Source organism: Oncorhynchus mykiss, chromosome 7 (assembly GCF_013265735.2).
Source record: "Oncorhynchus mykiss isolate Arlee chromosome 7, USDA_OmykA_1.1, whole genome shotgun sequence".
Taxonomy (NCBI): Eukaryota; Metazoa; Chordata; class Actinopteri; order Salmoniformes; family Salmonidae; genus Oncorhynchus; species Oncorhynchus mykiss.
The window spans coordinates 41067643-41644358 of record NC_048571.1 but is presented as its reverse complement, the minus strand read 5'-3'; the positions used below and the strand labels follow the sequence as shown (position 1 = coordinate 41644358).

Here is a 576716-nt window from a genome sequence, read left to right as displayed (position 1 = left end):
TCCACTCTCGCTCTCTTTCTCTCTCTCTCCCTTTCTTTCTCTCTGTCATACACAACCATCCAATCCCATCTTTAATTCAGCCAGATCACACCAGATCAACTTCAGTATTCAACATTTGTCCAGGTCGCCAGGACGTCGGGAGATGCCGTCAATACAGTCCACTAGAGATAACGTGAGATCCTACAGTGGGGCAAAAAAGTATTTAGTTAGCCACCAATTGTGCAAGTTCTCCCACTTAAAAAGATGAGAGAGGCCTGTAATTTTCATCATAGGTACACTTCAACTATGACAGAAAAAATGGAAAAAAAATTCCAGAAAATCACATTGTAGGATTTTTTATGAATTTATTTGCAAATTATGGTGGTGGTTGGTCAATAACAAAAGTTTATCTCAATACTTTGTTATATACCCTTTGTTGGAAATGACAGAGGTCAAACGTTTTCTGTAAATCTTCACAAGGTTTTCACACACTGTTGCTGGTATTTTGGCCCATTCCTCCATGCAGATCTCCTCTAGAGCAGTGATGTTTTGGGGCTGTTGCTGGGCAACACGGACTTTCAACTCCCTCCATAGATTTTCTATGGGGTTGAGATCTGGAGACTGGCTAGGCCACTCCAGGACCTTGAAATGCTTCTTACGAAGCCACTCCTTCATTGCCCGGGCGGTGTGTTTGGGATCATTGTCATACTGAAAGACCCAGCCACGTTTCATCTTCAATGCCCTTGCTGATGGAAGGAGGTTTTCACTCAAAATCTCACGATACATGGCTCCATTCATTCTTTCCTTTACGCGGATCAGTCGTCCTGGTCCCTTTGCAGAAAAACAGCCCCAAAGCATGATGTTTCCACGCTTGTCTCCATGCTTCACAGTAGGTATGGTGTTCTTTGGATGCAACTCAGCATTCTTTGTCCTCCAAACACGACGAGTTGAGTTTTTACCAAAAAGTTATATTTTGGTTTCATCTGACCATATGACATTCTCCCAATTTTCTTCTGGATCATCCAAATGCTCTCTAGCAAACTTCAGACGGGCCTGGACATGTACTGGCTTAAGCAGGGGGACACGTCTGGCACTGTAGGATTTGAGTCCCTGGCGGCGTAGTGTGTTACTGATGGTAGGCTTTGTTACTTTGGTCCCAGCTCTCTGCAGGTCATTCACTAGGTCCCCCCGTGTGGTTCTGGGATTTTTGCTTACCGTTCTTGTGATCATTTTGACCCCACGGGGTGAGATCTTGCATGGAGCCCCAGATCGAGGGAGATTATCAGTGGTCTTGTATGTCTTCCATTTCCTAAAAATTGCTCCCACAGTTGATTTCTTCAAACCAAGCTGCTTACCTATTGCAGATTCAGTCTTCCCAGCCTGGTGCAGGTCTACAATTTTGTTTCTGGTGTCCTTTGACAGCTCTTTGGTCTTGGCCATAGTGGAGTTTGGAGTGTGACTGTTTGAGGTTGTGGACAGGTGTCTTTTATACTGATAACAAGTTCAAACAGGTGCCACTAATACAGGTAATGAGTGGAGGACAGAGGAGCCTCTTAAAGTGGAAGTTACAGGTCTGTGAGAGCCAGAAATCGTGCTTGTTTGTAGGTGACCAAATACTTATTTTCCACCATAATTTGCAAATAAATTCATAAAAAATCCTACAATGGGATTTTCTGATTTTTTCCCTCTCATTTTGTCTGTCATAGTTGAAGTGTACCTATGATGAAAATTACAGGCCTCTCTCATCTTTTTAAGTGGGAGAACTTGCACAATTGGTGGCTGACTAAATACTTTTTTGCCCCACTGTATATAGTACCACAGCATGAGTATGAGCGTCTTCTTTTATGGGGAATCCCGATGGACAACGTCATCGAATAGGCCGTCATCGCGACCAAGAAATGCAGGAGAGGACTACGTAGGAAGACGGCAACACCTGAAGTCCCTGTCACATACACAGAGTAAGACGCGGTAGTAAACCTGTCCAACAGGTATGATATAGGTCTGATATATATCTGATATCTGCCGTAGGTAATGGACTATCATTTGTCCCAAGATCACAGGCCAGAGTTACAGACTTTCCAAAGTTTTTCCGCAGTTTGAGATTGACTGAGTTTTTTGGTAATGGGGTTGCTCCCTACGCACCTGCCAATGTTAATCTATTGAACAATATTAATAACCAGACAGGAAATAGTGCTCATGTTTTTCCCATCGATAACCTGAATGACAATGAACCTGACTGTCGCCCTGAGGACAGGACAAGTGAACATACATATTTTAAGAGGAAAAACGCATTTTTACCACCCAAACGAAATCCCTCTTTTGAAACATATTGCTGCCTATTTGAGAAAGATGTATATAATCTCCTGGCTAAGAAATAAGAATACAAGGTATGCCACAATATGTCCAAAGCATAGAAAGAATCTCTTATGTAACATAAAAATGACTCCAGTATCATTATAAAACCTGCAGACAAAGGAGGTGCATTAGTGATACTAAATGCAGCAGACTATGAACAGGAAATTCTGAGACAACTTAGTAATGATGCATTTTACAAAAGATTCCCAAAGGACCCTACTAATCAATTCAAGTCTCTGATCCATGACAACTTGTCTAAAGCTTTGAATGATGGGGAAATTACAAAGACAGAATATGAGTATATGAAAGTTGACTGCCCAACCACACCTGTCATATATGCTCTACCCAAAATTCACAAGAGCATGACACCACCTATGCCAGGCAGGCCCATTGTGTGTAGTAAGGGATCTCTGACAGAGAATATCTCTACCTTTGTAGACCATTTAGTGAAACCCTGGGCGATCTCCCTCCCCACGTATACTAGAGACTAGAGGTCGACCGATTAATCGGAATGGCCGATTAATTAGGGCCGATTTCAAGTTTTCATAACAATCGGAAATTGGTCTTTTTTACACCTTTATTTAACTAGGCAAGTCAGTTAAGAACACATTCTTATTTTCAATGACGGCCTAGGAACGGTGGGTTAACTGCCTCGTTCAGGGGCAGAACGACAGATTTTCACCTTGTCAGCTCGGGGGATTCAATCTTGCAACCTTACAGTTAACTAGTCCAACGCAATAACGACCTGCCTCTCTCTCGTTGCACTCTCTACGCGAATGCAGTAAGCCAAGGTAAGTTGCTAGCTAGCATTAAACTTATCTTATAAAAAACAATCAATCATAATCACTAGTTAACTACACATGGCTGATGATATTACTAGATATTATCTAGCGTGTCCTGTGTTGCATATAATCCGACTGAGCATACAAGCATACAAGTATCTAGTATCTGACTGAGCGGTGGTAGGCAGAAGCAGGTGCGTAAACATTCATTCAAACAGCACTTTCGTGCGTTTTGCCAGCAGCTCTTTGTTGTGCGTCAAGCATTGCGCTGTTTATGACTTCAAGCCTGTCAACTCTCGAGATGAGGCCGGTGTAACCGAAGTGAAATGGCTAGCTAGTTCGCGCGCGCTAATAGTGTTTCAAACGTCACTCGCTCTGAGCCTTCTAGTAATTGTTCCCCTTGCTCTGCATGGGTAACGCTGCTTCGATGGTGGCTGTTGTCGTTGTGTTGCTGGTTCGAGCCCAGGGAGGAGCGAGGAGAGAGACGGAAGCTATACTGTTACACTGGCAATACTAAAGTGCCTATAAGAACATCCAATAGTCAAAAGTATATGAAATACAAATTGTGTAGACGGAAATAGTCCTATAATTACTATAATAACTACAACCTAAAACTTCTTACCTGGGAATATTGAAGACTCATGTCAAAAGGAACCACCAGCTTTCATATGGTCTCATGTTCTGAGCAAGGAACTGAAACGTTAGCTTTCTTACATAGCACATATTGCACTTTTACTTTCTTCACCAACACTTTGTTTTTGCATTATTTAAACCAAATTGAACATGTTTCATTATTTACTTGAGGCTAAATTGATTTTATGATTAATATGATTTTATGTATTATATTAAATTAAAATAACTGTTAATTCAGTATTGTTGTAATTGTCATTATTACAAATAAAAATAAATAAAACAATCATCCGATTAATCGGTATCGGCTTTATTGGTCCTCCAATAATCGGTATCGCTATCGGCGTTGAAAAATCATAATCGGTCGACCTCTAATAGAGACTCTACTGATTTTATTAATATTTTGAAATCTGTGGACCAGTTACCTGAAAATTGTATTCGGTGTACTTTTGATGTTACCAGTCTATATACTAACATCCCCCATCAGGGAGGCCTAGGGGCCCTCATGTTCTACCTCAATGAGTGTCCCCCTAATGCTCTACCCAGCACCGATTGTATTGTGGACATGGCTGAACTGATACTAACCTCCAACTATTTTCTCTTCAGAAGAGACTTTTTCCTCCAGACCAAAGGGACAGCGATGGGGAGCTCTAAGGCTCCTAATTATGCTAACCTATATCTAGGAATGTTTGAAAAACAGGTGGTGCTGGATCCAGACCTTAACCCTTTTCTCTCCAATATGCTCCTAATTCTGATATATTTGGATGACATTTTCGTGATCTATCCAGGGACACAACTTTTAGAATTCCATGCTTATCTAAACGCTATGAATGAACACCTTAATTTCCCCATTAACTATGACCTATCACAAATCAGTTTTCTTGAAGTGATAGTTATTAAGGACAAAACCTCCATCTCTACAGATCTCTTTAGGAAACCTACGGACAAGAATAACCTCCGTAGAGGTGACAGCTTTCATCCACGTCCACATTAAAAGTCTCCCTATAAGTCAATTCAGTCGCATCAGAAGAATATGCAGCTCTGATGCTTCTTATTAGAAACAGACCACGGACCTCACACAAAGGTTTAAGGAAAGGGGGTACAAAGACAATTGGGTAAAACATGCCAATGATCGTTTTGAAAGACTAACACAGTTGGAAGGCCTTCAACCAAAAGTTAAAGAAAAAGCAGATCATGTCCCATCATGCTTCACCCAATACTCACCATTGGGGAAGGCATTTAAGATCATTATCAGGAAGCACTGGTACATTATTGATACTGACCCACAATTTAAACCCATTTTTAAACATCCCCCACATATGATCTTTAAAAGACCCCCAAACGTGAGAGACAATGTGGTTAAATCTGATTACCCACCAGAGAAAAGGGAAACTTAAGGGGGGTAATTACAAATGCGGCCAATATGCTCAATGCAGCTTCACGTATAAGTGCAACTAATTTACCCACAACCCCCCACACAGGACAAAGATTTAAGATCATTTTACCTGCATGTGCGCCAATGTTATTTACATGTTGAAATGTCCTTGTGGTCTGTCTTACGTAGGGAAAACCCATAGAAGCCTTAAGACACGGATCAGTGAGCACCGCAGCAATGTACAGACAGGTGAGACAACAAATCCGGTTGCTGTTCATGTTGTACAAGCTGGACATCCTATTAGTTCTCTGAGATGCATTGGAATAGAAATGGTCAAGAGATCAAGCAGTGGAGGGGACATTGAGAGGAAACTTCTACAAAGGGAATCTTTCTGGATCCACAGGCTCAACACACTGTCTCCTCTTTTATAGTTTCAATATGTCCAAATATTTTTTTTCTTAAAAAAAAAAATCCTAATTGAATATTGTATATGTATATGTATATTATATGTATATTATATGTATATTACATTCCTTGTGTATGCTCATATATTTTGATACATTGAATGCTAATATTGTGAAACCTATGTCATACCTTTTTAACCTCCTGTTTCAGGAAGTGACGTCACTGAACTGCCCCTATATATAGGACATTCCACCCCCACCTGGTATATGGATGCCTGATGAAGACCTAAGGGTCAAAAACGTTGTTGTAAATAAATATCACCTGTGAGAATGAGGAGCAGTGTGCAGCGGTTTCCTTCCTGTTTTCCATGAGTTTGGCCTACAACCCCAGCACCTGCGGAAAGTACCTGGATGTGCGTACGTTCTTCAGCTTTTGTGTCATAAAGAACTACAAACGCCATGATGATCTGGACGAGACTGCCGAATTTGAGGCAAAGGTAAGAATCTCTGGATTAAATATATAATGTGAGCTACATTTTGTAATGAATAAATTGGCAAAATGTCTTTTAAATGGACAATTCTGTGAAACTGTCTTCTGCAAGTTTTAAATTAACACAATACTTGTTAGCGAAGGCGTCCGATAGAGATGATGTGCAGGAGCTGGCAGGGATTTGTATTCTTGCATGATGTCTACTTTGATGATAATTAGCATTTTCGAATCTGAGAATAAATAGAGCCGCATACTGTATATTGATAATAGTCACCAGAGAGATTTACATGGTTATCAAAACTCCACGCCAGGGTAAGCCTACAAGAAACACAGCCCTAACTTTAAGTGTTTCTAAAATTCCCTATGGGAAAAATGAAGGGTGGAAAAACAATTAGAACCATTTCCCTGTTTGACCGCTAGGTTTTATGGGTATTATGACACCTCCACTGTTGGGCTCTACTACCATCAAGTGGGATCCGGCTCCGAGGATTGCAGATTCAGTCCCAATTAAATCAGGCACTGATTTAATTGTTTTCTTGTTTAACCCTATCCCGAACCATAAACCTTACCTTAACCAGTCGCAATGAATGCCCAAACTTAACTGTCAAAATGTTGCATTTATCCTCCCCCTGGACAAATGTTGAATACTGAAGTGAGACGTGATACCTTGTTGCTTTAAATGTCTCAGAAAGACACTCAACACAGGAGAGAGGGCTAAACGTCTCTCTGAAGCAGATTATATATAGCCAGTGATTAAGGCAGATGGGAACATGACCTACATGCATAACAACATTCCTCTCACTTCCGATGCTCTGCCACAGAGTACGTTGGTTCAGGACTTTACAACTGGGAGAATCAAGCTAATTATAACACCAGAGTCATGGTGTAGTTCACAGCACACCTTATTATTAATATAGCACTCATTATTGGGTTATTGTTTTGGGGAGTCAATGACACAACCCAGTGAACCTCTCGTGCTTGGCCTGCCTGTGCCTCGTCATCTGTGCTCAGGTAAAACGATTGCTCCCCACTCCACTCGCGGGTCCATCAGATTGCATTTTTAAACAGATATCACACTGTTGATGGGCCCAAAAAAGCCACACTCCCCCCTGGGAACCACTTGGGGATGGGAGAGAAGGGGAAGAGAAGAGAAAGGGCTTCCTCCATCCCCATCAATCTTTTGGGTCCAGTCCCGTTGCTGCTGCTGCTGGCTGCCAATGCCTGGGAATCTATCTATCCGGCAGGCAGATGGGAGCAGCTCTTGCTGGGATTCAATTGAGATCCTTTTATCAGCCACCTGAAGTTGATTTAACAGCCCTGTTCCTCTGAAGCCGAGGTGTGTTTATCCAGCCTTACCTTCCCTCACATCTTTCCCCCATCACTAGCCCCCTGTACATCCCATTACCCAGAAAAGGCTGCGCTGTCTTCTCTCTGACAGCGATGGAGGAGGGTGGCAGTCAGCAACAGAGAACAGACAGGATCAAAAGTGGTTGCCAAAAAGGGTTGCATGGATGTAGTTGGACAGGTATATTCCTGAATAGGGAGGGTCTGAGATGGAAGGTGGATAGTCTGTCCTTGGAGGGGTTTGAGAGTCTGAGGAAGGTTATATACAGTGCATTCGAAAGTATTGAGACCCCTTGACTGTTTCAAAATGTTGTTACATTACAGCTTTATTCTAAAATGGATTGAATTAAATGTTTCAATCTACACACAATATCCCATAATGACAAAGTGAAAATAGGTTATTAGACATTTTTTGCAAATGTATTAAAAGTAAAAAACAGAAATACATTATTTACATAAGTATTCAGACCCTTTGCTATGAGACTCGGAATTGAGCTCAGGTGCATCCTGTTTCCAACTTGATTGGAGTCCACCTGTAGTAAATTCAATTGATTGGACATGATTTAGAAAAGCACACACATGTTTATATAAGGTCCCACAGTTGACAGTGCATATCAGAGCAAAAACCAAGCCATGAGGTCGAAAGAATTGTCCATAGAGCTCCGAGAGAGGATTGTGTCAAGGCACAGATCTGGGGAAGGGTACCAAAACATTTCTGCAGCATTGAAGGTCCCCAAGAACACAGTGGCCTCCATCATTCTTAAATGGAAGAAGTTTGGAACCACCAAGACTCTAACTAGAGCTGGCCGCCCGGCCAAACTGAGCAATCGGGGGAGAAGGGCCTTGGTCAGGGAGGTGACCAAGAACCCGATGGTCACTCTTACTGAGCTCCAGAGTTCCTCTGTGGAGATGGGAGAACCTTCCAGAAGTACAACCATTTCTGCAGCACTCCACCAATCAGTCCTTTATGGTAGAGTGGCCAGATGGAAGCCACTCCTCAGTAAAAGGCACATGGCAGCCTGCTTGGAGTTTGCTGAAAGGCTCCTAAAGGACTCTCAGACCATGAGAAACAAGATTCCCTGGTCTGATGAAAAAAAGATTGAACTCTTTGGCCTGAATGCCAAGCATCACGTCTGGAGGAAACCTGGCACCATCCCTACGGTGAAGCATGGTGGTGGTAGCATCATGCTGTGGGGATGTTTTTCAGCGGCAGGGATAGGAAGACTAGGATCAAGGGAAAGAAAGACAATGCAGGAGTGGCTTCGGGGCAAGTCTCTGTATGTCCTTGAGTGGTCCAGCCAGAGCCCGGACAATCGAACATCTCTGGACAGACCTGAAAATAGCTGTGCAGCAATGTTCCCCATCCAACCTGACAGAGCTTGTGAGGACCTACAGAGAAGAATCCCCAAATACAGGTGTGCGTCATACCCAAGAAGACTTAAGGTTGAATACGTTCAGAATGCACTGTATGTATATTAACCCCTTCACAGTGTAGGAAACTGAACAGAGGAAAATGGAGAGACAAACGTAATACAGTCTGGTTGGTAAATATGATAATCACACATCGCCTACTACGTCTTCCAATAATGGTGTCAGAGAGGGTATCAGTGACAGGAATGCCGTATGTTTTTGATTTTTTTTTTTTTTACAGCTACTGTATTCTATGATAAAACACAATGCATTATTAACCAGGCTGGGCTCCTTCCTACTCAGTGATGTATGGTTCCATTCACACGATGTAGAACAGAGCCCTCCATCGCTGTCGTAGGAGTCAGGCTCCGCAATCTCCCTCTCTCACACTCACACCCCACAACACACACACACATCACACAACTCACACGCACAAGTACACACACACACAAGTACACACCCAAATTGCTTCTTTAAAAAGAAAAGTTTTATTTTTTACAACCACATCTACATTTTGTATGTAAATGGGATGTTATAGAAGGGTCCAGAACACTTTTTTTGTGATTTCACTTGATCAACACCCCAAAACAGCAGAATCACTTCCTTATCTTCATTGTGCAGTATGGGGGTCCTGAAAAACGCTTCAAAAACATCCAATTATGTCCTTTTAGAAATGGCAAAAGCTCTCAGTATTGTGAGGCAGGTCTTTAGATGTTGTAAACATGAAATTGTGCAATTCCAAACTTTATCCGCAGCAGTATATTCTCTTTTGTGCGACTCGAACCGCTTCCCCTATCCAGCTGTTCCATACTCTGTGTAGCCTGCTGCTACAGGCCAAAATAAAGGAAACGTCAATATTAAGTGTCTTAATAGAGCGTTGGGCCACCACGAGTTCCCAGAACAGCTTCAATGCGCCTTGGCATAGATTCTACATGAGTATGGAACCTGTGTGTGGAAGCACCTGCTTTCAATATACTTTGTATCGCTCATCAACTCCTTTATTTTGGAACTACCTGTAGAATGGACGGCGAAGTATCACTCAAGACACAAATCAATGTAATATAACGCTGCGGATAAAGTTTGGAATGACACCATTTCATGTGTACAACATCAAAATACCTGCATGATTATACTGAGAGATTTGGCCAGTTCTAAAAGGACGTATTTTGATGTTTTTGGAGCCGTTGTTCATGTTTTTTTCTTGGCCAACATACTGCACAACGAGGATGAGAAAAGAAGGGAAATCCCCCAAAAGGTGTCTGGACCCTTCTATGACAAACCATTTACATCAAAAATAGAGATTTGGTTGTTCAAAAATAAAAACTTCTCCTTCAATAGAAAATCTGGGTCCAATCTGGGATCCATACTAGTGGTGAAACTGCTCAGGTTCAAAGATTAGGAGATTCTCAGGAGAGCCAAGTGCCTGAAGGGAACCAAAATCTTCATCAATGAAGACTTCTCAGAAAAAAAGTATGTCTAAGAATATCGCGTACCTGAAGTACGATCAGCTGGTCGCTCACCCTCCCTCTCGTAGGTATATGGCAAGTGACTCAGCTATAGTACATTGATTGGACTCACAACCATACATGCATATTTACTCTTTGTTCATCTGTTTCCCCTAACCTCATGACCAAAAAACACACATTGCTCTACATGCCATAACCCTCTGAAGACCGCAGTGGTGTTACGTGGACTGTCTCAATGTGCATTCCATAGGAAGTGCACCCCTATTGATAAAACTAACACAAATGTATGGCTGTATGGGAGGCACGCATTTCAATGTTTCAGTTCCGACTGTATATACAATTCCCGACTGTATATCTCTCTTAGTTGGGAAGATGTCAAACCCTGATAACGAGATCTTTAACCCGTTAGATATTAATGAAGCGAACGATAAATATAATGATTGTGTTGATCCAGATTCACATTTCCTGAAACTTACTAGAAATAATTCTATCACTTGTGATTGCTGTAGTGTTACGCAATTGAACAACCTGTATAGCAGTATCTCATTCCAGGACAAGCTTGTTTTCATTTGAACGTCCGCAGTCTTCCTAAAAAATCAGGACCACCTTGTTCATTATCTGTCTTCTCTCAGTCGTGAATTTCCCATTGTTGCCCGTTCAGAAACATGGTTGACTGAAGAGACAACCTCGCTTTATGACATGTCCCCTTATCATGCTGTTCACCACTGTAGAACCTCAAGAGTTGGAGGAGTGTCCATTTTCAACTCTTTGTGAGAGAGGGACCTCACACTCACATCTGACATTGGTGTTGAATCTCCTTTCATAGAAAGGCACTCCTATTCCTTTTCTTGCGGTAAGAAAGTGGTCATTGGATGCATCTATCGGCTAGCCGATTCTGACATTTGGTAGTTTCATTGATATCCTTGCATGAACCTTGGATTTGATTGATAATGATGATGCAATGTTTTCTATTGGGTGATTGAAACATAGATGTATTTAAAAGTGAGAATCACTCACTGATATCTGACTTGCTGAATGCTTTATACTCCCTCTATCTGTATTCCCTCATATATAAGCCCACAAGAGTGACCAATTCATGTGCCACCCTTATTGATCATATTTTTTTTACAAATTCTTTGAATAATGTGCCTAATGCAGGTATACTTTATACTGACATTTCTGACCACTTTACAATTTTCCACTTCTCGTTGGCAGCTGGGAATGAACAGGTGGGAATGATTAGTAGCATTACATGTACAATATTTAAGAAAAGTAATTGTGAGCGCTTTAAGATGTTGATTAACTCTGTACTTCACCATTGCGTTCTCTTAGTTAAAAGAGATCAGCAGAAGGGTTCTGGAAACCTTGGTTTAAACCCGTCTCAAAAAACCCTCAGTTAAAAAAAAACAAGACGTATAAAAAGTTTCTCACAAATCCCTTTCCTCTGAATTCTGCAAATTACAAAAAGTATAAGAACAAATTTACGCACCTACTTCGGGGAGATCCCCCCCCCCCCCCCAAAAAAAAAATATATTTTAATAATAGAAATTCCAGAATCCTTAAATAATATAGACAAAATCATCAATCAACTGTTGAATAGGAAAAAGGGATCTACAACTATCCCATCTCAATATATTGTTGGAAATAAGAACTATAGTGATCCTGGTGTTATTTCATGTGAATTTAATAACGTTTTTTGCGAATTGGGGAAACTGATGGAAATCCCTTGGATTACGTTAAGGGACATTTGCGTTCTCTTCTCCAGTTTGATCATCCTGATGTTTTTTTATTTCACCTTTATTGAACTAAGCAAGTCAGTTAACAAATTCTTATTTACAATGACGGCCTACCCCGGCAAAACCCTAACCCGGACAACGCTGGGCCAATTGTGCGCCACCCTATGGGACTCCCAATCACGGACGTTTGTGACACAGCCTGGAATCAAACCAGGGTCTGTTGTAATGCCTCTTATCACTGAAATGCAGTGCCTTAGATCGCTGCGCCACTCAGGAGCTCATGTGATGGAGGTAATTGGTAACTTAAAAGATATCAGCAGCAGGTCATGATGAGATTGGTGCCTCTAGTGAAATCAGTGTCTTTCTCGATCACTGAGCCTCTAAGGTATATTTTCACCAAATCTATGCAAACTGGTATTCTTCTAAAATACTAGAAAAATTTGTGTATAAGAGAATGTTGAAACATTTAAAATCAACACTGTATTCTATATAAGCACTAATAGGTTTTCGTAAAAACTACTCCACAGATATGTTTCTTTTGCAACATGTGGGTCAAATATTTACAGCCCTTAACAACAATGAATACGCTCTTGGCATCTTTTTAGATTTATCCAAAGTGTTTAACACGGTTGATCATGAAATATTACTTTCTTATATTTCGTTTTTCATGATTATACATATAATTGGTTTATAGTTATATTTATGATAGACAACAATTTGTTTATGCAAATGTCTGTGCATCTACCAGGGTCAAGATATCCTGTGGTGTCTAACAGGGTTCGATAATTGGACCTTTGTTATTCCTATATCAATGACCTTGCTGCTGTGTCTTCTACCGTACTTCCCATTCTCTTGCTGATGACACCAATTTGATTTTATCATAAAATGATTTTGATTGACTAATTAACGAAGCCAACCCAGGCATGGACAAATTGTATGATTGGTTCCAGATAAACAAATTATCTTTCATGTAAAATCTTTATTGTATCCACAATTATTATTTTTTTTAAGTCACAAGTCGCATCCACTAGATTCCTCTGAGTTCTAATTGCTGAAAAATGATACTGGAAAGATCATATTCAATTTGTCTGCAGCAAAGTGATGAAATCTGTTGGTATCATCAGTTATCATCATCATCTGTTGGTATTACAACATTAATGTCCAGCAAATTATGCATTTTCATCTACAAATGCTCATACCTCCCAGACAGTTTACCTAAACCATTCAATGGATTCTTCCAGGCTAATTCTGAAATCCATCTATATAACACAAGACACTGCGATAACCTCTAGCCTCCCCTCTGTCACACCTCACATAGTCAATTCTCTAATCAGATACAGAGGTACCGTACTCTGGAATTCATATCTTCACATTGCCAAAACCTCATCATCCCTCAATGTCAACTCAGTAATCTCCTCCTTATAGCCCAACTCTCACACACTCACATCCACACATGCACACACGTTTAATTAACATATATACCGTTTTTCAGTTCTTTGTGTTTGCTGATCGATTCATTTGTACTTTTATGATTAGTGTTTTTTTTTAAATCTGTTTTAACTTGTGTTTTGTATGTAGTTGTTTTGTGGTGTGGTTTTTATATAAGCCCTTGGGCTTCCAACCACACCTGCACACCTCTTTTTATTTCTTTCTTTCTTTGTTTTTATCAGTGTCGTTGTTTATCACTTATTTGAATATTTGATTTGGTGCAAATAAATGCAACCTTAAACCTTAAACTGTAGACACTAATAGTCATTTTTGCCCGGTAAAGGTCTTTCTAGTATTGATAACGGAGTTGGGATGGGGAGGAATATTTACCACACATACAGTATACTGTATTACCACAGCTGATGGTATGCCGATGGGGTCCTCCAGCATAGCCTACTGAGAGGCCCTGATTTTAGCTTGCCAGGATAAGGGAAATAAGGGAAAGGGAAATAAATTAAAAAGACAACACTATCTCTACTTCCACAAATCTTAATCTGAACACCTAAATTGGAAGATTTACTGGTGACTTGTGTTTGGGGGGTAGATGGTTGCTTGGTTTGCATCCATGGTTCTTACATAAAACGACAGATGGGAAATGGGTGACCTCATCACCTGAGCATATGCCCCTTCAGCAGGTGAGCAAAGTGGCAGGCTTTAGAAACGCTGTGTCGGAACAAGATGGTCGAATGACTACTGAGTTTCCGTGGTGATCCATTCTGTAATAATGGGAAGCCTCACTTAGAGTAAATTATAGATGATTGTGTGCATCAATTAACTTTCATTTAAAAAACATTTGGAGGAGAGCAAATGGATTTGTTAGACAGGCAACTCAAATACCATATATCCCCAAAAAAGTGTAACTTTAAAGAGATACTTCGGGATTTTGGCAAAAATAGTATGCTAGCGGATACCCATAGACTTCCAATCATTGCGCTAACACTAGTTAGCATTGGCTTGCGAAACTACCTCAAACTTCCTTCATACTGGACACAGACATAAAAATGGTATCCACAAGTTCATCCAGAGTGGGATCGCTGCAACTTAGAGTTATGATCCAATTGTAAGCATTAGCAACAGAGCAAATGGGAAAACAAACAAGTAATGGCGGCAGAGGGGATGTCTGCCATTTTATGGGCTCTTAACCAACCGTGCTATTTTGTTAATTGTTTCGCATTGTTTGTAACTTATTTTGTACATAATGTTGCTGTTACCGTCTCTTATGACCGAAAAGAGCTTCTGGACATCAGAACAGCGATTACTCACCTTAAACTGGACAAATAATTTTTCTTTAGAGTCGAACGAGAGGGATTTACTCCAGACAACCGACGAGGCTCTCATCCCAGGCATTCGTAGGAGAAAAATATGGAGATATCGCGGAAGGAGATCAGGGTGCCTTGTAAGGATCCGGCGACGAATGGCTAATCTGCCTTTGCCATCAGTACTATTGGCCAACGTACAATCGCTGGATAATAAAGTGGACGAACTACAAGCACATATATCCTACCAACAGGACATTAAAAACTATAATGTTTCCTCGAGTCGTGGCTGAAAGACGAACAGCAGCCTCTGGTAAAACAAACAGTGGCGGTCTATGTATATTTGTAAACAACAGCTGGTGCACGATATCTAAGGAAGTCTCGAGGTTTTGCTCGCCTGAGGTAGAGTATCTCATGATAAACTGTAGACCACACTATCTACCAAGTGAGTTTTCATCTATATTTACCACCACAAATTGATGATGGCACTTAAATCTGTTTTACCTAATTTCTACAAGCATGTTGAATGTGCGACCAGAGGGGGAAAAAAACTCAAGACCACCTTTACTCCACACACAGAGATACGTACAAAGCTCTCCCTCACCCTACATTTGGCAAATCTGACCATAATTCTATTCTCCTGATTCCTGCTTACAAGCAAATATTAAAGCAGGAAGCACCAGTAACTCGGTCAATAAAAAAGTGGTCAGATGAAGCAGATGCTAAGCTACAGTTTTGCGACTGTTTTGCTAGCACAGACTGGAATATGTTCCAGGATTCTTCCGATGGCATTGAGGAGTACACCACATCGGTCACTGGCTTCATAAGTGCATCGGTGACGTCGTCCCCACAGTGATTGTATGTATTAGAGGTAGACCGATTAATCATGGCCAATTAATTAGGGCCGATTTCAAGTTTTCATAACAATCGGTAATCTGCCTTTTTGGACGCAGATTACGGATGATTACATTGCAATCCACGAGGAGACTGCGTGGCAGGCTGACCAATTGTTACGCAAGTAAAGCATCAAAAGGACCTTGTGGCTGCAAGGAGCCAAGGTAAGTTGCTAGCTAGCATTGAACTTATCTCATAAAAAACAATCAATGTTCACATAATCACTGCGTTGCATATAATCAATGCGGTGCCTGTTAAGACTTCGGGTTGCCACCCGTTCGATAAAATACGGAACGGTTCCGTATTTCACAAAGACTAAAAATTTTGTTTTCGAAATGATGGTTTCCGGATTTGACCATATTAATGACCAAAGGCTCGTATTTCTGTGTGTTTATTATTTTATAATTAAGAATATTATATGATATTTGATAGAGCAGTCTGACTGAGCGGTGGTAGGCAGCAGCAGGCTTGTAAGCATTCATTCAAACATCAGCGCTTAGCAATGCTTGATGCACAGCACTGTTTATGACATCAAGCCTATCTACTCCCGAGATTAGGCTGGCAATACTAAAGTGCCTATAAGAACATCATATAGTCAAAGGTATATGAAATACAAATGGTATAGAGAGAAATAGTCCTATCATTTCTATAAAAACTACAACCTAAAACTTCTTAACTGGGAATATTGAAGACTCATGTTAAAAGGAACCACCAGCTTTCATATGTTCTCATGTTCTGAGCAAGGAACGTAAACATGAGCTTTTTTACATGGCACATAATGCACTTTTACTTTCTTCTCCAACACTTTGTTTTTGCATTATTTAAACCAAATTGAACAATATTTGAGACTAAATTGATTTTATTTATGTAATATATTAAGTTAGTATAAAAGTGTGGTCGACCAATTATGATTTTTCAACGGCGATAACGATTATTGGAGGACCATAAAAGCCGATACCGATTAATCGGACGATTAAAAAAATAAATACATTTGTAATAATGACAATTACAACAATGCTGAATTAACACTTATTTTAACTTATTATAATACATCAATAAAGTCAATTTAGCCTCAAGTAGATAATGAAACATGTTCAATTTGGTTTAAATAATGCAAAAACAAAGTGTTGGAGAAGAAAGTAAAAGTGCAATATGTGCTATGTAAGAAAGCTAACGTTTCAGTTCCTTGCTCAGAACATGAGAACATATGAAAGCTGGTGGTTCCTTTTAACATGAGTCTTCAATATTCCCAGGTAAGAAGTTTTAGGTTGTAGTTATTATAGTAATTATAGGACTATTTCCCTCTATACCATTTGTATTTCATTAACCTTTGACTATTGGATGTTCTTATAGGCACTTTAGTATTGCCAGTGTAACAGTATAGCTTCCGTCTCTCTCCTCGCTCCTCCCTGGGCTCGAACCAGCAACACAACGACAACAGCCACCACATCGAAGCAGTGTTTCCCATGCAGAGCAAGGGAAACAACCACCCCAAGGCTCAGAGTGAGTGAAGTTTGAAACGCTATTAGCACGCGCTAACTAGCCAGCCATTTCACTTCAGTCACACCAGCCTCATCTCGGGAGTTGATAGGTTTGAAGTCATAAACAGCGCAATGCTTGACGTACAACGAAGAGCTGCTGGCAAAATGCACGAAAGTGCTGTTTGAATGAATGTTTACACGCCTGCTTCTGCCTACCACCGCTCAGTCAGATACTTAGATACTTGTATGCTTGTATGATCAGTCAGATTATATGCAACACAGGACACGCTAGATAATATCTAGTAATATCAACAACCATGTGTAGTTAACTAGTGATTATGATTGATTGTTTTTATAAGAGTAGTTTAATTCTAGCTAGCAACTTATCTTGGCTTACTGCATTTGCGTAACAGGCAGTCTCCTTGTGGAGTGCAACGAGAGAGAGGCAGGTCGTTATTGCGTTGGACTAGTTAACAGTAAGGTTGCAAGATTGGATCCCCCGAGCTGACAAGGTGAAAATCTGTTGTTCTGCCCCTGAACGAGGCAGTTAACCCACCGTTCCTAGGCCGTCATTGAAAATAAGAATGTGTTCTTAACTGACTTGCCTAGTAAATAAATATTAAATAAAGGTGTAAATAAATCGGCAAATCGGCGCCCAAAAATACCGATTTCCGATTGTTATGAAAACTTGAAATCGGCCCTAATTAATCGGCCATTCCGATTAATCGGTCGACCTCTAGTTCATTCAGTATTGTTGTAATTGTGATTTATTACAAATATATAAATCGTCCGATTAATTTTTTTTGGTCCTCCAATCATCGGTATCAGTATCGGCGTTGAAAAATAATAATCGGTCAACCTCCTAGTACGTAATACCCCAACCAGAAGCCATGGATTACAGGCAACATCTGCACTGAGCTAAATAATAATAAAAAGTAACACAATAAGAAAAACAAGAACAATAACTACACGGCTCCGACGCTTGTCGGATGTGGCAGGGCTTGCAAACTATTACAGACTACAAAGAGAAGCACAGTCGCGAGTTGCCCAGTGATACGAGCCTACCAGATGAGCTAAATTACTTCTATGCTCGCTTCGGGGCAAGTAACACTAAAACATGCATGAGAGCATCAGCTGTTCCGGACAACTGTGTGATCACGATTTCCGCAGCCGATGTGAGTAAGACCTTTAAACAGGTAAACATTCAGACGGATTACCAGGACGTGTACTCCGAGCATGTGCTGACCAACTGGCAAGTGTCTTCACTGGCATTTTCAACCTCTCCCTGTCTGAGTCTGTAATACCAACAGGTTTCAAGCAGACCACCATAGTCCCTGTGTCCAAGAACACTAAGGTAACCTGCATAAATGACTACCGACCCGTAACACTCACGTATGTAGCCATGAAGTGCTTTGAAAGGCTGGTCATGGCTCACATCAACACCATTATCCCAGAAACCCTAGACCACACCAATTTGAATACCACCCCAACAGATCCACAGTTGATGCAATCTCTATTGCACTCCACACTGCCCTTTTACAACTGGACAAAAGGAACACCTATGTGAGAATGATGTTCATTGACTACAGCTCAGCATTCAACACCATAGTGCCCTCAAAGCTCATCACTAAGATAAAGACTCTGGGACTAAACACCTCCCTCTGCTACTGGATACTGGACTTCCTGACGGGCCGCCCCCAGGTGGTAACGGTATACCCTGATGAAGACAGCTTGTCTGTCAAAACGTTGGTTATTAAATGATTGCATCTGAACTCCTAGAGTGTGCATCTCTCATTTCATTTTTCAAGTGTTCTACTCCACTAGCCAGCACCTTGCCTAAACAGGCATGCGTTTCTTTCGCCTCTGGGTAAGAGTAGGTAACAACATATCCGCCACGCTGACCCTCAACACAGGGGCCCCTCAGGGGTGTGTGCTCAGTCCCCTCCTGTACACACTGTTCACTCATGGCTGCACGGCCAGGTACGACTCCAACACCATCATTAAGTTTGCAGATGACACAACAGTGGTAGGCCTGATCACCAAAAACAACGAGACAGCCTATAGGGAGGAGGTCAGAGACCTGACAGTGTGGTGCCAGGACAACAACCTTTCCCTCAACATGCTCAAGACAAAGGAGATGATTGTGGACTACGAGAAAAGGAGGACCGAGCATGCCCCCATTCTCATTGACGGGGCTGTGGTGGAACAGGTTGAGAGTTTCAAGTTCCTTGGTGTCCACATCACCAACAAACTAACATGGTCCAAGCACACCAAGACTGTCGTGAAGAGGGCAAGACAAAACCTATTCCCCCTCAGGAGACTGTAAAGATTTGCCATGGGTCCTCAGATCCTCAAAAGGTTCTACAGCTGCACCAGAGAGAGCATCCTGACTAGTTGCATCACTGCCTGGTATGGCAACAGTCGGTGTACCGCAAGGTACTCAAGAGGGTAGTGCGTACTGCCCAGTACATCAGCTTCCTGCCATCCAGGACCTCTATACCAGGCGGTGTCAGAGGAAGGCCCTAAAAATTGTCAAAGACTCCAGCCACGCTAGTCATAGAGTGTTCTCTCTGCTACCGTACGGAAAGTGGTACTGGAGCACCAAATGGCTACCCAGACTATTTGCATTGCCCCCCTCTTTTATGCTGCTGCTACTTTCTGTGTATTATCTATGCATAGTCAGTACCTACTTGTATATATTACCTCAATTACCTCGACTAACCGGTGCCCCCGCACATTGACTCTGTACCAGTACCCCTTGTACATAGCCTCGAATAACCGGTGCCCCCGCACATTGACTCTGTACCAGTACCCCTTGTACATAGCCTCACTATTGTTATTTTACTGCTGCTTTTTAAAAACTGTTTAATTTATTTCACCTGTGGAACGACATTTATTGGATATTTCAAACTTTTTTAACAAATCAAAAACTGAAAAATTGGGCGTGCAAAATTATTCAGCCCCTTTACTTTCAGTGCAACAAACTCTCTCCAGAAGTTCAGTGAGGATCTCTGAATGATCCAATGTTGACCTAAATGACTAATGATGATAAATACAATCCACCTGTGTGTAATCAAGTCTCCGTATAAATGCACTTGCACTGTGATAGTCTCAGAGGTCCGTTAAAAGCGCAGAGAGCATCATGAAGAACAAGGAACACACCAGGCAGGTCCGAGATACTGTTGCGAGAAGTTTAAAGCCGGATTTGGATACAAAAATATTTCCCAAGCTTTAAACATCCCAAGGAGCACTGTGCAAGCGATAATATTGAAATGGAAGGAGTATCAGACCACTGCAAATCTACCAAGACCTGGCCGTCCCTCTAAACTTTCAGCTCATACAAGGAGAAGACTGATCAGAGATGCAGCCAAGAGGCCCATGATCACTCTGGATGAACTGCAGAGATCTACAGCTGAGGTGGGAGACTCTGTCCATAGGACAACAATCAGTCGTATATTGCACAAATCTGGCCTTTATGGAAGAGTGGCAAGAAGAAAGCCATTTCTTAAAGATATCCATAAAAAGTGTTGTTTAAAGTTTGCCACAAGCCACCTGGGAGACACACCAAACATGTGGAAGAAGGTGCTCTGGTCAGATGAAACCAAAATTGAACTTTTTGGCAACAATGCAAAACGTTATGTTTGGCGTAAAAGCAACACAGCTGAACACACCATCCCCACTGTCAAACATGGTGGTGGCAGCATCATGGTTTGGGCCTGCTTTTCTTCAGCAGGGACAGGGAAGATGGTTAAAATTGATGGGAAGATGGATGGAGCCAAATACAGGACCATTCTGGAAGAAAACCTGATGGAGTCTGCAAAAGACCTGAGACTGGGACGGAGATTTGTCTTCCAACAAGACAATGATCCAAAACATAAAGCAAAATCTACAATGGAATGGTTCAAAAATAAACATATCCAGGTGTTAGAATGGCCAAGTCAAAGTCCAGACCTGAATCCAATCGAGAATCTGTGGAAAGAACTGAAAACTGCTGTTCACAAATGCTCTCCATCCAACCTCACTGAGCTCGAGCTGTTTTGCAAGGAGGAATGGGTTAAAATGTTCAGTCTCTCGATGTGCAAAACTGATAGAGACATACCCCAAGCGACTTACAGCTGTAATCGCAGCAAAAGGTGGCGCTACAAAGTATTAACTTAAGGGGGCTGAATATTTTTGCACGCCCAATTTTTCAGTTTTTGATTTGTTAAAAAAGTTTGAAATATCCAATAAATGTCGTTCCACTTCATGATTGTGTCCCACTTGTTGTTGATTCTTCACAAAAAAATAAAGTTTTATATCTTTATGTTTGAAGCCTGAAATGTGGCAAAAGGTCGCAAAGTTCAAGGGGGCCGAATACTTTCGCAAGGCACTGTATTTAACCAGGTAGGCTAGTTGAGAACAAGTTCTCATTTGCAACTGCGACCTGGCCACGATAAAGCAAAGCATTTCGACACATACAACAACATAGAGTTACACATGGAATAAACAAACATACAGTCAATAATACAGTAGAAAATCTATATACAGCATGTGCAAATGAGGTAAGATAAGGTAAGACAATAAATAGGCCATGGTGGTAAAGTAATTACATTATAGCAATTAAACACTGGAATAGTAGGATGTGCAGAAGATGAATGTGCAAAGTGAGATACTGGGGTGCAAAGTAGCAAGATAAATAAATAAATAAATACAGTATGTGGATGAGGTAGATTGGATGGGCTATTTACAGATGAGCTATGTACAGGTGCAGTGATCTGTGAGCTGCTCTTACAGCTGGTGCTTAAAACTAGTGATGGAGGTAAGAGACTCCAGCTTCAGAGATTTTTGCAGTTCATTCCAGTTATTGGCAGCAGAGAACTGGAAGAAGAGGCCGCCAAAGGAAGAATTGGCTTGGGGGTGACCAGTGAGATATGCCTGCAGGAGCGTGTGCTACGGGTAGGTGCTGCTATAGTGACCAGTGAGCTGAGATAAGGTGGGGCTTTACCTAGCAGAGACTTGTAGATGACCTGGAGCCAGTGGGTTTGGCAACGAGTATGAAGCGAGGGCCAGCCAACGAGATCATACAGGTCGCAGTAGTGGGTAGAATATGGGGCTTTGGTGACAAAACGGATGGCACTGTGATAGACTGCTTCCAATTTGTTGAGTAGAGTGTTGGAGGCTATTTTGTAAACGACATCGCCGAAGTCGAGCATTGGTAGGATGGTCAGTTTTAAGAGGGTATGTTTGGCAGCATGAGTGAAGGATGCTTTGTTGCGAAATAGGAAGCCGATTCTAGATTACATTTTGGATTGGAGATGTTTAATGTCAGTCTGGAAGGAGAGTTTACAGTCTAACCAGACACCTAGGTATTTGTAGTTGTCCACATATTCTAAGTCAGAACCGTCCAGAGTAGTGATGCTAGACGGGCGGGCAGGTGCGGGCAGTGATCGGTTGAAGAGCATACATTTAGTTTTACTTGCATTTAATTAAGAGCAGTTGGAGGCCACGGAGGAGAGTTGTATGGCATTGAAGCTCATCTGGAGGTTAGTTAACACAGTGCCCAACAAAGGGCCAGAGGTATACAGAATGGTATCATCTGCATAGAGGTGGATCAAAGAATCACCAGCAGCGAGAGCGACATCATTGATGTATACAGAGAAGAGATTCGGGCCGAGAATTTAACCCTGTGGCACCCACAGGTCCGGACAACAGACCCTCCAATTTGACATACTGAACTCTATCGGAGAAATAGTTGGTGAACCAAGCGAGACAATCATTTGAGAAACCAAGGCTGTTGTATCTGCCAATAAGAATGTTGTGATTGACAGAGTCGAAAGCCTTGGCCAGGTCGATGAATACGGCTGCACAGTAATGTCTCTTATCGATGGCGGTTATGATATCGTTTAGGACCTTGAGCATGGCTGAGGTGCACCCATGACCAACTCTGAAACCAGATTGCATAGCGAAGAAGGTACGGTAAGATTCGGAATGGTCGGTAATCTGTTTGTTAACTTGGCTTTCAAAGACCTTAGAAAGGCAGGGTAGAATAGATATAGGTCTGCAGCAGTTTGGGTCCAGAGTGTATCCCCTTTTGAAGAGGGGGATGACCGCGGCAGCTATCCAATCTTTGGGAATCTCAGACGATACAAAAGAGAGGTTGAACAGGCTAGTAATAGGGGTTGCAATAATTTCGGCAGATAATTTTAGAAAGAGAGGGTCCAGATTGTCTAGCCCGGTTGATATGTAAGGGTCCATATTTTGCAGCTCTTTCAGAACATCAGCTATCTGGATTTGGGTGAAGGAGTAGTGGGGGAGGTTTGGGCGAGTTGCTCTGGGGAGCGCAAAGCTGTTGACCGGGGTAGGGGTAGCCAGGTGGAAAGCATGGCCAGCCGTAGAAAAATGCATGTTGAAATTCTCAATTATTGTGGATTTATCAGTAGTGACAGTGTTTCCTAGCCTCAGTGCTCTCTCAGTTCTCAGGAGGTGCTCTTATTCTCCATGGACTTTACAGTGTCCCAGAACTTTTTTGAGTTTGTACTACAGGATGCAAATTTCTGTTTGAAAAAGCTAGCCTTAGCTTTCCTAACTGCCTGTGTATATTTAAACTGCTTTAAAAAGTTGCATATCACGGGGGCTATTCGATGCTAATGCAGAACGCCACAGGATGTTTTTGTGCTGGTCAAGGGCAGACAGGTCTGGAGTGAACCAAGGGCTATATCTATTCCTAGATCTACATTTTTTTAATGGAGCATGCTTATTTAAGATGGTGAGGAAGGCACTTTTAAAGAATAACCAGGCATCTTGTACTGACGGGATGAGGTCAATGTCATTCCAGGATACCCCGGCCAGGTCAATTAGAAAGGCCTGTTCGCAGAAGTGTTTTAGGGAGCGTTTGACAGTGATGAGGGGTGGTCATTTGACCGCAGACCCATTACGGATGCAGGCAATGAGGCAGTGATCTCTGAGATCTTGGTTAAAAACAGCAAAGGTGTATTTGGAGGGCGAGTTAGTTAGGATGATATCTATGAGGGTGCCCGTGTTTACGGATTTGGGGTTGTACCTGGTAGGTTCATTGATCATTTGTGTGAGATTGAGGGCATCAAGTTTAGATTGTAGGATGGCCAAGGTGTTAAGCATGTCCCAGTTTAGGTCACCTAGCAGCACAATCTCAGAAGATAGATGGGGGGCAATCAATTCACATATGGTGTCCAGGGCACAGCTGGGGGCAGAGGGTGGTCAATAGCAAGCGGCAATGGTGAGAGACTTGTTTCTGGAAAGGTGCATTTTTAGAAGTAGAAGCTTGAATTGTTTTGGTACAGACCTGGATAGTAGGATAGAACTCTGCAGGCTATCTCTGCAGTAGATTGCAACACCGCCCCCTTTGGCAGTTCTATCTTGGTGGAAAATGTTATAGTTAGGGATGGAATTTTCTGGGGTTTTTGTGGTTTTCCTAAGCCAGGATTCAGACACGGCTAAGACATCCGGGTTGGCAGAATGTGCTAAAGCAGTGAATAAAGCAAACTTAGGGAGTAGGCTTCTAATGTTAACATGCATGAAACCAAGGCTTTTTTGGTTACTGAAGTCAACAAATGAGAGCACCTGGGGAGTAGGAGTGGAGCTAGGCACTGCAGTTCCTAGATTAACCTCTACATCAACAGAGGAACAGAGGAGAAGTAGGATAAGGGTACGGATAAAGGCTATAAGAACTGGCCGTCTAGCAAGTTCGGAACAGAGAGTAAAGGGAGCAGGTTTCTGGGCACGATAGCATAGATTCAAGGCATAATGTACAGCCAAAGGTATGGTAGGAAGAGAGTACATTGGAGGTAAACCTAGGCATTGAGTAATGTAGAGAGAGATATATAGAGACGTTTAAACCAGGTGATGTCATCGCATATGTGGGAGGTGGAACAATATGGTTGGTTAAGGCATATTGAGCAGGGCTATAGGCTCTACAGTGAAATAAGACAGTAATCACTAACCAGGACAGTAAATGGACAAGGCATATTGATATTAGGAAGAGGCATGCGTAGCCAAGTGATCATATAGGTCCAGTGGTGGTTGGGCTGGCTGGTTACGCGGCGATTCAGACAGTTAGCAGGCCTGTGCTAGCAAGCTAGCAGGCCGGGTCTAGTAAGCTAGCACAAGGGCCTTAGAGGGATGGGGGAAAAGTCTGTTTTTGCCTCCTCGTGCTGTGACATCGATAGACCAGTCGTGGAATTAGTAGGGTTCCAAGTAGCAGAGGGGTCCAAGTCCAGTTGGCAAAATGGGTATAGTAGTTGCAAGAAACTGGCCAGTGGATCAGCTAACAGTCCAATATGCTATAGATAGCTAGCAGGCCGCGGTTAGCAGAATGGGCTTTCAGGGGACTTCGCGCCTGAGGGGTCTGTTGGGATCCTCGGGCAGATTATGTCGGTATTCCAGTCGTGAAGGATCGGCGGGGTCCCGTGCCCCGTACCGACAGTAGAAGGGGTCTGGATATTGTAGCCGAGGAGAGGGCTTCAGGAGTAGCCCAGGAGCCCTAGTCGGGAGATGGGTCTAGCATGGGCTAGCCCCAGGCTAGTTGGTGCTTGCTCCTGGACGGAAACGTTAGTTATTTATTATTATTTGTTACTTTTATTTCATTTATTTTTTGGGTATTTTTCTTAAATGCATTTTTGGTTAAGGGCTTGTAAGTAAGCATTTCACCTATCGTATTCGGCGCATGTGACAAATACAATCTGGTTTGATTCGAAAATGTATTCAAAGTGCTTGCCCTCTGCTGGTGATTTGCAGGATAAGCAATGATACAAGTAAAAGGAGGGATGTGATTGGCTACAATATTTCAGTATTAAATGGGACACAATTTTAAAACTAGCAGAGATCCCACTCTGTAATGTTGGTATGCCCGTAGAGTATATTAGGTCCGACAATATATTTAAAAATATGCCAAATTAAAGTAATATCCTTTCAAATGTTTTTATGCTTTTAGATACAAATGTCAAATATATGTCAACAATCTTTCCTCCAAAGGATCATTCTATGGATATTTTTTTGGAGGGGGAACCAACTAATTTTGGTATATTTTTGACCTTATTTCTTGAGGAATCACTCATGAAGCAACTGGTGGGTACAGAAGAAAACAGAACAGGAACAAGGTTGAACGGCTATTTCCCCTGGCACTATTTCCTGGGGAGAGACTTCCTGGCTGCTTGGTGAAACAACTGTCAAGGTCACTGTATTAACTGGCCAGTGAAGAATCAGACAGGCTATAACAGCACCAGTCTACCAGGGAGACATTGGTTGTCAGAGGTCATTCTCCTTGACTAACAGAATGTGGAGATGGACAAAGCCCAAAGAGAAGCTGGCAGAAACAGATAAAGTATAAATAGAAGGAAAATAGTTGTAAAAAGTATTACATCTACATACTGTACGTACCTATAGATGTAACATTGAAAAGAATGTACAGTTATTTTTTTTAGAACAAATTAAAACCAATCATTAATCTAGTGAGAAAAACAAAAACCCTTTCACCGGCATTCAGGATCCCAATTCTTATTACAATCATTGTTTTCTGGGATTATGTGTCCCAGAGCATACCAGATTACGGACATTTTTTAAATGACATTAGACACAAAACACCCACTAGACAAAGACATAAAAGGAACACACAAATCTCCTGCTACCCTCGCAAAACATTCAGGCAAGCGCACACACATGGACAAATGCCCGCAGGAGCACAGGCACGTGCGTGCTTACACACACACACACACACACACACACACACACACACACATACACACACACACACACTTTCCCAGGAGCTACTGCATTCGGCCAGCCCACAGTGAGGTAAACAATTTGCTATTAGAGTTTATACTAGTAGGTCAAGTAGGTACTGTAAATGTAGTGGTGGCTCTCCACCATTACTCAAATGGGCAGCAGCATCATACATACACCCACTAGTCTATTGAAGAAGTGAGGAAGCTGTTGGCATTTATCCACATTCCATTTTCCACCACACAGCAGAAAACATATCCAGGACATCCAAACAATAGACCAAGGTATTATGTTTGCAGTAGAACACAGGCAAGCATTTTGGCACCAGATCAAATCTGCTAATCAACTTTTTAAGGTGCATTCATCATGTTGAAGTGAATTATGGCTGTATAACTAACTAAAGCCTCTTCAGAAGACGTTTGTTGTTTGAATTCAACCTTGGATGGTTGACTTCTTAACTTTTTTAGAATACCAAAACTCCCAACATGAGTCAATATTTGTGATTTGGTGATGCCAAGTAAGGTTTTGTGAGAGCTCCTGATTTGAAGATAACATTTGTGAACCATCTTGAGATCTCTTGGGGACAGCATGCATCATTCCAATGCAGAACACACAATTTGTTTTATGAACCACACAAGTGGAGAGAGAGAGAACCCAAACTGCTGAGAGAATGAGAGGGAGAGAGAGCGAGGAAAAAACAAAGAGATTGGAAGAAAGATAAAAAGAGAGGAAGAGAATGCAAGTGAGAAAGAGAATGAAAGTGAGACAGGGAGATAGAGAGAGAAAGAGGGAAATAGGGAGGACTTACCCCAACGTGGTCATTGTGACAATGGTGTACCAGAAGGAGGCTGGAATGCTGGTGAACTTGGTCGACGACGACCCCTTCTCTGCGTAGAACATGACCGTGGCAAAGATGATGATGGCCATGGTGAGGGAGAAGAGGAGGAAGCCCAGCTCGGAGGCGCAGCTCTTCAGCGTGTACCCCAGGATCCTGAGGCCCTGCGAGTGGCGGGAGAACTTGAAGATGCGGAACACACGGAACACTCTGAGCGTGACGAAGGCCCCGCTCACATCCTCATTGTCTGTCATCACCAGGCCGATGTAGTAGGGAAAGATGGCTACCACGTCTATGATGCTCATCACACTGCGCATAAATTGGTAGCGGCTGGGCGCGGCGAACAGTCTCATGAGGTACTCCACGGTGAAGATGAGGACGCAGGCTGTGTCCATGCAGAAGAAGGCGATGGTATAGCGCTCGCCACACGGCATATCCTTCTGTGAAGGCGTGGCACCACAAGGTACCGTCTCTATCACGTTGGTGAGGACTGAGATGGCGATGAAGAAGCCGGTGACATAGTAGAACACAAGGGCCATGGTGGAGGTGTGAGGGTTCTCAAAGGCCCTCCACATGGTCTCTCTGTATGTCATGTTGGGCAGCTTGCAGTCCTTGTTGTCATCCTGGTCATCCTGGAGACGCTCCGCGTTCTCCCGCTTCCGGTCCTTGTACTCTTCGTAGCAGCAGTCGCCGATGATCTCCGGAATGATGCCGAAGAAAGTTAGCTCTTCGTCATAGGCCGAGATGCACTCGTAGCGAGGATAGTGCAACTTTCCCGTCCGGTAGAAGTTGAGAATGCTGCGGAAGGAGTCTGGGTCCCGGTCGAAGAAATACTCCTTTGTCTCCTCATCGTAAAAAAACTGTTTCTCTGAGCTTCCCAGCAGGGTGTCTGGGTAGCGGTCCAGTGTGGTCCTCCAGGTCTGGAAGCGTCGTCCACTCACGTTCAGGATGATCAGCTCGTCATGTCTCTTTCTGTGGTCTCTAGGAGCAATGGGCATGGGGCAGTTGGCCACAGGCATCCAGCCAATAGCTGCTGCCCGTGCAAAGGGAAGCCATGCAGCCACTCCTGCCGCCATGGCGACTCACTCTGTGTTCCGGCTTGCCTTAAAATTACCTGCCATCTTGAGCAGAGAAAAAGACAAAACACACAATCAGTAACAACTCATGAATACAACATTTCCATGATAAGGTGATTGCATGGTACAGTGCTTTCAGAAAGTTTTCACACCCCTTGACTTTTTCCAGATGTTGTTGTGTTACAGCCTGAATTTAAAAAGGCTTTACATTTAAATAGTTTGTCACTGGCCTACACGCATTGTTTTTGTTTGTGGAAGACAGAAGGAAGACTGAGGGACCACCTGTGATAATTAGCGATCTAGCATGCTCCGAACAACTGTGCTTAACGGAAGAAGGCCACCAGAAATGTGCTGTCATTGAGCAAAACTGCAATCTGCAACTGTGATGAATATGGTTAAAACAGTGTACACTCACTCGGTGGCCAGTTTATTAGGTCACCGCCCAATTCCTTAAAAGGGTTCGCTCCTACAGACACTTGGCCATACTGTTCGATTGAAAATTAAAATGGGCAAAACAAGTGACCCAAGCAGCATTGAGCGTGGTGGTATGATCGTCTGTGCCAGGCACGCTGGTTCCAGTATCTCACAAATGGCCGGCTTCCTGGGGTTTTCATGGACGGCAGTGTTTAGGGTTTCCTGATAATGGTGCGACAAACAAAAAACATCCAGTCAGTGGCCTTTTTGTGGAGCGAAAACAGCTTGTTGATGAGAGGTCAAAGGAGAATGGCAAGAATTGTGCAAGCTAATAGGCAAGCCACAAACAGGCAAAAAAACGGTGCAGTACAACACTAGTGTGCAGATCGGCATCTGAGAAAGCACAACTCGTCGGTCCTTGTCACGGATGGGCTATTGCAGCAGACAACCACACTGGATTACACTCCTATCAGCTAAAAACAAGAAGAAACTGCTCCAGTGGGCACGCGATCACCAACAATTGACAATTGAGGAGTGGAAAAACATTGCCTGGACTGACGAATCCCGGTTCCTGTTGCATCATGCTGACGGCAGAGTCGGGATTTGGCGTAAGCAGTCCATGGCCGCATTCTGCCTGGTGTCAACAATACATGCTGATGGTGGTGTAATGGTGTTGCTGCCAATTGAGTAACGTTTCCATTTCCCAAATAATTCAGGCTGTTTTGGAGGCAAAGGGGGGTTCGACCCGGTACTAGATGGGTGTACCTAATAAGTATATTTTGCATTTATTTTGATGTGATATGAAAGTAAAGAGATTAATGTTTCTACAACCGTATTGCAATGGAGAATCGATTTGGCTTTAGATGGAGTATTTGGCAGTCTACTTCTGAAAATAACATATCCTTGGACCTTAAGGACCAATGGTAGGCTCCTTAAGAGTACAACTTGGGCTATGGATGCAAGGATTATAACAAGAATCCCTCTGCAAGAACACCACCTCTAAAAGACCTCTAAGCAGGCTGTCAAATTCCCTGTCATTTCCAGAGCTCACAGAACAGAATGTTTAAGACAGAGAGGATAATGTGAAGTCTCGTTAGGAAGCTATGTTAACAGCTATGACAAATAGAAGTGGTCTGTTCAGAATAGAACGAGACCTGTAGAGTCAGAATGGCATACCTGCCATACTGCTAAGTATGTATCCGATTTAAGGATAATATTTAGAACGATTGTCAAAATATCGAAAATCCAGTATACTTTTGCTTTTTTTTTGCTCATTTAGATGGTACATTTTGACAACATTTCGATAGGAGTGTACACAGATCTTAATTTGATCACTCTTTTGTTGCTGCGAATTTTTCTGCAAAGCAGCAAATGCAAACTTGTGGTGTATTCGAGTTTTAATAAAGGTTTCTGAAGTTTGTAATTTCCACATTGAAATTTCAGACTTGATTTGCCTTAACAAAAAATATATCCATTCCTTATAATCCACATGTTAATTCACATTTCCTGTTGCTGCAGGATTAATTTCCTTCTGTTTGTAAACTGGCTCAGATGAAGATCCTGCATGCTGTAGCCTAGCGCTGGTTGAATACAATTCAGTAGTTTGATGAATAAGTAAAACATTTTTGCTGGTTTAACATTCCGATAACAATTCTCAACTCCACATGTCAGGCTACTTGTAGAAAAAAAGACCAGCACATTAGAAACAAATAGGGACAACTCACGTGCTCAATCAAAGCTTTCTATATCACTTACCGCCAAACAAGGAAAGATCCCAAGAAATGTATTGCGCGATCCTCCAGTAAAATAATTCCTCAGAGGAAAAGCTACATATTTTGAAGGACGCATTGACAAAGGACCTCTGTACGAATAAACGAACCAAGTATAGAGGAACACGAGATGGGGATGGATGTTGATGCGTTGAACGACCCGAAACGTGTTGATGAAATTCACCAAAACCTTGGATGTCTTTCTTTAAACCACACCTGCATCTAGTGGCACCTGCGGTTTGGACAGAAAGCACAGATTCATTTTGCAGTCTTCGGGATGATATTCACACCTACCTCATGTCGGTGAAGACTAGAATAGTGGATGATGGATGTAGGAGTCAGTCTCCGCAATGTCTCTCTCTCTCTCTCTCTCTCTCTCTCTCTCTCTCTCTCTCTCTCTCTCTATTTATCTCTTGTGCGCATAGGCTCTCCCACTCTCCATCTCCCCTCATAAGTTTACCGTGACAAATCAGTCCACTCAACCAGCTACACGGACTGATTTGTCAACACTTTATTCATGTTTTTTCTTTCTTCTTTACGTTTTATTAGTTAATGTGAGAAAATACATCTTGATTATGCACGCCTTTATTGGGGGAGTTGGTATACTGTGAAAGTTCCTCATTCAATTATGTGCAAGCATGGTGAGGGAAAGTTGCCTTCTAGAGAAATCTTATCACATGACATATAATAACTAGAACACTTGATAGTTAAGATCGAGAAGGGTTTGCAGCGTACTTTTTTAACATTTTCTTTAGTACAGTATCACGATTTAATGGTCATCTCTTCGTTTAAACCCACTCATCAAATCGAATGTTTAGTCTATAATGAAAAGTGGAAGGCTTTTATATTTAGCCTCTATAACTTACACGTATTACCATGTAATGTGTAAGTAAATGCATTGTTAATTATCTTACAGTGTGAACATGTAAATGTTACGGCTCATCCGAACTGGGATTTGGGCTGAAAAATCCGAAAGGCTTGTTTTGACGGATTACAGAAATTCAAATTCAGAGCTCCAAAATGATATTCCATACACTGTGATTGGAGGAAGCGTGGGAAGGTTATGTTGCTTTAAAAGTTGATTAAATGTTATCCCACTTAGGAGACAAGTAGACGAAAATGCCCTTGAAAGATTTTGCTGAGTGCTAGAGAGCTCTTTGTTTATGCCCATTCAGGATCATTCACACCCTCTTAAACCATAGACCCACCAATCTCTTCAAGAATTAACATGTAAATGCAAGATCAACCATCAGCTTGGTCAACCTTTCCATTATCTCAGCCAATCATGGCTAGCCAGTAAAGACTCTGTCTTTCTTCTTTAAAGCTCAGTGCTTTTTCCTTGGCTAAACTAGACTAATCATTTAACATTTTTATTCATATTTAAGGATCACATATACGTTTGTAATTAAGGCACATAAAGTTCACATGTTCAACAAGGCATTTCTGCAAAAAAAAAAAAAATCTATAATTTTTCAAACTGCCTTACTGTGAAGAAGGAACTAGAGTCATCCACCCCCTGTTGGGCTGGCATGTCACAAATGATGGATGGTACATATTAAAATGTTTAAGTCTTATTTTTATTTTTTATTTTTTAATCATAGTGAGAAGTAATTAAGTAGGATTTGAGATCATAAAAAATGTAGACCTCGACACGAGGATTACATTCATTATTACTACTATATCCATATTTATTACCCAAGAGAGGCAGTAAACATTGGCCTGGGGAAAGTAGAGAGCTTAGAGTATTACTTTATTAATCCCAATTTGGGAAATTATTTTTCTCATGCATCGTTAATGACTTGACAGGACGCAATGACAGGACACGTAACGATGACCAACGCATGATTAAAAAACAAAAAGGCACACAACCATAGTATCCCAAATTGAATAGTCTGATTCCAGTGCTGTTTTCCATCCTACTCTGGAAGGAAAACAGGAAGCAGCATTTCCCAATAGACAGTTAATCAATTACACTCATTAAAAAGCCTCATAGCTGTGTGGGTAAAAAGGACCGTCTAAACCTCTCTGTGGAACATCTGGGCAGGATGTTACCTGCCACTGAAGCTGCTCCTGTGTTGCGTTAAAGTGTCGTGGAGTGGGTGTGTGTCATTGTCCATGATCGTGTCTGTTTTTACTGGCGGCCTTTTGATAAACATGTCTAGGCTGCAGCCAATTGTAGCACTGGCTTTGTTAAGGATTTTGTAAAGCTAGTTTTAAGTCCTCCTTAGCTAAATTCCCTTTCCAGCACATAATGGCATAGGTCACTGCACTCGCCATGTCACTGCTATAGAACATACAAAGCATTTTGTCACATACATTAAAAGACCTAAGCTTCCCTAAAAAGTACAGTCTGGATTGTTTTTGTTGTTTTGTAGACACTGTGAGAGTACTCCTTCCAGTTCAGTTTGTTGTCCACTAGTACACCCTAGTACTTACAAGAGTCAACAGTGCCAATCTCTTCAAAAGGAATAGAAATGGGATTAAAGACACATTTATTTGTCCTCAAATCTACCACTAGCTCCTTGGTCTTATCATGTGTCATATCACTGAGCATACTGTGTCATCCAATTCCCTCGTTGCACTGTGCAGACATATTATTCCGTAAGGGAGCTAAGCTTACACAACTCAGAGTATTTACTTGGCCTCAAGTTCACTGTTGCTTAATAGCCTTCACAAACTTGGGCAAAAAAAAAATCTGGAACAATTGTCTTTCCCTGAGTACATCCGTATCCATACTTTACCGTTCAAAAAGGTCCCCCAGAAGGACATTCTTTCAACAATTTCCATTATGAATTTGCTCTGGAGACCTTGAAGTAATGAAATAACCCTCTGACTTAAAACAGACAATCAAAACAATACTAGAGCTTACGTTAACATACTCACTGGCAATACACTGGTGCTGCTATGGAAAACCCCTATTTTTCCACCCTACAAGCCTCCTAACCATAGAGAAGTTGAAGGAACACCAGACCTTCCTCACATCTCCCTCTTCAGTCCCATGCAGCCAGCCAGTCGATGCATGGGCTCAAGGCCCCCTCGGCTGACTGTGTCATGTAGGCCTGTTGAAAGGACGTCTTCACGGGGAACAGATGGAAGAAGAAGAAGAAGAAGTCTAGATGATGAAACACACTTTCGATGAAAACCCTTGTAATGTAGCAAATGTTCTTCAGATGAAGGCATTTAAAAGCATTGCGTCTTTGAACAATTTATCTTAAATGAAATGTGTTTTAGAAAACACCCTGGCATGGAAGGTATTTTTAAGAATATGCATGCTCTAAGTAGCTGGAGGGATACTGATATGCGACACTATTCCATTACATAAACTCCTTTCATGTTCCTGCTAAAAGGATTTTGAAGGAGGAAAAAATAAATAAAAAATGTGTCTTTCCACAAAAGATGAGAGAAGACTTGTTTTTCTTTCTTTTACTGGTGCAACTGTATTTCAATGTCATTGTTCTGCATGAATGAATCATTTACAGTACCAGTCAAAAGCTTGGACACACCTACTCATTCTAGTGTTTTACATTGTAGAATAATAGTGAAGACATCAAAACTATGAAATAACACATCTGGAATCATGTAGTAACCAAAAAAGTGTTAAACAAATCAAAATATATTTTGTATCTGAGATTCCTCAAAGTAGCCACCCTTTGCCTTGATGACAGCTTTGCACGCTCTTGGCATTCTCTTAACCAGCTTCATGAGGAAGTCACCTGGAATGCATTTAAATTAACAGGTGTGCCTTATAAAAAGTTAATTTGTGGTATTTCTTTCCTTCTTAATGCGTTTGAGCCAATCCGTTGTGTTGTGACAAAGTAATGAAACTGGCTCTCATGAGGAGCCAGTTTCATCAGGAAAGAAGACCCAGAGTTACCTCTGCTGCAGAGGATAAATTCATTAGAGTTAACTGCACCTCAGATTGCAGTCCAAATAAATGCTTCCCAGAGTTCAAGTAACAGACACATCTCAACATCAACTGTTTAGAGGAGACTGCATGAATCAGGCCTTCATGGTCGAATTGCTGCAAAGAAACCCCTACTCAAGGACACCAATAAAAATAAGAGACTTGTAACACGAGTAATGGACATTAGACTGGTGGAAATCTGTTCTTTGGTCTGATGAGTCCAAATTTGAGATTCTTGGTTCCAACCGCTGTGTCTTTGTGTGATGCAGAGTAGGTGAACAGATGCTCTCCGCATGTGTGGTTCCCACCGTGAAGCATGGAGGGGGTGTGATGATGTGGGGGTGCTTTGCTGTTGACACTGTCTGTGATGTATTTAAGGCACACTTCAAGGCACACTTAACCAGGATGGCTACCACAGCATTCTGCATCAATACGCCATCCCATCTGGTTTAAGCTTAGTGGGACTATCATTTGTTTTTCAACAGAACAATGACCCAAAACATACCTCCAGGCTGTGTAAGGGCTATTTGACCAAGAAGGAGAGTGATGGAGTGCTGCATCAGATGACCTGGCCTCCACAATCACACTATCTCAACTCAATTGAGATGGTTTGACATGAGTTGGACCGCAGAGTGAAGGAAAAGCAGCCAACAAGTGCTCAGCATATGTGGGAACTCCTTCAAGACTGTTGGAAAAGCATTCCAGGTGAAGCTGGTTGAGAGAATACCAAGAGTGTGCAAAGCTGTCATCGAGGAAAAGGTGCTACTTTGAAGATTCTAAAATCTAAAATAGATTTTTTTGGTTACAAAAAAAACCATTACTCCATATGTGTTATTTCATAGTTTTGATGTCTTCACTATCATTCTACAATGTAGAAAACAGTAAAAATAAAGAAAAACCCTTGAATGAGTGGGTGTGTCCAAACATTTGACTGTTACTGTATATTGGGACTAGATGTGAAGCTTTGCACTGTCAATCTTGATCTTTGTCTCACAATCATTATAACAACCACTCACGTTCAGTGATTAGTCATATGCTCAGAATGTTATTACACATTAGGTGCAATTATTCTTGATGACCATATCGTAATGGGAAGAAATGTTTCTTCAAGGTAGAGAAGATGTTTTGGAACGAAATTGGAATCTGAACGAAACAGAATGTCTAAACTGTCGGGTCTTTGACACATTCCCCCTTTCTCCCGCTGAAAGATCAGCCAACAGATGTTGGCACCATTGTCATGGGAACAGAAGAGGACTACCTGGTGCGGTGGTCTCAGGTACTGTTGGACTACTTCAAATCATCTCGGCTCTGACACACACACAAACGCACGCTTTGCAGTTCCAGCAACCCATCTATATACGGCAGGTAGCCTACTGGTTAGAGCGTTGGGCTAGTAACCAAAAGGTTGTAAATAAGAATTTGTTCATTAACTGACTTGCCTAGTTAAATAAAGGTACAATTTAAAAAATATACATATCACACCCTACAGTAACCTGTGGATCATGAGAGAACCTTCATAAATTGGCAGAACGTTTACAACCTATTTCTTGACACTTTATGTCGTGTCCCGTAATGCTTTATTTGAAATGAGACACCTTTGTTTATTCTTAAGACATCCGTAAAGACTTTATATCATTTGATGCTGTACTTACTAAAAAGTCAGACACCCTCGACCATTCACAACACAGAGAGATTCACTTTCTATGATCTCTCTCCCTCTCTCTGCTCTGATAGACATGGGCCTGCAACTCTCATCTCTCCAGCGTTGCACTACATAATTTATTTCCTTACAGAATCATAGTTGCGCGAAGAGTTCTGGAGGAGCTGCAGCACCCCTGATAAATTGAATTATATTTGCCAGAGTTATAGAATTACTGCTGGTTTTTCAGAAAGAAATTAAATAATTCAGAATAGCCTACTACACCATGAGAATGCCTATAATGTAGCCACAGAGGATAAATAGCTTATTTAAAAAATTGCCGAGTTGTGGATTGTGTGTAACCCAATAACAACGCAGAGTCTACTACAATTGCCATCGATAAAATGCAATTGTCTTCATTGTCCGTAGCTTATGCCTGCCCATACCACAACCCTACCGCCACCAACAGGGACTCTGTCACAACGTTGACATCAGCAAACCGCTCACCCACACAATGCCATACACAATGTCATACACGTGGTCTGCGGCTTTGAGGCCAGTTGAACTTACTGCCAAATTCTTGAAAACAACTTTGGAGGCGGCTTACGGTAGAGAAATTAACATTCAATTCTCTGGTAACAGCTCTGGTAGACATTCCTGCAGTTAACATACCAATTGCACGCTCCATCAAACTTGAGACATCTGTGGCATTGTGGCAGTTTTACAAAACTGCACATTTTAGAGTGGCCTTTTATTGTCCCCAGCGCAAGGTGTGCCTGTGTAATTATCATGCTCTTTTGATATGCCACACCTGTCAGGTGGATAGATTATCTTGGCAAAGGAGAAATGCTCACTAACAGGGATGTAAACAAATTTATAAAGAACAGGTTTATGTCACATTTGACATTGGTGGTTAAGTCACACAGTTATGCCACATTAATGAACTCTTTGTAGAGCATAGCATATGGTCATAGATGTTTTGTAACACATTTATGTAGCGCTCATGGAGGCTTTATGAAGCCTTCATAAGCTGAAAGCGGGACTGTATAGGTCATATTATACACATTTTCTAATCATATACTGTCCATATTGTCTGTACACACCATCATATACATATATATTTACATTCCAGACTCTGACATTGCTCGTTCTGGGATTTATGTGTATTGTTTGGTATTATTGCACTGCTGGAGCTAGAAACATTTGCATTTTTGCTACACCTGCAAAACATCTGCAAAATATGTGTATGCGACCAACTAAATAAAGTTGAATTTGATTTGGATTTGGTCTCGCCCTTCGATCATTGCCAGATTCCTTTGACTGAGCATTGTCAGGTCAACTACAAGACGAATAGCTAGATCGCCTGGGGCTATTAATGTGGCTATCAATCTTCAGTGGTTTGAAATTCCCCACACAAGCCAAAATACATGATTTCAGGCTAAGTAACAGTGACAACATTGTGGTGATAGAGCTGTAATGTGTCATCATCCAAGCACCCTTGGTTGAATGAAATTAAAGATGCATTCACTGGGATCAAACTGAATTTTTCATGAATCAAAGCCTGCTTACCTGTTCTGGGCATTTGCAGCTGCTCCTGAGTTTATGAAAGCATGTTGGCTGGCACACAGCAAATGAATTGTTGACATCTGAATCTGGTCCTGTCACTGTTGAATGGACAAGGGCAGAAGATAAGGACAGTATTAAAGTGTCAGGCTTTGTGTTGCATTTGTGCAGCTTGTATGAAATCATTTGTAGGCCTATTCAAACGTTACAATTTTCTCTAGATACAACCTTTTCTCCTCAGCCACTCTCAAAATCCTGCATAGAAATGTTTGCCATTCATCACCCTCAAAATAGTCTCACTGTAAAAGGAGGCTTGTAGACAGATACACAGAAGACTTATTCAGTAGGTTTGGAGAAGTCTAGTTCCATGATTTGATTTGCATTCCTTGGAAGAATAATGGACTCTTTGAATTCTGAACAGTCGCTTTGATTTCTTAAGTGTACTTTTTGTCTGCTTTTTTTTTTTTTTTAAATGAGCACTGTATCTAACTATAATCCTCAAAACCGTTTGACTTTGAAAAGGAGATGCATACAGGCCAAGGGAAAAGTTACCTGTTTGTATCGGTTTGAGCTCAATATGGTGACGTCCATTAGAAGCGAAGCCCTTCTGTCAAAACTCTCAAATTGGTTTTCTATGAGAGGATAAAATACTTCCAAAACAGGAAAAAACAGTGGCAAATATTGACACTTTATGCCGAGCCCCTGTACAAGGGTAAACAAAATAATTGAGGTCACATCATGCAGTTCATGCACTTATAGTAGGCTTGGATTTTCACCGGGTAATGATAATAGCTATTACCATTTCAAAGTGAAGGACTCTTCTCTGGCATAGTCAGTGGGCACTGTCTATCATTGTGATTGTATAGGAGAGAAACTGAGTGATGTATGTAGAGTGTCAATCAAGGACCCGAGAGCATGGCTGTGACAGAAAAAAAAGGGGCAACATTTTTTCCTCCTAACTGCAGCCACATGTGTGGATCTCGGAAAGAAAATGCGTTTTTACATTTTGCTAAAAGCAATTAGCACACGGTCAATGGGTTCAATGAGGAAAGGCTTTGGGGGGAAGAACAGAGTAACATAATAAAAGTGTGAATGTAAATCAACAATTCATACAATCCTTGGAAATATCTGTGATGTTGACGCATCTACAGTAGATGGATATACTCTGTGTATCCTAATAAATCTCAGGGATTTAAATCCAATAAGAAGAAGATTTGCAGAGGTTGGCACTTCCCACTGGGCACACCACGTCATTTCAACATGGATAATTGGCTAATATTTGGTTGAGACGTTGATCAATGAAATTACAACCTATACTCACCCACTCAAAAAGACAGCCAAAAGTTAGTTGAATTTCCAATGTCATCACTACGCTTTCAACCATCTGAAAAGCACAACCAAATTCCAATGGAAAAACAATGTCTGTTTTTTGGTATTGATGTCACCCAAATGTCTATCACTGTGCTTTCAACATTGCCGTTTAAGATGAGGGAGGACAATTTTTTTTATCTTCCTCTTATTTCTGTTACACCATGCTGGATGACTGTCATTCATATTCCGTTCACCCAGTTCACCGTAACATCAATAGGTTTAGGCAACTACATGATACTAGAATTTCCCTATACCCATCATGAGGTTGCTACAACCTAGCCTATGAATGAAAGTTTACAATGTGTCACGCCTGCTCCCGCTCTCCCTCTCTGGCGTTCGAGGGCGCCAGACTGCCTATCATTACGCACACCTGTCCCCTTCGTTACATGCACCTGTGCCTCATTGGACCCACCTGAACTCCATAATTATTTGATTGCCTCCCCTTTCTCTATCCGTTTCCTCTGTTCCTCTGGATGCTGTTCCTGTCGTTATTTTGTCCCCTGTCCAGAAGCTGTTCCTGTCCTGTTTCATGTCTGTTATTTATAACATTTTCTCCCGTACCTTCTTCCTGCCTCCAGCGTTGATCCTCACAGAATGCTGAAACCAAAATTGGAAGCATCAGGGAGGCCTTGGGTTTTGTTGGAGACGTCTGGTCCGGGTGCCATCGTCGACGGAACCAGGGGTGCCTCAGCTAGCTTACCGGGCTTCCACGCCAAAGCTGGCTCGAGAGATTTTTCTTGCCCCAATGGGCTCGGCAGGCTCCCACCCCACGTAATGCTTCAGACGGCCATTAGGCTCCCATGCCTCAGCTGGTTCGTCAAGCTCCCACGTCTCAGCGGGATCATCAGGCTTTCATGCCTCAACCAGATTGTCAGGCTCCCACGCCTCAGCCATTACGCCAGGCCCCTATGCCTCTGCTGGTTCCTTGGGCTTCTACGCCGCCAGCCGGCTTGTCCAGCGCCCATGACTCATTCAGGCCAAAGAGTTCAATCTTGGGTTCATCGAACCAGAGCATCTTGTTTCTCATGGTCCTTTAGGTACCTTGTGGCAAACTCCAAGCAAGATTTCATGTGCATTTTACTGAGGAGTGGCTTCGGTCTGGCCACTCTACCATAAAGGCCTGATTGGTGGAGTGCTGCAGAGATGGTTGTCCTTCTGAAAGGTTCTCCCATCGCCACAGAGGAACTCTGGAGCTCTGTCAGAGTGACCATCGGGTTCTTGGTCACCTCCCTGACCTAGGTCCTTATCCCCCGATTGCTCAGTTTGGCCGGGTGACCAGCTCTAGGAAGAGACTTTGTGGTTCCAAACTTCTTCCTTTTAAGAATGATGGAGGCCACTGTGTTCTTGGGGACCTTCAATGCTGCAGAAATGTTTTGGTACCCTTCCCCAGATCAGTCCTGTCTCATGAGCTCTGCAGACAATTCCTTCGACCTCATTGCTTGGTTTTTGCTCTGATGCACTGTCTTCTGTGGGACCTTATATAGACAGGTGTGTGCATTTCCAAATCATGTACAATTAATTGGTTTTGCCACAGGTGGAATCAAGTTGTAGAAACATCTCAAGGGTGATCAGTGGAAAAAGGATGCACCTGAGCTCAATTTCAAATCTCATAGCAAAAGGTTTGAATACTTATGTAAATAAGTTGTTTCTTTTCATACATTTGCTACTATTTTTTAAAACCTGTTTTTGCTTTGTCGACATGGGGTATTGTGTGTAGATTGATGAGGAAAACAATTAATTGAATCAATTTTAGAATAAGGCTGTAACATAGCAAAACGTTGAAAAGGGGAAGGGGTCTGAATACTTTCCGAATGTACTGTAGATGTTTCATTATCTTGACTGGATGTCAGCATCCATTTGTCTTGATGCCATAGATGTAATCTGGAGGACTTTGCTGTTTAAATGAGTCTATAGTCTGATGTCCATATCCATCTGGTGTGAATGTCGACACAGAATCCACCCTCACAGCCCTCAATCATGGCTAAGACCATGAGGTTTACCTGTGTCAGTGGCTCACGTGACTTCACCAACATAACTGAATGATAATCCAGGGTGGATTCTATGTCAACACGGCTCTCAAGTTCTAACTACAGGTGAGGAAGAGTAGGGATGTTTAGTGCCATTCACACCAGACGGATATGGACGTCAGACCCTAGACTGTTATCAACTGTTTCTGTACAATTTTAGCAGTTTTGACTTTGCAGCTGGCCTATCTAAGGGGAAATTGTTCAGTTTTGCCTCCAGAACAAGACTCAAGACAATAAACATCAACCTGCACCAGGAAACCAACCTCTGGTGGACCAGAACAACAACATAAGGTTAGTGGTTTTATGGCTTACACATAAAAAAAACTTTGTTACAAATCTACTGTGTATACTATATAGTGTTAAACGTAACCCTACCTTACATAAAACTTACAGAGCACTGTAATCAGATAAACAAACAGTAGGTTTTATGACATACAATTAAAATATTTTTCTACATTGAAACCTGGCCGTCTTTTTTATTAACAAGGTTTGTGGTGAATTGAAAGGGTTTGATCCACCTTAGGCCAGGAGTGTTTCCAATTCACATGACCGGACAAGAAAACCCCCAGCCCTATAGTCATAGCACAGATGAAATTAGATGCTATCTATAACAAGGCAACAATAAACATGTCATCCCACACGAATTATGCCACGTCCACCCTTAGGAACATTGAGATATTGCGTGTGACTAACACATTTCAGTTAATTACTATAGCTCCCGCCTTGGGCCAATCAGTGTAATTTTGTAAATGCCGGAACTCTGTGGCAAGGCGCATCATTCATATTTCATTCATTTTTTGTCAAAGGCTACGATTCGGTCCCAGAGTTCTACCTGACCATGTCATGAGATCAGGAAAAACTCCAGGCCCCCCAAAAAGTTAAGAACGAATTTTGCCACTCTACTTTTGAACCTGTGGTGCCACCTCTGAGTAATTCACACAAGTATATCTCCTAGACTCTCTCTCTCCCACTCTCAGAAGGTTCCCATATTAACATGACTTATGCATGTACATGTGTTGTTACTGCAGGAGAAATCGAAGGCAACTTCTTATTCTATTCAACTTCTTATTCTGCTCTTGATGCAATTCGCATCAAAGGAGAGCAGGCGACAGCAAGATAAAGAGGGATTCGAGTAACGTATGGTAAGCAGAGTGCAGGGGAAAAAGGATGAATAGACCCTTAAAGGAGAGAAAGGGAATTGTGGAGGACAGAGTTAAGTCCTCCAACAAAGTGAGTGCAAGAGCAAGAGGGACGAGTGGGATGGAGTGAGGTCTTCAGTGAGACATTAACAAAGCATACAGAGAGAGGGGAAAGGTTGAGGCTGCTCAGGAGGAGGTTAGACATCTGAGAATCTCGGCTAACAAAACAAACAGCCATCATGGTTGCTTTTAACCAATCAACATTCAGGATTAGACCCACTCCTTGTATAATTATATACAGTACCAGTCAAACGTTTGGACACACCTACTCATTCAAGGGTTTTTCTTTATTTTTGACTATTTTCTACATTGTAGTGAATACATCACAGCTATGAAATAACACATATGGAATTATGTAGTAACCAAAAAAAGTGTTAAACAAATCAAAATATATTTTATATTGTCATGGGGTTCTTCCTGGGAAGGAGAGGAGGACCAAAACGCAGCGTGGTTGAAATTCATGTTTGTTTTTAATAAGAAAACTATACATGAATAAACTACAAAACAACAACCATGTAAACCCTGAAACAGTCCCGTGTGGTACAAATACTGACACAGGAGACAATCACCCACAAAACCCAACACCAAACAGGCTACCTAAATATGGTTCCCAATCAGAGACAATGACTAACACCTGCCTCTGATTGAGAACCATATCAGGCCAAACACAGAAACAGACAAACTAGACACAGAATGCCCACTCAGATCACACCCTGACCAAACAAAACATAGAAACATACAAAGCAAACTATGGTCAGGGTGTGACATATATTTGAGATTCTTCAAAGTTGCAACCCTTTGCCTTGATGACAGCTTTGCACGCTATTGGCATGATCTCAATGTAGAAAATAGTACAAATAAAGAAAAAGCCTTGAATGAGTAGGCTGTCCAAACTTTTGACTGGTACTGTATATGTCCTCCCCTACCATATGCCATAGTCAAATATAGGTTAAGATGGCATATTGGCAACTGGAACTCCAACATTACTTTCTTGCTATTGCTCAAAGCTGTGTAAACGCTGCAGCTTGATTAGCTATCTGCCTGCCTCACATCACAGTTGAATGATTATGGCTTTAGGGCACCTCACGCTGCGAGGGTGATTCAGAGTAGCTTGCAAACATCACAGGTGTACACTAGTTAATGACCGTGGAGAGGCAGCAGTGACGCTCTGTTAACTAAATACAGTATGTATTTTTTTCCATCATGGTGAGAATTTTATCTGAGGAAGTATACCATGTGGTAGGATTCATACCACATGACAAGAAGAGGTACAGTTTCTCCCTCCCTAGTATTGTCTTGTCACCTGAAAATGTGCTATATTATCTAAAAAAAATGTTTTAATTCAAATTCAAATGAGCACACAAGGGTGGTCTACAGAATCAAGCTGATTTATGTTAGGGTAATGAATTGCATGCTATAAGGAATATCCTCAGGTATACAATTCTGCCCTGACCAATGCACCCATAGCCTCAAAAGAGAAAAACGTTTCACTAATAGTGCTGATGAAAATCGAGCCGATATGTTTCCAGTTACACTTTGGTGTGTACCTTTCCCTCATACACTATTGGAGTCCAAATGTGTTTTATCAGTTTCTGCATGAACGCCCATGTCCGAGTGTGCGCGCACACACACACACACACACACACGATGGGATTGTGACGAGCAGGCAACCAAACTCTGTCTCCTCTCGCGACCTAGTTTTACTGGTCCTCGTCATTATCCGCAACACTCCTCAGTTATGCAAAGCCATCAAAGTGTTCGAGGCACAAGACAGCCAGGAGAGTATCTTGAGGGGGGAATAAACTCAATGAAAATGGTCTAAATTATCCTAAATGGATTTCCCACTTGTCTCGAGCTTGAGCGACACGTTATCAGCAAAATTACCAGATCTTGTCTATTTACAGAAAAGCTCACGCGTGATTTTTTTATAAAAGGAGTTAGTGCAGTGGGGTTTTACATTTTTCATCATTACCACAACATGCTCTGTCATCTCCTGATAAAAAAAAAATGTCCAGGTTCTAGAAAACATTCTTATCAATGAAGAAGAAATGTTGGGCAACTGAAATGTCCTTTACTTTGTTGTCTGGGCTGTAGAAGGCCTACCACCCTAAACAGTTTGCAAAAGCGAGACGAGTGCCTTGTGCAAACTGTGTCCAATCAGTTGTAGGTCAATGGCTGTGCGTAGCCACGGGAAAGAAAAAGGTGTAAAATCATGATGACATTTAGATGGTATTTTCATGAACACTGAACGGGGAGGATCTTTCTTACATCTTTCTATCGCCCATGTTAGTTTTAGCTCCATAATAACATGGTCCTAAACTTATAGTTCACTATATATAGTACTCTACATCACTTTTTTAATTGGTCTGCCTGCTTGTATGTGTTACGTGCCTCCTAAGAGGAAGGAAGTGAAGTAGTCAGGAGCAGGAGAGCCAGGGAGTCCCAGTAGCACAATCGTTTATTAGCAGTTCCAACTCAACAAACAACAGTTGGGGGAACACGCCCAAGCAAAGTCCCCATACACACAGGGAAATAAACGCAACACACAGAGGAGAAACCTCCACTCCTAATTACAGTCCAAAACGGTACAACAACTGAGAGAAAAAAACCTGTGGCGCAAACACGCACCCCTAACAGAGCAAACACTCACCCCTAACAGAGCAAACACGCACCCCTAACATAGCAAACACGCACCCCTAACATAGCAAACACGCACCCCTAACAGAGCAAACACGCACCCCTAACAGAGCAAACAGCAAACGATCCCGCACAAAGAATAGCAGGCAGCGGAGGTTAATAAAAATGAACTAATAGGACACAGGTGTAAAGTAAAAACAGACAGACACAAACGAAAAGGAAAAATGGATCGGTGGCAGCTAGTAGGCCGGCAACGACGACTGTCGAGCATTGCCCGAACAGGGAGAGGAGCCACCTTCGGTTGAAGTCGTGACAGTATCAAATCAAATCAAATGTATTTAAAGTGGGGCAAAAAAGTATTTAGTCAGACACCAATTGTGCAAGTTCTCCCACTTAAAAAGATGAGAGAGGCCTGTAATTTTCATCATAGGTACACTTCAACTACGACAGACAAAATGAAAAATCAAATCCAGAAAATTACATTGTAGGATTTTTAAGGAATGTATTGTCACGTTCTGACCTCTATTTCCTTTGTTTTTGTATTTATTTAGTATGGTCAGGGCGTGAGTTGGGTGGGCAGTCTATGTTTGTTTTTCTATGTTTTGGTCTAGTTCTATGTTCGGCCTGATATGGTTCTCAATCAGAGGCAGGTGTTCGTCATTGTCTCTGATTGGGAACCATATTTAGGTAGCCTGGGTTTCACTGTGTGTTTGTGGGTGATTGTTCCTGTTTTTGTGTTTGCACCAGACAGGGCTGTTTTGAGTTCTCACGTTTCTTGTTTTTTCGTTAGTTTGTTCATGTATAGTGTCGTCAATAAATTACAATGAACAACCACCACGCTGCGCTTTGGTCCGCTTCTCTTCCTCCTACAGACGAACGCCCTTACAGAATCACCCACCACAACAGGACCAAGCGGTGTGGTAATGGGCAAAGGAAAAAGCAGCAGCAGGAGCAGCGTGAGGAGGTATGGACATGGGAGGACGAATTAGACGGTAAAGGACCTTGGGCTCAGCCAGGAGAGTATCGCCGCCCCAAGGAAGAACGGGAGGCGGCGAAAGCGGAGAGGCGCTGGTATGAGGAGGCAGCGCGGCGTCGTGGATGGAAGCCCGGGAGTCAGCCCCAAACATTTCTTGGGGGGGGGCTAACAGGGAGTATGGCTACGCCAGGTAGGAGACCTGAGCCAACTTCCTGTGGTTACCGGTGGGCTAGAGAGACCGGGCAGGCACCGTGTTATGCTGTGGAGCGCACGGTGTCCCCAGTGCGGGTGCACAGCCCGGTGCGGTACATTCCAGCTCCGCGTATCGGCCGGGCTAGAGTGGGCATCGAGCCAAGTGCCATGAAGCCGGCTCTACGCATCTGGTCTCCAGTGCGTCTCCTTGGGCCGGCTTACATGGCACCAGCCTTGCGCACGGTGTCCCCGGTTCGCCTGCATAGCCCAGTGCGGGCTATTCCACCTCGCCGCACTGGCAGGGCGACCGGGACCATTCAACCGGGTAAGGTTGGGCAGGCTCGGTGCTCAAGAGCTCCAGTGCGCCTGCACGGCCCGGTCTATCCGTCACCACCTCCACACCCCAGCCCTCCGGTGGCAGCTCCCCGTACCAGGCTGTCTCTCCGGCCCATCCGTCCAGAGCCTTCCTCCTCTCCAGCGCTGCCGGAGCCTCCCGCCTGTCCGGCGCCTCTGCCGGAGCCTCCCGCCTGTCCGGCGCCTCTGCCGGAGCCTCCCGCCTGTCCGGCGCCTCTGCCGGAGCCTCCCGCCTGTCCGGCGCCTCTGCCGGAGCCTCCCGCCTGTCCGGCGCCTCTGCCGGAGCCTCCCGCCTGTCCGGCGCCTCTGCCGGAGCCTCCCGCCTGTCCGGCGCCTCTGCCGGAGCCTCCCGCCTGTCCGGCGCTACCAGAGCCTTCCTCCTCTCCAGCGCTGCCGGAGTCTCCCGTCTGTCCGGCGCCTCTGCCGGAGTCTCCCGTCTGTCCGGCGCCTCTGCCGGAGCCTCCCGTCTGTCCGGCGCCTCTGCCGGAGCCTCCCGCCTGTCCGGCGCCTCTGCCGGAGCCTCCCGCCTGTCCGGCGCCTCTGCCGGAGCCTCCCGCCTGTCCGGCGCCGCTGCCGGAGCCTCCCGCCTGTCCGGCGCCGCTGCCGGAGCCTCCCGCCTGTCCGGCGCCGCTGCCGGAGCCTCCCGCCTGTCCGGCGCCTCTGCCGGAGCCTCCCGCCTGCCCGGCGCCTCTGCCGGAGCCTCCCGCCTGCCCGGCGCCTCTGCCGGAGCTTCCCGTCTGCCCGGCGCCTCTGCCGGAGCTTCGCGTCTGCCCGGCGCCGTCGGAGCTTCCCGTCTGCCCAGCGCCGCCGGAGCTTCCCGTCTGCCCAGCGCCGCCAGCGCCGCCCGTCTGCCCAGCGCCGCCCGTCTGCCCAGCGCCGCCAGCGCCGCCCGTCTGCCCAGCGCCGCCCGTCTGCCCAGCGCCGCCAGCGCCGCCCGTCTGCCAGGAGCCGCCAGCGCCGCCAGTCAGCCAGGGGCCGCCAGTGCCGCCAGTCAACCAGGGGCCGCCAGTGCCGCCAGTCAGCCCAGCGCCAGCGCCGCCAGTCAACCAGGGGCCGCCAGTCAGCCAGGGGCCGCCAGTGCCGCCAGTCAGCCAGGGGCCGCTAGAGCCCCTCCGCCCGGAGCAGCTGTCCCTCTGTCCCGAGCAGCTGTCCCTCTGTCCCGAGCAGCTGTCCCTCTGTCCCGAGCAGCTGTCCCTCTGTCCCGAGCAGCTGTCCCTCTGTCCCGAGCAGCTGTCCCTCTGTCCCGAGCAGCTGTCCCTCTGTCCCGAGAAGCTGCCCCTCTGTCCCAAGCAGCCCCTCTGTCCAGTGGGGTCATTGAGAGGGGTGGGCATGGTGAGTAAGCCACGGAGGCGGACAATAAGGCGGACTGAGACAATGGCGAAGTGGGGTCCGCGTCCCGCGCCAGAGCCGCCACCGCGGACAGACGCCCACCCAGACCCTCCCCTATAGGTCAAGGTTTTGCGGCCGGAGTCCGCACCTTTGGGGGGGGGGTACTGTCACGTTCTGACCTCTATTTCCTTTGTTTTTGTATTTATTTAGTATGGTCAGGGCGTGAGTTGGGTGGGCAGTCTGTTTGTTTTTCTATGTTTTGGTCTAGTTCTATGTTCGGCCTGATATGGTTCTCAATCAGAGGCAGGTGTTCGTCATTGTCTCTGATTGGGAACCATATTTAGGTAGCCTGGGTTTCACTGTGTGTTTGTGGGTGATTGTTCCTGTTTTTGTGTTTGCACCAGACAGGGCTGTTTTGAGTTCTCACGTTTCTTGTTTTTTCGTTAGTTTGTTCATGTATAGTGTCGTCAATAAATTACAATGAACAACCACCACGCTGCGCTTTGGTCCGCCTCTACTTCACAAGAAGAGAATCGTTACATGTATTTGCAAATTATGGTGAAAAATAAGTATTTGGTCACCTACAAACAAGCAAGATATCTGGCTCTCACAGACCTGTAACTTCTTCTTTAAGAGGCTCCTCTGTCCTCCACTCGTTACCTATATTAATGGCACCTGTTTGAACTTGTTATCAGTATAAAAGACACCTGAAAAAACAGTCACACTCCAAACTCCACTATGGCCAAGACCAAAGAGCTGTCAAAGGACACCAGAAACAAAATTGTAGACCTGCACCAGGCTGGGAAGACTGAATCTGCAATAGGTAAGCAGCTTGGTTTGAAGAAATCAACTGTGGGAGCAATTATTAGGAAATGGAAGACATACAAGACCACTGATAATCTCCCTCGATCTGGGGGCTCCACGCAAGATCTCACCCCGTGGGGTCAAAATGATCACAAGAACGGTGAGCAAAAATCCCAGAACCACACGGTGGGACCTAGTGAATGACCTGCAGAGAGCTGGGACCAAAGTAACAAAGCATACCATCAGTAACACACTACTCAAATCCTGCAGTGCCAGACGTGTCCCCCTGCTTAAGCCAGTACATGTCCAGGCCCGTCTGAAGTTTGCTAGAGAGCATTTGGATGATCCAGAAGAAGATTGGGAGAATGTCATATGGTCAGATGAAACCAAAATATAACTTTTTGGTAAAAAATCAACTCGTCGTGTTTGGAGGACAAAGATTGCTGAGTTGCATCCAAAGAACACCATACCTACTGTGAAGCATGGGGGTGGATACATCATGCTTTGGGGCTGTTTTTTGGCAAAGGGACCAGGACGACTGATCCGTGTAAAGGAAAGAATGAATGGGGCCATGTATCATGAGATTTTGAGTGAAAACCTCCTTCCATCAGCAAGAGCATTGAAGATGAAACGTGGCTGGGTCTTTCAGCATGACAATGATCCCAAACACACCGCCCGGGCAACGAAGAAGTGGCTTCGTAAGAAGCATTTCAAGGTCCTGGAGTGGCCTAGCCAGTCTCCAGATCTCAACCCCATAGAAAATCTTTGGAGGGAGTTGAAAGTCCGTGTTGCCCAGCAACAGCCCCAAAACATCACTGCTCTAGAGGAGATCTGCATGGAGGAATGGGCCAAAATACCAGCAACAGTGTGTGAAAACCTTGTGAAGACTTACAGAAAACATTTGACCTCTGTCATTTCCAACAAAGGGTATATAACAAAGTATTGTTATTGACCAAATACTTATTTTCCACCATAATTTGCAAATAAATTCATTAAAAATCCTACTATGTGATTTCTGGATTTTTTTCTCTCATTTTGTCTGTCATAGTTGAAGTGTACCTATGATGAAAATTACAGGCCTCTCTCATCTTTTTAAGTGGGAGAACTTGCACAATTGGTGGCTGACTAAATACTTTTTTGCCCCACTGTATATAGCCCTTCGTACATCAGCTGATATCTCAAAGTGCTGTACAGAAACCCAGCCTAAAACCCCAAACAGCAAGCAATGCAGGTGTAGAAGCACAGTGGCTAGGAAAAACTCCCTAGAAAGGCCAAAACCTAGGAAGAAACCTAGAAAGGAACCAGGCTATGAGGGGTGGCCAGTCCTCTTCTGGCTGCGCCGGGTGGAGATTATAACAGAACATGGCCAAGATGTTCACATGTTCATAAAGGACCAGCAACCCAGACAGGAAGATCACGTCAGTGTCTCAACCCACTCAAGTGACGCACCCCTCCTAGGGGCGGCATGAAAGAGCACCAGTAAGCCAGGCAGAGACAGCAAGGGTGGTGCGTTGCTCCAGAGCCTTTCCGTTCACCCTGCCTCCAGCTGTTTGCTTAGAAATTCTAGGGACAATTAGGAGACCTGCGTGTAGGTATGTACGGCAGGACCAAATCAGAGAGATAGGTAGGAGCAAGCCCATGTAATGCTTTGTAGGTTAGCAGTAAAACCTTGAAATCAGCCCTTGCCTTAACAGGAAGCCAGTGTAGGGAGGCTAGCACTGGAGTAATATGATAAAAAATGTTGGTTCTAGTCAGGATTCTAGCAGCCGTATTTAGCACTAACTGAAGTTTATTTAGTGCTTTACCGGATAGCCGGAAAGTAGAGAATTGCAGTTGTCTAACCTAGAAGTAACACAATTATGGATACATTTTTCTGCATGATTTTTGGACAGAAATGTTCTGATTTTTGCAATGTTACGTAGATGGGAAAAAGCTGTCCTTGAAACAGTCGAACAGATATGTTCGTCAAAAGAGAGATCAGGGTCCAGAGTAACGCCGAGGTCCTTCACAGTTTTATTTGAGACGACTGTACAACCATCAAGATTAATTGTTTGTTCAACTGAAGATCTCTTTGTTTCTTGGGACCTAGAACAAGCATCTCTGTTTTGTCCGAGTTTAAAAGCAGAAAGTTTGCAGCCATCCACTTCCTTATTGTCTAAAACACAGGCTTCTAGCGAGGGCAATTTTGGGGCTTCACCATGTTTCATTGAAATGTACAGCTGTGTGTCATCCGCATTAGCAGTGAAAGTTAACATTATGTTTTCGAATGACATCCCCAAGAGGTAAAATATACAGTATACATATACAACATGCACCCATCTCAGGATATGTGGTATTTCATGGAATAATAATGGACTTCGTAACTGTATAATTGGACGCAATATCATTACACCTGATTCTCCTGGGCTATTATTATGCTAGATCATTTATAAATCTCTATCTGTTCCGTTGCCTTGTTCTGGATTGTAGAAATGTAATTTTGAATCTAATTAGACTAAATGAAACATGAGTACGTGCTTTCACATATGTGGATGAACGATACGAACTTCATCAAACCACTTTAAACAAGAACATCTTTATTTGAGAGTTGTGAGCCACTCCAATTGGCATGTATATTTTCAAATGTTCATTTTTTTTCTCGAAAACGGGGACTGAATGTGTCTACGCACTCTCTTGATTACGATCCCCCCCCCCCCCCCCATGCTGTTCAGCCATCCTTTTTCTTTTATTGTTTATTTTTACACATTTTTCTCCCCAATTGGTAGCTACAGCCTTGTCCCAGCGCTGCAACTTCCATACGGACTCGGGAGAGGAAAAGGTCGAAAGCCATGCATTCTCCGAAAAAACGACCCTGCCAAGCCACACCGCCTGCTTAACCCGGAAGCCAGTCGCACCAATGTGTCAGAGGAATGTGTCGGAGGAAACACCGTCCAACTGGCGACCGTGTTAGTGTGCATGCGCCTGGCCTGCCACAGGAGTCGCTAGATGGCAATGGGATAAGGAAATCCCGGGCAAACCCTCTTCTAACCAGGATGATGCTGGGCCAATTGTGCTCCGCCTCATGGGTCTTCCGGGTCGCGGCCGGCTGCGACACAGCCCGGGATTGATCCCGGATCTGTAGTGACGCCTCTAGCACAGCGATGCAGTGCCTTAGACCGCTGTGTCACTCAGGAGGCTCCCTGTTCAGCCGTTGTGGGTAATTGTTGGTATCCATCCATTTGCAAGGAAAATGGCAATCCTCACAAAAGCTACAATCCGAGGCAGTAGTGAAACAAATAAACTAACAACAGGCAATCCACTTTAAATGTACCAAGTGGTTGTTTGGATCAATCTGTCTGGATGGGGATAATGAAAAAGTCAGCTGTAAATGCAGGTGGGCATTAATTGTCATGAATCTTGCCCCGGAGGCAGCTCTGCAGAGTCGTCACTAGCTGGCACAGCCACAATGTCATAAAATCTCATTTTAAACCTAACCCTAACCTTAACCACACTGCTAATCCAAATGCTGAACCATAACCTTAAATTAAGACAAAAAAGCAATTTTGCCAATTTTGCAGCTGGCCCATCTAGTGGAAATTGCTCAGTTCTGCCTTCAGGGCAAGATTCACTACAATAAACTTCAACCTGTGCTGTAAACAGGGCATTTCATGAGCAGTCTTAGCCTGCTTCTCAGACAACACAGGAGGAATCACTGCCCTGGACATTGCTGATTGCTTAGTAAGTTAAATGCAGTTTACAAATCCCCTTTTTGTCGAGCCTTGACAGATCTTTTAGATCAATTGTATTGAATGTTTGTGTTCTTCAACACAAACAGCTCTTCAATGATTTTGTTTTGCATCTCAGGAATGAAATGCTATGGGAATAATAGAATGTCTTGCCTCCCTCAATTCAATATCACTTACTTACTGTTAAAGTATCTCTCCTACTCATGCCGTGTGCATTGATCTGTCTGAATGGACTGTTTATGGAGCTTATAATAGTGGTTTTCTGACAAGAATACATCTGCTAATCCTTTCAAAGAAAGCCTTGATGTGTGGAAGGGGAGAGATGGTTTTAAAGGCCTCACCATTTGAGGCACTGGATCGATACTGCAGCCTTTTCAACTCAGAATATAGTGTGCAGGCTTTCACAAACACAGCAGCTGAAGAATATCCTGTCATGTATTGTCATGTATTCATCCTCAGAATATAGATTAGTTATGGTCTGAGATGGAGAATATCAGGGGAAAAGTCTGTACACCACTGACAGAACACTTAGCTATACACAGCATGAAATCCTGAAATGAGTTGAAACAGTGTATTATGGCACTCACTTATGATGACAAGTAACTAAGTGCTAGCCTGTTGTACTGTATTAGGTTGCGGTATAACTCAAATGCAACATGTACTTCTGACGACACAAGCCTGCAGTATAGAATAATATTTTTTTATGTGAAAACTCTGGTGAAGTGAAAACGTCCTTACTGATCTTATATGGTGGTGGTGGAATGGAAGTGGCCAACTCTATGTAAATTGACAACTCTTCACCTTGACAAGATGGAAACGATCAAAAGTTAAATTGGAAATTTGAAGGTGGGGGAGCCCTATTTGGAGAGGTTAGGCCAAGGGTTGAGCCAGGGATGAACATAAGGCTAAGGGTTAGGGTTGAAACTAGGGTTAGGGCTACTGCTGTAAGTACGATGCATTACCATTACCAGTGTAGGGTTATAGGGTCAGGGTTAGTACTTTAATCCTACTTTCTATCCAACTCCTCTTTAGACCCGCTTGAATCCGCCTGGCTCTCTCTTTGAACCAAGGTGCAGTTGCCCGGTTCCGGATAGTTCCGGTTCAATTTAACCACTGGAAACAATCAAACACTTGGGCATAGATATAAGCATAGGTAAGCATAGGTAACACCTAAGCAAAGATAACACAGATAACAGATTGTAGTTCTCTTTCAAATACTTGTTTCGGACTCTCAATATGGGGAACCCCCTTCAGGGGCGGACTCTACGGAAGCTCCAATCACACAATGTTTGTCAAAGACAGACAGGGAGCATGGCGATTAGTGGGGAACCTCACTCCTTATAAGGCCCCATGGTCCCTCCCTCTAACTTCATTATAGTTTTGTTCCTTATGGAGAATCGCAAGCTCTACCTAAACTCTCCTTAGCACAACGTAAACCACTGATTTCCTGCTTAACTGTTCAAATTTGACCCGCTAGGACTGGCTGCTGAGTGTAGGATATCAGCCTCCCCGTCAAGAGGTTTGAGTACTTTTACCTAGATGTCAGGGAGGGACACCCATTCCATTTGTGTTGAATGCTTGGGACTGGAGCATGCCCAGGCAGCACTTGCTAACTCCAAGTCCTGCAAGCACTGCAACGAGTTGCTGAATCCAAGGCTCAAGCAACCCACCCACAAGGCTCTTCTTCCTCTCAGCATTTGGGCGAAGAGGCAACCCAACAACTCCCAACTGAGACCAGCTGGGCTGAGGTTATGTATGGTTTCTGCCCGAATTTGCTGTTTGTCGAACTAGCATTGGAGGGAGACATGGGGATGGACGAGGAAGAGGAGGACAGTTTTCTGTGCGTTTTCCACAATGAGGATGAGGAAGGGGAGGAAGAATATGGGCTACTCCATGTGTACAAACAGGCTGCAGCCAAGCTGAAGATTGAGTGGCCTGCCCCGCGGAGGACAAAAACACTGAAAGAAACTGCTTCAATAGGAAGAGACTTCCATCCTGTACCGACCATGGGAAACAGTGTGTCCCCTCGATACCAGCATGCTTGGCGGAGGCCAAACGCAACTGGGACAAGCCCTTGTCCGGCAAGGTCTCAGTCGAGGACTTTGCTGCCAAGGATGTGCATGGTATGGAGGACCTGGAGTTCTGTGACCCAGCAGTGGAACCCTCTCTGGCTAACCACCTGCATCCCGAACGATGTGCCTCCTCCTACTCTGGTGCGTCTCTCTCTGGCAGGATGGAACTTTTCTCTTCCTCTATTTCCATAAGGTGTATGTGTCCGCAGCACGCTCTGCCAGAGCACTGAATGACACTGCTCTACTGCAGGCATATCAGGGAGAGCTGCTGGCTGAGATGGGAAGAGATCTGTGTCATCTTGGACCTCACCCTCTGCGCCTCCAGGGGCACTATCCAAGGCTATGGGTGCGCCATGAGCCTTGCAGTGGTAAGATAGAGGGCCCTGTGGCTGAACTTGTCCATAGGCAGAGGGTTGAATTCTGCAGGACAGAACGCAAGTCTTTCAATTTCTGCCTGACCCTGCAATGAGCCAGCATAGCTTCACTGCAGGAAGAGAGCAATACCCTGAGAGCAATACCCTAATGCCAGGGGCTCCAGGCCATCGCAGCAGACTGTGAACCCGCAGTTAAGGTCTCAATGCAGAGGTAGGGCCTGGGGCAAGCTGTCCTTCCTCACAGCCATTTCAAAGCTCTGGCGATTCCCCTGGAGGGAAAAGGGGAGGCAGTCCTACGTGTCTGTACCCAGCGGCGGAGGGGAGCAGGGCACAGTTCCTACAGTGTCTAGCCGCATCTGCTTTTCAAAAGCCCTATCCCTTTGCACCGACCCATCAGTTTGTGTCCGCGCACAGGGAAGATGGAGGGAGTCCACTCTCCTCCCGAGTGTCCTTCATACTGTAGCTCTCCCCTTGGCACCCTTTTTAGTTGTTAGTTGAGGCCGTAAGATAAAGTACCAGTTGCCACAAAGCACTGCCCCCGTTTTGTGTGCAATCAGTGCCTATTCAAATAAATATACCTCTGTTGCATCCAGGCGTTTCACAAAGGTCACAGAAGAGTATAACCAAAGGCAGACGCCCTATAACACCACCAGAGGGCGCTACGGCACCACTGATGAGCGAGTCATCAGTCCTGTGGGTAACTTGCCACAAAAGCGGACAACTGGCATGCATACACAGTCCATCTTTGGGTCCTGTCCACGGCTATAAGGGGTTACAGGCTTTAGTTCATCATTCAACAGTTTCGGTAGTGAGCGGTCAAATACTAGAGCAGAAGATCTCCTCTGTGTTGAGCAAAGGGGCGATCAGAGCAGTACCAGCAGCAGAAAGCCAACTCGGCTTCTACTTTCTATACTTCCTGGTTCCCAAGAAGGGGTTGGGGGCAATGCAAACGCACAACATGTTGTCTCGCTCCATTTGTCAACGCGATTGGTTCACTAACGTTGATCTGCAGGACGCTTATTTTCACATAAGCATTCTGCCAGCACACAAGAGATTTCAGGTTCGCCTATTAGGGCATGGCCTACAAGTGTCTAGCTGTCCCTTTCAGACTAGCACTAGCCCCTCTGACTTGTATCAAGTGTGTGGAGGCGGAATTAATGCAGGTGAGGTGCAGGGGACTCAGATTCTCTGACTACATAGACAAATATTTGCTCTGCTCCGACTTGCAGGAGCAGCCATTGAGAGACACAGCTATCACAAGAGTGAACTTGTTGTCCAGAGGGAATCCCCTATACAGGGATTGGAGACTCCATCCCCAAGTGGTGGCCCAAGTGTGGGAGAAATATGGACATCTCTTCGCATTGCGCAAAGACACACACTGTCCTCTGTTCTTTGCACTAGCAAGCGGGTGACGCGCCATTAGGGGTGGTACTGGCACACCCATGGCCAATGGTCCAGCTTTACGCAAGTTCTCCTCCCAGTCTGATCCTTCGCACTCTATCCAGAGTGAGGGACCAGGGCTTCTCTCATTCGCATAACCCCTTGATGGCCAGGACAGCTATGGCTGGCAGAGATTATTTCACTCCTCTATGACCATTTTCATCCTCCTCCAGACGAATCTTAATGCAACCGGCCTACTGCTCAGAGTTGTTAAGACTATTCAGAGTGTCAATAAGTGCCACCAGAAAACAGATAATTCCCTTCAAAGGCTCAGTTTCATAGGTGCTATGCTTTTTTTGCATGGCTGCCACCTCTGCTTGTCATATCAGCTTTGACAATAATACAGTGGGAAAACACCCCTGATAGTGGAGGATATTATACTGGTGTATAATAGCAAGGTTCTGCCCACTCCACCAGAGGGATGGCTATTTCATGGGTATTGTTGAAGGGCAACTCAGTTCAAGAGATGTGTAATGCAGCACATACCTTCATGAGGTTTTACTGACTGGTTGTCACTGTACCCTTGTTGGCCTATACAGTCCTCAGTGTTGGAGCCTCGGAGGGGTGATTCTGTGTAGACTACCTAGCCGAGGTGGAAGAATAGGTCACAGGTGAGAGGTTTGATGATGACCAGTGAAAAAGGTGAGAATAATGGTGTGCAGATCTAGACAGACAGTGGCCAAGGCCCTCAGCAGCTAGCCAGCCAGCCAGCCAGTCAGATCATACATGGACCTCAACATGTAATAAATAAGAAAGGAGCCACTCAGGTTTTTGTGCCACCGTGTTTAATGGGATTATTGTAAAGGTTATGGGGGCAATCACAGAGCACTGATTTAATCAGAGACTGGAGAGAGAGCCTACCGTCAGCCTGAAGCTATAGCCTTTACATACAGTGTTGTCACCCGGCAGTCCTGCAAAGAACAGGCTTCACACAGCCACAGACATACATGTCAGCTTAAGTGAAAGTAGTTTGATAAAATGTCATGCTTGAACAAGATACCGGGTAGTAGACAGTAGCCTAAAGCCTGGCCAGCAACCCAACATGAAGCATCCCTGTGGTAAAGGAGCAGTTTGTAGATACAAATCACATTTCTGCGAAAATAGGCAATAAACTTGATGCAATATGTAATCTCTTTAACAGGCTTGACACAGACAGCTAGAGTGAAATTAGTTTGAAAAATGCTAGCTAGTTTAAAAATAATAAAATGTAAAATAAAAAAAAACTAAACAAAAACAAATGTAGGCTACAACTGAAACAATGACACAATGTACGTGGACAACTTAAAGTGACATGCTTTTAGTAAATAGACCAAATGGCCATTCATTTTATACCGTAAAGTGATCTGACCCTACAATCTCACGTGTACAGTATATTATCATATGGTAATATTAATAAAAGCCTATTTTATCTTTACCTCAGCGACATCTGCATGTTCTTTCATTTTTTTCAACTTTAGGATTACTGCCGTTGATATTCGCCAAATCTGGGCAAGGGAGATAAGATGGGAATCTCTGTATGATATTCCTGAAGCTGCCAGGGGTACTTATGAATGATTTATAGGAGTGAGAGGAGAGGCAAAGCCAGTAATGTTGAGGAAATGCATTCTATCTTATTAGCGGCCCATGTCATTTATAGACAGAATTACTTGAAAAGATATCGCCCCATGCTTTGGCGAAATGTTTACTTGAACTGTCTGACTACCTGAAATGATTGTTGAGATGGGGGGGGGGGGGGGGGGGGGGGGGGGCAGAAGCGTGTTGATTTGAAAAGACCATCTGCAGCTCAAGTTGTAGTGAAATATTATAATTACAACAGATAGCACTGTTATCTCGTTCCCATTTACATATCTATCTGAATCCACATTCTGTACTCTGGTAGAAAATCGAATGGTTTTCAAAATACGGAAAATATCGACTCGTGGAGAAAAGGAATTTCCCTATGTCTGTACAACCTACTGAATATACGGACTGATTAAGAAAGGGGAATTGTATTTGTCTACACGTGACAACCCTATTATTTAGTACCAGTATGTTTGGATACAGAATTGTAATGTTAGTCTATACTGTCCTACGTGTCCTATTAATAGGAACATACATTTTGACATACATACATACATTTTGTCTACTGTACAGTATGTGCATGTATTAGAATGAGGGATGCAGTCCCTGTTTATGTTAACCACCATTGTTGTCAGGGTAATATATGAATGCCAGAGCCTCAATTACCAAAGAGATGCAGTCATCATTTGGTTCAGTGAACTGTCACCCATTATGTGTGACGAGACTCATTCATTTTGGAAAGACTTCCATATTAAAGCAGCAGCGATAGCAGCAGCTTACAAACTGTTATCCCCAGCCTCTGCCTTGTGTATCGATCTTGCATATGACATGCAGGGGGAGATTTTAATGGCAAATGTTGGGACATTTTCTGTCTGAATAACGAAGCGTTAAGCATTTAACTCAAACAGTCTCTCTTTCCATTCCCTATGAGGAAAGTTTAAACAACTGTCTCCAACATCTCCTCCGATTACCATCATGACAAAGAACACTGCTGCTTCAAGGTCTAGTGACACGAATGAATCAACAATATATATAAAAAAAACTATTCTATTGACTGAATAGCACTAAAAGATAAAGGTATAAAATTGGCTTCTCAGACAAAATAGTCTTGACTTACCGAGACACAGAATCGAAATGTGCTTTTAGTCACTAGGAAGAACGATCTTGAAGAACGATCTGGCCATGAACTCTTATAATGTCACGCCCTGACCTTAGAGAGCCCTTTTATTTCTCTATTTGGTTAGGTTGGGGTGTGCTTTGGGTGGGCATTCTATTTTTTTCTATTTCTTTGTTGGCTGGGTATGGTTCCCAATCAGAGGCAGCTGTCTATCGTTGTCTCTGATTGGGGATCATACTTAGGCAGCCTTGTTTCCCACCATAGTTTGTGGGATCTTGATTTTGTATAGGTGCTGTGTAGCCTGCAGAACTTTACGGTCGTCGTTTTGTATTTTGTTGTTTTCGGTATTAATTTTAAATAAAGTAAGATGTACGCCTACCACGCTGCGCTTTGGTCTGATTCTTCCGTCAACAAACGTAACATATAATCTCCATTTGGCACAGCCAGAAGAGGACTGGCCACCACTCAGAGCCTGGTTCCTCTCTAGGTTTCTTCCTAGGTTCCTGCCTTTCTAGGGAGTTTTTCCTAGACACCGTGCTTCCACATCTGCATTGCTTGCTGTTTGGGGTTTTAGGGTGGGTTTCTGTGTAAGCCCTTTGTGACATTTGCTGATGTAAAAAAAAAAGGTTTTATAAAGAAATGTGATTGATTGATTAGTTGATTGAAGCATTAGTCCTCTCAGACCCTTGAAACAACAGAAGAAATAAGGAAAAACTTTACTAGGTTTATGTATTTAGTTTAAGATTTTACTATAATCTATGTACACGTGCTGATATAATCCACTGGGCACAAACGTCAATTCAACATCTATTCCACATTGGTTCAACATATTTTAATTGAAATGACATGGAACAATGTGGGAAAAGATCTGATGTATAACTTACAGTAAGGCTAAGTAAGTCTCATGTGTCTAATAGGCCTATGGTTATGATGGTTATATATTGTTTATATTGATATTTCAATGTATCGAGTCTGGCATGTCAAGCCTTGAGCCTGTGTTTGCTTTATTGTAAGATTTAATTTAATATTTGATAAACAATACAAAACATACACATACAAACGACAACATCATATAAACATCAACTACATCACACCTGGCCAGACCCACTAGCACACACACCCCCATCTCCAACGCCTGCATCACTTCCCACCACATGGCCTGAAACTTCACCATTTTGTTTCTTTCCGTAGCCCACGCACTTTCAATATTTAAATAATACATTGTGTTAATGATAGCGGATTGATTGATTTCCAACATTTTTGTGTACTTTTTTTTCAACATGAGTAATGAGAAGAGAATGGTCAGTCCCGCTTAAAATTACGTGCAGCTTATAAAGGCTTTATAAAGCCTTCATAAACACTACACAAATGTGTTACAAATAGGGTTGCAAAGGGTCGGAAACTTTCCGGAAATTTTCCATGGGAAGTTAAGTCCGGGATTTTGGGGAATTTTGCTTAAATTCATCAAAGAAATTTGCTTATAACAGTGAACCTTTTTTTTTGTGGGATACACTTAAGGAAATTCTAGGTGTTGTGGCATATTTTGGTTAAACTATCCCCAATTCAATGGAATTGCAACCCTCTGCATGCACAGTGCACTCTTCCACCAAATCAAATCAAATTGTATTTGTCTCATGCGCCGAATACAACAGACCTTACAGTGAAATGCTTACTTAAAAGCCCTTAACCAACCACACAGTTTTAAGACAACACAAAAAAAGAGATAAGAAAAACAAATAATTAAAGAGCAGCAGTAAACAACAACAGCAGGGCTATTATATACAGGGATACCGGTACAGAGTCAATGTGCGGGGGCACCAGTGTCGAGGTAGTTGAGATAATTATGTACATGCAGTTAGGGTTATTAAAGTGGCTATGCATAGATGATAACAGAGTATAGCAGCAGAGTAGGGGGTGCAAATAGTCTGGGTAGCCATTTGATTAGCTGTTAAGGAGTCTCATGGCTTGGAGTAGAAGTTGTTTAGAAGCCTCTTAGACCTAGACTTGGCGCTCCGGTACCGCTTGCCATGCGGTAGCAGAGAGAACATTCTATGACTAGGGTAGCTGGAGTCTTTGACAATTTTTAGGGCCTTCCTCTGACACCGCCTGGTATAGAGGTCCTGGATGGCAGGAGGCTTGGCCCCGGTGATGTACTGGGCCGTATGCACTACCATCTGTAGTGACTTGTGGTCGGAGGCCGAGCAGTTGCCATACCAGGCAGTGATGCAACCCGTCAGGATGCTCTCGATGGTGCAGCTGTAGAACCTTTTGAGGATCTGAGGACCCATACCAAATCTTTTCAGTGTCCTGAGGGGGAAAAGGTTTTGTCGTTCCCTCTTCACGACTGTCTTGGTGTGCTTGGACCATGTTAGTTTGTTGGTGATGTGGACGCCAACGAACTTGAAGCTCTCAACCTGCTCCACTACGGCCCCGTCGATTAGAATGTGGGCATGCTATGTCCTCCTTTTCCTGTAGTCCACACTCATCTCCTTTGTCTTGATCACGTTGAGGGAGAGATTGCTGTCCTTGCACCACATGGTCAGGTCTTTGACCTCCTCCATATAGGCTGTCTCATTGTTGTCGGTGATCAGGCCTACCTACCACTGTTGTGTCTTAATGATGGTGTTGGAATTGTGCCTGGCCGTGCAGTCATGAGTGAACAGGGAGTACTGGAGAGGACTGGGCACACACCCCTGAGGGGCCCCCGTGTTGAGGATCAGCATGGCGGATGTGTTGTTACCTACCCTTACCACCTGGGGGCAGCCATGAGGAAGTCTAGGATGCAGTTGCAGAGGGAGGTGTTTAGTCCCAGGGTCCTTAGCTTAGTGATGAGCTTTGAGAGCACGATGGTGTTGAACACTGAGCTGTAGTCAATGAATAGCATTCTAACATAGGTGTTCCTTTTGTCCAGGTGGGAAAGGGCAGTGTGGAGTGCAATGGAGAATGCATCATCTGTGGATCTGTTGGTGCGGTATGCAAATTGGAGTGGATCTAGTGTTTCTGGGATAATGGTGTTGATGTGAGCCATGACCAGCCTTTCAGAGCATTTCATGGCTACAGACATAAATGCTACTGGTCGGTAGTCATTTATGCAGGTTACCTTAGTGTTCTTGGGCACAGAGACTAGGGTGAAAATGTCAGTGAAGACACTTGCCAGTTGGTCAGTGCATACTCGGAGTACAAGTCCTGGTAATCCGTCTGACCCAGCGGCCTTGTGGATGTTAAATTGTTTAAAGGTCTTACTCACATCGGCTGCAGAGAGCGTGATCACACAGTCATCCGGAACAGCTGATGCTCTCATGCATGTTTCAGTGCCATTTGCCCTGAAGCGAGAATATAAGTTATTTAGCTTGTCTGGTAAGCTCGTTTCACTGGACAGCTCTCGGCTGTGCTTCCCTTTGTAGTATGTAATAGTTTGCAAGCCCTGCCACATCTGACGAGCGTCGGAGCCGGTGTAGTACGATTTGGTGTAGTACGATTCGATCTTCATGAACATGTGCAGTGCACTCTTCCATCACATGTACTGTACAGCTGATTATCACGGTCTTGCACACTAACGAGATGCTATTGATCCCATACTACTACACTGTCTGAGCCAAGGACTGCATGCTTTCTGGTAAGTTTTGATTACAGTACTGGGTGGGGTGAATATATGACATGATTTTTTGTTAACTAGTAAATAGTAGCCTACAGCAAAGTGTCTTTACTTAATTTCTAACTTGTTAACCAGCATTTGGAATTTTGGATGAAAAGCATGCCCAAATTAAACAGCTTTCTACTCAGGCCAAGAAGATAGGATATGCATATAATTAGTAGATTTGGATAGAAAACACTCTAAAGTTTCCAAAACTATTACAATAATGTCTGTGAGTATAACTGAATTTGGCAGGCAAAAACCTGAGAAAAATCAAGGAAGTAGGATTTCTTTGTTGTTGTAGTTTTCAATGCCATTACAGTATCTATTGACTTAGGACTCAAATTGCAGTTCCTGTGCCTTCCACTAGATGTCAACAGTCTTTAGAAATTGTTTCAGGCTTGTATTCTGAACAACGGAGGGAGTAAGAGCAGTCTGAATGAGTGGACCCTGCCGTGTCACAGAGCTTTTTCATGCGCGCGACCAGAGAGAGTGCCTTTCTTGTTTACCTTTTTACCTTACTTTGGGATATATTACATTTTTAAATTTTCAATAATTTTTTTTTTTTTACCCTGTTTTCGTGGTATCCAATTGTTTAGTTGCTACTATCTTGTCTCATCGCTACAACTCCCGTACGGGCTCAGGAGAGACAAAGGTTGAAAGTCATGCGTCCTCCGATACATACACAACCCAACCAAGCCGCACTACTTTTAACACTGCGTGCATCCAACCCGGAAGCCAGCTGCACCAATGTGTTGAAGGAAACACCATGCAACCTTGGTTAGCACGCACTGCGCCCGGCCCGCCACAGGAGTCGCTGGTGCGCGATGAGACAAGGATATCCCTTGTGCGTCGCCCCACGGACCTCCCGGTCACGGCGCGAACCCAGAGTCTCTGGTGGCACAGCTGGCACTGCAGTACAGCGCCCTTAACCACTGCGCCACCCGGGAGGCCCTACGAGAGGTAACTCTGTCGGGAGCATGCGTCATGAGACCAAGGCACTCTGCCAGACCACTGACTGACTCAAAGAGGTCTCATGAGCCCCTCCTTTATAGTAGAATCCTCATTCAAGTTTCTAAAGACAGTTGACAAACGTCAGATTTCCCACCTCCTGGTTGGATTTTTCTCAGATTTTCACCTGCCATATGAGTTCTGCTATACTCAGAGACATCATTCAAACAGTTTTAGAAACTTCAGAATGTTTTCTATCCAATACTAATAATAATATGCATATATTAGCATCTGGGACAGAGTAGGAGGCAGTTCACTCTGGGCACGCTATTCATCCAAAAGTGAAAATGCTGCCCCCTAACATTGTTTGACATGTTTCTACGAACTTTTAATGTACTTTTTTAACAACTTTTCGTTACTGAACTAAAGGCACCAATAAACCTGAGGTTTTTGGACATAAAAAGGGACTTTATTGAACAAAACAAACATTTATTGTGTAACATGGAGTCCTGGGAGTGCCACCAGATGAGGATCATCAAAGGTTAGTGATTCATTTAATCGCTATTTCTGACTTTTGTGAGTCCTCTCCTTGGCTGTAAAATGTCTGTATGGTTTCTTGTGGCTAGGCGCTGTCCTAACATAATTGCATGGTGTGCTTTCACCGTAAAGCCTTTTTGAAATTGGATTAACAAGAAGTGTATCTTTAAAATGGTGTATAATACTTGTATGTTTGAGGAATTTTAATTTTGGGATTTCTGTTTGAATTTGGCGCCCTGCAATTTCACTGGCTGTTGTCGAGGCGGGACGCTAGCGTACCAATGATACCAGAGAGGTTAACTACATCATCTCCATCCCTCAATCAGTATTCGACAAGAGCACAGACACAAGGGACAACAGACATACAGGTCTCTGCATTGCAGAGGAGCTGAAGGCAGTCATCAATGACCTTGGACCACAGAAGGTATTTGCATTGGTGACAGACAATGCTGCAAACATGAGGCTGCTCGGTCTGAAGTGGAGGAATCCTACCCTCACATCACACCCATTGGCTGTGCTACTCATGCATTACATCTGATCCTCAAGGACATCATGGCACTGAAAACAATGGATACACTACAAGAGAGCCAAGGAAATGGTTAGGTATGTGAAGGGTCATCAAGTTATAGCATCTACCTCACCAAGCAAAGTGAGAAGAATAAGATCACCACATTGAAGCTGCCCAGCAACACCCCTTGGGGTGGTGTTGTCATCATGTTTGACAGTCTCCTGGAGGGGAAGGAGTCTCTCCAAGAAATGGCTATATCACAGTCTTCCGATATGGACAGCCCTGTCAAGAGGATCCTCTTGGGTGACGTATTTTGGGAGAGAGTGGTAAGCAGCCTGAAACTCCTGAATCCTATAGCAGTAGCCATTGCATGGATTGAGGGGGACAATGCCATCCTGTCTGATGTTCAGCCTCTGCTTACAGATGTAAGAGAAGAAATCCGTATTGCCCTGCCCACTTCAGTGTTGCTCCAAGCAGAGAAAACTGCAGTTCTGAAATACATCAAAAAGTTTGAAGACTTCTGCCTGAAAGCCATAAACCCCGCAGCGTACATGTTGGACCCCAAGTATGCTGGCAAGAGCATCCGGTCTGGTGCAGAGATCAACAAGGCCTATGGTGTCATCACTACCGTGTCTCGTCACCTGGGCCTGGATGAGGGCAAGGTTCTTGGCAGTTTGGAGAAGTATACTTCCAAGCAAGGGCTTTGGGATGGAGATGCAATATGGTAGTCGTGCCAACATATCTCATCAGCCACCTGGTGGAAGAGACTTTGTGGATCTGAGGCTCCATCATTCTCCAAATCCCACTAACATCAGCTGTCCCAGAGCGCAACTGGTCCTTGTTTGGGAACACACAAACCAAAGCACGCAACAGGCTGACCAACATAAGGGTTGGCTATCCTGGCAAATTTGAGTTTTTTTTATCCTGACAACGAGCTATCCTCAACAAGGTTGGAAAGTGACAGTGAAGATGAGGCCTCAGTGTCTGACATTTAAGAGGTGGACATTGAGGTGGTCCAGAGAGAAGACATGGAAGCCTGAGAGGAAGACAACCAAAGCTTAGTTTCTAGAATATCATTTTACCAATACTATATGTTGACAACGTTTTTGGGAGATGTGATGGATCATTGAGGATCATTCAATATTCCCTTTCTTTTGTTGTTCAGTGAAATCATCCCATGCGAAGAGTCAACTGATTTAATTAAAGTTAAATTCATAACAATCATTTAAGATTTTTCTATTGGAAGGATTTAATAATTTGCAATTATGTCTACTTATGATAAGGTAAAAGGTTTATGTTTCTGTCTCCATATACTATGGTAAATATATCCAATTCAAAAAACATCTACATTTTAAATTGTATTAATATTAATTTGCATATCTTTCTGTTAATTCCCGTTAATTCCCATATATTTCCATAAATTCCCAAGGAAATTTTCCACCTCTGAACATTCCTCCAAATGCGCAACCCTAGTTACAAATCATCTATAACTGTATGTCATGCTTAAGGGTTCATAAATGTGGCATAACTGTGTGACAACCACCAATGTCAAATGTGACATAACCCACTATGTCAAATAGGACATAAACCTGTGCTTTATAAGGGGTGGCATAAGCACCGCTTAATAAAGGCTTTATAAATCATATTAAATTGAGACTTCACAAAGCATTTTTAACCCTGTCATGCATCTTGGTAGAGCATTGCAACGCCAGGATAGTGGGTTCGGTTCCCAGAACCCATGTCAAAATCTATTCACGCAAGACTGTAAGTCGCTTTCAGGCCCATCAGGTCTTTGACACATTCACCCACTCCACCGCTGAAAGATCATCCACAAAATGCTGGCACCATTGTTACAGGTAGTAATCAAGCCCTGGACTCCAACATGGGAAAAGAAGAGTAATACCTGGTGCAGTGGTCTCAGCTAGGACTACTCCAAATCATCTTGGCTCTGACACACACACACAAGCTTTGCAGGTCCATCAACTCCTTTAAATAGCTCTCACACCCTACAGTAACCTGTGGATCATGAGAGAACCTGCATTAATCAGCAGAACATTAATAATCGATTTATTGACACTTCATGTTATACTTAGTTTGAAGTGAGATACCGTCGGTTATTCACAACACATCCATAAAGACTCTATATCGCATGACACTGTACTTAATTTAAAGTCAGACCCCTTTGGATATATATAACACTCAACTGCCTTGTATCATATGGTTCACGACTTCCACTGGGAGAGACCGGAAGTCTATCCAGTGCCTCTACCAGTACAACTGTACAACAATCTTCATCCGTTCCAACCGGAGAGAGTTCCAGTGGGATGCGTCTCTCCCTTCCTAGGGAGTATGATGGAACAGCAGCACAGTGCCAGGGATTCTTGTTACAAGTGGACCTCTACCTGGCCACTGTGCACCCAGCTCCCTCAGGAGGGGAGAGACTGGCCGCCCGCGTCTCCTGTCTCACAGGAATAGCGCTGGAGTGGGAAACGCCGTGTGGAGAGAAGGAGACCACTTCGAGGAGTTCAGGGCCGTCTTCGACCATCCACTTGAGGGCAGAGCGGCGGGGGAGAGGCTCTTCCATCTGAGACAGGGGACGAGGAGCGCCCAGGACTTCGCCCTGGAATTCCGGACGTTGGCCACAGGAGCAGGCTGGAAGGACAGGGCCCTCATCGACCATTATCGATGCAGCCTACAAGAGGACATCCGACGTGAACTGGCCTGCAGGGATGCCACCATTTCCTTCGACCAACTGGTGGATTTGTCCATCCGGTTGGATAACCTGCTTGTTACCCGCGGACGTCCAGAGGGGGCTTTGTCAGATCCAACATCCAGCACTCCTGCTCCGGTGCCCATGGAGTTAGGAGGGGCTGCTTATAGGGAGACTGGAGGAGGAGCTATTACGTGCGCCATCTGTGGCCGCTGAGGACACACTGCCGGTCGGTGCCGTGTTGGTTCCTCTGGGAGTCGAGGCAACAGGCAGGTGAGTTTGCACCACACTCATCCAGAGTCCTCTGTTGATCAACTGTTTGTACTTGTTTGTTTACCTGAATTTTCCCCACATTCCCAGCATAATGCGCTCGTAAATTCAGGCGCAGCTGTGAATTTAATCGACAGAGCATTAGACATTAGGTTAGGGATCCCTATTTTTCCCATAGTTAGACCCTTCCCGGTACACGCTCTAGATAGTCGACCATTAGGGTCTGGGCTAATCAAGGAGGCCACTATCTCCTTGGCCATGGTTATGCAGGGGAATCATTCTCATTGACTCTCCTGCGTTTCCTGTGGTACTGGGCCTTCCTTGGTTGGCTCTACATAACCCCTCTATTTCCTGGCAACAGAGTGCTCTCACGGGGTGGTCGCGAGAGTGCTTAGGGAGGTGTGTAGGGGTTTCCGTTGGAGCTACCACGGTGGAAAGTCCAGACCAGGTCTCCACCGTGCACATCCCCCCAGAATATGCCGATTTGGCTCTCACCTTCTGTAAGAATTAGGTGACTAAATTACCACCTCATCGACGGGGGGATTGTGCGATAAATCTCCTGGCAGACGCTGCGCTTCCCAGGAGTCACGTGTATCCCCTGTCGCAAGCAGAGACAGTGACTGTGAATACATATGTCTCTGAATCCCTGCGTCAGGGGTACATTCAGCCCACTACTTCACCTGCCGCCTCAAGTTTATTTTTTGTGAAGAAGGATAGAGGTTTACACCCGTGCATTGACTATAGAGGTCTCAATCAAATCACAGTAAAGTATAGTTACCCGCTACCTCTTATCACCACGGCGATTGAGTCAATGCATGGGGCGCGCTTCACGAAACTGGATCTCTTCAGTACCTCGTGGAGTGGGAGGGGTACAGATGTTTTGGATCCTGAACTGCTGCGTGAGTTTCACCGTCACCTGCCGGATCGCCCTGCGCCTCGTTCTCCGGGTTGTCCTCGAGGCCGGTGTCGGCGCACCGCTGTAGCCGCACGTCAAGGGGGGGTACTGTCACGACTTCTACCGAAGTCAGCCCCTCTCCTTGTTCTGGCGAAGTTCGGAGATCGACATCACCGGATTTCTAACCATCTCCACTCCATTTTTCGTATATCCATTTGTTTTGTCTTGTTTCCATACACACCTGGTTTACATTTCCCCAATTAAGCTACTTGTATTTAACCCTCTGTTTCACATCATGTTTTTGTGTGTAATTGTTTTCATGTTAGGTGGTGTTAGTTTACACGCTCTACTTTTATGTTCCGTTTTTTGAGTGCGTTTGTTTCATGTAGTGCTCTCGTCTTTGGAACTATAATAAAAGTGCGCCAGTTCATTGTATCTGCTCTCCTGCACTTGACTTCGCCTCCAATACACCACCCTGACAATATGGCGCTGTACTTACTATAAAGTCAGACACCTTCGGCCATTCATAACACATACATAAAGGCTTAATGATGCAAACACAAATGTATTAACACTTAGGTAATTATCAGGATAAGGTAAGACCCAGATGCAGATCATTTCGAAGTAAAAAATGTTTATTACAGCAACAGAGGTAAAGGATGGCAGGCAGGCTCAGGGTCAGGCAGTGGTTGGAAATCCAGATAGGGGCAACGGTACAGGACGGCAAGCAGGCTCAGGGTCAGGGTCAGGCGGGCGAGTTCAGGGTCAGGACAAGCAAGGGTCAAAAATCAGGAGGGCGAGGAAAAAGAGAGGCTGGGAAAGACAGGAGCTGGCAGGACAATCGCTGGTAAGCTTGACAAACAAGACAAACTTGCAACAGACAGACAGAACACAGGTATAAGTACACATGGGATAATGGGGAAGATGGGCAACATCAGGGGGTTGGAGACAAGCACAAAGACAGGTGAAACAGATTAGGGCATGACAGGTAATTATCAATAACAGGTCTTTATGAAGCCTTTATAAGCTGCACTTCATTTAAAGCGAGATCGAATTGTCCAACCCCCGGGTATCTCGTTACACCCCATTGTGCCTTGTCTTGAAAAATGCAGACAGACGGAATCAAAGTAAGTTTACATTGTAGTACTTTTGACAGCCAACTTTCTACCTTAAGCCTGTGTTTTCATTACACTAACTCACTGTACATATCAACCCCTCTGTGTCCAGGATTGATTTTATCAGGCAAAGTTGAGCTGTATGAATAAATTGGAACAAAATATTTTCCTTCCCTGACATGTGCATCACCAGAAATTTGGAAGGAGTCAGAGCCATTATGTGATAAAATTCCCATTCATAATTTTGCGTTATGATACTTAGCAGAACCATTTGCCTGGTTGTCTCTCAATGTTGGTCTGTGAGGACATGGCTTCCTCGCATTGTTTTCCCAAATATTACTGAATAGGTACTTTGCGTTTTACTGGGGAAGACCTGAGCCTCAAGGCTTCCATTTCATCCAAACCGCAATGCAGTATTTACAATGCAATGCCGCAATGCAGTATTTTCTCCATGGTCAAATACAATCATCAGACGGTTTTGGGTAGTCTAAAAACCCACTACTAGATACTGGCCTATAGATTCCCCTCACAGGTAACTGCTTTCTGATTTTAGAATAAGAAGTGTGTTTGAATGGGCACGAGTTTGTAAACAGAAACATTGATCAAACAGTGCTATGGTGGATTTGGTTGAATGCAGCCTCAACTTCACAATTCTCTGTGTGCATTTATTCACCAGCTTGCAATGGTGACATTTTTTTTTACGACTGTAAGGTGTTGCTGTAGCGGTTCACAATGTCCGTAGACTATAGGTATTATCTTGGCTATGATAAACATTGCACCCAAGAGGTCTTTATCTGGCCAACACTGCCTGTGTAACTTTTGTCCATCATCCTTTACTTGGCTGTCTGCCCTAAACCTAGACATGAGCTATGATCCACATAGCCTACTCTGAGTATATCTGTAACGGAATTCCTCTTCTTCAGAGGAGGAATAGCAAGGATCAGACCAATGTGCGGTGTGGTAAGTGTCCATAATGATATATTTAATAAATCAACAGACCACTGAACAAAATAACAAAATAACAAAAGTACAAACAACCAAAACAGTCCCATATGGTGAAAACACTAACACAGGATACAACCACCCACAAAACACAATAGAAAACAGGCTACCTAAATATGGCTCCCAATCAGAGACAATGACTCACACCTGCCTCTGATTGAGAACCATACTAGGCCAAACACATAGAAATATAACAACAGAACAAAACATAGAAAAACAACAGAATGCCAACCCCAACTCACACCCCGACCAACTAAAATAAAGACATAAAAAAGGAACCAAGGTCAGAACGTGACAATATAACACCAGCCGCTCTGCTGTAGTCTACTCCATTCCTGGAAGCTGACCAAAAATCCCTGACTTCATTTAGTGAATTGAAAGGTTTCAGATAAAAGCACATGGAAAAGCTGGATACGCAAAAAAAAAAGCAATAGTAATATAATACAAATCCACCTCATTTAAATCTCCCTGCCCTCTATTTTACTGGCTCCACATTGGCATATTGGTTCCTTGCCCGCCATTATTACAGGTAGCAGACAACATCCAATTGATAGGGCAGGTTTATTTGAGTAGGCCAGGGAAAACACCTTTTTCACCTTATGCCAACCCAAATGTCACCCAGGGTATTTACAAATCTAATCAAAGGCTCCATTTGTCATAGCCTTTTTATTAGTTCATGATTTGTTGTTTGTTTCTATGTGTTGGAAATGCCAGCTATGCCGCTATGGATTTGGTTTTGATATGCGTTTTGGAATTGTACAGTAGTTTCAGCACCAACTTTTCTTTATCAGACTACTGTACTTTACAACAGTATTGAGGACACTTGTGTTTTGTTGCTTTGTTTTGTGACATTTTGTAATAGACAAAAAAAATACATATTGACATTACAGCCATATAATAACTTCTACAATGCTTTACAGTATATTTCAATGATAAGCCAGAAAGGGGGGGAAAAAAGGTACTGATCCCTGGCTCTGACCCCACTCTCTGAAGGTGTCTCAGGGGGAGTGGGATATGCAAAAAAACAAATGTCCAATTCACACATGTGAAATAGGACAAATGTAAGCACCCACCTAAATATCTTATTATAATTACCCAGCATCCCTTTCTTCCAGCATGCAGGTGTGTGTGGTTGGAGGTGTGGCTGTCTAATTGTGACTCAGGAGGAGTTGCTGAGGGGTAAAATGTTCCTATGCCATTGTGTCCTCTCTACGGCGAGTCAGAAAGACACCGTGACATATATAGACTCTTGATGAATAACTAAAACCCCTACAGATCTGGGTGTCGGGCAACAGATGCCGATAGCAGCCACAGATTAGGTCTTAGATTGGTGACGGATCCCACTAGATGGCTATATTTACCCCCTTCGCCTCCCCTCCTATATCATCGCTGCCTGTGCTGTGTGTGAGGGGGTCATTGGGTTTTGCCACATTGCATGGAGCACCGAGTGTGAAGTGTACATGAAATATTAATTTAAGAGGTAGAAAGAATGCAGGCTTTTGATAAGTAGGGCAAGGCAGAGGTGGAAAATAGAGGGAGCTCATTCCTGTGTGGAATGCAGGTTTTCAACTTAGAGTCACATGACATAGTGTGATATTAGAATGCCTTTATAGAGTTAACAAGGGGTTATGTGTATTTTATCCTTATTCTGATTTAAGGTCATAATACCATAATGATGATATTGTAAGGATCAGAACCATTTACTAATTTGTTTAGTCTAGCCGATTGTACATCCATTACATTTTGCTCATGCACCCCAAATACATTTGTCCATCCACGCTTGATCCAAGGATCCTCAAACATTGTTGGAATCAAAATGTATTTTTCAGCCAAATATGACGACTGAAATCGACAGTGAATTTTCTATGTAAAATTTGCTTCGGGGCATGACTGAAGGCAGCCAGCACACCTTGAGGAGAATGTTTGTTGAACATAAATACATTCCTCTCAGCAATTATGCCAGTGGCAATAAGTAGAGAGGAGGACAAGTTTCAGAATTTCAAATGAAAGAAGAAAAATACAAAAATAAAAAGCTATCCCCGCCAGCACATTTGGTTCCTTAGAAGTTGTGGGAATTCACCTGGACATGACTGACCAGGTGAATTCAGGTGAAAGCTGTGTCCCCTTATTGATATCACATGTTAAATCCACTTGAATCAGTGTAGATGAAGGGGAGGAAACAGGATAACGAAATAGTTTTAAGTGTTGAGACAATTGAGACATGGATTGTGTACAGTGCATTTGGAAAGTATTCAGACACCTTGACTTTTTCCACAATTAGTTATGTTACAGCCTTATTCTAAAATGTATTAAATTGTTTTCCCCCCTAATCAATCAACACACAATACCCCACCATCATGCTGCCACCATCATGCTTCACCATAAGGATGGTGCCAGGTTTCCTCCAGATGTGACACTTGGCATTCAGGCAAAAGAGTTCACTCTTGGTTTCATCAGATCAGAGAATCTAGTTTTGCATGGTCTGAGAGTCCTTTAGGAGCCTTTTAGCAAACTCCAAGCAGGCTGCCATGTGCCTTTTTACTGAGGAGTGGCTTCCATCTGGCCACTCTATGATAAAGGCCTGATTGGTGGAGTGCTGCAGAAATGGTTGTCCTTCTGGAAGATTTTCCCATCTCTACAGAGGAACTCTAGAGCTCTGTCAGCGTGACCATTGGGTTCTTGGTCACCTCCCTGACCAAGGCCCATCTCCCCCGATAGCTCAGTTTGGCCGGGCAGCCAGCTCTAGTTAGTCTTGGTGGTTCCAAACTTCTTCCATTTTAGAATGATGTTGTCCACAGTGTTCTTAGGGACCTTCAATGCTGCAGCAACGTTTCGGTACCCTTCCCCAGATCTGTGCCTTGACACAATCCTGAGCTCTACGGACAATTCCTTCGACCTCATGGCTTGGTTTTTGCTCTGACATGCACTGTCAACTGTGGGACCTTATATAGACAGGTGTGTGCCTTTCCAAATCATGCCCAATCAATTGAATTTACCACAGGTGGACTCCAATAAAGTTGTAGAAACATCTCAAGGATGATCAATGGAAACAGGATGCACCTGAGCAAAATTTAGAGTTTCATAGCAAAGGGTCTGAATACTTAAGTAAATAAGGTATTTCTGTTGTTAATTTTTAATACATTTGCAAAATTGTCTAAACCTGTTTTTGCTTTGTCATTATGGGATATTGTGTGTAGATTGGTGAGGAAAAAAGTTAATTTAATACATTTTAGAATAAAGCTGTAATGTAACAAAATGTGAAAAAATGGAAGGGGTCTGAATACTTTCCGAATGCGCTGTATGTGTGCCATTCAGAGGGTGAATGGACAAGACAAAAGATTTAAGTGCCTTTGACAGGGGTATGATAGTAGATGCCAGGCGCACCGGTTTGTGTCAACAGTTTCCCATTTTTCAAGAATGGACCACCCCCCAAAGGACATCCAGCCAACTTGACACAACTTTGGGAAGAATTGGAGTCAACATGGGCCAGCATCCCTGTGGAAGGCTTTTGACACCTTCTAGAGTCCATGCCCCGACGAATTGAGGCTGTTCTGGGGGCAAAAGCATGTGAAACTCAATATTAGGAAGGTGTCCTTAATGTTTTGTACACTCGGTGTATATGTTTTTAATTAAATAACATTCTTAGAGCGTTACTAAAGTTTTCCTATGGTGTTTATTGAACATTTTCTTAATGTTCTGAGAATGAAATTTAGGGATTACTGATGTTGTGTACAATTAAAGGTTTTGAAACATTCCCAGAATATTATGAGAACTACTTTCCCGGACTTGTGTGAAATGTTCTGTGGAAGCACTGAAATTCCCACAGAAGAAGGTTGTTTCTTAAAGTTCTCTGAACAATTTGAGAAATTGACTTTAAATAGAACTATGAGGAAACCTATAGGAAACGTTATGCTGAAGTACTGAAATTCCCACAGAAGAACATTGTTTCTTAACATCCGCTGAACTATTAGAGAAAATTGCCAATGCCAAACCAGTTGGAGAACGTTCCTAGAACAACACCAACATTTTAATTAAATGTAACCATGTTTGAACTTTTAGGAAACATTCTGTTAAACATTTTTGTCAAGTTCCTTAAATGTGTAGAGAATGTTGACAGAGAAAAGCTACATGATAGAACATATTTTTCAACTATATACAATTTGTTCTTACCATGATCTTCTATCACGTAATATAGACCATTCTGTGGATGCTTTACCTGATTGTAAATGTTTATACAATTCTAGAGACAATCAAAAACAATCAGAACACAGTTTAATCACACAGCACTTGATCCCCAGAGCTATCCATCAAAATGCAAATACCAAATCTATTCAAGGTGAGTCCATGAAAACAACATTCCATTTGAAAGAACACAATCTACTCTCATTCTTGTTATTACACTCTGACTTTATCTGGCTCTCGTCCCACAGAACCCTGCAGATAAAGACCAACCATTAAAATGCTGCACCAATGTGACTAACCGGGAGTTGAACCTATTCATGGAAAAGTATTCATCATCATGTAGGTGTTGTTCACTGAACCACCACCGCTACACAAAAACATGTATTATCGCAGACTAATGACTAACTTCATTCATTGCTCTCTTACACTTCCCTTATATTATGAATTATATGTTTGAAAATAGGCTACCAATCACTATCAGTGTTACTTCCCTGTGATTATCAAATTGTGTGGAGTACTGTAAATTGTGTTTCTACTGGTGATGGGTAGAAGAGTCTACTGAGTTCTATGGAAGAGCCCCATTGGCATTAAGGCCATTCATTAGCTTGGCTTGAATAACCTAGCACTGCTCTCTACTGGCAAATATGGTGTATTGCATTTGCAATAGGCAACAAGGGTTCATGAGGCAAACAAATCAAGGATTAAAGTTTTTTAGAATTCATTGTGTTATGCGGTATAAACTCCCTGCTGTTCACATATTACACCACTGTATTGTTTTCCTAAAGTTAAGAAGCATTCCTAATCCCTACTCAAAAGCTTTCTGAGGAAACGGTATTCTAGTAAACAGAGAATGCATGGGTACTAGCCAGGTGGTGATGAGTAAAACATCACACATGGGATGATGTGAGACAATCCTGTCTGAAGTCACAGAGAAGAATGCATCTTTAGCCACGGGCAAGTCAACACCTGCATTTGGGTGACTGCTATGTTGACTGTGCTTTGTTCTACTGGGATATGGACCATTTGAGAGAAACCACAACACAAGACAGGATGGCAGCTTCTGAACCACAGCCAGGCATTTTAGGTTTAGTTAAGAAACTAACATGAAAGCACAAGGAGAGAGACTGTTTCACCTTCTCAGTGTCTTACAAACAATATTTGTGTTGTCTCTACCCACTTTGTGGTGTGTAGTAATAACAGATTGGATTATTTTAGAGGAGAGAACTGTAACCCCCCCCCCCCTAATCCTGTTAACAATCCCAGGGATTTTTATGTTAAATGTGTCTGGGAAACAAATGAATGTGTGGGGGTATAGCCCTAATGATCAACTGGTTTATAAAGTCAGGTAGTCATGAGATTTAAACTCACGTGATTCGTCCAACTTTAATTGAATTGATTTGATCAATGTATGATGATAATTTCGTTTGTTTACATTTCCATATGTCTGTGATTATTAAAGTAGCCTATCCAAAGTGCATAATTTGGAACAGTGAAAAATAAAGTGTTATGACGTTATCATTATTAGAGTAGCCTGTTTGAAGTGAGTAAAAGTTACAGATACAGTAGCGTGGCTACTCAGGAAACGTGAATGTTCCATGATCCCGGCAGATTTGATAGAAATCACAACATACCGTAAAGATCTTTTTCGTGTGCTGGCAATGCGACCTGAAAACGTCTCCTTTAAAACTAAACCACCTTGAGCATAGAACACAAAATGTACATGAACATTTCAAGTAAGCACAGTTTGTAAGAGATAAGGCAAAATAACGTAATGTATAAGAAATTAACGAATACAGATCTTTGAAAGAGGCAAAGATTTAGGGGGAAATTTCTAAACAAAGAAATCCATCCTAACCCATGCAACAGCCTCCTTTCACTGCCTCCTGCGTCTGAGGTAGACTAATCTTATAGGTCAAAACTTTGAATTCGGACTTGCCTATAGGCTGATGGACTTGTCACATTTGAACTAATTTCTTCCGTATCGGAAACTGAAGACGCAAGACAAGACAATCTTTAACAATTGGCAAAGTTGATGTTGGAGTTTACAAAGGCATTGAAAAGACATATGAAGGTATGTTAATTGTCGAGGATGAACTTTTATACAATTATGAATAGCCAGACACTCGAATCACACACAGCTGTCGTAATACAATTGTTTATTCTTAAATTATTGGATTATCCGCAGTAGCCTATTCAAGAAAATTTAGAGAAGTGAAACATACATGAAACATTGTTGCTCATTAACTCAAGTAAATTTAGAGGGGTTTTGTAGGATCTTCAATGTCCAGATAGAGATTGGCTAATACTATAGACATATATATTATTTATGTGTTGTGCTTGTTTCTCTGTTTTACTTATCCTGATTTGGTAGACATGCTTATAATCAAAGTCTGTACTTAATTTAGTGATGTGAAACCGGACTATATCATGTGACTGACAAACGTTATAAATTGTCTATTTATTGTCTAGTGTTGTATTTTCTACCTCATTTTACATTGTAACATTGTTGCAACAAATAGACAAGACTACATGAGTAGTTTATCCACTAGTTTTGATGTATCATTGAGACGTTTAGCTAGTATTTCCTAAAGCTGTTAATGTGAGGTCCGACCATTGAGGTCAGGTCATTGAAATGAACCAGGAGGACGTCAATTAATTATAATGTCTTTACAAAAGGGATTATTATAAAAAAAAATTGTAATAGCACTGACATGATACTGAAATTCTAATTATTGCACACAGACATGCATGAGAACACACATTTAGGTAGCTACAGTATGCTACTGACTTTGAAAAGGAATGTCAGTTATTACTTTGATCTGATCCCGTCTCTTGACACAAAGAGTTGTCTGTTGTGACCTGCTTAGCCCAAAGGCTGGCAGGTGGCGATATTGAGTTCATTTTACCGTCCAAACGAATTGTCATGCAGCCGGTAATACACTCATATTCCTCGTGGATCGTTTGTATCTAAAACCTTATCAATTCAAGCTGCAAAGGCTTCGATTTCCTCCTTAACTTTATTTAATGGTGATAAGGTTGGGAAAAAAAACGGGCAGAATACGCGTACTTTCTTTATGAAACACAATTTTCCACCAACATGATAGAATGGCAAATGCCTAGGAATGCTACATCCTGATGTTGCGCCCCGCGTTCAGGCAGGGGTAAACAACAGAAAGCTGCAACCTGATTGGCCGAACGCGATACGCAACTCTGGGATTAGTATTTAGCCGCTCTAGCATTGTGGTGGAAGATTGTGTTTCATAAGGAAGAATGTATATTTTCCTAGTTTTTTCCCCCACCTTCTCAAAGTTAAGTAGAAAATCGAAGCCTTTGCAGTCTGAATAGAGGAGAATGTTTTAGAAATGAACCGGTCCATGGGGGTATGGAGTGTATTGCCGGCTGCATACAACATGTTTGGAGGTAAAATGAAGTCAATATCGCCATCTGCCGGCCTTTGGGCTATGACCTGCAGAGACTGAGCCAGTTAGTCAGTCAGTCAGTCATCCTGCAGCAGGCCAAAGGCATCTGCTACTTCTGTGCTGTGACTCATGGACAGTACTGATTGGCTTAGCCAGAGCTGAAAAGTATGTTGGTCAAATCAAATGAAATTTTGTTAGTCACATGCGCCAAATACAACACCTTACAGTGAAATGCTTACTTACGAGCCCCTAACCAACAATGTAGTTATATATATATATATATATATATATATATATATATATATATATATATATGGATAAGAATAAGAAGTAAAAGAAACAAGTCATTAAAGAGCAGCAGTAAAATAACAATAGCGAGACTATATACAGGGGGGTACTGGTACAGAGTCAATGTGCATGGGCACCAGTTAGTTGAAGTAATATGTACAGTGGGGCAAAAAAGTATTTAGTCAGCCACCAATTGTGCAAGTTCTCCCACTTAAAAAAAATGAGAGAGGCCTGTAATTTTCATCATAGGTACACTTCAAATATGACAGACAAAATGAGAAAAAAAAATCAAGAAAATCACATTGTAGGATTTTTTATGAATTTATTTGCAAATTATGGTGGAAAATAAGTATTTGGTCAATAACAAAAGTTTATCTCAATACTTTGTTATATACCCTTTGTTGGCAATGACAGAGGTCAAATGTTTTCTGTAAGTCTTCACAAGGTTTTCACACACTGTTGCTGGTATTTTGGCCCATTCCTCCATGCAGATATCCTCTAGAGCAGTGATGTTTTGGTGCTGTTGCTGGGCAACACAGACTTTCAACTCCCTCCAAAGATTTTCTATGGGGTTGAGATCTGGAGACTGGCTAGGCCACTCCAGGACCTTGAAATGCTTCTTACGAAGCCACTCCTTCGTTGCCCGGGCGGTGTGTTTGGGATCATTGTCATGCTGAAAGACCCAGCCACGTTTCATCTTCAATGCCCTTGCTGATGGAATGAGGTTTTCACTCAACATCTCACGATACATGGCCCCATTCATTCTTTCCTTTACACGGATCAGTCGTCCTGGTCCCTTTGCAGAAAATCAGCCCCAAAGCATGATGTTTCCACCCCCATGCTTCACAGTAGGTATGGTGTTCTTTGGATGCAACTCAGCATTCTTTGTCCTCCAAACACGACGAGTTGAGTTTTTACCAAAAGGTTATATTTTGGTTTCATCTGACCATATGACATTCTCCCAATCTTCTTCTGGATCATCCAAATGCTCTCTAGCAAACTTCAGACGGGCCTGGACATGTACTGGCTTAAGCAGGGGGACACGTCTGGCACTGCAGGATATGAGTCCCTGGCGGAGTAGTGTGTTACTGATGGTAGGCTTTGTTACTTTGGTCCCAGCTCTCTGCAGGTCATTAACTAGGTCCCCCCGTGTGGTTCTGGGATTTTTGCTCACTGTTCTTGTGATCATTTTGACCCCACGGGGTGAGATCTTGCGTGGAGCCCCAGATCGAGGGAGATTATCAGTGGTCTTCTATGTCTTCCATTTCATAATAATTGCTCCCACAGTTGATTTCTTCAAACCAAGCTGCTTACCTATTGCAGAATCAGTCTTCCCAGCCTGGTGCAGGTCTACAATGTTGTTTCTGGTGTCCTTTGACTGCTCTTTGGTCTTGGCCATAGTGGAGTTTGGAGTGTGACTGTTTGAGGTTGTGGACAGGTGTCTTTAATACTGATAACAAGTTCAAACAGGTGCCATTAATACAGGTAACGAGTGAAGGACAGAGGAGCCTCTTAAAGAAGAAGTTACAGGTCTGTGAGAGCCAGAAATCGTGCTTGTTTGTAGGTGACCAAATACTTATTTTCCACCATAATTTGTAAATAAATTCATAAAAAATCCTACAATGTGATTTTCTGGATTTTTTTCTCATTTTGTCTGTCATAGTAGAAGTGTACCTATGATGGAAATTACAAGCCTCTCTCATCTTTTTAAGTGGGAGAACTTGCACAGTTGTTGGCTGTCTAAATACTTTTTTGCCCCACTACATGTGAATAGAGTTATTAAAGTGACTATGCATAGATGATAACAACAGAGAGTAGCAGGCCTACCACTGTTGTGTCATCGGCAAACTTAATGATGGTGTTGGAGTCGTGTGTGGGGATGTGTTGTTACCTACCCTTACCACCTGGGGGCAGCCGTCAGGATGTCCAGGATCCAGTTGCAGAGGGAGGTGTTTAGTCCCAGGGTCCTTAGCTTATTGATGAGCTTTGAGGGCACTATGGTGTTTAACGCTGAGCTGTAGACAATAGCATTCTCACATAGGTGTTCCTTTTGTCCAGGTGGGAAAGAGCAGTGTGGAGTGCAATAGAGATTGCATCATCTGTGGATCTGTTGATGTCAGTGAAGACACTTGCCAGTTGGTCAGTGCATGCTCGCAGTACATGTCCTGGTAATCCGTCTGGCCCTACGGCCTTGGGAATGTTGACCTGTTTAAAGGTCTTACTCACATCGGCTGCGGAGAGCGTGAACTCAAAGTCTTCCCGGAACAGCTGACGCTCTCATGCATGTTTCAGTGCCATTTGCCCTGAAGCGATCATAGAGGTAGTTTAGCTCGTCTGGTAGGCTTGTGTCACTGGGCAACTTTCGGCTGTGCTTCCCTTTGTAGTCTGCAATGGTTTGCAAGCCTTGCCACATCTGACGAGCATCAAAAACGGTGTTGTACGATTCAATCTTAGTCCTATATTGACACATTGCCTGTTTCAGGGTTCTTCGGAGGGCATAGCGGGATTCCTAATAAGCTTCCGGGTTAGAGTCCCGCTCCTTGACAGCAGCAGCTCTAGCCATTAGCTCAGTGCGGATGTTGCCTGTAATCCATGACTTCTGGTTGGGGTATGTATGCACGGCCACTGTGGGGATGACATCATCGATGCACTTATTGATGATGCCAATGACGGATGTGGTGTACTCCTCAATGCCATCGGAGGAATCCCGGAACATATTCCAGTCTGTGCTAGCAAAAAGTCCTGTAGCTTAGCATCTGCTTCTTCTTACCACTTTTTTTATTGATCTAGTCACTGGTGCTTCCTGCTTTGATTTTTGCTTGTAAGCAGGAATCAGGAGGATAGAATTATGGTCAGATTTGTCAAATGGAGAGCGCGGGAGACTTTGTATGCGTCTCTGTATGTGGAGTAAAGGTGGTTCAGAGTTTTTTTTTGCTCTGGTTGCACATTTAACATGCTGACAGAAATTTGGTAAAACAGATTTAAGTTTCTCTGCATTAAATCCCCAGCTTACTAGGAACGCTGCCTCTGGGTGAACGTTTTCTTGTTTGCTTACGGCAGAATACAGCTCATTCAAGGCTGTCCTAGTGCCAGCCTCTGACTGTGGTGGTATGTAAAACAGCTACGAAAAATACAGATGAAAACTCTCTAGGTACGGTTGAAGTCAGAAGTTTACATACACCTTAGCCAAATACATTTAAACTCAGTTTTTCACAATTCCTGACATTTCATCCAAGTAAAAATTCTCTGTCTTATCTCAGTTAGGATCACCACTTTATTTTAAGAATGTAAAACGTCAGAATAATGGATTGAGATAATTATTTATTTCAGCTTTTATTTCTTTCATCACATTCCCAGTGGGTCAGAGGTTTACATACACTCAATTAGTATTTGGTAGTGTTGCCTCTAAATTGTTTAACTTGGGTCAAACATTTTGGGTAGCCTTCCACAAGCTTCCCACAATAAGTTGGGTGAATTTTGGCCCATTCCTCCTGACAGAGCTGGTGTAACTGAGTCAGCTTTGTAGGCCTCCTTGCTCGCACATGCTTTTTCAGTTTTGCCCACAAATGTTCTATGGGTTTGAGGTCAGGGCTTTGTGATGGCCACTCCAATAACTTGACTTTGTTGTCCTTAAGCCATTTTGCCACAACTTTGGAAGTATGGTTGGGGTCATTGTCCGTTTGGAAAACCCATTTGTGACTAAGCTTTAACTTCCTGACTGATGTCTTGAGATGTTTCTTCAATATATCCACAACATGATATATTGCACCCCCACAACATGATGCTGCCACCCCCGTGCTTCATGGTTGGGATGGTGTCCCCCTTTGTCCTTCAAAAACATTGATTGTCATTATGGCCAAACAGTTATATTTTTGTTTCATCAGACCAGAGAACATTTCTCCAAAAAGTACGATCTTTGTCCCGATATGCAGTTGCATACCGTAGTCTGGCTTTTTTATGGCGGTTTTGGAGCAGTGGCTTCTTCCTTGCTGAGCGGCCTTTTAGGTTATGTCGATATAGGACTCGCTTTACTGTGGATATAGATACTTTTGTACCTGTTTCCTCCAGCATCTTCACAATGTTCTGGAATTGATTTGCACTTATCACACTAAAGTACATTCAATCTCTAGGAGACAAAACACATCTCCTTCCTGAGTGGTATGATGGCTGCGTGGTCCCATGGTGTTTATACTTGCGTACTATTGTTTGTACAGATGAACGTGGTACCTTCAGGTGTTTGGAAATTGCTCCCAAGGATGAACCAGACTTGTGGAGTTCTACAATTGTTTTCTGAGGTCTTGGCTGATTTCTTTTGATTTTCCCATGATGTCAAGCAAAGAGGCACTGAGTTTGAAGGTAGGCCTTGAAATACATCCACAGGTACACATCCAATTGACTCAAATTATGTCAATTAGCCTATCAGAAGCTTCTAAAGCCATAACATCATTTTCTGGAATTTTCCAAACTGTTTAAAGGCTCAGTCAACTTAGTGTATGTAAACTTCTGACCCACTGGAATTGTGATACAGTAAATTATAAGTGAAATAATCTGTCTGTAAACAATTGTTGAGGAAAATTACTTGTGTCATGCAGAAAGCAGATGTCCTAACCAACTTGCCAAAACTATAGTTTGTTAACTAGACATTTGTGGAGTGGTTGAAAAACGAGTTTTAATGACTCCAACCTAACTGTATGTAAACTTTTGACTTCAACTGTAGATAGTGTGGTCTACAGCTTATCATGAGACACTCTACCTCAGGCGAGCAAAAGCTTGATACTTCCTTAGATATCGTGCACCAGTTGTTATTTACAAAAATACATAGCCCACTGCCCCTTGTCTTACCAGACGCTGCTGTTCTATCCTGCCGGTACAGCGTATAATCAGCTTTCGCGGAATCATGGCTGAACGACGACACTTTCAATTCCTCGTATGTTGAAAATGTCGTCGTTCAGCCATCATTCCGTGAAGAATAAGATATTACAGTTTTGAATGTCACGTTGGTAGTTTTATCTTGCGCGTAGGTCATCTATATTATTCTCCAAAGAGAACGTTTGCTAGTAGAATGGAATGAAGTGTGGGATTATTCGATCTACTTCAAGTTCTCACAAGGCATCCCGCACTTTGGGCCCTTTTTCTCCACCTCCTCTTCACGCAAATCACAGATATCTGGGCCTGTTCCCGAGAAAGCAGTATATCGTTCGCGTCGGGCTCGTCAGACTTGTTAAAAGAAAAAAGGATTCTGCCGTCCTGATGTCCAGAAGTTATTTTTGGTCATAAGGGACGGTAGCGGCAAAATTATGTACAAAATAAGTTACAAAAAACGCTAATAAGCAAACAAAAAAACACAATCGGTTGGGGACACGTAATTACGTCTGCCTCTCTTCTCCGGGCGCTATCTTCCCCAGCTATCACATTTTGTTCCTTGGAAGTTGTCAGAACGTATGTTTTTGGTTTCAAATTGTTTGTAGGAATGAAGCCATACTTTTCCTGACAGGTAAAACTGAATGTTTTTTAAACATTCTGAGAACAAAAGTGAAATTTTTTCCTGTTCTGGGAACGTTTATTTGTAGGTTGCAGTGAGGTTCTGAGAATGTTTTACTCTGGATCCTTGAAAGTTTTCCTGGGAGGTTTTATTAAGATCAGTTGTGGCCAATAGGTCGTTTTCAATAAAATGTCACAATACGACCCCAGCTACGCTAAAACCATTGACAACTACGTGCTTTTTTCAAGGGATTGTTAAATACATTTTATAACTATTTGCTTTTAATATCATTACCGATTGAGCATAGTCAGAACTACACATTTCTGATTTACCTGAGAGTGTTTTGTTGATGCTGAGAACGAATGTATCCGTTTTTATATAACATTCTTAGAACCTTCTCTGAACATCACTGAAGTTTTCTTGTGTTTTGTATGGAAAGGTTTCTTAACAGAATGTATGCTTTTAAATACCATTCTTACATGCTGACTTCGCCAGCCACGCGCGAGTGCGCCATTATGCGCATGTTGATTTTGTCTATCCCCACGAGACGCGATCATGACATGCAGTTTAAAATACCAAAATCAACTGTGAATCACTATATCGATTTCGGGGCAGGTCAAAACACGTATGAAACATTTGTGGACATTTAGCTAATTAACTGTTGCTAGCTAGTAGTGCTGAGCGATTAACCAACATTTTGGTTATTTTTCATTTTTTAAACAACTAAGTTACATATGTTGGTTGAATTATTTTAATTCCATTTTGTATTTTTTTTTAAATGTGAGGTCAATGCACACATTTCACAGTTTCTCTAAAGATACATGTGTGCAATATTGTATTACGCATCTTTATTTATCCAGTCTGTGTTTCTTTTATGCCTGCTTTGGAAGAAACAAGAATGCGGATTGTGAGGGGAGAGCAGCGATTGTGACAGAGCAGCTGTTGCTTCGCAAAGTATCTCTACTTGAAAATACATGATCAAAGTGATTGACAGTTGGTATTCAGCAGTCATAAAGGTATGCTTTATTTACTTTGAAGAACTGCAAAATAGTGATCTTGGCAGACTTCATAGGGAGCACCGCTATAGAAATGAGATGATGACTTGGAATGAAATAATCAAGTAATCAAATAAAACTAATGTAATATACTCAACAACTGAAATATTTTGTTAAAGTAAAAAAATAAAATGAATAAATGATGGTTAATATCTGATAAGCAGCAGTGGCGGTTCTAGCTTGTATGACTCCCTTGGCGAACCCCCCCTTCATACATTTCCGAGAGCTCCCTTTCGTGTATAAATATCAGCAGCTTAAGCAGGGTCATGGTCTTCGATGGCAAGTCAGGCAAGTTCTTCAGTTCCTGTGCAAGCTCTCTGCCATCCAAGTATGAGTGTTCTTTATAGTGCAGTGTCATATTAAGGGCCTCACACTGTTCTGTCAGCTCCTTGTTTGAGAGACTTTCGACAGTTGACAGCACTCCAAACTTCTCTCAGTCACCTCCATCTTCTTTAGGGCATCACTGAAAGGCTCATCAAATGATTTGAATGAAAAGTGCCGCTTTGTGGACATCAGCCTTTTTTTTTGTAGAACGGCCTCTACATTCATACCCTCGCAAATGTCCTTGGTTGGCGTTTGTGCAGTCATAAAGCATGATGCCCTATAGTTGCTGAGTCTTCTCTCTGTCTTTCTGAGAGGACTGACTGCAACATCCACATGCATACTGGGAGACTGCATCAGATTGCTCACATGTTGGATCTGGCTCCAGATGTCATACTACACCAGATGCTGAAGCGGTATGATCCCACCTCCTCTGACGAGGACTGGGCCTCAATCTTTATCAGAGTCTTTGGTTTGATCCCTCACCTCAATCAGTGCCTCTCTCACCGCTGCTGCCTGATACCTCAGTGGCTCGACACCCTTAACTCTACTCTCCCACCTTGTCTCAGTCCACATCTTCAAAGTGATGTCCACATGTTTTTTTCAGGATGGCCCATCGCTGTGTGGAGGCTGAGAACAAGGTGTACAGTTTGTGTAAGATGCCAAAGTAACCTATGGCATCAACATAACTTTTAGGTGCATCAGCCACAACCAGGTTCAATGTTTGAGCCCCACATGGCACAAATAGAGCTTTTGGATTCATTTCCAGGAGTCTGACTTGGACACCTCTGTTCTTGCCTCTCATGTTGGCCCCATTATCAAAACACTGTTCTCCGCAGTCCTCAAAAGGAATTTGTAGCTTCTCTAATCTTTTGAGAATCAGGGATGCCAATTGTTGGCCCATGGCCTCCAAAACCCCCATAAAATGTTCCTTTATGTGGAACTCCTCCAGTGACACACTTCTAGTCACAACTGACAACTGTTCAGTGTGGCTGACATCTGAGGTGCAATCTAGAATGATAAAGAGGAATTTTTCCATCTTGACGTCACTCACCATTATTGAAATTACCTTGCTGCTCAACAAATCAATGTGTTCAAATCAATGTGTTCAAAAAGGGACTTGAGTTCCCTTTTTGAACACGGTTAAGGTGCTCTCTCATGACCCAATCAAATTGTGCCATCAGTTCAACCTCTTTGAGAAAATGTCCATTTGATGGAGAGTACAATGTTTCTGTGTGTCCCCTTAGTGCCAGATTTCTAATTGCCAGAGACTGCACAATAGCAGTCAGACGTGTCAACACCTCTCTCCATCTTATCCTCTCAGCCTCCATAAGTGCCATCTCACGCTTATCAATTGTTTCCCCTTTTTTAAAAGGGGTGTGAAGTCAGCAAATAACTTGCATGTTTCCAGTCTGTCAGTCCTGAGTTTGCTAAATGTTCTTGTTATAAAAGAGTTTGCAGCAGAAGCAGAAGAGGCTGTTTCTTTCAGAATACACCAACCAACTTCTAGGGAGTTTTTCACCAATCACCAAGGTCTTCCTGAAATACTGGTGGTGGCAACTTCTTCCATCACTCTCATTCCTTGGGAAAACAAAGTTAAGTGGTACCTCACTTCGTCCTCTGCAAACTAGTTGTGTCCGAATTCTGTCAGTCGGAACTGAAAATTAAAACTTTGCAAAAGGGAAATTATTTATTTTGTTTATGTTACGCAGGGATGCACACAAACACATGTGCGTGTACCCAAACACACACAAGTGCCTGTGACCATAAACACACCGGAAGAATCCTGCTGGGGAGAAGTGGAAGCAAATGGGTCTTAATCCACATCCTCATGCTCAGACAACATTTGTGAAGACACCTGTGTGGCTGAGGTGGATGGCTCCGCATCCCAAGGCTCCGAGATAATTTCTGAAGAGGCCTGTGTGGCTGAGGAGATAGATGGCTCCTCATCCTGGCCAGTACCAGAGGGTGCTCCAAAATACTTCAGAAGTCCCCCTGAATTTGCATTGAAAAACAGTATATGAGTCTGACACCCTAAATATATTTGTTGCCCAATTAAATGTCATTATGCACAATTTATCAAACTGTCACGACTTCCACCGAAGTCGGTTCCTCTCCTTGTTTGGGCGGTGTTCGTCACCGGTCTTCTAGCCATCGTCGATCCACTTTTCATTTTCCATTTGTTTTGTCTTGATTTCCAACACACCTGGTTTTCATTTCCCTCATTTATTGTTGTGTATTTAACCCTCTGTACCCCCATGTCTTTGTGTGGAATTGTTTTTAAGTGCTTGTGGACATGTTTACTGGTGCGCGTCGGGTTTTGTACCCATGTTGGTTATTTCTTTATGTCGTTGGTTTTGCAATTAAACTGCTCCGGCTATTACCTAGTTCTGCTCTCCTGCGTCTGACTTCCCTGCCACCAGTTACGCACCCCTTACACAAACTTTCAGAATAGGAACCAAATGAACCATACAACCTCCTTGGCTGATTCTAGTCATAAGACACCCCAAAATATATCACAAAATATATATATATATAAGTTAGCATTGGAAATTCCCCTTACTGAGCTCAGGACCTAGTCAATACAATCACAGAAAACCTTTATGATGTCACCTCAATGAAAGTTAACCAAATCAGTAATTTTTTATTTATTTTACCTTTATTTAACTAGGCAAGTCAGTTAAGAACAAATTCTTATTTTCAATGACGGCCTAAGAACAGTGGGTTAACTGCCTGTTCAGGGGCAGAACGACAGATTTGTACCTTGTTAGCTCAGGGGTTTGAACTTGCAACCTTGTGGTTACTAATCCAACGCTCTAACCACTAGGCTACCCTGCCGTGCTAGTATAAGGGCACAGGGCGAGACCCAGATGCAGACACAGGAGGCAGATGGTTCGAGTCTCTGATATTTATTTGTATCCAAGGGGCAGGCAAGAGAATGGTCGTGGACAGGCACAAGATCATAACAAGGTCAGAGTCCAGGAGGTACAGAGTGGCAGGCAGGCTCGAGGTCAGGGCAAGCAGTATGGACACCTGGAGGGGGTGGAGACAAGCACAAGGACAGGTGAAGCTGCAGGCTACACACATTATCATGAAGAAACTGTGAAATTATATCCAAGCTAGTTGGACAGAAAACGGAATATTGTCGCCCTATGTGTAATAGCATAGCAACCTAGGCTAACAAACATAAGTGTTATACTAGCCTATTTCATTACATGCATAATATTATACTCATAAAGAGATGACATAGCTACATACCTTTATCTTTTGCGCGTTTCTCCTCTTCTTCTTTCCTCTTTTTCCTAAACTTTAAACCTGATGGCTTAGACCTTTTCTTATCCATTTGTGTTGATTTGGCACTCGAGCATTAATACATTATCCATCCCCCAACACTGTCAACCAAGAGTCAAGACTAAACCAATTCACCTTGGTGGTGTGTAGACTGGTTTTATATTATTCTTAACCATTTCACACAAACCAGAAAAAAATGCAACAATATGTCTGTGGAACTATATATTCACAGTATTATGAAAGAATTGTGGTTTATTTGGTAGCATTTCGTAGTGTGACTGATTTTACTAATTGCATTAGTACTGTACAAAGTTAGAGGTGCGCTATTTGATAGATTCCCCCATTCCCCTTACCTCGGGCTTCCAGTGGGAAGACCTGAGGTCAACCTACCCCCGTCCCCCTCCCCATCTCAAAGTTCTGAGTGGGAGACCTTCCCAGGCAGTAGCCTGCCTAGCTCACAAACTTGAATCAGGGCGCCCACTCCGACAAGGTTAATTGACCCACAGTCCCACACGGTGACATGATATCATTGACATGACGTGCAAATGAGTGATAGAAAACCAATCGCCTCAAATGTCACCATTCCAAATGTTTTTGTGCGGCCTCCCTGGGCGGCTGCCCATGTCGCCCATACCTAAATCCACCACTGATAAGCAGTAATGGACAGTCAATACCATCATGGGACGTTTCCCTTTAACCTTTTATACTTGTGCCTAAATTGAAATGTTTCTTAAAGAAGAAAATGAAAAGCATATGTATAACCATGGTAGCAATTGAAAGGGAACAGTTTGGAGATCATGGGGAAATTATTAGACCAAAGGTGAGTGCACAACAGTTCACCTGACACAAGACAGAATCCAAACATTACGCTGTTGATTTTCTGGACTTGAGAACCTGTAGGAGTTGTTACGCTGAAGAATTGAATTTCCCACAGATGAACGTTGTTTCTTAACCTTCTCTGAACTATTTGGGAACATTACCAATGTCAAACCAGTTGGAGAATGTTCACAGAACATTTCCAAAATTGAAATGAAATGTAACCATGTTTGAACTTTTAGGAAACGCTCTGTTAAAGTAATGAAAAAAACATTTCCAGAAAGTTGTGAGAAGGTTGTATGCAAAATAACCATAGGACAACCACGCACTCACCAAGCACAAATAAACATATGGTTCTCAGAACAATATGTGCTAGCTGGGTTCAAGTTAAGAAAACTGACAAATGCATGACAAATCTGGCAACCTGCATAAGCTTGAACACACAGAGAGTGAGAGAGACAGAGAACGAGAGATACACAGAGAGACGGAGAGATAGACAGAGAAAGAGACACACACAGAGAGAGCGAGAGAGAGCCTCAGGTTTAGTTAGAAGTTTGTTATGAGGCAATGTTTGTTTAACGTACCATTACAAGGGGCACATGGCTGACTAGGCTTCAAACAAACAAGGATAAAAGGATTATAGACGCAGGCATTTCTTTAGGAAGCGGAAATGAATGAGTGTGGGAATATTTTGGATTTTCCCATGCATGCCATCTCTTTTAATAACATTACCCATGCTTTCTATTTGAATAACACATTACTACTGAGCGTATATTCCGTCATACAAGCAGCTGTGAAATTAGCGAGACTGTAAAAGCAGACTGAAGGGAGTGGGAAGTTTAATTAACATTCTAGCCATGTGGTCAGCCAACAAACCAAACCATGAGGGTCTGGAGAGGGAAGAAAACACATCTAAAGATCATAGATCTGCTACACACTACAGTGTGTTCTCGGATCTGGGATGAAACTGCCAGAAAGAACCATAATGTATTAGTGGAATAACTTTAGTGGAATAATCGATTTAGACGAGAGGAAGCAAATATTTTGCTTCCTAATATTATTCTGTTCTATTTCTGCTGCTCTATCTTTTGCTATTGTCCCAGAGCTCAGAAAAATGAATTGAATTGATTCATATCCCATCGTCTAGACATCCGTTCAGATGCTTTAAGTCTCTTGTTATTTGTATGACAGATGCAGGGAGAGCTTAGCCCCCCATGATGCTGTACAGTAGCAGCTCTAATAAAAGCTCCCATCTCATTATACAACGCTCAGAGCTCCTGCGGCCCCTCCTGATGACTTCATGATGTGGCAACTTCTACTGGGCGACCACAGAGCTCGTATTGGGGAAGGCCTGCTGAATGCTTAGCGGTTGGAGCAGCATGGCTAACAGATTGCACTGGGTGGATGGGGAACTAACCAGAGCTTTCGAGCTCTGACGAAGGCCTTGAGGCCGATACGTAAAGCTTAATAAAGAGCAGTGAAAATAGCAAAAGCAGTGTGCGTGTTTCTTATTTTTTCTGTAATAGCCATGAATAATCCGATATGGGGATGCTGATTGGGGGAGGTACAAGGACATCATAATAGAGTGTAATGCTCACAGGTTAATTTTTTTATATTTTTCTGGTCAGGTCACCTGGTCAGGAAGCCCACCTGGCCCTGTTGGTTCGTCCGAGTTCAACAGAGCACCCTCTTGATTATTTTGTCAAACTGTATTTTTTTGTCTCATATGACAGTCTCTTTCCAACCTACTAATAATATCCCATAGAGCACACCGTGAGTTTTCTACTCTTTTATGGATCCCATCACTTAGTGGGATGCTGTATGAACTACACTGATTCCAAAGCCTGGCCGGCATGTGTTGGCTGGTCAGAATGTGGTTGTATGTTTGAGGTGTGGATACCACAGAGTTGTCAACAGACCCAGGGCAGCTGCACTAAGTAATGAGTGCATGGCGCCTACAAAGACACCACAGCAGATCTTAAACATTCTCTACCCTGCCTTTTAACAGAACCACAAACTCTCAAGAGGCCCAACCAAATGTTGGAGGGAGAGAGGATCGCAAAGCACAACTTGTTGAGTCTTGATATGAACAAAGGGGAATGAATGAGGGCAAACAGCTCATTGTCACTTACTTAATATCTTGTCGACAACTTTGTGACAATGTGGATGCAGATTGGGACAGTTTTTGAAAAATCTGCTCCCCATATGTTGGCCTGTGTGTGTGTGTGAGGCATTTGTCTTCACGTGTACGATGTTCACAGGCTCCTCACAAAGACAAATGAGCCACGAGAGTGAGTGGAAAATCCAGGGATTTTCTCTGTTTACAAAAGCTTTTAGCTTTTATTAATGATCGTCCAGGCTCAGTAGGGCCTGGTAAATGCATCTAGTGTTTTATTAGTGGAGCTATTGGATTAAAATGTTGCCTGATATCCAAGTCTTTGCCAGATTTGTACTACATTTTGCACTGTAAAATATATCTTAAAAATCATAGTTCCACAATGAACCACAGGACACAAGGATGCTTTAAACTAAGTACAGTATAGGCCAATCATATCCAAATATCATGTATAAATACACAATGCAAAAAACGTATTCACATAACTTCTATTTTGGTATATTATAACAATGAGTAAAGGACACAACTTCCTGCACATTGTATTTACAGTGAACATTAGAATAGAGAATGAATTGTGCCTCTTGTAATGATCAAGCTCCTGTCCCCTGCCCACAGGAGCCCCAGATGAACATGGAGAGCCTGAGCAAGCCAGAGCTGCTGATGCTCTTCAGTGTCCTGGAGGGAGAGCTGGAGGCTCGTGACCTGGTCATCGAGGCACTCAGGGTAAGAGCTATCCATCGTCTTTCCCCTTGTGTAATTTACAGCCAGGACCCAAAAGCCCATCAATGATGCCACCATTACCCATAATATGAGGTCTGAAACATAAAGATAAAACTATAATTTATAATTATGTCTGAGGAGTTGTTACCAGGGTTGGGGTCAATTTGGAATTTCAGGATTGAATTCAATTTAAACAATGAATTTGAGTTGAATTTGAACTGGCAACACCCCACAGGAAGCAGCATTTTAATTGAAGGAAGTGGAATTGAATTTAAAGTAATTCAAACTCGTTCAACTAAGACATGAAACATGAAAGTCTTATTCATTTGACAAATACTTTATCAAGGATATACCACTTATTAATGCAAAGAATACACATACCATTTCAAATATTTGTTTGATTAAAACTCAGATTTCCTTTATCATGAAATGTTAGATTGTTCCCTTCAATACTGCAGTGTTTGATGTAATGCATTCTGGGAAATGTATTCTGATTTTTAAAAACAAGGAAATTATGAATTATCATAGACAACCATAGACAACCATAGACAACCATAGACAACCCACAACATGATCTTATAATATTTCCAGACCTCTGTAATCATTTTTTATTATTATTAGGAGAATAAGTTTTAAAATGTTTCAACCTTATGCTACATGGTATTGGTGTCAAAATAAACATTTATATGGAGATAAATAAGCCATTAGAATTTGATTGAATTAAAATATACTTCCTTTAATTCTAATTCAAATTCTGCTTCCTGTGGTATGTGGCCAATTCAAATTAATTTCTAATGTTAGAATTGACCCCAACCCAGTCAAGTTGTTTGTTGTGCACGCCATTATAAAGCTGCCCATTGAAGTACATAATTTAGCAATGTGAAATATATTATTTGAATAATGATTGAGGATTGATGGGTTATTATCAAATGTAACCTACCTTGTGTTTGTTTGAAGCACATACTATTTCCCTGTTGACCAGCCCTACTGTATATAGGATGCCCATCCACGCATGGTGTCCTACAGTGCTACAATCCGGAGGCCGAAAAATATTTGGCAAAAATGTTTAGGGGGTTAGTTGTTTCCCGAAAATCCTGTTACTGAATGCATATCTATAATCCGTAACTCCTTGTCCGTCCATCCAGATTGTATATATGTGGATATCTGTATAGAAACTGTCTGAACTAAACTTTTCTCCGAATCGGCACCGTATAATTCGCCAGTGGTAGACAGTGGTAGGCTATGCGTTATAAAATCCAGACGGATTGACAAGAAGTTACGGATTATAGATATGCATTCAGTGACAGTATTTTCAGAAACAAGTACCCCCCTTAAAATGTTTGATAAATATTTTCCGGGCTCTGCATTGTACCCACCTAGGACATGACACAAACTAACGGGTGTGTCTTCGTGTAAAACGGTTGTTAATGAGATAATGATGATATGTCTATGGTGGTAAATAATGCATGTATTGTAGAAATGTATTTTGTGCTATCATGTTGTAACATTCCTAGCGAAGGACGGTTCCTGGAAAGAGTAGGCCTACATGCTCAGATTGGCCTTTGCCGGTGAGATAGCAGGTTGGGCAGGTAACAGGTGTCTAGAGTGGAGCTATACCTGTGTTCAGTGATAGGCATTATACAAAAGTATGTGGTATTTCAGCCACACCCGTTGCTGACTGCCATGCAATCTCCATAGACAAACATCTGCAGTAGAATGGCCCGTACCGAAGAGCTCAACGTGGCACCATCATAGGATGCTGCAAGAGCTGCCCCGGTCAACTGAAAGTGCTGTTATTGTGAAGTGGAAACATCTAGGAGCATCAACAACTCAGCCGGGAAGTGGTAGACCGCACAAGCTCACAGAATGGGACCGCCAAGTGCTGAAGCGCGTAACGCATAAAACTCGTCTCTCCTCGGTTGCAACACTCACTACTGAGTTCTGAGCCTCTGGAAGCAACGTCAGCATGAGAACTGTTCGTCAGGAGCTTCATGAAATGGGTTTCCATGGCCGAGCAGCCGCACACAAGCCTAAGATGATGCGCAATGCCAAACATCAGTTGGGTTTGGCGGATGCCAGGAGAACGCTACCTGCCTGAATGCATAGTGTCATCTGAAAAGTTTGTTGGAGGAGGAATAATGGTCTGGGCTGTTTTTCATGGTTCGGGCTAGGCCTCTTAGTACCAATGAAGGGAAATCTTAGCGCTACAGCATACAACGACATTCTAGACAATTCTGTGCTTCCAACTTTGTGGCAACAGTTTGGGGAATGCCCTTTCCTGTTTCAGCATGACAATGCCCTCATGCACAAAGCAAGGTCCATACAGAAGTGGTTTGTTGAGATTGGTGTGGAAGAACTTGACTGGCCTGCACAAAGTCCTTACCTCAACCCCATCAAAGACCTTTGGGATGAATTGAAACGCAGACTGCGAGCCATGCCTAATCGCCCATACATCAGTGCCCTGCAGCAATGTTCCAATATCTAGTGGAAAGCCTTCCCAGAAGAGTGGATGCTGTTATTACAGCAAAGTGGGGGTACCAACTCCATATTAATGCCCATGATTTTGGAATGAGCAGGTGTCCACATACTTTTGACCATGTGGTGTAGTTGAATGCCCAAACAGTTTTTCATTGCTGAGAATATCTTTGATTCATCCAAGTGTTTATGTCATCTTCAAGCTTGTATTTTCTTTTTATTGGCCAAGTCATACTGCACCTGTAAATATTGTAAATAAAATCCTCCCACTGAGGTGAACCGTCAACATCCTGTCGGACTCCTAACTCTCCACTCCACCGCCTTTGGCTCATGCTTCACAGGAGTCGCGGATGTAAGATAGCCAGGTTAGTGGTCCACAAACTGGGACAGGGGTTTGAGAGCAGAGTTAGCCATTACCCTTATCATGATTCTAGTGGTACTGCACTGTACACACGGGACGGCTGGAGACGAGACAGACTACCCATTACCTGACCTCTCATGATTTAACCTGACTTTAATTGATAGGATGTCCTTAGGCCAACCAGGGAAAAGCTCTACTTTAGTAGCCACAGTGTACAGCCACGGTGCTAGCCACTTATGCCAATTCATACTGTCCATGCACCTGGGATGTCAGACTGTCTGGCTGTGGGAAGATTACCCTCCTATCTGTCTGCAGTCTGAGGATTGTCTCTGCCTGATGACCCACATATTCCATTCATCCTTTTTAAGGTAGACTCGGGAAGATCACATTCATATACACAATGTGGTTTACAGACAACGACAAAAAACAGAACAACAGCAGCATAATTCAAATCTGCCCAAAACGCTGCAGGCTCATGCTAACGTGTTATGATTTAGTTGCATGTTCAACAAGTCATGTTGAGTTTAAATTGATCACCGTGACTGCTGATTAGTACCAAGTAAAACACAAAAGTGACCTGAGTGGCACAACAAACTGGATCCAGGTGAACAAACCACAGAAATCAAGGCCCCCTAGATCATTCATGTGTTGTGTCTAGACCACAATCTACACATCTCCTGGGCGCTGGCCATCTAAGGCAAGGCAGTTTAATGCACCGTGCTGAGTGGGTGGAAGATTACTATGTGAGCAGGGAGACTTGGGAGTGAACAAATAAACAAAGGCCTTAACTGGAGCGGTCAGGATGTGTGGCTGACTGTGTGTCTTCACTGACACTAAATCCCCTTGATCTGTTAACTCGCTCCTTGGTTGCCTAAGCAGTAGTCTTTTGTGGCCAGCAATGGTTCAGAGATGACCTAAAAACAGTATACACTGGAATATGGAATCTCTCCTTGCACTCACGTGAAAGAAGAGTGCACAGCATTACCACAATGGATGCCATAGTTACTCAAATTGAGAAAGGCTTAGAGGACTATAACAACTTTTCCTCTTTTGGTTTTCAATAGGTGTATGTTTTCATTTCTCGCTACAAAACAAAGAACCGTGTGTCAGCTAGCATATGAACTCGCCAATATTTGGAGCGGCAGATGATGTGAACAATTCTTATTGCTCAAGGCGCTCAGAGTCTCTTACTAATTCTGAATCACCCCAGTATGTCATGAGAACTATTGAGTATGTGGCTGAACAGAGCAGCCACAAGCTGCCATTGACGTGGTGCTGTATGTGTGTCACTGTCAGTCACTGGGTGATTTCCTTTTTCCAATGAGTCTAAAGGGTTAAGTTTGTTATTTTCCTTTTTTTTTTTTTTTTAAACTAATTTCTTATAATAGCATGGTTTGCTGGGAAATCAAGTTGGGTTAATATGACAGATATTCCTGTGTTCTGTTTATACAATGTTTGATGATAATGCCTGAAGCTATTCTCACTGTTAACCAGTATCCATCCATGGCTCATCTTACTGTGGCATGCTGCAGAAAGTTGGAGCCCAGAGATGCCCATATTTGGCACACACTAGTGTGGGAAAATAGGAAGTACACCATTTTAGAATTGGGACCGTTTCGTGCCTGTTATCAGCACCACATTAGCACAGGAATGAGTGAATAAGCTTTGGTTGACCTGGTTGTTAAACATTAACTACATCAGGAATGTGTTTAATGTCAGTCCTCCTCCTCCTCACACTCCCCCCTTCTCGAAAACACCACTGGAACACAAAACAGCCTCCCTTTGTGCTGCTGTGTGTGTGTGTGTGTGTGTGTGTGTGTGTGTGTGTGTGTGTGTGTGTGTGCGTGTGCGTGTGTGTGCGCGCGCATGTGCGCGCATGTGCGCGTGTGTGAGCTGGAAACGTTCGAGGCCTGGATGGATGACAACGATTGTCAGAGGAGTTGGCTGTAGCACAAACAGATCTGGGACCAGGCTTGGTGCTTGGTGTGGGGACCATTGCGCTAGACGGTTGTGTTATGATGTGTGAGGCTAAGGAATGTTCCCTCTCTCTCCTGGGTCATACAGGTCAGATACAGGACCGGGGTATTGGGTAATGGCTAATGACTAGCTGTCATGCACCAGACTGTGCCCACTGTGTGTTTCAGAGAAATGTTTCAGGTCTTGCAGGACTCCTGTGCTTTCCTGCCTCTCCTTATTTTCCATCCTTTTTGATCTGCTCTCTCATATCCCAACGGACCGGATCAAATAACAGCATGATCGAGACTTCACAGCCTCTGTATCCCGATATCTTTACCGATGGATAGATATTATAAATGACATTGGCATTTGTTTTGTTCCTGCCCAGCAGAGACACACCGGACTCTACTTGCTTAGCCGACTGCTCAGCCGAACGCACCATTGGGCGCACAATGCCTGCCTTCCAGGACAGCAGGTGTTGCAGGAAGGCCAAGAAGGTCATCAGGGGCCACCTGAGCCATGGTCTGTTTTCCCCGCATCCGTCACTGGAGACGCGGGCAGTATAGGAGCAGCATGGCAAAAACTGATAGATAGTCTGGCCAATAGTCTCTACCCCCAGACCATCAGGCTACTGAATAGTCCCCACTAGGCAGCTCAGAGGCAAGTTGCTGAAGTCACCATTGTTCCCCCTGCACTGGCAGAGTAAAGGTCTAGTTAGACCTGGCCCAGACACCAGCCCAGACACCCTACAAACGCTCTGACTGAAGACAGACAAACATCTGTTTCTTCTTCCTCTCTCTCTCTCTACCGCTCTTTCCTCTTCTGCCTGCTCCCTCGCTCTCTTCTCCCCCCCCTCTCTCTCTCTCTACTTCTTCCTCCTCTGCCTGCTCTACCTCTTTCCTTCTCACCCTCTCTTTCTCTTTCCTATCTCAATCTTCCTGGTAGGGATGGGAATCCCCACTCCCATAGAACATATGGTTGATGTTTCTCTTGGCATGTTATGTTTGCCGCTGTGTCTGACTTCCTGTTTAGCAGGCAGTGGAAGGAAGATTATTGCAGCAGGCCTGAAGGAAGGGAAAGGGCAGCATGCAGAAACTGAAAAAGAAACAGATTATGGCTTTTTCTTTTTTACGTTGCTGGGAAACCAGGTTACACTTGTGCATAGTACATGGATTGTTTATAGTACATGTAGCTGCATAGTACCAGTGACTGTCTGACAATGATATTTGACTTTCTTATATACTTACAAAACGGTCAAATATCTCAGGGACAGAGTCTGTTTATTCAGCTAGAAACCTTAAGTGACTGTTAGTAAAAGCAGATTGAACAATAACCATTCTACACAATATAGCCCGTTTTGACACACATACAGTTCTCTACCCCAGTGTTTCTCAACCCTCGCCTCCTCTCCTCCCTCAGGCCCAGTGCAGAGACACATATGTGGAGAAGCGCTATGGGAAGTACAACCTGAGCGACCCGTTCCTGGCTCTGCAGAGGGACAGTGAGGCGTTGGGGGAGCAGAGCCCTGGGGTCCACCAGGCTTCAGCCTGCTCTAGCCCCCTGGCTGTGCTCAAGCAGGTGGTCACCCACTGCAGGAGGATGCAGGAGAAGATGCTCGCCCAGCTAGCTGCAGCCGATAGCAGTCACAAGAGGGTAGGGCTGGGGGTTGTAGCTGGGCCTTGGATGCCAACCCCTCCACTTTTGATTAGATTAAAGATTAACTAAACTAGCTTGCTCCCGAAGGGGTTCTTTTCCACCCGGGAAGTTGTATTTAGTTAGCAGATTATCCTGACCTGGGATCTTATCATTTCTGTGTCTCTATCTCCCCCCTGTGGTTATGTCAGGTCATTGCAGATCTGGAGGAGGAGAGAAGAAGGCATGCAGAGGACACCGCCGAGGGCGATGATGTCACTTGCATCCTGGAAAAGGAGAGGGAACGCCTCTTGCAACAGGTAGAGTTAACATCAATATCTGAGTGGTAACTGCTATAGGATTTTGTTTTTACAATTGAACCTATTGTACTCTATTCTGCCTGTAGCTGGAGTTTGAGCGGGGCCAGGTGCGTCGTCTGGAGAAGGAACAGAAGAGGGTCCTGGAGCAGCTGGAGGAGGAGCGGGTGCAGCACAAGCAGCTCTCCTCTGCCCTGGCCAAGGAGTGCAAGTGGGCCAGCCAGCGGGCCCTGGAGGTGGACCACCGCCTGGATGAGGCAAACCGTAGGCTGGAGAAGGAGCAGGGAGAGATCTTGGCCCTGAGGGCTGAGCTACAGAAGGAGAGGAGGAGGGCCCTGCAGATGGAGGCCAGGGTGGAGGAGCGGCTGGCTGAGTTTGACACGGAGAAGGAGCAGCTTCGCTCTCGGCTCAAGAGGGAAGAGGCCCAGTGCTGCCTGTGGCAGGAGCAGGTGCAGGCGCTGAGGAGAGAGCTTCAGGAAGAGAGGGGAGATGAGGAGGAGGATGAGAGGAGAGACTCTCCTGTGGATATCAGTGGAGGGTCACCACTACTACGACCACCACCAGTGGAGGGGGGTGAAGAGCCTAAAGTCAACGGTCACGACTGCCTCAGGGAGGACGCCCTTCCACACAGACTGGGCCTGGACAACCGGAGTGAGAACAGCAGCCCTGTCCTGCTGTCCCCTGCCCTCCTGAACCAGAGCCTGTCCCCCTGCAGCACGGGGTCCTCCTCCCTCACCTCCTCCCCGTGCTCCTCTCCTCAGCTGACCAAACGGCTGGCCCTGGCTACCAGTCCCAGCTACCAGTCCTCCTACCAGGCAGGCATCAACCAGCGCTTCCACGCTGCTCGCCACAAGTTCCAGGGCCACACTGATCCAGAGCCACAGCAGGATGGAAGAGGAGGTGGCAGCCTACCCCACTCCCCTAGAGACCTGTCCCCGTCCCCTGAGTGCATCCCCGTCCCTGTCCAAAGCCCGGCCAAGCATCTGGCCCGCAGCACCGTCACCCACGTCCTGTCCCGCTTCACAGTCCAGCAGGGGGCCAAACCTCCGCCACCCAACAGCTCTCCCTTCGGCACTGACTACCGTAACCTGGCCCTGACCCCCTCCTCCCCGGTCATCCCCAGGGCCTCTGGTGCTGCTCTCCCTCTGGGGGTCTGCTCCCCAACCATCCCCCGAGCAGACAGGGGCAACCCGCCTCCCATCCCCTCTAAGAAGCCTGGCCTGGCCCAGTCTCCAGCGCCATCCATCCCTGGTACCAGAGCCAGCCACTTTCCTGAGCTGTCAGGAAGCTGTGGTCTCACCAGCGGCCAGGAGAATGTTAAAGAGCTGGACATGGTGGTTTCCTCCGTCAGTTAGCCTAGCCTCCTACTGAGTGCTACTAGCGCTGTGCTCTTTTATACCGCTCACACGTTCGTGTGCTGAGGCACGCTGCAAAACACTGTCAAGTTAACTGTATTTATTTTATTTTTGACATGCATTCTGCTTCATTCTTCTTGTAGCACAATAGATGTGTTTGTATTTATGCATTTTGGGTTTGTTGATAATTTAATATAAGGAGAATAAGCAGTAATTAAGAGTAATGGGCCAACATGCATGTTAGTTGCTGGGTACTTTTCAAAAGTTTGCTAAGAAAAGCATGTAATGTCATGGGACAATCAAATGTCGCTACTTATAATGCAGCTTTTGAATTTGAGCTTGGAAATAAGCATTTCTCTAAATCAAGATTGGGATTTAGCCTAATACCGAACAAAATAAGAGAGTTTGTCTTAAACTGCAGAGTTTAATACTGAACCAAGGCCGCTTACAAACACATTATTATAATGTTATATTTCCTAAAATGGCACATGATTATAACATTCCATATCTTCAAGGCTTAATAAGTTGGCAGTATTCTGTGTATATGCAGTATTCTGTGTATGTGCAGAATTCTGTGTATATGCAGTATTATTAATACTACTATGTATTATGTGTAGTGTAACTACTATGAAAATATATTATATTTGCTCTCATACCAATCGTCTGGTCAAACATTTACAATGTATATTTTTACATGAGCACAATATATCTCTTTTACACCCGCATATTGGTTTGTCATATACAGTTGAAGTCGGAAGTTTACATACACTTAGGTTGGAGTCATTCAAACTTGTTTTTCAACCTCTCCACAAATTTCTTGTTAACAAACTATAGTTTTGGCAAGTCAGTTAGGACATCTACTTTGTGCATGACACAAGTCATTTTTCCAACAATTGTTTACAGACAGATTATTTCACTTATGATTCACTGTATCACAATTCCAGTGGGTCAGAAGATTACATAAACTAAGTTGACTGTGCCTTTAAACAGCTTGGAAAATTCCAGAAAATTATGTCATGGCTTTAGAAGCTTCTGAAAGGCATATTGACATAATTTGAGACAATTGGAGGTGTATCTGTGGATGTATTTCAAGGCCTACCTTCAAACTCAGTGCCTTTTTGCTTGACATCATGGGATGTCAAAAGAAATCAGCCAAGACCTCAGAAAACAATTGTAGACCTCCACAAGTCTGGTTCATCCTTGGGAGCAATTTCCAAATGCTTGAAGGTACCACCATCTGTACAAACAATAGTACGCAGGTATAAACACCATGGGACCACGCAGCCGTCATACCGCTCAGGAAGGAGACGCCTTCTGTCTCCTAGAGATGAACGTACTTTGGAATGAAAAGTGCAAATCAATCCCAGAACAACAGCAAAATACCTAGTGAAGATGCTGGAGGAAACCGGTACAAAAGTATCTATATCTACAGAAAACGAGTCCTATATCGACATAACCTGAAAGGCCACTCAGCAATTAAGAAGTCACTGCTCCAAAACCGCCATAAAAAAGCCAGACTACGGTATGCAACTGCACATGGGGACAAAGATCGTACTTTTTGGAGAAATGTTCTCTGGTCTGATTAAACAAAAATAGAACTGTTTGGCCATAATGACCATCGTTATGTTTGGAGGACAAAGGGGGAGGCTTGCAAGCAGAAGAACACCATCCCAACCGTGAAGCACGAGGGTGGCAGCATCATGTTGTGGGGGTGCTTTTCTGCAGGAGGGACAGGTGCACTTCACAAAATAGATGGCTTCATGAGGGAGGAAAATTATGTGGATATATTGAAGCAACATCTCAAGACATCAGTCAGGAAGTTAAAGCTTGGTCGCAAATGGGTCTTCCAAATGGACAATGACCCCAAGCATTCTTACAAAGTTGTGGCAAAATGGCTTAAGGACAACAAAGTCAAGGTATTGGAGTGGCCATCACAAAGTCCTGACCTCAATCCCATAGAACATTTGTAGGCAGAACTAAAAAAGCATGTGAGAACAAGGAGGCCTACAAACCTGACTCAGTTACACCATCTCTGTCAGGAGGAATGGGCCAGAATGTTGATTTGTTTTATACCTTGCTTATCATGTGAGTTGTTACTGCATTATCCATGACGGATATAAAAGGAGAACACTCACTTCCTCAACCTCGCTGCCATCTATTCATACATGTATATCTATTGATCAATTACTCTGACCCGGTAGTTTTAAATATACATTTACAAATCAACCATGCTTTTCTGTTTTTACTGTCTGTCTATTGCTCTCTTCTGGTTTTTATGTCTTGAATCCCGCTGCTTGTGGTTCTGTCCACCAGGTGTCACTGTCTCATTACCTGGCAGTCGAAGGTACTCTCACTGTCTCTCATGTCCGCTGTAGAGCCTCCCGCCCCCAGCCAGCAGGTAACGCTGTAAAATCACTGTGTACACACACACCTACTACATACACAATGAATGGAGCTCGCTCTAACCACAGCCAACAGAAAAGGATTGGAGGACTTAACAGCTCTGGATGAAGTGGTCAAGTTGCAATTACCACACCACACACACTTCTGACTTTCCCATGAATAAGGTACTCCTGCTCAGTATGAATCAATAGGATCAAACACATCACTCTTCCACTTTGATACAGGCTTTAATAAAAATAAATAGCTACATATTTTCCCTTTGAAAGAGTGGTGCTTTTCAGTCACACTCAGTGTTATAGTTTAAGCTAGTTGCAACTTACATTCTGTCATTAGTTCCATATAATAACATGAAACAGTAACATGCACATGAAGAAGTCGGGTTTAATGTTGTGGTATTCAAGGTCACACTTGAACCACTGAGGAACTGATCCAAATTCCATTCTCTATGCGTTGGTCATGACCTGCTGTGTGTGTCTGTGTGCGGCCTGAGATACGTGGGCCGCTGGGGCTTGGAGAGGGGAGAGGAGACCTCAACTCCTACCCAGTCACTTCAGCACAGCACAGCACAGCAAGTAGTGGCTGATTAGGAATGTGGAGTTAGGAAATTGTTGCACAAATGGCATGTGAAATCATGTGCGTTACTCTGCACCTCATTACCAGTGGTGCTGTTGTTATAACCCAAAACACGCATGTGGTATTCTTGTGGTGTGTGTACATCTGTTGGGTGTTGATTCAGTCTAGAGAAGCGCAAAGGCAGCCACTACATGTTATAAAATTGAGATTCAAATAGTGGGCCATTAAAAAAAAATAAATAAAAAAAAAAATTCAACTTGTTTCATGCGGTCTGTGGTACGGAATGTAACAGTACAGTACATCTATGCAATTGTTGTCTGATCCAAAGTCAGTCCATTAAGCTCAGCGCTCTGTTGCTCATATTTAACATGTCTCTCCTACATGACCCAACATGTTACTTACTTTGGCCCGGTATCTAAAGCCAAAGCCAGATCATTTCAGAGGAACCGTACATTATGTAGTGTAGAGCAGATCAGCACACGCTGACCGTCCGTTCCGGCCGGCCCAGCAGACAGGCGGGTCTCCTCTCCTGCCTGCCTGCATATGAACGGAGCGAGTCACCTCCCCTGCTCAACTCACCTCATTAACATTCCTTCGTGGGACAGCAGGGACGCGTTGTGAGGCCAACACAGACATGTCTGGCCTCCAGCAAAGCTCTCTCAGTAAACACAGACCCTGGATGATGAGCTGTGAGTGGCCAGGTTCGAGCTGCTGTGACGGGCTAGGGCTTGGCACTCGCAGGGTTCAGGCAGGCCCTATTTGCCGGCCCTGGCCGAAGGCAGCTCGGGGAAGCAGACTAAGCTCCCATATCTGATGGCAGCCTGTCATTTAACCTAGAGACATTTTTCTGTCCTCTAAGACTTGTTTGCTAATGCAGCACTTTTTCTTAGAAAAGAAAGTGGTTCTTTGAGTAAAAAAAGGTGCTACAGATGTGGTTAAATATATTGGCACCCATGCACTTTTCTTAAATAATTCCGTATTTCTTCTCAAATAAGTTGACATTTAAAAAAAAAATGCTTATTGGATTTTCAACATTGCAGAACCAATTTTATTTTTGCAAACTTAAGTTTACTATTTTCATTAAGAAAATGAAGACAAATGAAGAAAATTATTGGCACCCCAGAGCTTAGTAGTTGCTCGCACAGCCTTTGGCCAAGATAACTTCAGACAAATGTTTCTTGTAGCCATCAACGAGCTTGCTGCACCTTTCTACTGACAATTTGGCCCCCTCTAATTCTTTAATTTTTCAGGGGTGCCCTTCACCAACTGCTGTTTTCAGATCTCGCCATAGGTTATGGACGTGATTCAGATATGGACTCCTCGCTGACAACTCCAGAACAGTCCAGCATCTTTTGATGTGTGTCCTGGGTGCTTTTTGATATGCATTTAGGGTTGTTGTCCTGCTGGAAGACCCACAACCTTCATGGAGACCCCATTTTTGGAAACTGGGTTGAATATTGCACTCCTCCAAAACACATTGATAATCTGCTGATTTCATTTCACTTGCACACGTTCAAGGCCATCAGTGCCAGAGGCAGAAAAGCAACCCCACAGCATTATCAATCCCCCATCTCTGATTGTAGGGACATGCTTCATTTATACTGGTAAGTATGTCAGTCAAGGTATGACAGAAATTGGTGCCTGAGAAGTCAAGGTGAACACATTAACTTTCTTGAATTACAAAGAGAATTTACAACCCCTTCGCGGATCTCCAACCACAGACCAAAAATATGCAGAGTGACTGTTCGCACTGTAAGAGGAGATATATTAACTGGCCAAAGGAAGTGACATGCGGTGGTGGCTGGCTCAACCATGTCGTCATCTAGGCCAGGGCAGACATCTGATGTAGCCGGCGGGCACAGGCACAGTCTCTCCCCTTCCCCTGTCCCCATCCCCCTGTCCAAAATTAGCCTGGACCATGAGCCTGGCCCAGAATAGGAGGCGGGTGGCATGGTGGCACGGCGCTAAGCCCTCCGGGTCCACAGCTGGAGCGCTCTAGACAAGGGGCCCATGGGGGCCTGCTGGCCCATCACCTGCTTCCTGTAAAGCAATTTGTTATAGAGTTGTCACTGTAAAATCTACAGCCTGTCCTGGAGGTAAAGAAAGACAGGGTCACATGTAATGAGGATACCGCTGCCTCAGTCTGGCTGTGATGTAACCGAAGGGAAGGACACACACTTTGGGCTTTGCATGTAGCTGTGGGTAGACTATGTGTGTCTTTGTATGTACAGTAAGGCACATGTGCGCTGTGTTTAAGAATAAAAAAGATTTGCGAGTACAACCAAGATCTATCATGTCATATAATTAGGCAAACAATAATTTCATGAGGTTTCTGAATCACCCCCCCGCCCCCCTCGCTCCCAGGAGAGACACACACATACCAGCACCACCTCCACTGTCTGTGTGCTGGTATTTTTAGGCAGCTGCTGTATTGTTTTTGACCTTTACTTAGGTGTGTGACTAATGCTTCTGGATTTGTGCTGATTAATATGACCCCACACACTCACACATGCTCCCATTGTCCAGCGGCCTCTTCCCTAGCTGCGCAAAGCCCAGGCACACAGCACCTAGCAACTACAACTGAACCGTGGTAAGTACAAGGCCAGGAGTGTCCTTGAACATAGCTCTTTGTTTCCACATTAACCAGATGAGCTGCTGAACACTATCTGCCCAGAGTCTTGTCTGTAATGAGGGCAGGATGCCAATACACTTCCATTGAATAAAAAGATACTGTGAACTTGAACTGTGATGTTGAGTATTAAGTCGCCCACTGGGTGTTTGTTTGACAGGTAAGTGGCCATAAGTCAGGAGAAGTGGATGGATCTGACCTCAAGGTCAGGGTGAGTTATGCATGACCAGACCTCTCAAAGTGGAGCAGGCAGGCCAGCAGCAGCACAGCTTCTGCTCTTCTTCTATATGCAGACCCAGGACATAACTTTACCTGGCCTTAAGGTCAACTTCTCTTGTTCTTCCCCCGAACCTATAGGATCTCCTACCGTCAAACAATAATAGCTCTTCAAATATAGACACGTCTACATGAACGTTTTGACCAAGGTCCATTGTCAAGGGGATTCAAGATTGCCATGCTTCAAAGGAAAACATTTACTACGGCATCACAATTGATATGCTAGTCCACAAGATGTTTGTTCTAAAGTATAGAGGTTATAGGTGAGGTTCATTTAAGGTTTAGGGTAAGCGATAGAGCGTTTAGAATCATATATTTGAAAGACCTTGTACTTCCGTCCTTTGCAGTGTGGCCAGATAGTGGCAACCATTTGTTCTTAACGGCATCCAGCTGAGATCCAATGGCAGGCCAGGCCAGACGTGCTGAAACAGCCAACCAACCTCTGGGACAGATTATGAGGTATTTCAGTCTATCACTATGGAGATACCAAGTTCCTGGTTAATGATGTGTCAAAGCATGAAAGCTTGACCTCTCATAGTTGAAGGTGCCCCAAGCGAAACTTTCTCCAGCGCTTGCTGGGCTGACACAATGAAACTCCAGTCACATACCTGTTTAACTCCCACATCATAGCTTACAATGCTATGTACGAAACATAACATCTAGATAAGGAAAGTTGACGTCATCTCAAGAACATCAGTAGATGTGATTTATGGGTGTTGTCCACCTCATTGGAAAGCTCACAGCCACCCTTTTCGCTATGTCTATGCTCTTGCATGTGCACTCACTGTTGTACAATACGGTTTCAATAACGTTCTGTTTGTTCTCTCGTCTCTGTTTGATTGGTCATTTCACAGATACATCTGATAGGCCTAAGCAGTGTGCCAATGTGCAAAGTTATCTCCTAAAATAAACTACAGATTGTGTGGTCCCAGCTGTGTGGTCCTCATAGTAAATTGTTTTTTTATGGGCTTAACACAACACCACCATTTGCATGTAAGCAGTGAAATATATAAAACCTTTGGGCTGTTTCTTACATTGACATGTATTTAGATAATACACATTGATGTATTAGGCTGTGTTTCATGAGGGAAATGGTGGACAAAGGAAATGAAGGGCAATTGGATGAAAAGGACACCAACACCAAGCAACATGTAACGATTTTCTTCTTCCTCTGACGAGGAGTATGAGAGATCGGACCAATGCGCAGCGTGGTAAGTGTCCATAATATATTTATTAAACTGAACACAGAATACAAAAGAACAAGAGAAATAAATGAAAAAAACGAAACAGTTCTGTATGGTAAACACAGACACAGAAAACAACTACCCACAAATCATAGTGGGTTAACAGGCTGCCTAAGAATGGTTCTCAATCAGCGACAACGATAAACAGCTGCCTCTGATTGGGAACCATACCAGTCCAAACACAGAATTACAAAAACGTAGAACAACACATAGAATGCCCACCCCAACTCAGCCCTGACCAAACTAAAATAGAGACATAAAAAAGGGAACTATGGTCAGGATGTGACACAACATGAAACTAGAATATCACCACTGTCATCCATAATTTCCTGAACTAATTTCTGCAGTTTTCATTTGGTTGGAGCCACATCATACATGCTCTGTTACTATTTCTTAACTATTATAGTGCGTGTAAAGGAACAATAGGGGAAATTATTGCCTATTCGCATAAGAAATAGTTCGATTCCTTAATTATTTTAGTTCCATATGACTCGGTATTTTTTTTTTTTTTTTTAAGTAATTGAGATGAAAAACCTATTTGGGTAATTTTCCTCATAGTGCGCATCGAAACGGTTTGTCATCAGTCAATGAGGATGTCAAAATCTTTCCAATATGGGGTTCACCAATATTTAAACGGCTATGTAGGCTAGATAACTTTTACATGCCGATATCTAAATATACCGAAGTCCCTCACCTCACCGTGCACATACCAGTGTTTGTAATTGTCTAACAAAGGGAGGGGGGGCATGGACAGCTGACATGCTGGTGCAGTGTTTTTTTCCCTGCGGCGCATCTTCAGTCCCGACTGAGAAGAGGAGCGCGGAGTAGCTATCTGTCTCATCCTCGGACAGATGAGTGACTGACTTTTTTCAGTGTCATCATTTTTCAGCGTCTGGTATACCTGTGTTTGGGTTGGCAACTTTTTCAGCTTCACCTGCTATTCACGTCGAATGTCTAACAAATAGCCTAGGCTACAAAAGAACACGCAACAGCAGAGGAAATAGTTATCGTTGGCAACAGAACATCTGTTTGGACATTTGGGACAGTTTCTCAGAAGATGTGTCTTCATTCGATTTACTTTTCCTAGACCGACTTTTGATAAGCACTGACTCGATAAATAAGAGATAAACACTTAGAAAACACATTTTCAAGGCGTCAATGAACTGACAGTACATCAAATTAGCCTTTTGAAACTGGATGGATAGAATGTTTCAACTTCTTTAGATAGACAGGTTTCCCTCAATGATGATCAGCAAACCATCGCCAAGGACTTTTATCATTTATTATATGTTGTATGCCGTCTGTTCATGAAATTAGAAATGTTTTGTTTCTTCAAAACCCGAGGATATTCCAGGAACAGGACGGGGTCTCGAAATGGGATACTATCCCGACACCCCTCAAGGATATACTTCACCTTTATTCTGCTGCTTCTCATCTTCACACCTAGAGCAGATTCTTCTTGGTGGTGAGTGGCGTCTTTCATATGCACTTGATGCTGCAGAAATAATCCTATAATTTCTATCCAAGATTACATCTATAATTGAAGTCATTGACATCCAAGATTAGATATGAGTTTCCAGTAGTTTTGGATGACCAGTTGTCTTAATTAGCTAATTATAAGACGTTCCAAGACCTTACAAAAGTTAGGCCTATTAATGTTGGCTATTTAGGAGTACAAAATATAAATTAGGAGAAATCATATGGCCTAATACATATATGCTATAAAGTATGGATTAAATATACAATTATAAACTGGGTGGTTTGAGCCCTGAATGCTGATTGGCTGAAAGACCTGATATATCAGACCATATACCACGAGTATGACAAAACATTTATTTTTACTCTCCTAATTATTTTGGTAAACAGTTTCTAATAGCAATAAGGCACTGGGGGTTTGTGGTGTATGGCCGATATACCACGGCTAAGGACTGTAATCCAGCCACTCCACATTGCGTATTGCATAAGAACAGCCCTTAGTCGTGGTATAATGACCATGTACCACACCCCCAAGATTTGAGATTCGAATTATCCTAGGAATGCAGGAGATTGGGAAATAACTTAAAGTTATACATCAGTTATGTGGCAAACAAATTCAAGAATAGTTTAACACAATAAAACCTTTGTAGTCAATACTTCCATCACACCTTAGAGTCAGACCTATACCCTGCTGGTACTTGTGAAGAAATTGCTGCCAGGCTCCAATTCCAACAGCCACAGGGGGGAATGTGTCTGGATAGTAGTTTTATAACATCAATAGTCTATCAAGTGAGATCAACCAACAGCAGCACACTGTCTGGTGTTCATGAAGATTCATGGACTCAGGGACTTTCCACTATCAATCTTGCATATTAGAAGTGAGGTGCAGGCAGTGGTGCAAGAAAAAGTGTTCCTTGATGATTTCTCTTGAGGGTAAGAACCAAGGGTGAATAAAGGAAGTGCCTACCACTTCACGTGAAACACTGCTCTTATGCCACGATACTCCAATCTTACTGCACAGAACATGGTAAACCAGCTTTCAGCTAGTGGTAAAATAAAAAATAAATAGTTGTGTTCTTATAGTTGATCATCCAAACCACGATAATACCACATACATAAAACTTTTTAATTTTTAAAACATTTTTTTAACATTTTATTTGAGACATTTTAGAAATTGATATTTTCATAAAAATATCCCTGTGGTATTGTTGAAAAAGCTTCTCTGTCTCACAAAATATTATTATAAAAAGAAGTCAGTGCAATTAAACAGTGAAGTGAGGCGGAGCGGGGAGACATGGTAGATCTCTCCAAGGATCTACATATTTATCCAATCATGATTTATATAGTCCGGGGGTTATTTCCAACATGATTGTGATTATTCAGATAAGAAGTAGTGTGTTTTCTGGTGTGCTGGATTGATTGTCCTCTCTCCAAACTAAGTATGAGGCGTAGAGACAGTCAGGGTCTTTTGGCTCAGTTCTCTACTCTCTCTATGGAGAGAGTAAACACTGTGTGCCTCTGCTCTGCTTTATTGCTCAGACTCAGGCAGCAGGGAAGGGAGGCAGATTTTTTTATGGGGGGGGGGGGGGGGGGGGGGGACGGACGACAACCATAACAGGAGTGGAAACACTTTTCTGTTTCTGTATCGGTGGCACGACAAATAATGTAGCTGTGATTAAGCCTGGCAGTAATGATGTCCGGTCGTCGCAGGGAGAGGGAGAGTTGGTTTACAGGAGACAATGTCACACTGTATGGCTGCTGCACTGCACTCTGTGTTTCTGTTCTAGTCTCAGGGGTCTCTCCTAGTTAACTGTGTGGATTCTTTCCTATCTGTGAAAGAGCATCTGACGGTCTCACATTTCATAAACAGCACTGTCCTCTGATGTACCATTTATGGCATCTGTAACCGCGTGGGATTGACAATGAAGCAGGACAGAATTGTTAAATGCATACTTTGTATAGAATTCCTGCGGTTCAATCGCCAATTCAATTAATGATGAATACCCATTGATTCTTGAAGAATATAACTTGTCACACATCTTTCTCGACCTAACTTCAAATCTGTATGCCTATGTAGAGCACTCACTACCGAGTTCCAAACTGCCTCTGGAATCAACGTCAGCACAAGAACTGTTAGTCTAGAGCTTCATGAAATGGGTTTCCATGGCCGAGCAGCCATGCCAAGCGTCGGCTAGAGTGGTGTAAAGCTTGCTGCCATTGGACTCTGGAGTAGTGGAAACATGTTCTCTGGAGTGATGAATCACACTTCACCATCTTGCAGTTTGACGGACAAATCTGGGTTTGGCGGATGCCAGGAGAACGCTACCTGCCCCAATGCATAGTGCAAACTGTAAAGTTTGGTGGAGGATAAATAATGGTCTGTGGCTTTTTTTCATGGTTCAGGGCTATACCCCCTAGTTCCAGTGAAGGGAAATCTTAACGCTACAGCATACAATGACATTCTAGACGATTCTGTGCTTCCAAATTTGTGGCAACAGTTTCAGGAAGGCCCTTTCCTGTTTAAGCATGACAATGCACCCATACACAAAGCAAGGTAATTACCGAAATGGTTTATAAAGATCGGTGTGGAAGAACTTGACCGGCCTGCACATAGCCCTGACCTCAACCCCATCGAACACCTTTGGGATGAATTGGAATGCCGACTGTGAGCCAGGCCTAATCGCCCAACCTCAGTGCCCGACCTCACTAATGCTCTTGTGGCTGAATGGACGCAAGTCCCCGCAGCAATGTTCCAACATCTAGTGGTAAGCCTTCTCAGAAGAGTGGAAGCTGTTATAGCAGCAAAGGGGGGACCAACTCCACATTAATGCCCATGATTTTGGAATGAGATGTTCGACGACCAGGTTTCCACATACACTTGGTCATGTAGTGTATCTTGTTCTTTAACATGTTTTTTTTTTTAAATGGACATCTGTTTTTACACAACAATAGTCCCTGGCAGTTTTACTGGTCTACTGACAATGCACCTGTCTATCTGATCTGCAGGTACATTGGAGCCCTGGGTGCACGGGTGATCTGTGACAACATTCCAGGCCTGGTGAACAAGCAGCGCCAGCTGTGCCAGCGCCACCCGGATCTCATGCAGTCTATTGGGGAGGGTGCCAAGGAGTGGATCCGTGAGTGCCAGCACCAGTTCCGTCACCATCGCTGGAACTGCAGCACGCTGGACCGAGACCACACTGTCTTTGGTAGGGTCATGCTGCACAGTAAGTCTGTTTCAGTGTGTTAATCTCTCTCTCTGTGTGTTCAGTATTCAATCACTTGCATCTTGGATGTAAGATTCACCACATTAATCTGATTCAACACATACAAGTTTTCACATTGGTGGTTGTAGGCAATAGCAGAACATTGTGAGGGACTGCTTCCTAGCCTTTTAGACTTACTCATATTCAAGCCTTAAGGGTATAGCTATGTATATCTCAGCTCAACACATAATACAACAGTTCCCTTCCATATTTGTCTCCTTTGTTTGCCCCTCTCCAATAAGGTAACAGGAGAACGTACTAGTTGTCATTTCCAGTTGTACAATACCCAGAGAGAATGTGTGCAAGTAAATGTATCTAGTTTCACCTTCTCCAGGAATGAGGAGGGTTGGAGAAAGTGGATATTCTCCGAAAACTAGTAGCAGAGAGAGTGATCCACAAGGGTGATGTCTAAACAGTAATAGGAGATGTAAATATTTGGGTAGATGTTTCTGGCAGGCAGACAAAGCCGTACTCCCTGACATATTGCCTGTGTTCTGGTTCATTGCGTGAGGAGGAATGAAAACTAGAGGTGGGTGGGAAAAGCAGACCAAATAACCCTGAATCTGCTCTCCTCTCAAATGAAAACATACCTAGTGACTGAGAAAGCTGCCATCTGTGCAAATTAAAGAGTGACATATGTTTATTAAGCCTTCGCAGAAGGCAGGAATCGTGGTCACAGGAAGGCAATAGTCAAACACACGTAGGCAGTCAAAAACGAACAATACCTAACAACCATACAAACATAAAGAACTGAACTAAATAGGCAGCTGATGAGACCAGGTGAAATTAATGAACAAAAATGAAAGACAGGGCTACGTTCCAGAACAAAGAGAAAAACACACAAGATTGACTAAGTAAAGAAAAGCAGAACCTTACAGTCCCCCCCCCCCCCCCCCCCCCCCCCAAGGGAGGCTCCTGACAACCTAGGAGGGTGGAGCGGGCGGGCAGGGGCGCAGAGGCGGATGCCTACCTCGGGGGTGAGGTCCGGCAGGCTGGTTCGACAAGGTCGTGGACTGACCCAGCGTCAAGGCTGATGTCCAGTGGGTCTGTTCGGGGGTCGGCCCCAAGTTCAAGGAGCGGGACGATCCGGACAGTTATGGTGAAATGCCTGAATCATCTCTGGGTCGAGGATGTCTTGGTCAGGGACCCAGGACCAGTATTCAGGTCCATAACCTTCCCAGTCCACTAGGTAGTGGATGCGACCTCTCAGGCGTTTGGAATCAAGGATGGCCCGTATGGCGTAGGCATACGTACGCATCCTGTAGAGGACTGTAGGTGACTGGTTTTAACAGAGACACATGGAAGGACGAGGAGATTTTATACTGACGGGGTAACTGGAGGCTGTACATGACAGGGTTGATGTGATGGGTTATCTTGAAGGGACCAATGAAGTATGGACAAAACTTTTTGCAAGGGAGGCGGAGCCACACATGCTGTCCGGGTGAAAGAGTAGTGTAGGTTGGCGGCGTCTGTCGGAAAAGCGTTTCTAGGTATTAGAGGCTTCCTGCAGATGCCAGTGAGTGGTCTCCCATACCCGCTTACAATGCCGAAACCAGTCGTTGACAGATTGGCCAGTACCAGGCTCCGCCTCCCAGGGAAACATGGGGGGTTGGTAACCAAGGACACACTGAAACTGAGTAAGGCGGAGGGATGAGTGCATGAGTGAGTTCTGAGCATATTCAGCCAAGGCTACATACCGACCCCAGTCGTGTGGAGAGCCAGAACATTGATGGCAGAGGTACTTCCCTATTTCTTGGTTCAGGTGTTCTGTCTGCCCCTGGGTCTGGGGTGGTACTCGGAGGAGAGGCTGAGGGCGACCCCCAGTCGTTCACAGAAGGCTCGACACACCCGGGAGACAAACTGGGGCCCACGGTCAAAGACGATGTCCTCTGGAATCTCACACAGATGGAACACCTGCTGGAACATACACTCCGCCAATTCCATGGCGTTAGGTAGATGAGGAAGAGGAACCAGACGACACATTTTTTTTAAACGGCCTACTATGACAAGGTTGGTGGTGTTACCAGAGAATTCAGGGAGGTCTGTGATGAAGCCAACATCTATGTGGGACCAGGGTCTGTGAGGGATTGGCAAAGGTTGAAGCTTTCCAGAACGGGGACGACAAGGGCTATTGGTTTGGACTCAGACTGGACAGGAGAGTACGTAATCCCTTACGTCGAATGCCAGTGAGGACCACCAGAACTTACGGGCTAGAAGTTCAGTGGTTTTTGTAATGCACGGATGTCCTGACCCTAAGGACGTGTGACACCATTGCATCAGTTGGGGTCTAACAGCTGCTGGTATGTAACTCTTCCCAGCTGGTGTCTCAGGAGGAGCAGGGTCTGAGGTTAGGGCTTCTTGTATGGCCGAGTGAACCACCCACTGTACTGGTCCCATAATGCAAGAGGGAGGAAGAATGGGTGTAGGGTCTGAGTTACTGGTCGGAAGGTCAAACTGGCGGGAGAGAGCATCAGCTTTTACGTTTTTCTTTCCAGGGATGTAAGTAACATGAAAATGGAAGCGTGTGAATAAGAGAGCCCAACGGGCTTGTCTGGAGTTTAACCTCTTGGCCCCTCTGATATATTCCAGATTACGATGATCTGTTAGGACGATAAAGGGATGTTGTGCGCCAACTAACCACTGGTGCCACTCCTCGAGGGCCAGCTTGATGGCGAGGAGTTATGTTCCCCACATCGAAATTCCTCTCAGCAGGGGATAACTTCCAGGAGAAGAAGGCACAGGGATGTGATTTGGGAGGTGTTCCCACTGATTGAGAGAGTATGGCTCCTACTTCAGAGGCATACACTTCCAAGGTGAAAAGAAGGGTCGGATCAGGTTGGCGAAGGACACGAGCTGAGGTGAAGAGGCGTTTCAAGTTGTTGAACGCAGTCAGGGCGGTATCAGTCCATTGAAGGGTCTTGGTCTTTTGGCTGGTAAGGGCAGTGAGGGGAGTGGCAGTCGAACTGAAGTTCCGAATGAACCGGCGATAGAAGTTAGAGAACCCAATGAAACATTGGAGTTCCTTAACGGTGGTGGATTTGGGCCAGTTACTGACGGCGGCGACTTTATTCTCATCCATGCTGACCCCTCCAGGTGTCAGTACAAAAATGAGGAAGTTTACCGAGGTTACATGGAAGGTGCTCTTTTCAGTCTTCACATAAAGGTTATGGTCAAGGAGCCGTTGAAGAACCTTTTGCACATGCTGCCTTCAGGGAGTAGGAGTAAATCAGGACGTCATCAACGTAGACAATGAGAACGCTTGATCATATCCTGGAAAGTTGGAAAGTTGATCATATCCTGGAAAACTTTGTTCATATAGGATTGGAAGACGGTGGGGGCGTTCGTAAGGCCGTATGGCATGACCAGGTATTTATAGTGCCCTTGAGTGGTGATAAAGGCCGTCTTCCATTCGTCATCTTCACGTATACGGACAAGGTTATATGCACTTCGCAGGTCGAGTTTAGTATAGATGTTGTCGCGGCCCACTTGTTCAAGGGTCGCTGGGATCAGAGGAAGAGGGAAATGGTTCTTGACCGTGACGTCATTCATTGAACGATAATCAATACATGGACGGAGACCACCGTCTTTTTTCTCCAAAGAAGAAGAAGCTGGACGCAGCCGGGGAAGAAGAAGGACGAATTCAACCGTTTGAGTGATTCATCAATGTAGTTCTCCATTGCCTCATTTTCCGGGATAGATAGGGGGTAATCATGGTACATTGGTGGGGACACTCCAGGGAGTAAGTCAATAGCACAGTCTCCTGGACGATGTGGTGACAGAGTGGAGACCTTGGTTTTGCTGAAGACATTGCTGTACTGGGCATATTCAGATGGTATGGTGGGTGGCACTCCCGAGGCAGAGTCGTCAATGGTGGTGGCTCTGCAGGGTAAGCTGAGACAACTGGAGAAGCAGGTAGAAGACCAGGACAATAGTTCACCTTGTTGCCACAAGATGGCAGGGTCTTGACGACAAAGCCAGGGGTGTCCGAGGATGAGTGGCTGTTTGGGGGATGAGAGTTCCATGAGATGAATGGTTTTGGTGTGGAAACTCCAATCTGGAGGGTGACGCTCTGTGTCAAGTGCGTGATGAAGCCCGTGCCCAATGGCTGCCCGTCCAGGGTGTTAATCCTTAAGGGAGGGTTGACAGGTGTTAGATCAATGTCAAGCTCTTGTACTAGCTGGTGATCGATAAAATTACGCTCTTCTCCCGAATCTATCAAACCTTCTACGTACTTGGTAACCCCCTTCACGGTTATTAATACTGGGACGGAGAATTGCTTCTAGGAGATATTTAGAAATAAGGACACACCTACCTGCATGGCAGCGAGGGGACCCTTCTCATCTCTCCGTGGGGGGCGAACAGGGCAATGGCTGAGTAGGTGATCTTTCCCTTCACAGTATAGGCAGAGCCCTTCTTGGATCCACTTTTGACATTTGATTTATGGGAGAGGAACATGGCCCAACTGCATGGGCTCTGGAAGACTCGGACGGGATCATGGAAAGACAAGGTTTCGGGTTCCTGGGTGTCAGAGTTCTTCAGCGGTCGGCGATGAGGTGGTCGATGTAGATGAACATACGAATGTATTGATTTAAATCCTAAAGGTCTACTCTACAGGCCAGCTCTGCCTGAAGTTCCCTGTTAACCTCTCTAGGATAGGGGATGCTAGCGTCCCACTTGGCCAAAAGCCAGGGAAAATGTAGCGCGACAAATTCAAATAAAATTATATAAAAATCAAACGTTCATTAAATCACACATGTAAGATACTAAATTAAACCTACACTCGTTGTGAATCCAGCCAACACATCAGATTTTAAAAAGGCTTTTCGGGGAAAGCATAAGAAGCTATTATCTGAAGATAGCACAACAGTAAACAAAGAGAGTAGCATATTTCAACCCTGCAGGCGCTACACAAAACGCAGAAATAAAATATAAATCATGCCTTACCTTTGGTGAGCTTCTTTTGTTGGCACTCCAATATGTCCCATAAACATCACAATTGGTTATTTTGTTCGATTAATTCCATCCATATATATCCAAAATGTTCATTTATTTGGCGCGTTTGATCCAGAAAAAAAACAGCTTCCAATTTGCGCAACGTCACTACAAAGTATCTCAAATGTTACCTGTAAACTTTGCCAAAACATTTCAAACTACTTTGTAATACAACTTTAGGTATTTTTAAACATTAATAATCGATCAAATTGAAGACGGGTCTATCTGTGTTCAATACAGGAAGACAACAAACCAACGCTACTTTTCAAGTCTTGCGCAACTCTCAACAGTGTTACCCAGTTCCTAGATGGCCGTACTTCTTCATTGCACAAAGGAATAACCTCAACCAAATTCCAAAGACTGGTGACAGTGTAAGCGGTAGGAACTGCAAACAAGTGCCTAAGAAATATCGTTTCCCAATGAAACGATATTGGGAAACTGAACAGACAGAGACCTAAAACAGACAGAACAGACAGTAACCTAAAAAAATAAAAAATCTGAATGGTCAGTCTTCGGGATTTTGCCTGCTACATAAGTTCTATTATACTCACAAACATGATTCAAACAGTTTTAGAAACTTCAGAGTGTTTTCTATCCAAATCTACTAATATATGCATATCTTATATTCTTGGCATGAGTAGCAGGAAGTTGAAATTGGGCACGCTATTTATCCAAAAGTGAAAATGCTGAAGTTAAGCCCTCTTCGGTAGACGGTAAGAAAAAGCAGCCTCATTCCCTCCACTCCCTGCAGCCATGGTGCAGAACTCGAGGGCATACTCGGCAGCTGAATTGTGTTCTTGTTGACGACCGGAGGGAGAGTGATCGAATACCTCTTTAAAGACGGTGTGGAAATGGGTCTCGGATCCGAGTTCTGTGCTGTCGGCAGTCCATATGGCGGTGGCCCAATCCATGGCTTTGCCTGTGAGTAAAGACAACAAAATCCACCTGCTCTTGTTGGTGGCGAAGTTAGTGGGGTTGTGCTCAATGTATTTGCTGCATTGAATCAGAAATCTCTGACATTTCCCAGGTGAACCGTCATATTTTCCAGGCATGAATATGAATGAAGGAGGGCTATGGGTTACGATACCTGGCATTGGAGGAGTAGGGATAGGTTGGCGGAGAAGATGGCAGATTTCCTCCATACGCTCCTCTTGCTGGGTTAGGCACTGCTCTAGCTCCGCTGAATCCATTACGTTTTTAGGTGAGGTATCTGTAATGAATACTCAGGGAGAAAAATGTGTAGGTTCACAGGCAGGGCGCGGCAAATGTTTATTAAGCCTTCGCAGAAGGCAGGAATCGTGGTCACAGGCAGGCAATGGTCAACCACATACAAGCAGAAAGAACTGAACTAAATAGGGAGCTGATGAGACCAGGTGAGACACGAACGCAGGTGAAATAAATGAACAAAAATTAAAGACAGGGATTATGTTCCAGAACATAAAAAACAAAAATACAAGGGTTGACTACGAAAAGAAAGCAGAACCTGCTGTACATGGACTGATTGTACACAAACATTGTACAGAGACAACCAAACCTATTTGACTCAAATTTGTTTGTGCTCTATATTTCATTATATATATATATTTCATATATATTTATATATATTTCATTCTATATACATTGTAACAGTGTCTGTGTTCCAAGTTTCAAGAAGCGTAGACACTGTTTACATTCAGATAGCATGGGACGCAGCACACACAAACAAGATTTGAATCAAATATAGGCATGTTTGTTTCTGTGCAATGTCTTTGGACTATGCAAGTCCAAAGCTTTCAGTTGGGCGTATGTTAGTGTTCGTAGCATGAAATCTGCTCTAGATGATGTACCGCAACTGCTGTGTAACGACATGGTTACTACAACAAAACAAACTTTGCCTGTATAAGACTGACTTCGTTTATATATATAAAACCAGCCTGAGGCCACGTGTTTGAAGAGTATATTGTTACAAGCAATATGTCTAAAAAAATAAGCAAAATCAAAAAGGGTAGTTTTGAGATAATAATATTCATATTTTTAATGTTGAACAAATGAATGTGAAAATGTGTATTTCAGAATCTGGACATTCTCCATAATTGAGGGAATACTATAAGGAGGATAATGACTCCAAAATGTTGTCTGTATCATGTATGGTTCACAGATCATAGGGTCTTACAGGAGGCATGTATAGGTTTAAAAAGGGTCTAAAATGGCAATTTTCATTGTTATTTTCTCCCCCGAAATGTTTATACAATAGGTAAAAAAGATGTTAAACACCTTTCCTCCCAATGAAGTTCCTATGTGAGAATTTAGCCCCCCGCTGGCGTGGAATCGCCCAATGACATCTTCTTACACAAAATCTCCTGCCATCATATCACCCCAGGTAGCCGGGAGGCAGCGTTTGTGTACGCCATCTCCTCGGCGGGTGTGGTCTATGCAATTACCAGGGCCTGCAGCCAGGGGGAGCTCAAGATCTGCAGCTGCGACGCCCACAAGCGAGGGCGAGCTAGAGACGACAGGGGCGACTTTGACTGGGGCGGTTGCAGCGACAACATCAACTATGGCATCAAGTTCGCCAAGGCCTTCGTCGATGCCAGGGAGAGGATGGTGAAAGACGCTCGGGCGATGATGAATCTACACAACAACCGCTGTGGGCGAATGGTGAGCAATGGCTTCGGGGTTAAGGTGCCGTTTTGCTTTTTTGATACAGGCAGTCCCTTTAAACTAGCACTAGCATATGCTTTAACTACAGTGTAACAACATTGTTACTACAGTTGAACATACATTGCTAGTACAATTTAAGCCACTGTTGAACTGATTTTTTATAAATACTCTAGACATGAATAGTGAGTGTACTAGGTTGACCACAGGTGAGGCTTTGTCTCAACCTCTAACGAAATTGTCCAACCTTCTTGATTTCAGGCAGTGAAGCGCTTTATGAAACTGGAGTGCAAGTGTCATGGTGTCAGCGGCTCCTGCGCCCTCAGAACCTGCTGGTTGGCCATGTCGGACTTCCGGAGGACCGGGGACTACCTCCGAAAGAAGTACAACACGGCCATTGAGGTGACCATGAACCAGGATGGCACAGGATTCATGGTGGCTGACAAGGACTTCAAGGGAACCACCAAGAATGAGCTGGTGTATGTAGAAAACTCCCCTGACTACTGCCTCATGGACAGAGCAGCAGGTGGGTCAACTCATGCAGTTATAGATGTTAGGTAGGGCCAGGAATTTTTCTTCACCACATGACCTGGCAGAGAAAAACCCAGAAGTTTTAGAAATGTCTAAGTGGAAATTAATTTGAAGAGAAATAACATTTCACTATATGATTCAACATAATATTACATTTAGTCATTATTAAAATGTATGGGGCCTTATTTAAGTACTTATCACCAAACTTGGGGAAAATATTGTAATCAGAAACTTAGTTGCTCTAAGTAAAAAGTATTACCCAGACGCTAGATAATACAGGAGTCTACGCATCAAATACAGCTACGAGAATCACAGACTCATCTGCCGAAGGCCTGCATACCTTCATGGCTCAGAGTTAAATTATTTGACCTTTAACTTCTCTCTAATTCCAACTGTGTTTTCTCTGCCTTGGTAATCTCTGTCTCTCACGCCCCTCATGTCCTATCACTTCAGCAGAGCGTCCAAAGAGCTCTAGAACAGCTAACGGGCTCTGGTTATGATACTTTGGATGTATTGTGTGTTACTGGTATTATTCTCATCTCTGTTAGGCCTATAGTTATAGGTTGACACCTAGTAAATTGCTGTTAAGAAAAGGAGCTATGCTACGCCCCTAGCCTACTACAAGGTGAAGCAATAATCTATTGTATAGGAATTCACACCCTAAGGATACAACAGGGTCATTTTTTTAAATCCTTCTGTGGTCACTATTAAGCTTCACTCCCAAATGCTCAAGGGGAATACCTCCGCTCACACCTATTCTCACACCCCTTCACTCAAGGGCCGGCTGGTCTGTCTTGTGCTCTCTCCACAGGCTCCCTGGGCACGGCAGGGAGAGTCTGCAACAAGTCTTCCAGAGGCACGGACGGCTGCGAGGTCATGTGTTGCGGACGGGGCTACGACACAATGCGCGTCAAACGAGTCACCAAGTGCGAGTGCAAGTTCAAGTGGTGCTGTGCCGTGGAGTGCAAGGACTGCGAAGACACAGTGGACGTTCACACCTGCAAGCCACACAAGAGACCCGATTGGTTGGACCTAACTTGACCCTGACGCCCGGCCTTTCAAAGGATCTAGCAGTGGCCAACTGCATTATGGGATATGTAGTCCCTACTCCCGACTCATTTCTGACCTCCATTACCTCTGGCATGGTTCTCATTTGACAACCCCTTCTAAAGTGACATCCTAAATAACTTTTTGCCAAGGGGCCATATCCCAATTTGGATTGGATGGTGCAGTACTGTATGGTTCTGTTCTATAGGAAGGCAGTCTAAGAGAGTGGTTGGGCCAGGAGAGGGGATAGTTCCTATTTATGTTTTTGTTTGATCGTGTTGATCTGGGGAAATACTATTGTGCTGCTTCCAAAGTGCTGAGGACAGTTTTTCCAACAGAAAATAATTTACACATTATCTGTTGTGGAAATGCAGCACAGGACATTATACTGTGAGCACACCAGAGATGGCGTTAGGATTGTTGGGTGGTGTATGTGTTGTTGGTTTTTGCTTGGTTTAAAACTATGTTCTCTTCTAAACTGGTGACCACTTTGCTCAGTGTTTCATCGGTGTTACAATGAAAAGTGATAAAGAACTTAAATTGTACTCTGCTTGAGACACTGGACATGGAAAGACTGACTTGTATTCAGTAGTTTAGGAGTGTGAACTTTCAGAAAAAAAGGACATCATGCCTCACCCGACTGGTCAAAACGGCATCGGAATGGACGTACAACAGAAAGTGAATTCAACTCTAACATCCAACTGTTACCACGGGCCAGAGAGCTGCACTATGGACACTAATATAGCCCAATAATGAGCAAAGAAATTCATTTAAAACAAATGCTTCTGCTATGAGAGTCAAGTGAAACCAACACTGTCGTCGGCCGAGGTGGACCGTAACGTCTTCTCTCCCGTTGGTGTGACAGTTACCCTGTCAACCTATTATTGTACGTGTTCCTAAAAGAATACGGTGTGATGGACGCTAGCTGTCGTCTCTTGCTTTATTATTTATCACTGGTTACTGAAGCTGCTAGCTGCTCTCCCAAGTTAGCATTCTTCACTATGGGGCACTTTCATTATGCATCCGTACGCAACACCATAGTCATTTCACTCTCGGGGGTTGTTTTGTAGGCTACGTGGGGCTCTGGCTGATCTGTGAGAGATGAATCACTTTGTGAAACCCAGGCCACGACGTTGCGTGACGTAGAGGAGCTGAGAACCTGGATTGATTTTTCAAATCAACATTCACAAGTGCACATAGGCCTTTTGGGCCAGCGGGATATGACCAATCGAGACCGAACAAATGGTACAAACGAATGACCGAAGGCAGTGAGGTCCATGTGGCGATCACAACTACTTATTAAAGACGTCCCGTAAGATGAATGAGATTTCGGTTTGTGTTTAAAAGAGGCAACATTTTCAAATGCAAATGGGCATTGATGTGATTTTAATGCAATGTTCTCAGAACGGTAGGGAGTCGCGGGCCAAGTTGTGCTGTGGTGTTAGTTGGAGTGTTGTTGTCACCTTGGGAGGACCCTAAAATACCACACTTGTTCTATATTAAACCCTGTTGATCCTTCTGTCATTCACATCAGATCTCATCCATCCTCATACCTCTGAACATGTGACACTGTCATTGTCACTGACACACAAGGTGATATTCACTGAATCTACTACTCGCTGTTCTTGAGTAATTCATTAAATTATGATAGATTCCACCCCCCCTCTAATGTCAGCGCTGGGCTCGGCCCTCAACGAATCCGTGGTGTAGGTCCTCTAATTACAGCATTACTCTTCCCCAAGCCAAACATGGGAATTATTTATCTATTTCATAGTCTGTGTAAACCAGGGGATATTATGCAGACTGTTTTCTTTCTCACAGAGCATTATTGTAAAACGATTAGTCACATTAATCACTTTCGAAAAAGCTTTTATTGGTCTCTAAATCTTTTTAAAGGGCAGCGCAACTGTGTCCTTGTGGAAATGTCCTGCCAAATCTCATATAGTATACAGTGGACAGGGAACGGGAAGCGCTTGCTTTGCTTACATCAGTCTTCTAAAATAACCAGCTTGTCACCATCTGCATTCTCCTCCCATCATTGTGATATCTAATGGGCATCTATTTAGTGACAACATGATCACTCTAAAATTGTCTCGGGGGGGGGAAAGTTGAGGATGGAAGACCTAAATGTTTGGCACTAAGTGACACAATGTCTTTATGTTGCCCTTCAATAAAAATAAATTAGTCTATCATAGACAGGGGCGTAGGAGTGACTCTGACAACCTGAAAAGCAGGTTTTAAATGCTCATTTCTAGTGACTTTTGAGAAAAGGTTACAGACAAATATTTTCTTACAAACGGGCAAATTTACAAGGCTAAGGGGGCCCTTGCAGAGGGGCACATACTCTGGTACAGTCCAATCAGTCTTAGGGCCATTGCCATTCATACTGTACTGAATACCAGTCTGTTCATGTGGATATATTCAATTAAACAACCATTTTGTACTCATTTGCTGCTACTGTATGATTCATTTCCTATTATTTTCTCACTTCCCCTGTGTCAGGTTGTTACTACTGCTGCTCTACATACTGTATGGTTGGAAACTTAACATAATATTTTCCACTTATAATACAGTTTTTATACTGTTTAATAATCTGGGTGGTTCAAACCCTGAATGCTGATTGGCTGACAACTGTGGTATATCAGACCGCATGTATTTTTACTGCTCTAATTACGTCGGTAACCAGTTTATAATAGCAATAAGGCACCTCGGGTTGCGTCGTGCCTAAGAACAGCCCTTAGCTGGTCATATACCACACGCTCTCGTGGCTTATTGCTTAAATAATAACCAGCAACATACACAGTTAAAACTGTAAAATATAAAGGCAACATGTAAAGTCACATGTTTCATGAGCTGAAATAAAAGATCTTCAATATTTTCCATGTGCACAAAAAGCTTATTTCTCTCATATTCTGTGCACAAATTTGTTTACATCCCTGTTAGTGAGTATTTCTCCATTGCCAAGATAACCCATCCACCTGACAGGTGTGGCATATCAAGAAGCTGATTAAACAGCATGATCATTTTACAGGTGCACCTTGTGCAATTTTGTCACACAACACAATGCCACATGCCTGAAGTTTTGAGGGAGAGTGTAATTGGCATGTGACCTGAGATACTGCCAGATAATTGAATGTTCAATTCTCTACCATAAGCCGTCTCCAACATCGTTGTAGAGAATTTGGCAGTACATCCAACCGGCTTCACAACCGCAGACCACGTGTAACCACGCCAGCCCAGGACCACATCCGGCTTCTTCACCTGCAGGATCGTGTGAAACCAGCCACCCGAACAGCTGATGAAACTGAGGCATATTTCTGTCTGTAATAAAGCCCTTTTGTGGGGGAAAAAGAGAAGCAGGTACGGGGAGTCAAACATTTAATGGGGAACAGACATAGAACAAGACAGGAACAGTGTCAGAACACGGGTAACATGGACTTATGACAATCAATCCCGAAGCAGGGAACAGAGCTTGGGAACAGGCAGATATAAGGAGGATAATGACACAAGTAATTGAGTCCACATGAGTCCAATGATCGCTAATGCGCGTGACGGGGGGAAGGCAGGTGTGCGTACTGATGGTGGCTTGAGTGCATAATGCTGGGGATCCTGGAGCCCTCGAGCGCCAGGGGGAGGAAGAGCGGGAGCAGGTGTGACAAAAATCGTTAGAATTAGTGTTTATTTTTCTGTTCATTTTAATTTAAAAAAAATGACGCATGAAAGGTCAAACTGAAATGAATCAATCTCTACAAATATCAAAAATGAAATATCATCATGGCTGCCTCTCTCCTGCATGAACTTAACACATGCAGTACACCCTCTAGACATAAGATGCTATCATTTCATCAGAGATAAATCATTTAATTCAGATTGATTCACACTATGACAGAGCATCAGTCTGTGAACTCTATGGGCTCGGAGAGGCACTTCTCACTATCTTACCTGTTGCTTTGTGGCCTCTCTGCATGTCTGTCTGTTCATGGCTGTCACTCTCCTGCCATGATCATGATGGCACCAAAAAAAGTCTTAACACATGGAACACACCTTCATGACCCATAATCACTGTGATGAAGTTCAAGACATCTAAGCTGAAAGCACTCAAATCTGCCATCTAGTTGCAAGGGTGGTTTCTCTTTTTTTGACTGGTGGCACATCCATTGCTACATTGCTGACCCTATGCTGAAGACTAAGACAGTGATTGAGCAAGTAATTCTGTAGCTAGCAAGTATTCTTTGCTTCAAAACATTCACTATTAGTTTTACAAACAGACAGCATTAGCTAGTTAGATAAAACCTGACAACTAAATATGAATAAATGGTAGTTGTAAAGCTAACTAGCTACAAGCCAGGGGAAAGTTTATAGTTGCTCACGTTCATTCTAACGTATCAAAGTCTATTCACATTCATAAATGTTTTAGTTAAACTTACTTTGTTGTTGCCAACAACAATTACTTTCCCTGTTGCGATTAGTGATGATGTTGGTGCTGCAACATGCTTTTTCTCTCACTCTCACACTGCTACACTGCTTGTAACAACCAAGAGTGCAACCTGGTCTCAGAGCATTTTGTATTATTATGTACAAAAATCTGAAATACTACATTTAGTATGATATGTTACCTTTGGTATGGTTACATAAGACAGATGTTTACTTAAGGCAAAAATGGAAGTAGGGTGGTTGGTTGGGATGGATGGATGGGTAGGTATATATTGCAAATGTCTAGCAACCCAGAGGTTATGAGTTGGAATCTCCTCAAGGGCAACTTAAGCATTTTAGAAACTTTTCAACTACTTACAACTTTTTATCTACTTTGAAACTCCTTAGCATGTTAGCTAACCTTTCCCCTAACCCAAACCTTAGCTATTTTATCTAACACTTCCCCTAACCCTTTAACCTAATTATTGATGTACCAAAATTACATTTTTGGCCGATACCGATATCGGATATTTTCCTTGCAAAAAAAAAAAACGATACCGATAACCGATATTTAAAATTTTAGCAGCCTTTCAAGCATTCTAGTACAGTTAAATAGTTAACACACACACATGGACGCAGCGGTCTAAGGCACTACATCTCAGTGCAAGAGGCGTCACTACAGTCCCTGGTTCTAATCCAGGCTGTATCACATCTGGCCGTGATTGGGAGTCCCATAGGGCAGCACACAATTGGCCCAGCGTCGTCCGGGGTAGGCTGTCATTGTGAATAAGAATTTGTTCTTAACTGACTTGCCTGGTTAAATAAAGGTTACACGCATGCACACGCACACACACACACACACACACACACACACACATACAACACACCACTGACCAAAAAGTTATTTTGTTGGCATTTACATATATCCTCATTACCAGTAAAACATAATCAAAACCTATTTCTTTCACTTACTTGCTGTGCTGTTTCATTGTTCATTTGTTCAGTCGTTTCATTCTCAACTAGGATTTCTATGGAACGCTGTTTGGGTCTTTGCGTGTCAAGAAATATACTATTTAACACTGTTTGAAGTGTCAAATAAGCTTGTTGACCAACCAGGACCTAAGTATGACTGCACGTCACATAACAATTTAACACGTTCGTACATTTTTTTAAGTAGTTATTACAAATTGATTACACTATCACTTGTATTTCATATGTCACAACGATTCATCGATACGTATGCTATGATGCTGGTAAAGTTGTCTCGCGCACCTACAGTACTGGTCATAAAAAAATCTAGCTAGCTCATGGATGCAAACAATGTTCTTCCCCAAAAACATAGCAAAAGGGCATAATCTCTTTCATTAGCTATAGTTCGCTAGCTAACTATGTAGCTAGGTGTCATTATCTAAAATAACCCTAATTTATAAGACAGTTCTTATTTGATTAATGGTGGTCGGACCCATCTATGTGAAGCTAGCCACAATAAGGATTAGCTACAATAGTGGACTTTGCGGTTAGCCTTCAAAATAAAAGTATGGCATAATTCTACTAATTTGTATTCAATTGCATCACTGTCAATTGCATACTTTTTGAAGGCAGACCGCAAATTCCACTATTGTGTCTAATCCTTATTGTGGCTAGCTTCACAACAAAAAAAATAGGTCTGGTCGAGCCTCACTAGCCAGATGAAGCTAGCTGGCTGCTTACAATGTCAGCTTTGGGCAACAGGGTTAAGTAACTGGCTAGCTATTATTTTCATGAACTGAACTTCAATTTCCATAGGCGAACATCAAGTGGAAACCTTGCTAATACTTACTCACAAGGATTCCTAAATCATTGCTAAAAATAATGTAAATGACTGTAGTTTCTACTGGTCATTGGTTTCAGGCTGGTTGTATTGGTGCTAGCTACGTACCAAGCTAAAGCTAGCTACCCCAGAAGTTGCGGTCGAACAAATTATGCTTTATTACCAACGCGGTATTGTAAACACATCGTTCGTGGCCGGTGTTTGCAGACTTTTTTGAACAGCTTTGACAGTCATTTTTGACACACAAACACCCAAACAGTGTTCCATAGTATGTATGTTGTGAAGCTAATAGCAGTGAGTCTATTACTGTGTAACTCCGGTAGGGCAACATCTGAAAAATAGCACACTTGGTGGTGTGTACTGGTGCGCAACCAGTCGGCAAAAGCCAACATCACCCACGACAGAGAATGGTTGATTGTCAAGGGCAATGAATTCCATTATCTTGGCATTAATGGATTTCGCCTTTGAGTGGTCTCGCTGAAATGTTCTTACTCATTCAAATAACTGCTCGAATTGTTGATTGCTCGATCCACACTGCAGACATTGTTGGCTAGGTTAAGAATGGTCTGTTGCACATGTAGCGCAAATTTTTACGTGGGGTTATACATTATGTTATATACCGTAGGAAGTTTACATAAACTTAGGTTGGAGTCAATAAAACTCGTTTTTCAACCACTTTCTTGTTAACAAACTATAGTTATGGCAAGTCGGTTAGGACATCTACTTTGTGCATGACACAAGTCATTTTTCCAACAATCATTTGAGTCAATTGGAGGTGTACCTGTGGATGTATTTCAAGGACAACCATCAAACTTACTGCCTCTTTGCTTGACATCATGGGAAAATCAAAAGAAATCAGCCAAGACCTCAGAAAAAAATTGTAGATCTCCACAAGTCTGGTTCATCCTTGGGAGCAATTTCCAAATGCCTGAAGGTACCATGTTCATCTGTACAAACATTAGTACGCAAGTATAAACACCATGGAACCACACAGCCATCATACCACTCAGGAAGGAGACGCATTCAGTCTCCTAGAGATAAACGTACTTTGGTGCGAAAAGTGCAAATCAATCCCAGAACAACAGCAAAGGATCTTGTGAATATGCTGGAGGAAACAGGAACAAAAGTATCTATATCCACAGTAAAATGAGTCCTATATCGACATAACCTGAAAGTCCGCTCAGCAAGGAAGAAGCCACTGCTCCAAAACCACCATAAAAAAGCCAGACTTCGGTTTGCAATTGCAGATGGGGGCAAAGATCGTACTTTTTGGAGAAATGTCCTCTGGTCTGAAAATATAACTGTTTGGCCATAATGACCATCGTTATGTTTGGAGGGGGAAAAAGGAGGCTTGCAAGCCGAAAAACACCATCCCGACTGTGAAGCACGGGGGTGGCAGCATTATGTTGTGGGGGTGCTTTGCTGCAGGAGGGACTGGTGCACATCACAAAATAGATGGCTTCATGAGGGAGGAAAATTCCGTGGATATATTGAAGCAACATCTCAAGACATCAGTCAGGAAGTTAAAGCTTGGTCGCAAATGGGTCTTCCAAATGAACAATGACCCCAAACATACTTCCAAAGTTGTGGCAAAATGGCTTAAGGACAACAAAGTCAAGGTATTGGAGTGGCCATTACAAAGCCCTGACCTCAATCCTATAGAACATTTGTGGGTAGAACTGAAAAAGCTTGTGCAAGCAAGGAGGCCAACAAACCTGACTCAGTTACAACAGCTCTGTCAGGAGGAATGGGCCAAAATTCACCCAACCTATTGTGGGAAGCTTGTGGAAGGCTACCTGAAACGTTTGACTCATGTTTTTTAAAATTATATATATTTTTAAAATCACCTTTATTTAACCAGGTAGGCCAGTTGAGAACAAGTTCTCATTTACAACTGTGACCTGGCCAAGATAAAGCATACCAGTGCAACAAAAACAACAACACAGAGTTACACATAAACAAACGAACAGTCAATAACACAAAAGAAAAGAAAAATAGAAAGATCTATGTACAGTCGGTGCAAATGTAGAAGAGTACACATTAGGCAATAAATAGGCCATAGAGGCGAAAATAATTTCAATTTAGCATTAATAGTGGAGTGATATGTGCAGATGATGATGTGCAAGTAGAGATACTGGGGTGCAAAAGAGCAAGAGGATAAGTAATAATATGGGGACGAGGTAGTCGGGTGTGCTATTTACAGATTGGCTGTGTACAGGTACTGTGATCGCTAAGCTGCTCTGACAGCTGATGCTTAAAGTTAGAGAGAGAGATATAAGACTATTTGGCAATTCTACCAAATACTAATTGAGTGTATGTAAACTTCTGACTCACTGGGAATGTGATGAAAGAAATAAAAGCTGAAATAAATCATTCTCTCAAGTATTATTCTGACATTTCACATTCTAAAAATAAAGTGGTGATCCTACCTGACCTAAAACAGGGAATTTGACTAGGATTAAATGTCAGGAATTGTGAAAAACTGAGTTTAAATGTATTTGGCTAAGGTGTATGTAAACTTCCGACTTCAACTGTAGGTATGCACGTCAGCTTTGACGTCGGTTTTGCACATAGGTGTTAAACTAGACATCCGATATATCGTGCATCCCTAAACCTAACTCTTAAACATAACCCTTGCCTTAACCCCTAACCCTAATCCCTAGCCTAGCTAACGTTAGCAACCTAGCCACCTAGGAAGAATTCATAATCATAACATATTGTACATTTTGTAAATTCGTACATATAATACAAATTGTAATTTGTAACATGTCATACTAAATGGGTGTTCTGATTTACTTACAGAATAATACGAAATGCTGTGAGACCAGGTTGGAAAGTGAGAACAAAGCAGTCAGTGGGGGCAGGGGAAGTGACTCACTTTCCAGCAGTGAAGGCCTTTAAAAAAATATATTTTACCCACTTCGTACATTTGGGGAGACATGTCCCCCACATCCCCCTGGCTCCTACGCCCATTATCATAGAGTATTAACTTCTTATATCATCCACCAATTTTGATTGCATTAAAAAACTGTTTTATCAGTATGATGAATGATTAGGCTATAATTACCCTTTATTTATTACAAAAAGTTAATGGGGGCCTACGGCCTTATCTGTCCTTTTTAACAAATTCTGCAGTTCACTCTGCACTCCTTGCCAAATCTGTTTTGTTGAGTAATAGAGGGAAAGATGTATGTTTACTTTAAGAAGTTGTCAAATGGCTCCCGGGACTGCATGCGGAAACGTGTTGAAAGTTACCTATGTCTTTGAGAAAACAGCCCGCCAGTTTCATTAGTTTAGTTTGGCCCTGAGCAGAGCCCCATCAACTGTAATCAAGATTTGTAGGTGCACACACTGGTCTTCACTGTGCTCTACAGAACAGCAGCTCCAGCCAAGTGACATCAGCACTAGCTGCTGAAAGAGAGTCAGAGTCCAAGTCCTTTTCTTTCGCATCCTAAATTAAAGCTTCATGACAACACAGGCCCACATATCACACATAACCCAAATACGTAGCCCACCCTAACGCATGTAATCTACGATGAACTGCTTAATGGTTACGTTGGCTCATCCCTGATCTGATTTATTTCATAAATTCAACACCATATGAATCATACCACACTGATGTAATCCCATAATCACTACATATCCCGGTTCTGGTCACACTGTGCTGCGGCCTAGGAGGCTGCTTTAGAGTTGGGTGGTGGGTTTGTCTTTGGTTGGGCCATGTGCTTATTACTTACCTGCCTGTCCGATCCAACCACAGCCCACCGCAGTGCTGCATAGCAGCAAGCTCAGGGTCAATGCCATTGAGAGTTCCCTGGGGCAGATTTATAGGGGAATTTAGTGTATTATATACGTGACCTTCCGGGGCGTGCATGGCAAGGCTCCCAGGCTAGGTTCATGGTCTATTAACACACTCCCTGTCCGGGTGAGATTACCGGGCTGGCGGCAGAGGATTAACACATAAAAACCCTTATCTAGTGAGTCAACTGTCAAGAATGCGTCCCTCGCCGAGTTTTTGTCAGACGCAGGAGGCGGAGGTTCTGTCTGTCTGTTGCTGGAGAGAGGATGAACCGAAGATGGATACGAAGATAGTGTCTGCTCAGTTATAGGCAACCATTTTCACACTCTCATGTTCACACAAACCGTATCATGCTGGCTCAGATTTGTTTGACTTTTCTAGTATGGTTCCAGCAACTGTGGTGAATGTGAAACCAGGCCAGGGACACAGTACATCTAAGTTTGGCTCAGTAGTGTAATAAGGGATTATTCTCCCAGCCATTCAGAGACTTATTAGCCTGGCCTCAGATCCATATTAAACCAACATGTTTCACTATTGTTGTATTGCCTACATATTCAGAGGAATTGGCTAAAGCACTTAGATCGTGGACCAGACTTGTGGCTAAGCCTATATGCCCTAGTTTGGCTACCCCGAGGTAGACAGCTTACCCTCTCCTCTCCAGCTTCTGACCTCTGACCACCAGTGTTGACCATCTAGGCCAGGCAGCTCCAGCGCTGTTTGGTTTAGTTGAGGTGACACCAAGTATATACAATACATCGAAAGGATGTATCAAAGGGACTTGGTTCCTACATCATTCTATTCAGTCTTCAAGTGCAGGAACACACCAAACGATCATCTCTATATATGTTATCAGAAGGATGAGGGCCAACCAGAGAGAATCAACTCCAAACCAGGGGTTGAAACCGTTTCAGGGAACAGAACAGAAAGGTAACATAATTTTTGATGAACAGAATCAGAACCGAGAACGAAAGTGATCTATACTGTTCCGGAACATAACCTTTATTTTAAAAGAACAGAAACTGGTTAATGTTATTTTATATTCTAGGCATTTTTTTCCAGTCCCACAAAAAACGCAACCAAGTGCCTATGCAAAGCCCTCACTCTGAAACGTATTCCTGTCTGCCTGCCAGCCAGCTGAAAATCTTATCCAGTGTGTGTGTAGGCTACCTGCCCTTTCCCCCTCCGAAGCAAAGTCTAGTAGCCTACTGACGTTACAAGCGTGATTCAGAAATTAGGGAGAGAGATTTGTAATTAGAGAAGAATGGATTAACCTTTTCACTGCTAGTTAAGGATACTATAGGTAGCATGTTTCACGTTAGATTTATAAACTTCAAAAAGGTAAGACGTGTTTTTATTTTAATTCTGGTGCCGCTTTGCACACACAAGCTTGTTAGCTAGCTAGTTGGCCCAACGTTAAGCCAACTCTGAAGTTCAAAGACATTCAAAGTTCCTTCACAGAAGCCGCTCCTCTATAGGTATAATTCTGTGGGCCTGATTCAGATAACGAATGTCATAACAACAAGATGCCCAGTGCTTCAAGCCAAGCCTCCTCCTCCACCCTCTGTTGCTCTCTGCCCCACTCACAAAATTTCAGTCGCACCTTGCGCCTTACACTCATTTGTCTAATGCGTGTAAATAGCTTGCCCACTCCATAGCAAGCTACTTCATCCACATTGATTGGTGAAGCAATTTAATGTTGAGCTAAACGTTTAAAAAATATACATATTTAAGAGGTTTCAAATGGAACACAAAGGAACGATATAAACCATTACATTTTTTGGGTTCAAACCTGTTCAGAACTTTATTAATCTGTTAATAAAGTTCTGAATCTTAATCTGTTCCAACCCCTGGTCTAAAAAGGAAATTCTCTCAGAGTAGCTTTGAGAGTATACTGTAGCTACTGCCATCTGCGGGTATGTAGTGTGAAGTTGGATTTTGCCCGTAATGCTTATCCAATCCTTTCAGAACTACACAAGTACCTAGGGGATAAGGGTTGTTTCAAACCCCACCACTTTTGTGTTGCAAGTACTAACCCTAACCCAAGTACCATGGTCCAGCCCAATAAGTTATGGGAATCACTCTCTATAAGTCTCTGTGTATCTCTCCTGACAAAGACAAAGTGGCTGTTTGTGTATCTTCATAGTGGGACCGATGAGAGTGTTTTGTCCCTGCTGTTGTTGTCATTGCCCCTGAGTCTGAGGAACATTCACCAGCAGTTTGTTGGGTTCAAGCACAAACATCATCATTAGTAACTTTCACAAACCCCTGGAGCTAATACAACTTCAATAAGTGGCCAACTTTCTCAGCCTCAAATTGCACGTATAAATGTAAATATTACAGTTGAACAACCCCTAGTCTAGTGTTAGGACATGGACTCTCTCTTTCACAGTGTTGGGGAAAGGGAACATTGAGTGGGCCATAATGTCAAAGCTGGTTCGCATCCTACCACCAAATAGAGCGAAACAGTTAGGGCATATAATATAGGTGGGTCTCTCTATAAACTAGGGTACGTACCAGTGAGCATTTCTGGAGCTGTTACAAAGGCATTCATAATTATTAGATTTTTTCCTTCATGTGAATACATTACGATATAAAAGGGGAACATACAGGACCAGTCAAAAGTTTGGACACACCTACTCATTCAAGGGTTTTTCTTTATTTGTACTCTTTTCTTCATTGTAGAAAAACAGTGAACACATCAAAACTATGAAATAACACACATGGAATCATGTAGTAACCAAAATGGTGTGAAACAAATCAAAATAAATTTTATATTTAACATTTTTCAAGGAAGCCACCTTTTGCCTTGATGACAGCTTTGCACACTCTTGGTATTCTCTCAACCAGCTTCATGAGGTAATCACCTGGAATGCATTTCAATTAACTGGTGTGCCTTGTTAAAAGTTAATTTGTGGCATTTCTTTCCTTAATGCGTTTGAGCTAATCCGTTGTGTTGTAACAAGGTAGGGGTGGTATACAGAAGATTTGGTAAAATACCAAGTCCATATTATGGCAAGAACAGCTCAAATAAATAAAGAGAAACAACAGTCCATCATTACTTTAAGACATGGTCAGTCAATCCGGAAAACTTCAAGAACTTTGAAAGTTTCTTCAAGTGCAGTCGCAAAAAACATCAAGCGCTGTGATGAAACTGGCTCTCATGAGGACCGCCACAGGAAAGGAAGACCCAGAGTTACCTCTGCTGCAGAGGATAAGTTCATTAGAGTTACCAGCCTCAGAAATTGCAGCCCAGTTCAAGTAATAGACACATCTCAACATTAACTGTTCAGAGGAGACTGTGTGAATCAGGCCTTCATGGACAAATTGCTGCAAAGAAAACACTACTAAAGGGCACCAATAAGAAGAAGAGACTTGCTTGGGCCAAGAAACACGAGCAATGGTGGAAATCTGTCATCCGTTCACGCAGAGTAGGTGAACAGATGATCTCTGCATGTGTGGTTCCCAGCATGGAGGAGGAGGTGTGATGGTGCTTTGCTGGTGACACTGTCAGTGATTTATTTAGAATTCAAGGCACACTTAACCAGCATGGCTACCAGAGCATTCTGCAGCGATACGCCATCTCATCTGGTTTGCGCTTAGTGGGACTATCATTTGTTTTTCAACAGGACAATGACCCAACACACCTCCAGGCTGTGTAAGGGCTATTTAAGCAAGAAGGAGAGTGATGGAGTGCTGCATCAGATGACCTAGCCTTCACAATCACCCAACCTCAACCAAATTGAGATGGTTTGGGATGAGTTGCACAGCAGAGTGAAGGAAAGCAGCAAACAAGTGCTCAGCATATGTGGGAACTCCTTCAAAACTGTTCCAGGTGAAGCTGGTTGAGAGAATGCCAAGAGTGTGCAAAGCTGTCACCAAGACAAAGGGTGGCTATTTTGAAGAATATCAAATCTCAAATATATTTTTATTTGTTGAACACTTTTTTGGTTACTACATGACTCCATATGTGTTATTTCATAGTTTTGATAGCATCACTATTATTCTACAATGTAGAAAATAGTAAAAATAAAGAGAAACACTTGAATACGTAGGTGTGTCCAAACGTTTGACTGGTACTGTTGATGCATTCAATATAATTAATGAGTTGAATCAGAACCTAGTTGTTAAATCCCTTTCTCATGCTTGGAGTCTTCACAGATTTGGCAAAACTCATGTGATAAAAAAAACACTACCTTTCTCTCCTTAGATTTATGATACTGTTGTTTGTTTTTATATCATATACTAAGAATTTAACAATTTAATTACACATTGACTTTGGCCCTGTGAAATTCCTGGATATTGCTGTCAGGATCTTTTTTTAGTGTGGAGATCTCGGAAGTGTACTGTAACCTCCTAACATTTGTGTTACCGTGTGAAAACAGCTTTCATTGGCACATACAGTGCCTTGCGAAAGTATTCGGCCCCCTTGAACTTTGCGACCTTTTGCCACATTTCAGGCTTCATACATAAAGATATAAAACTGTATTTTTTTGTGAAGAATCAACAACAAGTGGGACACAATCATGAAGTGGAACAACATTTATTGGATATTTCAAACTTTTTTAACAAATCAAAAACTGAAAAATTGGGCGTGCAAAATTATTCAGCCCCCTTAAGTTAATACTCTGTAGCGCCACCTTTTGCCTCGATTACAGCTGTAAGTCGCTTGGGGTATGTCTCTATCAGTTTTGCACATCGAGAGACTGACATTTTTCCCCATTCCTCCTTGCAAAACAGCTCGAGCTCAGTGAGGTTGGATGGAGAGCATTTGTGAACAGCAGTTTTCAGTTCTTTCCACAGATTCTCGATTGGATTCAGGTCTGGACTTTGACTTGGCCATTCTAACACCTGGATATGTTTATTTTTGAACCATTCCATTGTAGATTTTGCTTTATGTTTTGGATCATTGTCTTGTTGGAAGACAAATCTCCGTCCCAGTCTCAGGTCTTTTGCAGACTCCATCAGGTTTTCTTCCAGAATGGTCCTGTATTTGGCTCCATCCATCTTCCCATCAATTTTAACCATCTTCCCTGTCCCTGCTGAAGAAAAGCAGGCCCAAACCATGATGCTGCCACCACCATGTTTGACAGTGGGGATGGTGTGTTCAGCTGTGTTGCTTTTACGCCAAACATAACGTTTTGCATTGTTGCCAAAAAGTTAAATTTTGGTTTCATCTGACCAGAGCACCTTCTTCCACATGTTTGGTGTGTCTCCCAGGTGGCTTGTGGCAAACTTTAAACAACACTTTTTATGGATATCTTTAAGAAATGGCTTTCTTCTTGCCACTCTTCCATAAAGGCCAGATTTGTGCAATATACGACTGATTGTTGTCCTATGGACAGAGTCTCCCACCTCAGCTGTAGATCTCTGCAGTTCATCCAGAGTGATCATGGGCCTCTTGGCTGCATCTCTGATCAGTCTTCTCCTTGTATGAGCTGAAAGTTTAGAGGGACGGCCAGGTCTTGGTAGATTTGCAGTGGTCTGATACTCCTTCCATTTCAATATTATCGCTTGCACAGTGCTCCTTGGGATGTTTAAAGCTTGGGAAATCTTTTTGTATCCAAATCCGGCTTTAAACTTCTTCACAGCAGTATCTCGGACCTGCCTGGTGTGTTCCTTGTTCTTCATGATGCTCTCTGCACTTTTAACGGACCTCTGAGACTATCACAGTGCAGGTGCATTTATACGAAGACTTGATTACACACAGGTGGATTGTATTTATCATCATTAGTCATTTAGGTCAACATTGGATCATTCAGAGATCCTCACTGAACTTCTGGAGAGAGTTTGCTGCACTGAAAGTAAAGGGGCTGAATAATTTTGCACGCCCAATTTTTCAGTTTTTGATTTGTTAAAAAAGTTTGAAATATCCAATAAATGTCGTTCCACTTCATGATTGTGTCCCACTTGTTGTTGATTCTTCACAAAAAAATACAGTTTTATATCTTTATGTTTGAAGCCTGAAATGTAGCAAAAGGTCGCAAAGTTCAAAGGGGCCGAATACTTTCGCAAGGCACTGTATATCCAAAAGAAAGTGTAACTTTAATATTGATACTGTCATTAATGGGGTTCTTCAGTAATTATGCATAATAGTTGTTTGATACGAGTTTGATGTCTAGCTGTTTAGTTCCATGGGGACATTATTGCACAACATCAGCTGATTCAGGAAAGGATTTTTCTGTGATAAAGAGCTTGTGTGTTACTGCACGCAATTTAACAACAGCCAAAGTGGCCAAAGTGCGGGAATTAATGTTGATCTCGAGGATTGACAGAACATTTTGGTGACTATGTTGTTGCAGTGGTCAAGATAATTAGCCTACTTGGTGGACAGAGCAATCGGGAACATGAAAACGGCTTATTTATTCATTTTTGAATAGAAATCGTTTTTGCATATTAAACCAAAACCCAGCTTTATATTTCAATGTTCAAATGTGGGTGGGGTTAAATGAGGAATGCCTGGTCAAGTGCACAGCCAACTCTTCCTGTCCTTTCATAGCAGGAGGTCACCATTATAACTTCATCCTATGAATCCAAGTCATTAATTGATTAATACATAGCTGCCCATAATATTCCACAGTGCCAAGATAAGGTAAGACTTCTCAATTTCTCAATTTCTGCATAGTATTTAGCTATTAGGTGAACAATAGATAACTAAAGTAATAAAAACAACAGTAAAAAAGACAGTGAAAAATAACAGTAGCGAGGCTATATATATATTAGTGAGGCTATATACAGGCACCGGTTAGTCAGGCTGATTGAGGTAGTATGTACATGTAGGTATACATACTTGCACAGGGGTCATGCCCCAGCTATAGTTAGTCAGTGGTTTCACATCTAACTAGCTGGAATGAAGCAAGGGTATGAATAGTAGACATGTAAATATATCCCTTGACTGTTACTTTACAAGCCTTTAACCTAACAATGCAGTTTTAAGAAAATATTACTAAATAAACTAAAGTTACAAATTAAAAAAGTAATAATAAAATAACAATAATGAGGCTATAACGACTGAGTCAATTTGTGGGGGTACAGATTATTCGAGATAATATGTACTGTACATGTAGGTAGGGGTAGAGTGACTATGAATAGATAATAAACAGCGAGTTGCAGCAGTGTAAAAACAAAGGGGGGGGGTCAATGCAAATAGTAAAGCAAAATAATTGTTCAGCTGTCTTATGGCTTGGGGCTAGAAGCTGTTAAGAAGCCTTTTGGACCTAGACTTGGCACTCCGGTACCGCTTGCCATGCAGTAGCAGAGAGAACAGTCTATGACTTGGGTGACTTGAGTCTGACACATTTTTGGGCCTTCCTCTGACACTGCCTAGTATAGTATATAGGTCCTGGATGGCAGGAAGCTTGGCCCCAGTGATGTACTGGGCCGTACGCACTACCCTCTGTAGCACATTACGGTCGGATGCCGAGTAGCTGCCATACCAGGGAGTGAGCAACCGGTCAGGATGCTCTCGATGGTGCAGCTGTATAACTTTTTGAGGATCTGGGGACCCATGCCAAGTCTTTTCAGTCTCCTGAGGCGGAAAAGGCATTGTCGTGCCCTCTTCACGACATTCTTAACGGTTTGGACCATGATAGTTTGTTGGTGATGTTGACACCAAGGAACTTGAAGCTCTCGACCTGATCCACTACGGCCCCGTCAATGTAAATGGGGGCTAGGCCCTCCTTTTCCTGTAGTCCACGATCATCTCCTTTGTCTTGCTCACGTTGAGGGAGAGGTTGTTGTCCTGGCACCACAGTCCCAGTTCTCTGACCTCCTCCCTATAGGCTGTCTCATCGTTGTCGGTGATCAGGCCTACCACCGGTGTTGTCAGCAAACTTAATGATGGTGTTGGAGTCATGTTTGGCCATGCAGTGGGTAAACAGAGCGTATAGGGGGACTAAGCATGCACCCCTGAGGGGCCCCCGTGTTGAGGATCAGCGTGGCAGATGTGTTGCCTACGCTCACCACCTGGGGCGTTCAGTCAGGAAGTCCAGGATCCAGTTGCAGGGGTAGGTGTTCAGTCCCAGGAACATTAGCTAAGTGATGAGCTTGGAAGGCACTATGGTGTTGAACGCTGAGCTGTAGTCAATGAACAGCATTGCTTTTTTTGTATTGCAACAGTGCTTTTCTTTAAAAAAACAAGGACATCTCTAAGTGACCCCAAACTTTTGAATGGTAGTGTAGGTGTTCCTTTTATCCAGGTGGGAAAGGGCAGTGTGGAGTGTAATTGAGATTGCGTCATCTGTGGATCTGTTGGGGCGGTATGCTTATTGGAGTGGGTCTAGGGTGATGTCTAAGAATGGGATGTCTAGTTTTAACACACACACTCAGCTTGAAGAGTTTAGTAATTATAATGCTTTTATCATTGGTTATTGTTATTATTATTATTGTCAATGATTATGTTGACAGAACCTATTGTATTATATTATTGAATGGAATGATTACATCAACTATTAAAAACGACAGAAATGCTGTTGTTTAACCTTTTCATTCCCCTGGAAGGTTTAGCATGGCTATAAATGATGGAGAAGTTGTCTAAAGCACAAACAGACCTAGTTACCAGGCATGACAAAGAAACATGCAGTGTCCATGTTTCATATGACATTTTGAAAGACATCTAGATGCTTTGTTGTTGCTAGGAGTTACCATCTCATTGTGTCCATCTAGACTCTTATTCCTGTAACTACACAAGAGAAGCTGCAAGAAAACCACATTTAAATGCATATCAAACCTTTCAGAAAATGTGACCTCGATGCCACACATTGCCCCCCCCCCCCCCCCGTTATAGAAAGACCCAGGTAGTCTGGACTTGTTTTGCATGCATGTTCTCCGTCTAGGTAAACCATAGAGCCTCCAAGGCCCACATTCCCAAGACATAATCATAAAAACAAATTCCATCTTGAATCATTTTTATTTTGGGGGGATTTGTTCACAATGTACAAGAAAAATTCAAACACAAAACACATTAAAATGACATTCAATAACCAATTTATTGTGAGCTATCCAACTCATCATATGGTAGTTAGGTCAAATAGTATGACTTCTGTCTTCAGCATTTCATCATGTTACTCAAATATAATCCAACAGTATGGAATTAAAATAGTGCACAGTAAGTACACCCAGATCGTGCACAGTATAGCCGGGTAGGAATGTTGATGGCTTTGACGCACACGTTGAATGTAAGCAAACCAATTATTAGTGCTGCTCGAGCAATGTGTGATAATTGACCGTGATGCCAACGCACCACCAGCAACCAATAAACGGTCAGCTCTCACTGCTGCCTTGACTCATGATTGGGTTCATGTACACTCAAACGTATAACGCAGTTTGAAGGAATTAGCAAATGAATGAGCATGTTCTGAAACCACTGGTCCTCCCCGGTGAATAAGGCACTGTATGCCCGCAACGTTGATTCAATACAATAAATATCTGGCAGTATCGTGGGCAATGTCTTTCCATTTCATCAAGCCGATTATTTCCACTCTGTCTGTTGAGCCAGTGAGGCACTTCATGCTATTCAAGTCTTGCCACAATATATTGGCTATTGACTAGTCTTAGATCATGGTTCAGAGTATTTTCTGATGAGGATAAAGTGAGATCATACAGTACTTCAAACAAATAGTGTCCTGTTGTGATTGCTATTGCCCCATAACCAGTGCTTGACTTGAACTGAAATAGGTGCCGGTACTCATTTTGTGTGCCGGTACTGTTTATATGTAAGTGCAGGAGCTCCACAATACTTTTGAGCTAGTATTTTATAAAGAGGAACAGGAGCTCAAGTAGTAGAACATGCCGGTGCCGGTACCCAGCTTCGGTGAGCTCCTGCCCAAGTTAAACACTGCCCATAACACCTGAGCAATACGAGTTGCCTCCAACTCATAGAGGAGAAACTAGAAATGCAGCTTTCCGTTATGTAATTGGCTGTGAGTGATGCCATGACTGCCCATGCCATGACCAGTCAATATCCCATTTACATTTTCATGCTACGTCTGAGGGGCTAGAGTGATATAATACTGAGGTGGCATGCCGTAGCAACAACTGGCAAAACGTTGCAGGCGTTGCATACACCACAGACAGGGTGAGGCAGTAAATCACAAACTCCGGCCCCATAGGAAACTATGTACCATAAAGGTTATGCTTTATTTATTTATTTTTACCCATCTCAACTGGCATGTACTCTTTTGACACACATACTTTGTTCTAGTGAACAGAAATGTGTCTGTACATAACTGTGATCTTAGAAAACAGGCCTTCTAGTACCGTTTCTCCTCTTCTTTACCTCTCTCTCGCTCCTGTTCCACCAGCTAACAGAGGCAATACATTTGTCAACCGCAAATAGAACAGAGTAGGAACTGTAGTGTTAGCTTTCAGAATGATGAAACGTGAACCGTCACTGCACTCCAAAAAAAAAAAAAGATGAATTGTGTGCTCATTTAGAATCATTCATTTGTTGTTTCACTTATTGTTTCGGCACTTCATCTATGAGAGAATGGCCCAATTTCGAGGCCAGACTTGGGAGTAAACTGTGGGTTGAAATACTCTCAATTTACCATTCTGTGTTACTCAAAGTAACTTCAAGTTCATATAATAATGGTAATAATAAAAAAATGAATGACTGTGTGAATATCTGGTAAATGTTTACTTAAAAAAAAAAAATCTGTCTCATGATACAAGACTTCGCCAACAGAATCATTCCCAAAGTGTGTGTAAATGCTGAAGACAGGAGAGCAAACATTTCTGTCAATAGTTTCGAAGTGTTGCTGTCTGAGGAGTGTGTTTGTGTATGTGGTGTGTGCGTGCGTGTGTGTGTGTGATGGGGTCAGATTCGAGTCAGCTGATGCCAAAAACTGGACGGCATGAAGCTCTCCATCTTGTCAGCGAAGAAACCCAGGGGTGCGAATAGGGTGCTGAAGAACTGAGGAACGAAAGAAACAAAGATATTTCAATACACGGCTTTCAATAGCCTACACAAGGGGTACTCAACTCCTACCCTATGAGGTCCGGAGACGGCTGGTTTTCTGTACTACCTGATAATTAATTGCACACACCTGGCGTCCCAGGTCTAAAATCCGTCCCTGATTAGAGGGGGACAATGGAAAAAAAATGCAGTGGAACTGGCTTTGAGGTCTTAGAGTTCAGTTTGAGGGGCCTACACCATCCCAAATCATACCACACAGCTCTATCTTTGTACATGTATATCTTTACAAGCTCAGTCACAACAATAACACAATTGCACATGTGCTATAACTATATTTCTTACAATGCTAGGGCGTGGCATTGGCCTACTGGGGGGGTGGCTACCCCAACACAATATAACTGATGAACAGAAATGAACACACTTTCATTTTGAATTCTGACAACTGCTATTCCCCTGTATTCAACAAACTACACAGACTGCTGTGGGGTACGGTGAAATCAAACGTGAGATGACAGGCACTGGCCTGGCGCGTTGTACTGAGGGGGCATGTTAGAATGTACCCTTCATCTAGGGTTGAATACCAACGCTTGCATCACTACTACACCCTAGGGATCCAAGGTCTAATTCTATAAAACGCTCTCCCAAAACAAATAAGCAAGGAGAGAGGAGACTCATAAACCCTTGTTGAGGCCTCCATGTCCAGCTTAACCAATTGAAATTGGCCCGCGGTCGCATATCTGAAAAAATGTTTCATCCCCAATAGTTAAATCCACCATAAACAACACTTGAATGTGTTTATGAAGCAATACATTTGCGAGGTGAACAGATGGTTGTGACAGGATAGGGGAAGCAAGGCCACAGCATTTTGCTCTAGTATCTGGAACCACGGCCAACGCTTAAGCATGCAATGCCATGGGTCTCTCTCCCCCAATCTGTTGAGTCTCAACCGACAGCGATGACACTGCCCAACGTGACAGACAGAGGCAAGTCCTCACGCCTAGTGCAACAACAGGAATGGAAAATATTTTGAAAACACAAGATATTAGCCCAATTGATCAAGGTTTTTTCCAAATTCAGGTCTGCAAAGTGGAAAGTTATTGAGTGCGGTCTTCACACATTATTTTGTTGAAAGGTATTATGTCCAACTATTTGCTTGTGTTTATAAAAACAAGCCTTTAGGTAAACATTTCAATAATCACAAGTCTACAGACACGTCCACCCAGACCAAACAGTGTGCAGTGACCATGAGTCAGATGTGTCAAAGTGTTTAAAAACACCCAGTCAAATAAGATACACTATATATACAAAAGTATGTGGATACGCCTTCAAATTAGTGGATTTGGCTGTTTCAGCCACACCAGTTGCTGACAGGTGTATACAATTGAGCACACAGTCATGTAATCTCCATAGACAAACATTGGCAGTAGCATGGCCTTACTGAAGAGCTCAGTGACTTTCAACGTGGTACCGTCATAGGATGCCACCTTTCCAACAAATCAATTTGTCAAATTCCTGTCCTGTTAGGGCTGTCCTGGTCAACTGTAAGTGCTGTTATTGTGAAGTGGAAACATATAGGAGCAACAACGGTTCAGCCGCAAAGTGGTAGGCCATACAAGCTCACAGAACAGGACCGTTGAGAGCTGAAGCGTGTAGCGCGTAAAAATGGTCTGTCCTCGGTTGGAACACTACCGAGTTCCAAACTGTCTCTGGAACCAACTTCAGCACAAGAACTGTTGTCAGGAACTTCATGAAATGGGTTTCCATGGCCGAGCAGCCGCACACAAGCCTAAGATCACCATGTGCAATGCCAAGCGTTGGCTGGAGTGGTGTAAAGTTCGTCGCCATTGGACTCTGGAGCAGTGGAAACACGTTCTCTGGAGTGATGAATCACACTTCACCATCTTGCAGGCCGACGGACGAATCTGGGTTTGACGGATGCCAGGAAAACGCTCCCTGCCCCAATGCATAGTGCCAACTGTAAAGTTTGGTGGAGGAGGAATAATGGTCTGCAGCTGTTTTTCATGGTTCGGGCTAGGCCCCTTAACGCTACAGCATACAATGACATTCCAGCTTTGTGGCAACAGTTTGGGGGAAGGCCCTTTCCCGTTTCAGCATGACAATGCCCCAGTGCATAAAGGGAGGTCCATACAGAAATGGTTGGTCGACATCACTGTGGAATAACATGACTGGCCTGCACAAAGCCCTGACCAACTCCATTTTAATGCCCATGCTTTTGGAATGAGATGTTTGACGAGCAGGTGTTCACATCCTTCTGGTCATGTAGTGTATATAAAAAATAAAACGCTCTTTTTTATTTATTTATTTTTGTACCTTTATTTAACCAGGCAAGTCAGTTAAGAACAAATTCTCTCGTCATACCAGTCAGTCACCTACTTCTGAAGACTTTGAAAACAAAATCCATCCTCCATAAGATGGAGTGAGTTACAAAGCACACTTTGAATTAGGTTAGGCCTAGCCCTACTGACACCAATGAGCCACAGAATAGGTAACCTAATAAAAGCTGGTTGAGGACAGACATGGCTGCCATGTAGTAGGGCTAGGAGTAGATAAAGAGGAAGCGTGGGGGGGGGGGGGGGGGGGGGGTCACCCCCACTGTCCTGTTTCAGGCCGGGGATCTTTTTTATACTCTTCAGCAGAAATCTTGTTTTTTCCTCAGAGAACGGTGTGGGCCTGGGCCGTTCCCCTCCCTCCAGCCTCCGAGGCTTTCATGGAGTGCCTCTATCTGGCCCTTACACAAACCAGGCTCTCCACTGCGCTGTAAAAGTGTTATCTAGAGGCAGTCTTTCCCATAACAAAAGTGTGAGTGCCAGGCGGTCTCTGCGGACTTGTTTTTGCCCAGGCTAATGGCCCTGCTCTGCTGTGTAAAGTGAGAGCTAATAAACAGGGCCACCGTAAACAGAGGATTAGCGTGAGAGAGGGCCTAGCCAAACAGGCTAAAAACAGAAACATTGACAGTCTGCCACACTGTCTTATAAATAAACAAGGGGCTAAATAACATACATCAAACCCAATGCTTAAACCCTGGAACTAATGCGCATGCTGTAAGCCTATGTTGGATTGTGTTATCAGCTGCTGGCTTATGCTCTTTCGGCCCCCATATATTCCCATAATGTGCGGGAAAAGGGGCTCTGTGAAATGGGCTATGGGGGCAATTGGACTGCAGTTCTTTACTTTTGATGTTTAACAGGCACGGTGCATTAGGCAACTGAGCCTGGGCTGGAAAACAGCCCTTTGAGAAGGACTGCGTGGAGGTGTTAACCTGTTCTGGTAGTGACAGGCACACTCTATCATCCTAAACCTTAACCTCCACATTCCCTGGAGACCCTCCTGACAGGGTGCGGCTCTGTGGAAAACCGGCGTCATCAAAGCAAGTTTCCTCTTCAAGTCTGCTATAGTAGCCAAGTACGGTGCTGCTGAGCGAAGGTGTTGCTCGCTTGTTCTCAACCTACATTTCCGGCTTTCTCAAGAGACTTGGAACTGGGAAGTGAGACGACGCAAGACTAGCCTGTTCTGGTTGAGAAAGGCCCACGTCACTTATCTAGTCTGAACTAAATCACTAGAGGTGGCCCTCTTAGCTGTTGCTCTGTGGATGATCTTCAAGTCCTGCTATCCAATACATGAGTGTACTACAAACTACCTGGCTGGGACAGGGCTTAGTTGGAGATGCTGCTTTTGCGCCAAGTCATACAGTACAGTACTCTAGGAATCTACTCAGACAACAGGATATGGTTAAGCTATATTTCATTCTCACACCGTGGAGGCAAAAACAACTCTATTAAATAATACAATATTAAATCCTAAGAGATTCTGGCTGTATTGCTCTAGCGCTGTGCTGTGAAAGACACAGGAGCCACATACAAAATCAGACCCAGGCATCCCATGAGCCTCGTTGTTGACAGAAGTGAGAGGCAGCGACTACACAAGAGGACAACTTGGTCAGAGTACATGAGAATAATAACACGCATACAACATTTCTTAAGAATTGAATCGTTCCCATTAAAACGCTTCTAAATTTAAAACGGATCCAGTTCGATATCAGCAAATCACTCTAGGTTAATGATATTTTCTATACTAGGATATGTCAATGCCACACCTCTGCAACTCCCGAGAAATGTGATCACAAAGCAGAGAAATACCACATCCAGATTCCATTTATATATTGACAACCTTGTTTTTTTGCTAGCCCAAATGACCATCAAGTATTCATTCAGTGAATGTAACATGAAAAGCCATGTGAAGCGGTCCATAGTAAATATTACCCCCAACATCCAAAACAATCAGTGGAAGAGAATTGCACGACTTACTGCTTTGGCAAAGACGCCCATGAGCTCAGGAAACTGGTGTGTGAGCATGGCCAGCATGGCAGTGAACGAACAAAGGCCCGCTGTGAAGAGGATGAAGAAGGGAAGCTCTTTCTTTGGGTACACAGACACCTCGTGGAAGGCTGCAGAAGAGAATGAGAGGGGGGGGGGGGACATATTATCATCAGAATTGACCATTGCATTGAGTATACTGTATAGTAGTGACTTGTCCTACAACTTACAGGGCAGCAGTTCCCGATCTGCTGTTTCTGTGCACCCAGGGTAGGGGTAAAACAGGTGACCCTTCTCTAGAGGGTAGGGAATTATCCGAAAAGCTTCAGGGGCAGGAGAGAAATGCAGAAAAACACATCAAGCATGTACATGCATAGATTTTAAATGTCAACTCTTTTTTTTTAATGCGAGTACTGCCAGAAATGCAATGAATGAATGAATCAACCTACTAATTAATCAAACAATCAATCAATGTCCCAGTACGTACTGCCTTCCCAGGTGCAGTGCAGCAGGTTTAAGGCTCCCTCGGCCCTCTTCCAGTGCTGCAGGTGAAAGAAGGCGTAGGCCACCGCCTCGCTGTCCCCCCTCTTCAGGATGTGCTCTGGAGGCAGGATCAGACTCTTCATCTCTAATAAATACTACAGACAGAGAGGCAGACAGGAGACAACGCCATTACAGTACATTACAGGCAAAGGCGTTGGCATAGTTCAGCAGCAGACGCTCTTGTCCAGGGTGGCTTACAACCAGCGCGAGGTAAACAACCGCATTTCGCAATAACAGTCGCAATCTGCAAAATTTGTGCTGTTCAGCAGAGAGAAGTGTGAATGTGAGTGCAAGGAAGACAAGGGCAGTGTAGTTCATTTATTTGAATGGGAATTAGTCAGCACTTCATCCATATCCTGTTGAGCAATAATTCCCTAGGCTAAGGCTATCTGACCGATAGACTGAAATATACTTTTCCTCGTGAGGCATTTGTTGAGGGCCCTTGTTTTGCAATTGTTCAAGTGGGGGAAATCTAAAGCCTCTCTCTTCTCTTTTACTGTTAGTTTCAGAGTGTAAACTCCCCTTGTGAGTTCCTCCCACTGAGTCAGGCTATGCTGTGTGGTGCTGCCGACTTTCCTCCGTGTCTGGACTGTGTGTGTGTGTGTGTGTGTGGCGGCGTGGCAGTGGCGTTAATCCCCTCTGAACTGGTCCCCTGGGCTGTGGGGCCAGCAGGGACCGTTGGGGTTGGGCCTTCTGGATTCCCAGGCAGCCTGCTTCACAGGACTATGGGTCTTAGACTGACACTTTGGGAAGGTTACCCTAAAGCTAATCCTGTTTAATCTCCCCCATGGTCACAGGCTCAGCCAGCCAGCCAGCCCAGTGCATAGCAGCCCAGAGCCACCCTGCTTGCCCAGGAGGCTGCACCCAGGGCCCGAGGGGCAGACCAGCCCTTTGCACTGCTCTCCTCTTCCCTCAGGGACAGTTAGCTGGTGTGTTAGCTGGCTGGTTACAGTGTGTCTGCATGAATATGATGCTGATTGGTTATGCGTGGATAATGGTCTGTGAGTTTCATGTTTTTGAGATTGAGTGTCTAGCACTTTTTAAAGACGTTTTCAGCGCACTCCACTCCTCGCTGCAGTGATTTATTTGAGTTGCAGTCGTTCAGTGGCGTGCGCGACTTTCATGTCCTCGCCAAATTTGAGACTTTTACGCCAGTCAGCACTTAGGCTTACTGTATAGATCAGGGCTCTCCCACCCTGTCCCTGGAGAGCTACCCTTCTGTAGGTTTACGCTCCAACCCCAGTTGTAACTAGCCTGATTCAGCTTTTCAACCAGCTAATTATTAGAATCTGGTGTGCAAGATTAGGGTTGGAGCGAAAACCTACGCGGTAGCTCTCCGGGAGCAGGGTTGGAGAGGCCTGCTATATAGATGCTGAGCATACTTCATTCTGTTAGGAGCAGCACTTTTAACCAGGTATACCAGTGTGTTTAATAAGGGTAGAGGTGATGGTTACCAAAGCATTTGACTGGCAGCTGTCCTTCCTGGCATGCCCTGGCATAAGGGTGGGTAACACCTCAGCCCTCTGCGCTGCCTCCCTCCTCCGTACACCCCCCCCCCCTCCCCCCTTCACCAGTCGCCTCTTTGATGAAGGGATCGAGTTTCATTGACGTTCCTCTTTTATCTTGGAACACTCATACGCCGGAGCATAACTCATAAGCCTCCCTCCGATTTTAATCTTCGGCATTTAGCACAATGGAACAAGTCGACGACATCCAGCCGTCGTCTCATTGGCTCACGGTGCTGTTGAAGGATAGGTGACCTCTGAGGCCGTCTGTCATGTTAGGTCACCCGAAGGTAGCGGCGGACTGAACTGGACGGATGCTGGAGGAGGATATTCTTAAAATCTTAAAAAATCTTTTAAAAAAAAAAGTCAGTTTTGTATCGTTCCTTCCAATGATTAAGGTTAGGAACTGGTGAAGGTGAGCTGACGCTAGAGCTGAGCCAAGGCACTTCTTACTGCCGCCGTCTCCTCCAGAGCAGTGTTGGATCACACTTGACCTAAGTCAAGCCTCCATCCACCTGAAATCTGAACAAGGCCGAGGAGGCCATCGCCACAACATAGGCTACCAGGCACAATGCAGCACACTCCAAATGCGCGACGAAGTGTTAACCACAGGAGTGTGCCAAATATAAAACACATTCAGGTGTCCTTAACACTTGACCAGCCATACAGGCTTCCCTCTGTCCGGTTCCTCAACCATTCTACTGTTCCTTGGAGAGAGAGAGAAAGAGAGAGAGAGAGAGAGAGAGCGAGACTGATTGGGACAGACAAGAAAAAAGTGGCGAGCAGAGCGGTTAAGAGGTTGAGCACTGAAACAGCTGGGTGTGTGGAGCATTTAGTGCAGTCTGCTCATGTGATGTAGCGTGATGTCCATATATAATCCCCTCAGGCCTGCTGCGATGCTGGCCCTAACACTCCCCACGCCTGACCTCCCAGAATGCCCATAAATCTTGCCTTCATTACACCACTCTTCCAAGGCTGCCTGGTGGGGGCTGGCTGGTGGACTGACTGACTGCTGAGGGGTCACGTTGCCGAGGCCGGTGGGAGGAATCGGGGGGTCTCGCTCGTTGATTGAAGCAGGGGAATGCGGGGAAGCTGCTGGGAATGGAAGCCCACCCACAACAGAGCCAGAGCAGCTCGCTCCAGTCCAGTGAACAACTGGTATCTGTGTGTGAACACTGGCTGCTGGGCAGAAAACAGCCCACGCCAGGCATGCCTCGGGCTCTACGGCTACAGGTGCACTCACTGACCATTTAGACAGACAAGGACAGGGGTCCCTTGTGAAAGAGATACACACCGGATCTTGATAAGATCTCAAATGGGACTCACCTTGATCAATAAATAAATAAAGACAAGTCTGACACAAATCATTTAGACCAGGAAATAATCCCGCTGCATAATCTCAAAAGCTTTGACTATAAGAAGACCAAAGCACCCAACCTCTAGCGGATTCAATGAATTGACTTGACACGGTGAGGCTGAAAGAACCTGCTTCACTCCCGCGCTCCTGAGGACAATGCGACAGGCACAACTCTTTAAAAGTCGCCACGTTAAGTCCGTCGCAGCCATCTATTTCCTGTGTTTGAGGGGTGCAAAATCCACCGGTCACTTCAATATCACTGGATTGATTGCTTTCATTTGACTCCTGCGAACATTTCATACCTCTTGCTTGAGCCTGTACTTTTTTCCCCCGTTAAAAGGTACGAGTGCAGAAATGTTTGCAATGGCCTGTCAAACGCACGCTGGTAATGGTGTCTATAATAACGCTAAAGCTTCATCTGGGATTCAACGCATCGCTTCGATACTTACGTCACAAGAAAGAGAAGAAAGATAACTTTATTTTGATGAGTGTTGATTTTTTTGGTGGAATTAAAATAATGTAATACTGATGTTTACAAATTAGACGCGCTGAAATGAAACAAGTACCTAAAATGAACACTTGCGATTATAGTGACATTATGTCTGCTCTCGCAAACAATGTTTGTTTAGATAGGTGTAACCTAGAGCCAAGTGTGGTGATTTCTAATCTAGGATATCCTGCTATTGACACACTTGTTGAATTACGCAACAGAAAGTGACAACAACAGTAATTAAATTAGGCAGTCTAGACAGCACAGGTGAGTGCAGGTAGGCATAGACAGCACAGGTAGGCATAGACAGGGCATGTTTTTGCAGCCCTGTTCCATCCCGTTATGTTAATGTATTCACGTATGAAAATACACCCTTATGCAAATGAGGCATCTCATTTGATTTACTTTAAGAAAAAAATATATACCTGATACCATTAGAAAATATACAGTATCATCAGAAAGTATTCATACCCCAAGGCTTACTCCACATTTTGTTGTGTTACAGCCTGAACTCAAAATAGATGAAATAAAAACTATTCTCATCCATCTACACACAATACCGCATGAAAGTGAAAACATGTTTTTAGAAATGTTAGCAAATGTATTGAAAATTAAATACAGATATGTATTTAAGTATTCACAGCATTGAGCCAATATATGTTACATTCAACTTTGCCATAGATTTTCAAGCCGATTTAAGTCCAAACTATAACTAGGCCAATCAGGAACATTAAATGTCGTCTTGGTAAGCAACACCAGTGTATATTTGGCCTTGTGTTTTAGGTTATTGTCCTGGTGAATGTTGACTTGTCTGGTGGAAAGCAGACAACCAGGTTTTAATCTAGGACTTTTCCTGAATTTAGCTCTATTCTGTTTCTTTTAATCCTGAAAAACTCCCTAGTCCACTCCTTGCCGGTGACAAGCATACTTATAACATGACGCAGCCTCTACCATGCTTGAAAATATGAAAAGTGGTACTCAGTGATGTGGTGTGTTAATTTCTTTGCCACATTTTTAAAAATGTATTTTTAGTGCTTTATTGCAAACAGGATGCATGTTTTGGAATATATTTTATTCTGTACAGGCTTATTTTCACTCAGGCATTTAGGTTAGTATTGTTGAGCAACTACAATGGTGTTGATCCATACTCAGTTTTTTCACTACCATTAAACTCTTAACTATTTAAAGTTACAACTGGCCGTGAGCGGTTTCTTTCCTCTCTGGCAACGGAGTTAGGAAGGACACCAGTATGTTTGTAGGGACTGGATGGTGTATCAATACACGCAAAGTGTAATTAATAACTTCACCATTCTCAAAGGGATATTCAATGCCTGCTTCTTTTTTTTCTTCCCCTTACCCATCGACCAATAGGTGCCCTTCTTTGTGAAGCATTGGAAAACCTCCCTGGTCTATGTGTTTGAAATTCACTGTTTGACTGAGGGACCTTACAGATAATTGTATATATGTGTGGGGTACAGAGATGAGGTAATCATTCAAAAATGATATGTTAAACACTATCCATGCAACTTATTATGTGACTTGTTAAGCACATTTTTACTCCTGAACTGATTTAGGCTTGCCATAACAAAGGGGTTGAATTGGGGGTTGAATTGACTCAAGACATTTCAGCTTTTCATTTTTTATTAATTTGTAAAAATGTCTAACATCATTCCACTTTGACATTATGGTGTAGGCCAGTGACACAAAATCTAAATGGAATCACAACAAAATGTAGAAAAAGTCAAGGGGTGTGAATACTTTCTGAAGGCACTGTGTGTGTATATATATTATATATATATATATATATATATAAGTGCATTCTAAGAAAATAAGTGACATGACAATACATGTTATACCTGAATTCCCACCAAAATCCCTGAACTCCATTCATTATGCGTCAGTGGCAGTAAAATGTTTTATGTGCTATAATTCAGTCGATATCTGACGGATCTGAACAATTCTAAAAGGTTTGGAGTGTCCCGTCTGCCTGTCTACTATGAGACGTGAACCCTGGGAGGGAGAAGATCTTCTTCAATGGGACAGAGATTGACAGACGGAGAGAACATATTAGTCTCTCCCAGCTCAACGGTCTAGAGCTGGGGTATTCAACTCTACCCTACGAGGTCCGGAGCTTGCTGGTTTTTGGTTCTACCTGATAATTCATTGCACACACCTGGTGTCCCAGGTCTAAATCAGTCCTTGATTAGAGGGGGACAGTGGGAAAAAAATGCAGTGGAACTGGCTTCGAGGTTCAGAGTTTAGTTAGAAGGGTCTAGGGTAACACCAGTTGAAAGCAGAGGTGCTGTAGATGTGCACTATCTCTGGGATCACTACTTTATAGTCTGACCCGCCCTGTTTGTCAGTGCCATGGCAGGGGAATGAGAGGGGGCAAAGGGGGGCTGAGAAGGGAGCAGAGAGGGGGGCAGCAATACCCCTGGGGCGAGGTGGGGGACAGGGAGACACTCAGGATGAGGGCCCTCACATCAAAGCCTGGATCAAAGCACTGAGTTTCCCCCTCGCTGCCTGTGACTGCCACACATCGCAGCTCACACACACACACACACACACACACACTTGCTGTAGGGAGACTGCGACCTCTGTGTATGAGAGTGAGTGTGAGAGCAAGAGAGTGTGTGTGTGGGGGATTGTGTGTTTTACTATAGGGCATCCAAGCCTAATCCCTGTGGGAAGAGATGTGCAGGAATTGTTTCTGTCTGTCTACTGCAGGGGACACATCAGGGCCCCTTGTTGTCACCCAGACCAGAGTACAGCCCAGTCATGTCCATGATCAACGAGGTTACACCTCAGGTTCCTGTTCAGTAGGTAGAAAAGATTTTGAAACGGGGGATGTACTATCTGATCTTATGCAGTAAAAATACAGATTTGTATTTTCTGTTGCAAAAGATTTACAGTATGCTACAGTATGCCCTACTGAACACGATCCAGATCTCACCAGGAACTCTTCATAGTCAACTGATAGATAGCTAATGGAATAATAATTAGGCTTATAGTTTTACCTTTGGAAAAATCCACTAAGTGCAGGGCACTGTGTTCTACTGTGCTACAGAGAGAGTGAGTAGTGGCACACAGGTCCAGTCCTGACTACAGCAGCTACATTTACGATGCAGTGCAATACTGACACCTGCTGGCTGTCCTAGGTCCTTACAAGTACTAAAGTCAGCACAGTTCTGGGAGAGACGTTGATGCTCTCTGCTGCCATCACCCCAGAAGAGAATGGAGTACAGCAAAATAACTAAATAGCCATCACCTGTGTTTGTAAAAAAATGACAGAATTTGCTCAAATAAAGCTAACGGAAAAAACATACAAATTCATATCAGCATTTCCCCCACTAATTGTTCAGGTTCGGACTTGGATAGGGTAAGCTAAGCTGATTGTAGATATGTACCTTTCTTGCAATTAATGGTCAAGGTTAGAATTTGGAGAGCATAAGCTTATCCTAGATCTGTGGTAGATCTGTGGCTGAAGGTCTCGACTGACCTTTGGCACATGTGGGTTGAACTCCACAGCTCTGTGTATAGCCTCCACAGCGTTCATCTCTGCAGTGCTCAGGCCCCGCCGGGACGCTGCCTCAGGAGAAAACCTGGGACGTATGGAGAGAGAGAGAGACAGATAGAAAGACACACCCGTGTTAAGACAGAAGTCAGGAGGACAGCTTCAAGTGTGTGTGTGTGTGTGTGGGGGGGGGGGTCTACTGCACTTCAGTCACAAAAAGAGAGTTGGATGTCCCACAAAAAAAGTATTGATTGTTAGTAGGCAGAATTCCCCGTGCTACTTGTCTGACCTATAAAAACAGATGCATCTTTGTCAAGCATAGATCATGCAATATACTGTTTTTGTACGTCTTGTAAAAATCGTACAATAATGGTTACTAACGGATCTTAAAAATCTAAATTTCCCCCACGGGGACACTTACTTCTCTGATACAGCCCGTGCTTTCAGCAGTGCAGACGTGTAGCATATAGTAGCTGACTTTGGCAAGCTGATGTCTACAACGAGAACACATGATGGTTATTTCACTTTAAGCTCAAACTAGGAGTCTGGAAATCATGAACACAGAGGACTGGTTCAAAGTCATTGTCGTTTGTTGGCTTGAACCCTGTTTTTCCTCACGTGGTCCTATGGGGTTCAGTTTTGTAGCATGGGGCTTTCAACGCCAGGATTGTGGTTTGATTAACGCTGGGCCCACTATTATGAAAAATGTACACACTCATTACTGTCGCCTTGGATAAAAACATTGGCTACGTGCCATATAGCTTACCGTCATATTTGGCAAGGACTGCTTGTACGTCAGCATAAGCCTGCAGCTCCAGTAATGCCTCTAGGAGATTTTCATGTATATTCAACATTCCCAACAGTGGGAATTCTTTCATTAACTGGGAAAAAGTAAGGAGCAGTAAGTGAGAGAAGGAATCATAAAGTGTCTGGACTAACCAGTTTTAAAAGGTGCATAGAAGAGGGCTAAAGACAGGACAATAGAAAATCACAGCCTCTACGTCCACATTACTTCTGTTTGTTCTATCCTCTAAACAGCGACTAATACCAGGGCTGCGTTCAGTATGACAAAACAGTGTAAAACTATGAATTCAACGGAAATGGTACTGTACTGAAAGACAGGTTGAAAAGCTTTGTGATTATGGTGGCCCAAAGGACGATTATGAATGGTGTGTTGCAGGAGTTTTATGATTTCAGATGGTCACATCCATATTGATCCGGCCACACCCCGCCAACACGGGAGCAAAAACATACCACAAAGGCTGTTTAAGAACGATGCAAACCGTCACGCAATGTAGCAAAGGTTGAAGTGAACTGAATGCGTCCCAGGTAAGTGAACTCTCCCTCTAGCCAATCAATGGCATCAATCAATAAAAATAAATCTTACATACACCGGATAGGTACAGTGAAATGTGTTGTTTTTACAGGGTCGCTCGAGGGAACAGACAGATTTTTCACCTTGTCGGCTTGGGTATTTGAACCAGCAACCTTTTGGTTCCTGTCTCAATGCTGTAACTGCTACCTGCATAAACAGCCATAATGCAGAACTCAAGGCCCTGATTTTAACACCCCTGGTCAAGGAAATGGCAACACTCACATCTCTCATCATTTTCACTGCCTCCTTGATGCGTCCCAGCTTGCGTGCACACATGGCCAGTCTGCGTTTGATATACACCAGCAAGTTGATGTCTTTGCCAGCTATGCAAGAGAGGCAATGTATTGCATTTAATTACAAAAATCCCATCCCCGACTAATGATTTCAAAAGGCCCGAGGCTTGTGATTTGGTCCTGTACTCTCTTACCACTCCGCAGGGCTTGTTTGAACAGCCGCTCAGCCTCTGTGATGGTGGTAGCTTCCTCCTCAGCCAGGAGCACATAGGCAGCAGCACACCTAAAAACCACAGGGAAGACACTTGCTTTGCTTTCTACTTCTACTAGAATACACCTACTTGTTTGGCCTAAATAAGACTATTCATTTTGGATTTCCCGAAATGAGCGTGCAAGGTCTTCGAACCACAACCGAAACTGTCATGGCAGTAGAACTCACTCGTGGTTCATCTCTATGGCCTGGTAAGCTGCTCTGATCCGGGCTTGGGGATTTCTCTCCCTCCAGGCCTTCTGCATAACTGTAAGAGAACAGAAAAATATAACAAAATACTGAACGTAGTGTCTAGACATGGATCCAGAAGACAGTCCGCAGGCCAATAAGGCACAAAGCAGTCTTTTTACAAAGAATGAAGGATTCTATTCCTTCCCAGAAATGTAAACTTTGGCTTTCATATATCATAATATACCAGTTGAAAAGCTTAGATTCAAACCAGTATCTTCAGACTTGAGTTGCTGAGTGTCGCCAGTGAAGAAGGTCTGGTGGTCTTGAGCAGACAGGTTCATATCGTAGTATGTCAAAGGCTCTTTTCCAGTCACCCATGTGTACCTTTAGAGGGGTACAAAATAAAGAGTGTCAGGGGCAAAGTATTTATAAATAGCAATTTACCTTTAGATAGAAGGCCAGTGTAGCTAAAACTCAGGATGAGTGACATCCTGTGGTGGGGGATGTACATTACCTGCTGTATTCTGCTCCTCTGAATAGATTTAAAGGATTCCTCCAAACTTTACACTCTGCAAAAGACAAGTGTCATTACAGTGATGGCCTTGCAAACCCGAGTCACATATTCACTGGCCACAGTGAGAGAGCACCTGAACTTGTCCAATCAGAAATGCTCATTTTTTTGTTGTCCATTGCAAAATGCTTTGCTGCGGTTTGCTACAGTGTGCTGTGCACTAATTACTACGACCCAGGTCTTTGGTCTGTTTGGGGAACCATACTATCGGTGAAATGTTTACCTGAGACACTGGGTCTAGGCTCAGCCTCTCCGTTGACTGAGGAGAACAGGCCAGTGGTCGTGCTGCTCTCCACCCCACCTAGGAGTGGCCGCAGATGGCTAACAGACACCTGCTCAATGAACGAGGTCCCATACTTACGAAAGTACCACCACTCAAATATCTGCAAGCAGGGGATTGGGCCAGTCATACAGAGAGCAATGTACCAGTATACACATCTTCTTGACAATGAAATTGATTGCCATTTATTTGAATCGTATCATTGTGCACTAGCTAAGTGTACAACACATCTAGGTTCCCGTTGGTGTTGGTATTTGAATTGCACATTTGCAAATGTGGAGTGTCCAATCTACAACCAGGGCTAACTATATTCACCAACCCCCATGCAGTGAATAACCCTGTGATCTTCACAACTCACCAAGATTAGGCCAGAGATGAGAGAGGATGTTCCAGTGAGTGCCACATAGAATTTAGGGGTCAGTGTATTCAAGAACACAGATGCTGAAACAACAGGTGTGTTAGATCAAATGCATAACACACAAATTGATGACACTGCACAAGCCTGACTGAATAATATGACTGGGATTCAGATATAACACTGAACGTAAATTAGAGGCTAATAATGCAGAGCCTACTACAGACAGAGCCTGTGCTGGGTCCGTGTAGCTAGCTAGCGAGGTTGAAGTAGCCCATTGGTGAAGAAGCCCATTGGTGAAGAGAGATATAGCTAGTTAGCTATGTCTCTAGCGAATAGCCACACTGACTAAGAAACTCATGCAATTCTAGCAATCACTATGCATTGCTAGTTTGAATGATGTAAACTAGCGATCTAGCTAGCAGGTTAGTTGTTATGCATAAGCATAACAGTAAACGTTAGTTAGGTGTCTAATAGCTGTCTAATATTTAATAAATAAACCAACCTGAGATGCTGGCTATGGAACTGTCAAACTTTCACTTCATCCACTGTGTCTCGATGTATATTTGTTAGCTAGCAGGCTGGTTACATTAGCTAACTAGCTAGCTTGCCCATTCTTTGATGGCTCTGCATTACAGCTAACGTTACTTTAGCTAGCTAACTCACCTGAGGTAAGAGTGTCCTGCAGTTTCAAGGGGCTTCGCAGAACATAGATCATAGTTAAAACCATGGCAAACCAAACTGCACATATGTATGTCCATGACCAGGACAGCCATGATTTTAATTTCTCTGTAAATCCAATAGATTGAGGATTACTGCTGGTGGCGTCCTCCATGTTTTTACCGGATGGCTGTGCTGTAAACAGAGGAATCATGTGCCAGTGGCACCAAAGATTTGTTAAAAGTAACCCAAGAAAAATCAGAGCCTGTCGTTTCCAATGGGAGCAAATGAATCATGTTGGCCCGAACAAACAAGGAGGTGGGCAGAGCAAAGCATGAGATAGCGAGCTCCTATTGGCCTGTTCTAACAATAATTTGCATATTTTCGTTAGGGAACGTTAGGGACTCTGTGAAATGCGCGTATGCAATAACACAATTCGCCCTCGCACTCCATCTAAACAACGCATTTTGTTTTTACTTTGGAAAAGTCTACAAAACGCAGTCCACCATGTTTTTTACAGATTCTAGTTTTGGAAACAGAAAACTGTATGGAGATCAAATGTTTTATCGATGAGAAATTTTTCAGAATTTCGGACAAAATCCAACTCGCTCCATCTTCTCCCACTGCCGGCCACTGGGCTTCCTCTCATCGCCATATTTGGTAGTGAGTGGAACGCCAACCGGATGTTTGACATTTATACACCTGGTGAAATATCTGGCTCATTGTTTTGTCTATTGTGACACTGTGGAGATCCGCTTCATCACTGTCGCAGATCAGCCAAGATGGCACATTTCGAAGAACAGCTCACTGGGGAAGAGAAGGTAGCTACATAACTAGTCAGTATTTTGATAAGCTTTGTTCACTGTTTTACGATTTTTAGTAAATTAGCTAGGTTGTTGTGTCCTTCCTAAATTATTTTGGCTGCAGAAATAACGTTAGCTAGTTTGCTAAGCTAGTACCTAGCTAAAGTTAGCTTGCTGGCTGACGCTAACTAGTTAACATATGAGCTAACTATCCTGTCTGCTAGGAAATAAACTGACGGAGTTAATTGAACCAACTATACTCCATACGCATCATGTAAATAATACCGAACGCAAGAATCAGTTTGCGTAAATAGGAGTCTGTAGCTAGCCAAAATGTTTGTAAATGTTAGCTAAGGTGGGTATGTGTTTTAAGACTTAGACACATATGCCCACTGTGCTAGACACAACTCCGAAGAACATAGGCATCATTCTATTCATTATCACATTGTCTGTCTTGGTGGTATTACATTGCATCTAGCCGATTGACTATAACAACCAGGGCTGTCAAACATTAAATACAAATATTGATTAATGTCAAGTTCAGAATTAGTTCAAATTAAGATGTAATTAAATCAGATTTAGCTTTTTATTTTTAACTTTACCATAATGACTTCTTGGTTTTGTCTAAAGTATCGGTTAGCACAATTGGGTAAATTGAAAAACAGCACACTTGTTTTTTTTTTTTTACTTAACAAAAATATAAACGCAACATGAGACAATTTCGAAGATTTTACTGAGTTACAGTTCATATAAGGAAATAAAATACATTTTAAATAGATTAGGCGCTAATCTATGGATTTCACGTGACTGAGAATACAGATATGCATCTGTTGGTCACAAAGGTAGGGGTGTGGATCACAACCAGTCTGTATCTTGTGTGACCACCATTTTCCTCATGCAGTGTGACACATCTCCTTCGTATAGAGTTGATCAGGCTGTTGATTGTGGCCTGTGGAATGTTGTCCCACTCATCTTCAGTGGTTGCGGGAAGTAGAACACGCTGTTGTACACGTCGATTCAGAGCCTACCGAACATGTTCAATGGGTGACATGTCTAGTGATTATGCAGGCCATGGAAGAATGGCCTGCATAATAGCAGCGGCATGGGGCCGTGCATTAACATGCTAAAACATGAGGTGATGGCGGCGTATGAATGGCACGACAATGGACATCAGGATCTCGTCACAGTATCTCTGCATTCGATTTTCCAGAGATAACATTAAATTGTGTTCATTGTCTGTAGCTTATGCTGCCTGCCCATACCATAACCCCAGTTGGACATACTGCCAAATTCTCTAAAACGACTTGAGGTGGCTTATGGTAGAAACATGAACATTCAATTCTCTGTCAACAGCTCTGGTGGACATTCCTGCAGTCAGCATGCCAATTGAACAATCCCTCAATTTGAGACATCTGTCATTGTGTTGTGACAACTGTACATTTTTAGTGGCCTTTTATTGTCCGGAGCACAAGGTGCACCTGTGTAATGATCATGCTGTTTAATCAGCTTCATGATTTGCCACACCTGTTAGGTGGATGGACTATCTTGGCGAAGGAGAAATGCTCACTATGTTGCATTTATATTTTTGTTCAGTGGACATTGCATAGTTGTTTTTAGCTGTTTACCTTAGATGGCCTTTGGGCAACCCAAATACAGACAGATGGCGATATTGGGTCATTTCATCTTACCGTCCAAAGGGAATCTATGCAGTCAGCTATACACTTGTATCCCCTGTGGACAGGTTTGTGCGTAAAACATGATCCATTCAGGCTGCAAAGGCAGCAATTTCCTCAACTGGATTAAAGGCAAGAAAGCAGATTTTGTTGTTACATATGCATACTTTCTTTATGAAACACCATTTTACACCACCATGCTACAGTGACTAATGCTACTCCCGGATGTTGAGTATTGCGTTCAGCCAATCAGACCAGGATTGAAAAAAGACTGCTGCAATCTGATTGGCTGAATGCGATACGCAACATCTGGGACTTGCATTAGCCACTGTAGCATGGTGGTGAAAAATAAGGTGGAAATCGACACCTTGCAGCCTAAATGGAGATTGATTTGTGTCTGAACCGGTTCACGGGGGATATGAGTGTATGCGTAGATTCCCGGCTGCATAGATTCCCTTAAAATGAAATGACTGAAAATCGCCACCTGCTGGTCTTTGAGCCAGTATTTGTGATGTTTTCAGTGTATTTTAAAAGGGTGACTAAAACACCCCGACAGGCAGGTGTTTTTCTGTTGCTCATTAGAAAAATTTGATTTCAGTCTTGGTGTGTTTTCTGACAGCTTCTGTGTTTCACTTCCTCAAAATCCACAGAATAATCTAAGAACTCAAAAAATCTAATTAATTAGACGGTTTTTGCAGAGGATGTTTTATTTGACGTCTAAGGAGTTTGCAGTATTTCTCAAGTAAAAAAATTGTAAGGTTTTGAATTCGGTAAACAAATTTGTGCTGCTAGGCAGGTCTCTCACTGCCTATGCTATTGGATAGAGAGCAGTCACCACAGCTGTTAACCCCATGTTAGAAGGCAACTGGACATCGTCAAATCAAAACCCAATCTTAATTTTCTCCTTGTGACGCACATACAGTGTCGTGAAAGTATTTGCCCACATTCTGATTTTCTCTATTTTTGCTACTGTATGTTATCAGATCTTCAACCAAACCCTAATATTAGATAAAGGGAACTTGAGTGAACAAATAACAAAAATAATTGATCCTTATTTATTTAATCAACAAAATTATGCAACACAATTCGTGTGTGTGTGTGGAAAAAGTAATTGTCCCCTTACACTCAACGGGATGTGCCACCTTTTTAGCTGTAATGACTGCAACCAAATGCTTCCTGTAGTTGTTGATGAGTCTCACATCACCGTGGAGGCATTTTGACCTACTCTCGAATGCGGAACTGCTTTAACTCAGTGACATTTGTAGGTTTTCAAGCATGAACAGCTTGTTTCAAGTCCTGTCACATCTCGATAGGGATTAGGTCTGGACTTTGACTAGGTCATTCCAAAACTTCAAATGTCTATATTTTTTTGTCATTTTCATGTAGATTTGATTGTGTGTTTTGACCCAAAGACAACTGGTGGCACAACCAGTTGAGTGTAAGGGGGCAATTACTTTTTGCATAATTTTGTTTATGAAATAAGTATTTAATTGTTGTTACTTGTTCACTCAGGTTCCCTTAATCTAATATTAGGTCTTGGTTGAAGATCTGATAACATTCAGTGTCAAAAATATGCAAAAGTTGAGAATTTGAAAGGGGGCAAATACTTTTTCACGGCACTATGTTCCAAACTAACTTTAAGACCAAAATGATCTTATTCACTTTGTAGTCATTTTGTATACTACAATAACGGTTTCTGACTCATATTGATGCCCATAGGACATTTTCAAAGGGATTTGTTGCTTTTAAAGGCAGTCGCTCTTGAACACGTTCAGATAATGCAATTAATCGCAATAAAAATTGTATTACAAGAACTCTGACAGCCCTAATTACAACACAAGGAACTGTTGACCTCTTACTTGGTATAGGAATCATAGTCCCGTGGGACATCTTAATTGGGCATGGGACACAAGCTAAGGCTTGATCACCCTTTAGCTGGCCACCTTTGATGAGAGTGTTTAGTGGTTAAAGGCCGAAACACCCACTGATTCGAAGGCACACTACTGAGGATGTGTCCCAAAATTGACATCTTAACCCAGTCTAAGAAATAAACCTCCCATGCCACTCTGTCAACATCACGGCAAATCTCATGCGAGTGCATTCCATCTATTGGCACAATGGACAGTTTTTAACATCTCGTCCCGTGTTTTATGATTCTGATCCCATGAAAAGTCCACACAAACATACTGTACAACCATATTCACAAGACTTCTTCTGAAGAAAATACATTATCATAGTGATTGTGGCCATTTCAACCAATTGCGATTGAATCACCAAAAACTAAACAACCTTCATTTGAAAGCTTGAAAATGGACTGTTCTTGCTGTCAGCTGCATGCAGATACATGTTTGAAGCTGCCAGTCCCTACTGGGGTGTAACATTCCTATCACTTCAATGGCAGGCCCACAGCAGGGATACGGTCAGATACATGTACAGACCAGTAGAATGAGTATATGTATTTTACAAATACTGCTCTGTGTGGAAAGGTGCCACAGTCTTTGGGAGCATCTACAGTGCTTTCAGAAGTATTCATACCCTTGACTGATTCCACATTTTGTTTTATTCAGGTTGAAACAACAAATACAAAATAATCTCACCAATCTAGACACAAGACCCAATATTGACAAAGTGAAAACATGCAAATGTATTGAAAATGAAATAGAGATCTCATTTACATAAGTATTCACATCCCTGAGCCAATGCATGTTACAATCACCTTTTACAGAGATTACAGCCGTGAGTCTTCCTGGTAAATTATATAAGAGCTTTACACATCTGGATTGTACAATATTTGCACATTATTCTTTAAAAATGTCTTCAATCTCTGTCAAGTTGGTTGTTGATCATTGGTGGACAGACATTGTCAAGTCTTGCCATATGTTTTCAAGATAACTTTTTAAAGTCAAAACAGTAACTAGGCCCCTCAGGAATTTTCAATGCCATCTTGGCAACTTTGGCTTTGTGTTTTAGGTTATTGTCCTGCTGAAAGGTGAATTTGTCTCCTAGTGTCTGTTGTAAAGCTGATTTGAACCAGGTTTTCCTTTTAGTATTTAGCTTGTGCTTAGCTCTATTCCAGTTCTTTTTATCCTAAAAAAACCTCCCTATTCCTTGGCAATGACAAGCATGGCAATGACAAGCATACCCATAACATGATGCAGCCTCTACCATGCTTGAAAATATGAAGTGGTACTCAGTGTTGTGGTGCGATTTGCCACAAACATGATGTTTTGTATTCAGGACGTAAGTTTCATTTTAATTGCCACATTTTTGACAGTTCTACTTTGCCTTGTTGTAAACAGGATGCAGGTTTTATTTTTATTCTATAGAGGCTTCCTTTTCATTCTGTCATTTAGCTTTGTATTGTGGCTTAATTACAAATGTTGTTGATCCATCCTCTGTTTTCTCCTGTCACAGCCATTAAACTCTAGCTTTAAAAAAAAATCACCGTTGGCCTCCTGGTGAAATCTCTGAGCGGTTTCCTTCCTCTCTGGCAGCTGAGTTAGGAAGGATGCCGGCATCTTTGTAGTGACTGGGTGTATTGATACACCATCCAAAGTGTAATTCATAATTTCACCATGCTCATTGGGATATTCAGTATCTGTTTCTATTTTTCTAAAACATTTTTATTTACGCATCTACCAATAGGTGCCCTTTGTGAGGCATTGGAAAACCTCCCTGGTCTTTGTGGTTGAATCTGAAATTCCCTGAGGGACCTTAAAGATAATTGTATGTGTGGGGTAGAGAGGAAAGTTATTCATTCAAATCACGCTAACACTATTGCACACGGAGTTAGTCTATGAAATTTGTGATTTGTTAAGTGAATGTTTACTCATTAAATTGAGGATTAACAAGGCCATAAAGGGGTTGAGTACTTACATATTGGCATGACATTTCAGCTTTTCATTTTCAAATCATTTGTAAAAATGTCAAACACAATTCAACTTTGACGTTATGGGTTATTGTGTGTAGGCCAGTGACCCCAAAAATATATTTCATCAATTTTAATTTCAGACTAACACAACAAAATGTGGAAAAGTCAAGGGGTGTGAATACTTTCTGAAGTAACTTTAGGCCTAACTGTGCAGCAGCATACACACAGCAGAACTTGTTTGTTTCAATTTTTGACATGCACCAGTGAAGAGTTGCAAAAATAGAACTATACAGTGAGTACTTTACTTGTATTGAATTAAGCTATGTAACCCACACAACCTTTGGGTCTGCATCTGAACATGAACACAGTACCAGTCAAAAGTTTGGACACACCCACTCATTCAAGGGTTTTCTTTATTTTTACTATTTTCTACATTATAAAATAATAGTGAAGCCATCAACTATGAAATAACACACATGGAATAATGTATTAACCAAAAAAGCCTTAACCAAATCCATATATTATATTTTAGATTCTTCAAAGTAGCCAGCCTTTGCCTTGATGACAGCTTTGCACACTTTGTTATTCTCTCAACCAGCTTCACCTGGAATGCTTTTCCAACAGTCTTGAAGGAGTTCTCACATATGCTGAGCACTTGTTGGCTGCTTTTCTTTCACTCTGTGGTCCAACTCATCCCAAACCATCTCAATTGGGTTGAGGTCGGGTGATTGTGGGGGCCAGGTCATCTGATGCAGCACTCCATCACTCTCCTTCTTGGTCAAATAACCCTTACCCAGCTTGGTGTTATGTTGAGCCATTGTCCTGTTGAAAAACAAATGATAGTCCCACTAAGCGCAAACCAGATGGGATGGCATATTGCTGCAGAATGTCGTGGTAGCCATGCTGGTTAAGTGGGCCTTGAATTCTAAATAAATTACTGACGGTGTCACCAGCAAAGCACCATCACACCACCACCTCCATGCTTCACGCTGGGAACCACACATGCGAAGATCATCTGTTCCCCCACTCTGCATCTCACAAAGACACGGCGGTTGCAATCAGAAATCTCAAATTTGTCTCATCAAAACAAAGGACAGATTTAAACCGGTCTTATGTCCATTGCTTGCATTTCTTTTTTTCTTTTTTCTTTTTTTATTTCACCTTTATTTAACCAGGTAGGCTAGTTGAGAACAAGTTCTCATTTGCAACTGCGACCTGGCCAAGATAAAGCATAGCAGTATGAGCAGACAACACAGAGTTACACATGGAGTAAACAATTAACAAGTCAATAACACAGTAGAAAACAAAGGGGGAGTCTATATACAATGTGTGCAAAAGGCATGAGGTAGGCGAATAATTACAATTTTGCAGATTAACACTGGAGTGATAAATGATCAGATGGTCATGTACAGGTAGAGATATTGGTGTGCAAAAGAGCAGAAAAGTATATAAATAAAAACAGTATGGGGATGAGGTAGGTGAAAATGGGTGGGCTATTTACCAATAGACTATGTACAGCTGCAGCGATCGGTTAGCTGCTCAGATAGCTGATGTTTGAAGTTGGTGAGGGAGATAAAAGTCTCCAACTTCAGCGATTTTTGCAATTCGTTCCAGTCACAGGCAGCAGAGTACTGGAACGAAAGGCGGCCAAATGAGGTGTTGGCTTTAGGGATGATCAGTGAGATACACCTGCTGGAGCGCGTGCTACGGGTGGGTGTTGCCATCGTGACCAGTGAGCTGAGATAAGGCGGAGCTTTACCTAGCATGGACTTGTAGATGACCTGGAGCCAGTGGGTCTGGCGACGAATATGTAGCGAGGGCCAGCCGACTAGAGCATACAACTCGCAGTGGTGGGTGGTATAAGGTGCTTTAGTGACAAAACGGATGGCACTGTGATAGACTGCATCCAGTTTGCTGAGTAGAGTGTTGGAAGCCATTTTGTAGATGACATCGCCGAAGTCGAGGATCGGTAGGATAGTCAGTTTTACTAGGGTAAGCTTGGCGGCGTGAGTGAAGGAGGCTTTGTTGCGGAATAGAAAGCCGACTCTTGATTTGATTTTCGATTGGAGATGTTTGATATGAGTCTGGAAGGAGAGTTTGTAGTCTAGCCAGACACCTAGGTACTTATAGATGTCCACATATTCTAGGTCGGAACCATCCAGGGTGGTGATGCTAGGCGGGCATGCGGGTGCAGGCAGCGATCGGTTGAAAAGCATGCACTTGGTTTTACTAGCGTTTAAGAGCAGTCGGAGGCCACGGAAGGAGTGTTGTATGGCATTGAAGCTTGTTTGGAGGTTAGATAGCACAGTGTCCAATGACGGGCCGAAAGTATATAGAATGGTGTCGTCTGCGTAGAGGTGGATCAGGGAATCGCCCGCAGCAAGAGCAACATCATTGATGTATACAGAGAAAAGAGTCGGCCCGAGAATTGAACCCTGTGGCACCCCCATAGAGACTGCCAGAGGACCGGACAGCATGCCCTCCGATTTGACACACTGAACTCTGTCTGCAAAGTAATTGGTGAACCAGGCAAGGCAGTCATCCGAAAAACCGAGGCTACTGAGTCTGCCGATAAGAATATGGTGATTGACAGATTCGAAAGCCTTGGCAAGGTCGATGAAGACGGCTGCACAGTACTGTCTTTTATCGATGGCGGTTATGATATCGTTTAGTACCTTGAGTGTGGCTGAGGTGCACCCGTGACCGGCTCGGAAACCAGATTGCACAGCGGAGAAGGTACAGTGGGATTCGAGATGGTCAGTGACCTGTTTGTTGACTTGGCTTTCGAAGACCTTAGATAGGCAGGGCAGGATGGATATAGGTCTGTAACAGTTTGGGTCCAGGGTGTCTCCCCCTTTGAAGAGGGGGATGACTGCGGCAGCTTTCCAATCCTTGGGGATCTCAGACGATATGAAAGAGGTTGAACAGGCTGGTAATAGGGGTTGCGACAATGGTGGCGGATAGTTTCAGAAATAGAGGGTCCAGATTGTCAAGCCCAGCTGATTTGTACGGGTCCAGGTTTTGCAGCTCTTTCAGAACATCTGCTATCTGGATTTGGGTAAAGGAGAACCTGGAGAGGCTTGGGCGAGGAGCAGCGGGGGGGGGGGGGCGGGGCTGTTGGCCGAGGTTGAAGTAGCCAGGCGGAAGGCATGGCCAGCCGTTGAGAAATGCTTGTTGACGTTTTCGATTATCACGGATTTATCGGTGGTGACCGTGTTACCTAGCCTCAGTGCAGTGGGCAGCTGGGAGGAGGTGCTCTTGTTCTCCATTGACTTCACAGTGTCCCAGAACTTTTTGGAGTTGGAGCTACAGGATGCAAACTTCTGCCTGAAGAAGCTGGCCTTAGCTTTCCTGACTGACTGCGTGTATTGGTTCCGGACTTCCCTGAACAGTTGCATATCACGGGGACTATTCGATGCTATTGCAGTCCGCCACAGGATGTTTTTGTGCTGGTCGAGGGCAGTCAGGTCTGGGGTGAACCAAGGGCTGTGTCTGTTCTTAGTTCTGCATTTTTTGAACGGAGTATGCTTATCTAAAATGGTGAGGAAGTTACTTTTAAAGAATGACCAGGCATCCTCAACTGACGGGATGAGGTCAATGTCCTTCCAGGATACCCGGGCCAGGTCGATTAGAAAGGCCTGCTCACAGAAGTGTTTTAGGGAGCGTTTGACAGTGATGAGGGGTGGTCGTTTGACTGCGGCTCCGTAGCGGATACAGGCAATGAGGCAGTGATCGCTGAGATCCTGGTTGAAGACAGCGGAGGTGTATTTGGAGGGCCAGTTGGTCAGGATGACGTCTATGAGGGTGCCCTTGTTTACAGAGTTAGGGTTGTACCTGGTGGGTTCCTTGATGATTTGTGTGAGATTGAGGGCATCTAGCTTAGATTGTAGGACTGCCGGGGTGTTAAGCATATCCCAGTTTAGGTCACCTAACAGAACAAACTCTGAAGCTAGATGGGGGGCGATCAATTCACAAATGGTGTCCAGGGCACAGCTGGGAGCTGAGGGAGGTCGGTAGCAGGCGGCAACAGTGAGACTTATTTCTGGAGAGAGTAATTTTCAAAATTAGTAGTTCGAACTGTTTGGGTATGGACCTGGAAAGTATGACATTACTTTGCAGGCTATCTGCAGTAGACTGCAACTCCTCCCCCTTTGGCAGTTCTATCTTGACGGAAGATGTTATAGTTGGGTATGGAAATCTCTGAATTTTTGGTGGCCTTCCTGAGCCAGGATTCAGACACAGCAAGGACATCAGGGTTAGCAGAGTGTGCTAAAGCAGTGAGTAAAACAAACTTAGGGAGGAGGCTTCTGATGTGGGACAGAGAATAAGAGGAGCAGGTTTCTGGGCATGGTAGAATATATTCAGGGCATAATGCGCAGACAGGGGTATGGTGGGGTGCGGGTACAGCGGAGGTAAGCCCAGGCACTGGGTGATGATGAGAGAGGTTGTATAACTAAAACAATGATAACTAACCTGAACAACAGTATACAAGGCAAATTGACACTTGAGAGAGACATACAGCGAGGCATACAGTAATCACAGGTGTTGAGTTGGGAAAGCTAGCTAAAACAGTAGGTGAGACAACAGCTAATCAGCTAGCACAACAACAGCAGGTAAAATGGCGTTGACTAGGCAACGGGGCCAACAGATAAAACAAACAAGCAGAATGGAGTACCGTGATTAATGGACAGTCCAGCGTGCATCAGCTATGTAGCCAAGAGATCAGTGTCCAGGGGGCAGCGGTGGATGGGGCAGGGAAGCTGGACTGGCGAGTGTTATCCAGGTAAAAAAAACTAACAATGACTAAATAGCTTGTAGCTAGTTAGCTGGTTAGCTTCTGGGGGTTCTTGAGTGTGTACTAAAAATTGGCCCAAGGAAGTCTCTTATTGGTGTCATTTTACTAGTTGTTTCTTTGTAGCAATTCGATCATGAAGGCCGCAGTCTCTTTTTTTTATTTTTATTTTTTTACCTCCTTTTCTCCCCAATTTTGTGGTATCCAATTGTTTTAGTAGCTACTATCTTGTCTTATCGCTACAACTTCCGTATGGGCTCGGGAGAGACGAAGGTTGAAAGTCATGCGTCCTCTGATACACAACCCAACCAAGCCGCACTGCTTCTTAACACAGCGCCATCCAATCCGGAAGCCAGCCGCACCAATGTGTCGGAGGAAACACCGTGCACCTGGCAACCTTGGTTAGCGCTCACTGTGCCCGGCCTGCCACGGGAGTCACTGGTGCGCGATGAGACAAGGATTTCCCTACCGGTCAAACCCTCCCTACCCCGGACGATGCTAGGCCAATTGTGCGTCGCCCCACGGTCGCGGCCGGTTACGACAGAGCCTGGGCGCGAACCCAGAGTCTCTGGTGGCACAGCTGGTGCTGCTGTACAGGGCCCTTAACCACTGCGCCACCCGGGAGGCCCACGCAGTCTCTTCTTAACAGTTGATGTCTGTTACTTGATCTCTGAAGCATTTATTTGGGCTGTAATCTGAGGTGCATGTAACTCTAATGAGTTTATCCTCTGCAGCAACTAGGTAACTCGGGGTAACGTTTCCTGTGGCGGTCTTCATGAGAGCCAGTTTCATCAGAGCTTGATGCTTTTTGCGATTGCACTTGAAGAAACTTTCAAAGTTCTTCAAATGTTCCATATTGATTAATTTCTTAAAGTAATGGGGGACTGTTTCTCTTTGCTTATTTGAGCCGTTCTTGCCATAATATGGACTTAGCCCTATTTGGTAAAAGACCATCTTCTGCATACCACCCTACCATGTCATAACACAACTGATTGGCTCAAAGTTGTTAAGGAAAGAAATGCCACAAATGTACTTTTAACAAGACACAACTGTTAATTGAAATGCAATCCAAGTGACTCCTGCATGAAGCTGGTTGAGAGAGTGCCGAGAGTGAGCAAAGCTGTCATCAAGACAAAGTGTGGCTACTAGGAAGAATCTCAAATATAAAATAACACTTTTTGATTACTACATGATTCTGTGTGTTATTTCATATATTTGATGTCTTCACTATTCTTCTACATTGTAGAAAATATAAAGGAAAAACCCTGGACTGAGTAGGTGTGTCAACTTTTGACTGGTACTGTACATAGGCCTACAATACTGTCGTTCCATCAACGGATTTCAGTGCACTCTAGACTTTTTCAGGGGGGGCCCTTGTTAAAATGTTAAACCCCCCGGTTTAACTGTCAGTGCCTCTGACACCCCACATGCATTACATATGCATTACAGCTGCTAAAAATAGCCCCTTCCATCTAAGGAGTGGCTTGGACAGCGCAGAAGTAGGCTCATCAGGCAGCCAAGCCAGTCACTGCTCTCTGCTTCACTCTAGTGACCAGGGTAAAATGGCTGTCATTATACTGTCACTGTCTCATTTATTTCGACTGACAGTCAGCCTTAAAAGTTGTTTATCACATTGTATTGTCTTTCCCTCAGGTCCGCATTGCGGCTAATTTCGTCGTCCATGCTCCACCTGGAGAATTCAATGAAGTCTTCAACGGTGGGTATGCTTAGAAATAGTATGATCATTGTACTGTTTATTTGCTACCCAGGCACTTGTTTTTATTTTTATACAGTCTGTTAATGCATTGCTGTTGGTAGTCTCTTGATAATGCCATTTCTTGATTTAAGATGTGCGGATACTGCTCAACAATGACAATCTTCTCAGGGAGGGTGCAGCGCAGTGAGTGGAGTTTTATTTATTTATCTATATTCTGTTCATGCATTGTTGTGCAAATATAACCTTTTAATCTGCTGTATTTCAACAGTGCCTTTGCCCAGTACAACATGGATCAGTTCACCCTTGCCAAACTTGAAGGGTATGATGATCAGGTAAGATGTTCAGTCACCTGAACTGTGACTCTTACCCAGCGGTTTTGAAACTGGTTGGTCTCATACTGTGACATGCATACATACAGTACCAGTCAAAAGTAGCCACCCTTTGCCTGGATGACAGCTTTGCACACTCTTGTTTGTTTGTATGTTTGATGTCTTCGCTATTATTCGACAATATAAAAATAAGGAAAACCCTGGAACGAGTAGGTGTGTCCAAACGTTTGACTGGTACTGTACGTATGTGTATATATCACATTATCTGTAAGGTCAATGCAGCAACTGATGCCCTCTATCTGTGTCCCTGTGCTCCGCCGCTCCCCCTCTCCAGGTACTGATCACCGAGCATGGAGACTTGGGCAACGGGCGTTTCTTTGACCCCCACAACAAGCAGTCATTCAAGTTTGACCACCTGAGGAAGGAGGCCAGTGACACCCAGCCCCACGAGGGAGAGGCGTCTCTCAGACCGTGGAGAGATGCGTGTGACAGTGCCCTGAGGGCCTACGTCAAGGAGCACTACCCCAGCGGCGTCTGCACTGTACGTCCTCCCTTTCACCTGCAGGATAGGATTATTTTTTTAAATTTAACTAGGCAAGTCAGTTAAGAACGTTCTTATTTACAATGATGGCCTACGCCGGACGACGCTGGGCCTATTGTGCGCCGCCCAATGGGGCTCCCAATCACAGCCGGTTGTGACACAGCCTGGATTCGACATAATAATATTATCTTTAAAGAGCTTTTCATGCTGGAAACATTAATTATTTTGGACTGTACAAGTGTAGTTGATAAAGATGAGCATGGTAAACATTGACAGAACCTTGTTTTATTCATCACAGGTTTATGGGAAAACTATAGACGGCCAGCAAACCATAATTGCTTGCATTGAAGGTCACCAATTTCAACCAAAGAACTTCTGGTAAATGACAGTGTACAATGCAAGTACACTTTAAGAAGTCTTAATTTAAATATACATTTGTTTTTGTTTACAACATAATATCTACTTCTATGACTGGGTAAGGAGTCAGGACTCATATTTAATTTGTGTTTTCAGGAATGGCCGTTGCAGGTCTGAATGGAAGTTCAGTATATCCCAATCTACAGCTCAAGTCGTTGGAGTCCTCAAAATACAGGTAGGCTAGTGTCTGTTGCCAAGTGTCCTCCATTTTGTCCGGCTGTGTAAAAGCCTCTTCAAAGACAACGGGTTGGGCACAGGCCCCTGAAAGTCAAATTGATTTACTGAACATGTATCTTGTTCTCATGTCATATTGTATATTGCTTCTCACCCCTATCTTGTGGTTATAGGTACATTACTATGAGGATGGAAATGTGCAGCTTGTCAGCCACAAGGATGTCCAGGAATCCCTCACAGTGAATGTGAGTTTCCCTTTCAGTAGAATGTGCCCACAATCAGTAGCACTAAAGGCATGCTTATTTTTGCAAAGGACACTGGTAATGATAGAACTCTTGAAGTGTCAGTCAGCCCTAGTAGAGGAGACACTTATGATACTCTACTGTGGTTTTGTGGCCTATTTCCTCTAAACCTGCACATAAGTGTTAAAAGGAAGTAGAAGGGTGCAGACTAACTGTTCATTGGGGCATGAGGGGAAGTAGGATGACGTAAGAAAGAAGAAAAGGCCTTTATGATAGAGATGGTCTTCAATCTCTGTCAAGTTTACAGGCAATTGTCAAAGGCATGAATTCTGATGTTTTTATTAGTCCTTTGGCATGACAACTCTTATCTTACATCTGAGGTGTAACACTTGTTTTTTTATTCTCTTGTTTTGACAGAATGAGACTCAGACTGCAAAGGAGTTTGTGAAAATCATTGAGGATGCAGAAAATGAATACCAGGTATGCAACTTATGTTTCCTCCCAGTAATATTTTGATAAATTGAAATAAATCACATTTCTTGTCATTGGGGAGGGGCGAGAGTCTAAACATTTCTCTCATTTCCAGACGGCCATCAGTGAAAATTACCAGACCATGTCTGACACCACGTTCAAAGCCTTACGCCGACAGCTTCCTGTCACCCGCACCAAGATTGACTGGAACAAGATCCTCAGCTACAAGATTGGCAAGGAGATGCAGAATGCCTAGAGGACAGTGTGTCGGTCTGTTTCTGTGTGTTACTGCAAAGACAAATCGCTTGAACGGGTGAAATCAGAAAAAGAGAGGGTGGTCTCATAAAATTTGTGGTCTAATGTGTCTATTTAGTCTGTGTTGAAGAATGCCACGATTTGATGTCAGGAGTTAGTGTACTTCCTTCGCCACGTTACAAGGTGATGCCTTTTAAGAGGACATTTTGATGGGTTGTTCATCTCTGGCTCATTTGCAACAACAAAAATATAAAAAAAGAAAATGCCTTTACTGACACTGAAAGTTTGGGTCATTGGGTCATCCCCCTCCTGCCCGCACACACTCACGCTTCAAATTGTAGTCATACCCCTCAGTTGGTTGTCTGGGTGCCACAGGTAGCAATCTGTTTAAGCCCTGTTTGTAACCCTACAAGCGCTGGGATTCAAACAAATGCAGATAAATGACCTGTGTTTTGTGGTTGATCTTTGGTTAAATGTGATTTCAGATTGAGCTGAGCTACCATCCGCTTCCTTGACGGCTTATTTGATCTCCGTTAATGTCCGGAGATATTGCCTTTTAACAGCATGCACACAGCGATAGGCTTTTAATCTGCGTTGGATTGAATTCCGACCTATATAATTTTGTATAGGTATTGGCAAATATTTTTGTAACCCAAGGTCTCTTCTGAGTGCGGTGTATACTCCATTTAATATGACAAAAATATAGTGCACCTCCCCACCCCAAAGAAAAGACCCAAGTAACAGTTCTGTTCCATCTTTCCCGTGGTAAAGATATGTACTTTGAACTGTTTGGGGGAAAAAATGGAATTCATCACACCGAATGAATCTTCATTTCACACACGAGGCAGGCCTACGTGCTCGGCTCTGGTTTAATCAAGCCTAAACAAGTACAGTACCTACAGTACCATCAGTATCCTCTATCAGTAATTAGGCTACGTTAATATATAATACCTATATTCCCTTTACCTCCTTTTTAGCTTTTTACTCATATTTTTTTTTATACAAAATGTCAAACATGTATAACAAAAGGAATGAAGAAGTTGCACCAAATGCAGTGCTGTAACTACTGTGATCATTAACTGTTAACCAAACTGTTTCCCATACCAGTGTGTAGAAATATTCTGATTGGGAAAAATTCTAATCAGAATTGGTGCCAAATGTGTAAATTCTGAATAACACTGAAAATACAGTAAAGGGACAATTTGAATAAAGACACATTATTGTATATCACTTTATAATGAAGTACTTGAAATGCACCTCTTGACTGTTTACATATGAAATATAACACAGATTCATTGTCTGTGTACTGGTACATTTGTGTCCAAAATGCTTTTACGCATTGGACAATACACTATTTTGCTATATTGTTCTGCTTTCAGTTCTTATGTCTCAACTATTCTATACAGTGCATTCGGAAAGTATTCAGACCTTGACTTTTTCCACATTTTACATTACAGCCTTATTCTAAAATGGATAACATTTTATTTTCCCCCCTCAATCAACACACAGTACACCATAATGACAAAGCAAAAGCTGGTTTTTAGTCATTTTTGCAAATGTATAAAAATAAGTATTCAGACCCTTTGCTCAGTACACTGTTGACGCACCTTTGGCAGTGGTTACAGCCTCGATTCTTCTTGGGTATGAAGCGACAAGCTGGCACACTTGTATCTGGGGAGTTTCTCCGGTTCTTCTCTGCAGATCTTCTCAATCTCTGTCAGGTTGGATGGGGAGCATTGCTGCACAGCTATTTTCAGGTCTCCAGAGTTGTTTGATCAGGTTCAAGTCCGGGCTCGAGCTGGGTCACTCAGACATTCAGAGGCTTGTCCCGAAGCCACTCCTGCATTGTCTTGGCTGTGTGCTTAGGACTTAACCTAAGTCCTGAGCGCTCTGGGGCAGGTTTTAAAGGATCTCTGTACTTTGCTCCATTCATCTTTCCCCCGAATCCTGACTAGTCTTCCAGTCCCTGACACTGAAAAACATCCCCACAGCATGATGCTGCCACCATGCTTCACTGTAGGGATGGTGCCAGGCTTCCTCCAGATGTGATGCTTTGCATTCAGGCCAAATAGTTCAATCTTGGTTTCATCAGACTAGAGAATCTTGTTTTCCATGGTCAGAGTCCTTTAGGTGCATTTTGGCCAACACCAAGCGGGCTGTCATGTTCCTTTTACTGAGGAGTGGCTTCTGTCTCTACCATAAAGGCCTGATTGGTGGAGTGCTGCAGAGATGGTTGTCCTTAACCTGGAAGGTTCTTCCATCTCCACAGAGTAACTCTGGAGCTCTGTCACAGTGACCATCGGGTTCTTGGTCATCTCCCTGACCAAGGCCCTTCTGCCCCGGATGCTCAGTTTGTCTGGGCGGCCAGCTCTATGAAGAGTCATGGTCATTGGTGGTTCCAAACTTCTATTTAAGAATGATGGAGGCCACTGTTCTTGGGGACCTTCAATGCTGCAGAAATGTTTTGGTACCCTTCCCCAGATCTGTGCCTTGACTCAATCCCGTCTCGGAGCTCTACGGACGATTCCTTTGACCCCCATGGCTTGGTTTTTGCTCTGACATGCACTGTCAACTGTGGGACCTTATATAAACAGGTGTGCGCCTTTCCAAATCATGTCCAATCGCTTGAATTTACCACAGATGGACTCCCAAGTTATAAAATATCTCAAGGATGATCAATGGAAACAGGATTCACCTGAGCTCAATTTATTTCGATTCTCAAACAAAGGGTCTGAATACTTATGTAAATAGGGTATTTCTGTGGAAAAAAACATACACTTGCAAAATTTCTTGACCTGTTTTCGCTTTGTCATTATTGTGTGTAGCTTGATTGGAAAAATGTTAATTTGATCAATTTTAGAATAAGGCTAAAGTAAAAAAAAGAATTTAAAAAAAGGAATAAGGGAAGGGGTCTGAATACTTTCCGAAGGCGCTGTATATAACCTTTCCTTCATAATACTTGCGTGATAATCTTATATTGACGTGCTGTTTTGGTGAAAACTGGCCCAGTTAGATTATGTAAAAAAACAAAAACAATTTGAAATACACAATCATACCACAATGAACAGGGAAGGTTTGACAAGACAACACAATCGCTTTTCTTGGAATACTAAACTCAAAAGCTAGAAATCCATGTTTCAGATAAAAAAATAAGTGATGTGCGATCCATGCCGGATTGTTTGCATCACGTACACAGTTTCATTGTAATGGTTTCAATTGTAGGGATTATGTAACAAACTGCCCTGGGAAGGACTAACGTTAATTCATGCTAAAGTAAAGACTTCTCTTTTTATCATGAGTATATTAATCTAACATGTATCGAATATTAAAGGTACTATGTGATTTAATATGAACACTACATAATTTACACGTTCATATTCTGTGAAAGTTTGGTTTCAAACTACTTTTCGTTCCTGCGCTCAGTAAGCACTTTGCAGATATGTCCCTGAAACGCTGAAACAGTATTTACTGTATGCACACGTGAACACACGGCGCCGAAAAGCGAATAGGGGGTTGCCATTTTGACCATAGCCAATACATTTAATTTGTTTCCACTGTCTGCAATACAATCATTATTCAAAACACTATCAATCGTTGTTACGTTGCAACATGCCGTCGCTCATGGACTCGCTCGAATCCGGATTGGACTTCATAGAATTCCTCGGAGAGAGGAAATCGACTATGTCGGATAGAAAAGAACTTCGTGACATTTACAATTTAGAATTCAAATGCAGGTAATGATAAGGATTGGTTTTCAAAGGCTAACTAACTGTGACACCTGACCAGTCATAGACGGCCTAATAGTACACGGTATGCTTCAGTCAGACAGCTGACATATGACTACATGGTTTTGTTTTTCAGGGAAGGAATGAAAGACCCCCACTTTTCCAACGTTCTATATGCCCTGCTGAAATTCAACAAAGTCCGCATACGACAGGGGAAATTATACTTTAATGTCAAACCCCAGGTAATAATACCTTATTGCACTTTCCAACCCTGATCAGCTCTATTCTAGTGTAGTTATTATGTTCTTGATGTGAGGCTCAGCTTCAAACTAAGGCACAACTCAATGTTTGGCCAAAGGGAAGACAAGTGAAACAGATGATTGATCAGCATATGGGCTATGTGCTTGTCAGGTAATACATAGAGCTCAATATCCCCTTTACACCCTTGTGGATATGCCCTAGACCAGGTATTCCCAAACTGGGGTACGCCAAATAAAAATGTGATTCACATTTAAAATAAAAATATTTTAATTCACATTTTCAAACAGTCCATTTATATTTTCCAACATTTGGGTGTGTTTTTTCTCTCTCGCTTGAGTAGCCTCGTTTAACTGCCAAAAATAAAATTAAACCATCTAGTGTTCAGTGAAATAAAAACACAATGTCAAATACAGGAAGCCTCGTCAAATAATTAACATCCAATCACATTAACCGTTACTCTCTCGCGGGAATTCCACTAACGGTTGGTACGTAGCCAAACGTAGCTGCTGCTCATTCCTTTTGCAGATAAATGGTGCAAAAAAGTAAGGCCCGCGCCATAGAGACACATCACAGCTTTACTGGTAGTACCTGCACCTGTCCACGACACAAGTTGTTCTGCTTCCACGAGCACATCCAATGCTAGTATCAGTAATTCTACAGTTGTTATCCCAGCTAGCATGGACACGGACAGTTGTGAATCTGATGCAGCCAATGAGCTACTGCCCTCTTACCCGGGAAAGCACCAAACAACAGACAGGGACGCTGGACCATCGAAAAGGTGGAAATATGATGAGAACTACATTGATATGAGGTTCACTTATATTGGTAGTTGTGCCTTTCCTCAGCCACAGTGCAAAAGTACTATCGCACAACTCAATGAAACCTTCACTCTTGCGAAGACTTTTAGAAACAAAGCATGCCAATGTGAAAAATAAGCCATGGGAGTTTTATGAGCGAGAGTTAAGACGACTTTTGCGTAGTAAGACGTGTATAAAAGCAACAGATACCATTAATTAGAATGGGCTATAAGCATCTTATATGGTGAGCTACTGAGTGGCTAGGACAGGCAAGCCCCATACTATTGTGGAGTACTTAATTATTCCGGCTGCCGTGGATATGGCTGGGACATTGCTGGGGGAAAAGGCCAAAAAATTATACAGACAATGCCTTCATCAAACAGCACTGTTTCACGACGCATCAGCGACATGACAGGAGTTGTTTTGAAACAATTACTGCTTCGCATACAAGCCACTGAATTATATGCGTTACAGCTGGATGAGTCAACTGACGTGGCGGGCCTGGCACAGCTCCTGGTATATGTCCGTTACGTTTATGGGGGGTCAATTAAGGAAGAGATGCTCTTCTGCAAACTACTGGAAACCAGGACAACAGGAGAGGATATGTTTAAAGTACTGGACAGCGTTGTGACATGAAGTGGACTTTGGTGGTCAAGATGTGTTGGTATCTGTACTGATGGCGCAAAAGCCATGACAGGGAGACATAGTGGAGTGGTAACGCGCGTGCAAGCAGTTGGTCCCGACGCCACTTGGGTGCACTGCAGTATCCACCGAGAGGCTCTTGCTGCCAAGGTAATGCCGGACAGCTTAAAATACGTTTTGGACACTACAGTGAAAATAGTTAACTTTGTTAAAACAAGTCCCCTGAACTGGTGTGTATTTTCTGAACTATGCAATGATATGGGCAGCGACCGTGTAACGCTTTTACAACATACTTAGAAGTGCGCTGGTTACCAAGGGACAAAGTATTGACACGTTTTTTTGAATTGAGAGACGAGTTTAAAGTTTTGTTTACTGACCATAATTTTCACTTGTCTGACGGCTGGCATGATGAGGAGTTTCTCACATGACTGGCCTGTCTGGGTGATGTTTTTTCTCGCCTGAATGATCTGAATCTAGGATTACAGGGACTCTCCGCAACTACATTCAATGTGTGGGACAGAATTGAGGCTATGATTAAGAAGTTGGAGCTCTTCTCTGTCTGCATTAACAAGGACAACACACAGGTCTTTCCATCATTGTATGATTTTTTTGTGCGTAAATTAACTCAAGCTGAAGGACAATGTCAGATGTGATATAGCAAAGCACCTGAGTGAGTTGGGTGCGCAATTACACAGGTACTTTCCTGAAACGGATGACACAAACTGGATTCGTTATCCCTTTTGTTGCATGCCTTACCGACAAGAGAGCCTCATCGAAATTGCAACAAGTGGTTCTGAGAAAATTGAATTTATTCAGAAGCCACTGCCAGATTTCTGGTTTGGGCTGTGCTCAGAGTATCCTGCCTTGGCTAATCGAGCTGTTAAGACACTGATGCCCTTTGCAGCCACATACCTACAGTATGTGAGAGTGGATTCTCAGCCCTCACTAGCATGAAAACCGAATACAGGCACAGACTGTGTGTAGAAAATAATTTAAGACTGAGACCCTGGTGCTAGAGGGGGTACGCAGCTGGAGGTTGAATGTTTGAAGGGGTACGGGACAATTAAAGGTTTGGGAACCACCGCCCTAGACAATATCTTCTTCCTGGTCTCTGGTATGACAGGTCCGAGTGTACTACTGTGACCAGTGGAGGAGACCTTCAGTACGTCAACAACAGGACAATATCACACCTCAGGAAAATGGAGGAGCCCCAGAGCCTTTCTCTCCTCTCACATCCTCTTCCGCTACCCCTGTCGACACTGTGTTGACACCCAAGAAGAGGCTCGCTAAAGAAATCCTCCAAAGCCTAAAGGTGAACAGGTAAGATATTGTGTGAGCTCCTACTGTATAAGACTGGTTAGTGACCAGTCAGATGTGACAACAAGATAGCCATTAGATTAGTTGCAGCAGTTGGTCCATGTCCTATCTAGATTGTATGGGGATCATGTAGATGATAATCTTCTGTGGTTTGACTGGTATGTCCTCCCCTCTCTCTCCCTCTCTTATCTCTCTCTCTCTCTCTCTCTCTCTCTCTCTCTCTCTCTCTCTCTCTCTCAGGGCAGAGTTGACCTCTGACAAGGGCGGCATTGAGATCACTTCAGATCCTGAGATGACCAATGGTAAAGTCACGTTCAGCGTGGAGCGCCTGCAGGAAACGTTTGCAGTCAAGTTCTATATTTCTAACAACGGAGCGAGCTGTGTGTATTTCACCTATTACACAGCTCTGCACAGGATCCGCTGTTTTACACTGATGGACGAGAGAAGAGTGACTCGGGCCTGTCCGCTCTTCCTATGTCCAGGTGAAAAAAAGTCGAGCACCATCTGTCTCAATGCACTGTCAAAGTTGTCTGAATTCATTAGGCTTTGCAAACAAATGAACACCTTAAAATAAATGAACTTCTAGTGAGTTTGCCCTCACACCCTCTCTCTAAACCCTGCCTGGGTACAGTGAGGGAAAAAAGTATTTGATCCCCTGCTGATTTTGTACGTTTGCCCACTGACAAAGAAATGTTCCGTCTATAATTTTAATGGTAGGTTTATTTGAACAGTGAGAGACAGAATAACAACAAAAAAATCCAGAAAAACGCATGTCAAAAATGTTATAAATTGATTTGCATTTTAATGAGGGAAATAAGTATTTGACCCCTCTGCAAAACATGACTAAATACTTGGTGGCAAAACCCTTGTTGGTAATCACAGAGGTCAGACGTTTCTTGTAGTTGGCCACCAGGTTTGCACACATCTCAGGAGGGATTTTGTCCCACTCCTCTTTGCAGAACTTCTCCAAGTCATTAAGGTTTCGAGGCTGACGTTTGGCAACTCGAACCTTCAGCTCCCTCCACAGATTTTCTATGGGATTAAGGTCTGCAGACTGGCTAGGCCACTCCAGGACCTTAATGTGCTTCTTCTTGAGCCACTCCTTTGTTGCCTTGGCCGTGTGTTTTGGGTCATTGTCATGCTGGAATACCCATCCACGACCCATTTTCAATGCCCTGGCTGAGGGAAGGAGGTTCTCACCCAAGATTTGACGGTACATGGCCCCGTCCATGCGGTGAAGTTGTCCTGTCCCCTTAGCAGAAAAACACCCCCAAAGCATAATGTTTGACGGAGGGGGTGGTGTTCTTGGGGTCATAGTCAGCATTCCTCCTCCAAACACGGCTAGTTGAGTTGATGCCAAAGAGCTCCATTTTGGTCTCATCTGACCACAACACTTTCACCCAGTTACCCTCAATCATTCAGATGATCATTGGCAAACTTCAGACGGGCATGTATATGTGCTTTCTTGAGCAGGGGGATCTTGCGGACGCTGCAGGATTTCAGTCCTTCACGGCGTAGTGTGTTACCAATTGTTTTCTTGGTGACTATGGTTCCAGCTGCCTTGAGATCATTGACAAGATCCTCCCGTGTAGTTCCTCACCATTCTCATGATCATTGCAACTCCACGAGGTGAGATCTTGCATGGAGCCCCAGGCCGAGGGAGATTGACAGTTCTTTTGTGTTTCTTCCATTTGCGAAAAATCGCACCAATTGTTGTCACCTTCTCACCAAGCTGCTTGGCGATGGTCTTGTAGCCCATTCCAGCCTTGTGTAGGTCTACAATCGTGTCCCTGACATCCTTGGAGAGTTCTTTGGTCTTGGCCATGGTGGAGAGTTTGGAATCTGATTGATTGATTGCTTCTGTGGACAGGTGTCTTTAATACAGGTAACAAGCTGAGATTAGAAGCACTCCCTTTAAGAGTGTGCTCCTAGTCTCAGCTCGTTACCTGTATAAAAAACACCTGGGAGCCAGAAATCTTTCTGATTGAGAGGGGGTCAAATACGTATTTCCCTCATTAAAATGCAAATCAATTTATAACATTGTTGACATGCTTTTTTCTGGATTTTTTTGTTGTTATTCTGTCTCTCACTGTTCAAATAAACCTACCATTAAAATTATAGGCTGATAATTTCTTTGTCAGTGGGCAAATGTACAAAATCAGCAGGGGATCAAATACTTTTTTACCCCCACTGTATGTGTTGTGTTGTTTTTCACAGGGGAAAGCTATGATGTAGAGGTTCACTATTGGCTGCATCATTATGGCCATTTCCCTGCCACCATGTACTTTGAGTTCTGCACGGAGTCAGACCCTCCAGGCTCTTCTAAGCCCTTCTGCATAGTGAGGGAGATGGAGGCATCAGCCAGGACTCACTTAGCTGTGGAGCTGGGGCCTTTCGCTCCCTTCAAGCCTTGTCAAGTGGTGCCATACAAGCCTGTGGACACGGTGATAGTTGAGGGAGAGCCCCCTGAAAGGTACAGTAAGACAAAAGTGATGTTTACCCATTTGTTTACCCATTTTCATCAATAGTCGTATACTGTACATACTTTGTTCTAATTCTAATGAGCTTTCTTTTCACATTGTTTATGTGGCTTGATAATGATATTCCTTATAGTCAAACGTTACATTTCATCGTTCTCATTTGTCACGGCAGATCTGTTGTCCAGCCTCTGAAAATGCTAGTGAAACTCAGAGACTATAAGTATCCCTTTTATCTGAAGGACCTGGCTAAACAGAGACTGGAGGACTCTGAGTACCTCTCACCTACAGCCAGACAGAAGCTCTCATCGGTGAGGTCAGTGTGCTGCCTGCCTGCCTGCTGAGATCAATAACTGCCTAGACCCCATCCTCCCCGGACTGATAGCTCCTGTACTTGAAGGTCATTCTCATTGACAATTCTGTCTTGTCTCTGTCTATGTTCTTCCCAGAAACCTCCTTAAATGCCCCCTGAAGATGAGGAACTACCACCATCGCTTCCACCTCCTGCTGCACCTGGAGGAGATCCAGATGGAGGTGGACATCAAGAAATATGACCTCCATCACCAAACCATGACTCAGGATAGGGACAACAGAAGACTCCTGGTTCTACATGTAAGAAAAGGCAAAAGGCCATAATGTACTGTATGCCTGCAGTCGTCAATCAATCAATCGCATTTATTTATAAAGCCCTTCTTACATCAGCTGATGTCACAAAGTGCTATACAGAAACCCAGCCTAAAACCCCAAACAGCAAGCAATGCAGGTGTGGAGAGAGAGAGAGAGAGAGAGAGGACAATGATCAGAGAGGACTATGATGACTTAAAGTGATAGTTCATTCCTGAACTAAATTGACAGTCTTCTTTTTTTTTTTTTTACCTCAAAGTTGTGTAATGAGTTCCCATCTCGTGCTCTGTTTTGTTTAGATCCAGTGATATAACTCAACCCCAAATTAATGGGTACGATCACTGACTCTAAATATCACTCTAACCATAAGTATGCTGAGTGGCTTTCTCCATGATATTCACCAGGTCCCGGGTGTGGCAGAGAATAGGCCATCTGTCCTTAGGGGAGACTGCCTGAAGGTGGCCAAGTCTGAGGACAAGGTCCAACCCATCACAGTGTATACAGGCTACGTTCATAGAGTGGAGCTAGAAAGAGTCAAGCTGGGCTTCTCAAAGAGGTAAGCGAGAGGCCACCCATAATGTTGCAATGCAATGGCCATCTGTAGGATACTTTCCAACCCCCTCCCTTCCTCTCAGGCTGGTGCAGAGCTTCATCAGTAACACAAGGTTTGACGTGGAGTTCACCATCAATCGTTTCCCCTTGAAGCTGCAGCACCGGGCGGTGGACCTGGCAGAGAAGCACCAGATGGACGAGGTGCTCTTCCCATCGGGCTCTGGAGTCCGGACTACCCTCATGCCCAAACTCAGGTCTGGATTCCCCCCTTCCAGCCAATAGCAAAACACTCACACTGGCTTTGCTCTGTTGTTGTGGGTTGATGGTTGTGTCATTATACACTCATGTAATCGCAAGAACCGTTCAACTCCATTAGTATGGAATCACAAACCAATTACGATGATGTATCTGCGGTAATTACAGTGTCGCTACACAAGTACGAGAGCAACTTCATCTAAAGTGTTTCAATGACATTTCATACCAAATGACAAACTGTAGATGTGAAGGAATGAATATCTCTCTCAGAGGAAGGTCACAGACAGAAGCGTTGGTGTGATTCCCATTATATAATGCCATTTTGTAAGGAGTGTCGCCATGACATTTCAAAACGTAGATTGTGAATGGCTCCTCTCATATTTCTAATTTTGTTCCCTTCCGGCCTCTCGGTTTCATGTCAGTGACTAGACCTCATTAATGAGTTTGAAATCTGGATGGTCTGCCTTTTGTTAGCCTAAAAAGTCCCACGCTTATCACAAGATAGCAAGACATTTCCCCAAGGAGTTTTATTCAAATAAAGGATCCAACTGGCAGCTCTGTCTGTGTCAAGTAGGCGGGGCACATATCTAGTTTCTACATCACATACCTTCTTGTAGTTTAGTGGCTCCATTTCTTCGGTTTCAGTGTGTACTTGACATGCAAAAACATATTTTCCTATTCCGGATCAAACAGTTTGAGTGGAAACAGTTGATGACAGCAGATAAGCCTGGCAAGTGATCGTTATCTCCTTCTGTCTCCAGCATCTTCTTTTTAAACATATTTTTGATTGGAGAATACAGGTTGACACATATGATATGACATTGTAGTAACAATGGTCCAATGTTTCCTCCACATTTCTCCAGCATGTTTAATCGTCAGCTGGAGAACAACCCGGAACAACATGCAGCCATCCAACGCATCGTGTCTGGGGCCTCCAAGCCTGCTCCTTACCTGGTGTTTGGACCTCCAGGGACCGGCAAGACTATCACTCTAGTTGAAGCCATGAACCAGGTATAAACTCCCCCATCACAGAAAAATAAAGTATGACATATTGCATACATGTTCTATGATGTGTCTTAATATTTGATGTACCATTTCGTCTTCACTCGCTTTGATGGGGCAGTGGAGCGCTCATATTCTATATACCGTATGTAACATTATATGTAAATAGCATAACATAGCACTACATAAAAACAATATGTACCCCCCCCCCAAACCTGTCTTAAACTCACGGTGCTGGAATTCATTCTGACTGTTGATCTTTCAATTGTGTAAATATTCCATTACACATTATCAATTGCAAAACGAATGCATTTACTATGTTAAAATATGCCATAAGAAACCTCAGGACACTAAATGTAAATTGTAATAAGTTTGAAAATGTATTTATTGATCCAGAAGCGCATAGACTGTAAATACTAAAATAAGACAATAGTGTATTTTCTGACTGTCGCCTGACAAGAGTCGCCTGCCCAGCTAATGGTCCATCCAAACTACACCTAAACTATATTGAAAAATGTTCACATGTGCAGTATAATAATAGATGTAGCCTAAAGACAAAATTCCATTGACTGATGGGTCGAATCATCCTACAAAGGTCCATGTAGGCCAGAGGTTTTGATTTGCTATACCCTATTGGAAAGAGCAGATTGTAAGGTTTTTAATTAACCTGGTTTTGCCAATAAGCTCTCAATTTCTTTGTTGTTGATGGGCTCTTTTTCAAAACATAACTATTTCCTATAATTATCGTGGCTCCACGTGTTCCACATGTGAGTTACTGGCGACAATCAGCGATAGTCATTTGGAAAACATAATTTATATTTTATTCTGTTATATTCCATTATATTCTTACTGTAAAATACACACTGAATATACAAAACATTAAGAACACCTGCTCTTTCTATGATGTAGACTGACCAAGTAAATCCAGGTGAAAGTTATGATCCCTTATTGAGGGTGAATGGGTAAGGCAAAAACATTTAAGTGCCTTTGAACAGGGTATGGTAGTAGGTGCCAGGCGCATCGGTTTGTGTCAAGAACTGCAACGCTGCTTGGTTTTTCACACTCAACAGTTTCCCGTGTGTATCAAGAATGGTCCACCATTCAAAGGACATCCAGCCAATTTGGCACAACTGTGGGAAACATTGGAGTCAAACTGGACCAGAATCCCTATGGAATGCTTTCGACACCTTGTAGAGTCCATGCCCCGACAAATTGAGGCTGTTCTGAGGGCAAAAGGGGGGAGTGCAACTCAATATTAGGAAGGTGTTCCTAATGTTTGATATACTCTGTGTGGTAGGGCAGGGAATTATAAGCATGTGATGTCTGCTACATGTACATTTTTAAAGAATGGCGCTGGAGGGGAAGGCTGCCGTTTTACGGCCTCCTAACCAATTGTGCTATTTTGTGTTTTTTTTCTCTCACATTGTTTGTAACCTATTTTGTACATAATGTTGATTCTACCGTCTCTTATGACCGAACAGAGCCTCTGGATATCAGAACAGTGAACACTCACCTCGAACTGGACAAAGATGTTTTCTTTAATGAGTCTGATCAAAGGATATAATGTTGCTACCGGACAAGGCCCAAATCCCCGTCATTCACATGAAGAAAATAAGGAGATACAGAGGTTGCAGATCAGGGGGCCTTGTGATAATTTGTTGATTAGTGTGCAACCTGCCTCTACCATCTGTTATATTGCACAACTTGCAATCACTGGAGAATAAACTGGATGAGCTCCGTTTGAGACTATCCTACCAACGGGACATTAAAAACTGTAATATCTTTTGTTTCACCGAGTCGTGGCTAAACGACGACATGGATAATATACCGTTGGCTGGGATTTCCGTGCATCGGCAGGACAGAATGGCTACGTCCGGTAAGACGAGGGGTGGGGGTGGTCAGATGACACGGATGCTACGCTACAGGACTGTTTTGCTAGCACAGACTAGAACATGTTCCGGTATTCATCCAATGGCATTGAGGAGTATACCACCTCAGTCACCGGCTTCATCAATAAGTGCATTGACGATGTCATCCCCACAGTGACCAAATATCCCAACCAGAAGACATTGATTACAGGCAACATCTGCACCGAGCTAAAGGCTAGAGCTGCCGCTTTCAAGGAGCAGGAATAATCCGTACACTTACAAGAAATCCTGCTATGCCCTCAGACGAACCATCAAACAGGCAAAGCGTCTATACAGGAGTAATATTGAGTAACACCGACTCTGACACTTGTCGGATGTGGCAGGGCTTGAAAACTATTACAGACGACAAAGGGAAAGCCAGCTGCGAGCTGCCCAGTGACGCAAACCTGCCAGAAGGGCCTTTTATACTCGCATTGAGGCAAGCAACATTGAAGCATGCATGAGAGCACCAGCTGTTCTGGACGACTGTGTGATCATGCTCTCTGTAGCCTGTTTTTTTTTTTTTACCTTTATTTAACTAGGCAAGTCAAATTCTTATTTACAATTACGGCCAAACCCGGACCTGGGCCAATTGTGCGCCAACCTATGGGACTCACAATCACGGCCGGTTGTGATACAGCCTGGAATCGAACCAGGGTGTCTGTAGTGACTCCCCAGGGCATTGAGATGCAGTGCCTTGTTGCTTACCTGTCATTTTCATCCTCTCCCTGACCGAGTCTGTAATACCTACATGTTTCAAGCAGACCACCATAGTCCCTGTGCCCAAGAAAGCGAAGGTAACCTGCCTAAATGACTACCGCCCTGTAGCACTCACGTCAGTAGCCATGGAGTGCTTTGAAAGGCTGGTCACGGCTCACATCAAAACCATCATCCCGGAAACCCTAGACCACTCCAATTTGCATACCGCCCCACACATGACGCAATCTCAATCACACTCCACACTGCCCTTTCCCATCTGGACAAAAGGAACACCTATGTGAGAATGCTGTTCATTGACTACAGCTCAGCGTTCAACACCATAGTGCCCACAAAGCTCATGACTAAGCTAAGGACCTTGGGACTGAACACCTCCCTCTGCAACTAGAACCTGGACTTCCTGACGGCCGCCCCCAGGTGGTAAGGGTAGGCAACAACACATCGGCCACGCTCATCCTCAACACCCTCAGGGGTGCATGCTTAGTCCCCCCTGTACTCCCTGTTCACCCACAACTGTGTGGCCAAGCACAACTGTAGACCAGATCACAGAAAACGATGAGACAGCCTATAGAGAGGAGGTCAGACACCTGGCAGTGTGGTGCAAGGACAACAACCTCTCCCTCAACGTGAGCAAGACAAAGGAGATGATCATGGATTACAGGAAAAGGAGGGCTGAACACACCCCCATTCACATCGACGTGGCTGTAGTGCAGCGGGTCGAAGGTTTCAAGTTCCTTGGTGTCCACATCACCAACAAACTATCATGGTCCAAACACACCAAGAAAGTTGTGAAGAGGGCCCGACAATGCCTTTTCCCCCTTGGCATGGTTCCACAGATCCTCAAAACGTTCTACAGCTGCACCATTGAGAGCATCCTGACCGGTTGCATCACCGCCTGGTATGGCAACTGCTCGGCATCGACCGTAGTGTGTATGGCCCAGTACATCACTGTAGCCAAGGTTCCTGCCATCCAGGACCTATATACTAGGCGGTGTCAGAGGAAGGCCCAAAAAATTGTCAAAGACTCCAGTCACCCAAGTCATAGACTGTTCTCTCTGCTACCGCACGGCAAGCGGTACCGGAGTGCCAAGTCTAGGTCCAAAAGGCTCCTTAACAGCTTCTTCCCCCCCAAGCCATAAGACTGCTGAACATGAGATTGTAACCCCCCCGTTTGTTTTTACACTGCTGCTACTCGCTGCTTATTATCTATGCATATTCACTTTACCTCTACCTACATGTACAAATGACCTCGAATAACCTATACCCCCGCACATTGACTCGGTACCGGTACCCCCTGTATATAGCCTCATTTGTTATTTTATTGTGTCTTTCATTTTTTGCTTTTGTTTATTTACTAAATGTTTTTTTAAATATTGCATTGTTGGTTAATGGCTGGTAAGTATGCATTTCACAGTAAGGTCTACATCTGTTTTATTCTGCGTATGTGACTAATAACATTTGTTTGATTTAATTGGCATGGTGCAGCCTAATAGCCTTGGCTACTAAGCGCAGATAAATACAAAAAAATATATTTTTAAAAAATTGTCTTAGTATCATGTTTTTTATGACCTTCCTAAACAAAATATTAATGTTGTCTTTGTGACTGTGTATTTTAAATGGATTTATTCGGCTGGCGGCTATTGTTACTTGTGGAGGCTGGCTATTCTACTGTTAAATATGCGTATGGTCACTTTGAGGTAGAAATGCTCAAAGTTTTTGTATTTTATTATTAACTCAGCAAAAAAGGAAACGTCCTCTCACTGTCAACTGTGTTTATTTTCAGCAAACTTAACATGTGTAAATATTTGATTGAATAAGATTGAACAAGATTCAACAACTGAGACATAAACTGAACAAGTTCCTCAGACATGTGACTAACAGAAATTGAATAATGTGTCCCTGAACAAAAGGGGGTCAAAATCAAAAGTAACAGTCAGTATCTGGTGTGGACACCAGCTGCATTAAGTACTGCCGTGCATCTCCTCCTCATGGACTGCCCAGATTTGCCAGTTCTTGCTGTGAGATGTTACCCCACTCTTCCACCAAGGCACCTGCAAGTTCCCGGACATTTCTGGGGGGAATGGCCCTAGCCCTCACCCTCCGATCCAACAGGTCCGAGAAGTGCTCATTGGGATTGAGATCCGGGCTCTTCGCTGGCCATGGCAGAACACTGACATTCCTGTCTTGCAGGAAATCACGCACAGAACGAGCAGTATGGCTGGTGGCATTGTCATGCTAGAGTCAGGATGTCAGCCTGCAGGAATGGTACCACATGAGGGAGGATGGATGTCTTCCCTGTAACGCACAGCGTTGAGATCGCCTGCAATGACAACAAGCTCATTCCGATGATGCTGTGACACACGCCCCAGACCATGACGGACCCTCCTCCTCCAAGTCGATCCCGCTCCAGAGTACAGGCTTCGGTGTAACACTCATTCCTTTGACTATAAAAGCAAATCCGACCATCACCCCTGGTGAGACACAACCGCGACTCATCTGAGAAGAGCACTTTTTGCCAGTCCTGTCTGGGCCAGCGACGGTGGGTTTGTGCCCATAGGTGACGTTGTTGCCGGTGATGTCTGGTGAGGACATGCCTTACAACAGGCCTACAAGCCCTCAGTCCAGCCTCTCTCAGCCTATTGCGGACAGTCTGAGCACTGATGGAGGGATTGTGAGTTCCTGGTGTAACTCAGGCAGTTGTTGTTGCCATCCCTTACCTGTCCCGCAGGTGTGATGTTCGGATGTACCGATCCTGTGCAGTTGTTGTTACACGTGGTCTGCCACTGCGAGGACGATCAGCTGTCCGTTCTGTCTCCCTGTAGATCTGTCTTAGGCGTCTCACAGTACAGACATTGCAATTTATTACCCTGGCCACATCTGTAGTCTTGATGTCTCCTTGCAGCATGCCTAAGGCACGTTCACGCAGATGAGCAGGGACTCTGGGCATCTTTCTTTGAGTGTTTTTCAGAGTCAGTAGAAAGGCTTCTTTAGTGTCCTAAGTTTTCATAACTGCCTACCGTCTGTAAGCTGTTGGTGTCTTAACGACCGTTCCACAGGTGCATGTTCATAAATTGATTATGGTTCATTGAACAAGCATGGGAAACAGTGTTTAATCCCTTTAAATCTATGAAGTTATTTGGATTTTTACGAATTATCTTTGAAAGATGGGTTCCTGAAAAAGGGACGTTTCTTTTTTTGCTGAGTTTAGTTTTCTCAAAGTACTGCTACAGTGTAATATATACATATTTAGGAAAAGTCAGGGACAGGTGGGTTCAAGGTTTTTATTGAAGTTTGAAAACGGTCAGATTGACCATCCTGGCGGTTCTAGTGTTAAACGTTATGCCTGTGTTTTCAGCTGAACAGAGTGGATCCTCTGTGCCACATTCTGGCATGTGCCCCATCTAATAGTGCATCAGACCTGTTGTGTGAGAGGCTGCTGGGTCACATGGACCCTCACTGTGTCTACCGTCTCTATGCCAGCAGCAGACCCCTCAGCACGGTGCCCCAAAATCTCCTGGTGAGGTTCACACATATTACATGAGGTTGTAGGCCACTTGCATGGTGAAAAAAGGTTAAACAAATAAAATACATTGAGAATACAAGTCTCAACAGATTTTTATACTCACTGACATTTCACTGTGTGTCCTTTCCAATGACTCTCCCTCTCCGTGTTCGTCGGCATTCCAGAAACATTGTAACTGGGACGCGAGCCAGGACAGCTTTGTGTTTCCCACAAAGGAGGTTTTGATGGGCTACAAGGTCATCATCACCACACTGGTGACAGCAGGGCGGTACGGCTCATTTTTACAGTAGAAAGGCTGAATGGTTTTATACTGCTGTAAGAACCGATTTGCAGTGTGCAATTACTAAAGTTGTTACATTGTGCTTACAGATTATTACAGTTTTACACAAAATATATCCTTTTTCCTGATGAAGTCTCTCTGTTTAACCACTGTGTGTTGGTGTTCCTTTCCTAGGCTTGTGTCTGGCGGCATCCCAGTCGGTCACTTCACCCATGTGTTCATTGATGAGTCGGGTCAAGCAGTGGAGCCAGAGAGCATCATTGGGATCGCAGGTGAGATAGATAATACCAGGGAGGGCTCTGTTCAATGTGTGAGCCCTATATTAGATTGTACACCATAGGCCTGGCTTGTGGTCAGTAGGGAACAACTCAGCAAAACGTTCTGTAACAGATAACAAAAATCTGTCATCGTATTGGATAAACTCCTGTTGCACCTCGTCTATTTCACTATATTTCAAAATGCTTCATCCCGTTTTGGCCCTAGTGAACATGACCATATTGGCTTGCTACTATCCAGTAGCCAATGGCTGCCTCTTGTATCCACAGGCCTGCTCCATCCAGAGGAGGGCCAGCTGGTATTGGCTGGAGACCCTCAGCAGCTAGGACCCATCTTACGATCCCCCCTGGCCATGCAGTATGGAATGGGTAGGCTCTAATGCGCAATCAATGAAGCATACCCAATGACTATATTCAATAAACAATCCCCATTTCTGTCATGTCTCATAGCTGGAATATCAGCAAGCTCAATGTACTATAAGCGGGGGTGAAAGTAAGGCGGTGCGGTCTGGTGCGGTGTCCCAGCAAAATAAATAGTGGCGGTACGCCATACTGGTAAAACATGAACCTATCACAATAATTAAAAGAAGACTAGGCTATTACACCACTTTTTATCATTACTGCATGAAAAAAAGAACTTGAAAACGGGTGAGAGAACCTACGCTCCAAAATGTGATGTCGTTCGACGAGAACACTGACATTTTGTCAAGGCAGAGATGAGGGGCCGACACTGAGACATTGACGCATAAATTCTGCCCTAATGACATTCGCCAAATGTCATTACACTTTTCTGTGTAACAGATGTCCCTTTCCATTCACCACTGTTTGGAGGCTGGAAATATGTTGCTAGAGGATGAACGTGCACGGGTAGCCTAGTAAAGGAGCCCTTTGAAGTGATTGTTTAACAGTCAGATTAAACCATTATGACTGGTTGTGTTTATCCCTAAATGAAAGGTAATACATTTTATAAGTTATATGACAGATCTTTACGACTACGCCAACAGAGATCCTATTGAATTAATAGGGGTTCTATATGTCATTCTATGATTAGGCCCAGAATTTTTGGGGGTCACACACACAAGCTTGTGCGCATATCGAACGCCCCGTACTGGGAAGAAATGGATTCTTCTTTCTCTTATGACTATAAGATTAACTTTTGTGTATCCCAGGGATTTCTTTGCTAGAGAGACTGATGAAAGACAACCCACTGTATCAGAAGGATGGAGAATTTGGACACTTTGACAGTCGCTTTGTGACCAAGCTCCTTCGCAACTACAGGTCTGGGCTCTGGGATTTCTTCCATCCTGTTCTTTCCAGTGTTGCTCTTTTGTAACATCGTTTGATTAGATAGTTCTGAGCTCATCTACCTTAACTATTTCCTTTACCCTCTTCCTTTCGTCTCTTCTCTTCCTCCCCAGGTCCCACCCTGCTATTCTGAAGATTCCCAATGAGCTCTTCTATGAGAAGGAGCTGCAGGTGTTTGCAGACCAGTGGGATCGTGAAACCTACTGCAACTGGGAGCATCTGCCCAAGGAGGTGTGACAAGTGTTATTTTTGTACAGGTTCTGCTAGCACCATCTCTGATTCAAACGTTTTCTTCCCGTTCAGTGCCCACTGAACATTATTCCGATTTGAGGTTTGTTAGGTGTGTGAGTTAGTGTTGTTGCACCTCTCCAGGGTCTCTTCTCCTCAGGCAGCTCAGTAATTACAATGTCAGCGCGTGCCTGTCTGTCTGTCTGAGGCATGGCTGCTCCCCTCTGACCACAGAGCTATTCCTGAGTCCCCATTTAACATTAGTAGCAGCATATTTAAAAAAATAAAAAAAAATAAAAAAAACATCTCCCTCTTTCTCAAACATGCAGCAACAGGTCTATGTGGACTGCTGTTTCTCCTGATTTCTTAATGAATATTTAAAAGGTAAAATATGAGTGGCCATGTTGCAGAAAGCTGAATCTTAATCATGGGTTAAGTTGTGATTGTGTGGGTGGTGGAAATGTCTCCAGTATTGTTTGCAGTCCTGTGGTCCTTCTGTGTAGGGGTTCCCACTGATATTCCATGGAGTGTTGGGAAAGGATGAGAGAGAAGGCAACAGTCCGTCCTTCTTCAACGTGTCAGAGATTGAGGTCCTGGTGGACTACCTCACCAAGTTGATGAAGACCCAGGGCAAGAAGGGCCTGCCCAAACTGTCCCCTAAAGACATTGGCATCATCGCTCCCTATAGGAAACAGGTGAGACGTCATCCATGGAGTTAAAGCACCCATCATTAACTATACCTGATGTGCAGGAGTTTTGCATAAATTAATCTGCTGTTTTTATCAGGTTGAGAAAATCCAAAATGCTCTGAATTTTGTCAAAGAGTTGAGTCAATGGAAGGACATCAAGGAGCTCAAGGTGAGTCCTGTGTTATACATCAGTCTTACAACCTGAGGCCTTTGTTTAGATGAGGCGTTAAAGGTGCAATATGCAGAAATCGCTCCGCCATTTCCTGGTTGCTAAAATTCAAATTGTTCACCTAATTTCAGTTTATGTGACAAAACACATTGTACCATCTAATCCGCTGTGAAATATATTTTCAATAACCTAAAATATTGTATTTTCAACTGTTTGAAGCTAAAAACTAAAGTTAAGAACGGGAAGCAAAGAAATAGCGCACATAGAACAGATCTACAGCTTCTTAGACGTTCTTTCAATGAGAAGGACATATCTATAACTTACATTTCTATGTGACTTTGGTCGGGTCACCCAAAAAGTTACATATTGAAGCTTAAACTGTTGATGAAGCATGTTGTTGTTGTTTCAGGTGGGTTCAGTGGAGGAGTTCCAGGGACAGGAGAGAAAGATCATCATGGTCTCTACCGTCCGCAGCAGCATCAACTACGTCAAGATGGACCAAGACTTTAACATTGGCTTCCTCACTAACGAGAAGGTCTTTCCCAGCACTTACCTTTTGCTCACTCTTGCTCTATATGATGTCTGTGTGCGCCCACATGCGTGCGTTTTGTGTCCGCATGTGTACATTGTGTGTATGCATAAATAATAGTGTAATAGTGCATCATTATCATATTTCCCAGCATGCTCTATTGCAGGTTGATTTTTATACAATTTTGTTTCAATATTTATGTGTTGCATGTATATTGACTGATTAATTAATCTTATGCTACTCAAATATAAAAAACATACATTCTTCTCAACTAATCCAATATGTTATTTGGACTATTTACACCCGTTACTGAAAAGGTAATTCCAGTTTAGATGCTTTTACGTAGTCTCATTTCTTACTCTTCCCAACTCTGGCAGTCATTCTGAATGCAGGTTGCGGGTGAATAAATATTCAAAATGTTAGATATCCCCACTCTGGCTGGATTCCAATAGGAATGACACATTACTTTGCAAGCCAGCATAATGTGACTTGCAGGCCTGATGTGGCTTGTAAACCATGAATTTCAGGCCACTATATCAGGGTAAAAACTAGGCTCTCAACGTAAGGCCTTATGAAATACATGTATTGTCTTAAAGAATTCCATTTTAATGATAACATATTTGCTTAGGATCTTACTTGGGGAATGCAACAGGAATGAAAATGGATGAATGCAACAAATACAGTCATAGGTGGTAACTCTACAATTCACTTGAAAGGCAAGGCACTCTGGGAAATATGCAAATAATGCTTTACAATTAGCAATATGTTAATTTAACACTGAAAAGTGTGGACCCATATAGATACTGGACCAGTGTTAAATTGAACACTCTCAGTGTTGATTTAACACTGGCTAATTTTCTGTGTACTAGACCCAAGAGAAAGTATTAGCTTTTCACTATGTCCTGCAGTGAAACACTAAGATTTAGAACGCCAGCTAACTGCAACTGTAAATCACCATTTTTACATCACTGGCAGGAGAGAACATTTTGGAACTCCAAAAAATTGCTGAATTTATAGAGAGTAGCTACGAGTCTGAGAATGAGTTTATGGCAGAGGATGAAATAACTTTACTTAGGGAGACAATAAACCTACTGAAGCCGTTCATGTTTGAGCCGATCATTGCCCCAGATCAGAGAGTTCGTTCTCGTAGCACTAATAACACGGACAGTCATTGTCCTGTTGAGAAACAAATGATAGTCCCACTATGCTCAAACCAGATTGGTTGGCGTGTCGCTGCAGAATGCTGTGGTAGCCATGCTGGTTAAGTGTGCCTTGAATTCTAAGTAAATCACTGACAGTGTCACCAGCAAAGCACCATCACACCTCCTCCTCCATGCTTCACGGTGGGAACTACACATGCGGAGATCATCCGTTCATCGACTCTGCATCTCACAAAGACACAGCGGTTGGAACCAAAAATCCCAAATTTGGACTCACCAGACCAAAGGACAGATTTCCACCAGTCTAATGTCCATTGCTAATGTTTCTTGGCTCCAGCAGGTCTCTTCTTATTGGTGTCCTTTAGTAGTGGTTTCTTTGCAGAAATTTGACCATGAAGGTCTGATTCACACAGTCTTCTCTGAACAGTTGATGTTGACATGTCTGTTACTTGAACTCTGAAGCATTTATTAGGGCTGCAATTCCCGAGGGTAAACTTATGAACTTATGCTCTGCAGCAGAGGTAACTCTGGGTCTTCCTTTCCTGTGGCGGTCTTCATGAGAGCCAATTTCATCATAGCGCTTGATGTTTTTTGCGATTGCTCTTTCAAAGTTCTTGAAATGTTCCGTATTGACTGACCTTCGTGTCTTAAAGTAATGATGGACTGTTGTTTCTCTTTGCTTATTTGAGCTGTTCTTGCCATAATATGGACTTGGTCTTTTACCAAATAGGGCTATCTTCTGTATACCACCCTACATTGTCACAACACAACTGATTGGCTGACATATAAAATCTCACATGTAAAATATATTTTGATGGTTACTACATGATTCCTTATGTGTTATTTTGTAGTTTTGACATCTTCACTATTATTCTACAATGCAGAAAATAGTAGAAATAAAGAAAAACCCTGGAATGAGTAGGTGTGTCCAAACTTTTGACTGGTACTGTATGTCCCGTCTTTCTGTGCAACTGTCAGCTGACCCCACCATGTCCTCTCTTCTCTACAGAGATTCAATGTGGCCATGACCAGAGCCAAGGCCCTGCTGATAGTGGTGGGAAACCCTGTTATCCTCAACAAGGACCCAACTTGGGAGCGGTAAGACCTTTGTTCTCCCAAGGGCCAAGGAAAGTTAACATGAGGAGAATGTTAACTATCCTCTGTAGAATGGTATGAATCCACTCTGACTACTGAGGATGACAATTAGTGTAGGAGGAATATGATTGTAATATAATAATTCAATCTAACTCCATAATCACGTGAATAAATGCAATAGGCCTTAAGCATCTCTGGCAAGTCTAGCAAGAAAGCTAGTCTTGCATCACCTGTCCCATTAACTATAATTACACGTGTCTAAGATAACTGTTATGCAATTAACAATGTCCAGATACTATGAGCTAATTCTAGCGATCGAAGTTCCAGCATTGAGTCAAGCTTAGCGCAGAGATGTAAAGTTAGAACCCAAGCACAGGCTATGTGTAGTGTAAATAAAATGTACCATTAGACCATTACATCAAAGAATAATTAAGGAAAATATTACTCTGAAATATGAGGACTACCGTACATATTGTGTGTCCTGTATAGTCATAAGGATTGGCGGATGTCCGGCCCCCTAGTAACCTCCCTAGAAACCTATCAGGGTCAGGGAGAGTTTAAGAGAGGTTTATGGTACCCCCTAGACTCTCAGGCTCCGGTCATGGGGGATGGGGATTTGGAGTGTGCAGCTCAGGGTTGCAACGGTCACCAGCAAGGAATTCGTAACAATTACAGTTATGCAATAAGAATACAATTATCAAAGAGTACACACCAGAAGTCTTACATTTAAAAAGATAGAGCATTATTAAGCATAACAAATACACTACTATGGCATACAAAGTATGACATTGTTTTACAATGACTCCCTGAACGAAGCAACACTTTTTTTGTCCTAACCAGGACAGAACTCCACTTCAATAACCCTCACTGTTTAATTTCCATCACTCTGCTTTGCCAAAACAATTAAACAAAAGCATAACAATTCACACACATTTCTCTCGTCTAATCAACACAATAATAGGAGCGCACAATCTGGGCTGCTCCCACTTTGAACTGACCGGCTCCCGGCCAACACTTTAGCACAGCAACTCTGGGGGAAAAATGAATCCGTAACATGTACAGTACAATCAGGAATATCAACATTCACAGCTCTTTATGAACTCTTGAAACAATTGAAACATGACAAATTAATTCACAGTAACATTCATTTTGTCAAATTCCATCAGTCTTCACACCTTTGTCAGTAATCCCCAGGGCTCCATGGGAAGGTCCCGCCCCGGAAAAAGCCAATGGCGGCGGTGTGTTTCACTCCTGTGATATGCAAACATACGGCCATCCAAACCCGGACAATGCCATAAATTGTGATCAAATCATCACGCTGTGCTGGCGTCAGCAAGTCACCACACACAAGGGCCACCCTCTCTCATTTCTTTCCCACGACACTCTTAGGAAACAAAGGTGCTATCTAGAACCAAAAAGGGTTCTTCGGCTGTCTCCATAGGAGAACACTTTTTAGAGCTCCTTTTGGTTCCAGGTAGAACCCTTTTGGTTCCAGGCAGAACTCTTTTGGGTTCCATGTAGAGGGTTATACATGGATCACAAAATTGTTCTGCTTACACCAAAAAGGGTTCTTCCATGGGAGCAGCTGCAGAACCCTTTTGGAAACCTCCACCGCCACATACACATATTGGTGCTCTCTTCTCTTTTCTTACATACCAAAGTTGATTAAAGAACCCAGGACAACTCCTAGTTATAGTTGCTATATGTATGGCTCAGTTGGTAGAGCATGGTGCTTTCAATGCCAGGATTGTGGGTTTGATTCCCAAGGCCACCCATACGTAACATGTATGTACACATGACTGTAAGTGGGTTTGGATTATTTAATAAATGTTTTTAGCTCACTCAACACTGTCTGTGTGTTCAGGTTTATCAGCTATTGTGTGGAGGAGCAGGGGTACACTGGCTTCGACTTCACTGACGCTGAAGGAGAAGAAGATGTAGTAACACGACTGGCTTCCCTTAAAATCATGGTGGAGTCTTCTACAGGTCTGGCAGAGGAGAGTGACCTCTAGCAGTATGTCCATCCAGAATGGAGGACTGAGCAGTAGCCCTCTGGACACCAGCAAAGCTGGGCAGGAGCTAGGGCTGTGGCGGTCATGATATTTTGTCAGCCGGTCTCATGGTAATTGACAGTTAATTAACATAAACATGTTTAGCATCTCCAGGCCTCCACGCATATAAGCCGCTGATGCACGCCTTTGGAACATCTACATTTAAAAAACGTAAAATAAATCAATTTTAATATACACAATCACAATAAATCCATTATTTATTTTAGGCAGGTCTAAAGAAACATGATATGAAGATAATTTGTTTTCAGAAGAACAGAATATGAGTTGAGAATATTTATTTATTTAACCTTTATTTAACCAGGAAGGGCTCATTGAGATTTGAAATCTCTTTTTCAAGAGCATCCTGGCCAAGATAGGCAGCACCAAGTCATTACACAAATACAGACAGACAACATGAAAGACTACAAGTAATCTAGTAAAAACCATAGAATTTACAAGAGCAAAATCATAAAACAGAAAATTAAAAACATTGACAGGTCAGGGAATCAGTCTCAAAATCCTTCATCAGTGATTTAAAAGTATTTTGTAAGGCGTTCCAAGCAGATGGCGCAGAGTACATAAAAGCCCTTTTACCAAATTCAGTTCGGACATTTCTAACAGTTAGCAGGATAAAGTCCTGCGAACGAAGAGAGTACCCACCACATTTCTGAACAATAAAAATGCCCAAATAAAATGGTATTAAACCCAAAATGGCTTTGTAAATAAAAGTATACCAGTGACTGAGCCTATGAGTGACTAGAGAAGGCCAGCCAGCCCTGGTATATAAAGTGCAGTGGTGCGTAAGTGTTTTGCAGTTTAAATAAATCTCAATGCGTCTTGGAAGCATTCATATATAAAATATCCCCATAGTCTAGTAAAGGCATAAATGTAGCCTCCTGGCTTCAAAAGAAAAATAGGCCTTATTCCTAAAATAAAATCCCAACTTCAGCTTAATTTTTTTTGCAAGTTGTTGAATATGCAATTTAAAAGAGAGGCCATAATCAATTAAAATTCCAACATATTTATATGAGGTTACACTCTCAATTTCATTGCCCTGACAGGTAGTAATAGGTGAAAGTTTCACAGATCTATTTCTTGCTTTACACCATTAGTTTAGTATGTTGGTATGGTATGTTGAACTGTATAAAAAGTAGTTTGCAAGTTCTGGAAAGCTTTTGTGAGAGACGAGGCACAACAATAAATAACAGTATCATCAGCATAAAAGTGAAGTTACTCATTTTTCAAATTTTTGTCTAAATTAATTATAGAAATAGTGAATAAGAGGGGACAAAGTACAGAGCCCTGGGGCACACCATTACAGACAGACAATTTAATATGAGTATGTTATCTGGCTATAGGCTGTAGGCTTGTTCATTTTGTAGACAAGAAATGCTTTTAAGTCCCATTCCATTATTTTATATTATAGGATTTTATAGTAAGAAGAATATAATTGAACTTAGCTGAATAAAACAGAAAGGATATTTTTCCCATTTCGGAGCGAGTGTGCATATGAAGTGGCGATGTTGAGCGTTAAAGTGATAATTTGAACAGGTCTTATACAGTGCACTGTGAAAGTATTCAGACCCCTTGACTTATTCCACTTTTTGTTACGTTACAGCCTTATTCTAAAATGGATGAAATTGTTTTTTTTTCTCACATCAATCTACACACAATACCCCATAATGACAAAGCATTGTTTTCAAATGTATTCAAAATAAACAACTGAATTATCATATTTACATAAGTATTCAGACCCTTTACTCAGTACTTTGTTGAAGCACCATTGGCAGCGATTACACCCTCGAGTCTTTTTGGGTATGACGCTACAAGCTTGTATTTGGGGAGTTTCTCCCATTCTCTGCAGATTCTCTCAAGATCTGTCAAGCTGGATGGGGAGCATCGCTGCACAGCTGTTTTCAGGTCTCTCCAGAGATGTTAGATCGGGTTTAAGTCCGGGCTCTGGCTGAGCCACTCAAGGACATTCAGAGACTTGTCCTGAAGCCGCTCCTGCATTGTCTTGGCTGTGTGCTTAGGGTCATTGTCCTTTTGGAAGGTGAACCTTCGCCCCAGTCTGAGTTCCTGAGTGCTCTGGAGCAGGTTTTCATCAGGCGTCTCTCTGTACTTTGCCCCGTTCATCTTTCCCTTGATCCTGACTAGTCTCCCAGTCCCTGCCGCTGAGTGCTGGTGAAAGGAATGAAGGAGAGAGAGGAGGAGATGGAAATGCATGGTGGTGAGATATATTCTGTAGCTAAAAGTAATGTCAGCCTATTCATTATGGAAATATAAAAAACACCCTAGGCTATTCAAAATCAAATAAAAATGTACTATATTTGTAGGCTTAGCCACCCTGCATAATCGATGAACCAACAGCATTGCCTAGGCCTAAATGTTTTCCCCCAGACTCATGGATAGAACGTTTGGAGTGTAGCATAAGGTAACCAGTCCATCCAGTATGCATAATAATACAGTCCATACTCAAAGGTGATTACTAGAAGGTATTTAATTTTGTAGTATAGGCTGCTAGACCAATTATCTACCAAATACATCTTAAATGCGTAAAACGCAGTAGGCTATGTATTATATAACTGCACAATCATTATTTGAATTCAGTTTTTTTTTTCGGGCTTGGGCTCATAGGCCTATGCATAAGCTCTAAAATGCATATGGGGTTTTGAATTAAAGATCACCTTAGAAAGATCGGTCCATTTCGGTATGTTAGGCTTTGAAACAACATCCTCAATGACCATGTTTTCCACGGTCTCAACCTGCTTCTTTCTTCGAATTGATCATTCACAGTGAGGTAAGTTTTAAAAGCACAATACGGTTTTGATGTGATTTTTGAACGCATTTGCGTTGATGTCAGAGTGGTTAGAGGGACAATAGAGCCCTGAGTACCAGGCCATTGGTGACCTGATGGTTGTGAGCGAGTTGGGTACTACCAATGCATGTCCAGAGTGCATTAAAGGAGATTACTGTGACTCTCAACAGTCACATGAAATTCTACTGCGGTCATGAGTCATGACTGCCAGTGGCGGTAATATGGTCACCGCAACAGCCCTTGGGAGCTACAAAATTATACTGGAGGTACTGTACCTCTCAAAACAGATATTCCACAGACATATTTTTGCTGCCTTTTGTGAACTTTATATCAAAATGAAGTATAGCGTTCCAATCAATTGGCAACAACTACACTGCTCAAAAAAATAAAGGGAACACTAAAATAACACATCCTAGATCTGAATGAATGAAATATTCTTATTAAATACTTTTTTCTTTACATAGTTGAATGTGCTGACAACAAAATCACACAAAAATTATCAATGGAAATCAAATGTATCAACCCATAGAGGTCTGGATTTGGAGTCACACACAAGTGGAAAACCACACTACAGGCTGATCCAACTTTGATGTAATGTCCTTAAAACAAGTCAACATGAGGCTCAGTAGTGTGTGTAGCCTCCACGTGCCTGTATGACCTCCCTACAACTCCTGGGCATGCTCCTGATGAAGTGACGGATGGTCTCCTGAGGGATCTCCTCCCAGACCTGGACTAAAGCATCCGCCAACTCCTGGATAGTCTGTGGTGCAATGTTGCGTTGGTGGATGGAGCGAGACATGATGTCCCAGATGTGCTCAATTGGATTCAGGTCTGGGTAACGGGCGGGCCAGTCCATAGCATCAATGCCTTCCTCTTGCAGGAACTGCTGACACACTCCAGCCACATGAGGTCTAGCATTGTCTTGCATTAGGAGGAACCCAGGGCCAACCACACCAGCATATGGTCTCACAAGGGGTCTGAGGATCTCATCTCGGTACCTAATGGCAGTCAGGCTACTTCTGGCGAGCACGTGGAGGGCTGTGCGGCCCCCCAAAGAAATGCCACCCCACACCATGACTGACCCACTGCCAAACCGGTCATGCTGGAGGATGTTGCAGGCAGCAGAACGTTCTCCACGGCGTCTCCAGACTGTCACGTCTGTCACATGTGCTCATTGTGAACCTGCTTTCATCTGTGAAGAGCACAGGGCGCCAGTGGCGAATTTGCCAAACTTGGTGTTCTCTGGCAAATGCCAAACATCCTGCACAGTGTTGGGCTGTAAGCACGACTCCCACCTGTGGACGTCGGGCCCTCATACCACCCTCATGGAGTCTGTTTCTGACCGTTTGAGCAGACACATGCACATTTGTGGCCTGCTGGAGGTCATTTTGCAGGGCTCTGACAGTGCTCCTCCTTGCATAAAGGCGGAGGTAGCGGTCCTGCTGCTGGGTTGTTGCCCTTCTACGGCCTCCTCCACGTCTCCTGATGTACTGGCCTGTCTCCTGGTAGCGCCTCCATGCGCTGGACACTACGCCGACAGACACAGCAAACCTTCTTGCCACATCTCGCATTGATGTGCCATCCTGGATGAGCTGCACTACCTGAGCCACTTGGGTGGGTTGTAGACTCCGTCTCATGCTACCACTAGAGTGGAAGCACCGCCAGCATTCAAAAGTGACCAAAACATCAGCCAGGAAGCATAGGAACTGAGAAGTGATCTGTGGTCCCCACCTGCAGAATCACTCCTTTATTGGGGGTGTCTTGCTAAATGCCTATAATTTCCACCTGTTGTCTATTCCATTTGCACAACAGCATGTGAAATTTGTCAATCAGTGTTGCTTCCTAAGTGGACAGTTTGATTTCACAGAAGTGTGCTTGACTCGGAGTTACATTGTGTTGTTTAAGTGTTCCCTTTATTTTTTTGAGCAGTGTATATTTTGGAAAGGTATGTCTCGATGGATGATTGAAATTGTTGCTCAGCAGAAACTGGATGAAATCTTCAGCCTGACTAGTTAGCTGTTTTGTTATAGGAAATGTCCCACTGACAAGTGACCAATGGAAACCTACACATACCTACTACTTAAGGCAGTATCTCCTCAGAGCATATGATGGGAGTGTATTTAATAATCAAAATGCATATATTTTCTGCTTGTGGTAATGTATTTTTATACCGCCACTGTATTTTCAGTATGCCGACAATTGAACTACTACATTTTAGATACAGTACTATGATGACTATTGGATCAGTGTCACCTGGTCTAACATTCATGTTTCAGTCGCTCAGGAATCTATAACCATGTACTTACTGTAAGTTCATATCGCACTACTAACTCCCTAAACTGAAGCAGTGGCTGCTAAACTGGAAAACAGGCAATAAATGATTTTGGATTCTCACCTAGCTTTCATCATCTGTGTGTAAAATGGAACAACTGGAATAGTGAGGCAGTGTATAATCTCGTCTCAAAAATAGTTTATTAACATTGTTCGTGTTCACTTTAATCAAACATCCACTACATCACTTTCCGTTTAAGCATTATTACAATGAGCTTTCTTATAGAAATCTGGATTGTTATTTTTAGATACTTCCAGAAAGAGGAGTTAGACACTGAGCAGATAGAAGCTGTTCCCATAGTGGAGCAACTGCTGCAGAGACCATAGTTTCACTCATGCAGACACCGACATAATAGAAGACAAGATTAGGTTTTGTAGTAGCGTGATCTAGGTTTAGTAGCAGCGTACACAAAACAGCAGTCTACATGCTTATCTTGATATGTAGTTTGCCTTCTGCTTTGGGGTGGGGGTTGGTTGTAACATTATGCTGGACATATAGTCTTGCAAATGCTTTGTTTAGATGTCCTAGAATTCCTTGGCATTTAGGTTGGCGTAAAATGTCTGAAATCTTAAAAGTTGCCGTCCTTTTCATGGGTTGGCGACATGGAAACACTGTTTAAACATACACCTATGCAAAAAAGGTAATATGGTAACAAAATGGCAAATGTCATAAGTTCCATTTTGTGTAGTCAAACATACTCCTGAAGGGACAAACTCATATTTCCTTGGAGCTTCACCCCTGAACAGTCACAATATTGGGTGATACTGGGACACCGCTTATGAACACCGCCCGGTTTCTGTCTGCTTGAACGTAAAGTCATTTTCCTACCACAGTAGAAGCTCTGTTAACATGGACGACTTGGCCAGCAGAGGGCTCGGTCAATCGAACCAGCTAATATTTTTTTCATTGGCATTGTGGAATACATGTTATCGCTAGCATCACACACACACCAGGTTGCATGCAACCCTTTAAACCTGTCATGTGACATTGCTGATGGACATTTGGAAAGTTGATCCCTGTTTGGTTGGACAGACCGGTTTATGGACACAGGCAGAAGAACGACAGACACAAACCAGGAGAAATAGGAACGCTGTGAAGAATCAGTAGAGAAAGGCTCATCGGGCTCCCGCTAGACAAATGGTCAACATCATAGGATACAAAAGAGTAAACTTAAATTGACATTTCCACTTCCATGCAAGTGAAATGTCTAACCTAGTCCAAGCAATACAGAAAATAGAGATCAAGCATATTAGAGTGGTGTAATGTTGGAGCCATGGTGGACACAAGTAAAAAGTGTAATGGAAATAGGTGGTTAAAAAGCTAAAGAACGAGAGGAGCCCGAATACAGTATATTCCAGCGCCAGTCTCAGGCATGCTATAGCTCCAGTGGTGTTCCATTACGTAAATCAAGTCAAATGACAAAACAGTGAAAGAAAAACGCAGCCTAGGTTGACCAGTGACTTCAGCAACCCCGATGCATTTTATTGTTCTCAGCAGTGCAATATAAAAAATTTAAAAAAGACAGAAGACAAGAAATCATGTCCGAATGCAAAAGTAATTTCCAACTCTGTAGCACACCCTCCAAACGTTACTGTTAACGTAACACAGTGCAGAGCACGTCATTTTAGCTGTGCGACAGGTAGGGAGAGAGAATTGTGTGGCAGCCAACAGAAGTCTCTCTCTCTCTCAAAAAAAATAATTCAGGTCTTGCCTTCTTGTCAAATAGCGCCAAGCCAGAACAAACTGAGAATTGATAAACCAGTTCCTGAAAAATCAGGCAAAGCACACTGGGAGTTTCCTTCCTCAAATGAAATTACAATCAACCACCAGGCTGAAGAGATCTCATCTATGGATGATCAAATTCTAACTGGGGTTTCAACCAGGTATGTTTTGCGGAACGCTATGGCAAAGTGTACCTTGAAAAAAACACTCTTAATTTGTCAAGCATCATTTCCCCCTGACATTCTTTATGGCTGGGTGAGTGAGTGCTGGGAGTGTTGAACTTTGTGTAACATGACAGAGGTGTCAAAGTTGACTGGCTGTGGCGTGTTGGCATTGAGCAACCGGTCCAGTCTCTGCTCGGCTCTCGGGGAAGGGAACGCTAAAGTCGCACAGGTTACCAGGAAAGAGAAGGCACTGAAAAACACTCATGTGGCTCCTCAGAATGCAGTCAGACTGGAAATCCGCAGGCCAGTCAACCCTGACAGGATCTCGAGGCAGGATCCACCAGTCAGTCAGTCCCCCACATACCCCAGTAGCTCCAGCCTTGTGAAAAATACATTGGCATTCTCATTCTAAAAAGAGGATTGTGTCAACTCATACAAACCTACTGTAGCTACTGTAGACCATGCTCCCCTAATCATCATGCGACACCTGTTTTAACTTGTCACGTCCTGGTGTGGTGGTACTTTAAAGTCATGCTAGCTTCTGTTTATGTGGGATATTCAAGCATCTCTGTACAGGTGTTCAATCCAGACCTTATTTGAGGGGAGGATGGACTTCTCTGCACACATATCTGTAGGGTCATGTTACAGTGCCATGAGGTGCTCCGACTACCCCCGGGGGGTGGGGACTGATTTCAGTCAATACGGACTAGCTGATGCTTTCTCCTAAGTAAAATTAACTTTGAAGTTGTTTCTTGCGGCTAGTTGTCGACAGCCCTCAAAGCCTAGGTTACATGCAGCAAAGCTCAGATTGCATTACAATACATACTGTGTATAATTAACGTGGGGAGGCCCTCCGCTCCCCTGCTAGTGAGTTGACCAACAGGTCAGGAGGAGCATTACTTAGTGGTATGCAAGGACTTGAAAAATAACTTTTTTTAAAAGGCACTGGTTCTAAAGAGCAAAACCTCTCCCCTGGAAAGTAGACCCTCTTACCATAGAATCTAAGCTAGCGGACAGGACGGGTTACAAATGAACAAGAGTTTGGGTGAGTCCTGATTACAACAGTGTGCATGTTGACAACACAAGCTCTGTTGACCGACTGTTTGTACAGGCCCAGGGAAGGACAGCCAAATATTTTTGCATACAAATACATGTGCATTTATTATCTTCTCAAAAGCGACAGGGGGGGAAAAAAAGACGGCTGTGGAAAAACTAGACGAAAGACAGTGTACCCATTGCATGGAATAAGCTTAACAAACAAAAACAAAGCTGAGAAGTTTAAACACTAATTTCTAACCTGTGTTACAGACCAGTCCTTTTCCTTGTTATTTTACGTTCAGCACTTTCGGCCGCCAACCTCTTTAGCGTGAAATGAGATACAGTACAAAGATGCCATTTGGTAAAAGGTCAGTCCTGCGTGTATATATATATATATATATATATATATATTGTTGTTTTGTCAGTTGACGACTGAGGTCTTCCTCCTCCTCACAACAGCAGGCAGGCACCCCTCTTCTTGCGCTTGCGCACCTGCAGCGCCGCCCTGGTGGCCATCTCAAAAACCTCCCTCACGCCATCCTTTGTCTTGGCTGAACACTCCAGGTAGCCAAAGGCACTGATACGGTTAGCCATGTCCCGGCCTTCCTCTGGCTTCACTGGCTCCTACAGGGTAAACAGACAGGGTGTTAAAACTGGTGTGACCATGAATGTATGTACACACACACACCTAAGCAGTGTGAATTTACCAACAACATTCATGGGACACTTATACCATCAAGACTATAAAAACACAATGTAAAATGTATTTATCCCAGTGCATGTAGCCTACTGTGTGTAGGTTGTATCACCCCCCCCTGCTCTAGATTTATGCTTGACTACAGAACACATCAACCCTGGGAAATAGCATGACTCCACTGCCTGGGTACAACATAGCCACCACCAATGTTACTTTTAACATCACGCTAAAACACTTAAAAGTGATGACTTGTGGGGATCGTAATCCTCTCTCACACCCTCTTTGTTACACAGTTCCCTGCACTCTGAGAGAAAGAAACGGCTGACAGAGTCAGAGGGCTTTGTAACCCCCCCCCCATCACCAACTGGACCTGGAGACTAGTACCACACAGACAGTAGGCCTACACAGAGACACAGACAGAGAACATGCCGTCATGCAACGTACTGTCTGCCGTCGATTAGAACCCGCATTGAGAAGAGGAAGACACTTCAGACTAAACAAACAAGCTAATCAGTGACTTGTAACTTCTAGGAGCTGTTGCTCCTCCCCCATGCCAGGCAGAGCAAAATCAGGCCCAGTCATTTCAGACCTGTCAAGCTACGTGTTTTTTTTAAAGAAAGCAAGGGATGCCAGTGACTCGAGTCAAAACAGCCTTTTCCTGAAAAGTTTTCCACAGTCTAATCAGTGATGACATTGGTCACTCAACCACCATCTTAGTTTGGCTGGTTATCTAGCCTCACATATCCTGAAACAATGACTCAACTTAAAGGGGAACACTAATACCCTTTGACAAATTGTAGTCTTAAAATGTTATCCCTTCCAGAGGCCTAGTTGAGGACACCAGCCACATCTAAAAAAGTGTTGGCTAGATATAAGATTAGACCGACTACTTTATCCAACCCTTTCAGATTTATAGCAGTACTTCCTACCTATGGGTTAGGGGTCTGTTTGAGGGTTTTGTGCAGTACACTCAGTATGGAACTATGGTACGGTACCTGCTTCATCTTGGCCAGCTCCCTCCGTGTGTGTTCGTCGTTCCTCAGGTCCTTCTTGTTGCCCACCAGGATGATTGGAACGTTGGGGCAGAAGTGCTTCACCTCAGGGGTCCACTTCTCCGGGATGTTTTCTACCAGAGGAAGAAGCAAGTAGATATTTCAGAGATACTTATGGGCAGTGGCGACCCATCATTCAGGGCAGAGCCTTTTTTTTAGCAAAAAATGTTTTGGACATTTGGGGGCTTGCCTGTTTTGCATGTTAATTCGGCATTAACATTTTTAACACATCAGTTTGCAAACAATGTAAATATATAAACTCAGCAAAAAAAAGAAACGTCCTTTTTCAGGACCCTGCCTTTCAAAGATAATTAATAAAAACCCAAATAACTTCACAGATCTTCATTGTAAAGGGTATAAACACCGTTTCCCCATGCTTGTTCAATAAACCATAAACAATTAATGAACATGCACCTGTGGAACGGTAGTTAAGACTAACAGCTTACAGACGGTAGGCAATTAAGGTCACAATTATAACAACTTAGGACACTAAAGAGGCCTTTCTACTGACTCTGGAAAAACACCAAAAGAAAGATGCCCAGGGTCCCTGCTCATCTGTGTGAACGTGCCTTAGGCATGCTGCAAGGAGGCATGAGGACTGCAGATGTGGCCAGGGCAATAAATTGCAATGTCCGTACTGTGAGACGCCTAAGACAGCGTTACAGGGAGACAGGACAGACAGCTGATCATCCACGCAGTGGCAGAACACGTGTAACAACGGCACAGGATCGGTATATCCGTACAACACACCTGCCGGACAGGTACAGGATGGCAACAACAACTGCCTGAGTTACACCAGGAACGCACAATCCCTCCATCAGTGCTCAGACTGTCCGCAATAGGCTGAGAGGCTGGACTGAGGGCTTGCAGACCGGTTGTAAGGCAGGTCCTCACCAGACATCACCGGCAACAACGTCACCACCTATGGGCACAAACCCACCGTCGCTGGACCAGACAGGACTGGCAGAAAGTGCTCTTCTCTGATGAGTCGCGGTTGTATTTCACCAGGGGTGATGGTCGGATTTGCGTTTATCGTCGAAGGAATGAGCGTTACGCCGAGGCCTGTACTCTGGAGCGGGATTGACTTGGAGGTGGATGGTTCGTCATGGTCTGGGCCGGTGTGTCACAGCATCATCGGACTGAGCTTGTTGTCATTGTAGGCAATAACGCTGTGCGTTACAGAGAAGACATCCTTCTCCCTCATGTGGTACCCTTCCTGCAGGCTCATCCTGACATGACCCTCCAGCATGACAATGCCACCAGCCATACTGCTTGTTCTGTGTGTGATTTCCTGTAAGACAGGAATGTCAGTGTTCTGCCATGGCCAGGGAAGAGCCTGGATCTCAATCCCATTGAGCACATCTGGGACCTGTTGGATAGGAGGGTGAGGGCCATTGGCCACAGATAAAATGACATCAAATTGCACATGTACAGTAGCTTTGATTGGACTGATCATGTCAACATCATACTTTCAAAATCCTAGCTAGCAGTCATCATGAATCAAGTCAACAAATCGACTGGCAAATCCTTTTCATATGAAGATAAATAATGAAGAGATATTATCATCGGCCATTACACAGCAAGATGGAAATAGGAAGTGAGCACAGCACAAGCTGAGTCCAAAAATGTATTGTATGCTGCTGCTTAAATTATGTAATTTGCCAGGGAGATATGTATACCATAGCTAAGAAAGTAATACTAAGTGTATGTTGTGTAGTAAGCTGTTAGTAGCCCATGTGCCTCACACTAATCATTTGGTCCCTTTTCCCCTCTTAATTTCACCAACTGTTCTGACTTGGTGGTGCACATGTAGCCTGTATTAGAGAAATGTAATCATTGAATATTCTAAGAGCTTTCATTGTCTGCATTTTTAAAAAGAGGCATTAAATGAGGCAGAATTAACTGTTTTGCTGCCAGACAAGGCTCTGCTGATAGCCAGGTGTAGCGGTGGTATGATGTTGGGACAGCAAACCTAAGTTTGTGGGCACCGTTTGTCACTGTTAGTGTGATTCATGTAGAGTTGTGTGTTGTGTAGTGGCTTTGCTGGCATGCATACATTTTATATTTCATTGTCCCACTAAGATGTGCATGCTAAAACCGCTACTGCTTATGGGACAATGACTGGAGAAAGAGCTCAGCAGACATGTTCATACACAGAGTTCAGATTAGGTCCATGCAGATCATTTATCCCACTTGACACCCTATACGGTGCATTCGGAAAGTATTCAGACCCTTTCACTTTTTCCACATTTTGTTACAGCCTTATTCTAAAATGGAATAAATTAATTGTCTCCCTCAAATCTACACACAATACCCCAATACTGACAAAGCAAAAACAGGTTTTTAGAAATGTTTTTACATTTATTAAAAATAAAAATAAAACAGAAATACCTTATTTACATAAGTACTCAGACCCTTTTGCTATGAGACGTGAAATTGAGCATCCTGTTTCCATTGACTATCCTTGAGATGTTTCTACAACTTGGAGTCCACCTGTGGTAAATTTAATTGATTGGACAGGATTTGGAAACGCACACACCTGTCTATATAAAGCTCCCACAGTTGACAATGCATGTCAGAGCAAAAACCAAGCCACGAGGTCAAAGGAATTGTCCGTAGAGCTCAGAGACAGGATTGTGTCGAGGCACAGATCTGGGGAAGGGTACCAAAAATGTCTGCAACATTTAAGGTCCTCAAGAACACAGTGGCCTCCATCATTCTTAAATGGAAGTAGTCTGGAACCACCAAGACTCGTCCTAGAGCTGGCCGCCCGGCCGAACTGAGCAATCGGGTGAGAAGGGCATTGATCAGGGAGGTGACCAAGAACCTAATGGTCACTGACAGAGCTCCTCTGTGGAGATGGGAGAACCTTCCAGAAGGACAACCATCTCTGCAGCACTCCACCAATCAGGCCTTTATGGTAGAGTGGCCTGACAGAAGCCACTCCTCAGTAAAAGGCATGACAGCCCGTTTGAAGTTTGCCAAAAGTCACCCAAAGGACTTTGACCATGAGAAACAAGATTATCCGATTATATAAAACCAAGATTGAACTCTTTGGCCTGAATGCCATGCGTCAATCTGGAGGAAACCAGGCACCGTGCATCACCTAGAAAATACCATCCCTGTGGTGAAGCATGGTGGTGGCAGCATCATGCTGTATGGATGTTTTTCAGTGGCAGGGATTGGGAGACTAGTCAAGATTGAGGGAAAGATGAACAGAGCGAAGTACAGAGAGATCCTTGGTGGAAACCTGCTCCAGAGCGCTCAGGAACTCAGACTGGGGTGAAGGTTCACCCTCCACAGGATAGCGACCCTAAGCACACAGCCAAGACAACACAGGAGTGGCTTCGGGACAAGTCTCTGAATGTCCTTGAGTGGCCCATCCAGAGGCCAGACTTGAACCCGATCGAACATCTCTGGAGAGACCGGAAAACAGCTGTGCAGCGATGCTCCCCATCCAATCTGACAGATCTTGAGAGAATCTGCAGAGAAGAACAGGAGAAACTCCCCAAATAAAGGTGTGCCAAGCTTGTAGCATCATACCCACAAAGACTTGAGGCTGTTATCACTGCCAAAGGTTATTCAACAAAGTACTGAATAGAGGGTCTGAATACTTATTCAAATGTTTTTTTTTTTTTTTTTTTAATCTCCCAATTTTTGCTTTGTCATTATGGGGTATTGTGTGAAGATTGATGAGGGGGAAAACTATTTAATCCATTTTATAATAAGGCTATAACGTAACAAAATGTGGAAAAAGTGAAGGGGTCTGAATACTTTCCAAATCCACTGTATAAAACTGATACACACACTGTCACAGTCACTTCCAGTTGACATTAAAACAACTTAGACAAGTGCATTTGGAAATCAAAACATCAGAGAAATCAGCAACAGAGTGTCCCTGGACTAGAAATAAGCTTTTCTTCTGGTAATTTACCTAAACTGTCAGGGCTGTCGATAGAGAAGCACATGAGGATGACATCAGTGTCGGGGTAGGAGAGAGGCCTCAACCTGTCGTAGTCCTCCTGGCCGGCTGTATCCCACAGCGCCAGCTCCACCTAAAACACGCCACATAAGAAGAGAAGAGGAAGGGTCAGGACTTCGCAGATAGTCAAAATGGCTGCTCTTAAAAATAAAAAAATAAAAAAAGGCTCAATCTTTCTGAAGCAAATCTCTCTCAGAAACCCGAGAGTCCTATTTTTGATATGATGTTGATTAATAGATTCTGCGAGAGATGCATGTTCAGATGAGCAAAAAGAAACAAAGCAAAATAAAAACGCACTTAACCATCCATGGTCACTAAATAACGGTGATAGGAGCGCCATGACTGGGCTGGGCAGTGTCGGGCTAACAGCAGTGGAGCAAAGTGCTGGCACATCTTTTACTGTGGAAATCATTACAAGATACTGTAGCTGTAATTTTGTTTTCACCATGTTCTCATAGGGAAATGTAAAACACCATCAAAACTGGAAACAGTCATGCCTTAGAAACCGCTAATAATGACTAATATGATTCAGAGCAGTGTTTCAGTTTCACTGTTCCTCCCAAATGGCATCCTGTTCCCTGTATAGTTCACACTGCGTCCTGGCCAAAAGTAGTGGGAATAGTGTGTCATTTGGGATGCAGAAATACTGTATCTCTGAGAAATCTCTCAAGTGATGCGGCAGGAATTTGGAGTACGATTTGCATATGACACACTCGAGGTGTGAAGTCGTAGCAGGTTAACGTCTTTTGGCGGCCGTGAAACTAGCAGTGATAACCATGATGACGAACACCACTATTAGGAGTGGCTTCGTCATAGCTCTGGTCTTGGGGAGAGAGAAAGCAGTGCAGCAGCTAACGACTGGCCGTTTGTCTCAGTCTACGGACAGGTTTTCACAGGGATGCAGAGAGGAGGCATGGTGGCTTTATCCCATCACACCACTGATTAATTCCATTAGGGAAATCAGGTGATTAAGGAGAATCTAACCAGATACATTCTGTTCCTCTGGGGAGTAAACCAGAGCAACTACATTACAGTCTGCTGGATTCTACAACTGAATCATAATATTCTGCCACAACTTGCTCTTTTACTCTATACATGATTTATGCACTATTTGGAAAGAAAGAAAAAAAAAGAAAGAAAAAGTCCAATGTCTTTGAGAGGAGGAGCCTGTCCTTCATACATCTAGTCAAAAGGTTAGTAACACAACTTTGTATGACTACAGTACACACACATTCAACCATCCCAAAATAGCAGCTATAGCAGAGGTTTGTAGGCCGGGTGGGAGAGGGAGGCTACATACTCCTGGCATGAGCAATGGGGTTAGGAGCCATATCCCCTCTGGACACACTGACTGACTGCACAGCACAAGGTTTTGAAATATATTTATTTTTTAAAGGGCTATATTTAGAACTGGGCCCGGCCCCGCCCACTGAAGGTGAGAGAAGGAGATTACCATTCTCCCTGAAGGAAAATAAGATTTAAATGTTGACTGTGGCGACTATATACTGAGAACACCGATCTTATCCACACCAAATTAAAGTGGGGGTAATTCTGGGGGCGCAGCCCCCTGGGAGAGCTAAGCTGAATGGGGGGCTGGGAGGTGGCACGATCCACAACAACCACACTTGGATCCCTGACTTTGTGTATTTCCTGTACAGAAGATAACAGTACATCAACCCCTCCCCCACCTGCCTGTTGCTCCCCCAGAGCAGGAAATGAGAGCCGTTTATCGGGCTGAGGGGCAGTCTACAGGGGGTGGGGAATTGCCAGTGGACAACCATGTTCCCAGTCGGTGCAGGAAGCCCAGGAGTAGTCATTTCCTGTTTTGCCAGGCTGTGATCCTGTGCTGGTCAGCACAGGAGAACAAAGACCATTGACATAACATCCCATCTGCTGTGGAGGGGCCCTGGCCTCCAGAACACAGCTAGGCTACGCCCCATAACTAAGAGCCCTGCGTCACTCCCACTACACTCCATAACAAGACCGTTTGTTAACCAAAGCCTTATGATATAGGTTTACTGTGTGGGTTGGCTGTATGGTTCATGTGTATGAAGACTTTACATTTAAGTATGGATCATTTCTGTATTTTTTTGAAAATGTATTTCCTGGATGGTAGTCTACACACCTGTTTGCCATCAACCTCGATGTCAGCGATGTAGTTCTCGAACACTGTGGGCACGTAGACCTCGGGGAACTGGTCTTTACTGAAGACGATGAGAAGACAAGTCTTTCCACAGGCTCCATCCCCTACGATCACCAGCTTCTTCCTAATGGCTGCCATTACTGTGGAGAAAAAAAAGCAGGGAACACTTTACATTCACGTCACTGGATTTTCACAAAACGTCGACAACCCTAATAACCTGTTGGGTTGTATAAAAAGTCAATATACTCAGCGAGAGAATCGAGCCGGGAAACCTGTCAGGGAATAAGAGTGTGATAAGGAAGCAAGATGTAGCTAGGCTTAGTTCTGTTCTACCCCTGAAACAAAGTATTTTTTTTATTTTTTATTACAAGCATTCGGACAACTGACACCATGAAATCCCATTTCTAAAAGGAGGCTGTTTGATCTCCAAGTGGGGGGGACGAGAGAGAGGGATGAGGCAAGCTGGGACAGGGAGGAATGTTGTGTTCCATCAGCCCATTCACTGACTCCGACCTACTTGTTTCCTACTATGGTCCGTCAGTGGAAAGGCAGGCAGCACGCGGAAAGGCATCCGGGAAACTATAAGTGCTACTCCAGCTGTTTCCTTAAACTATTACAAACAATATATTGTTTCTTCTCTGTCCCTGTCCCTCTTAAATTGCCCTGGGTACCTACATTTCATCAGTAGGGTATAGAGTCACTTTTGAAATGTGTGTTATTTTTTATTTATAATGTGATTTTCCTGTGTGTGTTTTATATATATATTTTCACACTATGAGGTTGGACTAATACCGTGAAACTTATGAGAATGCCCTTTTAGTTCCAAAAAAGCTGTTTGAAAACACCGGCTGAAATCTGCATGTTTTGTTGGGATGGAGTTTTAGCCTGCCTGGTGACCCAGTAAATTAGGCATAGTTAATAGACCAATAAGAAAAGAGTTCCAAACCTCTCTGCCAATAACAGCTAGTGTTCAGTTTTCCCCTCCCCAACTCCTAGACAGTCCTAGCAAAATTCTTGCTTGAGAAATGCTCTTTGCTAAGATGCTGTTTTGTCTTTGTTTTTAAATAAAAAAAATGGTCAAAAATAAATGTAAAAGAAATCACAGTAAGGTACTTAAAATGCTGGTTGTGTGAAACACCAGTCAGTTTCAGAATAACTCAGACAAAGAGAGCGAGAGAGTGATGCCCTGCCGCTGACCAGATCCCAGTGCTGTGTGGGATAAACGTCCTTGATAAACGAGGCGCCTGAGAGGAAAGCAGAACAGCTATGCATAGTCATTTGGCTGCCTCCTACTCTGCTTTACCGAAAGCAGAGAAAGTATTGGACATACATACATCATATTCTATTCATCATGCCTTCTAGCAAAACAATTATATTCTCCTCCTGTGTTCTCTCCTGCTTGGCTGTCAGGAAACTAAGTCTAATTCACACGACACCAGATGCCGCTGAGTAGAGATAAGATTCAGACAAGCAATAAATCTGTCTAGATAATGGGGGGGGGGGGGGGGGGGGGGGGGGGGGGGGTGGCACAATATATAATCTATCAAATGACTGACTTGTATTAAGGTATGGAGGTTTCCCACCCCACACTGACAGCTCTGTGAACCACAGATTAACTCCCAAGTCAGATAGCAAACCGGGCTGGACAGGAGAAGGACCAAAACACTGGATGGGCCTGAGACTGAGGCCAAGCAAGTGGGAGAGGAGACAAGAGCACCAAGCCAGGCTCCCGAAGCTCACCCTGTGAAACAAAACAATCCACTTCCTGTGCTGGGGTACTGTGGTGGGGAGGGGCCCTTGGCTGCTGCCCTATTTGTACAGGCCTCCATGGAGTCGAGGAGAGTGCTGCCAAAGACTAAACACACACAAAACCCTCCTCTCTTTGCACACCACTAAATGATAAAGACAGTGACTGCATACATGGGCCCTTAGTGTCCAAGAATCACTAACAACCATTAAGGAACATCTTGAATTGAAAAAGGTTATAATTCTTATATTTCCATGTAGACAACATCCATTACACACACCTTTTTAAATGGCAGGCTTATGATGTTGCTGACAATTAGTGTTAAACACAATGCACTGGATCAGTAACACAGTAGAAGATAGACGAGCCACTGTACTCTCCCTTTTCTATTCCGTCATCAAATTCAGACAATTACCCAACAAGTTACTGGGACAGCCACCAATTTAATACAACAGAACCATCTGCAGAATGTGAAAAGGATAAGCCATCAATCCGGTCTTACTCATCCCACTTCCCACTAGGGGTAATGACCCACAAACTCATTTGCTAAAAAAAGAAATGAGCTTGATCCTCCTCTCCGGAGGCAAAATGGAGTAAAGTACGCCAAAATATTCTCTCAGTTGAGGAAGTTACAGTTCCTCCCTGAAATCACTGCACTAGACATCCAGAGAATTAGTCATATGACGGGTCACTACTAACTATAGACTACACCTAAAACGCAACATGTTGGCACCATGTTAAATAAACTGAAATAAGACCCCAGAAGTGTTCCATGAGCACAAAAAGCAAATTTCTCTCAAATGGTCTGCACAAATGTGTTTACATCCCTGTTAGTGAGCATTTCTCCTTCTCCAAGATAGTCCATCCACCTGACTGAGGTGTGTCATATCAAGAAACTGGTTAAACAGAACCCTGTGCTGGGACAATAAAAGGCCACTAAAAATGTGCAGTTGTCACACAACACAATGTCACAGATGTCTCAAGTTGAGGGAGTGTGCAATTGGTATGATGACAGCAGGAATGTCCAACAGAGGTGTTGCCAGAGAATGTAATGTTCATTTCTCTACCATAAGCCATCACCAACATTGTTTTAGAGAATTTGTCCGTATGTCCAACCGGCCTCACAACCGCAGACCACGTATAACCACGCCAGCCCAGGACCTCCACCTGCAGGATCATCTGAGACTGGTTTGCAATAAATCTGTTTTGTGGGGGGGGGGGGAAGAAACTAATACGGATTGGCTGGGCCTGGCTTCCCAGTAGATTAGAGCCTAATGAATTTATTTCAATTGAATGATTTCCTTATATGAACTGTATCTGAGTAGAATTGTTGAGATATAAAACAATTAAACACTGAGAAATATGTTTGGCACATCAAAGGTCGCAGTACCGATTCGCAATACATATAGAAACGTGAGATACATATCGAAATGTGAGAATTGAAATGCATATCGTATCAGCACCTAAATATCATATCGTGAGGCCCCTGGCAATTCCCAGCCCTAATGTGTAACCTTGAAAATATATATATATATTTAAAACAATGATACAGAAATATATTTGTATTCGCTGGGACAGCAGCCATGTTTTAATTCAACTAACATACCATTGAGACATATCCAGGTGTACATGTAAATATGGAGGGATATGTAGACCTTCGTTAATACCATATTGACAGAGGCCATAACACCGGGAGCTGTTTGTTATTCTCAGTTAAAATGTCAATGTTGGTAAAAGACACTTTCTCAAAACAAGAAAGAGGCTGTTGAGGTACAAAACAAGCTACTTTTCCAGGTATATATATATATATATATCATTCAGCACTGAAGGACTGCTTGAATTTATGCATCTACACAGTGTACAAAACTGAATATTAGGAAGGTGTTCTTAATGTTTTGTATACATACGTATTCATGGATGCCAGGTTTCCCCCGCCCCAAAAAGACAGACTAAAAAGATACAGTACCAGCCAAGTTTGGACACACCTACTCATTCAAGGGTTTCTTTATTTTTTAAAGACTATGTTCTACATTGTAGAACAGTGAAGACATCACAAGTATGAGACAACACATATGGAATCATGTAGTACCCAGAAAAAAAAGTTAAAATCAAAATATGCTTTTCCAACAGGTTTGAAGGAGTTCCCACATATGCTGAGCATTTGTTAGCTCAGCATTATGACACCATTAACAAGTCTCTTATTATTGGTGTCCTTTAATGGTTTCTTTACAGCAATTAGACCATGAAAGCCTGATTCACGCAGTCTCCCCTGAACAGTTGATGTTGAGATGTGTCTGTTACTTGAACTCTGAAGCATTTATTTGGGTTGCAATTTCCGAGGCTGGTAACTAATGAATGTATCCTCTGCAGCAGAGGTAACTCTGGGTCTTCCATTCCTGTGGCGGTCTCATGAGAGCCAGTTTCATCATAGCACTTGACGCTTTTTGCGACTGCACTTGAAGCAACTTTCAAAGTTCTTGAAATTTTCAGAATTGACTGACCTTCATGTCTTAAAGTAATGATGGACTGTCGTTTCTCTTTGCTTATTTGAGTAGTTCTTGCCATAATATGGACTTGGTCTTTTACCAAAAAGGGTTATCTTCTGTATACCACCCCTACCTTGTTACAACACAACTGATTGGCTCAAACACAATGAGGAAAGAAATGCCACAAAATAACACAAGGCACACCTGTAAATTGAAATGCATTCCAGGTGACTACCTCATCATGCTGGTTGAGAGAATCCAAGAGTGTGGAAAGCTGTCAAGGCAAAGGGTGGCTACTTTAAAGAATCTCAAATATAAAATATTTTGATTTATTTACCACTTCTTTGGTTACTACATGGTTCCATATGGGACATCTTCACTATTATTCTACAATGTTGAAAATAGTACAAATAACGGAAAACCCTTGAAAGAGTAGGTGTCCAAACTTTTGACTGTTTCACTCACACTTTTTCTGATGAGATAGATTCAGCCTCTAGAAAATGAAAAAAAAAGATACATATTTTTTTTCCTTCCTTCAATTTGCAAGAGGCTGAATGTATCTCACCAGAAAAAGCATCCTAGTGAGCGAAACAGCACCCTTCTGTATGTGTAGGCCATCTGATATAGCCATCTGATAATGTCTGGTCAAAAAGAGTATGATATTGTTGCCGCCTGTAGCATTGAATGCAAGGGAAGCTAGCAAACATTTGGCCTACCTTCATAAATAAAAGTATTAAATAATAGCCAATCAGCACTGAGATAAATTGAGTGAGCTCAACTATGGATGGTCCTGGTGCACCCCAAAAAAATATTTGTAAAAGGAAGCCAGTTTGGATTTGGCTTCGCACCAATCACATTCCATCAACCGCAATAAGTAATTGACAGAAACAACTTGAATTGTTGCATCTGGTTGTTGTCGTCCGGTGGATAGCTAGCTAAAATGGTCCCTTTCCTAAATGGATGGAGAAAGAGATTTGGACTTGTGGTTTTACTCAATTATCTGTACTGGCCAATGATTATAAGGTGGATTCTGATCAAACCATATATTTATACATTGGGCCCCTGGCTTGAGAGAATGGAAGTTAAATATGTAGAAGGCTAATGTTACCTAGCTAATGTTGCCCACCAAAAAAGGAAGCTGGGCTAGCAAACAAGCTTATTAGCCAGGCAGCGTAGGACAACAAAATAAAAGTGTGTATGGTATGACAGTCATAGACCATTTCGGCAACATGAAAGAGGATGGCATTGGCGTTTCTCTAGTAGGGTGAGTCAACATGTTTTTCTAGTTGCATAAATGTGCACCCACACACACAAACACACCAGAAGCATGGACAGACACATATTTAGCTTACGTTGATTGGACTAAATAGTTTTTGGTATATTTTAGTTGTCACAGTATTAGGCTAAGCATAGGTGATTTGATGATGTTGAAATGGTGTTGGAATAGTGGAGGCAGCTCCTGTTCTTTGCTACTTGCGGTAACTCTGTCGTTCTAAATCAATGGTTTAGTAGTACAAAAATGTTGGAAACATTCATTTGCTTGACCATGCTGTAGGTCACGTAACTGTTTGTTACATGCAATATGCTTTGTGAACTTCACCGAACAGAGGTCGCTCTCCGGTTTTGTGCTGAAACAAGGTGTGGTTGAATGTATTCTGCCACTGTCTTACTATTGTCTTGGCCTTAGGCCTATGTATCATGGTGGCAAGGCATATGAACTAACAGGTTATAAAGTAAACAACGCAATTATCACAACAAGTAGGTTGTAATATGGCTTTTCCCTCCCCTGGTCTAGCTTCCCCAGTGATTTTACCCCAGCTACTGCCTACATCTAACCTAATATTTGGTAATACACATCATGCATGACCAGAGAAGGAAACAGGGTCATATTTAAGTTCAGGTGAAACTAAACCACGCATAAACCAACATCCACCAGGATATCAAGGCCTATAGACCTGTTCAGGGAGCACTAGTCTAGTGTGACACATACAGTATATATTACAAGAGGAGAATGACGCAACTGTGTTTGCGGGAGTGAATCCAATACTAGTAGAACAACCCTCCCACTTCAAGTTAACATTTCACTTTTCGAAAGTTTCCAGAGGCCAAAACCAGTCAGCCAGTAGAAGTTTTGCAACCAGAGCAGTGCGAGTAGTGAGTACTGAGAAAAGTGACCCAGGCACGGTCGGGTGGGGCAGATTCTCAGTCTATTGTAGGAACAATAAACCACACAACACATCAGGAGACCGGCAGTACGGGGTCACACGCACCCGGGGAAAGCTTCTTACAGGAAAATATATCCACTTTTTTGTAATGTGATGACCAAACAGACTTCAGGAGTGGTATAAGTGAAAACACAAGCCATAATCCAAACAGCATTGTTTCAGATCTCTCAACAAGCTACAGTGTGAGAGGTTTCTTATTGTGGCCTACAAGTGCAACATTTTAAGTCAGCTGACATGATCAAAAGGTCATTTCCTGATTAGGAACTCACCAGCAAGTTAAGGAACACAAATAAAACCCTCACAGTTCTAGAGAACTGTGTTTTGTATCCTGTCTGGAAGTCATAGAAATTAAAATGTTACTGGAAAGATTAACATGTTTGACTACATCAGTCAGTATTGACATTTTAAAGGGTTTGTACCAAAATGTACACAATCCATTCTCCACTGCCAGCAAGACTGTAAACTCTCCTTCCAGACTCATATTAAGCATCTCCAATCCAAAATGAAACCTAGAATTGGCTTCCTATTCAGCAACAAAGCCTCCTTCGCTCATGCTGCCCAACATACCCTCGTAAAACTGACTATCCTGCCGATCCTTGACATCGGCGATGTCATTTACAAAATAGCCTCCAACACTCTACTCAGCAAATTGGATGCAGTCTATCACAGTGCCATCCGTTTTGTCACCAAAGCCCCATATACTACCCACCATTGCGACCTGTATGCTCTCGTTGGCTGGTCCTCGCTACATATTCGTCGCCAAACCCACTGGCTCAGGGTCATCTATAAGTCTTTGCTAGGTAAAGCTCGGCCTTAGCTCACTGGTCACCATAGCAACATCCACCTGTAGCATGCGCTCCAGCAGGTATATCTCACTGGTCATCCCCAAAGCAAACACCTCCTTTGGCTGCCTTTCCTTACAGCTCTCTGCAGCAAATGACGAACAAATTGCAAAAAAAATAAAAATTCACTGAGGTTGGAGACTTATCTCCCTCACTAACTTCAAGCATCTTACCGATCGCTGCAGCTGTACACAGCCCCATATTTGTTTTTTCTGTTCTTTTGCACACCAGTATTTCTACTTGCACATCCTCATCTGCACATCTATCACGCCAGTGTCAATTGCTAAATTGTAATTACTTCGCCACTACGGCCTATTTATTGCCTTACTTCATTTGCACACACTGTATATAGACTTTCTATTGCGTTATTGACTGTACGTTTGTTTATCCTATGTGTTTTTGTGTCGCACTGCTTTGCTTTATCTTGGCCAGGTTGCAATTGTAAATGAGAACTTGTTCTCAAATTGGCCTACCTGGTTAAATAAAGGTGAAATATATATATATATTTTTTTAAAGACAGCATAGACCACATGAGGTACACTCACTGCATGGTTTTTGTGTGGGTGGGACAAGCATTAAAGTTGAGGTGACGGCAAAACAACATTTATTTAACCTCTGCGCTCAAGACGATTGTCCCATGTCCTCTGTCACCTAAGCCTATTATAAATGACCAGAGATGACAAAATGGTTCATGATGAGAAGCACATTTATTGTTTGTATTACTGTGGTCCCGATATGCTGATAGTTGACGTAAAAGAGAAAACAAACATGTATTAAGAGTGTGGAAGCAGACAGTTTGGCGCCAAAGGTTTTTGTTGTGAGTTTCCAGTCAATATAGCCAGTCTTTCTTTTCATGCCATTGATGATCAAACATTACTACTGTAGTACATTGGGATAACATGTAACAGTTAAACGTGAAGGTCGGTCATCAGAAATGTCTATGGTTACCATGCATTCCTCGTTTATTGTAGAGTCCTCTGGCTGGAAGTTTCACCGGCAGACGCGTTCCAGAGCGCAGTTAATGAATGGTACGGGTAATGCGGTAGTAGCTTATCCCGGGTTGGCATACATATTTATATCCCTGGTGGTATGCATGCTTAAAAGCATGTGTAGCACCTTTATTGACGTGCGCTTGTAATGATGAATGCATGTTTATCGTCTGTAGCTTGAAATTCATGCATTGCTAATTGAACATCTAATATGGCTGTTTCTCATTGGCTGTTATATTACGGGAAGGGGCTGTCGTTTGTCGAATAGACAGGTAACATGTCGGCACGCTTTGATAGAGCGCTACTTATATATATTTTTTTACTTCATTCGGTTTGTCTGATCAACGCTGTTTGTTATTTTGTAAATATTTGTACAGTGGCCGGCGTTATTTCTTCACTTGCAAATACTGGGCAAGTAAAACCAGATCTACCACTGTTGCCTTCTTAATGTTAAAGTCCAACCCTTGGGTCACTTTTACAGAGCATATCTGAGAAATGGGCTAAAGTTCACAGGTTGGCAGTAACTGTGGCTGCTGTTTTGAGCGCGAGAGCACACAATGACTCAGGTTGGCTCCACCATAACTACCCATCACGTCACATTACACATGCTAACACCACTGGTTATCAGTGTAACTAGGATCAGTCATATCTATCACTAGAGTTTGTATGGCAATAGACTTTGCTCTCTCAAGAGGATAATCACCATGTTACATTTTACTCATTTAGCAGACGCTCTTATCCAGAGCGACTTACAAGTAACCAGAGACTGCTATGGGCCTAAGCGCTACTGTAACTTGAAATGTATTTGCAAAAAAGCTTTAGGCCTAATGATTTTAGGATTTAGGCCCTAGGCTCATAACACACATTGTTTTCCATTTTCAATCAAGCATAGTTAAAGTACCTCTGTCTGGCCATAGAGTTCCCAGGGCTGCCATAGACAAGGCTATTTAGTTTCACCTAAGTTATTTCTCAGTGTAATGATAGTCCTCGTGGTTAGAGAGGAATCCTGGCACTGTGTGTGAAATTAGCATAATATGTGGACTGGAAATGATACATTGTTTCATTCTCAGTCGGTGAATGGGTCTTTTACAATGTCTCCCATACTTTTGGGGCGTACATTTTATACACATACTGGTTCTTTCACCTCCATTTCAATACAGTGTAAGCCTATTTCGCTTACGGGGAACCGTTGATGTAGGAATCGAACAACCACTTCTAGAATTACAAACTTGTGTAAAAGCAAATTCCTAGCCTTGTAATTTCCTTTCCATTCAAGAATCAATGTTTAGAAGAGCAATGACGGACAGATTTTATCCTGATGCTGATTTACTATTAAATGCTTTAGCATTAGGCTCAGGGACAGTGAGACTGACAAGATAGAAAGTAGGGGTCGACCAATTAGGATTTTTCAACGCCGATACCGATAATTGGAGTGCCAAAAAAAGCCAATACTGATTAATCGGACGATTTAAAAAATGTTTTTATTTATAATAATAAACTCAACAATACTGAATGAACACTTATTTTAACTTAATATATCAATAAAAATCCATTTAGCCTCAAATAAATAATGAAACATGTTCAATTTGGTTTAAAATAATGCAAAAACAAAGTGTTGGAGAAGAAAGTAAAAGTGCAATATGCTCCATGTAAAAAAAGCTAACGTTTAAGTTCCTTGCTCAGAACATGAGAACATATGAAAGCTGGTGGTGTCTTTTAACATGAGTCTTCAATATTCCCAGGTAAGAAGTTTTAGGTTGTAGTTATTATAGGAATTATAGGACTATTTCGCTCTATACCATTTGTATTTAATTTACCTTTGACTATTGGATGTTCTTATAGGCACTTTAGTATTGCCAGTGTAACAGTATAGCTTCCGTACCTCTCCTCGCCCCTACCTGGGCTTGAAACAGGAACGCATCAACAACAGCCACCCTCGAAGCATCGTTACCCATCGCTCCCAAAAAGCCACGGCCCTTGCAGAGCAAGGGGAACAACTACTTCAAGGTCTCAGAGCGAGTTATGTCACCGATTGAAACGCTATTAGCGCGCACCCCGCTAACTAGCTAGCCATTTCACATCTGTTACACCAGCCTAATCTCGGGAGTTGATCGGCTTGAAGTTATAAAACAGCTCAATTCTTGAAGCACGGGGAAGAGCTGCTGGCAAACGCACAAAAGTGCTGTTTGAATGAATGCTTACGAGCCTGCTGCTGCCTACCACTGCTCAGTCAGACTGCTCTATCAAATATAAAATCATAGACTTAATTATAACATAACACAGAAATACGAGCCATATGTCATTAATATGGTCAAATCTGGAAACTACCATTTCGAAAACAAAACATTTATTGTTTCAGTGAAATACGGAACCGTTCCGTATTTTATCTAACGGGTGGCATCCATAAGTCTAAATATTCCTGTTACATTGCACAACCTTTAATGTTATGTAAAATTCTGGCAAATTAGTTCGCAACGAGCCAGGCGGCCCAAACTGTTGCATATACCCTGACTCTGCGTGCAATTAACGCAAGAGAAGTGACAATTTCCCTAGTTTAATATTGCCTGCTAACCCGGATTTCTTTTAACCAAATATGCAGGTTTAAAAAAAAAAACTATACCTCTGTGTATTGATTTTAAGAAAGGCATTGATGTTTATGGTTAGGTACATTCGTGCAACGATTGTGCTTTTTTCAAGTCATCCCCCGTTTGGCGAAGTTGGTCTTCACACAGTTCGCAACGAGCCAGGCGGCCCAAACTGCTGCATATACCCTGACTCTGTTGCACAGAACGCAAGAGAAGTGACACAATTTCCCTAGTTAAAATAATTCATGTTAGCAGGCATTATTATCTAAATATGTAGGTTTAAAAATATATACTTGTGTATTTATTTTAAGAAAGGCGTTGATGTTTAGGTACACATTGGTGCAACAGTGCTTTTTTCACAAATGCGCTTGTTAAATAAGTGTTTGGCGAAGTAGGCTATGATTGATTCAATGATAAATTAACAGGCACCACATCGATTATATGCAACGCAGGACAAGCTAGATAAACTAGTAACATCATCAATCATGTGTAGTTAACTAGTTATGTTAAGATGGATTTTTTTCCTAAGATACATTTAATGCTAGCTAGCACCTTACCTTGGCTCCTTGCTGCACTGACGCAGTCTCCTGGTGGAGTGCAATGTAATCGGCCGTGATCGGTGTCCAATAATGCAGATTACCGATTGTTATGAAAACTTGAAATCGGCCATTCCGATTAATCGGTCGACCTCCAATAGAAAGTGTGCTGGTTGATAGATGTCCAGGACATGGCGACCCTGAAAGGTATGCCATTGGCCATCCCACATGTGGAAATGCAGCAGGCTGATCTCTCAAAATAGGAGACCCAGGCTAAACTTGATTAAGGCATATTTTAGACATATTTAAAAAAAAATGTTGAAATTATGGCATGGGATATCATTTTATTTCCATGGCAATTTCCTACCTTCCACTAGGGGCAACAAGCATATTTTATCATCTAGTAGGCTTGCAATGAGCTAGAGCAGCAGGTTCAATCCCAGCGCTAGGCCCACTTTTTTTCACTATCCCAAACACTTAACCACTCAGAATTATTACATAAACTTAACCATCAACTTTAGTTTCAGTATCCCTTTTGCAGTTTGACAGGCAGCTAACATACGCCAAAATATGCCTTAATTATAAACCGGCAACACCCTCCATAATCTAGACGCAACACGGTCCCACACGCATAGTTAAAAACAGCCAGCCATGCCACATCTCTGCTACTGCAGTTGTCACTTTCACTCAACAACTCAGGCAAAGCAGCCCAAACAGGACCAACAGGTCGGCTCTGCAAGCCTTCTATTACAGCTCTACTCTTCAGGAAGAGGGCATAGGCATACAGCCTACATTCCTTTCCAAATCACAGAACAGTCCCAGCCTTAAACCTGGTTCAAATTATTCATAAGCATTCTTAAAATTGCACCGAACGTCAAGCATTTCAATGGGGACGTCCACAACGGAGTTGTATCGCAACGCCCCCTTGCGGTTGAAGGCTCCGTTGCGAGACGGACTTCACATGCCTAGATTATTATTAGATTTTTTTTTTCATCTTCAGTCCAGCCAGAGTCCGTCAAAGACCGGGAAGTTACCAACCACAGAAAATGAAAATATGTGGTTTTCGGCAGTGGCTTTATGGGATAGCTAGCAACTTGTAAACAATTACCCATTCCGATAAGTGAGTAAGTATTATTTTAATAGCAATGTTAAATAATACATATTGGCTGCTAAGCAAATTATATTATATGACTGACTCCCGTTTAAGAATATTATGATGGTAATGACCTTGTTTGATAATTATTAGGTGGAGGACGCTAGCTACAGTGTCTTCAACCTAGCCTAGCTTTGCAGCGAAAGGTAGCTTCACTTGCTATAAATTTAGAGAAATGAACTAACCAAAACATGTTATCACCTGAAATAATAGATTTATCCTGTCTTGAATGAAGAGGTCATATTTTCCAATCTCCCAAAATAAATGTGATCTCTGGCGAGAGACATGCTCTCCTCCATCTTGTGTTACAAACAATACACTTGTCTGTTCAGTAGTGGGGAAACTGGGAGCTCAGAACTCTTAAATGGGAAGTCTCCGACCTCTGACTACAGTGTGTTCAAGAGAACTGGGAACTCTGGGGGGGGACGACGACGACGATCTCCAACTGGGAAAATACATTTTGAATGGTCATCAAACTCAGAATTCCAAAATTGGGGACTCTGGCCTTTTTCTTGAGCTAGAACTTACAGACAAACACACACACACACCCCCCCCCCCAAACACACACACACTTCCCACTTGTCTTGAAAGCACCAAGATAACATATGGTGGTGCAGCGGTCTAAGGTACTGCATCTTAGTGCTAGAGGTGTCACTACAGACACCCTGGTTCGAATCCAGGCTGTATCACAATCCCATAGGCCAGCACACAATAGGCCCAGTGTCGTCCTGATTTGGTCGGTGTAGCTCTTCATTGTAAATATCAATTTGTTCTTAACTGACTTGCCTAGTTAAATAAATGGTGTACATACGTCACGATTTGTACAGGGCGTTAGCCCTTAGCCATGACTAATGCCGCGTTCACGTACTTGTCGGAACTAGAAAAATCAGAAATATTCGACTTGCTAACTGGTTGTAGTTATACACCTGCCACATTCAACTAATCAACTAATCTCCAAGTTCCGACTAGCCTGTGAACGTGGCATTAGCCAACTCAACTCCACGGTTTACGATTGAGTTGAGCAGCAACTAGTGTGGGCAGATTGGAGGGCCGACGTCACAAAATTAAATCATCAAAAACTACGGATTTCAGAACAAACAATAGCACGCAATTAAACAGAACATTGGGTTGTGTAATACTTTTCTGCTAATTTTATTAGGCTGTGGAAATGCCTCTAATAATTTCTTCCCGGCTGAGATAAACTCAAACGCCCTTTCGTTCAGAAATGGCAAACAACTCACCGCCCAGAGATAGGAATTGAAATAATCTACAACAAATAAACTCGACAAGGCCTGCGTGTTTTAAATTAACCGCTTTTCAAAAAAATGTTTTTATTGAAACCTTTCAAATGAACATCAGTGTAATATGAAAAAAATAGGACTTGTTCTCAAAAGACTGATTAGCGAGGTTGCTGCTTTTGAGTTCCGTCAGTAGCCTAGGCATATGCTGCATTCGTAACCAAGTGAGAAGTATGAATTTACCACATATGCCTGGGGGAAAAAAAACACTCGAACGCCCCTCCAACTCGTAATTACTAGTGGCAAACTCATATTGAACTCCCACTTCTCCCGCACGTTGACCTCTTGAATTCAATTACAAAGGATATGACCTAGATAACAGCCTTTAAGGCAGTTAAATGCAACGTAAAAAAAAACAAATCTGTTATTTGAACACTAATTTGTTTACAAACACGATATATGTATTTTTTGTTTATGTTTTAGAAGCTTGTTAGCCAATCAGCCATTCTCAATGATAAATACCAGTGAATGCATCCAACTGGTATTTATGATTTCACAACTGGTAAATTCCCACCTCCCACTTGGTTACAAACGCAGCATAAGAAGCAACAGTGTATCAACAATTACGTCGAAATCAGTGAAACGTTAAAAGGGCCGTGGTACAATAATGAGTAGTTCTGGAATACCCAGGAATAGATTAAACCTAAATCTATAAGAATAAGAAACATAGGCTAACTTGTCGAATGACTAACTATCGCCACAAGCCACCACCTACTTTCCCGGGCCGAAGCAAAGTGGCCTAATCAATTATTTCCAAACGGACAATCCTAGTCCACCCCGCTAACTATAACAATTTAACATGATATTTAAACGAAAGAAATTACCTCTCTTCTGGCCGCTGTTCAGATTTTACTCCCGATTTGCCTTCCTTCTCTCTGGATCGTGACACCCTTGCTGCAGTATTCGGTAAATTAGCCTACATAGAGGGTGCTAAGAAACAGGACAGACAAACATAGGATCCTCCCACCGATCAGGAAAGGCAGTGGTGGCGCTTAATCTCTATTGGTTAGGGACGAGGTGCAGCAGTTGGAATCAGTGAGGTCCCCTCCCTTTCCACGGTCAAAAATAATGACATCATTCGTCTACAAGGATTGTAGAATAAAGGGAGGGGGCCAAAGAAGTACACAAGTAGGGTGTGGATGAAATGGTCACCGAATCCGTTATTAACCAGCACCCTCAGAACTATTATTTCCCTATAAAATATATATGTTCTATAAGTAGTCTGTGTTACAGTATTTGTTCAATTTTAGGGTAGTTTTCCCCCTATAGTTTATATTTAATTAGGCAAATCAGTTAAGAACAAATGATTAATTACAATGACAGCCTACCCCGGCCAACACTGGGCCAATTGTGTGCCACCCTCTGGGACTCCCAATCACAGCCAGATGTGATTCAGCCTGGATTTGAACCAGGGTCTGTAGTGTCACCTCTTGCACTGAGATGCAGTGCCTTAGACCAATGCAGTGCCATTCAGGAGCCCAGTATGACAAACAATAGCTCTTCTCAGATTACTTTTTTTGTCATCTGTATTAGACATGTAAGACATAATTATATATATTATATTTTTAATATTAACAAACCATCAAAATGAACATAAACGAAACATTATGGTATCAACCATTAATTTCTGTAATCACTCTAAATATACCCTTTGTTTTCCCTCTAAACCTTCCCTTTCCAGTGCAGAGATTTCTGTATAATTGTAAGGGATTGCACACATTTCTGAAAGATTAACAGGGTTTATTCATGGACTGCATGGTCATTACCTAACTGCATTAGGTATAATGCCATTATTTACCAAGTTATTATTTCAAAATCTGGTTCAGAACAAATGCTAAGTTTGTTCAAAGATTAATTTTAGAATAATTATTATATAGGTTCAAAGGATATGGGGAAGTTCGTATAGAGATGTACGTCTAATTTTGGTAAGGATACACTTGATCCCCTACCTCTTTATTATAAATAAAGCAATATTTATGATACAGCTATTAGCCAACATTCTCAAAAGCTAGGGATAACGTACCTATAATGGCTACACGTAACATGTAAAAAAAACAACAACAACATAACAATCAAAGAGAGAAGTAAAACATTTGAGGGCATACATTTGTCTTGGCAACTTCTCCTAAATGAAATGAAATGAAAACTTTGATACTAACGAGTTAACATATAAACATACAGTCCCTGGCCCACAATGCTCCTCGAGTGTAGTAAGGCAGTCAAGTGAAATTGATCACATCCTGACAAACAGATTATCTACTACAAGTTGTCAATCCAGAATAAAAAGTAGAAAACAGTACAGCACACTATTGTGGATCTTTTGAATCTGGGAGACAATACTCAACAACACAAACAATACATTCTATAAGAACACTTTGAGAGGAAGGAAACCATAGCTTCATTCCAATTCAAAATGACATTGCACCTACATGCCAAAAGAGCCTTTGATATTTGAGTTTGGATCGAATATATTATATGATGATATTACAACAAAGGTCATGCACATCTCAGCCCTGCCTTGTCTTTTTCTTGTTGTCATGGTGACAAAACTAACAATAAGTTAAACAAAAATATATCTCTAAACATACATAATTCAAGAAAAATCATTGCAAGTGCCATTGAATACATAACCACTAAATCAGACTGACTGTCTTAAAGTGCTTCAGGTTTCACATCCTCCATCATCATTCACTGCTGCTTTGACATTGGAATTTCTGCAATACTGGCACAGGACTGGTAACAGACAGTTTCCACTTCATTCTTTGTATCTTCCTCATGCAACATTCCCATCCGTGTTTCAGAAACATCTCCCAACCTTAGACATAGGGCTCATATACAGTCGTGGCCAAAAGTTTTGAGAATGACACAAATATTAATTTCCACAAAGTTTGCTGCTTCAGTGTCTTTAGATATTTCTGTCAGATGTTACAATGGAATACGGAAGTACAATTACAAGCATTTCATAAGTGTCAAAGGCTTTTTGTTGACAATTACATGAGGTTGATGCAAAGAGTCAACATTTGCAGTGTTGACCCTTCTTTTTCAAGACCTCTGCAATCCACCCTGGCATGCTGTCAATTAACTTCTGGGCCACATCCTGACTGATGGCAGCCCATTCTTGCATAATCAATGCTTGGAGTTAGTCAGAATTTGTGGGGTTTTGTTTGTCCACCCGCCTCTTGAGGATTGACCACAAGTTCTCAATGGGATTAAGGTCTGGGGAGTTTCCTGGCCATGGACCCAAAATATCGATGTTTTGTTCCCCGAGCCACTTTGCAATTCACTTTTGCCTTATGGCAAGGTGCTCCGTCATGCTGGAAAAGGCATTGTTCATCACCAAACTGTTCCTGGATGGTTGGGAGAAGTTGCTCTCGGAGGATGTGTTGGTACCATTCTTTATTCATGGCTGTGTACTTAGGCAAAATTGTGAGTGAGCCCACTCCCTTGGCTGAGAAGCAACCCCAAACATGAATGGTCTCAGGATGCTTTACTGTTGGCATGACACAGGACTGATGGTAGCGCTCACCTTGCCTTCTCCGGACAAGCTTTTTTCCTGATTCCCCGAACAATCGGAAAGGGGATTCATCAGAGAAAACGACTTTACCTCAGTCCTCAGCAGTCCAATCCCTGTACCTTTTGCAGAATATCAGTCTGTCCCTGATGTTTTTCCTGGAGAGAAGTGGCTTATTTTCTGCCCTTCTTGACACCAGGCCATCCTCCAAAAGTCTTTGCCTCACTGTGCGTGCAGATGGACTCACACCTGCCTGCTGCCATTCCTGATCAAGCTCTGTTCTGGTGGTGCCCCGCTCCCGCAGCTGAATCAACTTTAGGAGACGGTCCTGGCGCTTGCTGGACTTTCTTGGGCGCCCTGAATCCTTCTTCACAACAATTGAACCGCTCTCCTTGAAGTTCTTGATGATCCGATAAATGGTTGATTTAGGTGCAATCTTACTGGCAGCAATATCCTTGCCTGTGAAGCCCTTTTTGTGCAAAGCAATGATGACGGCACGTGTTTCCTTGCAGATAACCATGGTTGACAGAGGAAGAACAATGATTCCAAGCACCACCCTCCTTTTGAAGCTTCCAGTCTGTTATTCGAACTCAATCAGCATGACAGAGTGATCTCCAGCCTTGTCGTCAACACTCACACCTGTGTTAACGAGAGAATCACTGACATGATGTCAGCTGGTCCTTTTGTGGCAGGGCTGAAATACAGTGGAAATATTTTCTGGAGATTCAGTTCATTTGCATGGCAAAGAGGGACTTTGCAATTCATCTGATCACTCTTCATAACGTTCTGGAGTATATGAAAATTGCCATCATACAAACTGAGGCAGCAGACTTTGTGAAAATTAATATTTGTGTCATTCTCAAAACTTTTGGCCACGACTGTAGTTATTTTGTCACAGAGCTCCACTGCCTTCTGAGCAGTGGCGTCACTCCTATGTGATGCTAGTCCCTCAATTGCTATCAGTCATACTAATTGATTTTAGACAATATGCCGGGCCATCTACCTCCACCTGTCATACTGTACTCTACACAAGCAATAAATTAGATTATTTTAGGAATTTAGCATTCTATAAATCACATGTGGGGGTCATAAGGTAATAAGGAAGTATTTAGAAAAGACTAACCAAGCACTTCTATCAGAATATGGCCAAACCAATCCTGCTGCAAATATCAGCCAATTAATTAGAGAGATTAAAACATGAAACTACAGGGGGAGGGTTCTCGTTAAGTAGCGATCAAAAAATAGCAGGTTTCAGAAATGGACATGTTTTCGGGCGGTCAGGTAATGTCATTGAACACCTGTTACACGAGTACCAAACAAAAACAATAATTAGAGCCCAGTGGGTTGTTCCAGAAGCCAGGAAGATGGGCCGGTTGACAGGTGTCAGCAGCCAGCTCTCCAACCTGAGGCTTCCCTATAAAAGGGAGGTGTTTTCTTCACCCTTCCCCCAGGGTAGAGAGGGTAAGGGGGAAGGATTGACCCTGGTCGGTCCTAGGGAGTTCGTCCTCTCCTGGTAGGGTGGTGGGACAAGGCCTGTCATGTCTCTGTCTCGGGCCCTACCGGTCCCGCCAAGGGGATCACATAACAAGTGATGTCGTCTCCTGAACCCAGCCTCTCATTGGGTAACCGCCAGCCCCTCTCCTTCAGGACCCCTCGCGACCGCATCAACAGGTCCTGAGCGGCCAGTGTGTATCTGGATGTAAACAGGGTTGCGGTCAAAACATTGAAAAGTGCTATTTATTTCAAATTAGTATTTTTTTATGTTCATGAATCGAATTTGAAATGTAATTCATCCCAAATATGTGTCTATGAAGGTGCTCCTCAAAATGGTATTGCCATTTTAAAATGACCATACTAATTTGTACAGGCTAGATACTGACCTCTAGTGGATATATCCTTTGATTACTCCTCCTTTTCTAACCAATATTCAGTGTTTTTTTTTCATTTTTTTTCATGGCTACCTAAATATTCAATATCTACCCTGTTTTTATTGGTAGCAACTCTAATAGTATAAGCCCTCTCACAATGTATCCCCCTAATAAGAATCACATCCTTCCATGACAAGGCCCGATATACCGACAAGGCAAAAAACGAGCCCTTCTCTGCTTCCGGTAGGTTGGTCAATCACATCCCAAGCATGCTCGCCTTGGGATCAGGTGAGTTTACTACAACAACAAAAAAGAGGGGGGGCGGTCATTAGCGGGAGGAGACTATGAGTGGCCGAATCGTGCGTTCATTCAACTCTATTGTTTGTACAATGTTGACTATCTTAACATATTTACGCTACTGTTGAACTTCGTGCATGTCTCATACCTGCGCGTCCTGGTATTTTCTCGCTCTACCACAATGCTTTATTATTAGATTGTTTGGTATTGCGTGTAGCGCTCACACACTATGCTAACATATGCGTGCTAATTAACCAAACGAATGGCTTTGCCATGTTTATGTCAAGCTGTTTACTGAAGCATTATAGTTCTGCTCACCATGTTATTATATTAGCTACCGGTGATATGGTAAAGCTACCATACACCGGTTACACTGTAGCTAGTGCAAAGCACCGGCCGTATTCTTTCGACTAACAATTATTTGCCGATACTTTCTTCGTTCTCGATTCGGAAGACACTTCTCTTATAAACTTCTGTGCCCAGTTGCAGGTGGAACTCCAAAAGCCAGAGAATATTACAATTCTCGATTTGTATAGAGCGAGAAATGTTTGTTTTGGTCGCACTGTGTGACACGCTGTCATGTACTTCTACACGTGGCCTTGTTGCATAGAAACTCCTAGTTCCTGCAATTTAAAAAAAAATGTATCCGTTATTTTACCAGGTAAGTTGACGGAGAACATGTTCTCATTTGCAGCAAGAACCTGGGGAATAGTTACAGGGGAGAGGAGGGGGATTAATGAGCCAAAACTGGGGAATATTAGGTGACTGATGGTTTGAGGGCCAGATTGGGAATTTAGCCAGGACACCCCTACTCTTACAACTAAGTACCATGGGATCTTTAATGACCTCAGAGAGTCAGGACACCCCAGTCCCCGAAAGACTGCACCCTACACAGGGCAGTGTCCCCAATCACTGGATATTTTTTATTAGACCAGAGGAAAGAGTGCCTCCTACTGGCCCTCCAACACCACTTCCAGCAGCATCTGGTCTCCCATCCAGGAACTGACCAAGACCAACCCTGCTTAGCTTCAGAAGCAAGCCAGCAGTGGTATGCAGGGTGGTATGCTGCTGGGACATGCAAGCTGTCTGAAAGGAAGTGGATTCAATATCCTAATGAATAATCAATATTTTATGGAGTACCACCTGCAACTGGACACAAACGTTTAAGAACAAAGAAATGATCAAGGAAAGGCTAGTTGGAAAACTGCTACCAGTGCGTTGCACAAGCTATTGTGTCATGCGAAAGGAAGCATTAACATATCACTGTTACAATGTGTAGCCTGTTACTGTGTCTCTGCATTTGGTTGGTTTCTGAATGTGGACCCTCCATTGACATGTTGGCCTAGTCCAGATATGACTTAGTCCTCATGTTCAGGTTTTACCTGGTCTTTATACGCCTATATTAGTTGAATGCCCCATTGCCCTGACATTCTTTGGCTCTGGTCTGTTCATCCCTGTGGTTCTTCAGACACCACTGAATCAGTGCATAGTTCAATGGCTCTCGAAAGGGAAGTACATTGCAAGGATAGGAATATTTATCTTACACATTTTTTGATAAGCGGTTGATTCTTACAAATGGAGTGTACCTTGCCGACTTGCAAAATCTTGTTCATCATAAATGTAATTAATAGATTTGATGCATGCAAGCTGCCAAAGCAACGTGGCTGTATACTGTTTTTAGATTATAGACAAAGCAGCATGAACATATACTGGACTGTGTAGACTAGAGATGACAGTACATACCTCACAGGATCAGTGGGCTCGCAGCAGGACAGGAAGCCTGAGACTGCGTCTGCTACCTCCCTGTCTGTGGTCACATCCCACAGCCCATCTGTACCCATCACCAGCACGTCATTCGGGCCATGCTTGAACTCAGACATGTCGTACACTATCACCTGTAGGAGCGACAGATAAGAGGGATGGAGGAGCGACAGATAAGAGGGAGGGATGGATGGACAGAGGGAGGAGTGAAGGAGGAGGGACAGATAATGGGGAGGGAAAACAAATGAGGGATATTCAATAAAATATTGGACAATATGTTCACTGATGAGCCAAAATAAAGTAAAATGTGTCATTAGATGTCCTCCAAGCTTTGGAACACACTGAGATGCTTCTAGACGAGCCATAATCTTACATATGGTGTATGATGCATGGTTCTAGACACAGACAGCATGACCTCTTACTCACCTCTGGGCAGCAGGAGAGAAAGGGTTTGATGTAGATGTTGGAGTTGTACACCTTCAGGTCATGATCCCCTAGGCCACGTGTTACCCCAATGGTGGCCATGACACGGGCCTACGCACAACACAAACACCGTGAGTGATCTGGGTTAGTGCCTGTGGGTGTTCCTTGATTCTCGGAAAATCCACTTAGGGGGGATTAGTGACTCAGGAGCACTTTTCTGCGTGGGAAAATAATGTTCTCAGTGTGTCGCTTTTACCACACAGCGAAAGACTGGGAGAGTTCAGCAACAACCATGAATTTGCATGCGAAGTCCTCCCACACATACAGCGGAATGAATAACTAAAAGTTATTGTCTTGCTATATCTGTCCTGCTGGTGAACTAACAGCTAAGCATACACAAAGGTTTCTTCCTGTCAGGGGTAACGTATGATTAGGGCAGGTGGACAACAGTAAATCTACATTTTGTTTGAAGACCAAGGTCTACTGTACTGTGCATATCAAAATGTCCCATGACTTGGGCAGGGTTTTACCCGGTCAGGTGGTAATGTGGTTCTTAACAAACTACCGTGGCCCTGTCTATGGCCATGCATATATTCTGTGCTGTTCTGATGTCCACCAGTACCCAGTCCATAAACATGACAAAGCCCTTCACCTTTTTACCCTCTCCATATATAAGCGGGAACTTGAGGTCGTCTTCTATGATGGTCTTGTAAGCCCTGCAACAAACCAACAGGATCACGGGTTAGGGATTAGTGATTATATTCTTCAAGAAGTATATGGCCTACTTCTTTTATCTCTTGATCCTGTACACGGTCAGAGGATTTTATAGGGCAACACATTTTATAGGGCAACAACAAGGGAAACAAATTCAACCCTGTGTGTTCGACAATAGCTGTAACTTACCAGCCGTTCATTGTGTGGTCCCTGAAGAGCATCTTCTTGTCCAGCTCCTTGTGCTGGATCCTGCGAGGGAACTCCAAGTGTGTGAACTCATTCCCCAGCAGCTCCGGTCTCAGGAATCCCTGCAGGGACACAGAGCAGAGCAAACGTTGACAAAACTATATGCGTGTTCAAACTGTCGTGTCAAATTGACTTGTGATGAAATGGCTCTTACGAATTGTACACTAAATGTACACAAACGTATGTGGATATCACTTCAAATGAGTGGATTTGTCCATTTCAGCCTCACCCGTTGCTGACAGATGTATAAAATCGAGCATGCATGCAATCTCCATAGACAAACATTGGCAGTAGAATGGTAGATTTAATGCACTGTGGGTTAATTGTGATAAGTGGTTGGAATTCCTCTGGATGTATTAACGTACTTGGTTTAAAATTAAGATTGCCATTGGCAGTAGAATGGTCTTACTGAAGAGCTCAGTGACTTTCAACGTGGCACTGTCCTAGGATGCCACCTTTCCAACAAGTCAGTTCATCACATGTATGCCCTGCTTGAGCTGCCCTGGTCAACTGTAAGTGCTGTTATTGTGAAGTGGAAACATATAGGAGCAACAATGGCTCAACCACAAAGTTTTAGGCCACACTATGTCACAGAACGGGACCGTCAAGTGCTGAAGCGCATAAAAATTATCTGTCCTCTGGTTGTAAAGCTCGCTGTCATTGGACTCTGGAGCAGTGGAAATGCGTTCTCTGAAGTGATGGATCAGGATGGACAAAGCTGAGTTTGGCGGATGCCAGCTACCTTTTTTATTTTACCTTTATTTAACTAGGCAAGTCAGTTACGGGGTGGCAGGGTAGCCTAGTGGTTAGAGCGTTGGACTAGTAACCGGAAGGTTCCAATTTCAAATCCCCGAGCTGACAAGGTACAAATCTGTTGTTCTGCCCCTGAACAGAACCCACTGTTCCTAGGCTGTCATTGAAAATAAGAATTTGTTCTTAACTGACTTGCCTAGTTAAATAAAGATAAAAGAACAAATTCTTATTTTCAATGACAGCGTGTTAACCGCCTGTTCAGGGGCAGAACAACAGACCTGTGCCTTGTCAGCTCAGGGATATGAACTTGCAACCTTTCAGTTACTAGTCCAACGCTCTAACCACTAGGCTACTCCGCCGCCCCCGCCCGAATGTGTAGTGCAACTGTAACATTTGGTGGAGGGGAAATAATGGTCTGGGGCTGTTTTTCATGGTTCGGGCTAGGCCCCTTAGTTCCAGTGAAGGGAAATCTTAACGCTACAGCATAAAATGACATTGTAGATGATTCTGTGCTTCCAACTTTGTGGCAACAGTTTGGGAAAGGCCCTTTCCTGTTTCAGCATGACAATTCCCCCATGCACATAGCAAGGTCCATACAGAAATGGTTTGTCAAGATCAGTGTGGAAGAGCTTGACTGGCCTGCAAAGAGCCCTGACCTCAACCACATCGAACACCTTTGGGATGAATTGGAATGCCGACTGCGAGCCAGGCCTAATCGCCCAACATCCGTGCCCGATCTCACTAATGCTTTTGTGGCTGAATGGATGCAAGTCCCCGCTGCAATGTTCCAACTAGGGATGCACCGACATACCGATAACCGTTATTTAAGATTTTTGCGGCCTTTTAAGCATTTTATTACAGTTAAATAGTAAAAACACACACTGACCAAAAAGTTATTTTGTTGGCATTTACAGCCGGTTGTGATACAGCCTGGATTTGAACCAGTGTGTCTGTAGTAATGCTTCTAGCACTGAGATGCAGTGCCTTAGACCGCTGTGCTACTTGAGCCCATAATCAAAACCTATTTCTTTCACTTACTTACTGTGCTGCTTCGTTGTTCATTTGTTCAGTCTCAACCAGGATTTCATCATACGTGTCAAGCAGGACGTTTCAGCTCTTTCTGTCCGTGGCCTCTTTTCCTCGGTGGGCACTGTCACTGTGTCCGTTTCCATCTTGTCCAGCTGTGGCTGTAACATTTCACGTAAACCTCGTTTCTTGTCTGCATCGAAGTGGCGGTCCTTGTACCTAGCATCGAGCATGGTGGTTCACAGCCTCTAGGAGAGTACTTTTCCAAGTTAACCCCACGGTCTGTGTTGGCATTTTTGTTGAGCAGGCGTTTCAATGCCATGACAGGGTATCACGTCTGCTGCAGACACAGCTGAGCTTATTTCTCCAGTCAGTTGTTCGATTGGAGCTAGGAGTGTGTTCATGTTTCAAACATGTTCTCAATGCCACTGAATTGGCAGCAGCGGTATGAGAACCAGCACATTCTTGAGCATGCAATACGGCTTTCCGCAGTACGAAATCCTCGCCGACCCACTGCTGTCACACTCGTAATGCTCATGAGGCTGACATTGCTGGCCCAAATGTCAGTCGTGAAGCTAATAGCAGTGACGCCCATAGCAAGTAGCTCATGGATGTGAGTTTCAACAATACTGTGTAACTCCGGTAGGGCAACATCTGAAAAATAGCGCCTACTTGGTAGTGTGTACCGGGGCTCGACCAGTCGGGCAAAAGCCAACATCATCCACGACAGAGAACTGTTGATTATCAAGGGCAATGAATTCCATTATCTTGCCGTTTTTCACCTTTGAGTTGTCTCGCTGAAATGTTCTTACTCTTTCAAACTTGTTGACTGCTCGATCCATACAGCAGACATTGTGGGCCAGGTTAGGAATGCTGTGTTGCACTATATTTCTTGTGGCATCATTACGTTTTCGACCTAACGTTATATAGGTACGCACGTCAGCTTTGACATTGGTTTTACTCATCGGCGTTAAACTAGACATCGGGCCGATTGTTGGCATTTTTATCTAATATCGGCCGATTCTGATATGCTTACCGATATATCGCGCATCCCTAGTTCCAACATCTGGTGGAAAGCCTTCCCAGAAAAGTGGAGGCTGTTATAGCAGCAAAAGGGGGGAGACCAACTCCATATTAATGCTGATGATTTTTGGAATGAGATGTTCGACGAGCAGGTGTCCACATACACTACATGACCAAAAGTATATTTTTAGTGTAAATGGTGCAACAAACAGATCCTAAAGGAAGTATCATAGCAGTAGGAAAAGTGACAGTAGAACATTATATAACTGTGAAACACAAACTTGGTACTTTTCATTCCCTTCCCTGAGGGTTCCACCACTCTCCCACACAGCCACCCACTCCAGCTTAATTTAGACCAACAGACAGTCAATGAATAAAGATGTAGTCTGAATCATACGTTAAATTGCAATACCCTCCCTCCCCCGTGCGTCCTCCTCTTGGCCAAGGCACCCTTGAAAAAGCTATTCATATCTCGTGGTGATGGGACTCACCTGGTTAAAGGGACATTACACTTTCAAACCAAAGTTTGTCAGATGTTTTCAGACCTCTAAAGTCTGGAAAAGGTTGACACTTTAATTTGAGTAAACTAGCTTATTTTTGATTTTTTTTGATTTTTAGATAAGGAAAACATAAATAAATGCATTAACCCCGCCCTCACCAGATACTGCAGGCGCTGCCTCTCAGACTCGGGTGTGAACTCGTTGGACATGGGGATGACCTCATTGTTACGGATGATGATGGCTCTGTAGAAACAGAGTAAGAACCAAAGTAGAATGAGTAGTGATTATTTTTTATATGGGGGGGACAACATACTGTATAAAGACAAAGACAGACACCATATTGTGACCCCATATCAGGAGGACACTCGGGATAGTTAATGTTGGGTTAAGAGGGTCAGCACAGCATGTTAGAGGATGATTATTGCTCCAAGACACTGATCTAAAGTCAAATTGTTCCCCCCTAATGGTTGAGGCTAACATTTGAAAACACTATACCAATCCTAGATCTGTGCTTATGGGCATATTCTACCAGGAGTTTACAGTACATGATGAATGGTGTTGCCGTACAAAGAGCGGCCAGCAGAGGTCATAAGAACTGCGGTTTGAGAATTTGAGCATGACCAAAGGGAACAGCTTTCTTTGAATTAACGGCTATGGGCATCATGTTGTGTCACTTCCTTTAACCTCTATTTCAGTCATTCAACTCTGCATTGAAAACATTGAATATGTACAACAAGTAGGCCTGTAATTCATTAGTCATTATGGGCATTAATCAATCTGCTGCTATTAGAGTTTGACCTGCAGTTGACCTACCTGCTGTCTCCAGCATTGGCAACATAGAGCTTCCCCATTAAATGGATGGCAGCCAAGGCACAACACCCACCAGAGATGGTAAAGGACGTCTTCTCCTTCTCTATCAGTTCATCCTGTAATCAACCGGAAACAAAAGGTTATTCACCCATTGGGTAATAGAAGGAAGTTAGCAGCCCTATGATGAGGTTATACTTAAGATGAAATGTTTACAATTATTGACAGATAAAAGACTGGCTAAAAATAAATCTGTGCATTTGATTCTGGAAACCAAAATTTTCTCTTGGACGCCCAGGCTTCGCTGAGACGAGTAGAACACTACTTCACAAATTTAAGGTGATATGCCGTGAGCGTTCGCCTGTGTCTTACCATCTGTTTGAAGGCGTTTTCTATGATGCCCATGATCAGACTCTCCAGACTGACAGTTTTCTCCGTGTGGAAGCGGATGGAGGGGTCAGTGATGGCATTAGGGTCCTCTGGGTCCTGGGTGGAATTTGCTCCCTTCTTCACCTCCAGCTGGTAGGGGCTGCCGTTCTTGGCCAGGCAGATAGGGGGCGTCACAGAGGGGTTCTCCAGCAGGTGGGCGACGTCCCCCAGTCTGTCTCTGATGAGGCGATGGAGGAGTTTAGATGCCATGATGGCACACCCTGAGCCTGCATGACCGTCGAACACGCCCCAGTAATGCAATGGGATCCCTGTGCCGTCCTGGAAAAGGTTGAGCAAATTAAGTCAAATCAAGCTCAAATCATATCAAAACATGCATTTTAGATATATCAAAAGACAGGATAACAGTAAGAAATGAGAGAAATGGCAGGAAATACAACACTGGCCAGGGATTCAGTCTCTTTAACAGGTCTCTCTTGCAAGAGTTTATCCTGATGAGAATTAAACTCGGAGAATGCCTAAAGGACATTTCTGTCAGAAAATGGATGGGAATACTTCTCATCCATTCTGTTTTGAGCCTCACCTGTTTATCAAAAATATATATATATATATACAGTACCAGTCAAAAGTTATGACACACCTACTCATACCAGGGTTTATCTTTATTTTTACTATTTTCTACATTGTAGAATAATAGCAAAGACATCAAAACTATTAAATAATACATATGGAAGTAACCAAAAAAAAAAAGTGTTAAACCAAATATATTTGAAATTCTTCAAAGTAGCTACTCTTTGACAGCTTTACACACTCTTGGCATTCTCTTAACCAGCTTCATGAGGTAGTCACCTGGAATGCGTTTCAAATAACAGGTGTGCCTTGTTAAAAGTTAATTTGTGAAATTTCTTTCCTTAATGCGTTTGAGACTATCAGTTGTGTTGTGACAAGGTAGGGGTGGTATACAGACGATTTGGTAAAATACCAAGTCCATATTATGGCAAGAACAGATCAAATAAGCAAAGAGAAACAACAGTCCATCGTTACTTTAAGACATGAAGGTCAGCGAATCCGGAAAATTCCAAGAACTTTGAAAGTTTCTTTAATTGCAGTCTCAAAAAACATCAAGCGCTATGATAAAACTGACTCAAGATCCAGTTAACTGCATCTCAGATTGCAGCCCAAATAAATGTGCCTGTTTCCTTAAAATCTGAAGCATCTGAACATCAACTGTTCAGAGGAGTCTGCGTGAATCAGGCCTTCATGGTCGAATTTCTGCAAAGAAACCACTACTAAAAGACACCAATAAGAAGATGAGACTTGCTTGGGCCAAGAAACACAAGCAGTGGACATTAGACTGGTGGAAATCTGTCTTTTGGTCTGATGAGTCCAAATTTGAGATTTTTGGTTCCAACCGCCATGTCTTCGTGAGATGAGGAGTAGGTGAATAGATGATCTCTGCATGTGTGGTTCCCACCGTGAAGCATGGAGGACGAGGTGTGATGGTGTGGGGGTGCTTTGCTGGTGACACTGTCTGTTTATTTAGAATTCAAGGCACACTTAACCAGCATGGCTACCACAGCATTCTGCAGCAATACACAATCCCATCTGGTTTGGGCTTAGTGGGACTATCATTTGTTTTAACAGGACAATGACCCAACACACCTCCAGGCTGTGTAAGGGCTATTTGACCAAGGAGAGTGATGGAGTGCTGCATCAGATGACCTGGCCTCCACAATCACCCGACCTCAACCCAATTGAGATGGTTTGGGATGAGTTGGACCGCAGAGTGAAGGAAAAGCAGCCAACAAGTGCTCAGCATATGTGGGAACTCCTTCAAGACTGTTGGAAAAGCATTCCTCATGAAGCTGGTTGAGAGAATGCCAAGAGTGTGCAAAGCTGTTAAAGGCAAAAGGTGGCTACTTTGAAGAATCTAAAAGATTTTGTTTTGTTAAACTTTTTTGGATACTACATAATTCCATGTGTTATTTCATAGTTCTGATGTCTTCACTATTATTCTACAATGTAGAAAACTGTAAAAAATAAAGAAAAACCCTTGAATGAGTAGGTGTGTCCAAACTTTTGACTGGTACTGTATATAAGTTTTTCCCATTTTGTTACGTTACAGCCATATTCTAAAATTGATTACAGTTTTTTTCCCTCAATCTACATATAATACCCGATAATGACAAAGCAAAAACAGATTTTTAGGAAAAATTGGAAATATCACTATTACATAAGTATTCAGACCCTTTAATGAGTACTTTGTTGAAGCACCTTTGGCAGCGATTACAGCCTTGCGTCTTCTTGGGTATGACGCTACAAGCTGACACACCTGTATTTGGGGAGTTTCTCCCATTCTTCTCTGCAGATCCTTTCAAGCTCTGTCAGGTTGGATGGGGAGCATTGCTGCACAGCTACTTTCAGGTCTCTCCAGAGATGTTTGATCGGGTTCTAGAACGGGCTCTGGCTGGGCCACTCAAGGACATTAAGAGACTTGTCAAGAAGCCACTTCTGCGTTGTCTTGGCTGTGTGCTTAGGGTTGTTGTCATGTTGGAAGGTGAACATTCACCCCCAGTCTGAGGTCCTGAGCGCTCTGGAGCATGTTTTCATCAAGGATAGCTGTACTTTGCTCCGTTCATCTTTCCCTCGATCCTGACTAGTCTCCCAGACCCTGCCGATGAATAACATTCTCACAACATGATGCTGCCATCACCATGCTTCACCGTAGGGATGATGCTAGGTTTCCTCCAGATGTGATGCTTGGCATTCAGGCCAATATTGGTTTCATCAGACCAGAGAATCTTGTTTCTCATGGTCTTAGAGTCCTTTAGGTGCCTTTTGGTGAACTCCAAGCGGGCTGTCATGTGCTTTACTGAGGATTGGCTTCCGTCTGGCCACTCTACCATAAAGGACTGATTGGTGGAATGTTGCAGAGATGGTTGTCCTTCTGGAAGGTTCTCCCATCTCTACAGCGGAACTCTGGAGCTCTGTCAGATTGACCAACGGGTTCTTGGTCACCTCAATGACCAAGGCCCTTCTCCCCTGATTGCGCAGTTAGGCCAGGCGGCCAGAAAAGTACGTCAAATAACGTTATATCTACCTTAGCGTTGATTGGACGGATCATGTCCGCATCATACTTTCAAAATCGTAGCTAACAAGCTCGACAAGAAGTCATCATCATGAATCAAGTTGACAATCTATTGGCAAATCCTTTTCAAACCTTGTCACATGAAGAGAAATGATAGAGATAACATATCGGTGCTCAATGGCCATTGGACATAAACATTACACAACAAGTTGGAAATTGCAAATTCAACAATGAGTGGTTTGGAAGGATTCAGTGGCTAACTGCAAGCGCTGCAAAGCAATCAATAGCCTGCTATTCAGCGGAGTGGGTGTGAGGTCCAAGTCTGGGTTTAAGGGTCTCTTTTTGTCTAAGCTTAAAAGGATAAACATACACAACACACCATACACAACACACCATGGGCCAGAAAATGTTGAATACATTGGCCATGTTGTTAATCCAGCATGACTTCTGCCACTTTCTTAACAACTGGAAACTCAGAACTCTCAGACTTCTGTGAGAATGCAGAAAACAATTTGCTCTGACTGGGAAAACATGTTTTGAATGGTCATCCAACTCGGAATTCCAAGTCAGGCCACTTTCTAGAGCTCTGACCTGAAGATCACTGACGTCATGATTCGACCCCCCCCCCCCCCCCCCCCAGAGTTCCCAGTTGTCTTGAAAGCACCATAAATCCTGAGGATGCCAAACTTTGATTTAAGTTTGATGGCAAAATTTGCCCACAAGTACCGCCACGCCACCTTCCTGTTTAAGTGAGCACAGCAAGGTCCAAAAATGTCTTGCTGCATAAATAATGAAATGTGCCAGGAGATATGTATACTGTTGCTAAGAAAGTAATACTATGTTGTGTAGTAAGCTGTTAGTAGCCCATGAGTCTCGCCCTAATAATTTGGTCCCTTTCCCTCTATTAACTTAGCCTACTGTTCTGGTTTGGTGGTGCACATGTAGCTTATAGCCTGTTTTGGAGAAATGTAATCATTGAATATTGTAAGAGCTTTCATTGTCTGCTTATATGCCCCCTTTAGTTAGCCTACGGTTCTGACTGTAAGAACGGCCCATTTCAAAAGTGCTGAACAAATAGTTATATTGACTACGATCCGTCCTAGCTCGCTCATTAATGTCTTAATCGAAATCACGGATCGCCTCTTATTCGGTCATCGTCCCCTTATGCCATAGTTTGTACATCTCAGTTATCAGTAGAAACCACATTTGTTTAAACAAGTCAGACCTAACAGTTTGCTGGCACCATTTGTCACCGTTACAGTGCAATTCATTTATTGTTTAGTGTCATGTTGCGTAGTGGCTTTGCTGGAATGCATTGCAACAATTGTTTTCGAGTTTGCCCCAAAAAGATTTACATTCTAAAATCAGCAATAACATGTCTTACTCGATGACACTATCACTGTAAATATGTGCTCAATGACAGCAGTTACTGTGTTGGATTAAAAATATTCCACTTGGATTTCATTCACTTCCACAGGATTTCATCGTGGCAGTAAATTCCACTAACAAGATGTCCACCTATCGGGTGAATCTTACTTCTCACCTATGCCAAGAAGTAAATGTGTTTAGTATAGTAATAGTGTCCCAGACGGTTACAGCATGTCTACTTTAAGAGCCCAATCCACAGAATGGATAGCAGTATGGGGGCATCTGTTGACCTCTTACTAGACTAGAGTGGAGGAGGGGCACAGAAGAGATGATGTAATTTAATTAACAGGAGGGACAGAGGGTAAACATGGAGAATACAGGAGGGGAGGGGGTTGCGAGGCCACCAGAAGGACTGGAGGGATTGACCGGACACAACAGACCCAGTACAATACTGTATACTATAGACTGCTGTGTAAATACAATTGAGAGATTATGGGGCAATCTCTGAGTGAGTAGGTTTTTGGATTTGTGTGCTAGGGGCGGTAGCTGCTCTACAGACCCACGGAAAGCTGTTTCTAAATATAGCGGCACACAATGGTCAATGTCTTAATCAAATTGTATTTTCTTTGTCAGGAGAAAAAAAATGAATCCCCAGCTAGCCAGTGATGTCTGGAGACATTTAAACAGAGATGGTTTTATTAGAGAGAGCGAGACCTGTGAAAACCTTGCTGCAGTGCAGCGTGTCACCAAAGGTCCCATCTTAACAAATAGGGCAGTAGACCATAACAAAACAAACATTGGACCAGGATGTGCCTATTCTCAACCTGGTCTCAGAGCATTTCGTATTATTCTGACAACAATCACCCGAGCCACTGCCTGTTCACCCCACTATCATCCAGAAGGCGAGGTCAGTACAGGTGCATCAAAGCAGGGACCGGGAGACAGCTTCTATCTCAAGACCATCAGATTGTTAAACAGCCATCAGTAACATTGAGTGGCTGCTGCCAACATACTGACTCAACTCCAGCCACTTTAATAATGGAAAAATTGATGTAATCAATTTATCACTAGCCGTGACCAGCTGATCTATTGGGCCGGGGCCCCCGGCGTATTCCATTCGCTCCATACTGGATTCGAGGCGTCGGGCGAGGGGCCTTCAGTACCTTGTGGAGTGGGAGGGGTACGGTCTGGAGGAGAGATGCTGGGTTCCGGTGGAGGACGTGTTGGACCCTTCTATGCTGCGGGAGTTCCATCGTCTCCGTCCGGATCGCCCTGCACTTCGCCTTCCGGGTCGTCCCTAAGGCTGGTGTCGGCGAGCTGCTGGAGCTGTGCACCGAGGGGGGGAGGGTACTGTCATGACTTCCGCCGAAGTCGGTTCCTCTCCTTGTTCGGGCGGTGTTCGGAGGTCGACGTCACCGGTCTTCTAGCCATCGCCGATCCATTTGTTTTGTCTTGTTTTCCCACACACCTGGTTTTCATTCCCTCAGTACTTGTCGTGTATTTACCCCTCTGTTCCCTCCATGTCTGTGTGTGAAATTGTTTGTCAGGTTGGTATGAAAACGGCTGGTGTACACCGCGGTTTGTTTTGTACCCGTGCTTTGTGACAGCCGGTACTTTGTACCTGGTTGTGTGTACTTTGTGCTGCCTCACTTGTTCTTTGGGCATTTGTTTTTGTGAAGCGGTTGCGTCCTGTTTTATATTGTCTGAGTAAAGTGCTTTGTCCACTCATCTCTGATCTCCTACGCCTGACTTCCATGCACCAGCTACACCCACCCTCTGACAGATATTCACAGAAATGGCGACAGCATAGCACAAATCTCATTCAACCCAGAAAATGTAGGCTACATAAGTCATAGCGCTAACTGAGGATATAGTGACCTAACACAATCGGTCATATTTAGCTAACTCTCGGCTGACAGAACCCATAATCTGAATTAGCTAATAACAATTACTATTTACAATTCATCACATCAAGGGTGAGCTCACCAGTGAATGAAATAATTGAGTAAAACACTTTCTAAGAATCTAAAGTAATCCGACGATGGGTAGTTTATGGTGCTGCCATTTGTTTTGTGTGTGTGCTAAGCAAAGATAAGCGTATACAAGATGAGTTTGGTCTGCTTGCAGTGTGCATGTTGAAGGTGGTGTGTCATCTACCATCATTCACTTCCGGAAGTTTACTCGAGAGACGAGTGTAACATCCCTTCACCTCATTTTATTATAACATCTTTGGTCTGACAGGCATTTACGTGACCAACCAAATGCATTGTATGATGTCAACAAACATGGCCCCACACTTAACTGGCAGCTTAGCATTAGCTCATCATAATCAGTACAACCTTCAAAAAAGTATTTTATACACATCCATGTGTCCATTAATCTATGCAATAATTGGAAAGCATGATTTGTCACCAGTACTTGAAAATGTGAATAAAACAGTAAATACATTATGCTCCATACATACATATGGTGTGCTACAGTAGAAACAACACGATATACAGAAACTATAATGATAACATAATAATGCACTTCATTTGACTGGAACACACATGGCCAAAGTTACTATTAGTAAGGAAAACAACAATGAAGGCAATGCGGGCGCCAGCTGGAAAATGTGCCAGGGAAATATACATCATTCTGTTCTGACTGGAGATGTGCAAATGTCTGGGTACTTGATCCCTCGTCGAAGAGAGCGGTTTGTCCGGCTCATTGATGCCTGAAACTTAAATTGTTGTCAACAGTGAAATGGGCTACTTCTATGTGAATTAATGTGGAGGGGAGCACACCTCAATTCAAACTTAAAAAATAATTTGAAATGGCAATTTGAAACACAGCCTACAGATAATTTGCAGACAGCATGCTTTGGTTTGAGGGCAGCATGGGTTAACTGTCTTGTTGTGTAACAATCACATGGAACAGTGAGTATATTCTGACATCACACACATTTTTAAAAAAAATCTCACGCTTGGGCAATCGTTAGAGATATTTGGAATTCACTCGTGAAAAGGGTTAGGGTTAGTGGGAACGTTAGGGTTAGCTAACATGCTAAGTAGTTGCAAGTTGCTAATTAGCTAAAATGTTAAAGTTGTTCGTTATTTGATTCGAACTCGAAACCTTTGGGTTGCTAGACATTTGCGTTATGCCATCCACCCAACTTTCATTTTTGCATTAAGTACATATCGGTCTTATTTAACCATACCAAATGTAACTTATCATACCAATTTGGATGTCCTGGATTTACATTTACTATGTTACGTCTAGTCTATCAGACCAGGCTGGTATGCTTTACCCTCTCTCCTATTGTAGTGCTGTAGACCCAGTCAATGAGCCTTACCAGTGTTCTATTTATATAATGACTAGAACTGATTCCAGTAGTCTCACCCCATTGTCGTCCAGCAGTGTGGAGTTACGCTGTTTTTTGTTGCTCAGCTTCTTCACGTAGAGCAGCTCACAGGACGCCTGGTCCTCATTCAGCATGCTCTTCCCAGCATTGATGGTCCTGAGGGGAATGGGGGTAGAGAAGGTATGGGGAAGTCATCCATCTATAAGAAAATGTATATGCACCCCCCTGGTTCAGGTGATGGACAGAAAAAAAAATCACCCAACCAAGGTGCGTTTTAGATAAATCAGTGTTCAGAGCATATCAGAGTGGCAGACAATGTTTCATTTTTATCATGGGGAGATGGTAATGTTATGATTTACGTACAAAACATAAGAAAGAAGCAGATACCCACTGGGCAAATACTGGTTGAATCAATGTTTCCACGTAATTTTAACAAAAACATTCAATTTGACGTTGAATCAATGTGGAAAATGGATTGGATTTGAAAAAAAGTTAGCAATGTAAGGGAATTTCATTTTTTTCACTCAACTTTTAACCTAAAATCCAACGACATGGTGAAATGTTTTGTTGAATTCACACTAGTTGACAACTCAACCAAATGTAAAGCAAAACTAGACGTTGAACTGACGTCTGTGCCCAGTGGGTAGTGCTTAGGGAAGCTGCAGGACTGCGACTGGAATTAAGTGTTTTCATTACTGGCCTATCCCTAACGATAATGGCTTTATAAAGCATGAAGCATATTCTGACCATCTCAGTGGACCAGTGGCTGTGCTTGTACAGAATGTGGGAGTAGACACTGCAGTAGTCTGAGGAGTGGTGGAAGAGGCAGTGCTTTTTGCTCATACTTGTGTAATCTTACGGTAGCTAATATTACACCATCCATTAACATGTATTAGATATACAGTGGGGCAAAAAAGTATTTAGTCAGCCACCAATTGTGCAAGTTCTCCCACTTAAAAAGATGAGAGGCCTGTAATTTTCATTTTCAAGCTTGCTGTTGCTTGCTAATTTGTCCTGGGATATAAACATTGGGTTGTTATTTTAACTGAAATGCACAAGGTCCTCTACTCAAACAATTAATCCACAGATAAAAAGGGTAAACCTAGTTTGTTTCTAGTAATCTCTCCGCCTTCAGGCTTCTTCTTTTTTTGGACTTTATATGGCAGTTGGCAACCAACTTTAAGGTGCATTACCACTACCAAATGGAATGTGGACTGCAGTTCATCTTTTAATCACCCACGTGGGTATATGTTCCTAAAAACGAATGAGGAGATGGCACGTGGGTATATGCTCCTAAAAACCAGTGAGATGGGAAAGGCGGGACTTGCAGCCTATCACGCATCACAAATAGAACAAAGTTCTATTTTAGCGCCTGGCTACGCAGATGCGTATGGGTGCAATGATTGAATAACATGTATGTGTACATTTATTTTGCAATGGGGAGCGGTGTGTATGCAGACCAGACCGCTCGGGCACATGCATCCGCCATTGCGTGCGTGTTGATTTTGTACACCCACACCAGACGTGATCAGGAACTGCAGTTTGAAATACGACCAATTAATACTTTTAAAAAAATCATACAATGTGATTTTCTGGATTTTTTGTTTTAGATTCCGTCTCTCACAGTTGAAGTGTACCTATGATAAAAATTACAGACCTCTACATGCTTTATAAGTAGGAAACACTGCCGATTTTGCAGGTTATCAAATACTTGTTCTCCCCACTGTATGTTTTGCCACCCTAGGGTCATGCACTTCTCATGAAGCAAATGTAGAACTTTTATAAACCCAAAACATAAAATACAGTAAAAATTTCAAAAATACCATACAATATGATATTTTGGCCATATTGCCCAGCCCTAGTGGGTACGGCCCAGTACAACACTGGGGCTAAACTTCCTGCAATCCAGGACCTCTATACCAGGCGGTGTCAGAGTAAGGTCCTAAAAATTGTCAAAAACTCCAGCCACCCTAGTCAGTCTGTTCTCTCTGCTACCGAATGGCAAGCGGTACTGGAGCGCCAAGTCTAGGTCCAAGAGGCTACAAAACAGCTTTTAACCCCAAGCCTACACAAATGAGGTCTCTCCTTCACTGCAGCCGAGGTGAGTAAAACATTTAAACGTGTTAACCCTCGCAAGGCTGCAGGCCCAGACGGCATCCCCAGCCGCGCCCTCAGAGCATGCGCAGACCAGCTGGCCGGTGTGTTTACGGACATATTCAATCAATCCCTATACCAGTCTGCTGTTCCCACATGCTTCAAGAGGGCCACCATTGTTCCTGTTCCCAAGAAAGCTAAGGTAACTGAGCTAAACGACTACCGCCCCGTAGCACTCACATCCGTCATCATGAAGTGCTTTGAGAGACTAGTCAAGGACCATATCACCTCCACCCTACCTGACACCCTAGACCCACTCCAATTTGCTTACCGCCCAAATAGGTCCACAGACGATGCAATCTCAACCACACTGCACACTGCCCTAACCCATCTGGACAAGAGGAATACCTATGTGAGAATGCTGTTCATCGACTACAGCTCGGCATTCAACACCATAATACCCTCCAAGCTCGTCATCAAGCTCGAGACCCTGGGTCTCGACCCCGCCCTGTGCAACTGGGTACTGGACTTCCTGACGGGCCGCCCCCAGGTGGTGAGGGTAGGCAACAACATCTCCTCCCCGCTGATCCGCAACACTGGGGCCCCACAAGGGTGCGTTCTGAGTCCTCTCCTGTACTCCGTGTTCACCCACGACTGCGTGGCCACACACGCCTCCAACTCAATCATCAAGTTTGCGGACGACACAACAGTGGTAGGCTTGATTACCAACAACGACGAGACGGACAACAGGGAGGAGGTGAGGGCCCTCGGAGTGTGGTGTCAGGAAAATAACCTCACACTCAACGTCAACAAAACTAAGGAGATGATTGTGGACTTCAGGAAACAGCAGAGGGAACACCCCCCTATCCACATCGATGGAACAGTAGTGGAGAGGGTAGCAAGTTTTAAGTTCCTCGGCATACACATCACAGACAAACTGAATTGGTCCACTCACACAGACAGCATCGTGAAGAAGGCGCAGCAGCGCCTCTTCAACCTCAGGAGGCTGAAGAAATTCGGCTTGTCACCAAAAGCACTCACAAACTTCTACAGATGCACAATCGAGAGCATCCTGTCGGGCTGTATCACTGCCTGGTACGGCAACTGCTCCGCCCTCAACCGTAAGGCTCTCCAGAGGGTAGTGAGGTCTGCACAACGCATCACCGGGGGCAAACTACCTGCCCTCCAGGACACCTACACCACCCGATGTTACAGGAAGGCCATAAAGATCATCAAGGACATCAACCACCCGAGCCACTGCCTGTTCACCCCGCTATTATCCAGAAGGCGAGGTCAGTACAGGTGCATCAAAGCTGGGACCGAGAGACTGAAAAACAGTTTCTATCTCAAGGCCATCAGACTGTTAAACAGCCACCACTAACATTGAGTGGCTGCTGCCAACACACTGACAATGACACTGACTCAACTCCAGCCACTTTAATAATGGGAATTGATAGGAAATGATGTAAATATATCACTAGCCACTTTAAACAATGCTACCTTATATAATCTTACTTACCCTACATTATTCATCTCACATGCATACGTATATACTGTACTCTATATCATCGACTGCATCCTTATGTAATACATGTATCACTAGCCACTTTAACTATGCCACTTTGTTTACATACTCATCTCATATGTATATACTGTACTCGATATCATCTACTGTATCTTGCCTATGCTGCTCTGTACCATCACTCATTCATATATCCTTATGTACATATTCTTTATCCCCTTACACTGTGTATAAGACAGTAGTTTTGGAATTGTTAGTTAGATTACTTGTTGGTTATTACTGCATTGTCGGAACTAGAAGCACAAGCATTTTGCTACACTCGCATTAACAGCTGCTAACCATGTGTATGTGACAAATCAAATCAAATTTTATTTGACACATTATACAAAATAAATGTGCAAGACTAGCCACCTTCTCTAATTACCTGGCTTCACTGTACCTTATTTTTAATAAAATCAATATCTTGTCCATTTACAACATTTAAATGTACACCAATTACGCACCTACAACTACTCATACCTCCCAGACAGTTTACCTAAACCCTTCAATGGATTCTTCCAGGCTAATTCTGAAATCCATCTATATACAGTTGAAGTTGGGTTAGTTTACATAAGGTTGGAGTCATTAAAACTCGTTTTTCAACCACTCCACAAATGTCTTGTTAACAAACTATAGTTTTGGCAAGTCGGTTAGGACATCTACTTTGTGCATGACACAAGTAATTTTTCCAACAGTTGTTTACAGACAGATTATTTCACTTATTCACTGTATCACAATTCCATTGGGTCAGAAGTTTACATACACTAAGTTGACTGTGCCTTTAAACAGCTTGGAAAAATCAAGAAAAAGCTTCTGATAGGCTAATTGACATCATTTGAGTCAATTGGAGGTGTACCTGTGGATGTATTTCAAGCCCTACCTTCAAACCCAGTGCCTCTTTTGCTTGACATCATGGGAAAATCAAAAGAAATCAGCCAAGACCTCCATTTGTTTTGTAGACCTCCACAAGGTACCATGTTCATCTGTACAAACAATAGTACTCAAGTATAAACACCATGGGACCACGCAGCCGTCATACTGCTCAGGAAGAAGATTTGTTCCGTCTCCTAGAGATACATGTACTTTGGTGTGAAAATTGCAAATCAATCCCAGAACAACAGCAAAAGACCTTGTGAAGATGCTGGAGGAAACCAGTGCAAAAGTATCTATATCCACAGTAAAACAAGTCCTATATTGAAATAACCTGAAAGGCTGCTCAGCAAGGAAGAAGCCACTGCTCCAAAACCGCCATAAAAAAGCCAGACTATGGTTTGCAACTGCACACGGGGACAAAGATCGTACTTTTTTGAGAAATGTCCTCTGGTCTGATGAAACAAAATACAACTATTTGGCCATAATGACCATCATTGTGTTTTGGAGGAAAAGGGGGAGGCTTGCAAGCTGAAGAACACCATCCTAACCGTGAAGCACAGGGCTGGCAGTATCATGTTCTGAGGGTGCTTTGCTGCAGGAGAGACTGGTGCACTTCACAAAATAGATGGCATCATGAGGGAGAAAAATGATGTGGATATATTGAAGCAACATCTCATGTTAAAGCTTGGTCGCAAATGGGTCTTCCAAATGGACAATGACCCCAAGCATACCTACCAAAGTTGTGGCAAAATGGCTTAAGGACAACAAAGTCAAGGAATTGGAGTGGCCATCACAAGCCCTGACCTCAATACTATAGAACATTTGTGGGCAGACCTGAAAAAGCGTGTGCGAACAAGGAGGCCTACAAACCTGACTCAGTTACACCAGCTCGGTCATGAGGAATGGGCCAAAATTCACCCAACTTATTGTGGGAAGCTTGTGGAAGGCTACCTGAAACGTTTGACCCAGTTTAAACAATTTTAAGGCAATGCTACGAAATACTAATTGAGTGTATGTAAACTTCTGACCCACTGGGAATGTGATGAAAGATATAAAAGCTGAAATAAATAATTCTCTACTATTATTCTGACATTTCATATTCTTAAAATAAAGTGGGGATCCTAACTGGGCTAAGACAGGGAATTTTTACTTGGATGAAATGTCAGGAATTGTGAAACTGAGTTTAAATGTATTTGGCTAAGGTGTATGTAAACTGACTTCAACTGTAACACAAGACACTGCGATAACCTCTAGCCTTCCCTCTGTCACACCTCACATCGAGAATTGACTATCGGATACAGGAGGTACCATACTCTGGAATTCATATCTTCACAATGCAAAAAACCTCATCATCCCTCAATAATTTCAAGAGAAGGCGTGTCAGCCTGATGAACCAAACTACAAAATAATCCCCTCCATGTAGGCTAACTCTCACACACATGCACACGAACACATAATCAAACATGTTTTTTCTTGTATACTGACTATATCATGTACAAGTATAATTGATATGCTTTGCTTAGCTGATTGAACAAAAACATTTCTGTACTTAGATGTGGTGTGCTTTTCATATAAGCGCTTTTGCATACTGTTTTTACCAGTTTATCTGTACTGTTTTGTCTTTCACTTATTTTCTTTGGTGCGAATAAATAAAACCTATTTCTAGGAAGCGGTAGCCTAGTCGGTAGGTTGTTGCGGTGTCTTAAGAGTGACAAACAACAGCAACTGCCAGGGTAAGATAACAACACCCCCAAGACTGAAATCTCATTTTTCCTTAATGAGCAACAGACCAACACATTTGGAATCTATGAGTTTGCTCTTTAAGATTATTTGGCCACAGAGGACAGTTTCCAGCTCTCTCCCTTCACCTCAGACCACTGCAGTGTTTACTTTACAGGACACTGAAATGGAATGAAGTCATGCATTGCATTAGAGCAAAGCCATTATCCTTGCGAACAGGGGCTGCCAAAAGGTGTCACCCCTGTTGTACCATTAAAGCTGAAAACCGATGACTCTCTGCCACTTCAGTGCAAGGATCCAACAGGGTCAAGCCACTCTGTTACATAACATTTTCAGATTCAATTACTGGTATCTTGGACAATTTGGAGTATTACCCTTAAAGTGTCCCCAGAAACACTTTTACAGAGAGGATTAATGATGTAGTAAGAGTAGTGTAGAGAGAAGAGCGAGAGTCTGTTTGATACAGCTGTGCCCTGACGCCAGTCATATACGATAGAGGAGAGAATGCGTCACCAGAGAGGATGGGTGATAAGTAAACAAACCAGTTGGTTAGATATTTATTAGTATCCCCATTAGCTGTTGCTCATGCAACACTCTTCCTGGGGTCCACACAAAACATAAAATGTGACATAATACAGAACATTAGTAGACAAGCACAGAACTAAATAGACAAGGACAAAACTACACAATCTGGTACATATTGTACAATGGCCACCTATCTAGGATCATTAGGATGAGTGTATTTGAGTGAGCAAAATCAAAATACTGACTCACCTTTTCACAATGTTCTCACACTAAACAAGGACAAATGAAAATGCTTCAGGGCTCAGACACACCGACACACTGGTAGGATTGTCAAACATTTGCATGCTGAGAGTACTTAGCCCCTCTGAATAGTGTCGGCAGTCAATCTATTTTGTGTTCACACAGCAAAGATCTTGAAGTCGTCAGCCACTCCGCATTGTTAAAATATTCCAAACCAGAAGGTGTGGGTAGCGTTGTTTGGCAATGCATGTTCATGTGTGTTGCTTTATGGTCTAGATAACCAATGTTCGCTAGCTAGCAGCACTAATGTTGCTATTGTTGTAGAAAGCCCTTGTTGATACTAAATGGCCACAGCTATATAACTAGCTAGCAAGATGACAAAGAAAATGTAAAACACTCCATAATCGCTTACAGCCCATAGATATTTTTTTTTTGCTGGCTAATGTTAGCTAAATGGTTAGCATGGTTTACTAGCTATATAGCTGTTGTGCTAGCTAGGTAAAGTAAAGACAGTGCATTGACTCTCGGCAGCCAGCTGGCAGCTGCTTCATGGAAAGAAGAAACAGCCTGAGCAGAGTCCCCATTTCTGTTTTTCAGAGGAAACGTAAGTTAGGTTGAAAATATTGTATCCCTGAAAACTAGAAACATCTGTTTTCTGCCAACTCTGTGGAGCGTGTGTGCGCATTGTGTCTGTGCACTTAGCTAGCTACCATGAACCTATACATTGCATATACAGTGTGACTGGCTCATTTAGCAAGCTGCAAAGGGATGGATGGAGTCACAGGGAAAAGTTACCCCTTTCTTCTACTTGTTGGTTGCCTTTCAGCTCCCCACTTGTGCCCTCTGATTTGCTGTAAGTAGAAATGTCTCTCTACCGATGGCATACCGATTCACCATGAAGAAACAGGAGAGAATGTCCCAATTCAGTCGCCAGTCAAACGGCACTGGCGAGTGGTCCCTATAGCACTCCACAGAGAACGAATAGCAGAAATATGCTTGATGAATGGCAGACAGAAAATTGGCAAAGTGTGTACTGTATGTCCCTTAATGAAGCTTTCATAAACCCTGAATAAAGCATATAGCCTACAGCTAGTTCAGAAATCATTACTAAGCTAACCTATATCTTGCTATGTGAAGGGTGGCAAAAGGACTACGTCACGTTTGGCAAAATAAATTATATTTCAAATGGTTGAACCATTGCTGAGGAAAATGATCCCTGTTTGGTTTGATGCTCTGAGATGAGTGTTCTAATATAAGGCAGAAAAAGCTATGGCTGCCCAAATCTGGATTATAAAAAGCCATCTAGTTTGTAATCAGTTGAAAGCAGTAAACTGGCACTGTAGTGTAGTGGCCAGGGGTGTATTAATCCTGATGACGCGGACATGGAATAGAAGTCATCGTGAGCCTCAAAGTTTACATGATCACGATGACTTCTAATTCATGTTCCAAAGTTTGAAGCCAGGCCAGGGTCATGTATTTCCATGTTTTACAACACATCTGTAACCGGTTTGCCAATATCATACTTTGGGTTATAGAGGCATGTTTCTTTTAGACTGCTGGATGCATAGTCTGTTTGTGCTAAAGTCAAGTCCTTTGTCTGAGTTGGCACTAAGGCTGTAGGCCTATTCCTTAGAACCATGCAGCTTTTTCAAAATGTTCACTAAATGTAACATCTCCCTAGGCAAATTCATGGGATTTATTTTGCATGAGTCACATATGCAATATATTTGCTCATAACTCATTTGGCAACCAAGGGATGTACTGTATGCCTACAAGAAAATAGTCACCCGTTTGAGTGAGTCCACCAAGTGCAAGCCAGTCATTCCCTGGCCTTAATAATGTAAGAAAACAAAACAATGAAGATTCGGTTCTATTCGATTTGTGACATATTTTTATCTTAAGGTTTCAGTCATGTAACTGAAATACTTTCCCCGTGTTAAACGAGCACATCTGTGTTTGAATCTTGTTAACTGATGTAGGGGACTTTCAAAAGAGGAAGCCTCGAGTTTCACTGAGTTCCTCATCAGTTGCCTATTTTTTTTTTTTTAAGAACAGAGAGATGAGAATGGGTCATTCCTTTTTCTAAGTAATGATGACACTTCCTTTACCATCTACATTTTGTGTTCCACTTATATCATTCATTCTCTCAACACAATTTAACCTACCTCACAAACCAAGAGTGATGATGATTACATTTTACTTAACCACGGCCTCATGTTTGACTTCATCTCATGTACAAAAATGTGATAAAAAGGAGAAAGTCAAATGTTTTACAAAGTGATCTTGGTGGTCAGAATAACCCTTCATGAGTTTGGATATTCATTTATAATGAGTTTTCTAAAAAGCCACTCATGAGCTTATCACCAAAAGTCAAGATGAACTCTTCCTGTCTGAGATGTCTGTGGTTTCCTGTCACAGCTTTTCAAGCATGGTGCTAACAGTGAGTCATTGTATTGCAGGACCTGCATGACATGGCCTCAACCTCAACTTCTCTGAAAAAATAATAGGAGTGGAAAAGGGTTATTCATGGCCAGGTGGCAAATGGCCCAACAATACAAAAGGCTTTTAGGGTAAATTCACACACTACGAAGACCGAAGGTATGGAGCATGTGGGCAGTGTTGCAAAATGGGTGGCTCCTTGTAATACGCTACTTCATTCACATACCTTTGTACTACCTGAAAATTAAGACACGGCAAATCATTCCTTCCACAGTGTGGGGGCAGTGTGTTCACTTGGTTCCTTGATCTGACCTGTAGTCTATATAGTCAAATAGTCTAGTATTGTCTATTCATCAAAGTAGTCTATTTTGCATTGATATCCAAATATAATCTCAGTGACTGTTCAAACAGTAAACCAAACAACAAGAATCCACCCAAAAAGGTATTTTATTTAGAAGTAATAACTAGTGATTCCAGGCTATTGTGAAATGGTGAACCTGCTGTAGCCAACTAGCTAGCCATGAGCTTTTTTCTCCCCCAAAACATGATGTTCTATTTTTTATGTTCTGTTTTAGCTGATATTGAAATGAATACAAAAGCAGCATATCAAACTGGGATAATATTTTAGGTAACACCGGCCAGTATAAGAATATTTGCCAGGGCATATTTAAAAAAATATATATAAATCTGATTACTTCACATGGCGATGTGGGACGCTTAAAAGGGCTAGCTAGCTAGCGAGCTTGCTATGTTTTTAGCCAGGCTAAGACCATGCAGCTACCAAGGCTGCCAGCTAGCTACTACTAGCAAGGGAAGGTGACCCTCCCTTGCTTTCATAAAATGAAATGACCAACAAAAAAAATAATTGTATTTACCCCCTTGTGAATGGGAGTGGGATCGATGTTAGGATATGTTACCAAAAGGTGTCAGCTGCTCCCAAAAAATCCACTCCACCCACGTGCACGCACATAGATAGGGGCCAGTCAGCCCTGACCCCTGAGGCGGCAGGTAGCCTGGAGCGTTGCGCCAGTAACTGAGTACTCAGCCCACCACCTCAGGACATCACATGTAGATGTGACCTACTCTTGAGGAGGTTGGCTAGTTGGTTCGATCTGATATTTTAGTTATATTAGTTTCGGTTTTGCCTGTGGTTGGTCAACCCCTGATTTTGAATACAAACAAGTACGTTCTGGAATAAATAGAATGAAATTACATGGTCTCTTATACTGTAACCTGCCCATGGAAAAAGGTTGTATGGCCTAGTGGGCCTGTTTTGTTCATACTTTGTCGTAGATCTTTATGCCTAGAATAATGCGTTGTATTGCGTGTTAATGCCTTGTAACTTAAGCTTATGCCTTGTATGTAAATCCATTCATTTTACAATGATATTAAATATTTGCAATTCTCAGACCTTTTCCTAGTAGTCAAATATAAAGTGTAACTAAATGCTTGCTTGCACATTGCTAAATCACCTTTATGGAGTCATATTCAGTTTTTATATACTTTGTTCATAGTCTTATCATGGGTTGCATGTGAGGTGTATATAATACACATACAGTACCACTCAAAAGTTTGGACACACCTTTTCTTTATTTTTACTATTTTCTACATTGTAGAATAAATAGTGAAGACTTCAAAACTATGACATAACACATGGAATCATGTAGTAACCAAAAAAGGTGTTAAACAAATCAAAAATATATTTCATATTTGAGATTTTTCAAAGTAGCCACCCTTTGCCTTGATGACAGCTGAGCACAATCTTGGCATTCTCTCAAGACGTAGTCACCTGGAATGCAATTTGTGTGCCTTGTTAAAACCTGTTGCGACTCCAGGGGCAGTATTTTCATTTTTGGAAAAAAAACGTTCCAGTTTTAAAACGGGATATTTTGTCAGGACAAGATGCTAGAATATGCATATAATTGACACCTTTGGATGGAAAACACTAACGTTTCCAAAACTGTAAAGGTATTGTCTGTGAGTATAACAGAACTGATGTTGTAGGCGAAAGCCTGAGAAAAATCCAATCTGGAAGTGCCCCATATTTTGAAAGCGCTGCGTTCCAATGAGTCCCTATTGAGCTGTGAATGTGCTATCAACCAGCTTACGCTTTCTACGTATCCCCCAAGGTGTCTACAGCATTGTGACGAAGTTTTACGCATTTATGTTGAAGAATAGCCGTAGGCGGCTACATTGCGTAAGTGGTCACCTGATGTCTCCCAGGGTGACTCTCGCGTAAAATACAGAGGTAGCCATTACTCCAATCGGTCCTACTGAAAAATGAATTGTCCCGACGGATATATTATCGAATAGATATTAGAAAAACACCTTGAGGATTGATTATAAAAAAACGTTTGCCATGTTTCTGTCTATTATGGAGCTAATTTGCAATATTTTTCGCTGTTTTCGTGACTGCAATTTCCAGGCGATTTCTCAGCAAAATGTGAAGAACAAACGGAGCTATTTCGCCTACAAAAATAATATTTTGGGAAAAAAATGACCTTTGGTTATCTACCTGGGAGTCTCGTGAGTGAAAACATCCGAAGCTCATCAAAGGTAAACGATTTAATTTGATTGCTTTTCTGATTTCCGTGACCAAGTTACCTGCTGCTAGCTGGACAAAATGCTATGCTAGGCTATCGATAAACTTACACATGCTTGTCTAGCTTTGGCTGTAAAGCATATTTTGAAAATCTGAGATGACAGGGTGATTAACAAAAGGCTTAGCTGTGTCTCAATATATTTCATTTGTGATTTTCATGAATAGGAATATTTTCTAGGGATATTTATGTCCGTTGCGTTATGCTAATTTGTTTCATTACGCTCCCACATGCGGGATGGGGAGTCAGTAGAGGTTAAAAGTTAATTTGTGGAATTTCTTTCCTTCTTAATGTGTTTGAACCAATCAGTTGTGTTGTGACAAGGTAGGGTGGTATACAGAAAATAGCACTATTTGGTAAAAGACCAAGTCCATATTATGGCAAGAACAGCTCAAATAAGCAAAGAGAAACAACAGTCCATCATTACTTTAAGACATGAAGGTCAGTCAATCCAGAAAATGTCAAGAACTTTGAAAGTGCAATTGCAAAAATCATCAAGCTCTATAATGAAACTGGCTCTCATGAGAACCACCACAGGAAAGAAAGACCCAGAGTTACCGCTGCTGCAGAGGATAAGTTTGTTAGAGTTAACTGCACCTTAGATTGCAGCCCAAATAAATGCTTCACAGAGTTCAAGTAACAAACATCGACATCAACTGTTCAGAGGAGACTGCCTGAATCAGGCCTTTGTGGTCGAATTACTGCAAAGAAACCACTACTAAAGGACACCAATAATAAGAAGAGACTTGCTTGGGCCAAGAAACACGAGTAATGGACATTAGACCGGTGGAAATCTGTCCTTTCGTCCGATGAGTCCAAATTTGAGATTTTTGGTTCCAACTGCTGTGTCTTTGTGAGACGCAGAGTAGGTGGATGGATGATCTTCGAATGTGTGGTTCACACTGTGAAGCATGGAGGAGGAGGAGTGATGGTGTGGGGGTGCTTTGCTGGTGACCCTGTCAGTGATTTATTTAGAATGCAATGCACACTTAGCCATGCTGGTTATCACAACATTCTGCAACGATACGCAATCCCATCTGGTTTGAGCTTAGTGGGACGATCATTTGTTTTTCCAACAGGACAATGACCCAAAACACACCACCAGGCTGTGTAAGGGCTATTTGACCAAGGAGAGTGATGGAATGCTGCATCAGATGACCTTGGCCTCCACAATCACCTGACCTCAACCTAATTGAGATGTTTTTGGATGAGTTGGACCGCAGAGTAAAGGAAAAGCAGCCAACAAGTGCTCAGCATATGTGGGAACTCCTCCAAGACTGTTGGAAAATCATTCCTCATGAAGCTGCCTGAGAGTGTGCAAAGCTGTCATCAAGGCAAAGGGTGGCTACTTCAAAGAATCTAAAATATATTTTGATTTGTTTAACACTTTTACTTGGTTACTACATGATTCCATGCGTGTTATTGCATAGTTTCGATGTCTTCACTATTATTCTATAATGTAGAAAATAGTACAATTGAAAGAAAAACCTTTGAATGAGTAGGTGTGTCCAAACTTTTGACTGGTTATTGTATATACTACTTCACTAATATGTATAGTTTATAAGACGTGATCGTTGATCAGATCTGATATGAAACTTGGAGGCTGTTCTCTTGAAAATGAGATAAGGAGGGTGGCAAAAAAATATTTAGTGGGGGGGGAAGATGCTAATAAAAGGTTCTAAAAGGGTCTTGTTTAGGCAGTGTTCAAGCATACCATTGACCATGTCCTGGCCTTTTCTGGCTATTGTACATTCTGCATCTAATATAATTTGACTAGAGGCTTTTAAAGTGGAATATAGTGGAAGGTAGTGTCTAGTTACAGTTAATTGATGCCATGCTCACTGAGATGGATTGCTGCTATAAGCATAATTCAAAAGACTTGAGCTCCAGCATGCCAACTTTGAAAAAGGTTAGAGTCGTCCTTTGAATTCCACTACAGTAAGGCTTATTGTGTCTCTGTTCCCACCCAAAAGCTTTCACAGCATACTGTATGACATGACACTTCTGTTGTTTGCAAATCGTTTATTAGGCAACCGCTCCGAGGAAGTGCTTGTGTGTGAATGCACTGTGTGATCGAGAACAGTACAGTCTGGGGTATGCACCCAATGTGAAAATATTCACCATAAGAGCTCCATATTGTTCCAAGTCTAGAAAAGCATTGCTAGCTGTCTGGTTTGCCATAGGGTTTCTAACTTAACAACTGAAACAACTGTATTGCAATGATGAACATCAGCACACTGCTGCTTCACATTTATCCCAGCCTCACTCAGTTAACTGTGTCTTTATTTTTGTATATTTAACTTGTCTTTTTTGAGGTAAGCCCAATTGAGACCAGGGTCTCATTCTCAATGGTGCCCCGAGAACAAATAATTCACACATCAATATGATAATTCAATAAAACTGAAAAAAATAAACTACAACATACATTATTAAATTATTACAAATCAACCAAAACACTCGGAAACTTCAGTGAGTTCATTCCTCATCAGCATTCTAAACTGCCCTATTGGCACCAGGGATTTGAGATTTAATGAGATTTGTAAATGATTCAAAACAAGAGGGACAACAAGATTAGCTGCCTCATATTTGTATACTTTAGCAGAGAAGTGAGATATGTTGGAAGCTTGTAAACAAAAAGGGAGAAATGAAGTGATCTACGGGAATTTAGAGAGGTCCAGACGACCTTCTTATAAAGGATGCAGTGACGAGTATTATACCTGTCACCTGTGATAAAGCAAAGAGCGCTATGGTACACTGTAGCCAAGGGTTTTAGAGTAGCGGCTGCTGCATTCTGATAAATGGTGTTGCCCATAGTAAGGAGCTTTCAGGAAAGTTGCCTGTACAACTGCTTCCTGCTATTTGGGGAGAGGCTACTTTCAATATTAACTTTTTAACCAGCTCATCTGTTTTTTTAAACGTCAACATTTTGTCAATCCAAAAGCCCATATATTTATAGGTGGGAACCTGCTCGCTGAGAGAACCATCCAATTCATAAATATGTAAAACATCTTACATATTTCTACAACAAATAGAAAACAACATAAAACATACATTTCCATTTTCCAACATAGCCTGTTCAGCAGTAGGGGCAATAGCGTACATAAGTGTCATCTGCATACAGATGAACGTTACAGATTTTTGCAGATAGACCAATATTATTTATACTGAACAAAAATACAAATGCAACATGTTCATGAGGAAATCAGTCAATTGAAAAATTAATTAGGCCCAGATCTATGGATTTCACATGACTGGGAATACAGATATGCATCTGTTGGTCACAGAATGGGCCTCAGAATCTCGTCACGGGATCATCGAGAAAATGCAATTGTGTTTGTTGTCCGTAGCTTATACCTGTCCATACCATAACCCCACCACCACCATGGGGCACTATGTTCACAACGTTGACATCAGCAAACCACTCGTCCACACAATGCCATACATGGTCTGCTGTTGTGAGGCCGGTTGTACGTACTGCCAAATTCTCTAAAATGACATTGAAGGCGGTTTATGGTAGAGAAATTAACATTAAAATCTCTGGCAACAGCTCTGGTGGACATTCCTGCAGTCAGCATGCCAATTGCAAGCTCGCTCAACTTGAGACGTCTGTGTTGTGTGACAAAGCTGCACATTTTAGAGTGGAATTTTATTGTCCCCAGCACAAGGTGCACCTGTGTAATGACCATGCTGTTTAATCAGCTTCTTGATATGCCACACCTGTCAGGTGGATGGATTATCTTATCAAGCCATTTAGCACCGTTTCATAAATGTATTATGTCCAGGTCTAAAACCAGACTGGTACACACCTTTCAAAACATGTAGAACCAGGAACAAATATAGCTCTTAGTTCTCTCCAGACCTTACTGCCCTTGACCAGCACAAAAACATCCTGTGGCGTTCTGCATTAGCATCGAATAGCCCCCGTGATATTTAACTTTTCAGGGAAGTTTGGAACCAATATACACAGGCAGTTAGGAAAGCGAAGGCTAGCTTTTTCAAACAGAAATTTGCATCCTATAGCACAAACTCAACAACGTTCTGGGACACTGTAAAGTCCATGGAGAGTAAGAGCACCTCCTCCCAGCTGCCCACTGCACTGAGGCTAGGAAACACTCACCACCAATAAATCCACTATAATTGAAAATGTCAATAATCATGCTTTCCACCTGGCTACCCCTACCCCGGTCAACAGCCCTGCACTCCCCACAGCAACTCGCCCAAGCCTCCCCATTTCTCCTTCACCCAAATCCCGATAGCTGATGTTCTAAAAGAGCTGCAAAATTTGGAACCCTACAAATCAGCCGGGCTAGACAATCTGGACCCTCTCTTTTTCTAAAATGATCTGCCGAAATTGTTGCAACCCCTATTACTAGCCTGTTCAACCTCTTTCATATCGTCTGAGATTCCCAAAGATTGGAAAGCTGCCGCGGTCATCCTCCTCTTCAAAGGGGGAGACACTCTAGACCCTAACTGCTACAGACCTATATCTATCCTACCCTGCCTTTCTAAGGTCTTCGAAAGCCAAATTAACAAACAGATTACCGACCATTTCGAATCCCACCGTACCTTCTCCGCTATGCAATCTGGTTTCAGAGCTGGTCATGGGTGCACCTCAGCCATGCTCAAGGTCCTAAATGATATCATAACCGCCATCGATAAGAGACATTACTGTAGCCCTATTCATCGACCTGGCCAAGGCTTTCGACTCTGTCAATCACAACATTCTTATTGGCAGACTCAACAGCCTTGGTTTCTCAAATGTTTGCCTCGCCTGGTTCACCAACTACTTCTCTGATAGAGTTCAGTGTGTCAAATCGGAGGGCCTGTTGGCTGGACCTCTGGCAGTCTATGCGGTTGGCACAGGGTTCAATTCTCGGGCCGACTCTCTTCTCTGTATACATCAATGATGTCGCTCTTGCTGCTGGTGATTCTCTAATCCACCTCTACACAGGCAACACCATTCTGTACACTTCTGGCCCTTCTTTGGACACTGTGTTAACTAACCTCCAGATGAGCTTCAATGCCATACAACTCTCCAACTGCTCTTAAATGCTAGTAAAACTAAATGCATGCTCTTCAACCGATCACTGCCCGCCCCTGCCTGCCCGTCCAGCATCACTACTCTGGACGGTTCTGACTTATGTGGACAACTACAAATATGTAGAATATGTGGACAACTACAAATACCTAGGTGTCTGGTTAGACTGTAAACTCTCCTTCCAGACTCACATTAAGCATCTCCAATCCAAAATTAAATCTAGAATCCGCTTCCTATTTTGCAACAAAGCATCCTTCACTCATGCTGCCAAACATACCCTCGTAAAACTGACCATCCTACTGATCCTCGACTTCGGCGATGTCATTTATAAAATAGCCTCCAACACTCTACTCAACAAATTGGATGCAGTCTATCACAGTGCCATCCGTTTTGTCATCGAAGCCCCATATACTACCCACCCCTGCGACCTGTACGCTCTTGTTGGCTGGCCCTCGCTTCATACTCGTCGCCAAACCCACTGGCTCCAGGTCATCTACAAGTCTCTGCTAGGTAAAGCCCCGCCTTATCTCAGCTCACTGGTCACCATAGCAGCACGCACTCCAGCAGGTATATTTCACTGGTCACCCCTAAAGCCAATTCCTCCTTTGGCCGCCTTTCCTTCCAGTTCTCTGCTGCCAATGACTGGAACAAACTGCAAAAAAATCACTGAAGCTGGAGACTCATATCTCCCTCACTAGCATTAAGCACCAGCTGTCAGAGCAGCTCACATTCCACTGAGCCTGTACATAGCCCATCTGTAAACAGCCCATCAAGCTACCTCATCCCCATACTGTATTTATTTATCTTGCTCCTTTGCACCCCAGTATATCTACTTGCACACATTCATCTTCTGCACATCTACAATTCCAGTGTTTAATTGCTATAATGTAAATACTTCGCCACCATGGCCTATTTATTGCCTTTTACCTCCCTTACCTCATTTGCACTCACTGTATATAGACTTTTCTTTTTTTCTACTGTATTATTGACTGTTTTATTCCATGTGTAACTCTGTGTTGTATGTGTCGAACTGCTGTACTTTATGTTGGCCAGGTCGCAGTTGTAAATGAGAACTTGTTCTCAACTAGCCTACCTGGTTAAATAAAAAATACAAATTAAGAATATAATTTGAAGTTAAAACCGTTATTAGCTGAGAGTTTGCCAGTGTTTCGGATAATTTTGCAAGGCAAGATAGTTCAGAAATTTGGCAGTAGTTATCTAGGTCCGAAGTATCCCTGCCTTTGTGAATGGGGAAGACTTGCGCCACCTTCCAGATCTTAGGGATAGCACCCAGATCTTAGGGATAGCACCCTGATTTTAGGGATAGCACCAGAAGCAATTTTTAAATAAAACATGTGGGTCAATAGGTTCTACAATGAGCATCCTTCTCTGTTTAGAGGTTAATAAGCTTAAATAGATGCCCAGAGGGTATCACATTGACATTGCAACACTCGCTCTTATCCAGAGCAACTTACAATAAGTGCATTCAAATAAGGGGGCATGAACAATTTAATAACACGAGTCAAAGCCAAAAACCACAGTACTGCTGTAGAGTAAAATAACAAAGATTAAAAGTTCAATGCAATAATAGAAACATTCCAGTGCAAAATCTATTGTAAGTTTTGCCTCAATTACAGTGATGCATTATGTGGTGTGTGTGTGAGGCATGGTTAAGTGAGGCATGGTTAAGTGCCCCATCATAGGTGATCTAGGTAAAATACATTTCTAGGAACTGGAGTGCTAGGAGCTGGAGGAGATGAGGGGAAGGACTCTCTCGAGTCCAAAGGACCTGGATGCCAGAGTGCTTTTAGTCTGAAGAGACAGTTCTTTAGCCTGCAAAGTGGGTCAGATTCTTATTTTTTTTTTACAAACCCAGGAGCTTGTTGTGTTGCAAATTCCATTCGGTAAGCGGTGAGCCAGATATGGTAGCCTAGAGTACCAACCACACACGTAGTGGAGCAGGGAACTGTCCATTATTAGTGTGGTGCTGAAACATTCCTAATTTGTCCACGTGAAGAGCTTATTTTCCCTCCCCCACTTGTGACTACGTTGCCAAGTGTACTTTCCCTGGCTAGTTTAACGCACACAAAAATAGATAACGTAACAGGATAAATAAAAGGTTGTGATGGTGGAATACACCATCGTGGAAACAGGTGCTACATGAGTGAAATCCCTGGTTTGGAAGGATTTTGGAGTCATTGTGGACAAGAAGGAATGATAGAATGATACACAGCCCACAAAAAGTGCAAGCAGGTATTTGCTTAAGATAGCTTGAATTAACATAATTACCTGAGTTTTTGTTAATTTAAACCAGTGGTTCCCAAACTTTTTATAGTCCCGTACCCCTTCAAACATTCAACCTCCAGCTGCGTACCCCCTGTAGCACCAGGGTCAGCGCACTCTCACATGTTGTTGTTTGCCATCATTGAAAGCCTGCCACACACACACACACTATACAATACATTTATTAAACATAAGGAGGTTGAGTCACAACTTGGCTCGTGGGAAGTGACAAAGAGCTCTTATAAGACCAGGGCACAAATAATATAATTGTATAATAACAACAACAACATATAATTGCTCTTTATTTAGCCATCTTACATATAAAACCTTATTTGGGCATCACAAATAATGAATAACTCACCACAGGTTAATGAAAAGGGTGTACTTGAAAGGATGCACATAACTCGAGAGAATCTCAGTCTTAAATTATTTTCCACACACAGTCTGTGCCTGTATTTAGTCTTCATGCTAGTGAGGGCCGAGAATCCACTCTCACATAGGTACGTGGATGCAAAGGGCATCAGTATCTTAACCACGCGATTTGCCAAGACCGGATACTCAGAAATCTGGCAGTTGCTTCTGATTTAAATTACATTTTCACAGAACAGCTTGTTGCAATTTCGATGAGGCTCTCCTGTTCAGATATTGGTAAGTGTGTGCCAGCCACAGTCAGAGGCTGACACTAAGATAGCATTGAGTGAGCTGTATTCTGCCATAAGCAAACAATGAAACGCTCACTCAGGGGCGGCTCTCTGAGTAGCCAGGGACTTTAATGCAGGGAAACTTAAATCCGTCTTACCAAATTTTCATCAGCATGTTAAATGTGCAACCAGAGGGGGAAAAAACTCTGGACAACCTATACTCCACACACAGAGATGCATACAAAGCTCTCCCTCACACTCCATTTGGGAAATCTGACTGTAATTCTATCCTCCTGATTCCTGCTTACAAGCAAAAATTAAAGCAGGAAGCACCTGTGACTAGATCAATAAAAAAGTGGTCAGATGAAGCAGATGCTAAGTTCCAGGACTGTTTTGCTAGCACAGACTGGAATATGTTCCGGGATTCTTCCAATGGCATTGAGGAGTACACCACAGCTGTCATTGGCTTCATCAATAAGTGCATCGATGACGTCATCCCCACAGTGACCGTACATACATACCCCAACCAGAAACCATGGATTACAGGCAGCATCCACACAGAGCTAAAGGCTAGAGCTGCCGCTTTCAAGGAGTGGGACTCTAACCCGGAAGCTTATAAGAAATCCCGCTATTGTCACGCCCTGACCATAGTTTACTTTGTATTTTCTATGTTTTGATTGGTCAGGGTGTGATCTGAGTGGGCATTCTATGTTTCATGTCTTGTTTGTCTATTTCTATGTTCAGCCTGATATGGTTCTCAGTCAGAGGCAGGTGTTCGTCATTGTCTCTGATTGGGAACCATATTTAGGTAGCCTGGGTTTCACTGTGTGTTTGTGGGTGATTGTTCCTGTCCTTAGTGTTAGTTTGCACCAGTTTAGGCTGTTTCGGTTTTCATTAAGTTTATTGTTTTGATAGTGTTTGTATTTAGATTCGTGTTGCTATAGTCACAATAAACATGGATCGTAATCTACACGCCGCATTTTGGTCCGACTCTCCTTCTCACGAAGAAAATCGTTACAGAATCACCCACCACCAACGGACCAAGCAGCGTGTCAACAGGCAGCAGCAGCAGCGTAAAGAGGAATGGACATGGGAGGACGTTTTGGATGGCAAGGGCTGTTACACTTGGGAGGAGATACTGGCTGGAAGAGATCGCCTCCCATGGGAACAGGTGGAGGCACTTAGGAGAGCAGAGGCAGCCGGAGAGAGGAGCCGGCGATATGAGGGAACACGGCTGGCAAGGAAGCCCGAGAGGCAGCCCCAAAAATTTATTGGGGGGGGGCTAACAGGGAGTATGGCTACGCCAGGTAGGAGACCTGGGCAGACTCCCTGTGCTTACCGGGGGGCTAGAGAGACCGGACAGGCACCGTGTTATGCAATGGTGCGCACGGTGTCTCCAGTGCGGGTGCATAGCCCGGTGCGGTATATTCCAGCTCCGCGTGTCGGCCGGGCTAGATTGAGCGTCGAGCCTAATGCCATGAAGCCGGCTCTACGCAGCTGGTCCCCAGTGCGTCTCCTTGGGCCGGCTTACATGGCACCAGCCTTGCGCTCGATGTCTCCGGTTCGCCTGCATAGCCCAGTGCGGGCTATTCCACCTCGCCGCACTGGCAGGGCGACCGTGAGCATTCAACCAGGTAAGGTTGGGCAGGCTCGGTGCTCAAGAGCTCCAGTGCGCCTGCACGGTCCGGTTTTTCCAGTACCACCTCCACACCCCAGCCCTCCGGTAGCAGCTCCCCGCACTAGGCTTCCTGTGCGTGTCCTCGGCCCAGTACCACCAGTGCCAGCACCACGCATCAGGCCTACAGTGCGCCTCGCCTGTCCAGCGCTGCCAGAGCCTTCCTTCTCTTCAGCGCTGTCGGAGTCTCCCGCCTGTTTAGCGCTGTCAGAGCTTTCCGCCTCTACAGCGCTGCCGGAGTCTCCCGCCTGTTCAGAACTGCCAGTTAGCATAGAGCTGCCAGTTAGCATAGAGCTGCCAGTTAGCATAGAGCTGCCAGTTAGCATAGAGCTGCCAGTTAGCATAGAGCTGCCAGTTAGCATAGAGCTGCCAGTTAGCAAGGAGCTGCCAGTTAGCAAGGAGCTGCCAGTCTGCAAGGAGCTGCCAGTCTGCAAGGAGCTGCCAGTCTGCAAGGAGCTGCCAGTCTGCAAGGAGCCGCCAGAGCTGCCTGTCTGCAGGATGCCGCCAAAGCTGCCAGTCTGCAAGGAGCCGCCAGAGCTGCCAGTCTGCAAGGAGCCGCCAGAGCTGCCAGTTAGCATGGAGCAGCCAGGGCCGCCAGTCAGCATGGAGCAGCCAGGGCCGCCAGTCAGCATGGAGCAGCCAGTCAGCATGGAGCAGCCAGTCAGCATGGAGCAGCCAGTCAGCATGGAGCAGTCAGTCAGCATGGAGCAGCCAGAGCAGCCAGAGCTGCCAGTCAGCATGGAGCAGCCAGTCAGCATGGAGCAGCCAGAGCTGCCAGTCATCATGGAGCTGCCAGTCATCATGGAGCAGCCAGTCAGCATGGAGCAGCCAGAGCAGCCAGGGCCGCCAGTCAGCATGGAGCAGCCAGAGCTGCCAGTCAGCATGGAGCAGCCAGAGCAGTCTGCCAGCATGGAGCAGCCAGAGCTGCCAGTCAGCATGGAGCAGCCAGAGCAGCCAGTCTGTGTCGACCAGTCTCTTCCAGATCTGCCAGTCGTCCAGACTCTTCCAGATCTGCCAGTCGACCAGACTCTTCCAGATCTGCCAGTCGACCAGACTCTTCCAGATCTGCCCGTCGTCCAGACTCTTCCAGATCTGCCAGTCGTCCAGACTCTTCCAGATCTGCCAGTCGTCCAGACTCTTCCAGATCTGCCAGTCGTCCAGACTCTTCCAGATCTGCCAGTCGTCCAGACTCTTCCAGATCTGCCAGTCGTCCAGACTCTTCCAGATCTGCCAGTCGTCCAGACTCTTCCAGATCTGCCAGTCGTCCAGACTCTTCCAGATCTGCCAGTCGTCCAGACTCTTCCAGATCTGCCAGTCGACCAGACTCTTCCAGATCTGCCAGTCGACCAGACTCTTCCAGATCTGCCAGTCGACCAGACTCTTCCAGATCTGCCAGTCGACCAGACTCTTCCAGATCTGCCAGTCGACCAGACTCTTCCAGATCTGCCAGTCGACCAGACTCTTCCAGATCTGCCAGTCGACCAGACTCTTCCAGATCTGCCAGTCGACCAGACTCTTCCAGATCTGCCAGTCGTCCAGACTCTTCCAGATCTGCCAGTCGTCCAGACTCTTCCAGATCCGCCAGTCGACCAGACTCTTCCAGATCCGCCAGTCGACCAGACTCTTCCAGATCTGCCAGTCGACCAGACTCTTCCAGATCTGCCAGTCGACCAGACTCTTCCAGATCTGCCAGTCGACCAGACTCTTCCAGATCTGCCAGTCGACCAGACTCTTCCAGATCTGCCAGTCGACCAGACTCTTCCAGATCTGCCAGTCGACCAGACTCTTCCAGATCTGCCAGTCGTCCAGACTCTTCCAGATCTGCCAGTCGTCCAGACTCTTCCAGATCCGCCAGTCGACCAGACTCTTCCAGATCCGCCAGTCGACCAGACTCTTCCAGATCCGCCAGTCGACCAGACTCTTCCAGATCCGCCAGTCGACCAGACTCTTCCAGATCCGCCAGTCGACCAGACTCTTCCAGATCCGCCAGTCGACCAGATTCTCCCAGATCCGCCAGTCGACCAGATTCTCCCAGATCCGCCAGTCGACCAGATTCTTCCAGATCTGCTAGTCGACCAGGATCTGCTGAAACCGCCAGCCAGCCAGGTTCTGGTAGTTTCTACTACCTGCCTGGGCTTCCTCTCAGTGCTGAGCTTCTTCTCAGTGCTGAGCTTCCTCTCAGTGCTGAGCTACCCATCTGTCCCGAGTTACCTCTGTCCCGAGCTGTCCCTCTGTCCCATGTTATCATTGTGGTGGGTAACCTATTTAGGGACGTTTAGGAGGGGGATTAAAACTGTCATGGAGTGGGGTCCACGTCCAGCGCCAGAGCCGCCACCGCGGACAGATGCCCACCCAGACCCTCCCCTATAGGTTCAGGTTTTGCGGCCGGAGTCCGCACCTTGGGGGGGGGGGTACTGTCACGCCCTGACCATAGTTTACTTTGTATTTTCTATGTTTTGATTGGTCAGGGTGTGATCTGAGTGGGCATTCTATGTTTCATGTCTTGTTTGTCTATTTCTATGTTCAGCCTGATATGGTTCTCAGTCAGAGGCAGGTGTTCGTCATTGTCTCTGATTGGGAACCATATTTAGGTAGCCTGGGTTTCACTGTGTGTTTGTGGGTGATTGTTCCTGTCCTTAGTGTTAGTTTGCACCAGTTTAGGCTGTTTCGGTTTTCATTAAGTTTATTGTTTTGATAGTGTTTGTATTTAGATTCGTGTTGCTATAGTCACAATAAACATGGATCGTAATCTACACGCCGCATTTTGGTCCGACTCTCCTTCTCACGAAGAAAACCGTTACAGCTATGTCCTCCGATGAACCATCAAACAGGCAAAGCATCAATACAGGACTAAGATCGAGTCGTACTACACCGGCTCTGACACTCGTCGGATGTGGCAGGGCCTGCAAACCATTACAGGCTAAAAAGGGAAGCACAGCCGAGAGCTGCCCATTGACACGAGCCTACCTGACGAGCTAAACTATTTCTATGCTTGCGTCGAGGCAAATAACAATGAAACATGCATGAGAGCACCAGCTGCAGCCAATGTGAGTAAGACCTTTAAACAGGTCAACCTTCACAAGGGTCCAAGCACACCATTACAGTCGTGAAGCGGGAACGACAAAACCCTATTCCAACTCAGGAGACTGAAAATATTTTGCAATGGTTGTTTGTGTCGTCCATTTCGGGACAGTACCTGCGTAATTGCGCACCCAGCTCGTTCTTTTGCTTCGCAATGTCACATTTGACATTGTCCGTAAGCTTGCGGTCATTTGCACACAAAAAAAATCATACAATGATGGAAAGACGTGTGTGTTGTCCTTGTTAATGTCGACAGAGAAGAGCACCAACTTCTTAATCATAGCCTCAATATTGTCCTTTACATTGAATATAGTTGCGGAGAGTCCCTGTAATCCTAGATTCATATCATTGAGGCGAGAAAAAGCATCACCCAGATAGGCCAGTCGTGTGAGAAACTCATCATCATGCAAGAGGTCAGACAAGTGAAAATGAAGGTCAGTAAAGAAATCTTTAAGGTCATTTCTCAATTTTTAAAAACGTGTCAATACTTTGCACCTCGATAACTAGCGCATTTCTGTATGTTATAAAAGTGTTACATGGTCGCTGCCCATATCATTGAATAATGCAGAAAATACACGAGAGTTCAGGGGCCTTGCTTTAACAAAATTAATTAACCATTTTCACTGTCCAAAACGTCTTTCACGCTTTCAGGCATTCCCTTGGCAGCAAGAGTCTCTTGGTGGATGCTGCAGTGTATCCAGTGGCGTTGGGGGCAACTGCTTGCACGCATGTCTCCCTGTCATGGCTTTTGCGCCATCAGTACAGATACCAACACATCTTGACCACCAAAGTCCACTTCATGTCACAAAGCTGTCCAGTACTTATATCCTCCCCTGTTGTCCTGGTTTTTAGTGGTTTGCTGAAGCAGATGTCTTCCTTAATTGACCCCCCATAAACGTAAAGGACATATACCAGGAGCTGTGCCAGGCCCGCCACGTCTGTTGACTCATCCAGCTGTAACGCATAGAGATCAGTAGCTTGTATGCAAAACAGTAATTGTTTCAAAACATCTCCTGCCATGTCACTGATGCATTTTGAAACATTGTCCCAGCCATATCCACGGCAGCAGGAAGAAGTCCTCCACAATAGTATGAGGCTTGCCTGTCCTAGCCACTCGGTGGCTCACCATATACAATGCTTCTAGCCCCTTCTTATTAATGGTATCTGTTGCTTTTATACATGTCTTACTACTCAAAAGTTGTCTAAATTTTCACTCAAACACATGGCTTATTTTTCAAATTGGCATGTTTTGTTTCTAAATGTCTGCACAAGAGTGAAGGTTTCACCCACGAGAGAGTAACGGTTAATGTGATTTGATGTTAATTATTTGACTAGGCTACCTGTATTTGACATTGTGTTGTTATATTGCTGAACACTAGATAGTTAACGAGAAAAAAAACACCCAAATGTATAGTGCAGTTGGAAAAAATATAAATGGACTGTTTGAAAATGTGGGGGGAAAAATGTAATTTGGCATATATCCGAAGGCATTGCGCAAAGCCCAGTTTGGGAATACCTGATTTAGACCATACACAGGCCATATAAAGTTAAAACCTGTGCTGCTGGTAAATGCTTGAGTAGCCTTTAGCCTACTAAATAAATGTAGGCTATTTTTAAAGCCTGTAGACTATTTGATTATGGGAATTGTTTATTTTACCCATTTAATCCCATGGGTCACACATAGTGAAAGAAAACCATTTTGTACTTTACAGGCTCTTGAGAAGTTACATTTGCACTTATAATTAAATGATTTCTCAAAATGGTCACAAGACCACAAGCATAATTCTCCAAGGTGTACTTTTCAGACGAATTTGGCACCAGAACTCTGTATGCAACAGCTTTAGCAACAAATACATTGTTGACATGAATTGCTTCATGGTCTTATGGATAAGGTCCAAACGTTCGCTGATCGCGATGACCGGGCGTTGTACATGCTGCTGGAGCAATTCCGCGGGTTGTCTGGGGGGCAGCCACGGTGGTAACCCCACCGCCCCCCAGTAACTCAGCGGTTAGCAGCACCTTCCCAATGGCAACTCCACCATCCCGGGAGTCCTGTTTACCTCCCCTGGAAAGCTTTAATGGAGAGCCGAGCACCTGTCTGGCATTTTTAGCTCAGTGTGCCCTCATTTTCGCGCTTCGGCCCTCCTCCTTCCCCTCGGATCGCTCCCAGATAGCCTACCTCATCACGTTGATGTCTGGGAGGGCTCTCACCTGGGCTACCACCGTATGGGAACAACAGCCGGTCATGTGCGTGAGTCTGGAGGGGTTTGTGCGAGAGGTGAGGAAGGTTTTTGATGCCCCGTTCTCCGGGAGAGAAGCTGCCCGGAGCCTAGTCCAGCTCCGGCAGGACGCCCACAGGGTGGCTGACTGACTATGTGGTTGATTTCCGCACGTCGGCAGCGGAGAGTGCTTGGAACCAGGAAGCACTGTTCGACATGTTCCTGCACAGCGTCTCGGAGGAGGTTAAGGACGAGCTTGCTGCTCGGGAGTTACCCTGGCCAGGTATATAAAGATGGCTGCACAGTACTGTCTTTTTTCGATGGCGGTTATGATATCATTTAGTACCTTGAGCGTGGCTGAGGTGCACCCGTGACCGGCTCGGAAGCCAGATTGCACAGCGGAGAAGGTATGGTGGGAAGGTATGGGGGGACAGTGATCTGTCTATTAACTTGGCTTTCGAAGACTTTAGATGGGCAGGGCAGGATGGATATAAGTCTGTAACAGTTTGGGTCTAGAGTGTCACCCCCTTTGAAGAGGGGGATGACCGCGGCAGCTTGCCAATCTTTAGGGATCTCGGACGATACGAAAGAGGTTGAACAGGCTGGTAATAGGGGTTGCAACAATGGCGGCGGATAGTTTTAGAAAGAGAGGGTCCAGATTGTCTAGCCCAGCTGATTTGTATGGGTCCAGGTTTTGCAGCTCTTTCCGAACATCTGCTGTCTGGTGAAGGAGAAGCTGGGGAGGCTTGGGCCAGTTGCTGCGGGGGAGGCGGAGCTGTTGGCCGGGGTTGGAGTAGCCAGGAGGAAGGCAGGGCCTGCCGTTGAGAAATGCTTATTGAAATGTTCGATTATCATGGATTTATCAGTGGTGACCGTGTTACCTAGCCTCAGTGCAGTGGGAAGCTGGGAGGTGCTGCTCTTGTTCTCCATGGACTTTAGTGTCCCAAAACGTTTTGGAGTTAGATCTACAGGATGCACATTTCTGCTTGAAAAAGCTAGCCTTTGCTTTCCTGACTGACTGTGTGTATTGGTTCCTGATTTCCCTGAACAGTTGCATATCGTGGGGACTATTCGATGCTATTGCAGTCCGCCACAGGATGTTTTTGTGCTGGTCAAGGGCAGTCGGGTCTGGAGTGAACCAAGGGCTATATCTGTTCTTAGTTCTGCATTTTTTGAACGGGGCATGCTTATCTAAGATGGTGAGGAAATTACTTTTAAAGAATGACCAGGCATCCTCAACTGACGGAATGAGGTCAATATCCTTCCAGGATACACGGGCCAGGTCGATTAGAAAGGCCTGCTCGCAGAAGTGTTTTACGGAGCGTTTGACAGTGATGAGAGGTGGTCGTTTGACCGCGGACCCATAGCGGATGCAGGCAATGAGGCAGTGATCGCTGAGATCCTGATTGAAAACAGCGGAGGTGTATTTGGAGGGCAAGTTGGTCAGGATAATGTCTATGAGGGTGCCCATGTTTAGGGATTTAGGGTTGTACCTGGTGGGTTCCTTGATTTGTGAGATTATGGGCATCTAGCTTAGATTGTAGGACTGCCGGGGTGTTAAGCATATCCCAGTTTGGGTCACCTAACAGAATGAACTCTGAAGCTAGATGGGGGGCGATCAATTCACAAATGGTGTCCAGGGAACAGCTGGGAGCGGAGGGGGGTCGATAGCAGGCGGCAAAAGTGAGAGACTTATTTCTGGAGAGATTAATTTAAAAAATTAGAAGTTCAAACTGTTTGGGTATAGACCTGGAAAATATGACAGAACTTTGCAGGCTAGCTACTCCCCCTTTGGCAGTTCTATCTTGACGGAAAATGTTGTAGTTGGGTATGGAAATCTCAGAATTGTTGGTGGCCTTCCTAAGCCAGGATTCAGACACGGCTCCCTTAGAGATGGCTGGGGCTAAAGCGTAAGAGGGTGTGAACGATGCTGAATGTGTGTAGACAAAGAATAGCTCTTCAGGAGGTGTACCAAAACATTCAAAGGCCATTTTCTCAAAAGTGAGGCAACAAGTGTAACAACTTTCAAAGCAGAATTGCTTTCCCATTGTTCCTCAACTGTAGTGTATGATATACCATTTTCTAGCCCCGAGTCTCTACTTTTATCCAATGTAAAAAAACATTTGCTACATAAGACCGATTCGAGCCTGGCAGTCACACCTGACTGCCGTTCGACGTCGTAAACGACTTCAACTGTACCGGGCAGATAACAGACAGCGTGTACGGCGTTGTGTGGGTTAGCAGTTTGCGGATGTCAACATTGTGAACAGAGTGCCTCATGGTGGCAGTGGGGTTATGGTATGAGCAGGCTCAAGCTATGGACAAACACAATTGCATTTTATCTATGGAAATTGGAAGTTCTCCAGCACTTCATGTTTCAGCATGATAATGCATGGCCCCATGTTGCAAGTATCTGTACACAATTCCTGGAAGCTGAAAATGTCCCACTTCTTCCATGACCTGCATACTCACCCATTGAGCATGTTTGGGATGTTCTGGATCGATGTGTACGCTAGCGTGTTCCAGTTCCCGCCAATATCCAGCAACTTCGTACACACATTGAAGAGGAGTGGGTTAACATTCCACAGGTCACAATCAACAACCTGATCAACTCTGAAGGAGATTTGTCACTCTGCATGAGGCAAATGGTGGTCACACCAGATACTGACTGGTTTTCTGATCCATGCCCCTACCTTTTTTTAAGGTATCTGTGACCAACAAATGCATATCTGTATTCCCAGTCATGTGAAATCCATAGATTAGGGCCTCATTTATTTTAATTGACTGATTTCCTTATGAACTGTAACTCAGTAAAATCTTTGAATTTTTTGCATATTGCGTTGGTATTTTTGTTAAGTGTAATTAATGCGGGGAAGGGGAATAGCCTACTGTTTTGGAGTCATAAAAACAATGTATCAGCTCTCGGAAACAAATCTATGCGGGTTGGTCGGGTTGTGGAGAAAACTATCTTGATGTCAGGTATCGGGTGGAGCTCGGAATTGATGTGTCTGGCATGGGGTGGGTGCAACTCCAAAAAACTGACCCGTGCAGATCAGGACTCTCTCTCCAACTGGGGAGTTCAGAGTCGATGTGTGATCATTGTTTCCACTCGGTCCATTACAGCAGTGGTTTGTACTGCACTTTAGAAACAGTGGGAAGGAGATGGATGTAGTAATTCTCCATCGAAGAAGAGAACAACTACATTCTTCTCCATTGCAAAATAGAATATAGGCAATACTGAAAGTACAGTAGCCTATGTACACTTTTAATGTCCGTAATTTAGAACAAATTGCAGTTTGGTGAAATAAAGAGATTCTGTATATATGACGCTGTTTACAATAATCAGACTCCATGATGCATGTTTTTGTAAACGCTGTGTATAATAACCCTTTAATAATTGTGTGACGCATTTTCCTACATTCGCCTTCGTTCTATTCTGCTGCTGCTTGGGAGTGAGAATCCTTTCTTTCATCCTGCCTGCAATTGTAAAATCCCTGCTTCTTCTTCACTTCATTGCAACCCCCCTGTATTTCTGTCTGTCTCACCCCTTGGATGACTCAGCTCTTTCTCAGATTTATTTCTCAGGGTCTTTGAGGAGACGGCCGGGGGTGGGTTTCATACAATGGTATAACCCACCTAGGTCTGGAAATGTAGGAATCCACCAGTCAGCCTCCACTGACTCCCCCTCTTGAGAGATGGCAGGTCTGGAATGATGCTGAGAGGTTTTTTTTCCCCCTCTCCCCTGAATCAACCAGGCAGCACATTCTACCCAATAGAGTGAATGAAATTACCTTGGGAGGTGATAGGAACTGCATGCTTTGTATTAGATGGTTTATTGCTTTATTGTAGCTGGAAACACAGGTAGTCTTGTACTGTTGTAGAAACATGCAGGACTAACTCAATATCACAGGATGTCTTCCTGAGAATATAAACTACGTATAAACTACAAACATTTGTATAGGGTAGAATGGATAGGCTACATAGAAATAGGTTTTTACTGGACACTTCATATGCTGTAGTCAGTAGCTACAGTTTTATGAAGAGTAGGCTACACTGACATGCATTTTCAAACACTTCCACACAGGTGCTCTTTGTCAACTGTTCTTTGCACTTTGCATGTTCAGAGACAACCTTACCTTTCAACTGTACCGGGGTAAAGTTAGCATGATGTTTGATATTAGTTTGTATGACATTCATGTCAAGTAATGTTGATAATTGTCCCTCCCTCCCTTTTGTTACTTTCAAGCATGCCTTTACGCCTAAAACACGTAGGCTACATTACATTTTTTTTTTTTGTGTCAACTATGGGACTTATTGAATCTTTATGAAAGAAACTAAATGTCAAGCAGTAGGCCTAGTACACAGTCTACCCCTATCGTATAAGATACTAATTTCCACCGGAATAGCTTACAGGCACATGGTCCTATTAATATGTGTCCAGAGAAAAGGATGATAACAGTGATGTGGACAGATTATGATAGTCTACTACTGGAGACAATCACTTACTCTACGTATGTAGCATTTCAATGTTTTTGTTTGTTCTACATGTGAGATCCTATAAAATACTAGATACAATAAACTGCAACATATGTAGCTGATTATTGTTGCAATGTCAGTCTATGCAGTGAGTGGACATTGAGGGATTCTCACCGTTTTAAAGTAACCACACAATAGGTTGCTATAGCGTCGTCAGCTACAGCAGCAGCAGCCTGTGCAGCCTGGCGTCATTGACTAGACGTAATATAGTAAATGTTAATCCGAGACACTCATCAGTATAATATGCTACTTGATACGGTTAAATAAAACAGAAGGTTACTTAAGGCAAAAACGAAAATAGGGTGGTAGGCTTTTAACTCGAATTTCTAGCAACCTAAAGGTTGCGTGTTTGAATCTCATCACAGACAGTTCAGCATTTTAGCAACTACTTATTACTTTTTAGCTAATTTGCAACTACTTAGCATGTTAGCTAACCATTCCGCTAATCTTAAAACCCTTTAACCTATCGCCTAACCTTAACCCATAATTCCTAGCCTAGATAATGTTAGCCACCTAGCTAATGTTAGCCACAACAAATTGCAATTTGTAGCATATCATATGAATTGTAATATGTAACATATCATAGAAATTATTGACAGACGTCGAGAAATGAATACACACCATACAAAACGTAACATATTCTACTAATTGGGGAGGCAGGGTAGCCTAGTGGTTAGAGCGTTGGACTAGTAACCGGAAGGTTGCAAGTTCAAATCCCCGAGCTGACAATGTACAAATCTGTTGTTCTGAACAGGCAGTTAACCCACTGTTCCTAGGCTGTCATTGAAAATAAGAATTTGTTCTTAACTGACTTGCCTAGTTAAATAAAGATTTACAATTTATTTTTTATTGTTGTGTCCTGGATTTACGTTTACTATGTTATGTTATACCCCTGAGTCCAGGTTGCAGCTGTGCTCTCGGGTGAATTTGCAATAGCAGCACGGAGGCCATATTCGCCATAAAAAGCTACCCCAAAACGAAACAGTTTATTGTCAACAGTGCAAATTATCCTTGGCCTACAACATTCAATCTGACAGTTGCATTTTAATGTTTGGCATTTTTTGTAAATCCCTATAAATGACACGTCGAGAAACCACTCACTCTGCGTATCCCGTCCGCCAGGGAAGCCTGCTGTCCCTCTTCAACGTCAGCACCGGTCGAGAAGCATGTTCTGTCGAGTATTGAAGAAGCTCTGGTGTAAGATCCAGAAACTCAGGTCGACCGTAGGGGAACCGTGGAGGCAGACCGTCCTGGTGACAGTTCTGGTGGTGAACGTTCCCGGATCCGTGGTGCTGGTTGTGACCGTGGGGCATCATTCCACCCACCAGCGTGGACATCGCATTTTTTACTTTGCTTATCATTGCGGAAGAAATAATAAACCGATACAGAAATGAATGAAAAGCCTAATACTAGTACCGTAGTGGGGAAAAAAATACAACGATGAACAGCATTTCAGGAAGCAATCGGTCCCAGCCCCATGTGACGTTTGACAGACACTGTTTTCCTCATTGAAAATATAGCCTACCCCTTCCCCACTCAGTGCGTATACTCATCTCAGAAGGCAGGGGTTTAGTGAACGCTGTTGTGGGGGGGGATACGCACTGCAAATTGCGCGCCAGTCTGGATTGGACATAAAATAACCATTCCCTGTCACAATGAAGACAATATCACTCTTGAGCAGTGCTGTTGATCATTTATCAGTGTCGTGTATTCATGTTTGCAAAGGGAAGCCAGGCTTCCGAAAACAATTTACAAAAAATAATCAAAAAATAATGTATTTTTGTCTCTCATAAATGTCATTCAATTCGCATGCGGCTGATTGTATCTAACTGGTTAAAGCATACGAGCGAACGAAACAGCGCCCCTCTGTCTGTGTATGTGTAGCGTATCTATATGATACTGTCTGGTCAGAAAGAGTATGACATTGTTTCTGGCATTAGCGTTGAATACAATGAGCATTTGGCCTCCCTTGATAAAAAATCTACAAAATAATAGCCAATGAGCGTTGAGCTAAACTGAGTCATCTCAATTGTGAATGGTCCTTTCTCACAAAAAAAAAGTGTCAAGGGAAGCCATTTTGGATTTGTCTTCACATCAATCACATCACAAGCCAAACATCATTACTGATAGAAAACACTTGCTTTGTTGCATCTCATTCTTCCGGTGGCTTGCTAAAATCGTCACTTTCCTAAATTAACCATGTATAGAGATAGGGATTTGGACTTTTACTTAATTCTCTGTACTGGCCAATGAATATAACGGTGATTCTGATCCAACCATAAATTAATACATAATGCCCCTGGCCTAAGATAATGGAAGTTCAACATGTAGGCATAAGTATGCTAATGTTAACTAGCTGTCCTGGCATATCGTTGCCCATGAAAGGAAGTTAGGCTAGGGAGCAAGTATTTTAGCCAGGCTGCATAGGACAACAAAAACTAAAAGCAAACAATTTAAAATAGATAAAAATAAAAGTTTGACAGAGTCCTAGACCATTTAGGCAACATGAAAGAGGAGGATGTTGTTGGCATTTCTCTACAAGTAGGGTGAGTCAACATGTTTTTTCTACTTGGGCACACACACAGAGAAATCAGTACCATGGACAGCCACATCATATTTAGCTTATGTTGATGTTCCCATTACGGCTCCACTTCTCAAGAGATGGGGAATCGTGTTGCCTCCCTGTATTCAGGTATAGGCCAAGCCTACTACTGTCTCTGCTAAGAGGTCTAGACCTTTATGGCACAGGGCAGGTAGCTTGTGCATTTGTCCTCTAACTGCAAAGTTGATGGTCCAAGTTCCAGAGTAGAAAGCCCCCAAATGAATGCACTACTACAAGGAGTTTATTATGATGGACTGCCAATTCCACCACAATCTTGATATTTTTCAAGGTCTAGGGTAATGCATATATTTAGGTCAGAAAAACATAATCCCAAAAATGTGTGTTATGCTCATTTAAAAGTGGTAGCCTAATCTCAGACGGATTTTCTCTAAAAGTATGACTACTGTGGTGCTCTTATACTGTTTAGTTACACTGTAATTAGTTACAGAGTTAGCTCCCGAGTGGCACAGCGGTCTAAGGCACTGCATCTCCGTGCTAGAGGTGTCACTACAGGCCCTGGTTTGATCCCGGGCTGTATCACAACTGGGCCGTGATCGGGAGTCCCATAGGGCGGGGCACAATTGGCCCAGCACTGTCCGGGTTAGGGGAGGGTTTGGCCGGGGTAGGCCGTCATTGTAAAATAAGAATTTGTTCTTAATTAACTGACTTACCTAGTTAAATAATGTTTTTTTTTAAATGACTCTAGGGCATTGTAGAGTAAATATTTCCCCAATAGAGGGAGCCAGAGTATAGGAGATGAGAAGCAGTTTGGCTGATGAACAGATGAAAATGAAACATAATCGTTATTTAGCAGACGCTTGTAAACAGACTTGCAGTTACCACATATTTGAATTATGGAGTGGCAGCGGATCTGACTTTTCCTGGACCTTTCTTCCTTGACAACTAAAGGGCAGGACGGACGTGGAGCAGGGCAGTTACCTACTATCCACAGTCTCATCTCTGCCTTCAAATTAGGCAATATATGACCCTCTGTATATATCAATGATGTTGCTCTTGCTGCGGGCGATTCCCTGATCCACCTCTACGCAGACGACACCATTCTGTATACTTCCGGCCCGTCCTTGAACACTGTGCTATCTAACCTCCAAACGAGCTTCAATGCCATACAACACTCCTTCCGTGGCCTCCAACTGCTCTTAAACGCTAGTAAAACCAAATGCATGCTTTTCAACCGTTCGCTGCCTGCACCCGCACGCCCGACTAGCATCACCACCCTGGATGGTTCCGACCTAGAATATGTGGACATCTATAAGTACCTAGGTGTCTGGCTAGACTGTAAACTCTCCTTCCAGACTCATATCAAACATCTCCAATCTAAAATCAAATCTAGAGTCGGCTTTCTATTCCGCAACAAAGCCTCCTTCACTCACGCCGCCAAACTTACCCTAGTAAAACTGACTATCCTACCGATCCTCGACTTCGGCGATGTCATCTACAAAATAGCTTCCAACACTCTACTCAGCAAACTGGATGCAGTTTATCACAGTGCCATCCGTTTTGTTACTAAAGCACCTTATACCACCCACCACTACGACCTGTATGCTCTTGTCGGCTGGCCCTCGCTACATATTCGTCGCCAGACCCACTGGCTACAGGTCATCTACAAGTCCATGCTAGGTAAAGCTCCGCCTTATCTCAGTTCACTGGTCACGATGGCAACACCCACCCGTAGCACGCGCTCCAGCAGGTGTATCTGGGGTTATGTTGCTGTGTTCATTGTTGGTGAATTTGCAATCGCAGAGTAGAGGCTGCCAACAATGCCAGGAAGCAACACTGGCAAACAATATCAGAAAACGAAATGAGAATTTTAGCCTGTCTCTAAGGAAGAGCCATTTAAAAAATACAAAAAAATCTATCATGTCTAAGACTACTCCCAGCTTACCAACTGGCTGTGGTTGGCATTGAAGATGTAATCTCAGAGCTGATAAATGGCCCTCTACTTGTCTGTCAGGAGGACTGATCCACTGGGCACAAATGTGTAACCCCAGACCTGAGCTGTATCATTTGGAAACAGGGAGAATGACAGGTGCATTTTTTTTATTTTTTAATCTCCCCCTCGCTCTCTCTGTGTGGGTGTGTGCTCTGGGAGAGGCAGCCAAGACCATCAGGTAAAGCCAACTTGAGATAGATGGGGAGGGAGAGAAGCAGAGAAAGAGAGGGATAGTGAGTGAGGGAAGAGAGAAAGAGAGGGGAGAGAGGTGTGTGTGTGTGTGTGTGTGTGTGGGAGTTAAGACAGAGAATTAGATGATAGGAAGTCCCGTGTAAATTATCTGTGGTTCATATTGGATCGATTTACAGTACATCATTGAATCATATGTTGTCTGGTTAAACTGTAAATTAATCATCGCATTTGGTATTGAAATATGCTCATCCAAATCACTACAGTTATTTTAACAGATACAGATACAATACTGAGTAGGTTACCGGTAAGTATTCACAATCTTATAATTTTACTGCAGTCTGATTGGTGGAACTTGGTCTCTGAATTTAGCCTCATTCAATATGAAGCACTGACACAGTGGATTTTGATAAATGATACTAGAATGAATTCCACAAACCAGGACATATTGGTTTCATATCAGTACAGCACAAGCATTTCTGATTGTTTCAACTTTTCATCCTCTATTTAGCATTTCGTTACATTACCTTTGATAAAAAGTAAAATGGGTGAACAACTCTTGACATTTGATAGCATTGACTGTATGGTGGTGTTGCCCCTTATATTAGGTTCTATATGACAAAATGCAGCAATATCTTCCATAGTCTTCTATTTTCCATAATCTTGCAGTTGAGAGAATTGCCACTGAGAGCAAAAGTAGTTAAAGTGCAAACTACTGTACATTACAATGCTCCTTGATGCAAACCCATTAGTCAAGGCTGCAGCATCTTGATGGAATAGCTACTTGGAAAGACCTGGCATGAAGCCTGATGCCTCTCTCTGCCTTTCTTCTGAGTGTCCTCTATCTGTGGTAAAAATGACACGAGAAAAACGGGTGTCAGTGAGTCTGCCGATCTGTTGAGTCAAGGGGCACTCCCTTACGGATAAACCACATGAATTTCACACGTGAACACGTGATCTCATATCATTTGTGAAGTTAATGTGATAACATGTGAAGCCACATGATAACATAAAGTGTCAATGGACTGTATGCCGATTGCTTGAGACTTAACCTCACTTGGGATTTGAACTCACAACCTCCTGGTTGCTAGCCAGCTGCAGATCCTCCTGCACCACCGGGTCGATGTTTAATGGAGATTCTCTATATATTTATTCCCATTCATAGATTTCTGAACTTCTTGAGTTGCAGTAAATATAAAGTAAATGTATCTATAAAATTACCAGTATGCTGCTGTATAAATGGGTTTGCTGACAACGTCGCAAAAAGGATGCGTACGCATCGATGTTGCCAAAAGCAGTGCGTTGTTATGATTCTGAATAGTCAGATAGCTAGCAACAATGACAAGAAGCTGCCATATGGAGAATGGTAGGTGGCTTGTTTCAGCCAGTTTTTTTTTTGTTCTTGATGTCTTGTCTTGTTTTTGTTTTGACTTATTTCATGCAAATGCTAATATAGCAAAAATGTGTTAGCTAGCTAATCAACAACAATCTATTTCAAAAACAACATTTGGAGATCTAAGCCCCTTCTGTTTTACACGTGATGGTTTTGTTGCTGAACAAGCAACCTGTCTATGCTGATTTAAATTACTGTAAAATCTTCAATGATTTTGTACTGTGACCACAATTCTGACTTAGCCTTAAATGGGATTTGAACTCAACCTCTAAGTCTGGAGCAACCTGAAATGTACTGCTCCTGTCACGCCATGACCTTAGAGAGTCGTTTTATTTCTCTATTTGGTTAGGTCAGGGTGGGCATTCTATGTTTTGTTTTCTATGTTTCTTTGTTTCTGTGTTCTGACCGGGTATGGTTCTCAATCAGGGAAAGCTGTCTATCGTTGTCTCTGATTGGGAATCATACTTAGGTAGCCCTTTTTCCCTCCTTTGAGTGTGGGTAGTTATCTTTGTTAGTGGCACTATAGCCCTATAAGCTTCACGGTTGTTTCTTCGTTTGTTGTTTTGTTGGTGACATTTTAAATGAAAATGTACGCTCACCACGCTGCACTTTGGTCCACTTATTCCTTCCAGGAAGACGGCAGTGACAGCTCCAGTGCAGCTAAACCACTAGGTTGCTTGTTCAGCAACAAAAAGGTATGGACAGACTTATTGGCAAGAATGCATTTCTGACTTTGCGAAAAGCTGCCCAGAATCAAGTTAATAATTGTCCAATTATCACCAACAACGTAACAGTGCACACTTGCAACCTCTTGGTTGGGAGAGCATTCAATGTTTCTGTCGTGCCATGAGGTTTGTACTTATTACTTGGAACATATATAAATACATATTTAAAAAATAAGGATATGGTTAGGGTCCACTAGAGTGTTGTTCCCTGGCTTACAAAAAGGTCAAAGGTACACTTCACAGGTATGTTGAACAAAAATATGAACGCAACATGCAACAATATAAAATATTTTACTGTGTTACAGTTCATATAAGGAAATCCGTACATTTATATAAATTCCTTAGGCCCTAATCTATGGATTTCACAGATACCTTCAAAAAAGGTAGGGTTGTGGATCAGAAAACCAGTCAGTATCTGGTGTGACCACCATTTGCCTTATGCAGAGCAACACATCGCCTTCGCATAGGCTGCTGATTGTGGCTTGTGGAATGTTGTCCCACTCTTCTTCAATGTGTGTGCGAAGTTGCTGGATATTGTCGGGAACTGGAACACACTGCCGTACACGTCGATCCAGAGCATCCCAAACATGCTCCGTGGTTGACATGTCTGCTGAGAATGCAGACCATGGAAGAACTGGGGCCGTAAATTATCATGCTGAAACATGAGGTGATGATGGTGGGATGAATGGCACGACAATGGGCCTCAGGATCTCATCGAGTATTTTTGTGCTTTAAAATTGCCATCGATAAAATGCAATTGCGTTTGTTGTCCATGCATACCCATACCATACCGCCACCATGGGGCACTCTGTTTACAACGTTGACATCAGCAAATCGCTCGCCCACACAATGCCATACACGTGGCCTGCGGTTGTGAGGCCAGTTGGACGTACTGCCAAATTCTCTATAACCACGTTGGAGGCGGCTTATGGTAGAGAAATTAGCATTCAATTCTCTGGCAACAGCTCTGGTGGACATTCCTGCAGTCAGCATGACAATTGCACGATCCCTCAAAATTGGAGACATCTGGGGCATTGTGTTGTGTGACAAAACTACACATTTTAGAGTGGCCTTTTATTGTCCCTAGCACAAGGTGCAATTGTGTCATGATCAGGCCGTTTAATCAGCTTCTTGACATGCCACACCTGTCAGGTGGATGGAAAATCTTGGCAAAGGAGAAATGCTCACTAACAGGGATGTTAACACATTTGTGCTCAAAATTTGAGAGGAATAAGCTTTTTCAGCTCATAGAACATTTCTGGGATCTTTCATTTCAGCTCATGAAACATGGTACCAGTACTTTGCATTTATATTATTTTTCAGTGTACATATATGAACTCACAGTTCGGTACCTTGTAGGTATAATGGGCCATTTTTCTAACTAATATTTTGAATATAAGGTACAATCATCTCTGCACTTTGATAGGTGGAGGTAATGTACTGGTGGGGTTCATTAGCATATATATATTTTTTTTAATTAACTTTACCCCTTTTTCGTGGTATCCAATTGTTTTAGTAGCTACTATCTTGTCTCATCGCTACAACTCCCTTACAGGCTCGGGAGAGACGAAGGTTGAAAGTCATGCGTCCTTCGATACACAACCCTACCAAGCCGCACTGCTTCTTAACACAGCGTGCATCCAACCCGGAAGCCAGCCACACCAATGTGTCGGAGGAAACACCGTTCACCTGGCAACCTTGGTTAGCGCACACTGCGCCCGGCCCTCCACAGGAGTCACTGGTGCGCGATGAGACAAGGACATCCCTATCGGCCAAGCCCTCCCTAACCCGGATGACGCTAGGCCAATTGTGCGTCGCCCCACGGACCTCCCGGTCGCGGCCGGTTACGACAGAGCCTGGGCGCGAACCCAGAGTGTCTGATGGTACAGGATTATGTCGAGGCACAGATCTGGGGAAGGGTACCAAAAACATTCTAGAGCAGTAAAGGTCCCCAAGAACACAGTAACCTCCATCATTCATAAATGGAAGAAGTTCGGAAACACCAAGAAAGACTCTTCCTAGAGCTGGCCGCCTGGCTAAACTGAGCAATAGGGGGAGAAGGATCTTGGTTAGTGAGGTGACCAAGAACCCAATAGTCACTCTGACAGAGTTCTAGTTCCTCTGTGGAGATGGGAAAACCTTCCAGAAGGACAATCATCTCTGCAGCACTCCACCAATCAAGCCTTTGTGGTAGAGTGACCAGACGGAAGCCACTCCTCATTAAAAGGCACACGACAGCCCTCTCTGAGTTTGCCAAAAGCCACCTAAAGACTCTCAGACCATGAGAAACAAGATTCTCTGGTCTGATGAAGCCAAGATTTAACTCTTTGGCCTGAATGCCAAGCGTCACATTTGGAAAAAACCTGGCACCCTCCCTATGGTGAAGCATTTGATGGCAGCATCATGCTGTGAGGATGTTTTTCAGTGGCAGGGACAGGGAGACTAGTCAGGATCGAGGAAAAGATGAACAGAGAGAACCTTGATAAAAACCTGCTCCAGAGCGCTCAGGACCTCAGACTGGGGCGAAGGTTCACCTTCCAACAGGACAACGACCCTAAGCAGCCAAGACAACGCAGGAGTGGCTTCGGGACAAGTCTCTGAATGTCCTTGAGTGGCCCAGTCTTGAACCCGATCAAACATCTTTGGAGAGACCTGAAAATAGGTGGGCAGCAACGCTCCCATCCAATCTGACAGAGCTTGAGAGGATCTGCAGAGAAGAATGGGAGAAACTCCCCAAATACTGGTGTGCCAAGCTTGTAGCGCCATACCCAAGAAGACCCGAGACTGTAATCGCTGCCAAAGGTGCGTCAACAAGGTACTGAGTAAAAGGTCTGAATTCTTGTGTACATGTGATATTTCCATTTTTTTTATGTTGATGGGTAAAAAACAATTTTGATACATTTTAGAAGAAGCCTGTAACCTAACAAAATGTGGAAAAAGTCAAGTGGTCTGAATGCTTTCCCCAAGGGTACTGTATAGAGCAGCAGCAACAGCCTATCAGAAGATTGCAGGCGTGGCTTATTGGTGGTGTGGCTTTCTGCTAGCTCCATTTGGTCTCACATGACAGGGAATGTCATCCCAGTTAATGTGCTCTGTTGTATTTTGTTCATAAACATTACGTTTTTATACTGTCAGTTCTGCAGCCTTGTTAAATATATACCAATGTGTATGGACACCCCTTCAAATGAGTGGATTCAGCCATTTCAGCCACACCCGGCAACCCAGGGAACCCCCATTATGTTATTTTGACCTCCCATCATTATAATTGGATGAAGTGTAAACTCTGACACAGCCTATTAGCTATAAAGGTAACTCCAAACTAGGGCTGTGTCGATTTATGGCATTTTGGGTAAGTATTAATTGTCATGCAAATGGACACAGTTATTGACATAATTGTCATTTTTGTAGAATATTTGTTTTGCTTGTAATGCATCATAGTGCATCAATTAGCCAATCACCGTTTCTCATTGAAATTTCCGACTTGCTAACAACCAATTAGCAAGTCGGATATTTTCAAGTTTCCTAGTTCCAACTAGCACGTGAACGCGGCATCATCCCTGAACTCCGACATCACCTACTAAGGAAATTACCTCTAACAGCATTTTTGACACTAACAACAAAACATTATTAATTTTAAAAAAAACTATCTATTAATGGTTTTTGAACTCCAATTGGTGTTTCTCAACGAATTTCAAACACTTCATATGTGATATTTCACATGTGACACGTGTTTTTGGAACACTTCATATGTGATATTTCACATGTGACACGTGTTTTTGGAACACTTCATATGTGATATTTCACATGTGACACGTGTTTTTGGAACACTTCATATGTGATATTTCACATGTGACATGTGTTTTTGGAACACTTCACATGTGACATTACAAATGTGAAATCATGTTATCACATTAACATCACATAAGATCAAACCGTCCCAAACCTTGGTAAGCAATGAAATGGTATGGGGGTTTTAAAGTAAGTGGTACGCTGTTCATATAACCCCACCTGGGATCTTTCTCCTGCGACACAGTCTGTAGTATTCTCCCACACATTCAATACCTATAATAGATATCTGCACGTAGCAAAAGAGTGCCACCTGTACTGCTATTTTAGTTATCAGTTATTCTGACTATTTTCTCATCATTGATTTAATGGACTGCATACTTTTTCTGTATAGTTGTCTAATGTTGGTGGGGCATATTATTCTGTTTTTATGTTACTCCTGAATCACTATTATAATATATAAATATATTTTCTTGAGTGTATTTTTAACTAAGCTGAGATGTACTTTGAAGTCCAAAGTGTAGGAATACAGGTGAAATCAGTTACTAACCCAGACATGGTAGCGTAGCAGGAAAATTGGAATGCCATGAACCAAGAGCTTGTGAGTTCTAATCCCGGATAAGGACATGTTAAACAATAATTACTGTATAAATTAACATACAGACTGTGGTCAGATATGACAGTGTTTTCAACGTACATACAGTATGTTAAAAGCACTGTCTGTGTATCAAAACTACTCATTTTTGTTTGCTGGTGAATGACCTGTAAAATCTGTTGTGAAAATTTGTGAAAGGTTATGTGATCACGTGAAAATTGACATGTGAAATATCATCACATGTGAAGTGTCCCAAAAACACATGGTTTCACATGTGCAAAATGTGGAAATGATACATGTCACATTTTCCACATGTGAAATCATGGGGTTTTCCGTAAGGGTTAACTGCCGCTGAATAATTGATGGACAGCTACATCCCAGAAGCCATTATGCCTCCTATTTGTCCTCCTGCACTTTTCTACTGGACGTCACACCGTCTTCATCACATCCACGGTGAAGACAGGGAGGGGTTCAGGCAGAGGACTGCCTGGGGAGGAGTCGAGGAGGTTACTCCACTCACAGGGCCTGTTATTTTAAGCAGAGACACCACAATCATTGCTCCTGTTTGGCCCGGGAGTTTTTCAGTGTTCTTTTCCCCCCTTCTCAAGGCGAGAGACAGCGGGGGCTGACAGTGTATGAGGGGTCACACAGAAGACTCATTAGTCCCACTTTGCAGATCTACGCACTACTATCACTATTATTCAGAGCTAATGTCCTTCACTGAGATGTCAAATGCACATATTATAGCATCCCCATGGAATTTGCTTTAGCTACAAAAGTTGCCCGTTATTTGACCCTGGCAGATATTAGGAACAGTAGTGAATGGCCATGAGGCTCCATGGCTATCCCTCTATGTGTTCAGCTTATAAAGACCTATGCTGGGGCCTCTGTGAAGTATGCCCATAATAAAGATGTGTGGGTATGCCTTCGGGGGCTGGGATTGCATTGATCATTCCTCCCCATGCAGCCTTTGGAGCCTTACCTCATGGTTGAAGCCATCGAATCGCATGACTTCATGAGTGCAGTGTGTCCACAGAAATGTGTGCGTGGTATGAGCTTCTGCTCCACTTACTGTGTAAATACACATTAGCACTGGAGATTAATGAGGTAATCTCTTTTAATTTATGTTTATTTTTGTGTGTGTGTGCACATCCGTGTGAGTGTGAGTTTGTTTGTGGTGGGGATCCAAAGCTCCCTGTTAAAACTACACCTTCTGGTAGGATTTGTGTTTTGATGGACACGTGTTTATCAAGTCGAGAAATCATGACCAAGCTGATGAGTAGTTGTCACACTGAAGCCTTTGTAGGACTAGGATTAGATGAAGGGTCCTTTGTATGACGGCATAATGGAAAAAGCATTACGCATTCTGTGAGGAGTGATGCTACGTATGTGGCCATGCCGTCAGTAAGTTCCGTCAGTAAGTTCCTTCAATAACGACACAGAGTATATGTAATACCATTAGTCAATGATAATGGCCAGACGTCACCCCCGCCCCCACCACCAATCACGAATCATCAGTCATGCAGTGATTTTCATGACCTGCCCACTGGCTCTGTGTGTGTGTGTGTGTGCGCACAATCTCTGAGAGGTAGATGACTTGAGTTTATGATGATAACACTCTGAGGGTGTCCAAAAGCAATCAAAGTCAAATCCAAATGTTTGCCTCCTCTCTCCGCAGGCTATTTCAAAGCAGGATATTGATTATTCCGCCCATTCCTGTCTTTTGAGGCAGACAACAGACAGCGCTTGAGAAATAGAGAGATAATGCAATTACTAAAGAGAAAGCTTTTTAGACTGAGCGGTAATGCTTTGGGAGGAGAGAGAGAGAGGGTGAGTCTCTGAGCGAAACGGGGAGCGTACTCCCAACCTTAGAGAGTGTGTTAGGGACCTAATGCATATCAGAATACATCAGCTTCTCTCTGAAGATGTTTTCAAGCAGACAAACAAACTCAGGGCTTCTCTGAAATCCTAACAAATAGTTTTTCCTTTTATTGCTTTGTGTTACAGCCTGCCCGAGGCACCTCTTTTAACCTCTAATCTCATCAGTTTCCTCCAAACTGATAATGCCCAAGTCTGAGAATGCTCTTTTCTACTTTCCTTTGGGCTTCCTAAAGGCTATTATTGAAATGTGTTATACATGCAGTGTATATTAGCATACTTGCTTGGATGAGTTCAAACATTTGAAAGGGAAAAGCTGATGAATAAAAGTGTGTTTTCTCATCGAATCAGAGTTAAAGTGCATCAGGGATAACATCATCCCAAATTGACAGTAGACCTAGATCTGAGGGTTTTCAGAGTTATATTTAGCCTACATGGTAGTACATGTCTTATAATATGCCATTCATTTCATTTTAATATGTGACAGAAGCAATTTCGTTGGCACCATATCATAGATACATAACATCTTCAATAAACCATCACATTTCAGGGGATAACTCTCATAGCCTATTATTAGCCCCTTTGTCATACATCTATTGCACGACGCCGAGGCGGCAAGTGAAAATGCCACTGAGTGGCGCCAAATCATTGAAGTAACGTTGTTTTTAAATAATACACTTGTCTCAGGTGCGTATCCTGCTCTGCCTCCCGTTGCTAACGCTCCGACCCCTCATCTCAAATGCCTCGTCTGGAACGGCGAAGAAACACACCCACAACAAGTTAACAAAACAATACTGGGTGAATTGCAACAATACTAATATGTTCTGGAGAAACAATGATTGACTATACGTTTTTGCTTCCAAGCTGTCGCCCTTTTGCGGTTGGGAAGTTCTGAAAAAGCGCAAAAGGACCTGGAACTTTAGAAGATCTCCAGTTGCTTTCCAGTCTACTGATCAAGCCGGGGGTCCGGTCGAGCTTTAAAGTCTATGCAATACATTTTAGACTTCTCTCGACTCGGGGATTTGTGCGCTCGGAAAGCTTGATTTCTACATAATTGTCCTAGGTTATGTTTTTGTCGTGGTGGGCACCTTCATGCGATAAGGATATGGTATTTCTTTAACATTATCCTGGTTTTGTTTTTGACAATGGAAAGCAAATGAAAGGGGAATTTCACGGGATTAATTGACAGCACAACGACAGGTAGGCTATGCGTCTTTATAAATATATATTCTATTTAATTTATCTAGGCTACATAATTTTGCTAATGTGAAAATAATCTAGGCTACTTGGTGTTTTATATATCCTAATAATGAACACAAGTGCTTATTGTGATCTTTATTTTCAAAAGCATAAAACGTATGTGCACGGTATGGATAACGCATTCTGTGGACAGAATATATGAATTTACAGACATTTCTACATACTTACAAAATTAGACTTTGCTACGTACTGAATCTTAAAGCCAATCTCACCGATGTTCACATATCCTTGTTTTGGGCTACTATTAGGTTTGTTTGTGAAAACTACAGTATAATTTGAAGTGCTTTATTTGTAAAAGGGATGCATGTAATATACTGTCACAGATGGGGATCCAAACCAATACAGTCGCTATAAATAATGGTTGATGACAATACGGGTTCACGTTGGGTTAAATTCATGTAATCCAGCAAGGTGTTGGTATTGGTTTCTTCTCTTTAGCCTGTGCGTAAAACATAGTGTTCCTTATGGATAGCCGCATATTAGCCTACAGAATGTGCATGAAATGTGAGGATCGAAAGTTGGCACATGGTTATTAACACTTCTATTTCTCCCCGTGTTCACTGATACTGTACATGAGTTGTGATGGGTTTCATTTCAATAATGAAATGAAAAGAAATATGAAGTCATTTTTCCCCCAGTGTATGGCACAGGTCCTGGTGCTGCTCCAGTACAACTAATTGAAGGTCTGTGAGGGGATAACTTCACTCATAAGGTGAATCTCATAACTGAGGCTGTTTTATTAAAGAAATTCGAATAATTACAGCATGCAATGGCAGATGTATTTTTCTCTTTCTTTCTGTCTCGCTCTCGCTCTGCCTCTGTGTGTGCAACACAATTTTTGGGGTGCAGTTCAGGGAATATTTGACGCTAAAACTGCTATGAAAAAGCTTAACACCGAGACATATGACTCATATGACTAATGCCTTTGTTTTTAAACATTCAACTCAAAATCAAGCTTTTGATACATTTAAAATCAAATCTATTGTTTCTCAAAAGTTATTTGTTCTAGAACAAATGGTATTAGTACCAGAAGGCCAAGCCTTAGTGGACCCAAAACAATTTGTGTGTTGACAACTAGGAAAAGCTTAGCTCCTTATGCTAAGACACACTGCACATTGGAGGCGGCATTAGATCTGACTATTCACAGTATGTGCTTTAAATGTGATTTTTCTCCTTTCTCTTCATGCTCTAACAAAGCAGCTGTCTGATTAAGGAGACAGAGGATTGTGGATTTGTGTTTTGGTAACACAAGCACTGTCCTCAGAGCTAATCAGCCTTGCTTTTCCTTGTCTGCCCCTGTAGATATTCATGATTATGCCACCACACACAGAACAGTGGTGCTCTCTCTCTCTCTCTCTCTCTCTCTGTCTCTCTGTCTCTGTCTATCTCCTCCTTCCTAGTTCTCTATTCATCCATATGTCCTTCATCTGTCCATATGTCCTTCATCCCCCTGACATGCGTTGTGCGGTCAACTGTCTATCTGCAATTAGTGCTATCACCTAATTTCATCCTGTGGAACACAGATGGCAATAACCTTACGGCTCCTGTTGCGCAGCGACGATACAACTCTGCTGTGATTAATTGAAGTCCCTCCAGAGAGTCAGAGGAGGTGTAGATCTTCCCTTTCACACCCGCTGACAGGGAACCCTTTACAGTGTTTTATAGATTGCCGTATGTAGCCCCCGGAGTTGCTTGTGGTCCCGCTGTTGTTCTGAGTTTTTTTTATTGGACTGTGTTATTGTATTGCTGACAGACGGAGCAAAGGCCACCCTGGGACAGTTCAACTGCACTGGATGTAAACAATGCTGGACAATTCATGAGAATAAATTGGGTTTGTGGGTTTGGATGCTGGGTGTCTATGATAGGGTTTGATCCAATTAGGCTCTCCCCTTTGGCCAATGATCCTGTAAAAGTGAAACTTGGTCAAATTGGGACACCTACGTTGGCCCCATTTGTTCCAAATCTGTACTAGCTAGATGTGTGATGAAAGTGGTTAAAAGTGGAGATGATTGCACTGTAACTCGGTGCAGTGTTATATTTGCAACAAGGTCTCACAGTCTCATGTCAGAATTAGACGTTCGTCCATGTTTCTCAAACATCACATTTAGAAATTGTTAAAAATGTCAAATTTAGAAGTGTTTAAGGTTAAATTCAGGCATTAACTCTGAATGGTTAAGGTAAGAGTTAAGGTTTGGGATAGGCTGGATTTGAACATGCAACCTTTGGCACCAGAGGCAGATGCTTACATACTTGAAGGTATCAGCTCTCACTGTTGCCTCTAGTGGCCGGTTTCCATGTCATCTTCCGACTTCCTCAGACATGGATGGACTTCGAGTGGTCATAAGCAGTGTGGCCAAGACCATTCTCCAATGTGAAGCTACAGTACTATCAAATAGAGGATGGCTCTTGCAGACCCATTTCAACCTTTCTCAGTGGTAAATATGATTTATTAAGCTTTATTTAAACAGGGGAAACAAGCTGAGACAGAGTCTCTTGTTCAGTTGTGTCCTGTGGTCGAACAATAAAAACAACACAGCAATGAATAAGAATTTAAAACAAAACAAAATTAAAACAAATAAAAAGTACAAGATCGAGATTAAAATGATTAAAATAAATAAACTTCTATATCAAAAACACATTTACAAAAAAAGCTATCACAGTTTTTAATATAATGTTATTGTAATATGCATTTAAACTGTCTTACAGGTACCAACATATCTAACTGGAGTTCTCTCTGCAGTTCATTCCATGAGTGTGGAGCATGATATTCAAATGTGGTTTTGCCTAACTCCGGGGTATCTCTAGCACTAGCATGTCATGTGACCGAGTCAGACCACCTGGTTTGACCACCTTGATTTTTTTGTTAAGATAATTAGGAAGTTTCTGTGAGACAGATATCAACCAGTGTCTGGCCCCTTCTAAAAGTCAGGAAGTCCCAGCCAACTGAAGTGTACAAAAGGCAATGATGTGTGCAAAAGTTTGCACCAGTAACAAAGCGCAACGCTGCATCCAATTTCTTCAGTACTGATGCTGATCCATGCATATATAAAACATTGCCATAATCAAGCACTGACATAAGTGGCCTGCACAATTTACTTTCTGTGCTATGATGACAGACAATATTTATTTCTATAAAAAAATCGAATTCTCAATTCCAGCTTCTTTACCAGCTCAGTTACATGAGTTCTAAAAGAGAGACTGTCATCTAACCAAATTCCAAGGTATTTATAGGTAGGAACACGTTCCAAAAAAGAGCCATCATGGGTAGCAATGTTCAGATTTTCCAATTGTATACTTTTGGATAATGAAAATACCATATACCATATACAAGATCTACAAGTGCATCTTGAAGCAATTGAAAGTCAAACTGCAGGAATGTAAATGCTTGAGCGAGTGATAGGGCTGTGGCATATAGTACTGTGTCATCAGCATAGAAATTAAAGTTGAATTGTTTTTCCACTGAGTTACAGATATCATTTTTTATATAGTGAGTAATAAAGGACCTAAAATCGAACCTTGTGGGACTCCTTTGTGAACAGTGACAAAATCTAATTTTACCCCATCTGCAATAATAGCTTGAAATCTATCACGAAGATAATTCTGAAACCACAAACATGTATCTGAGGCCAACCCCAGTGAGGTCAGTCTTTTCAGCAGAAGAGAATGATCAACTGCATCGAAAGCCTTTGACAGGTCAACAAACAAAGCAACACCGTTCAACTTCTTATCCAAAACTCTTACAATATAATTTACAACCAGTGTGGTAGCTGTGAGAGTACTGGGCCCCGGTCTAAAAGCGGACTGAAATTTGTTCAGTATCCAGTTGTCAGACAAGAAACAGCACAGCTGTACATTTATAGTCTGTACACGCTCTCTCTCTCTCTCTCTCTCTTGGTCTGATATTGTCCTGGTGCTAAAAGAGACATTGTGAGAGATACCCTGGCTGCTGTATGTTTTCATTTTTTTTTGGTTAAAGAAGCCATCACATTGGCAACAAATAGAGGAGTCTGAGCGTGGCAGGCAGACAGAGCTGGAGCTGTGAACACTTGATATGCATGAGACCGCAGGTGATTTATAGAAGAAGAGACTATCAGGGATAAGAGGCTTGTGTCTAGTTTTAAGGAGAAACCCCTAGGCAGCATTTGTGTTCTCTTCCAGCTCTTCGCTGTCAGATTAATATGGAAAGACACTGCTCTGTTTGCATGCAGGAGACAAGCAAAATATGTATTTAGCATTTTCTGAATGTTGCACATTTATGTAGGCCATGTGAAGTCCAGCCAGAACTTGTACAATTAGCTTACTCAGTCACACTCAGGCAACCAGAACCAAAGATAATCTTAAAAAAGAAAACATTGCACTGTTGGAGTTGTCAAAAAGCCTTGATAAACCAACTTACCATTTGAAAGATTTACACGTACATGAACGGTAGGGTGATGGAATTTCTGATCCAAAAAGTTGGATTTCGTAACCTAATACTCCAATAACAAGCACCGAGCTCTAGTGCCGTTTTCTTGCAGCGACTTGAGGATTTTACACATTGTGGTGGTCATCTGCAAAGTTGTTTCTGCGGGTCACAAAAAGCCCAATTTTCACAAACATAATTAAATGTAAAAGGCTTTGAAATTAAAAATGTATGCTTAGTACTCCGTTGACATTTCACAGAGATATGCTTGTTTTTGTGAGAAATCCTTGAAAAAATAACCAGAATTTTGCATTAATATGAAATCTTAAAATATGAACATTCTGGCGCCCATTTGATTTAGTGACGCTAATTCTGTCTTTCATAGAAAGGTAAAAACTCCAATAACCTTTGAACCGATTATGGAAGAGACATGAGGTTTGGACTATTGGTTTTCTTGGAGTATCTACACAAATAACATTATTTCACCCATTTGTCAAAAGATGTGTTTTTGATTGGACACCCTATGTATTTCCCCTCAATTGACCCCACAAACGTCATCTGCTGAATGTCACTTTCATGAGCAAAATCAGTACAGTACTACAATGTCCTACTACACAGAAGCGATCAATGATCAGAGATCAAAGATCAGAAGTGCACCCTCTATACATTTCTATGGACAGCAGGTGTCATGACATGTCTCCAAGCAGCCTTTCTCTGCAGCTGGAGAATTAACGAGGAAACGAGTCGAGATCAGATCATGGAGACGCGCCTGGTCGAGATATGATTCTGAAAGTAACGCACGCGTTGCTTGACAAAGTAACTGTAATAATATTACCCAATTTCAAAATGTAACATGTTATTTTACACCATTACTCCTAAAAGTAATCTGATTAGGTAACACGCTACTTTTGTAACGCATTACCCTCAACACTGGTCTTCACAAGGCAGCCAGCTATCCACAGTATTGCACCATATTTGAGCAGTTCAAAGCACTTCAGTGCAAGGCCTTGCCAGCTGTGTTCTTCATGGGCTAATAAGTTTAGGTGTGTCATATATCACGTTCTACAGCATGTCCTGCCTCCCCGTGGAACCACTGAGGTGGATCCGACAGCATTTCATGAGAATATCTAAGCTCCATCATGGCTAGCGAGAGAGCAGCAGTAGCAGAAGCATCATCGTGACACTGTACGCTCTGCTTTGTTGTGTGAGGAGGTGGGGGGAGCATATCCCATGGTTTATAGATGCCATTTAAAGGAGCATGCCCAAGCTTGGCTGGCTGCAATGAACTGTAACCGCAACAAAACACCAAGACAATAAACAAACAAATTGGTTGCCTGGGAGCCAGCAGTGTCCCAGTCACTATGGGCTAATGCTCATGCTGCGTACGGTAAAGAGCGGTGAAGGAAGACAGGTTGCTGCTGGCTGCTCCTCAGAGATTCGACTGTGAAACACAACTCTGTCTTATATTTATTCATGCTTATTTGGTGTCACTTTACTAATGTGTGTGTGTGTGTGTGTGTGTGTAAGATTGTGAGGGTGTGTTGCGTTTGCAATGGAGGGACTCCAGGTTTCTTTGTTACAGGTTTGTAAAATGGAGCGGATCTCAGTTGCATCTGTTGTCCAGCCAGTGTACCTGATGTGGCTGCAGATTGGAGTCCTGCGGGGGCATATCACGTAAAGTTCATATGGCATTGTTGTGAAACGCCGGGTAAACAGCTTGCACAGTGCCCGGGGGGCGGGGGGGCAGGGGGCAGGATGCCACATTGCATTCAACAGATTTTTTTTTTTACCGTTTTGAACTTAGATTCCAAGTTATATCGTCTAACCCACTATGTGTATTTGGTTGCAACGTTTGTCAACATTTGTAAAACATTTTTGGCAACCGACTCGTGTTCGGTCACAGTTAAGTCAAATGAAGCAAGAAGGACATAATTTTCTGCCACTACTTCCACCTAGCAGCACATACCGTAAAATAAAAAAATCCATTCCTTTTACCCAGCGGCGAAAGTAAGGTGGTATGGTCCGGTACGGCGTCCAGGCAAAATGAACAGTGGGGGTACACCGTACCGGTAAAACATGACCCTATCACAATAATTAAAACCAAAATGTCAAGAAAACTGTAGGCTATTACTCCACTTTTTATAATTACCGCATGTCAGAGGCATGAAAAATGTGCTAATTGATTTGAAAACGGGTGGTATAGCCTACGCTCCAAAATGCATTTTTGTCAAGGCAGAGATGAGGGGCCGACACTGAGACGCTCGTGGACAACAGGGGACGCATACATTCTGCCCTAATGACATTCGCCAAATGTCATTACACTTTTCTGTGTAACAGATGTCCCTTTCCATTCACTAGTGTTTGGAGGCTGGAAATATGTTGCTAGAGGATGAACGTGCACGGGTAGCCTAGTAAAGGAGCCCTTTGGAGTGATTGTTTAACAGTCAGATTAAAACATCATGACTGGTTGTGTTTATGCCACAGTGAAAGGTAATACATTTTATAAGTTAAATGACAGCTCTTTACGACTATGCCAACAGAGATCCGAATTGAATTAATAGGGGTTCTATATGTCGTTCTATGATTAGGCCCATAAAACAATTTGGTACACGTCCTTGAAGTCCCGTAACGCGAATAAATGAATTCTACTTTCACCCCTGATTTGACCACGTAACTGAGTTTCTCTTATTGCCAATCCCCACCATATGAGGAACTACAGTACAATAAAGGAATTAGGGGAGTGAGTGTGCAGGAGAATCCTCCATCCAGCCCCATGAAGTGGACAGCATTCAGCACTCAGCTGGAGTCTGAGCCCTGAATACCCAGCAGCTTCAGCACAGCTTAGGAGCTCACTCGCCCTTCTATAGAGGTGCCTTTCAGCACCGCTGGCAACCCTATCCCCATCCCCTTACCATCCCTATCCCCATCCCCATCCCCTCCCTCTCCACTCGCCCCATTTGAGCATGTCGACATTTGGCAGCCCTCACTCCCAATACTTTACCATTGCAGTGGATTCCTATTAACTCATTCTCCATGGCAGCAGGCAGGGCTAGAGAACCCAATCTCACTCTCCAAGCTTTTACGATCATCCCTGTGAAAGGCCTAGATTGGGGAATTGGAGCTTTGGAGAGGCCCAGTTCTACGCTGCGCTCCCTTTGGGAGGAAGAGAGCTGTCATTTTGTCATTTGTTTTTCTGAAACGCCAAAGGCTCCCTGGCAGAGACTTTTTTCTTTCTCTTTCTGCTGCTGTTGTCAGGCTCCACCTCATGCCTGTAATCATGAGGCTGCAATTTGGGCAGAAAATTAGAATTACGGGGTTTCGAAATTAGCCTGTTATTTTCTATGCTTGTTATTTCTTTGTTGAGAAAGAATGGGGGAAGTCGACCCAGCTCTGATTGTAGTTCAGGGAATAAGATGCAATAAAACCTGGGATCATGTCAAAGTTCTCTCATTTAAGGGCCCGAGTCCATGCGGGTTGTTTACTGCTAGTTCAAATGAACTGGTGTGACTCAGAGACTCTCCTATAAATTGGTTTAGGGGATTGAATCCTCCACAGCAACCTGGAAAAAAAGGAAAGGGGTGTCGATTTCATGACCTAACACAAAGACTGTTCAAGTTTCTCATCATCAGATCCCTTTACGGAAGAGCTGGGGCTTCAAAGAAATGCCTATCATGAAAAAGATTTACCCGTGTCATTAAATATATTGTACAGCGACTGTGTATACGCCTTTATCTATCTGTGGTACAAGATGGGAATGAGAAACAGAAATCAGCCATAGTTTTATTGTTATCTTTCTGAAGATAGAATTAGCTGAAGGGCAACTTAATTTCAGTTCATCGCTTTGATCAAAATCTTTTTTTCTGGTTATGTATGCTGAACAAAAACATAAACACAACCTGCAACAATTTCAAAGATTTTACTGAGTTACAGTTCATATGAGGAAATCAGTCAATTGAAATAAATAAATTAGGACCTAATCTATGGATTTCACATGACTGGGAATACAGATATGCATCTGTTGGTCACAGACATGTCTGTGGAATGTTTTCCAACTCCTCTTCAATGGCTGTGTGAAGTTGCTGGAACACATTGTCGTACACGTCGATCCAGAGCAAATTCTGCCAAATTCTCCAAAACGACGTTGGAGGTGGCTTATGGTAGATAAATTAACATTCAATTCTGTGGCAACAGCTCTGGTGGACATTCCTGCAGACAGCATGCCAATTGCACACTCCCGCAAAACTTAAGACATCTGTGGCATTGTGTTGTGTGACAAAACTAAACATTTTATAGTGGCCTTTTATTGTCCACAGCACAAGGTGCCCCTGTGTAATGATCATGTTGATTAAATCAGCTTCTTGATATGCCACACCAGTCAGGTGGTTGGATTATCTTGGTAAAGGAGAAACACTCACTAACAAGGATGTTAACAAAGTTGTTCACAGAATTTGAGAGAAATAAGCATTTTGTATGTATGGAACATTCCTGGGATTTTTTTTTTCGGCTCATGAAACATAGGACCAATACTCTACATGTTGCATTTATATTTTTGTTCAATATGTAATTTTACTTGAGCCCTGCACAGGCAGGAATTTTAAGCCCTATCCATGTCCTGGACATTCAGGCCCTAGCCTACCCAGGCCCGATTTCTTTTGACAAATCTAAGGCCTGAATTCACAAATAACTTCCTTTTGTAAGCTGCTCCTCTATGTCTGACACTTGCTCGCTGCGCGCAGCTCACTCTGCATGCACTCGGCTCATGGTGGCTAAGTCTGTGAGTATCCATAGCAATGACTCCGCTTGGGTTGCTCTGCTCAATGTAGACACACGAGACAGCAGTTCGCTGTCTTTTCGTCACTCTAAACCGGCAAAACTCAAGGAACATGATTATCTGTGAAGTAGTCTTATTTTTTTGATGAAGGTGAAGCACTTCTGACATCATGTTATGATCTTAGTCAGATAGGACTGTACACACGCAAGTGGCTCAGCTTCAAAATGTTAGTGATCAATTTAGTGATACCCGAGCTCCTGCCATACCCTAACCCGATGTATAATGCCGGGGTCCGTCGGGCTCGGGTCGGTAGCAGAGCTCTAACTTGTACTAGATTCTGGAGACAAGGGTTTCCTTTTATATTTCCAGCCATTGCACAACCATGCTAAATGCAATTGCGTGATGGCCACCATTTTTTAAATGTAATTTTGGTCATTGAAGCACGCCTCCCATTTGCTATTCAAGTGCATAGGCAACAGTAGGCAGGCTATCAGCGTGTTACCCACCACTTTGCAATGTAAGCTGGAGGCAGTATGCGTTTGAAAAGATATACTTTGTTGTTTAAAAACGTGGACGTTTTAGTTCAGTTCCCGTTAAGTCCCTCACCAACTTCAAACATCTGCTATCTGAGCAGCTAACCGATCGCTGCAGCTGTACATAGTCTATTGGTAAATAGCCCACCCATTTTCACCTACCTCATCCCCATACTGTTTTTATTTATTTATTTTTATTTTTCTGCTCTTTTGCACACCAATATCTCTACCTGTACATAACCATCTGATCATTTATCACTCCAGTGTTAATCTGCATAATTGTAATTATTTGCCTACCTTCTCATGCCTTTTGCACACAATGTATATATAGACTCCCCTTTTTTCTACTGTGTTATTGACTTGTTAATTGTTTACTCCATGTGTAACTCTGTGTTGTCTGTTCACACTGCTATGCCTTATCTTGGCCAGGTCGCAGTTGCAAATGAGAACTTGTTCTCAACTAGCCTACCTGGTTAAATAAAGGTGAAAAAAAAAATAAAAATAAAAATAACAGGCAAAAATATGCACTATAGAAACGTGGAGGGAAATGTTTTATAAAGACCAGCATTTCTCTCCTATTCTGTATCAGCTTTCTTCTGTTGTCCAGTCATATTAGCGACCCATCCTAGTTGTGGCGTCTTTTATAAATAGATCAATAGATTTCCCCCTTTCTAACAGAGATGATCATATCTGACATGTGGAATCGCTCCCATCAGTCGCATCAGGTGCACTGTTTAGAATTGTATTTTGGCAAATTACATTTTACTGCTTCATTAGAGGAGATGTTCTGTTATGATGAGTTACCGTAATCTAAATGTGACTTCTGTCATTCTGAGCACTGTGAGTGAATGCCCTAACAGGTTACGAATCAAATGCATATGGGTCCAGTACATTTCTCAAATGGCGGCAATCAGAGGTGTGGACTTGAGTCACATGACTTGGACTCGAGTCAGACTCGAGTCACACATATGATGACTTGCAACTCGACTTTAACACCAATGACTCGTGACTTGATTTGGACTTGAGCCTTATGACTCGACCTGACTTGATACCCTCCCCAAGCCCAAATATTAAATATGATGCTATTAAAAAAAGTGTGCAGCGCATCAACTCTTCATTTAACGGATTACAGTTTGAATCAGACAGCAGCCAATCACATTGTGCCAGCTGAGAAAGAGTTGTGCGTGTCAGATCAGAGGAATGTCGACGGTGAATTCAGATGGAGCCCTTTAAAGATGATAACAGAAATTATTATTTTCGGATATAAATACAACGCTGTGTCAACAAAAAACAGATTGCAACTTCCAAAACATGCGGGAATAAAATTACGGACGGAGGCGCAACATTTTCCAACTTTGTTTGACATTTGAAGCTGCACAAAGAACGGTAAGTCGTGGCTAATATAGCCGACAGCTATTATATTTTAATACTTTCCTAGTGTATCATGTAGGCTAACATAACGTTAAATCAATGAGCCTCCACACATTCAGTCAGTGCGGGAACGTGATCATTACATCCAAGATTGAGCTACAACTGGCTAGGCAGTTGGTTGCCTAAATCCTGCCTGATGTTACTGCTGTTCCTAAAACCATTGACATACGTTAGCCTACTGTAACCACACAGAGAGCGAGAGAGTGTGTGTGTGTGTGTGTTAAGGTTGGGCGATTGTGTACAAGCCTACATCGCCCGATTGCACCCCATAGCGATCCTCGATAGTCGATCACTATTGGGGGGGGGGGACTTTCTCATGGCTACCCATGTATTTCCATGGAAATATAAAGTTTATTTGGAAAGTCATAAATATATAGATGTTTTTGAAAGCATTCATGATTTGCGTAAATGTAATATACTAACTATTACTCTTGTTAAAAATATTCAATTTTATTACATTTGGTGAAGAGCACATGAAGACTTGTTTAGGACTCGAAACTCAAAGTTTAGGACTTGAGACTTGACTTGATACTTGACGTTCTTGACTTGGGACTTGACTCGGACTTGCCTGTCTTGACTTGGGACTTGAGTGCTAAGACTTGAGACTTACTTGTGACTTGTAAAACAATGACTTGGTGCAACCTCTGGCGGCAAATAAAAATCTTCCCGGTCACGTTGTCCGGCGCCACATTTTCCTAACATAAACCCTGCTGGGGACGCATCCTTTCATAGTTTGTTTAAAATAATAGCCTATTTGATTGAATTCAAATGCACGTAATACTTTGTGTATGTTAGGTTTTGACTAACCTAACTTTGCAGGTGTGAAATTAACGCCTGGAACTGAAACTAAAAAAACTGTCAGGGGAGGTTCTCTTCTGCACTGTTCAACCAATCCAGTAATAGTGGAGGATGAGTTAAGATGGGGTGTCGCCTTGTTAACGTCCAAAAGTGGAAATCGTCACAAGCTCTCTTTCCATTTCCCCCTGCAGAGGCTTGGTTTGACAGACAAGCACTCCAGTTGCCTACACTCTAAATATCTATTGTCATAATGCAATAGGAGAGAAATAATGTTGCATATATGAGTTAGGAACTTAATAAGTTTACAATCGTGGAGGACAGACAGGATAACCAACAAGATATCACGGTTTTACCAAGTTGACTTTTATCCACGTTTCTCCAAAATTCAAATTTCGAAGTTAAGGGTTAACGTTTTTGATAGGGTTAAAACATAAAGTTTAGGTATTTATTCCAAATAGCTACGGTAAGGGTTACGTTTTGGGATAGGGTTAAAACATTTATTTTTTATAAACAAGTGTCTACCACTGGGATCGTGTGACCTTCAGATCCGGAGTCATGGGATTATGCCCATCCATGACGTCCTAGCAGAACCCAAGCTTACTTGATGGTATAACCGCTCACAGTGGCCAGTTTTGAATGCATTTCCCAACTTCCTCAGGATATAGACAGACGTACAATTTTGTACTCAATCTTGAGCGATCTCGCTAGGATAACAATGATGGAAAATGTGCATTCTTTTTTTCCACAGCATTTCATTTGACAGAACCTGCTAAATGATTAGTCAATTGTGTCTCTCTCTCTCTCTCTCTCTGTACAGTGTGCAGTTGATTAATTTTTCTCGGGCTTTGGACTTTGTAGTGAGAGAAGGGCGAATCGGAGGAGAAAATGAAGAAGAGAGGGGAGAGGCAGCTCTCAGCTTTGCAGCTTAGAGGCTGCTCACATCATAGAAGCCTGATATCTCCTCTCATCTTCTCCATCGGTCCCTCTCTGTGTTTTATCCCCAGCCCTGTGTGAGCACTGCATGTGAGGCCTGCTAGTATCTGCAGTGTCACTGTGTTGTCAGTACGATCAGTGTTTACTCTCAAAGAGTTCAAGGCACTTCAGATGGATCTATCGTAAAGCAAACGTGATCCTCTTCTTTCTCTGGAGAAAAGACAACACAGATGTGCTATTTTTGCGCCTTCCAGATTCCGTTCTTCTCTGTGGATGTCAGTAGAGTGGAAAGCAGCTGTCAGTCAGAAGGGCAGTGGGTTCTCCTCTCCGCCTATTTTCAACCTCCTGTCAGCTGTCATGGACTGACAATAAATGCTCCCCTTTTACCATTGTAAAAAGCTGTGTTTTACATTTATATCAGAAAGACTCAACCACATCTGCATTTGCATACAAGCACACCAGTGACAGTAATGTATTATCCATGTCAGTTCCAAACTAGATTCCCACTAGAATAAACATGGGTAGGAAAGATATCAGATTAAAGATTGGCCATGATGATTCACCACAGCAAATCCTGTTGGGGGGGGGGGGGGGGGGGGGGGTGGTGTACTCACTTAATTAGCATTTGTAACTTTTTGGCCCTCCACCTTCCATAATTAGTAAGATAATGGACATGTTTTCTCCAGTTCACACCCCCCTCCCCTGGCCCTAATTCAGTGTTTCCCAAACTCGGTCCTGAGGACCCCAAGGGGTGCACGTTTTGGTTTTTGCCCTAGATCTACACAGTTGATTTAAATAATCACCTCATAATTACGCTTGCATTATTTGAATCAGCTGTGTAGTGCTTGGGCAAAGAAAAACATGCACCCCTTGGGGTCTCCAGGACAGAGTTTGGGAAAAACTGCCCTAATTCATCTAAACTTTTAAAACAGGGGCCTCAATTATGAATGTCCCCACGGTGGCCCCCTCCTCCCTGGGTACAACTTGAGCAGAGTGAGTCTGGATGGACATGCTGCCAGGCCTCTCATTAATTGATGCCACAGTCGGTGCCCCAACTCTCCTTCCGTAATGCACTCTCCTTCTCCTGTTTCCTTCCCTCTGTTACCATGTCTTGTCTCTCTCCCTGACAGAGCGATGAGGGGTTTTCAGAGGCGGTGTTGCGTCACGATACTCTTCGGGGTGATTGTAGAGTGTGTTTTTCCCTCAAACTTCAACGGAACCAGGCCTCTCTGTACGATGAGGGGTGATATTGGAAGCCTTGTCAAAGATATGGGGCTTTAGGAGGGACTGAATGATGGTGATGGACTCAGAGTCATAGATGGCTGGAGGGAGGGAGTTCCAGAGCCTAGAGAAGGCCCTGTCGCCAAAGATCTGGAGCATGGGCCTGCTGTGGTGGAACAGAGTGTGCGTGGGGATTTTGGAGGTCAGAAGGAGGATCTTGAAATCAATACGTTGGGAGATAGAAAGCCAGTGGAGGTCATGATGCGCTGCCAGGACTTAGTGTGTTTGAGGAGTTGGGCTGCAGCGTTTTGAACCATCTGCAGCTTTAGGGAGGGAGCTTGAGTTGATGCCATAGAGTGGTGAGTTGCAGTAGTCAACACAGGAGCAGATGAATGCATGTATGAGGGCTTCAGTGGCAGGAGAGGGAGGACCTGACTTTGGCAATGTTGCGTTCTTTGGTATGTGTGTTCCCAAACAAGGTCCAGTTGTGCTCTGAGGCGGCTGATGTTGACGGGATTTGGAGGATGGTGGAGGCAACCTTGGGAAAGAGCCTCAGATCCACAAAGTCCCTTCCACCAGGTGGCTGATATGTTGGCACGACTGCCATATTGCATCTCCATCCCAAAGCCCTTGCTTGGAGGTTTACTTTGCCAGACTGCCAAGAACCTTGCCCTCTTCCAGGCCAAGGTGGTGAGACATGGCGAGACACCATAGGCCTTGTTGATCTCTGCACCAGACAGGGTGCTCTTGCCAGCATACTTGGGGTCCAATATGTACGCTGTGGCGTGTATGGGCTTCAGGCAGTCTTCATACTTTTTGATGTATTTCAGAACTGCAGTTTCCTCTGCTTGGAGCAACAGTGAAGTTGGCAGGGCAGTACAGGTTTCTTCTCTTACATCTGTGTGCAGAGTCTGAACATCAGACAGGATAGCATTGTCTCCATCAATCTGTGCAATGGCTACTGCTATAGAATTCAGGAGTTTCAGGCTGCTTACCACTCTCTCCCAAAATACATCATCCAGGAGGATCCTCTTGATGGGGCTGTCCATAACGGCAGACTGTGATATGGCCATTTCTTGGAGAGACTCCTTCCCCTCCAGGAGACTGTGAAACATGATGACAACACCACCCTAACGGGTGTTGCTGGGCAGCTTCAATGTGGTGCTCTTATTCTTCTCACTTTGCTTGGTGAGGTAGATTGCTGCTGTAATTTGACCCTGCACATACCTAACCATTTCCTTGGCTCTCTTGCAGAGTTTATCCATTGTTTTCAGTGCCATGATGTCCCTGAGGAGCAGATTCAATGCATGAGCAGCACAGCCAATGGGTGTGATGTTAGGGTAGGACTCCTCCACTTTAGACCAAGCAGCCTTCATGTTCACAGCATTGTTTGTCACCAGTGTAAATACCTTCTGTGGTCCAAGGTCATTGATGACTGCCTTCAGCTCCTCTGCAATGTAGAGACCGGTGTGTATGTTGTCCCATGTGTCTGTGCTCTTGTAGAATACTGGTTGAGGGGTGGAGATGATGTAGTTAATTATTCCTTTCCCAAGACCATTCGACCACCCATCAGAGATGATTGCAATACAGTCTGCTTTCTGTATGATTTGCTTGACCTTCACTTGAACTCTGTTGAACTCTGCATCCAGCAAATGAGTAGATAAAGCATGTCTGGTTGGAGGGGTGTATGCTGGGCAAAGAACATTCAGAAATCTCTTCCAATACACATTGCCTGCTCGCATCAGAGGTGAAACAGTTGCATACACAGCTCGAGCAAGACGTTCATCAGCATTTCTCTGACTACGTTCCTCAAATGAGTCAAAAAAACTTCTGATTCCAGGAGGACCATGAGCTGTTGCTATCGAATAAGGTGTCTGATTCATCATTTTCACCTCGAATAGAAGTAGAGGGACTTTTGTCAGAGGTTGCTTGTTGTGAGCGCTGAGGGAACTTTATGCATTTGGCCAGATGATTCTGCATCTTTGTTGCATTCTTCACATATGATTTGGCAGAGTATACAAATGTACACCGCTTTCCTTTTACATTAGCTGCAGTGAAATGTCTCCACACATCAGATAGTGCCCGTGGCATTTTCCTGTAGAGATTAGAAAGAAATGAGAAAAAATAATAATAATACAATTCCATGTACAGATAAATAGTTAAGCAGTTAGATTAAACAATTCCTTTGTAAGATACATGTTTTAAAATTAAACATGTATGGAAACAGGTGAATTAACACTCCTCAGTTAGCAGGCTCAAGCAAGTGAAAACCCACATGGTAGCAAAAACTAACTAGGAGAAATTGTTAACAAGTTAGAAATGATTTAAACACACTTTGCTGTAGGCTACTATATACTATTTAACCAAAAAGAATGTACGTCATATAAAATATATTCACTCCACCCAGTATTGTAATCAAAACTTACCTGAAAGCATGCAGTCCTTGGCTCAGACAGTGTAGTAGTGTGGGCTCAGTAGCATCTCATTAGCGTGCAAGATCTTGAGAATCATCTGTACATGTGATGGAAGAGTACACTGTGCGTGCAGAGGGTTGCAATTCCATTGAATTGGGGATAGTTTAACCAAGACCTAGAAATGCCTTCTGTGTATCCCACAAAAAAGGTTCACTGTTATAAGCTAACTTTTTGTAATGAATTTAAGCCACATTTCTCAAATTCCCAGGCTTAACTTCCCATGGACAATTTCCAGAAACATTCCGGAAATTTCCAGGAAAGTTTCAGACCCTTTACAACCCTAAACCCTCAACACAACGCTGGCCAGAAGAGAAAAATAAGCGCGGGGCCGCGGAAGAGTCAAAGAGGTTAATCGGATAGGTATTCCAGAGGGAGGTATGGTGAGGAATATCCAAACTAGATCCATTCCTAAGGAAACAATCCAGAGGTGGGTCAGGGAACCAGGAGGCCAGCGATCAGAGGAAGAATCCAGGCAGGTGGAGGTGATCACAGCAGCGCAGCCCAGACTCAAAGGTAGACAACTAGCAAGCAGGCTAGCACTTATGAGCCAACGTTATAAAAGTCACAAAACTCTGGTAGCCCTACTTCACAAACAACAGGCCGAAAAGTAGACAAAAACAAACACTTAATGAAAAAAAAACTGATGAAGAACTAACAAATCGATGTTAACGAGTGAACACTGTTACTAAACACCACACCGGCAGATACTCTCACCCGGAAATGACGTGGACATTTTGAACACCACAGCAACATTAACAATGACCTCTCTTAGTGACAGTCGGCATGATAATCGACAAAAAAAACATTTATGGTGTTTACGTTAGTGGCTTAGATTACACAGCAAAATCATCGATCGCGCCCAGAGAGCCATAAGTATTTTCTTTGAGTGGTTCTTCCGTTGCGTGGGTAATGTTGGCCCCCATAATGAGACTGAGAGGAAATATGGCCCCCGCCCTAACTCTTACTGAGACTAATTGTTCTGCTTTTAAAAGACATTAAAGATGCTGTCATGGACGCAGTGTTTGTTTGTGTGTGTGTGTGTGTGTGTGTGTGCGCGCGTGTTGCTTTGAAACACAAACCCACAGTAAGAAGGCAGACGCCTACTCTTCAGTGCAGGCCTGACCACTGTATTAGAACTGTGCAAGAAATCAATTCAGGAAATATAGAGGCAATTATTTTGTCTCCCACACATGGTGACAAAACAAGAGCCAATGTAGGCGAGGAACTGCAGAATTAAAGAGGGAAATAAGTCTCTGTGGGCTGGGGACTGCGCATGCATGTGGGTGAATGTACATCTTGGTGATTCTAATTAAATGAAGTGTGTGAACTGATTGTCTCGTTAAAACCACCAGATATTTTATTATCCAGTCCCGTAATAGCAGAGGAGTACCAGGCCATACGAAGCAGGAACCTTATAATGATAGGGAATTTCGCAATGGATATTTCCATTAATAAACCATGCTACATTTTGATACTATTTTGGTGCTTGATGCTACCTTTTTCTGACAGCTGGTAAAGATAACATACTGTGTGTGAACTGTATGCCTTTCTGTGCTGATTAACATAGCTGTTTGGGTAACCAAAGTACAATGACCATTGCAGTATTTATTTATAAAAAAAGGGGGTAAATCAGCTAGAATACTGCAGATAGATTATAGCTTCCATTGGTGTAATTGTCTGCATCATTTCCAATCCCCCATATATATATTTTAAAATATATACAGTGCATTGGGAAAGTATTCAGACCCCTTGACTTTTTCCACGTTTTGTTACATAACACTGTACATACAGTACCACTGTTGGTGGTAGCTTCACGAGGTAGTCACCTGGAATACATTTCAATTGACAGGTGTGTCTTGTTAAGTTCATTTGTGGAATTTCTATCCTTAATGCATTTGAGCCTATCAGTTGTGTTGTGACAAGGTAGGGTTGGTATGCAAAAGATTGACATATTTGGTAAAAGACCAAGTCCATATTATGGCAAGAACAGCTCAAATAAGCAAAGAGAAATGACAGTCCATAATTACTTTAAGACATGAATGTCAAATTTCAAGAACTTTGAAAGTTTCTTAGAGTGCAGTTGCAAAAACCATCAAGCGCTATGATGAAACTGTCTCTCATGAGGACCGCGACAGGAAAGGAAGACCTAGAGTTACATCTGCTGCAGAGAATAAGTTCATTAGAGTTACCAGTCCAAATAAATGCTTCACAGAGTTCAAGTAACAGACCCATCTCAACATCAACTGTTCAGAGGAGACTGCGTGAATAAGGCCTTCATGGTCAAATTGCTGCGAAGAAACCATTACTTTTTTGGGGTGGAGGCACAAGGGGAGTGTGGCAGAGTCAGGTTGGAGACCTGAGCCCACTCCTTGTGCTTACCAAAAGCAGCATTGTACTGGTCAGGCACCGTGTTATGCGGTGGAGCGCATGGTGTCGCCAGTACGCGCTCATAGCCCAGAGCGCTATAGGCCAGCCCCCCGCAAGTGCCATGCGAGAGTGGGCATCCAGCCAGGGCGTGTTGTGCCGGCTCAGCGTGTCTGGTCTCCGGTACACCGTTTCGGCCCAGGGTATCCTGCGCCGGCTCTGCGTTCTGTGTCTCCGGGGCACTGGGAGGGTGCATTGCGTCCTATGCCTGCGCTCCGCCCATGCCGGGCGAATGTGGGCATTGAGCCTAAGGGAGAGGTGTGAGTAGTATGCACCAAATCTCCAGTGCTCACCCACAGCTCGGTTCAACCTGTGCCTGCACTCTGGATGGTTCGGGCTAAAGTGGTCATCCAGCCTGGAGGAGTGGTGCCAAGGCTGTGCACCAGGGCTCCAGTGCTCCCCCACAGCCCGGTCCATCCGGTGCCTCCTCCACGGACCAGGCCTCCTGTAGGTCTCCCCAGCCTGGTGGGTCCTGTGGCAGCCCCACGCACCAGGCTTTCTCTCCGTCTCCTCCCTCCAGGTTCCCTCTCCAGGCCAGAGCCGCCTGTCAGTCCGGAGCTGCCGGAGCCGCCCGTCAGTCCTGAGCTGCCGGAGCCGCCCGTCTGTCCTGAGCTGCCGGAGCCGCCCGTCAGTCAGGAGCTGCCGGAGCCGCCGTCAGTCAGGAGCTGCCGTCAGGTGCTGCCGGAGCCGCCCGTCAGTCAGGTGCTGCCGGAGCCGCCCGTCAGTCAGGAGCTGCCAGAGCCGCCTTAGCCGGAGTCGCTCACCACTACGGCGCTGCCGGAGTCGCTCCAAAGGCGCCACTTAAGCGGGCAAAGACTATGATGGAGTGGAGTCCACATCCTGCGCCAGAGCCGCCACCGCAGACAGACGCCCACCCAGACCCTCCCCTATAGGTTCAGGTTTTGCGGCCGGAGTCCGCACCTTTGGGGGGGTACTGTCACGTTCTGACCTTAGTTCCTTTTTTATGGCTTTGTGTTAGGTTGGTCAGGGCATGAGTTGGGGTGGGTAGTCTATGTTCTTTTTTCTATGTTGTTATATTTCTATATGTTTGGCCTAGTATGGTTCTCAATCAGAGGCAGGTGTCGTTCGTTGTCTCTGATTGAGAATCATACTTAGGTAGCCGGTTTTCCCCATTTTGGTTGTGGGTGTTTAATTTCTGTTTAGTGTTTGTTCACCTGGCAGAACTGTTTCGTTTTCTCTTCGTTGTTATTTTGTGTAGTGTTCAGTTTGTTCAATTAAAATATGACGACCACTTACCACACTGCATATTGGTCCGATCCTTCTTACTCTTCCATCAGACGAAGAGGAGATTCGTTACACATAGAGATTCATAATTTATTTTCTTTTGAAATGAGGTGGGCTGAGCTCACCACTGTAATACATGCTTAAGAGAGACCAAATGGAGATATAATGTAGTCAGTCAGTCCTTATGCAAAGATGTACAGTTCATCCTCTCTGTACATTTTAAGTGGATGGCCATATTAAACAAATCTTTATGAGAACAGTACCTAGTAATGCCTTATACTGTTACAAAGCTAAAATGTTTATATTTTTTTGAGACATTCCAATTAGTATGATATGTTACATTTCGCATGGTGTGTATTAATTTGTAGATGTCCATCATCCATTTCGTATGATATGTCATGAATTACATTTCATAGGGTATGTTATGAATTGCAAGTCATACAATATCTTACGAATTACAGTTCGTACAATATGTTACGAATTTGCTAAATGTATGATCTGTTACTAATTCCAATTTGTTGTGGCTAACGTTAGCTAGCTGGCTAACTCCAATGTTAGCTAGGTGGCTAATGTTAACTAGGCTAGGGGTTAGGGGTTATGGTTAGTAGTTAGGTTAAATGGTTACGGTTAGGGTTAGCTAACATGCTAAGTAGTTGCAAAGTAGTAAAAAAGTACTAAGTAGTTGTAATATTTTGAATGAATTTTTATTGAATTTTAAAACATACAATTCACCTGCAGTGAAGCCGCTCAATATTTACATTACATTCCAGTCATTTATCAGACGCTACCCATCCAGAGCGACTCAAAAGAGTAGTTGCTAGTTATCTAAAATGCTAAAGTTGTCTGTGATGAGATTCAAACACGGAAAAATTTGAGTATTTCCTGGGGCACTGTTGTCATTCATTGTTGTCTCTCTCCCTCTGGGAACATACCACAGAGTTGGCTACCAACTCTACTGATTCGTCACGACCTCAGCTTTCATTGAACATAAAGTATTTCCCTATGTGATGAACACAAAGCTGCTTTGTTTCACATGCTCAAATTGTGTTCAAGTTGTTTGTTTTTTAATTCGATATAAATCGATGTGTGTTTGTCGTAAAGAATGATGGGACTTCTATGACTGCAGTAAACTCTCAGCTTTGCAGCGCTATGCGGCTTGTGTGCCTGTGTAACAGTATAGCTTCCGTCCCTCTTCTCGCCCCTACCTGGGCTCGAACCAGGGACCCTCTGCCCACATCAACAACAGTCACCCACGAAGCATCGTTACCCATCGCTCCACAAAAGCTGTGGCCCTTGCAGAGCAAGGGGAACAACTACTTCAGGTCTCAGAGCGAGTGACGTCACCCAATTGAAATGCTATTAGCGCGCACCAACTAGCTAGCCATTTCACATCGGTTACACTTGTGATGTACTGTTCCTCCACAAATTGGAGGACAGTCCAATCTGCGAAATGAGCGTTAAAGGCTGGACTCCTGAGCCTCCAATGGCTGTGGAGTGTAACCCGATACCCCAGAGTCATCCAACTGAATATAAGCATGAAAGCAGGGTTGTCAGTCAAAACAATCACGAAGCGATCCAGTCTAATGATAGATGATTTATACGAAAATGACCTTGATATGCTTTGATGAAACAATTCAATTGTAGGGGACTTCACGTTTAAGAGGTAAATAGTTTGGGAAAGGCACAATTCCACAATCCTGGAAGATGAATTAAAGGGCCGCTATTCCACTGGCTGACAGTCCCGTTGTTTGCTAATGGGGAGGTCGAACTAAGGAGGAATCAAGAGTAGAATGGTGCACTTGGTTCATCTCATTGACAGTGTGTATGGACTTGATGGTGTTGGAAAAGGATCGAGGAGCTGTCTTGATGGACACTAGCTACGTTAGTTAACACTAGGAGTGGTTGGATCCTGCTCTGACAGGGCCTAAGGCACTTCTAAGGAATAGAATAGATTGTTGTTGTCGGTGGATCTAGACTGATATGGACACTTGTATCATGGGGATGGGTCTAACGAGAAGACGTCTCATCATGGTAATGGGTCTAACGAGAAGACGTCTCGCCAAGTGCCACTGGAGCTGCTGGAAGCTTGGTCTGGGAAGGCTTCCTTAGCGTGTCCTTAATTTAAGGAGCATGTTCTGTTCTGTGACGTAACTGTATGATCCTGACAGGATAGTCTGTAATGCTGCAGCGGTCCAGTGTTCCAACCGCTACGGCAAAGGAGAATAAATCTGCCGTGAAAAGGGAAGAAATGGAATGGTTATGGTTCAGTGCTAATGAACAGTGGTATGGAGCCAGCCACGCTCGCTCGCTCGCTCTCTTTCTCTTTCTCTCTCTCTCGCTCTCTTTCTCGCTTACTCTGGCAAAAGGACTGTGGTCTTCTCCCCCATGCAACCTACAGTGCATCTCCTCTAACACTCAGATACTGCACGCTTCATCCTTACTATCTAAAGTAAAGTGTCTACAGTACCGTCCTATGTTATACTAGACCTACTACAACTTCAATTTACGAAGCATACTGTTTGTGTGTGTCTGTGTGTGTGCTTTTGTGTCTGTGTTTGTGGGCGCTTGTCCTGTGTGTGTTTTGTGTGTGTTGGGGAGGATGTTGTGGCATTTTGTGGCTTTAGATCTAGTGTGTGAAAAGGCCTGGTGGAAGCAACTTCGGAAGGTGGCAGACAGAGCTCAGACACAGCTATTCATCACCCTGATGCAGAGAGTTCATTAAAATAGCCTCAGCAGTCTCCTCAGAGCCACAGCTGGCCTCCCTGCCTGCTGTGGCTGAAAAAAAAGCAGCCTCAGCCCAATAAAAACTAAACACAGACACATACACACATGGCCAGGACTGATCCCTTACTGACCACAGCACAGCACAAATATAATACCCTCCCTATGGATAACCAAAACCAGCGCGAGGGGAAGGAAAAAGGGGATTGGTGTCCAGTTGTCCAGTCAATAGGCCAAGAGCAGACAGGTGGCTGGGTCTGTTGGAGATTAGTCTGGAGGTCTGCGGTCACCATGGGTCTGGGTTGGTCTGTGAAGCCTTGCATCAGTGACATCCAGAGGTTTCCCATGATCCCAGGCCCCCACCTGCTGTCTGACGCCAAAGCCATCCCTAGACATGTGACTCTCCAAACGCTCTACGGTACCATGACCTGAAAACGAGGTTGGATTGTGCATCAGGCACCAAAGACTGTGTGTGTGTGTGTGTGTGTGTGTGTGTGTGTGTGCGCATGTATTCGTCCCTGTTCTAGTGGATGGTGGCTCAGAGCAGATGTGGCATTTAAATGGCCTTCTTTTTGGGAAGCAGGTGGCTGAGTGTGATAGATCATTCATGTCATCGCCAGCTCGGCTTTGTTCTGTACCTGTAATACTGCCACAGTGGATCCTCTGTGTATATGGAGCTTTTAGAGGCTCTGCAGGGAGAAATCAGGGCCTGAGATGATGAAGGAGCCTTTTCAACCTGAAACCCATCCTGTGGTACTTCAACAGTTTTCTTTCATTTCCAGTAAAACAAGAAAAGCCCACTCGCCCTGGCAGCAGAGGGAGCACATATGCGTTATCATGTGATGTGAAGGGAAAAATAGAGTTTATAGCCATAATTACGATTAACGTTCATCCTGAAATACTAAGTCCATTTTATGATCTTACAATGATTATTTTGCGATATTATTATTACTGTGCTGTGAAATGAACTGATTATAATTATGTTGAATCCGACTTTATAACGATGTGTGCTCTCCTAGGGGCCTGTTCCATTCCTCCTCCACTCTCTCTTCTCCCTCTTTCTCTTTCTGCCATCTCCCTCTATTCCTAGGGAGGAGAGGAGGGCATACGTTCCAATAGCCTCACAATAAACACGACTACAAATAATGACTCTGTGCCTCTGTTTGAGCATTGGTGCTATTTGCCTTCCCCCTCATGAACAGCTTTCTAAATACACACAGCACAAATCCAGCTTGGCTTTCCCTGTCACTCTCTGTCTCCAAACGTCCAGAAGCGGTTTGAACTGGCCTGCCGTCATCCCAGATGCTTGGAAATCTGTCTGAAATGATTTTTCAACCTGTGTGTGTGTGTGTGTGTGTGTAGTGGATGTGTGGTTTGTGTGTAAAGGAGAGCTAAAGAGACAGAGTAGAGGGAGTGAGAGAGAGAGAGTAGAGGGAGTGAGAGAGAGTAGAGGGAGTGAGAGAGAAAGAGCAAGTTAGAGAGTCAGGGAAATTGAGTTGAGGTGAACACTACTGAGAATATGAGGGAGCTTATGATGTGTTTATAATGACAACATTTCTGTCAGGATTGAGAGTTCCAGAGCAATGTTTGGAAATATCTGTAATTCTCTTTTTTTTTTGCAGCCCGCTCACTCTGCTGACACTCCCTGTGTAATTATGCATAATCAAATGTTTATTATTCTCTAACAGCTTGCCATTCGATGTAATAATACAAAAGCATCCCTTGTTTGAAATGATTCCCAAACAAACACTAATTAACTCATAGAAGTTGAGATCTTCCAGCTCTCCAATCAGGGGTGGCAAATTACCCCAAAATGTGGGTAATTGAGCCCCTACTGCTTTTAATCTCAATTCCTTTCAATTTCAATTCAATTCAAGGGGCTTCATTGGCATGGGAAACATGTGTTAACATTGCCAAAGCAAGTGAGGTAGATAATATACAAAAGTGAAATAAACAATACAAATTTACAGTAAACATTACACATACAGAAGTTTCAAAACAATAAAGACATTACAAATGTCTTATTTTATATATATATATATATATATATACAGTGTTGTAACAATGTACAAATGGTTAAAGTACACAAGGGAAAATAAATAAACATAAATGTGGGTTGTATTTACAATGGTGTTTGTTCTTCACTGGTTGCCCTTTTCTTGTGGCAACAGGTCACAAATCTTGCTGCTGTGATGGCACACTGGAATTTCACCCAGTAGATATGGGAGTTTATCAAAATTGGATTTGTTTTCGAATTCTTTGTGGATCTGTGTTATCTGAGGGAAATATGTCTCTCTAATATGGTCAAATATTGGGCAGGAGGTTAGGAGGTGCAGCTCAGTTTCCACCTCATTGTGTCTCTCTCTCTCTACTCTCTCTCTCTCTCTCTACTCCCTCTCTCCCCCTCTCTCTCTCTCTCTCTCTCAGTACCAATCCCCCATCTCTCCCAGTCCTGTTCATAGAAAGGGAGCTGCTGTAGTTCTAATGTGGTCCATGGTGCTGAATTCATTCAGACTCAATTCATGGATCATTGGAGCTTGTCTTGTGGAGTGTGACTGTGGCCAATCCCTTTAAAACGGCAGCCTCACTCAGCCTCTCTGGACGACCAAGGCTGGACCCTCAGATGTGGACAGCCAGAGCAGGGGTCTACTGCAGCAATAGTAAAACAAGTGTCTGGCTGAGTGTTAAGAGGTGGTCAAACACCAAGTATAAGCAGGAGAAAACAAGGACAAAATGGTCAGATCCATCATTGAATAACCAATTGGGAAAATCTGGCTACCTGACAGTTTGACACATTTTTATTTTCCTTAAAAGAGACACGTTTAGAACTGTGGAACATCTAGAGCTTCCTGTTGTAAGACGAAGAATAGCTCATTGACCGCTACAGGAAGTGTTCTCTCTGTAAACGTATAGATGTGGCACTCCCAGTAGGTTCTGTCAATGGTGGCAATATGGAGCTGTCCATGTCAGACGTGCAGTATCGGGAGCTGTCCACGTCAGGGAGAATCACTATACCTTAGATAGAACTAGATCAACCTCTCTGCATCTACAGTTCTATGTTCACTCAAGCGACGCCAACTCCTTCGACAGTTTCTTACCACAGCGCTGTAGTTATGTTACAATGTAAGAACATACTCTATTCACATCCCTGTGTAGAATTTTGTCAAAAGATGAAAGCTTTTCTTTATCTCCCTTTGTATCAATACAGATCACAGCATGATGGTAAGCTCTATTTGTTGTCTGGTTCTGCTGAGGAGATGTTCAGTGTGTCACCGGTAATGAGTAGCCTTGAGGTAATTAGGAACACAGCATAGTGAGGGTGTACATCCTGGGGAAACCGATGGAGATGAAATGAGGATGAATAAATAAAAGGGGTAGGGAAACAAAAGACGGATGGGAGAGATGGGGACCTACTGGCTGAGAAACAGATGCCTGAGCTATATTGTTGAGATGCTCACCACTGTTTGGCAGGGGAAGTGGGGAGACTGCCAATTCATTAAGCAGCTTCTTCATTTGTGCAACAAGACGACTTCACGCCGTTTCTTTGTCTTGTCACTTGTCTGCTTGTCTTGTCACTTGTCTGCTTGTCTTGTCACTTTCTGGATGTTTGTGTGATGGAGGAAGGGAGGGGCGAGGAGGAGGAAGGTAGATTAGATGTCATCACCACCCATCACATATCTGAACAGAAGTGAACTTTAGATTGCCAGGCCTGCCAATTTGCAGCATGTTTGTGATGTATGTTCTGATGGTTCTGGAACTGCTCCCATTGGCTGGAGTCAATACGGATGCAGCACAGACACTCTCTGTCATGTTGTCCTCTGACTGCCAGCCACAACACAACACCATGTTAAGACTGTTTTAGGACTTTGTTTATTCTTTTGTATTTTGTTTGTTTGTCTCCTATGTTGAACATAATAAACGGCTCTCTATCCACCGGATGTGTACCAAACTCACTCAAAGTGGCAGTATTAAAGCCTCTCTTGAAAAAGCCAAACCTTGACCCAGAAAACATGAAAAACTATCGACCTATATCGAATCTCTTTGAAAAAGCTGTTACGCAGCAACTCACTGCCTTCCTGAAGACAAACAATGTAAAGTCGTGGCCAAAAGTTTTGAGAATGACACAAATATTAAATTTCACAAAGTCTGCTGCCCCAGTTTGTATGATGGCAATTTGCATATACTCCAGAATGTTATGAAGAGTGATCAGATGAATTGCAATTAATTGCAAAGTCCCTCTTTGCCATGCAAATCAACTGAATCCCCAAAAAACATTTCCACTCTATTTCAGCCCTGCCACAAAAGGAGCAGCTGACATCATGTCAGTGATTCTCTCATTAACACAGGTGAGTGCTTGATCAGTACAGAGCTTGATCAGGAATGGCAGCAGGCAGGTGTGAGTGCATCTGCACGCACAGTGAGATGAAGACGTTTGGAGGATGGCCTGGTGTCAAGATGGGCAGAAAATAAGCCACTTCTCTCCAGGAAAAACATCAGGGACAGACTGATATTCTGCAAAAGGTACAGGGATTGGACTGCTGAGGACTGGGGTAAAGTCATTTTCTCTGATGAATCCCCTTTCCGATTGTTTGGGGAATCCAGAAAAAAGCTTGTCCGGAGAAGACAAGGTGAGCGCTACCATCAGTCCTGTGTCATGCCAACAGTAAAGCATCCTGAGACCATTCATGTGTGGTGTTGCTTCTCAGCCAAGGGAGTGGGCTCACTCACAATTTTGCCTAAGTACATAGCCATGAATAAAGAATGGTACCAACACATCCTCTGAGAGCAACTTCTGCTAACCATCCAGGAACAGTTTGGTGACGAACAATACCTTTTCGAGCATGATGGAGCACCTTGCCATAAGGCAAAAGTGAGAAAAAAACCCAATGATAATAATATCGGGGAACAAAACATTGATATTTTGGGTCCATGGCCAGGAAACTCCCCAGACCTTAATCCCATTGAGCACTTGTGGTCAATCCTGGCAAACAAAACCCCACAAATTCTGACAAACTCCAAGCATTGATTATGCAAGAATGGGCTGCCATCAGTCAGGATGTGGCCCAGAAGTTAATTGACAGCAGGGCGGATTGCAGAGGTCTTGAAAAAGAAGGGTCAACACTGCAAATATTGACTCTATGCATCAACTTAATGTAATTGTCAATAAAAGCCTTTGACACTTGTGAAATGCTTGTAATTATACTTCAGTATTCCATAGTAACATCTGACAAAAATATCTAAAGACACTGAAGCAGCAAACTTTGTGGAAATTAATAGTTGTGTCATTCTCAAAACTTTTGGCCACGACTGTATTCGAAACGTTTAAGTCTGGTTTTAGACCCCATCATAGCACTGAGACTGCACTTGTGAAGGTGGTAAATTACCTTTTAATGGCATCAGACCGAGGCTCTGATTCTGTCCTCATGCTCCTAGACCTTAGTGCTACTTTTGATATCATCCATCACCACATTCTTTTGGAGAGATTGGAAACCCAAATTGGTGATAACGGGTTGCTATACAGTATTTGGTCACATTGGTTGCTCTACAATACAACTGATGTCACCTAACCTTAGACATGTACCTACAGACATGTTACTCACTGAGATGGGCCAGAAGCATAAAACCAGGGCCTGGAGTTTTTCCTTGTCAGGTCACATGGTCATCAAGGGCCTGACTAATGCCATAGAAGACAGACCATACCCACCCATTGACCAGTAGAGGGGGTCAGTTCACAAACCCCCTTTGTGATGCTTCGAAGGGCAGTCCCTTATACCCCATAATTATGTCCCTACCTCCAAACTCTGTTGAGGGTTTACAGGATGCACATCTGTACAGGATTTACAGGATGCACAGTTTGGCAGGCCTTTTCCGAGGTATGCAACACAACGGAAACGTGAATACCACGGAGTGTTCATAGTTTGTTTAATCTCAATGTTTACCATTGGACCTGAATGGCGTGAGATGTGTGCGAGGCTGGAGCTGTAGAGCTGCCTGTCCGTCTGCATCAGTGTTTGCACTTGTGTGGTAGATGCCACACAATCTGACATGACAGAGCTGCATTGCATGGTTTAATATGACAAGGCTCTCAGATTGCAGGCTGATGTCGATAGCAGATTGCCACCAAGCTGCCTCTTCTGAGGGATGGCCAGGGGAAAGTGTCTGGACATCCTAATTGACTGGCGTTGTTGAATTATTTAGTAGTAGTTAAAGGTGGTTAGCTGGGGTAGTTAAAACATGTTAACCCCAGTCAGGAGCCACTATGAAGTTCTATTCGTCATGAAATGTATCACTTGTGTTTAATTTTTTCAATACTGTTACTGTAGGTCCCTCAAATTTAAATCAGGACCTTAAAGCCAGTTTCAATGCTTTCTTTCATTCTATCAGGGACTGGTTTAGAGCTGGGACACCAGGTGGGCGCTGTATACTACTCCCTTCACAGAACAGTGCAAACTGTCTCTAACCAGAATAGAAAGAGGAGTGGGAGGTCCCGGTGCACAACTGAGCAAGAGGACAAGTACATTTGAGTGTCTAGTTTGAGAAACAGACTCCGGGATGCTGGCCTTCTAGGCAGAGTTGCAAAGAAAAAGTAGTATCTCAGGCTGGCCAATAAAAATAAAAGATTAAGATGGGTAAAAGAACACAGACACTGGACAGAGGATCTCTGCCTAGAAGGCCAGCATCCCGGAGTCGCCTCTTCCAGCTACAATAGTCATTTACAACATTAATAATGTCTACACTGTATTTCTGATCAATTTGATGTTATTTTAATGGACAAAAAATGTGCTTTTCTTTCAAAAACAAGGACATTTGATCCCAAATTTTGAACTGTACTATATATGTTTTTTAAAATGTAACCTGTATTTAACTAGGCAAGTCAGTTAAGAACAAATTCTTATTTACAATGACGGCCTTCCCCGGCCAAACCTGGACGACGCTGGTCCAATTGCCGCCCTGTGCGACTCCCAATCACGGTCGGATGTGATACAGCCTGGAATCAAACCAGGGACTGTAGTGACACTTCTTTCACTGAGATAGACCGCTGCACCACTCGGGAGCGCATTACCCCTGCTGTCGATGGTCTGTTTTTGTTATTTTAACTGGCTGTTATTGTATTTTTGTGGCACGTGTCTTTGATGGTGGTCCACATTTCCAAAGTCAATGTGTTGAAATAAGTGCGGGTGTGAAATATTTACAAATGTTCTGTTTTCATTCTCGTACATTCCTTGTGGGAATTTCCTTTTGATTCTGTTATGTTTAATCATAGAGGAATTTATGAAAATGGGAACAAAAATACATAGAGAACAGGAGCAAAACACTTTGATCATGTCCTAGATTAACAGGAGATGAAAGCTGGATGAAACAAACAAACCCATGCCTCACACACACCATTCCAGCTATGGGAACATGCTATTTTTCATGTTATATGTTCTACTTAATTTGGTTCCAGTTATTTTCTTTACCAGTAACACTGGTGGCCAACCAGAATATGGGGGTTTGATTTTTAGCCACTGAGCAGAATAAAGAACACATCTCCAGTAGGTCTGGGTGATATGGCCAAAATATCATGGCACAATATTTTTCATAATATGGCGATATTTTACTATATTTTATGTTTCTGTTTAACAAAAGTTCTAAATATGTTTTATGAGTACTGCGTGACCCTTGAATGGCAACAAATGAATTCTAAGTGGTTTTACTGGGCTTTCTCCATTCGGATTGTTTTATACTCAACCAAACTAGGACAAAGCCGACAGTTTATTTAGCACTATATCAAATACCTTCGTAGGTAGTATTGTAAAACTCCATACCGGTATGTGGATCCATATACCTCAGAAGACGATATCAGCCAGCCCTAATCTCCAGTCTGCGTACAGTATTTCCTCACGGGTACATTTGTTGTTAGATTATTCCCTTGAGCCATGCTAATGTTGTGTTTCCTCTCGCTTTTTTGTTTTTTTTGAGGAACATTTTTTAAAAGGTCAGTTCCACATCAAAACCCTTCTGTTCCTTATCTTTCAACCCTGCCACCAACTAGTAATGAGAATAGAGGTTTAGGTATTTCCCTCAGCTGTATGTCCCCTGGAGGAGGTGATACTGAGACTGAGGCAGAGACACAGACAGACAGACAGACTAGGGTTGCCGACTTTCTCACCACTACCAAATAAGGGACAAAAGGTGGCGTGCCAGTGCACGGTGCCATGGCGGTGTGGGTATGGTGTTGTGTGAATGAATGAATGAATTGTGTGCGTATATTCTTATTCTTATTCAATTGGAAAGGCAAACCTTTTTATATTACATTTGGTCTATAGCTTTGCTAAAACTGTGTCATCATGTGAACTCATGTGAATAAACCTCAAAATAAACGATTAAAGAAATCGCAATTTTGATTTTTATAGCAAAAAATAAAAAACATTTCAAATGCAAAAGAGGAAACGACAGGCATGAGTCACTCACCAAGTCTACTTTTTCCATGGATCTTTTTTGCTGCTCTTGACTGATTCAAGCAGTCCTTTGTCCTTTTGCATAGCCAGAGAGAAGTACTTACATGGCAAGTCACAGTTCACAGATATTTGAAGTTCATTTTTGATCAGCTCTTTCACAGAGCCTCTGTGCTGCATCTGTTTCTTGAGTCTGACCATTTAATAGTCATCAGAGAGAAAATCCTCTCTACAAAGGCATTTGAGCCTGGCTCACTGAGGACAAATGAGACAGTCCTGAACATGTTGATCAAGTTGGCTTTCCCTAGGTTTTGGAAAACTGCCACCCACTTCTCACTGGTGGATTTTGTGGTGTCCTGTCTGGCTCTCTGTATTTCCTCCTGGCACAAAACTCTTCATAGAGTTGGTCCATACTGACTGTCTCTGTCATTTTGAGGGCAACCACCACCTGCTCCATGGTCAGTGAAGGAGAGCTCCTCATAGCTGGTCGGTTTCAGTTTCACCAAAACATTTTTCCGGTGAGAAATCAAACCACCTGTCAATGTATGTAATGACGGTGTCATAGAACTTCACAAAGTCCTGTTGCCGCTTGGACCTTTGTGCTGACAATTGTTTGTCCATCGGCTGCTTGGTCTGGTTTCCAAAAAAGCTGTCCTGTTCCTGCTGAAGCATCTTCATTTTAAAATGTTGGACTTCCTCGTAAACATCTGCGATGCAGAGCGTTGTTTCCTCCAGCTTTTTTACGAGTTGGTCAGGAACACACCCCACGTTGCAGGAAAAAGCACAGATAAATCTCAGCAACTGCCGTTTTGTCTTCACACTCAAAAATACTCTTCAGTGCCACAGGACAGGTCTCCCCAAGGGACCTTAACTATAAAGTAAGAGCTGGCCAGCTTTGCAGGAGACGATCAACAGCTGGATGAAGAGAGAGCCATTGTGTGCAAACATGTTGCAGAATTTCATGCCACTCAATGTCAACAAAGGCAAAAATGCACGCAGTGGCTCTCTGAGCTTGATGGATGCCATTTGCAGTTTCATCACTGTCTTCATAAAAGTAAAGGAACTTGCACTGCACTCCATCGGACACAAAGAAATATCTCACGCACACTGGAAACATGTTCCTATTCCCCTTGTTTGAGGCATCACTGGCAACTGAGAAATACACGGGCTCACCTTCGGTCGGGGACAGATGATCCAAAATATCCTGCACAGTAATTGGTCCTAAAACATTCATTGTAGTCATCTCAGCTTTCGTTCTTCCCAAGTGCATCTTCTTCACAACATTTGAGTCGTGAAACAAAGCACCGTTGAGCTTGTTGATCTTAACAAGGCAGTCGGTGCCGTTGTATCTGAGTCCGTGTTTAACCGCGTGGTACACATATACGAGGCTTCACTTGCCGCGATTTGATCATTTTCGGCAGTAGACGTCACGAAGAATGCACCGATATTGCTAGCACCTTTAGCTAGCGTTGCCATATTGTGTATTTCTGTGGATGCATGCTGAGTTAGGTCATTCTCCCCTTCGTGGCCAATTGAGAATTCCCGACGGCGTAAAGTACAGAAAGCTTTTGTCGAGTCACCACTGACGGGCTCAACCCACATCTTTTTGGCTTCCCATTGTTTGTTGTAGCTGCACATTTTTTTTCTTTTTTGCAGGTTTGTCCATATTTCCTTGATATGCCAAACCAACTGAACAACAACAGAAATAACTTTGCAAGAATTGGCGCGTTTACTCTATGCTGTGATTGGATGAATATACGGGACAAGGGAGGTCCTGTATGGGACAAACCAATTTATTCCAATATAAGGGACATCCCGGCTAATATGGGACGGACGGACGGACCCACTGACCGACCGGACCGACGGACCGACCGACCGACCGACCGACCGACCGCCCGCAGGAGAGGAGAGATGAGGCCTGGGAGACAGCAATCAACAGTCCACCACAGCAGTTGAACTTCTCAAAGCCCAGAGTGTCACGGCCGTCCTCCTCTTCATCCGAAGAGGAGAGACGAGATGGATCTGAGGACCAATACGCGGCGTGGTAAGTGTCCATGGCAAATCTTTAATCAAGAAAAACTGAACACTATACAAACGAGTAACGAAAACAATAAACCAAATACGACCGTGAAGCTACAAAATGAGACCTGTGCTGAAACAAGCCATCAACATAGACAATCACCCACAAACAAACAGTGCAACCCAGGCTACCTAAGTATGATTCTCAATCAGAGACAACTAATGACACCTGCCTCTGATTGAGAACCATACTAGGCCGAAAACATAGAACTGCCCCAAAACATAGAAAAACAAACATAGACTGCCCACCCAACTCACGCCCTGACCATACTAAATAAATACAAAACAACAGAAATAAAGGTCAGAACGTGACAGTACCCCCCCCCCAAAGGTGCGGACTCCGGCCGCAAAACCTTGACCTATAGGGGAGGGTCTGGGTGGGCGTCTGTCCGCGGTGGCGGCTCTGGCGCGGGACGCGGACCCCACCTCATCATTGTCTTAGTCCGCCTTATTGTCCGCCTCCGTGGCTTTCTCAGCATGACCACCCCTCTCAATGACCCCACTGGACAGAGGGGCAGCTCGGGACAGAGGGACAGCTGCTCGGGACAGAGAGACAGCTGCTCGGGACAGAGAGACAGCTGCTCGGGACAGAGAGACAGCTGCTCGGGACAGAGAGACAGCTGCTCGGGACAGAGAGGCAGCTGCTCGGGACAGAGAGGCAGCTGCTCGGGACAGAGAGGCAGCTGCTCGGGACAGAGGGGCTCCGGCAGCGGCGCCGGACAGGCGGGAGGCTCCGGCAGAGGCGCCGGACAGGCGGGAGGCTCCGGCAGAGGCGCCGGACAGGCGGGAGGCTCCGGCAGAGGCGCCGGACAGGCGGGAGGCTCCGGCAGAGGCGCCGGACAGGCGGGAGGCTCCGGCAGAGGCGCCGGACAGGCGGGAGGCTCCGGCAGAGGCGCCGGACAGGCGGGAGGCTCCGGCAGAGGCGCCGGACAGGCGGGAGGCTCCGGCAGAGGCGCCGGACAGGCGGGAGACTCCGGCAGAGGCGCCGGACAGGCGGGAGACTCCGGCAGAGGCGCCGGACAGGCGGGAGACTCCGGCAGAGGCGCCGGACAGGCGGGAGACTCCGGCAGCGGCGCCGGACAGGCGGGAGACTCCGGCAGCGGCGCCGGACAGACAGGACCACCTGCAGGGAGGAGACAGAGAGACAGCCTGGTGCTTGGGGCTGCCACAGGAACCACCAGGCTGGGAAGACCTTCAGGAGGCTTGGGGTTAAGAGGAGGCACCTGAAAGACCGGGCTGTGGGGGAGCACTGGAGCTCTGGTGCGCAACCTTGGCACCACTTCCCCAGGCTGGATAACCACTCTAGCCCGGACCGTCCAGAGTGCAGGCACAGGTTGAACCGGGCTGTGGGTAAGCACGGGAGATCTAGTGTTTACTACACGCACCTCTCCCTTCGGCTCCATTCCCACATTCGCCCGGCACGAGCGGAGCGCGGGCAGAGGACGCACTGCACCCTCCCAGCGCCCCGGAGACACAGCACGCAGAGCCGGCGCAGGATACCCAGGGCCAAAACTGCGTACCGGCGACCAGACCCGCTGAGCAGGCACCATACGCCCTGGCTCGATGCCCGCACTCGCATGACACTCTCGGGGGGCTGTCCCATAGCGCACCGGGCTATGGGCACGTACTGGCGACACCGTGCGCTTAACCGCATAACACGGTGCCTGCCCAGTATCTCGCTGCTTATAATAAGCACGAGGAGTGAGCGCAGGTCTGCTACCTGGCTTAGCTCCACCCCTCGTGTGCCCCCCCCCCAAAAAAATTGGGTCTGTCTCTCGTACCTGTCGCACTGCCGTGCTGCCTCCTCATATCGCCGCCGCTCAGCTTTCGCTGCCTCCAGCTCTGCTTTGGGGCGGCGATATTCCCCAGCCTGTGCCCAGGGTCCCTCTCCGTTCAGTATCTCCTCCCATGTCCAGGAGTCCTGTGATACCGGCCGCTGTTGTTGCTGCTGCTGCCGTCGCTGTTTTCTACCACGCCGCTTGGTCCTTGGTTGGTGGGTGATTCTGTCACGGCCGTCCTCCTCTTCATCCGAAGAGGAGAGACGAGATGGATCTGAGGACCAATACGCGGCGTGGTAAGTGTCCATGGCAAATCTTTAATCAAGAAAAACTGAACACTATACAAACGAGTAACGAAAACAATAAACCAAATACGACCGTGAAGCTACAAAATGAGACCTGTGCTGAAACAAGCCATCAACATAGACAATCACCCACAAACAAACAGTGCAACCCAGGCTACCTAAGTATGATTCTCAATCAGAGACAACTAATGACACCTGCCTCTGATTGAGAACCATACTAGGCCGAAAACATAGAACTGCCCCAAAACATAGAAAAACAAACATAGACTGCCCACCCAACTCACGCCCTGACCATACTAAATAAATACAAAACAACAGAAATAAAGGTCAGAACGTGACACAGAGAGCAAACAAGCCCCATGCAGGAGCATGCCTATTTAGTATTCTTTCTTTGTAACTCAGTTATAAATGATATCTGATTAATACATATGGAGGAGGGCTGATTAGTTATTTATTAGACCCACTCAAATAATTAGTTATATTGTTACGGAAAAACAAAAGGGTTCCAAAACTTCAGTCTTCAATGTTATGTTAAGTTTGTAGGTCCTGTTTTATAACTCCAGATAGTAGAGACAAGGTACAGTCTAGACTAGAGAACAGTGCTGTCTATACACTGCTATTTTCAGTTGTCATTGTTAAAGTTCATTTACATGACTTCCGGCAATGGCGAAGCTCTAACAAGACACAATTTGAGATATCAAGGTTTCCCAGAGGCCATGGAGAGAAGAGATGTCATCTCCATTCTACAGGAATGTATTGCCAAAATTCTGGATCTACCCCCTTCCGCTCACCCACTGGAAATTGAGAGGGCCCATTGCACGCTATGGAGGCGGCTGCCTGGCCAGGTTCCATTTCTATGGTACCAGGACACTGTCCGCATCCTCTCTGCTACCCGAGTAAGGGACAGCTCAAGTACGGAGATGGCAAAATCATGATCTTTTCTGGATCTTTCTCCCAGTATACTACACAAGAGGAGGATGGCTTTCTCCCCACTGAAGAGGCTCCTGCATCAGGCTGGCTTAGCATACGGCTTGCGCTACCCGGCGACTTTGTGGATTGAAACCAAGAATGGTTAGCGCACATTTTACTCTGTGATGACGGCTGAAAACATACATGCGGAAAGAACTCCCTGACGCCTACTACATCATGAGGAACTGTCTTTTGAACTTGGATACAGTGGATAGTGAACTGTTAGAACATGAGGATACAATGAAATGAGTCACAGGATCGACTGGCTGGCACGCCTGGCTGGCTAGATGGCTAGCGTGATAATGACTGGCGAGGTACTGTAACGTTGGATCATAGCTAATGTTGGCTGCGCTATTTAACCAGCTCGCTAAGTTTACAAAGGTGTGACTATAGCTACAACCACACTATGCCAGGCAGTTACATTCTTTCTGTATACTTTTCTTTTACGCATAGAGGTCCGGTTTGGTTAGATAGTTATGTGGCTTTAGACCGGGTTTCAAGACTAACTATGTTGTTTACGTTACTTCATTACGTTGGCTGGCTTGTTTATTGTTAGAGATGTATGTTAGCGTTAGTGATGCCGAGGCAGGGATAAGCTACACACTGGCTGGCAAGCCAAATTGCCAGCTAGCTGATAGCTTTACAGTTGTGTGTACGCGTACATGCTCAGGATGATGGTGATTGTTTAACTAATTGTCCCTATTTTATATTTGAGGAATGATAGTTATGGTCTGGTAAAGGTTTTCATTTATTCATCATAGCTTTATGTCTTTTTTCCTGTGCTGCTTGGGTGCGTTTGTGGTCATGCCTTTTGTCGCCGCGAGGCACAGGTTTCAGGGCGCCTTGGGGAATGCCGATTGGTTGACATTTGGGTGTACGGGTAGGCGCTGTTGGTGACCATAAATGCATCCTCTGTTTTTTTTGTTTGTCTTTTTGTTGTTGACATGCAATAGTGGGGCTAAATAGTCTGGTCATTATTGTTGCCGATGTTTGTCGCTTTGATTCAAATTGTATTTTGTTACTTGACTGACGACATTTTCATGTTACAGGGAACACTTCTAATGCCATATACATATAATTTAGAATTAACCTAATTTGGGCGATGCTATGCATAGCAGGTACATCTAGCTTAAAGACTAGCGTTTAAGGGTATGGGTTCTTTAACTCCCTCAGTTGGGGAGGAGGTTGGGTGGGTTAGTGGTAGGGTCAGGGTATTAGCTTACGAGATGTTTACTATTTTATATTTTCATAATTTCATTTGGGACAAGTTGTATACGCTCAATGCAATTTTGTTTCTATCTTTTCCCCCCTTTCTTATTTTCTTTAAAAATGTCGGCACCTAATAACTATACATTTACTAAATGCCCAGTCAAGCGCAAACGCGTTGTGAATGATCTAAAGCAGTATACGGTTGATATAGATCTTCTTCAGGAGACACACCTGACTGACTGTGAGCATGATGAACTGAAGAGAGAGTGGGTTGGTCAAGTGTACGATTCATCTTTCACCTCTCGGGCAAGTGGGGTGACCATTCTCATTAGTAAGCACTGCTCCTTTCAACTACAATCTCAGATTAAAGACAAAGGGTGTAGGTTTGTCATCGTTCAATGTTTCATTAACACTGAGCCCATTACCATTGTGAATGTGTATGGGCCTAACCATGACATCTTTATTAAGTTAATGTGCCCCTCATCAGGGATAATAATGGCAGGGGATTTTAACTTGGTACTGGACCCTTCAGTGATAGATCTTCCTCTAATAGTATCAACCTCACGCAGGCAGCTAAAATGATAAAAGCAGAAATGAAAGACTTTGGACTTGTAGACATATGGAGATTTCACAACAAAAGGTTAAATGATCCTCATTTTACTACCCTGTCCATAACAGTTACTCTAGAATCGACTTATTTATTTTCCTGCAGGCAAGGGAAGTTTAACTACTTGGTATAAGTATTTACCAGTATGTATATCATTCAGCCCTGCTGACTTGATTACCAGTCAGTAAAACACAACCACCGTCAAGAAGGTGGAGGTTTGGCACATACTTACTAAATAATGCCACATTTGTAACATTTCTGAACACTCATATCAACATATTTTTTTAGCACCAGTAACAGCTCTGCCTCCCCCCTAATTTTATGGGAAGCTCTCCTTTTATACCTGAGGGGGGCAAATCATTTCGTTTAGTTCAGGTGCTCGTAAGATATATAAGGTTCAGGTAGATTTGATGGAGAAAGAAATTAGACATCTGGAAAATTAACATAGTATAACATTTAATGACTCAACTCTGCAAAATGTTTAATATAACACCCTGACGACCCACAAAGCAGAAAATGCACTAAGGAAAACAAAACAAAACTACTATGAACATGGAGATAAAGCAGGAAAGTTGCTTGCTTGACAGAAAAGGCGAAGAGGAAACTAGTAGAGTTATTAGCTCTATTAAGCAGCCCGATAACACAGTTGTTCAGGTTCCTGAGGAAATTAGTCTAGTCTTTAGGGAGTTTTATGAAAGAAGTCTGAAGGGGGTGCCCATGCCACAATGCATGAGTTTTTGAACAAAGTCAATTTACAAGCTTTAACTGATGAGGATAGAGAGTAATTGGAGAAAGAGATCACATCTGAGGAAATTAGGGAAACCATTTTCAACACTGCTGGGGGAAAATCACCAGGGTTAGATGAATTCCCTATTGAATTCTATCGATCCTTTTTACCCAAACTAATTGAGCCTCTTTGCAATATGTTTAATTATGCCATAGAGACAGAAAAGCTCCCAGACACACTTGAACAAGCACTGATCACAGTTTTGTTAAAACCTGGGATAGATCCTCTGCTTTGTGGGTCGTATAGACCAGTATCTTTATTGAACACTTCATGTAACATTCTTGCAAAACTCAGAGATCTTAGACTAGATAAGGTTCTTCCAGACTTGGTTGATATGGACTAAACAGGCTTTGTAAGAAACCGCCCATCTCCTGATAATATCAGAAGATGATTTAATATTATGCATTATGACCAAGAAACTGTAGTGGTGGCTTCATTAGATGCGTAAAAAGCTTTTGACAATATAGAATGAAACTACCTATTTTTTTAGTGAGGATGAATATTGAACCTATGTATGTAGGTCTGATTATTAGATGAATGTACAAATGTCCGGCAGCTCAGACCCTGACTAATGGAAATGTTTCCTCCTAGTTCTCCCTATCATGTGGTACAAGACAGGGTTGTCTCTCTAGTCCTCTCATTTCTTCATTGGCTATCGAGCCACTGGCAGAAGCTTTAAGATATCAACCATCCATACATGGTGTTTGTACAAGTGTGCGTGAACATTTGGTCTCGTTAAATGCTAATGACATTTTGCTTTACCTCACTAAACCAGAAATTTCACTCCGAGCCTTATTTGACATGCTGAAAGAATATGGGACCTTTTCAGGATATAAAAAAACCTATTGAAGAGTATAATCATGTCTTTTAACAGGGCATCTTTGCAGAACCCAATCTTAGACCATCCATTTTCTTGGAGACCTTAGAAAATGACATATCTAGGATTGCAAATTCCTTCTGAAATTATTAAGACACGTGAACTGAACTATACTCCACTTCTCAAAAAGGTTGGAGAAGAATTGGATAGATGGCAGGATTTACCAATTTCTGGGCGGGTCAATTGTGGGAAGATTAATATATTACCAAAATTTGTGTACCTTTTTCAAACCTTTCCCTTTCCTATTCTCAATTTTTTTTTCAAACAACTTAGGAAGGTCTTTTCATTTCTGTGTAAAGGGAACCCCCCCAAAGTGAAACACAACTTTTTTGCAAACCATACTCAGAAGGAGGGCTTACTCTACCAGACTTCCAGTTGTATGCTTGGCATCTCAGTTAAGGGCTGTGTGGGTATGACAAGGTACAACAACATGTTTACCCTTTTTGAGGCAGATGGCAGAAGAGTGTCTTTCCCCTGTTTCATTGGCATCTATACCTTGTATTAGCCCACCTAAAGCTTTGCTAGGTCTCATAAACAACCCTTTTAATTAAAAACACTTTAAATACTGTATATTGATTGAAGTCCGTAAACAAACAGAAGGGCATAGATCTAACTATATGTGAACAAACACCTTTCTACAATAACCCCATTTTACCCAATGCCCTGACAGATGTTATTGCATGTTCTTGGTTCAACAAAGGAATTAAAACATTTGGCCATCTGTATAGAGAAGGTGAACTATTATCCTTTCAACAACTGGCATCTCATTTTCAGTTACCTCCAACTCATTTCTTCAAGTACCTACAGGTTAGGCATTATATTGCCATTACTTGCCCAAGGTGTAAAACGGGGCTGGGCACACTTATGCATATGTTTTTGTCCTGACCTGAACTAGGCAATTATTGGGACGACACTATACAGATCCTATCACAGGTCACTAATATGACTGTACCACTAGATCCTTTTGAATTTACTGATGTCTGGGGAGTTTCACCTTAGCTGCCTCATTATTATTTTCTTCATTAATGTAGTATTATTATTATTAGTATTATGATTTGTTTTTGTGTTGAATAATTTATTTTTTAGCATTGGATGTGAGGGTCATTCTGTTTAGTTTTTTGTTGTTGTTGTTATTCATTGAGGCTAATACCGGTAGAGAGGAGGGAAGGGGGAGTTCATGTGTTGGGGGTTTGCACAATGTGTTCCCTCTATTCCTTCCACCTGCTTTGTGTAGGTGGACGAAATAACGGGGCATTATCTGTCATATTTTGCTGATCTTTAAATTGTAAAAAATGGCAATAAATATCTTGTAAAAAAAAGAAGTTTTAAATTACACACCTCACCACCATGCTCATTACTGCTCACCATGCTCACCATGCTCATTACTGAGGTTACAGTACCGGTATATGTTTCATATTGTGTCATGTTCTAAGTCAAGCTAATGACAGCTAGTTGTCAGATGTCAAACACTGATAAAAGTACAGAAAATATATTCAATATATTTCTGTTTACTATCTTTTGACTCTCATGAGGCTATCTTTATTCTGTCTTGAAGTAGACATCTTATCTGTCATGTTTGCCTAATCCTCCTGACCGCTTACAATGATTTTTGCTTTTGTGCTAATATACGTTTCAGCCCTCATCTTACAGGCACCAGTGATTTGGCTGCTTTTCCCTTTCTCCCCTCAAAAATCTACCAAATAATCAACAACTCAAAAAATGATTCATGACATCATGCAGTACTTCAAAATATGGATATTTTCATTTGATTCTCTATACATTTATTTTATTTCCTGTCATTGCCCGTGCAATGTCATTATCGCTATAAAAACCTCTATAGCCCTATACTGCCAAGGATGTACTAATCTTGTTCACTTCATTACAGCACACTTGTTTGTGTAAGGAAAATTCCACTGTAACAGAAAAGTCCACTGCAAGTATGGCAAACAAAAAACATTGATTGCAAAGTTAAACAAACCATACAATTATATGCACAAGCACTACTTTCAACATTTTCCACAGAAAATTTGACAAAAACACATTTACTTGAAGAACAGTGCAGATGTAAAGTTTTGTAACAGAATGACGGTAAAATCTCTGTCAGTTTTTTTATGTGAACACATTTTCCAGCAACTCTATTAAAGGACCCCTCCAGAGGAAGTTGCCGCCACTATTTCAACGTAATTCCTTTCCTAGTGTGGAAATGCTTGTTTAGTTCCACCCTATGAACACCGACATATTGCTCCTTATAAATATTGATTAATCGGGCGTACACATCTCCACCTTCCTCCGTGTGCACAGCACAAATGTGACTCGTTTCAGGAAACTAGGCGTATGTAGCACGTCATTACTTCACAGGAAAGGGATTAGAACGTAAAAAAAAAAAGTTTAATCAAAATGCGCAACTTGGATTGGTCTAACATGTAGCTTGTAACGTGAACTGTTCAGTATGTGTTGATAGTACTTTCTACCGTGCTGTTTTTGAAAGATATAACATTAGCCATCGAGAATTACAAAAGTGTTGCTACTTTTCTTTACAACATTGATGTCCTGAATTTAGCAGGCCTATTTACAGATCAGTTGTAAAAAGTGATAGCATACTGTTAGCTAGCGAACGTTACGTGTATGATCTGTGTAGTAATATTATTCTAATCAGAAAACCATTTGCATTGCTAGTTATAGCCTAATGTTAGCTAGTTAATGTTGAACCTAGTTTGTTAGCTTTAGCTACTTGCAGATAGATACTACAGCTATGACAATGTTTTATTGGTAATAGTATGTTGGGATTATGCTGGTTAATTGTGTAGCTAGCTAGCTACCTAGCTAGCTACCTATCTAAATAAAAGACTCCACTTCGGGTGGATTATTACATGACCCATCAAAATAGCCAGGTGTGGGTTGAGGTTATTACATCCATCTATTGTATTTCATGAATATATGTACATGTCTAGACAATAGTGACCCATCCACTTAGCTAGATGTGGCTGGGGGGTGGTTATAGCATTTCCTTCACGTGACTCATCAATTTAGTCATGTGTGTCGGGTAAGAGTCATCTAATAATTATAAAATATTTTTATCTGGACACTTTTTCTTTTTGATATTGCTACTATGCAAGTAACCATTTCTGTGTACCATTTACACTTTCTGTATCCTGTGCATGTGACAGGATATTTTTTGATATAGCATGTGTTTACTACATGGCCTCACACGTGAATCCTTAAAGAGGTAGGTGGGACTAAGGCTTAAGAGGGTGTGAACAATGCTGAATGGGTGTAGACAAAGATCAGCTCTCCAGTAGGTGTACCAAAACATTCAAGGGACATTTTCTTAAACGTGGGGTTACAAGTTTATCAACTTTCAAAGTAGAATTACTTTCCCATTGTTCCTCAACTGCAGTGTATGATATACCAATTTCTAGCTCTGAGTCTCTACTTTTATCCAATGTAAAAAACACAACATTTTGCTACATAAGATCGAGGCGGTCAGTCACATATGGTTTTGGCACAGCCCACATGCCTTAGTAAACAGCAAATAGCCAGAGTCAAGGTAGTGTCGCTAATCGCTATAGAGCACTGCACAGCTAGCTTCGACAAGGATGGGAACCATGCACTCTCCTCCTCCCTCATCTACAACGAATGTAATGATCAAGGATGAATTCAGAGTTTAGAGGTAATACTGGAGTTTTAACTTGGAAGCTAGAGGCTAGCTAACCTACACCCCGGACCAATAAAGCTAGCTGGCTAGCTAGCTAGCCAGATAGCTACCGGTAACTATTAGCAACAGTGATTAATTTGTTCCAAAGTTGTTTCAAGCATAAGAGTACCTGTAACTATGCTAGCTAGCTACCATTCATCAGTTTTTCTGATAACCTAATTATCTGAAGAGTAAGGTTAAGTAGTTAGTTGATATCTGTACTTGAAATTTAGCTAACCTAAACTCACACCATTCCATACAAATGTGCGCAACCGCAACATTCAAATGAGGCTACAAAGAAAACTAATGGGATTGTAGCGACTGTGTTGACGTCAAAATCGGGGGTGTGAACTAGGTTTCTATTCAAGCATTGATCGACATGGTAATGGCTCTATAGTATTGGAGAAAAGTTGAAAAAACTGACCCTCCGTTACATCTTGACGTGTAATGTCTTAACGTACAGCACGCATGAAGCAACTATTTCTGTCTTACAATCTCTCTCCACCAGGTGTAGAACTTCTATCATCCTTTAAAAACAAGAAATGGACAGTAAGGGGGAATACCTAGTCATTTTTTTTGTCATCATTGCGTGCCATCATCATTCTCAAAGCCGCTGTTTACTTCTAAGATCACTTTAGCACCGCCCTAAAAACCCTTCAAATAGGTATGTAATGACATTATGTAAACTCTTTATAGTGTTTTATTTACATTTTAGAGGCGATAAGGTGATAAGTTGGACAGATTGAGTGAAAAAAAGCAATTGTCCCACACAACATCTCTCCTTCTCACTATCATGCATTAGTTTCGCTTCCCCACCCGCCATTTTTAAAAAGACCTGACGGGGCTCATTGCCTGCTTGAATTATGCAGAAACGGGCAAGGTTTATGTCATGTAATTGATTTTGTTGGAAAGGGGAGAAATTGTGCTTTACAATGGTATTGACATTACAGTTGATCTGGAAGTATTACGTTTTTGGGGCGCTAAAATAAGGGCAATTGTACGGACCAAGGCGATGTACGAGTTTACGTGCGTTTACGTTAGCTTGTTAACTACCTGGCAAGTTAACTAAACAACATATGGAACAACCTAGCTGTAATATTAATGTTGGATCTATAGGGGCGCTATTTCATTTTTGGATAAAAAACGTTCCAGTTTTAAGCGCAATATTTTGTCACGAAAAGATGCTCGTTATGCATATTATTGACAGTTTTGGAAAGAAAACACTCTGAAGTTTCAGAATCTGCAAAGATATTGTCTGTGAGTGCCCTAGAACTCATTCTACAGGCGAAACCAAGATGAAACGTCAAACAGGAAATGAGCAGAATTTCTGAAGCTCTGTTTTCTAATGTCTCCTTATATGGCTGTGAATGCGACAGGCTACTCCTACCCTGGTCAACAGCACTGCACCCCCAACAACAACTCGCCCAAGCCTTCCCCATTTCTCCTTCTCCCAAATCTGCTCAGCTGATGTTCTGAATGAGCTGCAAAATCTGGACCCCTACAAATCAGCCGGGCTAGACAATCTGGACCCTTTCTTTCTAAAATTATCTGCCAAAATTGTTGCCACCCCTATTACTAGCCTGTTCAACCTCTCTTTCGTGTCGTCTGAGATTCCCAAAGATTGGAAAGCAGCTGCGGTCATCCCCCTCTTCAAAGGGGGTGACACTCTTGACCCAAACTGCTACAGACCTATATCTATCCTACCATGCCTTTCTAAGGTCTTCGAAAGCCAAGTCAACAAACAGATTACCGACCATTTTGAATCTCACCATACCTTCTCTGCTATGCAATCTGGTTTCAGAGCTGGTCATGGGTGCACCTCAGCCACGCTCAAGGTCCTAAATGATATCTTAACCGCCATCGATAAGAAACATTACTGTGCAGCCGTATTCATTGATCTGGCCAAGGCTTTCGACTCTGTCAATCACCACATCCTCATCGGCAGACTCAACAGCCTTGGTTTCTCAAATGATTGCCTCGCCTGGTTCACCAACTACTTCTCTGATAGAGTTCAGTGTGTCAAATCGGAGGGTCTGCTGTCCGGACCTCTGGCAGTCTCTATGGGGGTGCCACAGGGATCAATTCTTGGACCGACTCTCTTCTCTGTATACATCAATGAGGTCGCTCTTGCTGCTGGTGAGTCTCTGATCCACCTCTACGCAGACGACACCATTCTGTATACTTCTAGCCCTTCTTTGGACACTGTGTTAACAACCCTCCAGGCAAGCTTCAATGCCATACAACTCTCCTTCCGTGGTCTCCAATTGCTCTTAAATACAAGTAAAACTAAATGCATGCTCTTCAACCGATCGCTACCTGTACCTACCCGCCTGTCCAACATTACTACTCTGGACGGCTCTGACTTAGAATACGTGGACAACTACAAATACTTAGGTGTCTGGTTAGACTGTAAACTCTCCTTCCAGACCCATATCAAACATCTCCAATCCAAAGTTAAATCTAGAATTGGCTTCCTATTTCGCAACAAAGCATCCTTCACTCATGCTGCCAAACATACCCTTGTAAAACTGACCATCCTACCAATCCTCGACTTTGGCGATGTCATTTACAAAATAGCCTCCAATACCCTACTCAACAAATTGGATGCAGTCTATCACAGTGCAATCCGTTTTGTCACCAAAGCCCCATATACTACCCACCATTGCGACCTGTACGCTCTCGTTGGCTGGCCCTCGCTTCATACTCGTCGCCAAACCCACTGGCTCCATGTCATCTACAAGACCCTGCTAGGTAAAGTCCCCCCTTATCTCAGCTCGCTGGTCACCATTGCATCTCCCACCTGTAGCACACGCTCCAGCAGGTATATCTCTCTAGTCACCCCCAAAACCAATTCTTTCTTTGGCCGCCTCTCCTTCCAGTTCTCTGCTGCCAATGACTGGAACGAACTACAAAAATCTCTGAAACTGGAAACATTTATCTCCCTCACTAGCTTTAAGCACCAACTGTCAGAGCAGCTCACAGATTACTGCACCTGTACATAGCCCACCTATAATTTAGCCCAAACAACTACCTCTTTCCCTACTGTATTTTATTTATTTATTTATTTTGCTCCTTTGCACCCCATTATTTTTATTTCTACTTTGCACATTCTCCCATTGCAAATCTACCATTCCAGTGTTTTACTTGCTATATTGTATTTACTTTGCCACCATGGCCTTTTTGCCTTTACCTCCCTTATCTCACCTCATTTGCTCACATCGTATATAGACTTGTTTATACTGTATTATTGACTGTATGTTTGTTTTACTCCATGTGTAACTCTGTGTCGTTGTATGTGTCGAACTGCTTTGCTTTATCTTGGCCAGGTGGCAATTGTAAATGAGAACTTGTTCTCAACTTGCCTACCTGGTTAAATAAAGGTGAAATAAAAAAATAAAAAAATAAAAATAAGCTTAGACCTTCTGCCGTTTCCCCAAGATGTCGGCAGCATTGTGACGTATTTGTAGGCATATCATTGGAAGATTGACCATAAGAGACTACATTTTCCAAGTGTCCGCCTGGTGTCCTGCGTCGAAATTGGTGCGCAACGCCAGGTGCAAGTATTTTTCCATTTGATAGAGAGGAGAAACCATGCTTCCACGAACGATATATCATCGAAGAGATATGTGAAAAACACCTTGAGGATTGATTCTAAACAACGTTTGCCATGTTTTCAGTCGATATTATGGAGTTAATTTGGAAAAAAGTTCACATTTTGAGGACTGAATTTTCGTTTTTTTTTGGTAGCCAAATGTGATGTACAAAACGGAGCTATTTCTAATACACAAAGAATCTTTTTGGAAAAACTGAGCATTTGCTATCTAACTGAGAGTCTCCTCATTGAAAACATCCAAAGTTCTTCAAAGGTAAATTATTTTATTTGAAGGCTTTTATGTTTTTGTTGAAATGTTCCCTGCTGGATGCTAATGCTAACGCTAAATGTTACGCTAGCTAGCTACTTTTACACAAATTATTGTTTTCCTATGGTTGAGAAGCATATTTTGAAAATCTGAGATGACAGTGTTGTTTACAAAAGGCTAAGCTTGAGAGATGGCATATTTATTTCATTTGCGATTTTCATGAATAGTTAACTTTGCGTTATGGTAATGAGCCTGAGTCTGTATTCACGATCCCGGATCCGGGATGGGGAGATCAGAGGTTTTTAACTAGTATCCCCACTAGTGGTCTCTCTTTGTAGAGAGCCAAAGAAAGCAAATATTGCCTGATGGACACTAGCTAGAATGTGGACCAATACTTTTATAGCAATATAGCTAATTACTAATACAAGAGCCCAACTTGTTGCACATTGTTTTGATGAGCAAGGCTGTCACTTGTTCAGATCATTCACTCGGTCAAATCATAAATTGTACTCTGTACCAAATTGTAATAAGGCTTGCTTCCCGCTTAAGGCTAGAAATAAGCTTGTTCAGGCCACTTTTCTCTTTGTGTTTGATTATGGTGACTTGTTGTATTATGCATGCAACCTCCTCTGTCTTACAGAGACTGACTCTGTTTATCATGCATCCTTGCTCTTTATTACAAATGCCAAGTCACTCACCCACCATTGCACCTTGTACCAAATGGTGGGTTGGACCTCACTTTATATGCACAGAAAGCTACATTTGTATGCGTTCATCTACAAAGCCCTTTTGGCTAAACTCCCTCTTTACCTCAGTAGTCTGGTCTCTGTAGTCTGGTAACCACCAGCAGTTACCATACCCGGTCTGGTAGGTGGTTGCTACTTAAAGTCCCCAGGACATTTACAGTATTAGGCAAGACTACCTTCTCATCTCGTGACCCAGAGGCATGGAAATGCTGTTTTAAAACTTGATTATGTTGTTGAATTGTATTGTATTGTTGTGTGTTTTAATTCTGCAATGTATTGATTGTTGCTGCCTTATCTTCCAGGTCTCCCTTGAAAAAGAGACTCTGGGTTTCAATGGGCATTTCCTGGTTAAATAAAAGTAACACAATAAAAACTTCAAAAAATGCATTGCCTATCAATAAACATCTTACATGTATTCCTATCATGTAATTCTACTGTATGTTCCTCATTATTTATTTAGTATTATCAAAATTCATCCAGATATTACACTGTTGATGTGTATGGACAACACAATTACTAGTTAGCTTATATTCTCCTAACAATAACACCAGTGTTCCTGTAACAGAATGTGCATACTGTAAGATAGGTTATAGCCAAGAGACAAGGAAGTGGTACTCATGAGCACTCCCATAACATTTAAATTGTCAATGTGCCCCCCCCCTTCAAACATATTGAAACATTGGGAATTTTCAGTAGTCAATGTGTGATTAGGACCATGAGCACAGGAGTAGACTATAATGATTAAGTGGGCTTTCTGTACATTGTAATAATGTATTTTCCATTCCATTGTATACTCAACTTGAAATTGTAGTTGGTTAATGTAAACATTATCAGAACAGGCATTGAATGATAAACAGAACAAAACATGGACCCATTCTGTGATATATACACTACCTGTCAAAAGTTTTAGAATACCTACTCATTCAAGGGTTTTTCTTTACTGTTACTATTTTCTACATTGTAGAACAATAGTGAAGACATCAAAACTATGAAATAACACATATGGAATCATGTAGTAACCAAGAAAGTGTTAAACAAATTGAAATACATTTTATATTTGAGATTCTTCAAAGTAGCCACCCTTTGCCTTGATGACAGCTTTGCACACTCTTGAAGTTCTCTCAACCAGCTTCAAGAGGGAGTCACCTAGAATGCATTTCAATTAACAGGTGTGCCTTGTTAAAAGTTAATTTGTTGAATTTCTTTCCTTCTTATTGCGTTTAAGCCAAACAGTTGTGTTGTGACAAGGTAGGGGTGGTATACATAAGATAGCCCTATTTGGTTAAATACCAAGTCCATGTTATGGCAAGAACCAGCTCAAATAAGCAAAGGGAAATGTGTCGTGACTTTACTTTAAACATTAATCTGATGAATGTTATCAACTAACTATGTTAAATAACTACTCAATTACATTAATCATATAACAATTAACTCATTAGGAATTGGGGCACCACGAGAGCGGTTCATTAAAGAGTTACCATCTCCCAAATTAAATTAAAGGTCTACTTATCACATCTATAAACAGTCAAATTATTAATCATAACCTCGTATCATATCATCATTCTGAACAGTCGCAACCTCCTTGCATCTGCAAAAACCCGAGACTTACTTATGCTTGAGTACTACAGAAATTGGTTTAATTATTTATTTACTAGCTAACTAAATGGTAACACAGGATAAACATAGAGTGCCTTGCAAAAGTATTCACCCCCTTGGCATTTTTCCTATTTTGTTGCATTACAACTTTTTATTTAAATAGATTTTTATTTGTATTTCATGTAATGGACATACAAAAAATAGTTCAAATTGGTGAAGTGAAAGGCAACAAATAACTTGTTTCAAAAAATAAAAAAATAAAATAAAACAGAAAAGTGGTGTGTGCATATGTATTCACCCACTTTGCTATGAACCCCCGAAATAAGATCTGGTGCAAACAATTACCTTCAGAAGTCACATAATTAGTTAAATTGCACACAGGTGGACTTTATTTAAGTGAGCTGTCACATGATCTCAGTATATATACACCTGTTCTGAAAGGACCCAGAGTCTGCAACACCACTAAGCAAGGGGTACCACCAAGCAAGCGACACCATGAAGACCAAGTAGCTCTCCAAACAGGTCAGGGACAAAGTTGTGGAAAAGTATAGATCAGGGTTGGGTTATAAAAAAAATATCCAAAACTTTGAAATCCACAGAGCACCATTAAATCCATTATTAAGATATGGAAAGAAACCTGCCAAGAGAGGGCCGCCCACCAAAACTCAAGGACCAGGCTTGGAGGCATTAATCAGAGAGGCAACAAAGAGACCAAAGATAACCCTGAAGGAGCTGCAAAGCTGTCCGTAGGACCACTCTAAGCTGTACACCCCACAGAGCTGGGCTCTTTACGGAAGAGTGGCCAGAAGAAAATAAGCAAACATGTTTGGTGTTCGCCAAAAGGTGTGTGGGAGACTCCCCAAACATATGGAAGAATGTTCTCTGGTCAGATGAGACTAAAATTAAGCTTTTTGGCCATCAAGGAAAACGCTGTGTCTGGCACAAACCCAACACCATTCATCACCGCGAGAACACCATCGGCAGGGACTGGGAAACTGGTCAGAATTGAAGGAATGACGGATGGTGCTAAACACCTGTTTCAGTCTTCCAGAGATTTGAGACTGGGACGGAGGATCACCTTCCAGCAGGACAGTGGCCCTAAGCATACTGCAAAAGCAACACTCGAGTGGTTTAAGGGGAAACATTTAAATCCGAGATTGCTGTTTAACAGCAGAACCCATTCAACTTGAAGGAGCTGGAGCAGTTATGCCTTGAAGAATGGGCAAAAATCCCAGTGGCTAGATATGCCAAGCTAATAGAGACATACCCCAAGTGACTTGCAGCAGTGATTGCAGCAAAAGGTGGCTCTACAAAGTATTGACTTTGGAGGGATGAATAGTTACGCACGCTCAAGTTTTCATTTTTTTTTGTCTTATTTATTTTTTGTGCCACAAATTTTTGGGGGGCATGTTGTGTAAATCAAATGATACCAAACCACCCAAAACTCTATTTTACTTCCAGGTAAGGCAACAAAATAGGAAAAATGCCAAGGGGGTAAATAATTTCACAAGCCACTGTACGGGGGGGGGGACGACGACGACGACGGGGGACGACAGACACCTGCCCCCTCTTTGTGTAGGAAATCATGAATGTATTTACATGAAATGTCTTGGTTCTTCGTATATTTTTGTTGGAACCGGTCTGCCTTGGAAAGAGTTAGGCCTTTTTGCTGCACCCCTGTCAGGCTCTGATTTCCCAAAATGGTTCCGACAAGGCTCATGCTGTTGACGTTCTTTGTAGTTGTCCGGTATCCGGTGACTTGTCATGTAGTCCTGAACAAAACTACAGAGTTGATTCTACTTCTATTCACTCTGGAAGATGCTTCCAGCCGTGTCGATGGTCTCCAGTGCGGTGATGAGAGTAGCGTAATATGATGATTTGAAGAGGGTAATAGAATGGTCCTTAGGACAGCTAATCAGTCATACCAGTGATTGTCCGGGAGGTGACTTCATCGTCTCTACCTCGTGTTGAGATTCAGAGCTCGAACCATTTTAAACTTGAGCTGCAGCTCTATGTCTCTCTGGTCTAATATGTTAATTCTTAACTCATAATTTTATACAGTTCGTTCAAAAGGGGCGGTTCCATCAGGCTGGCACGCTATCTGACCTTACTCAAGGGGGCGGTGATTACTTACTGTGCACAGTTATAGAAACAATTTCCTCTTATGTTTTCTAAAATCACATCCCTCTCTTAACAAAAATACTTTCAGCATTTTTTATACAGCATTTTAATGACATCACAAAATAACACCCAAAACAGCATTAGTGTTATTTTAGGTCGCATCTGACCATTCCACACATTCTATGTTAGAAATATTGTTCCAGTAGTTACTTTTGAACATGGTAGAGTTTAGGCGCGAAAAGTCTTCTTAAAACAAAACACATTCCTTGGGTGAATTTGGAGAGGGATGTCTGAGTGTTCTGTCCTTGATATACAACAGTGTGTGAGTTATTAACCCCCACTAGTTCCCACCTCTGCGGGTCATAGGGGGCCTGGTTGAAGTTATTTATTGCAAAGCTGATTCGACCTATTTGGATTCTCACATGACAGTCATGACACACAATAGTCCATCATTACTTTAAGACATGAAGGTCAGTCAATCAAGACTGTTGGAAAAGCATTCCAGGTCAAGCTGGTTCAGAGAATACCAAGAGTGTGCAAAGCTGTCATCAAGGCAAAGGGTGGCTGCTTTTTTTGTTGATTTGTTTAACACTTTTTTTTGGTTACTACATTATTCCATATGTGTTATTTCATAGTTGTGAAGTCTTCATTTTTATTCTACAATGTAAAAATAAAGAACAACTCTTGAATGAGTAGGTGTGTCCAAACTTTTGACTGGTTCTGTAAATTAGCCTGTTTTTGCTTTGTCATTATGGGGCATTGTGTGCAGATTGATGAAAAAACAAATGTTTTGAATCAATTTTAGTGTAACACTGTAACGTAACAAAATGTGTAAAAAGCCAAGAGGTCCCAATACTTTCCGAAGGCACTGTAAATGTTGATATTAGTTTTTACCAACATTATTGTGATTTAAAGGAGAAGTTTTATTTTTTATAACCAAATCTATAAATGTTATGTAAATGTTTATTTTATTTTATAGAAGGGTCCAGCCAGGCATGTTTTTTTGTGTGATTTCACTTGTTTTTGAGAAACCCCAAACAGTAAATCACATCCTTATTCTAGTTGTGTAGAATGGGGGCCCTGAAGAAATGAACAAAGGCTAAAAAAAAACATCTAAATACATCATTATAGAAATAGCAAAGTTCTCAGTATAGTGATGTAGGTCTTAAGATGTTGTACACATATTATATTCAATTATGTTGCGACTTTCTGTTCGATTTTGTTTAAGACCCCTTTTCCATCTGTTTGACCAGAAATGAATGCCTTTGTTTTACCAAATGTTTATGATAAAAAAATGGTCGAAGCATTTATATATCTATTAATTAAAAAAATATTTAGACCCGTGGTTGTCATTTGACACCATATGTGACTCGCCACCTGGATTCGGTCTTATGTAGCAACTTTGAAAAGTTTTTTTTTACATTGGATAAAAGTAGAGACTCAGAGCTACAAAATGGTATATCATACATAGCGTTTTGAGGAACAATGTTAAAGTAATTCTGCTTTGAAAGTTGATACACTTGTAAACTCACTTTTGAGAAAAGGGCCTTTGAATGTTTTGATACCTACTGGAGAACTCTCCTTTCTCTACACCCATTCAGCATTGTTCACACCCTCTTAAGCCATCCCCACCCATCTCTTTAAGGATTCATGTGAGGTCATTTTAAAAAAGTATGATTTTTTTTTTCTAGGCAAGTCAGTTCAGAACAAAATCTTATTTTCAATGACAGCCTAGGAACAGTGGGTTAACTGACTTGTTCAGGGGCAAACGATAGATTTTTACCTTGTCAGTTCGGTGATTAGATCTTGCAACCTTTCGGTATCTAGTCCAACGCTCTAACCACTAGGCTACTTGCCGCCCCAAGGTGTCATGTGAGTAGTGTAGTAAAGATTAAGTCTAAAAGTGGTAGTAGCCTACAATAAGGAAACATTCCAGGTAAACAGAAAGCGTCCAGATAAAAAATATTTTATAAATATTAGATGACGCTTACCCAGACACAAAAATAAATGCTATAACCCCCAGCCACATCGAGTGGTGGAAAAAGTACTAAAACTGTCATACTTCAGTAAAAGTATTAATCATTTAAAATGACAAAAAATTTCTCTTTATTTTTTTTATTGACTGATAGCCAGCGGCACACTCCAACACTCAGACATAATTTACAAACAAAGCATTTTTGTTTAGTGAGTCTGCCAGATCAGATACAGTAGGGATCTTCTCTTGATAAGTGTGTGAATTGGACAATATCCCTGTAAAAAGTAATTTTGGGTGTCAGGGAAAACATATGGAGTAAAAAGTCAGAATGTAGTGAAGTAAAAGTTGCCATAAATAGAAATAGTAAAGCAATGTAGAAACCGCCCAAAAAATATTTAAGTAGTACTTTAAAGTATTTTTTACTTAAGCACTTTTGACCACTGCTCAAATACCTTCACACCATACATTAGCATACTTTATATGCTGTTACACATGCACTTATCACATAGTATTCCATACATACATTAAGGCCATGCAAGTTGAGTTGAAAACTGAATGAGGTGCACATGTACAGTACATAAACAGATGCATGTGCCATTAACACAACTGTTGGGGTCACTTAGAAATGTCCTTGTTTTTGAAAGAAAACCTTTTTTTTGTCCACTAAAATAACAACAAATTGATCAGAAATACAGTGTAGACATTGTTGATTTTGTAAATGGCAATTGCAGCTTGAAACGGCTGATTTTCTATGGAATAACTACATAGGCGTACAGAGGCCCATCATCAGCAACCATCACTCCTGTGTTCCAATGGCATGTTGTGTTAGCTAATCCAAGTTTATCATTTTAAAAGGCAAATTGATCATTAGAAAACCCTTTTACAATTATGTTAGCACAGCTGATAACTGTTGTTCTGATTAAAGAAGCAATACAACTGGACTTCTTTAGACTAGTTGAGTATCTGGAACATCAGCATTTGTGGTTTCGATTATAGGCTCAAAATGGCCAGAAACAAAGACTTTCTTCTGAAACTCGTCAGTCTATTCTTGTTCTGAGAAATGAAAGCTGTTCCATGTGAGAAATTGCCAAGAAACTGAATATCTCGTACAACGCTGTGTACTGCTCCCTTCACAGAACAGTACAAACTGGCTCTGACCAGAATAGAAAGAGGAGCGGGTGGCCCCGGTGCACAACTGAGCAAGAGGACAAGTACATTAGTTTGAGAGACAGACTCCTCACAAGTCCTCAACTGGCAGCTTCATTAAATAGTACCCGCAAATCACCAGTCTCAACGTCAACAGTGAAGAGGCGACTCCGGGATGCTGGCCATCTTGGCAGAACACAGAGTAAGATTGGAAAAAGTGTTATAGACAGACGAATCTAAGTTTTAGGTGTTCGGATCACAAAGAAGAGCATTCGTGAGATGCAGAAAAAATGAAAAGATGCTGGAGTGCTTGACGCCATCTGTCAAGCATGGTGGAGGCAATGTTATGGTCTGGGGGTGCTTTGGTGGTTGTAAAGTGGGAGATTTGTACAGGGTAAAAGGGATCTTGAAAAAAAGGCTATGACTCAATTTTGCAACACCACACCATACCCTGTGGACGGTGCTTAATTGGAGCCAATTTCCTCCTACAACAGGACAATGACCCAAAGCACAGCTCCAAACTATGCAAAAACTATTTAGGGAAGAAGCAGTCAGCTGTTATTCTGTCTATAATGGAGTGGCCAGCACAGTCACCGGATCTCAACCCTATTGAGCTGTTGTGGGAGCAGCTTGACCGTATGGTACGTAAGAAGTGCCCATCAAGCCAATCCAATTTGTGGGAAGTGCATCAGGAAGCATGGGGCAAAATCTCTTTAGATTACCTCAACAAATTGACAACAAGAATGCCAAAGGTCTGCAAGGCTGTAATTGCTGCAAATGGAGGATTCTTTGAAAGGACACAATGATTATTTCATTATTTATAACCTTGTCAACGTCTTGACTATATTTCCTATTCTCATTTTGCAACTCATTTCACGTATGTTTTCATGGAAAACAAGGACTTTTTCTAAAGTGACCCCAAACTTTTGAACGGTAGTGTATTTATGTGAATGCGCCATCTATTTGCGTGGTGGACACTTGATATGGTCACATGCTATTGTTGTGTTATTTCACAAAATCATGTTACGACCACATCAATAAGTCTTGCTAAGTGATGGGTCTCTACAGAAAATCCGTAGAGCAGCAGGACAAAAAGAATGTAGCAGCAACGTATGTGTGTTAAGAGAGAGTCATTTGAATAGAGGCATGCAGAAAGTGCTGATGAACGGTCCGTCCGGAATCCATATTCGAGAGCATGTTTCTGTCCTGCCCTTGACTTTGGCTCAGGGCATGTGATGTCCATAGCCTCTTCGTCGCAAAACTCCTTAATCTTCTCAAAAACACGTTTGTCTAGCTGTGTCCAGTCCAAGTGGTGCTTGTACAGGCAGACCATCTATGGGAGGAAGGATGTCAGCGTTACGTAGCAGCTGAAACCTGGTCCCGACAGTCCGAACGCTCTTTGGCGACAACAACACCAGGCTCCAGAGCATCGAAAGCTGTAAAACAGGAAATAAAAAAACAAACTGAGAAGACATTACAAACCTGCACAACATCAATTCACCTCCCAAGTTTAGATAAGAAGAATAACCTCATGCAATGCAATGAAAATCATTTTCACCTGAAGTGCTTGTACTGTAGCAGTACGGAGTCTGGTTTTGATGCTAGGACATAGCTTTCCACCAGCACCGTACCATCCTCCAGTTCAACCAGCTGTGGGATGTTGACCCCTGTCACAGTGCTGTCCTTCACAACACCAGCAATCTCAGACAAAGTGTTCACTCTGGTCTTTCTTAAGTGCTACTTGATGAGGCCGAAGCACCAGTCTGGGGCAAACTTGGTGTGGCCTGGGATCAGGAAGTGAAGGTCCAGACTTTGGTGGTGCTTGTGCTTGGTCCACCAGGCACAATAACAGAGCACAAACTTGTTCTTGTTTTGGCCCCTGCAGTTATCACAATTCAGGTCCACACGTGTTTCCTCCAACTCCGTAGTTGGTGAAGAACTGGTGCATGTAGTTGATGACTGCACTGCTGCCTTTGCTTGCTTGGGCCAGCTCTCTTTTTGATGGGAGGTGTTAGACCATTCTCCTTGTATGACTGGTGAAGGAGAGTCAGGTGTGTTCTCCTTATGCTGAAAGACAAATTCCAGATACAAATATTTGAGCATTAGGCTATAACTAGCAATGTGAAATGGCATTCTGAGAAAACATCACTGAAGTTACACACAATTCATACACGGAAATTAATGTTAGCTAGCAAGCCAGCCATCTACCTTCAGCTAACATTAGCTAGCTAACAGCAAGCTTTAACTTGGGGTATTTTGTTTAGACATGTCACATTAATGTTAGCTAGCTAAAAAATGAACTATAATCACAATCCATAGATTAACGTTACTATCAATACAAACCGATTGTCATAGCTAAAGTTAACCAAATAAGTTAGGTTCAATGTTAACGTTAGCTAGCAAGCCAGCCATTGAACTCCAGCTGGCTAGCTGACAGCCTAACTTGCAACAAGAACAACTTTCTGACAAAATTAGAAACGTATAATATCTGGAAATGTAGCTAGATTCTTACCCATATACATGGATGAAAGCTTCACCGCAGACTGCAACCCCTTTCAATAAATAAGACGTCCTGTGTCGTTTCCGTTTAGTTTGCCCAGCTTGTTTGGCCCGTTGTGTTCCACCTATTTCAAAACTACTTACGTGACAGCAACACTGTTGATCGCCGTTTCTTCCCCATCACTGTCATCAGAAGACTCTACAATGTCTTCTTCAATGAAAATGTTTTTACCTAAAACAGGTATTTCCCCATTGTCTGACTCATTTTCAGAGTCAGAGCGAGTCAGCATGGCACAATTGTCCTCCAGAAAGTGGTCCATCACAATTTTTCCCACTGACTTTTGTTGATAGTGCCTGATTAATTCAGGGCAGCAATGTTATTGAGAGCTGTAGCAACTTATTTGCAGTTCTCCATGGCTAACATTATATCTTCAGAAAAAAAACTGCAGTAGAAAGGATTATCTACACAAATCGATCAGCTCATTTTATTGACACAAGATGCAACACCGCAGATCAAACTTCAATCAAACCAATCAAACTTATCTCTCGGCATGTCCAGCCCACTCATTATCTCAGCAAATCATGGCTAACGGGAAGGTTCCTGGCTTTTTCTTTGGCTAAACCAACTAGGCTTTTAATTTAACAATTTAACAAAGAAAGTTCAGAAGGAAGGAATTTCGGCCCAAAACTGCATTTGAATAATATATATTTTTTTTTACGTTTAAGCGGCTCTCCTGTGAAGTTGTGACTTGCAACGTACGCCTAGTTTCCTGAATCGGGTAATATATTTCATGTGCTCCTATGAACTTCACATTAGTGCTCATGTTTTCTTTTTTTACATGGAAATGTCCGTAAGCAAATGCTGCTGGTTATGGTTTGTCCAGATCTGTGTCGTTGAGGGGACACAAATCACATAGCAAAATGAATCCAACCCAGCTAACCATGTTGATTCTGAATTACAGTATTCGGTCAATACAGGAGCGGAGACCCTGATAAATAAATCAATTAGAAAGTGACCATGCACATTTATGCAACACCTCCCCAGGCCTCTTGTCTCCTCTCTTCTCCTCTCTTCCCCTCCCTGTATAAAATCTGCTCTCTCTGCTGCTGCTGGACTCTGTAAACAATGTCCAAACTGGATTGATTAAAGCTTCTTTCCCTACTAAAACCCATCTGTTGGGCCAATCAGGGCCCACTCCACTGCATCACCCAATCTGTGCCCCTGAGCTGTGTTTAATCCCAGGGCTTACATTAAAAGAGCAGGCTTGTAGTGGGGTTTCACTCTCCACGAGCAGGACAGGACTAATTCAGATCAGCTTTGAGAGCAGTGGTTACAGGAATTAGGCGATGGAGCCTCAGTCAGCCACATGATCCACAGCACCAGCCACCAGCAGCCCTCACAGATTGAACTGTTGAATTTAGCATTTCATAGCCCCAGCCTCCCCATTCCCAACGTATGCATTACTTGTCCTCTGGGCCATATTGAATATGTGCGGCAGCGCTAAGTGGAAAAGAGTGTTAAATGTGGTTAAAGGGGATGGAGGGGATAAAGACATGTAATACGAGGAAATCCTCTCTCTCTCTCTCTCTCTCTCTCTCTCTCTCTCTCTCTCTCTCTCTCGCTCTCTCTTCAGGACTATGGACAGGGGCAGAGCCAGCCGTGATGCTGCATCGTAATAATAGTGAATAGTGGAGTGCTGCTCACTGACCCGTGTCTCCTGTCAGACCAGGCTGAGCATATGGCTGCAATGTAGAGGCACTACTACTCACTGCACCCCAGAGCCAAATCGCATGAGGAAACGGTGCACACTCTGTTAGTGGGTTTTGATGCGGCTGGCTCACAAGTTCTGGGTTAATTGACACACAGTAACCATCTACATCTCTCTTGACGTCTATCTCACTGCTGTCAGTGACAGCTGACAGAAACACACATTGAAGCAGTGCTTGTGAATATGGTTCAGTTGCGGCCAAATATGTGACCAGATTCAGGAAACTAGGCTTATGTCGCAAGTCACAACTTCACAGGAGAGCCTTTTGAACTTTTTTTTTCTTCATCAAAATTCGTTTTTCTGGGCAGAAATGCCTTCTCGAACATGTGAAGTTTAATGTGCCTTACTATCAAACGTGTATGTCATCTGTAAATCCGAATAAAATTGTTAAATTAGGATCCTAGTTGGTTTAGCCAAAGAAAAAGGCAGCATCCTTCCCGCCAGCCATGTTTGGCTGAGATAATGAGTGGGCTGGACATGCCTAGAGATGAGTTTGGATTGGTTGGTGTTGCATCTTGTGTCTATAAAATGAGCCCGCTGTAAACCGTAAATAATCGTTTCCACGGTAGTTTTTTCCCCAAAATATATTATGTTAGCAATGGAGAACTGCAAATACAGTGCCTTGCGAAAGTATTCGGCCCCCTTGAACTTTGCGACCTTTTGCCACATTTCAGGCTTCAAACATAAAGATATAAAACTGTATTTTTTGTGAAGAATCAACAACAAGTGGGACACAATCAAATCAAATCAAATTTTATTTGTCACATACACATGGTTAGCAGATGTTAATGCGAGTGTAGCGAAATGCTTGTGCTTCTAGTTCCGAGCTGTAGCAATCAGCGAGCTGTAGCAATCATGAAGTGGAACGACATTTATTGGATATTTCAAACTTTTTTAACAAATCAAAAACTGAAAAATTGGGCGTGCAAAATTATTCAGCCCCTTTACTTTCAGTGCAGTAAACTCTCTCCAGAAGTTCAGTGAGGATCTCTGAATGATCCAATGTTGACCTAAATGACTAATGATGATAAATACAATCCACCTGTGTGTAATCAAGTCTCCGTATAAATGCACCTGCACTGTGATAGTCTCAGAGGTCCGTTAAAAGCGCAGAGAGCATCATGAAGAACAAGGAACACACCAGGCAGGTCCGAGATACTGTTGTGAAGAAGTTTAAAGCTGGATTTGGATACAAAAAGATTTCCCAAGCTTTAAACATCCCAAGGAGCACTGTGCAAGCGATAATATTGAAATGGAAGGAGTATCAGACCACTGCAAATCTACCAAGACCTGGCCGTCCCTCTAAACTTTAAGCTCATACAAGGAGAAGACTGATCAGAGATGCAGCCAAGAGGCCCATGATCACTCTGGATGAACTGCAGAGATCTACAGCTGAGGTGGGAGACTCTGTCCATAGGACAACAATCAGTCGTATATTGCACAAATCTGGCCTTTATGGAAGAGTGGCAAGAAGAAAGCCATTTCTTAAAGATATCCATAAAAAGTGTTGTTTAAAGTTTGCCACAAGCCACCTGGGAGACACACCAAACATGTGGAAGAAGGTGCTCTGGTCAGATGAAACCAAAATTGAACTTTTTGGCAACAATGCAAAACGTTATGTTTGGCGTAAAAGCAACACAGCTGAACACACCATCCCCACTGTCAAACATGGTGGTGGCAGCATCATGGTTTGGGCCTGCTTTTCTTCAGCAGGGACAGGGAAGATGGTTAAAATTGATGGGAAGATGGATGGAGCCAAATACAGGACCATTCTGGAAGAACCTGATGGAGTCTGCAAAAGACCTGAGACTGGGACGGAGATTTGTTTTCCAACAAGACAATGATCCAAAACATAAAGCAAAATCTACAATGGAATGGTTCAAAAATAAACATATCCAGGTGTTAGAATGGCCAAGTCAAAGTCCAGACCTGAATCCAATCGAGAATCTGTGGAAAGAACTGAAAACTGCTGTTCACAAATGCTCTCCATCCAACCTCACTGAGCTCGAGCTGTTTTGCAAGGAGGAATGGGAAAAAATGTCAGTCTCTCGATGTGCAAAACTGATAGACATACCCCAAGCGACTTACAGCTGTAATCGCAGCAAAAGGTGGCGCTACAAAGTATTAACTTAAGGGGGCTGAATAATTTTGCACGCCCAATAAATGTCGTTCCACTTCATGATTGTGTCCCACTTGTTGTTGATTCTTCACAAAAAAATACAGTTTTATATCTTTATGTTTGAAGCCTGAAATGTGGCAAAAGGTCGCAAAGTTCAAGGGGGCCGAATACTTTCGCAAGGCACTGTAGGTTGCTACTGCTCTCAATAACATTGCTGCCCTGAATGTTCAAAGGTCAGTGGGAAAAAGTTGTGATGGACAACTTTCTTGACGACGATTGTGCCATGCAATGCTGACTCTCTCATGTCATAACATGTTTTGAAATCAGTGGAACACAACGGGCCAAACAAGCTGTTCAAACTAAACGGAAACAACACAGGATATTCGATAAAAGGGGCTGCAGTCTGCCATAAATCTTTCATCCATGTATACAGGTAAGAATCTAGCTACAGTTCCAGATATTATAAGTTTCTAATTTTGTCAGAAAGCCTGCTGTTAGCTAGCCAGCTGGAGTTCGATGGCTGGCTTGCTAACTAGGAGTGAACCTAATGTTATTTGGTTAACTTTAGCTAGGTATGGCAATCGGTTTGTATTGCTAGTAACGTTACTCTATGGATTGGGATTATAGTTCATTTTTTAGCTCACTAACATTAATGTGACATGTCTAAACAATAGCTAGCTATGTTATAGCTATGACAATCGGTATGTATTGCCAGTTAAAGCTTCCTGTTAGCTAGCCAGTTGACGTTAGATGGCTGGCTAGCTACAGTAACTAACGTTACCTGTCTGAACTGTGTGTAGTGATCTTATCTCAGAATGCCATTTTGCATCTATTGTATAACAATGCTAAAATATTTGTATCTGGAATTTGTCTTTCAGCATTAATCAGTAGAACACGCCTGACTCTAATCCACCAGTCATACAAGGAGAATAGTCTAATAGTCTCCCATCAAAAAGAGAACTGGCCCAAGCAAGTAAAGGCAGCAGCGCAGTCAACTACATGCACCATTTTTTTCACCAACTACGGAGTTCGGGACATATGTGTGGGCCTGAATTGTGATAACTGCAATGGTCAAAATAAGAACACTTTTGTGCTCTGGTATTGTGCCTGGTGGACCATGCACAAGCTCCACCACAGTCTGGACCTTCACTTCCTGATCACAGGCCACATCAAGTTTGCCCCCGACTGACTGGTGCTTCGGCCTCATCAAGCAGCGCTACAGAAAGACCAAAGTGAACACTGTCTGAGATTGCTGGTGTTGTGAAGGACAGCACTGTGATAGGCGTCAACATCCCACAGCTGGTTGGACTGGAGGATAGTACGGTGCTGGTGGAAAGCTATGGCTGGCAACAACATCTGACTCTGTACTTCAGGCTGCTGCCACGAATCAAGCAGTACCAGCACTTCAGGTGAAAATCATATTCATTGCACTGCATGAGGTTATTCTTCTTATCTAAACTTGGGAGGTGAATTGATGTTGTGCAGGGTTGTAATAACTTCAGATTTTTTTGCTATTGCCTGTTTTACAGCTTCGATGCTCTGGAGCAGGTTTCAGCTGCTGCGCAACGCTGACATCCTTCCTCCCATAGATGGTCTGCCTGTAAATCACCACCTGGACTGGACACAGCTAGACAAACTATATTTTTGACAAGATCAGGGAGTTTTGCAACGAAGAGGCTTTGGACAACACATGCCCTGCGCCAAAGTCAAGGGCAGGACAGAAACAGACTCTCCGACTATAGATTACATTGTTCATGCATGGTTTGGGCGGACCAGTCATCAGCACTATCTGCAGTGCCTCTATTCACATGACTCTCTTCCAAAACACACGCCATACGATGCTGCAATTTTCTTTCTATCCAGCTCAGCCACTTTACCCCTGATTGTATGCATAGTTATATGCACATCAAACCTCATCAGCCACTGATATCGTTATTGGTATTGTTCTTTGTCAAACTGTATATTTTATTTATATTGAAAATATTTCTGATATTGCTACTATGCAAGTAATCATTTGGCTGTACCGTTTACACCTTCTGTCGAGACCATCTGCTTAGCAAGACTTAGCAGAATATTGATATATGTGGTCGTAACATGATTTTGTGACATACCACAACAATATCATGTGACCGTATCAAGTGTCCACCGCTTAAATATATGGCGCATGCATCTGTTTATGCACTGTGCATGTGCACCTCACTCAGGTTTCAACTCAGGTTGCATGGCCTTAACTTATGTATGGAATGCTATGTGATAAGTGCATGTGTAGCAGTATATGAAGTATGCTAATGTACTGGTGTGAAGGCATTTGGACAGTGATGTAAAAATACTTTAAAGTACTACTTAAGTTGTTTTTTGTGGTATCTGTACATTACTATTTATATTTTTGGAAAATTTTACTTCACTACATTCGTAAAGAAAATAATGTACTTTTTACTCCATACATTTTCCTTGACACCCAAAAGTACTTGTTACTTTTTTCAATTCAAACACTTATCAAGAGAACATCCCTGGTCATCCATACTGCCTCTGATCTGTCAGACTCACTAAACACAAATGCTTTGTTTGTAAATTATGCAGGAGTGTGCCCTTGGCTATCCATCAATAAAAAATAATACAATTGTGCCGTCTGGTTTGCTTAATATAAGGAAGTTGAAATGGTTTATACTTTTACTCAAGTATGACAATTTAGTACTTTTTCCACCACTGGATGTGGCTGGGCGTTATAGCATTTCTTTCATATCCCATCAATTTAGACAAGTGTATCTGGGTAAGCATCATCTAGTATTTTTATCTGGACACTTTCTGTTTACCTGGAATTTTTCATTATTGTAAGCTACTATCACTTGTATTCTTTAGCACATCACCTCATGTGAATCCTTAAAAAGATGGGTGGGGCTGGCTTCTGTTATCATGAAGTGCTTTGAGAGACTAGTCATGGATCATGTCTTCTCCACCTCACCGGCCAACCATCCTAGACCCACTTCAGTTTGCATACCGCCCCAACAGGTCCACAGACGACGCAATCGCCATCACACTGCACACTACCCTATTCCATCTAGATAAAAAGAATACCGACAGTTGAAGTCGGAAGTTTACATACACTTAGGTTGGAGTCATTAAAACACGTTTTTCAACCACTCCACAAATTTCTTCTTAACAAACTATAGTTTTGGCAAATCGGTTAGGACATCTACTTTGTGCATGACACAAGTCATTTTTCCAACAATTGTTTACAAACAGATTATTTCACCCACCTTATTGTGGGAAGCTTGTGGAAGACTACCTGAAACGTTTAACCCAAGTTAAACAATTTAAAGGCAATGCTACCAAATACTAATTGAGTGTATGTAAACTTCTGACCCACTGGGAATGTGATGAAAGAAATAAAAGCTGAAATAAATCATTCTCGCTACCATTATTCTGACATTTCACAATCTTAAAATAAAGTGGTGATCCTAACTGACCTAAGACATGGACTTTTTACGAGGAGTAAATGTCAGGAATTGTGAAAAACTGAGTTTAATGTATTTGGCTGAGGTGTATTTAAACTTCCAACTTCAACTCAACTTCAACAAAAACATCCTATGGCGTTCTGCATTAGCATCGAACAGCCCCCGTGATATGCAGCTGTTCAGGGAAGCTAGAAACCATTATACACAGGCAGTTAGAAAAGCCAAGGCTAGCTTTTTCAAGCAGAAATTTGCTTCTTGCAACACTAACTCAAAAAAGTTCTGGGACACTGTAAAGTCCATGGAGAATAAGAACACCTCCTCCCAGCTGCCCACTGCACTGAAGATAGGAAACACTGTCACCACTGATAAATCCACCATAATTGAAAATTTCAATAAGCATTTTTCTACTGCTGGCCATGCTTTCCACCTGGCTACTCCTACCCCTGTCAACAGCACTGCACCCCCAACAGCAACTCGCCCAAGCCTTCCCCATTTCTCCTTCTCCCAAATCCATTCAGCTGATGTTCTGAAAGAGCTGCAAAATCTGGACCCCTACAAATCAGCCGGGCTAGACAATCTGGACCCTTTCTTTCTAAAATTATCTGCCGAAATTGTTGCCACCCCTATTACTAGCCTGTTCAACCTCTCTTTCGTGTCGTCTGAGATTCCCAAAGATTGGAAAGCAGCTGCGGTCATCCCCCTCTTCAAAGGGGGGGACACTCTTGACCCAAACTGCTACAGACCTATATCTATCCTACCATGCCTTTCTAAGGTCTTCGAAAGCCAAGTCAACAAACAGATTACTGACCATTTTGAATCTCACCATACCTTCTCTGCTATGCAATCTGGTTTCAGAGCTGGTCATGGGTGCACCTCAGCCACGCTCAAGGTCCTAAACGATATCTTAACCGCCATCGATAAGAAACATTACTGTGCAGCCGTATTCATTGATCTGGCCAAGGCTTTCGACTCTGTCAATCACCACATCCTCATCGGCAGACTCAACAGCCTTGGTTTCTCAAATGATTGCCTCGCCTGGTTCACCAACTACTTCTCTGATAGAGTTCAGTGTGTCAAATCGGAGGGTCTGTTGTCCGGACCTCTGGCAGTCTCTATGGGGGTGCCACAGGGTTCAATTCTTGGACCGACTCTCTTCTCTGTATACATCAATGAGGTCGCTCTTGCTGCTGGTGAGTCTCTGATCCACCTCTACGCAGACGACACCATTCTGTATACTTCCGGCCCTTCTTTGGACACTGTGTTAACAACCCTCCAGGCAAGCTTCAATGCCATACAACTCTCCTTCCGTGGCCTCCAATTGCTCTTAAATACAAGTAAAACTAAATGCATGCTCTTCAACCGATCGCTACCTGCACCTACCCGCCTGTCCAACATCACTACTCTGGACGGCTCTGACTTAGAATACGTGGACAACTACAAATACTTAGGTGTCTGGTTAGACTGTAAACTCTCCTTCCAGACCCATATCAAACATCTCCAATCCAAAGTTAAATCTAGAATTGGCTTCCTATTTCGCAACAAAGCATCCTTCACTCATGCTGCCAAACATACCCTTGTAAAACTGACCATCCTACCAATCCTCGACTTTGGCGATGTAATTTACAAAATAGCATCCAATACCCTACTCAACAAATTGGATGCAGTCTATCACAGTGCAATCCGTTTTGTCACCAAAGCCCCATATACTACCCACCATTGCGACCTGTACGCTCTCGTTGGCTGGCCCTCGCTTCATACTCGTCGCCAAACCCACTGGCTCCATGTCATCTACAAGACCCTGCTAGGTAAAGTCCCCCCTTATCTCAGCTCGCTGGTCACCATAGCATCTCCCACCTGTAGCACACGCTCCAGCAGGTATATCTCTCTAGTCACCCCCAAAACCAATTCTTTCTTTGGCCGCCTCTCTTTCCAGTTCTCTGCTGCCAATGACTGGAACGAACTACAAAAATCTCTGAAACTGGAAACACTTATCTCCCTCACTAGCTTTAAGCACCAACTGTCAGAGCAGCTCACAGATTACTGCACCTGTACATAGCCCACCTATAATTTAGCCCTATCAACTACCTCTTTCCCAACTGTATTTAATTTATTTATTTATTTTGCTCCTTTGCACCCCATTATTTTTTATTTCTACTTTGCACATTCTTCCATTGCAAAACTACCATTCCAGTGTTTTACTTGCTATATTGTATTTACCTTGCCACCAAGGCCTTTTTTGCCTTTACCTCCCTTCTCACCTCATTTGCTCACATTGTATATAGACTTGTTTATACTTTATTATTGACTGTATGTTTGTTTTACTCCATGTGTAACTCTGTGTTGTTGTATCTGTCGAACTGCTTTGCTTTATCTTGGCCAGGTCGCAATTGTAAATGAGAACTTGTTCTCAACTTGCCTACCTGGTTAAATAAAAAATAAATAAAAAAACTGTATGTAAGAATGCTGTTCATTGACTACAGCTCAGCATTCAACACCATACTACCCTCCAAGCTCATCATCAAGCTGGAGGACCTGGGTCTCAACCCCGCCCTGTGCAATTGGGTCCTGGACTTCCTAACAGGTGGTCCCCAGGTGGTGAAGGTAGGAAACAACATCTCCACTTTGCTGATCCACAATGCTGGGGCCCTACAAGGGTGCGTGCTCAGCCCCCTACTGTACTCCCTGTTCACCCACGACTGCATGGCTATGCACGCCTACAACTCTATCATCAAGTATTCAGACGACACTCTGAATTTGGTTTGACACCCAAAACCCTGACAAACTTTTATAGATGCACAATCGAGGGCATCCTGTTGGGCTGTATCACAGCCTGGTATGGCAACCGCACTGCCCTCAACCAGAAAAATTCTCCAGAGGGTGGTGTGGTCTGCACAACGCATCACCGGGTCAAACTACCTGCCCTCCATGACACCTACAGCACCAGATGTCACGGGAAGGCGAAACAGATCATCAAGGACATCAACCACCACTGCCTGTTCACACAGCTACCATCCAGAAGGCGGGGTCAGTACAGGTGCATCAGTACAGGTGCATCAAAACTGGGACCGAGAGACTGAAAAACAGCTTCTATCTCAAGGTGCAATATCTCATATTGCACCTTGCCTATGCCGCTCAGCCATCACTCATCCATATACTTACATGTACTGTACATATTCTCATTCAAGACTTTATATGTGTGTGTATTAGGTAGTTGTTGGGGAATTGTTAGATTACTTGTTAGATATTACTGCACTGTCAGAACTAGAAGCACAAGCATTTCGCTACACTCGCATTAACGTCTGCTAACCATCTGTACACATTTTATTTTTGTAAACTTCAGTTTACAGTTTTCATTTAGAAAATGAAGACAAATGGCATAAACAAAATTATTGTCAACCTGGAGTTACTACTTGGTTGCACAGCCTTTGGCCAAGATAACTGCCGACAAATGCTTCAATAAGGTATGGAGACCAGTGGCGATTTTAGCATGTAAATCTTGGTGGGGCAAACTCAACAATTTTTTTTAAGATGCATTCCAGCAAAGCCACTACACAACATTTTATTATTTATTAGAACAAAGTGGTCTAAAAAGGAAAATAAAATCACAAGGATCAACTTTTATAGACAATATACCGACACACAGACAGCACATTGCGCAAACAAAACAACCCTTGCAATATCAACTGAAATTACATGGGTCTATTACTGAATTTTTGTTGAAAAAATATACTTCAATGTGAAGAGACTGTCACTAGAAAACATGGTTACACACCCAACAACAGTATATAGTATCCCATCTGGTGAAGAAAAGCAAATTAGCAAATTATAATACATAAAGTAAGCAAAACAACATTGGCTAAAATGATGAATAAGATACTAATGAGATATATACGTACCTATATAAGGAATATACCGATTGAGATGTACAAACTATGGCATAAGGGAACGATGAGCAGATAAGAGACAAGCATTCATTTTGAGTTAATGACATTGACATTAATGAGCAAGTAGTCGATATAACTATTTGTTCAGCACTTTTGAAATGTACAGCGACCAAATTCAGAACATGGGCCGTTCTTACATTATTCTCCCTGTACACCAAGTCAGTACCGTAGGATAAATAGCAGGGGTATATAAACAGACAATGAAACCTCTTACAATATTCAATGAGGACATTCCTCTAAAACAAGCTATAGGCTACATGTGCACCACCAAGTCAGTAGGTTAAGTTCTGAGGGGGAGAAGGACCAAATTCTTAGCTGCTAACAGCTTACTACACAACATACGCTTAGTATTACTTTCTTAGCTGCTGTATACATATCTCCCGGGCATATTACATCATTTATGTAGCAGTATACAATATAGATTTTTGGACTCACCGTTGTTGTGCTGTGCTCAATTGAATGTGGCGTGGCGATCCTTCTCATGGACAAACTTGGCCATCAAACCTTGTCATCAATGTCTGGCATTCTCTGGATTAAAAAAAAACATCAACAAGGTTGAATCATGACATCAGTGATCTTCAGGCCAAAGCTCTAGAAAGAGGACCGAGATCCCCACTTGTAAATCCGAGTTGGATGACCGTTCAAAACGTAATTTCCGATCTCGTTTTTTCCAGTTGTTTTGAACACAGCTGATCCATGGTTTTGCATGTGTATGTTTATCCTTTTCAAATCAAATTGTATTTGTACAACAGGTGTAGTACACCTTACCGCGAAATGCTTACTTACAAGCCCTTAACCAAAAATGCAGTTTTCATGAAAATATACATATATTTAAGAAAATGTTTACTAAATAAACTAAAGTAAAAATAATAAAAAGGAGCACAATAAAAAAACAATATTGAGGCTATATACAGGGGATACCGATACCGAGTCAATGTGACAGGGTACATGTTAGTTGAGGTAATTTGTACATTTAGGTAGGGGTAAAGTGACACTGCATAGATAATGAGCAGCGAGTAGCAGCAGTGTAAAAACAAAGGGGGGCTGTCCATTTGATTAATTATTCAGGAGTCATATGGCTTGGGGGTAGAAGATGTTAAGGAGCCTTTTGGACCTAGACTTAGGAGCCTTTTGGACCTAGACTCCGGTACTGGGCTGTACGCACTACCCTCTGTAGTGCCTTATGGTCGGATGCCGAGCAGTTGCCATACCAGCGGTGATGCAACCGGTCAGGACGCTCTCGATCATGCAGCTATAGAACATTTTGAGGATCTGGGACCCATGCCAAATCTTTTCAGTCTCCTGAGTGGGAACAGGCATTGTCGTGCCCTCTTCAAGACTTTCTTGGTGTGTTTGGACCATGTTAGTTTGTTGGTAATGTGGACACCAATTTACTTGAAACTCTCGATCCGCTCCACTTAAGCCCCGTCGATGTGAATGGGGGCGTGTTCGGTCCACCTTTTCCTGTAGTCTACGATTATCTCCTTTGTCTTGCTCACATTGAGGGAGAGGTTGTAGTCTTGGCACCACACTGCCAGGTCTCTGACCTCCTCCCTATAGGCTGTCTCATCGTTGTTGGTGATCAGGACTACCACCGTTGTGTCGTCAGCAAACTTAATGATGGTGTTGGAGTTTGGCCGTGCAGTTGTGGGTGAACAGGGAGTACAGGAGGGGACCAAGCACACACCCCTGAGATGCCCCCGTGTTGAGGATTAGCATGGCAGATGTGTTGATGCATACACTTACCACCTGGGGGTGGCCCGTCAGAAAGTCCAGGATCCAGTTGCAGAGGGAGTTGTTGCTTGCCTCGAAGCGAACAAAAATTGCATTTAGTCTGTCTGGTCGGCTTGCGTCACTGTGCTGCTCACGCCTGGGTTTTCCTTTGTAGTCCGTAATAGTTTGCAAACCCCGTCACATCCGACAAGCATCAGAGCCGGTGCAGTAAGATTCAGCCTTAGTCCTGTATTGACGCTTTGCCTCTTTGATGGCATAGCCAGATTTTTTATAAGCGTCCGGATTAGTGTCCTGCTCCTTGAAAGCTGCAACTCTAGCCTTAAGTTCGGTGTGGATGTTGCCTCTAATCCATGGCTTCTGGTTGGGATATGTACGTACGGTCACTGTGGGGACATCGTCGTCGATGCACTTATTGATGAAGCCGGTGACTAAGGTGGTATGCTCTTCAATGCCATTGGATGAATACTGGAACACATTCCAGTTTGTTCTAGCAAAACAGTCCTGTAGCTTAGCATCCACATCATCTGACCACTTCTGTATTGAGGGAGTCACTGGTACTCGTAATTAGGAGTAAAGAGGACAGAATAGCTTTAAAATGCATCTCTGTGTGTGGAGTAAAGGTGTTCTAAAGTTTTTTTCCTCTGGTTGCACATGTGGCATGCTAGTATTAATTAGGTAAAATGGATTTAAGTTTGCCTGCATTAAAGTCCCCGGCCATTAGGAGTGCCCGCTTCTGGATGAGCATTTTCTTGTTTGCTTATGGGCTTCTACAACTCGTTGAGTGCAGTATTAGTGCCAGTGTCGGTTTGTGGTGGTAAATTGACGGCTATGAAAAATATAGATGAAAACTGGTAGATTGTGTGGTCTTCAACTTATCATGAGGTACTCTACCTCTGGCGAGCAATACCTCGAGACTACGTTAATATTAGACATCGCGCACCAGCTGTTATTGACAAATAGACACCCACACCCCTCGTCTTACTGGACATAGCTGTTCTGTCCTGCAAATACACGGAAAACCCAGCCAACTGTGTATTATCCGTGTCGTCGTTCAGTCACAACTCTGTGAATCATAAGATATTACAGTTTTTAATGTCCCGTTGGTAGGATTATCTCGAACGGAGCTCATCCAGTTTATTCTCCAGTGATTGGACGTTGGCTAATATAACTGATGGTAGAGGCGGGTTACCCACTCGTGAACAAATTCTGACATGACACCCTGATCTAAGCCCCCTGTATATCCTTCCTTTCTTCATGTGAATGGCGGGGATTTGGGCCTTGTCTGGGAGCAACATTATATCCTTTGTGTCAGACTCATTAAAGAAAAAAATCTTTGTCCAGTTCGAGGTGAGTAATCGCTGTTCGGAAATCCAGAAGCTATTGTCGGTCATAAGAGATGGTAGCATCAACATTATGTACAAAATAAGTTACAAACAATGCAAAAAAACACACAAAATAGCACAATTGGTTAAGGGCCTGTAAAACGGCAGCCCACTGCCCCTCCACCACAGAAAGCACTGAGCTAGGCTGAAAGACCTGCATTTTGGAGCTGCCTTATTCAGTAAAGAGATCATGTTTGTATGCGGCTTTGGGTCAGTCACGGTGGTCAGGTATTCTGCCACTGTGTACTCTATGTTTAGGGTGAAATAGCATTCTAGTTTGCGTTGTCTTTTTGTTAATTCTTTCCAATGTGTCAAGTAATTATATTTTTGTTACCTCATGATTTGATTGGGTCTAATTGTTTTGCTGTCCTGGGGCTCTGTGGGGTCTGTTTGTGTTTGTGAACAGAGCCCCAGGACCAGCTTGCTTAGGGGACTCTTCTCCAGGGTCATCTTTCTGTAGGTGATGGCTTTGTTATGGAAGGTTTAGGAATTGCTTCCTTTTAGGTGGTTGTAGAATTTAACGGCTCTTTACTGGATTTTGATCATTAGCAGGTATCAGTCTAATTCTGCTCTGTATGCATATTTGGTGTTTTACGTTGTACACAGAGGATATTTTTGCAGAATTCTGCATGCAGAGTCTCAATTTGATATTTGTCCCATTTTGTGAAAATGGGTTCTATAACTGATTCCAAAATGTTTTTAGCCAGATCCTAATTGATATGTCAAATTTGATGTTCCTTTTGATGGCATAGATGGCCCTACTTGCCTTGTCTTTCAGATCGTTCACAGCTTTGTGGAAGTTACCTGTGGCGTTGATGTTTAAGCCGAAGTATGAATCATTTTTTTGCGTGCTCTAGGGAAACGGTGTCTAGATGGAATTTGTATTAGTTGTCCTGGCAACTACACCTTTATTGTAACACCATTATTTTTGTCTTACTGAGATTTACTGTCAGGGCCCAGGTCTGACAGAATCTGTGCAAAAGATCTAGGTGCTGCTGTAGACCCTCCTTGGTTGGGGACAGAAGCACCAGATAATCAGCAAACAGTAGACATTTGACTTCAGATTTTCTCTAATCTCTCTCTCTCTCTCTCTCCCTCTCTCTCTCTCTCTCTCTCTCTCTGCACACTCTCTCTCTGCACACTCTCTCTCTGCACACTCTCTCTCTCTGCACACTCTCTCTCTCTCTTTTCTTAGCTCATCTTACACGCCAGCACTCGATGCTAATGGCGCCTGTGAAGCTCAACTGAACCCAAATTAAGAAGTGCGATGTGACACACCTCCCCCAGGGTTAGGGGAGAAGCTCTGTGCTACATTTATTAGTCAGTGACTGCCCCTGGAAGTAATAGTCCAAGAATGTCTCGAGTTGGAAGTCTCTTAAACAAATTCCCCCTCCCCATGTTGTGAGCCCTTTCCTCTGACCCATATGATGGTGTTACTCAGTTCACAATGATAGCAGGAAGGTATTTCATCAAAAAAATCCGCCGGTGCTTTGTTGAAAGGAAGAATGCCAGAATATTATTCAGAGACTGAAGGCCATATTTTATAAATGTTTTTATCTTTTATCTTTCTGTCAAAGGAAGCACCCTGCTTTCATTTTTTTTAATTGCAATATTATTGCCCTCTTCAAAATTGCCCAAACAGTGGTTGTTGAAACACAAATAATTGAAGGTCACACAACCATGTTTGGGAGATTAACATTAATTTGTATAATGAAGAACAAAAGCTGAGTTAAAGCCTTCAAAAGGATGGCTGTGTAATTGATAACACAGCACATATCAACATTTACCTGAGTCTAGGTGTAACGCTATTATAATATGTGCTGTACTATCATTTCACATTTCCCTGAAAGCATTTTTCAACCTCTGGGCCTTGAGGTTCTTCCCCGCAGCATGGCATGACATGCCACCCAATTTTATCACTACAACATAAAGGTTGCTCACTTTTCAATTCTTCAGTTGAGGTTTTGACTACTACACTTTTGTCAGTTCTTCAAAATTAATCTAGCATTTTTCATCTGAGGATTTGACTTACTGTATTTTCAGCGTTAACTGGTTTTGTAGTGGCCTTTAAAGACATTTAACAGTTTCTACCAAATGTGTCTCTATGTGAAGAAGTGTTACAAGGTGTTCCAGCCGGGAGAGAGAGAAAGAGATAGTAGGGAGAGAGGGAAGAGGGATTAGTGGTTGCTCATTTAAAGGGATAGTTCACTCAAATTTCAAAATGACACTTTGGTTTCCTTAGCCTGTAAGCAGTCTCTGAACAAGGTATGACATCAATCCATGCTTTGGTTTTGTTTCCCTGGCAATGTTTCCACATGCTAACATTTGAGCAATTCCCATTTAAGTCATGCGACTGATTTATTTGAATTTTTCACGCATCATGTTCAGATCATCTGTAAGTAACTTTGTTGAGCTTCACACTCAATTTAAGATACTTTTGGATAATTTGGACATGATGCCAGAAAAATGCTAATATCAGTCCCATGACTTGGAAACAGTGACAGGGAAACTAAACCAAAGCATAGATTGCTGGTATACCTTGTTCATAGACTGCTTACAGTACACGGAAAACAATGTGTAATTTTGTAAATTGGGTGAACTATCTCTTTAAGTGGTGCTCTGTGTCACGGTTCATGTTGCAGTAATCCTACCTGACCCTATAACCAATGAAGACCAGGGATCTTTGCCCTATACATAGGGGATCACAAATGCATGTGGATGATGCAATGAATTACATTGTGTCTGTTAACAGATCATTTGACACTGTAATTAAAAACACCTCCCTCACAGCTTGGAATTAATCAATCCCCCTGAGAGGAGAAAAGAAGGAAGATAAGCTGAGAAGAATATCTTTAGAGCTTCTGGAGAGCCAGAGGTATATGGATACCATGAGGAGAGAAAGAGAGGGAGGAGGAAGACTATAGATGGTATGGCTGGAATAGAACGACAGAGGCATTAGAGAGAGAGAGAGAGAGAGGGATGGGAAAGAGAGAACAGAGAACAATTATGTTGTTGAATAGGTATAGGACACACACACACACACACACACAAACACACACACACACACACACACACACACACACACACACACACACACACACACACACACACACACACACACACACACACACACACACACACACACACACACACACACACACACACACACACACACACACAGAGCAAGAGAAAGTGACCATCTGTGCAGCCCCTGGGCTTTTCCCTGTAGGCCCTGCCATAGGTCTGATAATGCAGGGACATGGGGACATGCTCAGTGAAGCAGTCATTAGTACCGGGGGGATGACATCTAAGCCCCAGGTCACCTGCAAGGGGCTAACTGGCAATTACGCATGTGTACAGTAGGAGTAGGACATACATAATAGTTTTACCTTCTACCCTTCCCTGTTGCTGTTTCCAGTGGGAATATTGATGCACATAGCCTACTGTGGCATCTATAACAAATATCCCCCCCCACTCCCCACTCAGGAACAGTGTAGATATGAGAGCAGCAGGAGTGCCAGTCATGCAACAGCAGTACTTCCTCTTCATCTTGTCAGTTTTCTTCTGCAGTGCCATCACACAAAGCAGACTTGGACAACACTTTACTTGACACCCAGTTTCATAACACGTTATGTCACAGTCATAACCATGTATAATATGTCAGAACAGCTGACATAACCTGTCATAATACAGTATGGTCATAAAACTGTCACGACCCATATATTTGTACTTGTTATGATATATATTGTGTTATTTTATGGCTGGTTATGACACCAACATAAGAGTGTCAAAATCCACATGAATTCAAATAGGTTTTTCTCTGCCAAGAAGTTTCCTTTCGTTTTAAAGTGCTTTTCTTAAATCCTTTGTTGTTGGTGCAATGAATTCTTTACAGTCATGTACATTTTTTTCAGCATATTTTAAATAACACTGTCATGAAGCATTATAATCATCCTGTGTCTCTTGGACTAAGTAAATACACTTTATGACACTGTCAAGAAGAATTATGGCTTATCATAATCATACAAGCCAGATAGGCTAATCACGTACATGCCCTTATATCAGTCATCAGTAAAAAAATAAGTGTGTCTTGTCCCGCTCATGAACTCTGCCCCTGTGTTCATCCTAGTCATCAGCAACAAAGCATTGGGGTAGGTGCATGTCTGACGTCAATGTGTGTGCAATTCCAATGATAATGTAATATGGTCGCAATTTTTTTATTTGTTTTATTTATTTTATTTATTTACATACTGTTGACATGTAGGGTAGGGTGTAATGAAATGTTTTGTCTTGTGTGGTAGGTTTTGTGGGGTTTGCCACTCTTATGTAAGTGTAATAACCAGCCATAAAATAACTGGTAGGTACCATGGTAGGTTTTGTTGGTTTTTATATTCCTATGTAGGTGTCATAACCAGCCATGAAATAACACTATATGTCACAACCGGTCTAAATATACATCATGACAGTGTTTGCATAATGAAAATATATTCCTGCTGTACATACAGTATATGTAACTTATATGGATTTTCTCATATGCGCCCAGTAGATATTCTGTGATTATATTCAGCAGCATTTCCTTGAGGAGTCGAGGGAGAGCCTGCATTCTCGCTTACCTGGCTATAAGTGAAATTAAACAGTCAACTCTATTCCCACTTGCAATTGTGTGCACACTCACCAAAAAAACGTGCCCTCATTTTATACTTTATATTAGCTCGCATAAATAGGCTGAAGCGTGCCCCGAAAACACAAACAACGGAAGACTCCCTGCAGGAAATGCACAACGGAGCAGCATAGAACAAAATCTATTGAAGGGACTTTTAAATGGAATTAAGCAGGCCTGTCAAAAAATTTGAACTGGCTTTGGGTTGAAAAGATATTAATTTAGCTTTCTCTCTTCTGCCTCACTGCGTCTCCTTTTCCCAGAATGCACAAGGCCCTGCCAAGCGTCTGCAGCCAGATGTACAGCGGCTCACTGCAGATCTATTGCATACAACAACAACAAAAAATAACTCACAACAGAGTACAGCATCATTCCCCCACCGCGTATGAGGAAACACTCGCTAGCGACTGATGTTCTCTCATATCTAATTAGTGGGTTTCAAGCTCATTGCTCGGGTGTTGTCTTGGTAACAGATTTTTCATCTGTTTTTTTGTTTTTTTTTAATATATTTTCTTATTTTTACATGCATGAATTTGCACTTCTGCCCATCTTTAGGGATGTGGTTTAGTTGACCTGGATCAGGCCTTGAGAGTCTGAAGTTGGGCGTGGCTAAATGCCATGATGTACTGCTGCCAGACACCCATTGGGTCCCCCATGGCGATGAGAACAAAGACTCAAAGCTGGTAATGAGTCAAATGAAACCTCAAAATTGCACTGAGATTTAGCTTGTCCAAACATGTTAGGCAACTCAATTAGCAGACACCCAATTATTGTTGAGCTGCTCTCACAGGGGTTAGTGTTGTAAACACTTTCATTAACTACCAGCCAAATTAATACAATCTTAAACTATAAAACTAAACAAACAACAACACTAGACGGTGAGCAACATGGTTGACTTGTTAATCTTCTCTAATGGTTGACTTGTTAATCCACATAAACCTGAAAATTCTTCATTTGTTCATTCGAATGGGATTTTATCGACGTGTTAGTTGATGTTGAACAGCAACCATTGCGTGAAGAAGTTAAGACCTTAAGACCCTCACAGCGGTCTGTTCCGTTAGTGTGACTGTCAATGAAAGCACTACACTGTACATGAGACCACCCCCATGTTTACAAGCTGTAGTTGTCTGCTCTGCATGCTTTGTCGCCTTGCTTTTGCTCGAATGCTAATTTTTATTTTGCTTTCATGGCCTCACCCTTAAAAAAATATTTTGTCTCTGTTTTGTCATCGACCAGCGCTTCATGCGTGACTGGCTGGGGCTAACAGACTTTATTTTACCATGCCCAGATTAGCCTGCTAATCCTCAGTCTGTCTGTACTCTCTTGCCTGTTCTTGCAGTTGGGTCTCACAGTTTTTTGGGCCATTGCTCTTAGTCTGTTCCCACCACAGGAGATTGGTGGCACCTAAATTGGGGAGGACAGGCTTGTGGTAATGGCTGGAATTGAATGGTATCAAATACATCAAACACATGGGTTCCATGTGTTTGATGCCATTCTATTCATTCCAGACATTATTATGAGCCGTCCTCCCCTCAGCAGCCTCCACTGGTTGCCACGTGTTGTGGCCATGGTCAATAATACATCAGTGCATGCTAAGCTACTTCCGGAGAAGAAAATGGAATGAGAACCCTGCCTCCCTCCACTGTAAATTATTCAGCAGGAATGAACCTCAGTCACTGGAAGGTATTAGTAGACATTTAGGTGCTAGAGCATATTGTTGTGTTAGGGTCTGGGAGTCCTGGCCTCCATCCCAATCAGGTGGTCTAAGGAGGCACTCACACAGCTGCTGCCAAAGGGTCACTAATGAGGTATTTTATGTTGTTTTTGGACTGTGCAGCCCTCGTATTTATGAGTCTACGCTAATTTGCACTCACAGAAACACCGAAGAGGTGCTCAGCAGTATTTAAAGGTTTATTATTGGAAAGTCTACATTTTTTCTCAGAAGCCTGTTGTGTGTCACAAGCATCATGAGTGTTTATGACCCGTAGGCCCATGGTGACTCACAAAGAGCAATGTCTTAGGGTGTCACCATAGCACAGATCACTAAGAGCCATGCCTTAGTATGTCACCAGAGCGCAGATCACTAAGAGCCATGCTTTAGGGTGTCACCATAGCACAGATTTTGAGACCATAATCCGGGACCTAAGAAAACTGTATGACCGAAATGAAAAGGTGTAAGAATACACTCCATAACTAATTTAAGCAAAGTTGCCTCTGGACGGTACTATGGCGGTACTCTAGTGCCATTTTAGCAATGTCCAGACTACGGTGGTTCTTCCTTTAACTTGTTATGGCTGCAATCCCAATACCGGGATCAATATGACAACTACCAGTGAAAATAGAGGGCGCCAAATTAAAACCACAGAAATCTCATAATTACAATTCCTAAAACATACATGTGTCTTATATCATTTTAAAGGTAATCTTGTTGTTAATCCCACCAAAGTGTCCGACTTCAAATAGGCTTTTCAGCGAAAGCACTACAAACGATTATGTTAGGTCTCCACCAAACCACAATAAGCACAGCCATTTTCCAGTGAAATATAGCATTCACAAAAAGCAGAAATAAAGATCAAATTAATCACTAACCTTGAATTATCTTCATCAGATGACACTCATAGGACTTCATATTACACAATACATGCATGTTTTGTTTGATAAAGTTCATATTTATATCAAAAAGTCTGAGTTTACATTGGCTATTTAGATTCACTAGTTCACTAGTGATTTTGCATAGCCACATCGTTTCAACAGAAATACTCATCATAAATGTAGATGATAGATATACCTCTCCTTAATGCAACCGCTGTCAGATTTCATGTTCAGTCAACACATATTTTTAAGAATATAATGGAATATAACAGACCATTTTCATTTCTCTTAGAATAAAAACCTTACAGTATAAGAACAGTTTTAGTAAGTAATAAGTTACGGTCCAGATACAGTTTCATCTGACAAAGTAGAAATAAAAATACAGTATATATGTTTTATGTGCATGTGGGACAGAGGAAGAGCAATTCTTACACTATTGTTCTAAATTAAATCACTCTCTTCTTCTTCATCATCATCATTGAGTTCATTCAAATTCCAAAGGAATACCTTGAAATAACATGATATAGGTTAATTAAATCATCGAAAGTTGATAAACAGTACCAGTCAAAAGTTTGGACACACCTACTCATTCCTGGGTTTTTATTTATTTTTATTATTTTCTACATTGTAGAATAATAGTGAAGACATAAGAACTATGAAATGACACATATTGAATAGTGTTAAACAAATCAAAATATATTTAACATTTTAAATTCTTCAAAGTAGCCACCCTTTACCTTGATGACAGCTTTGCACACTCTTGATAGAGTAAAAATAAATACAAATCCTTGAATGAGTAAGTGTGTCCAAACTTTTGTATTTTAGACATAATGTGAGTTGATGCAGTTTTTTGTTAGGACAAATCTGGTCTATGATATTGAGTTAGAAATGTAAAACTTTAGAGTACTTAAGCATCGAATACATTGCAAGTTTGCCCTTTTTTGGCCATTAGGCTACACTTTACAATCGGACTCAACTCTGACTGACTGCATCTATCGGTAGTCTAAACTGTGGCACAAATTGGGAGATTTTTCACACCTAGCCAAGCAATTAGACTAACCTTTTGTAAATGAATGGAGGTGTGAAGGTTTGTCAGTCTCTCTCCTATCGCACTAGAGTCCTGCATCAGGCAAAAAAAATATCAGCTGGCGAGTGGTCCCGGAGTTGAGAGAGAACTTGGGTAAATAAAATGGCGCAATTATGCTTAACATCTGGACTGACGATTTTCAAAAAATAGGGGACTTGTGCCCATGGCATAAGCGAAGAGTGGATGTTATACCCACCATGGAATGGGAAAGTGCAGCTAGAAACTGCAGATAACATAAGGCCAGCTATTGTGAAAGAATACTTGTGGATCTTGTTGATTTCCTTTATCGCTTCAAGAGGCCCATTGTCCCCCTGGTAATTGTGTGATACCAAAGGATAAAGTGTCACCTTCAGATGGATGTGTGGTCTGCTACCAGTCACAGTGGATGACATCCTTTTCCAGCACAGTAATTTGAAGAAATCCAGTGATGAATGGACTGTTTTTTAAGTAATTTTTGTAGTATATTTATTTGTTGTCTAATATTAGAAGGCTCTTTAAAGCGATTTGAGATGTCAATGTGCTGCATTGCATTGTGGGAAAAAAACGAGGTTCTTAATTCATGGCATGGTTTCTTTTTTAGCCAAATGTTGAATAGACATGCAGACAAATTAATGAATGCAGGAAAAGAGGAATAATAGCCTACTGTCTGTAGTCATAAAAACAATTAGGATTAATAAATTGAAATTATTTTGTTGGGCTCTTGGAACTCATTAAGAGGCGGCTTCTATCTTCAATATAAGCATTCATTGAGAAGGGTAAACCCATAGGTCTTAGGTCTGCAGTAAATTACATTTGATTACCAGGTTCGTTTTTCATTAAGTTAACATAATCCAAGCCTTCTGGGAATGTTGTAAAGTCCAAAAGATATGGGTGGAGTTAGAAATTTGGCTGTCAGAAGTATTACAATGGAAATTAACTTTTAATCCGTCGGTCTGCATATTTCAAGATATGGCATTAAGGGTGCAGAGAGAAACCCTAAAGGGTTTGACGATACTTTTATTGTCAATCATCTTGACAAAAAATTATACCTAAAAACAGAAATTCAACCAATTTCAGCCTTTAAATGTTTTATTGTCCAAATGTTGAAAGTACGTGTAGGCGGCGGAGAGAAACAAAATGGTGGAGTTTGAGGCCATGTGGCGAAGAGTGATGCGGGCGCTGGAGATGGGGGTGTGAGCAGGTGGGTCTGGGCAGGTGTGACGTAGTTTCTTGCAAAATAATGTGACATGCATCTGACTTTTCATTTTGAGTAGGATTTATTTAGTTTCCATTCTTTATTGTAACCACAAGGTCACAAATAATTGAACACACACAACATGAGCAGATTAACTTGGTCAAAACATTTCATTATTAGAAACTATCAGAAAGAATGTTGGTACTTATTTATTTTGATCCAAAGCCATGAAAGAGTGAGTCACAGCTTTATACTGACAAATATAGCTTTATGCTGCGAAATAGCCTACCAAATAGGCCAAGCCTAAACAAATATATTAAATGGCCTAAATAAAAAAAAGTACATTTCATAAATAAATGAAGAAGCTCGGGTCTTGAAAATATGGGCAACCCTTTCCCTCCCTATCCTCACTGAACTCTTTCATTCAGTTTCTTTTTCTTCACATCAGCAAATAAGGACTCCGTATTTCAGAAACTACATTTATATAGAGGGGCTTTCACTCTATCACACTGTGGTAAATAAAGCCAGTTTGTTATTTAGAATGATTTATTTCTGTTTTTAGAGGGAGATAAACTAAAAGCCCACCTTGCCTATTTTTTTTCAAAAATCATCAGTCCACATGTCAAGTGTAATTGTGCCATTGTATTTAAGTTCTCTTTCAACTCCGGGACCGCCCGCCAGCTAATTTTGTTTTTCCCTGATGTAGGACTCTATTGTCAGAGAAGAGAGACTCTCGGACTAAAACATTCACACCACCATTAATTTACGAAAAGATAGTACATTTATGCCAGAGATTAGACTACCGATAGATCAGCATTCTAACGCCCCCTTGTGATAGTGTGGTGCAATGACAGAATTAAGCAATTTACCACAATCTGCCACCATCTACCACAAATGGTTACAGCATAAGTTTTAAACTTTTAATTGAGGAACCACTGTATGTCCTGTGGTGTGAAGCACTGCATGAAGCTATGAAAATAAGAACAAACTCATTTCAATTTCAAGCTGAGCTTTTATGTTCTGCTCTACGTGAAAAGGCGGTGCTTGTTTCCACCACACTGACTTGAATGGCATCTCTGTTCTCTCCTTTGGTCTTATCACATGGACATAGATTTACACTGAGGATGTTATGTCAGTTTGAAAAGTTTTGGGAGAAGCTTGAATGCTTTCAAGTTTAAATTGACCTATTTAAGATTCAATGTCGGGCTTCAGTGTGGGATTTTGTAAAAAAGTGCTTGCTAAAGGAAAAGGAGCATCAAGATTCTGTCATTCCTCTGAGCGAGATGAAAGGTTATCTCATGCAACATTTAATTTGGAGAAGGCATTGTGGTCAGCAGAACTAATATCCTCCTGTTGCTTTGTAATTGCCATCTTGGTTTGGCACTGAAACCAGTGGGATTCCATCACGTTCCACATCAAGTGCCTCAGAGTTAGACGATTATGCCAGTCAATTATTCAGGATCATTGAAGGGGATATGTAAGAGACAGGTCCATGCTGTAGGAGGGTGGTGCTTGGTATGGCTGGTTCAGCCCCATAGTCAGTCACATTCTATGCCCTCAGTTTCCTGGGCACTCGGTTGTATTGGAGTTTAATCATATAGTGTGAGCATCACAGTTTATTGTGTTTATTCTAGAGTGACTTATATTGCTTTAAAGCAGCAGCATAATTTTCTGCTTCAGCAGACACATTGTTGGATGAAATGTGGAAATAAAGCCCGAAGATCCACTTAGCATGACTTTGATCTTGTTACAGCTTAGGCCCAGCTCATGCATTCAATTTATGTCTGATTCTCTTCATGGATTTGAATATTCATTTAAGGGGAATGGACCCACAGTGAAAAATGTAATTTGATGTGTGAGTCTACAGTATATCAGAAGTGACAACTGCTTTAAAATGACCCCCCCATAAACAACCAACGAGCAAAGCTTATTAGGGAGCCTATTCCTCTAAAATGTAAATTACTCTGCAATATATCCACAAAATATTGAGTCCATCTTGAGTCAATGTAACTGAGAGTAAGCTAGTTAGCATGCCGTTCTAGGGAGTTGATTCTTTCTTCAAAATATTAGAAAAAACATGGCCAGAATATAAGCAGGTAAAACTGAAAAAATAAATACTTTTTCACGATGACATCAAGGCATCTGGGAAAAAAAGTAATGTTTACTAGTGTAGAAATAATCTTCTTACAGCAAATATACAACCTGCCGATATGATATGTGTTGCGATTCTCACAATTCAATATGTATTGCGATTCGATATTGTGATTTTATTGCGATTCGGTGTTCCAAACACATTGCTCACCATATGTTGGCTGCATGGCAACAAAAGATTGCCATGAGAAGAACAAGTTTTGGAAAGTCATGGAACAGTCATGGAAATAAATTGCTGAAAACACATTTGCTGGAGAACAAGCTATGAAGGAAAAAAATGTAGTTTTGATACAGGTACAGCCAACTAGCGCAAAAATAATATAGCAATATTGTCAAAACGATACGATATTATATATTGTGAAAAATAGTATCCTGATATGCAACTGTATACATTTTTCCCCTCATCACTAATGTCAATATGTGTGTGTGTGTGTGTGTGTGTGTGTGTGTGTGTGTGTGTGTGTGTGTGTGTGTGTGTGTGTGTGTGTGTGTGCCATATGAACCCAGAGTGTAGCCAAGCGTTGTTCAGAACTCTGTTAAAGAAAATCCATGGCAGGCAGTGGAGCGCCAATATTATTGAGATGACCTCTGCCATACCATACACCGGAGGGAATGTTTTCAAACGGGTCAGCCTGCCCAATGTTAGCTCCGGTAACAGGGCCAACAGGGCTTTGTCAGCCTCTGCCTGTACTGTAACTAATGTTGCAGACTCCGAGACCCCAGTGGGGAGTAAACTCTGAGATTACCCTGGTTTGCTGAATTCTGTTGGGGCTTTTTTCTAACTTCTAACCCCAATTTGGTTCTCAACATTAGACAAGATAAAGGTCGCAAGTCGCTCTAAGTGTGTTTGTGGCGGGTTACTGAACCAGAAGCAAATATGCAAATCAGATGGTGTTTAGACAGGAGACAGGAGAGCGGGGGAGAGAGCGAGAGGGGAGAAAGGGGGGAGAAAGGGGGAAGAGGGGGGTGGGGGGGGGGGGGGGGGGGGGTTAGGAGAAGGAGGAGGGGAGTAGAAAGAGGGGGAGAGGGAAAGTCTGTGTCTATGAAGGGGATGGCAATTTGTTAAGCAGATCTCTTGAAACCATTGTTAAATAGTGCAAACTAATAGCTCTTAGAATTCTGTCGCTGTTGCCCTGGAAGCACAATGGTGCTAGTTCTAATTGATTGGTTCCGAAACAGAAACATGGGAGCATGGCAGGCAAAGCTGCCTCTAGCCTTTGAGGGCCCAAAGTGAGATTTGTATTTTTGGGGGATTTTACTGCCTCCCTCTCAAGAGAGAACGTTTAGCAGTTTTACAATTCTACAATTCTAACTTACAACAGTAAATTGAGACCCCGACTGCGAATAGTCTGTGTTTAGGCACTGATGGCAGGTGTTCTACGCTAATCACACTACCCCAAAATATGTAACAAGCTTCCCCATTATGTTCTTTACTGGTTGTAACCTTCACTTTTATACAAGATGAGTCAAGGGTGGATACATCATCTTTTATTCATAATTTCAAATCAATCTAAAATAAGTCTACGTCTGTTCATAAAATCATTGAAATTCCTATCTCTGTGGGTTACGCTTTAGGTTCTTAAGTCTTGGGCTCTTACCCTAAGTAGGGTGATACCATGAATAGAAATCCACTCTGCTCTCCATTCCGCTGCCAATCTAGCCATATGCTCGAATGTTAATTGCATTTGAGTTCCAGAATGTTGGTGTTTTGTTTCCCTGATTGCATGCCACACCTTGCTTAAAGGGATGCTGCAAAATTATGTCAATGACTGGAAGTCTACAGGCACAATAGTATACTTCCAGTCATCATGCTAACTCTAGTTAGCATTATTAACTCTAACTTCCTTCATACTTACTGCATGCAGATACATAGAAATGGTATCAATGAGTTCATCTGACTCTGGGTAAGTAGAAAAAAATGGCTTAATTGCCAGAATCTCACAGTATCCATTAAAATAGTGTTGCACGGTATACCAAATTATTTATATTTTACATTCTGTACTGTCAAATGTGTCTCACGTAATTGAGAGGATCAAGTCAGTATCAGCGCAGCCCCTTTATAGTGTGAAGAGCAAAGTGCCTGCTCCACTTACTCATTCATTGCTTGAGCTGTCTGGGCTGCATTAGCTCACCAGAAATGTGAAACCGGTAGCTTTGAGCTTTAACTGTAGGCTAACATTCCTTGCTAGTTTACAGTTGAATTCACAACCCTAGTACCCATAATGCAAAATATGCTGATTTAAAAACTGACTGTCACCTAAAACGTTATTAATCCACTTAATCTCCCTCGCCACCAAATACAAATTCCCTTCTTCATCTTCCTTTGCCTACCGTCTGGTTTCCACTAGATTCCACAGCCACAAAGGCAGATTCCACAGCCACATTCTGCCTTGCAAATTATGCCATTCATTTCTTAAAGAGACAGTGCTCGCTTTTCGAGAAAAAAAAAGAGGTTGCTTCTTCTCTGCAAATTTTGTTAATCAGTACAATAAAATAATATGTTTTCTTTACAGTTGCCAATGAAATAAATTCTAAATATCAGGGATTATTTGTAATCTGTAACCCCATGAAATCAGATAAAACGAGCTCTGTGACTTTGGCTAATACGCCTTCTTTTTTTGTGGTATTGTTTTGGTAACGTTTTTGTAACGTTTTGGTATTGAGTATTGTAATGGTATCAGATATTGTCATACTAAACCTGGTATCAGTATCGCAGTCAAAATTCTGGTTTGTGACAACACTACCTTTAAGTATACCCAAATAATCTGAAATTGAGTCAGTGTTGAGTAAAATAGACGGCTGGCCCTCCTTCATGCCAAGTGGTATTGAAAGTGACCATGTGCCACCATTGGAAAGTACAGTACATGCAAATGGTATACTCACCTGTGCTACCTTTGAGCTGAGTCTGGGGTTTCCCATAGGGTTCAGTATGGTGTAGTGGTCTTTAGGTCATCAGACATTGATCCTTGAACCTGAACCATGAAACTCAAAACCACCTCAGGCCTGTATTAGCAGGCCCTCCTGCTCTCCTCTCTGACTTCCTGCCATTCCCCTTTACATCTCATCCCTCTGTGTACTGTAGCAGATATCTGGGTCCAAAGACGTGCAAAACTGGTCCAGGTCCACACTGTACTGAAGCCTAGCCTAGCGTGTCCAGTCAGAGTCCAAAGGGTATGAGCTCAGCAGAGCATGGACACACCTCATCCACCATCACCCCATCACACACCTACCATTACACGCAGGAAGGACGTTTGAGGGGTGGCTGCTTGGTTCAAGGCTGCTAGTGACGTCATCACAGTGGATTCACCCAACCCTTACTAGCTCTCTCTAAGTTGCATCCTGAGCCACCTCTACAGTTTGGCTACAATATATCCCTTCATGGAGGAATGAAAGGGAGTTTAGAAGCAGGAACAGAAATAAATCTGTCCGACATCTTCCCACATGTAGGGGAGTAATCCAAAGAGACTAATTAAAGAAGAGAAGTCGGCTAAGCCACTCATCTGAAACCATATCACTCTATATAAATCAGGTAGAGAGTGCAACCCTAACCTACATTGCTGACTCACTCTGTGTTCCAATATGTTGGAGTGTTTGAGGCCTGTTGCCATGTTCAAAGTCTTATCAATGCTAGGATAATTTTTCTTACAGAGGTTCAAGTAGCGTTTCACTTTGTATCTAATTTGTTTTGTCAACTTGCCTTCAAAACAAACTTTATAAGGGGATTCAATGTTGATATGTAGGTTTGGTAGAGACACCGTACAGTATGTTTTTATCTACAGTATATGGTATGAAAAATGTATTGAAATTCCTTGTTGTGGTTTAATTTTTAGTAAATGAGAGTTGCTATGCATAATTTATTGCCTTCAGGAGGCACGACACATTGAAGGGATTCATTTGTGAATAACATGTGATTTCTGTGCAATGTGATTACAGAAAACATTTAGTGATCAACCTTGATGAATATGATTCAATGAAACCGGGTTTGGTGTGTGCTTTATTATGCTCAGATTGTTATTTTTCTCTATCTAATCTATTAGAAGGATGCTTGTTTATCTAGTTTGTGTTGGAGAGACATGGCTTGGCTTGGCTCGGGGGCATGACAAGTGGCACAAAGCCAGTTGCATCACACATAAAAAAACTATCCTCAACGACAACAATGATTTATTTTGCCTTCCAACTCGAACACATCGGCCTTGTCCACCCAGTTGCAGGCATCGGTTGTTAGCTAAAAACCCCCAGCCCTGTTGGTTCATCTTTATGCTGCATCTTTAAGCCTTGGAGATGTACTGTGTCTGTGTATTATATTACTACGTATAGCATGCAGAACAACCATCCCTCAGCCTCTCTCAACTAGTCTGTTGATGTAGTGTGCCAAATCTGAATGTGCGTTTCCCAACTCCTCCACAATTTGCATGTATAGCCATGCATGCCACATGCAAGGAACTCGTGAATGGTATGACAACAATAGTCAGAGTTGGCAAAAGCACATACAGATCTGGGACCACCAGTTACCAGGCTATAGGTCCCCCTGTTCAGCTGGTTTCCCATTCCTCTCCAAACCATTCTGATACGCCACCTGGTGTTCATCATCTCTATCAGGGGCGATAATTGTCCTGTTTACCAAGTCCCTTCAGCCAACTGAACACAGTGGTCTGTTTAGGTAGATTAAGGTTGTACCCAGACCTGGGTTCAAATAGTATTTGTTTTATCTTAAATTATTGCTGTGTTTGATTGCCTGGTTCAATGGAAACAATGAAATTGTCTCGAAAGTGTAAACCCTGCCCATATGGCACTCCAGGCAGGCTTAATTTTTTACATTTTAGCTTTTTTTAACTAGGCAAGTCAGTTAAGAAAAAAATATTATTTTCAATGATGGCCTTGGAAAAGTGGGTTAACTGCCTCATTCAGGGGTAGAAAAACAGATTTGTACTTTTTCAGCTCAGGGATTTGATCTTGCAAACTTTTGGTTAAAAGTCCAACACTCTATCCACTAGGCTACCTGCCTAATAAAACATCCATAGAAAGAAAACAAATACTATCTGAATCCAGGTCTGATTGCACTTGACACTGTCCATCAAACCAGCATCCTCTACATACTGTAGAGAAAACTATCCTTTAGATGCCACCCAGCTCTATTGTGGTACATGTCTCCCTCTCTACTCCCTTCACGAGCCACTGCCAAATAACCAAGAGTTAAGCTCTTAGCATGAAACCAATCTTTTCACTAATTTGAGTGGATACACTTGCAATGAGAAGAAAGGATGCCTGTGATTTGCGACTGTGTTTCCTGTGAGAGGAACAGGCTCTGTTGGCAATAAGATGAGCCGCTGATTGCATTGTTTGTTCTCCTCTCAAAGGGCATCTTACACAGCCACAAGGTATTACTGGACAACAGACCCTGAACACTACATGAAGATTACTGAGCTGGGAAACACTAGCCAAGACAGACCACCCAAACACTATTACTCAGGCACCTCTCTCCCAGGTAGGGAGAGCAGAGAGAGAGAGAGAGAGAGGAAACGAGGGAATAAGGGAAAGACAGACATCATTTATAAAAAGGGAAAGAGGAAATGGGGGAATAAGGGATAGTCTGACGTCATTTGTTCTATTTATAGATCTAGGTTAGAGAAGTACACAGCACAATAGTTTGTGGTGGGTTTGCAGTTGCTGCAGTGTTACTGTAGCTATGTGTTTAAGGGAATAACAACAACACATAATTTGAGGGAAAATGACAAGCACCCATCTACTGTATGTTTACACATGAATACAAAAAAAGGTATTTAGCTAAATCAGTTCGCACAGAATCAACATGGGTATGTTTATTTATCTCTGTGAAAAAAGCTATGGGAAACATGCATCCTCACAGTTGATCAAACACCAACTGGCGTCATGGAGTGAGAAGGAAAGCACTGCAGCATTCAATGCATATGTTACCACAAGCTCATGTATAATTCTGTTTTTTTTGGGAAGGAAGCCACACTGTACTGTATCTGCAGGATGAGACACCCTGCTGTGTTTGATACCCAACAGCATAAGTGGGCCACCGCCTAAAGCCAGTTCCTTTCTCCAGATTGTGATTTTGTGAGTTGTACCGTCTAGTTGCACCGTCCATCTTTTGTCTCTGTGCAGGGCCAGAGACAAAGCTAGCCTCGCGAGCTTAAATAAATATGCACTGACTCCGTATGGACCCCAGGAAGAGTAGTGGCTGCCTTAGCAGCAGCTAGTGGGCATCCAAATAAAATAGTAAAATACTAAATGTAAGCTAGGGAGATCAGAGTGGCTCACGAGGCTAGGGCAAAGATGGCATGGAATTTGTATTGGACTTGTACTGTATGTAGTTTGTCGAGTCTTTTCACTACGTCATGCCTGTATGTGACTCCAAAAATGTCCTAATGACTGATGTAAGTTACTGATCAAGTTTTCCCCCACCCTGTCTTTTCAGTATGCGGGAGAGAGACCTACGGAGAGTGTGCAAAAGGGGGCTGCTGCTGGCCGTCTGTGTGGTGTCTCTCTGGGGACAGCTGACCCTTGCATCGTCACACAGAAGTCACATAGGTATGTCCAGACAATTAAATAGGGTAGATATGTATCTCTATGGGTAGGTTGCACACGCCATCATCATAATGATGATAATGATGATCATAATGATAATGATTGTCAGCAAATTGTGTAATAACATAATACATTTATGTAATAATGTGAACCATTAAACTGTTCAAATGTAAATGCAGAGTACTTATTATGTCACAACAAGTTATTACAGAATACACAATACTTAACGTAAAGTGTTTCCTAATCAGTATAATGGATTTGATTTACATTGCTTTACATCCACCAGGTGCTCAAAGCACTTGACATTTTATGGGGAAGAAACTTCATCCACTAAGAGTAGCATCCACCTGATGCCAGGCAGCCATTTTGGCCCAGAAACCACACCACAACACAATGCTATAATATATCAGTGATGAGGTAACACAGTGGACAGGTGACGATGTACATAATGGTCAGTAGCTAGGATAATGTGGCCTACTGTTAAAGCACTCATAGTGACTGGTTCCAGTTCATCGCTCCAACAGACCTCACTGTAAATACTGCTGTAATTAGTAGACCCTCCGTTGTGTGACACCCAGTGGAGGGTGCTCTGGGGTCATTTGTTGATCTGGAGTGTCTTTAGGCTTCGACACTTCGAACAAAAAAGCCGAAATAGCAAAACAACAGACATGAACGCAAAAGGTGGACCCTTACGGAAAAACCACATGATTTCACGTTCAATTTCCATGTTATACAAATGTGAAAGTATGTGAAATCATGTGTTTTTGGAACATGTGGTTATGTGGATTTTCTATGGAGTGTATTTAACTTTGAATTAGTATTAGGATATTCAATTTGAATGTAATATTTTTGAATTTGTAATGCACAAATTAAATCATTGAATACATACATTTAACTTGTATTTCATAACTGAATATTCAAGTTCACTATTTATATTTTCAGTTTCAGTATGGTAGATATTGCATTCATTATATCAAGTTTAGCAAACAATCATTTCAAGATTATCAAAGTTTTGTATATTCAACGTCTCAGATGATTTCAGATTAAGTTTCCTAATTCAGTTCTCTAAATTCAGATTCAAAACCAGAGAAAACATCCTGGTAGAGGAGAACAGATAGACTCAAACACTCACTGTGGTGAACAGAAACTTCTGCCGTTTTCTGAAGCCAATGTGGCATGTTTAATTTATTTTCTTCCAATAAATTTGGCTCTAGCATTTGAACCGCTCTGGCTATAAACTATTGACCCCAATCCTGAAAGCTAAGACTCTCTAGAGCAACAAAGTGCCTTCTGATCCCCTCTAAGATGATCACAGGCTGCGTTAGAAGGGACTGTCACAAAAAACAACATTTGGCCCCCGTAACAATCTAGTTGAAATGCCCCGTCATAGCACTTCTAAGGATAACCTTTCCACTCCCTATTTAATCTTGCTCTTGTAACTGACTAGGTTCGAACCAGGTTGCCTGCATGTCACAAGACTTTGTTAGCCCACTTAGCTAAAGTCTATAGGGATACGTTCAGGAAGTTAACGTATAGGAAGACATGCTGCGTGCTTAACAAGTACCGCTTTAGTTTATACCCAGACTCAAACTCAAGACCTCTGCCTCGCAAACAGACATGACCTCCCTCCTGAAGCCTTCCAACCCACCTCTCTATTGGAAAAGGCCATCTTCAGTTGTGCAAGGAGCGACACTTCAGGCTGATGAGTGAGTTTCACAGATCCACATCTGCTACATTCACTCCCTTAACTCACTCCACAGCGACCCCAGTGGTTGAACAGGCGCAACTGTAGATCCGAGTCCAGTGGTACCATTGTAAAGAACGTCACGCTTAGCGAGCATCGCTTCCCCTGATTCAACTCGTATGGAGACTCAAACTCTGGACGTCTACCGCAAAAACACACAAAACTGCCCTCCTGAAGCATTACAACATATTGTGCTATTAAAAAAGGCCTTAAATTATGCAAGGTGTGACACTAATACAAATCTTCAAGACCCAGCAAGGTTACTCGCGTGGTTTGGTGATCCATGCTTATGTGATGAGAACCTTGCCTGATACCTGAAGACGTGTTTGTTTGTGTTAGACAATTGGGGCTAATTCCAGATGGGGTGGTTAATTTTTAGCCCAGTGGGGCTGTTTAACTAGTTTTCGTTTTGCACAAATTATAATTATCTGGCTAGTAATGGAGGGCCTCAAGGAAAATAATGGGCCAGTGTGGGGGCCTCAAGGAAACATTGGGCCCCAGTCCACCCCTGTGTCACGATCTTGGAAATGAGGCCCAGCGTGAGTATAGTTCCACAAAATGTATTTAAGTGAAACTAACAAAACAGAATAACAAAACTTACAAAGTCTGTGAGGACGTAGTGCCCAAATACACTAACACAAACAATATCCCACAAATGCAGGTGGGGAAAAAGTATACCTAAATCAGAGGCAACGCTTACCAGCTGCCTCTAATTGGGAACCACACAAACCCCCAACCTAGAAATCTATAAACTAGATAATCCCCTCAGTTACGCTCTGACCTAAACACCATAGAGAACCGAGGGCTCTCTATGGTCAGGGTGTTACAGTATCCACCCCCAAAGGTGTGGACTCGGGCCGCAAAACCTGATACCAAATGGAGAGGGTAGGGGGATGACTAGTGTCGGTGGCGGCTCTGGTGCGGGTCTTTGCCCCCGCCCAGACCACAGATCCGGCCATGGAGCCGAGTAGAACGCCGTGCCTGGACATCGGCACAGAGGAGGACCCCGGCCATGGAGCTGGGTTGGACGCCGCACCTGGACTGGGCACCGGCGCTGAGGAAGGCTCTGGCCATGGAGCTGGACTGGACGCCTTGCCCGGACTGATCCCCGACGCAGAGGAAGGCTCCGGCCTTGGAGTGGGACTGGACACCTTGCCCAGACTGGGTACTGGCGCAGAGGAAGGCCTTGGAGCTGGACTGGACGCCGTGCCCGGACTGGGCACCGGCGCAGAGGAAGGCTCCTGCCATAGAGCGGGACTGGACGTCGTGCCTGGATTGGGCCCCGACGCAGAGGAAGGCTCCGGCCTTGGAGCGGGACTGGACGCCTTGTCTGGATTGGGCACCGGCGCAGAGGAAGGCTCCCGCCATGGAGCGGGACTGGACGCCATGCCTGGACTGGACATCGGCGCAGAGGAATGCTCCTGCCATGCAGCGGGACTGGATGCCTTGCCTGGAAGCTCCGGACCATTGACCATCGCTGGAGGAAGCGCTGGACTGTGAACCGTCGCCGGAAGCGCTGGACTGTGAACCGTCGCCGGAAGCGCTGGACTGGGAACCGTTGCCGGAAGCGCTGGACTGGGAACCGTCGCCGGAAGCGCTGGACTGGGAACCGTCGCCGGAAGCTCTGGACTGGGAACCGTCGCCGGAAGCTCTGGACTGTGAATGCGCACTGGAGGCCTAGTGTGTGGAGCCGGTACAGGTGGCACCGGACTAGTTACACGCACTTCAGGGCAAGTGCGAGGAGCAGGCACAGGACGTACCGGACTGGGGTGGTGCACTAGAGGCATGATGTGTGGAGCCGGAGCAGGTGGCACTGGACTGGTGACACGCACTGAAGGCCTTGTGCATGGAGCCGGCACAGGTGGTGCCACGCTCTTCAGCACGCCTGTACGGCAGCATTCTCATCGCTACCACCTCTCTCCGGAATCTTGCATCAAATTCCTCCTCCAACTGCCAAACAGGCTCTGGCACTCTCCGCTGCTCGACCGCCAGCTCCATGTGCCCCCTCCCCCCAAAAAATCTTGTGGTTTCTGTGGCCGTGGTCCCCTGTGTCGTCGCTGTCCTTCCATGCTCCTTGGTGACTCCCGCCAAGGAAGGGTCTCGTGTCCTCATGTCCTCCCAAGTCCAAATGTTCACGCTGCTTGGTCCTTTGTTGGTGGGATATTCTGTCACGATTTTGGAAATGAGCGGACCAAGGCGCAGCGTGAATTGAGTTCCACATCTTTAATTACAAAGTGAAACTAGAAACAAAATAACAAAACTTACAAAGACCGTGACGACATAGTGTTCAAACACACTAACACAAACAATATTCCACAAATGCAGGTGGGGAAAAAGCCTACCTAAATATGATCCCCAATTAGAGTCAACGATTACCAGCTGCCTCTAATTGGGAACCACACAAACCACCAACCTAGAAATCTATAAACTAGATAACCCCCCCAGTCACCCTCTGACCTAAACACCATAGATAACCGAGGGCTCACTATGATCAGGGCGTGACACCCTGGTTTCAAGTCTTCTGCAAGGGTAGTTTTCTTTTTTGCACGCTTTGTACATAATAATAAAATGCAGTATAAAACATAGCTCTTTATTAGCTAGCTATAACGGGCATGTTCAAGTGTCTCTGGCCATGGTCAACTGCAATGACCTCATGACCTGGGTGGTCTTAATCATAGCGCAGTATGACGGTAGAATGCAACCAATTACAATTCAGTATGTTGACACATGAATATTACATCCCCCTTCTTTAAAAAAAATGCAAATGTTCTACATATTTTAATATAAGTGTACATATAAGTGTTTAATTTCACAGCTCTAGGCTTGACCTTTCTTCCGGACCTTGTGTGGTATGAAGCTGAGCATAATTCTTTGTCAGTCAACAGTTGTGGTGTTGCAGGTAAGTATGGTGTGTGTGAGTTTAGTCCATCACGTTCTCTTTCAGGGAAACAGTTAATCTCATCAGTGTGTTGTTCTTTTGTGTTCAGTAGGTGACTAGGATTGCGGCTGTACACCGCGCCTTCTGCGGTGCGAACGTTCAGTGTCAGCTGGCTGAATGACGACTGATGGCTATTAGTAGTCTTGCCCCTGGCTTCTAACTGACTCTCCACCGTTCAGTGGTGGTGGTGGTCTAGTTGAACTGATGTAGTATTGCTTTTAGTGTTGTCTCTGCACGTTTTGCATGCCTTTCTTTGTAGCTGACGACCTCAGGTTGCAGCTGCTGGTTGCTGCTAGGAAGGTTTGAGCGAAGTCTGAGGCTCATCAACAGCTGGGCTGGTGATTTGATGTTGTCAATGGAGTACTCAAGGAGAGTAATGTAGAGGTCTATCGTCTGCTTTTGTTTTGTCCATGAGTGATTTAGCAATCTGGACAGATTTTTCAGCCTGGCCATTACTTTGAAGGTAATGTGGGCATGTGGTGACATGTGCGAACTCCAATGCTTTTCATAAGGATTCAAACTCCTTTGATTTGTGACAGGGGCCATTGTCAGATATTAAAGTCTCTACGATGCAGTGCCTGGCAAAGGTTGCTTTCAGCTTGTGGATAACAGCTGCAGATGTGGTGCTGTGAAGCTTGTCAAGTTTGAAGTATCTGCTGTAGTAGTCCACATTTAGGATGTAGTCCTTGTTGTTCCAGGTGAACAGACCAGTTGCCATGACCTGCCAGGGTCTGTCTGGGATACAGTGAAGTAACATTGGTTCTTTGGTGTTTGAGGGACATCGTTCAAGACAGGTGGGGTATTTACCAACAATGTCCTCTATTTGTATGCACTTTCTGGCCAAAACAAAATGTCCTGTGCTCTCTTTTTTGTACTCTTCCTTGCCCATGTGTACAAAATCTCCTCTCTGAGACTGGTAGGAATGATGATTCTCTCCTTTTAAAATTATTCCGTTGATTTGTGATAGTGCATCACAATGGTTCCAGAACTCAGACACTCAGAGGGCATTTTCTCCTCTCCCAAGCCAACCATCCTGTATGACTTTCTTCAGCTGTGTGAGTTGTGTGTCCTTTTCTGTTTCTGCTCAGATCTCCTTCAGTTTTGTGTCACTAACTGGTAAGTTGCTGTACACAGTGTGCACCTGCATGTCCATGCCTTCACTGAGGCTGCTGTACTTGCAGGCAAGAAACTTCCTGGAGAGTGTGTCTGTGACAGAGATGTCTTTGCCTGGACAGTGAATGATTTTGAAGTTTTATTTTTTATTATTGTAGAATCATTCTCTGTAGCCTTGGCAGAGTTGCGGCCAGTGGTTTCCTCATGATTGACTCAAGGGGATTCTGGTCTGATTCCTCAATGACTTGTCATCCATAGACGTACTGATGGAAACGCTGACATCCGAACAGAATGGTGTACAGCTCCTTTTCAATTTGAGTGTAGTTGATTTCACAGTCAGAGATTTGGAAGCGCTAGCCGATGGGCTTTCCTTCTTGCAATAGCACTGCACCTAGTCCATACTTCCACGCATACACTTGGAGTCTGAGCTCTTTGTTGGGGTCGTAGTAGGCAGGAATTGGTCCTGTTTCTCTCGTGATCAAGTCTTCCACTTTCTGGAAAGCAATGTCATATTGCTTGTCCCAGAGGAACTCACTGGACTGCTTTAGCAGCTGACACAGGGGTGAGTTGGCATTGGAGAGGCTGGGTGCGAACTTGGCTAAGTGGTTGACCATGCCAAACACTGTTTCCAGCTCTGCACGGTTCTTTGGTGGCTCCATCTCCTTTATGGCTGAGATTTTCTGTGGATCTGACTTGATTCCATTTACTGTGAGATGATGTCCGAAGTAGCTGACCTCTGTAGCGCTGACTGTGCTCTTCTCAGGGTTTAGCCGGACTCCTCTTTCACAGGACCTTTGCAGCATCGCACTGAGGTTTCTGTTGTGTTCCTCTTTGGTTCGACCATAGCCAAGGATGTCGTCTACAATTTCCACAACTCCGTCGAGGCCTTTGTACATCTCGTTGATCTTTCGATGAAACTTGTCTTAGGGCTGAGATAATCCCAAAAGGCAGGCAACGAAACCTGTAGAGGCTAAACCGTTGTTTTGAACATTGTGAGCTTAGATGACTCTTCAGTGAGCTTGATAGCCCATTAGCCTGATCTGGCGTCCATGACACTGAAGTAGTGTGCTCCCGCTAACTTGTGTGATGTCATCTAGCGTCGGTAAGGGATAATGTGGGTCGAGACATACTCTGACCCAATCTGTCAGTTCTGTAACCTTGGCGACATTGTCAGATTGCTCCATGTATTCCTGTAAAAACATCAGCAAACTCATTGATGACATTATTTTTCTGTCTCCACTGGTGCCGTCACTAATAACACTAGCTTGATTAGGTCAATGTCAAAACATGCTTTAAGACCTAGCACTGCAGTGTCAACAATGTAAAAGTCCAACATCATTTCACTTTCCTTGTATTTGCATTTGAAAGTGCATGTGCCTTTTACTGTGAGCTGTTCACCACCATAACTAGTCAGTCTGCGCAAGGTAGGCTGTAGCTCGCACTCAGATGTCAAGCTGCGGTACTCATTCAGAGGAATAATGTTTACTTGTGCACCAGTGTCCAGTTTGAACTTTAGCTCTGTGCCTTGTGTTCCTATCTCAATGTCAGCAAAGGCTTGCGCTGTCTCTGATATGACTTTTCTGTGCCACTGAATCAATAAACAGTTCATCTGTATTTGACTATTTGATTGACATTTCAGCTTTACTCACTGTGTGTACTGTTTTCCCACAGTAAGTTCTGCACACTTTTGCAAAGTGATTCCATTTTCCACATTTAGTACACTGTTTGCCTTTAGCTGGGCAATTTTCCTGTTCCCCATGCAGTTTGTATCCACAACATCCACTTGTTCTGAGGTGTTTTGAGACTGTGTCACTCTCTTTTGGAGTTATGTCTCTCTCCGTTCTGAAGTGCAATCTCTGGGCTTTGATGTCTGCCTGACTGCTTGCCCAGCTTGTTCAGGTAATGTGCTCATGTTGCCGCCTAAAATGGTTTTCATCTGAGCCTGTGCTAGCTCGTGAGATCTGGCTATGTCGATAGCTTTGTGCAGCGTTAGCTCAGACCCAACATTCAAAAGTTTCTCTCTCACTAGCGGTGAGTATATTCCAAATACAATACAGTCCCTGACCATCTCATCCTTGTTTGCATGATCACAGTCTTTCAAAAGCCGACACAGCTCGGTCACAAACGATTCGCTAGCTCCCTGTTACTTTCTCATGGAATCTGTACCTAAAGAAAATCGTAATGGTCTTTGGCACAATATATGCTTCAAAAATATCTTATTATGTTTTCAGTACTTTGGAGTCAGCCTCAGTAAGTGTCCATGTGTTGTGAATGGCTCTCAGTTTTTCACCGATCCACAGGAGCAGGTAGCTGCACTTTGCCCACTCTTGTTCCTTCAGAGGACCTGTGAACATTAGCTCCACATGCTGTTTGAACTTGCGCCATGCACCGGGTAAATTTGTAGACGCAGTCCATCCGAGGTGAAGGAACTCCAGCAAAATCCATCTTTTAGTCCTTTTATTCTGACACCATGTCTTGTTTTGCATGCTTTGCACAAAATAATAAAATGCAGTACGACAGGATTTTTATGAAATGTAGCTCTTTATTAGCTAGCTATAACTGGGATGTTCATATGTCTCCGGCCATGATCAACTGCAATGACCCCACGACCTGGGTGGTCTTAATCAATCATAGCTCAGTATGATATGACGGTAGAATTCAACCAATTACAGTTCTGGATGTTGACACATATTACAGTAGTCATTATAAGGTTAACACGTGTCTGACTGGGTTAAGACTGTGTTAGCCTATTGAGCTAAAGCCTATGCATTGGTCCAGTGACTTGGATGGGTCTATTCATGGCGAAGGTGAAAGGGGGGTGAAGTGTAACACAGGTGATCACGCTCATATGATGAGTAACTGAGTAAAAGTTGCATTGTCTGGTGCACTGGAGACCTGGGTTAGAACCCCATCGGTCAAACTAACACATCTTCATGTCTCAGCCAAGGTTGTTCATCACAAGCTTACACAAATGGTTAGCTACACATGGTAATCATTCTGGTAATTACGAGGCTACTCATCACATGGATGGATCACCAAACCACCTCTGTTGTACTCTCATTAAATGGGGTGCACAGGTCCTTCTGTTTGCCACAGAAAGTGTTGTTGTTGTGCAGGAGGCCTGATTTCAAATTCAGTCAGTTATATTGTTGCTATGATCTCTATGTATGAGGTCAAAGGGGGGTGAAATGTAACCGAGGTGGTTCGATGAACCTTGCTGGAGACTTGAAGACTTGTTGTCTTCCTGAACTAATCCCTATGGGCGTTATCTATATAAGTGGGAAAACACAGTCTTGTGACATTCACAGTCAGTCACAAGTCCAAGATGTAAATAGGGAGTGGAAAGGCTAACCTTATAAGGGATATGACAGGGCTACTCAACTATATTCTTATTTAGGGACAAATTGTTTTTTGTGACACTCCCTTCCAAAACGGACTGAAATCATCATATAGGGGATCATGAAGCACATTCATGCTCCAGAGAGTTTTAGCTTTCAGGAATAGGGTTGTAATAGCTTATGTCAGAATCACTTCAAACGCTAGAGCCAAATTCATAGTTAAAGTTGAACATTCCGCATTGGCTTTTGAAACTACCAGAAGCTTGTTTACCACACAAAGTGTTTGATTAGTTGTTCTCCTCTACCTTTCTTAGCTGGCAAAGTACTAGGATGTTGTCTCTAGTTTTGAATCTGAATTTAGAGAACTGAATTTGAAAACTGAATATGAACTCATCTGAGAAGTTGAATATATGAAAACTTGATACACAGACAATGAATGCAGTATCTACCATATTGAAACTGAATATATACAGTGCATTCAGAAAAAATTCAGACCCCTTGACTTTCCACATTTTGTTATGTTACAGCCTTAATCTAAAATTTATTAAATAGATTTTTCCCCTCAATAATCTGCACACGATACCCCATAATGGCAAAGCGAAAACTGGTTTTAATTGTTTTGGGCAAAAAAATTAAATATATATTTATTATTTACGTAAGTATTCCGACCCTTTACTCAGTACTTTTGTTGAAGCACCTTTATCAGCGATTACAGCCATGAGTCTTGTTGGGTATTGTCACGTTCTGACCTTTATTTCCTTTGTTTGGTATTTATTTAGTATGGTCAGGGCGTGAGTTGGGTGGGCAGTCTATGTTTGTTTTTCTATGTTTTGGGGGTATTTCTATGTTTCGGCCTAGTATGGTTCTCAATCAGAGGCAGGTGTCATTAGTTGTCTCTGATTGAGAATCATACTTAGGTAGCCTGGGTTTCACTGTGTGTTTGTGGGTGTTTGTTCCTGTCTCTGTGTTTTGTACCAGATAGGGCTGTTTTTTTTTCAAGGTACAGTTTCGTTATTAAAGTAGAATGAATAACAACCACGCTGCTTTTTGGTCCACCTCTACTTCACAACAAGAGAACCGTTACAGAATCACCCACCACAACAGGACCAAGCGGCGTGGTAACGGGCAACAGCAACAGCAGCGAAAAGAGGAATGGACATGGGAGGATGAGTTGGATGGTAAAGGACCCTGGGCACAGCCTGGAGAATATCACCGCCCCAAAGAAGAGCTGGAGGCGGCGAAGGCGGAGAGGCGCTGGTATGAGGAGGCAGCACGGCGGCGTGGATGGAAGCCCGAGAGTCAGCCCCAAAAATTTCTTGGGGGGGGACACACAGGAAGTGTGGCGAAGCCAGGTAGGACACCTGCGCCAACTTCCTGTGCTTGCCGGGGGGCTGGAGAGACCGGGCAGGCACCGTGTTATGCTGTGAAGCGCACAGTGTCCCCAGTGCGGGTGCATAGCCCGGTGCGGTACATTCCAGCTCCGCGTATCGGCCGGGCTAGAGTGGGCATCGAGCCAAGTGCCATGAAGCCGGCTCTACGCATCTGGTCTCCAGTGCGTCTCCTTGGGCCGGCTTACATGGCACCAGCCTTGCGCACGGTGTCCCCGGTTCGCCTGCATAGCCCAGTGCGGGCTATTCCACCTCGCCGCACTGGCAGGGCGACCGGGACCATTCAACCGGGTAAGGTTGGGCAGGCTCGGTGCTCAAGAGCTCCAGTGCGCCTGCACGGTCCGGTCTATCCGTCACCACCTCCACGCACCAGCCCTCCGGTGGCAGCCCCCCGCACCAGGCTGTCTTACAGGGGCTCCCGCCTCTCCAGCGCTGCCGGAGCCTTCCTCCTCTCCAGCGCTGCCGGAGCCTTCCTCTCCAGCGCTGCAGGAGTCTCCCGCCTCTCCAGCGCTGCCAGAGCCTTCCTCTCCAACGTGGCCGGAGCCTCCCATCTGCCCAGTGCCGCCTGAGCCACCCGTCTGCCCAGCGCCGCCTGAGCCACCCGTCTGCCCAGCGCCGCCTGAGACACCCGTCTGCCCAGCGCCGCCTGAGCCACCCGTCTGCCCAGCGCCGCCAGTGTCGCCAGTCTGCAAGGAGCCGCCAGTGCCGCCAGTCTGCAAGGAGCCGCCAGTGCCGCCAGTCTGCAAGGAGCCGCCAGTGCCGCCAGTCAGCCAGGAGCCACAAGTGCCGCCAGTCAGCCAGGGGCCGCCAGTGCCGCCAGTCAGCCAGGGGCCGCCAGTGCCGCCAGTCAGCCAGGGGCCGCCAGTGCCGCCAGTCAGCCAGGGGCCGCCAGAGCCCCTCAGCCCAGAGGCGCCAGAGCCCCTCAGCCCAGAGGCGCCAGAGCCCCTCAGCCCAGAGGCACCAGAGCCCCTCAGCCCAGAGGCACCAGAGCCCCTCAGCCCAGAGGCGCCAGAGCCTCTCAGCCCAGAGGCGCCAGAGCCCCTCAGCCAAGAGCTTCCGCCCCTCTGCCCCGAGCTGCCGCCCCTCTGCCCCGAGCTGCCGCCCCTCTGCCCCGAGCTGCCGCCCCTCTGCCCCGAGCTGCCCCTCTGTCCATTGAGAAGGGTCGCCGTGGTTAGGAGGCCACGGAAACGGACAATAAGTCAGACTAAGACTATGGTGAAGTGGGGGCCACGTCCAGCACCAGAGCCGCCACCGCGGACAGACGCCCACCCAGACCCTCCCCTATAGGTTAAGGTTTTGCGGCCGGAGTCCGCACCTTTGGGGGGGGGGGGGGGGGGGGGGGGGGGTACTGTCACGTTCTGACCTTTATTTCCTTTGTTTGGTGAAGTGATGATATTTAATTTGTGGATTTTCATGTGTGATCACATAACCTTTCACAATTTTCACAGGTCATGCAATGCAAACAGAAATGTGTCATTATGATACACAGACCGTGCTTTTATCATACAGTGTTTTCAACTTATATATCTGACTACATTGTGTATTTTTATTTATACAGTATTTATTACAGTAGTTATCCCCTTACCTGGGATTTGAAGTCACAACTGTTTCTGATTTTCCTGATACTAACACAAACATTGTGGCATATCTGATCTCACCTGTATTCATACACTTTCAAAGTAAATCTCAGCATTGTTAAAAATACACAAGAAAAACAATTACATTTATCATAGTAATTCAGGAGTAACATTAAAACAGAATCATATCCCCGGCCAACATAGAGAACTATACAGAAAACCCTCAAATTGCTGAAATACAGTAAGTAAATGAAATGAGAGAATAGTCAGAATTACTGATAAATAAAATATCAGTGCAGATGGCACTCTTTTGCTAAGTGCAGAGATGTATTATAGGTAATGCATGTGTAGGGGGATGCTGCAGACTGTGGCACAGGAGAAAGATCATTGTACCTCAAATCCAGGTTGTGAGTTTAAATCCCAGGTGGGGTTATATCTTAGCTGAACAGCATGCCATTTACTTTAAAAGCCCCATAGCATTTTATTGCTTTACTTATAAAGGTTTGGGATGGTTTGAACTTATGTGATAACGTGACAACATGATTTCACATTTGTTTTTGGAATGTTTTACATTATCACATGTGAAATGTGAAGTGTTCCAAAGCACATTTGACATGATTTCATTTGTAAAATGTTGCTTTTCAAGTGTGAAATCATGTGACTTTCCACATGTGAAAACATGAAACTATACTTTTGGCAATTGCTTTATATTTGTCATTTTACTGTACATTTCTAGTAATAGTATACTATATTAGTGTTTTGCTCTATATTTACGGTCAATTGGCTCCCGAGTGGTGCAGTGCTCTAAGACACTGCATCTCAGTGCAAGATCTGTCACTACTAGTCCCTGGTTCAAATCCAGGCTGTATCACATCTGGCTGTGATAGGGAGTTCCATAGGGCCGCACACAATTGTCCTCAGCGTCGTCTGGTTTTGGCCAGAGTAGGCCGTCATTGTAAATAAGAATTGGTTCTGACTTGCCTAGTCAAATGAAAAATGGCAATGCACTTTGATACTTTTTGACTTGTCCTGCAAATTAACTTGGCATGCATCACTTGCGATTGCATTTAAACATATAGGATTTTCTGTAATTTTATAGTAGCTACCGGCTACCGAGTTGCAGCGGAAATAGTGGAAACAACTTTAATGTATTCCTACAGCTGAACTGTATTTTGTCAATACAACCACAAAAAGGAAGTATACAGACATTCTATTTCCGGAAAAGTAGGCATACTTTCTGAATTGATTGGAACTTAAAATGGAATTGACCTCAACACTGGTTGGCATGCTTGGGATGCAAACGCATCTGGGAATTGAACTCACAACCCCTTGGATGTCAGTAACCTGAATTTCCTACATCGCCACCAGGCCTGTGGCCATGATAGAGATTGGCCACAGTTTTAGTGGCTAAAAGTTGCCTGGACTCAAGTAAATAATTGTGAGATTATCTGACAACACCAACGAAAAAGTAGCAGTGCTCAGGGACACTTGACGTTAAGGCCTAGCTTCAGTCAGATCCAGTGTAGACATGCGATAGCCGACACCCGCATAGCTGGTGTTTTGGCGGTGTCGGAGGTGTAACTGTGTTAGAGCTGTCAAAACGGTGAGTGGCTGCTCGTGTGGTCATTGTCACAATCTTACTCGCTTTAGAAGTACCGAACAAGGAAATGTAGGATAAATATAAATAATTACACTCGGTGAAAATAATTTAAGAAATTGAGGTGTAGATTACATATCACATTCCATATTATACATTGCGTATAATCTTGTATAATGGTACATTTTTCTACCCAATACATTCAATATAAAGCTGCATTCATAATGATGTGGGAGGTGGAAATTTACCAGTTGTGAAGTCGTAAGTATCAATGGGATGCATTCACTTGCTTTAAACTCGCTGAGAAACGCCAACTGGGCGTTCAAAAATCATATTAATAGATTGCTTTTTATGAATAATGTTTTGTTGTAATTCCTGAAAATGCTGTTATCTAAGTAATTTCCTTAGTAGTTGATGTCAGAGGTCAACATGTGGGAGAGTAATTACCAGTTGGAGGGCTGTTCAAGTTGATTTTTCCCAGTCGCATGGGGTAAATTCCTACCTGGTTATGAACGCAGCTTTAGGTACAATCGTTACGGCACTTTTGGTGAGTTCGTAATCAAGTGGGAGGTGGGAATTTACCAGTTGTGAAGTCGTAAAAACCAGTTGGATGCATTCATGTGCTTTGAACTCATTGAGCAACTCTTAATGGATAACAAGCTGTGTAAACCAGGGGTATTCAACCAGGGTTCTGCAACCCCCTACTGGATTATCTGACATTGGCTTTGAAAAAGCACCTGCACATACCAGTCGTGGCAAGTGACGCTTGTTGCTGGCATGCTTTCTTGACTTGGACATTTATTTCTGCCAACACATTGCTAACCTTTGTTTAACCAGTTAAACAGCTTCGATTAGCGAACGTGTATTTGGAGTAGGGCTGCCACATGAAGTGGGTAAAGTTGGTAATCATTTTATGAGCAGAACGGTTGGGAGGAGAAGCTTCATTCCTAAAAGATCTAAGCGGGTAAAAAACATAATTTTTAAGACAGAGGTGTCACCAATGTCTTCTAAATATGCCTTTCAAGTAATTTTTTTTCAAAAAGATTAAAAAAAGACCATTCTGACAATAACCTTGGCCATTTTTCATGACAATTAATTGTTACTAAGGCTGTGGCGGTCATTCAATTTTGTCAGCCGGTGATTGTCAAGCAAAAAACTGCTGGTCTCATGGTAATTGAATCGTTAATTAACAAATCCATTTAGCATCTTCTGGCTTCCACAAATAGACTACAAGCCACTAATGCAGACCTTTCGAACATCTACATTTTAAAAAGTTTAATAAATCCATGGAATATTGCCGAAACCATCCCAATAAATCCATTATTTCATTTTAGACAGGTCTAAAGAAACATGATATTTAGAAAATGTAGTCTATTTCAGAAGAACAGAATAGCATACTCTGAGTTGTCCTCAGTGGCGATTTTAGCATGTAAATCTTGGTGGGGCAAACTCAACAACAAAAATTAGGATGCATGCCAGCAAAGCCACTACACAGCACTAAACAATACATTAATTGGACTATAATGCTGACAAACGGTGCCCACAAACTGTTAGGGCCTACAATAAGCTGTCCCCACAATTTTTTCTCTGCAGCAGAGGTAATTTTAGGTCTTCCTTTCCTGTGGCCGTCCTCATGAGAGCCAGTTTCATCATAGCACTTGATGGTTTTGCGACTGCACTTGAAGAAATGTTCAAAGTTCTTGTAATTATCCGCATTGACTGACCTTCATGTCTTAAAGTAATGATGGACTGTCGTTTCTCTTTGCTTTTTGGAGCTGTTCTTGCCATAATATGGACTTGGTCTTTTACCAAATAGGGCTTCTGTATACCTCCCCTACCTTGTCACAACACAACTGACTGGCTCAAACGCATTAAGATGGAAAGAAATTCCACAGATTAACTTTTAACAAGGCACACCTGTTAATTGAAATGCATTCCAGGTGACCACCTCGTGGAGCTGGTTGAGGGAATGCCAAGAGTGTGCAAAGCTGTCATCAAGGCAAAGGGTGGCTACTTTGAAGAATCTCAAATATATTTTGATTTGTTTCACACTTGTTATGTTTATACATGATTCCATGTGTTACTTCATAGTTCTGATGTCTTCACTATTCATCTATAATGTAGGAAATAGTACCAAAAAAAAAAAAACTTGAATGAGTAGGTGTGTCCATACTTTTGACTGGTAAGATACATCTCTCCCTGGCATATTTATTCATTTATGCAGCAGCATACAATACATTTTTGGACCTTGTTGTGCTGTGCTCACTTGAACAGGAAGGTGACACGATCTTCGTGGGCACATTTTGTCATCAAACTTTGTCAAAGTCCGGCATTCTCAACTGGGAACTCGGATAAAAACAAGGTTGAATCATGACGTTAGCGTTCTTCATGTCGGAGCTTTAGAAAGAGGCCTGAGCTCCCGACTTGGATCTCTGAGTTGGATGACCGTTCAAATAGGTATTTTTCCAGTCGGAGCTTGGAGTTCCCAGTTGTCTTGAACTCACTGAAGTTGGAGATTTCCCAGTTCCCAGTTTACAGTTGTTTTGAAAGCGGCAGAAGTCATGCTGGATTGGCAGCAGGGCCACACATCCACTCCAGGGAATAGCAAGCTAGTGATTGCTTTTCAATGCTTGCAGTTGAATTTGCAATTTCCAACTTGTTGTGTAATGTTTATGTCCAATGGCCGATTAGCACTGATACGTTTTATCTGTAGTTTATCAGAACTCAGGATAAGACCCAGATACAGATCACAGATGTTAATGAATAAAACAGGGGGCGGGCAGACGAAAGGTCAAGGGCAGGCAGAGGTCGGTAATCCAGGGAAGAGTCAGACAGGTACAGGGCAGGCAGGCTCAGGGCAGGCAGGCTCAGGGCAGGCAGAGTGGTCAAAGCCAGAAAAACTAGCAAAACAGGGGCAAGCGCGAAACAGGAGTACGGTGAAAAACACGCTGGTAGGTTTACCATGACAAGACGAACTGGCAACAGACCAACAGAAAAAACAGGCATAAATGCACAGGGGATAATGGGAAAAATGGGTGACACATGGAGGGGGGTGGAGACAAGCACAAGACAGGTGAAACAGATCTCTTCAGAATTTCTCTTAACATGACCAGGATTGAAAAGGATTTGCCAGTAGATTGTTGACTTAATTCATGATGATGACTGCTAGCTTGCTAGCTAAGATTTTGAAAGTATTATGTTGACATGATCAGTCCAATCAAAGCTACTGTAGATATAACATGATTTGACATCACTTTATCTGTAGCCAATGACCTTGAGCCTTCTTGGATGGGCACTTATAATGTAACTCTATTGCAGCACCCATGGGCCTTGAATTTTCAAGCTCTCCCTGTAGAGTTTGTGGTAACGTAGTGTCCCCATGAGTGACAGAACCCTGAGCCAATCACGACGCAACTGGAGAACATTACCAACCCCTATGCTCCGTATTTTCCGGTGGCAGCCCCACCACCACAGAAAGCACTGAGCTAGGCTGGAACACCTGCATTTTGGAGCTGCCTTATTCAATAAAGCAACAAAAAAAAGCATGTTAGTATGAGGCTAATTTACTCATGCCAAAAAGGTGGGGCTAAAAAAAATGACAGGTCGCCGCTAGTTGTCCTTATGTTAGGCCCTGATCTGGCTTTACTCAAGTTGATATGTGACACGTATTTATGCCAGAATAACATGCCAAAAAGGTGGGGCTAAAAAAAATGACAGGTCGCCGCTAGTTGTCCTTATGTTAGGCCCTGATCTGGCTATGCTATATGGCTGTGGGCTAAACTAGTTAATTTAGCAGACAAGATTTGATTAGAATTTTGTGGCATATTTTAGATTATTTATTCAAAATATTATGTATTTTACCCCCTTTTTCTCCCAAATTTCAATATTGTCTCATCGCTGCAACTCCCCAACGGGCTCGGGAGAGGCGAATGTCGAGTCATGCATCCTCTGAAACATGACCCGTCAAACCGCGCTTCTTAACACTGCCCGCTTAACAAGACGAGTAGGCCTAACGAACAGCAAAAGCACTACCCGACGTCAATCTACTATCCCCATAGTACAAAAGTTGACCTATTCTATTCTGTGCAAGAAATAAATATTCCGCACATAGTCTGGGAGAGTTGTGGGGCAATACAACCACTAGCGTAAAAAAACTGTTTTAAGCAATGAGTCTGACGCAACAGATGATGAAGTTTAGCTTAAAATGTTGATAAACCATTAGGTTATTTCTTCACATTATAAGCGCAGCAATGCGCAGTAGGCTATAAGCGCGAATGTTCCATTATCAGGAAAAATCTCAAAAATGACCATAAATGCGATTATGGATGTAATGCTCTTATCATAAAGCTGCATTTTTATGGTGAAAATGATCATACCCAAACTTAAAACTCACGCATTGACTCTGGCTCTTCACCCGTTGTAAAGTGGATTAATGTGCATCATTTTAATAATTAGTTGGCCACTTTAGTTGTGATTACAAAGCTTATCAAAACATACAGTATAGGCCTATGGGCTAGGCTTCATGAGGTGTGCGACTGTGATTTGAAAAAGTTGCAAAAAAAGCTTTTGCTGTTTCTTGCTTTAAGCTGGGCATCATTCACAAGTGATAATATTGCCATCCATCACATTATTCTTGATTTAATCTCATCTTTACTTTACATATACAAAATCATATATCTGTTTTCATTTAGAATGGACCATTATCATGCACCTGTCGAAAAAGGGCAGCGGGAAAAAACACATTTCGTCTATGCACTTAAGTAGCAAATAGAGGACACTTTTCCCATGGTTCATTTGCATGCCAGTCAGGTAGGCTATACACCTGTTGTAAAGAGAAGCAATGTGCTTAATATTAAGGAAAGTTTAGAAATAAACATAGTAGGCCTAGCCTATAGAAAGCTGATGGGATCCTACTCTTTTTAGTACAGGCCCATTGCTCTGATTTCTCAAGCAATTGCAAAGCCTATAGAAATGTTGCTCAAAATGAGCTCATGGACTCATGAAGTGTTTGATTAGATTTTTGATAACATTTGTATTGATGTCAGAGTGATTAGAGGGACAATAAAGTGCTGAGTACTAGGCAGTTAGCAAGTTTCGTAGGCTACGAATGACCATCAGCAGCATCAGAGCTTGGAGGAGCCTAGTTATCATGACTAAACAGTCAGGTGGAATTGGACTGCAATCATGACTCATGAACGCCGGTGTGGGGGTAATACGGTCACCGTAACCAGCCCTAATTGTTACCCAATATTCCATAATTGTCACAGCCTCAGTTTGGAGTTACTTTTCCAGCTGTGGCTATGTTAGTTTACACTTCTTCAAATTATAATGTGGGGAGGGTCACAATAAGGAAATTACTATCAAATCTATTCATTTTGAGATGTTGATGAGTTGTCCTTGTCATTATCATTCACCGGATGATAAGAGAAGACGTGGGAAAAACATGTTTTGCTAACGTAATGGGGGTCCCTGGTTTGCCTGGGCGGGGGTCCCCTGGGTAAGAAAGGTTGAAGAGCCCTGGCGTAAATCATAAACTAAAAGCACAGCTTTCATGCTTCTAAACAAATGATAGTGTTCAAAAACCATATGAATAGAATGCTTATTATAAATAATGCTTTGTTTTTGCATCAAAAATACTGTTATCCGGGTAATTTCCTGAGTACAGGGGTAGGCAACCCAGGTCCTGGAGTGCTGCAGGCACTTCATGTTTTTGATTTGACCGACCGGGAAGACTAGGTGTGTTGAATTTAAGCAATCACTGAACTGATCAATTAGCTCAGTTGGTTAGGTGTGGTGCCCAGTTGAAACACAATCCTGCAGTATCTGCGACACTCTTGGAACAAGGTTGCCTACTCCTGCCTTAGTAGGTGATGTCAGACGTCAACATGTGGGAGAAGTGGGAGCTCAGGATGATAGATGAGTTTACCACTAGTAATTACCAGTTGGAGGGCTGTTCAATTGGATTTTTGCCAGTTGTATGTGATAAATTCCCACTTCCCACTTGGCTACAAACGCAGCATAAGAAATGTAAGCGGGTGGCAATGTGCATCGGGGGGCTCATTAGCATACATGTTATATTTGTGCCAACCGTTATTTCAAATGATGTACCAGTATAAGTGGTTTTATCGTTATGTTGAGCACCTCTTTTGACACTGTTAGGTTGGCAATTGTTGTAAGAACGTGTGGCAATAAAGATCTTTACTCTTACGTCCTTCCTGTGCAGTTTCCAGTAGTTTAATGACCGCTGGTTCATAGTAGTGATGGAGAAACAAAGCTTCCTGAAGGATTGAGGCTTTACAGACAATTTTGTCAAAAATAGATTCATTACTTAAGGCCTTGATCAAGTGGCACCTGCTGATCAAAATATTTTTTTAAATGTTTTTATTTAACCTTTATTTAACCAGGTAGGCTAGTTGAGAACAAGTTCTAATTTACAACTGCGACCTAGCCAAGATAAGGCACAGCAGTTCGACACACACAACAACATAAAGTTACACACGGAATAAACAAACATACAGTCAATAATACAGTAGAAAAAAGAAAAATCTAAGTACAGTGAATGCAAATGAAGTAAGATAAGGGAGGTAAGGCAATAAATAGGCCATGGTGGCGAAGTAATTAGATGTGATGTGGTAGATGTGCAGAAGATGAATGTGCAAGTAGAGATACTGGGGTGCAAAGGAGCAAGATAAATACATAAATACAGTATGGGGATGAGGTAGTTGGATGGGATGTTTACAGATGGGCTATGTACAGGTGCAGTGATCTGTGAGCTGCTCTGACAGCTGGTGCTTAAAGCTAGTGAGGGAGATATGGGTCTTGTTGATGATTTACTTACAGGAGAGTGAGACCAAATCATGGACGCTGGACAGAGTGGATTTCAGTTGTAACAAAAAGGCAGTTTATTGAGTCAAAAGATATCTTGTCCTGCAGTTTTAACGTGCACGGACCTGATTCATATAACTCAAAATGGAGTTAGCTGAAAAAGGGCTTAGACAAAGGTTACAACAGTTTTTATACATAGAATGATGTAGGTGGAGTCTTGTTGTGTCGCCTTCTGAATGGTCCCGAAGGGTTGGAGGCGGATCTGCTCCAGCCAGAGCAGGAGCCCCAATGGTGCACAGCAGAGCCTTCTGCTCTGGGCACCCGACCAGTAGAGGGGGGATGAAGTGTGTGTGTTTATGAAATGGAATGTCTGTGTGTCCTGGGGTCGTGAGATAAGAGGAACTGAAACTGGCAGTTTATGGCTGGGGGTAGGGTTCTTCCTGTTCGAACAGGGGTGCGTGCAATGACTTGAGTCAAGCGGATAAGTTTGGCGCTGTATAATATATGAGCTATGTGTATGAATATATGTATATATGACAGTCTCCAGCTTCAGTGATTTTTGCAGTTCGTTCCAGTCATTGGCAGCAGAGAACTGGAAGGAAAGGCAGCCAAAGTAGGAATTGGCTTTGAGGGTGACCAGTGAGATATACAGTGCCTTGCGAAAGTATTCGGCCCCCTTGAACTTTGCGACCTTTTGCCACATTTCAGGCTTCAAACATAAAGATATAAAACTGTATTTTTTTGTGAAGAATCAACAACAAGTGGGACACAATCATGAAGTGGAACGACATTTATTGGATATTTCAAACTTTTTTAACAAATCAAAAACTGAAAAATTGGGCGTGCAAAATTATTCAGCCCCCTTAAGTTAATACTTTGTAGCGCCACCTTTTGCTGCGATTACAGCTGTAAGTCGCTTGGGGTATGTCTCTATCAGTTTTGCACATCGAGAGACTGACATTTTTTCCCATTCCTCCTTGCAAAACAGCTCGAGCTCAGTGAGGTTGGATGGAGAGCATTTGTGAACAGCAGTTTTCAGTTCTTTCCACAGATTCCCGATTGGATTCAGGTCTGGACTTTGACTTGGCCATTCTAACACCTGGATATGTTTATTTTTGAACCATTCCATTGTAGATTTTGCTTTATGTTTTTGGATCATTGTCTTGTTGGAAGACAAATCTCCGTCAGAGTCTCGGTCTTTTGCAGACTCCATCAGGTTTTCTTCCAGAATGGTCCTGTATTTGGCTCCATCCATCTTCCCATCAATTTTAACCATCTTCCCTGTCCCTGCTGAAGAAAAGCAGGCCCAAACCATGATGCTGCCACCACCATGTTTGACAGTGGGGATGTGTGTTCAGGGTGATGAGCTGTGTTGCTTTTACGCCAAACATAACGTTTTGCATTGTTGCCAAAAAGTTCAATTTTGGTTTCATCTGACCAGAGCACCTTCTTCCACATGTTTGGTGTGTCTCCCAGGTGGCTTGTGGCAAACTTTAAACAACACTTTTTATGGATATCTTTAAGAAATGGCTTTCTTCTTGCCACTCTTCCATAAAGGCCAGATTTGTGCAATATACGACTGATTGTTGTCCTATGGACAGAGTCTCCCACCTCAGCTGTAGATCTCTGCAGTTCATCCAGAGTGATCATGGGCCTCTTGGCTGCATCTCTGATCAGTCTTCTCCTTGTATGAGCTGAAAGTTTAGAGGGATGGCCAGGTCTTGGTAGATTTGCAGTGGTCTGATACTCCTTCCATTTCAATATTATCGCTTGCACAGTGCTCCTTGGGATGTTTAAAGCTTGGAAAATCTTTTTGTATCCAAATCCGGCTTTAAACTTCTTCACAACAGTATCTCGGACCTGCCTGGTGTGTTCCTTGTTCTTCATGATGCTCTCTGCGTTTTTAACGCACCTCTGAGACTATCACAGTGCAGGTGCATTTATACGGAGACTTGATTACACACAGGTGGATTGTATTTATCGTCATTAGTCATATAGGTCAATATTGGATCATTCAGAGATCCTCACTGAACTTCTGGAGAGAGTTTGCTGCACTGAAAGTAAAGGGGCTGAATAATTTTGCACGCCCAATTTTTCAGTTTTTGATTTGTTAAAAAAGTTTGAAATATCCAATAAATGTCGTTCCACTTCATGATTGTGTCCTACTTGTTGTTGATTCTTCACAAAAAAATACAGTTTTATATCTTTATGTTTAAAGCCTGAAATGTGGCAAAAGGTCGCAAAGTTCAAGGAGGCCGAATACTTTCGCAAGGCACTGTACCTGCAGGAGCGGGGCAAAATAATGTAGAGCAAACAAATATTACAGATGTCGCACTTGCCGTAGTGTGTGCAGGGTAGCCTTTTCGTCTTCTACCAAACCAATACCAAACCAATTCGGTGGTTGTTTGACGAAACTAAGCTTCGGACGTCACTTTCGTATTTTTTTTAGGGATCCCCATTAGCTGCTGCAAAGACAAACTAGAGGTCGACCGATTAATCGGAATGGACGATTAATTAGGGCCGATTTCAAGTTTTCATATCAATCGGAAATCGGTATTTGAAATTTATTTACATTTTTTATACCTTTATTTAACTAGGCAAGTCAGTTAAAAACACATTCATATTTTCAATGACGGCCTAGGAACAGTGGGTTAACTGCCTTGTTCAGGGGCAGAACGACAGATTTTCACCTTGTCAGCTCGGGGGATCCAATCTTGCAAACTTACAGTTAACTCGTCCAACGCTATAACCACCTGCCTCTCGTTGCACTCCACAAGGAGACTGCCTGTTACGCGAATGCAGTAGAAGCCAAGGTAAGTTGCTACCTAGTATTAAACTGTGTACCTAGTATTCAAATTGTGTCACTTTTCTTGAGTTCATTACACGCAGAGTCAGGGTATATGCAACAGTTTGGGCAGCCTGGCTCATTGCAAACTAATTTGCCAGAATTTTACGTAATTATGACATACCATTGAAGGTTGTGCAATGTAACAAGAATATTTAGACTTAGGGATACCACCCGTTAGATAAAATACCGAATGGTTCCGTATTTCACTGAAATAATAAACGTCTTGTTTTCAAAATTATAGTTTCCGGATTCAACCATATTAATGACCAAAGGCTCTTATTTCTGTGTGTTATAACTAAGTCTATGATTTGATAGAGCAGTCTGACTGAGCGATGGTAGGCAGCAGCAGGCTCGTAAGCATTCATTCAGACAGCACTTTCGTGCTTTTTGCCAGCAGCTCTTCGCAAGCATAGCGCTGTTTATGACTTCAAGCCTATCAGCCTAATGGCTTGTGTAACCGATGTGAAATGGCTAGCTAGTTAGCGAGGTGCACGCTAATAGCGTTTCAAACATCACACACCCTGACTTGGAGTAGTTATTCCCCTTGCTCTGCAAGGGCCGCGGATTTTGTGGAGCAATGGGTAACGCTGCTTCCAGTGTGGCTGTTGTTGATGTGTTCATGGTTTGAGCCCAGGTAGGGGCGAGGAGAGGGACAGAAGCTATACTGTTACACTGTCACGGCTGGCTGAAGGACTGGACCAAGGTGCAGCATGGTAAGCGTACATTTACTTTTTATTAAAAATGACGCCGACAAAACAAAGAAAAAAACCAAACCGTGAAGCTTTGGGCTATGTGCCCTGAACAAAGTCAAAGTTAACTTCCCACAAAACAGGTGGGGGAAAAGGGTACTTAAGTATGGCTCTCAATCAGAGACAACGATAGACAGCTGTCCCTGATTGAGAACCATACCAGGCCAAGACATAGAAATGCAAAACATAGAAAAAAGGACATAGAATGCCCACACAAGTCACACTATGGCCTAACCAGAATAGAGAATAAAAAGCCTCTCAATGGCCAGGGTGTGACAGTACCCCCCCCCCCCCCCCCCCCCAAAGGTGCGGACTCCGGCCGCAAAACCTGACTCTAAAGGGGAGGGTCTGGGTGGGCCTTTTTACGGCGACGGCTCGGGTGCGGGACGTGGACACTCGCAGCGTGCCCCGGACTGAAGACCCTCGTAGAGGGCGCCACTGGACTGAGGGGCACCTCTGGACCGAGGGGCCGCGCCTCTGGACTGAGGGGCCGCACCTCTGGACTGAGGGGCCGCGGCTCTGGACTGAGGTGCTGCGGCTCTGGCAGCTCCGGACAGGAGGGCGGCTCTGGCAGCTCCGGACAGGAGGGCGGCTCTGGCAGCTCCGGACAGGAGGGAGACTCTGGCAGCTCCGGACAGGAGGCCGGCTCTGGCAGCTCCGGACAGGAGGTCGGCTCTGGCAGCTCCGGACAGGAGGGAGACTCTGGCAGCTCCGGACAGGAGGGAGACTCTGGCAGCTCCGGACAGGAGGGAGACTCTGGCAGCTCCGGACAGGAGGGAGACTCTAGCAGCTCCGGACAGGAGGGAGCACCTGGAGGGAGGAGATGGAGAGACAGCCTGGTGCGTGGGGCTGCCACCGGAGGCCTGGTGCGTAATGGAGGCATCGGATACACAGGGCCGTGGAGGCGCACTGGCGGTCTCGAGCGCAGAGCTGGCCCCACCCATTCTGTCTGGATGCCAGCTTCCCCCCGGCAAATGCGGGACGCTGTCACCGAGCGTACCGGCCTGTGAATACTCCGCCTCGGTACCGTGCCCATCACCCCATAGCACGGGGCCTGACCAGTCCCATGCTCACCACGGTAAGCACGGGGAGTTGGCTCAGGTCTGCTTCCTGACTCTGCCACACTCCCCGCGTGCCTCCGCCTAAAACGTTTTTGAGGCTGCCTCTCGGGCTTCCTTGCCAGCCGTGTTCCCACATACCGCTGGTTCCTCTCTCCGGCTGCCTCTACTCTCCTAGCTGCCTGCACCTGTTCCCATGGAAGGAAAACCTACGTGAGAATGCTATTCATTGACTACAGCTCAGCGTTCAACACCGTAGAGCCCTCAATACTTATTACTAAGTTAAGGACCCTGGGACAAAACACCTCCCACTGCAACTGGATCTCAAATACAATGCTTTTAGTTTTTGAAATATTTAGGACTAACTTATTTGTTGCCACCCATTTTGAAACTAACTGCAGCTCTTTGTTAAGTATTGCAATAATTTCAGTGGCTGACATGTATAGTTTTGAGTCATCTGCATACATAGACACAATGGCTTTACTCACAGCCAGTGGCATGTCGTTAGTAAAAATTGGGCCTAGACAGCTGACCTGGGGAATTCCTGATTCTACCTGAATTATGTTGGAGAGGCTTCCATTTTTTCTTTACCCCCTTTTTCTCCCCAATTTCGTGATTACGTTCTTGTCTCATCATTGCAACTCCCCAACGGGCTCAGGAGAGGCAAAGCTCGAATCATGCCTCCTCCAAAACATGAACCGCCAAACCACGCTTCTTAATCCGGAAGCCAGCTGCACCAATGTGTCAGAGGAAACACCGTTTTACTGACAACCAAGGTCAGCCTGCAGGTCCCCGACCCATCACAAGGAGTCTCTAGAGCACGATGAGGCAAGTAAAGCCCGGGATCACACCCAGGCTGTAGTGACACCGCAACACTGTGATGCAGTGTCTTAGACCGCTGCGCCACTCGAGAGGCCAACACCCTGTAAACCGATAGCACACATGTTTTTCCAGCATCAGACTATGATCAATTATGTCAAAAGCAACTCTGAAAACTAACAAAACAGCCCCCACAATATTTGTATCATAATTTTCTCTCAGCCAACCATCAGTCACTTGTGTAAGTGCTGTTCTTGTTGAATATCCTTCCCTATAAACGTGCTGAAAGTTTGTTTACTGTTAAATGGCATTGTATCTGGTCAAACACAATTTTTTTCAAGTTTACTAAGGGTTGGTAACAGGCTGATTGGTTGGCTAATTGAGCCAGTAAAGGGGGTTTACTATTCTTATTAAGTAGTGGAATTACTTTTGATTCCCTCCAGGCCTGAGGGCACACACTTTCTAGTAGGCTTATATTTAAGATATGGCAAATAGGAGTGGCAATAGCTATGAATGAAATGGAAGCTAGTTACCTTTAAGTTACTGGAAAATGCATAACAACCTCTTCACAGTGCAGTTCATTATTGATCCACTCTCTTACACCATTTGCTGAGCAGACAGTGCCGAAGGAACTGCTCAACTTACGTCAGTCAGCATTACCATCAAACACTTAAACTGCTACAACACTTCCACTGACGGTTGGCACAAATGCACATAATATATTTGACCATGCCCCCAAATGTACTAATGAGCCAAACGAGTACATTACCATCACCTATGAAAGCGCAGCAATGATTGTACCTTATATTCAAAATATTTGGTGGAAAAATGTCCCATTATACCCACAAAGTACTGAACTGTATGTACCATGTGTGTTCATATATGAACCAGTGAAGTATAGCTCTGACCTTTTTGTAACCCAGGAAACAACACTGTAGTGTACCGTAACCATCCCCTTGTTTTTTGAGAGTGTGTTAATATATGTTCTAAGTAATAAGTATGAATCTGGTGGCTCGGCAGAAACGTAAAATGCACTCCCAACCAGGATGTTGCAAGTTCAAATCAACGAATAATGAATGTGTACTCTACATTAAGTGTCCTTGAGCACTGTTATGTTATTAATTTGATTATTTTTACTTGATTTTGGGCAGCTTTTAGCTAAGTGCAGAAATAATAAATAAGATATGGTGGTGTAGCTGCACTATAGCAAGACATTTTGAGGAGGTAGAGTCACCGAAACTCACATGAATACCTTTGTCAATTAATACCACTGTTAAATGAAGAATGAATGCTAGCAATCAAGAGAAAACTCTGAAACTCTTATGTAGGTTTCATAACCATCCGTAAAATAACGCAATATATGTAACAGGTCTAAATATGTGTCATGACAGTGTTATGGCCATATTATGACAGGTTATGCCAAGATATGTCAGCTCTTATGACAGTTCAAAAGACAGTTCAAATCCCATTGAAGGCTGAGTCACAATTGTGGTCATAGTACAAAATTAAAGGAGATTTTACAGTAATTGAAATCAGCATTTTTTGCTTAGCAACAAAACCAACGTGTGCACAAATATGGGGCAAAACAGACGAGGCTTAGACTGTTGATGACCACATCTATGCAAAAAGTGAAAAAATCTATTCTTGTCAATAAATACATAGCGAATCTCCATTATGTCCACAAACCTGGTAGCTCAGCAAGAACTTCAGGTACTGTGGCTAGCAACCAAGAGGTGAGTTCAAATCCCTAGTGAGTTTGAGTCCCAAGTAATCAGCATATAACAGCATACTGTCCTTTAACATTAACATCTTAATTAAGTTCAAATACATAAGTCAATATGTGGGGGCACCGGTTAGTAGAGGTAATATGTACATGTACGTAGTGTTATGGTCATATAATATGGTCATAACATCGTCATGACACATATTTAGACCTGGTATTTATATTGTGTTATTTTAAGGATGGTTATGACACCTACATAAGAGTGTCAGAGTTTTCTCTTGATTGCTAGCAATAGCATAAATTGTTCATTTAACAGTTTTATCTGACAAAGGAATTCATGTGAGCTTCGGTGCCTCTACCTCCCCACACAATGTTTTCACCGTATCAGTTGCGGCTGGTAATATCAAAGTCTTTGCAATAGTGTGTGGTTTCATAGCCTACCCAACTCACGGCTGGGAATGTTTCAAGAGCAACTTTCAAGTGTGGCCTTTTCCCATGATCTAAGGGCGTGGTTGAAGTTTATCTTTTAGATTTTAATAATTTTCATTTAGATTTTTTTGTAAAGTGACACAGGATGGTCATAATGCTTCTTGACAGTGTCACAAATCGTATTTGTTTGTTCAAGTAAAGTGACACAGAAGTGTCATAATGCTTCTTGACAGTGTGAAAAATAAAATGTTCTTAGTCCAAGTGAAGTGTCAGGATGGTCATAATGCGTCATGACAAGTTATTTAAAAGTTATTTAAAATGACTGTAAAAAATGAAACGAAAGGAAACTTCATGGCAGGGGGAAAAAAACTAATTTGAATAAATGTGTGTTTTAACACTTTTAAGTAAGAGTCATAACCAGCCATAAAATAATGCAATATATGTCACAACAGGTGTGAATATATGGGTCATGACAGTGTTATGACCATATTACGACATGTTATATGACAAGTTATGTCAGCAGTTCTGACATATTATAACATGGCGTTATGACGCTGGATGTCAAGTAAGGAGTTACCAATGCATCCCCATGTTATCTCATTTATTTCACATGAGATCATGTTTTCACATGCTCAAATGTTATCAAGTATAGTTTAATTTTATCACGTGGAAATTTTGCATCCCTATGTTGTCCCATTTTCTCCCCCATTAATTTAACATGAGATCATGACATGTTGTCATGTGTAGTTTTATGTTATCACATTACTTCACGTTATCACATTAAATCACGTGATCATTTGAGAGGTCATGTGTTCGCATGTGAAATTCATGTGTTTTTTCCGTAAGGCAGGGGATCTCAAACTTTTTTGGCCCCCGACCCCATTTTGAAAATTGAAAATTCTCGCGACTCCAACCATGCCAAAACAATTATGTAATTAACAGCCAGTGTTTACTTTCTTATCTTGGGCTATGGCAAGTAATTTGAAAAATATTCTAACAGTATTTCTGATTGTCTTCTCAACTCACTATTACATATTTTTTTATGTGGGGCTATGACAGTCAATTGCAAATTGGTCTGACATAATGTATCTTATCTCACCACCACTAATGAGACGGCTGTGCTTGAAGCATGTTGCGTCGGAGCTGCTCAAACTCAAGTGGCGTGGTCGACAGTGTGCACCTCATCTCTTCTGTCACATCCAGCCTGGGATCGATCTTTGGTTTTCATGCAGACGAGAGCACCGATGGTGCTTTCAAGACAACTGGGAACTCTGAAAAATACAAGGTCAAATCATAACGATTAGTGATCTTCAGGTCAGAATGTCCTGAATGTCCAGAGTTCCCGAGTTGTAATTCCGAGTTGGATGACCATTCAAAATGATTTTTCACTGTCGGAGCTTATTTTTTTCCCAGTTCCGTGTTCCCAGTTCCGTGTTCCCAGTTGTTTAGAACGCGGCATTAATGCTCAGAGGGAGATAGCAGGGTATTCCCTTTGAGTCATGAACCAAAACAACAGTTCCTCTCTCAACGTGAAAAATCTTTCCTACACTCCCCCACGATAACCACCAAGCCTCGGTGTGGATTAGAACATTGTCATGCTCTGATCCCATATCTCCACATTGTTTTGCAAACAGGCATGCACGCTGTGGATGTGGTTTGATGTAGTTACCTGCTGCAGTATATCTCCGAGTTGTTTCGAAAGCGGCATTAAGGCTCAGAGGGAGATGGCAGGGTCATGAACCCTTTGAGTCATGAACCAAAACTCCTCCGTAGTGACCTGTGAATGCATTTGGTCACATGACAGCTCGATCAACTGTTCGATTACACTTACTGGCTTGTCAACTGAGCCAGGATCACAGTCAAACAAGAGTGCAGAGTCCTTGCCGCCATTCCGGAATAGATGGAGGCCCATTTGTGCAAAAATGCACCATTCGATCCCATTGAATCTGTTTTTCATGCTCGAGAATCATGAGAGAGAGCAATATGTCCTCGTGAATAGCGTCCCTCGACACGTATAGTGAACAAAAGTCAATGCATGGGCATCTAGGCCCTCACAGCTAACACCCATTTGGAGAGCATGAGCTAGGGAGTTTTTGAGTCGTTCAGTCCAAATTTTCTCTTGATTGCTAGCAATAGCATAAATTCTTCATTCAACAGTGTTATCTGACAAAGGTATTCATGTGAGTTTCGGTGCCTCTTTCTCCCTACACATTGTTTTCACCGTATCAGTTGTGGCTGGTAATATCAAAGTCTCTGCAATAGTGTATGGTTTCATAGCCTAGCCATTCATGGTTGGGAATGTTTCAAGAGCAACGGTCAAGTGTGGCCTTTTCCCATGATCTAAGGGCGCGCTCTGGTTGAATTTCATCTTTTAGATTTTGAGATACAAAGACCGTATTAGGATTTTTGATTTTCAGGACTTTGGAAATTCTCCCACAACCCCATTTTCATATCAGGCAACCCCTCATGGGGTCACAGCCACTAGTCTGGGTTTCCGCTGCCGTAAAGGGAAGCTGTCACTTCACATTAGAATAATGAGCTAATTTCACTGGGAGTAAATAACAGATACAACTAATGACAGCCGACTGGAGAAACGTATCTGCATTAGACAAAACAACATCAACGCTGGAGCACAAACACTGTGTTCTGATCTGAGATTAAATGAAACCCCAGGCTACTAGAGACAGGGAAAACAGAGGTTAGACTCCATAAGAACCTAATGTTACACATGTTCTCATAACAAACAGACTTGAGCACATTATTAGTCTTCTAAAAATCTAAAAAGAATGAAGTCTACTAGTATCCAAGCACCTGTAGTATGGCCATAGAAGTTGGTGCACCACTATGTGGAGTGTGATTGATTTTGAAGAGACGGCCAGGCCATACAGCCACTCGACAGCCCTGGGAAGTGGACTAGTTGCCAGCCACTGGTCTCTTCGGGCAGGGCCAACTCTGAGGTAATCACATGGCGGGTCCCGCAGCTCCAGAGGTCAAACCAAGGTGTGCCAAATAAACAAACCTCTTTAGCCCCACTGTTTACTGAGGTGGGGGCCTCGACCAGAGCAATTGAACCTGCCGAAATAGCACAGCTGAGCACAGTAATAAGACTGCATTCCCCCAGAGCAGCATCCACATTCATTAGTTAGTCATGAGAGAGAGGGGGGAGGGGGGGGGGATTGAGAGAGAAACCAGTTACTTTTATGCTGGTGTGATCTATACAATTTAGATCGCTACGTCACAAGTGTGCCTGAATCACTCAGAACACATCAATCATGTGGATGTCTTTCAATAGCTGTGTTTCATTTAAAAAATATATATATTTTGTAACCATGAGCATTTTAATATTTTTTTCTCATTTTGAAAACAGCAATCAGGCTCTCTCTGATTTGTTAGTCAGTCAGTAGCCTGAGGGCCAGATGCTGAAATGCAGTGGAATGAAAAATGGGTGTGAGAAACACATTGGCCAAGCTGATTGTGTGATGCGGTGTGACGGCTCTGCTTTTCTGGAGACGAAGGGATCTAAACAGAACCATTTACAGGTCATACACTCTCTTACATTCCACAGTGAAAGGGATTAAACACAACTCATACTGCTCATAGATACTCTATAACTCTGAATACTCAAAATTAATTAGACATTTTTGGTGGGTTTATGTTGGGTTTAATGCTAAGGTTTCACTAACGTCTCATGGGACTATCAAGACATGCCTATGAGTTGAAATTTTGCAGTCAGTCCTCTTAATTTGCATTCTAGTGCCATATTTGCATATTTGCTTTCTAATGCATTATAATGAATCATTCTCACACTGATTGTTATGCTCCAAGGGATACAAATATGCATTAGGATTTTAGTCAAATTCATTTACTGTTTACTGAGACAGTTTCTTTACAAATCCAAATGGTCATTTAGTGATCTTGATGTCCAATGAGTAATTAACGTAAATCTAACATCCATATTACAATCACCATGAATGTTTCACTGAGAAATGTCACATCGACAGAAACATTGACCAAACACAGAGAGGTTGAGTTAATTGTGTTTGCTGAACTATTCTTACATGACGAGCGTTATGTGAACCAGCCATGACTCCACTCTTTACCTGTTCTCTGTCCAAGCGCTCATCTGTTTAGAATAGAAACCAAATATTTAAGTCGGCCAAGCCTATACTGATATTTACAATTGAATTCGGTGTTGGAACGAATCATAACCTTTTCCTGCCTACAGCTTTTCCATTTTAATCCCCAAATCAAACAGTCACTGTAATGCATTCCTGCTTCCATATCCCCTTTTGAACGATATAATATACTGTCAACTAAAATTTGAAATTGACTGAGTGATGTCTGGACTCTGTACTCTGTATTCTGTGCTCTATACACACACAACAAATGCTGGGTAAAAATAAGCCAAATTGGGTGGGTATTGGACGGAACACACATTGGGATATTTGGACCCAGCCAGTTGGGCCACTTAGTTGGGTTGTTGGGTTATTGATGCTGGGTTATTGAGCTATGACCCACCGGGTCAGATCAGTTGAATGGAGGCTTGGTTTAGTAGGGCGTAGTTTCAAATGAGCTGTTTTTGGCCACCTTGAGAGTAAATGTCAATCCGGTTCATGTTCTGTTGTATTGTCATCACATGTTAAGGTTGGGGACTGATTCTTTTGCAGCTTTTATGAGCCTTACACAAGAGTATGAGTTCCTCAAGTACCTATGCACATCCAAATGTTGAGAGAGTTACCACTTTGCTTTAAAATTTAAGAAATAATGTTATTACTTTTATATTTAAATATGTCACGTGTAACAATATTGAAGGTACATTTTAATTTGCAGTGTACAAACGTAATATGATGAACTGGAAAGACATTTACTCAAACGGGTGGCCAAATGCTGGGTTATTGAGGTATGAGTCACCAGGTCATATCAGAAGACTGGAGGCATGGCTTAGTAGGAGTGGAGTTTTCCAATAGTTATTTTTGGCCACCCGTGAGATTGAATGTCATTCCAGTTCATGTTCTGTTGTATTGTCATCATATGCTAAGGTTGAGCATTGACACTTTTGTAGCTTTTATGAGGCTGTATATTGTATATAATATAATGTATATTTTTTAAGGAATGACCTCATTACGTCTGTCTGTTTTTATTGACATAAGATAGTTAAATGGAAACACACTGTAGCAGGCAAATGTCACATTTATTTTCTATACACAATTTGTAAATGTCAACAAAAAAATCACTGGACAAGTTAATGGAAACATGGCTCGCCGAACGCCTCACGAACAAGGAGAGGGGCTGACTTCGGCAGAAGTCGGGACAGTACCCCCCCTTGACGTGCGGCTCCAGCTGTGCTCCGACACCGGCCTCGAGGACGACCCGGAGGACGAGGCGCAGGCGATCCGGGCGGCGACGGTGAAACTCACGCAGCAGTTCAGGATCCAAAACATCTACAACTGGAACCCAGCACCTCTCCTCCGGCCCGTACCCCTCCCACTCCACGAGGTACTGAAGGCCCCCCACCCGTAGCCTCGAATCCATGATGGAACGAACGATGCACGCCGGGGCCCACTTGAAGTCTAAAGGGGGCGGAGTTGACCAGCCACCACCGGCCTGAGTAGGGACACATGGAACGAGGGGTTCAGAGGGAAGCTGTAATCTATAACATACCTTGTTCACCCTCCTCAGGACATTAAATGGCCCCACCAAACCGCGGACCCAGCTTCCGGCAGGGCAAGCGGAGGGGCAGGTTACGGGTCGAGAGCCAGATCCGGTCCCCCGGTGCGAACACTGGGGTCTCACTGCGGTGACGGTCCGCGCTGGCTTTCTGGCGACGCAAGGCTTGCTGGAGATGGACATGGGTGGCCTCCTCCGCGCGCCTAAACCAGTCGTCCACCGCAGGAGTCTTGTTCTGACCCTGATTCCATGGTGCCAGAACCGGCTGATACCCCAATACGCACTGAAAGGGGGAGAGGTTAGTGGAGGAGTGGCGAAGCGAGTTCCCTGCCATCACGGCCCAGGGCACAAACGCTGCCCACTCCCCTGGCCGGTCCTGGCAATAGGACAGCAGAAACCTGCCCACATCCTGGTTGACTCTCTCAAGGTAAGGCAAATCGAGACCCCCAGACGTTCCATGAACACCTTACAAATTCTCGACGTGAACTGGGGACCCCGATCAGACACTATATCCTCAGACACCCAGTAGTGCCAGAATACGTGTGTAAACAGGGTCTCCGCAGTATGTAGGGCCGTAGGGAGACCAGGCAGAGGGAGGAGACGACAAGACTTAGAAAAACGATCCACAATGACCAGGATCGTGGTATTTCTCTGTGAGGGGAGAGATCCGTTAGGAAATCCACTGACAGATGTGACCAAGGTCGTTGTGGAACGGGTAAGGGATGTAACTTACCTCTGGGAAGGTGTCTCAGAGCCTTACACTGGGCACACACCGAGCAGGAGGAGACATAAACCCTCAAGTCCTTAGCCAAAGTGTGCCACCAGTACTTCCCAGTCAGACAGCACACCGTCCGACCGATCTCCAGATGACCAGAGGAGGGAGACGTGTGGGCCCAAGAGATCAACTGGTCACGGACAGCAGACGGAACGTACACACACCCAACGGGACACTGGAGGGGAGCGGGCTCTGTACGTAACGCCTGCTCAATGTCAGCATCCAGATCTCACACGACCGGCGCTACCAGGCAGGAGGCTGGGAGTATGGGAGTTTGATCCATGGGCCGCTCCTCTGTGTCATACAGCCGGGACAGTGCATCTGCCTTCTTATTCTGGGAACCTGGTCTGTAATACAGGGTAAACACAAAATGGGTAAAGAACATGGCCCACCTTGCCTAACAAGGATTCAGTCCCCTCGCTGCCCGGATGTACTCCAGGTTGCGGTGGTCAGTCCAGATGAGAAAAGGGTGTTTAGCCCCCTCAAGCCAATGTCTCCATGCTTTCAACGCTTTAACCACAGCCAACAACTCCCGGTCCCCCACATCATAGTTATGCTCCGCTGGGCTGAGCTTCTTCGAGAAGAAAGCACAGGGGCAGAGTTCCGGTGGCGTGCCTGAGCACTGTGAGAGCAAGGCTCCTATCCCAGCCTCGGACGCGTCCACCTCCACTATGAATTCCAAAGAGGGATCCAGATGGGCCAGCACTGGAGCCGAAGTAAACAGAGCTCTTAGTTGCCCAAAAGCACTGTCCGTCTCAGCCGACCACCGCAACCTTACAGGACCCCCCTTCAGCAGTGAGGCACCAACAGAAACCCCTACACACCTCCCTGAGCACTCTCGCAACCACCCCGTGAGAGCCCTCTGTTGCCAGGAAATAGTGGGGTTATGTAGAGCCAACCAAGGAAGGTCTAGTACCACAGGAAACGCAGGAGAGTCAATGAGAAAGAGACTGATTCTGGATGTTGGCTTCCTTGATTAGCCCGGACCCTAATGGTCGACTATCTAGAGCGTGTTCCGGGAAGGGTCTAACTATGAGAAAAATAGGGATCCCTTGTCACGTTCTGACCATCGTTCGTGTGTGTTTTCCTTGTTTTAGTGTTGGTCAGGACGTGAACTGGGTGGGCATTCTATGTTACATGTCTAGTTTGTCTAGTTCTATGTTCGGCCTGATATGGTTCTCAATCAGAGGCAGGTGTTCGTCATTGTCTCTGATTGGGAACCATATTTAGGTAGCCTGGGTTTCACTGTGTGTTTGTGGGTGATTGTTCCTGTCTATGTGTTTTTCACCAGATAGGCTGTTTTAGGTTTTCGTTACGTTCTTTATTTTGTAGTGTTTGCATTGATTCGTGTTTTACGTTTGTTCATTAAAACATGGATCGCAATCTACACGCTGCATTTTGGTCCGACTCTCCTTCACATACAGAAAACCGTTACAGAATCACCCACCACAAAAGGACCAAGCAGCGTGTCAACAGGCAGGAGCAGCGCGAGGAGACGCGCAATAAGGATTTCTGGACATGGGAGGAAATCCTCGACGGGAGAGGACCCTGGGCTAAACCAGGGGAGTGTAGCCGCCCAAAGGTGCAGCGGGAGAAGAAACAACAGGAGCAGCCCAAAGAGGAGTACAGTATGGAGTATACGACTTGGGAGGAGATCGACAGGTGGGCGGCCGACCCAGGGAGAGTGCCGGAGCCCGCCTGGGATTCGATGGAGCAGTGCGCGGAAGGTTATCAGAGAATGGAGTTGGCGAAGCAGGCACGGCGGCGCGGAAGGAAGCCCGAGAGGCAGCCCCAAAAATTTCTTGGGGGGGGGCTAACAGGGAGTATGGCTACGCTAGGTAGGAGACCTGGGCAGACTCCCTGTGCTTACCGGGGGGCTAGAGAGACCGGACAGGCACCGTGTTATGCAGTGGTGCGCACGGTGTCTCCAGTGCGGGTGCATAGCCCGGTGCGGTATATTCCAGCTCCGCGTGTCGGCCGGGCTAGATTGAGCGTCGAGCCTAATGCCATGAAGCCGGCTCTACGCAGCTGGTCCCCAGTGCGTCTCCTTGGGCCGGCTTACATGGCACCAGCCTTGCGCTCGGTGTCTCCGGTTCGCCTGCATAGCCCAGTGCGGGCTATTCCACCTCGCCGCACTGGCAGGGCGACCGTGAGCATTCAACCAGGTAAGGTTGGGCAGGCTCGGTGCTCAAGAGCTCCAGTGCACCTGCACGGTCCGGTTTTTCCAGTACCACCTCCACACCCCAGCCCTCCGGTAGCAGCTCCCCGCACCAGGCTTCCTGTGCGTGTCCTCGGCCCAGTACCACCAGTGCCAGCACCACGCATCAGGCCTACAGTGCGCCTCGCCTGTCCAGCGCTGTCGGAGCCCTCCTCCTCTCCAGCGCTGTCGGAGTCTCCCGCCTGTTTAGCGCTGTTAGAGCCTTCCTTCTCTACAGCGCTGCCGGAGTCTCCCGCCTGTTTAGCGCTGTTAGAGCCTTCCTTCTCTACAGCGCTGCCGGAGTCTCCCGCCTGTTCAGAACTGCCAGTCTGCATAGAGCTGCCAGTCTGCAAGGAGCTGCCAGTCTGCAAGGAGCTGCCAGTCTGCAAGGAGCCGCCAGAGCTGCCTGTCTGCAGGATGCCGCCAAAGCTGCCAGTCTGCAAGGAGCCGCCAGAGCTGCCAGTCTGCAAGGAGCCGCCAGAGCTGCCAGTTAGCATGGAGCAGCCAGGGCCGCCAGTCAGCATGGAGCAGCCAGGGCCGCCAGTCAGCATGGAGCAGCCAGGGCCGCCAGTCAGCATGGAGCAGCCAGGGCCGCCAGTCAGCATGGAGCAGCCAGGGCCGCCAGTCAGCATGGAGCAGCCAGGGCCGCCAGTCAGCATGGAGCAGTCAGTCAGCATGGAGCAGCCAGAGCAGCCAGTCAGCATGGAGCAGCCAGAGCTGCCAGTCAGCATGGAGCAGCCAGTCAGCATGGAGCAGCCAGAGCTGCCAGTCATCATGGAGCAGCCAGAGCAGCCAGTCGACCAGACTCTTCCAGATCTGCCAGTCGACCAGACTCTTCCAGATCTGCCAGTCGACCAGACTCTTCCAGATCTGCCAGTCGACCAGACTCTTCCAGATCTGCCAGTCGACCAGACTCTTCCAGATCTGCCAGTCGACCAGACTCTTCCAGATCTGCCAGTCGACCAGACTCTTCCAGATCTGCCAGTCGACCAGACTCTTCCGGATCTGCCAGTCGACCAGACTCTTCCGGATCCGCCAGCCGACCAGACTCTTCCGGAACCGCCAGCCGACCAGACTCTTCCGGAACCGCCAGCCAGCCGGCATCTGCCGGATCCAACCACCTGCCTGAGCTTCCTCTCAGTGCTGAGCTTCCTCTCAGTGCTGAGCTTCCTCTCAGTGCTGAGCTACCCATCAGTCCCGAGCTACCTCTGTCCCGAGCTGACCCTCTGTCCCGAGCGGTCTTTAAGGAGGGTAACCTATCTAGGGACGCTAAGGAGGTGGACTAAAACTGTTATGGAGTGGTGTCCACGTCCAGCGCCAGAGCCGCCACCGCGGACAGATGCCCACCCACACCCTCCCCCATAGGTTTAAGTTGTGCGTCCGGAGTCCGCACCTTGGAGGGGGGGTACTGTCACGTTCTGACCATCGTTCGTGTGTGTTTTCCTTGTTTTAGTGTTGGTCAGGACGTGAACTGGGTGGGCATTCTATGTTACATGTCTAGTTTGTCTAGTTCTATGTTCGGCCTGATATGGTTCTCAATCAGAGGCAGGTGTTCGTCATTGTCTCTGATTGGGAACCATATTTAGGTAGCCTGGGTTTCACTGTGTGTTTGTGGGTGATTGTTCCTGTCTATGTGTTTTTCACCAGATAGGCTGTTTTAGGTTTTCGTTACGTTCTTTATTTTGTAGTGTTTGCATTGATTCGTGTTTTACGTTTGTTCATTAAAACATGGATCGCAATCTACACGCTGCATTTTGGTCCGACTCTCCTTCACATACAGAAAACCGTTACATCCCTAACCTAATGGCTAATGCTCTGTTGATAAAATTCCCAGCTGCGCCTGAATCAATGAGCGCCTCATGTTGGGAATGTGGGGAAAACTCAGGGAAAAAAACAGGCACAAACAGTTGATCAACAGAGGACTCTGGATGAGTGTGGTGCAAACTCACCTGAGCGTGACGCCAGAGTGCCATGCCTGTTGCCTCGACTCCCAGAGGAACCAACACGGCACTGACCGGCAGTGTGTCTTCTGCGGCCACAGATGGCGCATGTGATGTCTTGTCTTGTTTCCATACACACCTGGTTTACATTTCTCCAATTAAGCTACTTGTATTTAACCCTCTGTTTCCCATCATGTTTTCATGTTAGGTGGTGTTAGTTTACTCGCTCTACTCCTCCAGTTTCCCTATGAGCAGCCCCTCCTAACTCCATTGGCACCGGAGCAGGGGTGCTGGATGATGGAACTGACAGAGCCCCCTCTGGACGTCCGCGGTTATCCAACCGGATGGACAAATCCACCAGTTGGTCGAAGGAAATGGTGGCATCCCTGCAGGCGGACGTCCTCTCGTAGGCTGCATCGATAATGGTCGGTGAGGGCCCTGTCCTTCCAGCCTGCTCCGTCGGCCAACGTCCGGAGTTCCAGGGCTAAGTCCTGGGCGCTCCTCGTCCCCTGTCTCAGAAGGAAGAGCCTCTCCCTCACCGCTCTGCCCTGAGGTGGATGGTTGAAGATGGCCCTGAAGCGACGGGTGAACTCCTCGAAGTGGTATGGCGCCACATCTCCTTCTCTCCACACGGCGTTTGTCCACTCCAGTGCTCTCCCTGTGAGACAGGAGACGAGGGCGGCCACTTTCTCCCCTCCTGAGGGAGCTGGGTGCACAGTGGCCAGGTAGAGGTCCAGTTGTAACAAGAATCCCTGTGCTGCTGTTCCATCATACTCCCTAGGAAGGGAGAGACGCATCCCACTGGAACTCTCTCCGGATGGAACAGATGGAGATAACCAAAGTGGTACTGGTCGAGGCACTGGATAGACTTCCTGTCTCTCCCAGCGATCCATGGTCTGGACAACACGATCCATCATGGCACCAAGATGTTGTAACAAGGCCGAACGCTCCTGGATGCGCTCCTCGACTCCTCTAACCAGGGTATCAGCTCCTGCTGACTCCATTGAAGGTGTTTAATTCTGTCAGGGTGGTGTATTGGAGGCAAAGTCAAGTGCAGGAGAGCAGATATTAATGAACAGGCACACTTTTATTATAGTTCCAAAAAACGAGAGCACTACATAAATCAAACGCGCTAAAAAAAAACGGAACATAAAAATAGAGCGAGTAAACTAACACCACCTAACATGAAAACAATTACACACAAAACATGATGGGAAACAGAGGGTTAAATACAAGTAGCTTAATTGGAGAAATGTAAACCAGGTGTGTATGGAAACAAGACAAGACAAATGTATATACGAAAAATGGAGCGGCGATGGCTAGAAAGCCCGTGACGTCAATCGCCGAACGAACAAGGAGAGGGGCTGACTTCGGCAGAAGTCCCTACTTGGAACCCCATTTGTAGTAGGAGAGGGGAGAGTGATCAGTATGGAGATGGGTGAACCACTGGGCCACCGCAGGGGGTTTGCTAGCACAATAAGACATCATTTGAGATAATTTAGAGACACTCACCACAAACTACACTTGACCTGATAACTACAATAGTAACCACTCTTGTGTGATATAGTTGTTGTTGTGCATACAAACCAAACAATGCCTTTTAGATATTGTTCATTTTCAAGCAAATCTACTTATATGGCTCTTTGTTATGACTCAACCTTTGGCATGATAAATAATTCACCTAATGTGGCAACGCTTCTAAACAAGCCCAGAAGAAGAACAACAACATAATGCAGTGTGCACATGAAATGTTGAATTCTCTAAGCTGTCCACTTCTTCTTACACAAATGCTATTTCTACATCAAATGTCCTTCTACAGCACCTCAGTCCTTCCTGAATAAACACAGCATCATACCTCTCAATCTCTCAGTTTATATACCCAGCTGCCATTCGGAGAGATCTATAGCATGGGACGTCTGAGGCTGTTCTAATCTCAATGGTCTGCCACTGGAAAATAAAGCCACCTGACCCCCCGTCTGTCACCCAATAGTGTATTTCAAATAGGCCCCACATCTCCATCTCTTCCATCTCCTCTCCCCATTGTGTTATCCACCTGCTCTCTAAAATGTCACCCCGATTCATTGCCATGGGCCACACAAACACACACACACGCACACACATACACACACAGCTCTGACTTCTACACTACGCCCAGCACTGTCCCTGGGGAGGACGTGATCTGCTCTGCCGCTAGCGACGCTGCCCACCCACTGCCCATCAGAATGTCAGCACCAGTCCCAGAGCTATTCTGTTCTCTCTGCCCTGCTTTGGCTGTAGGCCACTTGAAGTTCGCCATTACAAATCTACAAGGCTCCCCAAAGGACCACATTGCATCCAGAGTACACTCTAAAAAAAGATGGATTAAAAACATCCCAGCGCTGGGTTATTTTGACCCAGCTAGTTGGACCACTTAGTTGGGCTGTTTCCTTTGAAAAAGGGAGGTAGCTTTCAGATAGTTATTTTGGGTCACCCGTGAGAGTAAATGTAATTCCGTAACTGTTGTGTTGTATAGTAATCATAAGTCATGATTGAGCTCTGAGAATTGTATAGCTTTAATGAGGATTACACAAGAGTATGAGTTCCTTTAGTGCCTATGTATATCTCAATGTTGGGATGGATACAAGTATGTTATAATATGTGAATAATGTTATTACATCTATATTAAAATAGGTACTTAATATAATGAACAGGAATTACATTTACTCTCCTGGGTGGCCAAAAATAACTATCTGAAAGTCACATCCCCCAATGGGCCTCGTGAAATATACCTATGGTTGAAGAAAACCCAGCTGGGGGTTCACCCAACAAGAAAGTGAATAAAAGCCTAACTGAAAGGATTCAGACCCTTTGACTTTTTCCACATTTTGTTACATTACAGCCTTATTCTAAAATGGATTACATTTTTAAAATCCTCAACAATCAACACACAATATCCATAATGACAAAGCAAAAACAGGTTTTTAGAAAAACAGAAATACATTATTTATGTAAGTATTCAGACCCTTTGCTATGAGACTCTGAATTGAGCTCAGGTGCATCCTGTTTCCTTTGATCATCCTTGAGCTGTTTCTACAACTTGACTGGAGTCCACCTGTGGTAAATTAAATTGATTGGACATGATTTGGAAAGGCACACACCTGTTTATATAAAGTCCCACAGTTGAGAGTGGATATCAGAGCAAAAACCATGCATGAAGACTAAGGAATTGTCCGTAGAGCTTCCGAGACACGATTGGGGAATGGTACCAAAAAATGTTGCAGCATTGAAGATACCCAAGAACACAGTGGTCTCCATCATTCTTAAATGGAACAACCAAGACTCTTCCTAGAGCTGGCCGCCCGGCCAAACTGAGCAATCGGGGGAGAAGGGCCTTGTTCAGGGAGGTGACCAAGAACCCGATGGTCACTCTGACAGAGCTCCAGAGTTCCTCTGTGGAGATGGGAGAACCTTCCAGAAGGACAACGATCTCTGCAGCACTCCAGCAATCAGGCTGTTATGGTAGAGTGGCCAGACGGAAGCCACTCCTCAGTAAAAGGCATATGACAGCCCGCTTGGAGTTTGCCAAAATGCACCTAAAGAATATCAGACCATGAGAAACAAGATTCTCTGGTCTGATGGAACCAAGATTGAACTTTTTGGCCTGAATGCCAAGCGTCACGTCAGGAGGAAACCTGGCAATATCCTGGTTGTGGTGCATGGTGGTGGCAGAATCATGCTGAGTTTTTTTTTTCAGCGGCAGGGACTGGGAGACTAGTCAGGATCAAGGCAAAGATGAACAGAGAAAAGTACAGAGAGATCCTTGACGAAAACGTGCTCCAGAGCACTCAGTACCTCAGACTGGGTGAAGGTTCACCTTCCAAACAGTACAACGACCCTAAGCATACAGCCAAGACAACACAGGAGTGGCTTTGGGACAAGTCTCTGAATGTCCTTGAGTGGCCCAGCCAGAGCCTGGACTTGAAACCGTTCGAACATATCTGGAGAGACCTGAAATAGTTATGCAGCAATGCTCCCCATCCAACCTGACAGAGCTTGAGAGGATCTGCAGAGAAGTATTTTAGAAACTCCCCAAATACAGGTGTGCCAAGCTTGTAGAGTCATACCCAAGAAGACTCGAGGCTGTAATTGCTGCCAAAGGTGCTTCAACAAACTACTGAGTAAAGGGTCTGAATACTTATGCAAATTTATATTTCTGTTTTTCCATTTCCAAAAACCTGTTTTTGCTTTGTCATTATGGGGTATTGTGTAGATTGATGAGGGCAAAAATCAATTTAATAAATTTTAGAAAAAGGCTGTAACCTAAAAAAATGTGGAAAACGTCAAGGGGTCTGGAATACTCTCCGAAGGCACTCTAGTAAAATGAACCCATGTTTGGGTAATGGAGTTCTTTTCAGGACGGATGGCCTATTGGGGGTGTGGCTTTCGGCTAGTTATTTTGGGCCACATGTGAGAGTAAATTACATTCCTGGTCATATAAAGTTTGTACTCTTTAAAGTAAATACATATTTCAATATTTTAGCATTATATTTTCATATGAATATAATACAATTATTATAGGACGGTCAAAATAATGTTTTCAGGAAATGTGATGATATTTGTATGAAACCAGATCAAAGCAAGTTGACGAAGTATGAACAATTACTGTTGCTTCTACATTGATGAATTTTAGACAAAGTTACTGGTCCCCTCCATGTCAAACACTTTGATTAGTTATTAACTGCAGAAGACATCACCTTAACTTTAATTTTAATACACCAATGGTAACATGATAATCTCTTACCTAATTTAAATAAGTACTGCCTTGTAACCAACATCGGAGAAGGCGTGTTTACAGAGGAGTATACTTTACATAGCTAAATATCTACTCTACTGGTGCCAAGATTTGACTGTTAAAAGTTTACCCTATTCATCTATGGCAAAGATACTTTCCCCCCTTTCATCTGTGTTTGGTGTTAGCTAGTTACTGGCTAGCTAGGTCTTCAGCCAGCACTCGAGTCAACACATCCGCCAGTGCTGCTGTGAACCACATCATGAGATACATGCCAAATGGGAGATGTACACTACCCTTCAAAAGTTTGGGGTCACTTCTTGTTTTTGAAAGAAAAGCACATTTTTTGTCCATTCAAATAACATAAAATTGATCAGAAATACAATGTAGACATTGTTAATGTTGTAAATGACTATTGTAGCTGGAAACGGCAGATTTTTTATGGAATATCTACGTAGGCGTACAGAGGCCCATTATCAGCAACCATCACTCCTGTGTTCCAATGGCATGTTGTGTTAGCTAATCCAAGTTCATCATTAGAAAACCCTTTTGCAATTATATTAGCACAGCTGAAAACTGTTGTTCTGATTAAATAAGCAATAAAACTGGCCTTCTTTAGACTAGTTGAGTATCTGGAGCATCAGTATTTGTGGGTTCGATTACAGGCTCAAAATGGCCAGAAACAAAGACTTTCTTCTGCAACTCATCAGTCTATTCTTGTTCTGAGAAATGAAGGCTATGCCATGCGAGAAATTGCCAAGAAACTGAAGATCTCTACTCCATTCACAGAACAGAAGCAAACTAGCTCTAACCAGAATAGTAAGAGGAGTGGGAGGCCCTGGTGCACGACTGAGCAAGAGGACAAGTACATTAGAGTGTCTAGTTTGAGAAACAGACGCCTCACAAGTCCTCAACTGGCAGCTTCATTAAATAGTACCCACAAGACACCAGTATCAACGTCAACAGTGAAGAGGCGACTCCGGGATGCTGGCCTTCTAGGCAGAGTTGCAAAGAAAAAGCCTTATCTCAGACTGACCAATAAAAATTAAATATTAAGATGGGCAAAAGAACACAGACACGGGACAGAGGAACTCTGCCTAGAAGGCCAGCATCCCAGAGTCGCCTCTTGACTGTTGACGTTGAGACTCAATATATATTGGTTGAGATGATTTTACTGCAACACTGCTCACTGCATCCAAGTTGCTTGACGTATGCGTTTCAAAGAGCTGTCAGTCAAGGCGAGCTCATGAATATAAGATGCAAATCATAATCTTTCCAAAAACCGGCAGTGTCGAATAAAAATGAAGCGGTTGAAGTGTTTCCATGATCCATTTAGGCAAATGAATAATAAATTGGCGATAGCCTGTATGCCCTCCAACTGTCTCATGCCATGGTTGAACTTGTACTCCTGTAGATCTAACATAATTGGATGGTGAAACTTGCATCCAACCAACCAGAAAAGCAAGGTGAAGCAATTCCGGCATTCTTGAAAGTCAGGACAATCCTTGTCCTGCAAACAATGATTATTTTGAACTTCCTTGTAGTTAGCCATGAGTACTTTTCAGAATGACTGTTCAGGACCTCTCCCACATTGGGATATGCATAGGCACGTGTGTAAGCCTCATAAAAGCTACAAAATTGTCAGTGCTCAACCTTAAAGAAACAGGAGTGGAGGATCTATTTTTTGCAAGAAGTAGGCATTTACAATTATATGTGGAGTGGAGCTATATAGTTAAGTGATAACATCACATGTCCAGTATACATTAAAAATTATTTGGCAATCATTTATTTAAAAAAACAAACACAGTTTACATTATAACTTGTCACAATAAAGTTAGACAAAAGAAAAATCCACCCCCTGAATGTATAAAAATGTAGTTGATCTTCAGAACATTGCTCCTATATCTGCATTTTCCATTACACGTGGCAATGATTTTTTCTTTGCTACATTGTTTTTGTTGAATTAACCTGGGTCAATAGAAACCTGCCTAGTGTTACACAGGTCGGAGAGGCAGGCTGCAAGGTTTAGACAAACCCCAACTGGTGCAACCCAAATACTAGCCTAATAGAATGCCGAAATAATGTCTAGACACTTTTGTCCAGGGTGGGTGAAGTTTATATATTGCCTGGCTGGGCTGTGGGACAGTGGATGCACATTGATAATTCAAATGGTACTGTTAACCAGAGGTTTGCGGTGAATTACTCCCTGCTATCAACCAATCAGCATCCAGGATCCAAACAACCTGGTTTATACCTCTAGCTACCCTGCAACTCAAAATAAATCTGGTGGGTTTTAGACTTTGATAGAAATGTGGAACGGGGAGTCTGAGCCTCGATCCTCAATCCAATGACAATGATTTGCAATGCTGATGAATGCAATTAGTGGAGAAGTGCTAACAGCGTAGCAGTAATTCGGTCTACACTGAGAGCCTTGCCCTTACCCGGCGATTAGAACCCATTTTAAGTTTAGTCAATTGTCTTGTTGTTAACTGGGAATGCTTGGTTGAGGCTGAGCACCAAGGGTATCACCTTCCAAATTGGCCATTGTCCCATTCTCTTGCACTCCTCAAGGGATTTTAACATTCTGTTTGAATTTCTAATGCCTTGAATAATTTAGAGCAATAAATATGCCAATGATGGCCATTATATACTATAAAGATTATGTGGTCGTAACGTGCCAAAGTGAGGATTATGGCTCAGAACAGGTTCCTCTTGGTTATGTGTTATTAGCTCAGGATGGGAGTGAACTGAAATATTCAGCCCAGGTAATGTATGTAGGCCTATGTATGTACTAGTTACAAGGAGCATGGTAAGTGCTTGTGGAAAGATAATGAGCTATGTGAGTCCAATGTATTTGTCTAATTCTCAATTGGTGATTGAAAACATTTCTACAAGTGCTCATTAAGAGTATGAGTTCATAAAGAGTGAGAGTAACATTTGGGAGAGTTCTGGTGGAAGTATGAACATTTCAGCAAATGTGGTGAGTGATGATTGGCTCAAATCACTTTGTTGTGAGTTATGATAGGCTCATACCACTTTCTGGAAAACTGTATTTCTACGTCCTATTCAGCCTAAAATAGCATCTAATGGGTATCCAAATAAACGCCCCATCGTACAACATATTTCTTCCATTCCCTCTGGGATATCCGAGATGTTTATGTTATTGTTTATTATTGTGATTATGCTTTATTTCTCCCCCACAGCTGAGGCATAGTGCTCACCAAGTTTAGCATCTGACTGAGTGTTTCAAATAGTCTAGCATCTGAGTGTTTTGGCACAATGCTATCCCAACATGGCTAAGAATATGTCAGTCAGGTTTAATGTCCTCCTCTAAAAGCTATTTCCCATACTGTTATTACTGTTGAGGATTGACGGCCCCCGATCTTAAATGAAAGACATTTGCTTTAATAACTATCCTTTGAAACCTCTTTCCCATGAAAGAATAGCTAGATAATATAAATCCTTTCAGACATTTACGAGTGTTCATTCCCAGCCAAGCAACATTGAACAGGGTTTTTTCAACAGCAGCAACCACAGAGCCCTACTCTCTTCTTCCGCTCCTTTCTTTACAGCGATGCTTCGATATGCCCCAGTAGCTGTTCAGCAGGGGCTGAGTCGTGGCTGAATAAAGTGAAATATAAGCTTCAGAAATGCAGTCCATCAATCGCCTCTCCATCTTTCAGCCATGATCCATGACTCTTTTACCTCCCGGCTTGCATCTCTCTGCAGGAATGAAGTGCAGTACAGCGCATCACAGCGTCCACACTGAAACTATAAAAAAACACAAACAAGGCTGAGCAGCAAGTTTATGTGAATGAAGCATAACATTTAATGGGTGGGACTGCTGGATCGTTTCCTGAAATTGCTTTTTTTTAAAGTCTGTCAAAATGTTTCTGCAGGATTACCTAACGTTAACTACAGTGCCTTGCGAAAGTATTCGGCCCCCTTGAACTTTGCGACCTTTTGCCACATTTCAGGCTTCAAACATAAAGATATAAAACTGTATTTTTTGTGAAGAATCAACAACAAGTGGGACACAATCATGAAGTGGAACGACATTTATTGGATATTTCAAACTTTTTTAACAAATCAAAAACTGAAAAATTGGGCGTGCAAAATTATTCAGCCCCCTTAAGTTAATACTTTGTAGCGCCACCTTTTGCTGCGATTACAGCTGTAAGTCGCTTGGGGTATGTCTCTATCAGTTTTGCACATCGAGAGACTGACATTTTTTCCCATTCCTCCTTGCAAAACAGCTCGAGCTCAGTGAGGTTGGATGGAGAGCATTTGTGAACAGCAGTTTTCAGTTCTTTCCACAGATTCTCGATTGGATTCAGGTCTGGACTTTGACTTGGCCATTCTAACACCTGGATATGTTTATTTTTGAACCATTCCATTGTAGATTTTGCTTTATGTTTTGGATCATTGTCTTGTTGGAAGACAAATCTCCGTCCCAGTCTCAGGTCTTTTGCAGACTCATCAGGTTTTCTTCCAGAATGGTCCTGTATTTGGCTCCATCCATCTTCCCATCAATTTTAACCATCTTCCCTGTCCCTGCTGAAGAAAAGCAGGCCCAAACCATGATGCTGCCACCACCATGTTTGACAGTGGGGATGGTGTGTTCAGCTGTGTTGCTTTTACGCCAAACATAACGTTTTGCATTGTTGCCAAAAAGTTCAATTTTGGTTTCATCTGACCAGAGCACCTTCTTCCACGTTTGGTGTGTCTCCCAGGTGGCTTGTGGCAAACTTTAAACTACACTTTTTATGGATATCTTTAAGAAATAGCTTTCTTCTTGCCACTCTTCCATAAAGGCCAGATTTGTGCAATATACGACTGATTGTTGTCCTATGGACAGAGTCTCCCACCTCAGCTGTAGATCTCTGCAGTTCATCCAGAGTGATCATGGGCCTCTTGGCTGCATCTCTGATCAGTCTTCTCCTTGTATGAGCTGAAAGTTTAGAGGGACGGCCAGGTCTTGGTAGATTTGCAGTGGTCTGATACTCCTTCCATTTCAATATTATCGCTTGCACAGTGCTCCTTGGGATGTTTAAAGCTTGGGAAATCTTTTTGTATCCAAATCCGGCTTTAAACTTCTTCACAACAGTATCTCGGACCTGTCTGGTGTGTTCCTTGTTCTTCATGATGCTCTCTGCGCTTTTAACAGACCTCTGAGACTATCACAGTGCAGGTGCATTTATACAGAGACTTGATTACACACAGGTGGATTGTATTTATCATCATTAGTCATTTAGGTCAACATTGGATCATTCAGAGATCCTCACTGAACTTCTGGAGAGAGTTTGCTGCACTGAAAGTAAAGGGGCTGAATAATTTTGCACGCCCAATTTTTCAGTTTTTGATTTGTTAAAAAAGTTTGAAATATCCAATAAATGTCGTTCCACTTCATGATTGTGTCCCACTTGTTGTTGATTCTTCACAAAAAAATACAGTTTTATATCTTTATGTTTGAAGCCTGAAATGTGGCAAAAGGTCGCAAAGTTCAAGGGGGCCGAATATTTTCGCAAGGCACTGTAACTCACTTTTGTACATCGTGCTGGTCCATACAATTGACCTTATTTTAGCGCCCAAAAAAACGTAATACTTCCAGATCAACTGTAATACCAATGCCACTGTGAAGCACACTTTCTCCCCTTTCGAACAAAATCAATGACGAGACCTTCATGATGAGCAATGAGCTCTGTCGGGTCTTTTTAAAAATGGCGGGTGGGGATGTGAAACCTATTGCGTGATAGTGAAAAGGAGAGATATGTCACATCTTTTTTCAACCGATCTGTCCAACTTATCCCCTTTAAAATGTAAATAAAACACTATAGAGAGTTATTTAATGTGTCATTACATACCTATTTGAATGGTTTGTGTCGAATTTGAATCGGGTTTTTTGGGCGCTGCTAAAGTTATCTTCAAAAGTAAACAGCGGCTTTTGAGAGTCATGATGGCTTGCGGTGATGACGCAAAAAAATGACTAGGTGTCCCCCCCTTACCCTGTCCCTTTCCCTTTCTTGTTTTTAAACGGTGAGAGAAGCTCTACACCTGGTGGAGAGAGGCTATAAGACAGAATTAATGCTTTATGCGTGCTGTACATTACGTCATGACACGTCACAATTTAACGTACAGCGTCAGAGGGGTCAGTTTTTTCAACTTTTCTCCAATACTATTGATCCATTACCATGTCAATCAATGCTTGACTAGAAACGTAGTTCACACCCCAGATTTTGATGTCAATACAGTCGCTACAGTCCCATTAGTTTTCATTGCAGCCTCGTTTGAATGTCGCAGTTGCTCAAATTTGTACGGAATAGGGTAGTCACCATTATTAGGGGAAGGCACATTCATTGTGAGTTAGAAAATTGTCAGGTCATATTCACCTTGACCTGGTGGTATATTTACAAACTCGTCCTACAGGTTGGTTGGTGAAGACCACAATCCATTGTTCTCTAAGGCAATCCACTATTTAGTATGATAATGGAAATTACTGCACATAATATACTGTAGGTTATTTTCCACCTTTGGTCATAAGTGAATTTTTAAACTGATATATGTGAGGCGGCCTACGATAACCATTCGTATTTAAATCATGATTTCCTCATTGTTGCCGACTGGAGATAGAACTGTAACTGTGTGCCACTCTCACGCAGCGAACAAGGACCATATCCCCTTTGTTGCTCCACAGCTCTGGGTGTCTCATCTGTTTAGGATGAAAAAACACGGCTTACACTTTGCGAGAGGAGACGGCAACCCGTTTAGAGGTGACATGGCGGTTCTCTGACGGATATCAAGTACGTGTGGCATGTGAGATGAGAGAATATAGAAATGAACAGGATTCTCATGCTGCTGCGCTATAGGCTATGATCTCTCAAATGCTTTTTGTCGGGCCTGTTGGAGGGTTGCCACCACTGTGCAGATGACAAGGATGAGAAGGAGAGCGGACGCCATTGCTGTCTGGGGTAGTTTGAGAGACAGAGTCTCTGTTTTATATGGTAGTTGTAATGTTCCAAAGGAGGATTTCTAAATGGTTAATAGCCTTTTTACAGGTAATATGCTTTGATGAATGGAACTAGAATGCCAACAAGAGTAGCTACTAGCAAGTGTCTGCGCAATGCTGCAATACAGACTCAAAGCCAACACGGGTAGAATGTGCATGTACTACAAAATAGCTCTTGACGTTAAAACAATAACGCACAGCAGTGTATGTCTGGAGTGCCCAAGTTTACACAGTAGTTATTGATTCTACCAATAAAAAGGAGCTTGGCAATCAGAAACACCTCTACTCACCAACACAGTTTATTGCGAGGCATACAATGCTCTCAAAGCCAAAGTTTAATAATGTTGTGCTCCTCCACTCCTGCATTTACAATGACTGTCAAGAGAATGGAAAGCCATTCTTAGACACCATTTATTTTGAGTAGGCTTCGGATACTGTGTGTGCCCCTGGATTTAATATCTTTGGAAGCCATTCACTTCTATGTGTGCATGATTCCTCGAGGGAGCTGGATTGATCAATCAGTGGTTGGGCCCTAACATTGTGGCAGAGAGATGAATGTTGCTGACAAGGACTTCATCTACACTGCTTGGCCATACATTCACCAAGTGTCAGCACCCAGTCATCCATTTCTTTGCTCTTACAAATGGAGAGAATGCAAATATTTTTATCTGACTTTGAGTCTGACTTGTGACTGAAGGTATCATGATCCACGTTAATGTTGTAGTAATGGTCAAGTAAGGCACACTCATCTGTTTATAGTATTGTACACTATATGTCCTCTATATTGCTCCTTTTTTCTTGAAGAGCATCTTATGGAGTAGGGGTATTCAACTCTACCCTACGAGGTCCGGAGCTTGCTGCTTTTCTATTCTAGAGGATAATTAATTGTACCCACCTGGTGTCCCAGGTCTATATCAATCCCTGATTAGAGGGCAATAATGAAAAAATATAGTGGAACTGGCTTCGAGGTCCAAACTTGAGTTTGAGAGTTAAAGAGCATCTTATGCCACTGTTCAGTAGTTTAGCACTATACCTGTGCAACAAAACAAAATCATTGAAAAACTATAGAAGACTGTAAAGTCAACCAAACCTGTCCAAGATAACATTTGGTATCTTGGTCGGGTTTGGTTGACTTCATACAGTGTCGTGACTTTACTTTCATTAATCTGATGACTGTTATTTATCTAATTAACTATGTTTATTTGTTACCCAATTAAATTAATAATGTAACAATTAACTCATTAGGATTTGGGGCACCATGAGAGCGGTTGTTGAAATAGTTACCATCTCCCGAATTAAACTCTAACGTTCTTTACCTATCACATCCTAACAGTCAATGTATTAATCATGACCTTGTGTCATATCATCATTCTGAGGCGCCGTAACCTCCTGCATCTGCCGTACTTATGATTCAGCACTATACAAAATTGGTTTAATTATTTATTTACTAGCTAACGAAATGATAACACAGGATAAACATACACACTTATGAGAAAAGGTCCCTAGCGGACTGACACAACCTATTGTGGCTTGTTACAAAGGAGATGGACAGGGAGGGAGAGAGAGAGAGAGAGAGAGAGAGAGAGAGAGAGAGAGAGAGAGAGAGAGAGAGAGAGAGAAAGAGACACTTATCGTTGATACATTTTAGTAATCAGACACTGCACACGAACTGCCGCCTGTTTGGAGTAAGAAATCATTAATGTATTTACGTTTAAATGCCTTCGCTCGCCGTGGATCTCTGTCGGAAATAGCCGTCCTTAGGAAGGGTGTTGGGCCTTTCAGCGGCACGCTTGTAAGGCTCTGATTGTCCAAAAAGGTTTCTCTGTTGTTCTCCTCTCATTCGCTCCTGAAGCTTCATTGAAAACAGGCTAGCCAGCCGTGTCAATGGTTCCAGTAGTAGAATAGTAGAATGGTCTCACTAACTTTTTCACTAACTCTCACTAACTTTTGAAGAGATTTTACTTAGGACAGCTAATCAGCCGTACCAGTGATGGTCTGGGAGGTGACGTTATTGTCTCAAACCACTTTAGATGTGGGCTGCAGCTCTACGCCTCTCTGGTAGAAATTATCTTTTTTTTTACCAATCCTTTCATGCACTCTGGTAGAAAGGGACAGTTCCATCAGGCTGACGGGCTCTCTGACCTCACTCGGGGCGTGACTACTTACTGTGCAAAGTATATAGGAGACAATGATCTCTTGTGACTGCTAAAATCCCATTCCTATCTTCACAAAAACACACTCACAATTGTTCATATTTCATGCACAACTTAAAGGATTGAGACTTTGTACATGTAGTGTATATACTTTTCAAGTTACAGTATTTCCTTTATAACACTTTTAACGACATCACAAAATGGCAACCAATATGACATTATTATTCTTTAGCTCGCCTCTGACCATTCCCCACGTTCTCTGTTAGGAATATTTTTACAGTATTCACTTTAGAACCTGTTATTTTCAGCTGGAAACGTCTTTGGCGACAAAGGAACATTCCTGTGTTCATTTGGAGAGGGTTGTGATTTTGGATCTCCTCTCCTTTAATTTACGACAGGGTGTGAGCTATAAACGCCCCTCCAGCTCCCTCCTCCTCCACCCTGTGGATGACAGAGGGTCTGGTGATCTGACCCAATCCGGATCCTCACCGGACAGTCATGACAACAGTCTTCTATTGTTTTGTTTTGTTGCACAGGTAAAACTATTGAACAGTGGCAGTAGACCTACTGTGCAAGTATGCTCAGAGAGACTTGTCTTTTAAGTCTGTGGAGTTTTCTCTAGCCTGTCTCTGTGATGTGGACTTATTTACAGGGTACAACCAAGTGTGATTTTCAAACTCAGCAGGTTTACAGCTGGAGAGATATGAGTCAATGTCTTCAGAATACCATAAACCAATTAAGCACAGGTCTTCTGAGACTTAGAAAGCTTGCGGGATAAATATCTCAGATAACCAATATTTCTATGCCTGCTTTATATGCTTTAACAAGATAGAGGTGGAAAAAAACTATCTCCACTATCTCTTTTTCATATACCTCTTTCACCTAGTCCAAACATCTCTCCCCTTCTCTCTGTCCTCCCTTTGTTTTTCCATTTGGAAATGTTTACCTTGCGTTATGAGGACTTTAGGCTCGATCCCAGGTATTATATCACTGCTTGGACTATTGACAATACAATAGACAGAAAATAAAATACAATTGCATTGTTCTCATACACATATTTAGCAGATGCGGGTGTAGCGAAATGCTTGTGTTCCTAGCTCCAACAGTGCAGTAATATCAAACAGTAAACAACATTACAAACAACTCTAAAATGTAAAAGAAAGGAATTAAGAAATATAGAAATATTAGGAGGAGCAATGTCGGAGTCTGGAGTATAATAGGATGAAAGAAGCTCCACAAATGAACTTTTAACAAGGCACACCTGTTAATTTTAATGCATTCCAGGTGACTACCTCATGAAGCTGGTTGAGAGAATGCCAAGAGTGTGCAAAGCTGTCATCAAGGCAAGGGTGGCAACTTTGAAGAATATATTTTGATTTGTTTAAAAACATTTTGGTGACTACATGATTCCATATGTGTTATTTCAAAGTTTTGATGTCTTCACTATTATTCTACAATGTAGAAAATAGTACAAATTAAGAAAAACCCTGGAGTGAGTAGGTGTGTCCAAACTGTTGACTGGTACTGTATGTTGGGATGACATTATGGACAGTATATGGATAGAATATTTATTTTATCTGATGAATACATATGATAGAGTAGTTTAAGTACAGAAATAGCTAAATAGGATAGGCCTGGACTAGAATAAATTATGTACATATGAAGTGAGTAAAACAGTATGTAAACATTATGAAAGTGACCAGTGTTCCATGACTATTTACACAGGCACCAGCATTCTAAGGTGTGGGGTTGAGTAACTGGATGGTAGCCGGCTAGTGACAGAGACTAAAGTTCAGGGCAGGGTACTGGGCAGAGGCCGCTAGTGGTGACTACTTAACAGTCTGATGGCCTTGAGATAGAAGCTGTTTTTCAGTCTGTCTGTCCCATCTATGATGCACTTGTACTGACCTTGCCTTCTGGATGGTAGTGGGGTGCACAGGCCATAGCTCGGGTGTCCTTGATTATCTTATTGGCCTTCCTGTGACACTGGGGTGCTGTAGCTGTCCTGGAGGGCAGGCAGTGTGCACTGATGAGTTGGGCACCACCCTCTGGAAAGCCCTGCAGTTGCGGATGTTGCAGTTGCCGTACTAGGCGGTGATACAGCCCGACAGGATGCTCTCAATGGTGCATCTGTAAAAGTTTGTGAGGATCTTAGGGGCCAAGACAAATTTCTTCAGCCTCCGGAGGTTGAAGAGGCAGTGCTGTGCCTTGACCATTTCAGATTGTCAGTGATGTGTATGCCGAGGAACTTGAAACTTTCTCCACTGCAGCCCCAACGATGTAGATGGGGGTGTGCTCCCTCTGCTTTCTCCTGAAGTCCACAATCAGCTCCTTCATTTTGTTGATGTTGAGGGAGAGATAATTTTCCTGGCACCACTCCGCCAGGGCCCTCATCTCCTCCCTGTAGGCTGTCTCATCTTTGTTGGTAATCAGGCCTACCAATGTTGTGTCGTCTGCAAACTTGATGATTGAGTTGGAGACGTGCGTGGCCACGCAGTCATGGGTGAACAGAAAGTACAGGAGGGAGCTGAGCACACAAACTTGAGGGGCCCCTGTGTGAGGATCAGCATAGTGGAGGTGTTGTTGTCTAGGGCAGTGTGTAGTGTGATGGTGATTGGGCCGGCAGCCTTGCAAGTGTTAACACGCTTAAATGTCTTACTCATGTCGGCCATGGAGAATGAGAGCATACCGTCCTTGGGAACAGCGGTGGCCCGCGTCAGCAGCACTGTGTTTTCCTAAAAGCGGGCGAAGAAGGTGTTTAGCTTGTCTGGTAGCAAGAAGTTGGGGTGTCCGCAACGTGGCTGGTTTTCCCTTTTAAATCCGTGATTGTCTGGAGTCCCTGCCACATGCCGTGGTTAAATGCTGTGGTTTGCGCTTTCAGTTTTAGATGGCACGAATGCTGCAATCTATCCACGGTTTTTGGTTTGGATAGGTTTTTAATCGTTGTGGTGGGAACAACATCCCCTCTTCACTTCCTGATGAACAGTATACATTACAGTCCACATGATCAAAACACTCTTGAAGCAAGCATTCCAATTGGTCAGACCAGAGTTGGAGAGCAGACAGGCAGTCGTATATTCAGCATTTACTGGCTGTACTGTATTGTACGAGCTCTCCTTAGTCTTAAATGGTTCATGAGCAGCTTGAGCGTACAATTTAGTCATCATTTATTCATGCTGTGCTTCTATTGTCTACATGTTTTGATGGATGCTGTGGTCTGGGCCCACGCCCGGTGACTCTGTTCAGTGTTGTGATTTAGCCTCCCTATTCCGTGGGTTGAAAAGAGAGATCAGCTCAAACAGGAAATAAGGTTAAGCACATTTAGATTTCTGGTTTCACATCTTACTTTTCTGGTTCAAAAAATAAGTCAGTGAAGCTAAACCAGAGGATTCGTGCCTCAGTGGGCAGATAAGTTTGTTTCCTGTCTGTCAGAAATACAGACACAGACTATTCCTGTCAACAAGACGGTCAGGGAATTACATTACATTTGTGATGTTAATTCAACTTGAACATTTAGGATAGGCCTACTAGCTCAGCATCCCTGATAGTGATGTCCAGCCTGGGTCCTGTGTGGAGTGAGTTTGTTTGATCTCTGCTCCCCCGCAGCCCAAATGGCCAGGTTGGTTCTGCCATTAGTTCATAAGTGACTGGCTGTAAATTGCTGTGGCGATTACAGGTAATTGGGCTGCCTCTCTCTCTCTTTCTGTACTTCTCCAAAAAGCTTTTTCTGCCTTCAGCAGTGTCTGTGAGTGAGTAATGAGTGTGAGGACGTGCTGGGGCTAGTGCAACTGATCATCACTTTACAGGATTAGATGAGTTAGAATACACTTTACTGTGTGTGATGTGAAGCGGCAGAATCTTTCAAAGAGAAATTATATTTATACAGTATAATCCTGTGGCTTGCCATTGGATTTGAATTGTTCACATACTGGTGCTTTAGTGCGCATGTACACTCTTAGAAAAAAAAACGTAAAGTAGAACCATATAGGGTTCTTCGGTTTGTCCCCATAAGGGAGCCCTTATGCTGTTTAAAGCTGTTTAAAGGCACAGTCAACTTAGTGTATGTAAACTTCTTACGCACTGGAATTGTGATACAGTGAATTATAAGTGAAATAATCTGCCAAAATTATAGTTTGTTAACATGAAATGTGGTTGAAAAACAAGTTTTAATGACTCCAACCTAAGTGTTTGTTAACTTCTGACTTCAACTGTAGTATTCCTATCTGAATGGGTCTTGTTTGAGATCCTACTGTATCTTAAATAGTGCTCTAAACACCTTTAACCTCATTACAGTTAAGCTTTTGTAACTACAGAATCTATCGATTTAAATATCATACATTTCTAACAAGTATGAACTCAGAGGTTTGTCATGCAGCTGACCAAATTATGCAACATTTTACATATGAGTTAACAGAGATTAATGACCAACTAAGAGCAGCCTTGGATAGTTTCATTAAATGTAACTTGAGATGGATTTTCCATGATGACTATTATTTTATGATGCATGTGCATCAATTGTCTGCGCTATTATCACTAAGTATGACTGACAAGTTAATAGATACATTTATTTTTATCTATGATGATGTATGAACTGAAATTCAATTTTTCTGAGTGATACTGTTTTCATGGTTCTTAGGTTCAATGCTGAATTTCCTTTATTTCTGTTGTGGCTTGACTTTCTCAACCTCAACCTCTGTCAGTGTTTTGTACACTGCGGAAAACAAATGCAGAGTCAATTTGGGGAACACAAGGTCTATAATTTCTGTGCTGAAAGACAAGTGACTGCCACACTGCAAGGCTAATTTCCCCATGAACAAATATCATGAATAAACTCACAGGAGATGTGGTTATTTTTTCCATTTGTTTTTTTGTTTGTTATTTGTCATCATGTTGGGTTGGCAAGTAGCCTAGTGGGTAGAGTGTTGGGCCAGTAACCAAAAGGTTGCAGGATCAAATCCCCGAGCTGACAAGGTAAAAACCTATCATTCTGAACAAGGCAATTAACCCACTGTTCCCCGGTAGGCCGTCATTGTAAATAAAAATGTGTTCTTAACTGACTTGCCTCATTACTTTTTGAGGAAAACTATTGATGAAAATTGAGCAGGGAAATTGAAAGGAGAGCGTAATTTACATTTGATTCATTCAATAACACAAGCATACAGTATGCACTTATTTATAACATTAAATGTGTATGGCAGTAAAGAGCATTTTCAAACTGCAGGTCCAATGTGTAGATTATTTTAAATGTTAAATCATTTTGCGTGTTCGCAAATACTTGTCAGTTTAGTTCAATGATAAAATACCCCCAATAGACGCTACTTGCCTCCCTTAGATTTATCAGGGTTTCTCTCTTCTGTGAATCATAGCTCCACATAACTTCTGGATACATGTTGGCACTTATCAATCAGGGATCAATGAATTTGATTGCAGAGAGGAGCACTGTGCTAAAAGTGCTATCAATTGCCTGGAGGTCCGGACCTCTTGCCAGTCCTCGTTAGTGTTGCCTGCAACCCTGCTCCTCAATCCTTCCTGCTGATGTGGGTGCTGGGTGATATTAAATGATGACAATCCTAAGTGCTTTAAGTTAAACATATTGATCAAAAGTGTGGGGAGCCATTTGCCCAGTTGTCTGGATGAGCACAGCAGGACAACATTTCAGGAGAAGTAGAGGCAGCTTCTATCTAGCTGGCACATTGAGCATTATCCCATACTATTAGTATTGTTGCACTATGCATCCTCTCCATTGATCTCAAAGAGATCCTAAAGAGCCTGATGGTATATAATGGGCATCCAGCCCATCATATTTCCCATATTTCCCACCCTTTGCTTTCACCTTCTCCCAAGGGCCATCGGCTGAGGGTATTCGATCAGTATCAGCAGTCAACCTGCTTATGGCCTGTGCATTGTTGTGCATAGTTACCAGCCAAGGCTTGCCTCACCCCTCACCTAACCCCTGTAATACATCCCATAACCACCCTCACCTCCCCCCTCCCTGCTGCCCACATGGCCTGGTGTGAGGTTTGACTCCCGAATCAGTGACCTTGGCCAGAGAAGGCTGGAGAGGCCGAACGACTCGGCTAGCGGACATGGCTGCTCAGTTGGAGGTTTGAGGGGTGAAGCGGAGTCGTTTCTCTGAGGTAAAATGCTGACTGCACTTTCTAGTGAACAAGTTGATCAAATGAATACATGCAGCTATTATTATTATGTTATTTCACAGTTTGAATCTCTTGGGTGTTCTCAAATTCTCCTCTTGATCACATACCAGATCATTTCCTTCAACTCAGATATTCAGTTGTTCTGTTTATCTTCCAATAATGAGTGTCACCGAGCTCTACTAGACCGTTATTGATTGCCTATCAGTCACATGGAGCTAACTCTCCCTCTTCAAGAAACTTTGAGTATTCAATTTGAGCAATTGATACTTTGGAAATTAACTTTGACCCAGGGGTGTGCCTATGGCTTAAACATAATCACATCACAGGCGAAGATCCTCACCTGTGTTTGCATCAGTAGTTAGTGTTGGCTGGAAAGCACTCAATCGCCAATTGTTGACTGGACTTTTGTTGGAATGTGAATGACCCCTTATTGATTGGAAACAAAATGTTTTTAATGTTGTAGATGAGATTTTTGGATCGCTCACTAATGTCAAGATGGAGGCCCGTTTTCAATCTATTTTCAACTCAGGTCCTAAATTGAAAATCTTTACGGACATAATTAAGGCTGATCTGAAAAGAACAATGAAACTTTTCATCATTTACTCCCTCTCTAGCCCTGACAATGATGTTCAAATAACTAAAGACTTTCACATAAGACTACTAAGAAGAAAGGTAATGCATATTAAATAGACACAAATAGATTTTGTATTTAATCTAAAAAGACAAATGTGTACATAAATTCTATATTCACCTGTGGTAAATGTGTACATACATTAAAGGGTGTATTCACCTGTGGTAAATGATTATTCTAAATATATAAAAAGGCTAATTCGGTAAATAGCATAATATGTGCCATACACATGTCTTTAAATCTGGAGTCAAACATCATTTTGTTGTCTTTCTTATTGTCATGTACTGTCATGTTGTGTCTTGTCTCTGTCCTTTCCCTTCACCCTGTCTCCCTCTGCTGGTCGTTGTTAGGTTACCTTTTCTCCCCCTCTTTCCCCCAGCTGTGCCTTGTCTCCTCCTAACCACCTCGTCACCCCTTTTCCCACCTGTTCCCTTTTTCCCTCTGATTAGGTCCCTATATCTCTCTCTGTTTCTGCTCCTGTCCTTGTCGGATTCTTGTTTGTTGTGTTTCATGCCTGAGCCAGACTATCGTCATGTTTGCTGTAACCTTGTCCTGTCCTGTCGGAATCTGCCGGTCTATCTGAGCCTACCTATGTTTGGTTATTAAAGAAGCTTGTTTAAGTTAGTTCGCTTTTGGGTCCTCATTCACTCACCGTAACAGAAGAATCCGACCAAGAATGGACCCAGCGACTTCGGATCCTCTCCACTCAGCCGTCGAGATCCAGGGAGCGATGCTAGGCAGACACGAGCAGGAATTGTCTGCTGCTCGACATGCCGTTGAGACCCTGGCCACCCAAGTCTCCAACCTCACAGAACAGGTTCACCATCTCCGCCTCGATCCACCGGCCACTTCCAGGGCTTTCGAATCTCCGGAGCCCAGAATCAATAACCCGCCGTGTTACTCTGGGGAGCCCACTGAATGCCGCTCGTTCCTCACCCAGTGTGATATTGTGTTTTCTCTCCAGCCCAACACTTACGCCAGGAGCACTGCTCGTGTCGCCTACGTCATATCTCTCCTTACTGGACGGGCTCGTGAGTGGGGCACGGCAATCTGGGAGGCAAGGGCTGAGTGTACTAACCAGTATCAGGACTTTAAGGAGGAGATGATACGGGTTTTTGATCGATCTGTTTTTGGGGAGGAGGCTTCCAGGGCCCTGTCTTCCCTATGTCAAGGCAATCGATCCATAACTGACTACTCTATTGAGTTTCGCACTCTTGCTGCCTCCAGTGGCTGGAACGAGCCGGCCTTGCTCGCTCGTCTTCTGGAGGGTCTCCGCGCAGAGGTAAAGGATGAGATTCTCTCCCGGGAGGTTCCTTCCAGCGTGGATTCCTTGATTGAACTCGCTATTCGCATTGAGCGACGGGTTGATCTTCGTCACCGAGCTCGTGGAAAGGAGCTCGCGCTCTCCGTTGCCCCCCTCTCCGCATCACTACCATCTTCCTCTGCCGGCTCGGGAGCTGAGCCTATGCAGCTGGGAGGTATCCGCATCTCGACTAAGGAGAGGGAACGGAGAATCACCAACCGCCTCTGTCTCTATTGCGGTTCTGCTGGTCATTTTGTCACTTCATGTCCAGTAAAAGCCAGAGCTCATCAGTAAGCGGAGGGCTACTGGTGAGCGCTACTACTCCTGTCTCTCCTTCAAGATCCTGCACTACCTTGTCGGTCCATCTACGCTGGACCGGTTCGTCAGCTTCCTGCAGTGCCTTAATAGACTCTGGGGCGGAGGGCTGTTTTATGGACGAGACCTGGGCTCGGGAACATGACATTCCTCTCAGACAGTTAAGGGAGTCCACGGCCTTGTTCGCCCTGGATGGTAGTCCTCTCCCCAGGATTCAGCGTGAGACGCTACCTTTAACCCTCACTGTTTCTGGTAATCATAGTGAAACCATTTCTTTTTTAATTTTTCGTTCACCTTTTACACCTGTTGTTTTGGGCCATCCCTGGCTAGTTTGTCATAATCCTTCCATTAATTGGTCTAGTAATTCTATCCTCTCCTGGAACGTCTCTTGTCATGTGAAATGTTTAATGTCTGCTATCCCTCCTGTTTCCTCTGTCTCTTCTTCACAGGAGGAGCCTGGTGATTTGACAGGGGTGCCGGAGGAATATCACGATCTGCGCACGGTGTTCAGTCGGTCCAGGGCCACCTCTCTTCCTCCACACCGGTCGTATGATTGTAGTATTGATCTCCTTCCGGGAACCACCCCCCCCCGGGGTAGACTATACTCTCTGTCGGCTCCCGAACGTAAGGCTCTCGAAGATTATTTGTCTGTAGCTCTTGACGCGGGTACCATAGTCCCCTCCTCCTCTCCCGCCGGAGCGGGGTTTTTTTTTGTCAAGAAGAAGGACGGGTCTCTGCGCCCCTGCATAGATTATCGAGGGCTGAATGACATAACAGTGAAGAATCGTTATCCGCTTCCTCTTATGTCTTCAGCCTTCGAGATCCTGCAGGGAGCCAGGTTTTTCACTAAGTTGGACCTTCGTAACGCTTACCATCTCGTGCGCATCAGGGAGGGGGACGAGTGGAAGACGGCGTTTAACACTCCGTTAGGGCACTTTGAATACCGGGTTCTTCCTTTCGGCCTCGCTAACGCTCCAGCTGTCTTTCAGGCATTAGTCAATGATGTCCTGAGAGACATGCTGAACATCTTTGTTTTCGTTTACCTTGACGATATCCTGATTTTTTCACCGTCACTCCAGATTCATGTTCAGCACGTTCGACGTGTCCTCCAGCGCCTTTTAGAGAATTGTCTTTTTGTGAAGGCTGAGAAGTGCACTTTTCATGCCTCCTCCGTCACATTTCTCGGTTCTGTTATTTCCGCTGAAGGCATTAAGATGGATCCCGCTAAGGTCCAAGCTGTCATTGATTGGCCCGTCCCTAAGTCACGCGTCGAGCTGCAGCGCTTTCTCGGCTTCGCGAACTTCTATCGTCGTTTCATCCGTAATTTCGGTCAGGTGGCAGCTCCTCTCACAGCCCTTACTTCTGTCAAGACGTGCTTTAAGTGGTCCGTTTCCGCCCAGGGAGCTTTTGATCTCCTCAAGAATCGTTTTACATCCGCTCCTATCCTTGTTACACCTGACGTCTCTAGACAGTTCGTTGTCGAGGTTGACGCGTCAGAGGTGGGCGTGGGAGCCATTCTTTCTCAGCGCTCCCTCTCTGACGACAAGGTCCACCCATGCGCGTATTTTTCTCATCGCCTGTCGCCGTCGGAACGTAACTATGATGTGGGTAACCGCGAACTGCTCGCCATCCGGTTAGCCCTAGGCGAATGGCGACAGTGGTTGGAGGGGGCGACCGTTCCTTTTGTCGTTTGGACTGACCATAGGAACCTTGAGTACATCCGTTCTGCCAAACGACTTAATGCGCGTCAGGCGCGTTGGGCGCTGTTTTTCGCTCGTTTCGAGTTCGTGATTTCTTATCGTCCGGGCTCTAAGAACACCAAGCCTGATGCTTTGTCTCGTCTCTTCAGTTCTTCAGTAGCCTCCACTGACCCCGAGGGGATTCTCCCTGAGGGGCGTGTTGTCGGGTTGACTGTCTGGGGAATTGAGAGGCAGGTAAAGCAAGCGCTCACTCACACTCCGTCGCCGCGCGCTTGTCCTAGGAACCTTCTTTTCGTTCCCGTTCCTACTCGTCTGGCCGTTCTTCAGTGGGCTCACTCTGCCAAGTTAGCCGGCCACCCTGGCGTTCGGGGTACGCTTGCTTCCATTCGCCAGCGTTTTTGGTGGCCCACCCGGGAGCATGACACGCGTCGTTTCGTGGCTGCTTGTTCGGTCTGCGCGCAGACTAAGTCCGGTAACTCTCCTCCTGCCGGCCGTCTCAGGCCGCTTCCTATTCCCTCTCGACCGTGGTCTCACATCGCCTTAGATTTTGTCACCGGACTGCCTTCGTCAGCGGGGAAGACTGTTATTCTTACGGTTGTCGATAGGTTCTCTAAGGCGGCTCATTTCATTCCCCTTGCTAAGCTTCCTTCTGCTAAAGAGACGGCACAAATCATCATCGAGAATGTTTTCAGAATTCATGGCCTTCCGTCAGACGTCGTTTCGGACAGAGGTCCGCAATTCACGTCTCAATTTTGGAGGGAGTTTTGCCGTTTGATTGGGGCTTCCGTCAGTCTCTCTTCCGGCTTTCACCCCCAGTCTAACGGTCAAGCAGAACGGGCCAATCAGACTATTGGTCGCATCTTACGCAGTCTTTCTTTTCGCAACCCTGCGTCTTGGTCAGAACAGCTCCCCTGGGCAGAATACGCCCACAACTCGCTTCCTTCGTCTGCGACCGGGCTATCTCCTTTTCAGAGTAGCCTCGGGTACCAGCCTCCGCTGTTCTCATCTCAGTTCGCCGAGTCCAGCGTCCCCTCCGCTCAGGCTTTTGTCCAACGTTGCGAGCGCACCTGGAAGAGGGTCAGGTCTGCACTTTGCCGTTATAGGACGCAGACTGTGAGGGCTGCTAATAAGCGTAGAACTAAGAGTCCTAGATATTGTCGCGGTCAGAGAGTTTGGCTCTCCACTCAGAACCTTCCCCTTAAGACGGCTTCTCGCAAGTTGACCCCGCGGTTCATTGGTCCGTTCCGTATTTCTCGGGTCATTAATCCTGTCGCAGTTCGACTTCTTCTTCCGCGATACCTTCGTCGCGTCCACCCGGTCTTCCATGTCTCCTGCATCAAGCCCGTCCTTCGCGCCCCCGCTCGTCTTCCCCCCCCCCCCCCCATCCTTGTCGAGGGCGCACCCATCTACAGGGTCCGTAGAATTTTGGACATGCGTCCTCGGGGCCGTGGTCACCAGTACCTCGTAGATTGGGAGGGGTACGGTCCTGAGGAGAGGAGTTGGGTTCCCTCTCGGGACGTGCTGGACCGTGCGCTGATCGAGGATTTCCTCCGTTGCCGCCAGGTTTCCTCCTCGAGTGCGCCAGGAGGCGCTCGGTGAGTGGGGGGGTACTGTCATGTACTGTCATGTTGTGTCTTGTCTCTGTCCTTTCCCTTCACCCTGTCTCCCTCTGCTGGTCGTTGTTAGGTTACCTTTTCTCCCCCTCTTTCCCCCAGCTGTGCCTTGTCTCCTCCTAACCACCTCGTCACCCCTTTTCCCACCTGTTCCCTTTTTCCCTCTGATTAGGTCCCTATATCTCTCTCTGTTTCTGCTCCTGTCCTTGTCGGATTCTTGTTTGTTGTGTTTCATGCCTGAGCCAGACTATCGTCATGTTTGCTGTAACCTTGTCCTGTCCTGTCGGAATCTGCCGGTCTATCTGAGCCTACCTATGTTTGGTTATTAAAGAAGCTTGTTTAAGTTAGTTCGCTTTTGGGTCCTCATTCACTCACCGTAACACTTATGGCCTGTGCCATAAGGAAGTATTTAAGAAAATTCTCACTGGAGAATAAACTGGATGAGCTCCGTTCGAGACTATTCTATCAACGGGACATTAAAAACTGCATTATAAACCAGGTAGTTTGGATACAGGATGCTGATTGGCTAAAACAGCATTTAGCCTTGTGTATGTTAGACCGTATACCATGACTATGATGTTTAGCCTTTTCACCTTGATATCTTTGTGCCTTTTTACCTCGATAAAATGGCTAGATCAACAATAGTTTGTCATGCCGATGTAGGAAAGAAGCGTTTAGATTAACTTGAGAGAAAGCGAAACGAAAAGAACATTGTGAAATAAACAAAGTGGGCACCGACCTGCTTCACTGACTTGTGTGAAAAAAATAGGGATACATTGTGAGTTTGGGAATACTATAAAAACAGAGCTGAAAGACATTCTACGGGACTTTTATGGTTCAGTGAGAAACATGAATGGTGAAGAATATAGGATTTAGCAGCTACGCTGGACTCAGAGCTAGTTGGAACCGACATATCAACGACCCCTATCTCAGTTTGGCATGGAGTATACAGAAAGATACTGAATTCACAAAGAGTAATGTGTTTGTCAGCGTAATTAAAAAGTTGATTAAAGTGGGGCCCAACAAAGCTGCCCACCAGTGAACAGATATATATATGGTATATAACTGTTAAGTAGCTAGCTAAATCATTCTAATGTACCCTAACAATTTAACCAGTAGCTATGTAGGCCTAACTATTAGCTAATGTTATTTTGTCTAATATGTTTCAAGTACACAAAAAAGCAGATTGTCATGAACATGCTCGCAACAATTTTGACAAAGATCTGCGAAATAGCTGGCATGTCGCAGATTTACACTTATCACTGTCTCTGAACCACCATGATCCAGAAACTCTCAGATGCCGGACTAGAGGCACAATAAATAATATATGTCTGTGGACACAGATTAGAAACGTCTCTTCAAAGTTACTGCAGGCCAAATCTGGAAGCGAGGAAGCGGTGCAGCAATATTCTCTCTGACAACACGGCAGCAGCTCTCCCAGCAAAAAGAATGAACACCTCCCTCTGCAAGAATATTCTGGATTTGCTGATGGGCTGCAAAATTTGACATGGGACCTCAAATCCTCCACAAGTTATACAGCTGCACCATCGAAAGCATCCTGAGTGGTTGCATTACCACTTGGTATGGCAACTGCAAGGCACTACATTGTGTAGTGCGTACAGCCAAGTGCATCACTGGGGCCGAGCTTCCAGGACCTCTATACCAGGCGGTGTCAGAGGAAGGCCCTAAAAATTGTCAATGACTCCAGCCTCCCAAGTCATAGACTGTTCTCTCTGCTACCACATGGCAAGCTGTACCAGAGTGCCAAATCTGGGACCAAAATACTCCTTAACAGATTCTACCCCAAGCCAAAAGACTGCTGAACAGTTAATCAAATGGCTGCCAGGACTATTTCCTTTTAATTGTTTTATTATAATTTTTTGCCCTGACTCTCTTGCACAGTCTTGATTAACTCTACACTGACACTCCATCACACACAAAACACACATGCATATTGATACCACACAAACGCACGCACGCACGCACACACGCACGCACACACGCACACACACACGCACACACACACACACACACACACACACACACACACTTCTGCTACTCTCTGTTTATTATCTATGCCCAGTCATTTTACCGTTACGTGAGCAAGTCGTTTAAACAGAAGGGGGAACTAACAAAGAGTCACAGACAACAACCAAAATAAAACGGGTGGGGTTTTAGGTGGGGTTCTGAAAAGACACTCATGGGGGTGTCCACTGAAAGTTGACTAGCAACAACTACTGGAACCTAAAAAACACCCACCATGAGTGCCCACGAAATTTGCCCAAGAATAGGCAAACAAAAGATAAACCCACACCAAACTTAAAGACGGGAAGCCAACCAAAAAGGTGGAGCAAAACAAAATCAGGGAACTCAGATAAAGGCTTGTTTGTCAAGAAAACAAAATCAGGAGCACCAACTAAAAGTGTTGACCTTCCGCATCTATCAAGACAACTGGAGCACCTGGGCCAGCACAGATGACACAGCTTCCCACAAATGAAATGGTAACCAGCACAGGTGTAACACAAGTGAACTAACGAGGAGACACCAATCGGTGCACCCTACGTACTAACGAGCTATACGTGCTAAAGTCCAACCTCAAACCATAAATGGAAAAACCAAAGCCTTTAACAACCTCTACCTACATGTAAATATTACCTTACTTACCTCGACTAACCCTTACCCCTGCACATCGAATCGGTACCGGTACCCCTTTTATATAGCCTCGTTATTGTTATTTTACAGTGTTACTACTTTTCCTTTAGTTTATTTAGCACATTTTTCGTAGTTTCGCTTTTCAAAGGTTATTGGTTAAAGACTCGTAAGTAAGCATAAGTAAGTAAGATCTACCCTTGTTGTATTTGGCGTATGTGACAAATAAAATGTTATTAGATGTTCACTCCACGATTCCTTTCATCAAAGGACCCATTTGAAAACACACCATCGACAACGTATTTCTGCTGACGATGCTGTGTCATTGTTGCATTCCTAGTTCACTCATCTCCACGGTCTCCATTTTATACTTGGAATTAATAATTCAGCGTCAATCTATATGGGTTACTTTAATATGAGGTTATCTCTTACTTCATGAAGCAATTACTATATTGTCCGTGTTCTCACCATGGAAGATGTGGCCCTCTCAGCTCGTAAAGAAGAATTTTTCTTATGCATAATACATCAGGTGCAAGAAAGAAAAGGCCCCCTACACGGAGCACAATTTAACCATGACTGTACGTCAGAGATGTATCTGTGCATGAGCTGCAGGTCAGCTCTATAGATGTCCCTGCTTGGTAGGTTCAAATACACTTCCTCCTCCCCACTCTTCTCTGGCTTCCCCAAAGGCCTTTTAAGGTCAGGAAAAGTATTCCCAATCAAGCTACCAATTTCTATAAGATTAGGCTCTGTAGGGTACAGACAGTGCCTTCAGAAAGTATTCATACCCTTTGACTTATTCCACATTTTGTTGTGTTACAGCCTGAATTCAAATTTGATTAAAATTTTTTTACACACAATAACCCATAATGACAAAGTGTAAACATGTTTTTAGATAATTTTTTTAAATTTATTGAAAATGAAATACAAAATTATTCAATCTACATACAGTACCAGTCAAAAGTTTGGACATACCTACTCATTCCATTTAATTATTTTTTATTATTTTCTACATTGTAGAATAATAGTGAAGATATCAAAACTATGAAATAACACATATGGAATCATGTAGTAACCAAAAAAGTGTTAAACAAATCAACAGATTTTCCAACATTCTTGACGGAGTTCCCACATATGCTGAGCACTTGTTGGCTGCTTTTCCTTCACTCTGCGGTTCAACTCATCCCAAACCATCTCAATTGGGTTAAGTTCGGGTGATTGTGGAGGCCAGGTCATCTGATGCAGCACTCCATCATTCTCCTTCTTGGTCAAATAACCCTTACACAGCTTGGTGTTGTGTTGGGCCATTGTCCAGTTGAAAAACAAATGATAGTCCCACTAAGCGCAAACCATGGCGTATCGCTGCAGAATTCTGTGGTAGCCATGCTGGTTAAGTGTGCCTTGAATTCTGAATAAATCGCTGACAGCGTCACCAGCAAACCACCGCTACACTTTCACACCTCCTCCTCCATGCTACACGTTGGGAGGCACACATGCAGAGATCATCCGTTCACCTACTCTGCTTCTCACAAAGTCACGGTAGTTGGAACCAAAAATCTCACAGATGTACTCATCAGACCAAAGGACAGATTTGGAACCCTGACCTGTTCACCGGACGTGCTACCTGTCCCAGACCCGCTGTTTTCAACTCTCTAGGGACAGCAGGTGGTAGAGATACTCTCAATGATCGGCTATGAAAAGCCAACTGACATTTACTCCTGTTGCAGCCTCGACAACTACTGGGATTATTATTATTTGACCATGTTGGTCATTTATGAACATTTGACCATCTTGGCCATGTTCTGTTATAATCTCCACCCGGCACAGCCAGAAGAGGACTGGCCACCCCTCATAGCCTGGTTCCTCTCTAGGTTTCTTCCTAGGTTTTGGCCTTTCTAGGGAGTTTTTCCTAGCCACCGTGATTCTACACCTGCATTGCTTGCTGTTTGGGGTTTTAGGCTGGGTAACTCAATTTGATTTGATTTGATGATTTCCACCGGTCTAATGTCCATTGCTCGTGTTTCTTGGCCCAAGCAAGTGTCTCTTTCTTGAACTCTGTGAAGCTTTTATTTGGGCTGCAATTTCTGAGGCTGGTAACTCTAATAAACCTATCCTTGCCAGCAGAGGTAACTCTGTGTCTTCCTTTCCTCTGGCAGTCGTCATGAGACATGAGCCAGTTTCATCATTGCGGTTGATGGTTTTGCGACTGCACTTGAAGAAACTTTCAAAGTTGAAATTATCCGGATTGACTGACCTTCATGTTTTAAAGTATTGATTGACTGTCGTTTCTCTTTGCTTATTTGAGCTGTTCTTGCCATAATATGGACTTGGTATTTACCAAATAGGGCTATCTTCTGTATACCATCCATATCTTGTCACAATACAACTGATTAGCTCAACCTTGGTTAGTGCAGTGCGTGCTAACCAAGGTTGCCAGGGGCACGGTGTTTCCTCCGACACATTGGTGCGGCTGGCATCCGGGTTGGATGGCGCTGTGTTAAGAAGTAGTGCGGCTTGGTTGGGTTGTGTATCGGAGGACGCATGACTTTCAACCTTCAATCTCTCCCGAGCCCGTACGGGAGTTGTAGCGATGAGACAAGATAGTAGCTACTGAAACAATTGGATACCACAAAATTGGGGAGAAAAAGGGGTAAACCAATTAACTTTTAACAAAGCACACCTATTAATTGAAATGCATTCCAGGTGACTACCTCATGAAGCTGGTTTAGAGAATGCAAAGGGTGGCTACAAGGCAAAGGGTGGCTGCTTTGAAGAATCTCTTTGAATAATTTTTCATTTCTTTAACACTTGATGTCTTAACTGTTATTCTACAATGTAGTTCTACAAAATAGTAAAAATAAAGAACAACCCTTGAATGAGTAGGTGTGTTCCACCATTTCAACGGGTACTGTAAGTATTCACACCCCTAAGTCAATACTTTGCAGAAGCACCATTGGCAGAGATTACAGCTGTGAGTCTTTCTGAGTAAGACTCTAAGAGCTTTCCATACCTGGATTGTACAATGTTTGCCCATTATTCTTTTCAAAATTCTTTAAGCTCTGTCAAATTAGTTGTTGATCAATGCTAGACAACCATTTTCAGGTCTTGCCATAGATTTTCAAGTAGATTTAAGTCAAAGTGGCCACTCTTGAACATTCACTGTCTTCTTGGTAAGAAAATCCAGTGTAGATTTGGCCTTGTGTTTTAGGTTATTGTCCTGCTGGAAGGTGAATTCATCTCCCAGTGACTGGTGAAAAGTAGGTTGAATCAGGTTTTCCTTTAGGATTTTGTCTCTGCTTAGCTCCATTTAATATATTTTTATATCCTGAAGAACTGCCCAGTCCTTAACGATTACATGCATACCCATATCATGATGCAGCCACCACCATGCTTGAAAATATGGAGAGTGGTACTCAGTAATATGTTGTGTTGGATTTGCCCCAAACATAACACTTTGTATTCAGGACCAAAATGAATTGCTTTGACATATTTTTTTCTAGCATTACTTTAGTGCCTTGTTGCAAACAGGATGCATGTTTTGAGAATTGTTTTATTCTGTACAGGCTTCCTTCTTTTCACTCTATCAATTAGGGTAATATTGTGAAGTAATTACAATGTCGTTCATCCATCCTCAGTTTTCTCCTATCACAGCCATTAAACTATTTTGTAGTCCCCATTTGCGTCATGGAAAAATCCCTGAGCGGTTTCTTTCCTTTCCGGCAACTGAGTTAGGAAGGACGCCTGTATCTTTGTAATGACTGTGTGTAATCAAATAAATCAAATCAAATGTTATTGTCACATACAAATGGTTAGCAGATGTTAATGTGTGTAGCGAAATGCTTGTGCTTCTAGTTCCGACCATGCACTAATATCTAACAAGTAATCTAACAATTTCACAATAACTACCTTATACACACAAGTGGAAAGGAATGAATAAGAATGTGTACATATAAATATATGGATGAGCGATGGCCGTGTGACATAGGCAAGATGCAGTAGATGGCATAGACAACAGTATATACATATGAGATGAGTAATGTAGGGTAGGTAAACATTATATAAAGTGGCATTGTTTAAAGTGACTAGTGATACAATTATTACATCCAATTTTGTATTATTAATGTGGCTAGAGATTTGAGTCAGTATGTTGGCAGCAGCCACTCTATGGTTGTTTAACAGTCTGATGGCCCTGAGATAGAAGCTGTTTTTCAGTCTCTCGGTCCCAGCTTTGATGCACTTGTACTGACCTCGCCTTCTGGATGATAGTGGGGTGAACAGGCAGTGGCTCGGGTGGTTGTTGTCCTTGATTATCTTTTTGGCCTTCCTGTGACATCGGGTGGTGTCGGTGTCCTGGAGAGCAGGTAGCTTGCCACTGGTGATGTGTTGTGCAGACCTCACTACCCTCTGGAGAGTCTTATGGTTGTGGGCAGAGCAGTTGCCGTACCAGGTGGTGATATAGCCTGACAGAATGCTCTTGATTGTGCATCTGTAAAAGTTCCTGAAGAGTCACTGTTACGCCTTCTTCACCACACTGTCTGTATGGGTGGACCATTTCAGTTTGTCTGTGAAGTGTACGTCGAGGAACTTAAAACTTTCCACTTTCTCTACTACTGTCCTGTCAATGTGGATAGGGGGGTGCTCCCTCTGCTGTTTCCTGAAATCCACGATCATCTGTTTTGTTGACGTTGAGTGTGAGGTTATGTTCCTGACACCACACTCCGAGGGCCCTCACCTCCTACCTGTAGGCCATCTTGTCGTTGTTGGTAATAAAGCCTACCGCTTGTAGTGTCATCTGCAAACTTGATGATTGAGTTGTACTCACATTGGCAGCGGTGAAGGAGAGCCCACAGGTTTGGTAGCGGGCCATGTCAGTGGTACAGTATTGTCCTCAAAGCAAGCAAAGAAGTTGTTTAATTTGTCTGGGAGCAAGACGTCTGTGTCCCCGACGGTGGTGGTTTTCTTTTTGTAATTCGTGATTGACTGTAGACCCTGCCACATACGTCTCATGTCTGAGCCATTGTATTGTGACTCAACTTTGTCTCTATACTGACGCTTAGCTTTTTTTGATTGCCTTGTGGAGGGAATAGCTCCACAGTTTGTCTTCAGTCATGTTTCCGGCTGCCTTGCCATGATTAAAAGCAGTGGTTCTTGCTTTCAGTTTTGCGCGAATGCTGCCATCAATCCACGGTTTCTGGTTGGGGAAGGTTTTAATAGTCACTGTGGGTACAACATCATCGATGCACTTGCTAATTAACTCGCTCACCGAATCAGCGCATTCATCAATGTTGTTGTCTGAGGCTATCCAGAACATATCCCAGTCCACGTGATCGAAGCAATCTTGAAGCGTGGAATCTGATTGGTCAGACCAACGTTGAACAGACCCGAGCACGGGCGTTTCCTGTTTTAGTTTCTGTCTTGTGGCTGGGAGCAACAAAATGGAGATGTGGTCAGATTTGCCGAAAGAAGGGCGAGGGAGGGCTTTGTATGCTACGCGGATGTTAGAGTAGCAATGATCTAGAATGTTGCCAGCCCGGTTAGCGCATTCGATATGCTGATAAAATTGACATAGTTTACATAGAGTCCAATGAAGTTCTTTCAGGGTGGTCAAGGTGTCTGCTTGGGGGGGGATTTACACTGCTGTGATTATAATCGAATTAAGATTTCCTGGGGTAACAATGTGATAAATTGTACTTAAATAAACAAAATACTGCATAGTTCCTAAGAACGCGAGGCGACCATCTCTGTCGGCGCAATAGTATTATTTGGATGGTGTAATGATACACCATCCAAATTATAACTAATAACTTCACCATGCATAAAGGGATATATCCACTGTCTGCTTTTTTTTTTACCCATCGACAAATAGGTGCCCTTCTTTGTGAGGCATTGGAAATCCTTCCTGGTTGATGTTGAATCTATTTTTGAAATTCACTGTTCGACTGAAGGAACTTACATATATATCATTGTATGTGTGGAGTACAGAGATGGGGTAGTCATTCAAAAATCATGTCAAACACTATTATTGCACACAGAGTTATTCCATACAACTTATTATCTGACTTGTTAAGCACATTTTTACTCCTGAACCTATTTAGGCTTGCCACAACAAAGGGGTTGAATACTTATTGACTCAAGACATTTCAGCTTTTCATTTTGTATTCATTTGTAAAAATGTAAAAAAACACAATTCCACTTTGACTTTATGGGGTACTGTGTGTTATAAAAATCAGTTATAAAAATCGAAATGTTATGAATGTTAAATTCAGGCTATAACACAACAAAATGTGGAAAAAGTAAAGGGGTGTGAATACCTTTTGAAGGCACTGTACATATAAAGATTGTATATTTTATGTTTTGTTTACACAGCCACCATAAGAACCTAAATCGGATTTTCTTTCTACGGTATATCCAGTTTTACAAGTGACCCATCAGATTTGCGCATTCACACTGATGTAGCCTCTGAAGAAGCACACAGATGGAATGCTTATTTCCTGTCACTATTCCTTTAAAATAATGGGGTGGATTTCATGGCAACGGCAGGTCATGTTCTACAAGAAAAACTGATATGTACATCTAAACAGAGGTTGCATAAAGAGGATCAAGTTTGTATCAGTATTCAGATCCACTTTGGCTGCGCTTCACCAGGCAGTCAAATTCATATGTTTATTTCACCAATTGGTATTTTGACCAATCAGATCTTGCCAAAAGAGCAATTAATGGAACAAAAATATCAGAATTGGGCTGCCTGTGTAAACGCAGTCATTTGGAGGCAGTGTAAATCTAAAGTCAAAAGATCAGATTCCATGTGTTTCTTTGCTTTTTACACATTAGTGAAAAGATCAGATAGGTATCAGAAATGCTAATAATTGGCAAAATATCTGAAATGGGCTGCCTCTGTAAACGCAGCCATACACTCTGTGTAGTGTTCAAATATGGACTTCAAAGCCAGTTCCACTGCTTAAAAAAAAAAAATCCCCTCTTATCAGGGACTGATTTAGAATTGGATACCAGGTGGGTGCAATTAATTATCAAGTAGAACAGAAAACCAGCAGTTTCTGGACCTCGTATGATTTGAATACCCCTGCTCTATATAGTGCTCTATAGTGCCCTATTCTGACCAGAGCCCTATGTGACAGCCCTATGTAACTCTTGTCAAACATGGATCAAACATGCATAGTGCATTAAGGAGAATAGGGTAATTTGAGATATGTCCTTACAGACACAGCTTTAGCCTATGTGGTCTGCTGTCTGCAAGAGCTGGGTTGATGTACATATGGAGCCATGAACATGGAGCCATCTCTGTTTGTGTTTGCAGTGCATGTCAAAGCAGGGACCTGTGAAGTGATCGCCGCCCACCGCTGCTGCAACAAGAACAAGATTGAGGAGAGATCCCAGACGGTCAAATGTTCCTGCTTCCCCGGACAGGTTGCCGGGACAACAAGAGCGGCTCCATCTTGTGTGGACGGTACGGTCATTCTTTATTTATATATATACAGTTGAAGTCGGAAGTTTACATACACCTTAGCCAAATACATTTAAACTCAGTTTTTCACAATTCCTGACAATTAATTTTAAAAAAATCCCTGTCTTAGGTCAGTTAGGATCGCAACTTTATTTTATGAATGTGAAATTTCAGAATAATTGTAGAGAGAATGATTTATTTCAGCTTTTATTACTTCCGTCACATTCACAGTGGGTCAGAAGTTTACATACACTCAATTAGTATTTGGTAGCATTGCCATTAAATTGTTTAACTTGCGTCAAATGTTTCAGGTAGCCTTCCACAAGATTCCCACAATAAGTTGGGTGAATTTTGGCCCATTCCTCCTGACATAACTGGTGTAACTGAGTCAGGTTTGTAGGCTTCCATGCTCACACACACCTTCTCAGTTCTGCCCATGCATTTTCTATGGGATTGAGGTCAGGGCTTTGTGATGGCCACTCCAATACCTTGACTTTGTGTCCTTAAGCCATTTTGCCATAACTTTGTAAGTATGCTTGGGGTCATTGTCCATTTGGAAAACCCATTTGCGACCAAGCTTTAACTTCCTGACTGATGTCTTGAGATGTTGCTTCAATAAATCCACATAATTTTCCGTCCTCATGATGCCATCTATTTTATGAAGTGCACCAGTCCCTCCAGCAGCAAAGCAACCCCACAACATGATGCTGCCATGAAGCACCTCCATGCTTCACGTTTGGGATGGTGTTCTTCGGCTTGCAAGCATTTTCCTCCAAACATAACGATGGTCATTATGGCCAAACAGTTATATTTTTGTTTCATCAGACCAGAGGACACTTCTCCAAAAAGTACGATCTTTATCCCCATCTGCAGTTGCAATCCGTAGCCTGACTTTTTAATGGCGTTTTTGGAGCAGTGGCTTCCTCCTTGCTGAGCGGCCTTTCAGGTTATGTCAATATAGGACTCGTTTTACTGTGGATATATACTTTTGTACCTGTTTCCTCCAGCATCTTCACAAGGTCCTTTGCTGTTGTACTGCGATTGATTTGCACTCTCTAGGAGACATAACGCGTCTCCTTCCTGAGCAGTATGACGGTTGCATGGTCCCATGGTGTTTATACTTGCGTACTATTGTTTATACAGATGAATGTTGTACCTTCAGGCATTTGGAAATTGCTCCCAAGTATGAACCAGACTTGTGGAGGTCTACAATTTTTTTTCTGGGGTCTTGGCTGATTTCTTTTGATTTTCCCATTATGTCAAGCTAAGATGCACTGAGTTTGAAGGTATGCCTTGAAATACATCCACAGGTACACCTCCAATTGACTCAAATGATGTCAATTAGCCTATCAGCTTCTAAAGCCATGACATCATTTTCTGGAATTTTCAAAGCTGTTTAAAGGCACAGTCAACTTAGTGTATGTAAACTTCTGACCTAATGGAATTGTGATACAGTGAATTATAAGTGAAATAATCTGTCAGTAAACATTTGTTGGAAAATGTACTTGTGTCATGCACAAAGTAGATGTCCTAACCGACTTGTCAAAACTATAGTTTGTTAACTAGAAATTTGTGGAGGGGTTGAAAAGAAAGTTTGAATGACTCCAACCTAAGTGTATGTAAACTTCCGACTTCAACTGTATATATTTTTATTGACAGGACAGTATTAGCAACACAGTAATTGGCAGTACACTGTTCCAAAATCGGTCTTGTATCACACATGTTTTACTCAGAATTAGTGCGGTTTCAAATGATTATCAATCATCAACAATTCAAAATTTGACTTGGGTAAGATATTTTCTTCTACTATTACGTTTAGTCACTAATACATTTTCCTGCATCTACCGATCAATCTAAACAAAATGCTGGAAAATCTAAACAAAATTCTTAAAAACATCCCAATTTAGGTAAATATTGGACAGGGTTATTTTTACGTAGCGTATGCATATCCCAAAGTTGGTAAATTTAGCAATTTGTTATAATATTTACAGAATTGTGTTATATAATGTTATATTAAAATATTAAAGGGAAATTGATATTTGCAGTGTGAAAACTTAACAGGATGAACATTAATAAAATTTACTCTCACGGGTGCAAAAAGAACTCTGGAAGCATCACCCCAAATATGTCAGGCTTTGGATTACCCAAACATGGGTTATTTTAATTATCAGTTGGGTTTGTATTCACTTTCATTCTGGGTTGATCCAGCAGATGGGTATCTTGTTTATAATAGGTTATTTTCAGGAGGCTTGGCCTATTGGAGTCGTGGCTTTCAGGTAGGTATTTTTGGCAACCAGTGAGAGTAAATGTCATTCCTGTTCATCATGTTACATTTGTACACTGAAAACTTAGGTTTCAGGCTGTCTGCTGTCTGTCTATCACTGGAAACAATAAAGCCTGGCGTGCTGATGCGCTTGGTCATTGAAGTATAGTGGGCCAGGTCATTTAATATCATGTCAACAGAGACCCCTGCGACAGGTGAATCGATCCCTATCCTCTGTACTGTAATGGCTCTGACAGTAGCTTCCTCCCACCTTGACACCACTGACTGAAGCTTTAGAAATGTCAAGGGAAACCCTAGCCTCTGCCAGCCTCCTCAGAGGCAGCTGTAGACCTTGGAGGCCTGTTCTGCTCCCACTGTGCCAGTCTGTGTTTTGCCCTCCTGCCACTTTGTTCATCAGCTTAACATTGACCCACACCCTGTAATTCACTCCTGGAAACACACAGCTCAGCCAGTCAGTCAGGCAGCCAGGCAGTCAGCTCGCAGTCATGGAGGATCTCTCTCTACTCTACTGTCAGTCATGGATCAAAAGGCTTCACTCTCACTGACATATTTGTAGAAACAGATGTCTTGTTGTGGGTTCAGTTGTTACAGTAGTCTAGTAGAGGAAGTGTCTTTTCACTGCCTTGTGATGTACACATATTAACTGTTTGCATTCCTCTCTCTTTGCCTCTTGCAGCATCCATAGTTGCACAGAAGTGGTGGTGCCAGATGCATCCATGTATGGATGGGGAGGAGTGTAAAGTGTTGCCTGACCTGAAAGGCTGGAGCTGCAGTACAGGAAACAAAGTAAAGACGACGAAGGTGGGTGCATAATGTAAGAAAATGCATCACATGCGCCGTTATAATACATACATTTTTTTTATTTTCTAAATTTGCAAAAATGTCTATAAACCTCTTTTCGATTTGTCATTATGGGGTGTTGTGTGTAGATTGATGAGGGATTTAATTTTTATTTTTATTTTAATAATAAGGCTGTAACATAACAAAATGTGGAAAAAGTCAAGGGGTCTGAATACTTTCCGAAGGCACTGTATGCACTCATAAGTGTACACGTGTACACATGTGCACTTACACACACACACACACGCACACAGGGCACATGTGCTCACAAACACACACACATAAACACACTAGGGATGTGACACACTTTTTTTTGTTAACGTTTAAACTGCCCCAAAAAAATGTTTTTCAGTTGAAATGATATGAAAAATTCCTAAAATTCCATTTGAATTCACAATGCAGAATATGGTCCTGTTGCGAATGACCGCTAGGGGGCAATGCAGTTCTATCTACCGTAGTCATATAATGAACAAGAATATAAACGCAACATGCAAATATTTCACTAAGTTACAGTTTATATTAGGAAATCAGTCAATTTAAATAAATGAAGACGCCCCTAATCTATGGATTTCACATGACTAGGCAAGGGGAGGGGAGGCCTTCGAGGGCATAGATTAGGGGCTAATTCCCACCCACTGGGGAGCCAGGCCCAGGGTTTTAGCTGATAAGCCCTGGGCCTATGGGACAAGGCACACATGCGTATGTCTATCTGTGGTACCGGTCAGGAATTTGGACACACCTACTAATTGAGGGGTTTTCTTTGTTTTGACTATTTTCTGCATTGTGGAGTGGTGGTGAGGACATCAGAACTGTGGAATGGCACGTGGAGTCATGTAGTAAGCGAGGGAGTGTAGAACAGATCAACAGATTACTCGCTAGCTAACATTACGTGTAGGATCTGTGTAGTAATATTATTCGTATCTCAGAGCCATTTACATTGCTAGTTACAGCCTAATGAATGCTAGCTAGCTAACATCGAACCTAGTTGGTTATCTTTGGCTACCTGCAGATTCATGCAGGGTAGTAACATTATGAGTTGAGAGTATGGTTCATTGCTTAGCTACATGTCTAAACAGAAGATACCACTATGCAAGTAACCATTTTACTGTAGGGTTTACACCTTCTGTATCCTGTGCATGTTACAAATAAAGGTTGATTTTATTTGATATAGTGTGGGTTTATCAGAGATGGTAATTTGAAGAACAACATGGACCAAAGTCAAATTAGGATATAACGTTAGGCCAATGAAAGTGTCCAAGTTAAAAATATTCTCTTGAAGAATGCCCTGCTTTTATTTCGTCACACTCATAGCCATTAGCTATGTTCTCTTATTAGCTCGCCGTTAACTTGTAGTTAATGTTAGCTAGCTAGCTAACAACCTATAAACAAACCTAAACATTACTTAGAAAGTTGATTTTATTTGCCTGGTTTGCTAGATTGACCTATATGAACTTTATTTTTAAACAGATGGGTTTATGGTGTTAAAATACACCAGTTTTCTTTTTTGGACCACCAGTCTGTGTTACTCAACTGTAGTGTATGATGTACCATTTTCTAGCTCTAAGTCTCTCATTTTATCCAATGTAAAAAACACAATTTCAAATTTTGCTACATAATACCGAATCAAGCCAGTCGGTCACATTTTAGAGTGGCCTTTTATTGTCCCCAGCACAAGGTGCACCTGTGTAATGTACATGCTGTTTAATCAGCTTCTTGATATCCCACACCTGTCAGGTGGATGGATTATCTTGGCAAAGGAGAAGTGCTCAGTAAGAGGGGTGTAAACAAATTTGTACACCACATTTTAGAGAAATACGCTTTTTGAGTATATGGAAACGGTCTGGGATTTTTTATTTCAGCACATGAAACATGCGACCAACACTATACATGTTGCGTTGACATTTTTTGTTCAGTGTAGATATGTCATTGGGGAACTGAAGCTGATATCCTCAACCATTGACAATGGCGGCATATCACCTGCAATCATTTCTGTAATCAGCACTGTGATTTCTTTCACTCCGTCCTTTATCGCACTTCTTGCGTATGAAGCTGTCTAATGCGCTTCTGCCAGAAACTGTTTGAGTCTCACGGTGCATCCCTTGTAGATGGTTAAGCGTTGCACCTGCATTACCATTACTGTACCTAAATTCCACCTGGCAAAGTTTATATTTCATCTCTTTCTCATTTAACTTTTCAAAGTATTGCCAAAAAGGACTTCAAATCAAATCAAAGTGTATTTGTCACATGCGCCGAATACAACAGGTGTAGTAGACCTTACCTACAGGCCCTAACCAATAGTGCAAAAAAGGTGTTAGGTGAACAATAGGTAAGTAAATAAATAAAACAACAGTAAAAAGACAGGCTATATACACTAGCGAGGCTACATACAGACACCGTTTAGTCAGGCTGATTGAGGTAGTATGTACAGTGCCTTGCGAAAGTATTCGGCCCCCTTGAACTTTGCGACCTTTCGCCACATTTCAGGCTTCAAACATAAAGATATATAAAAAAAAATTGTGAAGAATCAACAACAAGTGGGACACAATCATGAAGTGGAACGACATTCATCGCTCCAGAGAACGCGTTTCCACTGCTCCAGAGTCCAATCGTGGCGAGCTTTAAACCACTCCAGCCGACGGTTGGCATTGCGCATGGTGATCTTAGGCTTGTGTGTGGCTGCTCGGCAGTGGAAACCCATATCATGAAGCTCCCGATGAAGTTCTTGTGCTGATGTTGGAACTTAGTTTGGAACTTGATAGTGAGTGTTACAACCAAGGACTATTTTTCTGCGTTGTGCACTTCAGCACTCACCGGTCCCATTCTGTAAACTTGTGTGGCCTACCACTTCCTGGCTGAGCCGTTGTTGCTCCTAGACATTTCCTCTTCACAATAACAGCACTTACAGTTGACCAGTGCAGCTCTAACTGACTTGTTGGAAAGGTGGTATCCTATGACGGTACCACGTTGAAAGTCACTGAGCTCTTCAGTAGCTCTTCAGTAAGGCCATTCTACTGCCAATGTTTGTCTATGAAGATTGCATGACTGTGTGCTTGATTGTATACACCTGTCAGCAACGGGTGTGGCTGGAATAGATGAATCCACTAATTTAAAGGGGTGTCCACATACTTTTGTATATATAGTGTACATATGACAGCTTGACAGTAGTCTCTAGTGATGAAGATGAACAATAAGCCTCCTGAAATAGAAAATGCACGTCTAAGGCTAAGACTACTGTATTTCCCAGCTCCGACAGGGGCTGAAAACATGCCCACCTAGGAGCGCCAACACTAAACATCTCTTCCTGCCTGCCTACGGGAGTACAGAAAACTCTTGTGTTTCCTTCTGACCCACTTGCATTTGGCACTTGGATAAGAGAACAGGATTGGGTCGGGGCCTACCCTTGAAAACATTTGAGTAGTCTTGGATGTAACTTCGAGAGAGTCAGCGAGGAAGCAAAACATTGGCAAAAAAGAGAAGATAAACCTCAACAATAAACAAGCTGAGCCATGCAGGTGGATGTTCAGAGCAGGATAGGGTGACTTCCAGAGATTAATAGAGGCTATGTGTGTCTGTGCTTTAGGGTGAGCGTGGGGTGGGTTAGGAGGGGGTTGTTTGTGACACAGTGGGCCCAGAGCCATCCATCACGACCCAGTGTTTGACTCACCAAACACCTGTACTTGAGCTGCCTTCTCCATTATTCATTGTGCTGAGGGCTTGGATGAGGCAGACCTTTTTATTTTAGCCAAGTTAATAATGTATACCCCTTCTCTCTCAAAGAGGGAGACAGAGAGGCAGGCAGGCATAGAGGCATGTGGCCTGGGGTGCAGGTGGCTGCTACAGTACTAGGGTTGGGAGGTATCCAGATTTTCATATCGTCCAGATTTTCCTCATCGTCATACCGTCCTTTTCTCATCCCCAGATTTAAGGTATTACCGTTTTAGTACACAATCAGTCGCTTAAAAACGCAAAAAAAAAGCCCATTGGGCGTCGATTACTATATAGAATGCTAACAAAATTAGCACAACTACAAGTGCATTTCCATAGAGCTTGCTAGTCATATATGCTAACGAGCACAAACGAAAATCAACTAATTGCAAAGACAGGCAATCTAGCTCATAAAGTTATACGAGTATAGGTAGTATCTACCGAATGTCATTTTTGGCGAGTTTGAAAATGTAAGCAAGTGTGAATGAGAGACATTGATTGTGCAAATGAACAACATTTTGAGGGATAGAGCTTTTGTAAAAATGTACTTTTCATAGCAGGTTTACGTGAACTTACCCAGCAGATTATGGTAATTCATTTAGCAGGTTAGGAGAATTATGATAAGATAAAGAAAATTGTTATGGTTAGCTAAAATGCAAAAAAAACAAAAAAAAACGTTTGACATCAATTTGACAAAAGCTGTATCTCATCTAGACATGAAATCACACTTTATTACCGTTAGGGCCAAGAACGGAGAGGAGAAAAAACTAAAGGAAATTAAGATACCAGTGGCAGCTGTACAGATAACTCATCCAAAGCACTTTGACTTCTCAAACATGGCAGAAAGCTAACACTATATGATGCCATATCCCCTTATTACTTTAGTTACTGTAACTAGCAAATTAAATCAAATACATAGCTGGACTCACCAGCTTCCACTTTCTCCCGTTGTGCTATTTACAAAGAAACACGTGACTGGCTCCACTGTTCAGGAGAACTATGGTAAGCTTCATAATGTAAAATAATGTGACAGGTGAAATGAAGAAAACGCAAACTGCTTTATATCCTAACGAATTGCACAAGTTGACTGCAGGTATTTACTTAAAAAGTAGTTCCATTTATTGAAAAATGTCCACTAATAGTTTTGAGGGTATTGACAACATTGAAAAACCATCCCCTGGCTATTTCCAAATCGCCCGGTATACGGTATAAACGGTATACCGCCCAAGCCTACACTAAAGTAGGGCAAAGACAGAACCTAATTTGGTTTGATTTGGGGACCCTGTGGGCTCCAGGTTCCCCATCACCACCGCCCACAGAGAGACAGCGGGAGTGGGGCACTATACACCCAAACACTAGACTCCAGGGCTCAGTGACATTTTTTCACCAAGGACTTTAGCTACATGGTTCTGTAAAAAGGGTGACATCCGTGAACATTGATTATGGGCTCTATTCAATGGAATGTGCATTGTGTTATTTAAGCAGTAGGTTTTTGTTCAGTGGTCTTATAAAATCCCAGAATGGTTTTGGGTTCTGAATATATAATATATATATTTTTTTTTTTTGGTCTGTCATAGTTGGTGTACCTATGATGAAAATTACAGGCCTCTCTCATATTTTTAAGTGGGAGAACTTGCGCAACTTATTTTCCACCATAATTTGCAAATAAATTCATAAAAAATCCTACAATGTGATTTTCTGGATTTTTTTTCTCATTTTGTCTGTCATAGTTGAAGTGTACCTTCAATGGCATCATGAGGATGGAAAATTACGTGGATTTATTGAAGCAACATCTCAAGACATCAGTCAGGAAGTTAAAGCTTGGTCGCAAATGGGTCTTCCAAATGGACAATGACCCCAAGCATACTTACAAAGTTGTGGCAAAACGGCTTAAGGACAACAAAGTCAAGGTATTGGAGTGGCCATCACAAAACCCTGACCTCAATCTCATAGAAAAGTTGTGGGCAGAACTGAAAAGGTGTGTGTGAGCAAAGGAGGCCTACAAACCTGACTCAGTTACACCAGCTCTGTCAGGAGGAATGGGCCAAAATTCACCACTTATTGTGGGAGCTTGTGGAAGGCTACACGAAACATTTGACCCAAGTTAAACAATTTAAAGGCAATGCTACCAAATACTAATTGAGTGTATGTAAACTTCTGACCAACTGTGAATGTGATGAAATAAATAATAGCTGAAATAAATCATTCTCTCTACTATTTTTCTGACATTTCACATTCTTAAAATAAAGTGGTGATCCTAGCTGACCTAAGATAGGGAATTTGTACTAGGATTAAATGTCAGGAATTGTGAAAAACTGAGGCGATCCCTGCACAGGAACACCTCAGCGGAAATTTCAGAGCGCCACCTATAGTACTATAGTATAGTACTCGATAAATCTCAAACTTTCATTAAAACACACATGAAAGGTACTGAATTAAAGCTACACTCGTTGTGAATCTAGCCACCAAGTCAGATTTGTAAAATGCTTTTCGGCGAAAGCATGAGAAGCTATTATCTGATAGCATGCACCCCCCCAAAATACCAGAACGTCACCTAAACAACAGATTTTGCGGTAGCCGGCGCTACACAAAACGCAGAAATAAAATATAAAACATTCATTACCTTTGACGAGCTTCTTTGTTGGCACTCCTATATGTCCCATAAACATCACAATTGGGTCTTTTTCCCGATTTAAATCCGTCATTGTATACCCAAAATGTCATTTGCTGAAGGCCAGTCATTTCCTGGAAAATGCCCCTTTACAAGACGCAACGTCACTTTTTAAAATTACAAAAGTTGCCTATAAACCTTTACAAATCACTTGAAACTACTTTTCTAAACCAACTTTAGTTATTAATAAACGTTAATAATCTCTAAACTTGATCACGGGGCGATCTGTATTCGATAGCAGCAAGTCTGGAAATCATCGGCCATGTTTTCATTTTCACAACATCCTGTGGTGCGCCTCAAGTCAGGAAGGGCCTATTCGTGACGTAACCAAGGATAAATGAGGCAGAAATTGACAGCAATGGCGACATCGTGTGGAAGCTGTAGGCGTTTACAGGGGATTCGCATATATTCGCCTTAAACAATTAATTGAATGGCGGATTAATATTATTTTTGTGTTTTTGGTAAACAGTTTTACCAGGGATTTTTACTCCTAAACACGTTCTGTTATAGCCACAGACTCGATTTAACCAGTTTTAGAGACTTCAGAGTGTTTTCTATACACACATACTTATCATATGCATATACTATATTCCTGGCATGAGTAGCAGGACTTTGAAATGTTGCGCGATTTTTAACAAAAAGCTGCGAAAATTCGCAGCATCCTAAAGAGGTAAATGTATTTGGCTAAGGTGTATGTAAACTTCCGACTTCAACTGTACATTGATTGGTTGATGAATGTTTATGCTACACAAAGATAAATAAAACTAAACCAATCTGTTAGTAGTCAGACTTATTGCACCGGTTACTGGGATGGTTGTTCCAATTTAGATCGTTGAGGTTCTTTCATTATTCAATAATCCCTATTCTGGCAGTGATTCTGAATTCATGTTGCGGGTGATTCCTCTTGTTGAATATCATAACTCTGGCTGGATTCCAATAGGAATTACACATAACTTTGCAAGTCAGTACAATGGGTCTCGCATGCCTGATGTGACCTGTAAACCAGGGGTTTCCTTACACAACTGTGGTAGCGTTTAACCAGTGCTTATTTTGTAATTGGGAAGTGCTGGAACAAAAAGTGAGAGCAAGAGTGGGGTGACCTTGGGAAAAATGAGAAAAATATTACCTCTATAATAAAGCTTTGAATGCATAGCATCGCATTTGCTTTGTGGCATAGACGAGTAGTGGCACTTACAGAAGTTGCACACATGGGAAACATTTTTATGTGGACTAGAGTCTGGTAAATTTTGGGTATTTTATAAACGCAATTCATGTTTTTTTACATGACTTGGCATAATCTGTTTTAATGCCGCATTCAACTAGGAACTCTGAGCTGGGAAATCTCTGACTTTTGACTTCAGTGTGATCAAGACAACTGGGAAATCGTGAAAAAACGAGCTCCGACTGGGATTATTTTTTTTGGAACGGTCATCCAATTCGGAATTCCAAGTGAGGAACTCTGGCCTCTTTCTAGAGCTCAGACTTTCCAACCTGAAGATCACTGACGTCATAATTCCTTTTTTCCCCTCCACATTTCCCAGTTGTCTTGAAAGCACCATAATACTGCACAAATCATCGAAATGACACACTACTTTGACGCTGACTGAGAATCTGAGATCAATGAAAATGACCTTGTCTTGAATCCATCATTAGCCTAGGCTTGGTGTGTGGAGACACATATTGTATGCTACAATATGAAGAGGAAATTATAGTCCTACATTTTTTTTCCAGTTTCACTGACTCTCCCAATGATGCGCAGCTCACTTGCTGGTGATGACCTATGCTCTCATTCGAAAAGCCTCTCTCTTGTTTTACTTTGTAAAACATTATTTGTAAGGTGATCAAATATTTTGGTAGCCTACAGCTGACATATTAGAGTCTTCTCTTTTCAGCAGGAGCCATTTGCTTTCTAAATACTGTGAATAGCCAGTTTTGTCTGCATGCTGTTTGTTCACTGACAGATTGCCAAGTGTTCCCGACTATAGGCTATGCCTTGTTATCGGACTACACTCCACAGCTAGGCTATTTGTAAAATAAGCTATCGATCCTCTGTGGTAGTTTTTTTTTGCCACTGTGCTTTCAGAACAGACAGCAGTACTGTCGCTCAATAACTTTGGCAGCTCCTCCAGAACCCTTTGCGAAACTATGATTCTATTAGGAAATAAATTATGAAGTGCAATGCTGAAGAGATTAAAGTTGCAGGCTCATGTCTATCAGAGCAGAAGGGGATAGATCATATAAAGTGAATTTCAATCTAGTTATGTGATTTTTACATTGCACGAGAGGTACCGATTCCTGACAAATAGGTTCTGGAACAAAACAGTCCAAAACCTTCAAGGTGCCGGATCCTGTTCCAGCAGGATCTGGCTCAAATTAAGCCCTGGGTATAACTAGGCCCTCAACGAAAGGACTTATGATATACAGAAAAGGTCAAAGTTTGAACACACCTACTCATTCAAGTGTTTTTCTTTATTTTACTATTTTGTACATTGTAAAATAGTAGTGAAGACATCAAAACCAAAAGTGTTAACCAAATCCATATATATGTTATATTTGAGATTCTTCAAAGTAGCCACCCTTTGCGTTGATGACAGCTTTACACACGCTTGGCATTCTCTCAACTAGCTTCATGAGGAATGGTTTTTCCAACAGTCTTTAAGGAGTTCCCACATATATTGAACACTTGTTGGCTGCTTTTCCTTCACTCTGCGGTCCAACTCATCCCGAAACATCTCAATTGGATTGAGGTTGGGTGATTGTGGAGGCCAGTTCATCTGATGCAGCACTCCATCACTCTCCTTCTTGGTGAAATAGCCCTTACACAGCCTGGAGGTGTGTTTTGGGTCGTTATCATGTTGAAAAACAAATTATAGTCCCACTAAGCGCAAACTAGATGGCGTATCGCTGCAGAATGCTGTGGTAGCCATTCTGGTTAAGATTGCCTTGAATTCAACATAAATCACCAACAGTGTCACCAGTAAAGCACCTTCACAACATCACACCTCCTCCTCCATACTTCACAGTGGTAACCACACATGCTGAAATCATCCGTTCACTTACTCTGCATCTCACAAAGACACGGCGGTTGGAACCAAAAATCTCACTTTTGGACTCATCAGACCAAAGGACATATTTCCACCGGTCTAATGTCCATTGCTCGTGTTTCTTGGCCCAAGCAAGTATCTTCTTCTTATTGGTGTCCTTTAGTGATGGTTTCTTTGCAGCAATTCAACCATGGCCTGATTCACGCTGTCTCCTCTGAACAGTTGATGTTGGGATGCGTCTGTTACTTGAACTCTGTGAAGCATTTATTTGTGCTGCAGTTTTTGAGGCTAGTAACTATAGGTGCAGTTAATGCAAATGAACACTTTCTGTCTCCTGGAGATGAACGTACTTTGGTGCGAAAAGTGCAAATCAATCCCCCAGAACAACAGCACAAGACCTTGTGAAGAAGCTGGAGGAAACAGGTACTTTTTGGGTTACCACATGAATCCATGTGTTATTTCATAGTTTTGATGTCTTCCCTTTTATTGTACAATGTAGAAAGTACGAATAAAGAAAAACCCTTGAATGAGTAGGTGTGTCCAAACTTTTGACTAGTACTGTATATAATATATGCCATAAATCATTTAATTGTAAAGGCTAATAATGCTGGTGTAACTGTTCATAGAGGGTTCTAGGAAGAACCGTTAGAATGATAAAATTGTTTTTGTTAGAACCCTTCACAGAGGGTTCTAGGTAGAACCATATACAGGGGGTTCTACGAAGAACCCTACATATACGGTTTTTAGGTAGAACTGTCTGCAAAGAGTTCTACCTAGCACCAAAACGGGCTCCCCCATGAGGACAAACCAAAGAACCCTGTATGGTTCCACATACCACCTTTTTCTAAGAGTGCAGGGGTTAGATGCCTGTCAGTAAGGTCATGAGTCATACCCTCACCCCCACTTTCACATCATATCAATCAACACACATCACACCTAACAAGCGGTGCACAGAGCCAATTCTCAAGAAGGTACAAATGATGTTACTTTTAGAAATAATTACCTGGATGTTGGTGATGAGAAGATGTAAGGTTGTATAAGACCTATACAAAGGGCTTACTGTGTTTGGACTAAGAGCTGAGTGGAATAGCTTGAATGAATCCGGGACCTTAGGACCCATGGCCGTTGTTTGTATACAGTAGGTCCACTGTCGTGTAAGAGTTTATTTTTTATTCATTGTAAGCCTTGCCACACGTGATGTTACGTGGATGAGAACTCAATGCTAGTGCAGATATGTCAATCCCACTGTGTCAATCAAATCCTATTGTAGTTTGATAAAAATCATTTGACAGGTTTGAGAGGGTTAAAGGAAAACCAAAAATTATATTTTTGTATTTATTTCATTAGTCCATTGTTGATATAGTTCCAAAATGTTTTCTGTGTCAGCAATCAAGTTTTCAGTATATTTAACTTTTGAAATATAGAAATACAGCTGGTATGATGCATTTCACATCATATTTTTTTCTCTTTAAGCGCTGGGGGTTCGAGTGTAAAGTTTGCTAACAGTTTCATGTATCCCATTCCATGATATCATGGCAATGGATGAGGCCTTTATGTAAATGTGGGCCCACAGTAATGTGTATGATTCAATATGTAAAGCTGTGTGAAATCATATCCTCCTTTCAAAACAATTTCATAACAAACATTTACACAAATTAGCTTTTACATTTCATTTTTACCACAGACAATGTGCCTCTAACAGCAATTGAATTAAAACTTCTTCAGGATTGGAGGGTAACCTGCTAGACGGTTGAGCTAACGTAGGCTAATGCGATTACCATGAGGTTGTAAGTAACAAGAACATTTCCCGGGACATAGACAAAGCATCCTTCACTCATGCTGCCAAACATACCCAAGTAAAACTGACCATTCTACCGATCCTCGACTTCGGTGATGTCATCTATAAAATAGCCTCCAACACTCTACTCAACAAACTGGATGCAGTCTATCACAGTGCTATCCGTTTTGTCACCAAAGCCCCATACACTACCCACCATTGCGACCTGTACGCTCTCGTTGGTTGGCCCTCGCTTCATACTCGTCGCCAAACCCACTGGCTACAGGTTATCTACAAGTCTCTGCTAGGTAAAGCCCCGCCTTATCTCAGCTCACTGGTCACCATACCAGCACCCACTCGTAGCACGCGCTCCAGCAGGCATATCTCACTGGTCACCCCCAAAGCCAATTCCTCCTTTGGTCGTCTTTCCTTCCAGTTCTCTGTTGCCCATGACTGGAACGAATTGCAAAAATCTCTGAAGCTGGAGACTCATATCTCCCTCACTAGCTTTAAGCACCAGCTGTCAGAGCAGTTTACAGATCACTGCACCTGTAGTTAGCCTATCTGTAAACAGCCCATCTATCTACCTACCTCATCCCTATACTGGCATTTATTTATTTATTTTGCACCCCAGCACATTCATCTTCTGCCGATCTACCATTCCAGTGTTTAACTGCTATATTGTAATTACCTCGCCACCATGGCCTATTTATTTCCTTAACTTACCTCATTTGCACTCACTGTATATAGACTTTTTGTTTTCTTTTGTTCTACTGTATTATTGGCTCTATGTGTAACTCTGTGTTGTTGTATGTGTCGAATTGCTATGCAGTAGCAAATGAGAACTTGTTCACAACTAGCCTACCTGGTTAAATAAAGGTGAAATAAATAAAAAATAAAATAAAATATCTGATATTGGCAGACAGCTTAAATTCTTGTTAATCTGACTGCACTGTCCAATTTACAGTAGCTATTACAGTGGAAGAATACCATGCTATTGTTTGAGGAGAGTGCACAGTTTTGAAAAGTTATTAATAAACTATTTTAGGCACATTTGGGCAGTCTTGATACAACATTTTGAACAGAAATGCAATGGTTCATTGGATCAGTCGTAAAACGTGCACATACACTGATTCCATCCAGTAGCCAACATATAAATTGCACCTGGGCTGGAATAATACATTATGGCCTTTCTCCTGCAATTCAAATATGGTACAAAAAAAAGGGGGGGAGGGTTTCTTTGTGTTATCTTTTACCAGATCTAATGTGTTATATTCTCCTAGATTCCTTTCACATTTCCTCAAACTTCAAAGTGTTTCCTTTCAAATGGTACCAAGAATATGCATATCCTTGCTTCAGGCAGTTAGATTTGGGTATGTCATTTTAGGCGAAAATTGAAAAAAAGGGGCCGATCCTTAAGAGGTTTTAAGCTGTTTGTGTTAGTGAAACTTTTTTTTGACACATTGTCAGTACATAACAATACACTGCTGTAAATGGACCCCCACCCATACACCATGTAGAAACACTGTTAACCTATAGACTCTATATAATATACAGTGGGGATACTACTATTTCAGAAGGTCTGGTCACACAAATTGGCAAAGGTCCGGGTGGATATTGTAATTTATTGGCGTAGTAACAAACCTCCGAATCACGACCCATGGAACCCAAACTTTTCAAATAATTTCACACCCCTCGTTGGTCTAGAGAACATTTAGCAGTTGTAAAGCTTATTTCCTGCAATTCTACAGAATTTGCCATGGGACGGAGTTAAAATTCTGCAGTTTAAAGCTAATTTCCGGCAATTCTACACATTTTGCCATATCTTATGTGTGTTCATATGATACCTGAGTGACTCAACAAAATCAATGGGGACTCCCTGGGGTTCAATGCCCCTGGGCACGTGATCTGGCCATGATAAATACAAGATGTAGATAGCTGGTTAGCTGAACTAACCTGCTAGCTAACATGGGCTAGCTGATCAACTGGACATTTCTGACAGGTTATAAATAGCTTTCTAATGTCTGTCAGTGAATGACATTCCAAGAGGATGACTGCCCATTCACTACCACATTTCAAAAGCCTGACTGAGTCCCCCCCCCCCAAAAAAAAAAAACAATTAGCCATCTGCCTTTTGAGTATGGCTGATATACATCCTTTTAATAGTTTGGGAGATAAAAGATACCATCTGGTAATTCCATCAATACCGAAGTAGTCGATATATGGCCTGAAAGATGCCCTAAATCATTGTATCGATCATTGATCTGTTTCTTAAGGCCCATGAGGCTCTGTCTGAAATCTGAGATTGACTCTGCAGTTTGGGCTTTTAGGGCACCAGTAAAGACAGTGGAATGAGACCCTCCACCTCCACCACTTTCACAGATAGACAAGACACTTTCTGTAGGCAAGCCAATAATTGACTATATTTCACTGCATAGAGCCCCTAAAAGATTATGAAATCCGTACAGTCGATAAGTAGAGAACAAAATCAAAATAACAAAGATTGTGCTTCTTTATCAGTGGTAAGCATTTGTTCGTTTGTCCGTGAAGCTTTGAATCGGGTTAGTTTGAGCCTGACTAGTCAAGTGTGGTCTTTTATCCCTTTATAGGCCTACCTACACAGCTTAAGCATCAAAACCTCCTTTGTTCTTCTTTCCATTCGTGTGGTTCGCCCACTGGTTACCTCGGTCTCCTCCACAAAACCCTCACATCAGCACCCAAAACTGCTCTCACATAACTAGCATGCAAATTGTTTTTCATTATATGATTCTCTAGGTGTTTAAATCTGATCACATATTGCGTGGATATAACTAGAATTCCAATATGCAGCAGCACAGCAATATAATAAGAATATGTAACACCTTTTGTTGTCATATGGGTCTGGTTACTCGTTATGGGATATAAGTCAGGACTTATCCACTTTTTTGGCATTACATTCTTCTAGTAGCTTCGTACTGTAGGATACATGCTTTGCCAATCTGTGGTGTAGCTAATGGTGAGACTGGAGAACCTGCTGGCTTGTACGCATTGAGCCTCTTCTGTTTGAAGACTTCACGCAGTGCCCTGGAATGGAACCAAACCACACAGTCACTCCTCTCCACACGCACATACACACACAACCAGCATCCTGACGAGTGTCACTGCCATGTGAAGATTAAACTGTGCCTCCTGAAACAGCGAGGGGTGAGTCTTATGTTCCCTGTTTCAGTGCCCGTGAACAAAATTACAGGCCAATGTATTTTTAGTTATTAGATGTTTGTGTGTGTGAAATCTGTTAGAGAGTGAGACCCTCCATGGCCCGACTGGGATGAGGCATACCTTGGAACAGTGTGCTGTGGGGCACTGACACCTCATGTCACCTGACACTACCGCTTTCCAGGCCAAGACCGTGGAGCCCCTGCCACTCGGTAATTGAATGACACTAATAGGTGCCCAGACACAAATAGGAACACCCATGCATGCGTGTGCCACTCTCTGAAAACAAGCCCCACTTATAATTATGTATACTAGGGGCTCTAGTTTCAGCTGCTGTTAAGGCGGCGCTAGTGTCAAACACTAGTTTGCAATTTTGTCATGTAAACACTGGCACACTGGCATTTTCGAGCTCTAACACCAGGGTTGGTAAGTTGTATTAGCTTGCTTGCGCTGAGGTGGGAGGGTGGAAATATTTAAAGCGTGTCATTAAAAACATGCACCAATGTGTCAATTTCAAGCAGCCCTACTGGTGATATTTAAGACTTACCAAAAGCGGGTTTTAGCGGAAATGTTTAGGAACATCAAGTTATTGCGATAGACTGCTTATCGTTTTTCCTTGGTGTTGAATCCGCTTGTAGTCTAGGCTATATTTCCCTGTTCATTTGTTTGTCTTTCATGTGGCAAAGTCACAAACAGATCATATCAATGGCGATGGTAAACTAATCTTATTATAACGTTTGGGCAATGTCCAATTGTCAATGGCGCAAACACACAGTGAATTTTCGAAATGTGAATGCAATGTGTGCAGATTATTATTTCCATGTTGAAGCCAATGTTTGTTGTAACTAGGCCTAATGTAGGGTTACTGTATACTCTTCAATAAACCTTCAATGGATAGGACAAACATCCATGCCTACTGCCGAAGATGTGATTTATAATATCATGCTTCTGACCCCATCCTTTTTAGAAATATTGTTGTTTTTAAAAAACAGATGGATTGTTTGTTTAATTTGTTTAAAAAACACATTTTATTAGAAAGATTCACCATCCATTGGTTTATGTTCAGAATGTACAGTTCCTTCCGAAAGTATTCATACACCTTCACTTTTTCCACATTTTGTTACATTACAGCTGTATTCAAAAATGTATTACATTATTGTTTTTTCTCATCAATCCACACGCAATACCCCTTAATTGTCACGCCCTGACCTCAGAGAACCTTTTATTTCTCTATTTTGGTTAGGCCAGGGTGTGTGGGTAGTCTAGTTTTTTATTTTCTGTGTTGGCCTGGTATGGTTCCCAATCAGAGGCAGCTGTCTATCATTGTCTCTGATTGGGGCTCATATTTAGGGAGTCTTTTCCCACCTGCTGTTTGTGCGATCTTGATTTTGTATTGTTGCTTTTTAGCCCTACAAAACTGTGCGTTTCATTTGTTACTCTTTCTTGTTTTGTGCCGGTCGTCAAATAAATGATCTTGGTCCGACCATCCTTCTAACAAAGATTGTTACAATAATGACAATAATAAGTGAAAACAGTTTAGAAATGTTTGCAAATTTAACAAAAACAGAAATACCTTATTTACTTTACATAAGTATTCAGACCTTTTGCTATGAGACTCGAAATTGAGCTCAGGTGCGTGCATCCTGTTTAAAATTGAGCATCCTTGAGATGTTTCTACAACTTGATTGAAGTCCACCTGTGGTAAATTCAATTGATTGATTGATATTTGCAGCATTGAAGGTCCCCAAAAACACAGTAGCCTCCATCATTCTTAAATGGAAGAAGTTTGGAACCACCAATACTTTTCCTAGAGCTGGCCGCCCAGTCAAACTGAACAATCCGGGGAGAAGGGCCTTGGTCAGCGAGGTGACCAAGAACCCGATGGTCACTCTGATAGAGCTCCAGAGGTCCTCTGTGGAGATGGGAGAACCTTCCAGAAGGACAACCATCTTTCTAGCACTCTACCAATTAGGCGTTTGTGATAGAGTGGCCAGATAGAAGCCACTCGTCAGTAAAAGGACAAATGAATGCCTGCTTAAAGTTTGCCAAAAGGCACCTAAAGACTCTCAGACCCTGAGAAACAAGATTCTCTGGTCTGATGAAACCAAGATTGAACTCTTTGGCCTGAATGCCAAGCGTCACGCCTGGAGGAAACTTGACACAATCCCTATGGTCAAGCATGGTGGTGGCAGCATCATGCTGTGGGGATGATGTTCAGCGGCAGGTACAGGGAGACTAGTCAGGATCGAGGCAAAGATTAACGGAGCAAACTACAGAGAGATCCTTCAAGAAAACCTGCTCCAGAGCACTCAGGACCTTAGACTGGCTGTTGGAAGGTTCACCACATCAGAAAAGAGATTACTCACAGTGGACTCGAGGAAACCTTTTCCTCTAATGAGTCTGACGAGAAGGATATCCTGCTTTCAATGGAACAGGCCCAGATCCACGCCATTTTGCGTGAAGACACCGAAAAAGGGTACGCAGATCAGGGATCCTTCTGAGAAAAAAAATAATAGACCACCTTTACTCCACACACAGAGATGCATACAAAGCTCTCCCCCGCCTTCCATTTGGCAAATCTGACCACAATTCTATCCTCCTGATTCCTGCTTACAAGCAAAAACTAAAGCAGGAAGTACCAGTGACTCGCTCAATACGGAAGTGGTCAAATGACGCAGATGCTACACTACAGGACTGTTTTGCTAGCACAGATTGGAATATGTTCCGGGATTCATCCAATGGCATTGAGGAATACACCACCTCAGTCATCGGCTTCATCAACAAGTGCATCGGTAACGTCGTCCCCACAGTGACTGTACGTACATATCCCAACCAGAAGCCATGGATTACAAGCAACATCCGCATCGAGCTAAAGGCTAGAGCTGCCACTTTCCTTTCATGGAGCGGAAGACTAATCCGGACTGTCACGAACCGGCTCAAAGCCCGTAACAAAGGGAGACAACGTGGAGATAAGGAGTAACAAAATATATATTTATTAACTAAAGCAACTAAGGAAAATATACAATGATGTGTGTAATCAGTAATCAGTAGTGTAAGTGAGTTTTGCGTGCATGAATGTGATAATGCAGGGTGTTGAAAGGTGCCAAAGCAAACAAACAAAAGGCCACCAAGAACCACAACACAATCTACAAAGGTGTCTGCATGGAGAGAGTCTCTTCCATGAATGTGGAAGAGGTCTATTTATCCTGGGAGACACCTGGCCCAGGTGTTTCCCATGAAGCTGATGACCCTCCCAACTCCGCCCACCGGCATCCTAATAAGGAAACAAGAACAAAGACAGAATACAGCAGACAGAGTGGGAGGGTCGTCACATTCCCCCCCATAAAACCGGGGACCAACAAGGACCCCGGAACAACATACCAGCCTCTGCGTCCCAAATTGACACAGCCTCTGCGTCCCAAATTGACACAGCCTCTGCGTCCCAAATTGACACAGCCTCTGCGTCCCAAATTGGTGAGGGGTTATGTGTTCACACCTCCACCTGCCCCAGCCAACCTCCTCCTCCCCAGACCTCAGCAACCTTTGCGCATAGGAAGCAATATTTAAGAGGAAAGAAGTACACAAGACCAGGAGGGAACAGACAGGAAAGATAGAACATGACAACCCCAACCAATGGTCAGTCACGTAAACATTCAGGAACATGGCACAAAAGACCACAACAGCTACAAACTCCAACGAAAAGAACATCAGGGTCCTTCTTAATTTTTTACAACTCCCAACGATTCCTAGTCACGTCCAACGATTCATAGTCACTTCCAACGATTCATAGTCACTTCCAACGATTCATAGTCACTTCCAACGATTCATAGTCACTTCCAACAATTCATAGTCACTTCCAACAATTCATAGTCACTTCCAACAATTCATAGTCACTTCCAACGATTCATAGTCACTTCCAACGATTCATAGTCACTTCCAACGATTCATAGTCACTTCCAACGATTCATAGTCACTTCCAACGATTCATAGTCACTTCCAACGAAACAGAATTTCTCTAATTTCAATAATTTAACCTTGTAGTGTTCAGCGATCTTCAACAGCTGTTCTTTAGTACCTAATTCTAACAGTTCCTCTGATGAAAGCGAATGAACTTGTCTACATGAGACACCATAGTCATAAGTAAATAATCTTGCTCAACCCCTCTGCTGAGCACATCAGACCACAACCAGAGAAATGACAATCACCCTGAGCACCACAGAAGAGAGATGAGATACGGAGCTTCCCCAAAACCTACAATAACTCAACGCTAGTCTTCATGCAGATTTGCGGTGGGTATTTACGCACTGTAGCCCGCTGGCAAGGAAATAGAACTCCCCAGCATGCTGGCAAATTCCACCAAGCCACAGATGTGCCCCCGAGACAACTGCTCAGTCCACACAATCCAAACAACAAAGGCAACCAATACTGGGCCTATTAAACTCAACCACAATATGCAAACCAAACACGTACCTCCACAGTCTCCCAAACCAATAGTTCAAATATCCCGGATGAGCTCCCACTTGTCACGAACCGGCTCAAAGCCCGTAACAAAGGGAGACAACGTGGAGATAAGGAGTAACAAAATATATATTTATTAACTAAAGCAACTAAGGAAAATATACAATGATGTGTGTAATCAGTAATCAGTAGTGTAAGTGAGTTTTGCGTGCATGAATGTGATAATGCAGGGTGTTGAAAGGTGCCAAAGCAAACAAACACAAGGCCACCAAGAACCACAACACAATCTACAAAGGTGTCTGCATGGAGAGAGTCTCTTCCATGAATGTGGAAGAGGTCTATTTATCCTGGGAGACACCTGGCCCAGGTGTTTCCCATGAAGCTGACGACCCTCCCAACTCCGCCCACCGGCATCCTAATAAGGAAACAAGAACAAAGACAGAATACAGCAGACAGAGTGGGAGGGTCGTCACAGGACGCTTAAAAGAAATCTCGCTATGCCCTCAGACAAATCATCAAACAAGCAAAGCGTCAATACAGGATTATGATTGAGTCCTACTACACTGGCTCTGACGCTCGTAGGATGTGGCATGGTTTGAAAACTATTACGGACTACAAAGGGAAACCCAGACGTTAGCTGCCCAGTGACATGAGCCTACCAGACGAGCTGAATGCATTTTATGCTCATTTCGAAGCAAGAAAAACTGAATCATGCATGAGAGCACCAGCTGTTCTGGGTGACTGTGTGATAACGCTCTCGGTTAAACCTTAAAACAGGTCAATATTTACAAAGCCGATGGGACAGACGGATTACCAGGACGTGTACTCAAAGCATGCAGGGACCAACTGTCAAGTGACTTCACTGACATTTTCAACCTCTCCCTGCCTGACTGAGTCTGTAATACCTACATGTTTCAAGCAGACCACCATAGTCCCTGTGCCCAAGGAAGCGAAGGTAACCTTCCTAAATGATTACCACCTGTAGCCATGAAGTAATTTGAAAGGCTGGTCATGGCTCATATCAACAGCATCCTCCCGGACACCTTAGACCCACTCCAATTCGCATACCGCCCCAACAGATCCACAGATGACGCAATCTCAATCGCACTCCGCACTGCCTTTTCTCACCTGGACAAAAGGAGAATGCTGTTCATCGACTGCAGCTCAGCGTTCAACACCATAATGCCCACAAAGCTCATCACTAAGCTAAGGACTCTGGAACTAAACACCTCCCTCTGCAACTGGATCCTGGACTTCTTGACAGGCCGTCCCCAGGTGGTAAGAGTAGGCAACAACACATCTGCCACGCTGATCCGTAACACTGGGGCCCATCAGAGGTGTGTACTTAGTCCCCTCCTGTATTCCCTGTTCACCCACGACTGCGTGGCCAAACACGACTCCAATACCATCATTAAGTTTGTTAACGACACAACAGTGGTTGGCCTGATCACCGACAACGATGAGACGCCCTATAGGGTGGAGGTCAGAGAACTGGCAGTGTGGTGCCAGGACAACAACCTCTCCCTCAATGTGAGCAAGACAAAGGAGCTGATCTTGGACTACAGGAAAAGGTGGCGGGCCGAACAGGTCCCCATTTATATTGACGAGGCTGTAGTGGAGCGGGTCGAGAGTTTCAAGTTCCTTAGTGTCCACACCACCAACGAGCTATCATGGTCCAAACATAACAATACAGTCGTGAAGAGGGCACGACAAAACCTTTTTTTCAGTCCCGCCTCAGGAGACTGTAAAGATTTGGCATGGGCCCCCAGATCCTGAAAAGGTTCTACAGCTGCACCATCGAGAGCATCCTGACCGGTTGCATCTTCGCCTGGAATGGCAACTGCTCGGCATCTGACCGTAAGGCCCTACAGAGGGTAGTGCGAATGGCCCAGTACATCACTGGGGCCAATATTCCTGCCATCCAGACCCCCCCCCCCCCCCTCTTGTACACTCCTGCTACTCCCTGTTTGTTACCTATGCATAGTCACTTTGCTCCCCACCTACATGTACAGATTACCTCAACTAGTCTGTACTCCTGCACACGGACTCGGTACCGGTTCCCCCTCTATATAGCCTCGTTATTGTTATTCTTATTGTGTTTTTTATTTTAGCCTTCTTGGTAAATATTTTCTTCTTGAACTGCACTGTTGGTGAAGGGCTTGTAAGTAAGCATTTTGCGGTAAAGTCTACACTTGATATTCGGCGCATGTGGCAAATAAAATTTGATTTGGATACTTATGTAAATTATTTTTTCAGGTTTGTATTGTTTGTTTAAAAAAACGTTTTTGCTTTGTCTTTATGGGGTATTGTGTATAGATTGATGAGGGGAAAAAAACGATTTAATCTATTTAGAATAAGGCTGTAACGTAACAAAATGTGGAAAAAGTCAAGGGTCAAGGCACTATATATGGCTCGAATGCAATGCAATTTCATCTGCTATTTCCAGAGAAGTGCAAATATGATCTGTAAAATGGTTCCATGATGTTTATAAGACATTACATTTGGGAGCAGTCTAACTGTGAGTGGACATTCACCCTCTCTCTTTATTTTGGATCTTTGTCGAGCTCCTGTGAACATTTTTGATGTGCGTAAAACCCTCCATAGTCTAAGTTGCCCTGTCTGTATTATACGCCCATGGGGAGCAATTATGGTGCCTGGAACTGTATTTAGACAGCCTATTTAAAAGAAGTTGTTTCATTTTCATTAGAATTGTATTAGTTATACAATGTCTTTTTAGGCCTTTAGCCTAGTGAATTTAATCTTGCTTATTGACTATGTTTGTCATGTATATGTCCCAATTGCAATTTACAGTAGTCCTAGACCCTTTATCAGTGTGAATGCTGTAGCCTATGTTTAACAATGTATTCCATATTGAAGCAATACAATTCAAACAATGTGTACTTCAACATACAATTTAGCAAGTATGAGGCAGGCTATTTAACAAACTAAGCTATAACGGAATAACATTCGAATTGGAGTTGATGACAATGCAATACATAGAAGATCATAAACACACAACTTGAAGCAACCACATATTTAGCCATGGAGCACGTTCTGATTGGCCAGTGAGGGGCCAAGCCTTGACACACCCACAACTTGTTTATTCATCAAAACCCAGCCCTTTCGCACCACCGCCAGCTACTGCACCTATATTCCGATTGTGAAAATAGCTCAAATATTTTATGACATACCCCTGAACCTATAATTCTATTTTTGAATTAAACTAGGGCTCTAAATGTGTATTCTACTTAAAGGGCAAAACACCAAAGAGAGGACAACTAACATCATTCCTTTTATGACCATGAAAACCGCAAAGATGGCACATGCCATCGTGACTGTACTTTGTGAGGGCCCTTTGGATTAATATTCAGTGAAATACTTATGCTCGCAGGGTGTCAAAATGGATCATGTGCGTCATGTTTTGAAATCAATCTACACCATTACCGTGTGTACAGTACATCTCATTACATAAAACCTACCAGACCTACCGTACCATTTCTGACATACACTACACTACACTATTTGACTCGGACACACTAGGACAGGTGGGTGATGGTCGTGACAGCTGGGGATTCAAACACAGCCTGGTGTATGCAGCACGTTTGACAGATTGATCTACACAATAAGACAGATATAGATGTACACAGTAATAGACAGTGTGGTGTGGTGCTTAGTACTTAGAGATGGACCTTTTGGAATAAACAACGCTCCATCCATGTTGTGTAATTAATCACTCAATCTTCTTATCGTGGGTTTGTAGTCCAGCAGCGGGGTCAGATTGACTGAGGTTTTTACACACTGCCATGTGTCATAAATAGCACCAAATCCTAGTTTAAATCTGTAGCGTTGCCCATTAGTATTAACTAACATCCTGCTATCTCCCCTTTTTACAGGTCACACGATAGTGCGGTCTGTCCTGGATCTGAAGACTTGGCATCAGTCATCTCTTCCTTGACAGAAACCACAGGGACTTCTTGGATGTGAAGACTATGTATTGAAGGATTGTGGGATGGAACCAGGGACCAATAAGGGAAAAAAAAGGAAACACTGAAATTCCACTGTATGGATGCAGAGCAGAGACTTGACTTGGAGATCCCATAGAACCACCTATCCAGACTACTGATTAGATCCCATAGAACCACCTATCCAGACTAATGGACTACTGATTAGATCTCATAGAACCACCTATCCAGACACTGGACTACTGATTAGAACCACCTATCCAGACTACTGGACTACTGATTAGATCCCATAGAACCACCTATCCAGACTACTGGACTGCTGATTAGATCCCATAGAACCACCTATCCAGACTACTGGACTACTGATCAGATCCCATAGAACCACCTATCCAGACAACTGGACTGCTGATTAGATCCCATAGAACCACCTTATCCAGACTACTGGACTACTGATTAGATCCAATTCCTAGCCATTATTGTTTATGTTTTTTCCTCCAATGAACTGCTACAGTAGGAGATCCAAACCTGCAAGGTATTTATTCAGTAAAAACAAAAACTGTGGATTATGCAAGCAAGATAAACCTTAATGCGAAACATGTGACGTGACATTTTCAAATATTTTTCCTCTTTTTGCCACAGAGAAGCTCAATGACTCCAAAACCAAGTGTTTGTGTTCGAGATTTAGATCATAAGCATATCCATTTATTTTTAACCGTATGAAGCAGACATCTCTTCTTTTTAAGGTTTTTGATTTTTTTTAAAGCATTAAGTGTTTGGTTTTAGTAATTCTGTTGGACTGTCAGGTCTGCTTTTGAAGACTTGAGACATCAAAGAAGATGCCAGAGTGAAAAATAGTACTAACTACTATGTTGCAGTGCTTGAATTAAAGGCACCATGGTTTCAACAAACCAATTAAAATGACATTAAGCTGAACTCCAACTGTTTTAATATCTGTTTTTAATAGCCTGGTGACCAACATTGAGTAAAAGTGTCAGTATTATCTCAATAAACCTATGTCAAAAGGATGTCACTGAATCGAGAAAGGGTTTGGTTTTGTATCATAGTTTCAAATGTCTCTACAACTAAATACATTTTACGAAATCGCCAACGTCACCATTACAAGACAACCAAATAACGTACAGACAAAATAACAACCAAAATAAATTCAACACCGAATTGTGGCATGCAACTGCCACATTACAGGCACTTGTTTGAGCTATATCAGCACGGTACTGTATGTCAAACTTAATGTGAGGCGGGATAACAACAACACTAAATGAGGTTTGATGATGCATTTTGAAAACAAAGGTCAGAATGGAAAACCATGAACTGCTTGGAAAGGAAAGACATCAGTGAAACTCAATCTTACTGCACTGACGTCATAGCACCTCTCCCACTGCTGAAGCTCAAATCCTTTCATTCTTTGGGAAACCATGAACTGCCACAGAGGTCAGCATTATGCATTCATTCCCTTAGATTACATGATTTATATTCAAACGGTGTAACCAAAAAAAATCCTGTTTACATCGGTGTCACAGTCCCTCACAGCCTCTGTGGGACATGTCTTGTGTAAGGCAAGGGTAATGCTATTAGCATAATAGAATTTTCCAAGGATCCACACTGGAACTAATTTACAATTAGTCAGTCCTGCAAATAGTGGAATAATTGAAGGGGAAAAGCACTCAGAATTAATTTAGAGTTGTGTTCATCAAAGAGCTCCAATCTCAACAATGCCAAATCCAGAGATGGATCCAAATCATAATTTTCTGTTGATATGCTGTACCATCAACCCAGTATTTTTGATTTCTATACCCAACAAGTAATTAATGGACAGGATTAGACTATAAATGGCACTCTGCCCCACCCCCTCCCCTTTTTATGATGAAATGTGCATGGCAATTCAAAGTAATAATTAAACATATTTTTGTTGTTGTTGTGGTTGATATTTTGCTGTAAAATAGTGAACAAAAAACCTGGTCCTGCTGCTTGAGCGACCCACAATGCAGTAGTACTAGTACACCTTTATTGTCATAAAGGGCAACCAACTAAAATGGTCATTTTTAGTCCCCATTACCCTGCCTTCTTCCAAAGTTGATAAACAAAAGCCCGTTTGCACACAGCTGCTTTAGCATTCTGAGCGATTTCCTGTTGGGATTTCTCACAGGCGTCTTCCTAAAATTCGTAGTGCATATCATTAAAAACTTTAAGAAAATAAACCGGCTATGCAATTCAGGACGCACAGTCTTGAGCAGGGGTAAGAACCAAGTGGGGCAGGATTTGGCATCCTCAGCCTCCGTCCTGCCTGCTGTACCATCTGACTGTTTTGTGTTACAGCCATAAGCTGTGGGGGGCAAGGGTGAATAGCACATTAGTCCATTTCCACACCGATATATACTGCCATTATCATTTCTGATATCCTTATCAACATGCAGCTCCATTCCCCTCCCTGTGTAAACCAAACACAGGTTAGAGACAAGCAGGCATCTCACAGGAAGAACAGATATATACGGCGGACACGAGTGGAGCTGTGCTGATTATTCTCCTATGGTCTACCTAACGCCAGAAAACCCTGTAATGTCAGGATATGTAACCTTATAATTTGGGGTTCTGCTTCTGCTGTAATGGTAAGGATAATTGAGACATGAATATCATATACAGTATCTGTTATTCACAGATGGTTCCCGGGCATGCATTGGTGCCCGTATTTATGGAAATGAATATATGTATGTGTTTATCAACGTCATTAGAGATGCCGTGTTGTTGGATACATCAGGGACATATTTGATGAAGTGTAAATTGACTTGTGTAACATCTTGTAGGTGTGGGAGTGGTGGGGTGGTGCATTTAGAGATTACTACTCAGTAAAGGTTCAGTGGTGAGGAATACCATCCTTAGAGAGAATAAACTTTTAAAATAGCTACACTTTAGAGTGGAAGGTAGATATCTTTTTATACTACAAAAATATAGGGCAAAACACACATCACGACAAGAGAGACACCACAACACTACACAAAGAGAGACCTAAGACAACAACATAGCATGGCAGCAACACATGAAAACACAGCATGGTAGAAACACATGACAACAACATGGTAGCGACACAACATGACAGCAGCACAACATGGTAGCAGCACAATACATGGTAGAAACATTATTGGGCACAGACAACAGCACAAAGGGCAAGAAGGGCAATACATCACACGAAGCAGCCACAATTGTTAGTAAGAGTGTCCATGATTGAGTCTTTGAACGAAGAGATTGAGATGTTTTTTTGCAGCTCGTTCCAGTCGCTAGCTGCAGCGAGCTGAAAAGAGGAGCGACCCAAGGATGTGTGTGCTTTGGGGACCATTAACAGCAGTAGGTATCTCAGATAGGGGGGAATGAGGCCTCTACCATCGTCACGGCCAGACAAATGTCTGTTGCAGGCTGACACTCATTTAATCTGAATAATCCTAATTATTCACCTACATAAAAATGGCACTGGAAGTTAAATAGGTTCCTTGAGACATTTTGCAATTCACTGTTTCAGTGATTGCTTTAAATGAACAGGAATGAGTTATGTGAGCTGTTGCTTAAAGTAGCTCAAGAAAAGTAATTTAGTCCGTGTGACGAGAAACATACAGTGTATTTTACCTTACTTCACGTTACCTTTTATAGTAAACCTACTGTTATTTAAGTAAACCAAAAAGCCCTTCATCATAATGCAACACAATGACAGTGGTTTCCAGAGACTCTCATCAGGCCGGTGCTTTACTCAGGGCATTTAATATTTTGTCTGTCAATTCTCTGCTGTAATTAAAATAGTATATTCAACTCAGGATGCTCCTGATAATGAACGCAATTAATTAAGTATACATTTTAGGAGAGACATGCCCCCAAATACCAGACTGCGGGGAATAGAGTGATACGGTTAGCGATCCAGGTTCCTCTTGTTTGGTTTAGAAATCATTAAATTACAGTAATGACTAATTTCTCATTCCAGCATGCAATACGCCAGAGACCAACAAGGATTTAATAAAGAGCTCGCAATGAATAACAAACACTGAACGCCTCAGAGAAGGGCTACGTGATTATACAGAGTAAAAAAGTGCATTAATAAAACAATACAAAAACATTCCTAAATCATTTGAGATAAAGGCGATTTGCATAATTCGTTAAGATTAATCAGACGACAATCCACTGTGGCGCTCGATAGAAGAGAAGAGAACACATGAAACCGATCCCAGAGAAAGGCCCTTTTCAATCTACAAACCATGATGTGAATCTACCCATGGATAGGAGAATTAACCTTTGTGTAGTATGATGCCCCGGACGAATTAAAACAAAATCCTTCAGTGATTCACCTTTATGAGCTCTAATATTCTATTAACATATGAAAGGCTTCTTCAGACATGAATCCTCCGGGTTTTTGCATATCTGGGCAGAAAATGCTTTCAACAAAGTTTGAGAGCAAGAAATCATTTCAGGGTGTTTTGAAACCACAACATGAATCGAAGAATGTTCTTGACATTTCGAAGAGATGCTCCAAGTTCTCAAGTAGCAAACCTTAGGACAGAAACGTGTGCCACAGAAGAAAAATTACCACACATTTGATGACAGTCTCAGATCACAATGATGCAAAAACTTCTGACGAGGGGAGTGAAGCTTTTATTCATGCCATATTCTCTATTGCGGAAGTATTTAGTGAGCTTTTACCATGAATGGATTTTCTTTAAGGGTATTTTATAAGGATGTCCAAATGGTAAAATGTGTAATATACAGGGGTTGTGGTGTGGTTCTCACTGCTTTGGGTGTTGGAACCGGTTCGCCCTCCATTTGGAAAATCTGACCATAATTCTATCCTCCTGATTCCTGCTTACAAGCAAAAATTAAAGCAGGAAGCACCAGTGACTCGATCAATAAAAATTGGTCAGATGTGGCAGATACTAAGCTACAGGACTGTTTTGCTAGCACAGATATGTTCCGGGATTCCTCTGATGGCATTGAAGAGTACACCACATCAGTCATTGGCTTCATCAACAAGTGCATCGATGATGTCATCCCAACAGTTACCGTAAGTACATACCCCAACCACAAGCCATGGATTACAGACAACATCCGCACTGAGCTTAAGGCTAGAGCTGCCACTTTCAAGTAGCGAGACTCTAACCCTGGAAATCCCGCTATGCCCTCCAACAAACCATCAAACAGGCAAATTGTCAATACAGGACTAAGATCTAATCATACTACACTTTCTCTGACACTCGTCGGATGTGGCAAGGCTCGCAAACCATTAAGGACTACAAAGAGAAGCAAAGCCGAGAGCTGCCCAGTGACACAAGCCTACCAGATGAGCTAAACTACGTCTATGCTCGCTTCGAGGCAAATAACACTGAAACATGCATGAGAGCATCAGCTGTTCCAGAAGACTGTGAGATCACGCTTTCCGCAGCCGATGTGGGTAAGACCTTTAACCCTCCTGGAGTGTTCCAGTTGAATTGGACCGTTGTGAGTTTTCTCTCTGAAAAATTTAGTTTAATCTGATCATCATAAGGTTCCATGACTTTGTCCACACAGGGCATCTGAACACACAAAATACATTTTGATGATTGTCATTACATTTTTGTGTTTTATTTAATTAACATTTGTACACCTGTGGTGTTCCTAGTCAAAAATGACCGGTCATTAGAAATTAATGGGTGAGACTACAATTATTGTATAAAATTGAGTTCAGGCACATGCCCATTCATCAGATGGACACACTTCCTCTCCCAGACCACCACATGCATGTGTGTTTGAGCACACACACCACACCTCACTCCCCTTCTTGGTTTCCATGGCGACCTTTCCCCAATATATCTTCCCCCCCACGGGAACCACACCTGTTGGCATTCTCACAAACAATTGCATCATTGTTTCAATAATATGTAGAACTTTTCTCGCAGCTCTGGTACATAAAGCTTTCTTGGGGCCTTGCTCACAATTCATTCTGTGGCAGCACAGTGACCAAACAATGTACTCTATGTGAGGCTCTTGATCATATCTTTGATCATAACACTGGTGAGGAGGAGAGAGTCCTTGTTAAACTTTGACACAAAGTAGTCTGTGATAAATAACATTATGTTTCATCTGAGTATTTGTTATAGTCAAAATAATCCATACAATATGCTTTTTTTTTAACTAAAAAACAAGTTGTATGAGCTCAGATCAATGAGACCTGCAGGCCATAAATAGCAAATAGAAATTCAAAACTTGTAATGTTCACAAGAACTTAAGTTGACAAAAATATCGAACACAATATTTGGTGATAATATATGTATTATTATGGATTTATAATCAGCTATATTGGGGCGGTAATTTTGGACCAGGAACAGATAATTAATTAACATGAAACGAATACAACAGGTCAACATTCACAAGGCCCCAGGGCCAGACGGATTACCAAGACGTGTACTGCGATCGTATATACGCTGACCAACTGGCAAGTGTCTTCACTGAAATGTTCAACCTCTCCCTGTCAGTCTGTAATACCAACATGTTTTAAGCATAACACCATAGTCCCTGTGCCCAAGAACACTAAGGTAACCTGCCTAAATAACTACTGACCCGTAGCACTCACGTCTGTAGCCATGAAGTGCTTTGAAAGGCTGGTCATGGCTCACATCAACACCATTATGACAGAAACCCTAGACCCACTCCAATTTGCATACCGCCCCAACAGATCCATAGATGATGCAATCTCTATTGCACTCCACACTGACCTTCCCACTTGGAAAAAAGGAACACCTATGTGAGAATGCTGTTCATTGACTACAGCTCAGCGTTCAACACCGTCAAAGCTCATCAATAAGCTAAGGACCCATACACCTCCCTCTGCAACTGGATCCTGGACTTCCTGATGGGCTACCCGCAGGTGGTAAGGGTAGGTAACAACACATCAACCACACTTATCCTCAACACAGGGGCCCCTCAGAGGTGGGTGCTCAGTCCCCTCCTGTACTTCCTGTTCACTCATGACTGCACAGCCAGGCACGAGTCCAACACCATCATTAAGTTTGCCGATGACACAGCAGTGGTAAGCCTGATCACCGAAAACGACGTGGATCATAGGAAAAAGAGGACCGAGCACGCCCCCATTCTCATCGACGGGGCTGTAATGGAGCAGGTTGAGAGCTTCAAGTTCCTTGGTGTCCACATCACCAACAAACTAACATGGTCCAAGCTCAACAAGAAGGTTGTGAAGAGGGCATGACAAACCCTATTCCCCCTCAGGAGACTGAAAAGATTTGGCAAGGGTCCTCAGATTCTCAAAAGGTTCTACAGCTGTACAATCGAGAGCATCACTGCCTGATATGGCAACTGCTCGGCCTCCGACTGCCAGGCACTACAGAGGGTAGTGCGTACTGCCCAGTACATCACTGGGGCCAAGCTTCGTACCATCCAGAACCTCTACACCAGGCAGTGTCAGAGGAAGGCCCTACAAGTTGTCAAAGACTCCTGCCACCCTAGTCATAAACTGCTCTCTCTGCTACCACAAGTCAGTAAGAACAAATTCTTATTTTACAAAGACGGACTACCCCAGCCAAACCCTCCCCTAACCCGGACAACACTGGGCCAATTGTACGCTAACCTATGTGACTCCCAGTCACAGCCCGTTGTGATACAGCTCGGGATCAAACCATGGTCTGTGTTGACACCTCTAGCACTGAGGTGCAGTGCTTTAGACCACTGCGCCACTCGGGAGCCCATTAATTAATGATATATTCCCATTGATTCTTGAAGAATATAACTTATAAATGCTTAGTTCAACTGTCAAACCCCATCAGAACCCAAGAAATAAACTTGTAATACTACAATGTTTTTAAACATCGTAAAAGTACACACTGTATAGCTGTATAACATGTTTAAAGCTATACTTTTGGAATGGTCAGGCCTTGCATCCATCCCTCAGCTTTTCTCTAGGCCCATTCCCCCTGGTAGCTAAGTACAGCACTTGCACTTTAAGAGACGCATGAACAAGAAACAAAATCTACAGCTCACATAAACACCATCTGGTGAGTTTGTTGAGGCTGCACCTTGACAGGATGAATTTGTCTGAAAAACAGTCAGATACATAGAACACAATTTTATTTCCCCACCTCGTAATGAATGCAGACAATGTGTAATGAAAAACCATTGGATCTTGAAAACATTTGAGATCAACTGTAAAGGTTTGCCTGTGAAAAAAATGTTCACTTCATGTTGATCTAATTGTTTGGTCTCTCTCTCCGTTCTCAATATCTCATGATATCTTTCCTATATCATCCAAATTGGACGTTTTCCCTAATTCACTTACTTTAGGTGGCAGGCTGATGTTATTCTGACAGGTTGTTTTTTGTTCTCGTCAGCCATAAGCAGTTTAGTTTGAAGTGAGGCAGCTTCTCTTCTCTATCTGCTGTGACCTGCGGCACAATGGGATTATCATGCTTGGGGCCAAGCCATAGTGGCTGTAATTTTAATACCAAAGTACAATATTCCTGTATGCCTATACCTGATACCTCCTCCTCTTCATGTTCCTCATGCTTGACTGGACTGAGGCTATTCATCATGTGTATCACACAACACGGCCCTCAAGCTGCTACAACCAGTCAGTCAGTCAGTCACTCACACTGTACACTAACTACAGTATATGTTCCCCCTTCCAAAGGATTCTCTCTACCTGCCCTGGCGAACTCTTCTCCTTGCATACACTATTGGTGGATTCAGGAGAAAGTAAGTGACAGCTGATTATGCAGGGCCTCACTTTCTTATGTTTCCCTCTCCATGACACATAATGAATGTCTGGATCTGTCCAACTAGCTTAGATGGAACCCTTCCCTCCCAGTGTGTTACTGTAGAGCAGAGGTCTCTAACTAAATGTTTTTATTAAAAAAATATTGGTGGGCCAATTACAATCACCGCTGAAGTTTTCCAAGAGATGTTTTATATATTTATTTTTATATAGAATTGTCATTGAAGACCCCTGTAAAATCAATATATATCAGCTCAAATTTTTGTTTGGGAATCTGTTTGAAGTATTCCCAGGCATAAATACAGAGACGTGATTGTATCCCAAAGTAATCAAGGTTCGAAATTATTATGTTTTTGCCAAATACTATATCTGTTTGGGCTTATTGTGGTCAATTTGCATGGTACAAATGATTTATGATTATGTTGGCTCCCGAGGGGCGCAGTGGTCTAAGGCACTGCATCTCAGTGCAGGAGGTGTCACTACAGACCCTGGTTCAATCCCAGACTGTATCACAAATGGCTGTGATTGGGAGTCCCTTGGCGCGGTGCACAATTGGCCCAGTGTTGTCTGGGTTAGGGGAGGGTTTGGCTGGGGTAGACCGTCATTGTAAAATAAAAAGTTGTTCTTAACTGACATGCCTAGTTAAATAAAGGTTGTACAAAAAATGATATGTCCCCCAAACCAACCGCTAAAGAAAACAACCCCTGCTGCAGAGGATCCTCTCCTTGAGTACAAACATAAGTGCCGGTCAGAGCGTCTGTTCTGTTTGGAACCCTCATCAGAGGCATTCTCCACTCCCACACTGCATTATCACAATGCTCTGGGGTCAGCTGAACGGGCCTGCTGTAATTTCAAAAATAAATTATATTGTGTGATACTTACTGAGAGAGATGGAAGGTGGGAGAGAAGGAAAGAGAGGACAGGAGGACATATATATAAAAAAGAAAGTAACTTCCTCTCCTCGCAACCTTCGAACAGGTTAATGGGAGTGAGACTTGCAATGAGCTGATGATGACTATCAGGATGGAGTGAGAGAGAGAGAGAGACACACTGGAAATGTAATTCTGATCTAACAGACTTTTTTTCCTCCTTGGCCCCATTTCTTGATGTGTGTGCATTCATTTTTTTTATGGCCTGTAAATAGCTCCTTGAGGAGAGAGAGTAGATGTTTGCCTAATGGGCAAGTTACAGTACAGTAGCACAAGGTGGGTTGGGTCAGATAAAGGAGTTGATGAGTTACAAGACGAGTTGAGGATTCTGGCGAAATTAATGATTTATTTCCAAAGTTCTCCTTCGCTGAGGTCATTTGGAAGATGGTGGAAGACTTGTGACGATGGAACCAACTGAAATGTATCTTATCAAATGTTCTCTCAACAATTTTAGTCATAGACGGATTGTTTATGTTTCCTGACATCACTGACATGTTCAGCCATGATGATGTGTACTAAATGGAGACTGAAATCACAGGGAAGTAATGAAACTTGAAGCAATAGCTCCCTGCTGGTTACACCTGACTGAACACTGCAGTATGCACAACATCTTCCCTCCAATGCAGACGGCCAGGCTCTCGTTACATAAGCAAGGCAGGAATCTGAGAAAATATCTGTTCTTGCTTTTGATGTAATTTGCAGAGATAGCATGTGTCCACATTTCAAACAACTCTGGTAGAAGATTATATCACCTCTCCACAGTTCATTTTCAAAAGGCTGTTTTATTAGAGGGTGAGACGACAGATACAACTTTAAAGGGAAGATACGGTCTGGAGGAAAGTTGGGGCTTGTAGGATGTTTAATTTGTTTTTATCTTATTTTATTATTTGTCCGATACATTTTTTTATGTAATTGTACTTATAAGGCAAGCAAAGAGCATGCAAAAGCTTACATAACATTAGGCAATTACCACTTAATAATAATTCATTTCTCATGCTTGCCAATGCATTGATATTTAACTTATTACATTCTAAAATATGTGAGAATAATGTGGACTTGCCTGACAAACTGATTTGGATGTACGCATGCTGATTTTCTGTAGACTATGTGGCCGACGCAAGCGCACATAATAAAACCATGAATAGCGGTAGCATTAATCTCACCATTTGAATCTCACCATAGCAGTTTTTGTAATGAGAAAGTGACCAAAAAACATGTTCCCTTATGTAATGGAAGGATTTGTATCGAAAGCCACATTGAAGCCAGCATTAGATGTTGTCGTCCTCATAATAAGGGAACGGGGATTTACCGCAACAGAGTAGCGCAACACCCTTCCATTTAAGCCGCTGGAAACAATTGAGTGGCCACATCTCTCACAAAAACAGATACAAAATTAAATCACTGATACTTATAAAGGGCACAGGAGAACCTATAAATTGGCTACAATAATTACAAGGACTTTTCAAGCACCAAATTATTTTCAAGGTAGGCTTATTCCAGTGCTTGAATTTCTGAGCTCCAAATTAAAGTAGGCTCCTTCTAGTTTCTTGTAAGGTTTATAATTGGAGGTGTAACATGGAAACCAAAATTAATGTGTCATGTTATTTCATTTCAGGATCATATTGAGAAAATTCCCACTACTAGGCTATATAATTTGTTGTCATTATATCCAGAATAATGAATAAGAATAGCGTTGGGTGTTGAGCAAGGAGTCTATCCTACACAATTGCGCACAGTAGCTCCGTGTCCAATCCGAAGCACAAAAACACATGAAAACATTAACCCATTGCCTTTATGCTTTTTCTGTTAAATCGAACAACATCATGTTGTAAATCAAGCAGACAATAGATGATCAACATCAATTCGCTAGAGATCCAACGTGGATCTTAGCACAACTGTCTTCACAGGAGTAACGAATGAGACACCAACACACATTTTCCAGCACTTGGGCTGTTGTTGCATCGCATGTGCTATCACAACAGCTGTTGTTCACTTGACTGTCATTCAGAAAATTCCTTCCTGGATCAGATGATGATGTGTGAAAATATCACGCCGTAATTAAACAGCTCGACACCAAATGCGCATCCAACAAAGTATTATGAATAATTATTGAAGAACCACATTATCCATTTTGGTTTTAAGTATCAAGGTAAGGTGACTCTTTCGGTTATAAGCATTCGATTTTGCAATTGCATACATTTTGGGGATTTGTGTGCCCATGGAAATTGTTTTCACTCTGTAATATAAGGAGAAACGAAATGTTATGTCTGAGATCTCTATACAAATAAACTGTCCGACAGCTAGATCCAGGATTCTTGCAGGGTTCAAGTTCAATGTCTATTTTAACTGATTAATGCATCATATATGATATAACAACAACTTACAATGCCATAACAGCAAGGACAGAAAGGTCATGTTTTATGTCACACGATTTTGGACAAATCCGTCAAGACACCAACCACGAGAAAGGGTTAAACCTCGGTTTTAAATCAATTCATGGACTGTATTAAGTATAGCTATGTTCTCCCCGTATATCATAATGACATGAAGAAAATTGGCAGACTATTATCAATGACTTATCATCAACTGTAACAAGTTGTCCAGTGTAGGACATCCTCATTGGTGCCCTAGTTATAGAAAGACCCATATACAAGTGGGCCTTGATGATGAACACAAACGATTTATTAAAGTGAATAAAACCAGCTCACCATGGTTTCCACAGTGATTTAAGATGCTTTGCCCACTGAGGTATTTGGAAACCTCATCCAGCAGATGTTCCAAAATAATTATCTATTGTTGCACAGTTCTCAAATATCCCAGAATCCCTGTGTTGCCATCCTGTGGGAGGCTGGTCATCCGTGTTTCATATCCTTGGCTCTGTCTCTGGTTCTCCGGTTACCTGGGGCACTCCACTCCATCTGCACAAAGGACCCAGGAGCACAGAGGCAAGCCCACCAGCAACACACTACAGTCTGTTCTGCAAGCCTACTGGATTCCTCTCATGCTCCACATGGCTTAGAAGTCAGTGCATATTTAGTGTTATTCAACCATACAAAAACTCAAGGTTTAGTTGAAACATTTCACAATCCAAATAGCCATACATTATTTGTGGCTTAAAATACCCCTTATTAAAAAAAAATACATGATTTCACATGACATTTCCACGTTTTGCACATGTGAAATCATGTGTTTTTGGAACACTTCACGTGATGATATACTACAGTATATATACAAAAGTATGTGGACACCCCTTAAAATGTGTGGATTCTGCTATTTAAGCCGCACCCGTTGCTGACAGTTGTATCAAATTGAGCGTACAGCCATAAAATCTCCATTGACAAACATTGGCAGTAGAATGGCCTTACTGAAGAGCTCAGTGACTTTCAAAGTGGCACCGTCATAGGATGCTACCTTTCCAACAAGTCAGTTCATCAAATTTCTGCCCTGCTAGAGCTTCCCCGGTTAACTGTAAGTGCTGTTATTGTGAAGTGGAAACGTCTAGGAGCAACAACGTCTCAACCACAAAGTGGTAGTCCACACAAGCTCATAGAACGGGACTGCCAAGTGCTGAAGCTTAAAAATCATCTGTTCATGGTTGCAACACTAACTACAGAGTTCCAAACTCCCTCTGGAAGCAACATCAGCACAATAACAGTTCGTCGGGAGCTTCATGAAATGGGTTTCCATGGCCGAGCAGCTGCACACAAGCCTCAGATCACCTTGCACTATACCAAGCTTCGGCTGGAGCTTTACACCACCATTGGACTCTGGAGCACTGGAAACAGATTCTCTGGAGAGATTAATCATGCTTTACCATCTGGCAGTCCGACGAAGGAATCCTGGTTTTCCCCAGTTGCCAGGAGAACGCTATCTGACTGAATGCATAGTGCCAACTGTAAAGTTTGGTGGAGGAATGGACTGGGGCTGCTTTTCATGGTATGGGCTAGGTCCCTTAGTTCCATTAAAAGGAAAGCTTAATGTACAACATACATTCTAGACTATTCTGTGCTTACAACTGTGGGGCAACAGTTTGGGGAAGGCCCTATCCTGTTTCAGCATAACAACGCCCCAGTGCACAAAGCGAGGTGTATACAGAAATGGTTTGTCGAAATTGATGTGGTGGAATTTGACTGGCCTGCACAGAGCCCAGACCTCAACCCCATTGAACCCCTTATGGATGAATTGGAATGCCGGCTGCGAGCAAGGCCTAATCGTCCAACATCAGTGCCCCTACCACACTAATGCTCATGGCTGAATGGAAGCAAGTTCCCGCAGCAATGTTCCAACATCTAGTGGAAAGCCTTCCCAGAAAGGTTGAGGCTTTTATAGCAGCAAAGGGAGGACCAACTCCATATTAATGCCCATGATTTTGGAATGAGATATTCTTTGAGCACGCGTCCACATACTTTTGGTCATGTAGTATATTTCACATAGATTTTCATGTTATTACATAACCTTTCAGATGTGGAGTCACATTTTCACGAGATTTCACAGCTGATGACCTGCAAACAAAACTGAGTCTTCATGAAACACACACACACACAATGCTTTTAACTTTCATATTATACCTTGGATTTGAACTCAAACTCTTGGTTCACTACATTCCAATATCTCTGCTTCAACAGTATTCCTACATTTTGGAATTTAAAGTAATTCTCAGATTTTTAATAATATACTCAAGAAAAACAATTATGATAGTTAATTCCACCTCAGATTGCAGCCCAAATAAATGCTTCACAGAGTTCAAGTAACAGACCCATCTCAACATCAACTTTTCAGAGGAGACTACGTGAATCAGGTCTTCATGATCGAATTGCTGCAAAGAAACCACTACTAAAGGACACCAATAATAAGAAGAGACTTGCTTGGGCCAAGAAACACGAGCAATGGACATTAGACCGGTGGAAATCTGTCCTTTGGATTGATGAGCCCAAATTTGAGATTTTTGGTCCCAACAGCCGTGTCTTTGTGAGACGCGGAGTAAATTAATGGATGATCTCTGCATGTGTGGTTCCCACCGTGAAGCATGGAGGAGGAGGTGTGATGGTGTGGGGGTGCTTTTCTGGTGACACTGTCAGTGATTTATTCAGAATTCAAGGCACACTTAACCAGCATGGCTACCATAGCATTTTGCAGTGATACGCCATCCCATCTGGTTTGCACTTAGTGGGACTACGATTTGTTTTTCAACATGGCAATGACCCAAAACACACCACCAGGCTGTGTAAGGGCTATTTGACCAAGGCGAGTGATGGAGTGCTGCATCAGATGACTTGGCCTCCAAAATCACCCAATCTCAACCCAACTGAGATGGTTTGGGATGAGTTGGACTGCAGAGTGAAGGAAAAGCAGCCAACAAGTGCTCAGCATACGTGGGATCTCCTTCAAGACTGTTGGAAAATCATTACAGGTGAAGCGGGTTGAGAGAATGCCAAGAGTGTACAAATCTGTCATCAAGGCAAAGAATGGCTACTTTGAATAATCTTAAATATAAATATAACCTTTTTGGTTACTACATGATTCCATATGTGTTATTTCATAGTGTTGATGTCTTCACTATTATTCAACAATGTAGAAAATAGTACAACTAAAGAAAAACCCTTGAATGAGTAGGTGTTTCATAAGGTTAGAGTATATGGCAAATGGTTCTTTGGTATCTCATGCACTTATGTCAGCCTTTATAAAGGCTGCAAAACTCAAACAGCATGCAAGCTTAATGTTTAAGAACAGAATACACCACAGAGCATATTAACTGGGATGACATTCCCTCTCATATGGGAGACCAAAAAGAGCTTACTGAAAGCCACGCCTCGAGTAAGCCACTCCTGCAATCTTCTGATAGGCTGTCGCTGATACAGTATTCTGCCAATGAAGAAGTGATGTGCATGTTATCAACAGAACCGTCATTGAAGGCAAAGTAAGTGTGACTGGCAAGGATTGTTAGTGGCAGCAAGTGTCCTGTAGGTTCTGGCAACGTTTTACCTGTAAGTTATTGTAACTTTTACAATAACTTACTGACAAGTAGTTTCCAGTTAAGAAATTACACATTCACAGCAACTTCTGGCAACAAGTTGCACAATAACCTCTTTACAGTGCATAATTTACAGCGCATAATTGACACATTCTCTTGCAATGTTTGCAGAACAGAGTCAAAGGAGTTGCTGAACTTACATCGGTATAACCATCAAACACTTAAACTCCTCCAACACTTCCACAAATAAACATGTATTTAAACACGCCGCTAAATATGCTAATGTTAGGATTGAACCTTACATTCAAAATATTGGGTTGAAGAATCTCCCGTACCTATAAGGTACCTAAATGTTAATATGTGTTGCTGTGAAGTGTACCTTTTATGTGGGTTTTTTTTTACCCCAGGGACCAACGCTCTACACTAACCATACTATTTTTTTTGTGTTAATATATGTTCCAAGAAATTAGTATGAACCTGGTGGCACTGCAGATATGTCGATGCACTCCCACCAAGAGATTGCAAGATCAAATCCCCAAAGAAGGGTTGTATAATTCTGCACTGCTAGTTTTATGTTACGGTAGCTAGGTTTACATCCAATTGGCAATAGATTTTCAGGTGAATATTCTAAATTTGACTTGTTGTGGATAAAAGGCTGTGTGTGATGACGTAGTGCACATAAACATACTTTCTGCGGTTATATTCCCTTCTAACCAAATAAAAAATACAAGTTAAAATGGGTTTCAATCACATTTTTTATTCTACTGATGGTTTTCTCACAAAAATACGTGTGTTAAATAGAGAGTACACTCTGTTATTGACAAATGCTCTCTGGCCAAAAGTTTGCAGATACAGTGCGGGTAAAGCAGACATGATGTGATTATTATGGACAAAAGAGTGAGATTATTTTTATTTGTCAAAAGGCAGCCAAGCATCGATGATCATGTCACCAGAATAAGACCCTAGAAATGTATTGGAAAGGAGCATCAAGCTCATCCCCTTGCACTTTAACCATTCTCCAAAGTTTATCTTGACTTATTTAATCTGTAGCCTAATCATTTGCATGCTTTCCTGACTTATTGTAGTAGCAAGACCACACAACATGTCATCGTGTGACTCCAAGTTTACTTTGATTTGATGGTTATTATATAAATATTTGCGAATTAAAGCCGGTCCACCGACATTTCTGCGTTATTAAAGTTACCGACACGAAAACCTCTGGCCTTGTCTAGCATATTTTGTTTTGTTGACATTTGGAAAGTTCACAGACAAATCTTCCGTTGCCATCATTCTTTATCTGACATGTATTTTACTTTAATACAAAGGTTGGCTGGAAACCAGGCTACTGATTGTGATAATTGTACAATTATTTATTTGATTCTGGACAGCTTTTCGAAAAGTGCAGAAATGCATTCTTGCTAATAAGTCTGTGGCCATATCTCTTTTACGCTCACAGCTCTGGTGGTTTAGCTGCACTGTAACAGCACATTACACGTTAGTAGCGAGTAAGGGCTTTGTAGTTCATATCCCAGTTTTGTTCACAGTACATTTTACTGGGAACAGCGATTGTTTCAACTATAACTCAGTGTGAGCTCTTAATGCTGTGTGAATACTTTTCAAAAGGAATTTAGGATCTGAGAATGGAAAACTAGTTTTCTGCTCTTAACACATTTACCTACATGAATAATTTAATAAAGAAGCATTTCAAGAGGAGCAAATTGAAACAGCACGCAAATCTTTCAAAAACAGCGTCTGCATTTTTCAGAAGGTGGTCAGTGGAAATAAGAGGTTTTTTTAGCTTCGTAAGACAGAAACACATAATATTTCTAGCACATTGCGTGTTTTTACTCAGTCTAATCGACCAGAAGGCTGAATGATAGAACATGATAAAAACCTCCCTAGAGGGAGTTTCAACAAAAAATAATAATTAAACAAAAATAATCCACCCAGCCAGACTATGTGTTGAGCGCTCGAATGGATTAGGATATGGTTGACTGCCTTCGCAGTCCTTTCGATGTTAGTGTTGAGGTGGCTGTCTTTTCTCTACAGATCAGTAAAAATACTGTCATGACATGGATGTAGAGTGACTTCTGCAACCCCAGGGCCTGTGTTTTAGATAATGCTGTGTTGTTGGTGAAGAGAGGAGGTGAGGATAAGGGAGGTGTAAAGAGGGTTACTGGATGTGCTGGCTGGATGGTCAAAGACAGAAGAGTATAAAGATAAGCTAAAACTGCTTTTCCAATAAAAATCCTTGATCACACTTGTATGCAATGTCATGAGCAGAAATACGTAATTGGGTCTGACAGTCGTCTTGCGGCGAATAGCGCATTTCCAGGCCATCAAATCAAAAGGCACTCCTTCAATATAAACTGCTTTGCGATGAAAACCTGGAATTTCGTCACTTTCAGGAGGTTGGAGCAATAACATGTCAAACTACTTAAGACATTGCCTTGAATCTAGGTTGTGCCTTTAGATTTTCGAGAAAATAAACAACTAACAAATAATTTTGACTTCTCATACCCCAAACCCCAGCCTGGTCTTCTTAGCCTGCTTAGCAAGCGTTCCCGGAAGTCTCACGATGTTGAGTCTCTGGGTTTACAAACTCTGTGAGATTGTGTTGCTACCTCACATTTGTGATTGTCTGGCTACAGATGTAGGATCTTAATTTGAGCCAGTTTTCTACAGCAGGAAAATAATCCAGCAGCTACAGGAAATATAAATTATTATGTGGATTTTAATTCATGGACATTTTTGTAGGGGTTGATACATTTTTTGTAAGGAAAAATCTATTCTGAAATAACACATTTCAGAAGCCTTTTAAAACCTAAAATACACTACAAGTTTTAAATGTTCTGCATTGCTGGAAGGTTCGCCTGCCACAGGGGATCAATATCCTACGTCTGTACACTGAATCACACAGGATGCAAATGTGACATGTTAGATGTTCCCAAACACAGCTACTAGAACATAACAGTGCCCACTCCCATTCCTTCTGAGTCTCAACCCTCCTCTCCTGACTCCCATCCCTCTTTGACTAGAGTAATATTATTAATATTCAGTAGAATTTTATTTTAAAAAGTATAATAACTGAATAATTGGAGAATAATTGGTAGTGATTCAGAATAATTTGTTATAAGCATAGATAAATGTATTCCCTTAATACGTGTTTACAGTAAAACACAGATGCCGTCTAACATGTCAAACTTAAGTCGCACATGGTTCATTTGGAACCCGAAGGCAAAATCACTCCATCTCAGAAGAGTCCTTAACATTCAGATATGTCAAGAACATTACATTGTATCAATCATAGTAGTGTTGAATAATATGCAGAGCTGAGCATTATTTACGAACCCATGGTTTCCTGAATGATCTGAGTCTATGACAATCACTATCATGCCTGAGTATCTCTTGGCAACCCGTGTGAAGTGTGCTGTGAAGAACAAAACATGCAAATGAAGGATTTCAAGAGTTACAGTACATACAATTTTTCCACAACAATTTTTCTTCCTATTAACAAAATTTGAAATGTATATTTTGTTAGACCAAAGTATGAGCTATCACAACATTCAAGTTCATTTGAATTTTTTTTCATAAAATGCAGCTCCATCAGAAAAAGGCATTTTGATTCGTTCTTATGTTGCCACATTTGAAATTGTGTTTTTTACACTGGATAAAAGTAGAGACTCCGAGCTAGAAAAGTGAATAGCTTACACTACAGTCGAGGAACAATGGGAAGTAATTCTGCTTTGAAAGTTGATAAACTTGAAACCCCACTTTCGAGAAAATGGCCCTTGAATGTTTTGGTGCGCCTACTGGAGAGCTCTTCTTTGTCTACACCCATTCAGCGTCGTTCACGCCCTCTTAAGCCTTAGCCCCACCCATCTCTTTAAGGGTTGACATGTGAGACCATGTGCTAAACAGATTGAGTAAGGTACTGATTTCAAGGCTAAAGGCTGGTTTATCGTATGTTTAGTGACATGTCTGTAGACAGTTGTCGCAGTCACATCATTAACATTTTGTTGTTGTCTGAAATCAAACTTGTCATTGTCGTTATGAAAAAGTATGAACACAAAAATGACAGGCTGCATGACATTAGCAGCCTGGTGGAACAAAACAGCATAACTTGTGTATTTGAACACCAATAAACCCATCCTTTAAAAAATGAATTTAGTATATATCAATCTAACAAACAAGGCAACTAAAAGCAGCTTTCTAAACTATGTTTTGGCTTGTTACTAGCTTGTTAGCTGTTTAGCCAGTTCAAATACTGACCATATCATAGAGTTGACGTCTTAACCTCTTAACTTTAGCTATTTTGCATTCATTATTACAGGAAAATAAACTCACAACAAGATCCTTATTTCCAAGTTAATGGCGAGCTAATTACAGAAAATAGCTTACGTTGTGAGTGTGACAAAATAAAAGCAGGGCATTCTACCAGAGAATTTTTGAACTTGGACACTGTCTCGTTGGTCTAACGTTATATTCTAATTTCTCTTTGGTGCAGGTCATGTTGTTCTTCACATACTATCTCTGGTAAACACACACTATATCAAATACAATCTAAGTTTATTTGTCGCATGCACAGGATACAGCAGGTGCATACAGTACAGTGAAATGGTTACTTGCATAGTGGAGTCTTTTTTTTTATTACATGTAGCTAGTTTAACAATGAACCATAATCCCAACTCATACCATTAGTACCCTGCATGAATCTGCAGGTAGCTAACCAACGGGGTTTAATGTTAGCCGGCTAACTAACAATGCAAACTAACAATGCAGATACAAATAATATTACCACACAGATCTTACATGTAATGTTAGCCAGCAAGCCAGCCAGCTAATGCTAGCTAGCTCACGGTATGCTTTAACTTGCAATTAAAATGACTTTCTGACAAAATAAGAAACATATAATATCAGAAAATGTAGCTAGCTAAACGCTCTTACCCATATACTCTACCAGTCAAATTGTGAATAATAGTGAAGACATCAGAACTATGAAATAACACATGTGAAAATAATGTACTAACCAAAAAAAAGTGTTAAACAAATCAAAATATGATTTATATATGAGATTATTCTAAGTAGCCACCCTTTGCCTTGATGACAGCTTTAAGGACACGAAGAAGGGCTCCTTATGGTATAGCTGACCCTGATCATTCCATATTAATTTAAGATTTTAGACAAATCTGACGAACTGACCAAATCTCCGGACACATCTGTAAGGAATCACAGTTTTGAGAGAAATATCAAATATTTCCAGGGGATATTGCAAGAAATTACCGAGGATCCTTGTTCAGTTAATATCCATTGTTTCTAGAAATGGTGAACACATTTTGAAGAGTTTAAATTCGGATTCTTTGCTCCGGATAAGGGCATTTCCAGGCATAAAGCTGACATAAAAATTAATAATACTGAAAGTAAATATATATATTTTCCCTCATTACATTCCCTTAAATACTGGACAAGGAGTGTCACAGCTTTCAATAATCCCTGAAATATATTTGGGATCCCAATTCCTTTGCGGGCAACTGATTCTGGATTTGATGATATCCTATGGGACAGCAGAAGAGAAAAAGGAGGACTGTGTGGGTGACCAAAGATGGACCATGTCGGAAGATGCATAGAAACAGTCTATCCAATAGAAATCCCTGATCCCACTCGGAAACTATGGAGTGGCAATGGTGGCAAGCTGACCCCAGGACATGTGATCATGTTATATTGCCAAAACTGGCCATGAGCAGTACAAAACTCCCTCAACAAAGTGAACGGTTGTTTTGACATATTTGAAAGAATCTTACAAGGTGAAATCACTAACAAACAGTCAAACTCTGCCTCTTTCCAATTTACACAAATTCAACCAAATTCCGTCCTATTCGGCTTAACATTGTTTTGATACATTTTTACTTGCATACAGTACAAATGTACGCACTCTTTTGAGCTTCAGTTTTTAACCATGTCTGGGTTGACGGTGCTTAATTAGTATGTACACTGGCAGTACTGTGTCCAGTGTCCAGAAAGACAATGGCAGCACTCTCCACTTGCTTGTTATGAGTCAGGGTTGTTAGCCATTTTTTAATTTCCCATTAGACACACAAAATATAAATGTATGTTCTCTCCCAGGTAACTCATTAATTAGCTTTGATGCATGTGAAGCTCGAGTGAAGGCTTTTTGCCAAGAATTGGTTAGCAGTTTATGCATAAAATAAATTACAGATGAACAGATGGTTACATTAGGGACTAATGATATTGACACATTATGTGTGTGTGTGTGTGTGTGCGTATGTGTGTGCCTGTAAGTGTGCATGCGTGCATGTGTTCGCATATGTCTGTGCATGTGTTCTTGCATGTTTGTGTGTATGTGGGAATGTAAAAACACAGAAGGCAAGACTACCACCTACTGTATCTGTGTTCATAGTTGTCAAAATAAACATGTAATAAAAAGAGCTATTGCCAATTTTTATTTAACCTTTATTTATTTAACTAGGCAAGTCAGTTAAGAACAAATTCTTATTTACAATGATGCCCAGGAACAGTGTTCACGGGCAGAATGACAGATGTTTTACCTTGTCAGCTCGCTGGCCCAATGCTCTAACCACTAGGCTACATGCCACCCCCCAAAAATGAAACAATACAATTCACATTTGAGTGAGAGATAGTGTGAGGAAAAACAAGTATGATGCAATTCTATCCTAGAGTTTCAGAATGCATCCCGACAGATGTTCTCTTTCATTGTAAAACTGGTTCTTTGGATCCTGGATACAGATTGGATATTCATCCCTATACCTGCTAATAGTATCAAATGCTATCTATGCGCAAAATTTCTGTAACCACGTCTCCATTCACAGTTTTAATGCGAGTAAAGTCATAGTATAAAAAGCTGTGATGGAAACAGGACGTTTTGGTGTAATTTTACAAATACTCACAGATCATTTGTTACTTTGATCTTTTGTGTCTGTACAATTAATTATGAGGGAAATAGCAGTCGAAATGCCTTTATGCTCAAATATCGATTTAATAACCATCACATCAAATTACATTTGGAGTCACGCAATGATATGGTCTGTGGTCCTCCAACTACGACTCGGGAAACCATGCAGTTTATTAGGCAACAGATTAAATAAGTTATGGTGAACTTCACAGGGTGGTGAAAGTGCACAGTGATGAGCTTGATTTTGCTTTCCAATAAATACTGAGGATCTAATTCTGGTGACATGATGATCGATGGTTGAGTGCCGTTTCACAAATAAAACTATTTTTATGGATGACAATATCATTATGTAGACTAGACAACCTGCACAGCCTAACCACACTGTATCTGCGAGCTGTTGGCAAGAACGCAGGTGCTAAGATCAGAGTAGGCACACTTGATATTTAACGCAACAGTTTTTGCGACAAAACTATCGGTAGAGGTAAAAATGCGAAGGAAACACATTGAACTTTAGATTATTATTTGGTATATGAAAACTTAAGTGAGAAAGTCAATTTTGTGTGCATTACTTCGTCACACACTGATTTTTATCTGAAATAAGTCAATATGGTGGAAACATACCACCGGTGGGAAAAAGTACATACTTTATGCAGATCCTTTAATATTCGCATTCAAATCTGTTGCCAATTGGATGGAAACATAGCTAATGTAATGTTAGCTGCAAAGTTCCGTTACGTTTAGCCAAATAAAGATTAAACTGTAACACTGTTGCTAGGTAGCCAAAAAAAACAAAAATATTTGGGGGGCATGGTATGATCAAAGAAGGTAAAGAAGAAGAAGAAAAAAAAGAGTAAAATGACATTCTCCAGTTGTTTTAACGAATATGCGATGTTCCATAATGAGGAAAATACCATTCAGCGGAACAAGTGGGCCATGAACTGCTTCAATGACTGGTGTTGGGAGAAATGCAGTGAAGTAGATTAAGGAAGAATTGCAAAACAGCTGAATGTCATTCTACAAGATTTTTATGGCACTGTGCTTAACTCCAATGGTGTTGCGCACAGTAGTTATAGGTATATTAAGGATTCACCACGCAGTCTGTCCTGGTGCTTGATGAATGATTCCGAATTCACATTCATCAAATAATGTTTTATTGGTGTCCTCTAAAGACGGAGAAGAGAGGGGGGAGTCAAAACCGGGCACTACAGTGCTCTATCAGAGGAAGATTTCCATACCAGTGAGTCACCTGACCCACTCCTCAGAAAACTGTCCCTGCAGCGTACGCTCAAACCCGTTTGATTAGAACGCTTATTTAGAACGTCCAGCTTTGATTGACAGAACAGTCAGAATTTGAGCTGGCCACATTTTTTTCACAGAAACATTTTGCACACACAGTCCTTACAAATTTATGTTGTGAATGTGACCAGTTTATTTTTGGATGCAGTGTTCAGACATTCAGATAATAGCTACAGCATAACACAATCATCCAAACCGAAAAATGTAGGCTACATTTGTCCTAGCGCAAAGTTTGACGTAACACAAGCAGTCATATTTAGAAAACTCTCAGCTGACAGAAACCACAATATGAATTAGCTAATAACAATTACAATTTATAATTCATCACACCACGGGTGAGCTCACCATTGATCTAAACATTTGAGTAAAACACTTTCTGGAAATCGAAAGTAATACGAAGATAGGTTGTTTGAGCGCGCCGCCATGTTTTTGTTGTTGTTGCGCCAACCAAAGATAATAAGAGGAGATGAGATGAGTTTGGTCTGTTTGCAGTATACATGTTGAAGGGGGTGTGTCGTCTACCATCGTTCACATCCCGTCATTCACTTCCGGAAGTTTACTCGAAAAATGTGTGAACCTTCCCGCATGTCATTTTGTTATAACATTTTTGTAGGCTTGCATACAAAAGCTGTCCTCAATCTTCAGTTCAAAAGATGCAAGGTTCCAGTTACGATATTAGCAAATAATGTTCAATACTGTTTGTCTGTGTGGTTTCTGAAAATACTTCTCTGACACAATTAGCATGTAAGAGCACATAAGCACAACTGATTATAACACCATAAAGGTTATGAAATTAGTAACGTTACCTCACAGTTATAAGGAATACACACAAATATACGATGCTCCACACTTTAAAAAAACTTTATTTAACTAGGAAAGTCAGTTAACAACAAATTATTATTTACAATGATAACCCACTGTTCCCTGGTAGGCTAACTGCCTTGTTCAGTGGCAGAACAACATATTTTTTACCTGTCAGCTCGGGGATTCAATCCAGCAACCTTTCGGTTACTGGCCCAATGCTCTAACCACTAAGCTACCTGCATAAAGTGAGCTACAGTAGAAACAACATCACACTACATACAGAAACTGTTATAATGTAAAAAAATATGTTTATATATTTGTCACGCCCTGGCCATAGAGAGGCTTTATCCTCTATGTTGGTTAGGCCAGGGTGTGACTAGGGTGGGCATTCTAGTTTCTTTATTTCTATATTTTCTGTTTCTGTGTTTTGGCCGGGTATGGTTCTCAATCAGGGACAGCTGTCTATCGTTGTCTCTGATTGGGAATCATACTTAGGCAGCCTGTTTTGCCACCTTAGTTGTGGGTAGTTGACTTTGTTACTGGCCTGAATAGCCCTAGTAAGCTTCATGTTTGTTTTTGTTGTTTCTTGTTTTTGTTGGCGACATTCAAAATAAAAAGAAATATACTCTCACCACGCTGCACCTTGGTCCGGTCATTTCTCTGACGACGTTCGTGACAGAACTACCCAACACAAACAGACCAAGCGGCATGGCTGAAAGGAGCAGCGTTTTCTGGAGGAATGGACATGGGAGGAGATCTTGGAAGGCAAGGGACCCTGGGAAAAGGCTGGAGAGTATCGGCGTCCAAGGGAGGATATAGAGGCGGCGAAAGCAGAGCGGTGACAGTACGAGGAGTTGGCACAGCGGAGCAGGCACACGAGGAGATTGGCTGAGTCGGGTTGGAGACCTGAGCCAACTCCTCGTGCTTACCGTAGGGTTTGTGGTACTGGTCAGGCACCATGTTATGCGGTGGAGCGCACGGTGTCTCCAGTGCGCGTTCACAGCCCAGTGCGCTACATTCCAGCTCCCCGCATCGGCCGGGCTAGAGTGGGCATCCAGCCAGGACAGATGGTGCTCAGCTCAGATGGCGGGCATTGAAGCTCGTCTGGAGGTTAGTTAACACAGTGTCCAAAGAGTGGCCAGAAGTATACAGAATTGTGCCGTCTGCGTTGAGGTGGATCAGAGAATCACCAGCAGCAAGAGCGACATCATTGATGTATACAGAGAAGAGAGTCAGCCCGAGAGTTGAACCCTGTGGCACCCCCATAGAGACTGCCAGAGGTCCGGACAACAGGCCCTCCGATTTGACACACTGAACTCTATCAGAGAAGTAGTTGGTAAACCAGGTGAGACAATCATTTGAGAAACCATGGCTGTCGAGTCTGCCAATAAGAATGTGGTGATTGACATTGTCGAAAGCCTTGGCCAGGTTGATGAATACGGCTGCACCATAATGTCTCTTATCGATGGCGGTTATGTCGTTTAGGACCTTGAGCGTGGCTGAGGTGCACCCATGACCAGCTCTGAAACCAGATTGCATAGCGGAGAAGATACTGTGGGATTCGAAATGGTCGGTAATCTGTTTGTTAACTTAGCTTTCAAAGATCTTAGAAAGACAGGGTAGGATAGATATAGGTCTGTAGCAGTTTGGGTCTACAGTGTCACCCCCTTTGAAGAGGGGGATGACCGCAGTAGCTTTCCAATCTTTGGGAATCTCAGAAAATACAAAAGAGAGGTTGAACAGGCAAGTAAATAGGTGTTGCAACAATTTTGGCAGATCATTTTAGAAAGAGAGGGTCCAGATTGTCTAGCCCGGCTGATTTGTAGGGGTCCAGATTTTGCAGATCTTTCAGAACATCAGCTATCTGGATTTGGGTGAAGGAGAAATGGTGGGGGCTTTGGCGGGTTGCTGAGGAGGGTGCCGGGCAGTTGACCGGGGTAGGGGTAGCCAGGTGGAAAGCATGACCAGCCGTAGAGAAATGCCTATTGAAATTCTCAATTATAGTGGGTTTATCTGTGGTAACAGTGTTTCCTAGCCTCAGAGCAGTGGGCAGCCATGTTCTTGAATTTTCTAAGCTGTTTAAATGCACAGTCAACTTAGTGTATGTGAACTTCTGACCCACTGGAATTGTGATACAGTGAATTAGAAATTAAATAATGTGTCTGTAAACAATTGTTGGAAAAATAACCTGTGTCATATGTACAACCAACTTGCCAACCTCTTGAAACTAGGGGGCATTATTTTCATTTTTGGAAAATTAACGTTCCCAAAGTTAATGGGCTTTTTTTAATAGATAATAGAATATGCATATAATTGACAGCTTTTGATAGAAAACACTCTAAAGTTTCCAAAACTGTAAAAATATTGTCTGTGAGTATAACAGAACTGATATTGCAGGCGAAAGCCTGAGAAAAATCCAATCAGGAAGTGACTCTTATTTAGAAACCTCTGCGTTCCTATGCGTCCCTATTAACGGTTAACTTCATTGCTTTTCTGATTTGTGACCAAGCTTCCTGCTGCTAGCTGGACATAATGCTATGCTAGGCTATCGATAAACTTACACAAATGCTTGTCTTGCTTTGGCTGTAAAGCATAATTTCAAAATCTGAGATGACAGGGTGATTAACAAAAGGCTAAGCTGTGTTTCACTATATTTCACTTGTGATTTCATGAATATGAATAATTTCTAGTAATATTTTTTGTACATTGCGTTATGCTAATTAGTGTCAGTTGATGACAATTCTCCCAGATTTTTGTAAATCCATTGGTCTTACATCATTTAAAAGCTTAACATCTTATTCATCCAGTCGCCGTGTCAGATTTCAAAAAGGATTTACGTCGAAAGCAAACCATGCGAATATCTGAAGAGAGCACCCAGCTATCAAAGTATTACAAGCATTTTCCAACCAAGCATTAGCGTCACAAAAGTCAGAAATAACAATAAAATAAATCGCTTACCTTTGAAAATATTCCTCTGGTGGCAATGCCAATTGTCCTAGCTCCACAGTGAACGTTTTGTTTGATAAATCAATTTTTATAGCCTAACACGAAACATTTGTAAACCGCTTGCGTCGTGATTTACGTCTCATTCAACTTTGGACGAAACATTTGTGGTAAATATACACACTAAACACACGTTTTTCCAGTCATGGTTGGTTTCATTGCAATCCTCTGTTTGTTAGTAACACAATCACACTTGATGGCTCTTTTCCTGGAATGTATTGACCGAAACAAACCGATTTGAAGACACCAATCAATGACCTCATTGCGCACCAATGTTAGGAGCAGTCTATCGTTGATTAACTATATTTTGGCCCAATGACCACTGATCATCTTGAAATCTAGCTTGGAAGATAGCCAATGAGCTGAGGTAAATGTAATGGTTATACGTTCGAAGACCAGCCTTTGTCCTAAACTCTGGCGTAAAATAGGATCAATCGCCATTGCAAATCCTACTTGACGGAGCCACGAGTGTTATGCATAGCAGTACATAGTGAAGAGCATTTTCAGCAATTTTATATATTTAAATTATGGTGAATAAATCAGTAAAAGCTAAAACAAAGTCTAGATATACAGATGTAAGCGAAATTATAGAAGAAATTGAAAGCGAGACCGAGTTGCTTCAGGAAGATTCATCTTTCAGCGTAGTAAGTTTTGACTCCCAGGCGGAATACATGTTTCTGTACAGAGAGGATGCCATGGTGGACTGGTAAAATATTCTCATGCTAATGTCGTTGTTTGAAATTAATATAAAATATTATTCATTTGAGATTTTTTTTTTGATTTTCTTATTTTATTTGCAATATATCAAAATATAATCAGTAATGAAATATGTAATGAAATGTGTAAGGTACACATTGGCTATACATTGTGTATGTGTGTGTGTTATATATATTTTTTAAAAATGTATTTTATATAAACATGGAATGGAACAGCACTTTAACATAGTGATTATGTTCCCTGTACTCTATATAATACATTTGTATATTTTACGTGTTGATACAGGGCTACAGTGGTAGTGATTCTGATTATGTGCCACCAATGTCTAGGTGTCCATCCCCCTCTGAAGCTTGTTCATCCAGCCAGACCCCTGCTGTCTCTGGATTCCACACCCACCCTGCCATCTAGAGGTTTGAAGTCAGTGACAAAGCAGCGAAGGTGGGGAAGACAGAAACCTGCAGACAGGGGGCTAGAGGGTCGTTGGCACGCTGTGTTGGTAGATGATGTGGAACCAATTCCACCAGTTTTTAGACCAAAAAGGCAGCCAGGACCTCAACTAGACATGACTGCAAAGTACAGCCCCCTTCAACTTTTTCAACTGTTTTTCACCTTGTCTGTTGTTGATTCCCTGGTGGCGAACACCAATAAGTATGGGGCTAAGAAGCAGGCAGGAAAGAAAGAGGCATGGAAGCCCATTTCCATGTCAGACCTTTTCTGCTTTCTTTCACTGGTCATTTACATGGGGCTGGTGAAGTTGGGGCTGGTGAAGTTGAAAACTCTGAGGGACTACTGGAAAACGTCAGCTCTCTATCAACTGCCTTTCCCCACCACTGTCATGTCTTCTAAAAGGTTTCTGACTATCTCACGGGCACTTCACAGTGACCCAGAAGTTGATGGGGAGAATGACAAGAAGAGACGCACAGCAAGGTTTGCAAGGCTCTGCAAAATCAAACCTCTCTACCCCAGCATCGTTGAGGCCTGCAAGACCTATTTTCAGCCGTCCCAGAACCTGTCTATCGATGAGAGGATGGTAGCCTCAAAGTCCAGAATCATCATCAAGCAATACATGCGTAACAAACCAACCAAATGTGGTTACAAACTATGTGTTTTGGCTGATTCTGTGTGTGCCTACACATCCAATTGTTTTGTTTATGAAGGGAAAAACTGTTTTTCTACCGGTAATGGACTTAGTTATGATTCCGTTATGGAGTTTCAACTGCGGGGGAAGGGCTACAAACTGTTTGTGGACAACTTCTACACATCTACACAACTTCCTACCCTGTTTACAGAGCTGAGGAAGCGAGATGTGTGGGCTTGTGGCACCATTTGGACCATTTGGACCAACAGAGTGGGCTTCCCAAAAACAAAGGTGAACGACATGCTTAAGCGGGCTGAGCAGGGTACCATGTGATGGATTCGGGAAGATGGCCTGCTCTTTGTAAAGTGGATGAATACCAGAGAGGTATCCATAAGTCCTTCAGTGGCGATCACGTCGTCAGGCATGTGAAGGATGGTAGCGGGGCATGGACCACAAAAAATGTCCCCATTCCAGCTGCTGTGAAGGACTGCAAGGTGTGGACCTGTCACATGCACTGATAGGATACTACAATGTTCGCCACAAGACCATGAAATGGTACAAGACATTTTTCTATCATTTCATTGACATTGCTGTGGTGATTGCCTTCATCCTCCAGAAGGAAATGGCCAATAGCTGCGGACAGCCGCACATCTCACAGCTAGCCTTCCGAGAGCTGCTCATCCAGGAGCTTGCTAGCTACAGCAAGTCCACTGTAGCACCTTCTGTCCCGTCTACCTCTGTCCCTTCTGCTCCAACCAGTGGTGTTCACCTGCCCAGATTCATCTCTGCAGGCATGAATGTGCCTCAGGGCAAAAAGGGCACAGTAGGGAGACGTTGTTGTGCCCTTTGTCACAGGAAATGCCCCATCACCTGCACCACCTGTTCAGTAAGCCTCTGCTTTACAGCAGAAAGAGACCGCTATGGGCCATGGCACCAGCAGCACAATATGGTGTAGATGACTGAGGGTCTTCACAATATTGCAAATAGAAATAGTTACCATTGTTGTTTTTATTTGTATTTGTATTTTTTAAATTGTTTTTATTATTTAGTATATTTTTTTTTTTTTTGGGGGGGGGGGGGGGGGGTGTTAGAATATCATTTATGTATTTTGTATATAATTCTTTCCTTCAAAATGTATCACTGTACCAATTCGGCCACTTGGGTACATTTGAGTATATTTGTGTGGGACACCTGGGTGACTTCATGCTCAATGTCATGTAGCTCGCTCATTTTTGAAGTTCTGTCTAGATCTTTGCTCAGCTATTGTTGCCATCGTATGTTCTTCATTCAAATCATCCCCAGCATCATATCTGTATGTTTGGCTGTTCTTGTTCATTTGAAAGATGATGCAGCAACGATAAAAAACAGAAAACGTATGTTTATTTCCTTGTGTTTTCTTCTACCAGATCTATTGTGCTATATTCTCCTACATTCAATTCACATTTACACAAAATTCAGAGTGTTTCCTTTCAAATGATACCAAGAATATGCATATCCATGCTTCTGGGCCTGAGCTACAGGCAGTTAGATTAGGGTATGAATTTAGGTGGAAATTGAGAAGAAGGTGGGCTACCCCGTACAGGTTAACCTCTTGGTGTTAGGGGGCAGTATTTTCATTTTTTGGGGGAAAAAAACATTCCTGTTTTAAGCGGGATATTTTGTCAGGAAAAGATGCTAGAATATGCATATAATTGACAGCTTTGGATAGAAAACACTAACGTTTCCAAAACTGAAAAGATATTGTCTGTGAGTTTTACAGAACTGATGTTGCAGGCGAAAGCCTGAGAAAAATCCAATCCGGAAGTGCCCCAGGTTTTGAAAGCGCTGCGTTCCAATGACTCCCTATTCAGCTGTGAATGTACCATCAACGAGCTTACACTTTCTACGTATTCCCCAAGATGTCTACAGAATTACGACGTAGTTTTACGCATTTTTGCTGAAGAATAGCCGTAGGCAGTCACATTGCGTAAATGGTCACATGATGGCTCCGAGAGAGATTCTCGCATAAAATACATAGGTAGCCATTACTCCAATCGGGGGTGAAAAACGAATTGTCCTGACTGATATATTATCGAATAGATATTTGAAAAACACCTTGAGGATGGATTCTAAACAACCTTTGCCATGTTTCTGTCGATATTATGGAGCTAATTTGGAATAGTTTTTGGAGTTGTGGTGACTGCAATTTCCGGGCGATTTCTCAGCCAAACATGAAGAACAAACGGAGCTATTTCTCCTACAAAAATAATCTTTTGGGAAAAAAATTACTTTGGCTGTCTACCTGGGAGTCTCGAGTGAAAACATCCGAAGTTCAAAGGTAAACAATTTAATTTGATTGCTTTTCTGATTTCCGTGACAAGTTTGCCTGCTGCTAGCAAAGCATAATGCTATGCTATGATAAACTTACACAAATGCTTGTCTAGCGTTGGCTGAAAAGCATATTTTGAAAATTGAGATGACAGGGTGATTAACAAAAGGCTAAGCTGTGTTCCAGTATATTTCACTTGTGATTTTCATGAATAGGAATATTTTCCAGGAAGATTTATGTCCGTTGCGTTATGCTAATTAGTGTCAGATGATGATAACGGTCCCGTTCACGGGCTGGGCGTCACTACAGGTTAACTGACTTGCCTAGTTAAATAAAAGGTAAAAAACAATTGGCCCACATGGCTGGAAATGGTTATACTCTGACACTATCGATCCTTCCAGAATAAGAGCAAATCTTCGATATGACTTACTAGTCTGCAGCTAGAAATTATGTCAACCTGCGATGCGATTACCAACACCCGCCGAAACACTATACTATGAGAACATTTCTGAATGGAACTCTGAAGTAGCCATTCTAACCACAAAAGACTGATCTTCAGGGAAGCAGAGAGAGAGAGAAAGAGACACGGATGAACCGATTCTCCAGCAGACGGACCGGATTCCAACAGAAAAGATCACGACACATGGAAGTAAATACTGTATATATATATTTTGATTGCAATTATTCCCGAATGAGTGAGCCTTCATGTGCAAAGGATTAGCATTTCAATTAATATAATTATCAACTGTGTGTAGTGATACTTTTTGATCTTCCCTGTCATTTGTTAGTAACAGATCTGTTTGTGCATTTCTGTGATTATTTAGTTAGTAAATAAATGAAAGACAATTGGTGTATGAATGATTCATAGTAAAGGCTGGGTTCGTGCAGATAACCAACAATTTACAATGTTTCGAATGGGACTGATGTGAGGTAAAGAATAATTAATTAAGACTAATTGATCGGATATTAAAATATCTGAATAGTTATTTTAGGAAAATTTTAACTTTGTAATCTGAAGATTTTCCTTGGTGCCCCGACTTCCTTGTTAATTACATTTGCATGATTAGTTTAATCACGTAATAATAATTACAGAGAATTGATTTGATGAAATAACAATCTTCACTTTTAATGATGCCAAAGACACAACACAGCCTTGCGAGGACTATCACGTTTAAATTCCTTACTCCCGTCGGCCACGGAGAATGAGAGCTCACAGTCTACTGAAGCGGTGGTGGCCCACATCAAAAGTGTTTAGCTTGTCTGGGAGAAAGACAAGACGTGGCTGGTTTTCCCTTTATAATCCGTGATTGTCTTGAGTCCATGCCACATATTTTATTTCACCTTTATTTAACCAGGTAGGCTAGTTGAGAACAAGTTCTCATTTACAACTGCGACCTGGCCAAGATAAAGCAAAGCAGTTCGACACATACAACACAGAGTTACACATGGAATAAACAAACAGTCAATACAGTAGAAAAAGTCTATATACAGTGTGTGCAAATGAGGTAGGATAAGGGAGGTAAGGCAATAAATGGGCCATGGTGGCGAAGTAATTACAATTAAACACTGGAATGGTAGATGTGCAGAAGATGAATGTGCAAGTAGAGATACTGGGGTGTCACTCCACTTTGTCTCTGTACATTTTGCCTGCTTGATTGCCTTACGGAGAGCATAACTGGATTGTTTGTACTCAACCATATGTGACCGACCAGCTCAAATCGGTCTTTATGTAGTAACATTTGAAATTGTGTTTTATATTTATTTTTACATTTGATAAAAGTAGAGACTTAGCGCTACAAAATTGTATATCATACACTGCATTTTTGAGGCACACGGAGGAAATAAATTCTGCTTTGAAAGTTGATACATGTTTGAGAAAATGGCCTTTGACTGTTTTGGTAGCTACCGGAGAGCTCTTCTTTGTCTACACCCATTCAGCATTGGTCACACCATCTTAAGCCATCCCCACCCATCTCTAAGGATTCACATGTTAGGTCATGTGCTAAACAGTGAGTAGTGTAGTAAAGATTAAGTGGTAAAAGTAGTAGCCTACAATAACGAAAAATTCCAGGTAAACAGAAAGTGTCCAGATAAAAATATTTTCTAAATATTAGATGACGCTTACCCAGACACACTTGTCTAAATTGATGGGTTATGTGAAAGAAATGCTATAACCCCCAGCCACATATTGCCAAGTGGATGGGTCTCTACAGAAGGTGTAAACGGTACAACCAAATGGTTAATTGCATAATAGCAATATCAGAAATAGATACAGTGCCTTGCGAAAGTATTCGGCCCTCTTGAACTTTGCGACCTTTTGCCACATTTCAGGCTTCAAACATAAAGATATAAAACTGTATTTTTTTGTGAAGAATCAACAACAAGTGGGACACAATCATGAAGTGGAACGACATTTATTGGATATTTCAAACTTTTTAACAAATCAAAAACTGAAAAATTGGGCGTGCAAAATTATTCAGCCCCTTTACTTTTAGTGCAGCAAACTCTCTCCAGAAGTTCAGTGAGGATCTCTGAATGATCCAATGTTGACCTAAATGACTAATGATGATAAATACAATCCACCTGTGTGTAATCAAGTCTCCGTATAAATGCACCTGCACTGTGATAGTCTCAGAGGTCCGTCAAAAGCGCAGAGAGCATCATGAAGAACAAGGAACACACCAGGCAGGTCCGAGATACTGTTGTGAAGAAGTTTAAAGCCGGATTTGGATACAAAAAGATTTCCCAAGCTTTAAACATCCCAAGGAGCACTGTGCAAGCGATAATATTGAAATGGGAGTATCAGACCACTGCAAATCTACCAAGACCTGGCCGTCGCTCTAAACTTTCATCTCATACAAGGAGAAGACTGATCAGAGATGCAGCCAAGAGGCCCATGATCACTCTGGATGAACTGCAGAGATCTACAGCTGAGGTGGGAGACTCTGTCCATAGGACAACAATCAGTCGTATATTGCACAAATCTGGCCTTTATGGAAGAGTGGCAAGAAGAAAGCCATTTCTTAAAGATATCCATAAAAAGTGTCACTTAAAGTTTGCCACAAGCCACCTGGGAGACACACCAATGTGGAAGAAGGTGCTCTGGTCAGATGAAACCAAAATTGAACTTTTTGGCAACAATGCAAAACGTTATGTTTGGCGTAAAAGCAACACAGCTCATCACTGAACACACCATCCCCACTGTCAAACATGGTGGTGGCAGCATCATGGTTTGGGCCTGCTTTTCTTCAGCAGGGACAGGGAAGATGGTTAAAATTGATGGGAAGATGGATGGAGCCAAATACAGGACCATTCTGGAAGAAAACCTGATGGAGGCTGCAAAAGACCTGAGACTGGGACGGAGATTTGTCTTCCAACAAGACAATGATCCAAAACATAAAGCAACATCTACAATGGAATGGTTCAAAAATAAACATATCCATGTGTTAGAATGGCCAAGTCAAAGTCCAGACCTGAATCCAATCGAGAATCTGTGGAAAGAACTGAAAACTGCTGTTCACAAATGCTCTCCATCCAACCTCACTGAGCTCGAGCTGTTTTGCAAGGAGGAATGGGAAAAAATATCAGTCTCTCGATGTGCAAAACTGATAGAGACATAACCCAAGCGACTTACAGCTGTAATCGCAGCAAAAGGTGGCGCTACAAAGTATTAACTTAAGGGGGCTGAATAATTTTGCACGCCCAATTTTTCAGTTATTAATTTGTTAAAAAAGTTTGAAATATGCAATAAATGTCATTCCACTTCATGATTGTGTCCCACTTGTTGTTGATTCTTCAAAAAAAATACAGTTTTATATCTTTATGTTTGAAGCCTGAAATGTGGTAAAAGGTCGCAAAGTTCAAGGGGGCCGAATACTTTCGCAAGGCACTGTATATAGTAGTGTCAATATAAATCTAATAATATACAGTATGAACAAGAACAATAGTATCAGTGATAGATGAGATATGCATACAATCAGTGCTAAAGTGGCTGAGCAGCAGGATAAAAAAAATAGTAGCAGCAACATATGTTTTAGAAGAGAGTCATTTGAATAGAGGCACTGCAGATAGTGCTGATGACTGGTCTGTCCGAACCACGCATGAACAAGGGAATCTATATTCGGAGAGCCCGTTTCTGTCCTGCCCTTGACTTTGGTGCAGGGCATGTGATATCCATAGCCTCTTCATTGCAAAACTCCCTGATCTTGTCAAAAATATAGTTTGTCTAGCTGTGTCCAGTCCAGGTGGTGCTTGTACAGGCAGACCATCTATGGGAGGAAGGATGTCAGCATTGCACAGCAGCTGAAACCTGGTCCCGGCTGAGTTCGAACGCTCCTTGGCGATAACAACACCAGGCTCCAGGGCATCAAAGCAGTAAAACAGGAAATAACCCCCAAAAAATGACAGTACAACCTTTCACAACATCAATTCACCTCCCAAGTTTAGTTAGGAAAAATAACCTCAAATAATGCAATGAAAATTCTATTCACCTGAAGTGCTGGTACTGCTTGAACTGTGGCAGTGGCCTGAAGTACTAAGGTGTTGTTGCCAGCCATTGCTTTCCACCAGCACCCAAGCACCTGTTGGGGCAAACTTGGTGTGGCCTGTGATCAGGAAGTGAAGGTCCAGACTGTGGTGGAGCTTGTGCATGGTCCACCAAGCACAATACTAGAATGCAAATGTGTTCTTGTTTTGGCCAATGCAGTTATCATAATTCAGGTCCACACATGTTTCCCCAACTCTGTAGATGGTGAAGAAATGGTGCATGTAGTTGATGACTGCGCTGCTGCCTTTGCTGGATGACATGCCTTCATCAATCAAGTAGTTGACTTGTTGTGGTATTCCTTCACAGCAGACACCAAACAAGCCACACTTGCGAGGAGTTAAAAAGTAGATGCGACCTGGTTACATATGGTCAGAAGGATAGTGCACCTGCAAACAACAAAGGAACATTAACCTGTTGCTCAATATGTGATATGTGGCAAGCCATCGTTGTATACACCAGCCGACGTTCCGGGACATAGACATGTCTCATATGGGCAGAAAGCTTAAATCATTGTTAATCTAACTGCCGTGTCCAATTTACAGTAGATATTACAGGGGGAAAAATACCATGCTCTTGTTTGAGGATAGAGGACAACAACAAAACACTTTTCACGGCAACTGGTTTGATACATTCACCTGTGAAGGTAAATAATGGACCTAAATTCAGTAATTTTGCTCTGATTTGTCATCCTGAGGGTCCCAGAGATACAATGTAGTATAGTTTTGTTTGATAAAAATAGATTTTTATATTCAAATGTAGGAACTGGGGTCTTCAGTTTGACTCCACTGCGGTCTCTGGCTCCACACCCACCCGGCCATCTAGATGTGTGAAAATTAGTGCATTTTCTGTAGGGAAGCTAATGATTCACCATGTATGACATTCCTGGGAGTGTGTAAATGTAAATTTTTATTACCGTAGCATTTTTGTATGTTTTCTATAGTTATATACTTGAAAATGTAAAATTTGGACAAATTCCTGGCAGACTTGAATAAATATTGTGTAGTGATGTAACTATTCACTGGATCCGTCTGAAACTATGCACACACGGCCGCCATTTTATAGACAAAATCTAAATGACATCAATAAAAGTAGTGCCAATCATCAATTAAATAATCAAAACTTGTTGTTTTTGCTTTACATACCAAGTGTTGTCATCAATTCCTTGTAGAGATGCCACACTGCTTTTTTGCCACATGGGATGGCAGCAGCTTTCCACCAAAGTGTTTGTGTCCTGGGTGGCGTCCTGGTAAAACTATTGCACTATCCTCTGCATAGTTGTTGATGAAGTTCACAACTCACTGAAAGTCCTCATGCTTCAGGTGTAACCTGTGCTTGCTTGGGCCAGCTCTCTTTTTGATGGGAGGCATAAGACCATTCTCCTTGTATGACTGTTGGATAAGACTCAGGCGTGTTCTACTGATGCTGAAAGGCAAATTCCAGATACAAATATTTTGGCATTATTAATAGAAGCGGAAATCACCATCAGACACACCTGGCTAACTTGATTCCAACCCCTTTCATTAAATAATATGTCCTGTGTCGTTTCTGTTTTGTTTGTACAGCTTGCTAGTCCGTTGTTGTGTCAAGTCAATCTGGTTCACACTGACCGTGTGCAATGCCACAAGAATCCTCTTAAGCTTTAGCCCTCACCCAAACTCTGTGTCACACACTGATCTGTTTCACCTGTCCTTGTGATTGTCTCCACCCCCTCCAGGTGTCGCATATTTTCCCCAGTGTATTTATCCCTCTGTTTCCTGTCTCTCTGTGGCAGTTTGTCTTGTATGTTTCCAAGTCAACCAGCGGTTTTCCCGTTCTCCTGCTTTTTGCATTCTCCTTTTTCTAGTCCTCTGGATTTTGACCCTTGGCTGTTTCTAAACTTTGTACCTGCCTGCCTGACCATTCTGCCTGCCTTGACCATGAGCCTGTCTGCCACTCTGTACCTCCTGGATTTTGATCTGGTTTTGACCTTTTTGCCTGTAAAAGACCATTCTCTTACCAACCCCTTTGGATAAATAAATGTTGTAAGACTCCAAACATCTGCCTCTTGTGTATACATTTGGGTCTTGCCTTGATACTCTGACCATTTTACTCACCCTAGCAGAGCTGGTTAGGCTGTTTTCATGTTATCCAAAGCGTTGGTGACTAACTATGCTCCTGGCAACAATTTAGTTCTGCTTTTTTTTACATAATTTACTGATATTGAACCGGTGTTGAGCGTTTGTAAATTCATCAGTTATTCTGCACTCTGGCACTCTCAGACGAGAGTGCTTTGAAACAGTTGTTGCAGTGCATTTCTATTGAAATGGATACTTGCACAAGTTTTACTACGCGATACATACAAAAAGCCTCTTTAGACAGGTTTCCTAGACATACTGACCAGCTCAAATAAACCGAAGCGTGCTATATGGCAGACCAATCCAAACTCATCTCTCGGCATGTCCAACCCACTCATTATCTCAGCCAATCATGGCTAGCGGGAAGGTTGCTGCTTTTTCTGTGGCTTAACCAACTATGCTTGTAATTTAACAATTGTATTTGTATTTACAGATGGCATACAAGTTTGTTATTAAGGCACATGAAAGTGCACATGTTCGAGAAGGCATTTCTGGCCCCAAAAACTATATAGATTTTTGAAAAAAAAGTTGACCTTCAAATGGCTCTCCTGTGAAGTAGTGACTCGCGACATACGCCTACTTTCCTGAAACGGGTCACATATTCCTATATAGCCTAGCTACAATGTTAGCAAGTGGACTAAGTTAGCTATTTTTTGTCTGTCGTTGTTCCAGGTACACATGAGAGTCTATGGGTGTAAATTATTTGGTGACTATGTTAACAAGAATATGCAGAGGGTCAGACAACAACGTGTACACCAGACATTGCCTCTGCAGCACCCTTGTGCCGAAGCTGTTGGACGCAGGGCCTGAGGCAAGGCGGATCATGTCTGTGAGTGGACATAAAAGCGAGAGTTCTCTACAGAGCTTTTGGAGGCCAAATTACAGGGACAGAAAGAGATGGAGCAACATCCTGGCAAACAGCACCAACATCAGCACCAGTGCCACTCCAGCAGTGAAGAGGAGCAGAATGGTTGTTCCTGAAGACACCGCCCCAGGCAACATGGGACATGGGATGCACAATAAATGGCAATGTACAAGTAAATATGAACAAAAACTACTAACAGTAGCAGTTTAGCTAGTTTAGCTAGCAGCAACCATATTTTGTTAGAATTGATTTCCCTAACAACATCAAAATCAAATCAAATCAAATTTTATTTGTCACATACACATGGTTAGCAGATGTTAATGCGAGTGTAGTGAAATGCTTGTGCTTCTAGTTCCGACAATGCAGTAATAACCAACAATTCCAAAACGACTGTCTTATACACAGTGTAAGGGGATAAAGAATATGTACATAAGGATATATGAATGAGTAATGGTACAGAGCAGCATAGGCAGGATACAGTAGATGGTATCGAGTACAGTATATACATGAGGTGAGTATGTAAACAAAGTGGCATAGTTAAAGTGGCTAGTGATACATGTATTACAAAAGGATGCAGTCGATGATTTAGAGTACAGTATATACGTATGCATATGAGATGAATAATGTAGGGTAAGTAACATTATATAAGGTAGCATTGTTTAAAGTGGCTAGTGATATATTTACATCATTTCCCATCAATTCCCATTATTAAAGTGGCTGGAGTTGAGTCAGTGTCAGTGTCAGTGTGTTGGCAGCAGCCACTCAATGTTAGTGGTGGCTGTTTAACAGTCTGATGGCCTTGAGATAGAAGCTGTTTTTCAGTCTCTCGGTCCCAGCTTTGATGCACCTGTACTGACCTCGCCTTCTGGATGATAGCGGGGTGAACAGGCAGTGGCTCGGGTGGTTGATGTCCTTGATGATCTTTATGGCCTTCCTGTAACATCGGGTGGTGTAGGTGTCCTGGAGGGCAGGTAGTTTGCCCCCGGTGATGCGTTGTGCAGACCTCACTACCCTCTGGAGAGCCTTACGGTTGTGGGCGGAGCAGTTGCTGTACCAGGCGGTGATACAGCCCGCCAGGATGCTCTCGACTGTGCATCTGTAGAAGTTTGTGAGTGCTTTTGGTGACAAACCAAATTTCTTCAGCCTCCTGAGGTTGAAGAGGCGCTGCTGCGCCTTCTTCACGATGCTGTCTGTGTGAGTGGACCAATTCAGTTTGTCTGTGATGTGTATGCCGAGGAACTTAAAACTTGCAACCCTCTCCACTACTGTTCCATCGATGTGGATAGGGGGGTGTTCCCTCTGTTGTTTCCTGAAGTCCACAATCATCTCCTTAGTTTTGTTGACGTTGAGTGTGAGGTTATTTTCCTGACACCACACTCCGAGGGCCCTCACCTCCTCCCTGTAGGCCGTCTCGTTGTTGTTGGTAATCAAGCCTACCACTGTTGTGTCGTCCGCAAACTTGATGATTGAGTTGGAGGCGTGCGTGGCCACGCAGTCGTGGGTGAACAGGGAGTACAGGAGAGGGCTCAGAACGCACCCTTGTGGGGCCCCAGTGTTGAGGATCAGCGGGGTGGAGATGTTGTTGCCTACCCTCACCACCTGGGGGCGGCCCATCAGGAAATCCAGTACCCAGTTGCACAGGGCGGGGTCGAGACCCAGGGTCTCGAGCTTGATGACGAGCTTGGAGGGTACTATGGTGTTGAATGCCATGCTGTAGTCGATGAACAGCATTCTCACATAGGTATTCCTCTTGTCCAGATGGGTTAGGGCAGTGTGCAGTGTGGTTGAGATTGCATCGTCTGTGGACCTATTTGGGCGGTAAGCAAATTGGAGTGGGTCTAGGGTGTCGGGTAGGGTGGAGGTGATATGGTCCTTGACTAGTCTCTCAAAGCACTTCATGATGACGGAAGTGAGTGCTACGGGGCGGTAGTCGTTTAGCTCAGTTACCTTAGCTTTCTTGGGAACAGGAACAATGGTGGCCCTCTTGAAGCATGTGGGAACAGCAGACTGGTATAGGGATTGATTGAATATGTCCGTAATAACACCGGCCAGCTGGTCTGCGCATGCTCTGAGGGCGCGGCTGGGGATGCCGTCTGGGCCTGCAGCCTTGCGAGGGTTAACACGTTTAAATGTCTTACTCACCTCGGCTGCTGTGAAGGAGAGTCCGCATGTTTTCGTTGCAGGCCGTGTCAGTGGCACTGTATTGTCCTCAAAGCGGGCAAAAAAGTTATTTAGTCTGCCTGGGAGCAGGACATCCTGGTCCGTGACTGGGCTGGATTTCTTCTTGTAGTCCGTGATTGACTGTAGACCCTGCCACATGCCTCTTGTGTCTGAGCCTTTGAATTGAGATTCTACTTTGTCTCTGTACTGACGCTTAGCTTGTTTGATAGCCTTGCGGAGGGAATAGCTGCACTGTTTGTATTCGGTCATGTTACCAGTCACCTTGCCCTGATTAAAAGCAGTGGTTCGCGCTTTCAGTTTCACGCGAATGCTGCCATCAATCCACGGTTTCTGGTTAGGGAATGTTTTAATCGTTGCTATGGGAACGACATCTTCAACGCACGTTCTAATGAACTCGCACACCGAATCAGCGTATTCGTCAATATTGTTATCTGATGCAATACGAAACATGTCCCAGTCCACGTGATGGAAGCAGTCTTGGAGTGTGGAGTCAGTTTGGTCGGACCAGCGTTGGACAGACCTCAGCGTGGGAGCCTCTTGTTTTAGTTTCTGTCTGTAGGCAGGGATCAACAAAATGGAGTCGTGGTCAGCTTTTCCGAAAGGAGGGCGGGGCAGGGCCTTATATGCGTCGCGGAAGTTAGAGTAACAATGATCCAAGGTTTTTCCACCCCTGGTTGCGCAATCGATTTGCTGATAAAATTTAGGGAGTCTTGTTTTCAGATTAGCTTTGTTAAAATCCCCAGCTACAATGAATGCAGCCTCCGGATAAATGAATTCCAGTTTGCAAAGAGTCAAATAAAGTTCGTTCAGAGCCATCGATGTGTCTGCTTGGGGGGGGGATATATACGGCTGTGATTATAATCGAAGAGAATTCTCTTGGTAGATAATGCGGTCTACATTTGATTGTGAGGAATTCTAAATCAGGTGAACAGAAGGATTTGAGTTCCTGTATGTTTCTTTCATCACACCATGTCTCGTTAGCCATAAGGCATACGCCCCCGCCCCTCTTCTTACCAGAAAGATGTTTGTTTCTGTCGGCGCGATGCGTGGAGAAACCCGCTGGCTGCACCGCCTCCGATAGCGTCTCTCCAGTGAGCCATGTTTCCGTGAAGCAAAGAACGTTACAGTCTCTGATGTCCCTCTGGAATGCTACCCTTGCTCGGATTTCATCAACCTTGTTGTCAAGAGACTTTGGCGAGAAGAATGCTAGGGAGTGGTGCACGATGTGCCCGTCTCCGGAGCCTGACCAGAAGACCGCCTCGTTTCCCTCTTTTTCGGAGTCGTTTTTTTGGGTCGCTGCATGGGATCCATTCCGTTGTCCTGGGTGAAAGGCAGAACACAGGATCCGCGTCGTGAAAAACATATTCTTGGTCGTACTGATGGTGAGTTGACGCTGATCTTATATTCAGTAGTTCTTCTCGACTGTATGTAATGAAACCTAAGATGACCTGGTGTACTAATGTAAGAAATAACACGTAAAAAAACAAAACACTGCATAGTTTCCTAGGAACGCGAAGCGAGGCGATTCATTACCAATAGAATCTTTAGAATGAACGACTAGCCAGCATCCATAACGACCAGGTTTCTGTCCAGACTATTTCCTTAAGCGGAAGAATGAAATTGTATGAATTTACTTACTTCTAAAAAATTGTATGAAAACATGTCATTCATTGTTGCTATCGCATCAGAGTGTTCTTGACACAGCACTGCTATTTTTTTTTTTACCTATTCCATCAAACTCCAAGTGGGTTCAGTTTCCATTTAAGATGTTCACTTTTGTTATTCACAGCTTGATATGGCCACTACAAGGATTCATCAATGACATAGAGGCACAGAAATAAAAAATAATTAAGCATGGTGTCAATCATCATTTATATCCTCATAAAATAATGAGAATCGTCGTCATCCACATCCCATGGCATGAGTTACAATCCATTTCCACATAACATGTTGAGGGTGATGAAACAGAGCCTCATTCATTTTCAATGGAGGGAAGTGAAGCGGACGATGCGAGCATGGGCTAAGGAGTGTCAACAGAACAGAACAAAACCAAAATTGGAGAAAGCCCCTACTGGATTGGCTGTTGATACCTAGCACTACCTAGCCTGCTTGCTAGCTCTCACACGAGGGCGAACCTACCATGGCTACGCAAATGATTGTGTTGGGGAAATTGGGCACTAAGCCTAGAATTCAGGTAGCCCCCTCACAAGCTTACATGAACTATTCATGTAAGCTCACAAGATCAGGCGGCTTGCAAGGTTAGACTTGGAGTGATAGCCAGTGATAGTCAGTGGAGTGATAGCTTTGAAATGTTAGTGGTTTTGCAACAAATTTGTGATTTATCATCTTTGTGTCTTTGATAGACCTACTTAGTGAACATTAAATTCCTGTTTGGAAGATAGAGAAAACAAGTATTCTACAAATAGTAATAGTTGCAAATCAAGATTATTAATGATGTTATTTAGATACAGGTTAACCTCATGCCTGGCCAGTTTCTCTCTTTAGCATACCTCTCAACATGACTCCTACCTCTATGAAAATAGAAGCATGAAACGAAAGATATGAAATAAAAAGCACTCATATGTGCCTCTGATGTGGCTGGGGACATTGCAATTATAGAAACTATTGACTTTTGTCTCCCCAGGTATGATCAATTGCAGCAAAAATAATGACATCTATGTGTTGTTTTGACCCATTCAGAGTGAAGGCAATTTATTTCATGTGACAGGAGGCTTGCCTGGGACAGCATGCCGTCAGAGATATAATGGCAGAGATCAGGAAAGGAGGAGGAGAGGAAAGGGGGAACACTACAAGAAGATAGGGGGAACCTGGAGAAGGTTATTACATGATATAATTACTTTTTTTAGTACGCCCAAAACATTTTTTTTTTTCATTCTCAATATCATATGACTCTATACCTTCTAAATAACTATGTGGAAAAGGGAGTAAATGAGAAAAGATATTGGGGAAATAATATCCTTCTTGGTTCCACTTCTTAGCGTGTTGAAATTGTTAATCATTTGGCCAAATGTCAGTTTTCTGAATTTGTTCCGTTTTAGCCAAAGTTTCATTTGACAGCACCATGAGTGAGTGATATGTGGAACCTCTTTGGTTTCAATTGGATAACAGATCGAATTGATGATTGCAGAGTTGTTCTTTCTCACCAAAGTCCTGTTTTTTTAAATGAACTCTTCCCCACCCCCATTCACACATCAATGATTTAGCTGCACTGTAACACAGATAAATGCAACGATTTAGGACAGTAGAAAAAGTACTCCAAGTCCTGTTTCCCATTCACATAAAACAATCCATCACTAACCACCCAACCCTGGGCCTCTCTCTGCCTTGTCTGCAAATCTCTTATTTCCCAATCCTGATTCCACATGACCATTTTCGTTATGGAAAGTAACAGGAAGCAACAGGGAAATAAGACGACAACAACCAGGTAAGAATATTCAAGACGATTTATTCACGTGCACAGTGCACAGGATACAACAGGTGTAATAACAGTGAAATTCTTACTCGCAAACTCTTTCCCAACAGTGCAGTAATAAATATAAATAATATAGATCATGAAAAGATAATAAAAAACACAAGAGATACCAGATAAGAAGGCAGTAATAACACATGGATAGTTCATATGTAGCTGGTAAATACGGATATCAAGTGTGATGAATTTTCCAGGTTATGTAGAAACTATTAGTAACTGAAGAACTATCAATAATAGAAGTTAATAAGCAGAAGTTAAGTAGTCAGTGTTTAAGGCCATTTCACCTCTTTTTAGCAGCACCGTATACTTATTAGGAATGTACTTGGAACTTTCATATGCATTTATAAAATGTCTGTGGGCCAACCTCCAAACTTACATTTTGAGTATTTTGTATCTGGGCACAGATTTTGTATCTGGGTACTGTCTTTGCCTGTTGTTTCCTATTACTTTCCGTCGTGACCCAATTACTTCAGCTCTGTACTTAAACCCAATCCCGCCCCTTACCCTAAACCGGGTTTGTATCCTAACCCCAATCTCTCCCCCGCCCCTTACCCTAAACTGGGTTCGTGTCGAAATCTCTACCCTACCCTCCCCATATACCACACTCTTTCCCTTCTTTGAGCCCACCCCTCTCTTTATTCATGTTTTGTTTAGTCTGATGTTTGTTTTGACTACTGTTTTGCTGTTTTTCCTTTTTCACTTCTATAATTGTAAAGCGACTTTGGGTCCTTGAAAAGCACTATACAAGTCCCAACCAACCCACATAGAATTGTTACGAGAGACGATCCGTGACAAGTCAAATAACATCCATTTATTTCTGTGTTTTTATGACTCCAGAGTAGTAAGCTATTGGGCTATTCCATTCCCTGCATGAATTCATTTGTCTACATGTCTATTCAACGTTTGGATAAAATGAAACCATGCCATGAATTAAGAACGATAGGTCTATCTTATTTTCACAATGCGATGCGGCACATTCAACTCAAATCGCTTTGAAAAAGAGCCTTCTAATTAGCCTTCTTACCAAATGAAAGTCTATGGCCGACATAACAAATCGACATAACATATTCAATCTGGTTTAGATAATTAAATATTTTAGTTGATTTATAAACAATTCACAGAATCAAATAGGCTATGGGCTACAAAAATAGCCTATATTTATTTAGTAGGCTATTGGCTACCTGGCTACTCACATATTTACTAGCTGCACATGAGGTTTAAATCAAATTAAATCAAATTAATTTATATAGCCCTTCGTACATCAGCTGATATCTCAAAGTGCTGTACAGAAACCCAGCCTAAAACCCCAAACAGCAAGCAATGCAGGTGTAGAAGCACGGTGGCTAGGAAAAACTCCCTAGAAAGGCCAAAACCTAGGAAGAAACCTAGAGAGGAACCAGGCTATGTGGGGTGGCCAGTCCTCTTCTGGCTGTGCCGGGTGGAGATTATAACAGAACATGGCCAAGATGTTCAAATGTTCATAAATGACCAGCATGGTCGAATAATAATAAGGCAGAACAGTTGAAACTGGAGCAGCAGCACGGTCAGGTGGACTGGGGACAGCAAGGAGTCATCATGTCAGGTAGTCCTGGGGCATGGTCCTAGGGCTCAGGTCTGTTGAAACTGGAGCAGCAGCACGGCCAGGTGGACTGGGGACAGCAAGGAGTCATCATGTCAGGTAGTCCTGGGGCCAACCCAGACAGATCAGTTGATTCACATCAGTGAATCAACCCACTCAGGTGATGCACCCCCTGCAGGGACGGCATGAGAGAGCCCCAGTAAACCAGTGACTCAGACCCTGTAATAGGGTTAGAGGCAGAGAATCCCAGTGGAAAGAGGGGAACCGGCCAGGCAGAGACAGCAAGGGCGGTTCGTTGCTCCAGAGCCTTTCCGTTCACCTTCCCACTCCTGGGCCCGACTACACTCAATCATAGGACCCACTGAAGAGATGAGTCTTCAGTAAAGACTTAAAGGTTGAGACCGAGTTTGCGTCTCTGACATGGGTAGGCAGAACGTTCCATAAAAATGGAGCTCTATAGGAGAAAGCCCTGCCTCCAGCTGTTTGCTTAGAAATTCTAGGGACAATTAGGAGGCCTGCGTCTTGTGACCGTAGCGTACGTGTAGGTATGTACGGCAGGACCAAATCAGAGAGATAGGTAGGAGCACGCCCATGTAATGCTTTGTAGGTTAGCAGTAAAACCTTGAAATCAGCCCTTGCTTTGACAGGAAGCCAGTGTAGAGAAGCTAGCACTGGAGTAATATGATCACATTTTTTGGTTCTAGTCAGGATTCTAGCAGCCGTATTTAGCACTAACTGAAGTTTATTTAGTGCTTTATCCGGGTAGCCAGAAAGTAAAGCATTGCAGTAGTCTAACCTAGAAGTGACAAAAGCATGGATTAATTTTTCTGCATCATTTTTGGACAGAAAGTTTCTGATTTTTGCAATGTTACGTAGATGGAAAAAAGCTGTCCTTGAAATGGTCTTGATATGTTCTTCAAAAGAGAGATCAGGGTCCAGAGTAACGCCGATCTCCGCCACGGCACAACCCAAGGAGGAGCGCCGACCCAGACAGGAAGATCACATCAGTAAACTGTATATGGCCTGCGTATGGACTAAATGAACGAAAGCCTGAATTAATGTAAGAATTAACTGATAATTAACTGAATTATCGTAAATTAATAACTGCTTTGGCCTCCCGGGTGACACAGAGGTCTAAGCCACTGCATCGCTGTGCTTGAGGCATCACTACAGATCCGGGTTCGATCCCAGGCTTTGTCACATGACCGGGAGACCCATGAGGCTGCGCACAATTGGCCCAGCGTCGTTGGGGTTAGATGAGGGTTTGGCCAGCCGGGATTTCCTTGTCCCATTGTGCTCTATCGACTCCTTGTGGCGGGCCATGCGCCTGCAAGCTGACCCCTCAGCCAGCTGGATGGTGTTTCCTCCGACACATTGGTTAAGCTAGCAGTGTGTCAAGAAGCAGTGCGGCTTGGCAGTGTCATGTTTGCCAAAACTAAAACTTTACAATACATTTGTGGAATGGTTGAAAAACAAGTTTTGATGACCCCAACCTTCCGACTTCAACTGTATATACAGAAATCTTGTGACAGATCATGTGACACTTAAATAAAGTCTACATGTGGGCAGTCTAACTAATTATGTGACTTCTGAAGGTAATTGGTTGCACCAGATCTTATTTAGTGGCTTCATAGCAAAGTGGGTGAATACATATGCACACTCAACTTTTCAGTTTTTACTTTATATGTTCATTACACGAAATCCAAATAAAAATCTATTTAAATTACATGTTGTAATTCAACAAAATAGGAAAAACGCCAAGGGGGATAAATACTTTTGCACGGTGCTATATATACACTGCTCAAAAAATAAAGGGAACACTTAAACAACACAAAGTAACTCCAAGTCAATCACACTTCTGTGAAATCAAACTGTCCACTTAGGAAGCAACACTGATTGACAATACATTTCACATGCTGTTGTGCAAATGGAATAGACAACAGGTGGAAATTATAGGCAATTAGCAAGACACCCCCAATAAAGGAGTGGTTCTTGCAGGTGGTGACCACAGACCACTTCTCCGTTCCTATGCTTCCTGGCTGATGTTTTGGTCACTTTTGAATGCTGCCGGTGCTTTCACTCTAGTGGTAGCATGAGACGGAGTCTACAACCCACACAAGTGGCTCAGGTAGTGCAGCTCATCCAGGATGGCACATCATTGCGAGCTGTGGCAAGAAGGTTTGATGTGTCTGTCAGCGTAGTGTCCAGAGCATGGAGACGCTACCAGGAGTCAGGCCAGTACATCAGGAGATGTGGAGGAGGCCGTAGGAGGGCAACAACCCAGCAGCAGGACCGCTACTTCCACCTTTGTGCAAGGAGGAGCACTGTCAGAGCCCTGCAAAATGACCTCCAGCAGGCCACAAATGTGCATGTGTCTGCTCAAACGGTCAGAAACAAACCCCATGAGGGTGGTATGAGGGCCCGACATACACAGTTGGGGGTTGTGCTTACAGCCCAACACCGTGCAGGACGTTTGGCATTTGCCAGAGAACACCAAGATTGTCAAATTTGCCATTGGCGCCCTGTGCTCTTCACAGATGAAAGCAGGTTCACACTGAGCACATGTGACAGACGTGACAGAGTCTGGAGACGCCGTGGAGAACGTTCTGCTGCCTGCAACATCCTCCAGCATGACCGGTTTGGCGGTGGGTCAGTCATGGTGTGGGTTGGCATTTCTTTGGGGGGCCGCACAGCCCTCCATGTGCTCGCCAGAGGTAGCCTGACTGCCATTAGGTACCGAGATGAGATCCTCAGACCCCTTGTGGGACCATATGCTGGTGCGGTTGGCCCTGGGTTCCTCCTAATGCAAGACAATGCTAGACCTCATGTGGCTGGAGTGTGTCAGCAGTTCCTGCAAGAGGAAGGCATTGATGCTATGGACTGGCCCGCCCATTCCCCAGACCTGAATCCAATTGAGCACATCTGGGACATCATGTCTCGCTCCATCCACCAACGCCACGATGCACCACAGACTGTCCAGGAGAGGGCGGATGCTTTAGTCCAGGTCTGGGAGGAGATCCCTCGGGAGACCATCCGCCACCTCATCAGGAGCATGCATAGGCGTTGTATGGAGGTCATACAGGCACGTGGAGGCCACACACACTACTGAGCCTCATTTTGACTTGTTTTAAGGACATTACATCAAAGTTGGATCAGCCTGTAGTGTGGTTTTCCACTTTAATTTTGAGTGTGACTCCAAATCCAGACCTCCATGGGTTGATAAATTTGATTTCCATTGATAATTTTTGTGTGATTTTGTTGTCTGCACATTCAACTATGTAAAGAAAAAAGTATTTAATAAGAATATTTCATTCATTCAGATCTAGGATGTGTTATTTTAGTGTTTTTTTGAGCTGTGTATATACAGTGCCTTGCGAAAGTATTCGGCCCCCTTGAACTTTGCAACCTTTTGCCACATTTCAGGCTTCAAACATAAAGATATAAAACTGTATTTTTTTGTGAAGAATCAACAACAAGTGGGACACAACCATGAAGTGGAACGACATTTATTGGATATTTCAAACTTTTTTAATAAATAAAAAACTGAAAAATTGGGCGTGCAAAATTATTCAGCCCCTTTACTTTCAGTGCAGCAAACTCTCCCCAGAAGTTCAGTGAGGATCTCTGAATGATCCAATGTTGACCTAAATGACTAATGATGATAAATGCAATCCACCTGTGTGTAATCAAGTCTCCGTATAAATGCACCTGCACTGTGATAGTCTCAGAGGTCCGTTAAAAGCGCAGAGAGCATCATGAAGAACAAGGAACACACCAGGCAGGTCCGAGATCAGAGATGCAGCCAAGAGGCCCATGATCACTCTGGATGAACTGCAGAGATCTACAGCTGAGGTGGGAGACGCTGTCCATAGGACAACAATCAGTCGTATATTGCACAAATCTGGCCTTTATGGAAGAGTGGCAAGAAGAAAGCCATTTCTTAAAGATATCCATAAAAAGGGTTGTTTAAAGATTGCCACAAGCCACCTGGGAGACACACCAAACATGTGGAAGAAGGTGCTCTGGTCAGATGAAACCAAAATTGAACTTTTTGGCAACAATGCAAAACGTTATGTTTGGCGTAAAAGCAACACAGCTGAACACACCATCCCCACTGTCAAACATGGTGGTGGCAGCATCATGGTTTGGGCCTGCTGTTCTTCAGCAGGGACAGGGAAGATGGTTAAAATTGATGGGAAGATGGATGGAGCCAAATACAGGACCATTCTGGAAGAAAACCTGATGGAGTCTGCAAAAGACCTGAGACTGGGACGGAGATTTGTCTTCCAACAAGACAATGATCCAAAACATAAAGCAAAATCTACAATGGAATGGTTCAAAAATAAACATATCCAGGTGTTAAAATGGCCAAGTCAAAGTCCAGACCTGAATCCAATCGAGAATCTGTGGAAAGAACTGAAAACTGTTGTTCACAAATGCTCTCCATCCAACCTCACTGAGCTCGAGCTGTTTTGCAAGGAGGAATGGGAAAAAATGTCAGTCTCTCGATGTGCAAAACTGATAGAAACATACCCCAAGCGACTTACAGCTGTAATCGCAGCAAAAGGTTGCGCTACAAAGTATTAATTTAAGGGGGCTGAATAATTTTGCACGCCCAGTTTTTCAGTTTTTGATTTGTTAAAAAAGTTTGAAATATCCAATAAATGTCGTTCCACTTCATGATTGTGTCCCACTTGTTGTTGATTCTTCACAAAAAAATACAGTTTTATATCTTTATGTTTGAAGCCTGAAATGTGGCAAAAGGTCGCAAAGTTCAAGGGGGGCGAATACTTTCGCAAGGCACTGTATTTATAGCATGACTAGCATGCCCATCACGAGCTAGCTAGCTAACAAAAAAATAGGTCCTAGGTAATCAGGACAACATGACAATTGCAGCAATAGGACACACCTACTGTATATATACACACATAGAGTACAACGTAATTACATGTACATAATCTCATAACATAAAGATATCTAAGCCTTCACAATTGCCAGATACAATAGAAAGGAAAAAGAGCCAAGTTTTCAGATGAAACAACAGCTATCATGTTAACACGCAAAGGTATTCCTATGCCGATTTTTGTTGTTGAACAAATTAGCCAAGCCCCATCGCAAACTAAAAAACTAGAATAAACAAGTCAAAATGCAATTCTAACATAAAACAGTGCTTGAGTTTATGAAAGCATGTACACTTGAAAACAAAAAGAGCCTACTCACAGACTTTCACAGGCCTTGAGAGCAGGAAAGGTAGAGCTCTTCTGTGGTGCTGATGACACAGGCACCATGTTCATTATAGCTAGCTGTAGCGAACCTAGCATTGCATCAGATGGTGTAAAACTCTTTTTACATAATACTATTACCCCAATTATTTGCTTGTCTCGCAACATTAGGAAAAGTTTTACGAACTGTACATTAACTAACGTGTTATAAACTTTATAAACAGGAACACACTGGAGCTTTAGTAAATATAACGTTATACCTCCGTTTGTAAACTCCAAAGCAGAGCAGGAGAGACAGCGCATGCTGGTCTGATGTTCCTGCTGACCAAAACAATCAATCTCGGAGTGATTGTCAATTGCAAAAGGCATACATGAAATTCACAGCACTTGAATCTTGAATGCTGGAAATTCACAGCAATTGAATGAAAGGATTATAAATATCTATTTTGATTGTATTTTATTTGACCTAAATACATTTTTCATTTTTCATTTTTATTTTTCATGTCTGCATTTTGCAATTGAGGATCAATCGGTTTGATGGATTGATTTAGGTGAAATGTTGTACTGGTGCTTTATATTAGCAAACTTTCTGGGTCATAGGCTCCTGTACAAGCAAATCTGAAGAGCGGCAGGTGAATTTATCATGCCTTTGAGATATTGGGGCGAGATATGAATATTCATGAGCACGTTGACGCGTTAAAGTTAATGGTTCATAAAATGTTTCCTAATGTTGTGGTACTACCCAGTTAGTAAAATGTATATCTGGTCCACATGTGGTTTGGAATTATGGCCCTGCAGTGGCTCAGATGCTGCAGCTGTAACTCTACATCTACAGACCTGCACCATGATAATGAGAACTTTGCAGATTGTAAAAGTAGCAGTTGTGTGTTTTTGGAGCCTTTGTTACTATTTCCATCGCAGGAAGATAACTGCTGCTGCGGGTATGTTACTCAAAACCTAGTGATATTTCAAAAAAGGTTTTGTCTTCACCCTTCTATATCATGGCATGTATATGATTATGGTCCTAAATACTGAAATTGTATTTTAATTTATAGTACAGTACAGTTAGCACAATAAAGCACATTAAATTAGAATACAGTAATGTATACTGTACTCTAAAGGGCTCTACTGTAATGTACTAAAGTCTAGTATATGCATGTTAGCTTACTCAATCATGCACCATATAATACAAGTGCATTGATGTTCTGCAGTGGCAACACAGCTAACACTGTTACACATATTGTTTTAAAACAAGCTCACATCTCAAATGAGCCTTGTAAATACAAAATAGAAACATGACTTGCAGATTACAACAAGCCCTGAAACAACAAACACTGAAAACATTGTAACATAAACTAGTCACTAAGACAGCAACGTTGATGGTGCAAAACAACACTTGTCCAGCTTAATGACAACATAGTTGTACTAAAAATGTAGCACTATTGACATCTGGTAAAACACTAACACTTGGTAAAAATAAACATACAAGCTAAATTCCCCATGCGCAGCTGATCTTAATTTCAACTAACCCCTGATCTCCCCCCCAGTTACAAACGTGACGTTTATGCTGTAGTATTGGAACAAACATTTGTGAAACATTTTTTATCCTCTGGTGATTATCAGAACGCCACCAAGAGTATCTACATATTGTCCAATCTCTCTCTTCTTTGTCTTCTTTCCTTGCAACAACCATTTCGTTCCCCTACAGAGGAAATGTTTTGATTATTTTGACACTTTTTCAGTTGCACTGGACGTGAGGCGGTTTCTCCTCATCGCAGCTTTACATTTTAAATTGGGGGAAAAAAAGAATCATTGGTTTATTTAGTTGCTACTTTCTATGCTTTCTATAATTCATGAAGGACTTTGGCAACAGTAGAACATTACTTGTCTCTTTGAGCTGCAGTTGGCAGAAGGGCACCTTTCCATTGATTCCCCTCCAGTTCATGGTCTTTGAAAGATCATGGGAGATTATGTGTGCCATGGTCTCCACACACTCTCTTTCACATCACAGCCACCTCAATCCCAAATAGTCAATCTGTAACCACATAGACAACAGAAAAGTGACCATAACATATGGATATTGAATGTTAATATTAAGTATTTCACCTAATTTCAATAGCCTATTGGCTGCTGAAAACTAAAATGTATTTTCCAATATCAAAAACACAAACGCTATCTTAGTTTTGGATAACTAAGGCTCCATACAGCTCTGGATATTGGTTATGTCTCAGATAATAATACCACAAACTTTTAAAGCATAATTATAATGGCTGACTTGTTCAGGAGATGGAAATGCAAAAAGAGACCAACACTTTCTAACTTTTTGTTAGGAAGAGACAATGTTGCTAAAACTTACAGATAAAATAAGCACCTCCAACCAAGGCCAAAACAACAAGCAACACTGGGGACGCTTCAATCGCCTGTGAGGATGCATGAGATATAGCTCAAGATGTACACTACCAGTCAAAAGTTTTAGAACAGCTACTCATTCAAGAGTTTTTCTTTATTTTTTACTATTTTCTACATTGTATAATAATAGTGAAAACATCCAAACTTTGTCATAACACATCATGTAGTGACCAAAAAAGTGTTAAACAAATCAAAATATATTTTACATTTGAGATTCATCAAATAGCCACCATTTGCCTTGATGACAGATTTGCACACTTGTTTATCAAATAGTGTTAGCTAGCTTCAGTGTTCACCATTTAATATCTAGCATCCTCAGTAGTGGCCCCTACAGCTAACTCACACAACCTAAATGAAAAATGAGAACTAGCTAGTGAGAAGCTAGCTTTTAAGGCTGCCTGACTAGCTAGCTAGCTGACATTTTTGGCTAGCTAGCTCATTGCCAGAAATTCATAGCTAGCTAACCTAGCCAGGTTACCTTGCCTACACTACATTTTTCACAGTCCAATTGCAGTTTCATAAGGAAAATATATATATATTGGCATTATATCGCAATCCACAATTAGCCCAAATTTGGCCTGCCATATTGAATACAGAATTGTTTTCCGTATTTGGCCCACACAAGACTGGCCCATTCTGAGGCAAAGCCAGCAGTGCCAAACAGTTGCCGCAAGTGGCCCGGAATCGTCTGCTATCTGGGTAGTGAACTATTGGTGATTGTTACATTCCCTAGCAAGATAACCAATAATGTTGCTCAAACAGGAGGGGGAATTAACAAAGCGTCACTGACAACAACCACTAAATTTCCACTAAATTTGCCCACTAAAAGGCAAACAGAGGTAGAGCAAAAGGAAATCAGGAAAATCAGATAAAGGATGGTTTGTCTAGAAATTTAAATAAGGCACACCAACTAAAGGTGTTGACCCTCCGCATCTATCAAGACAAACTGGAGCACTGGGCCAGCACAGGTGAAACACCCTCCCATTAACGAGCTGGCAACCATCACAGGTGTAACATACTGAATAACGAGGCAATACCAATCGGTGCACCCTAGGTACTAACAAGCTATACATGCTAAAGTCCAACTTAAAAATAAATGGAAAAACCAAAGCCTGTAACAGTGAGGTAGTATTGCGTAAAAATAGTTTCACACCATCTGATGCTATGCTAGGATGTCTGATTAGCTAGCTAGGCTAGCTAGCTATTAACAGGGTCTATAGCTTCCCTCTCACAAGTGCTCACTATCTTCACTTTCACTTTTGTGCAACAGAGAGGCTTGCCAGTTGCCATATCATGTCATTACTTTGCAATTCACTCACTGTTGCATGTATTTAATCTAATTCAGATAAATTGGTCCACAAGTGTTGCAACGTTAGCGGCACCACATGTTCAAAAGTAGGGCTGGGACGATACCAGTATCACAATATTTTTTCCACAGCAAAAATGTAAACACGAAGCAGATAATCTGCTGTATGTAAAATATGGTTTGCTATAGCTTGGAAAGTTAATGTGACAGTGGATGAGTTACATCCGCTTCGTGTTTTGTTTCCTTACCATGATACTAACAAGTATCGCAATACTGGTATCGTCCGGGCCCTATTTAAAAGCTGTGTGGCAAAATTCTTGTGTCTTTTCTGGAGCCGAAAGTTTTTCCTGATCTCATGATCTTTCAGGTAAAACTCTTGGTCCTAGTCGTAGGTTATGATGAAATAAGCGGTGCTATGACTATAGGGCTGGGGTTTTTCTTGTCCGGATCAAACCTGTAACGATTGTACTGAAAGTCGGGAAGAAGGAGAGGGAGTGAATGTTTTAATAAATAAACAAAACAATAAACACGAAACACAAACAATGCACCGACATGAAACAAAGTCAATAACACCTGAGGAAAGAACCAAGGGGAGTGACAGATATAGGGAAGATAATCAAGGAGGTGATGGAGTCCAGGTGAGTATCATGAGGCACAGGTAAGCTAGACGATGGTGACAGGTGTGCTGGATAATCAGCAGCCTGATGATATAGAGGCCGTAGAGGGAGTATACAGTGGGGCAAAACAAGTATTTAGTCAGCCACCAATTGTGCAAGTTCTCCCACTTAAAAAGATGAGAGAGGCCTGTAATGTTCATCATAGGTACACTTCAACTATGACAGACAAAATGAGAAAAGAAAAATCCAGAAAATCACATTGTAGGATTTTTTATGAATTTATTTGCAAATGATGGTGGAAAATAAGTATTTGGTCAATAACAAAAGTTTCTCAATACTTTGTTATATACCCTTTGTTGGCAATGACAGAGGTCAAATGTTTTCTGTAAGTCTTCACAAGGTTTTCACACACTGTTGCTGGTATTTTGGCCCATTCCTCCATGCAGATCTCCTCTAGAGCAGTGATGTTTTGGGGCTGTTGCTGGGCAACACGGACTTTCAACTCCCTCCAAAGATTTTCTATGGGGTTGAGATCTGGAGACTGGCTAGGCCACTCCTTCGTTGCCCGGGCGGTGTGTTTGGGATCATTGTCATGCTGAAAGACCCAGCAACGATTCATCTTCAATGCCCTTGTTGATGGAAGGCGGATTTCACTCAAAATCTCCCGATACATGGCCCCATTCCTTCTTTCCTTTACACGGATCAGTCATCCTGGTCCCTTTGCAGAAAAACAGCCCCAAAGCATGATGTTTCCACCCCCATGCTTCACAGTAGGTATGGTGTTCTTTGGATGCAACTCAGCATTCTTTGTCCTCCAAACACGACAAGTTGAGTTTTTACCAAAAAGTTATATTTTGGTTTCATCTGACCATATGACATTCTCCCAATCTTCTTCTGGATCATCCAAATGCTCTCTAGCAAACTTCAGACGGGCCTGGACATGTACTGGCTTAAGCAGGGGGACACGTCTGGCACTGCAGGATTTGAGTCCCTGGCGGCGTAGTGTTACTGATGGAAGGCTTTGTTACTTTGGTCCCATCTCTCTGCAGGTCATTCACTAGGTCCCCCCGTGTGGTTCTGGGAATTTTGCTCACCGTTCTTGTGATAATTTTGACCTCATGGAGTGAGATCTTGTGTGGAGCCCCAGATCGAGGGAGATTATCAGTGGTCTTGTATGTCTTCCATTTCCTAATAATTGCTCCCACAGTTGATTTCTTCAAACCAAGCTGCTTACCTTTGGTATTGGCCATAGTGGAGTTTGGAGTGTGACTGTTTGAGGTTGTGGACAGGTATCTTTTATACTGATATGATAACAAGTTCAATCAGGTGCCATTAATAAAGGGTAACGAGTGGAGGACAGAGGAGCCTCTTAAACAAGAAGTTACTGTGAGAGCCAGAAATCTTGCTTGTTTGTAGGTGACCAAATACTTATTTTCCACCATAATTTGCAAATAAATTCATAAAAAAATCCTACAATGTGATTTTCTGGATTTTTTTCTCATTTTGTCTGTCACAGTTGAAGTGTACCTATGATGAAACTTACAGGCCTCTCCAGTCTTTAAGTGGGAGAACTTGCACAATTGGTGGCTGACTAAATACTTTTTTTGCCCCACTGTACGTGACAAAACCCTTTCAAACTACAACAAACCTTGTTATTAATTCTGAAGTTTATATCTAAAGAGCCAGAGATAACTTCAATGGACAACATATTCTGTAGTTTAGTTTACTACTATAGGATGACTGAGTGTTATGAAAAAAATGTTTACAATGTCTTTAAGTATTAATTTCACACTATATACACACAATGAAATAAACCAAGTGCAGAGTGATGAGTCAACAACAAGGTGCTAGTGCAACCAAACCTAGTTGCTGAGTGTCATGGTCGTCCTCTTCATCTGAAGAGGAGAGGCGAAACGGATCAGAGGACCAATATGCGGCGTGGTAAGTGTCCATGGTAAATCTTTAATAAAGAAAGTACTGACACTGCATACAAAACAATAAACAAATGACGACCGTGAAGCTACAAATTAGACCTGTGCTGACACAAGCCACTAACATAGACAATCACCCACCAACAAACAGTGCAACCCAGGCTACCTAAGTATGATTCTCAATCAGAGACAACTAATGACACCTGCCTCTGATTGAGAACCATACTAGGCCGAAACATAGAAATGCCCCAAAACATAGAAAAACCAACAGACTGCCCACCCAACTCACACCCTGACCATACTAAATAAATACAAAACAAAGGAAATAAAAGGTCAGAACGTGACAGTACCTCCCCTCCCCCAAAGGTGCGGACTCCGGCCGCAAAACCTTGACCTATAGGGGAGGGTCTGGGTGGGCGTCTGTCCGCGGTGGCGGCTCTGGTGCGGGACGCGGACCCCACTTCGCCATTGTCTTAGTCCGCCTCATTGTCCGCCTCTGTGGCTTCCTAACCATGGCCACTCTTCTCAATGGACAGAGGGGCGGCAGCTCGGGACAGAGGGGCGGCAGCTCGGGACAGAGGGGCTCTGGCGCCTCAGACTCCGGCAGCAGCGCCGGACAGGCGGGAGGCTCCAGCAGCAGCGCCGGACAGGCGGGAGGCTCCGGCAGCAGCGCCGGACAGGCGGGAGGCTCCGACAGCAGCGCCGGACAGGCGGGAGGCTCCGGCAGCAGCGCCGGACAGGCGGGAGGCTCCGGCAGCAGCGCCGGACAGACAGGACCACCTGCAGGGAGGAGACAGAGAGACAGCCTGGTGCGTGGGGCTGCCACAGGAACCACCAGGCTGGGGAGACCTTCAGGAGGCTTGGTGTTAGGAGGAGGCACCTGAAGGACCGGGCCGTGGGGGAGCACTGGAGCGCAATCTTGGCACCACTTCCCCAGGTTGGACAACCACTCTAGCCAGGACCCTCCAGAGTGCAGGCACAGGTTGAACCGGGCTGTGGGTAAGCACGGGAGATCTAGTGCTTACTACACGCACCTCTCCCTTAGGCTCCACTCCCACATTTGCCCAACACGAGCGGAGCGCAGGCAGAGGACGCACTGCACCCTCCCAGCGCCCCGCAGACACTGTACTTTTGTTATTTTGTTCAGTGTTCTGTTGATTTTATTAAATATATCATTATGGACACTTACCACGCTGCACATTGGTCTGATCCTTGCTGCTCCTCCTCTGAAGAAGATGAATTCCGTTGCAAAACGTGCAACTATCTAAATCAAATGACATTTTATTTGTCACACACACCAAATTCAATGGGTGTAGACTTTACTGTGAAATGCTTGTTTATTAGCCCTTCCCAATGACGCAGAGTTTAAAAAATTATAATAAAAATAGTAACACAAGGAATAAATACACAATAATGAATTTATATACAGGGTGGAACATCTATGAAGTGAACTAATGAAAATGCCTATCAATCAATCGAATGTATTCATAAAGCCCTTCTTATATCAGCTGATGTCACAAAGTGCTGTACAGAAACGCAGCCTAAAACCCCAAACAGCAATCAATGCAGGTGTAGAAGCACGGTGGCTTGGAAAAACTCCCTAGAAAGTCCAGAACCTAGGAAGAAACCTAGAGAGGAACCAGGCTATGAGGGGTGTCCAGTCCTCTTCTTGCTGTGCCGGGTGGAGATCATAACAGAACATGGCCAAGATGTTCAAATGTTCATAGATGACCAGCAGGGTCAAATAATAATAATCACAGTGGTTGTAGAGGGTGCAACAGGTCAGCACCTCAGGAGTAAATGTCAGTCGGCTTTTCATAGCCGATCATTGAGAGTATCTCTATCTCTCCTGCTGTCTCTAGAGAGTTGATAACAGCAGGTCTGGGACAGGTAGCACGTCAGGTGAACAGGTCAGAGTTCCATAGCCGCAGGCAGAACAGTTGAAACTGGAGCAGCAGCACGACCAGGTGGACTGGGGACAGTAAGGATTCATCAGGCCAGGTAGTACTGAGGCATGGTCCTAGGGCTCAGGTCCTCCAAGAGAGAGAAAGAAAGAAAGAAAGAAAAGAGAGAAAAAAGAGAGAAATAAAGAGAGAGAATTAGAGAGAGCATACTTAAATTCACAAAGGACACCAGATAAGACAGGAGAAATACTCCAGATATAACAGACTGACCCTAGCCCCACGACACATAAACTATTGCAGCATAAATACTGGAGGCTGAGACTGGAGGGGTCGGGAGACACTGTGGCCCCGTCCGACGATACCCCTGGACAGGGCCAAACAGGCAGGATATAACCCCACCCACTTATCCAAAACACAGCCCCCACAGCACTAGAGGAATATCTCCAACCACCAACTTACACTCCTGAGACAAGGCAGCGTATAGCCCAGGAAGATCTCTCCCACGGCACAACCCAAGGGGGGCGCCAACCCGGACAGAAAGATCATGTCAGTGACTCAACCCACTCAAGTGACGCACCCCTCCTAGGGATGACATGGAAGAGCACCAGTAAGCCTGTGGCTCAGCCCCTGTAATAGGGTTTGAGGCAGAGAATCCCAGTGGAGAGAGGGGAACTGGCCAGGCAGAGACAGCAAGGGCGGTTCGTTGCTCCGTTTCCGATCACCTTCACACTCCTGTGCCAGACTACACTCAATCATAGGACCTACTGAAGAGATGAGTCTTCAACAAAGACTTAAAGGTTGAGACCGAGTCTGCGTCTCTCACATGGATAGGCAGACCATTCCATTGAAATGGAGCTTAACACGTTCGGTGCTGCTGCTTTGAAAGTGGTGTGGCAGATTGAAAAGTACTGAGGCAAATGCTGTCTCGCCACACGTTTTCCGGATATTTGCCATTGTTTTACTCATTTATATTAGCGTTTGGTCTTTTGGAATGTAGTTAATCACAAGGGGACCATTGCACTCTCCCAGAAGCTTGGCTGGAGTGTAAAATTTAGACAAAGAAAATGTGTAATGGGTCCACACTCAAAATAATGTGGCATAAAGAAAACTTCATTTTTTGTATCATTATTATTTTCACAGCATCAGGGATTTTGTACACAGATGTTTCGGCATTGCAGCCTTATTTAGATAAAATGTTATTTTAATTCAAGACAGCATTTGTAAGGAACAACCGATGAGCAGCAGGTGATTCTAATCAGGGTGGCCACTCTTCTGCCAATCAGGGATGTGGCTTTTCTGGTTTACCTGTGTACAAGTTATTCACAAAGAAATACAGAATTATAGGGTATGGTAGCAAGCACGAAGCAATTGCCTTGAGTCTCTGCTCACTTGGTTACATTATATCAATTCATGAGATAGCTTACCAAAAGGACATCAGGCTCAGCCTTTCATACATTTGTGGGGATAACTCATAAACGATATTCAAAATCTTATATGGAGAGTGTTGTTGTATAATAGTCTAAATTTGGCCTATAGGAAGGAGGTGAAATCTAGTTATTTGTTTAAACCGGGTGTAGAATGTTTGACTCATAAAGCATTTATGAACTCTTTTGTTCAGACTATGTAAGAGGAAATATTACTGTTGATTAACTTTGAATTGTAGCACTTATGTTAATTAAAGACTTCTACTGCATAACGAATGTATTATGTGAGTCTGATTCGATGCTTGCAGCATAGAGAGACTCGCCATTTCATGTCAATGCCTTGCACGGCATTGATTCATTTCAGTTATTTCATTTCATCCAGTAACAAAAGACCAGAACCGGCAGCAGTGTGTCCCTTGTCCAGTCAATCTACCTGCACCACAACACAACACTGAATTGAAGCCAGAGTGCAGTAACCAGCGCATTCACACATAGGCCCAGACGGCTAAACCGAACAATTCATGTTAAGTTCTGTTAATGAACATAGTAGATTAATTACTTGTGTTCATTTGTCTGGGGAGAAATTGCATGAAATTAAATTGGATATACATAAAAGTAAAGTTGTAAAAAAAAAGACAGTAAAGTACACAACAGCAAAACAATATGATGAAACAAATAAGAAAGTAATAGTAATTTACAGGGGAACAGTTCTTTGGTTTAGAATACAGTGTCAAGGCCACATAGGTACAATGAAACTGTGGTGAAACAATTTTATTTAAAAAAATATATATTTCACCTTTATTTAACCAGGTAGGCCAGTTGAGAACAGGCTCTAATTTACAACTGCGACCTGGCCAAGGAAAAGCAAAGCAGTGCGACAAAAACAACAACACAGAGTTACACATAAATATACTTACAGTCAATAATACAATAGAAAAGAAAAATAGAAAAATGTACAGTGTGTGCAAATGTAGAAGAGTAAGCAATAAATAGGCCGTAGAGGCGAAATAATTACAATTTAGCATTAATACTGGAGTGATAAATGTGCAGATGATGATGTGTAGAGATACTGGGGTGCAAAATAGCAAGAGGGTAAGTAATAATATGGGGATGAGGTAGTTGTGTGCTATTTACAGATTGGCTGTGTACAGTGTGTACAGGCAAGCTGCTCTGACAGCTGATGCTTAAAGTTAGAGAGGGAGATATGACTCCAGCTTCAAAGATTTTTTACAATTCATTCCATTCATTGGCAGCAGAGAACTGGAAGGAAAGGCAGCCATAGGATGTGTTGCCTTTGGGGATGACCAGTGCAATATACCTGCTGGAGCGCATGTTATGGGTGGGTGCTGCTATGGTGACCAGTGAGCTGCGATAAGGCGGGGTTTTACCTAGCATAGACTTATAGATGACCTGGAGCCAGCATACAGATGATGACCTGTATGGCCTGTGTGAGAGCATACAGGTCGCAGTGGTGGGTAGTATATGGGGCTTTGGTGACAAAACGGAGGCACTGTGATAGACTTCCTCCAGTTTGCTGAGTAGAGTGTTGGTGGCTATTTTGTAAATGATATCGCCGAAGTCAAGGATCGGTAGGATAGTCAGTTTTACGAGGGTATGTTTGGCAGCATGAGTGAAGGAGGCTTTGTTGCGATATGGAAAGCAGATTCTAGATGTAATTTTGGATTGGAGATGCTTAATGTGAGTCTGGAAGGAGAGTTTACAGTCTAACCAGACACCTAGGTATTTGTAGTTGTCCACATATTCTAGGTCAGAACCTCCCAGAGTAGTGATGCTTGTTGGGCGGGAGGGTGCGGGCAACAATCGGTTGAAGAGCATGCACTTAGTTTTACTAGCATTTAAAGGCAGTTGGAGGCCACAGAAGGAGTGTTGTATGGTGTTGAAGCTCGTTTGGAGGTTTGTTAGCACAGTGTCCAAAGAAGGGCCAGAGTGGTGTCATCTGCGTAGAGGTGGATCAGAGAATCACCAGCAGCAAGAGCGACATCATTGATATACACAGAGAAAAGAGTTGGCCCGAGAATTGAACAACGTGGCACAGATGTTTGCTTTAGAATATAGGGCCAAGGCCCCATAGGTACACAGAAACTTTGGTGAAACTGTAAAGAAATTACCAGTAGGTTACATAATAATTCATTAAGTACAGTGCTGAAGTAACTGGGTAATGACCAGAAAGTTATAGGAAACAAGGGAAACGAGGTGGAAACAAGAAGGCAATGACAAGATAAATTACCAAGCAAAGACCCAAGATACATTTTGAGGTTGGCCCACATACAGTATAAGTACTGTAGAATGTAATCTGTCAAACGTTTTTGTTAACGGAATATTTCACCGCAGTTCTTTCACTGCATATGTCCAGAAATATATAATTAACAAATATTTTGTGTAAAAAAAGAAATAGCATTCCCTCACTGCAAACAAATACAAACGTTTCTGCATCACTCTAGTAGAAAAGGGCTACATTTCCTGGTTGTACGCAAACCACAATTTGCAGAATTCATTGCAATTTCATGGCGTAGTACCACCCATGTGGAGGTGGATCCAGTTGAGAATGGGTGTCAACAGGTAGCTAATGTTACTCACTGAACCAGCCATTCGAACATCAGCTTGCAAATATGTTTTTTTGTGTGTCAACAACAACTGTAAAGTTTAGTGCTCAGTACCTGGATATGCAAACTACAACCACAGGCTGCTGGGGTAACATTTCATTCCATCAGAAACCAGCAAAGTGTTGACTTCAACTTCTGGATTCATTCATTGTGATATTCATGAAGTGTATTGGGAAGTAACTAGCAACAATGTAGCTGCTAAAACAAATGATGCAGGGAGTTGGTGTATAATTTCATTTGTTGGCAAGTCAACGTGTTTTAATAAAACAGTATATTAGTCTGTCGATGTAGCAAATAGGTAGACATGGCTTGTGTTTAAGACAAAGTGTATTTGCTCTGGAGACCGAAGGGAGTTTACAAAGCAGTATGTAAGAACAAATATGGAAAGGTTAGGCATATATAGTGCATTCGGAAAGTATTCAGACCCCTTGACTTTTTCCACATTTTGATACGTTACAAACTTGTTCATTGTTCATTTCCCCCCTCATCAATCTACACACATTTCCCTATAATGACAAAGCTAAAAGAGGTTTTTAGAAATGTTAGCAAATGTATTAAAAAAAATTAAAAAACTGAAATATCACATTTACATAAGTATTCAAACCCTTTACTCAGTACTTTGTTGAAGCACCTTTGGCAGTGATTACAGCCTCAAGTCTTCTTCGGTATGACACCCACACAGCATGGTACTACCACCACCATACTTCACTATAGGAATTAGGGCAAGGTTTCCTCCAGACGTGACGCTTGGCGTTCAGGCCAAAGAGTTCAATCTTGATTTCATCAGACCAGAGAATCTTGTTTCTCATGATCTGAGAGTCTTTAGGTGCCTTTTGGCAAACTCCAAGCGGGCTGTCAATTGGCTTTTACTGAGGAGTGGCTTCTGTCTGGCCACTCTACCATAAAGGCCTGATTGGTGGAGTGCTGCAGAGATGGTTGTCCTTCTGGAAAGTTCTCCCATCACCTCACAGGAACTCTAGAGCTCTGTCAGAGGGATCATCGGGTTCTTGGTCACCTCCCTGACCAAAGCCCTTCTCCCCTGATTACTTAGTTTGGCCGGGGGGCCAGCTCTAGGAATAGCCTTGATGGTTCAAAAATTCTTCCATTTAAGAATGTTCTTGTGGACCTTCAATGCTGCAGAAATGTTTTGTGACCCTTCCCCAGATCTGTGGCTCGACAAAACCCTGTCTCGGAGCTCTACGGACAATTCCTTTGACCTCATGGCTTGGTTTTTGCTCTGACATGCACTTTCAACTGTGTGACCTTATATAGACAGGTGTGTGCCTTTCCAAATAATGTCCAATAAATGTAATTTACCACAGGTGATCTCAAATCAAGTTGTAGAAACATCTCAAGGATGATACATTTAAACAAGATGCACGTGAGCTCAATTTTGAGTCTCATAGCAAATGATCTGAATACTTATGTAAATAAGGTATTTCTGTTTTTAATGTGCAACAACACAACCTTGTGTGAAAAGAGAGCTACCGACAACAAAACAACTTACTATTTTGCTCTCCTGGTCCAGCTGGTCAAGGCTTCTGCCGCCAGTTGATCTTGGAGGTTCTGAAGAACGTCTCCACCACACCTCTATCCATATGTGCGTCAAAACTTCAATGGTCTGTCACACACACACGATCCATGAGGTCTGCAGTGACCCTCCAGTAAAAGCTGTCCTCGATCAAATTTCTTGCAGCACAGACATTCTTCTTCTGTCAGCATGGCTCAACAGCACCCGCATAGCACCACCAGTTGGAGTCTGAGGTGGCTCCACATCTCTGCTTGCTGGTCTTGCCGGTAGGGCTGCCATCAGGCTGCAGTCTGTACAAAGTCAGGGAAAATTTGTCAACCTAGATATCCTGCAATGTCTTGGAAGATCAGATCATAATCTAATGGCTCTATTGAACAATGACAACCATATCTACTCGCTGCTAGCGTGATCGTGCAATCGGCGAAGCACAGGCCACAATAATTGCTACAATACATTTTTAGATCAGACTGCAGGCTCAATAAACAAACCAAGTCATTGGTTGAAAATGAAAAAATACTGCTATGGTGCATAATTATGTTTGAAACAATTCTCTTCACTCATAATTATGTAGGGAAACTGGAAAAACACCTCAAATAGTGTCTAGCAGTGAAGTTTCCCTTTGATGTTTCCCAGTGAAGTACAAAGTCTTTCTAGGCAAGTTCCAAGTACTTTCTTAATAAGTATATGGTACTGCTGAGAAGAGGTGAAATGACCTTAATAAATACTTACTACATAACTTAGTGTCCTCTATTACGTTTACATTTATTGATAGTTCTTAAGTAAATAATAATAGTTTCTTCATAAAAACCATGATCACTCATCACACTTAATGTCCGTATTTAGCAGTTACATACTAACTATTAACGGATTATTACATTTCACCATATACTTATTAAGAATGTACTTTTTGTTTCCTATTCATTTCCAGTTACCCTGTTATTTTAGCACTGTAAACCAAAGTGCTACCCCATTTTGTTTTGGACTGGTTGCTCCTACGCTCCCATGACTAGTGGTTCCTTTCAGACACACAAACCCAATCTGTGTGTGATTCTTTTCTGAGGGTCCTCCTCCGGAGAGCTTAGTTCTGCCTGCTGTATCGACACTTTGGTTGGTTTTTGATCACACTACAATACCATCTCTTCTACTGTATATGAGATATAAACCTTTTCCTGGAAATTAAATACATCTGGTTTCTTTTCTTTTTTTTCTGGTTGTGGCATCATAGGGGGGTTGCTTGGTGATGGAGCTTATCCTACAAGTGTATGCGTCATGAAATGACGAAATAAGGTATAAAGAACCTGTATTGTTGTATATTCCATCTGATAACGGCTTGCTCGCATATGGCTTGCTCACGTCTATTTTTGTGTGTTTTTAAGCATGACTTGACATTGTCTACTGACAGGAGCATCACTGACAACATTGGGGTGCAACTACGGAGGGAATACAAAAGCACACCACTTCCCAGGGATTCTCAACCACTCGAGAGAATGTTGTCTCCCTCGTGAGAATTCAAGTATCAATGATTGAATATACATTTCCATTGGTGCTTTACAAGATTGAGGTGTGTATTTAAAGGCCATGAAAGTGATGCGTGGCAGGATGGCTTGGGACGGAGATGAGGATTGACCTCAGTAAACAACACTGGAGCTGGAAAAGGGGGTGGGGCTACTGTGGAGCTTCAACAGCGCATCAGACAGACGACTGGAAAAACCCAGACAGGCACTTAAAATACACAGGTAAGTGAAATGTTTTAAATTATGTTACTTAATTTTTTAAGGACCAAGATTGCTGGCTTTTTAATGTACAGTTGAAGTCGGAGGTTTACATACACTTTAGCCAAGTACATTTAAACTCAGTTTTTTCACAATTCCTGACATTTAATCCTAGCAAAAATTCCCTGTCTTAGGTCAGTTAGGATCACCACTTTATTGTAATAATGTGAAATGTCAGAATAATAGTACAGGGAATTATTTATTTCAGCTTTTATTTTTCTCATCACATTCCCAGTGGGACAGAAATGTACATACATTCAATTAGTATTTGGTAGCATTGTCTTTAAATTGTTTAACCTGTGTCAAATGTTTCAAGTAGCCTTCCACAAGCTTCCCAAAGAAAGATGGGTGAATTTTGGCCCATTTCTCCTGACAGAGCTTAGTTAGGTTTGTAGGCCTCCTAGCTTGCACACGCTTTTTCAGTTCTGCCCACATATTTTCGGCCACCCCCGTGCTTCACGGTTGGGATGGTTTTCTTTGGCTTGCAAGCCTCCCCCTTTATCCTCCAAACATAATGATGGGCATTATGGCCAAACTGTTCTATTTTTGTTTCATCAGACCAGAGGACATTTCTCCAAAAAGTACGATCTTTGTCCCCATGTGCAGTTGCAAACCGTAGTCTTGCTTTTTTATGGCAGCTTTGGAGCAGGGGCTTCATCCTTGTTGAGCTGCCTTTCAGGTTATGACAATATAGGACTCGTTTTACTGTGGATATAGATCCTTTTGTACCCGTTTCCTCCAGCATCTTCACAAGGTCCTTTGCTGTTGTTCTGGGATTGATTTGCACTTTTTTCACCAAAGTACGTTCATCTCTAGGAGACAGAAGGCGTCTCCTTCCTGAGCGGTATGAAGGTTGCTTTGTCCCATGGTGTTTATACTTGCGTACTATTGTTTGTACAGATGAACATGGTACCTGCAGGCGTTTGGAAATTGCTCCGAAGGATGAACCAGACTTGTGGAGGTCTACAATTTTGGCTGATTTCTTTTGATTTTCCGATGATGTCAAGCAAAGAGGCACTGAGTTTGAATATAGGACTTGAAATACATCCACAGGTACACCTCCAATTGTCTGTAAACAATTGTTGGAAAAATTACTTGTGTCATGCACAAAGTAGATGTCCTATCCGACATTCCAAAACTATAGTTTGTTAACAAGACATTTGTGGAGTGGTTGAAAAACGAGTTTTAATGACTCCAACCTAAGAGTACGTAAACTTCCGACTTCAACTGTAACTAATTTTTAAAGAATGGACAAGTGCTTTCAAAGGATGGACAAGTGTTTTTAAAGGTGTTTGTATAACTATTTATAAATGGAGAATGGACTATTATTGTTAAAATAGGTGATTATCATGAGGAAATAATTTATTCCTCTTGTAAATATTGAGTCTAACAGTTGAGACATACAGTGCCTTGCGAAAGTATTCGGCCCCCTTGAACTTTGCGACCTTTTGCCACATTTCAGGCTTCAAACATAAAGATATTTGTGAAGAATCAACAACAAGTGGGACACAATCATGAAGTGGAACAACATTTATTGGATATTTCAAACTTTTTTAACAAATCAAAAACTGAAAAATTGGGCGTGCAAAATTATTCAGCCCCCTTAAGTTAATACTTTGTAGCGCCACCTTTTGCTGCGATTACAGCTGTAAGTCGCTTGGGGTATGTCTATCAGTTTTGCACATCGAGAGACTGACATTTTTTCCCATTCCTCCTTGCAAAACAGCTCGAGCTCAGTGAGGTTGGATGGAGAGCATGTGTGAACAGCAGTTTTCAGTTCTTTCCACAGATTCTCGATTGGATTCAGGTCTGGACTTTGACTTGGCCATTCTAACACCTGGATATGTTTATTTTTGAACCATTCAATTGTAGATTTTGCTTTATGTTTTGGATCATTGTCTTGTTGGAAGACAAATCTCCGTCCCAGTCTCAGGTCTTTTGCAGCCTCCATCAGGTTTTCTTCCAGAATGGTCCTGTATTTGGCTCCATCCATCTTCCCATCAATTTTAACCATCTTCCCTGTCCCTGCTGAAGAAAAGCAGGCCCAAACCATGATGCTGCCACCACCATGTTTGACAGTGGGGATGGTGTGTTCAGCTGTGTTGCTTTTACGCCAAACATAACGTTTTGCATTGTTGCCAAAAAGTTCAATTTTGGTTTCATCTGACCAGAGCACCTTCTTCCACATGTTTGGTGTGTCTCCCAGGTGGCTTGTGGCAAACTTTAAACAACACTTTTTATGGATATTTTTAAGAAATGGCTTTCTTCTTGCCACTCTTCCATAAAGGCCAGATTTGTGCAATATACGACTGATTGTTGTCCTATGGACAGAGTCTCCCACCTCAGCTGTAGATCTCTGCAGTTCATCCAGAGTGATCATGGGCCTCTTGGCTGCATCTCTGATCAGTCTTCTCCTTGTATGAGCTGAAAGTTTAGAGGGACGGCCAGGTCTTGGTAGATTTGCAGTGGTCTGATACTCCTTCCATTTCAATATTACCGCTTGCACAGTGCTCCTTGGGATGTTTAAAGCTTGGGAAATCTTTTTGTATCCAAATCCGGCTTTAAACTTCTTCACAACAGTGTCTCGGACCTGCCTGGTGTGTTCCTTGTTCTTCATGATGCTCTCTGTGCTTTTAGCGGACCTCTGAGACTATCACAGTGCAGGTGCATTTATACGGAGACTTGATTACACACAGGTGGATTGTATTTATCATCACTAGTCATTTAGGTCAACATTGGATCATTCAGAGATCCTCACTGAACTTCTGGAGAGAGTTTGCTGCACTGAAAGTAAAGGGGCTGAATAATTTTGCACGCCCAATTTTTCAGTTTTTGATTTGTTAAAAAAGTTTGAAATATCCAATAAATGTCGTTCCACTTCATGATTGTGTCCCACTTGTTGTTGATTCTTCACAAAAAAATAAAGCCTGAAATGTGGCAAAAGGTCGCAAAGTTCAAGGGGGCCGAATACTTTCGCAAGGCACTGTATTTACTGTTCCCTGTTTCTTTGTGCCTCAGGCCCACTCGGAGGAGTGAACAGAACCAGAATAAATCAAGAAGTGGAGTGGGCAGGCTGCCCGAGTACCCCCACCCCCTAAAACAGGAGAATGATTCCTTTTTTGTGGAATTGATTTCCACCCTAATCCATGTAGTGGATGGCCTACATTTGTGCTACACTTTAATCTACCTATTCTGTCCAAAATAAATGTTCATCCCTTTTGTTTGTGTTTCACGGTTACTGTGGTTCCCAACTGGTCACTACTAATTGAACCTCTAGGAGTTATTAAGAGTGCTGGTGCTCAAACCCTCCTCCAGTTGGTGTGGTTTGTATTTTATGACATTTGCGCTGTTGTGTATCCCTGATAAGTAAAGTAAAAAAATATATAATATATTTTTTATTGTCACATACCGGATAGGTGCAGTGAAATGTTTTGTTTGAGTAACAAGGTATGCGATGCTACCAGCTGTGTTGTTATGTGAAATAACATTAAGACTATGTTACACATAAGGCAACGCGCCATACACACAGGGGTTGTCGATAGTATGCCTTGCATGGCTACACAATGTGGTATTGCTAGCTGAAGTATTTCATTATTAAAAGTAGTTCAACCTATGCCCCGGGTTTGTAATTCATAAAGGAACAAACATAACACTATCTATCTTTGCTCTATCTACTGGCCAATACTTTATAATATTGAGCATGGCTCGATTAGACACCGGTGCCCTCTTCTCATACCTTCTTTATAGAGGTTTCGGTTATAAATGAACAATCACGCCTTCTACACCCTTCACTCAGAGGAGTCTGAAAGCCCTACAAGGTTCTTGACCTGCCTCCAAGGGTAAGTCATCAGCAGACTGCAGAAGGCTATTATTCCCTTGTCTCATCCATGATGAGAGAGTGAGGAGAAAAGTGTGAAGTGCACATTTCATGGTGCAGTTTTTTAATTAGATATCAGCCGAGGAGGATCTTTGAAAACAAGAGGTGGGGGGAATTTGAGGGCTCTTGTTAATTCCGTTGCTGTCCGCTTGCATTTAAGTACTCATTAATCTGAGAGAGAGCACACCCTGTTGTCTTACTGGGCATTTTGTGAAAACCAGCCGTAGCAATTTTTTCAGGCAGCGTTGAGAAATTGTGGGTGATGTGGGGAGAGAGAGAGAGAGAGAGAGAGAGAGACAGAGAGAGAAAGGGAGAAAATGAGAAAGGGTCGAGAGAGAACACTAACAGCATACTGAAGTCCTGCTCTCACTTCACACAACATGCCTAAAACTGAAAGGAATCCATAACATTTTTGAACACAAGAAGAGTTATTGTTCTTGGACAGTGACCTTCAATGTGTCCTACATATACCTATCAGGTTGTGCCTGTTCATCATTAGATCTCATATAGTTTGAGTTAATTTAACTGTCTTTGAAACTGTAATGCTATAAAATGGGCCAAAGTCTGGGAAGACATTCAGAGAAGAAAATAATTTCCCCCCCTTTTTTCCATTTGAATTACAATAATTTCCAATTAATCTCTCACACACGCGCACATGTACACACATATGATTATACTATTTCAATACTACTGATCCTTTATGTATCGATCCCTTGTGTATACAGTTGAAGTCGGAAGTTTACATACACTTAGGTTGGAGTCATTGAAACTCGTTTTTCAACCACTCCACAAATTTCTTGTTAACAAACTATAGTTTTGGCAAGTCATTAGGACATCTAATTTGTGAATGATACAAGTCATTTTTCCAACAATTGTTTACAGACAGATTATTTCAGTTATAATTCACTGTATCACAATTCCAGTGGGTCAGAAGTTTACATACACTAAGTTAACTGTGCCTTTAAACAGCTTGGAAAATTCCAGAAAATGATGTCATGGCTTTAGAAGCTTCTGATAGGCTAATTGACATCATTTGAGTCATTTGGAGGTGTACCTGTGGATGTATTTCAAGGCTTACCTTCAAACTCAGTCCCTTTTTGCTTGACATCATGGGAAAATCTAAAGAAATCAGCTAAGACCTCAGAAAAAAAATTGTAGACCTCCACAAGTCTGGTTCATCCTTGGGAGCAATTTCCAAATGCCTGAAGGTACCACGTTCATCTGTACAAACAATAGTATGCAAGTATGAACACCATGGGACAACACAGCTGTCATTCCATTCAGGAAGGAGATGCGTTCTGTCTCCTAGAGCTGAACGAACCTTGGCGCGAAAAGTGCAAATCAATCCCAGAACAACAGCAAAAGACCTTGTGAAGATGCTATAGGAAACAGGTACAAAAGTATCTATATCCAGAGTAAAACGAGTCCTATATTGACATAACCTTAGAGGCCTCTCAGCGAGGAAGAAGCCACTGGTCCAAAACCGCCATAAAAAAGCCAGACTACGGGTTGCAACTGCACATGGGGACAAAGATCGTACTTTTTGGAGAAATGTCCTCTGGTATGATGAAACAAAAATAGAACAGTTTGGCCATAATGACCATCATTATGTTTGGAGGAAAAAGGGGGAGTCTTGCAAGCCGAAGAACACCATCCCAACCGTGAAGCACGGGGGTGACAGCATCATGTTGTGGGGGTGCTTTTCTGCAGGATGGCCTGGTGCACTTCACAAAATAGATGGCATCATGAGGATGGAAAATTACATGGATATATTCAAGCAACATTTCAAGACATTAGTCAAGAAGTTAAAGGTTGGTTGCAAATGGGTATTCCAAATGGACAATGACCCCAAGCATACTTCCAAAGTTGTGGCAAAAAGGCTTAAGGACAACAAAGTCAAGGTATTGGAGTGGCCATCACAAAGGCCTGACCTCAATCGTATAGAACGTTTGAGGGCAGAACTGAAAAAGCGTGTGCGAGCAAGGAGGCCTACAAATCTGACTCAGTTACACAAGCTCTGTCAGGAGGGATGGGCCAAAATTCACCCAACTTATTGTGGGAAGCTTGTGGAAGGCTACTCGAAACGTTTGACCCAAGTTAAACAATGTAAAGACAGTGCAACCAAATACTAATTGAGTGTATGTAAACTCCTAACCCACTGGGAATGTGGTGACAGAAATAAAAGCTGGAATAAATCATTCTCTCTACTATTGTTCTGACATTTCACATTCTTAAAATAAAGTGGTGATCCCAACTGACCTAAGACAGGGAATTATTACTAGGATGAAATGTCAGGAATTGTGAAAAACTGAGTTTAAATGTATTTGACTAAGGTGTATGTAAACTTCCGACTTCAACTGTATGTTCTTTCCTCACTAGCTAATGTGGTCATAACGCCATCATTTAAAACATGCTAGCCTACCGTGTGTGGCTCGCAAAATGGGTACATGTTTTGGATGTCGATATAAGCCTGTGTCATTTTGTTGTGCTAAAGTTGGGTTGATGTTGAAATAGATGTAACATGTTTTCTTTCCTCCTCAATTACACCAATGGAATCTCTGTTTACTGAATGCATCACCATGCGTCCACAGACAACATGAATTGTAATTGCATGGCACATATTTAATTTGGAGCACAGTAGCTAAGTCACTGGTAATTGCACGGGAGGTTATATTTTGGTCATTACCGGAGAGCAATTGGCAATTTATATACTCTGTGTTGGAGATAAGTGACCGTCAACCAGGAACACATACACATTTATTACAGTGACCGTTCGTCCAACGCAAAGAGCAAATAATCTAGTGAAGAGAGAGAGAGGCCAAGCCCTCTAACAATCAATATTTATGTCTGGCTAGATGTGGTGGCCCTAGTCTGGAGGGCCAGGCTATGCTCCCTCCCTCCTTCCCTCCATCCATACTCTCTCCTGCAGGGTGTGGGGGTTGGGGGGTTGTAGGGGATGTTAGACAGTGGAACCTCCAGGCTCACACCTCCTGGTGCCTTGAGCCCCTGTCAATACCGCTCTAACCCAGCCTGAAGGAACCTACCTCTCTGCTGGGTTGGGGGTGGGGTGGGGTGGTGGGACCCATCTCAATATCAGACCGCCATTAATCCACTGCCTGAGCAGACAGCATCCATCTCCCCTCAGCACCTGTTTGACAGAGGGTAAAAACACTGGTGGATATACCGGGGCCTCGGATCAATCCCTTCGATCCCCCTTCCTATGCCAGGAGTCATCCATCAGCCCCTGGCTGTTGTTGTGCTTATTCAGTCACCACCCATCCCTCTCATAACGGTGCAGCAAAGGTGTGTCTTTGTCCGGTCCTGGTCCGTGTCCCTCCCAGGGAAAGAGGAATGTTCACCTTCACAGGGAGGGCGAAGGTACAGTATTACCATTATCAGGAATAACCTGTGTGCCCTACTGTTCCCTGCTGTCTCTTCCCTGGGAATTCAAATGATACGTGGCCAGCCAATGAGAGGATACAGCGCCCTTGTTGCTGACAGGTCGGTGGCAGCAATGAGGTTTGTCCTCTGAGTGTTTCCACCACCACACACACTACATTACGTCTGAAGAGTGATTGGTGCTCAGAGGGACAGGGTCTCTCTCCTTCAAATGGCCTTATAAGGGGGATGGTGATGATGTTTAGAATCGTCTTCTAGTCTGAGCTACAGAGCTGCAGGGGCTGCAGCATGGGGTGCGTGAATCACTCAACACCCAATAAATCCACTCTGCCAGCCTCCTCCAGTCTTCTAATCATTAGTTCATTAGAGAAAATAAAAATAATATGTTACCGGGCTTGTTTAAAATGTGACGGACTGGTTGTGTCAGTAATAAAAGGTCTGATTACTTCAATAAATACTGCTACGCACTAAACCCCAAAGAATGGAGCTAAATAATTGGACCAATAACTTTTGCTGAAGTTTCATCTTTTCCCATCTATTTATATGCTAAGCATGTCCCGCGGGGGGTCCCTCCTCTCCTCTTTAATTTCTGCGGTCCTTTTTAAATACATTTTTCTTTTATCTCAGAAGTTATTTGAATGCCTCTACATCTTCATTCATTCTTGTGATATAAATTATTCAATGGAAACCAAACAGTAAAATATGCTAAATTTGATTAAACATTCAGTGCACCTGCAAGATTATGTTGTAATATAGTAAATAAATAGTGTGGAAGCAATAGAGTGCAGCGGAGAGGACACACGGGGAGAGGAGGTAGAGGTCAGGTAAACGGGTGTTCTATAAATTGCAATATGATGAGGGAGGGAGATGGGCTAGTTCAGCTCAACCAGTCAATAGGCCAACTTCAACACTGGGCCATCTCTAAGCCTCTCATGGAAAATATATGTTCGATGACAGGTTATTTATGGGTTGGTGGCCACCCAAGGCAGAGCCGCAAACAGACTAAATGACACAGTGTCATCCAGGCTAATGGTGTCAGCGGGGAGTTTACATTATCCTGTCCTCCACTGTTGCTGCCTGCCTGCCACCAACAGGGCTGCATAAACACCTAGTAAACCAGACCTGGGTTTAAATAGTATTTGAACTTGCCTGGTGAAATGGAACCAATGGGCTCAAGCAAACGCTCAACATACCCCAGACTAGTTTTTTTGACCCCAGACTAGTTTCTACTTACTCAGCCCCCATTTTGATCAATTTAACAGTACATGCTTACTGTGCAGCAATCAGTTCAGCCTCATGCATTCTCTATTCCATATCACTGACTACTACCCATAGCTAAAAAAAAGAGCTGCTGAGATGAGCATATTGAAGTTGGAGGAGAAGAGATATTATAGCTAAACTCTCATTGGGACTGTTTCTCCTACTAATAAGAGAACAGCACTGTTCCCTTCTTTTGCAGGTGTCAGGGCCTGAGTTTGCTATGCAGCACCCATCCTGGGATCCATGTGACCCCCAGAGCAGAGCAGGTCCTGGGGCCAGGGGTCTGGCTGACTGGCTGTCTGAGGAGAATACAGATTAACGTACAACATGTCCTGAACTCTGGCCCTTCCACTTATTACTGTTTTTCTCATACCTTCTTCCAGGGGGGATGAATTGTATTGTACTGCCGGACACTACAGTATTAATATGAATTTATCATTTGTGTATATACTCAATACATTGTAATGCGTCTGAATGTGAGGTTTTGAGGGTTGACAGAACATAGTTTTTAGTGTTGCTATAATGTATATAGCAAGTTCTGTTGCTATCTACAGTGCATTCAGAAAGTATTCAGACCCCTTAACATTTTCCACATTTTGTTAGGTTAGCCGTATTCTAAAATTGATTCAATTGTTTTTTTCCCCTCATCAATCTACACACAATACCCTGTAATGACAAAGCAGAATTTTGGGGGGGAAATTTTGTATGAAAAACAACAACTGAAATAATCACATTTACATAAGTATTCAGACCCTTTATTCCGTACTTTGGCAGCAAAGTACTTCTTGGGTATGACGCTACAAGCTTGGCACACCTTTATTTGGGGAGTTTCTCCCATTCTTCTCTGCAGATCCTCTCAAGCTCTGTCAGGTTGGATGTGGAGCATTGCCGCACAGCTATTTTCAGGTCTCTCTAGAGGTGTTTGATCGGGTTCAAGTCCGGGCTCTGGTTGGGTCACTCAAGGACATTCAGAGTCTTGCCCTGAAGCCACTGTTGCTCTGACATGCACTGTCAACTGTGGGACCTTATATAGACAGGTGTGTGTCTTTCTAAATCATGTCCAATCAATTTAATTTATCACAGGCAGACTCCAATCAAGTTGTAGAATCATCTCAAGAATAATCAATGGAAACAGGATGAGCTCAATTTCGATTCTCATAGCAAAGGGTCTGAATTCTTATGTAAATAAGGTATTTCTATTTTTTTATTGTTTTTATACATTTGCAAAAATGCCAAAATAACTATTTTCACTTTGTCATTATGTGGTATTGTGTGTAGATTGCTAAGGGACATGTTTTATTTAATCCATTTTAGAATAAGGCTGTGACGTAACAAAATGTGAAAAAAGTCAAGGGGTCTGAAAACTTTCCGAAGGTGCTGTAGATTCATTACTAAGTATGTAATTATACAATCACTCAAATGGATTGTCTATTTTCATTATTAGCGGCTCACAAAAATCCATTATATTAACAAATTACGTAGTGTGCGAGCGTGTTTGAAAAAGTGCACTGAAAAAAAAAGATTTCTTAATGGTCTTTGTAAACACATTTTGAATGATTGTCTTTAATTTGTCTCAAGAGTCCATGAGGGGTTGTGGTTGGTTCTGCAGTAAAGTATTGCGGCAAAACTGGCCAGTGGCCATCATCATATCAGACCTGTGTTAGCTATATGAATATGTCAGAGTGACATGGTAGATTTGTGAGTGTAGTGAAGTGATGCTGTATCACACCTGTACTGGTGAGTCACCCAGTATTCAGCTGGCCCAGCTGCATGTGAGAGGCATGAGAAACAAAGCCCACTTCATCATAATGAACCTTGTGGATGGAACAGGACTGTGTAATGAATAATCATAGCATGCAGAACACACTGGAATGCAGAAAGAGGAAAAACAAGAGAGAAAAGGCAGAATTATACATCTGGAAACGTGCCATTGTGTTCTTCAAATCAAAAGTCTCTCTTTCTCTGTCTCTGTGTGTGGGTTAGGTTTTTGGGTTAAGGTTAAGTTTAAGTTTAAGGTTAGGGTTAGGGTAAGAGTACGGGTTAGGGTTTGGGGTTCGAGAAAATAGGATTTTGAATGGGACTGAATTGCATAGGTTAGCTGTACAAGACGGTGTGTGTGTGTGTGTGTGTGTGTGTGTGTGTGTGTGTGTGTGTGTGTGTATCCATCCAGAGCTACCTGGCTGATTCATGTGCCTTTGTTAACCAGAAAGAAGGCTGGCTCACTTCTTAAGCAATAAGGCATGAGAACTGCTTGAGTAGCAACTCTCGAATGCAAAAATGTCTCTTTAAAATAATGTTTTTAATGAAAAAATGTGATTAATATCTTATAAATATTGTGGCAACCATTTTATAAAATCAATAAGGCTCTCAAAACTGGGGATTAATTTGTGATAAATACCTCCTAACGGTTGCCAACATATCTATACAAATATTTATGAAATATTTTCAGTAAAACACTATTTTAAATAAGTAAAGTTGATTTTGCATTCGGAAGTTGCTCCTTAAGCAGGCTGGTCGTTACTTATTTTTCTAATGTTTTGACCCAGTCGTTAATTCTAATCATTCTACTAATTTGATGTTGCTCTGCTAAACACATCATTAGCATGTAGCTAGCCACCAGAGATTCATTGATGATGAGAGACATTCAATAAATAATGATTTATATATAGGCCTACATTTCTGTGCAACAACTATTATGGATGGCGAGTCCGAGCTAACCAAGTTAGTTGATCATGTTAATAGTGACATTTCCGTTGATGGCACATGAGTGGAAGAACTGTCCAAGGTCCTGGCGCTGGTTGGTGACAGCCAGTTCTTGCCTCTTTGTTCTGCGGAGAATGGGACGTCCACTCACATCGTTGCCTGCTCAAATGGCACTCCAGTGCTTTCTTTTCTCCATGTTAGGGGCTGCCAATAACTCTTGAGTGAGCTCTCACCCCGATGGCCACTCACATACATTATTTCCCTTGCCTCCAGGAACACATCAGATAACTTTTGCATTCTGAAGTTGCTGCCCAAGCGGGCTGATCATTAGTTGTTTTCTATTGTTTTGACCCAGTCGTTATTTTCGACGTTGATACAGTATGCTAAACAAATCATTGGCATGTAGCTAGCTAGCAGAGATTCAATGATGATGCAAGAACAGAAATTAAATAAATAATAATTTAATAAATATCCAATAGGCCTACATAAGCTGCACTGCACTGGTTAATGAATGAATGGAATTCTGAGTGTTTATGGTTTCCATGGTGAATTATTAGTTTCAAGTTCATTCTTTGGCTAGTTAACCTACTGGCACAGGAGGGATTGCATTTATAAAATTATACATAGTTGCACAGGTCGTAGAGGCAGACAGGTAGGCTTGTACAACCCCAAACTGTTACAAACCAAATAGTAGCATGAAAAATGTATGTGTAGATGCTTTTTTTCCCAGAGGGAGTTGGGGACAATGGAATTATAACATTAACAAGTCATGCATACCAACAAGTCGGCATCCGGGGTCAAAACAACCCGTTTTATAATGTTTGTTTTATGTGGACTTTCATTTTAGTGGTACGATGGCTTCTGCACACTGACCACATTGGTCAAAGAGAAGTCTGTGTACTGACATGAAGGAAGACAGTTTCTAGGAACACATGGCATTTTCAGATGTGAAACTCCTTAGATTAGAACTCCCTTAGGGGCATGTATATTGTTATCATTAGAGTGGAGGGTAAATGCGCACACACACACACACACACACACACACACACACACACACACACACACACACACACACACACACACACACACACACACACACACACACACACACACACACACACACACACACACACACACACACACACACACACACACACACACACACACACACAATCGTTGTGTCCTTGCTGGGAACGGTGCACTCTGCTGTAGGTTGTGGAGGTGGGAACATCAGGCCATGAAGCCAGGACTTCTGGCTCAGCATCTCCGGCTTCTAACATCACCTCCTGGCTCTGGGTCTGGTTGTAAACCATCTATTACAAGGCTTCAGTACTGGAGCTGTGAGGATGCTTCCATTAAAGAACATCCCCAATGTTTTTCCAGATGAATGTTGTCATACAAAGGACAAATCTCATTGCTGCCTGCCAACCATTTGTCAACAACAGGGGCACTTTGTCTTGTCCTTGGCTTTGTGGGTGTCATTTGAAAGAGATATTCAATCCACATTTTTTGTGATAGGCTACTTTACAAAAGTTTTACTAGGTTTCCCAATAGATCTTTTGTCTCTGCCATTGAGTTATTGTAGCCCTGAGGTTTTTATGTAGCTTTTATATTTCTAAACATTATTCAGCATGTTCAAGGTCATCTGACATTTAATCAGTGGTGGAAAAAGTACCCAATTTTCATACTTGAGTAAAAGTATAGATACCTTAATAGAAAGTTACTCAAGCAAAAGTCACCCAGTAAAATACTATCTGAGTAAAAGTCTAAAAGTATTTGGTTGTAAATATACTTAAATATCAAAAGTAAATGTAATTGCTAAAATATACTTAAGTATCAAAAGTAAAAGTATATATAATTTCAAATTCCTTCAATTAAGCAAAGCAGGCGGCACCATTTCCTTGTTTTAAAAATGTATGGATAGCCAGGGGCACACTCCAACACTCAGACATTAGAAAATGTGTATTTGTGTTTAGTGAGTCTGCCAGATCAGAGGTAGAAGGGATAACCATGCGTTGTCTTGATAATTGCATGAATTGGACCATTTTCCTGTCCTGATAAGAATTCAAAATGTAACAAGTACTTTTGGGTGTCGGGTAAAATGTATGGAGTAAAAAGTACATTATTTTCTTTAGGAATGTAGTGAAGTAAAAGTTGTCAAAAATATAAATAGTAAAGTACAGATACCCCCAAACACTACTTAAGTAGTACTTTAAAGTACTTTACACCACTGCATTTAATAGTATGGGTGCTTTCATCTAGTTTGTTACTGCCTAATGCAATGAAACACACTATTGGCTATGGACTACAGTGGATCAATGAATCGTGATGAGTGTTGAAATGTTTTGCAATTGTGAAATTGAAAGCATTGATTTAAAGGTGCAATATGCAGAAATCAATCCTCCATTTGCTGGTTGCTAAAATCCAAATAGTTTGCCTAATTTCAGTTTAAACAGCAATGTATTGTGTAGAGAATCATTGTACCATCTAAACCGCTGTGAAATATATTGTTAATAAGCAAAATATTGTATTTTTAGCTGTTTGAAGCTAGTGTTCAAATCCGGAGGTAAAAGTCAAAAAAACTCAACTTAAGAATGGGAAGCATAGAAATAGCACATATAGAACAGATCTACCACTTCTTAGACTTGCTTTCAATTAGAATGACAGATCTTTAACTGACATTTCTTTGTAAATTTTGTCAGGTTGACTCAAAAGTTTCATTTTGCTCCTTTAAATTAATGTAACAGATGATTTGAACTGTCCTGAATTATAGTTACTATGTGACGGGAAGTGCAGTGGGAGGTGTGTCGCCATTGCACTTCGATTGACACCATATTGTTACTGAAAAATCACAGTGCATTGTGATTCATTTCCGGGTTTGGGATATTATGTGCACTGGTTTGTGTGCATCCAACAATAGTAGGGTTATTTGTGTTTTGTTTTGTTTGAGCTGTATGTATGAAATTTGCTAAAGCTACCACAGAGGAGTAGAGCTGGTGAAATCTCAAACAAATGTTAACATACAGAAATCCAGGATTTTTGCCTCAAATCTAATGAATGTAAAGTAATGTAATGTCATCCAATGTCATCCAATGCCAATGTTTTATTTTCTCCTGCCTTACAGTTATGTTAGGTAGGATAAAAATTGATATTGGTGTTCGATGATTTTGGTGTTCTGGGATTGGAACCCTGCCCATATTGTCGTTGTATTGCTATGCACAGTGGGTGATCAGGGCGGGGGGCTGTCTGACTCACCTTAGCTCTCCCCAGTCTTACTTGACAGATTGCATGGATATTGGCTGCCTGCTTAAGAAATAATACCTCCCATCAGATTGATAAAAGAGCTCCGGAGGAGAGGCGGCTCTACTCTCCTCTCTCTCCTCTGCTGGTTGTTTACATCTCAGACGCAGTCTCAGGGATGATCATGTATTCACTGGGGATTTGGGGGGGATGTGGGATGTAAGTGCTCACACGGGAAATAAGGGTCACTTCCTAAATTTCAGACGTGGGGGGGGGGGGGGGGTCTCTCGTTCTCTCTCTCTCTTTTTCTCTCTTTCTCTCTATTGCCTCTGTTATGTGTGGAGATGGAATGTGATTGTGGGTGTTATGGTGTTAGGTGGTAGATTGTGTCGTCTGTGAATCCCATTATACATTACCTGCATGTTGGCAATCTTGGTTGTATTATTGCTTGCAAAACTGAAGGAATAATAAGTGAGGTCAGGGGAGCAAGAACTGATCATTCACACTGGTTTTCTGTTGGTGTTATATGCTGTAAACATGTATTCTAGTGAACAATGAGTGGTTGGAAATACATGTACACGACACGTGTATTCACATGAGCACACACACAAACACACACACGCACACACTTGTCGATCAATGCAAACCATATAGTACCTACGGTATTACTGTAGGCTTGTTGCATTGGAATGACAACGTTTATAATTGATTGACCATCATTTCCCTAATGGACTTGAAATGTGTGCCCTTTTGCGACAATAAATACATTAGGTAGCTTTCTGCATTATACACGGAGTGTACAAAACATTAAGAACACCTGCTGACAGACCTACCAAGTGAATCCATGTGAATCCATCTGTTATTGATGTCACCTGTTAAATCCACTTCAATCACAGCGTTCTCCCCAGGATGTTTTAACAAGGTGGCGCTGCTGAGTGGGAGAACTCATGTAACTGCCTTTTCCAGCAATCTAGATCAAACAATGGTCTTATTAAAATAATTTAAAAAATTATTATATAAGGTGATGCTGATGCGGTTGGGGCTCAGAGATTTTTTCCGTTTTTGAACACCTAAGCTTTATTCGAATACCCATACTAACACAATGTATACTACTATACTATATATACTACTATAATGAGTATATACTACATACTATATACTATTAGTTCATTTTAGTATACTGTAAACAAACGGTAGCCTTTCATTTGAGCGTACTAGCGCTTTTCCTGTTTATCGGAAGTTGATGCTGTTTCTATGCAACCTCTTGCTAGCTTGTTAGCATAACAAATTACTAGCTAGACATTTTACGACTTCGGGTGTGTTCTTAAATTCAATCTGGAGTGCCAGAGTGCCCTCAGAGTGCATTCTGGGCATTCGTAAATTCAGATTGTCCGTTTCAGAATGTTTTGCTCTGGGAGAGTTCAGAGCGAACACTAGCCGCTCTGGCCGAGGAGTAGAGTTGATTCGAGCGTCCTGACCTTACAATGGTAGTCAAGCACCAAAGCTAACGGGCTAACTTGCTAACTACTTCGCGACACAAATGAGAAAACACCCCACTCTGACCATTTTACTCGACTTAGTTAATATACTGGCAAGTTTGATCTATTAGTAGCCAACTAACGTTAGATAGCTTGCTAACATACCGGATGGTACTTCTGTAATGATACTGTATACTATGTGGTTCGTAACGATAGCGTAGCTAACAAATTGTCAGCCAACTTAACGTGTAAGTTAACTTATTTGAAAGTCATTACTTTATTACATTGCTCAACATTTTCTTAACATTTGTTGTAATTAATTAAAGCAATGAATTTATATGCGCTCTCGTTGGACTTCGGCTGTGAAGCCACGCCCATTTTCCAAAGAATTGCATTATGGGCCCTAAAAGCCCGGAAATAGTGTCCACTGTTTGTATACTTCGTATTTTGGCAAAAGTAGTACGACATCCGGGAAATTTTTGCATACTAACAATATCCATACTTTGACCAATAAGCATACTATATACTCAATTTACATCACAAATAGTACAGTTAGTATGAGTATTCAAACACAGCTCAAGTCATAGATACCTAGCTAAGTTATCAAGCTAGCTACGTTAGCTAAGCAGTTGTGTTGTCGAATACGATCATTATTTGCCTCATTCCAATTTTTGGCACAACCATTCATGACAAATTGTTCACATATTTTTGAACTTCGCCTACAATTAGTGTAATTTTCGATTAAAATATTAATTCTTTCCCTAAGGTTATTTTCCCTCTCTGTCTCGACTGTAACCCCAGACCCATTCTCTATAACATTAGCAGCAGGCTCATTCTCCTTCTGTGCCGACAAAGGGAGAGCAGCAGCAGCAGCAGTGGGCACAATGATAGCAGTGGATGAGCCTGCCACTACAAAAAAAGCTGAGGAGGGTATTTTGCATTGGAAATACCGGTTGTTGACGTTTACTAGTGGGTCTAGGCTTGCTCAATGACATGTTGGTGGTTAACCTCTCTAGGGTAGGTGAGACGCGAACGTCTGACCAGCCAACATCCGGTGAAACTGCAGAGCGCTAACATTCTAAATACATGTATCTTACATCATTTAAAAGATGAACATCTTATTAATCCAGCCGCTGTGTCAGATTTCAAAAAGACTTTACTGCGAATGCAATCCATGCGATTGTCTGAGGACAGTTCCACGCACACACAAGTATTACTATCATTTTCAAATTAAGCATTAGCGTCACGAAAGTCAGAAATAACAATAAAATATATGGCTTACCTTTGAAGATCTTCCTCTGGTGGCAATGCCAAGTGTCCTAACTACACAGTGAATGTTGGTTTTGTTTGAGAACATCCATTTTTATAGCCTAACACGAAACATTTGTAAACCGCTTGCGTAGTGATTTCTGTCTCATTCAACTTTGGATGTAGCGTTCGTGGTAATTACACACACTAAACAAACGTTTATCCAGTCATGGTTGGTTTCATTGCAATCCTCTGGTTGTTACTAACACAACCATACCAAAACAAACCGATTTGAAGACAACAATCAATGACCTCATTGCGCACCAATGGTAGGACCGGTCTATCGTTGATTGACTGTATTTTGGCCCAATGACCACTATCATCTGGAAATCTAGCTTGGAAGATAGCCAATGAGCTGAGGTAAACGGCAATATGTAATGGTTATACATTCGAAGACCAGCCTTTGTCGTAAACTCTGGCGTAAAAGAGGTTCATTCGCCATTGCAAATCCATTTGCCATTGCAAATAAATCCAAAAAAGCTAAAACGAAGTCTAAGTATACAGATTTAACCCAAATTATAGAAGAAATTGATTGACCGAGTAAATAGATACCCTTGTTATTTTTTAAATATATATTTTTTTTAAATAATTATATATATTTTTTTGGTGTGTGTTAGAGTAGCATTTATGTATTTTGTATATAGTTATTTCCTTCAAAATGTATCACTGTACCAATTCGGCCTCTTGGGTACATTTGGTTACATTTGTGTGAGACACCTGGGTGACTTCATGCTCAATGTCATGTAGCTTGCTCATTATTTAAGTTTTCTGTCTGTAACTTTGCTCAGCTATTGATGCCATATTATGTTCTTCATTAAAATCATCCCGATCATCCTATCTGTATGTTTGGCTGTTCTTGGTCATTTGAAAGACAATGCAGCAACAATATAAAACAGAAAACGTATGTTTATTTCCTTGTATTTTCTTCTACCAGATCTGTTATGTTATATTCTCCTACATTCAATTCACATTTCCACAAAATTCAGAGTGTTTCCTTTGAAGTGACACCAAGAATATGCATATCCTTGCTTCTGGGCCTGAGCTACAGGCAGTTAGATTAGGGTATGTCTTTAGGAGGAAATTGAGAAGAAGGGGGGGGGGGGGGGGGGGGGTGGGTACCCCAAATAAGTTAATGTCCTAGCTAGCAGGCTAGCTAGTACAGCAGTTACCTCGGTTGAGTCTCAGGTTATTGACCGCTGTTAATCGCAGGCCTTTTTTTGCGGTGTTGTTTGACTAGTCACTAGGCAACGTTACATCGTCAAATAATATGGCACAACATGAAAACGTGACACATTTGTCATTTGTTTTAGAAATGTATGGAATTTTCGATCTTGACGTTTTTCAGAGGGGAAGGTAATTGCTCTTACATTACATAGCGGCAACAAACAAAAACATAGTGGCCCTCCAAAGTCAACAAGGTGGCGCAGCACATCTCTTACATTCTTTGGGTAGAACCCTGAATCAGTGTGTAGATGAAGGGGAGGAGACATGTTAAATATGTATTTTTAAGCCTTGAGACAATTGAGACATGGATTGTGTGTGTGCCATTCAGAAGGTGAATGAGTTTGTCAAGAACTGCAACACTGCTGGGTTTTTCACACTCAACAGTTTCCCTTGTTTATCAAGAATGGTCCACCACCCAAAGGACATCCAGCCAACTTGACACAACTGTGGAAAGCATTGGAGTCAACATGGGCCAGCATCCCTGTGGAATACTTTCGACACGATGTAGAGTGCATGCCCAGACGAATTGAGGCTGTTCTGAGGGCAAAAGGGGGTGTAACGCAATATTAGGAAGGTGTTCCTAATGTGTTGTACACAGTGTATATAACAAATTAGACTGCATTTTACATACTGCAGCCCCCTCTGGCCTTACATGTCTGTTGAATTCACCCACACACTGAGCATAGCATAATTCCATTAAGTAGCTTGAAGAAAGGCAGAGTCACCCAGGCTGGATGTTTGTGATGTTATTTTTTCACTTACAGTACTGTACTTAAAAATTGCTTTGCCAGCTCCAGTGTGAAATCCACTGTGAGTTCTCTCTACACGAGAGAACCACCAGCTTTCTCGGGGTCGAACACTCTTAATTATGTTCCGTGTAAATTAAGGAGCCGTGGAGCTGGTTGGCTGGCTTGTTGACTGGCTGGCTGGCTGGTGTAAAGCGCAGGCAGGCAGGCCTCATGCGTGGGTGACAAAGCTTACAGCGGCGCTGCTGTACTTACAGCCTTGGGCCTGGCAGAGACGAAAAGAGTACAAGAAATAGACAGAACATAAGGGTCTGTATGCTAATTTGTCAATTCAGTAAAGCTGGCAGGAGGATAAAGAAAGATGCCATGCTCTGACATTGCAGCACAGAACTGAGAAATGGTTGAAGGTGACAGATATTCCAATACAGTATTTTTTTCTTCTTCTTATGACATTGAGATTCTCAATGGCTAATACTGAAAGACCATGCACATTGCCATGGCTCAGTGCTTTGCTGATAAATATTACGTTCTATGTTTAAACACAGACACCCACTTCAGGGCGCTGTGGGAATAGGAGGAAAATGGATGATGATATTGAGGTTTACTGCTAAAAACTGAGGCAGATTAAACTCTAGCCTTTTACTTAAAGCTGGAATCCTTAAAGGGATACTTTGGGATTTTGTCAATGAGGCCCTTTATCTACTTCCACAGAGTCAGATGAACTGGTGTATACCATTTTCAATGTCTCCGTGTCCAGTATGAAGGAAGTTGAGGTGGTTTTGTGAGCCAATGCTAACTAGCGGTAGGGCAATGACTGGAAGTTTATGGGTATCTGCTAGCAGGCTCACTGTCACACACCTTATATCAGCTGAAAACACCTATTGCTTCTTATAAGTCCTTGTGTTCATATATCCATGTGATGGACAAAGCATGGTCATTACAACTCTGGGTTTTTCTACAGACTAATAACATTTGTACAGTGAAATGCATGAATTAGCAGTTAAAATGGAAGGTAATATATAGGCATGTATATTATGTTAATGTTCTGTTAATGATGGCCTAGGCAAGCTGTGTAGTGCTGGGAAGAAGGAAAAAAATATATCTTGGGGTGTCCAGGATCGGATTTGAGAAACACTGTGCTAAAACATTATGTCCAGTGATTTACATGAACTGAAACAATTACCATAAACCATTACTTAGCACGAGTAAAGCAGAGGTAAAAATGGAGTGAGTGAGTGGGTGGATATTGATGTGTCTTTATAGGCTGGCCTGGTTGGCATCCAGCCTTGACAGCCTTCTGTTCACAGTAATAAATAGACCCACGCTGCTACAGCTGTCTGGACGTTGTTGATTTCTTCAGATCAGTAGCTGATTCAAAGGCTTCATTTTAAGAAGGGGGAGCACTGGCAAGGAGAGGGACGGGAGAGAGCGTAGACTAGAAAGTGAGAAATGGAGGAGGAAAGTAAGAGAGAGAAAATGTGATTTGGTCTGGGTGTTTTCGGCTGCATGCTCCATTTGCCCTCTCTGACAGAGAAGGAGAGTGACGCGCATTGGCAGGAATTGAATCACTAGATTAAACACACCCTCCTGCTCCCCCTCCTCTCCGAGTCGTATAGAGAGGGAGATGTGGGGAGATTGCAGCAGAGATGTTCTTGCAGAGGGGGACACTAAGTAGCCTTTGTCAAAGGCAAGATTGATAGGGTGATTAAATATCCTGGAGTAGAGTATCAGTGGCCACTCCTGACCATTAGTGCCATAAGAGAGTTGCAATAAGAAACTGTCTGTGCACAGTCCTGTTAGCCAACTTATCCCAGCCGCTCCAGCATAGTATATGGTGTTTCTATGGTGTTTATTTCCCTCCTGTGCTGTTATTTACCCTTAAAGCAGTGATGTACAGAGGTCCGGTTGCTGGCTAAGCCATGGTAGCCAAAGTAATAGCCAAAATAATGGCCTGCCCAGCATTCTTATACATGACCCTAAGCATGATGGGATGTTAGATGTTTTCTTTTCTTTTTATCTGTTTGTCAATTTTCATACATTTTAACTGCATTGTTAGGAAATGCCTCGTGCACTACATGACCAAAAGTGTGTGAACACCTGCTCGTCGAACATCTCATTCCGAAATCATGGGCATTATTATATAGATTGTCCCCAATTTGCGACTATAACAGCCTCCACTCTTCTGGGAAGGCCTTCCACTAGATGTTAGAACATTGCTGCAGGGACTGGCTTCCATTCAGCCACAAGAGCATTAATGAGGTCGGGCACTGATGTTTGGCGATTAGGCCTGGCTCGCATTCGGCATACCAAAAGTGTTCGATGGGGTTGAGGTCAGTGCTCTGAGCAGGCCAATCAAGTTCTTCCACACCGATCTCGACAAACCAATTATGTATGAAAATCACTTAAGGCATAGGGACATTGTCATATCATCCTCCACCAAACTTTACAATTGGCACTATGCATTGGGGCATCTGCAAAACCCAGATTCGTCTGTCAGACTATCAGATGGTGAAGTGCGATTCATCACTCCAGAGAATGTGTTTCCACTGCAGTTTGTGCTTTTTGGTCTTAATGTAAGGTTAGGCATAAGGTTAGCAGTGTGATTAAGGTTAAGCTTAAGATTAGGGTTAAAATCACATTTTGAGAAGAGAAATGTAAGAAATAGGCAGGTTTTTGACTTTGTGGCTGTGGTGACTAGTGATGACCCTCCTGTATGCTGCCTCTGTCTGGACATGACTTTCATTAGAGTTGACATTCCACTCTTCGAACCCTTCAAATGGTTTAGCAGTTTGTTTTTCTAGCTAGCTTCGCCTTCGTTCAGTTCAAGGTATGTGCTTGCCAAATTATGTAGACATGACGAAATGTGCAGAGCTTACCCTAGGTTTCCCACACAATTGTGTTTCGGCAATACGCATGAGCAAAATATGAAAACGGCTCAATTTAACGAATGAAGCTAATTCAAGCTAGGCAAAACTGACCTGCTGACACTGACACTGACAACATTTATGTTCCGGAGAAGGTATAAAAGATGGTTGAAGAATCAAACTACAAACTGGTCCGTTTGGTACAAGTTTGTAAAACTCATGAGAGACGTTGCGGCCACATTACCATAACGCTGTTTATATAATAGCCTCAAATATGACGTTTACATCTAATTGTTGTATAAGATGAATGAGTGAGGATAATACTGTTTGTAAAATTGTGTAATGTGATTTTGGACTGTTTAATGAGGGAAACTCCAATTCCCTTTTGAGTTTAACTAAATCAGAGGACCGCCTATGAGCCCATAATTTTGCACGCCCAATTTTTCAGTTTTTGATTTGTTAAAAAAGTTTGAAATATCCAATAAATGTCGTTCCACTTCATGATTGTGTCCCACATGTTGTTGAGTCTTCACAAAAAAATACAGTTTTATATCTTTATGTTTGAAGCCTGAAATGTGGCAAAAGGTCGCAAAGTTCAAGGGGGCCGAATACTTTCGCAAGGCACTGTATATATTGATTGCAATTGTTCCCG

At 42.8% G+C, this 576716-nt stretch overlaps 9 protein-coding genes and 1 long non-coding RNA gene across 15 annotated transcripts; 5 read left to right on the top strand and 5 right to left on the bottom strand.

Moving 5' to 3' along the window:
• Nucleotides 1-27629: 27629 nt before the first annotated feature.
• Nucleotides 27630-28775, bottom strand: LOC118965355 (potassium voltage-gated channel subfamily D member 3-like). Its single transcript, XM_036984430.1, has one exon. The coding sequence runs from the start codon at nucleotides 28734-28736 to the stop codon at nucleotides 27630-27632; it is 1107 nt and encodes a 368-aa protein (XP_036840325.1). The 5' UTR covers nucleotides 28737-28775.
• A 48150-nt stretch (nucleotides 28776-76925) lies between these two features.
• Nucleotides 76926-101452, top strand: cttnbp2nla (CTTNBP2 N-terminal like a). Its single transcript, XM_021609275.2, has 5 exons — nucleotides 76926-77077; nucleotides 92410-92517; nucleotides 98726-98959; nucleotides 99151-99258; nucleotides 99345-101452. Exons 1-5 carry the CDS (start codon nucleotides 77039-77041, stop codon nucleotides 100608-100610), a joined length of 1755 nt encoding a protein of 584 aa, XP_021464950.2. The 5' UTR covers nucleotides 76926-77038; the 3' UTR covers nucleotides 100611-101452.
• Nucleotides 101453-108068: 6616 nt separating this feature from the next.
• wnt2ba (wingless-type MMTV integration site family, member 2Ba) lies at nucleotides 108069-124131 on the top strand. Of its 2 annotated transcripts, none has more exons than XM_021609274.2 (5): nucleotides 108069-109200; nucleotides 112218-112420; nucleotides 119829-120106; nucleotides 120368-120632; nucleotides 121449-124131. In XM_021609274.2, the coding sequence occupies exons 1-5, from the start codon at nucleotides 109043-109045 to the stop codon at nucleotides 121676-121678; spliced, it is 1134 nt and encodes a 377-aa protein (XP_021464949.1). In that variant the 5' UTR covers nucleotides 108069-109042; the 3' UTR covers nucleotides 121679-124131. The 2 variants fall into 2 exon arrangements, with proteins under 2 accessions (XP_021464949.1, XP_021464948.1); XM_021609273.2 differs by having other exon boundaries at nucleotides 108257-109200; nucleotides 112218-112438.
• Nucleotides 124132-125053: 922 nt separating this feature from the next.
• LOC118965381 lies at nucleotides 125054-126574 on the bottom strand. The gene is made up of 3 exons (XR_005052707.1): nucleotides 126112-126574; nucleotides 125627-125709; nucleotides 125054-125293 (listed from the first exon to the last, which is right to left on the bottom strand). It is a non-coding gene; the product is annotated as an uncharacterized LOC118965381 (long non-coding RNA).
• A 14018-nt stretch (nucleotides 126575-140592) lies between these two features.
• st7l (suppression of tumorigenicity 7 like) lies at nucleotides 140593-158671 on the bottom strand. Of its 3 annotated transcripts, none has more exons than XM_021609270.2 (15): nucleotides 158284-158671; nucleotides 157621-157703; nucleotides 157206-157365; nucleotides 156926-156980; nucleotides 156656-156795; nucleotides 156409-156487; nucleotides 156164-156252; nucleotides 155959-156059; nucleotides 155128-155242; nucleotides 154783-154855; nucleotides 154347-154449; nucleotides 147440-147590; nucleotides 147183-147275; nucleotides 146944-147083; nucleotides 140593-142615 (listed from the first exon to the last, which is right to left on the bottom strand). In XM_021609270.2, exons 1-15 carry the CDS (start codon nucleotides 158489-158491, stop codon nucleotides 142520-142522), a joined length of 1686 nt encoding a protein of 561 aa, XP_021464945.1. In that variant the 5' UTR covers nucleotides 158492-158671; the 3' UTR covers nucleotides 140593-142519. The 3 variants fall into 3 exon arrangements, with proteins under 3 accessions (XP_021464945.1, XP_021464946.1, XP_036839149.1); XM_021609271.2 differs by having other exon boundaries at nucleotides 156680-156795; XM_036983254.1 differs by lacking the exons at nucleotides 140593-142615; nucleotides 146944-147083 and having other exon boundaries at nucleotides 147402-147590.
• Nucleotides 158672-158888: 217 nt separating this feature from the next.
• On the top strand, nucleotides 158889-174793 carry capza1a (capping actin protein of muscle Z-line subunit alpha 1a). Its single transcript, XM_021609272.2, has 10 exons — nucleotides 158889-159098; nucleotides 171070-171133; nucleotides 171265-171316; nucleotides 171402-171465; nucleotides 171797-172003; nucleotides 172302-172381; nucleotides 172517-172595; nucleotides 172768-172839; nucleotides 173254-173316; nucleotides 173423-174793. Exons 1-10 carry the CDS (start codon nucleotides 159060-159062, stop codon nucleotides 173561-173563), a joined length of 861 nt encoding a protein of 286 aa, XP_021464947.2. The 5' UTR covers nucleotides 158889-159059; the 3' UTR covers nucleotides 173564-174793.
• Nucleotides 174794-177028: 2235 nt separating this feature from the next.
• Nucleotides 177029-199409, top strand: mov10a (Mov10 RISC complex RNA helicase a). Of its 2 annotated transcripts, none has more exons than XM_036983253.1 (21): nucleotides 177029-177296; nucleotides 177424-177529; nucleotides 180111-180307; nucleotides 180545-180786; nucleotides 182522-182777; nucleotides 183024-183092; nucleotides 183231-183393; nucleotides 183810-183961; nucleotides 184041-184211; nucleotides 185076-185223; nucleotides 191194-191355; nucleotides 191526-191629; nucleotides 191816-191913; nucleotides 192187-192285; nucleotides 193086-193194; nucleotides 193335-193452; nucleotides 193953-194144; nucleotides 194236-194307; nucleotides 194717-194842; nucleotides 197006-197094; nucleotides 198956-199409. In XM_036983253.1, the coding sequence occupies exons 1-21, from the start codon at nucleotides 177172-177174 to the stop codon at nucleotides 199101-199103; spliced, it is 2946 nt and encodes a 981-aa protein (XP_036839148.1). In that variant the 5' UTR covers nucleotides 177029-177171; the 3' UTR covers nucleotides 199104-199409. The 2 variants fall into 2 exon arrangements, with proteins under 2 accessions (XP_036839148.1, XP_021464943.2); XM_021609268.2 differs by having other exon boundaries at nucleotides 182957-183097.
• Nucleotides 199410-204410: 5001 nt separating this feature from the next.
• On the bottom strand, nucleotides 204411-229956 carry rhoca (ras homolog family member Ca). The gene is made up of 5 exons (XM_021609267.2): nucleotides 229776-229956; nucleotides 215073-215230; nucleotides 212900-213020; nucleotides 208909-209039; nucleotides 204411-207840 (listed from the first exon to the last, which is right to left on the bottom strand). Exons 2-5 carry the CDS (start codon nucleotides 215226-215228, stop codon nucleotides 207667-207669), a joined length of 582 nt encoding a protein of 193 aa, XP_021464942.1. The 5' UTR covers nucleotides 215229-215230; nucleotides 229776-229956; the 3' UTR covers nucleotides 204411-207666.
• Nucleotides 229957-233046: 3090 nt separating this feature from the next.
• On the bottom strand, nucleotides 233047-283170 carry ppm1j (protein phosphatase, Mg2+/Mn2+ dependent, 1J). The gene is made up of 10 exons (XM_021609266.2): nucleotides 282713-283170; nucleotides 250105-250222; nucleotides 242253-242588; nucleotides 241887-241999; nucleotides 241232-241316; nucleotides 237715-237833; nucleotides 237464-237527; nucleotides 236815-236922; nucleotides 236371-236522; nucleotides 233047-234155 (listed from the first exon to the last, which is right to left on the bottom strand). The coding sequence occupies exons 1-10, from the start codon at nucleotides 282970-282972 to the stop codon at nucleotides 233999-234001; spliced, it is 1512 nt and encodes a 503-aa protein (XP_021464941.1). The 5' UTR covers nucleotides 282973-283170; the 3' UTR covers nucleotides 233047-233998.
• A 12273-nt stretch (nucleotides 283171-295443) lies between these two features.
• LOC110527764 (chemokine-like protein TAFA-2) lies at nucleotides 295444-487694 on the top strand. Of its 2 annotated transcripts, none has more exons than XM_021609265.2 (5): nucleotides 295444-295930; nucleotides 386139-386251; nucleotides 460582-460731; nucleotides 463689-463826; nucleotides 486596-486796. In XM_021609265.2, the coding sequence occupies exons 2-4, from the start codon at nucleotides 386140-386142 to the stop codon at nucleotides 463823-463825; spliced, it is 399 nt and encodes a 132-aa protein (XP_021464940.1). In that variant the 5' UTR covers nucleotides 295444-295930; nucleotide 386139; the 3' UTR covers nucleotide 463826; nucleotides 486596-486796. The 2 variants fall into 2 exon arrangements, with proteins under 2 accessions (XP_021464940.1, XP_021464939.1); XM_021609264.2 differs by having other exon boundaries at nucleotides 295446-295930; nucleotides 463689-463813; nucleotides 486596-487694.
• The last annotated feature ends 89022 nt before the right edge of the window (nucleotides 487695-576716 follow it).

Bases quoted from the DNA above. Each gene is read 5' to 3' on its own strand.
- LOC118965355 (XM_036984430.1), bottom strand. From the start codon at position 28,736: ATGGCGGCAGGAGTGGCTGCATGGCTTCCCTTTGCACGGGCAGCAGCT.
- cttnbp2nla (XM_021609275.2), top strand. From the start codon at position 77,039: ATGTTGGAGTTTACAAAGGCATTGAAAAGACATATGAAG. The intron at 77,078-92,409 runs GTATGTTAATTG...CCCTGCCCACAG, and splicing joins CATTGAAAAGACATATGAAG to GAGCCCCAGATGAACATGGA. The intron at 92,518-98,725 runs GTAAGAGCTATC...CTCCTCCCTCAG, and splicing joins TGGTCATCGAGGCACTCAGG to GCCCAGTGCAGAGACACATA.
- wnt2ba (XM_021609273.2), top strand. From the start codon at position 109,043: ATGAAATTAGAAATGTTTTGTTTCTTCAAAACCCGAGGATATTCCAGG. The intron at 109,201-112,217 runs GTGAGTGGCGTC...TCTGATCTGCAG, and splicing joins AGAGCAGATTCTTCTTGGTG to GTACATTGGAGCCCTGGGTG. The intron at 120,107-120,367 runs GTGAGCAATGGC...TCTTGATTTCAG, and splicing joins ACAACCGCTGTGGGCGAATG to GCAGTGAAGCGCTTTATGAA.
- st7l (XM_021609270.2), bottom strand. From the start codon at position 158,491: ATGATTCCTCTGTTTACAGCACAGCCATCCGGTAAAAACATGGAGGAC. The intron at 156,796-156,925 runs GTAATGTACATC...ACCCCTCTAAAG, and splicing joins AGAGGAGCAGAATACAGCAG to GTACACATGGGTGACTGGAA. The intron at 147,276-147,439 runs GTACGTACTGGG...CTGCCCCTGAAG, and splicing joins GCACTGCACCTGGGAAGGCA to CTTTTCGGATAATTCCCTAC.
- capza1a (XM_021609272.2), top strand. From the start codon at position 159,060: ATGGCACATTTCGAAGAACAGCTCACTGGGGAAGAGAAG. The intron at 172,382-172,516 runs GTAAATGACAGT...TTGTGTTTTCAG, and splicing joins TTTCAACCAAAGAACTTCTG to GAATGGCCGTTGCAGGTCTG. The intron at 172,596-172,767 runs GTAGGCTAGTGT...TTGTGGTTATAG, and splicing joins TTGGAGTCCTCAAAATACAG to GTACATTACTATGAGGATGG.
- mov10a (XM_021609268.2), top strand. From the start codon at position 177,172: ATGCCGTCGCTCATGGACTCGCTCGAATCCGGATTGGACTTCATAGAA. The intron at 185,224-191,193 runs GTATAAACTCCC...CTGTGTTTTCAG, and splicing joins TAGTTGAAGCCATGAACCAG to CTGAACAGAGTGGATCCTCT. The intron at 194,145-194,235 runs GTGAGACGTCAT...TGTTTTTATCAG, and splicing joins TCGCTCCCTATAGGAAACAG to GTTGAGAAAATCCAAAATGC.
- rhoca (XM_021609267.2), bottom strand. From the start codon at position 215,228: ATGGCAGCCATTAGGAAGAAGCTGGTGATCGTAGGGGATGGAGCCTGT. The intron at 209,040-212,899 runs GTAAATTACCAG...TTCCTCTGGTAG, and splicing joins CGACAGCCCTGACAGTTTAG to AAAACATCCCGGAGAAGTGG. The intron at 207,841-208,908 runs GTACCGTACCAT...TTTACCCTGTAG, and splicing joins AGCTGGCCAAGATGAAGCAG to GAGCCAGTGAAGCCAGAGGA.
- ppm1j (XM_021609266.2), bottom strand. From the start codon at position 282,972: ATGATAAGCAAAGTAAAAAATGCGATGTCCACGCTGGTGGGTGGAATG. The intron at 242,589-250,104 runs GTGAGACTACTG...AACCTTTTCCAG, and splicing joins CACTGCTGGACGACAATGGG to GACGGCACAGGGATCCCATT. The intron at 241,317-241,886 runs GTAGGTCAACTG...CTGTTTCTACAG, and splicing joins GCCAATGCTGGAGACAGCAG to AGCCATCATCATCCGTAACA.
- LOC110527764 (XM_021609264.2), top strand. From the start codon at position 386,140: ATGCGGGAGAGAGACCTACGGAGAGTGTGCAAAAGGGGGCTGCTGCTG. The intron at 386,252-460,581 runs GTATGTCCAGAC...TTGTGTTTGCAG, and splicing joins GTCACACAGAAGTCACATAG to TGCATGTCAAAGCAGGGACC. The intron at 460,732-463,688 runs GTACGGTCATTC...TGCCTCTTGCAG, and splicing joins GGCTCCATCTTGTGTGGACG to CATCCATAGTTGCACAGAAG.